Source organism: Astyanax mexicanus, chromosome 12 (genome assembly GCF_023375975.1).
Source record: "Astyanax mexicanus isolate ESR-SI-001 chromosome 12, AstMex3_surface, whole genome shotgun sequence".
NCBI lineage: Eukaryota > Metazoa > Chordata > Actinopteri > Characiformes > Acestrorhamphidae > Astyanax > Astyanax mexicanus.
The window spans coordinates 39,244,961-39,821,676 of NC_064419.1; the positions used below are offsets into that span (position 1 = coordinate 39,244,961).

The 576,716-nt window shown below is 38.5% G+C and overlaps 12 protein-coding genes across 24 annotated transcripts; 8 read left to right on the top strand and 4 right to left on the bottom strand.

The window, feature by feature from the left end:
• The first annotated feature begins 945 nt into the window (after positions 1-945).
• On the top strand, positions 946-34,224 carry pdzd4 (PDZ domain containing 4). Its single transcript, XM_007231875.4, has 8 exons — positions 946-3,492; positions 21,173-21,211; positions 22,656-22,945; positions 23,971-24,061; positions 25,258-25,356; positions 25,450-25,512; positions 27,029-27,130; positions 29,981-34,224. The coding sequence occupies exons 1-8, from the start codon at positions 3,433-3,435 to the stop codon at positions 31,961-31,963; spliced, it is 2,727 nt and encodes a 908-aa protein (XP_007231937.3). The 5' UTR covers positions 946-3,432; the 3' UTR covers positions 31,964-34,224.
• Positions 34,225-38,838: 4,614 nt separating this feature from the next.
• Positions 38,839-173,410, bottom strand: LOC103033322 (IQ motif and SEC7 domain-containing protein 2). 2 transcript variants are annotated; one of them, XM_022671069.2, is made up of 15 exons: positions 169,816-173,410; positions 67,422-67,710; positions 65,088-65,288; positions 63,848-64,027; positions 61,386-62,626; positions 58,285-58,446; positions 56,472-56,594; positions 56,132-56,298; positions 55,351-55,490; positions 54,686-54,811; positions 51,425-51,524; positions 49,751-49,912; positions 48,270-48,464; positions 45,495-45,544; positions 38,839-41,822 (listed from the first exon to the last, which is right to left on the bottom strand). In XM_022671069.2, exons 1-15 carry the CDS (start codon positions 170,385-170,387, stop codon positions 40,581-40,583), a joined length of 4,950 nt encoding a protein of 1,649 aa, XP_022526790.2. In that variant the 5' UTR covers positions 170,388-173,410; the 3' UTR covers positions 38,839-40,580. The 2 variants fall into 2 exon arrangements, with proteins under 2 accessions (XP_022526790.2, XP_049341669.1); XM_049485712.1 differs by lacking the exon at positions 169,816-173,410 and adding an exon at positions 109,916-110,523.
• A 10,852-nt stretch (positions 173,411-184,262) lies between these two features.
• Positions 184,263-282,098, bottom strand: magixa (MAGI family member, X-linked a). Of its 3 annotated transcripts, XM_022671072.2 has the most exons (19): positions 281,771-282,098; positions 259,679-259,968; positions 255,811-255,927; positions 246,806-246,925; positions 242,776-242,949; positions 241,407-241,584; positions 237,652-237,722; positions 235,349-235,516; positions 227,670-228,129; positions 226,308-226,815; positions 225,603-225,666; positions 225,076-225,474; positions 197,542-197,742; positions 196,166-196,242; positions 195,096-195,239; positions 194,747-194,821; positions 193,010-193,148; positions 192,685-192,772; positions 191,133-191,239 (listed from the first exon to the last, which is right to left on the bottom strand). In XM_022671072.2, exons 2-19 carry the CDS (start codon positions 259,956-259,958, stop codon positions 191,233-191,235), a joined length of 3,270 nt encoding a protein of 1,089 aa, XP_022526793.1. In that variant the 5' UTR covers positions 259,959-259,968; positions 281,771-282,098; the 3' UTR covers positions 191,133-191,232. The 3 variants fall into 3 exon arrangements, with proteins under 3 accessions (XP_022526791.2, XP_022526792.2, XP_022526793.1); XM_022671070.2 differs by lacking the exon at positions 192,685-192,772 and having other exon boundaries at positions 184,263-191,239; positions 281,771-282,090; XM_022671071.2 differs by lacking the exons at positions 192,685-192,772; positions 194,747-194,821 and having other exon boundaries at positions 184,263-191,239; positions 281,771-282,089.
• A 9,748-nt stretch (positions 282,099-291,846) lies between these two features.
• Positions 291,847-358,614, top strand: cacna1fb (calcium channel, voltage-dependent, L type, alpha 1F subunit). 2 transcript variants are annotated; one of them, XM_015600898.3, is made up of 48 exons: positions 291,847-292,467; positions 299,987-300,287; positions 301,710-301,815; positions 313,604-313,743; positions 316,650-316,795; positions 317,907-318,059; positions 318,361-318,557; positions 319,574-319,677; positions 320,893-321,044; positions 322,641-322,715; positions 323,043-323,124; positions 324,396-324,422; positions 325,493-325,653; positions 328,839-329,064; positions 329,262-329,469; positions 329,972-330,092; positions 330,770-330,845; positions 332,067-332,121; positions 332,206-332,263; positions 332,406-332,508; positions 332,646-332,775; positions 334,351-334,410; positions 335,320-335,426; positions 337,021-337,108; positions 337,203-337,310; positions 338,201-338,253; positions 338,733-338,879; positions 338,998-339,199; positions 339,317-339,475; positions 340,497-340,607; positions 340,746-340,829; positions 341,997-342,125; positions 342,222-342,287; positions 342,439-342,530; positions 342,656-342,815; positions 343,864-343,991; positions 344,094-344,190; positions 345,181-345,283; positions 346,629-346,730; positions 347,623-347,750; positions 349,658-349,777; positions 350,818-351,068; positions 352,943-352,966; positions 353,058-353,180; positions 353,396-353,544; positions 353,809-353,921; positions 354,928-355,266; positions 356,741-358,614. In XM_015600898.3, the coding sequence occupies exons 1-48, from the start codon at positions 292,446-292,448 to the stop codon at positions 357,011-357,013; spliced, it is 6,159 nt and encodes a 2,052-aa protein (XP_015456384.2). In that variant the 5' UTR covers positions 291,847-292,445; the 3' UTR covers positions 357,014-358,614. The 2 variants fall into 2 exon arrangements, with proteins under 2 accessions (XP_015456384.2, XP_049341924.1); XM_049485967.1 differs by having other exon boundaries at positions 291,848-292,467; positions 349,649-349,777.
• Positions 358,615-360,653: 2,039 nt separating this feature from the next.
• sypa (synaptophysin a) lies at positions 360,654-382,297 on the top strand. Its single transcript, XM_022671076.2, has 7 exons — positions 360,654-360,771; positions 367,600-367,665; positions 373,406-373,530; positions 373,910-374,108; positions 375,319-375,510; positions 376,911-377,228; positions 377,801-382,297. The coding sequence occupies exons 1-6, from the start codon at positions 360,754-360,756 to the stop codon at positions 377,193-377,195; spliced, it is 885 nt and encodes a 294-aa protein (XP_022526797.1). The 5' UTR covers positions 360,654-360,753; the 3' UTR covers positions 377,196-377,228; positions 377,801-382,297.
• A 4,097-nt stretch (positions 382,298-386,394) lies between these two features.
• On the top strand, positions 386,395-395,137 carry plp2a (proteolipid protein 2a). Of its 2 annotated transcripts, XM_007231892.4 has the most exons (5): positions 386,402-386,833; positions 390,159-390,314; positions 390,416-390,514; positions 390,875-390,968; positions 394,934-395,137. In XM_007231892.4, exons 1-5 carry the CDS (start codon positions 386,738-386,740, stop codon positions 394,945-394,947), a joined length of 459 nt encoding a protein of 152 aa, XP_007231954.3. In that variant the 5' UTR covers positions 386,402-386,737; the 3' UTR covers positions 394,948-395,137. The 2 variants fall into 2 exon arrangements, with proteins under 2 accessions (XP_049342064.1, XP_007231954.3); XM_049486107.1 differs by lacking the exon at positions 390,416-390,514 and having other exon boundaries at positions 386,395-386,833.
• A 411-nt stretch (positions 395,138-395,548) lies between these two features.
• Positions 395,549-402,290, bottom strand: emilin3a (elastin microfibril interfacer 3a). The gene is made up of 4 exons (XM_007231965.4): positions 401,631-402,290; positions 400,637-400,756; positions 399,018-399,694; positions 395,549-397,894 (listed from the first exon to the last, which is right to left on the bottom strand). The coding sequence occupies exons 1-4, from the start codon at positions 401,789-401,791 to the stop codon at positions 395,928-395,930; spliced, it is 2,925 nt and encodes a 974-aa protein (XP_007232027.3). The 5' UTR covers positions 401,792-402,290; the 3' UTR covers positions 395,549-395,927.
• Positions 402,291-417,724: 15,434 nt separating this feature from the next.
• On the top strand, positions 417,725-447,806 carry samd10a (sterile alpha motif domain containing 10a). Its single transcript, XM_007231891.4, has 5 exons — positions 417,725-417,889; positions 429,834-430,015; positions 438,361-438,529; positions 444,565-444,705; positions 444,890-447,806. The coding sequence occupies exons 1-5, from the start codon at positions 417,877-417,879 to the stop codon at positions 444,910-444,912; spliced, it is 528 nt and encodes a 175-aa protein (XP_007231953.1). The 5' UTR covers positions 417,725-417,876; the 3' UTR covers positions 444,913-447,806.
• A 1,514-nt stretch (positions 447,807-449,320) lies between these two features.
• On the top strand, positions 449,321-470,871 carry uckl1a (uridine-cytidine kinase 1-like 1a). 5 transcript variants are annotated; one of them, XM_022671074.2, is made up of 16 exons: positions 449,321-449,436; positions 451,616-451,725; positions 454,207-454,391; positions 454,974-455,080; positions 456,374-456,544; positions 457,094-457,165; positions 459,586-459,775; positions 459,917-459,978; positions 461,600-461,616; positions 463,493-463,591; positions 464,299-464,392; positions 464,686-464,748; positions 465,679-465,801; positions 466,550-466,657; positions 467,775-467,931; positions 470,258-470,871. In XM_022671074.2, the coding sequence occupies exons 2-16, from the start codon at positions 451,658-451,660 to the stop codon at positions 470,338-470,340; spliced, it is 1,599 nt and encodes a 532-aa protein (XP_022526795.2). In that variant the 5' UTR covers positions 449,321-449,436; positions 451,616-451,657; the 3' UTR covers positions 470,341-470,871. The 5 variants fall into 5 exon arrangements, with proteins under 5 accessions (XP_022526795.2, XP_022526796.2, XP_049341704.1 ...); XM_022671075.2 differs by lacking the exon at positions 451,616-451,725; XM_049485747.1 differs by lacking the exon at positions 451,616-451,725 and having other exon boundaries at positions 449,329-449,408.
• A 10,436-nt stretch (positions 470,872-481,307) lies between these two features.
• si:dkey-70p6.1 (uncharacterized protein LOC570575 homolog) lies at positions 481,308-532,381 on the bottom strand. Of its 3 annotated transcripts, XM_049485750.1 has the most exons (8): positions 531,951-532,379; positions 501,910-502,010; positions 501,140-501,361; positions 499,202-499,259; positions 496,504-496,591; positions 495,655-496,220; positions 486,211-486,345; positions 481,308-485,173 (listed from the first exon to the last, which is right to left on the bottom strand). In XM_049485750.1, the coding sequence occupies exons 3-8, from the start codon at positions 501,271-501,273 to the stop codon at positions 484,619-484,621; spliced, it is 1,536 nt and encodes a 511-aa protein (XP_049341707.1). In that variant the 5' UTR covers positions 501,274-501,361; positions 501,910-502,010; positions 531,951-532,379; the 3' UTR covers positions 481,308-484,618. The 3 variants fall into 3 exon arrangements, with proteins under 3 accessions (XP_049341707.1, XP_049341708.1, XP_049341706.1); XM_049485751.1 differs by lacking the exon at positions 501,910-502,010 and having other exon boundaries at positions 496,558-496,591; positions 531,951-532,381; XM_049485749.1 differs by lacking the exon at positions 501,910-502,010.
• Positions 532,382-542,619: 10,238 nt separating this feature from the next.
• nkain5 (sodium/potassium transporting ATPase interacting 5) lies at positions 542,620-560,454 on the top strand. Its single transcript, XM_049486139.1, has 6 exons — positions 542,620-542,860; positions 553,428-553,565; positions 553,705-553,785; positions 556,435-556,632; positions 558,064-558,124; positions 559,033-560,454. The coding sequence occupies exons 1-6, from the start codon at positions 542,807-542,809 to the stop codon at positions 559,044-559,046; spliced, it is 546 nt and encodes a 181-aa protein (XP_049342096.1). The 5' UTR covers positions 542,620-542,806; the 3' UTR covers positions 559,047-560,454.
• A 3,773-nt stretch (positions 560,455-564,227) lies between these two features.
• On the top strand, positions 564,228-575,554 carry ythdf1 (YTH N(6)-methyladenosine RNA binding protein 1). 2 transcript variants are annotated; one of them, XM_049485867.1, is made up of 6 exons: positions 564,228-564,621; positions 567,522-567,546; positions 568,913-569,014; positions 569,663-571,303; positions 573,535-573,579; positions 573,716-575,554. In XM_049485867.1, exons 2-6 carry the CDS (start codon positions 567,538-567,540, stop codon positions 573,740-573,742), a joined length of 1,824 nt encoding a protein of 607 aa, XP_049341824.1. In that variant the 5' UTR covers positions 564,228-564,621; positions 567,522-567,537; the 3' UTR covers positions 573,743-575,554. The 2 variants fall into 2 exon arrangements, with proteins under 2 accessions (XP_049341824.1, XP_049341823.1); XM_049485866.1 differs by having other exon boundaries at positions 568,935-569,014.
• Positions 575,555-576,716: the final 1,162 nt, after the last annotated feature.

Here is a 576,716-nt window from a genome sequence, read left to right on the forward strand (position 1 = left end):
CAGTCCAGTACAAAATGTGTGTGTGTATGTGTGTGTGTGTGTGTGTGTGCGTACAGCTCCCACATCTCCCACAGATCTCAGATAAGGGGATGTTCCTTCATTACCTTTGCTATGCTTGGATCTTTGGTGACAGAGTACACACGTGTTGCAGTTTATTCCAATTGCACAGCATCTGACACACTAACATACAGCCAACAACAAAGACTTATAGAGTGCAGAGCAGAGAGAGATGCATGGGTAAGAGAGAGAGAAGGAGAGAGAGAGAGAGAGAGAGAGAGAGAGAGAGAGAGCGGTGAACGAGGGGGATGGCAAGAAGATGTAGGATGTAGGAGGGGGCGACTGAGGCAGCTCGAGAAGGTGGGAGAGAGAGAGAGAGAGAGAGAGAGAGATAAGAGCAGGCTGCTGGTATTGGCTCATGCTGCAGTGAGAAAAGATAGAGCGAGAGAGAGGAGAGAGAGATGCTGGAGGGCTGTAACGTTCTGTGGTGCTTGCAGTGGTGCTGATCCACACACTTTCTCCTGTTTCTACCACCCACCCCACTCATACACACACACACACACACACACACTCTCTCTCTCTCACACACACACACACACACACACCTCACCGGCGTGGCTCCAGCGCAGCCTAAGGGGATCCTCTCCTGGATTACTGCTGGAGCGTCTCAGCGCCGGACTGAATGAGCAGCACGCTGATCCTGTTTTTTTCCTCCCTCTCTCTCTCTCTCTCTCTCTCCTCTTTCTCTCCTCTCTCTGGAAAAGGCACGCTGCTGCACTTCATTCATCTGAAAGGCTCGACTAAACTGGATTACGTCCCAGACCTTCGCTAGGGAGACAGAAAGAGGAGAAAAGAAGAAGAAGAAGAAGAAGAAGAAGAAGAAAGAGACGGACGCACGGATGGATGGATGAACGGCGGCAGAATCATCATCAGCAGCAGCAGAGCAGCATCAGCAGCAGTCAGGATTCCCTCCTCTTCAGCTCAGCCAGCCGGCTCCCTTGGTGTCCTTGACTCCCGGACCCGGGTTTGTCCGTCCACACCTGATGGAACACAGACATCTGCATCTCACCGGCTCACTAGGGAACTGTGACCAGGCTCCGTGACCAGCTTCAGCTTTGGCTCTAGCTGTAGAAAAAAAAAGCTCACCATCACTCATCCTCTGTTACTGCATCATGTCATCATGCTTGGCTTGTTTGTGAGACGGCTGTCTGTGGGACGTAATAGGATGCGTGATAGGATGCGTGATTAGGAGTTAGATTAGGATTAGGAGTTAGTTATACAGTAAATAAGTAGTTGTACATGTGATATTTATAATTATATATGTTATACTGACTATAGATAGATACACAGATTTATTAATGCATATCAAGAATCATTACTGACCTCAGGCACTCTGGGCTCTGAATTGTATACATAATTCACAGGCTTTATATGTATATTTAATTTAATTTGATTTCTTATTTATATGAAAAACCGGACACAAATGTTTGTTCATTCAGTCTGAGCTGTTTGTTTCTCAATTCAGCATTAATTCTACCAAATTCTGTGTTAAGATTCTGTGCCAATTCTTAAAAAAATCACAATTCTGTGCTAATTCTCTAAAACTAAAAGATTCTACAAGATTAAGATTTAGACAAATTCTTTACCAGTTCTGCAAAAATGACACATTTTTTGTGATTTTGCACAAATTCTATACAATTCTGTTAAAAGTCAGTGATAATTCTACAAAACTCTGTTAAAAAACTAATTCTGCAGTCATTCCACTATTTGTAATGCCAAATCCAGCACTAATAACACAAGATTTCTTAACAAAGTCTGTCCTAAATAGAAATCCTGCATCTGTTTCGACCTCCAAACAGGTGCAAACAAAAAGACAGAGATAGAGAGGCACTATAGAAAAGAGAGAGGAGGGAGATAACAGAAATAGAGAGAGAGAGAGAGAGAGAGAGAGAAAACAGCAGGGGTCCGCTTCAGACGTGCTCTGACAGGTGCAGTCACTCAAACAGCCTCCGCCATGCACACCCTGCAGTTAGAAGGGTGGAGATCGGATTTGATGTGATTGCTGAATGACAGGGAGGTTCATATGAGGGGTTCGTCGGGGCGCACTCAGGAGAATGTGGATCACGTCCGCCTCTTCCCAGGGGAGACCGGCGAGAGATTAGAGAGTGTATCATGCTTAAAAGGAAGTGGCTAATGCGAATTCTGCTAGATTATGTGCAGGGCAAACACTGAGCGGAGACACGTATGTTTCATGAACTGACTGACGCTTCAATCATATTGTGTTTATATAAAACGAGGAAGATTGTGTTTAGTAAATCCAGCAGGTGGTAAATCCACCAGAAGTCCATCATGCTAAAATAAGGCTAATTTGATTGATTTTAAGTCAAAGCTCTTGTTTAAAGAAGCTTCATACCCGTTAAAATCAATTTTTCTAACATGATTTTTGTCTTATTTCAGCAAAAAAGGCCCAAAAACAGCTAAAACAACTAAAGCAATGGGCCCCAGATCAACAGGTCGAGTGCTATTCTGCTGAGAGCTTGCAGAAACAGAGTAAAGTAAAGCGTGACACGCTGCTGTATAATGACACGTACCGCCACCACGCATTGGTTTTCCAAGAAACACAAACACACCTCGTTAAAGAAGAGCAATGCGCTTTCTAAGAATAGCACCGCACCAGAAACGACACAGCGAGTACATCGGGAGCCAGAGATCTCACTGGGGAATCCAGAGAACTGGGTGGTAAACATTGCATATATTACTACAGCCAGTCTCTGCGCATCTCTCTTTTAATTAAAGTGCTTGATTATGACGCCTCACAGACATGCCCGTACTCAAGGGGCTTTCTATGTATGCATGCAAAATATAAAACATAGCTGCATCTCATTTAGAAGAAGACACTGAACATAATATAACATTGAGTCAATAATAAGATTTTCATTCAAGACTTTCATTTCCTGGCCTCTTTTATGTTCTTCCCATCTGCCATTCAGTCATCTATCATCATCACTGTGATAATGGATAGTCATAACTCATGACAGAAAACCATAACTCCCAAATTGTATAACACAAGTGTATAGATTTTGGGTGCCTACTTGTGGTTAAACCCAAACTTCAAACCAAACACAGTAAACTAAACCAATTCCGTCCTTATAAAATTGGACTACTGGACCTGTGAGGACCTGTGAGGCTTCCCCAATTTCGCTCCATGGTTCAGCCTTCCAAAAAACAACCACAGGTTGTCTGAAGAACAGGAACAGAACAGCCACAGAACAGAATTTCAGAGGTTTTTCATGGAGACCAAAGTCAGAACCTTTGACTACAGAGAGGAATCTCCATAAGCAGACTCCGCTGTAATTGAACTCGCTGGTCGTTTGATGCTGGAGCATCAGAAAACTGAAAGCAGAGCAAAGAGACAAACTTAAACTCCGAGCCAAGATGGGCTGCAACATGTGTGTGGTGAATCGGCCCGAGGAACAGTACAGGATTATGTTCCAGGTGAGAGAATACACATGCTTTCCTTTACTCATGCTGTTACTCATCTATAGTTCACTGTAAATCCATAAGTTGTTTGAACTTAAAAGAATTAAGTCTGTTTTACATGAAATTGGATGTTTCCAAATATTACTTAACTGTTTTGAGTTAGCTAAAAACGTTTGTGGGCACTTATACAATTCAAACAGAGATCTTTAAGTTGCTATTATAAGTCTGTTGCCATTGGCAGCTGCATTTCCACTGGTTTCTGGAACAAACTATTTGCATACTGGGTGTGTCCCCCATTTTCTGATACTCACCATCAGTGTGTAGTCATTCCCCCCAGGCTACCTTAGATAAACTTTATAGATCGTAGATCATATCTGCAACTTTACAGAAGAGAGAAAAACTTCTAAACTTTCAGTGGAAGTCAATCTAAAAAGAATTAATTTCAGGTAATTAATTTTTTTTCTATTTGTCCGTTCATCAAGAAATTTTGGCGAAGTGTAAAAGAGAGTTAGTCAAGTTATATAGTAAGTAAGTTATGTAGTAAATTAAAAATCGACAAAATATATTATGATTAACTGCTGGTCTCTGTGTTGTAGGCTGTAAGAACAAGAATCATATTCTGAGCTGCAGTAATCCTCTGTTGGCTGTGCTCTCAATACTGTTCACTCTATAGCTTTTTGATTTATGTGAATTAATGATTTCTAAAAAAGTCTACTAATGTAAGCTTGTTTTGTTTACTACATCCTATTAAGAGTCTATGTTCATTCAACTTAACTTTGACGTCATTGTTTATTTAGATGTATTTAGTGGTGTTAAAACTACTACAATATGCATATGTTGAGTGAAAACAACTTAATGTAATCATTGCAAAAAACCTAAACAAGTAAGAAGGACCGGTTGTGCAATAGTTACTTTAACTTAAAAAGTTAAGTTTTTTTCCTCTTTTCTTTTTGAAACCAAACATTTTTCCTCTATGGCACTGAGAACCATTTGAAGCAGCTTTGTTTCTAAGAACGTACATGTGAGACTATTCCTTGAATCTTAAGTAAGCCTGCCAGAATTCAACATGAAAAAACAATGAACGATGTTTCTCTGCTGGTATTGTAGTGCAGTTGTTCATAAAATATCATTTAAATAATAGAATTTGTGTGTGTTTTCCATAATTTCCCATCAATATGCCAGCCTTCAAAACACCTTCTGATTATGTCATCATGCACCAGTAGCCTGGAAGAAATAAAACATGACAGCAATTAATAGTGGCATCACCAGCTGCTCTTGTCATTCAGAAGAAATACTCTGTAATACGGTTTCATTGGGGAAGACATTATAGTTACTTGTAGTTCATAAAGAGTCTGTCTTAAATATGGAGTGTTAATATGGGGAAATAGGTTTATGATTAGAAAGATAAAAATAACTTTTTACATTAATACTGATTCTCTGGTCAATTTACTGTGACTGGTATCTCGACTGTATCCTGATAAGATTTTAGCCACATGCATTTATTCACTTGGTAGTCAGACTGAGTCAAAAGTCTCCAGTTAGTCAGACTGAAATCTGTTTGCTATGTGGGATGGAATATGCAAATTAGCTTGTTATCTGGCAACCAGTTGTTTATCTCTTCAGGTTTTTCCTTTTTGCAATTTTGCACGCTTTCATCCTCCATGATTATCTTCCTCACAGACACGAATCACATGACAATTAGCATAGTGCATGGGAAGGTGTTTTTCTATTGTACTGGGAGGAGTTATGGTTGTTAAATGTTAAATTGTTGGATTGGTCTTGGATTGTTGGATGTGTTTAAACTGCTGTAACAAATTCCTGAAATGCATCTCAGATCAATTCCTGGAGTGCTTTGAGTGATCTGATGTGTGTTGATCTGTTTTAAATGTGTCTTGAGTGTGTTTAGATGTGAGCATGTTTATCCGGTTTGGCCTTATCCTGATATAGGGCCCTATAGTATACCCTGCATAAGGTGCGTTGAGATGCTCATTGCTATCTTAAACCCCATAAACAGTCTATTTTCACGCCTTGCGTCCCTGTCATTAAAATAGCATTGGAGTTTAGAAATAAATCTACACTGATGGGTGTGGTGGTTTGGAAGTGTGGTGTGTTTAGGTAAATTTCTGGAGTGTTTCTATCTTGGCGGCAGGAAATACAGGTGCGCCACTAACTGATTAAAACCCTGACAACAGTCAATAGTGAGCCACCTATCCTATTTTAGCCATAAATACATTAAACACAACCATGGACGCACTGCAGAGCCCAAACCCTTATTTTACCTCAAGAATAAACAGCATAAAGAATAAAATAACATTGTGGTTCCCTTAAATGAGCTGCTCGTGTTCCTTCACAGCGTGAATTCACAGGTCAGTATCCTCTGCTGAGACGCACAAAAGTGTCACACTGTTAAATTACAAACACGCCAAACTCAGAGCACACCTGACTCTTAAAAGGAATGACTACTGGCACAATGATTGGTTTATTTCACGTTGCACCCAAAACACACCCATGATTAAATTACAAAGTTAAGAATTAGTACATACCTTTTGAGCATTTTGAAGCCTTTTTGCACCCTCATGATACCATAGATACACCAACACACCCTAAATCAAGCTGTGCGATGCCTAATTGACGATGCGCTATAGATCGCTAAAATAGGGCCCATAATTCTGATCAAGCCACCAGATATAAATAGGTCTAGGTTCTTTTTTAAAACCTACAGAACTTTAACAGAAATGCATGTTAAGATGAATCCTTGATGAAGATCAAGTTCCTGCAGCTTGCCATTGGCTACCAGAGCCCCGAGAGAGCACAATTGGCCATGCTCTGGGTGGGTAGATGGAGCTCTCTCTCCACACATCACCCCAAAGTGTAATGACGTGGATCAGCACAAGGCGTCTGTGAGCTGATGTATCAGAACCGAGTTGCGGCGCTTTCCTCCTGGAAGTTTAAAGCAGTTCAAATAGAGGCGGTGGCTGACATCACATGTATCAGAGGAGGCACGTGCTAGTCTTCATCCTACTGGTGTTGGAGCCTCACTAGTGATAGGGGGAGTCCTAACGAGTGGGTTGGGTAATTGGCCTAGTAAATTTGGAAGAAAATGGGAAAAAATAAGAAATAACAGGAAGAAACACATAGCTAACACCACATCACACTGATTTGGGACTTTTCTAGTCAGACACTGCCGGTCACGATCATTACCACTCACTGCACTGTCCACTGTGACTGGTAATGCCCTCTATGACCTATTCTATGACACATATCTGACACTGTGGGTTGAGGAAAGCTAAAATCCCGCTAAACGGAAATGCAGTGTCCCATCCATCTGCCACCCACTATCAGGCCTTTCTCAAACTGGCCAGTGCTCTCTCACAAGATAATACATCACAACTTACACCGGTGTGAGTTATTTCAGGCTACGTTTGTTAGTAGTCTGTCATTTTGACTGTTTACTACACAGAGTGGAACACATTATAAAACCTTATGTTTTCTTGTGAAACAAGACCAGATGTTTCACAGGAGGGGGGTTCAGTTATGATTCATCCACACAGGTGTAGGAGTCTGTTGAATGTGTTAGGATTGTCTTCTGAGGTTCAGACTAACATGTAGGTACACGTTTCTGAACAGACCTTCAGCAACAATAATTCCTTAGTGGAATCAGGCTTACTCTTAAGTTTAAAACTGTGGAAGAAACATCTCTAAATATCCACCATCTTCTTTATATCTTCTCCAAGGTTCATATAAAGGATACAGCTCTGGAAAAAATGAAGAGACCACTTCAGTTTCTGAATCAGTTTCTCTGATTTTGCTATTTATAGGTATATATTTGAGTAAAATGAACATTTCTCCCACATTCCAAATAAAAACTCTCATTTACAGCATTTTTTTGCAGAAAATGAAAAATGAAATAATAAAAAAGATGCAGAGCTTTTAGACCTCACATAATGCAAAAAAACAAGTTCATATTCATAAAGTTTAGATATCAATATTTAGTGGTCACAGTTTTCATGCATCTTGGCATCTGATTCTCCTCCACCAGTCTTATACACTGCTTTGGATAACTTTAAGCCACTCCTGGTGCAAAAATGTAAGCAGTTCAGCTTGGTTTGATGGCTTGTGATCATCCATCTTCCTCTTGATTATATTCCAGAGGTTTTTAATTTAGTGAAACTCATTTTAAGTGGTCTCTTATTTTTTTAGAGCGGTATATACAACTATATATATATATATATATATATATATATATATATATATATATATATATATATATATATATATATACCCTCAGCTTTTGGAAAACATTTGTCTTTAAAGCTTCTAATCAAGTATCAAATCTATCGGCACTGCACTGCATTAAAACATAAATCAAAACTGTTGGACTAAATTGGATTAGTAAAAATGCAGCAGTAATAATACAATTATTAATAAATAGCAAAGGATGGCAGAGGGATGTGGTGAGATAAAAACTTATCTGCAGCTCACAGGGGGATGCCATCACATCTGATTTACTGCCTTGGCAGAGCTCACTGTGGGCAGTCTGAGCAAAGAGCTAAGCTGAAATTTCTGGGTGGATAATTTCACTGCCAGAGCATAAAAAAGCCTTTGGTTTTATGCAACTGACACACATATATCTGAGTATTTTTAAAAACAGAAATTTCCCTTCTTGAGTTTTCATCCACATAGAGCTGAAAAAGGCATGCTTGTGCATGTTAGCCCTGTATGGGTGATAGTACCTCATAAAAAAAGACAATGAAGAAGAAAGAAATCACACAGAGGTTTACACACTCTCAAGATACACACTACTCCCTAAATGGTGTACTATGCAAATCACACAATTACAGATTACCCATCATGCTTCATTTTAAATAAAGACAAAAGGAAATGTACAAAAAAAGAGTAATTATCCTGTAATAACAGGATAGCATCTTCCACCATTACCCATAAATCATACCTAAAATAATTAAGTGAAAAAAATATATATGTTTGTTAAATAACAGAGACAGACACACCCACTAGCTGCAATACAGTAGCTAATCCTTAAATCATAGAGGATGTAAGAGAAGGGACGTTGAATATTCTCAAAACAGGAGGAAGGGAAATCTCAGTTTTTTAAAATATCCGGATACATGTATACAGTGCCTTAGTTGCTGACAGTGCAGACTAATAATGCAATACAGAATGTGGATGCAAATCAGGTGACCCTGAATAGGAAACTGCACCTCATTATCCTTCCTCTGCTTGAGCTTGCTAGTCCAACATGGACGGTGTAATCATGTGAAATTAAATTGGGTGGAAAAAAGCCTATTATTAGTCCTAGGAGGATCACTTAAAGGTCCACAGGGTGTATAATAATTACAGACGGTAGCCTGTTGTAGCTGGTCCACCCTTATTTTAGCTTATTTAGCACTAGTCAGTTTTTGCTCAGACCAGAGAAATAGTAATGCTCGCAGGATGTGGGTGTTGGAAAATCTCAGAAATTTCAGTGCAGCAGTGACACTGACATAGACCTGATGAGAAGTCCTTTTCAGAGCTAAAAATACTGCAGATGAGATTCTTTTTCTGAGGGCAGTGATGAAATGAGGGCTTTCTATTCTTTTCACACCTGCAAAGCCTCCTCTTACAAAGGGCTTAAACTTGGCGCATCCACTCTATTATAAAACATGCATTTTGAAGAGCCTCCTCAGGAGACTCTCTGGATTTACCCGTTTAAACAAATATTTTAGCAGGGCTCGAGACGGCTGCTTCGCCGAATTTTGTTTGGAGAGGAATTCCACACACTGCCGGGCTCCGATGTCACGCTTGGATAGGTCTTGCTGTATCTAATTTGAGAGGGATCTGCCTCTTGATCTTGTCAATCTCTGTGCAATTTCAAGGGCTTCTCTTGTACTTCTCGCGCTTCCCTCGCACTGCTTGAGGTGGCTCAGCCATTTGAGCTCCCTAACTAGTTTTTCACCCTGAAACAGAGAAGTGCTCGCCATGTGAGCCCACTTAAAATGCTGCACACTGATGAGGGGAAGTGCTTGGAGACCCCTTAACTCATGCCAACCGAGCGGCAAAAAGCAATTGGAGGCATTCTGAGGAACCAAGAGAAATGGCGTGAGCCGCCCCATGCCTTTGATATATATTTGGCACTGGCTCTAGTTTCTCTGAGGGATGGCAAGGTATGAAGAATGATCTCTAGCTGAGATAGCCGAGAGGCAGTAGGTATATAGGTGTCTTTATTGGGTGGGTTTCTTCTATTTCAGCCTGTCCAGGCATATTCCATTCCAACCCAAGCACATGGACATGCCATTCAGTGGTGGGAAGCTTGTGTCAAATTCATTGCAGCATGTTCCTTTGGCTTGAGCAAGTGCACAGTACAAATGCAGTTCCTATTATCCTTTCTATGCTTGAGTCTTAAGGTCCAACATGGACGACAGTAATCATATGGAATGAAATAAGGTTTATTAGGTTCAAAAAAGCCTATAAATAATCCTACAAGGAACACTTATTTAGGTCTGTAGGGTGTGTAATTATAGATGGTGGCTTGTTGTAGAAGTATAGTGAACCACTAGATACAATTAATATGTATGGCACAGAGTCTGGGTTCTCTGAGAGATGGAAAGGTATAGAGATTCATCTGTAGCTGAGACAGCCAAAACCAAACCAAAAAAAAAGTCAGTATGTGTCTTTATACTGTGGATTTCCTCCATTTTAGCTCATCCAGTCACACTTCCATTCCAACCCAAGCCCTTAGAGACATCACCTGCTGGTAAGAAGCTTGTATCAAGACCGTTAGCATGTTCCTCAGGCTTGAGCAAGCGTAAAATACCAATGCAGAACCTGTTATCTATTTTATACTTGAGTCTGATGGTCCAACATGGACAATAGTAATCATATAAAAGAAAACAATACTTAATAGTCCTATAAGGTCCACTTACAGAGGTCCACAGGGTGTAGAATTACAGACAGTAGCTTGTTGTTGTAGAGGAATGGAGTGACCTGTCGGATATGTTTGATATATATGTGGTGCTGCCATTAGGTTCTCTGAGGGATGGCAAGGCATGAAGAATGATCTGTAGCTGAGATAGCCAAGAGCCTGTCAGTATGCTCTCAGTGCTTGAGTCTGAAGGTCCAACATGGAGGACAGTAATCATTTGGAAAGTTTCTTCCATTTCAGCTCATCTAGTCACACTTCCATTCCAACCCAAGCCCTTAGAGATGGCATCTGCTGGTAAGAAGCTCAAATTAAACCCATTAGCGTGTTCCTTAGTCTTGAGCAAGCGTAAAATAAGAATGCAGTGCCTAATATCCGTCTTATAGTTGAGTCTGATGGTCCAATATGGACAACAGTGATCATATGAAAGGAAAAAACCTACTGAGGTGCAAAAAAGCATATTAATAGTCCTATAAGTTCCACTTACATAGGTCCACAGGGTAGCTTGTTGTTGTAGAGGAATGGAGTGAGCTGTTGGATATGTTTGATATATAGGGTGCTGCCATTAGGTTCTCTGAGGGATGGCAAGGCATGAAGAATAATCTGTAGCTGAGATAGCCAAGAGCCTGTCAGTATGCTCTCAGTGCCTAAGCCTACTTAGGTGGAAAAAAGCCTATTAATAATCCTACAAGGAACACTTATGCAGGTCCATAGGGTGTAAAACTATAGACGGTAGCTTGTTGTAAAAGTAGAGTGAACCAGTACATATATTTTGAATATGTATGGCACTGAGTCTAGGTTCTCTGAGAGATGGAAAGGTATAGAGAATATTCTGGATTTCTTCCATTTCAGCTCATCCAGTCACACTTCCATTCCAGCCCAAGTCCTTAGAGATGGCATGCGGTGATGGGAAGCTTGTATCAAGACCGTTAGCATGTTCCTTTGGCTTGAGCAAGTGCAAACTACAAATGCAATGCCTATTATCCTTTCTATGCTTAAGCCTTAAGGTCCAACATGGACGACAGTAATTATATGGAATGAAATAAGCCTACTTAGGTGCAAAAAAAGCCTATTAATAATTCTACAAGGAACACTTATGGAGGTTTCTTAGGGTGTATAACCATAAACAGTGGCTTGTTGTAGAAGTAGAGTAAACCAGTTCATATATTTAGTATGTATGGGACTTGTTCTGGGTTCTCTGAGAGATGGAAAGGTATAGAGAATGATCTGTATGTGTCTTTATCTTGTGGATTTCTTCCATTTCAGCTCATCCAGTCACACTTCCATTCCAGCCCAAGTCCTTAGAGATGGCATGCAGTGATGTATCAAATCTGTTAGCATTTTGCTTGGACCTGATCAAGCATGAAGTACAAATGCAATGCCTATTATCCTTCCAATGCTTTTAGAGTTAGATGTTCCTACATAGACAGCAATCATATGAATTGAAATAATAGTTCTAATAACAGTCCTACAAGAAACACCTATTACAGACAGTAGCTTATTGTAGAGAAATGAAGCGAACCACCACATACATTTAATATATATGGCACTGGCTCTAGGTTCTCTGAGGAATAGCAAGGAAAGAAGAACAATCGCTGGCTGAGATAGCCAAGAGCCAGTCAATATGTGTCTTTATTGTGTGGATTTCTTTCATTTCAGCTCATCCAGTCACAAAACCATTCCAACAGAAGCCCTTAGAGATGGCACACTGGGATTGGAAGCTTGTATCAAAACGGTTAGCCTGTTCCTTGAATCTGATCAAGCATGAAGTACAAATGCAATGCCCATTATGCTTCACATGCTTGAGCTTGGAGGTCCTACATGGGCGACAGTAATCATGCATAATATGATAAATGCCTACTAAGGTGCAAAAAAGCCTATTAAAATTCTACAGGGAACACTTACATAGGTCCACATAGTGTTTAATTAAAGACAGTAGCTTCTTGTAGGAATGGAGGGCCTGCTAATATGTTTGATATATGTATTGCGTTGGCGCTAGGTTCTCTGGCAAGGGGTGAAGAATGATCTGTAGCTGAGATAGCCAACACCCAGTCAGTATGTGTCTTTATCATGTGGGTTTCTTCCATTTCAGCTCATCCAGTCACACTTAAAAATCTACCCAAGTACTTTGAGATGGCACAAGCTGGTGAGAAGCTTGTATCAAATATTTTAGCATGTTTCTTGGACCTATGATTACAGATGGTTGCTTGTTGTAGAGGAGCAAAGTTAACCATTGATACGTTTAATATATATCCTACATCCCAAGGTTCTCTGAGGGTTGGTTAGGCTTGAAGATTGACACATTGATATCTAGCTGAAACAGCCAAGAGTCAGTCAGTATGTGTCTTTATTTGGTGGGTTTCTTTTTTGATTTTAGCCCATCTAGTCACATTTCCATCCCAACCCAAACCCTTCAAGAGGAAACACTGGGATGGGAAGCTTGTTTTAAATCTGTTTGCATGTTCCTTGAATCTGATCAAGCATGTGTCTTTATTATGTGGGTTTCTTCCATTTTAGCTCATCCAGTTACATTTTCATTCCTTCCCAAGCCCTTTGAGATGGCCCAAGCTGGTAAGAAGTTTGTATCAAATCCTTGGATCTATAATTACAGATGGTAGCTTGTTGAAGAGCAAGAAGTTAACCGCTGTTACTTTTGATATATATCCTACATCCCTAAGTTCTCTGAGGGATGCTGAGGCTTGAAGATTGATCTCTAGCTGAAACAGCCAAGAGCCAGTCAGTATGTGTCTTTATAGGGTGGGTTTCCTTTTAGATTTTAGCCCATCTAGTCACATTTCCATCCCAACCCAAACCCTTCAAGATGACACACTGGGACGGGAAGCTTGTATCAAATCCTTAGCATCCGTTAGCATGTTCCTTGGGTTTGATCAAGCGTGAAGAACGAATGCAAAGCCTAAGGCCAACCCTTTTTCATGGGCTAAATGCTCTAATAAATCTGCTTCGTTGTAGTCAGTGGTAGACAGCTGAATCAGTCAACACACTCGACGCGCAGCTCCATTTAGAATGGAAGCAGGAACCATGACAGCTCCTCGGCCATCATGGAGACAGAGACATTTCTAGCTTTGCACTTTTTCATTTCCGTTCCTGATACCCATCACTCACACACAAACACACATATACACACACTATCTCTCTCTCTCTCCACGGACATCACTCACATCACTTCTCTCCAAACGCTCGCTCGTCCTCCCTCCCTCTCTCTCTCTCTCTCACGCTTGTGTGTCTGTCTATCTGAGGGCTGTTTGTTTGCACGTCCCTCTGTTCCATGCCTTGCTACACAGTAATGAAGAACTCCAAAGGCACGGTCTATTGAAGTCAGGGCCCGCTGTCAATAGGCCCTTTTAGCATTAGCCCTATTCCGCATTAACTGGCCTCGCTAGCAAAGCTGACAGTTCAAACTAGCCGGCATTGATCTTCTTCATTCATTAAGCAGAGCCACCTTTGTGCCACGATAAGCTAAGCTAATTGCCTGTAAGCTGGGAGCCGGTGATGAGCTTTAAACAGGCTCGAAATCCCTGGGAATGACGCCGCATTCGCTTTAAACTCGCCTCTAAACACGCCGTTACTCTGCTAATCCTTCCTGCTGCCCACCCTTTCCATGTCTGCTGGGTTTCCCCCCTCTCTTCCCCCCTCTCTTCCCCCCCAACCCCTCGCTTTCTCCTCTCCCCTCCCTGACAACAAATTCTGTCAAATGCGTCTCTATGGGATGTGGTTGCCACGGCAACCGTGGTAATTAAACAAGACTTATACGCCTTCTCACCGTAGAGCTCAGACAGAGCCGCGGTAGTGAGCATCGGCGCACCGCACACACACTTAGACACACACACACACACACACTCAGACACAGACATTCGTTTGCAGAAAGAAAGCTGATGGAAATGAGGGCGTTCCGCTCGCGCAGAGAAATATTTACACTTGACTCTCCGCAGGAGGTCTCCCCCCCGAACCCCGAATCCTCGAAATGAAAGAACCAGGAGATAAAACACTCCGCCCTCCCGCACCTCCACCAACTGCCAAATGATAGAACAGCGAGTTTTCCCCCCTGACATTTCAGGCACCGGTAACCTTTCTCGTATTCTTTTTTCTCCCACCATCTCCACCGCAACCTCTTTTGGCCTGCCCTGTCCAGACGCTCCTCAAGCGTAGAACCTTTACATCCAGCAGGAACCAGGTTCACGCCTCTCCACTTCAGAAGAAACCCAATGATAATAGAGGTTAAGGATTAAGGAGGAATTTTAGTGCTTAAAGGGCAGCTGTGATCTTCGCTCCGATTCCTCCTTAGATGGCACTGTATCAAGAACCGTCATGCAACAGTAGCTGGCAGAACCATATGGGTACGGGATTATTTTGCAAATGTTTGACAAACACAACAATAGAGAGCTACATTCACAAATGCCACTGGGCCAAACAGAAGCCTTATTTGAACCATGTTAGAGCTTAGATTCTCTGCCCGAACCCAACCCGACCCGACCTGATCCGAGGCCCAAGCTGAACTCTGGCCAAGTTGGGCGCAGATTTACCACCACTTTCCCCAAATCGGGTCGTGTCGTGAAGCTTAGGGTTCAATCCAGGAATCAGGGGGAATTTCAATGATTAAAAGTGCAATAGAGCAACTCTAAACAGAACAGCTGTGATTTCCAATCCAATCTGGTGGCACTGTATCAAGAACAGTCATGCAACACAAGATGGCATAACCATATGGGCAAGGGAAATACTTTGTTAATCTTTTTCAAGCAGTTTAATATAGAGTTACATTCAGAAACATCACTTTTCACACTTTACAGTGTAAAACCTTTTGTTGCCTTTGGTTAAAGCCTTAAGCCTTGCGTTAACCATGTCCCAAAGCCGCATCCTCTACTCTGAGCTCAGAGGCATGTGGGATGGACTGCTGCACAGTAGAAATGTGTTTTGTGATCAGATATGTAGTATTTGATATGTTTTTTGAAAAAAAAAAATGGACAGAAGAAAAATAAAAACAGACCATCCAGACTGTCCAGACCTATCAGCAAGTCCAAAAGTCATGGTCTGTCATGGTATAGATTTGTGTACACTTCTGTAAAGGCTGAATTAATGCAGGAAATCTACAATGAGATCTTAGGGCGTTTTCACACCAGCACTATTTGGTCCAGTTAAAACTAACTCTGGTCCGTTTGTAACTTTAGTGTAGTTTGATTGAGTAGGTGTGAAAACAGTAATCGCACTAGGGTGCGGATCAAAAGGTCCGGTCCCAAACGAACTCTGGAGCAGTTCACTTGTGATGAGAACGTAATCCGGTCTCGATCCGACCAAGCTATTAAATATAGTCCATTTATTTGAGCTAAACTGCTGATAAAGCACAGTTTAATCTGATATATTAGTCAGATAACGCTAATTACCACAGCTATAAATAAACGCTGTGTTCATGCACATGCGGTCTGTGCTGCAGTCACTGCTCACAGCCATGTGACTCGGTTTACTGTGTGTATATCTGTGCTGCACAGAGAAACATGCAGCGTTTCAGAGTTCAGTGTTAAAGCATAGATATACACGCTGGAACACAGAATCTTCTCGCTATATTTACTTTATTGTATATTTATATATACTCCCACACCAGACAGCTCTGACCAATCAGAGGACACAGCCTGCTCGTGTGGTTTATTGGTGCGCATTTTGGTGCGTTTAGATTTATGCCTGTGTGAAACCAAACCAAACAAAGGGAAAAAAAAGCTCCAAGTAAACAAACTCATCAACTGATTCAGACCAGAGAAACAAAAATACACCCTTAAAGCAACACCCCAACCCTTTCAGCCTGCCATGTCCTGTCCAACCGCTCTTCAAGTATAAAAACATTTACGTCCAGCAGGTTCACGCCTCTCCAGTTCAGACACGGTACATCAGAGATGAAGAAACCCCACGATAATGGAGGTTAAGGGTCAGTCCAGTATAGACAGAGAGAGAAAAAAATAGAAAGAAAGATGCAGAGACTGAAACAGATAGATTGGAGCAGCTGGACAAGCACAGAATTAGGTTCCTGTCCTCTCAACCTTTATCAAAAGAAAGTGAGACAAAAGGCCAGCGAAAGAAAAAGGCTATAAATGGGGGTTGAGACATGAAAGGTTGAGACCATTGGACGGTTTTGCAGACGACAAAAAAAAAATCAGGGAATCAGGAAAAAATGACCTACTTAACTAAAATGTGGCCAACCTTTATAAAAAGACTGGCTTGACATTTACCGTGCCACATTTAATTGGGTCGAGAAGACTGGGACAGAAGTGATAATAGAAAAGGGAAAAAGGAACCTTATCAGATGTGATCAGAAGAAAGCGGGTGTAAAGACACACAGAGGAAGACACACTTTTTCTGCAGTGAAGTGAATGTGATAATATCAAAGAACACTTCACTGATGAAGACATGCAAGAAACTGAAGGTTTCTACACTAAATGGTTCTTTACTTGGATGTAGAAAGAAATTGCCCAGAAAATGGAAAGGATATTTATGGAAGTATAAACCAAAAATCAGAGAAGGTAGGGACAGTATGGAAAATATAAATAAAAAAAACAGTTTTTCTTTAACTATGACTTTTATTTTGCAGATGCAGACAGTATACACCTATGTTCTATTTTTCAACAAGACGATGTAAAACTACACTATACACACATTACAAAGCGTGGTTGCATAAGAAACGTGTGTGTGGGTTTTGGGACAAAATATAAAAACATTTGAAACACCTGGAATGCGAGTGTTGTGATAAGAGTTGGTTAACATTACTAGGCGGTAAAAGTTAGACTGTCTGGCCATTTTTTGATTGCTTAAAAGGCAGGAATGGATGTATATTTAAGCAATAATACACTCCAGGCTTGTGCTATAATGTGACCTACAACCGCAGCACAGCAGTGCCAATATTACATGTTATAGCACGAACCTCAAGTGGATTGTTGCGATTATACCATAGTTCCATTATCGCTGTTTATTAAAAGATTTTAAGTTAAAGAGCACGAGAAAATACGATCTGTTTGCTCTGTTTGTAGCTGCGCTGTTTTGTTTATTTGTTTGTATCGTTGCTAGGTTACCTGTATGTGGCAGAGTAATACAATACATGGAGAGCTTCAGTTACAGTGCATTACCAGCTGATAACAGCACTCATAGAACACCTCTCAGCCAATCACATTGCAGGGTCGGAACTAACTGTGGTATAATAGCAAATGAAATACAGATAAGTTGAACAGATAAAATATTAAATATCTTGGGATTATATGGTCTGCAATCAAATTAAGTCAAAGTAAATAGGGAAACACTCCATAATGTCCAGCATTTTTTATGCTTTTCGGATTTTAATTTGTAAATAAGTTCCTTTATAGTTTTGCTTCACAAAAACTTTTTTTTTTTTTTTTGGCATTGTTATTTTTAAGGAGTCTGACAGGGATGTTGCCAGTGAGGAGGATGTATTCCTAGATAAGGATTCAGGATCAGGCATCTTCAAAATAAATACAAATTCTAAAAATGATTAATTAACTAAATTTAATAAAACTAAAAACCTGCCTGTAGCTGATTTTTTTCTATTTTTTTCTATGTTTTATGAAATTGTGCCCTGCTAAAAAGTTTTATTTATGCTCTGCTATTACCGCTTCACTTTCATCAGAGAATGTCAAATCACTTCCCTCACCAACTGCTGGTTGCTTTAAGGCTCTCATCATTAAAACACAAGCAATTAAATGTGTATGATGGTTGTAGGCTAGTTTTGTACCCCAAAGAATCCTAACGTTGACTCCACCTCCATTTTCTTCCCATTTATTCTCTATTTTTTTCTCCATTTCCAGTTCTCACCAATCAGTTGTCATTCTAGTTTGCACTTCCTTCAAGTCATATGAATCCAGTCAGACAGATCTTTTCAAACTGCAGATACAACATATTGACTGGAAGGCTGAAGACGCTTGGAGGAGAACACTAAGTGCTGATTCTGTTATGGCAGCTGTTATAGAGCGGTGCGCACCGGATAGCACTGTGCTTAAAATTGTGGAAGGAAATTTATTTCCATCTTAATCTTCCCCCTCCTTCCCTGGGGAGATTGAGGTCAATCATGCTCTCTGGGGCTCCTGTAATATTGTTTTTTTCCCTTTTTTTTCACAGAAAAAAGCAACATAAATATCACACCTATAAAAAAGCCTGGTGTATTCTAATGGAACAGTCAGGAGACTGCTGATTATTCACAGGTTATGAATTTGAATGTTGTGAGTGAGTGGGAGCAGGAAGCCCACCAGAATGCCAATGCGCGTATATGACAGAGACTGCTTCATTAAAAATGCAATTATTCCACCGGGCCAAATGTAGAGGTCGAAGGTCAACAGAGGTGTATTAGGAGATAAAGGGACGTAATTGCCGTCTCCTGGCTTCATGCTGATAAGCGGCCCTGTGTCACAGAACTCTCTGGCCCACTTAATTGTGCGGGATGAACACCATCACAGCAAACATGCGCTGCAGTTGTAGCTCTCGCCTCACCAAAACCCACAAACAGATAAACTTAAAAGACTGACTATTGTGTTTTCCTCAGCATACTTGGCAGACTATAATTACATTTTTGTTATTTTTTAACACTTTACTTACTTTACTTCTCAAACCTTTCCTACATAAGTATCGAGGCTTTCTGTGAATAAAGATTGTTTCAGGTAATGCCATAGAAGAACCACGTATGATTTCCAAAAATAACCCTTAAATTCACAGTTTAAATTGTATTTGTATTATGCAATTTATTTGGAAAAAATTCAATGCATCATCCAATTTTTAATTATTAAATTATTAAAGTTTCTGCTACATTTATTTCACAATGGCAGCCTACTGCTGCAAAATTATTGCCATCACTGCTTCAGAATTTTATACTATAAATTTGCAGAGGGCTTTTAATTTGAAACAAGGCATACAAGAGGTCAGACAAAAGGTAGGGAGAAGTAAGGAAGACAAAAAAAGAAGAGAAGACAAGCTAATTTTGAGTTAGATTCGCAGTATAACGTAAAAAAAATGTGGTTCTCAACTGGGCTCAGTAATATTTCAGGATTGAAATGAGGTTTATTGTACTAACAGAAAATGTGCAATATGCATTAAACTAAAATTTGACCGGTGCAAAAGTATGGGCACCCTTATCATTTTATTGATTTTAATACTCCTAACTACTTTTTACTGACTTACTGAAGCACAAAATTGGTCTGGTAACCTCACTGAGCTTCATAGCCAGGTGTATCCAATCATGAGAAAAGGTATTTAAGGTGGCCAATTGCAAGTTGTTCTCCTATTTGAATCTCCTCTGAAGAGTGGCATCATGGGCTCATCAAAACAACTCTCAAATTATCTAAAAACAAAGATTGTTCAACCTAGGTGTTCAGGGGAAGGATACAAAAAGTTGTCTCAGAGATTTAACCTGTCAGTTTCCACTGTGAGGAACATAGTAAGGAAATGGAAGACCACAGGGACAGTTCTTGTCAAGCCCAGAAGTGGCAGGCCAAGAAAAATATCAGAAAGGCAGAGAAGAAGAATGGTGAGAACAGTCAAGGACAATCCACAGACCACCTCCAAAGAGCTGCAGCATCATCTTGCTGCAGATGGTGTCACTGTGCATCGATCAAAAATACAGCGCACTTTGCACAAGGAGAAGCTGTATAAGAGAGTGATGCGAAAGAAGCCATTTCTGCAAGCACGCCACAAACAGAGTCGCAAAAGCACACCTCAGGTGACTCTGTTTGTGGCGTGCTTGCAGAAATGGCTTCACTCTCCCATACAGCTTCTCCTTGTGCAAAGTGCGCTGTATTGTTGATTTATTCAAAATCATGAAGTGTTTCACACTTAATAAAACAGGAAAATTGTAATGCTCACTTTTTTTTATTGTCCTACAATATGAAGACTCTATGCATTTATATACTGTATTCAAATAACCTGCTCCCATCCTCTAATCTACCCCCCAGGTTAGTTTTAGATCAGTGTGAAGTATTGCTTCCCAACACCTTGATTTCACCATTTTTAAATGTGTGTACATTAGAAATCTATAGCGTGTTAATCTCGTGTCCTCCAGTGCTTTCAGTCTTCAGCTTCATCATCATCATCTTCATCATCATGCTCTACTAAAGGGTCTGCGTACAAACCAGCTATTTTTAATCAAAGCCACCCACCGGATCAATAACCCCACATACATACAGTGAAAATAAATGGATTACTGTCTCGTTTAGACAGCGAGCGGCACAGAGTCAAACTCTATGAGGGGCCGAGATGAGCCCCGGTCTCCAGGGGTCAGTTATGTTGAGGCCGAGCGGGGTCCGGAGGAATGAGGTGGAGGTCACGGCGAGCGTCAGCAGGATTAAGCTCTTATTGATCGAGCGCCGCATTCCTGCAGTACACATCGCCCGCTCGTCCCAGCCGTCTTCATCAGCGCCCCACAGGGCTGAAGCAGCTGATGCGTATTCCAGTCGTGCTCTTCTGCGGAAACCTAACGACTTGGCAGAGAGTCAATGTAGTGGAAAATTAAAGAACAAAAATTAAATCATTATGAGAGTAGGGAGAGCCCGAGGATATAGAGAAGAACAATGCTGAAGAAGACACACACTGTCTGGCAGGCGCATAGGCAGCTGCTTTATGCCATCTTCAATTCTGCTTCTAATCATGATCTGCTCAGCTGCAATTTATGCTCAAGTAATTAAAACTCCATTTGACATAAAACTGCAACTTGTGTTATTTCTGTATCATTTTCACAGTTTATAAAATACTAACACTGGTTTCTCTGCTGTTTTTTTTTTACAGAAAGGCAACACGATGCGTCCTATTGATGCTGAAATAAAGGTTAAAGTATTACATTCTAAATCTCATTTATTTACTAATTTATTTATTTTTTGTTTGTCCATTTTTATTTTTTACACGATTTAAAAGCATCAGCTGCCTTTGATAATTTGCCCATTAATCATTCAATTAATTACTGCTACCACAGACATACATTACACATTTTTTTTTACTGAACATTAATAAATCACTAAAATTGGTTACACAGCATAATATTGCCTAATCACACTTTGTACTCTGTTTTTTCTATATTTAAGTAAATTTAGAGTAAACATTTCTATTCATGTTTTTAATTACTGTATTTGTATACATCTAATGTGTTTTGTTATTTGACATTTTTGCTTTTGGTTTATTTGCTAAGGCTTATTATTAATTTTGCTAGATTATACATATTATACATATCGTTGCGGTCCAATAAAAAGCGTGTATCTCCAATACACCCACTTTAAAGGAAAGTGAAAAAAACATTTACATTTTAAATGGGAGTCAATTTAAAAAGAGTTTATTTCAGGTCATTTTTAATTATTTCTATTGGTCCATTCATCAAGAAATTTTGGAGCAGTTTGTCTGGATAAGGGACAGTTTGTCTGTTCAAATTATGTAGTAAACTAAAAATGGCCAAGAAGGAGATACTTGTTTTTGATTGGACAGCGACGATATACATATACATTATTTTCTTTTTAAAAAGTAATCTAAAAAAAGTTTCCACTTTTTTACATATTGCACATTGATGTTTTGACAGTATGTTAGGATGCACATGTCTTTTAATGTCATGTAATTATAAAATTATACTATATCACAGGCCCCCAGCCCTGGTCCTGAATTATCCAGTCATATCCATTGTTCTACAGCTCTGGAAAAAAATAAGAGACTACTCCAGTTTCTGAATCAGTTTCTCTGATTTTGCTATTTATAGGTTTATGGTTAAGTAAAATGAACATCGTTGTTTTATTCTATAAACTACGGACAACATTTCTACTAAAATTTCAAATAAAAATAATGTTATGTAGAGCATTTATTTGCAGAAAATGAGAAAATAGGCTGGAATAACAAAAAAAGATGCAAAGACAACAAGTTCATATTCATAAAGTTTTAAGAGTTCAGAAATCAATATTTGGTGGAATTATCACAGTTTTTATGCATCTTGGCATGTTCTCCTCCACCAGTCTTACACACTGCTTTTGGATAACTTTATGCCACTCCTGGTGCAAAAATTCAAGCAGTTTAGCTTGGTTTGATGGGTTGGGATCATCCATCTTCCTCTTAATTATATTCCAGAGGTTTTCAATTTGGTAAAATCAAAGAAACCCATCATTTATAAGTGGTCTCTTATTTTTTTGTAGGGCTGTATGTTCCCTGCTCATAGAACCAGTGCAGGAAACCACAGCTCTCAACCAGTTTCTCCTCCAGCTCACTTATACTGTTCTCTTTCTCTTCTCTTCTGCAGCTTAAAGGCAGAAGAACCTCTCACCTGTCTCAAGACAAGGACGTGCATTCTCATGATCCTCTGCTGCTGCAGGTGGTGCGTAAGGGACACAGGAGGAGAGCAGGTACGGTGGGAGGTCCTGCCAGACTCATGGCCATCACAGACTGTGTGGATCACTCCACGCAGACCGACATCAGCTTCCAGAACTTTCTGGGCGCGGGCCGAGTGTCCTGCGGAGACGACGGCTCTCCCAAACCTCCTCCCTCTCCTCCACTGCCGCCACTGGTGGAGCCATACCTGCTGAATGAACTGTGAGTGTCTTTGCTTTATACTACTAAATGGTTTATTGCACCATCCTTACACTGTGGGGTTTCTTCTTAAACTTACATATGTACGACTATAGTACAGCTCTAAAAAAAATAAGAGAGCACTTATAAATAATGAGTTTCTTTGATTTTACCAAATTGAAAACCTCTAGAATATAATAAAGAGGAAGATGGATGATTATAAGCCATCAAACCAAGCTAAACTACTTGAATTTTTGCACCAGGAGTGGCATAAAGTTATTCAAAAGCAGTGTGTAAGACTGGTGGAGGAGAACATGCCAAGATGCATAAAAACTGTGATTAAAACCAGGGTTATTTCACCAAATATTGATTTCTGAACTCTTAAAACTTTTTCAGTTCCGAGTGGTTCAGATGGCTAAGCTTGGCCACTATGATCAGGAGATTGCCGGTTCGAATCCTGTTTATGTAGTTTGCCATCAGCTACCGGAGCCCTGAGAGAGCACAATTGGCATTGCTGTCTCTGTGTGGGTAGATGCAGCTCTCTCTCCACATCATTCCAAAGGGTGATGTCGATCAGCACAAGGCATCTGTGAGCTGAAGTATCAGAACTGAGTCTCTGCGCTTTCCTCCAAGTGCTCTGTGATGCTACTCAGCAATGCTGCATCAGCAACAGTTGGAAAAGAAGCGGTGGCTGTATTGGAGGAGGCATGTGCTAGTTTTAACCCTCCTGGTGTTGGGGCATCACTAGTGATAGGGGGAGTCCTAATAAGAGGGTTAGGTAATTGGCCTTGTAAATTGGGGAGAAAATGAGAAAAAAAAATTAAACAAAAGAAAAAAGAAAGAAAAAAGAAAGTAAACAGGTGTAGCTGTTCCCAAGCCATATCCAGAGGTAACATATTAGCATCACATAATGCTGGCCATTGAGAATACTATCCAAAACCCCCACTAATGCAAATTGTGGACAATTTAAGTAAGTATGAAATCTGTGCAGGTCTAAAAAGATCTAAAATCTAAGTGTAGATCTAAAAATGTGGGATATCTCTTTACAGATGTACTCTGGACCATGACTGCGCTGATCTCAACGACTACCTTGACGTTGCCAACCATGATGTGGATCGACAAGAGGAGCTGGAATATGAGGTCTGTAGTTTAACATGCAACCAGAATTCAAGGATGCTCACAATATGCTCAAAATTTACCTTTTTAATCACACTAATACACTACTGTGCTTTGTTACTGCATTATACATCATTATACATACCAGGCATGCGTTCAAACAACGTATTCATTTGTTGTATGATCAGTGTTCTGCCCTGAGTTGGTAGTTAGTTTCTTACATCCCCTCTTTTTCTAAGTGAAACAGTTGTGCAGCACTTACCGTATTTTACAAACTATAAGGTGCACCATATTATAAGGTGCACTATCAATAAACTTCTGTTTTCTGGTCTATTTTCATATATAAGACGGACTGGATTATAAGTGAAAGTAGTAAGGAGCAAGGGTGTCGCCATGTTTCCCTTCTAATTCAGCAAGTCTCGCCACTGGGGGGTATCTTAGTAAACAAAACTGTAATTCTTAAAACAAAACCACTTTTAAAGTTAAACAACTACTGGATGTTAATCTACACAGATTTATCTCCTGAAAACTGTTTGTTTGGGTGAGTAAAATGCTTCCGTTAATTTACAGGAAGCTTAGATTTCCAGTATTAGCAGCAACCAAGCCGTGGTTAGCGAAGCTTAGCATTAGTAAATGCTACCCGAGCCAGGGGTGCTATAAGCTAGCAGTTTGTTCCACAAAGCTTTTTTCAACAAAGTAATCACGCAGACTACAGTCTCTCCTCTGAATGGCGAACGAGCCATTCACTTAGCCACTTAGTGCAGTTAGTGGCTAATGCTAATACTGCTCCAGCCTCGGTGCTGGAGAAACTTCCCTGAAACTCTTTTATAATGCTGTACTTCAGAGGAGTGGCTTGTGAGGTGTTACTGCTTCTTACAACCTGACAGGTAGAATTCATACACAGGGTGCACCAGATTTTTGGGAACATTTAAGGATTTTAAGTGCACCTTATAGTGCGATAAAATACGGTACATCATAGCTGTACACTTGAGCTGTGTCTGCCTTACCTCTGAATCAATAAATATAAATAAATAAATATTTCCTCCAAAAGCTACCAATATTCCACCACCATTACCAAACCCAAATCCCATTATATCCCTCAAAGTTCTCTCAGTATGCAACTTTTAATTGCTTCTTCAGAAGCTGCTCTCACGCTGAGCTTCTCTGAGGCGGTGTGTTTGATCTGTGCCCCCTCTGAGCCCTCTGTCTCTCTCTGTTAGGAAGTGGAGCTCTACAAGTCCAGTCAACAGGACAAGCTGGGCCTGACAGTGTGCTACCGCACTGACGATGAGGAGGACCAGGGGATTTATGTAGGGGAGGTGAGTGAGAGAGCATATCGGCCATTTTGCACTGAAAGGCGTGTAACTTGTGGCTGACTAATCAGTTTTTTATTTTTATTTTTATTTTTTAAGGTCAATCCCAACAGTATAGCAGCCAAAGCCGGACGCATCCGAAAGGGTGACAGAATACTACAGGTACACACGGCTCAGAGAACTATTATTATTTATACTTGACTTGTTGAAAATGTATTTGTCTGATTAGGACTACAGTAACATTGCTATTCATTCATATCTAATGTTTAAAATAAAATAAAAGCTATAATACAGAAGGGTAATAAATATAATGTTTTACCTATCTGTCCCATGATAATGATCTGTCGCATTGATAATGTTTTAGTTTAAAATTTATTTCTTAAAAACTCTTTTAAAAAAAATGTGTGAAAAATGTAAGTCATTCAAGAACCATTTAAAAACCTTTAACATAGATTTACATGAGAACCTAAAAAACTTTATTTCCTGACAGAAACACAGGGTTTTGTGCAGCTATAGTGGTTCCACTGGTTATAATGGTGTTCTATAATGGTGGTTGCTGTGGGGTTGGTACATGATAGCTCTGGCATCTCCAGTGGTTTTTTTTATGTGTTGCTAATTAGTTGCCGCTATGGTGTACCAGCTTGTTTCTAAAGTATTGCTAGTTGGTTGCTAAAGTATCTCAGGTGGTCACTTTAGTGCTTTTAAATGGTTGTTATGGTATCCCAGGTAGTTGGTGCTATAAGTGCTTGCTAGGCAGTGTTTTAAGGATTCTGCTACAGTTTTTAGGCACACTATAGAAATGGAGTTGCATCGGTTTTAAAAAAATGTAAGGAAGCATTTATTTTGGAAAGAATCCAGCAGAAAAATGAGAAGTATAATGTTAATCAGATCACAATAAAGTTACCTTCCAATAGACAACTACAATTACTGATAAACTGCATGATAATTGGATAGGGAGAAACCTCCTAAGGATGCAAAACATGATACGTTTATGACCATCTGACCATAAAACCCAGTTTATAAATTCTTGTCTACACTAGACACGATTGTATTTCTATATCTGTAACACAGAAACTCAACAAGTTTAGGAATATATCTACACTGATAGGTGTGGTGGTTTGGAAGTGAGGTGTGTTTAAATACATTTCTGGCATGTTTCTATCTTGGTAGCGGGAAATATAGGTGCGCCACTGACAGAATAAAAAGTAAAATAACATTGCTTTTCTCTTAAATGAGTTGCTGGTGTATCTTTAAAGCATGAACACACATGTCAGTATCCTCTGCTGAGATGCACAAAAGCGTTGCTCTGTTAAGATTACAACGTGCCAAAGTTAGAGCACACCTGGCTCTTATTAAAGGGAATGACAAGTGACAGACTGATTGGTTCATTTTGCACTACGCCAAAGAAAAAACACACCCTCGATTATTTAAAAGAATTAGTACATGCCTTTTGCACATTTAGAGCTGTGCATGGCATATTTTTGCACCTTCATAATAGCAAAGACCCACCGACACGCCCTAAATCAAGTTGCATGATGCCTAATTGACCAATGCGCTATAGATCACAAATATGGGGCTCTCAGTGTTATTTTAGTAATAAAGCCATCTACTGTTTATTTGATAAAAAAGAACAAAAGCATGCAAATCGTAAGTCCTCTGTCCATTCTGTGTTCCCCAGATAAATGGAGTGGATGTCCAGAACAGGGAGGAGGCCGTGGCCATTCTTACCCGGGAAGACAGCATCAACTTCTCACTGCTGCTGGCCAGACCAGAGATAGAGGTAAAAACAAACCCTGACATCAGGATTAGATCACCTTAGATCTGTCCGTCTGATGAACCCCAAACACACACACACACACACACACACACGTACACACTTAGCATACACACTTAGCACACACACACAGGCTTTCAGAGACACACGTGCATGGCTAATGCATCTATTCCATCCCTGGTGACAACAGAGTCCAAAATTAATGGCTTATTTTGCTGATGGAAGGGAAATGGAGTGCTCACATCAGTCATGGCTGAATCATGTGATCACTCTTAGTGATGACCGCCAAGGATTTGCGGCAGTTCCATTAACACTATTCCACCAGGGGGAGAGGAAGAAAATCAGAGAGAGAGAGAGAGCGGAAAAAAGCAGGTTTAGAAAACACACTAGAGAACACCATTAAAAAGACATGAGAAGAGAAGAGCGCGTTGGAGAGGATGGAGGAGAGATTGATGGAGAACATATACAAAAAGATGCAATGGTAGGGAATAGGACTGAGTAATTATCTTCAGTCAGCCCTTTTTTTACAGTTTCAAGGGCACAAACGAGCATTTAGATGGTCTGTGTTCTTAATATAAGCACATTTTCTAAACATATGTCACCTCGGGGACAGGCTGAAGGAGGTATAAAGGGCACTGTTTAAAAGTCTCAGGGTGTTTTCACACCAGCACTACTTAATCCAGGTAAAACACACTCTGGTCTAAACTGCACCTGAACAGCTGTTTAGCTTAAACATGAGGAGAGTATCAAGGTCCGATCAAGGTCAGATTACGTTCTTGTACTCTTGGTGCGGCATGTTTCGTCAAATGTGAAAAAAAAAAAAAAAGTAGGCCAAAACGAGGAGGTGGTCTCCGTCCGGTCCCAAACAAACACCATAGAGGTTCGTTTGTGGCAAGAACGTAATCTGACCTTGATCGGACCTTGATACTCTCCTCATGTTTAAGCTAAACAGCTGTTCAGGTGCAGTTTAACCTGATTTATTATGCAGATAATCACTACAGCTATTAACTAATGCCTTCTCTGCCATTTATCCAGGCTAAATTCATGCTAATCTGAAACACAGGGCCTTCTACCTTTCCTTAACTTTACTTTTTTTCTCCTGCCCCAGACAGTTTTGACCAATCAGAAGAGAGAACAGGCAGAATAAATAATGTAGAATATTCTAATTTCAGTAAACAAATATTCTTTGCATTCTACATACAGCTCTGTAAAACATTAAGAGACCACTTTAGTTTCTGAATCAGTTTCTCTGATTTTGCTATTTATAGGTTTATGTTTGAGTTAAATAAACATCGCTGTTTTATTCTGTAAACTACAGACGTTTCTCCCAAATTTCAAATAAAAATATTGTCATTTAGACTATTTATTTGCAGAAAATGAGAAATGGCCTTCAGACCTTAAATATTGCAAAGATAATAAGTATTATATATTCATATTCATAAAGTTTTCAGAAATCAATATTTGGTGGATTAACTCTGGTTTTTAATCACAGTTTTCATGCATCTTGGCATGTTCTCCTCCACCAGTCTTACACACTGCTTTTGAATAACTTTATGTCACTCCTGGTCCGAAAATTCAAGCAGTTCAGTGTGGTTTGATGGCTTGTGATCATCCATCTTCCTCTTGATTATATTCCAGAGGTTTTAATTTTGGTAAAATCAAATTTGTAAGTTACTTTTTTTCCAGAGCTGTATTATACCTATAAGTTTAAACTCATTAACTCAGTATTTATCATTTTGACGTAGCTCTCACTGTACAAAGCAAGAGGTTGGTCAACTGCCCTCATCCTAGGCCTTAAATTACTACTGAAATTAGGTCAAATTAGAAAAGCTATCGTTAAAGCCCACAATCCCATCAGCTCGAAACTCAATAGAACACCTATGAAACGCCCATAAAGCGTGAACACGGCTCTCCCCTAATGAATAAAACAGTGAGCTCACGTGAAGCAATGTACTACATTAACGAGATCTGACCAACTGAAGAGCAATCCTGTAGCTCCAGCTCGCTCCTCTTGTATCATCTTCACAGAGACAAAAGAACGAGTGATTAATGAAGGGGTGGGGGGTGTGTAGTGAAGGGAGTTGCCATTTCTGGAGGAGAACAAGACAGAGGGAGAGAGAAAAAGGATATGGAGAGAGACGGAGATAGAAAGGAAGGGGTAGAGGAGAAGGGGGAAGGACGCTGAGATTAAAGGCTTACTAAATCAAGAGGAGGTGAGGACAGAAGAGAAAAGAGAGAGCGAGAGAGAGAGAGGGAGAGAGAGGGTGGGGGAAGAGAGAGAAAGATTAGGCTTAAGACATGTCTCAGACAGATAGTGAGGATAATCGATGCCTCTTTCCACGTAATTCGGGGAACCTCTCGGACGATATTGCAATTGATTACCAGTTAAACAACCTCTGACAGGCAGATGTAGTCAATAGATATAATTCAAGCAAATCAGGACACCCGTGTTCTAGCACTGACATGCAGGGGATGAGTCCATGGAATATTCTATGTGACATAAAGATTCTGCAAACAAGAAAACAAGATTTGACAAGATAAACACAGTATGAACGTGGTTATAAGGATTTAATACACACTTTTTGTTAGTTTTTTCTATCTTTAAAAGACCTGACTCCCAATATGTGTTGCACTGTGTATTTACATTGCCATCTAGTGTCAAACTGTGTTAGTGCATGCACTCAATTAAAGAGCTTAAGTAATACTGACAGTTTCACATCTGTTGCCTGGTAACTGGCATCTAATAAGTGCTGTTTTCTCTCTCTGTCTCTCTCTTTCTTTCAAATAATCAATTCCAACAATGCCTTCAAACTATGGGACAACTCTTCACATTCTCATATAACTTTCCTTCATAAGACGGATGCTCAAGTGGATCCAGAGGACCTAGATTGTGAGCTACCAGTAGGCATGAGTGTGGACAGTCTCAATACCGCACACCTGCCCAGTTTATATCGTCTTCAACAGCAGCAGCAAAGAGTCCAGGCAGGCCTTCAGGAAAACCCTCTACACCGGGAGTCGCCCAGACTTAGCCTAGTCACCCTCAACAACAGTCAGGAGCTGGACAGTGGCGTGGGCCGCACAGACGAGAGCACCAAAAATGAAGAGTCATCTGAGCACGATATACTCCTAGGCGAGGAGCAGACCAGTGCCTCCAACACCAACACCACCAACACGCCGCACAGCCTACGCAAATTCAGGCCCGGTAGAAACGGTGGAAGTGGGGGAGATACCCCTTCACCACTTCTTCACATCCGAGAACTCCACCTCAGTGTGGACTCTCTGGACAGTGGGGGTGCAGGGGCAGGATACTTACATGACCCAGTGAGCACCATGATGATGCCTGGGTTGACCGAAGAGGAGTGTGAAAGGTACCGGGAGTTGCTGGAGATCAAGTGTCGCTACGAAAGAAATGCGAAGAATAGTAGTGCCGGGCAACAAAAGCTTGAAGAAACAGAGATTCAGGAAGAGAATGAGGATGAGAGGGAAGAGGATGCAGAGAAAGAAGTGGGTCTGGACGAGAACTGCAATGAGAGTTTGACTCCACATGAGATGGTGCTCTTGGAGGAGGAGTTGCGACACCTCGAGTTCAAGTGCCGGAACATCCTGCGGGCCCAGAAGATGCAGCAGCTGAGGGAGCGATGCTTGAAAGCGTGGCTGCTAGAGGAGGAGGCTTCGGGTAGGGGTTCTCCTGAACTGCAAGTATCCCCACTCCATGAGCTTTCTGATATCAAAGAACTCCCAGAGCGAGAAAGATCAGACAAGGACACCAGCAGTGCTTACAACACCGGAGGGGAGAGTTGCAGGAGCACACCAATGGTGAGCGATCACCTTTCTCCCATCACCCAGATGGAAGACTCTGGCTCTCATCTGCAAGGAAGGCATAGAGAGCGGCCCAGCTGGAGTGAGAGGGGCCGAGCCAGCTTTAACCCCTCCTACTCACCCAGCAGCTACAAGAAATTCCAGATGAACACCAACATCAACCAGAAGTTCAGGTCTCTGTCTCGGGATGGAACTGTTCGTCCATTGGCAGATGGTGGCGCGCCAGGCAGGAGCTCAAGAGCCAACAGCATACATGAACGAACCGGTGGGCACAGTGCAGAGTCAAGTCCCTACTTCACCCGACGTCACCATTCTAACCGACCTCCACCAGAGCGCTACCAGAGCTGCATGCAGCTGGGCTCCTCCTTCTCAGAGTCTAACTTCGAGAGAACTGTCGAAGGGGAAAGTGAGGTAGCAGTCGGCAGCAGCGGCCGGGCAAGTCCCATGAGCTTGGGAAGCAGCACCCTTGGTCCTGTACTTCATCACAGCCCAGCAAAACACTCTCTGGATTTGCCTTTGCCCCTCCCCCCTGCTTCCCCTCGCATGGAGTGGAAGGTGAAGATCCGTAGCGATGGCACCCGCTACGTTGCAAAGCGCCCTGTCCGTGATCGCTTGCTTAAGGCCCGGGCTATGAAGATCCGGGAGGAACGAAGCGGCATGACTACTGACGATGACGCCGTGAGTGAAATGAAAATGGGCCGTTACTGGAGCAAAGAGGAGCGCAAACAGCAGCTGCTTAAAGCCCGCGAGCAGCGCAGACGCCGCGAGTTCATGATCCAGTGTCGGCTTGACTATCTCCGTGATCAAGGGCAGGAGCAAGGGAAGGAAGGAGGACTCCAGCAGGAGTCAGGCCAGGCTCCAGGCTCCATCCTGGAGCTCAGCCAGAAGAAGAGCTCAAAGAGGCGCAACCGTCGCATTCTGGACAACTGGATCACCATTCAAGAGCTTCTGGCCCATGGATCACGCTCTCCAGATGGTACAAGGGTGTACAACCCTCTTCTTTCTGTCACTACAGTTTAAAAGACTGACCGACTCACCCAGAAGAGGAAAGAGGACGTTGAAGTGAAGAATGAGAGAAGAGTATAAGTGATTGAATGAATGAATGATGATAGATTTTTACCCCTAAAAAGTACCTTGAAGTCATGAACTGAACCTCCAAAGCACATCCCTATTACGTTTACAGCCTTCTTTTTATTATCAAAGCCTGGATAAAACTCGAAGCACAATATCCAGTTACTTCTGCACAACATAAAAAAAAAACTGAATTAAGAACTGAACTAGAACTTGACTCATAAGGTGCATACTTTTTTGTTTTTTGGTTGTTTTTGTACACATTCTCCCAAGGGAACTTTAGAGACAAAGAGAGCTCTGCCTTGACAAGTACTTTAGAAAAAGTGCTGGATGGCATAAAAGCACACACAGCACACAACACGTTCCACAGCAAAGTCGGAATGTGCTTCTCTGTGAATGTTTTAAACCGAATGGACGGTTATGTTGTAAGATTTGGTGGCTTACAATGGCTTCTCATTAATATATAAATGCAGAACACTGTTATAGTCACATATACACTGACAAGCCAAAAATCATGAGGCGGGTTTATTAGGTTTATATACCTAACATACTGTATAGCGCTCCCAGACTTTTGCCCTACCATGATATAAGTCGCTTGTCTGTTCAAATGGACAATTCTAGCCAGAAGCTGCCGGTCAGAATCATCACCACTCACTGCTCTGTCCAATGTGACGTTGTGGATCGAGAAATGTTAGACAAATGTCTAGACAACTTGGATTGGAAATAGAATGTTCCAGACCTTGTTCCAATTCTGATAATTCACGTTGCCTTGCCATGAGCACATGGTCAGTGTTTTTTTTTTTTCTTCCCATTTTCTCCCCAATTTTGCTCAGCCAATTACCCAACCCACTCATTATTAGAACACCCCCTATCACTAGTAATGCCCCAACACACCAGGAGGGTGAAGACTAGCACATGCCTCCTCCGATACATGTGAAGTCAGCCACCACTTCTTTTCATACTGCTGCTGATGCAGCATTGCCGAGTAGCACCACAGCACACTTGGAGGAAAGCACAGCAACTCAGTTCTGATACATCAGCTCACAGACGCCTTGTGCTGCGGATATCACCCTTTTAGTGATGTGGGGTGAGAGCGCCATCTACCCACCCGGAGGAAGCAAGGCCATTTCCTGAAGTAACACTCCACTTCATGATGAATTTGCATACCGCAGACCCATGACTTTTGGCCTGTCAGTGTACAAAGTCATAAACATTGCTATACAATGCTGATACAATCAAGACATGAGTACATTTTATCACAGTTCTCCCTTATTAAACACAGAATGGTGCAGTAAGTGCCATACAAATACAAGTATGTGCACATTTTAGATATAGCGAGGTTGAGGAAATATTTTGTGGTGCTAATGATGTGCATGGTGCTTCACTATGATGGTTCTCTTACCTGCATTAGACCTGTTTACTCTGCAGCTCCAAGACACAACCTGTACACAGTGAACCAACGTGAGGAATGAACTGATACTGTTCAAACAGATCCTGAGGAGATGCACATTCTCTGTTTGCTACAGAAATACAGCACATGCTGTCACCAGCAGTCAGCGGCCGTATGATCAAAAGGAGGAAAAAAATAGGACGTTAAAAGTGTATTAAACCAGCAGAAGAAGAGGATGCCTACAGATATTACTGAATGCAGTGATTTTTGTGTGATTTTGAGTGAATTCATCTTTGTTCATCAGGTTCAGATGCTAATGTAAATGAAAGGTGAACAGACGCTTCATTAATAAGCAGAAAGTAACCAGTCACTCAAATCTAATCTATAAATGAATGTGAGTCAACGGAAAATGTAACAGCTTTACTGACATTTCTGACCACCCTCTACCCTTATAAAGTGATTTTTCCAACTTTCGGACGATGACATTTTTTGCATGACTTTAACAACAAGAGGTTACAGACGTATCCCACATGAACAGAAATACTCTATGGATTATATATGGTTGTATATTCATTGCTCAGTATACTATGTATGTGATCATAGTTTCGCTGTCTTTCGTTGCTATATTAATTTGTTGGTGTGTTCGTCATAAAGTAGATTTTATGGTTATATTGTTATAACTGTTGATTGATATCAGTGGTCCTATTTACACCAGGCATAACATGCGTTAGATCTTAAATGGTAAATTCAGTGTACTGTTGAAATGGTCTAAATCTTTGGCATTTTAGGGAAATAAAACATTTTGTATGCTTAGTATAAACCAACTTGTCTGTCATGTTTTTTTCTGGTTGATTCATATTTGGAATTGAATCCTCTATGGCATTTATTTTGGTAAGAACCTACTTTTTTAAAATTGATAATCATTATTCTCTGCCCAGCCTTCTACACCAGTAAATTTGTTATTGCTTCAAGGAAAGAATTTGAATCTGGTGTGTTTCAGCAGGAAAGGACCCGAGACATGCAGGGCAGGGGGTCCCCAGGACCAGTGTCAGGAATCATGGCTTTAGCATGATTGTGCTAATAACGAACAAAAGTGTTCTAACTGTAGTAATGTTGCACTGACGCAATAATAATAATTAAAACTGTTTTAATAAGTAAGTACATTACTTTAAATAGAGTAAACTTTAAATATACTTGTTTACATATAAATACACTAATGCACTTATGTTTGTTTGCAAAAACAGATAAAGGTAAGTTTAAAAGCAGCTTTTTTTCTTAAATAAACTCTTCATAAACATTTATACAGCTCTGGAAGAAAAATAATATGAGACCACTTAAAAATTAAGTGAAATTAATCCAAAAAAAATTGATTTTACCAAATTGAAAACCTCTGGAATATAATCAACAGGAAGATGGATGATCCCAAGCCAAGAATCAAACCAAGCTTAACTGCTTGCAGTTTTGCACCAGGAGTGGCATAGGGTTATCCAAAAGCAGTGTGTAACAAGGGGTATTCCACCAGATATTGATTTCTGAACTCTTAAAACTATTTATGAATATAAACTTGTTTTCTTCGCATTATTTGAGGTCTGAAAACTCATTTTCTGATTCCTCATTTTCTACAAATAAATGCTCTAAATGACAATATTTGTATTTGGAATTTGGGAGAAATATTGTCTGTAGTTTATAGAATAAAACAATAATGTTCATTTTACTCAAATATATAACTATACAAAGCAAAATCAGAGAAACTGAAGTGGTCTTTTCATTTTTGTTTGTTCCAGAGATGTGTTTATTAAATTAATTCAGTGTAAAAAAACCAATGAAACTGACACCCAAAGTTTGCTGCAAATATCAGCATGCAGTTATTATGTCTCAGGCAGATATGTGAATGATTACAGGCCTCAAGAGGGCTTAAAAGTGCTTCCTCTGCTACCCTATACAAAGAGATTGTTGACAGCAAAGTATCTGCAGCAAAGTATCCAGACTCTATGTGGGATTTGGTGACAGTCGGTTTGAGGATGGAGGCATTGTGGTGAGAGCTTCAATCACTGCCTCATTAACTGCTGGTGTAATGATCTGGGGAGTGTCCCTTAGTAGTGATATGATGATAGGCGAAGGACATATTGCAGCAACACAGAACTTAGCATATAAGCCGTCACTGGCATTTTTCAGCAGGATAGGGATCATCCACACACAGAAGTGGTTTATAGATATGTCTTTTGAAAGGCATTGGCTTTGCTAGATTACAACACAGATTCCTTGGCCTGCCTGGTCACCAGATTTATCACCAGCTGGGATGCCAGCTTCACTTTAAGTCTACGAGTCTGAAGGATTTACAGGCACAGCTGGAACATCTGTGGCAAATGTATCTGTGGGCCTGCATACAAGTCCAACCATATCTCATCCAGTATTTATGCTGGAGGCACCCAACAAGGCAATAGAGCCTCCTTTGAATTCTGCGGTTCTGTCCTATCATGCTGGGATTAGTTTCTCAGGGGGTCCTTTGGTAATTTTCTCTTTTATGGGGGATCCTCTTTGATTTTATTCCCATCCAGAGCAACCATGTATGTGTTTTTTTTTCAGATATCCTCTGAGAAAATTACAGGCAGAATTATCTACTGTTTTTCGCTCAACTCTGTGGTCCTCCAGTAATTTTTACATCTCTGAATTTTGTTTCCTTACCTTTAATAAAATAGCTTTTTGTCCACTGCCACACATCGTATTTACACTTTGGGCGTGCATTTCCACAGAGATCCACGTAAACACAACAGCGAGTGGAAATGGAGGAGCTACTGAACGCGATGTCATGTGACATAAAAAAAGAAAGCCAAAAAACTCATTGGTCCTCCTGTTTTTTTTTGTTTTCAATTGAGGTCTGGATGCAAGAGTTTTATCACTAAGAAGAAGTGTGAAATATTTTTCATTAATTTTTTTTTATTTCAAATTTTTCCCATTTTCTCTCCAATTTACACGACCAATTACCCAACCCACTCATTAGGACTTCCTCTATCACTAGTGATGCCCCAACACACTAGGAGGGTAAAGACTAGCACATGTGAAGCTAGCCACCTCCTCTTTTTGAACTACTGCTAATGCAACATTGCCGAGCAGCCAGCGTGCTTGGTGTATCAAGGACATTCCCACTGAAAAGCCACACCCACTTCTACCCCTGTCTTCATGTTACAGATGGCATTATAACAAAAATGTGTTGCTTTTTTTCTCCATAGAGGGTTAATGCAGCAAATGCAGACACATCGGGCATTTCAAATCACAAACACTTGTGCTTAATCAGGAAAAGAAGAGCCTTTCCAACAGCAAGAACATGTTTTATAGAATAAGAGCAATAAATAATCACATATAATTTCTCTGAATCAGGTTTTCATTGAAACCCCATACATATATACAAATAAAACTTCATACAATTTTCATTTCTTTAAATATAGTTACTGCTCTGACACACACATACTGATACAACTTTACAGGTACATTGTTGTTGTGCCCCCCGGGCCCTGAAGTGTAAACAACAGCCCCTCCCGTGCCCGGCCAGTTATAGACACTTATGAACACAGCCCATTCCAGAGTAGATACAGAGTATTTATAATATCAGCTAATATGTACATTCAGGTTTATAGTACAGCGTCATTCAGATAAGTGCAGTAGAACATGCAACACGTGGCACATTGGCGCAAGACATCAGCATAGCCAATCAGAAGTAAGGATGCACACTTTCTAAAACTGCTAAATCTACTTCTGTATGTCTGTTCTGTAGTCCTCAGTCCGGGTCAGTTGGTCATCTGTTCGAGCTGCTTTCTGTCACGTTCAGGCGTCTCAACGCGACACTTAACGCAAGCACAAGAGAGTGTAGCTTCTGTAGAGTCGGAGAAAGCAACGAGCAGACCAGCTCGGGAGAGGACGAAGAGCAACAGGAGGAGGAAGAGGAGGGGGAGGAGCATTCAGAATTTTGTGCTCTAATATTAGATCACATGACGATGGTACAAAAAGATGATCTGGTTCTATCTTCTATCTTTTCAATACAACAATATTGTTGTTGGAGAGGTTGCTCTTGGATAAACAGCCCTATAAAAGTCTGATTGCAGGAACCACGTGTAACCCTGTGAATATGGATGTCTAAAATGAGAACTCCCTAATCCTCCAATATTGGTCCTAGTGCTTTTAAAAAGCGATTTTTATGTATATATATATATAAAGAGACCAAATAAAATCCAGAGTCCAGATAAGGGACCGAAGCAGTGCTGCGTGAGGAATATATTGTGCGTATGGGAAAATGCAAAATTGGGGGCGGGGCGGGGCATAACCAAGTATAGTATCGAGGCACTGCACTGATGAGCTTTTACAGGAGGCGCTGTACATTACATTACGTTACATGTGCCAATGCGCCTTTAACTAATCCTAAACCCTAACAATGGGCTCTAAGGCTATTTATTAATTGAGTTTAATAAGACAAAGTGTGTAAATATGTCATTAGATATTCAGATGAATTTGAAATTATTGGCAGTTTGCAGTTTTCTGCTCAGAAATTTGTCGTAGAAAAAATGTCAATATTAAAAGTTCAATGGAATTGACAATCGAAATGTGATTCACTAATTCTTTCATTTAGAATGAGAAAAAAATAAATATATACGTATATTCATGTTCTGTTCATTATATTTTATATATAAGGTCAAAAACAAATTAGGTTCTCTATTTTCTGAGTTCAATACATCTCCAGTAAAAACAAACAAGAAAGAGGTCCCTAAGAAATTGAACGTTGAATTTTGCAGACTATGGCTGATTTATTGATTTATCTGACAAAAAAAACTGTATCCTGTGTTTGTTCGCCTTTTTTTTTTTATTCTCAAAAACCTTTCATTTTTACCTCAACATTAGACTCACGTATTGGAATGATGATAGGTATAGGGAATATTGTGCGTATGGGAATATGCAAAATTGGGGGCGGGGCATAACCAAGTATTGTATCGAGGCACTGCACTGATGAGCTTTTACTCTTTGTGTGCAAAACCTACAACCAGACAAACCCCCAGCAGACAACGAAAGCATCATACGGACGATTCCACCGACGGCCTTCAAGTGCAGAAATGTAATATTAGCGTGTGCCCACGATCGTGCCGCCATATTAGCATGCTTTCATATAGAAACAGGAGGGCACAGATATGCAGCTGGATGGAATTTCACATTCGTAAAAAGAGTGACTCGCTCAAGTACATGGCTGAGTGTATGGCTTCTGGCAAATGCGTTTGCGTTTGGTGTGAAATACATCGTTTTTTTTTTTTTTTACGTAAATTCTATTTTCTTGTTTTAATTTTTTTTTGAAGCTTACTGCAAAACAAGTTCCTGAAGTAGGTAGCCCAGTTCTCAAAGTTTGTCTCAAAAAGTTTGTTTGTACACATGAAATCACGGCATGTTAGTTTAAAAAAAAAAAAAAAAAAAAAAACAGAAAAAGAAAAGAAAAAAGCTTTTAGAAAACAAACCGGCACAGAAACGATATCCACTTGCATTAGTAGTAACTGTTACACCAAAAATATCAAGGATAATATCAGTAGTAGTATTTGACATCATAATAATATTAATAACGAAAATAAAAGATATATATTTAAACCATAGCATGACTCGTACTGTACAATCAGCGTTCGAGTTTGAATGTCAGTATCTGTTCATGTAGGTCATTATACAATTGATCCAATGCACTCTCAAACTTTACAAGAAAAAAATCAGCAATGCCCACACAATAGTCTCTTATAGAGTTAAATTCTCATCTTTTACCCTTTAAGGTACGTCCCTTTTTGTTCTTTTGTGTAATTCTGATTAAACAGGTGGAGGCGCTGTATGTTCCTTTACATTACATTAAGTTACGTTATGTTAGCATGTGCCAATGCACCTTTAACTAATCCTAAACTCTAACAATGGGCTCTAAGGCTATTTATTAATTTAGTTTAATAAGACAAAGTGTGTAAATATGTCATTAGATATTGTTTGCAGAGTTTTCAGGTCAAAACGTTGTTGTAGAAAAAATGTCAGTATTAAAAAATCAATGTAATTGACAATTAAAATGTGATTCGCTAATTCTTTCATTTAGAATGAGAAAAAAATATATATATACGTATATTCATGTTCTGTTCATTATATTTTCCTAAAGGTCAAAAACAAAATAGTTTCTCTATTTTCTGAGTTCAATACATCTCCAGTAAAAACAAACAAGAAAGAGGTCCCTAAGAAATTGAATGTTGAATTTTGCAGACTATGGCTGATTTATTGCAGATCTGAAGATTTTAATCTGACAAAAAAAACGGTATCCTGTGTTTGTACACTTTTCTATTCTCAAAAACATTTCCTTTCATTTTTACTGCAACGTTAGACCCACGTATTGGAATGATGCCTCCAGAATGGCTCTCTCCTATAGTCCTATAGTTTCTTTCCACTAAAAAAGTCCTATTACAAATATGAGAAGAAGGGTGCGTACAGTTCAAAGTGCATTACTGGCTTGTTTAAAGCTGTAGTCCATCGTAGAGAGCCACTCTTATGCAGGAATCTGTTGAAATTTTGTTTAAAAAAAATCACCTGGACCTGGAATGATTGTCAATTGAGGAAAAAAAAAATAAACATCTCAAAAATGGAGAATTTTTTTTTTAATCTCAGTTCTGTTAAAGTTGTGTTCAAGCTTTTTCCAAAACTTCTGGTCCTCCTGTTAGTTCTGCTTTCCTGTCCTCAGCCCAGCTAAAGAGCAGGGATGCAGCTTGACGGCACACGTAGAGTAGTTCCTCATCTCAATCTGTTCTAGAAGAGCTGATTCTGATTTGTAAATTTGTAAGTCAGTGTAGTTTGGCACCAACTTCTTACCATTTACCCACTTTGGCAACACATTATCGAGTTTCTAGCTAGTTCATGGTAGCTGCCCAGCTTCTGCCAACCACTGGAAAAGATGGAATTTATCTCCAGCTCCAGCTCTAACCTCTTCAGTTCAGGCTGATGAATATGATGGATATTCAGAAGTTGAGAGTACTGGTGTGATTCGACAGCGGTGTACGCGTGTAGCATCCAGCCGCCAGCTCTACGTGTGCGGAAAGCGAATGTGGAAGTAGCAGAGTCGAAGCGTGGTGTGCTTCCGCTTGCGTGGCCCTCTGGGGCCTCTTCGGCCCCTCCGAGCCCTTCCGCCCCTCACACCACCGTGCTGATGCGGTTGACGGGTTTGGATTTGGAGCTGCCGACCGTGTTGGTGTTGGCCCCGCCCCCCGTGACCCCTCCCCCTACTTGGCCAGGCCCCTGGAGACCCACCTGTGGGGGTCCGGGGGCTGGGTGAGGGGGTGGAGGCAGCAGCGGCGAGAGCGGCGTGAGCGGTGTAAGAGGGGTGAGGGGGGAGGTAGGCGGGGGTAAAGGCGAGTGCGGCGGCGGCGGCGGGATGGAGGACAGGGGCGGGTAGTGAAAGGGGCCGTACTGGGGGGCGCCTTGCTGGACGTGGCGAGCCGTGATGGCCGAGGGCGCCTGAGGGGGCGGGGCGAAGATGAAGTGGTGCGGTTGCTGATGGTGGACCTGGTGGTGCAGCAGTGGGTGTGCGTGAACAGGATGGTTGTGGATATGAGAGTGAACGTGGGAGTGGCCGTGTGGGTGGGGCTGAGAGTGAGACAGAGTGAGAGGCAGCTTGCCGGTAGGACCGGGAACGCGAGCCGGGTTGGGGTGGACGTGGTAGAAGCTGAAGGTGGGGGCTAGTGGAGAGTGGGGCGAGTGAGGGGACAGAGGCGGAGGGGTACAGCCCATGCTGGAGTGGCGGCCATGGGAAAGCTGTTGGGACAGCTGGGCGTGGGAGGGAGCGGACGGGCCACGGCGGGGCAGGGAACTGCGCTGAATGGTATGGTGATGCGTGGGGGGCAACTGTGCGCCGCCCAAAGGCTGCATCTGGTAGCGGTGATGGTGGTGGTGGTACGGAGGTGGAGGCTGGCCAACGTTGTGCCCGACGCTGTTGTGGCAGTACTGGGCGTGCAGCGCCTGGATCTTGGACGGCCCTCCATCCGACTGGCTGAGGGCGGATGGGGAAGGTGGTGGCGGACCCCCTGTAGTAGGTGGGGGCACGGGGGCAGGGTAGTGTGGCCCTGGGGGGATGAGTGGTGCGGGAGGCTGCTTGGCTCGCTTGCTGCCAAACAGGGAGCCCAGGAATGAACCGGAGCTGCTCCCTCCAGAGCCGCTCCCCGTCCCCCCACCGCCGCCGCCGGGGAGCGGGCCTGCCCCAACCACCACTCCTGCGTTCCCCGACGCGTTGTGGAACTGCCCCGGCCCACCCCCCACCCCTACACCGGGGCTCAGGATGGGGCGGTGAGGCCGGTAGTCCTCAAGCCCGTAGCAGCCAGGAAGAGCGCCCCCCATGGGCAGACGCTGGTGAGGCCGCGGGCTGTTAATGATGGAGCCCTGAACAAAGACAGGAGGCAGAGCAGAAAAAGAGACGCTCATTTATGTTCATATACTTTCAGAGATGCGGTTCAACACGGAGCGGAAAATGACATGCATGCATGCAGCAACACAAAGTCTGGAATCAATGTTTGACTAAATATTGATATTAAATTTTTAAGTATATTATATGATACAATATATCATATTTGTTGTGTGAATTACATGATGATGAATTGACCAGTACATATATATATATATATATATACAGTTGTGGTCAAAAGTTTACATACACTTGTAAAAAAACATAATGTTATGGCTGTCTTGAGTTTTCAATAAGTTCTACAACTCTTATTTTTCTGTGATAGAGTGATCGGAACACATACATGTTTGTCACAAAAAACAGTCATAAAATTTGGTTCTTTCATAAATTTATTATGGGTCTGCTGAAAATGTCACCAAATCTGCTGGGTCAAAAATATACATACAGCAACATTAGTATTTGGTTACATGTCCCTTGGCCATTTTCACGGCAACTAGGCGCTTTTGGTAGCCATCCACAAGCTCCTGGCAAGCTTCAGGTCGAATGTTTGACCACTCTTCTTGACAGAATTGGTGCAGTTCAGCTAAATGTGATGGTTTTCTTGCATGAACCCATTTCTTTAGCACTGTCCACATGTTCTCAATGGGGTTTAAGTCAGGACTTTGGGAAGGCCATTCTAAAACCTTAATTCTAGCCTGGTTTAGCCATTCCTTTACCACTTTTGATGTGTGTTTTGGGTCATTGTCTTGTTGGAACACCCAACTGCGCCCAAGACCCAACCTTCGGGCTGATGGTTTTAAGTTTTCCTGCAGAATTTGGAGGTAATCCTCCTTCTTCATTATCCCATTTACTTTCTGCAAAGAACCAGTTCCACTGGCAGCAAAACATCCCCAGAGCATAATACTACCACCACCATGCTTGACAGTAGGCATGGTGTTCCTGGGATTAAAGGCCTCACCTTTTCTCCTCCAAACATATTGCTGGGTGTTGTGGCCAAACAGCTCAATTTTTGTTTCGTCTGACCAGAGAACTTTCCTCCAGAAGGTTTTATCTTTGTCCATGTGATCAGCAGCAAACTTCAGCCGAGTCTTAAGGTGCCTTTTCTGGAGCAAGGGCTTCTTTCTTGCACGGCAGCCTCTCAGTCCATGGCGATGTAAAACACGCTTGACTGTGGAGACTGACACCTGTGTTCCATCAGCTTCCAAATCCTTGCAGACCTGCTTCTTGGTGATTCTTGGTTGACTCTTGACCATCCTGACCAATCTCCTCTCGGCAGCATGTGATAGCTTGCGTTTTCTTCCTGATCGTGGCAGTGACACAACTGTTCCATGCACTTTATACTTGCGTATAATTGTCTGCACAGTTGCTCTTGGGACCTGTAGCTGCTTTGAAATGGCTCCAAGTGACTTCCCTGACTTGTTCAAGTCAATAATTCGCTTTTTCAGATCCACACTGAGTTCCTTTGACTTTCCCATTGTAGCTTTTGTAGCTGAGTCTAATCACTGGGTCAAATGAGCCCTATTTAAATGGGCTCATGAGAAGTCAACAGCTGTAGTCAATCAGAATCACTTACAAGAAGTGAAGAGGCCATGACATGAAGCTAATTTGATTGACACAACTCGCTACATCACCAAAATTGACAAATTTTGTTGCTGTATGTATATTTTTGACCCAGCAGATTTGGTGACATTTTCAGCAGACCCATAATAAATTTATGAAAGAACCAAATTTTATGACTGTTTTTTGTGACAAACATGTATGTGTTCCGATCACTCTATCACAGAAAAATAAGAGTTGTAGAACTTATTGAAAACTCAAGACAGCCATAACATTATGTTTTTTTACAAGTGTATGTAAACTTTTGACCACAACTGTATATATAAAACAAATTCAACACATTTAAAATTTAGGAATATTTTTTGACTTGTCTCATTAAGTTACCATTTTGTAGGTACTCTAATTTACTATGTTTGTAAATGTAGTGTAAATGTCACTACATTTACATATGATTTATTATTGAATTAAATAATAATTATTTATAAAAATAAAATAACATATTGTTGATCCTATGAATCAGTAATGAAAATAACACTTATGTTGTAAATATGATTCCAAACTTTTGAAGGGTAGTGTAGTGTTCAACCGAGTCCTCTTATTTAGTTAACAGAATGGAAAAGAAGTGAAGGTATATAGTTAAACTGAGTTAAAGGGTGGCATTATTATTTTTTTTTTTTGCTATATTTAGATTTCTGTTTGCTGCTGCTTCAGAGCTTAGAGCAGCAGGCTTGTCTAAATATCACTGTAAAAAAAAGCACTGCTATTATTATTAGCTTCATTATTTCAGTTGAAATGTGCAGATAGCTGATGCAGTTACCCAGCCAACGCTCTAATGTGGGGTCATATGGGTGGGCATCAGGTTCCAGGTGGGTATCGGCCCAGGTGGGTTTGTTCGTGTTTTCACTGGGACCCACACTTTAATATCACATGGTATCACACATGTTGACCATGTGTACAGTTTAACATGTTCTTCTCCCCCTCTTGATCCCATCACTGACATCCATATATTGGGCCAACCCCAACGACCCCAATGACTGATTTAATGAGACGCAAATAGATAAGACTGATACTGTTTTAACTATAGTTGATGTAAGGTGAAGTTATTTTGGATTCTGAACTTGGGTCGGTGAGGCTCTCTTTATTAGACTTTATTAGAAGGAAACCCAATTCAGAAATCTGAGTTCAAATCAAAGGTAAGATCAGTTAGTGCTGGGTAGTTAATCAAATAAATTTGATTATTCAAATTATTGTTTTAATCTGATTTTCCCACAATCTCAGTAGATAGGCTTGTGCTTCTATTAGAAAACTGTAAAAAAGAATATATATATATTTATGTTTTATGTGGCAGTGATTTATATATTTTGCACTTTTTCCTAGACTGAAATACAAGTAGGATATTTTTGCACCTTGTTCAGTATATAAGATGATTGTAAGATTTGATAGAAAGCTGCCTGCTATTCTTAAGAAATAGCTAAAGTAAGCTTTAGTTTTTATATTGGGTGCAAGTTTTATTATGCTATTTTTTTAGCTGTTATGTAAGAACTATAAAGCAAATATATATTTTTTACAATATCATCCAACCCATGCATCAATTCAGTATATCAAACTGTTCTGTTTTATTACACAGAAATAGAAGTGCTTGTTCAATAAATGAACAATGGGAAGTTAAGGCCCTAGTATAAAGTGTATAAATCACACTTTTTTAACAAAAAATGAAAAGAAAAACACAGAACAAGTAATGAATTTTACTTCATGGCCATTAAAAATATTCACATTACTTATAAAACTGAAATAACTTATTAAAAGGATGATGCACATGCAATGCTAAGCTCATGACAAAGCTGCAGCAAAATCACAGTCAGGACAGAGGTTTGTGTTTTTTGTTCAGATGCAGAAAACAGCCCTGCTGCCTGGCAACACTGAGGGAAATATGAGTTCTCAGCAGGGTGGACATAAATTTAGTGAGGGTGATGAGTTGATGAGTAATGAGACATGCAGGGCGGCGTGTGAGACAATGATGACACCAGACTGTCGAACATGCAATGCATAGGTGTCAACAACGATACACCTGTGAGACACCAAGGTGAACTTACTTCAATTGTACTATCCAAAGAGCCGACGCTGTTTCTGCGGCCACGCTTCCCTGCACCCAGCCAATCACAGTCACAATACGTCAAGAGTTTACTATTATTCATACATCATACAGCTCTTTTAAAACATGCATTTTCATATCTGTATAAGATTGTCTAATGTAATTATGCCTCTATATATTGTACGTACTGGAAAAAAATAAGAGAGCACTTAAAAATTATGATTTTCTTTCATTTTAAAAACCTCTGGAATATAATCAGGAGGAAGATGGATGATCACAAGCCATCAAACCAAGCTGAACTGCCTGAATTTTTATGAAAACTGTGATTAAAAACCAGGGTTATTCCAATTATTATTATTATTTTTGTAAAATAACAACAATGTTAATTTCACTCAAACATATACATATAAATAGCAAAATCAGAGAAACTGATTTTTTTCCAGAGCTGTACATGCACAAGCACATGGTTATTAATACAATGTGTGCACATACTATTTACTCATCACTTCTATCTTTACTCCCTACAACACTTACGTACACTTACTCACACTTACTCACTACTTTTCCCATCCTAATTCTCACTTCAGCAAAGAATAAACAATCAGACACCTTCTGAAGCTCTTCACAGCTCAGTGTCTAATGCCAAATCACGAGTGAGCCACTTGGGGGCAGTGCAAAGCACGGTTTCACTACACTGCACCAAAAAAAAAAAAACTGCTCAACCTACCTGTTATACAGCAGACTGGAGTATAATTGATTTTCAGTGTATGTACTGTATTTTGCTTTTTCTCATTTAGTGTGAAAGATCTCTCATTTAGTGTGAAACTGCTCTGCCTTATTTTTAGGACTTTAGATTAAATTGTATTTAATTCCAGGACTGCATGCAGTTTTATGTACGTTTGGGAGTGTGTGTTTGTTGTGTTTGTATGTGTGAGATATACTGTGTGTGTGTGTGAAGAGTTCTATAAGCAAGGACTAAACATTTGGCAAGCAACTGCTCTATCTAAGCCATACTATATATAAACATGCATATGTACATGAGATATCTATTGGTACACAGTTGTGTGTATTTGCCATTTCTTTACACAGTGACAATCTATGAGCAAATTGTCCACAGAAGTAAATGGCGCCGTCAGCACTACTCTGAGGAATCCTGAGTGTTTTGTTAAGCCAGGAAGATATTAGCTATCGGTTTATCCCACGTAGCTTGTTTTAACACAGTAAACATGCAGACTACAGGCTGACATATACATAACTCTGAATGGAGAAAGAGCGTTTAGTGGCTAAAGCTACAATTACAGCTTACAAAACACTGTCCCTTTAATCACACTGAGACACTTTATCACTTTTCACTTTCATGTCACTGATATCCACACGTAATCATCATGCTGCTATAGCAATTTGCACTTTGGACTTTATGTGGCCGCTACTTCCGAATCCCTTATATCATTCTGAATATTTATCTTAGCTATTTTATTCTGTCTCATATTTATCTATTTTATCTATTTTTTCTAAACTGGACCGTGAGAATACAATTTTGTTCCACCTCATGTACCACATGTGATTGAATAACAATAAAGTCTCCTTGAATCCTTCAATGCTAATGCTGCTCCAGCAGTGCTAGCCAGGGTTAGCAGCAGGCTACATATAATTCTGATAATTCTGGACGGCAACAGAGATAGTGCTTAGCATGGTTAGCAGCTAATGCTAATACTGCTCCAGTCTTGCTGCTGGAGAAACTTCACTGAAACTCCTGTATAATGCTTTACTGCTCCTTAATACCTGACTGGGAGAATTCACACATAAGGTTAGGCCTGTCGCGATAACTATGTTATCGACTTATCGTACGATAATTTTTTTTTATAGCGATAATTTTGCCGACGTCGATAACAGCCGCGTGCTTCCGCATGGACTTGTACATGAGAGAGCGCGTGCGTGCGCACAGCGGAGAGTATGTGTGTGGAGATGTGTTAGCTAGCGAATGTATTTCTTGCTCTGAATTTGTCTGACAGTTACATTAAAAAATACATTTATAGCAAGAGGTCTGGCCTGCTGAGCTATCTGTGTGTCTTCGATCATATGGACCAAGCTAACATGTGTTTTACAGCATATACATATATGATTAGAAAAAGGAATCTGCAAGTGCCCATGTGTTCAGAGTAAAAAAAAAAAAAGAATTAATGTAAATGTAACTTTAATCTATTTGTTGTTACTTTATTTTTTGAATAAGGGTCTGTTTAATATTTAGTGCAGTTTTTCAGAACCCAGGGTGGGTGTACTTTATTTGTTTTAGTTATTTAGGATATTAAAATAATTTTATATTGGGAGCCCAATGTCTGCTCTTAATAATATAAAGTTAGTTTAACTGTAAAATGGTGTAATAGTATTATGCTAGTATATTATTAGTGTGGCACATTGTCTTAAAGCAGCTTTGGGAGCCCAGAAGCAGAAAAAAAAAATCTTTAGTGGCTCTTTAAAATGACAATACTATCGTTTATCGCAATAATGTCTGGGACAATATATCGTCCTGAAAATTTTGTTATCGTGACAGGCCTACATAAGGTACATCGGATTATATATATATATATATATATATATATATATATAGGTGTGCTGATGATTAAAGGATTTTAAGTGCACCTTATAGTTTTTTTCAATAAAACTATTTTATTGTCCAATCAGTGTTAATTTTACCATAACATTTATTGTTCTCCTTCCAGTAATAGGAGTGTGTAAATGTGAATTACACTTGTGTGTGTGTGAGTGTGTGCTTTACCTGTCTCTGAGAGGTCTCTGAGAGACGAGCTGAGTGCTGTGCGTTTAAGCCCCTCCCCTGTGGCGTACGTATCATCCAGGCTTGTTCTGCTCAGAGTGCCGTTCACTGCCTCGCTCTTCATACCATCAACACCACCACTACCATCTCCACTCAGCAGACCAGGACGCATCACACCCTTCTGCTTCTCCAGCTCCGCTGCAAGAGAGAGAAAGTGTTATATTAAGATATAATATATGTTAATTATTCCTTGCCAAAAGTCATGGGACAGCAGTATGTAAATTGATCGTGAAGTGTTTGCTCAGGGGAACAGCCACACCTGTGTGATTTGTGTTGTGATGTGTCATCGTGTGAGTGAGGTTGAACACTGGGCAATGTGCAGACATTTATAAGAGGGTATAAGAGACTCAAACTTAAGTGAAAGTACAATGCTGACTTTGAAGTGTTGAATCTGAAGTGTCCTTTAAGCCACACACTTAAGAGTTAGTCCTGTTGTTGTCACCATTCTAGCTCCGGACTCTAAAATAGTCACTTAAAACAACATTTCCCAGCATACACTCACACCACCGATCACGTGACACGGCGGCGTTCCCGCTCTCTGAGCTAATTATTGCTTCCACCAGTTTTCCCCTGTATATATACCCCTCAGTTTGGCTTTGTCCTTGCTGAGTAATCTAGTTTTCCTAGCTCTTCTACGACGGGTTCTACTGTCTTTGCTTTTTTGTTACAGAGCTGTTTTGTATTTCTATTTTCTCGTCTTTGACTTACCCGTTCTTACCAGTTGCCTTGTTGCCGACCCTTTTTCTATTTTTGACTGTCTTTATGCCATTCTGTTACTGCCCCTGCCTGCCCCTCACTACTCTTGTAGGCCTAGCCCCTTTAATAAACTATTTGATTTGTATCTGCGAGAGTCTGGCCTTTGTGACATTAAGTGGAAGTACTAAAAAATAAAAATAAAAATTGTAATTAAGTATTTGTACTCAGTTGGTTTATTCTAAACTGTACTCATGAAGAACTGAAAGTAAATGTACAGTACTGTGTTGTAGTCATTACAAAAATCAGTGGAAAGTTCTCTACCGCCCTGGTTTTAGTCTTAATGCGGGTTTGGAATGATGTGAGGAAAGTGAGAAGAACAGAGAGAGAAAAAGAACTGAAGGAGAGAGATGAAATGATTTGTGACAGATCAGTAAACATTATTCACTGCTGCTTTTGTTCACTTTGTTGATCACAGCTTTGCTGCAGAGGAACGCAGACGTGCACTAATAAAGGGAAGTGATGGGGAGTCTGAGAGTAAAGCAAACTCTTTAACATTCAGCTCCATCCGAACGCCTGCCATCAAAAACACAAAGCACTATCATCTACTGCAAATGAGCTCTGCCAGCTCTCTCTGTAGCGTGTGTTAAAAAGAAGAAGCTTCCAGCTAGAAGGATAAAGAGCGCTTTGATCTGTCGTTCAAAAGGAGAACGGGCAAGGTGAACACTCACACTCCACTCGATATTTCTCCATGTCCTGCACCTCAGCGATGCTCTCTCTCAGGTCACTGACGAAGCGCGTGCGGTCCTGCTGACTCGGAGCTGTGAAAACAATCAGGACCTTACGCTCGCCTCCGGGGATCGCCGAGGTTAACCGGACACCATGAGGATAAACTGAGAGAGAGAGAGAGAATGAGACAGAGAGAGACAGAGAGAGAGAGAAAGCATTAGAGAGAGAGAGAAAGCAAGAAGGGGACAAGAGGAATAAGACAAAATAAGAGCTTTGTTATTTAGGGTACCACAGTAGTTCCTTAATGGCATCAATAATTTGTAACACCTATATCTATGTATTCTCTGAAACTGTACTGAAGGAATAAACACTATTTCACTACTCTATACTACTCACTTAATCATACTGCAAAAACATTGTATCTTCATTTTTTTAGTTTTTCACTTTCAAATTTTTAAATAACATCTTTTCACCGGACATTATTCAGCGTGAGTCATTGTAGATATCTGTGCTTATGCGTGGCAGCAACAATATACTGTTTATTACATTGTTTTGTCCATAACTATGTCTAAACTGATCATGTGATCAGTATTACTGCAGCAGTAAAAGTCCTAGTCAATATTTAACAATAAATAAAATATATTTGACCATTTTTAGATCAGACTGAGATTTGATAATAATCAATTTATTGTTTTTGTTTTTTGCTGCTGGGTTATTACACAAAATGTCTGAATGTTTGAGCATACCCCGTGCAATGAATGCATTCAATTTCTTTGTGTTTTTACTTTGGCGCGTTTGTATTTTAACAGTGCAGCGCACTGAGCATCTCAGCAGGATACTCACCTGTGCGTTCACGCTGTGCTCATTTAAGGGAAAAGCAATGTTATTTTATTCTTTATTCTGTTTCTGTTTATGGCTAAAATGGGGTTTGACGGCTGGCTGTTGACTGTTGTCATTGTTTTAATCAGTCAGTGGTGCACCTGTATTTCCCTTCCACCAAGATAGAAACAAACCAGACATTTACCTGAACACACCTCACTTCCAGATCACCACACCCATCAGTGTAAATGTATTCCTAAACTCCGACACTATTTTAAAATATACTGCTGACGGGGTGCAAGATAGCAACGTGCAACGCAATGCGCCATTGGTTTATGAACATACAATAAATGAGCAGGTATCACATTTTTTTGTCCAAATAGTTTATTATATGAATTATAAACAAAAAGGGTTTTGTTATATAGAAATATTAATTGTACAGATGTAGTTTAATTTTCTATTTTTCTTGTATGAATGTTTATGTATAGATATCGTCAATTAACAAGATTAGACACCAGTATCATTATTATTAGAAGGGTTTTATTAAAAGGGGGGCTCCCTGTTTGATCTGCAGCGTTTGACTGGCTGCTGTACTAATTATAAAAAAACACAAACAGCCCAGGCAGTGTTTTCATACAGGACTACATGTACAGAGCAGTGAACTAATAGAGCATAAAATACCAACATACGATCAGCCGGGTCTCTGTTAGACTCAGCGAATCATCAGCGAGTGAACACGGGAGGCCAAGAGCGAGTGGCTAAATGTCGCTGCCGCGCGCTGAGCCAGAACGGAGTGGTAGTATAAATAAAGAAGGAGGGACAGATGGAGAGACAGATGGAGGGACGAATATACTTACAGGAGTTTTGGAACATGTGAACCTGCATCTCCACCAGAGGAAAGGACTGTCTGAAACTGTACGTCACCGAGGTCTTCTTCTTCTGGAAGATCTTAGTGACCTACAGACACACAAAAAGACAGGTGCAGGTGTGTTTTATATATGTGTGTGTTAGTGTGTGTGTTTGAACACACGGTGTTGATACTCAGGCACTGCCTTAAAAAAGAACTGAGTAGAAACTGACATGCTAACAGCCACAGGACAGAAACTAGTGTCTAGAATATTAGTTTATATATTATGACATGGTGGCTTCCAATGACTAATTTTGAAATAATACATGTACAGTGTCCCATGACTTTTGTCATGTCCTGTGGAAGCTTAAGAACTCTGTGCTGACTTGAGGGCTATGTGCCCTTATCTACTGATATGGACAATTCTAGCCAGAAGTCGCCGGTCACAATCATTACCACCCACTGCACTGTCCACTGTGGGTGGTAATGCCTTCTACACTTATTCCCATTACACACATGACACTGTGTCACGAGGATTGATTGAGGAATATTAAAAGTCTGCCAACACAACTTTAGAAACAGAATATCCTGTCTATAATAATTTATGTCATCTTGCCAGGAGCACACTGGTCTGTGTTCTACCTCATTCACAAGATAACACCACACAATATATCAGGAGTAACACAAGCCCTTTTTACGGGGATTAAACCCTCCTAAATTAAGTCCAAGAACCCCTAACATTTAAAGCATAAAGTTGTGTTGTCATGGTGAGCACAGAATTGCAGACACGTGCAGATACTGATAAAACAATACGTTTATTATAAAAATAAACAGATGTAAGACGTGGTTGATACAGAAAATGGGTAATCACCAGAAACCAGAGCAATGTAGACAAAACCATACCATAAACGAGAAACAGTCCAGAGTTCATACACGAGAGATCCAATGTCAGAGGTAATCCAAGAGGCAGTAGTGAAAACACAGTCCGGGTAATACACAAGCAATCCAATATCAGAGGCAAAGGCAATAATCGGCGTCGAGAAAACAAAAGCAAGGTCATACACAAGATAAACTGAGACAAGAGATAAAGTAACGCTTTGTAAAGAGGAGAACCTACAATACGCGGCGTGGGTGTTTGTGTGGAGTGCTCTTTTATAGTGCCAGTAATCAGTATTCGGGACTTCCTGGAGGAAGCAGGTGAGGTGTCACGTGACCAGGTGAGTGCGTGATGTCAGCGGGTGGTGCATTCTGGGTAGTGTAGTTGTTGAGTGTGGAAGGGACAGAGGAGCTAACAGCACCAGACGTGACATGTGTATTTGTTCTTTATATTTTCTTTAAAGTTTGTCTCCGATAATCTAAAAAATGTTCAAATCTTAAAATGGTAGATCATTACGTAGAATGTAAATACAGTAGTAATACAGTAGTTTCCCCCTGTCATTTAAATTGTATACCCACACAGTTCAACAGCACTCTTTATGCTGTTATAGTACATGATGATTTATTTAGCTAATGCTGCAGAGTGCAGCCTCTGTCCACTGTTTAAACTGCAGAGAGAGAGGCTAGCTGTGGTGCTGTTCGGTTTGTGTTTTTAAATTAAAGGTGAGGTGCTAGACTAGTACTGTCTGAATGCATATCGGATAATTACAGAATGTTACAGATTAATAAAATATATGATGAGACAGGTGATGTCCAAATCCTGATTCATCCTGAGCAGGTAAAAAAATAAATGACGGAACTTCATTGACAAGAGTAGGGTGATCGAATTCCCCCCAAAAATATTATGAGGTTTGAGTAGCTTCCTGTCATTAGCTATTTAAATTAGACCAGATAACAGAGAATACAGCTGTTGGAGAAATGTTTGATAAAAATAAGTAAAATGTCTTATCTTCTGAAAAGATGTTTAAAATACGAAAAACACAGATGTACTTTCCCTTTCTGATTTGAATTCTAAATTATTCTATTTCAACCGATTCGAGACACTCTCCTTTTAATTAAAGCTGATGTCCGTAAGTTTTGGGATTTAGGGCCCTCTCTGGTGAGAATGGGTAATTGCACCGAGCATGCGGAAGAATCATTTTAAACTGGGCGGGTGTGATGTGGTCTCCTGAGAGGGTGTGATCAGTCAGAAATTTCAATTCAACTACACACTTTTTTAGTTTTTACTACGAGTGAATAAGATACTGAGTTCCGAGTTTCCTCTTCTGAAGTCTCCATTGCTCCACCAGCCACTCACATTCAGTAAAACTGAGCTGGATCCTTTTTCAGAGGCTGTAATTGTGACTAAGTGCGTAAAGACGTGTAACGGGATCAAAAGAACTCCTATGAATAGCGACCAGACACCCCAGTTTTTTTTAGAATGAATATATATTAGGCTTAGCAGGGATGGTCGTTCCAGCACACTGGTACACATGATAAACACAATATTTTATTCCTTCTTCACTTAGAAATGCTTCTCCTTTCAGTTAACAAAATGAAAACTAAATAATACGGACTGACACTTTAAGGGAGATCAGTGGGGCTGGGTTTATATACTACTTTATATAGGTGTGGGCATTCCCAAGTTGCCCTATGAGATAACAGTCAATGATTAATTTAATTTAAATTAAATGTATTGCTCATATGTATTGCGTATGGCTGTGCTTGGGACTGATAATAAATATTACCATTAACTTCAGTTAAAGAGATGTTCCTGTAGGACTATTTAAATAATGTACGGATTAAATAATGATTATACAATTATATGATTATATGCATATGATTGCATACTACCATGTCCACATTCAACAGATTTAAAGGACCTAAAGATTACCAGCCAATTTATTAGAAACTCCTCCCATGTAGGTTGACTTTGCTTTAGTGCAGTTAGATTCTGTAGCCCGCAGCTGTTCTTGGCTGGGTTATTTTGGGTGACATTGCCTTGTATAAAAATCCTGGCAACGCCACTGTGCCCGAGACACTCGCACAAGAGCAACACACACACACACACACACACGCACACACACACACACAGTACCAAGTCAGTGTCACTGCAGTGCTGAGAGTGGTCTGCCACCCACATAATATCAGTTTTCTCACCTTTTCTTTCACCTTGGAAATGAAAACGAAGTCTAAACTCAGTCTAAGACTCCTGATTGGCTTTAATATACTGCCAGGTCTGATCAGGTGTTAAGAGTTAATTTACACAGCACTGAACTCAATATAGAATAATAATCCTACAGGACTGCCAGTGATCTGATTTGCATATTAAGTTAACACTGAGGAAGGTTCTTACCACCAGCAGGTCATTAAAGAGGAACACCTCTCTCTGATGAACCCCGCTGCGCTGCGGCCGGTTAGGGTCAGGAACCTCATACAGCTGACAACAACAGACCAGCCTGCGGTGGGGCAGGGAGATGACCTGCGCACACACACACACACACACACACACACACATACAGATTAACAGACACTCAGTCACAACACCCACATGAAACTATCAAACCCCAAAAGATTACAGGTAAATACATTTAAAAATAACATTTATATGAGCATTGTCACACTTTGTGGTCTCCCTCTGTCTCTGTTTTTTTTTCTTTTTCAAATGACTACATTTCCCATGATCCACCTTCCTTTAAAAGTTCCTGTCAGACCTAGACAATTCTCACATTTCTCATCACCTGAGTATTAGAATCACTTTCACCTTTTGTAATCTTTTGTATCTGTACAGTACTTGCAAATCTGTTTGCACTGCTATCTTGCGAAGTATTGCCAACCTTTGAATTGCCTATTGAGGATGGGATGGAGCAGTACACTGAGTAGACTGATAATAACATAAAACGGACTATGTGTAATAACATTAAACAACGTGCAATAATAATGATGCACAATCCCTCTTCTACTGCCATTTTTATTTAAAACGATTATCATTTATTTATTGTTTTGCAACTCTTCACTTACAGGTTTTTTGCCAACTATCACTCTCTCTACAGCCTGAACTTGTGAAACATGATCATCATTGGTCCTCAGCTCCCACTTCTGAATGCGCTGGTAGATTCCCACCAGCAGGTCCCTTGGTATGTCCTGACCGTTGTCCACACCTGACACACACAAACAGAGACACACAAACAGAGAGAGAGAAAAACAGTGAGAGAAAGAGAGAAATATTATGTATAGAGCTGTGTTTTGGTACAAACCTGTCAGTATCATATGTATCAGTTTACAGGGGTTATGATTCAATATATTAATATATACTGCGAAACTGCCAGCAAAAAAAACATGATAAAAGATAGAAGCTCCGCCCTCCTCATTTTAATATTCAGAGACTAGAAGAGCTTAAGGGACTATACATTTGCAAATACTAGTTTATTGCAGTAAAGTCTGTTTTTTCTTGGTTAGGAGGCTTGATTTGAATCACCTTAATTTAGGCAAAAGGATGTTTAATGATTTTTCACATCTCTTTTCACTGAATGTGTTTTCTTTTTTCTTTTTTATGATTTTTACACTGTACATTTTATATGAAAACATTAAAGCTGTACAGAAACACACATGGAAATATTTGAATAATTTGTTTTAGCCAATTTTAGAAAAATGTCGTAAAAAAAACCCCACACTATCATATGCACAAAGAAAAAGTTTGTAATCAACAGTATTATAAAACATGATATCATAATACTAACATTATATCAGACAATAAATTCTTCATCACTCTGGACAAATCAAATCAGCAAACAATAAGCACCTCTGAGATTCTTGATGAAGTCATCCAGCTTCATCTTCCTCTCCGGTTTGACGTTAGGGCTGTACATATCAGTGTTGAGGAGGATGATGGCGAAGGCTAGGATGAAGATAGTGTCGGGGTTCTGGAACTGTCGTACCAGTGCAGGGTTACACACACAGTACCTCTGACTGAAGAGGAGAGAAACAGAAACAGAGAGAAAGAGAGAATTCATGGCACAGCTCGACACCCTGACTCTGTACCACCCACATGCTCAGAGAACACTGTGGGAGTCAGAGAGACAGAGAGAGAGAGAGAGAGACGGTACAGTTAAAGAAGGGATGAGCGTGATCAGAGAGAGTACCTGAAGGCCTCCACCAGTCTCTCCACTTTCTGAGCCTCTCCCTGCACCTTAATCTGAGCCTGGAACTTCCGCAGAGCGTCGTCTAGATCCATCCCGGAGAAATCCATCTCATCCAGCACACAGCTGAGAGGAACACATGGAATACTAATGAGATCCATCATTACGCCAGCGCTACACTGCTACAAGAAATATTACCATAATATTACCCTCATATACTGACAGCAACTTCTCTAGTCATTTATAATACACCTACAGTGCTGTATTATATGCTGTATTATCTAACTACAGTAGCTGAACTACCTTTATAACCAACCATATTTACTGTACTGAGTTACTGATTAACACCTTTCACAATAAGGATACATCAATTACCAGTACTTACAACAATAATAAACAATGTTAAATTTCTAAATAATGTCTCAAATAACTATTAAAAAAATAATGTTAAGACATTGTTAAACAAAACTCAACTACTAATGTGTAAAAATTTTGTAAATGTTGTTAATTAATAATGAATTGAGCCATTAGTAAAACACTTGCGATCAATAATGTCTTAAACAGTAACATGTTAAAAAATTATGAGACATTCTGTCATAAGTTACTTAATGTACCCATATTTTATGACTATAAGGTGCATCGTATTTTATGAGGCACTATCAATGAACATCTATTTTTTGGTCTATTTTCATACATGGGGCATTGGATGTTAATCTACACAGATTTCTCTCCTGAATAAACTCACTGTTTATTTGGGTGAGTAAAGTGCTTCTGTTTATTTACAGTAAGCTTAAATGTCCAGTATTTTAGCACGGTTAGCAGCAGCGCTAGCCGCTGTTAGCAAGTCCTTAGCGCTAGTAAATCCCACCTCTGAACAGCGAAAGAGCTAGCATTTAGTGCACTTAGCTGCTAATGCTAATATTGCTCCAGCCTTGGTGCTGGAGAAACTTCACTGAACACTCAGCCTTATAACACTGTACTTTAGTGGAGTGGCTTTACTGCTCCTTCCACCCTCTTCTGGTAAAATTCATACATAAGGCGCACTGGATTATAAGGTGCACTGTCTAATTTTGGAAACATTTAAGTATTTTAGGTACGCCTTATAGTGCAAAATATATTGTATCCGTATTGTAAAGTGCTTATTATATAAGTCTTTATATATTGTATTTTGTACAGTATTGTTTTTCCATATCCCTTCCATTTCTAAATAATGAATTTAACTGAACTCTGGACAATTTAATTTTTGTATCCATCTCCTGATCTTTATCTACTTTTGTAAAATCACTTTGATGTAATAATAAAAATAGTGCATCTGAAATGCTTCCTTTTGGTAAAGCAGAGGTACAGTACATGGACATGCATTTTTACACCCAATTCATCCTTTTTTGTGGGAAAAAAAAAACATTTTTTTTTCAACATTTACATGAAAATAGGCCACAATCAAACCAAACAAAGTAGAATTGTAACAAAAATGAATGTGAAAATGGTTGAAATATGTTTTTTTGGTGGAAGGGTGTATTTAACTGTGCAATACTATGTACAGTATATTGAAGTGCAATAAAAGACAACCATAACTGCATATTTTAACCTATCATTCTAAATGTACACTCTTGTTCTGAAGGACAGACCCACTGCAGAGAGTAGACTGTATTGCAGCCTATCCATCCACCTGCTGCCTCAGTATATCTCCAGCTCTAAAGCCTGGACACAGGCCACTGTGTGTCTGTCCTGAGGCTAACCATCGACCTCAGCATGACCCTTTCCCAACCAGCAGGACTCCAACAGCACAGCACTGGAGCAGCAGCGCAGCACTCACTCCAGCACGTCCTTATTGAACTGCTTCTGCCGGTTCCCCAGAAACTCGCCGATCATCTGCCGACTCAGTCCTTTCCTCTCCAGGATGAAGCGGGCTATGCCCACCGGAGTGTCCGACACAAAGCCCCTCTCTATCAGGTACTGGATGCCCTTCTCTGGCTTCCTGAAAGACAGTGAGTGAGAAAGAGAGATAGAGAGAAAGAGAGAGAGAGAGAGAGAGAGAGAGAGAGAAGGGGATGGTGAGAGTTGCTGTATTGTGGATTACTCTCAATCAATTTCACACAGTACTCACACACACACTCGTGCTGTAATATCACTGAAGTGAGGGCATTACTGAGGGCAGTGTTGTGTGTGTTTGCAGTAGATTTTGGAGCATTTCTGTAAATTTCTGTAAAATATTTAAATGCATACAGATGCACAAGAGCATTAGTGACAACAGCTCATCCCCAAGTACCGTATTTTTTAGACTATAAAGATTATAAGGCGCACTATCAATGACTATTTATTTTCTGGTCTATTTTCATATATAAAACTGCACTGGATTATAAGGGTGTCGCCACGTTTCCTTCCTACTGAAATCTGTTTATTTGGGTGAGTAAAGTGCTTCCGTTAATTTACAGTAAGCTTAGAAGTCCAATATTTTGTCTAGGGGTGATTTATCAGGGAAGTTTCTCCAGCACAAAGGCCAGGTGCAGCAGCATTAGCATTAGCTGCTAACCGCAGCACTAGCGAGTCCTGAGTTTTCCAATAACCCGGTTCATCCCACGTACATGCAGACTACAGTTCAACATACTCACCTCTGAACGGCAACTATTATAAGTGTAAAAACTGTTGTTTGTTTTTTACTGTAAGCCAATCAGAGGAGATATGTTTGTATGTATGAATATTTAAGAGAAAGAGCCGAAATCCTATCGTTTCTCCCAGCTCACACTGGGCTCTGCACAGGGCACCTTCAGGAAGCCAATCACCAGAATACTGAACACCTGAGCACTCAATATAAAAGACTCAGGACTGTTACTCACGTTTAGAAAGTTACAGTACTTCCTGTTGACTCCTGTTTATTGTATTTATTTATTGGTTGTATTTTGTATTGATTGTATTGATTTTATTGCTACTTTTCATAATAAAGTTTCTTTTTTTGTGTCTGCACATGTCTGATATCTGCCTGACAATGACAGAGAATAATATCTTAGCAAATTCCATGATTTCAGACCTACTCAGTTTACCTAATATTGCTCTTTTATCAAATTTGATTATTGTAAAATTATTACAGGCAATGAAAGAGAGAAAAGTGAGAAAGGTGAAAGAGGATAGGGGGGAATAATGGTGGTCGTGTTGGTGGGATGTTGTGGATCACTTTCAATCACTTTCACACAGTAGCCACACACTCTCACTGTAATATTACTGAAGTGAACGCCCGAGGGCAGAGGAACACACAGCTGTGTTGTGTGTGTTTGTATCATATTTCATTTTCCCCAAGCTCTCATCTCATCTCATCTCATCTCATCTCTTTCTCTCCATCTCTCCATTTAGCCTCAGATGGCCCTGCTTTTTTTTCATTACCACCCAGCTTTTCATCTCCAAATGCCTTGGGCTGCTTACACATCAGAGCTGCTCCTTTACTAAAGTGCTCTGAGCGGCCGACACACCAGCAATTTCAATAAAACACCAAAATGACTTAATCTTTCCTAATATATCAGTTGTTGTTGGTGAAATATTAAACAGAGTGTACTACTACAGCTGCTGCTTGTTCGTGGCCTGTACTTAATCTATCAACGTCATTTTGCAGAAGAGACTAATACAGTAATTACAGTGGGTGTAATCTATAAACATGGGCTGACAGTGTCATGTGGTGCTACACATTTGTAAGGATGCAACTAAACTGAAATTATAAAGCAGAAAATGAGCAGAAAGTGTCAAATGAGCAAAAATGTCTGTGACCTCCTAACAAATAGAGCTACTCCTTACATATTAAATGCAAAATACAATCAGCACTGTGTAGAGAACATTTATACTACAATTTCTAAAACATTTTACACATAAATGTATTTTTAGAAATTTATCAAGACAAATAATTGCCTATTTTTTTTAAAAGTCTATTTTTCTGTTCATGTTCAGTTCAACTGCCAGTTGTAGGGAAAAACTATTTACATAGGACAGCTAGAAGGACATTTAATGCAACATCCAACAGCTAAAAACAAAATGAAAGAATAAAAGAAAAGTATTTACTTAAAATGATTCACAACAAGTAATAATATGTGGAAGTATGATCACACTAAACATTTAATAATTTTAGAACAGTCAAATTTGACAAATGAGCAACATTAGATTCATTAAGTAGATCAAACGTAATATTGATGGCTAAGATATGATATGACAACAGTGCCACGCCTCTTTATATACATTATACATTATATCATATTTTTGGTACACCTGCTCATCCAATATTAAACTAAATTTAATTTTAAATCACCTTAGACCTACTCACTGTACCTATATGATCTTTCTTCCAGTCATGTTCACTCGTAGTAAATCATTTTAAGCCAGTTAAACTCAAAGAGCAGGAAGTTTATACCATTTAAAGGTATATAATAGAACTTCATGTGCAATTAAAGCTTTTTGTAAATGGTACTTTAAAAAAGCAGAATTAGCTGCCTATACTATGAGAAAAAAATAGTAATAAATTAATTACAAAATCAAAAGCTAGGCTAGACAGGTCTCCTCACACATCACAGCGATTTGAGGGTGAAAGCTTGATAAAGCTTTCTGTAAAAATTATTGAAGTATTTTACTGTTCACATATAGTGCTTTCACATACAGTACTTTAGTGGCAACTAATGACCCCAAACATTAAAGAACATGTGGTTATTGTAAAGAATAACTACAGTATCATGATGTATGTATTTATCCCAAGCCTTACTCTAAAAAATCTGTAATACTCTGCACTTCATTTACAGCAGATTAATTCTTATTCATTCTTATTATGCAGTAGTATGCTGTAATCTTTCTCCACAGTTAATAACTATAAAACTACAGTCCTTTATTGGCAACTTTTTGCTGTTAACTTAGTGTATTATTATCTGTAAGTAGGTAAGCTCTTACTTGTTGAAGAGGTTGAGGCCGATGCGGTACTGCCTCCTCTGCACCACGTCGTTGTTGAAGGCAGGCGAGTCCCAGCTGTGGCGGCTCTCCCGCTGGTAGGTCTGTTTACCCAGCGCCGGCAGCGGCTCCCGCAGACTGTCCCGGGACGAGGAGCCCGAGCTGCAGTTGATGGTCTCGTTGGAGTTGGTGGTGGAGTTGAGGGAGTCGTTGTCTCCGTCCGACTGCTCCATGCCTGTGGAGGGCAGGGGTGCGGAGGAGGCGGAGGACAGGGGCGTGAGAGGTGGCGGCTGGGTGGGTGAGGGCGATCCAGGGTCTGGGTAGTGGGGTCCTGGGTGATGGTGCAGGTGAGGGGGCAGGGGGTGGTGGTGGTGATGGTGGAGCGGGTGGTGCTGGAGAGGATGGTGTGGGTGTGGGTGTGGGTGTGGATGTGGGTGTGGGTGTGGATGTGGGTGTGGATGTGGGTGTGGATGCTGGTGCTGGTGGTGGAGCAGGATGGCGTGATGCGGTAGGTGCGTTGGCAGGGGCGAGGGCACGGGTCTTCCCATGGGGCGGGTTTGACCCTGGGCAGTGCAGGCGCTGGCCGAGCGGACCGCTGGGTTGTGTTTGAGTGTTCCTTGTGGAGAACCTGAACTTCCAACTCCACCTGTTCCAACTCCTCCAACTCCTCCTCCTCCGCCTCCTCCTCCGCCTCCTCCCCCAGGCTCCTGCTCGTACATCATCTGCCTGCTGAGAGAGCCTCGGTCCGAGCGGTCGCTCATGTCCACTGAGCTGTCGCTGGGCGGCTCGATGGTGAGCACGGGCAGGTGAGGCCCGCGGAGCCGGTAGTCTCGGCACTCGGTACAGGGCGTGCTGCGCCGGCTGTTGTTGCTGCCTCCACCCTCCGTATCCCGGCTGTCCTCGCGACCCCCGGCACCGCCTCCCACTCCCCAGTACTCTGTATCGGTGCTGCTGGGCGCACGCTCGATGGACAGGGGCGACGAGGGCACGCCGTCATCCATGTACAACGTGACGTCGCTGTAGGACGTGGCCGTGCTGTCCTCGTGCATGCCCCCCAGCATGGTGGGACCGCTCCTCTCCGACTCCCCTACACCCACTCCACGCCGGGACAGGGGCTTGCTGGTCCACACACACTCACCAAAGTCTTCTGACTCACCAGCGCCATCACCACTGCCCTCCTGAGAGTCGCCTCGGCCCGACCGGCAGGTCAGAGTATCGTCCATCGAGTCTGCGAGGGATGTGACCTGAGGCACAAACACACACACACACAGACACACACACACACACACACACAGATCAGGCAGTGTTTTGCAGTCATGGACTGAATATGTTGGTTTTTGCTTTCTCTAACACTTCTAGCACCTCAGATCATTTGGTTAATGAATGTAGTAATTGTATACTAATCCTTTCTCATTCAAATAAAGTCAAAAAGTTAATGTATCACTACAAAATGTATATAGCATCATAACACTGGCCTGGAAAGATATCCAGTGCTTTGTTTTGTTCCAGGCTTCAGACAGCAACTAACTGCAAAATTTTAAATATGAATGAATAAATGTATGAAAGGATGAATTTAAATTTTAAATTAAATTAACATTTTTGGGGGGCTTAAACCAGAATAAATTAAAACTATAGGTTGAAGCCTAAATATTTAATACAAAATGTGTTCCATAAATTTAAAATATATTTAATTGTATATAAACTCTGAACAGTTTTATTGTCCTAGCAGAGATTCCAACAAAGCACAACATGACATAAAATAAATTAGCTCTTGGTTGTTTTTTTTTTGGTTGTTTTTTTTTTTTTATATTTTTTGCAGAATAAATTTGGTTGCCAAAAATTTTGGTGCACCCCTTAAAATGGCTGTAATTCCTGGAATTTTCCAGATGCAAATATTCTCATAAGACTGAAATCTAAAAAGTCTAAAAAGTCTAGAACTGAATAAAGGAAAACAATAATATTACAAATAATGGAAACTTGTTTTTTAATATGTATGGACCTAACTATATAGTTTAATGTACATGTCACGGATACCCAGGCAGGTAGACGAGGTGGCACAGGTCACGTGGGGAAGACACACAGAGACATGAGACAGGGCTAAGACGTGACAGTACATGTCACGTGGTATTTCTGTGTGAGATATTTTTATTTTTGTGAAATATATTTTTTGTATAAATTGAAATTTTAAGCACAAGTTTTATTTTTCAATCATGTGACTGTTGGTGGACAGATAGCCTTGCAATGCCAGCATCATCCTCTATGGAAATATTATACTTTTTCAGGGTGTTTTACCTGATGAAGACCATAGAGGGCATAGAAACGCTGCCAGCACAAATGCAAGAATATAAACTGAATATAACGGAAATTTGGACATTTATTTAATGAAAACCCCTGGTCCAGAGCCCACACTTAAAAAGAGCATATCCACTCATCCTCTCTGAGCCATTCCCACACACAGTGCTCACTTGTTTGGTAAAGGCATCATCTGCGTGGCTGTACTCCTCGCGGTCGGAGGGGCAGTGTGAGGGTGACCCTGTGTCCTGCTCTGTGTTGGCAGGGTGGCTGGCCATGCCCAGGGCTGAGGAGTGGTAGCGCTGCTGCTGCTGCTGCTGCTGTTGCTGTTGTTGGGGAGTCTGAGGCTGCACCTAAAGAAACAATACAGAGGAGCTTTTTATTATTAATATTAATATAGTGAAGTAACAGAACTGTTTTATCTGGCATAACATTTATTCTCTGCAAATACTGCACTTGTGAACTTTTCTGAAGGCAATAAGGAAATACTACAGTATCTGATATGGTGCTAACATGCTTGGCTGACTGGAACAGCAGAATGGCATTAGAAGCTGGATGCATGTGGGGGAAAAAAGCATTTGTAGGCATTTTCCGGTTCACTACTACTACTGACCCTGTCCATGGTGCTGAACAAATCCCCCAGACTCAATGTGTTTAGGATCTAAAAAAACAGAGGTTTATTCCACCCACCCCACCCCCCTTCAAAAAATCTATATACAAATATGTACTAATATAGCTAAAAAAAAGAATATAATTGAAAAGTTACTTCTTTCAGTAATTCAGTTGAAAATATGAAACTCATATATTATATAGATGAATTACACACTATTTTAATCATTTATTTACTTTCATTGTTGATGATTATTGCTTACAGCCAATGAAAACCCAAAAATCAGTGTTTTAAAAAATCTGAATCTGATTATTATATAAGACCAACTGGTACTGCAGCTATTACTATTATTTGAGTGGTGGGTCATTATTCTCATTCCTGCACTGATTAGCATGGTGGTGGTGTATAAGGTGGTTAGTGTGTGTTGTGCTGGTATGAGTGGATCTGACACGGCAGTGCTGCTGGAGTTTTTAAACACTGTGTTTAATCTCTCACTGTCCTACACTCTTTTACACACTCCCACTTAGCTGCTTCAGCTTGTAGATAAAATAAAGTCAGATACAGAAGCTCTGAATCTGTTGCTGCACAGTTCATGTGATTCTTCCTCTAATGCTTAATCAGTGCTCACAGGATGTTCGTTGCTGGCTAGATATATTTGGTTGTTGGACTGTTCTCAGTCCAGAAGTGACACTGAAGTGTTTAAAACTCCAGCAGCACTGCTGTGTCTGTTACACTTATACCAGCGCTACAGATGTTTAGAAACTTTCTGATAAGTGATTAGGAATAGGGCAAGGTAAGCTCACCTGCGGCTGACGCTCGTCAAACGAGTACTGCATGCGCATATTAGAGAGGATGATGCGGCGGGTCATGCGGCTCTCCGAGGCAGAACTGCGCAGCCGCTGGAAGTTCTTATTCATGCGGTACTGCCGGAAAGCCGTCTGGATGGTGCGCGCCGCACGTCTGCTCAGGAGGGAACCGCCATATTTCCTCTCCAACATCTCCACCTGATCGAGAGAAAAGAGAAGAGAGGGAGTCATTCATTCATTCTCAGTACAAAAAAGGGTTAGAACAGGTCCCATCTGTTAACTGTAGCCAAATTAAAAAGACCACTTTTATACAAAACTTAAAATAACACTGAAGGCCATCTCCACTGTGTGTTAAAGACACAATTCAGAGGTGAGCAGAAAGCTCCAGTGTTTATATGTTAAAACTGAACTGAGCTAAGAAACAATGTAATGAAAATGAATCATCACTTAATCTCCACATCATGTCACGAGCTGTTCTCTGCCGAATGAAGTACAACATATCACATCCTGTTACTGTACGCACTCACTGTATTGATTTTCCCATGAGTCTTTGCTGCATTTGTTTTCCCCATAATTACAGTTGATGGAGCTTTGGCGTAATGCCTGAGAGTGCACTGGTGCTGCGTGCATATACGCTGGTTTAGTTCATAAAAATCACTTATTTTTTACCCAAAATACTACAGTGAAAATGTAGACAAATTATTTACTTATTATTATTTAAACCTGAATCAGGTACTAAACTTGCCATTTGGAGGCGTTTTGGCCAAAACAAGCCATAGACACTTCAATAAAAAAACCCCAGGGAATTGTGTTAACTTGTGGAAAAGGGTATAGTGCATGCCACATGTAATGGAACAGGAATTAGTATTGTGTCCCATATCCCATGGAAGCTAAAATGCACAATCATTACCACCCACTGCGCTGTTTACTGTGGCTGGCAATGCCTTCTATTGTGTATTCCCAGTAAACATGCGACACCATAAAGATTTTAAGGATTTTGAATGCCTACACAACTTCAGAAATGGAATGTCCCATTCAGGCCACCATCATACCTGAATGCACAAAGAGGACAATGGCCAGTGTTCAACCTCACTCACAAGATAGAACCTCACAATGTGTACAGTTGTGAGTATTCTCAATCAATCCCCTGAGGTAACACTGATCTCAGTTGATCTATGCACATGCTGCTATCCCATGACTTTAAGTAAACAAAACTGTAATTCTTGAAAAAAATAAAATTCAAATCAAACGAGTTCTAGATGTTAATCTACACAGATTTCTCTCCTAAAATGTTTTGTTTGAGTGAATAAAGCACTTCTGTTTATGAACAGTAAGCTTAGATTTCCAATATTTTAGCAGTGCTTAGCGCTAATAAATGTCGCCTGATAGCGCTTAGTGTTTCAGGTAATCCAGGTGCTATCAGCTGGCAGATCATCCCACGTAGCTAGATTCAGCATTTTAAATGCAGGCTAAAGTCTGAAATACTTACCTCTGAATGGTGAAAGAGCTAGCACTGCAGTTAGTCGCTAATGCTAATACTGCTCCAGCCTTGGAGCTGGAGAAACTTCACAGAAAAACAAACAAAAAAACTCTTATAATGCTGTACTTTAGCGAAGAGGCTTTACTGCTCCTTAATACCTGACTGGTAAAATTCATACATAAGGCATACATAAGACTTTTAAAGGAAAATTTAAAATTTAAAATTTTTTAAGTGCACCTTATAGTGTGAAAAATATGGTATATTATATACATTATTTTTAAATGCTCTATTCATGCTCTACCCACATTACTAGTATGGATGCATGTTAGTTAGTTAAAACTGCATTAGCTTTTGGTATTGTAAGAGCACAAGCAATGTTCATGAAGAATCTACAACAAAGAAAACACCACTATTTGGATATAAATTATTTAATCACTTATATTATTATATTTAATTAAATGTATAAAATAAAATGCTTTTATTGCATTTTCAGAGGAATATTTTGATTTGACAAACTTTCTGTGCTTCCCTAATTTCAAATATTGCTATTACTACTTATTGTAATGTGTCATAAAAAAGATAAATAATTTTACAGTTGTATTCACTTAATAAACAACTTACACACAAGTAGCTTCAAGTAGCCATTTATCTTTAATAATATACTAATAATTATACTCATACTTTTACATGGTCTTTGCCTAAACTGTACTACTGGTGCACTTGGTCTGCTTCCACTGAACAAATTGCATCTTGTCTTGTTTGTGAGCTGAATCCTGTGAAACACGACCAGTAAACCAGTATAATGATGCCATGCTGCCCCCCTGCCCCTCCTCACATTCCCATCCACACACCTTCTTGTCCTGCAGGTCTGTGGAGAGCTCATAGCTGTCCGAGAGCGCTTTGCAGCGCTTGTTCTCCTCCTCCTCCTGCTTGCGTAGAGCCAGACTGGCGGGTTGAAGGCGAGTTCGCTGGGCCCAGGCCAGGCTGGCTGGGCTTGGGGGTGCCACAGGAGGCCCCTGAGGGCCCACAGGAGCTCCGCCGGGCTTCCCGTAGCGCTCCGATCCGCCCAGGTACGGGCCCTGGCTGCAGGAGCTGTCTGAAAAGCTGCCTGTGTCCCCACACTGAGGGTCGCCCTCCACACTGATGAAGAGAGTGAGAGAGAGAGAGAGAGAGAGAGAGAGAGAGAAAGAGAGAGAAGGAGAAGAAACAAAGCATGAGTGTATTTCACATGTCACAATTCATTTGCTGCCAGATCACCTTTTGTCTTCATTACAGGCACAGCCCAATGAGGTCCAGCAACCCGTGGCCATACTGTCCAATAGGACAATGCTCATTCAGAATCTGTTGCAGTCTTCAGAGCTTGCCTTGAAAGATACTTACATTTTCCAGCCAAATCAATAGACCTATCCCCATTTAAAAATGTGTGGGATGCTATTGGATGTCCATAACCTGCAGAGGATGGATTATCACAGGAATCTCTATACAGTGAGGAAAATAAGTACTTGAACACCTTGCGACTTTGCAAGTTCTTCCATTTAGAAATCTTAGGTGCATGTCCACTGTGACAAACATAATCTAATTATGGCGGCACGGTGGCTTAGTGGTTAGCACATTCGCCTCCCAGCACTGGGGTCTTGGCTTCAAGTCCCTATCTGGGTGGAGTTTCCATGTTCTCCCCGTGTTCGCGTGGGTATCCTCCGGGGACTCCGGTTTCCTCCCACAGTCCAAAAACATGGAGGTCAGGTAAATTGAATACTCTAAATTGATCTGGTGTGTATGTGTGAAAGTGTGTGGTATGTATGTAAGTGTGTGTGTGTGTGTGTGTGTGTGTGTGTAAATGTATGTATGTATGACTGTGTGCCCAGGTACTAATTGGCACTCTGTTCTGGGTAATTGCTGTAGTGCCCGATGCAGTCCTCCAGGTGGACGGTTGTTTCCGGTTGAGAGTACGCTGTGTGCTATTGGCTGCCGCTTCTCACCGGTGTGTGGATGAGTGTTAATGTGTAATGTGCTTGTGTGTAAAAAATTTGTAAAGTGTCCTTGGGTTTCTAGAAAGGCGCTATATAAGGTGAACTTCATTCATTCATAAAAAAAAAAATCCAGAAATTACAACGTATGATGATTTTAATTATTTTTTTTTATTTTTTTTTTTTTTATTAATTTGCTCGCAGGGTGTTAAAATACTTATTTTCCTCACTGTAGATCTATGCTGAGATAGTCAGACAGACATCTTTATTTATCTCTTTGGGAGGATTCCCTCAGGAAAAAAGAAATTGTAACGCATGATGCATTAGACATGTGTTACACACAACTTCTGTATGTTTAGCTAAATAAATATGAATTTAGTTGATCGTTTATTGTTGCTGGTAACCTTTATCTTCCTTGGGAACAGCACACAATCTGACACTACTTGGTTTTAAACCAGTTTCTTTGACTATGATTGTATAAGGTCTCTGAAACCAAATCTGAGCTGAACTGGATAAAAAAGTTGCACATGATATGATATATGATATATGGTATATATGGTATATTTTTGTACTTAAAAAAAGGGCTGACAGTAACTGAAACCTGTAAATACATGTTAATACATATTGACTGCTTTGTAAATTGAACATAATCCCTGCTGTTATGGGATTAATAACAGATTATCTTATCATAGCTTGTCTTTACCACAGTGTTTATTATGCTATCAATTGCTTTATGATGTAATTAAGTAATTATCTCTAAACACAAACAAAGCCACACATTTAACCCACACATTTATCTGCCAATAAATGATAGATCAAAACCTGTCTGCACTGCTAACACTGAAGATACAGTGTGTGTGTGTGTGTGTGTGTGTGTGTGTGTGTAAACACCAATATTAGCATTCTAACACAACATTAGCCCTGCGAACACCCATCCACGACCCAGCCCAGGCCTAACCATCTGCTCCAGACACAGCAGAACCGCAGAGGAACCTAAAGAACCAGAGGAGAGTGTGAAAGAGGAACACAGAGAGGACATGAAGGAAGGGGAGAGAGAGAGAGAGAGAGAGAGAGAGAGAGAGAGAGAATAAGAGAGGGTAGGTGGAGAGAAGAGAGTGGGGGTAAAAAACAGAGCCATGTGTGCCACTCTGTCATGTGACAGAAGCCAGGCACCATGGGTAGCGACAGCTTTGCAGCTTTGAGTCACTCGACGATGAGTCAGAGAAAAAGAAAAGCAGGAGAGAGAGAGAGAGAGAGAGAGAGAGAGAACAAGGCACAGAGAAACAGGGAGAAATATATAAAGAGAAAATATAGACTGAGAGAGAGAGAAGGAGAAAGCAAGAGATAAAGAGAGAGAGAGAGAGAGATAGAGGGGTATAAAGTCTCAGATCACATACAGTAGTGCTCAGTGCTGAAATACAGGATGAGACGCTCAGTCTGGCTGTAGAGATGGGCAGACACTAAAAGTCCTGGCTGCTCAAAGAGCAGAGACTGTGCCAACACTGCCCACTGAACACACCTGAGACAGAGCTGCACTTCCTCACCGAGAGCCCAAAATACCATCAGACCAGAACACAAATACACACCAACATAACCCCCAACATTCCCCACATTCCCTATTCTAAACAATTACACTGCCTTCACAGAGCAAACAGAGAGTGCTGCACACTGACAGCGCAGTATACTCATCTTTATATTACATTAAAAATGTTTAACATAGTGTCATACCAATCAAACCAAATCTGACTTTAATTGAATTGACAAAGATAGATAAAAAGAGAAAGACATAGAAAATGAGAGAGAAATTGAGAGACAGAGAGAAACATTGAGAGAGGGAGAGAAAGACAGAGAGAGAGAGGGAGAGAGAGAAATATAGACACAGAGACAGAAAGTAAGAGCGAATGACAGTGAGAGAGAGAGGGGGAAGAAGACAGAAAGTGAGAGAGAGTAAGAGACAGAGGGAGACAGAAAGAGAGAGAGAGAGAAGAAGAGAACACAAACAAAAAGAGACAGGTGAAATAGTAATTGGCAGAGAGAAAGAGAGAGAGAGAAGGAAGAGGCAGACAAAGAGAGAGACAAAGAGACAGACAGACAAACATAGAGGGGTGGGGAACAGAAACAGAAAAATGAAAAAGAAATTGGTAGAGAGAGAGACAGAGAGAAAGACAGATAGAAAGAGAAAGAGAGAGAGATGAAGAGACAGACAAAAAGAGAGACAAAGACAGACGAAAGAATAGTGAATAGAAAGATGAAATAGAAATTGGTAGACAGAGAGAGAGAGCGAGAGAGAGACAGAGAGACGAAGAGACAAACAGAGAGGAGGGTTACAGAAACAGAAAGATGAAAAAACTGGTAGAGAGAGACAGAGACAGAAGGAGAGAGATAGAGACAGAGGGAAAGAAAGAGAGAGGGAGAGAGACGAAAAGACGCAAAGAAAGAGAAAAAGAGAGAGACAAACAGAAAGGAGGGGAACAGAAACAGAAAGATGAAATAAAAATTGGTAGAGAGAGAGAGAGACAGAGAGAGAGAGAGAGAGAGAGAGAGAGAGACAGAGAGAGAGAGAGAGAGAGAGAGAGAGATGAAGAGACAGCCAAAGAAAGGGGAAATTAACAGAAACAGAAAGGTGAAAAAAACTGGTAGAGAGAGAGAGACAGAGGGAGAGAGAGAGAGGGAGAGAGAGACAGACAAAGAGACAAAGACACAGACACAGACAAATAGAGGGGAGGGGAAGAGAAACTGAAAAATAAAATAGAAATTGGTAGAGAGAGACAAAGAGACAAAAAAAGAGACGAATAGAGAGACAAACAGAGGGGAGGGGAACAGAAAGAGAAAGATGAAATTGAAATAGGTAGCGAGAGAGGAAAAAAAGAGAGAGGGGGACCAAAACAGAAAAGGAGAGGAAATAAAAATAGCCAGTAAGAGAAAAAGAGAGATGGGGGCTACAGATACGAAAGGAGAGATAGGTAAGTAAAAAAGAGAAATAGGTAGAAAGATAGAGTGGAAGTGGGGAGTGTGAGTGGAAAGAGGGTGAGATAAAGTAGAAAGGGAAAGAGGGATATAGGAAGTGAGAGATTGTGAAGCAGGAAGAAGGAATAGCTCAGCTGGAGTGTTCTCTGCAGCAGCGGCAGGTATACAGTATGACTGATTCACTGCTGAACACTCAGTCTGCTCTACAGTCCTCTCTATAACTCACATCACAGTATCACCAGCATGCAGGAGGACATGATCAGATCACACTACAGATGTGACGATACTGCAGCGCTAAACGATACTAAGAGCAAAAGTCACGTTATTTTTATTTCTGATATTTGAGAATACAAATCAGAACAGAAAGTACAGGCTTGAGAAAAGCAAGCTACAACAGCTAACCCAGCTACAACCTTTTTTAGTTTCAACTGACGAGAGAAAAAACACCATCCAACAACATCAGATCTTCTGTAAGGTTCTTTATAAACGTACATCTAGTATTGTGGTCCATGACTTTTGCCATCTTTATGGAAGCTTGGGAACACTGCACTGATCCCGGGGATAAGTGTGTGTAACCTTCTATGCTCAATGTATAGTATTTAATTTGATCACAATCAATTACTGCCTTCATCACAAAATCTATACCAGCATTGTGGACAACCCAACACATTTCTTACTCAGAGTCTTTACAGCGGCTATACATGTACATTTGAAGTACAAGGAAATTTGAAGAGCTCGTCAATCTACTGATCATGACTTTACTGTGAAGATGGCGGCACCCGGAGATGTAGCTAATGCTACAGGTTGTAAACTGTGGTTTTTAATAAATTTCTTCTGCAATTTCAAAGTTCTTAATGCCTCGCTATAAATATCAGGACTCTCCGGATTTTACCAATAAGGGGTGGAGCTACTTTGAGCCTGGATAACGGTGTAAAAATATGCCCTGTTAAAACCCATTCTAGCATGTTTGGAAAAACTGCACAAAATTGCTGGATCTCAAAAAGCTGCAGGTGTTGTAAAGGCCATAGACTTCTATTGGCAACAGCGCCATCTGCTGGTTGGATTTATGCAGAAAAGTCTACAATTATGAGTGTTACCTGCCTAATTTCAGTTGTAGTATTGTTTAAGGTGTTTGCAGCTACGTTTTCTACCGAATCTGAGTCATTTATGTATCTAACTTTGAACTGCTAACATTAGCTATTCCAGTCGTTTGTACCATGCTTTATGTTGGATGTTTCTTACTGGCAATGCATTAATTAGTTTTCTAAGAGTTATATTTCCTTGGTAAACTGTATATTTGGTGCATTATGTTGAAGTAATACGAAGTTGAGGTTACAACACTGTATTGATAAATGATAAAGCACTATTTAGCTAGCTAGCAGCCGTTCGTAGCTCAACTGGTGACTATAGAGGGTTCAAGTGTGTAAGGCATGACTCGGTAGTTCAGTTGACAACTTCTATTATCCTTACCAGTGCCTTAGTTATTCCTGAGAGAGTGTACTGCCATGTATGTAGTTTATTTAGTAAGCAGTATATTGTATTAAATATTATGTGGTCTGTATTTCTTGTCTTTTCATTGTTACAGAACCATACCTTGAACAAACCATACCCCAAATGATACCACAGTAGAACCACCCCATTCCTATCCAATGTAACTTGTCAAGTCTCAGTTTGACCCCCTGTGCATTGCTGTCCGTGTATGTTTTTGAAGAAAGTAAACCAATAAACTGAAGTCTGCCTTCTGTGAAATATGTTCTGACCAACATACCGTGGCGATTGTCAATACGGTACCAGTTCCTGAGTACAGTCCTACCCTACCAACTCCCTTATAGCAGGAGAAAGGAGTTGTGCTTTTCAACAAAGGTTAGTACTCTTTATCATGTTCTACTACACCCAAAGTCCATTTTACACCGGAGTTCTCTTTTAAGCAAATTCTTGAGTTGCCTGATCTCCATTACCTGATTAATCTGTTAAGCAGGTTTTTATAATGTGAGATTCAAAGTTTGAATGCTAGGTGTCAGAAACGGGCCAAAGAGTCTAAAAGCGGAGAGGGTTCGCATTTCTAACGCAGAAAAACGGGGCAAAAGAGTCTAAAAGCGGCGAAGGTGCACGTTTCTAGGGCAGAAAATCGGGGCCAAAGAGTCTAAAAGCGGAGAGAGTGCGCATTTCTAGCGCAGAAAAACGGGCCAAAGAGTCTAAAAGCGGAGAGAATGCGCATTTCTAGCGCAGTAAAACGGGCCAAAGAGTCTAAAAGCGGAGAGAATGCGCATTTCTAGCACAGAAAAACAGAGTCTAAAAGTTGCCGTAATTAAGGAGTTTAATATTAAGAGACATCATGAAAGGAAACATCAATTTGAAAAATCTTAGTTTACACAACACTGTCACAGATAAAGATAGTCAGTCAAGTAAAATGGTGTGTAAATGAAAGTAATCAGGAAAAAAGTATTATTTAAATTGGTATATTTCATTATTTGTTTTATTATAGAGTGTGGCCCGTGACTTCAAATATATTTCTCCTTCTGGCCCCCAACAAAAAAAGTTTGGACACCCCTGATGTAAATGCAGTGTTTGGATTGCTGACATAAACTCCAATGTTCTGCAGTAATTGGATACTCACATGTAGGCTCTGGCTCTCTTGGGGAGCTTCCTCATCCAGATGAACCACATGGCTACACACACACACACACACACACACACACAAATACGCATGCAAACTCGGCTTTCAGTGTATTGTAGAAACTGCAGGACCCAGTGCGCTCCTAAACTGCTCTCGGATCAGCCGGATCATGCCGAAAACGCTCCTGATGACTCTATCGACTTCCTGTCAATTAGAGCAGTATGAATATACTGGGGTTTAACTGCAGCTTCAACACTCACTGGCTAATAAAAAGCACTGGTTACGCACCGCTAGCTCAACACGTCCACACATTCATCTCTCTCTCTCTCTTTCTCTTTCTTTCTGTTTCTCTCCCTCAGTGTAACAACATGGGGCCGGTAACCATCAACATAGCAGCACAGCATTAGCAACCGCACAATGCACCCAGCAGCGACAACACACAGCCTTAAAACAAGCAGCCCTTCTGAAGCTCTGTACAGGAATGTCATCTACAGAAACTGACGTCTACGGCTATCTTTAGACCCACAACATGCCTACGTGTGCTGAATTACTGTGAGTCTGTAGGTAGACTCACAAGAAAACACCTCTGCATCTCTTACACACACAAACACACACACACACCCACAGAGGGCTAACTACAGGCCTATATACTTGATCTTAGTGTGTGAAAAAAATGTGGATATGTTTTATAAGTGGCTAAATATTGTATATTGCTTGTGTTCGTATATCAATGACGATTTGATAATGTTTGCATCATGAGCGCGGCCGATATTAGTATCAGTAATGTAGGATATTAAACACATTATAAAATGGTCATTTAAAAAAAGGCTAGCTACAAAGAAAATGAAGCTGTGTTTTTAAAAAAAAAATTATATTGCAAATGTTCTTTTTTCGACGATATATATCGCAATATTAAACAATGCAGGGCTCATGATGTCACCAGTTCTCCCCCACCCGTGGGGTCCTCTCATCCGGACTGATCAAGAGCTAAGTCAGCACTAAGCTCTCGAAACCTGAGAAAAACAGCAAAAAAAACTGTAATCGGCCCTTTAGTCAGGCATTAAAATGGCTTTTTAAAAGGTAAATCGTTTTTTCTGGAATTAAAAGCATGAATTCAGCTGTGCTGACTGAGGTGCACAGCTTTCAACATGTATGTTTACAAGCACGTGCCCAACCATGTTGATGGAGGCCATGCAGTTACCTTGTGTTTATCCCTGCCCCCCCCCCCCCCTTTTGTGCTTCTCAGGCAGCAGCAGCCTGTCACTCACACAGAAACAGAGACAACGCTGTGTATCTACTTCTTTTGTCAAGAATCAAAACTTTGCACTGACTATTGCTTAAACGATATGTCGTGTATCCCTACCCTCCATGTTGCAGGCTGCATGTTGAAGGGTTCAGTTATGTGGCTACACATGTAGTAATGTGTTTTAAATGGATCAGTTATACACACAATGCAAAAAAAACACTAGTAACGATATCAGAATTTTATCGTTATCAGCTGATATTTGCTTTTTTAGAAATATCGTCCCAAAGCGTGGGTCTATCTATAATGTCCCAATACTTTTGACCATATAGTGCATGTATGAGCCAATGTTTTGACACTAGATAATAAAACAGATGTAAGTGGTGGACCAATCATGTTGGTTAAGTGTGTCTGAGTGTGAACTTAACTGTTCACACACACTATCCCCTCCCCCACAGGCCAGTATATACACACAGACAAGACCCAGGTCATCTCCACAGAATCCACTCTCCACTCTTTTCCCCAGCAGCCTGTAATATGATATTAAGTCTGAGAGGAAGTGATGATCAAAGAGAACAGATGTCACCCAACACACCCAGCGCCCAACTGTAATCATCCCGCTTTCAATGCCTGTCTCTATAAACCAGAACAAAAGGCAAGTGTAGCCTGTAATTACACCTCAGCCTGCGTGTGTGTGTATATAATATAAAGTGCAAGCGTGAATAGAATAATGCTGCTGTCTTTTACTTTAACGACTGACATTTTAAACGAGAAAAAGGCACTTTTTTGGCCTTTATTTGCAAACCCTGACTCATAAAAGACACTACAAATTTTTAAATGAATCATGCAAAGCCTTGATTCGTGCATTATACTAAATGACAGTCCATCTTTATTCTATCTAAACATAAAGGAGAAAACACACAGGCGTCCAAAAACATTAAACCTTTATCTTACTTTAATCATTGGTAACACGTAAAATAAGAGATCCACCTTTTTCCGCTATTTAATTTTCCACACAGAAAACTAAAGGCTCTCAGTAAAGGCTGCTATATTATGTAGTGAATGTTCAGAGCTTTCTCAATTCCACAATGTGGTAAACAGCTCAGTTTTTCTCAGCCCCCGTCCTGGAATATCACTTTTCTGCATGCTGTAGTGTTTTGCCTGCTCTGCTCCTCCCAGTGCACCTCAGGAAGAAGTTTATCAGATGCTTTAGGAGTGTTTGGAAGCGGGAGGGGGCAAAGCAGTGGTACCGCAGGACCAGGATTGAGAACTTCTCATCTACTGTCATAATGCATCCAGTTAAAGCAACAGTATTTCTAAAGTTTACCTTAAACTTACAGAACCATGTTGATGTCAGTGTTACAGCAATACTCAATTTTATGATATACCACGGTAGGAAATTACACGGTTATCAAACCAGGGACTTTTCTCTCCACCTCAGCCACCCTGCAGTCTCAACAATGAGGGTCTCAAATCAGAGGGGCACCATATCAGAGACCTTAATAATGAGGAGAGAGTTCACTAAGTGCTGTATAAATGGGACTTCTCGCTACACAGATCATGGTGCACATTTATGTATAAAGTCCAGCCCTTCAACAAAAATAGCCAATCAGCTTGCTACTTGTGTGGACAGCAGAGGAGATGTGCGCAGGCGCAGTAGCAACAAACAACAAACTGAAAAATCACAAGATAGGACACTGGACTTGCATGAGAATTCTGCTTTAACCAGCGATTAAAATAGTCGCCAGAGGACCGTGTGGAGCGCCACGCAGAACAGAACCGTCAAAGGAGAGAGTCAAACACTGGTGTAGCTCCGTCCTGCAGAGAAATCAGAACAACTCCTGCTGCTGTTTCTCACTGTAGGAGTGTTTTTATCCCAGTAAAATAGAGCAGTAACTACAGCACTTTAAATATATTAATACTGTAGCTTGAAGGATTATTTGAATGTATTTGTTAACCGGAGAAAGAAGGGAACTGTAGCTGATTTAAATACTGTAATGCCTATAATGGCTTCAGGAGTAACATATAGTAAATTTATATTAAACTTGTGTCTTACTTGTGCACTAGAACTTTTGAGAAATATATTTTATGTCCATTTAGAGTGTATAGTTTATAGTTTATGGAACTATAATTTTTGTTAAAGTTGTTGGCATACCTCTTTTTAAGGTCTATTGTTAAATTCTGTTATATTCAGCTGTTTTTCTGATCATAAAGTCTGATTTCTTCATATATTGTTTCATTTTGTGGGTCAAAGTAAACCCAATAGTAATAAAAGCTTTCATTTAAAGCCTGGGTTTTTTATATTGTATGTACTACTAACAGTACAGTAACTCACAAACCTATATTAAAGCCCAGTCATGCAATAAATAAATAAAAAAATAAAAAAATACAGTGATATACAGTAAAACAGTCAGAATCTTGAAAAATACTGTGGTATGCATTTTTGGCCATACCGCACAGCACTAGGTCATATTATCAAAATTACTGTACGAGATCTGTTTACTTGTTGTCACTTACACAATGAACAAAACTTGTCATTTTAAAACATATGTCCAAACTTTAGAATATAAGTGTGTACAATACACACTGCGCAAAAAACATCTGCAAAAATGGACTCAACTCAAATATCAAACTCTTTACAACACAAGCAGTGAAATAACAAAGAGACAAAATCATATAGAAAGCAGTAGAACTAGTGAAACAGTGCAGTAGAGAGAGCGTGTATGTATGTAAGGTAAGCACTGAGGCGTTTTGTCTTTAAGTCTCGATTTAAAAAAGGAAAGGCTTGTGGGAGGCTGTAGGTGCTGAGCTAATGCATTCCAGAGTTCGGGGGCAGAAAATCTAATACCAACGGTTGTGGGAGGAATTGTAAGGGCTGCGTGAGAAGATCTGCGTTAGCAAACTGGCATATTGGTGGCTAAATATTCAGGCACCATTATGTCCGTTAAGTGCTTTGTAGCTCATGATAAGCATTGTGTGTTCCAGCACTGCATCAGCTCTCTCAGGAACAGCAGCAGCAGGAACGCACTCAAAGCCCTCCATTCCAAACCTCTGCTGCAGAAAACGGGCCTGCAGTGCAGTGAGCTTGACTTACCTCCTGTTTCACTCAGATACAGAGCTTTTTTAGACAGCGAGAGGCAGCTCTGGGGTACGGAGAGACTCCACTGACATTTATTAAAGTGAAGAAGCACCTCAAATAAATCTAATACTCAAGCAGAGATTTTTAATACAGATCTTAAGCTGTCATTTACTTACTCTAAAGGATAGAGACTCTGCTCTCTTCAAGCCTAATGTCAATATAACTGCACCTAAATCATCACTGACCTCCACAGAGGAAATCAAATGACCATTCTCTTCCTGATGGACTGAGATCAGAGCCAGAGTTCAATTATACACACAGCAGGTAACATTAGTTCGAGGAAGAGTCTGTGTGTGTGTGAGAGTGTGAGAGTGAGTAAGTGTGTGAGAAAAGGAGAGACAGACAGAGAGTAGTCATTTTCACAAGGACACAGTCGGTCAGTGCTGGCTATAATTAACGATCCTGTGTGATTAATTGGACGGCAGTTAATTAAACATCCCGCTCAGACCGCAGTTGAGGTTTGCGTCTGGAAAGTCCAGAAGACCACCGCAAAGCTCATTAACCCATAACTCAACCAATAATGGATACACACCAACAGTTATGGAATTCCGCTCTACTGATCTGAGTGTAATTAAAGGGGAACTGATATGGAAACAGATATCAAATATTCTTTATGCACATATACTGATCATTTTTACAGGAAGGTGAAGTGAAAAACATTGATTTTCTTTATCTACAATGGCCTCAGAAGCCCTGAAAAAAAACAGAGGAACTGAAGAACCCACTTAACTCCATAAGTCTGGGAGGAGCATCACAATTTTACGTTTACATAATTTAGCTGACACTTTTATTCAAAGTCACTTACAAGGTTTTTTTCCTATTACTGAGGTGGACCAATAAAGTGCTAGGAGTCTTGCCCAAGGACTCTTATTAGTGTAGCGCAGCATAGTCATCCAGACCAGGAATTGAACCCCAGTCTCCCACATGATGTGGTAACTCATTAGCAGGTAATGGTGTTATCCACTGCACCACACCAACTAAATTTTGTCTGTAGCCCCTCCTTCTCTCAATCCAATGCCCTATAAACACCATATTTACTTTGTTCTCATGTTTATGCAACCCACCAACACCTTTCCTTCTCCCTTTATCTTCCCTACTGTCAAACGTCCACTAGATGACTTAAAAAAGAAAAGTCTATGGCTTTTTGTTTTTTTCAGTTAATTTTAGCTTAATATTAAGTAATCATGTATGATTACTGTGAATACAGTAGAGAGAGAGAGAGAAGATGGTCTCATTTAAATGATTCAATCATTAAATGATTCAATATCAATTCATATAAACCCAAGATCAATCCTCAGAATTAGCCCATTTTCCCCGTATATCCGTACAGTTTTAACGTCTTGCGTTTTATTCTGGGAGACCATCCTTTTTTCGAGCACCACCCTCTGGCTAGGGTGATCAGTTAAGCGCGCTCAGCAGTCGGCACTACGGGCGAGTTTCTGTACAAATGTAAGTACTTTTCTTCTGTATTTCCACAGTTTTAAGTTTAAGTTCCAGTCTTGTTTTCACCTGTTCTTACTTTAAAGTAAGACCTGAAGCACGTTGTGTTTTTGCTTTATGCAAATAAAATGCCAGTATATACCTCCGCACAGCATCGTTGAAAACGATGGCTTCCAAAGCCTCATTAAAGTTCTGGAACCACGTTATGTTTTATCTAAAAATAAACATTTGAGTAAAGTGGCCATTCCGAACCTGTATATTAACTACAATTAACTACATTAAAAAGTAAAAAAAAAAGAAAAAGTAACCGTTGTGTTAAGTCTTCATAATATAAACACTAATATTTTAATAATGGAAGTTTGACTGTTCCTTGTATAGTAACAACATTTTACATTCATATTTTAACTGAAATTCCCCTAAATGAATTGATATTGAGTCAAATTGGGACTTTAAGAATCGGAATCGAATCGAACTGGGAAATCAGTGGCGATATCCAATGAGAACCTAATGAGAACGTGACTGACTCAAGTAACAACGGTACTCCCTATATGTTTGAGTTGATTAGCTGTTCAGGTGCAGTTTAATCTGATTTATTACCCAGATAATTACTACAGCTGTTAAGAACTGCTATCTCTGCTGTTCTTCGGTGCTAAGTCCTTCCTCCTGTATTTGCTTTCTTGCTCCTACGCAAAACAGCTCTGACCAATAAGCACATATTACATTCTTTCATGGTTTGTTGTGTTGCATTCTGGTGCACTTGTCAGCCACCGCTTATTTTATACTTTCCACTGATGCAGCATCACTGGGTAGCCAGCATGCTCAAAAGAAAGCCCAGCGACCCAGCTCTGATTCATTAGCTTATAGACACCTTGAGAGAGCATCATCTTCCCACCCAGACAGAGCATGGCCAATTGTGCTCTCTCTGATTCTGGCTGCTCAAGAAGACCTCCAGAATCCCCCTCCTGTCTAACAGTCTACTCCTATATTCACAACAGTCAGAGATAAGACTGACCACAGCCCCAGGCCCCTGCTGTTCTGCAGTACACACACTTCCTGCTGTGCCCCTGTGCTGCATGTGTATCATTCAGTTTAGCTTTAATAATTCAATATTAGCATATATATTAATATCCTGTATGAATGTATAATGTAATTATTATGCTGTCTCAATCTGTCAGCGGGGAGGTGCCCAGCTTGTCTCTGAGGTGATACCCTCAGGGGTACATCATCTTTTACTTTTACTTAGGGAACAAACTGTAATCAAACTTAAATCTTTAAATTACTGTTCTATAGAGAGTTTATGAAAAGGCTCAGATACGGAGGATCTTTCTCCTGGGAAACTGAATGTACTGCACCGAACTGTTGTGGGCCGGGTACTGTGTTTGAGCATCTACGATACCAGGACCCAGCATCCTCATACGAGGACATTACATTTCTGCCTCTCTACACCATTATACTAATTTTTTTAAAAGGTTGACCCTTTACCTTCATATGGAGACACCGCCTGTACTATCTAGTGGTCACATGACAACATTATAGTTAAGTGATTGAAAACAAGATGGCAGGAATCCCAGTCAAAAGTTTTTACAGCCAGTCCAGACCATAGACTGTGTATAGCTGTCTCTCAAAAGTGAAGTCACCACAGGTCGGGCGCCCCCTGCTGTTCGGTTGCAGAAAGATGTGTAACCCCACCCATCCTCATAGGTTTCAATGGCAAAACAGACAACTTTCAATCACATTTTTTTCCAATATACTGTCATTCTACCTTCATTATTTAAATGCAACAGCTAGTCTACCCTCTGCTTATATCGTCACATTTTTATATACCCACAGAATTCGTTCATTTCCTGTTTTCTGTGCCCAGAATTAAATCTAGTTCTCTAGCTCTTCTACCTCGGATTCTCTCTATCTTCTCTGCCTTTCGTGTAGGACCTCTGCTTGTTTCTTTACTGACTACTGATTTAGCTTAGCCCCTCTGTTTATGATAGTGTTCTGGTATGACCCTTGCCTGTTTTTGGACCTTGCTCTCTGCCTTGGCCATGGTTTGTGTTGTTGATCTTCTTGATCTTATTGAAGTTTTAGGAGTTCAGAAATCAATATTTGGTGGAATAATCCTGGTTTTTAATCACAGTGTTCATGCATCTTGGCATGTTCTCCTCCACCAGTCTTACACACTGCTTTTGCATAAATGTATGCCAGTCTTGGTGCAAAATTTCAAGCAGTTCAGTTTGGTTTGATGGCTTGTGATCATCCATCTTCCTCTTAATTATATTCCAGAGGTTTTCAATTTGGTAAAATCAAAGAAACTCATCATTTTTAAGTGGTCTCTTATTTTTTGTCAGTGCTGTATATTATATATGGAAATTACCAGGTTACTAGATTATCATATTATTAAATTCTGTTGTTGATCTTCTGTGTATGACCTATGGCTTATGCTGCACTACTGTTGTTGTTTGGGGTAAAATACGGTAGTTTATACTCGACAGGTATAAATAAATCTCTACAGGGACTAGACAGATTAGCTGTATGTGCATTTGCACATCTGGGTCAGCAATGAATGTACCTGTAATCTAAAGTAGCTGAATGCTGCACTCATTAAAAGGGGTGTCCACAAATGTTTGGACATATGGTGTATATACATTGTTCGTTCGTACTAAATTAACAAAAAACAGAAATCTGTGTAGATCCTCATTCCTTTCAGTGCATGAATAATGCTCCCATACATCACAACCCATATGGCGCCATATTATAACCAAATGCACAGATTTCTACATATACATCTACACTGCAGTGTACAGTGTTGTGTGTGGCCATCTGTTTTCAGCAAATCAATGTGATATACCAGCTGTAGGGGGGGTGTAAAGAATGGAAAAAAGTATGGGCCATTACAGATACATTAGACAAGCATCAGAAAACAAAGCTACTAAAAACTAAAATAGAAACCAGTTCATTTCTGGAGGCAAAAAAACTCCCAACCAAACTCTGCATTTAATGCTCCACAGAATTAGAAGAGAAGATATTTTAAACTTTGACTCGTGGCCTTTATTTTTACATTTCTGAGATCTTAACAATCTCAATCTAACACTTAAAGTGTGGAATTATCACTGCTAAATATAATGCACAGCACTGGGACTTAGTTTCACATAGTTTTGTCTTAGTTTCTGTGTTAAATAATTGAACGGAAACACAAACTGCAATCCTAAAAGAGTTCTCTTAGTCAGCCGGTTCGGTGAGTCACTACCTCTGTACCACCTCATTAGCACACAGATCAGCACTGCTGTACCATCAGATCTAAACATACGCCACTTTACTAAACACAGTAATTTATTATAATTATTTGGAACAAAGGTCGATCACTGATCTTATTTAAGAGTTACCGAGGGCTCCTTTTGCCAGGGATAAAAAAAAAAAATACTGAGATACTTACTGATGTCACACCTTTCAATGCCTCTACAGACTGTCTCACCCTTTACTGTCTCAACTCCAACTCCCAGAATGCACCTGTCTGTCATGTGTTTTAACCAGTCAATCAGCACCTGATTGCTAGATCAGCCTCACCTGTGTTTTGATTCCTTTCAGCTGTTTTCCCTTGTATGTATACCAGTCTGTTTGTCCAGCTTGTCACAAAGTATTTCCCCTGTTCTTTTTTTTTAGCTGCGTATTGAGCAGCTATTGAGCATGTCTATTTCCATAAATTACCTTTTTTTGGCTAAGGTCTCTAATTTTGTCTGGCCCTTTTGTTAGTTCACTTAGATGTTTTTTTGACCTGGTTTTGACCCTTATTATCCCTGTGTTTTGGCTCTAATGTTTTTTGGTTAGGCTTGTGTCTGGTTTTAACTTTTGCTGGTACTCAGATCACGTTTGTTGGTTTAGTTCTGATATTTTTTACTGCAAGCTTCTCACTTCAGTCTGTGGCGTCACAACTGACAACTTTCCAGCCACTTATAATAGCATATACACTACCTGGAAAGCCAAAACACAGGGATAATAAGGATCAAAATCAGGTCAAAAAATATCCAAGTGAACTGGAATGTACTTGGATGTATAACCAAAGCCAAAGCATTCATTTGCAGCAAGATATACAAAGCCGCTAGCTAGCTAGCCATGGTTAGCAGCAGCGCTTAGTGCTGCTTAATGCTGCCCGAGAGCGCTACACTGAGGAACCTGAGTGTTCAGATAATACAGGGTGCTATCAGCAAGAGATTTGCCCCACGTAGCTTGTTTTAACACTGTAAACACGCAGGCTACAGTCCTATACACTCAACTCTGAACGGCAAAAAAAACTAGCGCTGCGGTTAGCGGCTAATGCTAATGCCTTGATGCTGAAGAAAATTCACTTAAACTCCTTTATAACGCTGCACTTCAGCTGAGTGGCTTTACTGCTCCTTACAACCAGACTGGTAGAATTCATATAAGACGCACTGGCGATTTTGGGAAATTAAAGGTTTTTATGTATTGTGATCACTTTTGGTGCCCACTTTTGGTGTATAGGGTGTTTTATGTCTTTTAATAATGACCTTTTGTGTTTAAAGGTATTTAGAAAAATCTATGTAATAGACAAAAGGCAGAGACATGGACTGAAGCGCTCTCTGCTGTGTGTGCAACGCTTCAATGGAGCTAATGTAGTTAGATTTGCAACCTCAAAATCATCTTTGGTCTCTTCGCTCTGGTTTTAAATCCGAAGGAGGATGTTTACTCCCTCCTAATGTGTTAATTGTGTTTAACGTGCTGTAGCCAATTATAACACAACTCTGATTTAGTTACAGACAAATAGCACCCTGGAGATCATAATATTGCAGAATAAATCCTAAAGTAGCTTATCCTTATCCAGCTGCTGACTGTTTGTCCTTAAACTGGGTAGTTTAATTGCAATGAGATTGATTTATACCTAAAGTGATTTAAATAATTAAATTATTATCATGCTTTAGTTACTAACAGGTTGGTATTGATTGGGGCAGTGGTGGTTATTGATCACAGGGTTGTGGTTTCAATACCCAGGTTTTATAAGCATCCACGATTGGGCCCTTGAGCCAAAGCCTTAACCCTCACTGATCCCCAGGCACTGCAGTCTTCTCCAGGCATGAGAGAGAGAGATCACTGCATGGGTGGGTTGAAGGTGGAGCCAAGCTTTTAATGTGCATCTAAGTGCATTGATAATGAATAGGGTTGTCTTGTCTGTTGCTTTGTTAAATATCAGTCGTCAAATGTGTAACAGTTCTTCTTATATTACTTATCAGAGTGGAGTCAAGTAAGACAAGGGCACACTAGCAGGGCTAATAGGAACTTCAAGCTACACCAGACTGCTCTTTTACTTTACTTTCACTTCAGCTACGCTGTAATAGCAACAGCAAACGCGCTTTTTAGCGCGCTTTTCGGACAAGGTTGGGCGAGTTGGGTTAGAGCGGGGCATGGCAAACCCCCTCATTCACACTTTCTCTGTCTGCGGACCTCGGGGGCGTTACTCGCGGCTTTAAAAGACAGTCTGGTGGCGCTGATTTCCTAAATAAGACAAGGGCACACTAGCAGGGCTAACAGGAACTTCAAGCTACACCAGACTGCTCTTTTACTTTACTTTCACTTCAGCTACGCTGTAGCAGCAACAGCAAACGCGCTTTTTAGCGCGCTTTTCGGACAAGGTTGGGCGAGTTGCGTTAGAGCGGGCGTGGCAAACCCCCTCATTCACACTTTCTCTGTCTATATCGTCGTGTCTCTCTGACATATCCTCTTGGATGAAGGAGCATCACCTTCAATTAAATCTCTCAAAGACTGGTCATACCAGCAAAACCATCTTTTCAACACAACCTCTCTATAAGCATCGACTCTCTCTCTCTCTCACCGACAAAGGTTGCTAGGAACCTGGGTGTTATGGTTGATGACCAGCTCTCCTTCACGCACCATGTGGCCTCGGTTGCTCGATCCTGCCGCTTCGCGCTTTATAACATCAGAAAAATTAGACAGTTTCTGACGCAACAGGCCACCCAACTCCTGGTACAAGCGGTCGTCATCTCACGCCTCGACTACTGCAATGCCCTGCTAACTGGCCTCCCGGCCTGCGTAGTAAAACCACTCCAAATGATCCAGAATGCAGCAGCACGTCTGGTCTTCAACCAACCAAAATGGGCACATGTCACCCCGCTGCTCATTGAGCTCCATTGGCTACCAGTTGATGCTCGCATCAAATTCAAAGCTCTTACAATCGCCTACAAGGTGATGACAGAACAGGCTCCTTCCTACCTGCACTCACTCCTGAAGGCTTACGCTACCTCCCGGCCGCTGCGCTCCTCCAATGAACGTCGCCTCGCTTTACCAAACAAACATTCACACCAAGCAATCCAGACTGTTCTCATACAGAGTTCCCCAATGGTGGAACAAACTACCTTCCACTACCAGATCAGGAGAATCTCTCACTATCTTTAAGAGAGTCCTGAAGACAGAGCTCTTCAAAGAGCACTTACTCTCCTAACACTTCTAACACACTAACTACTTCTAACCCCATTTCCTTCTTCCCCTCCTTCACTTCTCTATCCCTTTATTTCCCTTCGACCTCCTTTAAGCCCTATCTAAAAATGGGTTATCTAAATTCCTATTACGTTTGTACTTCATTATTGTAAGTCGCTTTGGACAAAAGTGTCTGCCAAATGAAATGTAATGTAATGTAATGTAATGAGTCTGGCCTTCTACCAAAGCAGGAGTTACCTGAACTCCAGCCCAAAGTTCTGCAAGTCCACTTCCTGTCTCCTTCTATATTATTATATATCGATGGCATGCTTTGAACTCACACACCAACATTTTATCCATTTACATACAGCTCTGGAAGAAATGAAGAGACCACTTCAGTTTCTGAATCAGTTCCTCTGATTTTGCTATTTATAGGTATATATTTGAGTAAAATGAACATTGCGGTTTCATTCTATAAACTACAGACAACATTTCTCCCAAATTCATTTAGAGCATTTATTTGCAGAAAATGATAGATGCAGAGCTTTTAGACCTCAAATAATACAAAGAAAACAAAATATATCAGATTCATATATTTTTAGGAGTTCAACAATCAATATCTGGTGGAATAACCCTGGTTTTAAATACAGTTTTCATGCATCTTGGCATGTTCTCCTCCACCAGTCTTACACACTGCTTTTGCATAACTTTATGCCTTTACTCCTGGTGCGAAGATTCAAGCAGTTCAGTTTGGTTTGATGGCTTGTGATCATCCATCTTCTTCTTGATTATATTCCAGAGGTTTTTAGTTTGGTAAAAGCAAAGTAACTAATCATTTTAAGTGGTCTCTTATTTTTGTCAATGCTGTATATTATATATGGAAATTACCAGGTTACTAGATTAACATATTAATAATTTCTGTTTATCTTGAACAGGATTAAACAGAAAAAAAGTGTGAGACCAAGAAAAAGAGAGAGAGAGAGACAGGGAAAGAGAAAGGGAAAGGAGAGATTGATCTTAGGGGCCTCATTGATTTCCGGCCTCAGCCAGCTCAGTGTAAATCTATAAACCAATTAATTTGAGAGAGTGGCACCTCACACGGCAACCCACAAACACACAAACTCAGCCAGCCGTGCAGCACACGCCACAACACACAGCACTACAGGACACTAACATAGCTGCTTACTACACTACCATCCTTAACACTGAGGTCATCCCAAAAACTAGCAGCAGACTTTATAGATCATTCCAACTGGGCATCAATCGATCATCACTGTAATGAGGAATAGCACAGCCTGCATGCATCTTGGCCTTTAACTGTGTTTCTGCTTCCGATTTCATTCTGCCACAACTGGTTACAGAGTTACTGGTTTTGTATAGAATAATCTGAATCAAAATCATGAATCAGTTTATTAAGAAGACTTTCATTATTAGGAACAAATGCACGCAAACTGAGTTTATTTAATGCAAACTGTATTAATATCATACCAATGAATGATATAGGGCTTTTATCTACACACTGCGTAAGGCGCTTTGTGATGCTCATTGCTATCTTACACCCCATGAACAGTCTTTTTTTATAACTTGTGCCTGCACCGTTTAAAAAATTAAAGACGACTGTGAATACATCTACGCCGATGGGTATGGTGATCTGGAAATGAGGTGTGTTCAGGTAAATTTCTGGTGTATTGCTATCTTGGCAATGTAAAACTCAGGTACACCCATGACTGATTAGAACCCTGACAACAGTCACCCGTCAAATGTCCATACTTACCTTGGCAACGCAGGTGCACAGCGCATGCTCAACGTGCGGACAACCCTGTTAATTAGACACACAAGGACATGCGGCGGTGCGCAACCTCAACTTTTACATCAACGATAAACATAATACTAAATAAAATTACATTGCTGTTCCTGTAAATGAGCTGCTTACGCCCCTTTACAGTGTGAACTTGCAGATAAGTCCCCTCTGCTAAGGAGCGCAGAAGTGCTGTGCTGTTCAAATATCAATACGCCAAAGTCAGAGCTCACCTGGCTCTTAAAGGGAATGGTTTATTTCACGTTATGCCTGACGTTTTACCAACACGCTCCAAATCAAGCTCTAAGACAGTGTTATGAAGCTCAATTGAACATTTATATTTATAAAAATACTATTTATATACTATTTATATTTATTTGTTTATAGTAAATAAAGCTTGTATAAATATGGCGTCACATCACACGTCTGCCCGGAGCGACCCGCTCTGTCTGCCCGGAGCGACTCGCTCTGTCAGCCCGGAGCGACCCGCTCTGTCTGCCCGGAGCGACCTGCTCTGTCTGCCGGGCTCTCGCCTGTAGCGACAGTCTCTCGCCGGCTCTGTCTGCCTGGGTTAGCGCCTAGAGCAACCGGCTCCTGGGGGAACATCAGGCGAGAGCACGGGTAGACAGAGCGGGTCGCTCCAGGCCCTAAACTCCGACGCGCCAGAGAGCGGGTTGTTTGGATGTTAGCATAGCCAGTTAGCTAACTCTCCTGCCGTCCTTCTTTCTCCGCCCTCCTCCGGCTTGTGGAGGTAGGCTGTCCGTCACGAACCCTGGAAATATCAGCCAATAGCGTTCACTGAGGGAGGCGACCCTGACCCCGCCCCCAAACTGTCAAAACCACCCCTTTCAAGCGCAAAACACTCAGTCGAGCACAAACTGCTGCAGCAGGTAATTCACACAGCGCGCGAGAAAAAAAAAAGCACCCGAGAGGAGAAAAATGAAGCTCGAGAGCAACATTTTCTTCAGTGCGCACACAATTCACTTTTTGTTGCTCGCTAGTCTCACATTTGTGCTCACGGACAGTTCATTTACACACGCAAAATGTTAAAACACGCCGGTTAATTTTTTTTCACCTGGTATTTTTGCGCCCCCTACTTACATTTTTGCGCCCTCGACTTTTGACATTGATGTGACGCCATATATAAAACCTTTTCCCATTTATTAAAACAATTTAATTGAACGGCGCAGAAAACGCCTTTGAGTTGGAGGGGGCAGTGCGTTCATATGCATTGTGTAAAAGATTCGTTTGCCCGCTAAACCACTCAAAATCCCACAAAAACATATAATATTATTATTCAATACATGCTATATATTGCTATATATAATGCTATATATTTCCTAGTCCCAATATTCAAGTACATACAGACTGTAAAAAGGTACACTATAATTAAACAATACAATAAGCTGGGTAAAGTATGGGACTTCTTCTTTTTCAACATTTTATTTTGCCATGTCTAACAGCAGCCATGGTGGTCTGGTTTAGTGCTGAATTACACAGCAGTAAAGAACCCCCCAGAGATCCCAAATAGGGGTTACACATCCTCCTGTGGTGTAGCGAATGAATGAATCAGAGTCTGTCTGTCTTGACTTAAAAATGGCTGTTTGTAAGGGGACATGAGGGAAAACAGCTCCCTCTGCTTCTCCTCTTCCCACTGGAAAGCCTCAGGGCACATGTTCGTCTGGCTCCAGACTCCAAATTTAGATTTACACACTTTAATCTGTCTCCCAGTACATTTCAAACACAAACATATGTGTATGTGCATGTGTGTGTGTATTATTAAATATTCAAACAGCTGATGTATGAATGTCTGTATATTGGTTCATACTTGCTGATGCAATAAAGTATACTATTACAATAACACAGCAGTAGGGCTGCCACGATTAGTCGACTAGTCACGATTATGTCGACTATTAAAATAGTCGACGACTAATTTAATAGTCGATTAGTCGTTGTTGTTTTTTTTTCTTTGTTTTTCTCTCCAAACTGCTGCGACTGCCTTTCTGTCCTGGACGCACATGCGCAGTAGTGGAAACCGGGGTAGGTAGTGGACGACATCTCAGGACATTATACAGACAGGCTCTGGTTTCATGGCTACCCCGCTACAGAACTCAAAAGTGTGGGATCACCAAGAAAATAAAAGTGAAACGCGTGCAATGCAATATCTGCAATGAAGAACTTGCCTTCCTCGGCAGCACAACCGCGATGCACGAGCACCTGAAAAGGAGGCATGTTGTGGCTGATTAAATGACGAAGAAGCTAAATTGCTATTTAGCTGCTAAAATTAGCGTAAACAGAGCGTTAACTTAGTACTTAACTTACTCATCTTGATAGCTTTAAAACAGAGGTCACTAATAGGCGGACCGCGATCCGGATCCGGACCCAGACGTTGTCACAAATGCCGTCCCAAACCGATAAACTACAGAGAAGGATTTCATTCTGAAAAAATCACCAAACGCTCTCCTCTGCCAATCAGATCTGTGCAGACCGCTGCCCTGTGTACGGTAATGTACACAATATCTGGACAGAGAGGCATTTTTTATTAATATACTTTTTTTTCATAATAGTTCAAACAACCTCACGGTTGAGATGTTTCATAAATGCCAGTGCCTTATCCTTATTTTACACAGTTGTTTACACTTTATGCTAAACAGTAAAATAATTGTCTGTTACAACAAGCTGCATATTTCATTAAAGGTTTAATGAACTATGATTTTAATTGTTTTTATTTTTAGTTAGCATATAGCTGAAATCTAATGTTGGTTGTATAATAGCAGCTGCATTCTATTGTGATAAACTGTGTTTTATATTCAATTAACGTATGATCCGATTAGTCGACTAATCATAAAAAATAATCGGTGATTAGTCGACTATAAAAATAATCGTTTGTGGCAGCCCTACACAGCAGCATGGTAAAGAGCTGGATTGCACTAATATTTGTCCTTGAAATCCTTTTATAACAACACTGATAGATTTTTTTTTGTTCAAAAGCAGAATCTATAAAAGTTTCTCCAGTTTCTTAATAGATGCTTGAGAAAATACTGGGTTTTTTTTTTAAATATAGGGAGGGATTTGCTTATTTCTCCCTTTACAGAGAGTAATATTTTGAAATCTTTTAAAGAAATTTAACTTAATTTAAAAAAGTACAAACCTAAACTGAACACTTATTCACCTTCATTCCCTTAAAGGAGAAATCTGCATTATTAGTATCATGACATTCTTTATTATTTACTTCTGTTAAAATCTGATAAAATTCTTGTATTTTTTTAATATTTCCCATATCATATCATATCATATACAATAATAAAAAAATCTTAAAATATATATTCTTTCATTTAGTGTTTTGTCATATCGCCAAGAGTTTCATTATCGCGGAAATACCATGAATTGTGATTACATTACATTACATTACATTTGGCAGACGCTTTTGTCCAAAGCGACTTACAGTAGTCAAGTACAAAAGTAATAGAAGTTAAAAGGTAAATACATCTTTAGATAGGGCCTAAAGGAGGTCGAAGGGAAATAAGGGGATAGAGAAGTAAAAGAGGGGAAGATGGAAATGAGGTTAGAAGTAGTTAGTTTGTTAGAGGTGTTAAGAGAGTAAGTGCTCTTTGAAGAGCTCTGTCTTCAGGAGTTTCTTAAAGATAGCGAGAGATTCTCCTGATCTGGTAGTGGAAGGTAGTTTGTTCCACCATTGGGAAACTCTGTATGAGAACAGTCTGGATTGCTTTGTGTGAATGTTTGGCAAAGCGAGGCGACGTTCATTGGAGGAGCGCAGCGGCCGGTAGGTAGCGTAAGCCTTCAGGAGTGATCAGTGCAGGTAGGAAGGAGCTGTTCTGTCATCACCTTATAGACGACTGTAAGAGCATCAACTGGTAGCCAATGGAGCTCAATTACTATATTGTGATATTGTGATATTATATTAGGACCATATCGCCCAAACCTACTAAAGAGCCAGGTGATCACTCTCACTCTGTGAGCTGTGTGAGTGTAAGTGGTGATCTCTGTGGTGAGGATGGAGCACATAGATTGCAGAGGCTCCTAGACCTACTTCTGTCTGTGCTGGCACTGAGGGAGGGAGTGGCTGCGGAGGCTTGGGGATCCGGCTTTGGGCCCAGGCACCAAATGGAGGCCTTCAGGGGCCCTTTAGCTGGCCAAGCCTGCCTTTGATCAACGAAGCTACTGCCTTGAGACGATGATGATACGCTGCAGGGTCCGTGCATTGTGTGTGCTACTGTGTTTATGTGTAGTCATGTGTTTTAACTGTATGTTCATGTGTCCAAACACCACACAGATCACATGATAATTCATAATATATCAATGGATTCAAAGTTGAAATGTCTCCAAGCTTTTAAATGCCTTATTTTCCGACTTCCTCTGCTTTTTACTGATCAAGTAAATCAAAAGATGTGTGTGCTACTGTGTTTATGTGTATTCCTGTGAGTGTGTGTGTGACTGTAGGTTATTGTGACCGTGGTAGCTTTAATGAAGAACCTGTTTAATTGTGATGCTGTGAACCATATGGTTTCAACTAACAGCTTAAAATGAAACTGTAACCTGTCTGACTCATCAGAGTGTTTAATTGAGTGTATTTTGAGACATAGTGTGTGTGTGTGTGTGTGTGATCACACTATGCCGAGTGAGAAAGTGGGGTGTGCATACTCACTGCTCTATCTCAGGTTAAACGAGGAGACGGCGTGTGAAAGCGTCACTGGGGCTTATTTTAAAGCACAGAACAAACACGTGTACAGCCGTGCGAAACAGTGCAAGATCCAGCTCATCTTGAAAACAGCACTCTAATCCTGACTGGGGTAGTCAACTGATAATCACAATTCATTATGTTCCAACAAGCTTAATATCACTATCACCAGCACTTTACACTGAGCAGTCACATTTGTTGGCGATAACAAGTGAACACATGGAATTTTGGAGAGAGAGAACTAGCAAACGTTGCATAAAGGATTTACAGTTAAAAAATAACATTTGCAATGTAATATAAAGCCCGTTGTCTGTAATGGACACATGCATTCCGGCATTGGCATCATCAGTCAATGCAAGTCCATTAACCAAGTGCTTCTCCACTGTTCTGATACCTCAATAAACCACAAAACATCGTCATTCAGAATTTGACCGTACTATATTAAATAAAAGCCTTATCAGGACACAGAACGCCACAGCAATAGTCACAATTCATAGATTATATTATTGTGATTATACCACAGTTCCATTATCACTGTTTATTGAAAGATTCTGATTTAGAGAGGACGAAAAAAATCAGATCTGTTTGGTTATAAAAACTCTGTGAGTTAAAATAGTTCCACTGCTGCGCTGTTTGTAGCTGCACTGTTTGGCTTGTAAGCGCTGCATCGTTGCTAGGTTACCTGTATGTGGCGGAGCAATACGAAGAGAGCTTCGGTTACAGTGCAAAACTGGCTGATAATGTCACTCATAAAATGCCTCTCAGCCAATCACACTGCAGGGTCGGAACTAACTGTGGTATAATACACAATATATGTTCTAGTCCACAACACAGGATCGAGACTCAAACACGCATTTTGAAGTATTATCCAGTTTCTGAGGCTCTGAGCTCTGTGTCATCTCTGAGTTTCCCCACGGCTGTGTTTACACAAGATCAAAGTATGATATCAACTCATGGGCTTGTAATACATTTTGTGCATCAATTTTTTAAAATTTGCACTCCATTTGTGAACCATTTCACTCAGTGATTCAACTCTACACTTAACCTATTATGTAAAGTTCCTTAAAGAGTCCAAACACCACACAGATCACATGATGATTCACAATATATCAGTGGATTTTAAAGTTTAAACGTCTTCCCAGCTTTTAAATGCCTTATTTTCTGGCTTGCTCTGCTTTTCAGCAATCAAGTGAATCAAAACAACAAACATTAACTCAGTTTGTTTATTGAGCTTTTATTTTTAGTACTATGTTTGATCTTCTTTTTTTATATAAATTTCTGGTGTTTTAGGTTTTTGACAAGGTATAGTTTCAAAACTGGGATGGAGATTTATTTTATACATTTATTTCCAATTTTTTCCCATTTTCTCCTAATTTAGCAAGGTCAATTTTTCCACCCATTCAGCTGCTACTCAGCTGTATTTCCCACATCACAGGTGATGCCACAACACAAGGAGGGTGAAGACTAGCACATGCCTCCTCAGACATATATATCAAACTGCTGCTGATGCAGCATTGCAGAGTAGCATCACAGTGCGCTCGGAGGAAAGTGCAGCGACTGGGTTCCGATACATCAGCTCACAGACGTATTGTGCTGAAGGACATCTTCCTAGGAGTGATGAAAGAGTGGGGAAAGAGCGCCATCTACTCACTCATAGAGAGCAAGGACAATTGTGCTCTCTCAGGGCTCTGGCAGTTAATGGCAAGCTGCATGACTAGTATTCAAACCAGCAATTTCTGGATCAGAGTTTAAACTACCCACACACTTCACTACCCCACATGATAGTGATTAGCTAGCACATTGCATAGCTAGCTAGCTAGCATCACCTTACACCTTACTGTGAAAGAGTATGCTGATTTTTTTACATGATCAGATTTGTTCTGTTTCCTTCCAATATATCCGGTCCAGCATTTTCTGCTGATTTTATCCGCATTGACACTGGCGTTCCATCTCCGGTATCAGGTATCACGGAAGCGTCTCGCACTGAGCTGTTAAGACTTTTGCTGTCCCCACACACTCTGAAAAATCTGCCTGTCCTCAGCCCAGCCGCTCTCAGCAGCACAGAGATTAGTGTATCAGTGACTGGGAAAGAGCTGACTGTGCATGAGCATCTCTAAGAGGAGAGAAACGAGAGCTGGCGAGAGAAAGAGAGAGAGAGAGAGAGAATGATACTGTAGAGAGAGGAGGGGACTGCGAAGCACATAATCATCCATATTTTGCAAGAAGACCGCAAAGCAAACCCCACAAGTGAAATACAAACAATGGAGTCTGTAAACAGAGGAGTGGGAAAGTGAGGGAGGGAGAGAGAAAGATAAAGAGAGAGAGAGAGTAAAAGAAGAAAGAATTAGAGCAAGACGAACAGGGAGAGAAAAAGATGAGGAAGGAGAAGAGGAGGAGGATAGGGTGGGTGTGGCCTCGTTCCAGTACACAAGGACCAGTAGAGGGCTGCTATTGGCTGGAGCACAGGATGTGCAGACAGGTGGCCAGGGCAGAATGAGCGGGGGATGCGCCATGCAGAGAAAAAGAAACAAAAAAAAAAGAGAGAGAAGTTCATGCCAGAGGTCGGAAGAAATGCTTGGCCAGCATTTTAGTCCCAGCGTTCTGAGATCACATCCATCCAGAATCAAAAAGCAGCACATTAACACACAAAGGAAGGCTAAAAATGGAAACAACAATGTTTATTTAAAGGAACAATGCAGAATTTCTGCCTGTACTAAATTTGTCCTGATCTGATCCTGCTACAAAGGATCATGGCAAATCCGGGGATATTTTACTCGCAATCCAGGTTTGTGCTTATCTTTTAACTACATTGTTCAAAACAAGAGTAATTCACACTCTGAGGTACCATTCAAGCTGGACACACTTTACACATGCATTTCTGGACAAGCTGAGAGATTTGACAGAACTGTCACTGGCAATTAAAGAAGCATGTGTAGTGATACAGTAGAGTACCATATTTTTTGCACTTTAAAGTGCAATTAAAATCCTTTAATTTTCCCAAAAAAATCGCCTTAAAATCTCACCACGATATGGCGCATGGCCCTGTTTTTCTCTGTAAAGCTGCTTTGTGACAACTTCTGTTGTAAAAAGTGCTACATAAATAAAACTGAACTGAACTGAATGAAATAATCCGGTGTGCCTTATGTATTATTTTTACCAGTCAGGTTGTAAGGAGCAGTAAAGCTTATACAGCGTTATACAGGAGTTTCAGTTTAGTTCTCCAGCACCCAGGCTGGAGCAGTATTAGCATTAGCTGCTAACCGTTTACCATGTTAAAACAAGCTATGTGGGAAGAACTGCTAGCTGATAGCACACTGCTAACTGAGGCTAGCACTGCTGCTAACCACTCTAAAATACAGAACATCTAAGCTTTCTAATTATAAGCTTTCCAAGTATACGAACGTCTGTTACTCACACAAATAAACAGTTTTTAGGAGAGAAATCTGTGTAGATTAACATCCAGAGCTCATGTGACGAGAATTACAGTTTTGTTTACTTAGGTGCCCCCAGCGACAAGACCTGCTAAAATTATAAGGGAAACATGACAACACCCCTGCACCTTATGTTAAAATAGACCAGAAGAAGAAACTGTGTCATGTGCACACGATCAATATTAATATATTAATGTCTTTTCTCTTTGTTTTATGATAAAACATTAATATATGCCTAGAGATACAGCACATTCATTTCTACCAATATTAACTGCTTTGCTTTTTGAAATTCACTTCTGCTGTGCTTGAGATTTCTTCCAGTTGTCAGTTTCTAACCATAGGACCACGGTCAGTTGGACATTTGTGTTTGGCAGACTCTTCTCAACCTAGTCTTTAGGCATACACTCAAAAATGACCAGTATAAATATGACTTTTTTCAGATTTTTCATGACGTTTAACGATTTAACTTGTTTGTGATTCTATTCAATGTGAACTGTTTGCTCATTTCGTAGACCCGCTCCCTACCCCAGACCAAGATTAAACACAAATACAAGCATGTCTAGCATGTACTAGCATATACAAATACTAGCTTTTCCAACATGTCTAGGTAAACTAACATCAGCTGTCTGGATAACAACTAATTATATCACAATGTTTATTTTACTTAAATAAAAACACAAAGAAGACCAACAGTACAACATCATATGATCAATATTAGTGTAATATGATTAACTCTCTATTGGCCTGGCAGTGTAATCACAACTCAGCTACTCCACTTAATAAACAGAGAGGTCCTGGTCTTTTTCAGCCAATATTAGCACAAGAAAAACAGAAAGAGATGGAAAGACAGTTTAAAGGATCAGAAAATTTAAATGGTTGGGATTTTTTTAAGAGACTTTATAATTTCAATTTCCATGTTTAGACTATACAGTCATTGCTATAGACAATTAGGTTCTTCCAATGAAAATATTGACTAGTTATTTTCTTTATTAATTGTATAATTAATTAAGTGCCTTCATTAATTAAGACAAGTAGGTCTAAATACAACCATTTAGTTGATTCTCCAAGAGGATGAAATGGTCAATATATGGTTATTCGTTTGGAAGGTCTCAATTATGTAGACATGGTTCCCCATACTTCCAAAGCACTTCTATAATAGAAGTCAATGGGCAGCCGTATCAGCACCTGCCTGTCTGGCTTCTATTATAAGTCGATTACATTTTAGATGAACAGGTTTCCAGTTCATTTACTAACTACAGAGAAACACAAGGAAATTATCGGCCGTGATAATCGACTGTACGCCACGGATGCCGCAGACCGGGATTAGGATGGGTGCTCCTTTAATATAAGGGAGCAATGTATTGAAATCCTGAGCAGCTTGAATGTGCAAATGGCCCAGCGAACTGAATCACCACATTGTCCTCTGCAGCTTCCCGAAAGCAGCGGAGAGCTGCGCTGGCATCCGACCCAAAGCCCACACTGAGAGCATGCAGACTGACTTGGCAGTGGAGGCACAGTCCTACTGCCCACATCTGTACCAGAAAGAGATAGATAGAGAAAGAGAGAAGAGAGAAGAGAGAAAAGGGAGAGGCAGAGGAAGAGAGAGATACAGGCCCTCTCTTTGCAATCCAGTTAAGCGCTCTCACAATAAAGCACACTTTCACTGCTCTGCCTTTACGGACAATCTCACCCACTCAGCCACCACAATCGGGGTCAGTTCCATTTCAAATCTGAAGATTAAAGAGATTAAACTCAACCTGCTGTCCAACATTCCGGCTACTTCTGCTCCGCCGTCCTCATAATCACAGCATGAGTCCAGTTCATGAACTTAGATCAGATGATCTTAATTCTCAGTCTCAGCGGAATCGGCTAAATGGGACTTGAACTCATCCCAGACACATGCTGCAAATCAGTGAGTCGGTTGTGTTTTAAAGGCTCTGGTTGGGTTTTGTGGAAAACCATTTTCCTGTATATGATTGAATTTAAGGACATTGAAGCAAAATATAAACATTTCCTCTTTTCAATTGGAGGACTAATTTGTTCTGAGTAAAGAGGGAAACCATTCGGATGGCAGCTTTAAAGCAGCTTTACAGAAATATGATCACGGGACAGAGAATCGGGCAAACTATTAAACATAAAAATACAGAATACAGAACCCCCAGTGAGTGTGGAGGCAAGGAAAAACTCCCTCAGAGCTGCAGGAGAAGGAAGAAACCTTTGGAGGACCAAGACTCACATATAACTGGGGACCATCCTACCACTGGTCAAACAGCTTTTAATATGTTAAAGCTTTTTAAAAAGTCCTCATACATCCACACAGGTCTTATATAGAGTCAGTAAAGTCAGTAAAGGAGAAAAGCAGAAGGATGCAATTAGCACTAAAGCGACAACCCACTAAACATTAGACGTCTTATAGACGTGCAGATCATGTCTATATTGTGTCTGTCGGTCCAATACCAGTTCTGCACTTCTACACGCCGTGCAAACTAGGTCCGCTATTTGGACGTCTAACTTTGACCCTAATTGGACATCAATATGCAGTTAAACATTTGAATGTCAGACCAGGTAACTTTTTTGGACGTCCTGGGGACGTACATTATTAAAGAATATAATATTTTATGGTAGTTTATCAACCTTTTATTCTAGTCCAAATTAGGTCATTGCAGACGTCTTTTCGTCTTTTCACACAGCTCTAATAGAGGTTTTCAGTTAAACAACTACACTACCCAGAACGCACCACCCGCTGACATCACGCACACACCCGATCAGGTGACACATCACCTGCTTCCTCCAGGAAGTCCCGAATACTGATGACACCTGTGCCGGGTATTGTTGGTTCTACCTTATTACAAAGCGATTACTGCCTGTTTCTCTGATATTTATATTACTGTGTTTGACCTGAACTGTTTAACATTTTTAATGTTTACTGAATTATCTCTGCTGCTGGATTCCCTGTGTATGATTCTCTGGACTGTCCCTGTTTATGGTATTGCTTTTACTTTATTAAAATCCTATTTATCTGCATCTGCACTTGTCTGAGTTCCTGTCTGAAATATGACAGTCTCTTTGTTTAGCGGGAATGGCATGGTGGTGGTGTGTCTCTGTGAGTTATGCTGGTACAGTGAGTGAATCAGATACAGCAGTGCTGCTTGAGTTTTTAAACACTGTGCCCACTCACTGTCCTCCACTCTATTACGCACTTCACTGCTTTACTGCTCTAGACAGCAGCTCATCTGTAACTGTGCATTTTTGTGTTGGTCATCTTGTAGTCCTTTATCAATGGTCACAGGATGCTGCTGGTGGACTATTCTCAGATTCAGCGCTGCTTCTTCAGTTTCAGTTTTGCTCTGAAGCTGCAAGACTACAACAGCTAACACGTAGCAGAAGCTTAAGTGGCTTAAGATGCACCAATTACCATCATGCAAACCCCATGCATGTCTGAATCATCCCACACTGAGTCACGTAATCCCACACACACATGCTTATGTGCTTTCTGACACTGTATGTCATGCTGTTATGTAATCCAGACAGACGTTAAGATGCTAATATTGTTTATTAGACTGACATGAGCCAAAAGTCCAATTTGATCCTAACAAATCTTGTCTAAAAACCTCACAATTACAGCTGTGCGTTCTGTCCTGTAGAGAATTAGAAGAATGTGGGAATACTGAATCATGAACTCAGTAGGATGAATCAAATAAAAGTGGTGAAGTTGTAAATGCACATATTGATAGGAAATAAAAGAAGTGAACATGAATTAATGAATGGGTGATATATTGTTCTCTGAAAACTCTTGAAGTTAGATGTAGTCAAGTATTAATGTAGATTTACAGCAGGGATTCTTAACCTTTTTCACTGTGTGACCCCTTTTAAGGGTTCAAAATATTTAGGGAGCATGAATAGGCTCACTTGAAGCCCATCAAATCTGCCTGTGTTTTCTATTTGCTGTTGCATATTATCCAAAAAATACTGAACTGAAGTCAGTTTTTCGCGTAGAGCCACGTCTATATATATGTGTGATGTAATTTTAGACGTGTGGATAGTTGGACAGTATAGACCCTAAACCAGGCCTTAATTATCATCACTCTCTATCTCCCCTTGAGGGTCGCGACCCTCAGGTTAAGAACCCCCGGTCCACAGTACAGTGACTACCTTAGGATGCTCAGCAAATATCATGTGTCCTGACTTCTGATTCAAGGTCAAAAAACTAGCTATTACAACAGCATTATACACACACACACACAGACACACACACACACATACATACACACACGCTAAGCTAACAGCTGCAGATAAAGGGAAAGAGGGTGCTGATACATCACAAGTCACTTCCTGTGCTATGCCATTACACAGAGGCTCTACATCATCCTCACTGATACACTGTCTTCTCCAACTTTAACCAAATCCACACCAATACAGCAGTCTGGCGCAGTGCATTATGAATATGACTCCTTCCATTATAAATCTTTAAAGTCACCGCACGACGCACAACCGCAAAGCCTGAAACACAACTTGGCAGAAAATCTGTCTGCTGTCTCTCTCTCTCTCTCTCTGTGGCAGTGCTGTAATTCACATGGGTCTGTAAAAAAAAAAAATGAAGCATTGTCTACCGCTTGATCCCGAATTCACATCAAAAGGCTTTAGCAGATTTACTGGACCCCCTACCAGGCTGAGAGAGAGAGAGAGAGAGAAAGACTAAGAGTTGGAGAGAATAAAAAAGGAAACATAAATAAGACAGAAAGAAGGAGATAAGGAGAAAGACAAGAGTGTGAAACAAAAAGACAGCACGAGAAGCAGAATGAGACAATCAGAATCAGAGACAGATAGAAGAAAAGCGAGATAGAATAATAAACTTGGAGGCAATAAGAGAGAGGGGGGGGACAAAAGAATAATAATAATAACACAAGAGAATCTATAGAGGTTGCCTAAAGAACAGTGAGTAAAAATCATTATATGTACTCCAAACCTATTGTAATCTATAGGGGTTCAAATGACTAGAATATGTAGATTATTATTATTATTATTATTATTATTATTATTATTATTATTAGTGAAACAGTCATGCCCACTAAACTGACCTGAGGAATTGAACTAAACTGAACTTAGCATGTGTGATAGAGTGAGAGAGAGAAAATAAAGGAGAGATGGGGGGGGTGATAAAGTGCATCATCAGCCAGAGAAATGAAGAGAGAAATGGAGAGAGTGATAGACAGTGAGAGCGTGAGGAAGGGATGAAAGTGAGAGACAGGGAGAGTGAGAAAGAAGGATAGAGGCAAGAGCATAAGATAGAAAGACAAAAAAGGAGAAACAGAACAAGACAGAGAGTTAGAGAGGAGGGTATAAGACAGGGAGAAAGAAAATCAGACTGAGAGAAGACATTTAGAAAAGAGACAGAGGTGAAAGTCGGTGACAGAAAGAGACTAAGAGATAAATAGGGAATGGGGGAGAGAAAGAGAGAAAATGTCTGACAGCACAGACTGTATATAGCTGGACAGAGCATCGTCTCTCAAAAGTGAAGCCACCACAGGTCGGGCGCCCCCTGCTGTTCGGTTTCAGAAAGCTGTGTAACTCCACCCATTACCATAGGTTTCAATGGCAAAGCAGACAGCTTTCAATCACGTTTTTTTCTAATATACTGTAATTCTACCTCAGGATTCGTTTTTTAGAAGGTTATTCAGCTCTATTCAAAAAAGGTGTGGTTATTGTAAAAGGGCTGGTTATGGGCGGGACCAATAACAGATCGTCAGCTCCGCGGGTTATTTAAATGAGTAGGCTGTCTCTACACAGTTTTTCTCCCTCGTCTGGGTTCTACTGCGCAGAATCGGGTGTCAGGATCACCAACATGGCGGAAGATTTTGGCTTCATTTTCATTGAATGAATGGGAACGGAGACACGACGTCCATCTTTTTTTACAGTCTCTGTTTGACAGATAGAAAGGATAGAAAGAAAGAGAAGAAAGAAGAGGAAAGTGGCAAAAAGAGAAATATGGAGAAAGTACAAGAGAAAAAAGGACAGAGAAAAAAAGAGAGGGAGAAAGAGAAAAGTATGAGACAGAGAGACACAAGTATCAGAAGAAACAGAATGAGAAAGAGAGGGACAGATAGAGAAAAACAACAAGCAAGAGTGTGTGTGAGAGAAAGATATACTTAGAGGAACCAGAGAGAAACAAAGAGAAAGAGATATAGAGAGAGAGTGGGAGACAGATGGAGAAAAGGATGGATATATGGGGAGAGAGATAGAAAGAGAAGAAAGGCAAGAGAGAGATGGAGAAGAGAGAACAAGTGAGTATGAGACAGCAATAAATATAGATACTGAGAGAGAGACGGGCAGAGAGAGACAGAAAGATAGAGAGAGAGAGAGAGAGAGAGAGAGAGAGAGAGAGAAGGTCCTGTAGGGTCTTTCAGCTGATCTTCACACTGCAGTCTGTAAACGTATGGCATCACTGAGCTGCTCCATCAGACACACAGCACTTCAGCACAGCTCGTCCCGATCAGCTCACAGATCATTAACACGCGTCACGTGTCTCCGCTGCATTACATCACCTTCCACCAAACTTCTCCAGCTCAGAGCCGCACAGATGGCCAACGGGCAGACACACACTCGCCCAACGCTAAACACACACACGGCCACTTCCTGCCCAGCAGACTCCAGCGTGATTCAATCACTCCACGAGAGTCACTCACGCTTCCACTGCACACGCTCACCGGGTCAAAAGGTCACGCTGACCCACGAACCGGCACTTCCTCCAGCCTGACCCCTCCACACAGGAGTGTCTGATAACTGCTATAATCACTCCTCAAGCTTCAATACGCTTTAATGGGAAGAGTCCAGCAGGCTGAGGGAAATGATGAGGACCACTTCACCGAGCTGGATGCCCCTCTCTGACAGCCTATGATGAGTAGAGAGAAGATCAGGACCACAGAATCCAAGAGTTTATTAACCAGAAGATACAGAAGATCCAGAAGCATACAGTTCATTTATCACACTACATTTATTCATACTGTCACTCATGTCATATTGTCTTACCAGATGAAAAAGACTCAATCCATACAGACTTTCTCCACCATAAGGATACATTTAAGAAGAGAACCTCACAAGACTTCAAGCAAAATAACTCAATTAGTGGAGAACATCAGAGTATAAAACTGCTATTTTTGGATAGTGATGAACTTTCGACACAAAAAAAAACAAAAATCTAGTGAAGAATGTCACAAGACTTTCACTATTAAAATCTTTATATCATTTTAAACATAAAATCTACTTTAAGTTTATTTAGAACATCAAAGATATCAGTGTAGAACATCGCAAGAATTCTATATATCTATTCCAGAACACCACGTGACTTTGATCTAGGGCTAGACAATATAATGAAATTCATATCACAATATATTTCTTAATGTGGGTGGATATAATATATTGATAACGATATAATCATTAAGAAACCTATCAACCATGGCGCACAAGTTTTATCATAGTAAATTTTATTTACCTAGATGTGCTTAAAAAGTCTATTTGATATGATAAGAAAATGTATCACAATATGAAAAACATCATCATGCTGCCCAGCTTTAATTTGATCAAAGTATCTTAACTAACGGAAGACATTGGGTGTTGAGTGGTCCGGCAGGCTAAGCGCTGCCACTACGATCGGGAAATCACTGCTTCGAATCCCGGTCATGCAGCTTGCCATCAGCTGTCGGAGCCCTGAGAGAGAACAATTGGCCATGCTCTCTCTCTGGGTGGGTAGATGTCGCTCTTTCCTCTCATCACTCCTAGGGTGATGTCGCTCAGCACTAGACGCCTGTGAGCTGATGTATCAGAACCGACTTTACAGGAGGCATGAGCTAGTCTTTACCCACCTTGTGTTGTGGCATCCCTAGTGATGGGGGATATACAGCTGACTAGCTGCTGAATTGGTGGGACTAGCTAATTTGGGGAAAAAATTGGAGAAAATTAGAAATAAAATCTTTTTTAAAAAGATGTACAGCACAAAAAAACAAAAATCTATTTAGAATTAAATGATAACATCTACAAGTCTCTCAATATAGAAATTCAACTAGTGGAATATAACTCAACATTTTCCGAATAAAACCACATTTAGAATTTAGTGGAGAATGGCACAAGACTTTCGATATAAAAACCCATCTGACGTCATTCCACATACAGCACACTCATCAACACAAACACCAGCCAAGCAGAGAACATCAGAACCTCTGGCTTTCCTTGTAAAAATATGTATTATCACCGCTCAATAATGAGTCATGCTTCCATGGCATGGATTCAGAAGTGCAAATGGACGTGGCGGTCATTCAACAGCATTTCTGAGAAAAACCCATCCAGTGAAGGACACAGCTCAAGTGTGACCACTCAGCACAGCCCACCACCCTCAATAACAGCACTAGAGTCCAGCCACCATTAGAACCCATTATAGGCTGCCTGACCAGAAAACAGCAAGACCTTGGTAACAAAGACTGTGGGCTTTCTCTGTTCAGCTGTGTACAATCATTATGCAACAATTATTAATGCTTCAATAGAATGGGTTCACATGGAGATACGTCCATGACCCAGGAATGGGGTGATGTTGTATGTTAAAGCAGAGCATATGAGAACCGCTGGATGCCTCTGGACAGCTACGTTCAACCATTACCTCATGTGCAGTCTTGTGTCCACTGCATTCAATCACACATCCAGTGTAGTGGTACCCCACTGATGATCATGATGACCACTCCACACTTCTGAATAAAAAGCCCATATATTCAACTCAGTCCATCTCCCTCAGTAACAGGACTGGTCCAGTTGGAAGGGTTCCTCAGACTGATGGGAAATGATTGATGATGATGGTTCTAAATAGCACCAAAACATTATTTGTAGCACTTTCACAGTTAATTAGTAAAGACAATGGTTCTCTATAGAGTGATGACAATTTAAAGAATGATTTGGATGCTTAATATTTCTTTGGCAGTTTAAAGGACTCTTCAGATAGCGCTTTTCCAACAAAAGAACATAGTTCCGTTCAGAACCATAGTGATTTTTAGCGAACCAACCCACGTTTCCACCATTTTTAGTGGAACCATCAAAACGTCACATCATACGTAATCAACAGAGGGCATTGCACAGAGGTGGTGCTCCCGTACAAAGAGACATGCCCACAGATGTCCGCACTGAAGGTTCGCACTGAAAACCTAGTATTGTTCGGTTCCCACTGCAAACAAACGTTCCTGGTTCCAGAACCTACCTTTGTTGATGAAAACGTGGCAAACCGGTTCAAAATTAGGCTCACAAACCAGAACAGTTCCGGTTCTATATTGAAGGAAAGGCACTAAGACTGGTGAACACTTAAAGAAGGTTAAAGAACCTCCTTTCAATATTAGATGGAACCATTTTTGTCTAGATTGTACAAATATTTTACAGAGGAAATTCTGGATCAGAATCAATATCAATCTCATTCACAAGAACCCAAAATCATTACCAGTTTCTATAAAAGAAAAAGAGCAAGATCTTGCCATCTTTCTTTTTAAGATTCAGTCACCATCAGGTGTAGTGGTTCTACATGATGACCATAATGACCACTCTTCTGAGACACTTCTTACTGAGAAGCCCATCTAGTTTGAGGATTCAGCCAAAAGCCACCATTCAAACAGTCAATCTCACTCAGTAACAGCACTAGTCCAGCTAGGAATATGGTCACCAGTTCAAAACCAGGCATTAATACAGGTTAGAGTCTTAAAAAGAGGGTTCCTTAGAAAAGAAAATGGTTTCTTCTGTAGATCAGCGACAACTCAAACCATTGTCATATGCTTCAATGTTTTTTGCTGATTAAAAAAACTCTTGGCTATCGTAACAATAGGTTGTAGATGGTTCTACATAGCATTGAAAAAATAATTTCACTATAATTACATTAGTCTTTTTTTCCTGTACTATATAGAACCCAAACAGCATAGTCCAACTGAAAAGATGGGCATGGCTAGTTTCCTATGGCTAGTTAATCAAAATCAATACTCATGATTAGAGACAGCACCAGTCTGATACCAGGCATCAATACAGATACAGTCTTAGAAAGAGGGTATTATTCTAAAGACAATGGTTCAGTATAGAACAAATAGGATTCAAATAACTGTTTGGATGATGTATTGGGTCTTTGCTGGATTTAAGGGCTTCTCAGACTTTTGGAATATAAATGTAGATGCTTTTATATGGCACTTAAAAGTTTTCCTCCATCGGTACAAGCCAAAGAACCAAATTTAGTACTATACATAACCCTTTTTCATAGATTACACTCATATTTTAAAGGAAATGGACTACTGGGTCAGATTATAATATGAGCACATACAGAAGAAGTCTATAATGTTACTAGTTCCGGTCGTCTTTCTTCTTGAGATTCAGTTACACTTCTAGAGAAGTTGGTTCCCCACATTGAAAGGATATGATGCCCATGACCACTCCACAATTCTAAAGAAGAGAAGTCCATGTACAGCCAAAGTGCAAACATTCATCACTGTCCATCTTCTCCTATAATAGCACTAATTCACCTGGAATATGAGGACTGCTTGTTTTATTCTGGTCAGTCATCCATAGAGTCAATACTTGAGATTAGAGATGGTACCATTCAAACACTAGGTATTAGTACAGGTCCACTCTTTAAAAAAGGGATATTTAGAAAAGAGAGTGGTTTTACACCAAATAAAGACTATTTAAATAAACAGTTGGATGTTTCAATAGTTCAACAAACCCCTTTAAGTTCTTTATAGAACCATTTTTTTAAGCTTCAACTGTACCAACAATGATCTGTATTGTGTAAATCAACTCAAACACAAAAAGACAGTTTTGTTATCAGTTCCCTGAGAAGAAAAGTGCTGCCATCTTTCTCCTTGAGATTCAGTCACACTTCCAGTGCAGTGGTTCCCCACAGTGAAAGGACATGATGACCATAATGACCACTCCACATTCTGAAGGAGAAGCCCATCTAGTTGGAGGATACAGCCAATACAGTGCAACCATCCAACAAGTCCATCTCTCTTTGTAACAACACTAGTCCAGCTGGGAATATGAGGAACCCGGGCTTACTCTGGTCAGCTTTCTAAAATCAATACTCACGGTTAGATAAGACACCAGTGAAGATGCACTCTTAATGAGTGTTGTATAGAAAAAAGCAATATTATGACAATTGGAATGCTGTAATGGTTCTTTACTGGCTTAAAGACTGGCTTTCTCAGACTGATAAAAGTAGTTGATTTTTTTTCTGTACAAAATACTGTACAGAACATGTTTAAATTAGATTGAACAAATATTTTAGGGAAAAAATATATTATTATTATTCTGTAAAAAGAAATAATGATATCGTGCCAGTCATTCATCCAGTGCAGTGGTTCCCCACAGCAAAATAACAGTTGAAATAACAGATGACCAGTACATATCCTTCAGTAACAGCACTAGTTCTTTAAAAAGTTCTTTAGAAAATGCAATGCCTCTTTAAACAGCACTTAAAAGCTTCCTACTATAATTACAAGTCAACAAACCATTTTTCAGTACTAGACAGAACCCATCAGAATCTACACCAGCTCATACACAAGACATCTTTACTGTTCATTTTCCTGAAAAGAAAAAGTGCAAGAGCTCTCCACAGTCCTACAGAAAGAAAGCTCATCTAGTCTGAGGATGCAGCCAATGCACAACCATTCAACCCAGTCCTCACAGTCTCCCTCAATAACAGCTCCAGATAGAGTGATCTCATAAGAGGAGTGCTGGCCACCTGCTAACAGCCATCATTAAAGTCTCTGCTGGACTCTGCTACAGTGGGCAGGGCGATGCTGAAAATCTGCTCAGTGTTTTGCCTCGATCTGCAACGTGCTACACCAACCAACACACACTGCTGCCATAGCCCTCTTTCACATGCTAAGACTGCTCTCCTGCACTGCTGCTTAACATACACACACACACACACATAGCAAAAAAACAAACAGGGCGTTCATAGAAGTCCAACTGCACCCAAAAACGAGTTCAATCAACCCTGTACATAAGCATAAATACTCGTCAAAAAATCAGGTTCAAATCCTGTGTTTCATGGTAGCAGATATTCTATGTAAAAAGCATACACTATGCTTGTAAGCTAAAAACTGGTCAATCAGCTTTTGACTAGCATGTTGAACTTGATTTTTGTCATGCTTGGCTATTTGGCTATCCAGTTTGGTCTAGCTTGTTATGGTCTTCAAAAATGAGCAACCAGAGCAAGCTTGACCAAGCCAATTGACCAGGATAACCAGCATAAGGAACTTAATCGAGCTGGGCAACAAGAATTACCTACAAGATAGCCAAGATCAAGATGGTTTACCAGTAAACAAGAAAGACCATGCTAGTTGACAAGCATACCCAAGCATATTGACCAGTATGAATAAGCTAGTTGTAAATCATATTTTTCAAAAGGTTTAGCTGGTAAAGTATAAACAACCTGACCAAGTTATGTCACCAGTATGACCAAGCTTGACCATGCTGATTGACTCGGATAACCACCAAGACCAAGAGGACTTACCAGCATCAGCAACAAGACCAAACTGGCATACCAGTAAACCAGCAAGACCATGCTGGTTGACCATAATAACCAAGTGGATTGAGCAGTATGACCACGCTAGTTGTACAACATATTTTTAGATGGTTTAGCTGGTCAAGTAGGAACAACCTGACCAAGCTAGATCACCAGAATGACCAAGCTAGTTGTACATCATATTTGTTAAAGTTTTAGCTGGTAAATTGAGAACCTGACTAAATGAGATCACCAGTGTGGCCAAGCTTGACCATGTTGTTTGACCAGAAAAAAACAGCAAGATCAAGATGACTGACCAGCATAAGAAACAAGACCAAGCTGGTCAACCAGAATAAATTGGTGATGCATTAGCTGGTCTAAAAGCAGGAACAAACTAAGCAAGTTGGATTAGCAATATGACCAAGCTTTATCATTCTAATGCACCAGCTTAGTCATACTGGTTATTCGGTTGGTCTTGCTGGTTGTTCAAACCAACAAGCATGATCTTGGTGGTGAAACCAGCATGGTGAAGCTTGATCATACTGGTTAACCAGCTTGGTCTTGCTTTTCATGCTGCTCCACCAGCTTGGTCTTGGTGGTCAAACCAGCATGGTCAAGCTTAACAATACTGGCTAAACAGCTTGGTCTTGCTTATCATGCTGCTCTACCAGCATGATTTTGGTTGTCAAACCAACATGGTCAAGCTTGATCATACTGGTCAACCACCTCGGTCTTGTTTGTTATACCAGCATGATCAAGCTTGGTCTTACTGGTTTTCTAGCTAGCTAGCTGGCCAGACTCATCATGCTTGTAATCCAGCTAAACCATCAAACTCACAACAACAAATCCAAAAACATACCCAATGCTAACTAACCAGTTTAACCAGCTTGACCAATCTGACCAGCTTGAGCTGACCATGCTGGCAGGCTTTTTCAGCTAGGATTAGCTGAAGAGCTGTTAGGAGTTTAGAGGAGGTTAGTCGAGATGTTTGAGGAGACACCCTCTATAACCATAACGCTACAAAAACAGCACTGCACGCGCCAGCGTCACTACAGAGCGCTATAGGAGAACGCCATGCGGGTCGTGTCTTACCAGTACACGAGCTTGTTGTGGAGGATGGCGGGAGTCTTATCGGACGCGCAGTTGATGCACCACATCGCTGCTGCTGCTGCTGCTGTAGCGCCGTTCAGAAGAGATAGGACACGCTCGCGCTACCGCAGCGCATCGCTTAACGGAGAGGTGGGAAAAAGGAAGGCACGAGCTAGAAGGCTAAAGTCCAAAGGCATCGTCAGCCCAGAGAGCAGGAAAAACACCGAACAGCGACCCTCGAGCCCCGCTTTCCATCATCTCCATCCCTCCATCCCTCTCTCTGATCACCTCCTCCTCTCCTCCTCTCAGGGCTCTGAGTGTGCGCCGCGCTGTGAAGGCGAGGGAAAAACAGAGGCGGAGAGCCCAGCCCACCTCACCGTCCTCAGCCCACCACAACCCTCCTCACTCTCCTCTCTCATGGGCTAGCTGATCTTTTCGGGTGGACGCTGTGGTGTTACTAAGGGGCTCGCGCGCGCGTGAGATCAGTCAGTCAGTCCATCATGTGACTTATTCGGACCGTGAGTCACGCTGTTGTGTGGTGGAGAGGAAGCGCATGGTGTCAGTAGTGTGATGTTGGTGTCAGTAGTGTGATGGTGGTGGAGGTGATGGTGTCAGTAGTGTGATTGTGGTGGAGGTGATGGTGTCAGTAGTATGATGGTGGTGGAGGTGATGGTGTCAGTAATGTGATGGTGGTAGAGGTGATGTGTCAGTAGTGTGTGATGATGGTGAAGGTGTCAGTAGTGTGATTGTGGTGGAGGTGATGGTGTCAGTAGTGTGATGTGGTAGAGGTGATGGTGTCAGTAGTGTGATGGTGGTAGAGGTGATGTCAGTACTATGATGTCAGTGTCAGTAGTGTGATGGAGGTGGATGTGATGGTGTCAGTAGTATGATGGTGGTGGAGGTGATGGTGTCAGTAGTATGATGGTGGTGGAGGTGATGGTGTCAGTAATGTGATGGTGGTAGAGGTGATGTGTCAGTAGTGTGTGATGATGGTGAAGGTGTCAGTAGTGTGATTGTGGTGGAGGTGATGGTGTCAGTAGTGTGATGTGGTAGAGGTGTTGGTGTCAGTAGTGTGATTGTGGTGAAGGTAATGTCAGTACTATGATGTCAGTGTCAGTAGTGTGATGGAGGTGGATGTGATGGTGTCAGTAGTATGATGGTGGTGGGGGTGATGGTGTCAGTAGTGTAATTTGATGGTGGTGGAGGTGATGGTGTCAGTAGTGTGATTGTGGAGGAGGTGATGTCAGTAGTGTGATTTGATGTGGTGGAGGTGATGGTGTCAGTAGTGTGGTGTTGGTGTCAGTAGTGTGATTGTGGTGAAGGTAATGTCAGTACTATGATGTCAGTGTCAGTAGTGTGATGGAGGTGGATGTGATGGTGTCAGTAGTATGATGGTGGTGGGGGTGATGGTGTCAGTAGTGTAATTTGATGGTGGTGGAGGTGATGGTGTCAGTAGTGTGATTGATGTGGTGGAGGGGATGTCAGTAGTGTGATGGAGGTGGATGTGATGGTGTCAGTAGTGTGATGGTGGTGGAGGTGATGGTGTCAGTAGTGTGATTGTGGTGGAGGTGATGGTGTCAGTAGTATGATGGTGGTGGAGGTGATGGTGTCAGTAATGTGATGGTGGTAGAGGTGATGTGTCAGTAGTGTGTGATGATGGTGAAGGTGTCAGTAGTGTGATTGTGGTGGAGGTGATGGTGTCAGTAGTGTGATGTGGTAGAGGTGATGGTGTCAGTAGTGTGATGGTGGTAGAGGTGATGGTGTCAGTAGTGTAATTTGATGGTGGTGGAGGTGATGGTGTCAGTAGTGTGATTGATGTGGTGGAGGGGATGTCAGTACTATGATGTCAGTGTCAGTAGTGTGATGGAGGTGGATGTGATGGTGTCAGTAGTATTATGGTGGTGGGGTGATGGTGTCAGTAGTGTAATTTGATGGTGGTGGAGGTGATGGTGTCAGTATTGATGTGTATGTGTAATTTGATAATGTAATAATGTAATTTGATAGTGTAATTTGATGGTGGTGGATGTGATGGTGTCAGTATTGATTGATGTGGTGGAGGGGATGTCTGTAGTGTGATGGAGGTGGATGTGATGGTGTCAGTAGTGTGATGGTGGTGGAGGTGATGGTGTCAGTAGTGTGATTGATGTGGTGGAGGGGATGTCAGTAGTATGATGGTGTCTGTAGTGTGATGGTGGTGGAGGTGATGTGTCAGTAGTGTGAAGGTGGTGTAGGTGATGGTGTCAGTAGTGTGATGGTGGTGGATGTGATGGTGTCAGTAATGTGATGGTGTTAGTAGTGTGACGGTGGTGAAGGTGATGTCAGTAGTGTGATGGTGGTGGAGGTGATGGTGTCAGTAATGTGATGGTGGTAGAGGTGATGTGTCAGTAGTGTGATGATGGTGAAGGTGTCAGTAGTGTGATTGTGGTGGAGGTGATGGTGTCAGTAGTGTGGTGGAGGTAGAGGTGATGGTGTCAGTAATGTGATTGTGGTGGAGGTGATGTGTCAGTAGTGTGATGGTGGTGGAGGTGATGGTGTCAGTAATGTGATGGTGGTAGAGGTGATGTGTCAGTAGTGTGATGATGGTGAAGGTGTCAGTAGTGTGATTGTGGTGAAGGTGATGGTGTCAGTAGTGTGATTGTGGTGGAGGTGATGGTGTCAGTAGTGTGATGGTGGTGGAGGTGATAGTGTCAGTAGTGTGATTGTGGTGGAGGTGATAGTGTCAGTATTGTGATGGTGGTGGAGGTGATGGTGTCAGTACTGTGATGGTGGTGGTGGTATTGGTGTCAGTAGTGTGATGTTGGTTGAAGTGATGTCAGCAGTGTGATGTTGGTGTCAGTAGTGTAATGTTGGAGTCAGTAGTGTGATGTTGGTGTCAGCAGTGTGATGTAGGTGTCAGTAGTGTGATGTGTCAGTAGTGTGATGGTGTCAGTAGTGTGATGTTGGTTGAAGTGATGTCAGCAGTGTGATGTTGGTGTCAGCAGTGTGATGTAGGTGTCAGTAGTGTGATGGTGTCAGCAGTGTGATGTTGGTGTCAGTAGTGTGATGATGGTGGAGGTGATAGTGTCAGTAGTGTGATTGTGGTGGAGGTGATAGTGTCAGTATTGTGATGGTGGTGGAGGTGATGGTGTCAGTACTGTGATGGTGGTGGTGGTATTGGTGTCAGTAGTGTGATGTTGGTTGAAGTGATGTCAGCAGTGTGATGTTGGTGTCAGTAGTGTAATGTTGGTGTCAGTAGTGTGATGTTGGTCGAAGTGATGTCAGCAGTGTGATGTTGGTGTCAGCAGTGTGATGTAGGTGTCAGTAGTGTGATGTGTCAGTAGTGTGATGGTGTCAGTAGTGTGATGTTGGTTGAAGTGATGTCAGTAGTGTGATGGTGTCAGCAGTGTGATGTTGGTGTCAGCAGTGTGATGTAGGTGTCAGTAGTGTGATGGTGTCAGCAGTGTGATGTTGGTGTCAGTAGTGTGATGGTGTCAGTAGTGTGTTTAAATCACAATTATTAAACAAAAGGTTATTATTATGATAGTGAGTCATTATTATGAAATAGTCTTAAGTCAGTAATATGTCATAACTATGGGCTAGAAAGTCGTAACTATGAGATACTAAGTCACATTTATGAGAAAGTAAGTTATTATTATGGCTTCCATACCTCCCAGTACATTCCCAACTTCAACCTTAACACCCAAATCTTCTAAAGATGACATTAATATTATTGTGAGCACCACCAACGGTCCCCAAAGTATTTATTAAAAGTATTTCTGTTTTCATGCCCTCTGGTCCCAATAAAGCAATAAACATTATACAATTTTTGTATTGCTATCTTTACATGTTCGTGTTCAATTTTATTTCAACTTTTTGTATCCTGTCATGCTCGCACTTTTTATTTCATGTCAAAACAAGATACACAACAATGGCAGGCTGAGCAAATTTAGCAAAAAATGGTATTTATTGAAAACATGGTTAACCAAGAGTTGCAAACATTTTGAATAGTTCAAGCTGACCTTAGTCTGTTTCAAGGATACATATTCTAAAACATTTTCTAAAACAATTTTATTTAACATTATTAATGTTAACTGACAATATTAACACCATTTTTATAAAAATAGCTAAATCAATAAAATCTATTAAAAATCTAAACGATTAAAAAGCATTTTAAAAACTTGTTATTTAACCACTTAAAATAATTATTCAACTTAACCTGGCAGCATTCATGGCAACACCCACCTTGAACATCAAAGAAAAGTGTACAAAAAGTTTGTTTTTTTTTAAGGAGAAAGTTAACATTCTATATTATATCTGTTATAATGTGTTCATTCAGAGCAAATCATTAAAATTACTGTTACATAGTGTTTGAAATCAATGTTTTGTTCATGTTTTTTTCTGCTGTTCTGGACCACACATAGGTCCTCTTTAATGATTTTTTTAAATGTGAAGCAAAGGCTATAGTTGTTTTATAGGAATATAAACATGTTGTCATTCTCACAAATTTTTGCCCCAAAAAGCACGTAAAACGTGGTAGGTTTACATTTTTGGGAGGCTTTTTATTTTTTTTTATTTGAAATGAATGTTGTAGTTTTTATAACATGCCACAAAAGAAAAGGCCAATAACATTCTCACCAAAATCATTCCCAGCATTATCTCTGTACAAATTCTATTATTTTTTTATTTATCTTTAAAATAAATTCAACTGAGCCTACAGTTTTATAAGGTATCTTTCTCTACACCACCATAGGTCCCCACAATGTTATAGTAATTCTGCTTTTCTTGTTTCTTGTTTTTTTTTTCTGCCCCCTCTGGAGATTCTGGTCCCAACACAGTGCTAAATACATATCTTTTATGGTCTTTGCACAGCTTTCTGTTTTTTAAATGTTCTGTAATCACCCCCAAAAGTTAACCATGCTAATGAAATTGTGTTCTTTCAGGCCTTTTTACAATTACTTTAATAAATAAATAGAAATAAAATTATATAAAAAAACTAAGTATATTTGTCCTAACTCAAGATCAATAGGAGATAAGCAGTTTATCTATGCCAAAGCCATTCATAATTGGGATTCACTAAAAGCACAATTAACCCCTTGTTAACTGGGTGGGTAGGATAACTTTTCCTCTGCTGGTGTCTGCTGGCAAGTTGATGTAAGATGTCAGTCCTGTCGCTGACTGTCTGTCTAAAGTCTCTACTAAAGACTACATTTCCCAGTATGCACCTGCATCTGCGCTCTACCCTCCGGATCATGTGACTGTTCCCATTGCCATTTCCTGTCTCCCCTTGTATAAATACCCCTCTGTTTCTGTTCTGCATTGCCTAGAATTGAACCTATTTTTTAATAGTTCTTCTACCCAGCGTTTCTTTTGTACTTTTTACTGTATTCTTTTGTTGCCGACCTGTTTTTCTGTTTTGACTTCTCTTTAGCCTAACCCTTTGTTTATTAGCTTCTCTTGGTTTAGACCCTGCTTTGTTTTTTGCTTTATGTACTTTGTCTTGCCCTCTTGCTCTGTTTTGTACCTCCCCTGTATGACCTCTAACCTGCTTTCTCTGGTACATTAATTATTACTGCTCTATTTATCATGCCTGTCCCACTTTAATCTTGTAAGATTTAGTATTTTGCTAATAAATTTTACATTAAGTACCTCCACACAGTGTTGCCAACTTAGCGACTTTGATGCTATATTTAACAACTTTTCAGACCCTCTAGCGACTTTTTTGTAAAAAAAAAAAAAGCAACTAGCGACAAATCTAGCGAGTTTTTGTGGTGTTATTGGAGACTTTTGGCGACTCTGAGATGAACACACATGCTCTTTAGTTACTGTCCTCAGCGAGCAGCGCCTGCTGCTGTAAGCACCGCCCACAACACTCACAGTGCAGTCTCTCACACTCAGAGCACACCCACACCGCTCCAAGAACACACTGCAAACAAGCTGCGCATGCCCAAAGCCGCCGCTGACTGACCCTGCCCCCTATTTACAGAGCAGGATGTAAATATAAATGTGTGATATAAAAATAAATCAGCCTGTCACTCACCTCGTCCACAGTGTCTGCCTCTTTATAAAAAGCTAAACATCCAGCTAGCTATAGCTCATCATTCAACAATTTGTCTATCATAGGTTTGAAACTAAAGAAAACTTAAGAATAAAGTCTGCCTATTTAAAAAGCAAAAGAAGTTGTTCATTTGTAACATTTCTAACATATTAATGGTGTTTTTTACTCACATTGTTCTCTCCCACAATACTTTACAGCTTCAAAAACACGTAATATGCAAATTAGGCAATGACGTCATTTAGCAACTTCTAGCGGCTTTTAGGACAGCCAATAGCTACTTTTCTTACTGAGAAGTTGGCAACCCTACCTCCGCAAGTCTACATCTCGTCTGGCCTGACATAAGAGGAGTGGTGATATTTGGTCCCCACAAAGCACTCAATACATGGTACCCATATACACACAGAAACACACAGACACACACACTCACAAAATTAATTAATGTGTTTCTCAATGGCTTTTTGCCAATGCACTTAGTCCAATGAGGCATATTCCGACTGCATCCCTTCCAGCAGGGACACAAGCGAAACGACTGCCTCTCCTCCGCGCTCCTCCATTCTCATTATGACAATGGCCAAGAGGACGAGTCAGCCTCCATTTTTCATCAGAAACACAGGGAAGAGTTTTCTGCTCTCTCTCTTTCTCTCTCTCTCTGGCCTTAGGACAGCTCTATAATTCATTATCTTCTGTATTAGTGGGCATGTTGAGGACTCCTCCCTGTGTTTGTCATCTGTCTCTTTATGAAGCCCTCACTCTCTGGCATTTTCCGAGGCATAAAACCCAGCCAGTCTCTCAGCAGTGTGCGTAGCTATGTATCTAAAACTCTAACGCACTTAGCTCTCTCTCCGCCAAAATTCCTAACCTAAAACCCTTTATATTTATCATAGTTTTATGTACCTATTACTTTAATGCAGACATGATCTGTGCTGTATGTCACAGAATCTGATTTATGGCTTTAATTCTGCCATTTAAAGTAATTAGGCCTTACAATCCCCCTAGTAAACAGCCTGACAACAAGAGATGACACATCACTGACCTTTTTATGCACCACTGCTTTTATATATATATATATATATATATATATATATATATATATATATATATATATATATATATATTGGGCAGTATGGAATACAACATATAGCTTTAATTTGACTTTCACCATATTTTAAAGTGCTGCAAAACACACAAAAAAACTGTAATGTAACAGGGTTCTTGCACCATTTTAAAAGTAAAATCTAATGGTTTTTAAGACCTCAATAAATGTAATTTAGGAAGCATTCATTTATCATTATCTGATTTGGCTATATCTTTAAAAGTGCTGCCTGATAACATAAAAACCCACAAAAACAAACTTGTAAAGCTTGCAGATTCTGGTTTGTACCCATGGTAGGCAAAGAGGGTATCCAACAAAAACGTTAGAGAACCGCATATGTAAAATTATTTGTTATTTATTATAGTCAAGGCAAGACGTATTTTGACCTTGCAGTTAGCTAGCTCATCACTAATGCTAGTATGTTAGCTTGCCGTCAATGTTAGCTAGCTCTCTGCTAAACTTAATCTCTTCCCAATAACATAGCTTACTCGCCGCTTATGTTAGTATGTTAGCTAGCTTGTCGCTAATTTTAGCTCTCTGCTAACATTTCCAACCGGCATTAAACACAGTCTAAAAGTTTAATACCTACAGCAAATTTACAGTAAATTTAAGACAATTTAAGACCCTAATTACCCAGATTTTAATTTAAGACATTTTAAGACTTATTAAGGACCCGCGGGATTGAACCACTGAACCACTCAGCCCCCAGTGTATAACTTTTTAAATACACCTTAACTCATTTAATAGCACATAAAACAAGAATTTGGTTCATGTTATGAATCAACACGTTGGAGGCAGGATGCAAATGCAAGTCATCTTTATTTTCCATTGAAACAAAAGAACAAAAAGAGAAACAAACTCTAGGAATAAGACAAAAAAACACTATAAAACAAACAAATGACTATCAAAGACTAATAAACAAATAAATAAACAAACAATTTAAAGATAACAAACCAGAAACCCTGTAGACAAAAACACAAAGCAGAACTGAGGCCCAAACTAACAGCGAGGAAACATTCAAACAAAAAGCAGCACAGAGAACAACGGAACACATGGCGTATATATACACACATTGAAACAGGAAACACCTGGAGAAGGAAACGAGGGGGCAGGGTAACAAACAAGACAGGTAAGAACACTAATGCCCTGGTGGGGCTAGGGTGGAGACAAAACAATAACACAACAGGGAAAACAAGATAGGAAAAATGGAAAACACAATAGAGGCATGGGCTAAAATGTGGCCGTTATAAGTTTTACAATGTTTTCAAATAAAAATTTGAAGGTTCAATTAAATGTGTTTTTTTCCTGGTACAGGACAGACTTTTTACAAATATTTAGACTTTTATCTCACTGCAGGCAGTATGAACCCTAAAGTTTCATGTTTTGTTTGGTCGGCTTAATTTCATTAGTTAATATACTGTACATTTATCCTTGCATTTCAGCCCTGCAACTAATTCCCAAACCAGTTGGAACAGTAAGCTGTTTACCACTGATGCTGTGCTGGATGCATCTTTTGGATCCTTGCATAGAATGTTGCCTCTTGTAATGTTTCCAGAAAAATGAACAACATACAATGTGAACCAAATTACTATTTTATTTCCTATTAAACATTTACATTTCAGAGTGCGTCTGCGAGCAGGTCAGTACAGGACCCGTGTCCTCTTCTTTCACATCCATGCCTTTGTATAATGTATGCAGCATGTGGATTTGCATGGTTTTGCTGTAAAATGCATGAACTTGCCTGCACAAGATGTAGTCCAGAAGGCAGCATATGCTGCTTTATGATCTCAGAGTACTTTTCTGCATGAATGCTGCATCACAGAAGTGTACGGTCACACCCATAACATAACAGACCATGGCTTTTAGATTTGTTTCTGACAATAGGCTGGATTGTCCTGTTCATTTTTGATTGGAAGCAAATTGAAAACTTCCCTAGAATGGTTTAACTTTATTATGGGCTGTATAGGAAGAAATATGCAAATCCCTCGTAATCTTTCTTTGAGAAAAGTTGTTTTCAAAATGTCCTTATGCATCTTTGCTCAATTTATTCTCAAATCAAATTAAATTAAATCAAATCAAATCAGATTTATTCTCACATTACAGGTGTACAGGTGAGTGGAAAACATGGGTGCAGGTTTCCACTAGTATGCAGAGAACAATACTAACAACATACAGTTAACAAAATAAGAAAAATAAAATACAAAATATACGATTAACTTAAACAATATACTGTAAAATTATTTAAATTTTCCCAAAAATCGTAAGTGTGGTTTATAATCCGGTGCACCTTATGTATGAATGAGTTTTCAGTTAAGTTTTTCAAGCACTAAGGCTCGAGCAGCATTAGCATTAGCTGCTAACTGAAGCGCTAGCTCTTTCACCGTTCAGAGGTGAGTATATAGGACTGTAGTCTGCATGTTTACCGTGTTAAACCAAGCTATGTGGGACGCTAGCTAAATGCACCCTGGGTTACTGGAACACTCAGGGTTTCTCAGTGTTGCGCTGTCAGGTGGCATTTACTAGCACTAAGCGTTGCTAACCACAGCTAGCTCTGCTGCTAACCGCATATAGCGCTGCTGCTAACTACGGCGTTGAAAATATTGAAAATCTAAGCTTACCATAAGTAAACGAAGGCACTTTACTCACCAATTTAAACAGTTTTCAGGAGAGAAATCTGTGTAGATTACTGTGTGACATCTTGGTCCTTACTATTGTGGCTTAAAATGCACCTTAAAATGTGGCTTGAAATGAGTCTGTAAAATACGGTACACAATAATTTACACTATAGACATATGGAATTGCGCTGATGTAAGGTAAAATATGACTGAATATATAGATATACAATGCTAATATATAAATATACAATGCTAATATATATATATATATATATATATATATATATATATATATATATATATATATATATATATATATACACAATTTTCCACCTTTAATGGATACTGCTTGTGTACCAAATCATGATTACAATCATTTGTTGATATTAACCGTTTGATAAAGCATCATTAAATAGGTTATATATAAACACTTGGTATTTATTTGCATGTTTAATTGCCTATTTGCGAAAAACTGAAATATATATATATTTTTTTTTTCCCACACTTTTTTTTACTTTTTTTTTGGAGTTGCTCCTCCATTTATTGATTTATCTTCAAAGAGTGCTATCAGATGGCAACAATTCATCCATAGGAAGCTCCAACACCCGCACAGTCCCAAAGACTAAATATTAATCACATCTAACTGGGTCATATGAAAAATCTACAAAACGCTGCGTAAATAAACACACTTTTTCTGTTACTGGTAAAAAAAAAAAACATCAGCCCAGATTCGCGCTAAACTGATGCCGCTTGGTTTGGCATTAGCAAACAAACTGTGTGATATGAGATCAATTGACAGAAGAGAGTGTTGGGAAAAGGAGGAGCGCGGAGGGATGAAGAAGTGAGGGGAAGAAAAGAGAAAAAGGGATGCAACCTTATGAATAATGGAGCGAACCACTTTCTCCCGTCCCCTCTTATTTATTTCTCCATTTCTGAACATTTATAATTCATCCATCAGCCAGGGCCGTCCCTTTCGTCTTCCAGTTTACGTCTGTCCATTGTAATCCAGTTTATCTTTAGCTTTTGGATCGCTTGCTTTCTTTCTCTCTCTCTTCTTTTCCTTCAGTCATTCTATCTTTCATCATATCCGTGTCTCTCTTCCTATTACTCTATCCGTCCCTCCTACTTCCTCCCTATGTTGTCACTCTCTCCTAATCAAGTTAGACCGGGGAGGGCAAGCAACGGAGGGGAGGGAAAGAAAGGGAGGGGAGGGGAGATGGAAGGTTGCTAGGTGACCGTTGCCGAGAGACGGATGTGGGAGGGGTGCAGCGATGCTGGAGTCAAGAGTGGTGTTGCCGGGCGACCGCGGTTTCACATTGTCTTATTGGATTTGTCGCAAGATGGGCGGGATCCCAGTGCTTCGGTGGGGCTATGCAGCTCATTACTATGCACAATCCTACACGCTTGTGTGCACACACACAAACAGACACACCCATATACACACACTCATGCGTGCACGCGCATGCGCACACATATACACACGCATACACACACACACACACTCCACCCCACTATATATACATAAAGACCCAAAGCCATTCCCACACACTTCATATGCACATGAGCAGACAGCTATGTTGTTATTTTAAAGTTATATATTTAGTAATATATAATTAAGACATTTGTTATTTCATTTATTATTGGTATTTAGGTTTTATCCCAGTTAATTATGAGCCACAAGCTACACAGTGCTGAGTACATATTTGTAAAATAATGAGTAAAAAGGAAACACTATTAAATACACATTAAATACAGTACCAGTCAAAATTTTGAACACACCTTAAATTCAGTGGGTTTTTTTTTTTTCATTATTTTAAAATATTCTGCATTGTAATTTAATACCAAAGTCATCCAAACTGTGATGAAAAGACGTGGAATTATTTAGTACACGAAAAACTGTTAAACAAACAGAATATGGTTTATATTTTACATATAAAAATAGGAAACTCTAAATAAAATGACCATAAAAAATAATACATAAAAAGTAAGAGAAGTAAAGACAAATAATAATAGTAAAAGTAAATGATAAAATAAAATGATAAAAGTGACAAGAAATTGGTAAAATGAATAATAATGAACTATGATCGTAAGAATCAAAAATACATAAATAAAAAGTAAGAACAATAAAAATTAAAATAAAACTAGAAAAGATGAACAGTCAGGCTTTCTGATGGTGATTAGAATTGTACAAATAATTGTACTAGTTAACTGTACAAATTTAAGTTCACTGATTAGTGAAAGCTAATTTGGAGGTCATAAAGTTAACAGCACATGTTTTTTTTTGTACATAAGAGAGAATCAGAATCAGGAGTGATTATATTACTCTACAAACTGTACTATAATTACAGGCTTTTACTCACTGGAATTACAGCCTGTGCTTTTATCCGGCAACAAATCATGCAGTGACCTGCTTCTTATTCAAATCACCGGATAATTAAGAACAAAAAAAAAAAAACAGCACTCTAAAGCGAATGCTTAAACTGAGTCAACAAATCATTATTTCATAAATGACTGGTCAGGCTGCTGTATGTATTTTATTAAATTTTTAATTGTGTAACGTATCCCTCTGCTCATGTTTGTTATGAAATAGCGCATTTCCTTTAGCAGTTAAGCACTTAAACATCTGTTTACTGTAGTTCTGGATGTAATCAGAGTAAATAGGGCGACACAGTGTGTGTATGGTTGGTGAACGTGTGGAAGTGCAGTTAATAAGCCGGTTGACTGTGTAAAACAGTGGCTATTGATTGTATGTGATCTGAAGCTCATCAGGCAGGTTTAATCAGAGGTGATTATCTGAACTGAAGGGAACTTTGCTGAGTAAACAGTCTGCCTTCACTGCTCAGCACCATGCTGCAGATATGCGTCTACACGGATAACTCCTCCACTGCCAGTTTGTGTACACACTACCAGGCCTTCAGAGTGAGTTAATGAGGGGATGGGGTGGAGGTGGGGTGGGTGTGTTCCCATTAGAATCTATTATCCCACTTTTGCATCTATTTGGATTAAAATTGGTAAGGTTGTGCTTCTATTACATCTGTTACAGATACTTTAATTTTATATATGGACTTTACATCCCTGTATCACGGCTGTTTGAATGCACTACTGTTACTTGACTTTTGTTGTTGTACAGAAGTGTAAGTTTATCAATACTGTGTAAGACAAGACATGACAAGACAAGACAAGACAACAATATACTAGGGTTGCCAACTTTTTGAAATTTAAATAAGGGGGGTCGGGGATCCAGGGGATGCTGCATACACAACTCCATCATTACAATTCATGACAAAAGTCAATGATATACTTGTTCATCTCTTCCTGCTCAATAATATAGTTTTATATTTTTATTTGTACTGTAAAAACATAAAAGTTTGTTCTGCAAGTATATATTTATAGTAGTGTTTTTTATTGACATTTAAGTGCTTTCTTTTAATAGTGGAAAACAGCATATATTTGGAATATAACCACATATTGTAAAATAATTTGTATTAGAAGTATTATTCAAACTCGAAACCATCAAACATAACACAGTATGCTGAATTAGTTGAAAAAAAATATTAACGCAGACACTATTAATATTAAAAATAAATTTGAAACGCATGTATAATATATGTTTTGTTCAGAAAAAAAAACTGTTCATAATAGAAATTATGTTAAATTTAGAAATAAAATTGTGCATTTTACGCATAATATATGCTTTCAAATGAGCTTTGATACTGATGTGATATTTATTCATTTGGAGGCAAGATTTTTTTGCCTGTGCTATGGAGCTTCACACTGTCCCGCTTCACACTGCTACACCCATGGTCATGCTACACCCATTTTTATTTTTATGATACACCCATAAGTATGCAATTGCAGACTTACGAATATGAGTTATTGTTACAATCAACAATTAACAATTAACATGGAGATCATTACCCAGAAAAAGCTGAAAAATCAAGTGTCCACGGTTATGATACAGATATGTTCATGTTACACCCATTTCCATGTTAATGGTGTAAATATACCACAATAAATACACTTTATTGCCAAAGGTATTCGCTCCGCCTTTTAAGTCATTGAACTTAAAATCAAGCAGCTAGTCATGCAGACTTCTTCTACAAACAGATTAGTAAGAATGGGTCTCTCTCAGGAGCTCAGTGAACTTCAGCACTGTGGTATCGTGACAGGATGGAGCACCTGTGCAACAAGTCCAGTAGGGAAATTTCACTACTCACTACTAAATATTCCACAGCCAACTGTCAGTGATATTATAACACAGTGGAAGTGACTGGGTATGAAAACAACTCTGTGCTCTGTCAGTGTAAAACAACAGAGCGGGGTCAGCAGATACTGAGGAGCATAGTGCACAGAGAAACCACTCCATGACTACAGAGCTCCAAACTTCATGTAGCTTCAGATTAGATCAAGAACAGTAGAGTAGCAGTAGAGTGTAGAGAGATTCATGGAATGGGTTTCCCTGGCTGTGTGCTTTTATAAAACAGTTTTTTTTACAAAATGAATAAAGAAAAAAAACCAAAGAACTTTAAGAAATTAAGAATGAATATGCTTTAATATGGACTGTGCCTTCCGCCAAAAAGTAGTTCCACAACAACTGTAACAGAACTGAAACTTAACTAACAGTGTATGGTTCAGGCAGACTAACACCACGAAAGTTAGCTTGAAATCAAAATTGGGAATAAGATGGTAACGTTAGGAGCGTGAAATAACACTAATACTCTCCTCTCCTGCTCCATGGAGTCGCCTTCAGGTGAAAACAGCGCATTTTTTGAGCATTTCTGCTTGTTTTGCTGGGTGGTGTTGGTTGGCATGCCGGCTGGACTGTGGTTAGGTTAGCATAGCTTCCCTTAGCTCAGCATTAACTTAGCGTAGCCTAGCCTGGCTGGTTAAGTTACTGTTCTAGCTGTCAGACGGCATTAGCTGAGCGATTTTCCTTCCCTTTTTGTTCCACAAAAGACAGTCAGCGCTGCAGCCGAGCGTGCCGTGGTTGAACGCTAGCCTGTGCTAAGCTAACGCTGCTGCCGCTGGAGGTGATGATTCAAAACTGTACTGTGTATATACGCCGTTACTCTGCAATGCGTCGGCGGAGTGATACAAGTTTACAGTTAATACACTTCTCAACCAATCTGATTGTGAGATCGGAACTTACTGTTGTATAATATATAGTTATATTTAGTACTATAGGGCTATATACTGAATTGTTGCTGTAAGAAGCTCAGGAATGTGGAATAACTAGAGATGCATTTTGTTATTTTTAGGAGATGTCTGCTGCTTTAAGAGTCAAAGCCTGAGCTGATTTAAACCCTCATAACTCTCCTGATTCAATACACCTGCAGCCAAAAAAACAACCCCACCCGGGCTCTTATATGTAAGTTCCTGAAAGTTTGCTGATGTAGGCTTTTCTACCTCTGCTGTTCATTTAATTTTATTAAGTGTTCCAAGTGTATGGCCTTAAATGCAAATTGAAAAATAGCCATTACTGAAAAAAATTGAATGCTGTAGTCAAATTTGCACCAGAAATTGTTGAAACTTGAAGTCTTGCCACAAGAGGGTGTGGAGGTGCTCCCCCTCTCCCCGCCATATAAAAAGGCTAATTTTTGTGTAGCATATCTCTTGGTGAGAGATCATTAACTGATCATTAACTGATCATTAACACTCAAAGACACTCTTCCCGGTTTACAGAATTTAAAAGGGGGCACATCATCAGCTCACAGATGCCTTGCACTGATCGACATCACCCTTTGTAATAAGAGTAATAAGGGGAAAGAGCACCATCTACCTTCCCAGAGAGAGCAAGGCCAAGTATGCTCTTTCAGGGCTGATGGCAAGCTACATAACTGGGATTTGAATCAATAGATGGAACCACATTGTAACTACTTGACAGTAGGAAGGCATAAAGGTATGGACACTAAAAGCTTCACATGTGTTTTCTCTCACTACAGGGTTTCCAAAAGGCATTTTTCAGCAGGATAATGCTCACTCACACATAACAAGTGTTTCTCAGGTATGTATCTGCCAGACTGCAACACTTTCCTGGCCTGCATTATCGCTAGATTTAACACCAATCAACCATATCTGGAATAGCTGAAATGTTAACTTCGCCAACCTGCGAGTGTAGAGCAGGATCTACAGGACCAGCTGTAATATCTGAGTAAATGTGCTGCAGGATGCCATACGGGATTTGTATGCCTCCATGCCCAGCCATATATCATCTTGCCTTGTGTTTCAGCCCAACAGGACACTAGAGACTCCTGTCATATATTTAACTGTTTTTTTTTTTTTGTTTTACAAATGAATGGTTTCTTAGTAATCATTAACATATCTAATAATAACATTTACACATATAAAATTAATTCCACCAATACAGTACCTTTTAGTGTGTTATATTTTTTTAGCAATAAGTGTACAGTAATGAGCAGCTGAAGGATAATTAATAAAGAAGCCAATTAATGTGGCCATTCATCTGCTACTGCAGCATACTATAAAGCAACAAGCAAAAAGTGTATAAAAGATGATATAAAGTCTAATAAAAACATATATCCCTCAAAACAAACAGTTCTGAGTTTTTCTTTCTGACAGCAACAGTATATTATATAATAAAAGCAGAGAAGGCTTCATTCCAGTGAAAGCCTTTGCCGAGTATTAAGAGCGTCACACTAGAATAGCTGCTGTCAGTCTGACTGTACTTGTTTAGTACAGGAGAGGCAGGAGAAAACTTTAAGATGCAGTTGTCAGGTCTCCTCAGTGTATCCAGTCCCTTTGAGTAAGTGATGCCCAACAGAGCTGTACACCAACCGGACAGGCTCCCTCGCTCCAATACAGCACTGCAGCAATGCATTCATCCCTGAAGGAGGTGACCAGAGGTCCCTTCATACACTGAAAGTTTTGCAACTTTCTGCATTTGCTTTTTTTTTAAGTAAATTTATTTTCATGTAAATTTAAGTAACTTCAACTCGGTTTCAAGACTTAAATGTTACATAGAGTAAATAAGTAAACTGGACTTCAGTCAATCCTTTATTTTAGTAAATTTTACTTCATTTATTTTTGCTGAATCAATCCTTTCTTTTAGTAAACTTTACTTAATTTATGCATACAGTATTACCTGATTACAATTACTTAATTTATACAATATTATTATATATATTTTTAGTTAAAACACACATTCAAATATTTACATAATCTCAAAGATTTATTTTGTAAACAGACCAAGTCTCACTGTCTCAACACATTACAGTATACTAAAAATAATATATTACATGCCATCCATGTGCTGAGACAGTGTAATATGTTTGTTTTAACTAAAATATTTACATTTCAGGAATTATAATATATTATGTATCATAAACTATTTGAGTATTATTGTATAAATTAAGTAATTGTAATTAGGTAATATTGTATGCAGAAATTAAGTAAAGGTTACTAAAAGAAAGAATTGATTCAGCAAAAATAAATGAAGTAAAGTTTAATAAAAGAAAAGATTCACTGAAGTTCAGTTCACCTATTTACTCTATGTAACATTTAAGTCTTGAAACTGAGTTGAAGTTACTTAAACTTACATGAAATTAAATTTACTTAAAAAAGTAAATGCAGAAAGTTGCAAAAGTTTTTTTTTAAAGTAAACTTTACGTATCATTTTTTTCAGTGTAGAGGTCCACACTTATTTTAGTAAAGTTTTGCTAATTAACCAACTGATACAGAGGCAGAAGCAGAAGCAGATCAGTTAAGCTCACCATATTAAGGGTTTTTTCACACCTACCTTGTTAGGGTTGAACCTTCAGACTTCTTATTTAGGTCCAAACTAAAATAGCAAGTGTGAAAGGTGCCTTGGAGCACAGTCTGGACCAAAGGGCAAAAAGATAGCCTGACCAAAAGAGGTAGTTTCAGTCCAAAACTGTGTGAAATAGGGCTGCATAAAATACTGGCAACTGAAAATATATTGCAGAATATATGTGACCAAATACGATAAAGGCAAGATCATTTATATAGTACTTATAACCACAGGGCCGTGTGAAGACTGAACTCACACAGGAAATTCAGCCTGTCATCAACTCAGCAAGTAATGCAGCTCAGAAAAACAGGCCTGAAGCATTACACACATCTCCCTTGCTGTTTGCAATTAGAGCTAAATTGTTTCAGTCTTGGAGAGGCAGGTTGCCATGTCTTCCTCTGTAGTGTCAAATTAACCCCCCCCACCCCCCCCCCCCTGCAAGGTTTTGTAATTGCATGGGCCATCAATGCAAGATATATGTTGGTATGGCTGCAGGAATGGTAAAAATGTTTGGTCTTCAAGAAATATTTATAAAGTTTTGCAATGAACTGTTCTTAGACAAGAAAGACAAAAATACATTTAGTTGATTTAATACATGTAATGGTAAAAAAAAAAGTGGCAAAATAATTGAAAACCATGTTCATATTAGGAATTTGTTCAGTTTTGGCCCAAATTTTTTGTCACCCATTACACACCCAAAAATTAAAAAGAGGTAGAAATGAGTTGATTTTATCTGTTGGTGACAATTTAATCATGGAGTGTTACATCATGGAGCATCTTGGGAACACCTACGCATGCACTGTAAATTAAAAAGAGCTGAAAAACCACAAAACAACATCCATCAACATGACAACACAGGCCCTGCAAATAAAGAAACGCGCTGTAAATACAGCTAAAACACAACAGAAGTGACTCACAACACAACATAATTTCCCTGGGGGACCCTAAAAGATGCTGTTCAACTAAACTAAGTCTTCATAAGTTCAGAAGAGTGCACAAAATGCGGTAATGAGTCCCGGATTAAACCAATTAAACATCGAGTTTTGGGAAAGTTCCTGATTGGAGATTGGAGACAAGATATTCTTCAGATTACAGGAAGAATTGTGGATTATAGATTATGATGGATTATGGGAACTGTAGTGAAACACAACACTGTAGGTGAAAGAAGAGCATCCAAGCATCTCACATAGAAGACATTATAACCCACAGTGGACAGCACAGTGTTTGGTAATGATTGTGATCGTTCTGGCTAGAATTGTCCATACAAACAGACAAGACACTTTGACAGAAATTATATCCATATTGAAGGTAGGAAACACTCCACACACACACACACACACACACACACACACCTGTCACACAGGTCTTTGCAGCTTTCCAGCATTTAGCTTCCATATGAGACATGGAAAAAGTCTTAGGACATACAATTAAAAAGATTTGGCATATCAATGTAAAAACCAATGATTTATTCAATCAAATAAAAAATTGCATCATGAGAAACATGCTCACTCATGATAGAGAGCTCAGAATGTTGTGATTGGATGAATACAGTATGCCCGTCACAGCGGCCCTACTCCACCAGCAGCAGCTTCATGTAAAGATGAGTCAGCCTCAGCTGCTTTGATGTGTGCTTCACTAATCTACCGTTTAACTCCCTTTCATGATTACGGCTCTGACAGCCACGGCCTAACCAGCCAGATTAATCTTCCACGTTGTCACTCCCGCCGAAACATATTAACAAATTAACGAATCAGAAATTCATGCGCAGCGAGGCGCCTTAAGCTAACAAAGGGTACCCGCGCTTCTTAGAACTGTCACAGAAAAGCAACCATGTAGTGTCACCATCATCCATTATTACACTTATTGAAGAGCCTCGGTGGCGTGTGTTGACTACTCAGCATTTGCTTTAATATTACTAAAGCTAGATTAATAACCCAAGAAATGAAAAGGTGTCCTCAAATGAAAAACTGTTTTTATTGTATTAGTATTGTGGCATAGGCGTAGGAGTGGGTTTGACATTGGGGAGGAAACATTTGCTAAAATTAATCAAAGCCCACCCTATAGTGACTTAGAACAACATTTGCAGAATTACAGTAAATCACAAAAAAAATTCTGTACTTCTGTTTATTATTAGTTAAATCCAACCAAACGTGAAAAATTATGCGTACAATGTCTGAATTAAATACATATGACAAATACACAAATGCAGTTGCAGTTGGTGGGGTTCCATCATTAACTGTTGTATACTTGTACTTGCGCAGTACAATAAGCTAACCATTCCACTGGACCTCTCCATCAGTGGACAATGGATCTTTCTGTAGTACATATTATTTGGTTGGTGAACCATATCTGGTGGACCAATGAAATGTAATGTAATATCTCAGCACAGCAAAGGCACCAACATAGAGGCCTGGTAGCCATCTTTTAGGGCAGTCATTTTCTAGCCCTTTATCAGAGGTCAGTGTCTGACCATAGAACCACTGTTAAATACAACCTCAAATCAGAAAAAGTTGGGAAATTGCAGTAAGTTTTTTTTTTCTTTTACTTTTATTTGATTGCAGACAGTATGAACCCAATATATTTTATGTTTTATCTGCTCAATCAGTATCCTCAAAAAGATTATTTTAGGAGCAAATATGAGCAGAGGATGTACAGTTTGTAACAAATGCATGAGAAAAATATTGAAAAACTGGACATTAGTGCTCTGAGCTGAAGAAGGAAAAGGCTATCAAGACTGTAATCAGCAAAATGTCTAAATGCCAAGGACTGTCATAGTGTGGAAGTGTGTATATACACTTCTGTGATGCAGCATTGATGCAGAAAAGTAAATTGAGATCTTAGTGCTACCTTTTCCAGGGATGTTCATGCATTTTTTAACAAGACACATTACAAAGGCATATACACATCACCTCCAGCAGCAGCACCAGCAGCAGCATTAGCTTAGCACAGGCTAGCGCCCAGTCAAGGCACGCTAGCCCGCAGCCCGCAGCACTGACTCATCTTTTGTTGAGAAAAAGATCCACGAGTCACCTCGGCCGTAGTTTGATAGCCGGAGCGGTAACCAGCCAGGCTAGGCTAAGCTAAGCTAATGCTAAGCTAAAGTAAGCTACACTAACCTAACCACAGTCCTGCAGCCGCAGCTAGCCTGCTAGCTAGCTAACCAACCAAGACCACCCAGCAAACAGCCAGAAATGCTCCCTAAACGCACAGCTTTCACATGAAGACGACTCTGCAGAGCAGGAGATGAGAGATTTATTATTATTTCACATTCCTTATGTTTACCAACCCACTTTACTTTTACTGTTCTTTGCTTATTCACAATTTTGATTTCATGCTAACCTTTGTGGTGTTAGGCTGTATAAACCATATGCCGTTTTGTAGTTACTGTACTGTTACAGTTCACGTGTTGTGGAACTACTTTTTGGCGGAAGGCACAATCCGTATTAAAGCATATTCATTCTCAATTTTTAAGGTTCTTTTATTCTCTTTATTCGTTTTGTAAAAAAAAAAAAATTGTATAAAAGCAATAGAACACTCAAGGTTGAGTGTTTTCTACAATAACACACTCCCTCTCGTTTTCTATTGCTTAAGTAAGAAATTCTGCACTTTTTTGCTGCATTTTCCACACTTTTCAACTTTATCTAATTTGTGGTTTTAGATACTGTTGGACTATTTTTGTGGTTCTCGAACACAGAGCAACACAGCTGGATCTGATATACACAAACCAGCACAGCATCAACTTACCTACCGGTGTCACTGCTGTGTTAAGAACAGTCCACCACCACATTATCTGCTCAGCGGTGGTCCTCTGATGTCTCTTTCCCATTAATTTGCAACGTAAAGGGTGGTGTAAATTGCGTGAACAACGCGTGTACCTGCATTTTGGATGTACCTGATTAAAAAACCAGTGAATGCAGACAACATATAACAAAGAGTAATATTCCATAGGGCACATAACTTATATAGGAATAGGAGGTGGGATGTTAGCAGAAATGGCGTTGTTAGAACAACTATTTCAGAGAGTGTTTAGAACAGTGTTTAGGGAGAGAAGCATATCCAGCTTTAGCTCAACACAGCTTTAAATTCCCTAAAGAGTCTGGAGCTGACAGCTTGTGGGGGCCACTGATGGCACATATTGAGCCACTAAATCCTGTAGAAGCTCTAGTACAGTGATGAAGCACACAGATAGCATGCAAGTGTGTAGAGTTTAGCTGGATTTAGCCTGGAATTTTATCAGCCCACTCAAAATTCTCTCTCTGATATGAATCCACACGACCTTACCAATTCCTAGGTGCACATTATTGCAGGCACAATATACTCGATTATGCTGAGGAATTAGTTATTTAATCTGTCAGTTACCCAGATAGTTAATCCAAAAATGAGTGTGCAGCTTTTCAAAACATAAACATATATTTAAAAATCCTTCAAAAGGGAATGCTTAAATAGACGATAATAGACAGTTTTATCAGACTGTATTAATTCAGAATTTAACTGTTCTTAGATTAAACATAAAAGTTATTTGACTTTGGTTGGAAAGTACCTTGTTTAACCACAAATTGTCACACTTCTGGATTCTTCCTCTGCTTCTGTCAAATTCCTTTCAATACATTTTCAATCACAAGCTGTGATTATTCTATTCCTCATCACCTGACTTTTGATTATTCTCACCTGTTTTCCATAAACCATTGTACAAAAAACATTTTGGCACTTTCTGTCTTTGTCAAGTCTTCGCCCTGTTCCTGTCTGTTCTCATGTCTCTGTATGTTTTGCCCATGTGACCTGTGCCCTTCTGTGTCTCCTGTCTCAGTAGTTTTCCACCACGTGTCTCATTTGTTGCTCCGCCCCTTCCCCAGGTGTTTTCACTTATAGTGTGTTTCCTGTTCATATATATAGTCTTCCTGTGGCACCTTGTCTTCCTCAGTCTTTGCACCTTCACCTGTCGTTTGTCTCTCTCTGTGTTTAATAGCTTATCTCAGTGTTTTCTTGTCTCTAATAGCCTTAGCCCCTTGTTTCTCATTTTTTGTTCGTTCTCTATTAGTTTATTCCCATATATATATTTTTTTCCTAGACCTGTTAGTTTATTTCTAGTATCTCTTGTTTGTTTAGGCTTATGTTATTTTGTTTCACTGTTTATTTTGGTTATTGGTTTATCTTTGTTACGTGTTTACTTGTTCCTTGTTTCTTTGTTTATTTGTTATTTGTTTATTAAATATTTATTTCTTACCTGCATTTACTTCCGCCTCCACGTCTTCCCTGCACCACAACCTGACAGTCTTTGCAAAGTATTGCCAATTTTCTCTGTTGTATTTGTAAGTTTCTCTGTTGTAAGTTTGTTTTATTCTTTAAGTGTTTAACAAAAAAATGAAAAGGTTCATGTGCATGTGGTGTCCAACATACCACATATCACATATAAATCCCAACAATTTGTTTAATAATTATTGAGGTTCCAGATCATGTTTTAGCAAAAATCCTAGGATTAGTTTGTAAAACTTTCATAGAAATTAGACAAAAAAAAACAAACAAACAAGGAGCATTATGGTAGAAGAAAATGGCAAATTAGTTAAAATAAGGTGCAATCCGCAATGAAATTAGGAGAAGTAATTTTGTCTATAAAATACGATGACTTGTGCTTTAGTGGGAGGGTTTACTATAAGGTTCATGTCTCTATGACTTTATTTTATAGAAAACCAAAATGAGGATAAGAGAAATAATTATATATTCAGCTTTTAGTGCTACAATGCCAAAAACACTGTTCTGGTTATGCTAACGTTATTACTAGATGTGTAATACTAAACTATTAGAATATTAGGATACATATTGTGTCTTCTGAAAAAGCCTTTACATATGGTGATATTATATTCTTCCCATATTGCCAAACCTTAATTTATGAAAACTTGAGGTTAAGAAACTTGTTTTTAAGAATTGTGGCTCAAATAAAATAGTGAAATTTATTTTTTCAATAGAATTGTATAATAATACATACTTTATGATTTTTATATTTAATTTGCATAAGGGAGCCATATTGCTATATTGCATTTCTAATTCAATCATTACTTAAAAATATATTTTTATACCAAAATCCTATGACTAGTTTACAAAAGTAGAAAAAAAATCAAATAAAATGGAGCTTAATGGTCTAATTTTAAAAGAGCTTTGTCCTCAGCAATGAAATCAGGAAAATAATTATTTTGTTCATGTTAGAGTCGTGTTATTAGTTATAGAGCCTCAGTCTGTGTCATTATTTTCTCATTTCTCGTCCATGTGTTTTTCCTCCTCCTGTTTAATGGCCCTTTCAGAAACAGCACTCAGAATGCAGAGTAATATTGTGAAAGAAGGCAGGTTTGCCCCATATTAACTATTTAAAGCATGACCTCCCTTTATTCTCTCTCTTTCTCTCTACCCCTGAATTTGCTTCTCGCACCCATCCCCCCTTCCTCTCCTCCCTCTTTCCTGATGAGAAAAGAGAAGTGTCTGCAAGGTCCCTCTAGATCTCAGGAGCTGTCACTGTATTTCTCCACATATCAGACTATCACTCTCTCTCCACCAGTCTTCCTCACCCCCACCCCACCCAACACACACCCCTCCCCCTTTCTTTCTCGCCTCCAAACAGAACAGGAGAGGGTAAAAACGCATGTGTTATAAAGCCATTATTGACATTTTTCTTTCTTTCTCAGCTCATTTACTCTGTCAAACTGAGGTACAGTTGTGGTCAAAAGTTTACATACACTTGTAAAAAAACATAATGTTATGGCTGTCTTGAGTTTTCAATAAGTTCTACAACTCTTATTTTTCTGTGATAGAGTGATCGGAACACATACATGTTTGTCACAAAAAACAGTCATAAAATTTGGTTCTTTCATAAATTTATTATGGGTCTGCTGAAAATGTCACCAAATCTGCTGGGTCAAAAATATACATACAGCAACAAAATTTGTCAATTTTGGTGATGTAGCGAGTTGTGTCAATCAAATTAGCTTCATGTCATGGCCTCTTCACTTCTTGTAAGTGATTCTGATTGACTACAGCTGTTGACTTCTCATGAGCCCATTTAAATAGGGCTCATTTGACCCAGTGATTAGACTCAGCTACAAAAGCTACAATGGGAAAGTCAAAGGAACTCAGTGTGGATCTGAAAAAGCGAATTATTGACTTGAACAAGTCAGGGAAGTCACTTGGAGCCATTTCAAAGCAGCTACAGGTCCCAAGAGCAACTGTGCAGACAATTATACGCAAGTATAAAGTGCATGGAACAGTTGTGTCACTGCCACGATCAGGAAGAAAACGCAAGCTATCACATGCTGCCGAGAGGAGATTGGTCAGGATGGTCAAGAGTCAACCAAGAATCACCAAGAAGCAGGTCTGCAAGGATTTGGAAGCTGATGGAACACAGGTGTCAGTCTCCACAGTCAAGCGTGTTTTACATCGCCATGGACTGAGAGGCTGCCGTGCAAGAAAGAAGCCCTTGCTCCAGAAAAGGCACCTTAAGACTCGGCTGAAGTTTGCTGCTGATCACATGGACAAAGATAAAACCTTCTGGAGGAAAGTTCTCTGGTCAGACGAAACAAAAATTGAGCTGTTTGGCCACAACACCCAGCAATATGTTTGGAGGAGAAAAGGTGAGGCCTTTAATCCCAGGAACACCATGCCTACTGTCAAGCATGGTGGTGGTAGTATTATGCTCTGGGGATGTTTTGCTGCCAGTGGAACTGGTTCTTTGCAGAAAGTAAATGGGATAATGAAGAAGGAGGATTACCTCCAAATTCTGCAGGAAAACTTAAAACCATCAGCCCGAAGGTTGGGTCTTGGGCGCAGTTGGGTGTTCCAACAAGACAATGACCCAAAACACACATCAAAAGTGGTAAAGGAATGGCTAAACCAGGCTAGAATTAAGGTTTTAGAATGGCCTTCCCAAAGTCCTGACTTAAACCCCATTGAGAACATGTGGACAGTGCTAAAGAAACGGGTTCATGCAAGAAAACCATCACATTTAGCTGAACTGCACCAATTCTGTCAAGAAGAGTGGTCAAACATTCGACCTGAAGCTTGCCAGGAGCTTGTGGATGGCTACCAAAAGCGCCTAGTTGCCGTGAAAATGGCCAAGGGACATGTAACCAAATACTAATGTTGCTGTATGTATATTTTTGACCCAGCAGATTTGGTGACATTTTCAGCAGACCCATAATAAATTTATGAAAGAACCAAATTTTATGACTGTTTTTTGTGACAAACATGTATGTGTTCCGATCACTCTATCACAGAAAAATAAGAGTTGTAGAACTTATTGAAAACTCAAGACAGCCATAACATTATGTTTTTTTACAAGTGTATGTAAACTTTTGACCACAACTGTACATGCACAAACACTTTCAGTATTAATGTACGGTAATGAATATCTGCTTTAGAAGAATGACAGAATGTAAATTCATATGTTCTTATTGAGAGTTTGTGATATTTCTGAAATTACCCAGTTAAAGAGAAAGCACCCAGCATGTCCTTGAACTTCCTCTCCTCTACCCCCAGCAGACAGCTCCAGTTAAAGCAGGCAAGCAGCTGCACACTGCTGGTCCAAAACTGGTAAATTATTGAGAGCTGTTTCACTCCTGCACATTACACTTGACTTCATTCAAGCCCACTGGGTTCAGGCTTTATTTTTAAAGCTACATTTACATAAAGCCAGTCAGCATTATTATAGCTATTCTATTAAAGCCATGAAAATACCAGCTGACCCATGCAATACAGAATCTTTCAAAACATCCAAAAGTATCCCAAAATTCTCTTTATTAATATTATTATTATATTTATTCTCCCAGTCACATACACACTAAGAAAAGTAAGCACAGATTTGTACCTAAAAGAGTGCAAAGCTTGTCACTGGGGCTGTACCTTATATTGAGGTACAAAAAAGTACCTTTCAGTGAAAGTCCTTTTTTGTACCCATATTTTTGTGCCAGTAAAGATTATAAAGATTGTAAACATTTTCATCAACTAAATATGTGTCAAAAACTTGATGATCCAAAATTGTCTGGCTTTCAAATGAAAAATGTGCAATTAAAATATATATTGTTTATTAGTACAGTGATACAGAATACTGAATGTACCCTTTGGCTGGTTAAATTGTGCAAATCTGTATTTATTGCTGTTAGGAATGACTTTGTACTTTAAAGGGAACAAATCTGACCCTGTAGAGACCAATATTGTACCATTAAGGGTACAATTATAAAGAGTGTACCTTTGAGTACAAAAAAGTACTCATACCGTACCTCTGTTTTTTAGAGTGTAACATATCTGTTTTAAAATGTACTATTGATCTTTAAGGCATTGCATGACCATACACCTACTTATCCGTCTCCTCTCCTCCTGCCCTCTGCTCCTTCACACAGGCTCAGGTCCTCTGACTCTGCTCTACTGGCTCTTCCCAGGTTCAGTTTTCCCTCTATATGTGGCAGGTCTCTTAGTGTAGCCGCTCTCACTCTATGAAACTCCCGACCTCCTACAACCCGCTCTTCACCTTCTCTTTCTATCCTCAAAGCTCAGCTTAAATCCATATCTTCTCTGTAAGGTGTTTCTGTTAAGAGTCCTCGGGTTGTGAAAGGTGATGATATATAAGCATGACTTATTATTTTTCTTCTTTTCATTATTATTAATGGTATATGTTTAATTATTACTACATTACATATTAAAATGAAGAGCTAAATGTGATAAATGTGATAAATCAATGTAAGCTGTGTGCTTTGCTGTTAACCAGCCAATCAGAGCAGAACTTGTTGAATTGCTAATAAGCTAAAGAAAAAAACAGCTTGTTTTATGCTGAGATTAAATAAAGGTTTGTAAATGATGTATGTAAATAAACTGTAGCTAGGGCCTACGTTAGAGTAAAGCAGATTCTGAAGTATTTTTTTTTTACATTATTACAGAATTTTGTCTGCAACTCAAAATATTGCGATACTAATTGTGTGTTATTAAAAAGTCCTTAAATATAATGATGTTATATTTTTTCCATATTGCCCAACCCTACTTCATGTACATTTAAAGATAAGAAAAGGACTTTTCAGAATGTTTCTTAACATTCTTAAAATTTAATATTTTTTGTAATTTTCAATAAAATATTCTATTATAAATCATTATAAAAGTTATGATTTTTTTCTCTTTTTTACTTTTTTAAATTTAGGTCAGTCAAATCCCATTTTTTTGAGGCACAATAAATATTTAAAATGTTTAAAGCCACAATTTATTTTCATATTACTACATATTTAAAAAAAAGAAAGTTATTTGTTCTTTGGAAGTTACCGTTTTTTTTATATAAATTCAGCTATTACAACAATGACAACATATCTTGGAGGCGATGGTACAGTATAATGGCATTGTATTCAAAGAACACCAAAGACTATACAGGAGCTAAAATAACATAAAAGCATATATAAATATAGCATGTTGTTGCTATATTTCATCGCAATGCCTAATAAGCATTCTGCATTGTGCCATAGGCGCCTTATCACTCTAAATATCAATGCACATCCTATTATTGGAGATCCACTGTCCAGCACAGTTTTTTGTGCTTAAAATCAGGGAAAACACAAACATGTAGACCCCTGGACCAAAAGAGGTTTCCCATTTAAATACATTTGTATAATATACAATAAATTCTGAATGTTACAAAACAACATAAATTTACAATTCTGAAATTTTGCAGAGGGTTTTAAAAAACAAGTAAAACAAGAAGTGAGAAAAAAATTAAAGAAAACAGGGCTTGGAGAGAGGAGAGAAAGCTAAAACTAGCTAGCGTTAAGTTGAACAAAAAAAAACCTCTCACAACGTAACATAAACAAGGATGTACATTAAATTAAAGCCATATCAAGACACAGAAAGCCACAGTAGATCACATGTGACTGCAAAGGCAGCCAGTGTTTTTTTAAACAAACAAGAAAATGTTAAGGCTAAGTTAGCTCAGCTAACCTCACTATCTTAGCCCTGTACAGCTTGTATCTTTCAGCTGGAAAATGATGTTAACAGCAGGGCTCAGCAGGGTTGGAGCTGCAATGTTTACAGACACATCAGCCTGGTTCAGAAAGGTTTAAGAGGTCAAACGAAAGGGAGATATTGTGCTGAATAGGAAGCAGTTTTGGCAGAAAAAGCTAATATATACAGATATGCACTGAAACACTGTAACATACTGCAGCATCATAACAATAAATATCATACCTATTGCATTCTTTTATAACTATATTTTAGATTCACTCAACACAGCCTGAATGATTTTTTTTTGTCTATAGAAACAGATGTTACCATTACACAAACAAGCCAAGAACTATTTACTGAAGGTTTACTGTGGGCTGCGATATTCTTAGGGGCTAAACTGAAGAAAGAAATACGAACATGCTGGCCAGGCTTTTTCCAAACACAGATTTTAAATCCTCTTATCAGGCTCTGAAAGTCTTTCTGCTGAAGTTTCAGGTCTTTCTGAGGTACTGACTGTATAAATCCTAATACTCTCACTAGTAATAATAACAAGCATGCTTTATACAGTTCATCCTAATACTCAAGATCACATTAAAAAAGCAGCAGCAGCAACAACATAATCAACCCAAAAGATCTTAAACAAGCATAAACAACATCAGCCAATGAGCTGGAGAGTACAGTAGTGGAAAAAAAACAGGGCTGCCCTACACTTCTAATACATGCAGACCCCACACAGTGTATGGATAACAGTCAACACATACTGAGAACGAGAGAGAGAGAGATAGATAGATAGAAAGAGAGAGAGAGAGAGAGAGAGAGAGAGAGATAGCAATCAGATGAATGAACAGGAGCTTACCTTACACAGCACAGTCCAAAAAAAGGTCTCTCTCAGACTGAGAACAGAGACACAATCGCTTTCTCATTCTCCCCCTCTCTCTCTTTCTCTCCCTCTCTCTCTCTTTTCCTCTCTCATTCTCACTCCTTCACTCTGTCACTCTCTGAAGATATGCATGGCTGCATTCTTGAGAGTCCTCTTCACTCTTCTGCACACACACACATGAGGTGCACTCACACAGACACAGATGTGTGAATGAGCTCGTGCTGGGTTGTGTGTGTGTGTGTGTGCACGCACGTGTGTGTGTGTGTCTGTGGAGAAATGCAAAGAGCAGGTGTCCCATGCTGACATGCCGCCAGATGAACCGACACAGGGCACATAAATCTACAGCTAGAATCACATGACTGTATTTTCCTCATCATATCAGAAAGCTGTGTGATCATATATCAAAACATCCATACAAGTCTATAAATATCCCTGTTTTTCATTTTATGAGCTGAAGTGGTTCGGATGTATATTAGATTATTATAATTGCAAGAATCAGATAAATTCCCATTACAACATATTTAATCTGTGTATGTGCATGACAATCTGTATCTTGTTCATTGGGTAGGATTATTATTACAGAATAAAGGTTCCGGGAAATTGCAAAATCTGATATTGCAGCGCATTACATAGTCTGCAATTACATGGCCAAGTCATGAAGAAATGTTCCATAAATATGGGGCCAGCGGGAGAATCCTTCTAATGAAGCTTGCCATCAGCTGCCAGAGCCCCGAAAGAGGACACTTGGCCTTGCTCTCTCTGGGTGGATAGATGGCGCTCTCTCCCCACATCACTCCAAAGGGTGATGTCGATCAGCACAAGGCGTCTGTGAGCTGATGTATCAGAACCGAGTCGCTGCGCTTTCCTCCGAGGGCGTTGTGATGCAACTCAGAAATGAAAAGAGGTGGTGGCTGACTTCACATGTATCAGTGAAGTCAGCCACTGGTGTGTTGGGGCATCACTAGTGATAGGGGGAGTCCTAATGAATGGGTTGGGTAATTGGCCTTGTAAACTGGGGACAAACTGCAATAAAATTTAGAAATAAATTTCCGATAAACAGCTTGAACATCAAGAAGTTGCTATGTTTAAGTAGAGAGTGTATAGGGTAGAGCAAGGGTGTCAAACTCTAATCCATAAAAAGTCCAATAAAAGATAATGGATTTGGACAATTTTTAGAAGTCTGTAAGTTGGCAATACCACATGTAACTAGTGTTGTTGGGGAGTGCACATTAAGCAGTGCAGTGGGTCGTGAAAAGGCACAAAATTAAGGGAACACATTTTAATAATTTTGTGGATGTGGCCCGCAGGCCTAGTCTTTTGACATATTGAGGACAAAGTATGAAAAATAGTGCAGTGGGGAAACATTTGATTTAAGTGTAACACCAGTCCATTGTTGTGTATATGCTGTACGTCAAGCAATGAAAATATAACTAATGCAAACAGCAGGCTGTATTACCAGAGATGCTTATTGCTTGTTATATAATATATTTAAAAAAAACTTATTTAATAGAATATGTCTAACTAATGTGCCACATGGCGTAGCAGAGTATGCGGATACCCCTCTCAAAAGTACAACTTTTAACCCAGTACAGTAAGTATCAGAATATAGCAGAGTTAAAAAAAAAACACTGCCAATGACGCCACAGCGCAGTTCTGTATAGGAATTTCATTTCATCTTGAGACACAATGCAGGAACATTACAGAAGCACTGCTTGATGATGCATCACCAAGTTTAATGTGACATCCAGCAGCAGAGCCAAGAATACTGGTAGAAAAATGCAGTCAAATAAAAGGGAACATCTCTAAAGAAAACCTTCTGACCTGAAGCACAAAGCCAAAACAACAATAGAGTGACTTTAGAACAATTCTCTGAATGTCCTTGACCTGTCTAATTAATCACTGACAGTTTTACTGTGCGCTAGGAGCATCCTTACCAACCACAGCAACAGATGAAATCCCATGTTCCACTAGACAATCCTGATGCATGACCGTTTTTTCTATTTTTTTTTTTTCAGGAAGGATAGAAATGTCAAAATTAATATAATACTGTCAATATTTTTAAGGTGGATTTGTGGGGTTTATTTTTATTTTCTGCATTAAAAACAGAAACATGTAAAAATGATTGTCTATTTGGCATGACTGTATAGAATAGGCTGAAAATAGCTGGTAATTACTCAAGATGAGACTGCACAAGAAAAAGAGTCAGGGTCAACAATAGGGTCACCTTTTTAAGGAACAAGTGGCAGGCCGATCAAGGCCATCTGACCTTTAGGAATCAATATTTAATTTTAACACATGATCATGAATGCTGCTTGTAGTTCATATAGGAACGTCAAACAAAAAATGACGGATGAAGCTTTTGAATCACTGTTAAAAAACATTTGCTGGACAGATTGCAGTCTCATTTAAAACAGGCAGGGAATCTGATACAGTTTGTCGAGGGAGTGAAACATGTCACATTTGATGTTGATGGGGTCTTTTTTAACAATTCAAACAATTCAATTCAAAACACACATATACACTGTACAGTTCTTCTTGGTATCTGTCAATCATTCTGAGCCGTGCACACTCCTCACCGCAGGATGACTACAGATTCTGCACAGTTTAGCCTGTAGGCTTATTTGCTTGGTTCCGTCTTTATAATCCTGTATTTCTTCAAATGCAAAATCCGGAGCCTGGAGCTTTTCACAGCTATTTTTATATTGCTGAAGAGGCTCAGAATATTCTGTTTTATAAAAAAATACCAAAAGATTTCTTATTGTTACAGCCTGAGTGGATCAAAAGCTCTGCTTTCTCGTAAAACACTGCCATGCTACCCTAAAACACTGCCCCTTGCTGAAAAGTAAAATCAGACAAGTGTAAAAAATGAACTCATTACAACACTCTACCACATCACTAAATGAATCTCAAGAGAGACCCACAGGACAACTGAACATGCACTCTGCCTCCCATGTGCAATTAGCAGACAGACAGGCAGATGGCACCCCCAAATGAGAGTGGAGGGAAGTGACTTCAAACTCACAAAGCTTGGTTTTTCTCTCAGCACCAGGGTGTGGATGAGATTGCCTGAAGGGGCAGTAGATTGAGAAGAGTTCAGTTTCATTGGCTCCATGTCAGACGTTTAGAGCCTCAGTCAACATTAGCCAGGAGAGGAGAACACATCTCTTAATGTGATTTGGCAATCTTTATAAAAGCTCACACTAATGAAACCTTCACCCATTTTAAGGGCCTGATATATGCAGCAATGCACTAGAGGGACTTCCTCCACCCACTTTATATTTATGCAATTTTTGAAAATGCACATAAAAAATGAATGCAAAAAAATGGCAAATTAAAACAACATCAAAGTCATTTCAAAAATAGTTTTACTTTAGCATGAGGTCAATGTGAATAGGAGTGGGGGGAAAAGTTTTTTTTTTAACATAAAACAATGGTAATCAAGCCGTTTGTACCTTTGGTTTTATTGGTTTCATTCTTATTGCTTGACGTACAGCATTTACGATAATCTGTTTTACGTAATTTCCCCACTCCTCTATACCACCTATACTACCCTTTACTTCCTATACTACCCATACATTACCCTATTACTCCCTATACCACTCTATATTACGTATAATACTTTATACTGCCTATATCACTCCATACTATCTATCCTACCCATATAGCCCCTATACTACCCATATATTACCCTAAAATACCTAGATTCCTATACTACCACCCAATAGTACCTATACTACCATATATTACCCTTTACTCCCTATATCACCCAATAGTACCTATACTACCCATATAATCCCTATACTACCCTAAATTACCTATAATGCCCTATACTCCATATTTTACCCCATACTACCTATACTACCCATATATTCCATAACTACCCTTTACTTCCAACATATTACATTATACTTTGTTTTAAGATGTGTATAAAGTGTATAAGATGTGTAAATCGTGTAGCCACTCCCATCTTAGTCATACGCCAGGGTTCCAGACTGCAACTAAAATATTAATTTGCAAGTCATATAATTGAGTAACTCACTAGTGGCAACAGGTGGCAATTTGGGTTCAGATTTTTTTATGGATAATATATATATTTTTTTCATTATATTTTTTAAAGGTAACTAATGCTAATCACATGGATTTGACCGCCTATCAAAAAACACACGCATGCTTAAGGGATTTCAACCACAAATGTTACAAGTAAAGTAGTGTAGCCAAGCTGAGCTTCTACCAATAACCATAGGTGTGTGCAGAAAATGCAGAAGCAACTAATATCTGATTTTTTCACACTTTAGCACTTCTTGGCTCAGGTAAAATGACATAAAGCAGACCATGCATTGCAAATTTGGTTCCTAAGCAAAAGAAAAAAAAAACAGATTTTGTAATGGAACAAAACATTTTAAAAAGGAGTCATACACATATAAAAACACATGTAACTGTTTTATAGCCAAGAGTGCCCTGAAATTAACTCGCTTATTCTGCACAGAATCTTGTACATGCAATAAAACAGTAAAAAAAAAGAATTTACACAGCCTATAGCAGTTTAAACGATGGCACACAAAGGTAAGACCTACCCTTCACCCTACCCTACCCTTCTTTTTTCTTTTAGGAGTCACTTGGTCAGGAGCACTGGGATTTCTATTTTTTTTTTTCTGTTGTAAAAATACATTAACACACCTCTTCAGTTTTATGTAGCTCAATTTATTTTAAATTGAGTGGACATCTTAGAAAAGATATGGTAACATAAGGTCAGCAGGGGTAGGCTTTTACTCTAGCACAAATAGTAACACCCTAGGCTTCCCTGGTTTTAGCTTGTTGCTTGCCGAGGTTGAGTTGCCCACCCTTCAGAGCATTCTGGCACAGGAAAAGCCCATGTAGCATGTATGAAAAAGCATCTTGATTAAAAATGTCTGACAGTTATACTAATGCATCTAAAAAAATAGAACATCATTGAGAAGTTCAGTAATTCAGTTCACAATGTGAAACTCATATATTATATGGATGACTTATACACAGAGTGATCTATTTTAGAGTTTATTGTTGATCATTATGGCTTACAGCTAATGAAAACCCCAAAATCAGTGTCAATAATAATACAATTTTAACATTATATAAAGACCAATTGGTTACTTTTGGCAGTGTGCTAAGTCCTGCCGGAAAATGAAATCTGCATCTCTATAGAAACCGACTGTGAACTGACTTTTCATTAAACTGATATAACACATTGGATCAACACCAGCAGATGACATGGCTCTCCAAACCATCACTGATCTTCAGTAAATTTTACATTTCATTTGTAAATCAAGGGAGCAGAGTCTGGAGGAAGAGTGGAGATACACACAGTCCAAACTTCTTGAGGTCTAGTGTGACGTTTCCACCAATCAGTGATGGTTTGGAGAGACATGTCATCTGCTGGTGTTGATCCACTGTGTTTTCTTATCAAGTCTAAAGTCAGTGCAGTTTTCTCCTGGAAAATCTTACAGCACTTCATGCTTCCCTCTGCTTATCATTTTATAGAGATGCGGATTTAGATTTCCAGCAGGATTTGGCACACTGCCCACACTGCCAAAAGTACCAATTGGTCTTATACAATATATTTACATTTTCTGATTTTTGGGGTTTTCATTGGCTGTAAGCCATAATAATCAACAATAAAAGAAATCAGTGCTTAAAATATATCACTCTGTGTGTAATACAACTATATAATATATGAGTTTCACATTTTGAACTGATCATTTTCAAAGATATTCTATTCTTTTTTTTTTTAAATGCACTAGTATAATTGTGATTTACTCACTATTCAATTATGCTAAACTAAATCCAATTTTCCATGGTGCAACAAAAATGACAGGACATGTCTAAAGTACAGACCAGGCTTGGATGACGTGATCTTCCTCACCTACCTGTAGCGCCAGGTTCCAGCTGAACACAGACAGAGCAAGGGCCACAAGTCTGGACACATGCACTGCAGAGCTAAACACACTGTTCCAGCTCTTTTTCAGAGGACTGCACTCACTTTATCTTGCTGACACCAACCAGCACAGCTCCTTAGTATTCCACACTAGCTGGTCCATGGACAGCAAGCAGTGGAAGGCTGAGATGCGCAATGTGCCCCGCGAGACCCTGCCATGTCTGTCAAAGCCTGTTTCCTTGCCCCTCTGTCTACTGCAGGGCACCTCGGCGCAAACCCCTCTGTTGAGCTGAGAAGAGTGGTGCAGGCTGCTAATGCTAACACTGAAGTCTTCTAAATGAGAAGAGACTCTCCAGCCTGGAGCTTGTCTAAAACAGTCCTCTTGCAGGACTTATGTGATCAGCAGGGAAAGGAACTAATTCGATGGATAACAGATGATGTTGCTAAATAACCAAGAAATTATGTTCATAGGCCCCACTAAGGATTAAATATACAGAACAACAAAGTTGCCAAAGTTTGTCCAAATTGACTTGCACAAGATAAGCAGTTGACAGCATACTTATCAATTCCTAAATAGTATTTACTATTAATATTAAAAGTTTAATTATCCAAAGTATTAATATAAAGACATCCAGGCAAATTCATAAAACCAGAGCTACTTTTCATCTTTACTCACCTCTTCTCGCTTTCTAACAAGTGGTGTTCCCTCCTCGGTGGTGTTAAAACCCTCCCCTCCACTTCTGTGACTTCAGCTCCTCTCATTCCCGCTCACTAAGACTTTCCTCAAATTATCCCTCCCTTGACCTTGCCTTCCAGAGCAACATGAGGTCACAAGCATACTGTTTTACACCCACGAAGTGACATTGTATAAATTGGTCTTGATAGTTGTGCTGTCACACTGCAGTTATCAAGCAAACCAAACAGCTTTGGGTCCTGTTGTCATCACCTGTGCATTGGACTGCAGAATACTGTCAAATCGGCAAGTTTCTTTTCCAGGTGTTGTGCCAAATTCTGTCTTCCTGCCAGAGTCTGACTCCCTTAAAGTGCATTCCTTTTGAGCAGAACAGCGAGTGCAACAGTTTACCCTCATATTTTTTTTATTTATGTTCATAAACAATGGCTAATCTACACTTACCTTGAGAAAAATTATATTGCTCAAATGTTGACCTTTGATGTCTCAGGAGACTATTTGTGATTCTCACTTCTCATAGAATTAAACAAAAATGAGGCATAAAATACTTCTGAGGTTAAAAGAGTCAAATCTGAGAAATTGATTTTAGATGCCCAAAACCAGCAAATCATTCTAATGTTAACAACAAATTTCTTGAAACCCTAATTAAACACATTAATTTAATTCAACACAAACAACTTTCCAAACAGAAGCAATTGTTTTAGAATACAGTATGAAGTATGTAGCATTTAAATGCATTCTTTTTAAAACTCCTGTCTTTAGTGCATGATTGTGTTATTACTGTAGCAAATCATTGAGATCTTTACTAAACCTCAATTTAGAGGATACAATTGAGATTATTGAGTTAGTAACATTTGAGCAGCAGGAGACTTTATTTTGTTTTTCCCTCTGATCCCAAAGTTGTCTAGAAGAAACTACAAAGATATTAAGGTGACCTACTTTTGTTTGGTGCCTATACTGCTGCAAGAAGCTGTGTGAAGCATGCAAAAGGGAGTGTGCAGATTTCAGCATTACACCTGATACTTTTTCTTTGTCTATTGTTTAATAATAATTAAATCTAGCAACAAAAGTTGGCAACAATGAATGTAATCGCTGTGCTATTTGTTGTTGTTTGGGGAAGGAGGGTCAGAGTGCGGTGTATGCTCAGGATTGGAGTGCAGTGGATTGTGAAATAGGCTAATATTAAGAAAATACCAAAATAATTTTGCAGGTCGGACTGGATTTTTTCAAGAGCCATATTAATCTATAAGCTACAACTGGGCCGAAACTATTAAAAAAGAACCAAACATAAGTTGTTACATACTGAGCGAACCTTTTCTGTTCCGGACAATTTTTGGTCTGGACTTCTCGTGGTACCTTTTACACCTGTTAATTTTGGTATAAAGCAAACTAAAAAGTTTAAAGACCGGACCAAACAAGGAAGAATGCCCCCTAAACATGCAAGACAGGGCTACTCCACTTCCAGGAATTAGAACACGTACAATATGTCACCCATAAATCAGTGGCCCACCTCTAAGCTTTGCACAGTGTGTGTAAGATAGGGTGGTAATACATACATTCAAAAGAGTCAACTATCTGAATCATTGGAGCTTTTATTCAGTCATCATCAACATCATCACCAGCATCATTAACATTCTTATATAGTTCAGCAAATTATATTCTTTAATAGTTCAATATTATATATATATATATATATATATATATATATATATATATATATATATATATATATATATATATATATATATATATATATCATAGCCATTATCATTCATGTAATATACAGATATCAATGAATGCTCTACCTCCTCTGTTGGCAGGAGTAAGAGTGTCTTTGTATATACAGCATGGCAGAGAGAGAAAGAGAGAGAGAAAGATAAGGTTGGGGGGAGGGGATAAAAATAGTAAAGAAGGGCTCTGTCATCATTTCATTTTTCATTCCCTCGGTGAGGATGTGCTAAATACAGCTATGAGTAGCCTGGGCTCCGTCAGCCTCAGGAATCCACCATTCATCTCGGAATTAGCTGTGGAGGCTCTTGGAAATCGCATCGTATGTTTTAGCAGCGAGCTGGCAAGAGTCTCTTTATCACAGGAAGGCTGACAGAAACAGAACCGAGAGCATCAAATCTGTAGTGGCTCCAATCATTTTGGAGATCCTCGAGGGGCAGACTTAGAATTTTCTTTTTTCCCGCCCAATAACCCCGCCTCCCACACAAGGATTGGCTAGTAGTTCAAAAAAGACAGTCCACCACAGAGTAATTTAAAAACACAAACATCCTTCCAGAAAAGCTAACACGGATTTACCAAAAAAATTACTGAACACATGACACCTGGCATTAATATGCACTTTTGATGAGTGGATCATGTTCAGATTTCACTTGTATGAAAAGCACTGTATCATGATCAAATTGCCCAAACTACATTTGAAGCTGGTCAGAGACAGATCTCATCTATATTTTTATACAAGTGTAAACAGAACATATTTTCTGTAATTGGACTTTGTCAGGCAAGCGGAAATATGTAAGGTTTAAACACCCCCAAGAAACACTGTGATCAGACCACAGACCTCATTGGGACATTGAAAATATGCATGTTGAAAATGTTTAGATTGTGAATCTTAGCTCCTATCACACTTCTGCTCGATCTCCATTGTTCTCTCCCTCATGTGTGTGCACTTACTTTATTCTCCAGTAAATTAATGCAGTATTGCAGAGTGAGTTCCCTTGCTGTGTAAATGGTCTGTCGCATTTTCGGATGGAGTGCTTACAGTAATGTGAGAACACTCACTGCATTGTAAAACATGGTAGAAACCATATTTTACAGGAAGTAAAATGGAAATGGCGGTGTGCTATTTACTCGTAATTTAAATAGTTAATAGTACACAAAAAAGTACACAATCTGGTTAAGAATATCCAGACACAATATCTGGACACAAAACACACATTACTGCCAGGTGTTAACAGGCCCTAATTGGCCGACTGCTTTCAAGTTTGAACTTTCTAGCCAATCCCTGCACAAGCCTCAGATTCCACTATTTGAAAATAAAGAAAAAATAACCAAAAGAATAAATAAAATCCTTGAGAAAGGTACGGCCTAATATACTAATTTCTACAAAGTCACATAACTGAACTATTATTGTCTGACTGCTTCTGAATACGAACTACCAGCCAACCCTAGCACAGGTAGCAAGATAATACAGGTAGCAAGATAATACTAGATAAAATGAAATAAATAATTAAAAACCAAGAGAACTCTTTCTGTCAGGAAAAGTGCTGATATATCAACTTATACAAAAAATTGGCTAAACCTAAAGTCTTTAAGACTTCAGTTAAGCTTTTTACCAGAAAAGGAAAAGAACTAAGAAATTACACTATATAAAAAGCAATAAGTCACAATAATGAAAGAGTCATTAGCAATGAGCCTTAAGAACATGCATGCAGAGTTGTAGAAACTCGCACTGTAGTATCAATATTTTTTTTATATTTAATTTACATTAGGCTACTGGTTTTGTGCAACAATGACGTTCTCTGTATCATATGGTGCGGTGGAGACCCCTCCTCTTCTCATAAATTTATATATGCACATATGTGTGTGTGTCTGGGAGAAAGAGAGAGCGAGAGAGAGAGAGAGTATCAGAGGAATAAATTACTCAAGAAACATGTGATACTGTTGTCTTCACCACAGACCTCGTCAGTACATGACATCAGACCAACTGTTCCATTAATGAAGTGACATCATCAGCAGTCTGCTGCTGTTTTAACATGCACAGATCCTTTAGGGTTGATCTGAGGAAAATGCATAGCCATGAACAGAATGGTTCGATTTGCAAGACTGCAAGATTGCTAAAGGCCTTTCTTCTTCTTTTTCCTGTAATTTGTATACCTGAGGTGTGGTAAGCATTTTAATAAGCATAAGCTTATGATACGTCTACTTCACCAGGATAATTTAGTAAATACTGTCTTTCAGAAGATGAATTCCTCTAAAGATCATTTTTATCTTTTAAAAAATGTTGACTGTGAAGCACCAAGTCCAGTAAGATCTAAGTCCTCAACCCTGTAGTAAAGGTAATGGAGGAGTCCACTAGGCCTATACTAATCTAATAATGTGTGTCATCCTCTCCATGTCCCTCCCCATGACCAATAAAGTGTCCTGCACTGTTAATTATGTATATTCCTTAACTCTATAGCATGTTATGTACATGTTATGTACAATAGCATATATACCGTAAGTCTCTTTTGGATGGTACATTAGGAAGAGGTCAGGGTAGAAACACATTGGTAAAATTTTGGCCTGCTGAAACACATCAAGTGGAACACATGCCAAGTAATGACCAGCAGAGGAGGCCAAAGGCTCAAGGAGTACAGGATGTCACTAAACTAAGAGGACAAAAGGAGGTAGAGAGAATAAAGATGGTGAATACTGAAGTTGTACATTCAAATATGGCTTTAGGAGGGTTCCCATCACACCTGACCTGCGGCTGGCTGCCCTGATGCTGTGCACTATATATTAGTGATATAAAATAGACCCTTTCTCACTAGTAGACTTTTGGAGCTTCTTAGACAGTGAAGCTAATGGGTCGGCATCTTTAATCTTTTTTTCAGGAGGCAAATACTGAAAAGAAAAAGTAAAGCACATAAGCACACATTCTTTTTTTTTCTTTTTCTTTTTTCCCCCAATGCTTGGAGAGAGCAACACAGGACAGCACAACACAGACGACGGTGTAGCTTCACAGTGGTTAGGCAGACAAAGCAAGAGTTTCCCAAAGAGCAGAATCACAGGAGATAAGACAAAGCAGAACAAATGGGGTAAAGCAGAAAGAGCATCAACAGGAGGAGGGATAGGGCTGGAGGATAAGGGCTCATCTCCTTTGTTGCATTTCTTCACTCATTTCTTTACCGTGCATCAGCTTCAACTCATCCAATCTATTTTGGGTTTATACGCAGTCTTCTTGTTCAGGCTTCTTTCTTTCTGTACTTTCTGTACTCGTTAAGCACAAAGAAGATGTCCGTCTGTCTGGGTCAGAGAGATGGAAGGGTGCAGGTGACATGCTAGTGCAAAGGAAGGAAGTGTCAGTCTGTTTATTTGTTTGTTTTTTTACATGGTCAGCACAGGCAGTTTTAGCGTCAACTGGCCAGTTCAGATGCACAGTTTGAGATCCAGCATCCTGCTATCGAGCATTTTTCCCCACCAAGTCCTGGTTGAAGTGGGTGGGGCAAGAGCAAAAGGGGGAGGGGTTGGATCATAGGGGTGCTGGCTACCTAGATGAGGGACTACTGCATTCAGAGGCGGGGCAACAGAATTGATGGGCGATGTCATCGTCTTCGTCTTCTCTATGAACAGACAGGAGGACAAAGCAGAGAAAGGCAGAAAGAGGAACAGAGAGACAGAATTTGAGACATATAAAAAGAGAGTGAAAGAGAAAATATGGTAACAGAGAGAGAAAGAGGGTATTAGAGATGAATGCATTGATGAGGATTAAAACTGGTTTAAAAGACCTAAATACCCACTTTGGCACTCTTCTTACATAAATTATGATTTATTATTGCTGAATGGACTCCCCTTTCTAATAATGGAACATGAATCAAGCATGTCATTAGAAATATTCAGACCTACATTAGAAGACAGTACTGTATTCCTTGACCTAAATTTCTAAAAGATAGATGTGATATGCATTACAGCCACCAGGTGGCAGGCTTACATCATTAGCTAATTTTATCCAATGGATTCAATTCTCTGCATTTTCCTCTACTCTATCATCTACTCTGACCCAAACACCTTAACAAACTGGAAATGTATTTTAACTGATGCACTAACTACATGGATCAGCATGTGTCATACATGTACCAGTATGTACATATTTTTTAATTTTTCTACATAAACACATCTAACCCAAACATGACTTGTTTATAAATTAAGCTGCATCTTTCCCCTTTGAAATAAAAATGACAAATAGCATTTTTATAAATGACTGATATAATAATAGAGCAGATAGGAATGATTGGTGTGTAAGTGGGCAGATGGTGGAGTGAGAGAAATGATGACTGTATGGGTCATGCAGTGACAGCGTGTGGGAGAAATCAGAGTGGGCTGCAGAGAAAGAGAGAGAGCGAGTGTGTGTGTGTGTGTGTGTGTGTGTTTGAGCATGTGTGCACAAGCATGCCTGTGTGGGAGCGAGGAGTATCGTGTCCGTTGTGGTCTGGATTTGTGTGTGTGATTCATTCCTGATGAAGTGGGAGGCATGCTGTTTAAATGTGCAATCTGAAGATGCTCGTGCATGTTTGTGTATCTGTATGTGTGTATGGCTGTGTGTGTGTCTGTCAGTCATTCTGCAAAACTAATTTTGGCCATTATTATTGAGGTTTGAATGGAGTAATTACACACTAGGGACAGGAAGGGAAGGATCCATTTAAGTAGATGAAAAAGGTGAAGTACTCATTCAGCTTCACTGTGGAGCTCACCTCACCTCAGCATCTTCATAAAACTGTAAAAGGGATGACATCTAAAAAAAAAGATCTTGGTCTATATTGCCTATGTTTTTAGTAGGCCCCAATTGGCTGCTATTACAAGTATAAACGTAGTAATAACAGTAATAATCTATTACAATTTTCTAGGGATGCATTCAGTATTTAGTCTTCATCAAAATGTTTAATTTAGGTGCACCTCTACTATTTTCTAAGAAATGTTTAGTCATAAGTGTTTGAAATCCATTAGACCAGTGGTGCCCAACCTGATGGTCTTGGTCCTCCCCCCTGACACATTTCTAAAACCTTTTTAACAACTGGTTAGATCTTGTAACTAGTATCTGGATAGAATTTTAACCAGATCTCCTGTTAGTCAGACTAAAATCTGACTGCTGTGTGGGATAGAATATACAAATTTGCTCTGCAATATATATTATTGCTATACACTGCTATAGACAATCTTCTCCCAAAAACCTGCTTATCTTGGCTAATCATCTATGTTTATTGTGACACGGTGTATAACCGGTAGACTCTTAATAGCTGTTATTTAAAGTAAAACATAGCTACAGTAATACATTATCCTCTAACTACAACTAATTAGTAATTAGAGTTTGGGTCAATTACCCTAAATCTATGATCTGCCCACAAATACACTGTTTTATAGCAACTGTTGCCAGGTTGGATAAGCCATGCAGAACTGAGCTGGACTTTTGTTGTGTTGTAGCATTTGCCACCATGCTTGCCTTAATGGTATAAAGCATAAAAACATTCTACACTATTTTATTCAAATATTGTGATCTTTCGAATGCATACAAAATATATTGTTACTGTCTGAAAAAAATCTCTATTTTTGCCTTTTTTGTGGCATAATACTTGATTAAAAAATGGCAGGCATTCTTAATGTTGTCAAAGTATCAGAAGTGTCAGAATGTCATGATGAATACCCCAAAGTAACCTAGAATAAAATATGTTTAAATTGACATCCTCTGAAAGTTTAGAAGGTCCTGTATAGATGCTGTTTTGGTCTGTATAAAAATAAATTATTACACTTAATACTCTTTATACTTTATATCAGCAGACAATTTTGATATTTTTTGAGTGGAATGAATGGGAATTTTATAAACCTTTTAAAAAAACGTATCCAACCTGGAACTGGTTGCTACAAAGAAATACATCTGTGGCCACAGATTACTTGGGTAAAATTGCTCATGTATAATCGCATCATATATAATAAGAGTATATTCATACTCTATGTCTTATCAAAATGATTCCTATTGTGAATCAGTTAGCAGGATGGGTATCTGAGTGTGCAGCTTTTGACTGGCCAAATGAAAGTGAAGAGTGCTGGATGATGAAAAGTGAGAGCTGAGAGACGGGAGGAAGAGGGAGTGCAGGGTTTAGGGGAAGAGGGTGGGGGGCTGGTTTTGGAAGGGGGCTTCCGGCCCTTACCTTGCCTGCTCCGGATGCCGGGCAGGGGGGAGGGCGCATGGCGGCTTGGGCAGAAGGAGCCGCGCAGGGCAGCAGTACTGGTGATGGGTCGAGTGGCTGTTTGCGGTCAAACTGGTGTGGAGAGAGGTAGTAGTAGTAGCAGGAGAAGTAGCAGTAGTGGTGGTGGTAGGATTGGTACAAGTAGTAGTACAGGTGGAATAGGGTGGTGACCTGACAGAAAGAGAGAGAGAGAGAGAGAGAGAGAGAGAGAGAGAGAGAGATGAGGGAGAAAGAGAAAGATGGAAAGAGAGAGAAGTAGATAGCAATAGACACAGGGAGGGAGAGAGAAGGAAAGAGAAAAAGAGAGAGAGAAAGAGAGAAAAAAAAGTCAAGAAAGAAACAAAAGGATACAGACAACAAAGACAGCCACATGCATACAGTACAAACACTAGCAGCAGCAGTAGAAGCACAGTTAGGCAGCATTATGTAGAGTTATGTGGCATTATGGAGCGATACATAGAAATAAATGTTACATCTGGTTTTAATGGAGATATACAGGCATTTAAAGCATTATCAAGTCATATTGTTATTTTGTGTTAGATAAAGTCATGCAAGATTTAAATGAGCTGGGTTAACTTAGTCTAGAATAGTAGTATACAGTACACAGTACATGTAAAAGTACCTTAAATATATAATACTTATAATATTTATGCTATATAATACACACAAGATCAACACTGATAACAAGTGCTTATACTAATCAAATAAAATCATAAAAAAGTGCATTAAATGAGATAAATCACCAATGGACGGCGGACAAGTGTGTAGTAATCCAATGAACAAAATCCTTAAGCAAACAAATAAATCTTGCTCCTAAGACACAATTCTCTGTACAGTTATAAACTGTGAAAAGGTCTACATTAGATAAGAGGCAAAAAGTAAAAAAAAGCAAATATAACAAATAATAAGAAAAATTAGGTCCAGAATAGATATTAACCAGGGTCTATACTGAATGACGGTAAGTTTATGTAGAGTTTTGAGTGCCAGTTATATAAAATACCTATATATGCCTACTGGAATTAAAAAAAAATACCTAATTTAAGCTACTGTATTGTATATTGTGTTTTATACATCACAAAGAAGTGCCTATAATTTTTGGTTGTTTTAAAATATTAAAGATATTGAAATATTTCATTCTGGATATGTGCTACAATTTAAATGAAATATACTGACTATCTACTGGCCACATTGAAAAGTCAAAGCTCTGTCACTGACCAATGACAATCATCTGCCATTGGTTTATGATGATTAAACAATGAGCACAACTGCCAGTACTGTAGTTTTTGTTTACTTTTCTTGGGAGGTGATGACCTTTGTTAGGTATGCACTTTTGTTACCATCCCGATTCTTCTTTCTTCACTACTGGCCAAAGGGAATCTAATCCATTAGGCTTACAATGAGCATGAACATATCAAATACAGCAAGAGCACTCAGCGGCACCAATAGCCAAAGCAGACACAGAGACACACAGCAGGAGGGGGAGAGGAGCAGAGGGGGGATGCCAACTTAAACCTGGGACATAAGCAACAGAAATATCAACTCAAAAGAAAGAGAGGGGGGGGCAAGAACAAGTGGAGAGAGAGAGAGAAAGAGAGAGAAAAATATGGAATGGAGGGTGACTCAATGAATAGTTGGTGGGGGGAGAGAAATGGAGAGATGCAGGGGTAAGAAATAAGAGTCTGAAAGAGTGTGTCCATGTGCTGGCAGGCTGTCGAAGAGGGGCGTCTTCGGTTCAGCTTGTTCGGAGAGAAGGGGCAGAGCTTCAAGTGGACGTACGAGGGGATCTAGATCATACTAATCTTCTCTGTCAACTCGGCCTTCAAGATGACACTGTGTCCATCTGCAGCTCACTGCATTATGTTAGATGGTGGCTGTGATGTCCAGGTATGAAAGACATTACTGATGACTTGATTTGCTAATGCTGAACCTCTGACCATGATGAAACCTCAACAGGGAGGATTTATTGGTGAGATCTTTTCAGCATTAGGCTTATGGAGCCAGACATGGTCTCAGACATAATAATAACAATACATGTCTAGAGACCATTTGATAGAATTTAAGCACAGGACTGCAGTGAAATCAACACAAACAAGGAAACTCTTGCACACCTCCCACCTAAAACAACCAAGGCCATAACCTCTGTAAACTGTTAGGGTTAGTTTCCTGGAGAGCGAAAATTCCTGGATAGTCGTAGTCTATATTTTCAAATAAACAGAAATGTTCAATTGAAAACCTTCAGTCAAAATGCTGTGCATTCCAAGACTAGGCTTAATCCCTGTGTGTTCGATGCACAGTGAAATCAGGTTTAACAAAATATTTTTTTCCATGATAATAGCTCATATAATAATTACAATTATAGCTCATATGGCACAACAACAGACAATGTCGACAGGTGTATCAACATCCCATCTATGAACAGCATTTCTCAATATGGCCTCCTGTATGCTTTTACGCCCTTGTCTCGCATAAAGTCATCCTTCACTGTCCAAGTTGCATTTCAATATTTAAGAATTGGGTGCTTGGTGACTTGCCAGCAAAATTGTATTGTTCTTAAATACCGTACTATAATTAATTGATTAAAACAGCAAGAACACAGCATATTTTAAAAGATTTTCCCCATCCTTGTGTTCTTGTGAGTTGATTCTTGCAAGGTACCTTGTGAAGAATGTGCTTCCCAAGAACACAAGTCTATTCTTAGCATTCTTGGTATTAAGAAACACACTTTGGATCTACTCATATTTAAAGCCTTCTCACACCAAGTAGCCTGCGATTTTTTCAGATGCAATTTGTCTGACTTAGTTTTGGCTTTCTGTGCTCTGTAAACAGGGCTAGAAACTCATTCTCTGCTTCTTGTCCACTTCTTCACGAGTGCTCATTAGCAAAGAAGGAAGCTGTAGTTTTTGGTTCTTTGTTAACGTAAACAGACTAGGACACAGCAAGAGAAACTTAAGTCTCTGTAAGTTACTCAGTCATCCCCCAGCCATTTCTATAGTAAGAGCGTCATAAAAGCTTTTGTGTTCTGTTTCAAACAAGATCAGCTGTCATCTTGATGCTCATTGTTTGGACCGCAGCCATGAAAAGCTTTGATTTGATTTTTGATTTTAACACAGAAAATCGAACAGGCTCTGATTAAAAAAAGGTTACATTTCCAACCAAACCCTTCATATACAGGCAAACAGTGCAGTTTAGCTTCTGATTGAATAAAAGGACAAAACTGATCTAAACCTTCCCGGCCTTCAGTTACCCACATACAGTTTGAAATGATTAAGCTGATTTGCAGTATTCACAATATAACATGGCAGGTCCTACAAAACTACTTTAACATTTCCTGAATGTTCTAATGTGACACGATAATCTCACAATACTTGGAGACACTTTTACAACATACTGTTTTCCTGAGACTTGATAAGACCAACACCATGCACCAGTAAAACAAACAGTCCCACACTAGCACAATACATTTTCATTATTTAGGCACTGGTATATAATATGGTAGACCTTGTGGGCCTGGGTGTGTATTGGTGTGGTTGGTTAGCATGCTGGCTAATCTAGCAAGCTACCAGAAAAAAAAATTGGCCAATCAGTTTAGAATGTAGCTTTACTGCGACAACTCGGTATGTCGCTGGTCACTCTTTCGCCTGCTGCTTGCTGACAAAATCGTAGCTAAAAATCATGTCCTCCCATAAGAAAGCGAATAGTCCCTTGCCACTGGCTACACTGGTTGCCTGGTAGTGTGAACGCAGGGTAAGTAATTTTTTTATGAAATGTAGCTGTCAGTGTTGTCACACTCCCCTCAGAAAAGTGATAATATATCATATCCTTCACCCTGTCTCACACACATTTATGAATACACATTCTTAGACCTAACCATCTAAGACAGCTTGTCAGAATCACCCAAAATGAGCAACTTTTGGCTTAGAGGACTGAAATACTCTCACATTAAAACAAAACATTTATTAAATAATGCGTAAATGATGAAGTTTTACTGGGTCAGATTCAATAGCTCTTCTGAGAATGATGTAAGTCCTTAGAAAAAGAGCTACCCATGAGAGACTGTCAGATGTGGCATGTTACTATTAAACTGAATGTGATTTCAAAAGGCACTGCTGCACTGAATTAATGTGTCTCTACCCACAAGTGCTGCCTCTTGAATACCGGTTTTGTTAGCAACAGGTGACGCCCCTCAGAAGAAACACACATGCACACAAGCACACACACACACAAACACTTAACATTTGATGTAAGCTGAAATACAGAGCTAATCAGTCTCAGAGCTAAGGCCAGTGATGACTGAATTACTGCAGCAGCTGCATAAATGTCTATGCCTGTATTATAATGACCCTGTGTTAAAACTGCTGCTATGTGGGTGTATGAATGTGTGTGTGCTCTCACGCTTTCTCTCTCTCTCTGTCTTTCTCTCTCTGTCATGATTTCACTCCTTTTCCTTTCCTTCAGTCTCTTCCAGTCATTGTTCTATGCACATCATTCCTTTATCCAATTCCTGTCCATTTGTCTCTTCCTAAAATCCCTTTCCTTCTCTTTCTCTCCTTCTCTCTCTCCATCGCCCACACTGTTCTTCACGTAAATGCACTTGTGATAACTCTCCACGTTCCCACAGCAACCATTCTGTAGCTGAAACCCCGGAGAGGCAGAGGCAGGAGGCAGAGAGAGAGAGGGAGAGTGAGAAAGAGGAGGACTGAGGGAAAGAGAAAGATCAAGAAAAAAGTAAGAGCGAGAAAGGAAAATAGGAAATGAGGGAATGATAGAAGTAAAAGTAGAGTTGGGAGGAAGAAAAAAAGAAGGAAGAAAAAAAGAAGGAGGAAAAAGCGATGTTGATTCCATGTCACATTAAATGGACAGCTACGTTAAACAATAGATGATCTAACCCGTTTTTGCCCGTGGTACCATCACCGCTGACAGAGCAAAGTTGACGCGTTAGGCCGGCACAGTGCCAGGAGGTTGAGGGTAGATGTGATTGGGCAGCGTGACTGGGCCCAAAGCCACACCCTTCTGGCCACCCCTCCAACTCAGCTCTGTCCTGTCAATCTGATTTCACTCCAGCCCCACAGCCTCTTTATTGGCCAGACACAATGTCAAACCACGCTGCAGGAAAATGTCACCACGGTTCAGGTGGCCTGCCAATTTTACACCACCAAATTTAGTCAGCGATATTACGTCTGGAAGCGCTCATCTATAATTTTTATCTCTGTCAGTTCCTCTCAGTCATTTCTTATTCACACAACACATATGCCTGTCACTTAACAGTGGAATCAAATAGACGAAACCATATAAACTCACGAAAGCCGGCGTTACATTTATTAACGGATTCGTTCAACTGACTGACGTGCATTTACGTTAATGAGCTCAGCAGAAAATGAGCCTAACATGGTTACATTTATGTACTCCTTCTTAATTACTTTTTCATGGATAGACAGAACAAATATAAAACAAATAAATTAACTGTATGCAATTATAACAGCTAGTGGCTTGGTTTCACCTGTAATGCCATTTTCAGGTACCTAAAAGAGCTAGCTGTTAAACATAAGCCCTTTTCGTTTAAGCATGGACTATACAACCCAAAAGACGTAGGATAGCAGTATGTAATCTTATCATGAAAGAATACCATAGGTGACTTTGGGAACACCCGTTTTTCAGGGATCAGGACCCCACAAGACCACCACAGAGTGGGTATTATTTGGGTGGTGGGTCATTCTCAGTAGTACTGACACTGGCATGGTGGTGGTATATATAGTGTTAGTGTTTGTTGTGCTGGTATGAGCGGGTGGGACACAGCAGTGCTGCTGGAGTTTTAAATACCTCTGTGCCAGAACCAGAAATATACAGACAACAGTGCCTGCAGTCTGTGATCATCCTACACAGTATGTCTATATGGTGAGAGGAGTTGGTAAAATGTAGTGAATGTAGAAACAAGGAGGTGGCCAGTCAGTGTACGTAACCGTCTCTATACTAATACATTTGTCCTTCATAACTGCTGTTTATATTTCTCTACTTTTATCACCATCCACATACTTGCCATGGACGCTTCTACTCCAACATAAGGGCCCATAGAAGCATGTGAGCAAAAGCATGGTCTGCACAAAATAAACTAGAGCCAGAGCTAGAAACAATCAATTTTTCAGAACAAGAATCTCAGACCACCTTTACTGAGTTTACAATGGCACCGAAAGGACCAGGGCCATGACCATGTACAAATTTTACTGCACCAAATTTTTAGCCGACTGGCTAACAACTAATTAATCACACTGGCCATATTACATTAATATCAGACTCCCCAGAAATCCCCACTCACCTGGGGATCCCCTGTGATTGTCGTGGAGTTCAGACATGTTTTTTTTTGTTTAGACACAATTGCTCTAACCTGCTAACTGGGTGAAATAGGTGAAAGTTAAAGGTCAAATTTCATGGGGTGGCAAAAATTTGCATGGTTTTGTTTTCTTCTTCAATATAAAATTTTTGAAAAGAATGTTTTACTATTAACTTCACAACTTTCACATGTCAGTTAATCTTCTACTCATTTGGCTCTTTATAGTAACATATATTTTTTGTTTAGCATGCCAAAATACAATTATATAAGATAATATTTAACATAAGGTGTTAAATACTATTATGAGCCCAGAAATTTCATATCGATGCATTTTTGAGGTACACCATTGTGTACATTATTGGTTGTGTAGCAAATAAATGTTACATCACATCTACAGTTGCATCATGTAGTAACAGCTGCTGAACGACTTCTTAGACCTCTCCATTTCTCTTTCTCTCTGTACTTTCACACATCCACACACTCTATATCTCTACTTGCATGGCCTCACTAGCTGGGCCTGAGGCGGAATGATGCATTGTGGTGGGATGACTGCAGGTGCCTGTGTGCTGCAGTGTGCAGAGGAAAGCTCAGGGCAGGCCCACAGCAAAGCCCCCCTCCCTGAGCAATTTTTTCGCCCTCATGGCCCAGTGGGGAACGAGTGATCGCGCTCGTGCTCTCCTCCGCGCCTCTGCCTTTAGTTAAGTAGGGAGCGAGGCTGCATGGAAGAGGCGGCGTGAGATTACGCCGGCGATTTCATTAATCACTGCCGACCTTTTATTACATTCCTTTGTTAATGAGCAAGCGCAAAAGTGTAATTCGGACGGCGGCTGCGTAGCATGAAAGACGCTCCAATTTATTGCAAAATATTATCGCTGTATCTCTGGAAGAGGACAATTCAATTTGCATATCAATACCAGCACAAGTAGATGTGCAGCAAGGACGCAAACAGACTGGGTGAGCCTAATTATTTTGAAGCGTGACATCACTGTGTCCTTGTTCATAACCACATAGTCCAGCCTTGTCCTTCTGCCATGCATGGCATTGCATGCAGTAATGTAGCAGACAAACAAGTTGTCCTAGGGATGAGAGAGGCAACACATGAACACACACACACTCCAACTCACTCACAGAAAGAGATAGGAAGAGATAGAAAAAGAGAGAGATAGTGAGTGAGAGAAGAGGTACGTGTGCAACTTTTTCTTTTTTTAAGCAATGCGGTTCATCTACAGGCGTTGCCATGACTACCCATCATTTATCCTTCAGATCCCTGGTTCATTTTCATCCAAAGGAGCCGTCATAAAGATGTTACAGAGCAAAGCTGCCCAGTGCTAACTGTTTTACTCTCTAACAAAATATATGCACTAGCTACAGACCAGTGCACAAAAGTGATGAGCCACACAGCAGAGAATAATGCTAAAACTTGACCTGAGGTATCACTACAGATTCATGAATCTAAGCTTTGAGTATGGAGGTCTACAAGTAATCATCCCATAAAAACAAAATGACTCCATTATAAATATTTAAAATAAAAGCACAACTATTTGGTGAAAATACCTCATAGCAGTAGGTTTATAGAAGGTTTATTTAAAGCTCCACTAGGTAGGATTGAGAATTTGTGCTTGTGGGCTCCCCCAACAGTTGTAGAGTGTAATGAATGTTTCAGGCGGATTAGTTTCTCTTTCACGTTTTCTGGCTTTTACAGACATATTCTGTCTCTTTCCAGCTTCTGCCAGAGTGTCTGTATGTTAGTTTGTAAAGAAGGAACCAGTAGTCCTTGTAGAACTGTTAGAACTAAAAGTCGGAAAGCAGGTCGCAGTTGGTCCAGGAGCTCCGACACAGACACGAGAGCACCGCTATTCCTCCTATTACACATCAATGGAGCACTGCAGTGAAAAATCAAGGAAATCCTACCTAGTGCTGCTTTAACTTATTGTAAAACCTAACTACTATTCATCCACTAACAAGAGAAATACATTGGCGATTGGCAACAAGGAAATGTCAACAAATCAAAGTCAATCAAAGTCATATCAAGATCAGTCTCCTTCAACTTTTTGCATTGACCAGGATAGTACACTAACCATCCTGCCCAACTCTCACAGACACAGTACCAATCAACAGGTGAATACAAGCCTAACAATGACTAGCAGCTATATATAGTCAACCAAAAACAACGGTTTAATCTTTTGAGCATTAGATTCAGTTTAAGTCAGATTCATTCCCATGTTTAAAGTTTTGAACACAAGCACATTTACATAAGCAATAAAATACATGAAACAACACTACAGCTCTGCTTTAATGGCTTGTGATCATCCATCTTCCTTTTGATTATATTGCAGAGGTTTTCAATTTGGTAAAATCAAAGAAACTCATCATTTTTAAGTGGTCTCTTATTTTTTTCCAGAGTTGTATTTCCCATGGGCTTATTTTGGGGGGGTAAAGGGGGACCATACCCCCTTAAACTTGACTCTAGAAGTTTAGTGGATTACACCGGAGTATAATTGGTTTATTAATTACGCACTAAATAAAAAAAAACATCCAGCCTTTGAACATCTCTGATGCTGCCTGACATTTCATCCAGACCCCCACCACCACCATCAGCACCACTACCACCACCAACACCACAAGGCTGTATAATTACTAATGTGTCATGTCAAAATGGCAAGGGCGAACGCAGCCCTTGGCCATACAAATATACACATACACACTCACACATTCTTACAGGGCATTGATCGCTACGGCAACAGCTAATGGGGAGACTCATAAATGACGCACGCGCTTAGATGGTGTCTTGATAGGTTACATAAGTCCTAGTCTTTCAGGCTTCTGGCGCAAGGTTCTTGGAATCTCTCAATATCCATGACCTTTAGCGTGCCAGACCACTCATTATTCACGTCCAGATGAAGGCACTCCAGTGTAAAAGGTAATAAGTCATTATAATCAATGGCACGTCCCCTATGCATTCATTTTGACCCAGATAAGATACGCCACTGCAACACTGCTTGGAGTAATGGCCTAGTCCATCTTAACATGGACCAATGCAGGACTACATATATCTTTATTCAGCAAAGTGAAGGCTGCAGATGCTTTCCACAGAGAGCGAGAGAGAGAGAGAGAGAGGGGAAAAAATAAAGAACAAGAGGATTGAAAGAATGAGTACAGACCTGTTTTTACTGGAGCCTCCATCTGGCCTATAGATCCAACAGGATGTGGGGTGATGAGGAAGACAGAGAGTGTGTAAGAGAGAGAGAGGGAGAAGGAGAGGGAGGAATAGTAAAAGAAAGAAAGCGAAAAAGACAAACACAGACATAAAGACAAATGCAGGGAGAAATGTCAATACAAGCAATAATGACCCAATCGAACAAACACAGCTAAACAGATTGTACAAGAATTGTGCGTTGAGTGGACTGAAACTTTTTGTAGCATAAGCATTAACAGTAGCTTCCATCATTGGTCAGTAAATGCTTGGGCCTATGAAATCCTTTCTATTTTTTCCAAATACCATTTTCATCTTTTTGGCTTAGTTTTTAATTTTTTTTCTTAAATGCATCACAAGTCTTACCATGATAAGAGAACCGATTGTATATGGTTCTGAAAAAATGAACATTGTGTCTAATATGATCAACTGTACGGAGAACTTCAAACGATGAATCTGAGTGGCTTGTAAGTCTTTGATTTATGTTTCACTAATGGCTTATTATGATCATTTCTCCATCACTCAGCTCTTCAGACACACCATATATTATTCACTGGCTTCTATCCATGACATTAATTGCCACCTTCAGGTGGACAAATGTAATTAAAACAGTCCATGCTAATTATTCTCAGGAATAATTCTACCATGGGCCTCTCCCACACACAGCGGTAACGTTACACTCCCTCATTTGCACAGGCAATGGTGCAGTTAAAACAATAGGCTTCAGAATGTGTGCACTGGTAATAACACAGTCACACTAAGGTGTGATGTACAAAAAATCTAAAAAGTTGCACTTCCTCTTCCAGAATCAACTGCAGCATCACTACTTGACTAGTCAAAAAATGGATGGATGTAAAAATATAATGACACCATTTGTTTCAGATGCAAACAAAGGTAACCTGCTGGCTAAAAAGCATTTTTTTTGTGTAGATGGCTCCGACTCTAGTAAAGCTGAATTGCTTTGTGGTGTCCCACAGGGTTCTATTCTGGGACCATTATTATTTCTTATTTATATTAATGATTTACATAATATTTCATATTTTTCCCCAATAATATTTGCAGATGATGCAACTCTAATAAATTGGCATTTAAATTTTAATTCATTAATTAAGGACGCAAATACTAGTTAAGCTGCTTACGCAACCTGGTTTAAATTAAACAAACTTGTCTTAAATATAAAAAAGTCTAACTACATTATTTTTAGTGGTAAAAAGCATATCAAAAAACACAATAGATTTTGTGTTGTCTAAAGTGCCAGGGTGCCAAATTCAAAGTTTTTGGGAATCATTATTGATGAAAATTTGATTTGGAAAGAGCAAATAGACTGGGTTAGTAGAAAAATAAATACATCTACAGGTATAATAAGGAGGTTAGTTATCTGGTTAACACAAAATGTCTCTCACTCTTTACTATAGTCTTATTTATCTGTATCTTTCATATTGTAATATAGTTTGGGGGAGTACATATTCTGCTAGTCTTAATATTGCAACACGATCAAATGTATGTACGCCATCTGCTCCTCTATTTCAGAAACTTCAAATTCTCCCAATTTACAATATTAATATATTTCAAATATGTATTTTTATTTATAAAATGTATTCAAATCATGAAAATATCCCAGAGCAATTCAAAAATTACTTCATTACAAATGCAGAGATTCATAAATATTCAACTCGCCAGTCTTTAGATCTTCATCTTCCTAAATGTCTCTCTTGTAGAGGTAAATTTTCAATAAGATATAGGGGTACAAAACTGTGGAATGAGTTTAACCATTCGGCAAAAACATTTTAATCTGTAAAACATTATAAACGATGTTTAAAAGATCATTTGATTAATTTTTTTTATCACTTTTTTTGTGTGTTACATATTTGGAATGTGATTTTTATATTATTAAGGTAGAGGCTTTATTTAAGCCCAAAAATAAAAAATACTAAAAAATACTAAATACTCTTCTCACAAAATATTATAAAAGTATACCATTATTATTGTCATGGTTTATTATGTTGTTATTCTTAACACCTAAAAAAAAATAATAAAAAGACGTGTGGATGATGTACATGTCCCCTATGAGTCAAATGCAAATGAGGAAAAGGATTGCATGGTGTTGTACCATCTGCTCAGACAGTTGGAGGGATTGAAGATGAAGAAAGGGAAAAGGGGGTACATGACTTAGGAGGAGAAGCACTGAAGATCAAAAAGTGCAGAAACAAAATCAATGACATATTTAGTACACTAAAAAAAAAAGCATTTGTCTTCTCTGAGGCACATCAAACCATTCTTTACATCCACCTGACTGAGCACATAGATCTCAGTCCTGTTATGGCCATTCGCCTTTCTTTGTTACCTGCTAATGCTAAAGCTAGTGATGCTGCAGCCAGTGCAACAGATGCTGAGCACACCAGCGCACAGCATGAGCCAGGGTTTCACATCTTTTGTGTCTGACTAGTTGATGATGCACAGCTCTAGCAAAAAGACTTCAATCTGTGCAAAGTACTGCAGCCTATCCAACCGATTCTCTGTGTGCCTGGACCTGTCCAAAGTGTTTTCATTTAGCAGTGAGCTGCTGGGATCAGTCAAGAATAGGGAATTACACTAGAAGAAAGTCTTATGTAGGATTTGCAGACAAGCAGGTGCAAACTTTCTTAGCCTACACAGATATGTTTGTAAGATAAGCTACTTCTATGGGTGTAATGATACAGATATCCTTAACGAACCGTCATAGTACAGGCATCATGGTTTGTTTCATGGAATCACAGAGAGAATACATGGTACAGGAAACCAAATGAGTTGCATCAGGAAACTTTAGTACTCTGTAAAATGTAGCTAAGCCTTTTGCTAAAACTGCCATTTAATGTTGACAGTGTTTATTTTAACCTGCAGGGCAGGAAACTAAAAGACAACTTCATGCATACAACCTTATTTCTATTTAAATATATAATAATATATAAATATATTAATTGTAAAATGTATTTGTTTTTCCACCCATACCATAGTGTAAACCAAAACCCTATCTACTACAATTCCTACCAGCCATTGATCATCATCATCAATAGTCATTGATCATCAGACATAACTGCTTTGCAGCATCACACAGGGTCACAAACCAATGGAATTAAAGCTGGTTAATAATAATATCTGTCACTGTTTTAGCAAAATAGACCGTCAAGTGCAAATGTTTTATCATTGATGGGCCACAGTCTCTCTGTGCCAACAGACAATTACAGCAAGTATTTTAAAGAGCATGAATATGACTACAGTAAGCTCAAAAACAGTAATTATTTTTCTTAACAGTGTCAATTTGGTGTCACATTTAAAGACAGTGATGCAGAACAAAAATAGGCAGTCCGTCAAGATAAAAACACTGGGACTTACTCGCCATTTATTTTTAACCTCTTAAACTCCTGAGCTGTTAAGAGTTCTGCACTTTAAAAACACATTATGAATCTGACAGACTTTATGTTAGGGCTTTTCCTAAAAACATGTTGGTGAATTTTAATTTTGAATTTTAAATTGAAGCTGAACAACTATGTAACTACAAGTCATGTTGTAGGTACTTCACTTTCATTTTTCTTTGAAATTTTGCTTAATAAACCAATATCAAATAGCCAATGTGTACAAAAACTTTGCCCATCATTTGAATTCTACTGGCTTCACAATGGCATACTGTGCTTGGATCCTGGAAACAGCAAGCATTATCCCACTTCACAAAATTTGAAATTTTTTCTTTTAACGTGTCATTCGAGAGCTATTAAAAAAAAAAGTGTCAAAATCTTAGTTCTTAGTTCAGACTAGTCCATAAAACAAATCGGTACGCTGGGACGAATAATGACTGTGAACTGCAGCTGTGCTATGTTTGAGCAGCCAATGACAATTCTCAGTAGGCAGCCGCTTTGCCAATATTAAAAACTCACCATAAATACAATTCCTGCAAATGGTGTTTCATTATTCAAAAACGCCACATTCTGCTAAAAGGAAATAAGTCTGTATGTATGATTACCAAAGAATTTCAGTAAAATATTTAGTTTTAGTGCAGTCATGCTTCTTCCACTTTGCCCAGCTCTAAACTCTTGTGTTAGGATTTTATCTTGTTAGATTTTTCTAATGCACAAAACATGCATTATTAAACACAAGTTCCTTAAGACATGCTATTGAATAATTACACAAAAAACATACAAATAGACATTAGACTCCAGAATGTGTTTGTCCATTCCTAAAACGTTTGGATTTCTTGAAATCTTAAGTGACTACTCCATTAGTTTATACCGGTAAGAAGCAGTGAAAAATAGATGCATGGTAAGTATCTCAGCAATGAAGCTGTCAACAAGGTTAAGTGCTATGAATGAACAGAAATGCTGTAAAACTGTTATTTTCATAAGGTCAGACATGAAAAACAGAACACCTGTCCATATGATTTCATTCAGATATGTATGAAAAAACATCGCATTTGCCAACATGGAGGAAAGCCTTTCATTTATTTGTGCAAACTGTACACATTTGCCTACTCCTAATCTAAAAAAGAGTAAAAGAGCAAGAAGAGGGTGTTTAGGTTGAATAAACTGCTCTTTTTATTTCCCTTGACCTTTCTGGCATTCTCTTACACACTTGCATTCTCTCTCTCTCTCTCTCTCTCTCTCTCTCTCTCACTGTGTCTCTTTCCCACTCTGCCTCTGTGCTCTTCTCTCCCACACAGGCCCGATCCACAATCTGACACTGAGCTGCATATTAATCACAAACTCTCTCCTACACAACCACTGTCGTCCTACATACCAAACCAATCTCCTCACAAAATGGCCCCACAGTCCTTTCCACTCATTCAAATGGCAAAGCCTCAGCTTTTCCCCTTAGACTCTAACAATTTGCATTCAAAATACATCCCAAAAGGCACAAATCACACAGACACTACTGGCTGCAGTGGTCAGGTGGAGATCGTTCCTTAACCCTGATTTACAACTGAACGGCTAGCTGTTGAAGACCTGAAAGCACCAGTGTTTTCTGGCAAGAGTTTCTCTCTCTATTTCTCTCTCTGGATCTATTAAGAGAGAGTGTTGACACAGCACATGCTGAAAGGGAGATATTGACAGACTTGAAGCTTCGTCTGTTGACCAAGGAGTCTGTGGTGGTCAAGAATGATGGACAACGCTCAGGAATGCCTGCATGGGCCAGACAACTTTTAAAAGACTACATCAACGGTGCAAAGGTGCAATGTTTTGTACCCACAGTACAGGGGTCACAATGCATGCAGTCATGCAGATAATACATATTATATGCTATTTCATAAGTGAGCTGCCATCTGCAGTTGGAAGTATAAGTTGTGCTTTTTCTACTGTTCAGAAATTCAGTTTACTCACAGATTTCCTTATATTGGCCTGAGGCCAACTTCAGTGGTCTGTTTTGATCTGATACATGTCTCAATAAACTGCTACAGTTGAACAATTTCAAGGTCAGGACACATAAGTCAAGAGAAACTCTCTCAAAGCAGGAAAGTACATTTGATCATTTGTGAAACACTAATTAACGTTTCCTCTGAGGCTTAGCTTTCCAGTTTGGTTGCCCAGAAATGGATCAAACCTAAGAAATACTTTGCCAGTAGAGATTTTTGATATCAATCATGAAGTAAACCAGTGTGGGAATTGATTGAAAAAGTTATTTACAATCTCACACAGCTTTAGGGAAGTGCATAAACTGAAGACAAAGACAACGTTTACTGAATGGCGGGAAGAGACTACTGATTATTTATGTTCTGATAAGAGGTACCTTTAGACTTCTTAGACTAAATATTTTAACTCATCAACAACCTAACATGACCTCATCTGTGGATCCTGTTCTTCCAAACTCCACTGTTCCCTCGTTATCATACAGCACTACCCTGCAGCAATATGTGCCTTTATTCAGATGTGGACACAGGTGAGCTTTGCTGAGCTTATGTAATCGCCAGGGTCTTCAGCGTGGCCAGCTGCTTGTGCGCTGTGCCGGAAAGAGCTGTGTTGTGACAGACTGTTGCACCCGATTTTATGAGCTTTAAGAGATGGACAGTTGGAGAAATCTAGCAGTGACTAATTTAGACTAGCACAAGGCACTAGTGGGTCCCTTGTGAATATTGTGGGCCTCATGGGGTTGAGCATGAAAGTAGCTCAAAATTAAGATTTGTAATGTGTTTATTAACAGTTTAAAACCTAATATGTATAAAAAAGAGCTTCTTGTTTGATGTGATAATTATGTGTGCTCTTCTAAACGCAAAAAAATCACACATAGAAAGCGGCAGTGTACATATGCATACAGTATGTGTTAAAAATATGCTTGTTACATAACACTATGGTAAGCACTTTAAAATCACACAAACACAAACACACAGACACACTTTCCTAGCCTCCAGTGAGGTTTGGCCCAGTCATCCTAACACTCATCCAAATAGGTAGGATCTGTAGACACACTGGCTATGCAAATATCCACAGCTATGCAGCAGAATAGCCTGCAGAAGTTGTACTCACTGTCTCTGCAGAGTGGTGGCCGTGCTGGTGCTGGAACCATCTCTTTCTCGCTCTCTATCTCTCTCCTTCTCCCGGTCTCTCTCTGTGGGGTTGGAGCCAGTGGACAGGCCGCGGCTGAGGCGGGTGTGCGCATTGACGTTTGTGTTGACATTGGCATTAGGACGGCGGTCTCTGGGAGGGATGGGCGGAGGAGGGGGCGGAGGGGCTGGTACAGGGATAGGGTTGTGGACAGGACCACTGTTGTGGCTCTGGATGGGGTAGACAGTGGCTGATGCGGGTACCGGCTGGGGATGCTGGCTGTGGGTTTGGCTGGGGATATGGTGATGGCTGTGAGTTTGGCTGGAGGCTGAATTGGACAGTGGAGGAGGCGGTGGAGGTGGACAGGGCTGACGATCTACTCGCAGGTCCTTGTTCTCCTGGCTGAGGCGGTCCAGCTGCACCTCCAGCTCTTCGATGCGCCGCCGCTGTGTCTCCAGCAGCTTCTGCTGGCTCTCAATGATGTTGTTGAGCTCCAGCAGGTACTCCACCGCCCGGTTTGGGCTTTCCGGGCTGCTGCCCTGGCCCCCGTCCATGGTTCAAGGAACCTTCCTGGACTGGCAGAAGGGGAGATCAGGCAATTGGGGAAGTCACAGGGTCACCCCAAATGTGGGAGCTCTCCCCCCCACGTGATGTAGGTGGGGGGGAGAGAGAAGTCTTAGTGAGAGCTGTTGGAGGTGAACCAGCACTATTGGCACTGTTTTATACTCTCCCAGTGGAATTACTAAAAGACTAGCACAACTGTTTGAGTCAGACTACTGAGTTCTTTTGATAATCCATGACACAAATTTCCACTGACAATTCCCAGATGGAAAGAAGAGCTTGAGTCAGCAAATTCTCAGTCTCATGTCAATTTCACCATGTGGCTGTTCTGAGAAGGACCTTGTCAAAATAAAGCACATTGTCCCTCAGGAATTAAACAATTTTACAGTGGCAAGAAAAGAAAAAAAAATCATCTATTTTCCCACATTTTTTCCACCTGTGACACAAAAACCACAGTGCAGTCATAGGTCCCTCAAACTCATAGTTCCCAATGTGTCAAAAGTATGGGGGGAAATACTGCAAATAGCTATGCAAGCAAACAATCATGAAAAGCAGATGGTGATGGGGTAGGATGAAATACATAGGCGTGGAATCATCTTGGCGTGCTTCTCCAGCGCATTCTGATTTTTCTTCTTTTCCCCCTTCTCCAGCATGGAGCTGAACGTCAAATGTCGCAGCACTGAAGATGCTTCTCCGCTATAGTGCATTCATGACTCATTCCGGGGAGAAGTGGTTGGGAGACATTTTCTTGCTGAGCCATTCCCCAGAGAGGCGGCCGATGAGGTGAAAGAGGGGGATAAAGAAGAAGGAGAAGAAAAAAAGTTGAAGCTTTAATTCCACCGCAGTACTAAATTGGCTGCGGGGAGGAAGTCATGGGGGAGAACCCCAGCTTTTGCTGAACTCTCTGGTCTCTTCTCTCCCTCATATTCCTCTTCTCAATCACCCATTCAGGCCATGAACACTAAGCTTTTTCATTCACGTCTTGAAAGCAAAACGTGGACCGTTACTGACAGTAATCATCTTGATTCCCACGCCCAGTGCATTGCGCCAAATTGACCACATACACGGGCACTCATTGTCTCTTCTTGCTAAGCACAGTCTTTCTCTGTATCTTCCCTACAGTTTAACGTTACCTGTCGCCATAAATTTCTCTCTCTCTTGCCTTCTTGCTCTCTCTGCTTCAGCGTGCTGCATAGTCGGGCTCTGCGGCGAGCGACGCAGTCTCTCTTCTCGCTGGTAACGTTAGCTAATTCTGCTCATGCCAAACGGTTCTGCCCTCAGGACGCAACGTTACCGGCGCTTCAGTACACGAAATGCTAATTGTGAGCCTTTTTCTTAGCCAACCTACCTGCCTCTCATTGGTAGCTATAGATTCTCCTCGCACTGCCAACGAAGCTCGAGCGCACCTCAAAGGGTTAACCTAGGGGACAGCTAGCTATAACGTTTCAACCTGAACTGAAAATATTATTTATATAATAAAATAAATAAATAAAAAGACTCTGGGAAATGAGTATCGATCCAGTCTTTGAGATCTGGAGCCGCAGTTTCTCGTCACGCACAGCCTTCTTCAACAGTGCAGAGCAACAGGGAGAAATCCATCCATTCCCAGCCGCTAATGAGAACCACTGTCGGTTGGGGTTCGGGTCGCCCGGTGTTTAATTCGTTCACAGCTCTATATTCACTGCTCAAACTGAAGTGAGGCTGTGGTGAGAACGCAAAAACGATTAAAAAAAAAAAAAAAAAAAAAAACACCTCAGCAACACTGCTGCTGACACAAAAACTCTGTCGCGAGATGTAATGTACAGCTAATTTCTAGCGTTACCTAGCTATCTGTATCCAGCCGAGCCCGTTAATGAGAACCACTATCGGTTGGGGTTCGTGTCGCCCCGTGTTTAATCCGTTCACACTCTATTTTTACTGTTCAAACTGGACTGACACTGTTTTACGAACATAAAAACGATTAAAAAATAAACCAAACACCTCAGCAACACTGCTGACACGCACAATGTATGCTTTACAGCTCGCCAAGTATCGTTAAACTGGGCAGAAGGTAGCTAAGGCTAATCTAACTAGCTTTAGCTTTATATTTATCTCCATCCGCAACCGTTAAACTACCAAATTCAAACCACACACTCAATGTAACAGCTAACATATATATAATATCTGTCTCCATCCGCGCCCGTTAATTAGAACCACTGGGGTTTGGGTCGCCCCGTGTTAAAAAAAACCCTCACAGCTCTATTTTTACTGTTTAAACCGAAATGAGAGTGTTTTATAAACATAAAAACGACAAAAAATGGACAAAACACCTAAGCAAAACCCTGTCACACACTATTTCTGTCAGAAACGTAACGTTACGCTAGCTAACCTGGCTAAGTAGTTACAAAATTCAAATCACCCTCAGTGTAACGTACCCATCTCCATCCGCGCCCGTTAGCCAGCCAAGTTACGGTTACCTAGCAACGAGTCCAATTCCAAATCTTCTTCCAAATAAAAAACAGCAGCTTAGCTAACCTACAAGCTAAATCTGACAGAGACCTTGTCCCCCATTGTCGCTCTGTAACAGATCCTGTGGCTAGGCGGCAAACCTGTGCTCGTCTTGCCCCCCTGTGCGGAACGCTGGGTGGTTATTTTGGTCCGTTCCCTCTCCTCTGCCGCCCCTCTCCGCCATTTAGCTTCACTGCAGTGGCCGCTGTCCACATGCGCCAGGTGCTGGATGGAGCGCTCCTACCTCTCTCCTTACCCCCCTGTTCCTTAGCCTGTGAGCCCGAGCCCCCCTGTGTGCGGCGAGTGGAGCTCGCGGGTGACTCAGAGAAGATAAAGTGTTGTCTCCTCTCCGCTGGAGCGCTGACGTTGGTCCGCTTGGGGAGCGCTAGAGGAACATGCAGGGGAAACTGGGCACCGGGCGGCGGCCATCTTGGCTCCAAAAGACGTTGGAGCTAGCGGCGAGAGAGCTCCTCAGCCTGAGCCGCAATGAGCCCAGTAACCTGCCCTACCGCTCTCTCTCTCTCTCTCTCTCTCTCTCTCTCTGTCTCTCTCTCTCTCACACACACACACACACACTCTCTGTTTCTTACACACTATCTCACTCTCTCTTGCTCTCTCTCTCTCACACACTCTCAAATTCAAATTCAAAGTTGCTTTATTAGCATGACAAATTTTCACATTTGTATTGCCAAAGCTGTGATTAACAAATATATATATATATTCCTGACAAAATTTAACATAAGAATTTAATAAATTTAAATTTAAATTTAATAAATTTAATTTAATAATTAAATAATTAATTTAAATAAATAAATAAATAAATTTATTAAATAAATTAAATAAATTTAATAATTTAAATTTAATAAATTTAACATAACTCTCTCTCTCTCACACACACACACACACACACTGTTTCTTACACACTATCTCACTCTCTCTTGCTCTCTCTCTCTCTCTCTCTCTCACACACACACACACACTCTCTCTCTCACACACACAAATACACTTACTCTCTCTGTTTCTTACACACTATCTTGCTCTCTCTCTCTCTCTGACACACACACTCACTCTATCTCTCTCTCTCTTTCTCTATCTCTCTCTCACAAACATTCTCTTGCTCCCTCTCTCTTTCTATATTTTACTCTCTCACACACATGCTCATGATCTATTTCTCTCTCACTCTCTCTAGCTTTCTCTCTCTCTCTCACACACACACACACACACACTCTCTTTCTCAAGATGCGAGATGTGTGACTGCAGAAAGCTTAGGCAGGCAGAGATTTGTAGTTCTCAGCTTTCTGTAGTGCTTCAGTTTAGCGTGTTTGCTCTGTTTGTATGCAAAAGTTTGCGATATTCCAACTGAAAATAAGATAAAGTAGACTGATTTTGGTGGCATTACATATTTTGATATTGGTGAATGATGGAAAAACATTATTTAAACAACATCAGTACGTTTTGAAGTTCTAACGTTGAATCAACATTCGTTTGAAGGTTGCATACTTAATATAACTAAAGATTAATACGAAGCACAATGTTAAATCAATGTAGATAAATCAATTCTGATGTCAGAGATCAATATTGTTTTAATGAATGCTGAAAACTATTAAATTTTCTCTTACATTCGTCAAAAAGAGGATTTGTGCAGCAAGTCGTTCAGCCTAACTCACCCACTCTTATCTTTAATTAAATTTTTACTGGTAACAGTTATGGTTCCAGAGATGTCTAATTCTTTTTACAATCCATTATATTCATTTTAGACATCATATCTGAAATATTTCATTACTTCTAGTGAAAACTATATTAAAGATATGTTTAATTAGCATTATTACTAGCTATTGAAAATGTTGCTATGGTAATGTGCCTTTTTACTAATAAATTATATATAAATTGCGGCAGAACATGTTAGTCTATTTATAATAAGAGGGTTTTTTAATTTCCTCTTCAAGTACATGAGAATTAGTGAGACTTAGTGAGAATATGGTGTTGTTGATACTAGAGAGCAACACATTACAAACAGACTCTAGTTTCAGGAGTATGGCCTTGTGGCTATGGATTTTTCTGTATCAGTAACAACAGAAGGTGAGCTCAAACCTGATGATGGTGAAGCTGAAGGGTAAAGTTAGTTGCTGCTATCTTTTACCATCTGTTCTTTGCAAAATCCTCTTCCTTAAAACAAACTGGAACACATCCGCTGACTGTCAAATTGACCCCGAATCACATTAAAGGAGAAGATACTTAATTTTATTATTAGCAGTAAAACTCAGGAAAGCCAAACATGGGGAAGAGAGTAAGGGCAAAGCAAAAAGCTAACTCAGCTACAATTGCTTCAGCTTGCTAACAGCATATTGTGCTGATGGGACGAAATGAGAGGGCAACAGCACTATCTGGTAAGACATTACAATGATTTTGTTACAGTACTAAAATGATGCTGTAATATGCAGGTTTTGAGAGCTCACTGTAGTTCTATATGTCAGCCAGTAAAAGCAGATCAGTTTTCCCCCTCAGGCCCTCTGAAAAAAAAAGATAATCAGTATATTTTGTTCTGAAGCAAATAACAGCATTTTAAAATGTTATTAAAAATCTTGTTGAACGTTATCTAAGCATTTATTATTCCTCATTCATATACATTTACTGATCAAATAAATGAAACACCTGGGATCACTGCAAACTGAATCTTGCTACAAGTGGACTGAGGCTTTTTTGGGTAGTGTACCTCATCATTGACTGCTAGGCAGGGCCGTTTCTAGGTATTTAGACACCAACCGGGGCCCCCCCAACCTCCACACCAGAAATCTCATGCCCAAACCCCCCTCCGGCCAAAAAAAAAACATATCTGGCCGCGGTCCACCTTCAAGAACCACAGCATATACACACAGTTTAGGTCCAACACACTTTATGTAAAAACACAGCAATAGTATCCCATAACAACAATTATAAAAAATAAAGTGCAAATTGCATAGTAAGTATAAATACACACAAGGTAAATTTGAACAGCTGAAACAAAACACTCCCATATGCAAAAAAGAACACATTCTTCACAAACAACCTATAGTGCAAGTTGCATAGTCTTTTTTAAAATCCAACATAAATAAAAGAATAACCTTTAAGGCCATTGTGTGCAAAATATCTAGAGATAGCATTACAATATTTTTTCTGATTTTGATATTTAGATGGATCCCAGCTGCATTGATATAGCTACCAATGCTAAACACCTCAAACTAACTACTTTACAAATTTACTACTTGTAGCTGAACATAGCAGATTTAAGTATGCTGTTGTTTGAGAATTAGACAGATGCACCTGATGCTTTAAAGACAGTGAACAGCTGGCATAGTGCATGCATGGATACTACTAGACACGTACTCACCATTTGGTACATAGATTAGAATAGCTAGCTAGCACCTCAGAGAAGCTACGCCACCTTAATCTCAACTGAAGATAAGAATGGTAGGCTGAAATACAATAAGCAGTGAATCTGGAACAGACCTGTGTTTTCCTGTTAATATAATATATTACATTATGGAGCTATATTATCAGCCGGTTCGAGCCTGTATACTGCACTAACCTCTAACCTAATTGGTTAGCTAACTTATTCCTAGCTTTGACTGCCAGGCACGTAGCTAGCTAGCTAACATAAACATTACCCGGGACGTATATATTGTTTTTAGCCTACCTGCTGCTAAATTACACCATTTGTACAGGTAGGCCTAATTTATCCAGTGTAAATCATCACTTACCACTGTCTTGTGTTTTTTTGTGTTCCTCTTCCTTCTTTTGTTTTCTCTTTTGGCTTCCTGATGGATAAATTCGCTTCATGGTTAAGTTTCATATTTGCCGGCGTCTAAAACTTGGCTATCTGCCAGGACAGTGTCTGCCTGCCTTCAGCAGCTGGTGGGAGGGGCCCCCTTGAGGGGGATTCTGAGAACAGTGTCATTGCTCATTGACTTTGAGAATGTAAAGGGGGGCTCACACAGTTTGTCGCTGCATTTAATTCTTAACCTGTTGTTGTCTGGGGGCCCCAGGCCAGCTTGCCTGCCCCATCGCGACGGGCCTGCTGCTAGGTATGCCTCTAAATTCCACTCTAAGACATTTTGCCCAGTTGTGAGACTTTGTGAGTCAGTGTATCATTGGACTGAGAGAAGCAGGATAATTATTTTATCACATTTGGTTGCAGTGGTGTTGTGAGCGAGAAATCTGGACTGCTACAGACTGGAACTGTGCAGTCTTTACCAACAAATCCAGGTTCTATTTGCGATCAGATGGTCGTTTGAGTATGGAGTATCCTGCCTTTGCTATCAAGTGACATATTAAAATGATATGGAAAGCCATTGTACATGAAAGTCACTCATCTCTATTGGTGATATGAGAGACACTAGAGATGATTTTTTTACAGGATAATGTTCGTCCAAACACAGCAAAGATTGTAACATTTTCTTGGCATGCTAACCAGATTTTCCCCCCATTGAAGCATTTGTGGGACCAGCTGGGATGCCAGTTTCACAGACTTATGAGTGTGCAGGATCTACAGGCCCAACTCTAACATCAGTTCTCAAAAGTGTTACAGCATGTCACACGGAACCTGTGTTTCTCCATGCTCAACCGTTTTTCATATTGTATCCAGACTAGAGGAGCCCAACAGGGTACTAGAACCTCCTTTTAATTGTACAGCACTGTGTGAATAAGAATAGAAGTCTGCTTAATGCTGAGTATAATTACTCTGTTGTTACCCGTCTCTAGGTTCTGCATTGTTTGCTCACTGAATAAGACTGTTATGTAATATGTCAGCCTCCTCTCATTTAAGTGTAGATACAGTTAAAAGAACAGCGCAGCACACCCGAGTGTGTTAAATGCACGTGATGGTATTGTTTGGGATGTGGAGCATATATTAATCTTCACACTGTTCTGGCTCCCCGGTTTATTAGGGCATAATAGTGCTCTCTCCAGCTGCTTCATGCTCCACACAGGGTGTGTGTGTGTGTGTGTGTCTGCGTATGCTCGTGTATCTGTGTCCAAGGGGAAGACAAATTGTGTACGCTTTGCCCTTTTACTGAGAATACTGATACTCAGTGTATGTTTATGTAACAGTGTGAATATGGAAAAGAACAGACAGAATGGAGGTGGGGGATAGAGATGCAGAGAAGTAGATTTCTAACGCTCCCACACAGCAGCTTAATTATTCAGCTGCAACAAAATCATTCTTCTCAATGCATTTTAATGGCTTTTTCCAAGATCTGCTCATCTGTCTATCTGTCTCTTCATCAATAGACTTATCTTCCTTTGTTTTTGTTGCTTACTAAGTTATTTATCAGTATTTTGCTTTCCATTTTACTTACGGCATTTACATTTATGGCATTTAGCTGACAGTCTAACCCAGAGCAATTTGGTTACTGCACTGGGTCTCTTTCTGGGGTGGAACAGGACTGGGAATAAAACCCCACTCTCTCACCACTCTCTCACTGTAGCTGTGTCAGCGGCGGACTTAGGCAGTTTGAAGGGCAGGGGCATTTTTCTTTCATAACGGCAGGCTTTTCTTTTTTTTCTTTTTCATCCCATTTCCCCCCCATTTTACGAGGCCAAGTAAACAACCCACTCATTAGGACTTCCCCTATCACTATTAAACCCAACATCAGGAGGGTGAAGACTACCACAAGGCTCCTTCAACACTTTTTTTGAACTGCTGCTGATGCAGCATTGCCGAGTAAAGCGCAGCGACTTAGTTACGATACATCAGCTCACATACTCCTTGTGCTGAGCGACATGACCCTTGGAGGCCAATTGTGCTCTCTCAGTGCTCCGGTAGCCAATAGCAAGCTACATGAACAGGATTTGAACCAGCGATCTCCTGAACGGCACCCTTTCCTGCTGAAAAGGAGGAAGGGAACCCATAGGTGAGTGCTCATTAAGACGCTGTATCAACATTTCTTGATCTAGAAGGCACATCATCAAAATTTATTGCAGGAAGCGGAATCCTTCTTTGCCACTCTTTTTAATGATTCATTTTTAAGCATGCGGCACCAGAGTCAGAGCTGTTTTCCAAAGCCTAGGCTGCAGTCAACATAGGGCAGGTGTTTGGTAGAACTAGCCTGAATGAAGACTATTTCTTAGTAGCCTCATGGTCACACAAATGGAACAGTCTAAAAAGGCTTTGTTGTGATATCACAGGCAACTCTCATATGGTGATATTGTGGCACAAAACTAAAAAGTATTGAAAAGTATTTCAATTTCTTCAAATAAATAACCCATTGGGGCTGTCAAGTTGATTTTGTGGGTAATTTTGATTAATTAGTAACAGAAAAAATAATGCATTAAACAAATTGATGCTGATTAAGCGCCTGAGGAGGAACGAAACTCCTTTGCCTTTTGAGTTCGGCTGTTACATAACATTGAGCCGATTCTGGTGTTGTTTTCAAAAATGGGCAATTAATTCAGCTTGAAAAACAGTTAGCATCGTCAATTAGTTGTAATCCAGTAGCCATAATGGTTAATCTGCCATTTTGGGCTTCATGATAAATGTCCCCAGGCCAGACTGTATTAATGAACAGATGTATACTAAAAGTAATAAAGAATATCCATTTTTTTATTTTCTATTTTATTTTATTTGGACTTTGACACTCTCATAATATAATGTCCAATTACTTTTGCCAAAGAATGATGCACTGAAATGCAGGACCTACTGCATTAAATGTTGATGGGATCTTTTTAACGATCATTAGTCTGATATTTCATGTTGCCTTGCTATGAGCACACTGGCCAGTGTTCATCCTCAGCCATCCCCGAGGTAACACTTTATGACTGATTTACACACCACTGTCCCATGATGCAGACAAATGACTTTGGCAGAAGGACCCTTTTACATTCAATGCAGGAGACCCCATATGCATGTCCTGCAGTGTTTTTTTTTTTCTTGTTTTATTATTAATATTTCCTGTCCCATGACTTTTGTGTAATATGCATATCAGTGTAATACCCTTCTCTGTGGTTTTGTTGTGGACAAGCTGTTCTTGCTGGCGGTATGCATTGACAATTTAGTGAGACCATACCACAAATCCAAATGCAGAGGACACTGTAACTGGTTTTTTGTATTAGTAGCTTTCTTTCTTTGAATCACATACACCCTAATAACACATAGAATTTCAAAGCCATTAGAAATCAGAGGAACCACTGTGAAGTTCAGCGGCTCCATCGCTTCTGCCATCTTTTAACTTCTTCCTCCCTCTATCAGGTCTCCATGGGGAAATGAGCAGGCTTGTTCTCGCTCTCTCGCTCTCAGCCTTCCTCCTACTCTTTAAGCGCAGTAGGAACACTTCCCTGCCTTTAACTATTCATTCATGACAAGCACATTTGATGGGGAGCCACATGAACATTTGATGTCATTCTCAAAGTCTTTAACTGCTCGATATTTGTTCATAAATGCAAACCCACTCATTTGGTGGCTAAATGGGTCCTGACACATTTGTTCTGCTCTAGTGCGATGGAGTTTTTCTGTAGAGCAAAAGGAGGGGGCTGGAGCAGGAGGATAGGAGAGATGAAAGGAAAGAAGGAGAGAAGAAGGAGAATGTTTAAATCTGGAATCTGAATAACTGAGCTAAAACAACAGACTGGATAACATCATGTACATGTACAGTAGGGTGAAAAAGCATGAAACTGCACTGGAAGCTGCACTGGACAGCAATGTCTTATATCTAAGACATCTGTGACTTAGATATAAGTTAGATACAGGGATGTGACTGTAAAAGAGATGATTATTTTCATGGATATTGCGTTTTCCAAGCTCATTTTTTGAAAAGGTAGATTTTTTTTTGTATAATAATTCAACAATCGTCCAAGCCGCATTGGCCAACATTTTGTATAGTATAATACAACAGTCAGCCCGAGCCACATGTATCAACACTCTGGTTGTTAAGTATGATATGGAGACCGACCTGCGCTGCTTTTGATAAGTCTTTGGTTGTTGAATATACAGAAATCGACCTGCGCTGCTTTTGTTAATGCTTTGGTTGCCAAGTATAATCCACATCTGCCTCAGTTTTTCATGGTCAATGCTGAGACTTGCTAATGCGGTATATATCAGCCAATTTCAGGCTGATTCTTCATGCTATCTGGGCAGTTGAACATTTACTCTTTGAATATACAGCATGCTGTGTTTTGTGGTGTTACAAATAAATACCGAAACTGTAACACATATCTGATTAAGGTTTTTATCATATTGTATATTGTCATTACTCTGAAACATATAGAGATCTGAGATTTAATTCTCCCTGCCCTAGTGTGTTTAATGCAAGAATGGCTTAAGATATAAAGCTTAATTCCTTTAGTGTCCAACACAAATGGTGCAGATGTTTGTCTTTTTTCTTTCTTTTTTATCCACAATTACCAGCATGACTAGAACGACAAAGCTGTTGACCATCATAACCAAGCATGACTAAAATAGCTATATAACAAGCTAGTTTACCATCATAGGGCATATTTATGTCTGGAAAAGCAGCTTTTTTATTCACCCTGACCATCAAAGACCAGGTTAGACCATCTGAAACCAGCTACCTGCTAAATCTGATCTTAAGCTCGTTGATTTCAGTAGGGTTGTGAGTGGAACTCTTTTATAGCAGCACTTACCATCATGTAGAGCGATAATCTATGTATTCATTTTACAGTATACATAATAAACCCCCACCGGCTGTTGGTTGACACGTAACTTGCATGATTGAGCTTTATTCTTTTGTGGAATCCTGTCGAACACGCATAACAGAAAAACAGCCAACAACGCAATTATTTGTGGTTGACACTTTCTCTGAGATAAGCACACCTCCATCTTGTGAGGGGATTACTGTAGATGTAATAATAATACATAAGGATGACACTTGTGCAGTCTGGAACTGATTACAGTGTCTGAGTGACACACACACACTCTCCTCATCTCATCTGGAGCAGCCGCCAGGGCCCTGAATAAAAAGGTCAACATGACATTTCCCTGCTGCTTGACTCCCACTGCTTATCTCGTCTCAATACAGGCGAAAAATGAACGCACATACCATGGGCCAGCTGCCACGCTTAAATTAGATGATTAAAGGAAAACAATAGATGGCAGTAAGTAGAATTAACCTGGGGGTACTGTAGGGGACTTCATTCAATCATCTTTAGGGAATACGGGCCACTTACATGGGCATGCCAAAAGTCATGGGATAGCAGTAGGTTAATAGATTTTAATATTAATATTTAATTCCTGTCCCATTACATTTCACTCTTACATTAGTTTGGACACTTTTGTATGAATTGCATTCAGACTCGAAGTTAGCAAAAAAAAAGTAGCAAAAAGTAGCACAAATCTATGATGTCCTGATTCTTGTTGGGATAGAGGGGTTGCTGAGACAAAAAGAAGAAAAAAAAAAGGCAAAACGCAACACAGTGCTCCATGTCCACCCCCTCGTTTCAGAGTTAGCATAGCAAAGTGTGGAGAGTGTAATTAGCAAGCGCAATTAGCAGTAGCGAGCAGGAGCAGGAAGGGATTGTGCAGTGTTCCCCAGAGGAGCCCCACAGACACAGCTGACAAAGTGCAGCTTAAGTGTGATCATCATTGCTACAAACGCATTTTGATGTATGCTAATAGCCGTGCTTGGCTACGTGATACTGGAGAGGGGTGCTGGTAGCGAGTGTGTGTCGGTGTGTGGGCACTGGAAAGTACAGAGAGCCAGTGCGGTGGAGTTAAACACATTTCAGATCAGAGCACATGATGTCCTGTGTGCTCCTGTTCGGGACGGAACTGTTGGAGTGTGTTGAAAAAGTGCATCCGCCCAGAACACATTCACTGAACTCGTGAACCACGTTGAACCAACCTGGTTCAGGACAGTGAATGTCTATATGTGACTGTGTGTGAGTGTGTGTGTGTGTGTGTGTGTGTGTGTGAGTGCGTTTGGCTGTGGAATGTGAGAAGTATCTTCATAGTGAAAAGAATCTGATGCCTCACTGCAGTAACGTGCTAATGTGTGGGAGGGAGATTGTATATTGCCCGTGTAGGAGTAGAACATCTCCCAAGCTGTTCATCTGCCTGTGTGTGTGTGTGTGTGTGTGTGTCAGATTACGAAATTAAATGGATTCCGCCTCTGAATTAAATTACAAGGCCTTGAAATTCAGAATGCACTCTCTGATGATGTTGATAAGAAGAATTTCCCAGCGTTTGATTCATGACAGGCTTCATTTGTAAGAGACAGGCTTGTGTGTTTTTTTCATTTTACCCAGTTTGCTGTAATACTAATAATAAAAATATATGTTCATACATGCAGTCTGTAGGCACAGCCTTGTCCCAATCATATAGGGCTGTGTATTGGCAAGAAATGTGGCGTTATATAAGTATAATGATACGATAATATGTCACAATATATTGCTAAAATGTAAGCAAGGCTACCCAGCTGGCACACAACTGACCTTCAATGTTGAAATAAAAAAAAAACAAAAAACTTTTTTTTACATTAAATCAACATAATGTTCTCAACCTTCTTCATAATGTCTTTTGTATTATCATTTTACATTTCATCACTATATAATGTTTTAAAAAATGCTTTTAAATTTGGCACCAATTCTTCACTATACCTCTGAGTATGTTTATGTTCTATTAGTTTTACTGTTGTTTTTTAGATTAAATGTTCAGTAATCAGATTGGTAGCAGTGGGTAACATTCTTTATACTCAGCTTTACTGCAGTGATGTAAGTTTATTGTTAACACTCTGTTAACCAGAGGGTTCTCTAGTTTTAGCTACTTGAAGTAATAAAAGCTTTTTGTTTTTAATGTTAATACATGGCACAAAACAGTGGGATCCAATGATGGAGTACAAAATTGCTGTCTAGTATTCAGGGTTTCAATACAACACAGAATAAACCACTGTCTACCACTATTCTTTATATGTATAATATATTATTAAATAAACTATACTGTGCTTTTAAAATGTATATAGTATTGCAAAACAAAATATAAAAATACTTCTATATACCAATATTTTTTAAACCCCTTCTATAGCTGCGATTTGGATCCCTGGTGATGCCACAGCCATTAAAATAAATTTATTTTATAGATTCATATTTATCTGCTCCAGATCATCCTGTCCAATTAGATAAATCAATGTAAAGTAGCTCAATGCTGCATTTATTAGAAGGACTTCACCGTCCACAAATATCTAGACATACAGTTTAGGTTTGTCTAAACTGTGCTCTTTTCCTCATGTTCTCGATTTTGAAGGATTTTTAAAGAATTATTGTTTTTTTTTAGAGACAGAATGGTCTGTCCTCATTTCAGTCCAGCTGGATTTATTTTTATTCCACTTCTTCCAGTACAATCAGTGCATGTCCAGGAACATTTACTCTTTAATGAAGATGACTCAAACCAATCTGAATCAGTTTAATCACTTTATTTCAGTAACTGCATGTCATTATTTCATTATTCATAATTCAAAACTCCCTGTTGATGCATTCAAAAACAATACAGTAATCTTCATACATATCAAGAGCAACGAATAAAAACCTGTACATCTGTATTATTAAGTGTCGTGTGGACTGCTATGTACACACCCTCAGGCATAGTCAAAGTTCCGGCTGCCGACCGCAGCTATAGAACGATGGCTACTTGTTCGGCTTCAAGTCTGGAGGACAGGATCCGAGACCTGGTTACAAAAAAAATTCAACAAACAAACTCCAAAAAAAAAAACTGCCTACTTCCTCTTCCTGTCTACTCAAAGCAGGAGAAAGAAAATCAAGGAGAGGGCAGTGGTTATAAAGGAATTTGTGGAGCTCTACTTCTGAGCAAACGTAGTTTCGTATATCGCAGGTTAGGGTTACAGTTATGGCTGTGGTTTGGAATACAGGAGTAAGCGATTATAAAGAGAAGTGTTCGCCCCAAGAGTCCGTCTGCTCTCTTCCAACGGTTATTGAATGCTCTTGTTGCTGAGAGAACACACTTCGCCATGTTCTATATGCTCTATTCCATCTCTGGATCTTTGGACTGAGGAGCAGTGTGCTAAATCAAGCATGCAAGCGAGTTAGCAGTCATGCTAAAGTTTCTGCCTCCAGCCACAGGCCTTTCACACAATCAGGATACAGTTAACACCAGGAAAAGCTCAGTTACGGCATTTACGCTGCTTGTTTCTCACCAGTACAGCTCCGAAGAAGCTGGCTGTGGTTTCTTCCACAATCTCTTAGTCAGGATCTCAGGATGCCCTCTCCTTTGGTCATCTTTATCCTAGCTGTCCAGCTGATCTTTCTACTTGTATAACTACTCTATGTCTACTCTATGTACAGTCTAGCTGTGGGAAAAAAAGAGAAAACAATCGCTTTAAACTTTAATCTTGGCACTGTTTCGTCCTCCCTCAATTCTTAGATTTTTTTTTATGACGTATAAATTTCTTCCTCGTTCTGTACAATGGCTGACTCCTTACAAGGCGAATGTAATAAATTCAAGTTGAAATTCAAAAGCTGAACCTTTGCCTTTCATGTTTTGACATTTCAAGTGTCGAGACTTACAAAAAACGTACGAGAACAAAAGGCCTTTCCTTCTTCTTTTTTTCATCATTACTTTTCTGCAAAGGGAAAGTGGATGACATCATTACTTGTTTTAGCATTTCAATAGCGCAGTTGTACTGCTAGTTGACCTCATTACAGTAAGTTAAGTTACAGTATCAAAACATTGCATCTCAGAGTAATACACTGATTGGCTCATATTATGGCTCCTTCTTGTATGACTATCTTTTAGTTTTTGTTTTTTTGTGTTTTTTTTTTCTTTTTTGTTTAAACCCTACAGTTTAAGGGACTATTCTTAGCTTAGCTTAGCCTGCTACAGTGAAGGCATGGCAGCAGTACTGATGTAAATAAACCAGTGGGCTAACAGGGCTAAAGTGGGCATGCTATTGAAAGTGTTTATTTTGGACATTTTGCTTCGTTTTTTTTCTGGAATCAGCTACATTGTTTCTACAGGTTTTAAATTGAAGAAAGGGGCCAAAGTGAAGACTTTTGGTAGCTTGCTAACATATGGCCCACTATTTGATTACAAATAAGCACTAGGGAGCGATCATGCAACCAGGGTTATTCTTTTTTTTTTCTATATTTGTTTCTCTTCACAGGGTCACAGGGCCAATAAAAAAGCATTGCACTGATCACTACATTTCATTATGACAAGTGGTAAAAAATGGCAAAAATAATTAAAAAAAGAAAAACAAAAACAAAAAATTGTCCCTTTCTGTTACAATACTGAAGTACTGGCAATACTTCTCAACAGTCATGCATTTCTATTAAATATGCTTCTCTTTCATACATTATTTGTTCAAATTTGAAGCCATTTAGCACTGCAGCCTGTTTTTTCTGTGCCATAGTAAGGTGATAAAACACATGGCGAAGACAGGACAAAATCTTGGAAAGGATATCAGGATATTCTGTGCTACATATATAATTTTAAATGTCATTGACTGATACTTCCGGACTTCAGGACAGGGACTCACTTATAACATACTTCTCTGGTATAAATTCTATAGATTTACTTACTGGGATTCCTCTTTATGTACAATAGTCTCGCTTTACACATATAAGGTCTGCTACAGTGAAGGCATAGCTACAGTTCATTTCTCTGAAATAAAAAAAATCTTAGCAAACATTTACATTGCTCATCCAAGTTCTGTACAAACACTTTGATGCATTTTGCCATTGTTTGGCCTTTTAGTTATCAAATACAAAGTCGACATTTACACGCAGGCTGGTTGAGGACTCCATCAGGACAGTGATGAACATCAACAGCTCTTTAAACTTTAGCTGCTATAATGCTCACAATACACTTTAAAAGCATGTTTTTTCATCTTTATAACTACTTGGATAAGTGATCATGCTGCGCTCACATACTAGTTGGAAGATTCTGCTTTCCACCTGTAAAGTCGTAATTATGAATTTGTCACGTTCAAGTGCTTTGCTGTCGGAGCAACATAAAAAATGGATGTAATGTTAATAACCTGCACATGTGCTGGAACTGGAGTCAGTTTGCAATGGCCAGAATGATAAATAGTATTGTTGTACATCATGTTAAATAAATAACATTATTTGCACAAACAACCATTATTAGAAACAGAATTTCTAAAAATAGAGTTCATTTTCAAAAATAGATAAAGGTGTGTTTCAGGATGGATTTGTTTTTGCAAATGAACTCTTCCGGATTATATACCGTATTATTCTCACTATAGGGCGCACCTAAAATACTTACATTTTCACTAAAATCAACAGTGCCCCTTATAATTGGGTGCGCCTTGTGTATAAATTTTACCAGTCAAGTTGTAAGGAGCAGTAAAACCAGTCTGCTAAACTGCAGCATTATACAGATGTTTCAGTTTAGGTCTCCAGCAGTATTAGCATTAGCCACTAACCGCGCTAGATCTTTGGCCGTTTAGAAGTGAGTAGTATCGGTCTGTAGCCTCTGCTGCTTAACCCGGCTAGCACTGCTAAAGCAGCATTAGCATTACTGCTAGCAGTTAGCTGCTAATGCTAATGCTCCAGCTTTAGTGGAAATCTGGAAATCTAAGCTCACTGTAAATAAACGGAAACGCTCTGAAACGTCTGAAATGTTGTTTTTTTTTATCACAGTTTTATTTACTTAGCTTAGCTTTACAGGTCTCTGTGCTAAATTTAGAAAGAAAACATTGCAAAACCCCTGTTCCTTACTAGTAAAACATGTCTTATAATCCAGTGTGCCCTATGTATAAAATTAGACCAGAAAACAGACGTTTATTAATAATGCGCCTTATAGCCTGGTGTGCCTAATTGTGTGAAAAATACGGTATTCAAATCTAATACTTAATTAAAAGGTTGATGGTCACCTTAAATCAGGAACTTGGGTATTAAAATCTCACTAGAAATTATGACTTCAGAGGGTGATTACAACTTTATGTGCAACGTCCAGGTCAGAAACGCACAATAATTTACAATAATTCTGACAGCATGTGAATGCAGCATTAGTATTGCAGGTCATTACAAATAAAGGAGATGCTGCAACCCGCAGAACCATTTATCAAAGTGTTATAAACAGCTCACAAGTGCATTATGAACTCGTCTTGACTTTCTTTACAGGAAGAGTTGAGAAATGTTCGACCATTTACAAATACTGCTCTGTTGTGGATCGCTGGGGTAAAACTAAGCTGTGCAGACAGAAACAGAAAAAGAGGGTCATGGCCTCTTATTGCTTAGACAGTTGGAGGTAAAGAGAGATGCATAAGCTGGTGTTGCAGTACGTCTGAAACGCTCTATGTCCAAAAGTATCAAGACACCACCTCTACTTAGTGATCCACAGCAGCGGTTCTCAGATTTTTAGATGGAGGCCTCCTTTGTGGATGGTAAGTAATAAAAAACAAAAACTGCAGGCTGTGCAACAATTCTGTGATTTTTTATTATCAGGCACCACTTTAGGATACGACCAAATCAGATAATGATAAATAGACATAACTGAAAATAACATACAGAAGAAATGGTTCCTCTAATATTTTTCAGTGGCCCCTCCTAGCACCCCCCAAATTTGAGAGCCGCTGGTCTATAGATTTAGCAATAGAATGGTTCACCATGCCCAATGCCAAGCACCAGCTTTGAGATGTAAGCAGATGGAAGTGCATTTTTCTGGAGTGGCAATTTCAAGCGATTTAGAGCTAATCCATCATGACCCATACTGCTACTGCTCATGTGACACGAAAGCATGAGTGCAAAGAAATCCTTACAGCAATGTTCCAATATCTAGTCTGAAGGATGGGCTGATTTAAAAAGAAACATTGGATAACCTGGTGTCTACAAACTTTTGGACATATAGTGTATTTAAGGACCTCATAAAGTCTTCCCTTATTTATTTTTTTTTGTTTCTTTGATTTTTTTTTTTTCCTTTTTTTTTCGTTCCATGCCAGTAACATTCCAGCAACCTGCCTGCGTTTTAACAGTACACTAATACCATATCTAGGCCTCGGTAGAAAAAACGCCACCAGAATTTTGACCAGTAAGTCTTACAAAATGCATAGAAGACCAGTATCAAAATGCCCTTAATATTTTTTGTTTCGTTTTATCTCCTGAAATGAGAACACCACATGAAGCTAGATACTGATAGATAGTGGTGGGTGTGGCTACAGCAATCTTGATGTGGATTGGAGGAGGGCTGAGCAAAGCGGGCTCTTATTGGCCTTCATTGTATTTGTTTATTTTTTGTATCGTTTCTTTATTTCTGAATGTGCTGGGATTCTGAAATGGCACTGAAATGTTGAAATCATGAGTCGGAAAAACAAAAACCTCTGGGGTCCTGATTTCGATCAGACATCTCGAGGGAAGTCTAGTGTGTTCACGTAAAGGAATATCGCATGAGGCACTTGTAATGACTCGCTGACCGTTTGCTGAATGTGCGTTGTATTATTATTTTCATATATTTTTGTTCCTCTGTCTAGTCTTGCAAAGATTGATATTGTTCCAGAGGCAGAAGAATGATGCTAAATTGCACACTCTCTACTCCACTACTTTCTTCTTTTCTTGGTTTGTGTATTTCTTTCTTTTTAATAATATTTATGTAAATGTATGTGTATATATATATTTATAGATATATATATATATAGATTTTCTTTTTGGTAAACACCGGCTAAAGAAGCAGAAGGCACCTGGAGAAGTCTGAGATGGCTCGCTAGCCTCGTAATAAAACAGTTCTTCTTTCGTCTTCCTTTCCCCAGCACAGACAGCTAGACCACCACGTACGGCAGGGGAGAGTTTCTTTTTTCCTTTTTCTTTCTTCCGTTTTTTTTTTTTTTTGGACAGTCCGATAACAGAAAGCAAGCAGCTAATTAAAAAATCTTAAATAAATCTTTCTCTGTTTTTTTTATCATAGAATCTCGATGCATTTGTAAGAAAATAAGTGAGAAACGATATCAAAAGAACAAAATAATAAAATGTGAACATGATTCGAGAACATAATTGAAATAATTGAAACATGCTATGAACAAGACTATGAATACATACACATGTACAACAAACTTGCCTTGCAGTTTCAGCAGCCAACCACAACCTGAAACAAACCATCGAGTGATGGCGGCATGCTCTCACTCTCTCATTCCTTCATTCCTTTAGTCCTTCTATCCTTCCTTTACTTTTCCTCCAGTGACCACTAGGTGGCAATAAAATAACACTTGATTTGGCCTGGACTGGAGACATGCGCGGTGGTTGGAATCTAGTGGCTCTTCTTTGCATATTCTGTTGATGTCTGGTTGACGATGGAAACATCAGGAAACATAGATGTGGTTGTTTTTACATTGGGATGGGAAGGGCTGGTGAGGATGGTGAGGTGTGTATCTATCTGTGTGTGTGTGCATCTGTGTATGTGTGTGTGTGTGTGTGTGAGTGTGTGTATGAGACATAGAAAGTGTTAGTCAAAACCACAGCCCTCCTTCGCGTCGGCTTAACCTGTTGCCATCTAAAACCTGAGAGAGTGTGTAGGGGGTGGGGACGAGCCAGGGTCCGGGTGAAAGGCCCGGGCTGCCAGGGTCCTCCTGAAGCTCGCTGGGGTTCTGGGGCCACTCTGTGCCGGCCAAAGAGACGCTGGCCGCCGACACGCTGACCTCGGAGAAGCTGAACGTAGAGTTGGCGTCTGACAGGTCGCTGTTATCGTCTAAAGGCATGAGGAAGGAGAAAGGGGCCTTCTGAGGGACCTCGATGACCAAGCCTTCGGGGGCTGTATTGTAGACGCTTTTTCTCTTTCCTTCCTTTCTTCTTTCTCTCTTTTCATTTCTCCCTCTGGACTCTGGTTGGTCGACATCAAAAACTCTGTTATCCCTCTCCTTTCTTCTCTCTCTCTTTTCGTCCCTTCCCTTCCTCTCTCGTCTGGACTCTGTCCTGTCCCCTTCCTCCTCCTTTGTACTGAAGCTTTCCCTCTTTTCTCTTCCTTCCAACAATCTTTCTACACTTTCACCTCTGCTTCTGCCTTTGCTCCTTCTGTCCCCTAAACTCCTGCTCCTCCTCTCCTCCCCCCTTTCTCCCCTCTGTACCTGTTCCTCCTCCCCCTCAGTTTCTCCGCCCTTCTGAGCTTTTTTGGTTAAACTCTGGCTCTGTGTTTGCTTCTTTATCTCTTTCCTCTTCCCAGAGCGAGAGCTCAGGGTGACGCTGGCTGAATCGCCCCCACCCCTATCGCTGTCAGGAGCGCCTCTCCTCTCCTCCCTCCCCTCCTCCCCTCCTCCTCTGCTGCTGCCTCCTTTCCTCCGCCACTCTCTCCTGTCTGCTCCTCTGTCGTCGTCGTCCTTCTGGATGCTCTTCGTCAGGGAGAAAGCTACTGAAGCCACACCCGGCTCCTCGGAGCAGAGGGAGGAGGGGGAGGCTGCTCCGCCTTCATGGTCTGAGAGATAGAGAGAAAGAGGGAGATAAAAAGAGAGGAAGAAAGAGATGGGTGTGGATTTGAAGAAAAGGGTTCATCTAGCAACAGAAAAGTCCTCTAAGATCTCTAAAAATCTCTAAACTAAAAGCTAAAGGCAGCAGACTGGAAATGCATATGAGCGAACTGAGTGAGTTCCTCAAGTTATGCATTACAGAAGACTCACATTTAAGCAATTTCCCACAGACATGGTGTCTGGGGTCTGAAAATTAAGGTTAAGCTACTAAGCCAATGTTGCTATCAAGTGATGAGTTGAATTGTAGGCATGTACATGCCATGCCTAATTCATCACACTTTTCAATAGATGTGTCTATGTTGTTTCTGTCATTGTGAGGTCATGATGTCACTAAGATCCTCAAATCAGTATGAATCCATGATATTTCATGTTTTGTCTAGACAATTTTCTTTAATTTGTGTCAAACATCCATTTCTGAATTTTATTCCTGCAACACATACCAAAAAAAAGTTGGGACAGTAAAGCATTTACAACTTCGTATGGTCACCACTCGTTCAAAGAAGGATAAAAAGTTATGAAGTGTTATTACAGGTGTTATTTTTGTTACATGCTTCCAGCAACAACACTTCTTACTGTGAGAAACAGTACAGGGTCATCAGTGTCAGTGTCAAATTTCTCACATATTCTCTTTTGGGGGCAGGTCAGTACCTGTACCATTTTCTTTCACATCCAAGTCTTTGTAATGTTTGCAGCATGTTGTTTTGCATTGTCTTGTTGAAAAATGCATAGATGTCCACTGCCAAAAACGCGATCCTAAAGGCTGCAAGTGTTAGTGTAATCTTAGCGTACTTTTCTGCATTAGTGCTGCCATCATAAAAGTATATTGAAAAGCCATGACCAGTCCAGAGCACATGCTGTCCATTTGGAAATATCAGTAAACATTTTAACTGTATGTAATGCTTCAGTTTTTCACACTCAAGTTTTAAGTGGTATTTGTTAATGTAACGCCATATTGTAGATACTGACAAAGGAATCCCTAGCCCATGTGGTTCTATCAGCTATTGCTCAATTGCTTCATCCCAACCAAACTTTTTTGGAATGTGCTGGAGGCCTGAAATGCATGAAACGAATCATGAAATATAAGTAAATGTAAGAATGACTTCCATATTGTCTCAATGTTGTCTTTGGGACATTTGGGGTTGTTTATTTAATGTATATAAACCCTAACCCTTTCCATATCATATCCATATCATTTGATACATTTTATTAAAGATTAAATGGATATCACAAAACAAGAATGTGGCATGGGCAGAAGGAAGGTCAGGGATTAACTAATAGCAGCCATAAAGAAATGAAAACAGCAGGGAGAAAATGAAAGGCGGCAAAACCACTGACACCAGTGCAAAGAAACTGAAAAGAAAGAAAAGAAAAACTAACAGGAACGGCTACCAACCGCGTGTTTTCTGTCCGGCCGATGACATAGAAGCAAGGCTCGCCCTGCTTGGAGTTGGTCATGCAGAGCGATAAGCTGGAAAGCTCCACTGAGAGAGAAAGAGAGAGAGAGAAAAGAAGCCAGCATAGTGGAGGATTGTGAGAAACAGAGAAAAAAAAACAGGAGGAGAAGGAAACAACCCCAAAGCATAGTTAAGAAAAGGTGAAGAGAAAGTTCACCATGGCAGTGAAAGTAAACAGAGAGATTCTGCACCAAGTAAAAGACCAAAGAGAGTACTTAAAGGGTTGCAAATAGCAGCCCACCCAATGACAGTCCTGCTACTCACCATAGTCCGGTACGTATCCGTTGCCTTTCTTTAAGACCAGGTGGATACGGTGTCCTCCTTTACGGATTTGCTCCACGGCTTGGCTGTGGGTCATTCCTGATGTACTGTCCCCGTTAATCTCCACCAGCTGATCGCTCACCTAAACAACAATTGACACATTTTTGCATAATTGGGCAAATAAGCATAAACACAGACTGTCATGAATGAAAAAACTAATTATACACAATTCTGTTTTTCTTGGCTTGCTTTTTTATATCATGCTGAGATATAGTGTTTTAGTGTTAATTTACAGCAGTTAGTGTAGATACAATAAAATGATATAATGTATTTCAGATACAGTGTTGTAATACTGATCTACAGCATTTAATGTGCTGCAAAGCTAAGAGATAGAATTTCAAAAAAGGTAAAGATAAACCCTTTGGAACTACATGGTCTTCTATATTGACTATATTAAAATGTATATATTAATATATAAAAGTGGTCTGCTCTTTATCTAAGTCACAATTACAGACAAACACATTCTAACTAAATTAATAAAGTCATAGCGCCCTGTCGTACACTCTGCGTAGGGGGCGTCGCAATGCTCTTTGCTACCTTACTACCTCGTCTATTTTCATACCTTGCGCATGTACTGTTAAAATAGCATCAGAGTTTAGGAATAAATTCACACTGATGGGTGTGGTGGTCTGGAAGTGAGGTGTGTTCAGGAAAATTTCTGGCGTGTTGTTATTTTGCCGGTGGAAACACAGGTGCTCCACTGACTGATTTAAACCCTGACAATAGTCAATCATCAGAGTCCATTCCTATAGATGCACCCAGTGCACGTACACATTAAACACACTGCAGAGCGCAAACTGACTTTTAACTCAGAATACAGACTAAAATATCATTACTGTTCCCTTAAATAAGCTGCTGGTGTACCTTCACGGCATGAACGCACAGATCAGTATCCTCTGCTGAGATGCACAAAGCACCAGGTTGTTAAGATATGAACACGGCAAAGTCCTCCTACCTCTTAAAGGAAATGGCAAGTGGCACACTGATTGGTTTATTTTATGCTACGCCCAATATTAGTTACTAATTAGAATTAGTTCATGCTTTTAGTGTGCTTTCAGCTGCGCAAGGCTTATTTTTTACACACTCACGATACCAAAAACAAACTAACACGTGATTCACAATTGACCGGTGAGCTATAGATTGCTTAGATAGGGCCCATTTTGTTTTGTTATTGAAAATTGTGATACTACCTGTGCTATCAGTATTGAAGTCAAAAATTAATTTAACTTAATTAATTTTAAATTAATTTAGCAATTATTTTTTATGTTTACTCAATATTCTCAATATGTACAACTGTTTGTGTGATGCTAGTTTAGTTAGTTTGTGTTTGTCTATAATTGTAAATTACATTTAGACCACATTTTTTAAATAACCAATGCAGAAATATATAATGTAATGCTAAGCTACAGCATTCAATTAGCTGTAATGCTAATACTGCATTCAATTAAAGCTGGTAACCCTCAATGTCAAACCTAAGATTTCTACTCTGAAAGCCGGGTTAAAATCAATATGGCCACTCAGAAGATCAACAGTAGTAACACACTACTGCTCCATGTTTAGACAAGATTACATTAGTAATACTCTTTTCTGATGTGGACAATATGTCTATTCATGAACTTCTGTTGCACGGAAAAAGTGAACACAACATCAGCTTTCATGCAGGTGTCCATGTTTTCCCACTTTGTAGCTCGAACGTGTGGACGTCGAAAATGATGTAAATCCCAGCTCCGACTTCCCACTTCCGAGCCAAGTGAACTGCAGCATAAGATAGAATGTAATAATCCTAAGATACAGCATTATATTTGCTGTAATGCTAAGAAATTATGCAACATTTCTAAGCTACATCATTGCATTTCCTGGAGTGCTACATATTGATACAACTGCTGGCTGAGAGACATGCTCAAAATACTTGATACCATGCAGTTCTTATAAACTACTTGTTTTTACAGGTTTTTACAGTTTTTGTTTATTATCCTACAACTGACAATCCATGATATACTCATATTGTCCACATCTGGTTTATGCTAACCTGTATTTTCTGGCTTCGAGATGCCGGTCCGCCCTCCATCAGGCCCAGCACATAGAGGCCCATGTTATACTCGCTCCCTCCTCTCAGACTGAACCCAAAACCTGTAGGGCCTCGTTCCAGATCCACACTGTAATACCGCGGGTCCTGCGAGAGAAACAGCTGAGGTTACACACCTAGAATGTTCATAATTAATATTCTTGTCTTTCATATTTAAAGCCTTTCCATAACTATAAAGCATAGTGGAGATATATGAAGATGCCATCAGTATGTAACTGAAGTGTAGACTTTAAGCTTTAGCTTCAATAACTTTTTTTAATGAATCGGGGCTCCGAGTGGCCCAGCAGTCTAAGCGCGGTCACTATGATCAGGAGATCGCCAGTTCGAATCCTGTTCATGTAGCTTGCCATCGGCTACCGGATCCCTGAGAGGGCACAATTGGCCTTTGCTCTCTCAGGGCGGATAGATGGCGCTCTCTCCACACATCACTCCAAAAGGGTGATGTTGATCAGCACAAGGCGTCTGTGAGCTGATGTATCGGAACCAAGTCGCTGCACTTTCCTCCGAGCACGCTGTGATGCTATTGAGCAATGCTGCATCAACAGCAGTTTGAAAAGAAGCGGTGGCTGACTTCACATGTATTGGAGGAGGAATGTGCTAATCTTTACCCTCCTGGTGTTCAGATTTATTAGCTTCCATAAGACATGGCAAAAGTCATGGGATGCTTCCAATACTAGTTTCTGTCACTATGAATGAAGTATCTTAGAGTAACATGTGCTCAGATTCAGTCAAGAAGGCCTAACAGGATGATGTCTAATACAAATGTGTAATGATTTACAACACCATAAAGGTGGCTGCAGTAAGTGCCTGTCAAAAAATATCTCAAGGACGAATTTTTTTTATGAATATGTTACTTTGTCCTAAACCGTATTTTTTGAACACTTTAAATTAAAGCTGAAAGTCTGCACTTTATTCTCATCTTGGTTGCTTCATGTCAAACACATTATGGAGATGTAGAGAGATGTATACATATACAGAGTGATGTGATACATGATCAAGTATAATATGTCCACCTTTTGTTTGGATCTCTGCCCTTTTCTTAACCTGCTTTCTGGATCAAAGTCTGTGTATTCTGAGAGATTGGAGGTATCTGAGAGACAAAAAGAGAGAGATAAGGAGAGAGAGAGAGAGAGAGAGAGAGAGAGAGAGAGAGTGAAAGAGAGAGAGAGATGTTTAAGTTAAGAGAGAGACGTTAGAGTTAAATGTGCAGATATAAAGCACTGGAGCCCTCTAGAGGAGACAATTTTGTACTGTAAGATGCAGAGATAGACATATATTTTACTCTTCAGCACGCAAGGATTGAGTATAATTCAATACATAATTTACAGAAACTATATATAATCAGATAAAGTGACCAGTTAATCAGCTAGAATTTAAACAGAAGAAAGTGCAAAAACCAACAAACATAAAATAAGAACATAGAAAACAAGTCTCCCCTAATCAAGATCTCATAAAAGTTTTAGCATAAAGTTTTTCAATAGTGTCTTAATATTTTAATTCACTGGGGCTATTGCTTCTCTTGTTACCATGCTATTTAATGGCTCATTTCCACTACAAATCTTACTGTCTGTAGCAGAGACAGACATTAATCACCATCATCAGCAGACGGCAGGTAGCCTATATCTTAGAAAAATAGCAATTATGGTTTAACAGATTTTGGAAGCTAATGAGCAAAAATAACAATGACAGTGAATGCTTGTTGTCCAAATATATATACATTTTAGGACAATAGTGTTAATATTATTTTTACTACTTGCGTATTACTGTTTATTAAGGGAATAATCCACTGTGACTATTAGGGGTGTAATGATTCACTTTTCTCTGTATGAGACACGGCTGAATTTTGTTTCTATGTGCGGGTGATAACTCCACTACAGAACCACAGTGAAAATTTCTGCCCCATAACACACCCCTTTTGTTGGACAGCTTTTTCTGGCTACTGATTGGCTCAACAAGAAGTGACTCTTATCAAAAAGCAGCTGTCTGATTGGCTTCTGGTGTTCAAACAATGTACCTGCATAAGATTTTATGAGCGTGGAATCATCTGTTTCCACAATGCTTTGCTACAGTTGTAGTGACTATGAGTGTAGGTAAATATATCTCTTAATTTGAATAATTTATGTCTCAAACCCCTTTATGTGGGCTTGGCTCTTCAATTATGACTCTAGCTGAAAATCTTTCCGTGATGTCTTAATAAGTTATTGGTGCTATCACTTTCATACTTAGTTCTCTAGTTAGCTTGTAAGCTAATGCCACATCTCCACTGAAACTAAAATCATTTCCTGGCTGAATAACTTTGTTAAAATTTAGGGGTAAAACATTTTCACACTGTTACTTCACTGCACTGAATGCCCCCTCCCCTCCCCTGCTGAGAACTGGCAGTGCTTACTGGTGTTGGAGCGGGGGATGATGGTGAGCCGGAGTGTGTTTCCCGCTCGCCGCAGTATCTGAGCCAGATCTCTGTGAGGCAGTGTGACCACCGACCTGCCCTCCACTGCTTCCAGCTGGTCTCCATGCTGAATCTGACCACTCCGTGCTGCTGGACTGCCCCGCCGCACCGTCACAAACCTGTGAGAGAAAATCGACGAGGCTGGAGGAAAAAGAAACAGAGCAGAGAAGGAGAAACGTTAGGCTAATGCCGTTCTCAATCAGAGCTAACACTGCTTTACAGATATAGGTTTGACTAACTGACTGGTACCAAGAGTTTTTACTGAACTGGGAAAATCTGCTTTAATCACAGCACAGCAGTGAGCTGAAATGCATTATCATTTTAAACATTTAATATCCATTCTTCATGTAACTGTATCAGTTAGTATCAGTTGTATCAGTCATTTCTATTAGTTTGGCTTCATTTTAACTTCCTTTTTTAATCCTAAGATTAAAAAGTTAAGTAACATTAATTAGTTTGTACATTTTCTATTTTCTAACTAATTTTCTAATTCAGATTTTTTCTATTTTTCTATTTTATACATTTAAAAAAAAACTTAGTTTAGTTTGGTTGCACGTGCCACCTAATTTCACAATAGTGTGACCATTATTTTTTTCTGGTTGCGCCAGAACGACCAGCCATCTCTATGTGGTTCAAGACTCATATCCCTGTCTAAACCAATCAGATCGAGTGAATGGCGGAATCCCAATGTAATATTATTATATCTCAAAATCACACAGAATGTGACCAAGGCCTGTTTTCAACATACTTAATTAAGAAAACATTGATTAATTTAGCTCAGAAAAACAGTTAGCATGGCTGTTAGCCATCTTGAGTCTGTTAGCCTTGCTAGCACTAAACAGACAGCTGCATTCTGGTGTTGTGAGGGTATGAACTACACACTGGAGAAAACTATAGTCATAATCCACATATCCTATTAAACCACAGGATCTAACAACACTAACCAGCACAAACACACCAATCTGCTGTTAAACACAGTGATCAATGTTGCTCGGAAATACAGTTAGCATCGCCGGTTAGCCATTAGCCATCTTCAGTAAAAATTTGCAGTCTGTTGGCATAGCTAGCATTGGGCCTTTAGCTGCAGTCTGAAGCACATTTGTGCTGGTGCACCTAAGAAAAAACGTTAGGCTCACCGGTTTAACCAGTGCAAAAAGTTAGTCTAAAGCTCTGTCTATCACCTTTATATTTTTCTTATTTAATGTTCTAATTTATTAATTTACCTCTGTTGATTTTGGCTGATTAAATATTATTTAATTTTCTTTTTCTTTTTCTTTATCAGAAATTGGCAACATTGAAAATAAGGGTGAGTGCATTTTTTAATTGAAGGAAAACTCCATTAGGGGTGGACAATATGGCCCTAAAATAATATCATGATATTTCATGGTATTATCGCGATAACGATACTCTTGCCGATATGAAAAAAAAAAGATATTTAAAAAATACTTTTAGTAGATTTTTAAAAAAAATTTAGTAGATTTATAACAGAACTCCAAATATCTCCATATATCCAGGATTAAAGTTAAATAAATGATAATGGACAGATATAATCTGTCTCTAATAGATATTTAATAGGAAATGAGAAATGTGTGATTTTTTTGCTCAAAACAGCTAAAAAGTAAAACCCTGATTTGATTATTAGGGGTGGGTGATATGGCACGATATTTCTGGGTATAATATCGTTCACAATATTCGAAAATGTTGGCGATATTATCGCGTACGATGCGATATGGCACACCCCTAAACTCCATATCATAATGAAAAAAACACACAATTAATACAGAATTGCAAAACATATTGTTGCAATACTCATATCATCACTGTCCAATGAAAACAAGTAATTTCAAGCCGGTAACTTTAAAGAAGAGAGAAAGATGTACGATATGTAAATGTAAATATTCTTGTCAATTTTATAAGTCACTGTTTCTTTTGACTTGCTCACTAGTGACTTGCACCTGGATTTCTGAAAATTGCTTAGTGGAAAACGCATATATATAGAAAAAAGCGACTCACTACATTGAAAATCTATCCATAAGTGATTGAGTACAGTGTGGGTACAGAGCTGACTATAAGCTAACTATTTCTTTAAGGAAATAACTTCTCTCCTGCACTCCTTGCTATGAGGACACGCATGCATAATCAGGGCACGTATTAAGCAGGAGTGGTCAAAAATAGTCCCCTCAGCCCCCAACAGGCTACGCACAGCGACAGCACTGCTAATAATTGATGACTGACTTAATAATTGAATGTGGCTCGCGTGTCCACCGCCGATACGAAGTGAAGCTCACGCTTCACAGCAGCTGGATCTCACACTTGCTGCTGCTGCTCGAAGCTCTGAAACACACGTTTCTGCTGCCAGGCTGCAGGCCGGGTCAAGCGTGGTGTGTGTGCAGTCATGGTTGTAGGGGTTTGTCTGACTTGTAATGCGATGCTGCTTTAGGGGTGGAGGGAGGCTCGCATGAGAGAGAAGACAATACTTAACCTAACCCTCTACTGAGGGACGATGAAATAGACGTATTATTGTTATGGTAAAGCCTGGTTTCATCAATTCAACAGATTTCCCTCAAATGTTTCAGATCAACAAATGTCATCAAACGTGGCACAAAGATGGCACAAATAGGAAAGAAATAAGACACTGTGCCAACTAGACAATAAATAAAGAACAATAAAAAGCTTTTTAGCTTTTAGCTGTAAACAACACATACGAACACCAATGACCCAAATTCTTCAAATGTGTGTCAACGCAGACTGAACACAATTCCCTAATGTCCACCTTTAAGGCGTTGGTGCCTATATATATGTATATGTATATGTATATACCAGAAAGAGTCATTAATCATTTTTACATGACCATTTCCATACTTCAGCTCATTTACACAGGGTGTTTCTTAAGGATTAAGATCTATTGGCAGGGTGTCTGCTAAAAACAGAAAGCTGAAGCTGCTGGGGCACAGGTTTCAACAACACGGTGTCCGAAAAATCAGATCTGGACAATATCTGGAACTGCCTACCTAGGCCTATTTAGAGGGCAGAAGTAAATACAAGGTAACCACATGGCCTCCATCCACATGGTTGGGCATGTGCTTGTAAACACGCTTGTAATAAACGCAGATATTTCCAGTTACAGCTGAATTTACGCTTTTAATCCCAGAAAAACACTTTTATTTACTTTTTAAAAAGCCATTTACATGCTTAATTAAAGGTTTAATTACTATTGTTTTGCTTTTTTCCTCGGGTTTTGAGTTGAACTCTGCGCTGAGGCAGCTCTTGATTGGTCCGGACGCGAGACAGCGTGCGGGTGGGGGCAGGGTTGGTTACATTATGGGCCCTGCATTGTATAATATCGCGATATATATAGCCGAAAAAAGAACATTGGCAATGTAATTTTTTTCCAGTATCGTGCAGCTCTAATTAAAACCTATTGCCAACTACCATTTTTATTACAAAAAATGTGTAATTAGTTTTTGAATAAATTTTGAATAAAACTTTTGCACAAAGCATCTGATGCATTTTTTTTACTATGTCAAAATATTAATACAATTAATACCGGTACCTTAATTTTAGCTCATCACCCAGTCTTAGATACAACTAATGCAGACATTTTTGTACGTTTATAAGTACATTCCTAATCAGAAGAACAGTAGCTATGTTCCAAATCATAGGCTGCAGTCAGGATAGCACAGGTCCTCTGAAGGACTTATAAATCTTATGAATACTTTTTCTCAGTACCCTGTTGAAAAAGGTCCTTTCTCTTCCAATTGTGGTCATTAAGCTTGTCTGCTTTTGCATTTGAACATCATGGTCGAGAAATTGCAGCGTACCTCCGCAGCAGCCTAGGCTTTGGAATGCAGCAAGTGAGTGTATCTTGGTAAGTATACACAAATTAAACAGTGTATATTGTTTATTCATCATTCTGACATCATTACAGTACATTCTGTTCTACAACCTGACCTCAAACTGTTTCTGAACAACACTGCGTCCCTAAATTGAAACTTTGTGTATCTGAGTGTCCACGCATCCACTACGGGATTTGTGTGTGTGTGTGTGTGTGTGTGTGTGTGTGAAAGCCTCAGATACACAATGCAATGGCGCAGATGATTTTTTTTTCTGCTCCACTGAGATGCAAATGAAAAGATAGGCAACAGACCAAAGTAAACACACACACGCACACGCACACACACACACACACACACACACACACACACACTGAAAACATGCCCAAAATGAAATGTTTGGGCTGACAAGTGGGCAGAACAATCACTGGACCAAATGACCCAACACACACATACACACACACACTCTGAGGACAGGATAAAAAAACAACAGCAAAAAAGAGGATTAATAAAAAGCAAACACGATAATTGCATAACCCTCAGACCTCCCGTATCTATCTCTCCCTCCCTTTCTCTCTCCCTCTCTCTCTCTCACTTTCATCTGACAAAGGCATCATTCAGTCCACTGACAGACATAATTCAAAAGGTTCACAGTATTAAAGTAGGGCAGACTGGGGCACACAGTCTTTAGGCTGGATTGTACTTTCTGCATTGATTGTTGCATGAATGGTGACAGAAGCAGCATGCACATTCGGACTGCTGTATGTTGTGTTCTGAAACTCACTGTACTGGGCTGAGTGAGGTACTCTCTAAAGGGGTATCCAGTTAGAGGAGTTAAAAGTATTTACTCTGCTTCCTTGTGAGATGTGGTAGGTTTTTACTGTACATTCTACCAAGATTGGCGTTATTTTAGTCAATAGAGGTAAAACAAAAACACTAAACTGACAGAGCAGAGTCTAAATACATAGGCCGAAGTCCAACACTGGCTGTGTGTCCACAGCAAAACACAAGCTGTGTAGTCCCATATAGCAGTATCTGGTGACTGAGTAGCATCCAACAGAGCTACTGTAAGCAGTTTAACTCATGAACATAATCTAATTGGCATAATCTCATGCATGGCGAGATAGAGAAACACTGTATCTGCCAATCTATTACATATTTCCCAGATCGAATTTTCCATCTCTAGTTTTAACAAAATGCTACAACAAGCCTCTAGAGAAAAAAACAATCCGTATATATCGATAAGTCCATATCCAAATAACACATTTCAGAAAAGTAAAATAGTTTGCTTGTTTGGCACAGTCACTAATTATATTAATTGGAGGGCAGATATTTGTATGAATGTGCTTAAATTGCTTCAACAATTGCACATTGGACAATGTTAAGATTCAGTTAAGGAACTGTACAAATTGTAGAACCCATATCGTCCCTCTGTTCAGCTCTCCTGTGTGCTAGATGCAAAAATTTTAAAGTCCCAAATCAAATTCCCGCCTCCCAGCGGGACAGCAAGCCAAGAATATCACAGTAAATGTATCTCCTCAGATGCCTGTTCTGTATTCTTGCTTTAAATCCAGTGTGGTAGCTACTGTTGCTGGTCCTAATGATCAGATCTTTTGTTTGACTGATCTGCTGTTACACAGAAAATGGTTTGCAGCAAAGTGTTAAACGGTGTCTTATCATTAAACAGCAAGTATACAGTATACATACCACAGAGGGGTGCAGACATAGACATGGTAAAGCACCATCAACTCTGCCCTTTATCAACCAAAGTGCCCTTTTGAAACTTCGTTTTTTTTTTTTTTTAAATATATATTATTATTATTATTATTATTAAGATTTTACTGAGGCCGGTTTGAAATGATCTTTTGAAAACCTGAGCGATGAAAAACGAGTGAAAACAGAATGCCCTGAAATCAGCTCGCACACACCCGACCTCTCTCTTCCTCTGTCACGTGACCCCGCGCGGTTGCGCGCAAGGCACACTAGATGCGCTGCAGCACCGGACCTGAACCCAATCCAGATGGTTTGGGGTGAGCTGGACCGCAGAGTGAAGGCAAAGAGCCAACAGGTGCTAAACACCTCTGGGAACTCCTTCCTATAAGACTGTTGGAAAACCATTTCAGGTGACTACCTCTTGAGTAATCACAGCAAAGGGTAGCTATTTGAATGAACTAGAATATAATTTTTTTTTGTTTTTTAGTTATTTCACTTTTTTTGTTAAGTCCATAAAACTCCACATGTGTTCATTCAAAGTTTTGATGCCTTCAGTGAGAATCTACAATGTAAATAGTCATGAGAATAAGGAAAAATGCATTAAAAAAGAGAAGGTGTGTCCAAACATTTGGCTGTACTGTATATAATATTGCATATTTATATTGCAATATAAACAAATACACGATTTTTTACATGAAACTGAAAATGACATAAATCAAACATATTTCATAATATTAATAATGCCCATCAATGTGCATCAATGATTAAAGTACAACAAATGGGTTTGGGTATATATAATCATTAATGTGGTAGACAGTGTCATGTCAAATGAGGAAAGGTAATTTGACATTGCACAAATGATTGATCTTCCTTCAAAATGACTACTGACATTGTGAACATCGCAATATCAATGCCGAAATTCCCTAGCAGAACCTACACAATATTAGATTGGAGTGTTTAATGTTTTGGCTGCTGAGAGTATACACTGTACACGTAACAAACAGACAAATTCACTTCATACTCAGTGCGGTGCACATATTTTCTTTATATATTGAATACTTCAAAGAAACCCCTTCCAGCTCCTACATCAGAATCCAGCAGAGTGTACACACCACCAGTCAGGAGCCAAAACACACCTTCTCAAAGAATGCAGAGATATTTCTCACATCTTAGAATAACACCAAATACATCAAAGCTATAAAATAACACATATGGAACTGTGCAGAAACAAAAAAAAAGATAAATAAATCTTCAGTCGAGCCCCTTCTGTGCTTTGAAGCAGCTTTACACACATTTGGTATTCTCTTTAGCTTTTTCATGAGACGCCCGGATTGCTTTTCAAACAGACAAGAAACAGAATTTCCTTGTGCTCAATACTGAAATCCATTCGCTGTTATTTGGAGTTATTTGTACCAAGCCATCAATAACAATGGTTTTGAGTTTGATACCTGGGCTTAGTAAGCTGCCACTGTTGGGCCCTCGAGCAAGGCCCCTAACCCCCACTGCTCTGTGGGTGCAACTGTCTTATCCCACCTGTACCGTGTACAGGCATATAGAGCTCTGGAAAAAAAATAAAAGACCACTTATAAATGATGTGTTTCTTTGGTTTTACCAAATTGAAAAAATCTAGAATATAATCAAGAGGAAGATTCATGATCACAAGCCATCAAACCAAGCTGATCTGCTTGAATTTTTGCAGCAGGAGTGTAAAGCATAAAGTTATCCAAAAGCAGTGGGTAAGACTGGTGGACGAGAACATGCCAAGATACAGGAAAACTGTAATTAAAAAACAGGGTTATTCCACCAAATATTGATTCCTCTTAACTCTTAAAACATTATGAATATGAACTTGTTTTCTTTGCATTATTTGAGGTCTGAAAGCTCTACATCTTTTTTGTCATTTCAGCCATTTCAACAACAATGTTAATTTTACTCAGAGATGTATATATACAATATGATTTATATTAGGACCTTCTATTGTCTTGCCTACAGTATCGCAATATATTGAACTGTACCCACTGTGTCGTGTTCATACCAATACCGTACCATACCCAAACCTAATAGGTCAAGTCAAATCAAGTAGTTTTATTGTCAATACTGCATAGAGAGAATTGAAATTACGTTACTCTCCTTCCCAATTTTACAGCAGGTACAGATAATAGATATAATAAAAGAAAGAATGTGAGACACTATGTGTACAATACAGCAGGGACACAAATAGACATACATGAGACACAAACAAGGTGCAGTAGTGTGGGGGAGAAATAGATATATAAATATAAGTAAAAAAAAAAAAAGAAATAGATATATAATATAAAAGAGTGGGAGACACTATATGTACAATACAACAAAACACAATAAACATACGTAAGATGGAAGACAATAGTGCAATATTGATGGTGATTAAGATGGAATGACAGTATAAATAGTATATAACAGTAGTGTAAATATGGTATATAGCTTAAGGCTGGTAAAGTGAATGAGTGCGTAAAGATTAAAGTTCACAGTTTTTGGAGAATTAAAGTATGTATTGACAGCGCAAGTATATCAGTAGTGCAGGTATTGGGTGAATAGTGCAAGTCCGTTGGAAGGGACCATTACTTTGTGTATTGTAGTGAATAATAAATCAAATAAATAGTCAAAGGACTTGAAATCTTAAGCTATTTCTGGCAAAATATGAAAAAGGCATATTATTTTTATAATGACTACATTGGAGGTAAAGTGGAGTAAATGAGTAAAGGTAAAACTGAGTAAATGTGAAATTTTGTCTTTAACTCTACTTGACTGTATCAGTTTAAAATGTTTAAGTTTAAATGAAGTCTGATGTTCTACTCTAACAGTATCTCTTCGGTTCAGATTTGTTTAAACAGATCAGGTTGTGCCACAATCCACAGCGGATCATGAGATCACCCCCCGAACTCTGCAGCTGCACACTGAGAGCGCGAGAGGCTGAATGTGGCACACTGCTCTGACACAGCCGGCGGAATTAGAGCATTCACACACTCGCCGAGCGCGACTACAAACAGAATGCCTAAACGTCTCGCATGCAGACATATCCTCCAGAGAGGCCTAGTGGCAATTTGCTGCCAATAAAAAGTACATGCAGCGACGAGAGGGAGCGGGACAGGGAACTATTTCAGTCTTTTAAATTCACACTGCAGACACACTTTCTGCTTCCCCGTCTCGCTCTCATTTAGAATACATAATATGTGTGTGTGTGCATCTAACATGCAACAAAAAAACAGGAAAAAAAAGAAAACAAACACAACAGAAAGACACACACGCATCAAAAGTGCAGCAGCAAAGGCAGATGGGGGCATTATTTTTTCATTGTGGCAGCTGCTCCCTTTCTTAAGTAAAACGTTGTTCTCGTGCAGGAGCTCAGAGAATCCCCCTCAAGAGTCATCAGCTTCCACATAGACCACCGTCAGAGCTTCCTAAAGGAGCAGCTACTTCCTTCTTTATGCTTCATTACCAACAACAGCAGTCGTAATTCATTTTTACACTCAACCTTTTATAGTTCTGTATCCCTTAGGACTGAACAGACTGTGTTACTCTGCCTTTAAGACTCGGTTATATATATACAGCCATAAGGAATCAACCGGCAGGACTGAAACTTGGTGGGTAGTAGTACTAGACTGTCATTGAGGGACTCAACTGTTTCTTGTCACACGTCACATGTCCAGAAGGCCTGATGTCATGACGTGGGGGATGCCAGATCATTACAGACCCAAATATTTAACCATTAATCAACTATTTACATGTAATTTCTGATCTGATCAATCACATCATTGACTTTAAAACAAAAATAAACATTGCATGTAAGAGTATATCAGTTCTTTGTTCTGTGTGCCAATCAGGATTACATTATTATTATTAATTAAGACCAGAACGATACAACAAAAATGATAATCACCTGTGACTAAGCTGTGACTAATAAACTAAAAGTAATTAATAGGAACTTTTGACTGAGAGTGGCTGACATATACAGCTCTGCTCCTCAGGTCTCCTCAGGAAACTTCTGTGTGTGTGTGATTGTTGAGGAGAATCTGGTCACAAACCTGAACTTATTAGACAATAATCTCTATTAAATATTTTCAGCTTGCTTCCTCTTAACGTCTTTAATATAAACACATTTTGCATTTATGCATTTTTACTTTAGCTGCGCATGAGCAATGCAGTGCAGCAGGCGAGATGCGCAGGGCTGTGCAATGGTGCCATAGCATGCCCCGCTGAAAAATAGGGTCTTAAGGGCTAAGTCCAATTTTGAGTCCAAATCAGTAAAGGTAAAGTCTATGTCGAGTCACAAGTCTTGAGTCATTGAATTTGTGACTCGAGTCCACACCTCTGCCAAACACTACCTTTACCAAGCTAAACAACCAGTATGACCATCATGACTATGCTGGTTAACCAGTAAGGTCAGTATTACCAAACTAGTCAACTAGCATGATCAACACAAGACTAGCATGACCAGAATCAAATGCAACATACATTATATTGTAAAACAGCTATTAAACCATCAAGTTTTTTAAATGTTTGTAACCACTTGACCATCAAAGACCAGCTTGACCATCTAAAACCAGCTACCAGAAAAAGCTGAATTTTTCAGCAAGGTAACCTTTTTCAATATGGGTTCAAATGACTGAATTTAGCAATTTATATGTAATAATTTGTGCTAAGACTTTAGACTAGGAGAAAAAATGTGCTATGAGTTGTGCTATGCTAACTTTTCGGCTATGCACTGACATGCCAAAAGTCATGAGACAGAAACTAGTATACTGCACTGACCTGTTTGAAATGTGTATGGGTATTCGCTGATCTGTTTGCACAGACATATCTAGCCAAAGGCCGCCGGTGACAATCATTTTGCACCATTCATTATGTGTGGCAGTACATCTACAACATATTTCAAGTACACACTAAGAATGGATGAAACGTTACATGCCTCCCTTACAAGATAACACCTCATGTGGGCGTTTCCAAGCCATTTCCAAGTTCCCTAAGGTAACACTACTTGATAAAATTACATACAGCTATCTCATGACTTTTTGCATGTTAATGTGTCGATTAATTGGTAGCTACCAGTGTGTACTAAAGAAAGTAACTTTAGACACCAAACATGTGGCGGCACCATTTGTGGGTAAATGAATGTTTTAATCAAAAATAATCTTATAAAAATTCTCAAAAAAAAAACAATTCATAAAGGAAGAATTTATATAATTTCTTATTATAATCTGACCGAGCTACAAATAAAACAGAGCAACAATGTGTGTGTGTGTGTGTGTGTGTATGTGTATGTGTGCATGCAGACATTCAAAGCTGTTTAAAGCCAGTGGGTTCAGAGCCCAGGTGAGAGAGTGTGTGTGTGTGTGTGTGTGTGTGTGTTGTGCTATGTTAGAAGTGTGTTGAAGCAGAAAGAAATCCCTCACTCTGTCAGGGGTGTTCCCCATCCGCCTGCTGCTGCTGCTGCTGCTGCTGCTTCACTCTCTAAGTGCTGCCGATTACACAGCATACACCAAAAACCTACATTATTCATCACTTCCTGTATTATTAATGAAGCTCATCCATTATTCAGGTCATGACAAATGCCTTTGTTAATAAGTCGATCACTCGGTGGAGCTATTTTTATTAGCGGGTAAGTGCACAGTGTACACACAGTGTTAAATAGTGCTGAGTGAATGTAGTTACACAACGCTTTTAATAGAAACGCAGGAATGCTTTCATTTCAGTTCAGATACTAATATGAAATGGACAGATAACAGGAGTGATAATGCAGGGACGAACAGAGGGACACAGCTGGAGCCTCTACTCACAGCTGCCCTGCTTAGAGAGAGAAAGAGAGACTCATAGGGATTAGTCACTGCAGTAAGTCAGCATTTCAGCCCATGGCTTATGTTACATAAATTATCAAACATTTCCAATAGAAACGGAAAACACTGAAAGCAACAAAAAAGCTTCTTCAGCTCATAAAAAAATGAATATTGTTATAATAATTGTGACTATCAAAGTCATTTTAATATACTTAATGAATGATTAATATGGTATAATTAAGCAATAATGCACGAGAGGGCGTGCTATAACATGTAATATTGGCACTGCGGTTGTAGGTACTGTAGAACAGCATAGCAGTGGCAATATTACACGTTATAGCACAAACCTCGAGTGTATTATTGCAATTATAACACAGTACCATTATAGGTGTTAATTGAAAGATTTTGAGTTAAAGAGGATGAAAAAATACTGAAAAATTATCTGTTTGATTATAAACAGTCCACTAGTTAAAATGGTTCTATTGCTGCTCTGTTAGTAGCTGTGCTGTTTGGCTTGTAAGCGCTGCATTGTTGCTAGGTTACCTGTATGTGGTGGAGTAATACATAGAGTGCTTCGGTTACAGCGCATTACCAGCTGATAACGAAACAAACAGAACATCTCTCAGCCAATCACATTGCGGAGTCGGAACTAACTGTGGAATAATTGTCTTTGCAGGTTTAACTGAACTACACACTCCTAAGTAGGGTTGAGTTTGATACCGGTACCGATGCGATACTTTGAATTCTGTACCGATACCCAAATTATGCTTATTTTGATACATTTTATCTAAATTGTGATGAAAAAATACAAAAGCCAACATTTATTCAACAGCTGATATGAGTAATCTCATTCTCTGTCACCATGAGAGACTCCATCCTTTTTGGATCTCGTTGGAACAAACAGTAAGCATGTTTGTGGTGATGAATGAATGCTTAAACTACAAATAAACTACACATATTGCTTTATGAATTTAATTCTTAAGAGTTCAATAAAAATCTTTTACATTGGCAAAATTAAATTAAATTAAATTATATTAGAGGCATCTTAAAAACTTAAAAAATAATTATAATTATGATTCTTTTATTATTGTACTTTTGAGAGGGGGTAGTAATAATAGTGTAGTGTGGTTTAGATCAGGCACACTAGAGCTTTTTTTTTTACTCTATTATAATATCTCAGGAGAGAGAGGGAGAGAAAGAGAGGGCAGACAGTGTGAGTTAGAGAAAGATAGCACAAGGGAATCTCTATGTATATTATTTGTTATTGTGGCCATTTTCTATGCTTTATTTGCCTTTATTTTCAGTTATCTGGTCTTGCTGTGTATTGTGTGAAGTGTTTCATATGCAAGCACCACACTTTTCTGAATTTAATGAACAAAATAACTGCAAATTAAAGTTCTGGAACAAAGAAACAGCCAGACTCACAACCAACTAGCAAAGATGAATTTAGATCAACGTATCTCACAGTAAACACCCCTCCTCCAAAAAAGTTCAAAAAAGGTACACGCTCTCATAATATAAACTAAAACAATAGGAACAATAGGGCGAGGTTTCAGTGCTCCTCAGGAAACGCAGCTCAGATATTGTTCATGGCCTGCCATCAAACGTCCTCAAAAGTCACCCATTGTGCATTTATTAGAACTATTTATTTTCAAGGGGGAGGGGGGTGAGTTACACAATGGTGAGCTGTAAACTCTGCAGGATGGTGTTTAAAGTACACTGAAAAAAATTATAATGAGTAAAATTTACTTAAAAAAAGTTTCGCAACTTTCTGCATTTGCTTTTAAGTAAATTTAATTTCAGATAAATTTAAGTAACATCAACTCGATTTCAAGACTTAAATGTTACATAGAGTTAATATTTAGTATACTAAAAAGAATTTATTACAGGCCATCCATGTGTTGAGACAGTGAGACTTGGTCTGTTTACAAAATAAATCTTTGAGATTATGTAAATATTTAAATTTAACTAAAATTATATATAATAATATTGTATAAATTAAGTAATTGTAATTAGGTAATATTGTATGCATAAATTAAGTAAAGTTTACTAAAATAATGGATTGATTCAGCAAAAATAAATTAAGTAAAATTTACTAAAAGAAAGGATTGACTAAAGTTCAGTTCACTTATGTAACATTTAAGTCTTGAAACCGAGTTGAAGTTACTTAAATTTATCTGAAATTAAATTTACTTAAAAAAAGCAAATGCAGAAAGTTGCAAAACTTTTTTTAAGTAAATTTTACGCATCCTTTTTTCAGTGTAGGACAAGTGGATGCATTATGCACTATAGAAAAAGAAGCAAAATTAGTATTGGAGTATTGGAAGCTAATAATGGTATGTGTGTCTGGTCTCCTGCCAGAGTCACTTGTCTGTTTGCATGGTAAATTCTAGCCAGACTCCACTGGTCATGATCTTTACGATTGTGTGCTTTTTACTGTGGGTGGTAATGTCTTCCTAGTGACATATTTTCTGAATTAAATGCACACACAACTTTGAACTGAAGATGAAGAATACCACATCCATCAGGCACCCACTTTCAAGCCTTGCTTGCAGTGTACAACCTCACTCACAAGATAACACCTCACAACTTATACAGGCGTGGGTGTTCAAAAGCCATCCCCTGTAGTAACATTTAGGATCAATTTACTGCTATCCCATGACTTTTGGCATGCTGTGTATTTGGGTAAACTACTGCTTTTCCCATTACCGGTACAATTATTGAGATACACTACAGTTCATGCAGGTGTGTCATGTATTACACAAGCTGTACTACAATAATGCATGTGTAACAATGAATAACTCAACAGATGTTACTGTAATTGCTACTGAACGATTAATAAAAGGCAATTACACAGCTATTAGAGATGTTTAAAATAAAATAAGGCAAAATAACATTCAATTATTCATAAATGGATCATATCAAAATATTTCTACATTTAAAATGTTGAGTGAAGCGTCTCAAAAACACCACTTGTACCTCGAGGTGTCCGCTCATGGTTCCAGTTCCTGCATTCTGGTAACAGGCCTGTCCAACAACTCAGAGGTTTAACACATCCATTCTAATCCCTTTAGTTTACTTTTATCTCTATATCTCTTTTGCATGTATCAGGATTGATCATGGCGAAAAAAAGTCATGGGATACAGCGCTAATAATGCCGCCCCATGACTTTTGGAATGTCAGTGAAGAACCATCCACACAAAGCTTTATGCCCAATGGTGCATGTATAATGGCTGGGCCGGTGGGCGAATGCTCCCTGGGGGGGAGGTTAATGGTGGATAGCTACTTGCCCTGTCCTCCATAGGGAAACACACGGGGGACAGCCGGTGTAGTGTAATGAAGACCATTTATTGGGCTGGGGAGCACCCACAGTTCACCCATCACAATCCAGGATAACACAGTAGGCAGACCACACAGGTTACATTCTAGAGCTAACCACCGTGCGTCCATGTCGGATCATATCTCATCTCTCTCTCCCTGCACGTACAAGTATTAGCATTCTAGTGCGCATGCGCCTAATCTAAGGTACTTAAAGTGACCGTTACACATGCATAAATTCTGAGTAAGAGTATAAGTGTGTGTTTTTACACGTGACTGCACACTAGCATGATTGCACAAGTTCACTACCGTTAGTAGGAGGCTTTTTTTGATATGCTAATGTCTAGTTTCTGTAAGCAGGAGTCAGCACTATCAGCTCATAAACTCTTTTATCTTCCTCAACAGAGCCCTTAACCTGCAGGCTAACACTGACAGGCGGAGAGTCAGCGTAACACACATGCAGTGAAGCACATATGGAGTGAAGAACAGTGTGGTCATCATAAAGCACTAATATTCCCTCATAAGTCAGTTTAAAAAATCTAATCTAATTTCTATGCAGAAAATGTAGTATTTAAAAACTAGTTTAGAAAAGTTATTCCTTTTTTTTATAATTTTATTTAAAATTTTTCCCTTTTTTTCCCCAATTTACACGGCCAATTACCCAACCCACTCATTAGGACTCCCCCTATCACTAGTGATGCTCCAACACACCAGGAGGGTGAAGACTAACACATGCTTCCTCCGATACATGTGAAGTCAGCCACCGCTTCTTTTCGGGCTGCTGCTGATGCAGCATTGCCGAGCAAGGAGGAAAGCGCAGCGACTCGGCTCCGGTACATCACAGATGCCCTGTGCTGCAGTCATCACCGTAGAAGTGATATGGGGAGAGAGCGCCGTCTGCCCACCCGGAGAGAGCATTGTGCTTCCTCTGAGCGCCGGCAGCTTGATGGAAAAGCTGCATGAGCTGGGGTTCGAACCTGCGACCTCCTGCTCATAGTGGCAGCACTTCAGACCGCTGGACCACTCGGCGCCCCAGAAAAGTTATTCTTACGTTATTCCTTAAATATGAGTGATGCCTCATAATGGGTGTCAGAAGGATGGGTCATACACAGCTGGAGGACAGCATAATGAGTGGTAATTATTTGTTAAGTGTATGTGTGTTGAATTTCATAGTATATATTAAATACTGGTATTCGTGTTTACTACTGCACCTTAAACTGCTAATTTCCATCTGCTACATCTGGTTAATTACAATGGTGAGTCATTTAGCTTATTTTACTGAATTCTGAAGCACCTTCTCATTAAAACCTAAAGCCTGTATTAATTGATGGGACTTTTTTAATGCTTGTCTGCTGTTAAAACGATGGTATTTAAACAGAGCGGTGTAATATAGCGGCCATACAACTTTTGGTCTGTCTCAAAATAGTCCAGAAACAAAGGATCAAAAACTTAGGTCCAACCTAAAATGTGGTCTCGTTTCTGAACAACTAAAACATGATAAGGTGGGTTTGAAGTGTAAAAACACTTTTGTAGATAGTTAAGACCAATAACAGGAAGCTGAGGGGGAATATCATCATTCATTAAACAATAGAAGATGAAAAATAATGGGTGTTGTGTCAAAATTCATATTTAGGTGTAAAATTGCCTTTTTAATGTGCACCCTGCTACTAACTCACCTGGTCTAGCTAAGCAGCTTATCAATAAACAACTATTCCCTGTGCTGAGGGCTACAATGGCATTTTAGGGCCATATTGAAAAAAAAAAAAAAACAGTTCACTTCGACAATAAAGATTGAAGTCATAATATTACGACTTTGATCTCGTAATATTGCAACTTTATTCTCGTAATATAGTCATCCTGCATCAGTAAAATGTTTATTTCCTTTATTAATGACTGGAATTTACTGTATTTCTGTTCCTTTGGTCACAAAAACCCAACTAAAAGGCAGGAGATGTCCGTGCAGCAGTGCACGTTCTCCCCAAACAGGAGGATTCTCGCGGCAGGGGTGCTGAAGGCTCGGCTATACCACCATGGGAAAATCTGGACACTTTATTATCTAACTGTAACACTACATTAATAATCTGCAGGTTATAAATGTAGATAATAAATAGATAAATGGCGATTAGCCCTGTAACAGATAATGAGCGAAAAATGCCCCTTTCAGTGCTCCGCTCATAACTTTAATCTCTTAATATTACTTCTTTATTCTCCTAATATTATGTCTGTATTCTCAAAGTGAGCTGTTTTTATTTATTTTTTGTATGGCCGTAAAACACCGTCGTAGAGGGCAGTGTGTTTAAGTAAGAAAGCAATATACTGTGCAGTACAGGGGGGTCCTCCAGGACCAGGGTGGGGAACCATGGTCATGAGAAGAAGTAAAAGGAGGGCAAGCCTCTCTAATGAAGCGTAAAATCCAGCTAAACACAACCACTAAACACCACAACCTCTCCAGTTACCAAACAGAAACCTATCCTGTAACCTAATCACCTGACCTACAAGCCTTAACAGCAGATGTCACTCACTCACACACACACACTCTTGACGTACACGTCTTACAGCCTCTGGGGAAATACGAACAGAAAATCCAATCATCTGTTTAATATTTCACCAAACACCAAAGCTTTTCTTACGCAGCAGCTCATGGTCATGTGGTCATGAAAACGACATGAAAAATGCAGAAACAACCCCATAATACTACACATCAGTGACCGACCTGTTCAAGTACTTCACTATTTTTTTTTCACTTGCTTTAATCAACATCATACCCATTCAGTGGGTTACTGGTAGATTCTTTTCACTACAACAATGCAGTATACAATTCAATAATAAATTCCTTGTAAATGATTTACTTAAAGCAGCATTATATAGCATTGAACATTAAAATAACAGCTTTAAAATCATGTTGGTGCTCCACTGACCTTTTTAAAGTTTACAGTCACTATTGTTGAAACTTCGGGCTCACCACCCTGCTAAATGCACTAGGAACTTTAAGTGAATGACAGGATCCAAATCACATTTTTATAAAATCCTATAAGATTACTACATTCTGTGTCTCTTAGCTTGTCTATGAATACTTGTCTAAAGTGTGTCCATTAGGGGTGTCTTGAAGTTTGAATTATACCTCCTGTACGGTGTAGGGGGAGCCCAGAATTGGCAATAAATGCCAATTCTTGCATAATGCTTCTTTAAAAAAAATCTCAGGACTACACTAAACTATCCATTTTTGATAGGCAGAATATGATTTTTAGGAGCAAATGTGTTTTATTTATCCCAGGAAAATATAGAGAAAATAAAGTCTTGCTAATTTAACACTAGATAACTCTTTTATTTGATACTCAAAAATAAGATATTTATTTTTTTCTTAATTTTTACCCAACATTATTAAGTCAATTAATCTACTCACTCACTAGAACTTGTCCTATCGCTTCCAATGATCCAATGAACATCAAAACTACCCAGCTGCTCAACAAGACAAAACTGTTGACTGTCTAACACTGGATATTGGTGCAATACTGATGCCCATCAATATCAATATGCCAATATTAAAAAAATATACTAGTATTATGTTTTCCTCCTTTAATTAAGATATATATGTGCATTATTTATTATCTTCTGTTATTGTGACATTGATCTTACAGCCATTAGCCCCCACTCAGACCAGCAAATAATAAGCAAATGATACCTTAACTGAACATTGGCACATTGGAATATCTCCTGTTTCTTCTAATGGTCAAAACAGGCACAAATCACACACAACAAGAAAACTGAGACGAAAACTGCACAAACTCAACCAATGACATCATCAGAAAGAGAGAATGCACACTTGATAAGATTTCCTTGAGTATTGTGTAAGGTGTCTGACAGACAGCAGCTGAAATGATGCAGACAGTATGTGAGCACTGGATTTCGTAAGACCAGAGCTTTCCAGTTAAATCTCATAGAGGTTTATCTTTGCTATTGTTTTACACATTACACATACCAAGAGCTTTAAAGCTGACATTAAATTTCAAATTCAACAGTCTATTAGACATTAAACAGATTAATGGACCGTCAAACTTTGCTCTGTTTCTGTCAATGATTTACTGCTTAAAAACCTACAAGCCTTCAAGCTTGTTCTCTGCCAGATTCTACATGAAGGCAGGTCAAATGGGAACTCTGACAGAGGCAGATCAGTTATGCAGTATTGATATGATCAGTTCATGTGTGAAACCACAACACACAAATTAGCTATTTCAAGGTTGGTTTGTTACAGAACTGGACAGGACTCCCAGATGCAGTATTCAGCATGTTCTGCTGATACTGGTCCAGTGAACATCATTACCATGTCCCAAATTTAACAGCTGGATGTCTTATCAAAATGTATTTTTTTATTCACTGACTGAATTTAATGACAAATGGACCCATTGTAAATTACACAAAATTACTTTTTACATTAACGTTAATAACATTACAGTGAATTAAGAATACTGTTTTGTTTATTTTATCTTACTATAATATATTCACCTTTTTTTTTCGCACTATAAGGTGCATCCAGAGACTGTAAAAAAAAGATCGTCGTGTCTCTGTTCCCATTCATTCAATGAAAATGAAGCCAAAATCTTCCGCCATGTTGGCGATCCTGATACCCGAGTCTGCGCAGTAGAGACCAGAGGAGGGAGAAAGACTGTGGAGAGACCGCATACTCATTTAAATAACCCCGCCCCTGAGGGCTTCCTCGCGGTCACAGACTGCAGAGCGGGGCGGAGCGGAGCTGACGGTCTGTTATTGGTCATGCCCATAACCAGCCCTTTTACAATAACCACACCTTTTTTGAATAGAGCTGAATGACTGCTGAATGTTTTAAAAAACTAATTCTGTGGGGATATAAAAATTTGACAATATAAGCAGAGGTTACACTAGCTGTTGCATTTAAATAATGGAGGTAGAATTACAGTATATTAGAAAAAACGTGATTGAAAGTTGTCTGTTTTTCCATTGAAACCTATGGGGATGGGTGGGGTTATACAGCTTTCCGAAACCGAACAGCAGGGGGCACCCGACCTGTGGTGGCTTCACTTTTGAGAGATGATGCTCTGTCCAGCTATACACAGTCTATGAGTGCATCAGATTATAAGGCGCACTATCAATAAACATCTATTTTCTGGTCTATATAGAAAATTATACGATTATAAGGCGCATTAAGGTGCGTGTGTTCTTTCTAATTTACCAGGTCTTGCTACTGTGTGGTGGTTAAGTTAATTAAAGATAAGCTATGTTAACAAATTTTTCATTCTTAAAAAACTTTTTTTTTAAAAGTAAACAAGTACTGGATGTTAATCTACAAAGATTTATCTCCTGAAAACTGTTTATTTGGGTGAATAAAAAGGCTCTTGCATTTACTTACATAAAGCTTAGTTTTCCAGATTTCCACTAAGGCTGGGTGCAGCATTATTATCATTAGTAGCTAACCGTTAAATGCTGCTCGACAACACTACACTGAGGAACCCTGAGCGTTCCTGTAAGCAGGGCGATATTAGCTAGCGGTTCTACATAGCGGTAAAAACTATAATCACCTCTGATTGGCAAAAGAGCTGGGGCTTAGCGTGGTTTGTAGCTAATGCTAATCCAGCAGTGCTAGCCGCGGCTAGCAGCAGGCTACAGTCCGATATACTCACCTCTAAACAGCAAAAGAGCTAGTGCTTAGCGTGTTTAGCAGCTAATGCTAATACTACTCCAGCTGTGCTAGCTGGGGTTGGCAGCAAGCTACAGGCTGATAATACTCACCTCTGAATGGCAAAAGAGCTAGTGCTTAGCGTTGTTAGCAGCTAATGCTAATACTGCTGTAGCACTAAACTGAAACTCCTGTATAACGCTGTACTTCAGTGGAGTGGCTTTACTGCTGCTTACAACCCGACTGGTAAAATTCATACATAAGGTGCACTGGATTATAAGGTGCACTGTTGATTTTTGGGAAAATTAAAGGATTTTGAGTGCATCTTATAGTGCAAAAAATCTGGTAGTATATTTTATTTTACTACAATGTGACACCTGTGTGGTTTGAGATTCGGTCATAAGTTGCCAGGTCTGTAAAGAACCCTCAAGGTCAATTTCCAGTTGAACACAGGGACCCAAGACTACTATATATTATAAATTATACACAATTTATAATCAAGAGTAAAAACTTATTGAAATCCATTACAATATGATTACTTACAAAATACTTAATCATTAAATTATATATTTTTATTTATTTGAAATTAAGGAAATATGTATTGTTAAAAACTCGTCTCATCTTTTTTTGGTCTGGTGAACTCAATATAGTGTCTAGTCTTCTCTCATGAGATGAGTCTCATCACACCCCTATATCTTTCTATACTATATTTATTTTCCATAGTAAAGGTATCACTTCTTACACATTTTAGACATTTAGTTTGAGAACATGTAGATTATTTAGATCTGTATCCAGATCACTTTAATTCAGTTATTAATGCATAATTGTTTTAATATTATGCAGAGTACCAACAACATGTAGTCAACTACATGTCAGTCAGGGCGACGCTGGCTCTGATGTGCTTTACTCAGAGATTCTGTACTTCACTCCGGTACAGGAGCAAAGAATTAGGCCATTCATAACTGTAGCTCACCAAGAGCAGCTGGAAATATTTCAGGCATTTGAGAGTTCAGGTTGGCTAAAGCTCAGAGCCAGTCTGCGGGATAATTAGTGCCGGGGCCAAATCAAAGCTACATGGATCACCATAACTACCCCACAGTGCCCCACGACTTCATACACAACACAAAGCACTCTTTCTCTCTGACCCTGTTTCAACACACACTCTCATTCACACTGTTTACCCTCTCACACACATGTACTGTTCCCACAAAATCATGTGCACACACTGTACGAACTCTGTACCTCAGAACAAGCAGAAAATGCTTTGTACATTTTTTTTTTGTTGTTGCTGAAAACATGGACTCATCAATCATTGTGGGTGTATTTCACTCATTTTGAAATGGTGTGCACTGAAGCTTTGAGTTCTATGTCTGCTTTCTTATAGAGCAACTGCTAAATTAAATTACAGATGTATAGACAAGTGGATGTGCATTGGATATAGATGCATAAAACAAGATAGAAGATAGAAACCACCGCTTTTAACTAGAATACTAAAAAAAACAAGTGCACTTCAAAACAAGTAGTGAATCTGGAAATGCTGTAATACACAACACCACTACTCTGTGACTGTACAAACACTTTAAGAACAACAGTGGTGAATAGTAAATAGTTAAGAATTAAGTAGTTACGTTTGGAGTCCTTGACGGATTTCATAGCTGACTGGAGCCGCTCCAACATCTTTGGCAGCTGGGATCCCGGTGGAAAATCGCAAGGTAAGCTGACCTCACTTCTTTAATCACATCAGATAGAAAGAAAGAAGGAATGCAGACAGAAATCCTCTACGATCTTCTGTTTCTCACAGAGCGGAGAGAGAGAGAGAGCGAGGGAGAGTGCGCTCCTGCACAGCGGAGCACTGACCGAACGCAACTGAAGAGCAACATGAGGGGGAGTGGAGAGGGAAAAAGAGAGAGAGAGCAAGGGAGGGAGAGAGAGAGAGAGAGAGAGAGCTGGAGGGAGGTAGACTGGGAGGGAAAGCATGACAGGGAATATCTGTGTAAGTGTGTGTATGTGTGTATGTGTTTCTTGTGCGTTTTTTAATTCTGAATACAGAACAAGAGGCAGATTAAAGAATAGTCTGAATCCTGTATGCTGGGCTATTCCAACAGGACAATGCTCATCCACATACTGCTGCCACCTTTAGAGCACCTTAAGAGCTTGCCATAATGACACAGATGACAAAATGATACAGATGCCACAACAAACTCTGCAGAAACTGCGTGAGAAATAGAGCTGCAATCAATGGAATGCATTAATGCATTGCAGGACACCAATAGGAACCTCTACAATGTTTTTACAAGGTTTATCTTCCTTTCTGAATAGTATTGCAATCTGACACTTTCTTTCTTTTGGGTGCAATCATTTTTTGCAAAAAAAATTCTGACGTGAGATATTCACGAGCGTGAGACTTAAAGTCTAAATTAATGAGTAAGTAATAGCAAAAAAAAAAGAGCCAAGGCATGCATACTTGTATGAGTATGAGCATACTCAACAGGGTGTGTGAGCAACTCAGATAGAGGAAAGCGAGAGAGAAAGAGAGAGAGAGAGAGAGAGAGAGAGAGAGAGAGAGAGCGAGAGAGAGAGAGAGAGAGAAGTGGTAGCGTGGCAGCAGATGTATGATGCATTAAAGTTGCATCACACGGCTGGAAACACAAGCTTTTACAGAGTCACTGTCTGGCAAAACAATAAATAAAAAATTAAGCCACATAATAAACTGCTGGTTAGTTTTATGTAATAAGCTTTGTGTAAAATCAGCAGAACCCAAGTACAAAAAAACTCATTTATGCAAAAGGAAAACAAGAAACGCAACAAATAGACGCATTACTGACCGAGTACCGTCACTTAAGCCACAATATCAAACGCACCATCCGACCTTGAGGAGCGTAGCTTGCATAACAACAATTTAACCTTTAGAGCAGTGATGCCAAAGCGCATGATGTCAAACCCTAGAGATACGCTGACGCCTGCTCATAACGGAGCCCCCTCCTTCATTACGGCTCGGCGTGACGTAATCTCGGCTCGTACGACACGATTAAACGAGGCCCGAGCGTTCGTCTGCGTGTTCCCTCGGACTGAATCATGCTTACATTCCTAATTAAGCTTCATTTCCGAACCCACACGCACTGGTTGCACAATCACATGACTCACAGCTGCCATACGTTTAATGAAGCACGCAAAAAAAAGCCCTCCTGTCGTACAGTGAGAATAAAGCAGCTGGAAACGGTGGGATTTACTTGTTTTTTGTCGGGTTTGTTTGGGTCTCTCCCAGCCCGATCGGCTGAAATAAAGCAGGATTAGGGTGTTATTCATGGCTACTCCCTGCTAAGCCTGGTTCTAACTCACTGCTCTATGAAGGCAATCAACAGGCTGCTTTCCACTGGCCGGCCTCGGCTCGGGTACAGACGATTGCCATCTAATATACACAGCAAATTCCTTCCTCCTTGTTTTGCATTTTTCACGAATGTTGGTAGAGAAACAGGACAATGTTGAACATACACACGAGAGATAAGACATAAAAAACAAAAGGCCATGACCCAAAACATAGTTTACAAATTAGCAAAGCAGAAATGCAGTCAGAAATACAGCCCTGATTTTGCAACACAGATTTTGCAACACAATAAAGCTGTGTTGATGGGTTATGTGCTGTGTCCACACAAATATTGGCAAAAATATCCAAATAATTAAATTTAGGGGTTTGTTCCAATCACTTCCATGAATACAGGTGTATAAAAGCAAGCACCTTGACATGCAAACTGCTTCTACAAACATTAGTGAAAGAATGGGTTGCTAGGTGAACAAGCTCAGCGAATTCTTGCGTGGTACCATGATAGGATGCAGCACCTGTGCAACAAGTCCATTCGTGAAATTTCTTCACTAAATATTCCACAGTCAACTGTCAGTGATATTATGACAAAGTGGAAGCGACTGGAAACGACAGCATGTAAAATAACAGAGTGGTGCGAAGACGTCATAAACTTTCTACAGACTCAATCACTACAGACCTCCAAACTTCATGTGGCCTTAAGTTTTGCTCAGAAACAGTGGAGCATAGAGAGTTTCATGGTATGGGTTTCCATATCCAAGCAGCTCCATTCAAGCCTCACATCACCAAACACAATGCAATGCACAGCATTGGATGGAGTGGTGTAAAGCAGACCACCACTGGACTGGAGTGGAGTGGAGACATGTTCTCTAAACTGACAAATCACGATTCTCCGTCTTTCAATTTGATGGATGAGTCTTCATTTGGCAGTTGCACAAGTAAAGTTTGGTGGAGGAAAGTTTGGAAAGGTTTGTTGTAGGGTTCTTTTTTCAAGAGTTGGGCTCGGCCCCTTAATTCCAATAAAAGGAACTCTTAATGCTTCAGCACGTCAATTTATTTTGGAAAATGTAATGCTCCCAACATTGAGGGAACAGTTTAAAGACACCCCATTCTGTTCCAATATGACTGCACAACAGTGCATAACGTCCTGACCTCAACCTGATAGAACAGCTTTGGGATGAATTAGAGTGGAGACTTTAAGATAGGCCTTTTCGTCCAACACCAGTGTCTGACCACACAAAGGCTCTTCTGGAACAATGGTCCGAAATTCCCATAAACACATTCCTAAACCTTGTGGAAAGCCTTCTCAGACGAGTTAAAGCTGTCACAGTTGACATCATATTAAACCCAATAGATTAGGAACAGGAAGTCACTCAAGTTTGTAAGTTTGCGACGGCAGATGAGTGAATACTTCTGGCAATATACTGTACTTATTGGCTACGTTCACAGAGCAGATAGAAGTGGCCAGACAGAAGTCTAAACTTTTTCTTTTGTGAAATGTGTCACAGATGTGTTATCTGTGTGGTAGAGTAATCAGCAAAAATGCTTTGGGCTGCAGTGTTGTATTAAATGTATTTAATTGTGTTAAAACAAGCTACGTGGGACGAACCGCTAGCTAATATCGCCCTGGCTTACCAGAACACTCAGGGTTCCTCGGTGTAGTGCTGTCAGGCGGCAGAAATTCGGGACAACAAACACCATAACACGACACTACACGCCCCTCTGTAGCCTAATAGGGAGAGGCAGTAAGAGCAAAAACTTTCCCTGTCCTGTTGCTGCTGTCTCTCGACCCTCACCTACTGTCCCGCGGAGCTTTTAAACTGTCTCGCGGAGTTTATCTACAGTCTCGCAGAGCTCACCTACTGTCTTGCAGAGCTTTTTAACTGTCTCATGGAGCTCAGCTACTGTCTCGCGGAGCTCACCTACTGTCCCGCAGAGCTCACCTACTGTCTCGCAGAGCTTTTTAACTGTCTGGCGGAGCTTTCCAAAAGAAAAAGATTTTTGGAAAATGAAACGCAATTTAAGCTCGAATCGGTTTTTTCCTGCACTCCTAGTCCAAATCCTCTAGGCTATTCAAACAGGACAATGCTCGTCCACATACTTCTGCCATCTCTAGACCATGCCTTGAAGACACATATGCTATGCCATGGCCAGCAGCATCTCCAGACCATTACCATTTATTTGCTTAAAACATATAACGTGACTTGATTGTTCTAAATGATTTTTTTTCACTTGTTCACAAAGAAAAAGCAGAACAGAAATGTTTAAACTTTTTCATTTAACTGGAGTCAGATAGGAGACGAGTAATAAAACGCAAGAATGTGTGGAAAACCAGCAGATCCTCTCCACACAAACCTGAGCTTAACAGCAGGAACACAGACCTTGTATTGCCTTTATGCTTTAAACCTTTTCATTTTGTACAAATTGCTGCTATTGACTGTAAGTCCAATGTCCAGGTTCTGCCTACAAGCAAGATCTTTTGTAGATACTGTCGCAATGTCTGACAAGCTTTACAGAACTTTGGCACAAATCCTGTGCAGTATAATGAGAGCTACTTCAGTGCCCAGCTATTGTACTGTAACTTAGGATTTAAATAACAGAAAATAACAGAAATGAAAAATGTGTTGTTGTGGTCTTAAGCTTTCTAGTTCAATAAGCTACACAATAGCAGTACTATGTTTTTAACTGGACCCTCAAGCAAAGGGCAACAGTTTCTCATTGGATTGTATGTCATTCTACCAATGTCTCGTAGAGCTTGCTCCACCTGACAGCTGGCATTTGTGGGTGGAGAAAGAATCTGTGAAGGTTAAACCTCAATTCCTCATTGTTACATTGCAATATAACGCCTGGAATTGTCTCATGGGCCAGATGTGATTTCGTTATTAAAATACACATCTAGACATCATGGGGAGACAATCTGAGAGCATAAAGTTAACCAAGTGAAATTTTTTAAACAAAAACTTTTCATGAGCTTTAAGCCCCTGGGTACCTAAATCTGCAGGGACCACAATGAAAAGGGATGAAGTATCTTATCTTATTAATATTTTCCTGGAGTCTTATAAATGTTGGGAGAGGGGGTAGCAAATTATTGTGAGTCCGAATGAAACGTTTCTGTCTTATTGTATGTGTTTTCCACATCATGGATAAATGGTGGTGGGTTAAGTTTAGTTTAGTGAGTGGCGAAGCATTAGTAACCCCTGCTTCAAAATATTTAGACCCCACCAGGCTATTCTCAGACAAGTTTATTTTATTCCTGCTTTATAGTTTCTATTAAAACTTAGTTTAGTATTATATATATATATATATAAATATATTCAGGGGTTGGACAATGAAACTGAAACACCTGGTTTTAGACCACAATAATTTATTGTCCTGACGGACAGTTCTGGTGGAAACAGGAGAGGTGAGGTGCACATTGAATTCTGCTGTGATTTGGGCTTGTGGCTCCGTGGCTCTACATCACAAAGACTTGCTGTCTTGGTCACAGATGACCAGCAAGACGTGCACCAACAATTTGTCCTTTTTTGAACTCTGGTTTGTCACCCATAATATTGTGTGCATTGCAATATTTTGAGGAAATCTGTGCTCTTACCCTGCTAATTGAACCTTCCCACTCTGCTCTTACTGCTGCAATGTGCAATTAATGAAGATTGGCCACCAGGCTGCTCCAATTTAGCCATGAATACTACAGCAGCAGTAAAACTGTAGAGTGTGTGTTTTGTGTGTGTAAAGCCTGCTCACAGATAAAACTTCATGCCTGGCCCTGCACAGACTATCCTAGCTGAAGCTATATCTATCATATCATCAGGCAGTAAATTTCAAAATACTCACTTCCATTCTTCACGTCCTGGGAAGCGATGACGAATCCGAAGCCCTCGCCAGGCCTCCTCCTCAGTTCTACCTCCAGGGTTTTGGGAGGGGGTGCTCCTCTCCCATCTGCAGGGTTTTTAGACACCGCTCCCAGGGCGGAGTCGGATGTGCGAGGTCCTTGGCCGGGCACATCGTCCACTCCCATCCAGTCTCTAGGTTCCATGGTAAGGGTCACTGGTACCGAGTCCAGGAAGCTCGTGCTCTGGACCAGGGGAGGGAGCTCACCGGAGGGTGACAGTGGGGAGAGGGTGCTCTGGCTGGTCGTAGGGCCGTCTGAGGAGGGGGAGGTCAAGTCCGGAGGGCCCTGGGGTGGAGGGACGGTCTTGTAGTAGTTTGAGGAGGCAGGCGAGACTGCAGACCCTATAAAAATAGCAAAGTAAAATTTTTTTATAACCAATTCTCTATAATTTCTCTTTTTTTTTTTGCTGAACCAATTAACTCACCCACTGACTAGGACTCCTCCTATTACATAGTACATTGATACTTACCTCCTCTGTAAACCAGTAAAACCACCTCTCCTTGTTTAGTATGCTCCTGCAGTACTCTTTGCACCTGCGGACGAAATTAACCAACATTAAAAAAACTTCCGACCTAAATTATTGCATGAGAATATATAATATATAAGACTAAATTTATTATTATAAATCATACTATAATATATATTTTTTATTTCCATTTTTTTTTCCAACCCACTCATTAGGACTTCCCCCATCACTAGTGATTCCCCAACACCAGAAGAGTGAAGATTAGCACATGCCTCCTCTGATACATGTGAAGTCAGCCACCGCCTTTTTTCAAACTGCTGCTGATGCAGCATTGCCGAGTAGCATCACAGTGCGCTCGGAGGAAAGCGCAGCGACTCGGTTCTGATACATCAGCTCACAGATGCCTTGTGCTGATCGACATCACCTTTTTTATAGTGATGCGGTGAGAGAGCAAGGTCAATTGCCACTTTCAGGGCTCCGGTAGCCAATGGCAAGCTACATGAACAGGATTCAAACCAACAATCTCCTGATTTTAGGGGCAGTGCTTAGCCCACTAGACCACTCGGAGTCCACTACTCTAACAATTAACAGTCCAATTAGTGTTTACATTATATCATTTGTCACGCTAGCTTTAATTACGAGACATATCAGCAGTTTTATTAAACAGATAATAACATGCCACATTAAAGCTAACATGGGTGACATTACCTGTGCAAAGCTGAGGCTCTGCACGTCCGCACCATTGATCTTAATGATGGCGTCCCCCGGCTGCAGAGAAGGGCACTGCCGCCGGTCCCACACCCTCTTGACCAGAGCCAGTTGTCCGCCCTGGCCTCCGGCCGTCACGCTGAAGCCCATCCCCCCTCCTTCACTCCTTCCTAGAGCCACGGGCACCAGCTCGCCCCCTGCTCCGGCCCCGGACGAGCCGCTGGGAGACCCCAGGCTACCCGGCGCCGGACGAGGGGGGTTGTTAGCCGGGCAGCCGTTAAAGCCGCAAGGGGGGAGCTCTGTCGGAGGGGAGATGACGAGCGAGGTCTGGGGCATGAGGGGACGTTGGCTGCTGGGGGCACCTGGTGGGGCGGCTGCAGAGCCCACCTCAGGCTGAGGGAGAGGCAGAGTGCCAGTGGAGAGATCGCTCTCGGAAGACTTGGAGCTCTGGTGGGCCAGAGAGGGGGCCGGGAGAGTGTTGTTGTTGTAGGTGCGGATGAGGGAAGCTCTGGGTGAGAGAGAGATTATTCAAGAAAGAATAAAGAAAGATAAAATACAGTTCGTCAAAACTACATTACACTTGATAACAGGCCATAAAAACAGCAACATTCTAATATAACAATGTGCAAACTTCATAGCACATGAATTAGTAGAACTGGCCATTGTTTCACCTCACTGTAAATAAACTCTCACAAGATAACACCTCACAACTTATACAGGTGTAAAAGGTGTGTTCCCATGCCATCGCCTAATCAACTTACATACCGTTATCCCATGACTTCTGGCATGTCAGTGTACGAAACAGTGACATACTGCCCAATAATAAATGTTTGTTGCTAATAATGGTTTAATATTTAATTTGATATTTCATACATGTAATCATTTAATCATATGCATTCAAATTTCTTATTTTAATGATTTAGTATTCAATTTTGATTATGTTTTAAGGTATTGTTATTGCTTAATCATCATTGAGTCTTAAATACATTTTATTTTAAATAATATTTTTTATAATTATCGATGAGATTCTATTACATATTTTTTTCAGATATTTTGGGACTGTAATATGAAATCACATAACACATTTATGACATACATTTTTACAGCAAATTAAAGTAAAAAAATATATTTACTATAATTATTTCCTTTTTTTAATTTGACTTTGATTGATTTCATAGCATAAATAATGATTAGGATACTACGTATAAGTACATTTTACACATAGGGGTGGGAAGTATGGTAAATATATAAAATGTACCATATTATATATTTATTAATATTAATAATCATATAATTAAGTGGAATCCTAATTCAGGTGCATTGTAACACTTTGATAAATGTGTGTGCGTGTGTGTGTATTACCTGCGTGTGACAGTAGAGCTGACCTCAGTGTCGCTGTGGCTTGAGCTTAGCCTCTCGGTCCGTGGTGGGGGCAGTTTAGATGCCACGCCCACCAAACCTATAGCCCCGCCTGCAATGTTTCCATTGGGCATGGAGTAGGAGGGCGGAGCCGCCGCATTGCCGTTAGCGTCCAGGGCCTCTTTCTGCAGGCGGGGGTAGAAGCCGTTGTGGAGGGATACAGCACGGTTGAGGTTGGCGAGGCCCTCGGGGGGAGGTGGAGGCTGGGCGGAGCCTGGAGGAGGGTCAGCAGGAGATGACAGGCTGGTCTTGGGGCAGCCGTCGGGATTGTAAAGCATGGGGTAACCTCTGCGCAGCACTACGTCCACACTGTGGCCCATAGGCACGCCCTTCAGCATCTCCACCACCTCTTTATGGGACATGCCCAGCACACACAGATCATTAATGTAGACCAGGATGTCCGCTGTGCAACAGATAGAGAGAGAAGTCAATATTACTAGAGCAGTAAAAATTTATTGTCAGATAGTTGTTTATTTTGTATTTTGGTTTAACCCCAACTGCTCAGTACTTAGTAGGGGTTCACACCTCTGTTTAAACCCCACGGTTCGGTAAATTTTCAGTAGGTTTTCGGTTCGGTTGGTGGAAAAAATAAAGAGGCTGGGCATTCTGTATAGCCTCACCTGTATTAACTTTATAATAACATTGAAACGATGTGTTGTATTTTGGGATGGAATGTTGTAGCGGGGCTCGAGCACTTTTATTACTTTATGCATGAAACCAGGGTTCTCTCCTACTGTCATCATGAGAGACTCCATCTTTAAGATCTTCAAGGATTCAAGGAGATTTTATTGTCATTCGCATCACATCACATGTGGTACATGAGGTGGAACGAAATTGTGATCTCACGATCCAGTATACACCCAAGAGCTGTTGTTAAAATAGATATATAGATAAAATAAGATAACAAAATATAAGAATACAACAAAAATAGAATATAACAAAATAGATAAAGATAAATACACAAAAAAATTTGTTGGAATAAACAAACAATGATCATTATTGTGGCGCTTTATTAACAAATTAAATTAACAAAAAACGTCATTACTGCTTAAACTACACATATTTTTTTCCTAAACAAATTACTGGATGCATTTCGGTGTTTGAGTTCTTTTTAAGACAGTAATAAAAGTGTAGTGTGGTTTAGGTCTGGCAGACTAGATAATTTTTTACTATAATATATATTTTTACTTATCATATATCAGAGAGAGAGAGAGAGATAGAGAGAGACAGTGGGAATACTGTTGTTTTCAGATCCCAATGAAACTTTTCTGCAAATCTATATAATATCCATATATTTATATTATGGTGTACAATGAAAATTACATTGTGGTGGTGTGTTAGATAGTGTGTGTTGTGCTGGTATGAGTGGATCAGATACAGCAGTGCTGCTGGTGTTTTTAAACACCTCAGTGTCACTGCTGGACTGAGAATAGTCTACCAATCAGAAATCCAGCCAATCCAGCCAAGCGTCCTGTGGGCAGAGTCCATGTGGGCACTGATAAATAGGGGTGTGACAAGATCTCGTGATGAGAAAACGTGACAATATTTCTCGTCAAGCTTAAACCTGTCTCGCGGGAGAAAAAAACAGTTTAGTGTGGACTTTTATAAATAAAACTCAAGCCATTTTTAATTTTTGACGTTTTCTTAAAAAATTATTTTTAAATCTCGTCTCGTTCCCGTGAACCCAGTATCGTGTCTCGTCTGGTGATATTTTGGTCTTGTCACACCCCTCCTGATAATGGACTAGAGGTTGACCAACACAAACTGTGTAGCAAAAACATGCTGCAGCTTCTGTCTCTGGCTGGGTAGCAGTGTAAAATAAACTGGAGGACAGTGAGTAAAGAACACAGTGTTTAAAAACTCCAGCAGCACCGCTGTATCTGATCCACTTGTACCAGCATAACACTCACTGACACCTTATACACCTGACCACGGTCCTGACCCTTGAGGAACAGAGTGAAATGAAGACTATAAAATGTATAACAGTACAGATCATAAACCTTTTACAGTGCAGGTGCAGAATAATAGTGTTATGCTCTGTTCTGTCCCGTTTTTCCCTGCGTTTTGATACAGGAATGTGATTGTGTGTAGTTGGTGTGTGTAGCTGTTGAAGTGTGAGTGCGTATGTGAAAGTGTGTATTCTGGTGCTAATACAGCACACGTGAGCCGGCAGCGCTATGTGTCAGGGACAGAAAGATTAAAACCTCAGTCCATCAGGATTAAGAACAGATCGGCAGATTCAAATCATGAGACCCTACCAATCACATCGCCATAATCCATCCATCCATCCAGAGAGAGAGAGAGAGAGAGGGAGAGAAAGAGAGAGAGAAAGAGAGAGAGAGAGAGAGAGAGAGATACAGACAGACAGAGGAACAGAAAATAGGGGCAATGTAATTCAGACTGAAAAAGAGGACAACAGCCGAGTAAGAGAAAAGAGAGCAAGAATAGAAGAGAGTAAAGATGCGGGATGAGAGAAGAGATAAGAGGATACAGAACAGAGAGAGTCAACATCTTGTTTTGCCAGAATCCATCTTTCATCTATCTCTGTGATCTTTTCATCCTTTTTCTATCCTTCACTATCCTCTTTCTTTCTGTCGTGTATGGTGATAAGGATTAAATCCAACACTGGAATATTCTCTTTCTCTTTTTCTCTCTCTCTCTTTTGTGAGGTAAAGCTCATTCTGAGAAGAGGATGCTCGACTCTATCTGATGCTCACTCCCTTTCACAAAAGTTATGTTTTATAAAGTCATTAAAATATTATATCTGCAATAAATATTTTAGGACGGTGACCACCAGCATTATCATCAGATCACAGACTGCTCCTGATTCCATCAGCAGCTACAGCTCAGCTGCTGCTGCAGGAAGTTAAATCTTCACTACTGTACAGTATTGTATTGTAGATTGTCTTATGCCATTTTTATTTTTTAAATAAAAAACTTAATTATTTTTTTCTTGATTAAAATTAAAGTGATATATTTATGGGTGACTCTTCATTAAGGGTAACTTTTATGTCATCATGTTATAAATTATTTTTCTAAATACCTTTTCACAAAATAAATACATTTTATTGAGTACACCAAAAATAAGATGCACTAATCCACGATAAATTTCATTTATTAAATCATTTGGTAAGAAGTGTGCTAATCTGTTACTTAGTATTGGTATCTCATCAATAATTCAATTAATCCTATGTGCAAAGTGAAATTGCTGTAGATGCAATGAGAATGCTATGAGATGATGACCGATGAGTGTCTTTTAACTGTTTAAAAATTAAGGTTAAATTATTTAATCACTACAATTATTTTATCACTGTTTTCCACTGTTTTTAAGACATTTTTGAAAATATTTTATTAAGAGTTACAAGCTCAAATAGAAAATACAGAAAAAGTGAATGCTTTGCAATTACATGGACTTCTGCACCGTGCTGGTTGACAAATAATTATCGAATATTTTATGGCCATCATAAAGCATCATTAGAAGTATGAAAATACTGCTTAATTTTTTTTTTAATTCAAAAAGGAAAGACTGTAGGATCTCAAGTATTATGTAAGATTAAGATTACTGAGATATTTTAAATGTAGTCCACTTTTAGTTTTCCTCATGCTGCCCTCTGGTGGTCATCTCTGACTTAAAATCTGACATTTTATTCATAGTTTTCTAAGCACTTCCTGGGATTTATATATATAGTGAGGCCCTTCTAACCCTTCAGAGAAGGGGTGAAAAAAGTGCATGTAAATAATTACATAATTTTTAATCAGGAAGTATATAATATAATTATATGCAGTGTGCAGTGTGATTTGGGTGGCGGCCGAAGGCATGGACCCTGGCGATCTGATCCTCGGCTGCAGAAGTTGGCTCTTGGGACGTGGAATGTCACCTCTCTGGAGGGGAAGGAGCCGGAGTTGGTGTGCGAGTTAGAGAGGTTCCGGCTAGAAATAGTCGGGCTCACCTCGACGCACGGCTCTGGCTCTGGAACCAGTCTCCTTGAGAGGGGTTGGACACTCTTTCACTCTGGAGTTGCCCCGGGAGAGAGGCGCCGAGCTGGGGTTGGCATACTTGTTGCCCCCCATCTCGGGGCCTGTACGTTGGGGTTCACCGCAGTGAACGAGAGGGTAGCCTCCCTTCGCCTACGGGTAGGGGGACGGGTCCTGACTGTTGTTTGTGCCTATGCACCGAACAGCAGTTCAGGCTACCCACCCTTTTTGGAGTCTTTGGAGGGGGTGTTGGAGAGCACCCCTCCAGGGGACTCCCTTGTTCTGCTGGGGGACTTCAACGCTCACGTGGGTAATGACAGTGAAACCTGGAGAGGTGTGGTTGGGAGAAATGGCCCTCCCGATCGTAACCCGAGTGGTGTTTTGTTATTGGACTTCTGTGCTCGTCATGGATTGTCCATAACGAACACCATGTTCAAGCATAAGGATGTCCATATGTGCACTTGGCACCAGGACACCCTAGGCCGCAGTTCAATGATAGACTTTGTTGTCGTGTCATCTGATCTGCGGCCGTATGTCTTGGACACTCGGGTGAAGAGGGGAGCGGAGCTCTCCACTGACCACTACCTGGTGGTGAGTTGGCTCCGATGGTGGGGAAGGATGCCGGTCAGACCTGGCAGACCTAAACGAATTGTGAGGGTCTGCTGGGAACGGTTGGCAGAGTCTCCTGTCAGACGGAGCTTCAACTCCCACCTCCGGGAGAGCTTCAAACACGTTCCGGGGGAGGTTGGGGATATTGAGTCCGAGTGGGCCATGTTCCGCACCTCCATTGCTGAAGCGGCCTACCTGAGCTGTGGCCGCAAGGTTGTCGGTGCCTGTCGTGGCGGCAATCCTCGAACCCGCTGGTGGACACCGGCGGTGAGAGATGCTGTCAGGCTGAAGAAGGAGTCCTATCGGGCCTTTCTGGCCCGTGGGACTCCGGAAGCAGCTGACGGGTACCGGCAGTCCAAGCGGCATGCGGCACGGGTGGTTGCTGAGGCAAAAACTCGGGCGTGGGAGGAGTTCGGAGAGGCCATGGAAAATGACTTCCGTACGGCTTCGAGGCGATTCTGGTCCACCATACGGCGTCTCAGGGGGGGGAAGCAGTATCCCACAAACACTATTTATAGTGGGTGTGGTGTGCTGTTGACCTCAACTCGGGACGTTGTGGGCCGGTGGGCAGAGTACTTCGAAGACCTCCTCAATCCCACCAGCACGCCTTCCATTGAGGAAGCAGAGCCAGGGGACCTTGGGGTGGGCTCTCCAATTTCGGATGCTGAGGTCACCGAGGTGGTTAAAAAGCTCCTCGGTGGTAAGGCACCGGGGGTGGATGAGATCCGCCCGGAGTTCCTTAAGGCTCTGGATGTTGTAGGGTTGTGTTGGTTAACGCGACTCTGCAACATTGCGTGGACATCGGGGGCAGTTCCTGTGGATTGGCAGACCGGGGTGGTTGTCCCCTTATTCAAAAAGGGGGACAGGAGAGTGTGTTCCAATTACAGGGGAATCACACTCTTAAGCCTCCCTGGTAAGGTCTATTCGGGGGTCCTGGAGAGGAGGGTTCGTCGGATAGTTGAACCTCGGATACAGGAGGAGCAGTGTGGTTTTCGTCCTGGCCGTGGAACACTGGATCAGCTCTATACCCTCAGCAGGGTCTTGGAGGGGTCATGGGAGTTCGCCCAACCAGTCTACATGTGTTTTGTGGACTTGGAGAAGGCGTTCGATCGTGTCCCTCGGGGAGTCTTGTGGGGGGTACTCCGGGAGTATGGGGTACCGGGCCCTTTGATACGGGCTGTCAGGTCCCTGTATGACCGGTGTCAGAGCTTGGTCCGCATTGCCGGCAGTAAGTCGGACTCGTTTCCAGTGAGGGTTGGACTCCGCCAAGGTTGCCCTCTGTCACCGATTCTGTTCATAACTTTTATGGATAGAATTTCTAGGCGCAGCCAAGGTGTTGAGGGGATCCGTTTTGGTGGCCTTGGGATAGCATCTCTGCTTTTTGCAGATGATGTGGTCTTATTGGCTTCATCAGCTCGTGATCTACAACTCGCACTGGAGCAGTTCGCAGCCGAGTGTGAAATGGCCGGGATGAGAATCAGCGCCTCCAAGTCCGAGGCCATGGTCCTGAGCCGGAAAAGGGTAGAATGCCTTCTCCGGGTTGGGGAGGAGGTCCTGCCTCAAGTGGAGGAGTTTAAGTATCTTGGGGTCTTGTTCACGAATGAGGGAAAGATGGAGCGGGAGATCGACAGACGGATCGGTGCTGCGTCAGCAGTCATGCGGGCGCTGTACGGGTCCGTCGTGGTGAAGAGAGAGCTGAGCCAAAAAGCAAAGCTCTCGGTTTACCAGTCGATCTACGTTCCTACCCTCATCTATGGTCATGAGCTTTGGGTCATGACCGAAAGAACGAGATCACGGATACAAGCGGCCGAAATGAGTTTCCTCCGCAGGGTGTCTGGGCTCTCCCTTAGAGATAGGGTGAGGAGCTCAGTCATCCGGGAGGGACTCAGAGTAGAGCCGCTGCTTCTCCACATCGAGAGGAGCCAGTTGAGGTGGCTTGGGCATCTGATTAGGATGCCTCCTGGACGCCTCCCTGGTGAGGTGTTTCGGGCACGTCCCACCGGGAGGAGGCCCAGGGGAAGACCCAGGACACGCTGGAGGGACTATGTCTCTCGGTTGGCCTGGGAACGCCTTGGAATTCCCCCGGACGAGCTGGCCCAAGTGGCTGGGGAGAGGGAAGTCTGGGTTTCCCTGCTTAGGCTGCTGCCCCCGCGACCCGACCCTGGATAAGCGGAGGAAAATGGATGGATGGATGGATAATATAATTATTATAAGTGTAAGCATTTATTTTATAAATTAAGTAAAAAAAAAAAAAACAGCAACTACTTCAAAGCATGAGTCTTTGTTTTTCAGTTGCTATAGGACTCTTATCTGACTGACAGTGGTACTAACCAATCAAAGCTTTTTAAAATGTCTTCTGTGTGGACCCTTCTCCTGATTTTTTGAAGGGTGTAGTAATGAGTCTATTAGCAAAGTTGAAGGACAGTCTAACCAATCAGAGTCATGATTTTCACAGCGGGGGCGGGGCGGGGGCAGAGCCATGGCTGCCTAACCCCTTCTCAGCGCTCTGCTGAAGGGGTTACCCTACGTGCATTGGTTAGTGGTAAAACGGAGCGGGTGGTTGCAGAAGCGGTACCCTCTATATTCACTGCACGCCACTGATATATATATATATATATTGCATTTTACATTTTTTACATTCATTCTTTTACTTTTATTTAAACATCCACTATTAAAACTTGTGTCCTAAGAAGAACAAGTGCGATTAATCGCAGATAATCACAGAATATTGTTGTTAATAAGATAATTGTTTTACTGAATTTTTTACTCGATTGACACCACTTTTTTTTACATAAACAAATCATGATAATGAAAAATAATTATAAAATAACTGTGTTTTATTCTGTTGTAAAATAACATTGCATTAACTAAATTAGCTACCATTACTTATTCAGCATGTTATGGAATTTAGTGTGGAAGGTGCAGCTGAGTTATCTATCTAGATAACATATAATACTCAGTACTGACAGACTCAGATCAGCAACATTCCTATTAAAGCAGAATGAAGTGTGTGTTCAGCGTCAGAGTCAGGGGATTACCTGTGTTAAGTGCAGGTGGTCCTCCAGGTGTGACACTGTACACCTGCAGGAATTCCCTGGGTCGGCTGCCCCCCACGATGTTGAAGCCGAAGCCCCGCGGCCCTTTGGACAGCCGTGTGTGTATGGAATAGCCCTTCAGGTCAGATGGCTGGTCTGTGAATGGAGGCACTGAGAAACACACACAAACACACACACACACACATTCCAAAAATACAGTTAGCTGTCATGTCAGCAGATGGCATGCTTAATGCAGCGATTCATATTAATGTCTGCAGACCTGCTGCCCTGTCTGTGCTGATTGCCTTGGATTGGTCTTGAGGGGGCTGTCAGTGAAAGCTCTGGAATGCTTCACCGTGCTGCCCTCTGCTGGACACGAGGGTTTAGTGCTGCACTGAACAGCAGTGATCAATGCCGGTAACTCTTCTCCAGCAGAGCAGTCTTCCTGCAGACTCTGAGATTTCTACATCTTTTCCATGTCCAATATCGATACATATACTGCAGTCTAATATACAGACATCAGTCATGAGTATTTTATTTTCTGATTAATCTGATACCATTTCTTCTTTCTGAATGAAATTTGCTCACCTCAGCCATCTACATATTAGTATCCTCCAACTGAGAAACAAATGTTCTACTACTACAAGTTTAAAATATCTAATAAATTTCGTTCCACTTCACTTTATGTTTGAAGCCTGAAATGTGGCAAAAGTTTAAAAAAGTTCAAGGGGGCCGAATAATTTTGCAAGGCACTGTATAAATGACAACCCTATAGGTTTGTCGCTTATTCTACTGTCAGAATTAATCAAGTTATAGGCAAGTCCTCAACCATGCACTGCGCAGCTTGATCTTGGGCATATCAGTGTTTCTTTGGTACCATAAAGACGCCAAAAATATGCCTTCTTCTGCTTAAAACAAAAGGTATTAATTCCTTCATTTCATAATCATTTTAGTTGTAAATATTTGGGTGTTTGCAGCAGCCATTTCAGTTTGATATATCTAATAACTGATGGACACAGTAATATTTCAGGATTGAAATGAGGTTTATTGTACTAACAGAAAATGTGCAATATGCATTAAACCAAAATTTGACCGGTGCAAAAGTATGGACACCCTTATCATTTTATTGATTTTAATACTCCTAACTACTTTTTACTGACTTACTGAAGCACAAAATTGGTTTGGTAACCTAATTGAGCTTTGAACTTCCTAGCCAGGTGTATCCAATCATGAGAAAAGGTATTTAAGGTGGCCAATTGCAAGTTGTTCTCCTATTTGAATCTCCTCTGAAGAGTGGCATCATGGGCTCATCAAAACAACTCTCAAATGATCTAAAAACAAAGATTGTTCAACATAGTTGTTCAGGGGAAGGATAGAAAAAGTTGTCTCAGAGATTTAACCTGTCAGTTTCCACTGTGAGGAACATAGTAAGGAAATGGAAGACCACAGGGACAGTTCTTGTTAAGCCCAGAAGTGGCAGGCCAAGAAAAATATCAGAAAGGCAGAGAAGAAGAATGGTGAGAACAGTCAAGGACAATCCACAGACCACCTCCAAAGAGCTGCAGCATCATCTTGCTGCAGATGGTGTCACTGTGCATCGGTCAACAATACAGCGCACTTTGCACAAGGAGAAGCTGTATGGGAGATGCGAAAGAAGCCATTTCTGCAAGCACGCCACAAACAGAGTCGCCTGAGGTGTGGAAAAGCAGTAAAAAGTAGTTAGGAGTATTCAAATCAATAAAATGATAAGGGTGCCCATACTTTTGCACCGTTCAAATTTGGGTTTAATGCATATTGCACATTTTCTGTTAGTACAATAAACCTCATTTCAATCCTGAAATATTACTGTGTCCATCAGTTATTAGATATATCAAACTAAAATGGCTGTTACAAACACCCAAATATTTAGAACTAAAAATGATTAAGATTAATAGGGGTGCCCAAACTTTTTCATATGATTGTACACTATATGAGCAAGAGTACTAGGACAGCTGCTCATTCATTTTTTTCCATATAAAATCAAGGGTATTAAAAACAGTTTTCTACTGTCCAGGTAAGGCTTTTACGAGATTTTGGAGCTCAAAAAAAAAAACTGAAGAAAGAAAGAAGAGGAAGAGAGAGTGGAAGGGCGTGGCTTGAATGGCAGAAAAAGCGAGGGATAAGATGGAGAGAGCATTCTCAGTTCTCTGAAAATTCATTAATCACACTGTGAGGATTCCAGAAAGGGAGATAGATGGTGTGAGAATGTTTCAGAGAGAACACACTCGTGCAGTATGTATTAGGTAGAGGAGGGGGTTCACACTCACACTCAGTCTTGCTGACGATCTCCTTGCTGTGTGTCCGAGGGTCCAGCCAGCTCGTCGTCTTCGAGTTATGACTGAAAAAGTTACACACAGTAAATGAGTAAATTAGTTATCAGAATGATTTTTTAATTTATTGTGTGCATCACTGTCATATCAGATCTATATCTAACTTCATCAACTTAATCCATAAGTGAAAAGAATTATTAGAATGCAAAGAACCAGCCACAATTTACATAAACATTGCTCAAAAACTTTTACTATCGGTGCTCAAAGTTTGACTTATTGTAACTTAAATTTAAGACGTCGGTGCCCGGAGATTTACCTACACCATTAGATGTTAACAATGTTTTTTAATAAGCTTCTTGTGCAGTTTTAAAGTTATAAATGCATATTTTTAAATTCCAGGTCTCTCTGGATTCTACCAATGTAATGTGGGGCTACTCTGAGCCTGGATAATGGTGGAAAAAAGTGATTCATCTGTAGGGGCAAAATATGCCCCATCTCACTCATTCTAAAGCCTGTTTGGGAAAAGTGCACAAAATACTGCATCTTAGAAAGCTGCGGGAGAAAAGAGGTTCTCCTTTAAAGCAGCATCATGTGCAAATTGACATTTCTTGCTCCTGGGCCCCCCCTACAGTCAGGAAGTGTAATTTGCAATTTAAGCTACAACTAAAGAACATGCTTTACACATGCATTTCTGGACATGCTGAGAGATACAAAGAACATGCTTTACACATGCATTTCTGGACATGCTGAGAGATACAGATCCATCACTGGAAGTGTAAGAAGGATTTTACACAAATGTGACTGGCATTACGCAGTTTTTGCAAGCATTATCTTTTATGCTTCACCAAATTTAGAGCAATTAAGGGCAAGTAACCATGTTTCGAGCCTAGAGTAGCATTGCTGCATGATGCATGTTCACATAAAGGGTGTCAGATTTCAGCACAACACTGTACTTGTACTTGTACTTTTCCTTCTTTTATTAGATAACGGGTGACAATAGTCTGTTTCAGCTGCTTGCAAGTGATCTGAAAGTCTAAACCCTCTGAAAAATGTTTCACAAAGCAAATGATCCAGACCACAGTTCCTCTTTTGGTCAAAACAGATTTTGGTTCTTTGGTGTTAACACTGCCAACACTTCAGGAGATATATACCAGCAGGGTGAGGAAGTGTGCTGGCATACTCTTCCCTCTGGCAGAAGGCTTCGGACCATCAAAACTAGCACAACACAACATGCTAACAGCTTCTTTCCCAGAGCGGTAGTACTCCTTAACCACAGTGGACACCAGCCTCGTAGAACTGTACTGAATGGATTTTACATTTTGCTCCCTCACACTATGCTTATTTGCACAGCTGTACAGATATTCTTCTCTAATTTTAACATCATCTGCAGCTTTCTATAAACATTATTTATTCTAAACATACCTCAACATATTTGGAAACAATTACAGTATGTTCATATGTGTACAGTATAGATTTTATTTATCTCTTAGCTCCTAATGTTATTCAGTGCTCTTCATTCTTTTAGTTCTTTTAACTATTATAATTACTATATTTTTATTCTATGTATTGTTCTGTATAGTAGTGTAGTTTTGTAGTGTAATGTTTGTCAATAGTCTGTGTAACTGTCTGTGTAAAAGTCATGCATGTGTTGCTCTCAACAAGCCAAATTCCTTGTATGTGTAAAACTCTTGGCGAAATAAAGTGATTCTGATTCTGATTTGATCAGGACTGTGGTTCACGCCATCTTTCACACCTGCTACTTTGGTTCGGACTAAAAACTGAAAAGGTTTGGATCAAACCAGTTAGGTATGGTAGCACCCTATAACTACAGCTAACTCATATGTTAATTCTGGGCTGCAAGCACCCTGAGCAGTCACTAGATTAAATTCTAAGGTTGTCTGAATGCATCTGTCTTTTTTTAATCAACACAAAGTGCATTATTGTGCCAGCAGTTCTTATTAGTTTTGCCTGCAGACATTCATTTATTTGTCTTATCTTCTTATCCACTTCTTATCTTCCTGCTCAGGGTCACGGTGGACCTGCAACCTACACTGATTTATTAGGAGCAAACTGGACAGGGAACCAGTTCACCTCAGTGCTCTACAGACACCCACTCACTCCTAGGGGCAATTTAGCATAGCATGTGATTTTGGGAGGTGGGAAGACACTATTGGACTGGAGTGGAGGTTATAACCCACCAAACACCAGACCCCTGAAGCTGTGCAGCACACACACACACACACACTACCTGCTGCACCATGTGCCACCCACCTGCGACTGTTTCTTACTTGATTATAATAGTTTTTTATAACATCATGCAAATTCCCACAGCAGCACAGCAGCAGAAATCAGCTTGTTCTGAGCTAATGAATAATAATAATGATGAATATGCATGATGGAAGGTGGGTGTTTTACTCAAGTAAAAATGAGTTCTCGCTTCACTGCTCCTAAATCACAATTCTGCTCACAATTTAAAGAAGTTAAAGAGCATTTCATTCATCCAAAGGATTTGTGTGTAGAATCTCCTGCATTTTTTATTTTTTTGCACATACACTGCAAGTCACATCATTACCATCCACTACACTGTTCACTGTAGGTGGTAATGCCTTTTATGACATATTTGATGATTTAAAAGCAACAGACACTTAAAAAATATGGTGTTGTTGATACTAGAGAGCAGCACATCACCCCTAGCCTCGCCACTGTGGCTTTTCCTGTGCCAGAGTCTACAGAAGGCGAGCTAAATCTCAGCATGTGATGAAATGAAAGAGTGAAGAAAGGTTAGACGTTATCCTTATCTAGGCTTAAAGCTAACTCTACCTGAGTGGCTTTTACCATGTCTTCTCTCCAACATTTACGGCCTTGAAAACAAACTGAACCAAACTGAAGCTAACCACACTTACAAGCTTCTAAGCCTTGAGAAAGTCAAACCCATGGAAGCAAGCAGCGAGACAACGAGGGGACAGTAATGCAATCTGTTAAAACACTATCTGGGAATAATTACAAAATAATTAAAAACAAAAATGCACTTATTACAGTGCTAAATGATATGCTAGGCTATCCTTTTGGGTCTCTGTGAGCTGTTGCAGTGCTGTAAATCAGTCAATAATAGCTAATAGACACACAGCATAATTTTTACTAAAACTGAAAAATAAAAATAACAAATACTTGGCCAAAAATTGCAAATTTAAACCAAACAATGACTAGTTTATTTTAAATCATATTTTTTCAATAGTGGTGACAATGAAAAAATGAAAACATGAAAAGTGTGTCTTGGATTCCGCCTTTTTTGCCGAATGTTCCTTTTTGTCTGGTTTTAGTTTTGGCCAAAACTTTCATGTCAGTGCAGCTTTACTTATTATTAATACATCAGAAAACACTTACGTTGCCATATTCTATTGCATTCTAATGTCTAAAAGATATTATCTTGCTATATTATTTTTTTTCTTATATTTCTTACAGGGTGTTTGCATAGTGAGATACGTTAGGACTGTACTATTTATGAGTATAACTGTAATACAGTATTTTGTCCATATTGTACAGACCTAGACAGTGTTATATAAAGGGCTCTTTGGCTCTTATACTCATGGCTCCCAGTGGCAATGATTCACATGTGACACAGTGTTGACTGTGCTCTCGAAATATCACAGTCAAAAGTGTGTCATATCCAAGACTCATTCCTGTTGGGGAAGAGAAATAACATGCCTCTAACTCTTTCTCTCTCTCTTTCTCTCTCTCTCTCTTTCACTCACTCAATGTAGTAGGGTTCTCCTGAGTCACTGAATGCCATCTCCCAGTTTTCAGGCAGCGCTCCGCCGCGGGCACCGTTCTCCAGGGTGACGCCCCCATCCCGAGGCCCGCCCGAGTCCCACGTCTGATTGGGGGAGACGATGGTGGTGGGTGGGGCACTGCCCGCTCCGGCAGATCCCGCTAAGGGCAGAAGAAATAGCATCCAGACAACAGGGCTTCAGACACGCCCGCGAGGACAGTCTTATGCAACATCCCTTCAGTCAAAGGTCAAGTCACCCAGTGGTACTTTACCCTTAAAAACACAGATAAAACCAAAGCTCCTTTCCAACAGTATTACTCAGTCTGACATTCTTGTATAACATCACATTACAAATGCACTTTTTTATCATACTATAAAGTGGGGCAAAAAAGTATTTATTCAGCCACTGATAATGAAAGTTCTCCTACTTAGAAAGATGAGAGAGGTCTGTAATTTTAACTATGAGAGACAAAATAAGCAAAAAAAAATTTTTTTGTAGGAATTTAGTTGTAAATTCTGGTTAAAAAGTAAGTATTTGGTCAATCACAAAAGTTCAACTCAGTACTTTGTAACATAACCTTTGTTGGCAATGACAGAGGTCAAACATAGACAGCAGTCTTTTATACAGATAATGAGGTCAAACAGGTGCCATTAATACAGGTAATGTGTAGAGGACAGAAAAGCTTCTTTAAAGAAGAGGTTACAGGTCTGTGACAGCCAGAAATCTCGCTTGTTTGTGGGTGACTAAATACTTATTTGTCACCATAATTTACAAATAAATTCTTTAAAAATCCTACAGTGTGATTTCCTGGATTCTTTTTCTCATGTTGTCTCTCATAGTTTAAAGTGTACCTATGATGAAAATTACAGACCTTTTTTAACTTTTAAAGTAGATAAATATTTGTTTCATATATTCACATATTTAAATACTGTTTTTAATTAGATATAATAATATATAATATGACAAGTGAATAGTTTTTTTTTTTTAAAGTGCGGACAAATTTGCTTTTCATGATATGAGTTATTATTTCAGAACTTTTACCATTTACACCTTTTTTCCATTAAGTTAATAGTTATTTCTGACCATGTATGAAATGTATACTTAATTTTATCTCTAGAAATAGTCAGTTACAAGAATCGAAATACACAAGAGCCCAAGAAAATTATTAAAAAAAAGAAAATATTTTTGTGTGTGTGTGTTATAAAATCTTAACACATCTCAAAAAAGTTTAATAGAATTGAAAAGTGACTTTATTTGGGTGTTGGGTGAGGAACATGTAGTGTAGGTTTGATCTCTTTGCTGATTGCTTAATTTAATAATTATACAGATATGTAATCTTTAAGATCTGTACCTGAGAGACCTGAGTCTTCCTCACTGTTGTCCCCCTCCTCTACAGCTTTCTCCAGGTTACTGAGGGACTTGCTGCGTGTGCGGAAGTTCCTCAGCAGGTTGCGATGCTCTTGGTAAGTGATGGGTGGGCTATCGGGCCCAATGTGGACCGGCCGTGGCGTACCGTAGTAGTTCCCTGTGGACGAGTTGCAGGAATAGGTGTGCATTAGACGTACATTACTATACATTCACAAATCAGTCTCTGTACTCTCTACATATAATGCCCCACCCAAATTTAGTTTTTGCCCCCCCAGAAACAATGCGAGCAATGACTATTTTTTAAATGATCTCTGAAAAAATGTCTGAACCAGTCACGAAAACCCATTTTGCTGTGCAAGGTGAAGATATTTCCGTGCTTATTTTTGATTGGCTCATTAAGTCATATAAAAGTCATTTAAAAATACTTGTATGCATGTATTTTGTGTTTTATTCAGTAAATATACTAGCACCCAAACATCCCTTTCAGACAGATTCCTCTTACAGCGTCCACAGTTAATCCTGTTGGATGTGGTTTGTGCTTCTTGGTGGTATACTGACATTACCCTGTATACCGTGGCTCTTGATACATCACAAAGACTTGCTGTCTTGGTCACAGATGCGCCAGCAAGACGTGCACCAACAATTTGTCCTCTTTTGCACTCTGGTATGTCACCTATAATGTTGTGTGCATTGCAATATTTAGAGCAGAACTGTGATCTTACCCTGCTAATTAAACCTTCACACTCTGCTCTTACTGGTGCAATATTGTGCAATTAATGAAGATTGGCCACCAGGCTGCTCCAATTTAGCCATGAAACCTCCCACACTAAAATGACAGGTGTTTCAGTTTCATTGTCCCACCCCTGTATATCCCACAGTTCTTGTCAAAATAAAATGATAAATAAGACATCATATTAAACTATTAATGATGGCATCAACTTAAAGTGATAAAGATGTTTATGTTTATCATAAAATTATCGTAAAGATTATTTCTCCATGTTCTCCGCAGTCAAATGAGGTAAAACTCTCTCGCAGTAAAACTCTCATCGTTATGCTCTTTCTGTTCGCTCTCTCTGTCCCTGGCCTACTTCAAACCTATTTTTATAAACGTTAATCAGTATGCTTATGAGTCTATTAAATGATACGATGTTCAAGGCAACTCAGATCAGATGGAAAAAAGTAAAAAAGTGCCAGAGATGAGCTGAGCAAAGCTCCACTTACCATATAAACTCCCTGACACTGCAGAGCATGGCGCACAGCACGCTATAGGACCGCATGTTCCTTAAACTGGGGGCTTTAATTACGGCTTATAGGTGGTAAAGCCCACCAGAGGCAAGCTTTTCTGCCTTAAGCGGAGAAAAAACGGGCCTGACTACCAGCTTCTGCTGCCATCCTGTTTCTGAGGGATACTTAACTGCATGGTGGCCTTGTTTACAGCAGTGAAAAGGAGAGAGAGAGAGAGAGAAAGCGAAAGAGCACATGAGAGAGAGAGAGAGAGAGAGAGCATAGAGAACTGAAACAGGGATTACAGAGTAAAGCCTCTTTTCTCCTGTGTGGAGTGATAAAAAAATAGGAGCAGTTTAGCCTTTCACTGTGGACTTCATTGCCAGGGGAACTGGTTTACCACCCTCGCGCTGGACTAGAGACAAAAACGCTGAGTTTTAACAACTTATCCTTAAATACGGATGGACGAGAAAAAAAAAAAAAAACAACAAGCGAAACTGCGACTCCCACGACACACTGTACTGTGTGTATCAGCAGCAGCTGCAGCAGCAGCATGTTTAACCTTTATTTATTTACCGCAGGGGCAGTATGCAGTCAGTGCGCGGGTAGGTAAACACTAATGTCATGCTGCTGCTGCACCCCGGGGTTCAGTGCAAAGATCAAGAGCACAGTCGTTTTAACCATGAAAGGGCAAAAAAACCCTGAAGCGCTCCAATTGTAAATCTCTCCACTTCTGAAATTCTAACTACTATGAAATGGACACATACTAGTACTGTACATACAGTGAGATATGGCCAAAATTTCATTCTTAATTTTTAGTTTAGTGCGATATAATATCATTATCGATATAATAGTAAAAAAGGTATATATATATATTTTTTATAATTTTATTTCAAATTTTTCTCCCAATTTACACGGCCAATTACCCAACCCACTTATTAGGACTCCCCCTATCACTAGTGATGCCCCAACACACCAGGAGGGTGAAGACTAACACATGCTTCCTCCGATACATGTGAAGCCAGCCACCGCTTCTTTTCGAGCTGCTGCTGATGCAGCATTGCCGAGCAGCCTTCGCGCTTGGAGGAAAGCACAGCGGCTCGGCTCCGGTACATCAGCTCACAGACGCCCTGTGTTGCAGACATCACCATAGGAGTGATGTGGGGAGAGAGCGCCATCTACCTGCCCAGAGGGAGCAGGGCCAATTTTGCTCCCTCTAACGCCGGCAGCTTGATGGCAAAGCTGCATGAGCGGGGGTTCGAACCTGCGACCTCCCGCTCATAGTGTAAAAAAGGTATAAAAGCAACCGCCTGTGGTGCACATCATCACGCCTATGGTGTTCTGCCCTTTGTGCTCAGCTTGAATGTGAACTGACAGCAATGCTATGTAATAAACATCAGTCAGTAACTGATGCTGTATAAATACTGTATATCTTTCACATCTCAACATCCATTTTTATAGTTCAATGTTTGATTTATTCACCTAGAATTGGCAAAAAAAAAAAAAAAGAGACATCCATCCACACATACCAGATAGTATTTTAAAGAGATCCTAGACGACTCTATAAATAGAACTTTATTTGTGATGCAAACACTAAAAGAATTTAAATACTGGACCATATTTAGATCAAAAGTTTGCTTAGTAAAGTTTACACAGTAAACAGTTAGTGCTGTTCACCACGGCTAAATTTGTGTAGTTCTTGACTACTCCCTTATCTTCACCCTACAAACTCCTAGTAATTAATCTTTCAATCTGCGCCTTTATTGTAGCCTTTTTATGAATTTATAAAGGTTTATAAAGTACATAAATGCTTCAACGTCGCCGGCCGACTGAACTTTTGATTTCTTCTTTTTTTGTGTGCATTTTTGCTTTGCTTTTTCATTGAATTAACTCGTTTTGACATTCAATTTTGCTCTGATTTTTTGTGTTAGTTTGCTCTAAAATGTAATTAAAATAGTACATCAGTGCTTTCACACGTAATTAATGTAAAATAAATAGTATTTTGTTTGCACACTACTGTATATGCATATTGTTGGCATCATGCAAAAACCTTTTTTTTTTTCAAAAGGACTGCTTTATTGGTGGAAAAAAGAACTTTTAGTGGAAATCAAATGAAAAGGTTTTACTGCAACTGATTTTGTAGAATTTGAATTGGTCTATTCATCATGAATTGTTCCTATCATATAAAAAACAGATTCACATCATAACAAAAAGTGAAAAACAGCAAAAGCATAGCATCAACAATAAACATGCATAAATAAATTTAATCCAGTGAATAAATTATTATGGGTTTATTCGATCTGGTTTGGCTGATTATCATTTATAATGTTAGAGCACAGCACTACTCTGTGTGACGCAACTGACATTTTTGGAGCTGTGGTAGACTAGCATGTTTGTAGCTCTGGCAACCACCCTAGTTTCTCACAGTGCAAACACAACACACAGAGATACACACAGACAGACACACACACACACACACACACACACACACACATACAGATACACACAGACACACACACACAAATAGAATTGCAAATAACACTGAGCATCGCAAAAAAAGACTGCTCTGGGTAAAACGCAAGCATTGTGGACTATTTTGGATTCTACCTTCCAACAACAGCACAAAAATAGCATTTCAGCACACTGTGCGTAAATAAATAGTGCTTAAGCATCAGATGTGCATCTCCCACAGTGAGTTATTTAAATAATGTCTGAACATATGTTCTTGTATAATCTGCCTTTACCGCTTTAATAAAGCTACAGTGGTGAAAACGAATGCTAATCCTGACCTTTGAACTTGCCGCTCTCCAGCAGAGCCCCCGACTCCTCCAGAGAGAAGAATTCCTCGATGGAGACGAAGTTGTAGTCCACCCCCGAGATCTCCCCGTCCCGCGGCTGCCTGGTGGTACCTGGGCACAAACAAACAAAGCATAGTCTGTACAGTCAGAATATCAGTACCATTTATAGGGGCAGTTTTCCAGACTATATATTGCTCAATCCATGTCTAGAAAACTACTCCATAAAGAATTTATTACAATCAATTATAACAACACGTTTCTTAACGTTAGAACAAGGGATGCATAGATATCATATTGTTTCTAACTGAGTACGAGTACAAGTATGTGTCTTCTTGTACTTGCTGATATATTTATGCCAGTACCTACTTAGAGTTAAGCAATCAGGAGCATTATGTAACAGTGCAGTTATTTGTGTAAAGTAGTGCAATGCAACAAGTGTATTTGTCAATTTTGAGTTTTGTGGTGAGAGTAACACTATATAACCATTTTTTTCCCAAACAAGAATTAAGACATAAATGTATGCTTAGGTAAAAAATAGAGGTTAGTTTGTACTTATTACTATTCATGCATCTCCAGGTATAACACTGATAATACTGTTAATATAAACCCTCACCATATTGCATATCTTGTGATGTGTAAATATGTACTGTATATATTGTGCAATGATGATAACTTTACAACTGTACATTATTTTTACATAGGTTTTACACATCCTTACTTTTATTAGAATGGATTATAAGGCGCACTATCAATGAACGTCTACTTCTGATCTATTTTCATACTATAAGGTTTATAGGATTATAAGGAGTATTGAGCAACACTAATAAGGATGCCTACATATAAGGAAGCGCCTACGTAAACAAAACTGTAAACCCTTAAAAAAGCCAAATGAGCGCTGGATGTTAATCTACACAAACTTCTCTCCTGAAAACTGTTTATTTGGGTGGGTAAAGCGCTTCTGTTAATTTACAGTTTCTCCAGCACTAAGGCTCGGGGCAGCAGCATTACCATTAGTTGCTAACCGCAGCACTAGCAGGACTTAAATGCCGCCCGATATTGCTAGACTTAGTAAAGGTAACTCAGTGTGCTATCAGCTAGCGATTTGTCACACGTAGCTTGTTTTAACACAACAACACGCAGACTACAGTCCAATATACTCACCTCCAAATACAGAAAGAGCTAGCACTGCGGTTAGCGGCTAATGCTAATGCTGCTGCACCCAGCCTTAGTGCTGGAGAAACTTTATTGAAAACTCACCCTTATAATGCTGTACTTCAGCAGGTATTAAGTGGCTTTACTGCTCCTTAATAACTTACTGGAATAATTCACATATATAAGGCACACCACAATATAAGGCGGACTGTCATTTTTTGGGAAAATTTAAGGATTTTAAGTGTGCCTTATAGTCCAAAAAATATGGTATGTAGAAACCAAAAACTAGCTCAAATCAGTTTAACTAAAATCATATGCATAAGTTAGCATAGGCAGATAAGTTAACATAGGCTTTTAAAAATGTCTTTACTACCAATTCTAAAGAGCTAATACTCAAGCAGGTATTGATAGGGACCAGATGTATGAGATATATGAGATATTCCTCAATCCATAGTGTCACCTGTGTACCAGGAATACCCCACCCCCAGGCATTACCACCCCTAGTGGACAGCACAGAGACCAGTGGCATCTGGCTGGAAATACATCCATATTCAATGCAGGAGATCCCACTGTCATATACCACATGTCAGTGTATTAGTGGCAAAAGTCATGGGATATGAAATGCCTATGAAATGTACACATACTGTATAATCACACAATATATTTTCCTCTAAGTATGATTTCCATATTAAGTCCTACAAGTAACTAAAAATAGACCCACCACATACAGATGTCACATTTGTTCAGTAACGGTAATTGCAGAACACACCTCACCCAGTGCTGATTATGTCACAAGCGTCAGATGTTCAATCAGACTGTGATTTAATCTGGCAGGGATGAGATTACAAGACTCTGCCACAGGTTTGATTCACAAATGAAAGTTTGTGCGGGCAGACAGGATTTCCGTTAAGCAGATTATCCTACCTGACGTCTAGCTCAGTGGAACCAACACTACTAAAGCACAGCTCTCCACGGCTTCAGCTGACATAATCTTAACAAAGCCCAAATGGAAAGTAAATAACACATCAGAGTAACGCCGGGCTTCATCTGCAGTGCCCTCCAGAGGTACTGCCACCTTTACAGAAGATGAGAAATAAAGGGTTTATTACTTACTCTGAATACAACAGAGCAGTCTAATATTTCAAGGACTGTTATCACTGTAATCGCAATATGACCGTCATGATTTTACCTTAATACAGACAATATATCTAAACAGTTATATGTTAGTTATAAAAGATTGCCAGAGATGTGTAGTAGCTAGTTACATATACAAGGTCATATGTACAAACATATTTTTTAGGATATTTAAATCATTACACATAATTTATACTCAAAGTATAATAATAAGTAAGCACTTAAAATCCTATAATTTTCCTCAAAATCGCCAGTGTGCCTTATAATCCGGTGCGCCTTATGCATGCATTTTATCAGTCAGGTTGTAGGGTGCAGTTAAGCCGCTCCACTAAAGTACAGTGTTATACAGGAGTTTCAGTTTAGTTCTCCAGCACCAAGACTCGAGACTGGAGCAGTATTAGCATTAGCCGCTAACCACACTAAGCGCTGGCTCTTTTGCCAGTCAGAGGTGAGTATTACCAGCCTGTAGCCTGCTGCTAATCCTGGCTAGCACTGCTGGAGAAGCATTAGCATTACTCACTAACCACACTAAGCACTAGCTCTTTCGTCGTTCAGAGGTGAGTATTACCAGCCTGTAGCCTGCTGCTAATCCTGGCTAGCACTGCTGGAGAAGCATTAGCATAACTCACTAACCGTGCTAAGCACTAGCTCTTTCGGACTTTAGTCTGTGTGTTTACAGTGTTAAAAACAAGCTACGTGGGACAAACCGCCAGCTAATATCGCCCTGGCTTACCAGAACTCTCAGGGTTCTTCAGTGTAGTGCTGTCAGGTGGCATTAGCTGCTAACTGTGGCTAGCCTCAGTGGAAATTTGGAAATCTAAGCTTATTGTAAGTAAAGGGAAGTGCTTTCCTCACCCAAATAAATAGGTTTTAGGAGAGAAATTTGTGTAGATTAATGTCCAGCACTCGTTTGACTTACAGTTTTGTTTACTTAGCTTAGCATTACAGGTCTTGCCACCCAGCGGCAAAAATATGGCTAAACCCCTGCTCCTTACTAGGGTCACATCATGCATCTTACAATCCGGTCCGCATTATGTATGAAAATAGACCAGAAAATAGACGTTTACTGATACTGCCCTTTATATTCATGTGCGCCTTATAGTGCAGAAAAAACGTATGTGTTATTTTTACTGTTTTTTTTTTATGTGTAATTTTTACTGATAGATAGATTTGATAGATTTTACATTTTTATTCAGTCTCTGAATAACAATCTCTGTTAAGTTTATTAATCTGATTTGGTTGGTTGGCCAGCTCTTGTCTAGAATAGAGTATGTAATTGTTTAAGTTTGATGGTTCAGATGGTCATCACATATAATCAACCTGACCAAGTTAAACAACCAGTATGACCAAGCTTGACCATGCTGGTGGTCCAGAATGACCAGCATCACCATGACACATGACCCACAGGGTCAAGCTTGGATATACTGGTTGTTTAGCTTGGTCTAATAAGAACAGAACAGTGAATAATTAAGAATAATCCCTAGTTCCTTTTAAATGGAGACAGCATGTGTACACAACACAATGCCTAGTGTAGGATTAACCCAATCAATCGAAGGTGATTTGAGGCAAAACAAAGCAGCTGCTATAGTGTGTGTGTGTGTGTGATGCAATCTGATGCAGTGCAGAAGGAGCCTATACAAGCAGTCAAACTCATAAGGAGCTGGACATTAATTCACAGGGAAATCAGCAGTGATAAATTAACTCGTGTACAGGTTTATGTATGCAGCACTTCATGCTAAACTGCATGGAATGAATCCCTGAACACAGCAGTAGTGGGTTTGCTGCTGTGTTCATTAGTATGCAGTACTGGTATCTTACAGCAGGTGATGCTGGGTAATAAAGTGGACGGTAATAAAAACTTGCTGGTTATATGAAGCACAGAGGCACATGAGCACACCGGGGTGGGTGGGGTTTGCTGAGGGTTGCCAGAGATTGGCTGAACTTTTGTCTCAGTGAGGATTTAAAGGGTTTCATGCTTACAGGCTTCAGAAGCGTAAAGATGTTCTTTGATGTCAGGTCTGTGTTAATAATGTGTTTCACACATGAAGACTTATGACTGTGTGTGGGACAGATTGAGAGAGCTTAATGCGGGGGGGGTTGGGGTTATAATCCCTTTATAGCCCCCCATGTGTCAAATACAAGGTAAAATCACGTCCAGCCTGCAAAATTATGTTGATATTCTATTAATATTAATCCACTGCACTACAATCCCCAGCATGCACTGCAGTATAAATAAGCGCTCTCACACCCCTCCACGAAGCCAATTTACCGATTTTGTGGCTGGATTCAGTCAGTTTTTAAACCCCTCTAGCGAGTAATTTCCATAAAAGTGAGTAACAAAAGTCTAGTGGCAGCTTTACAGTAAAGAAAAGATATCAGATATCTACTTCAAGCAAAAAAAAGGAAAAAAAAAAAACATTTAAAATTTAGCAGTAGTTAATACAGCCTATTGTTCCAATACAGCCCACACATACACTTCAAATAATTTTGTATAATTTACTAAGCATTAATGTCATATTGCTTTTAGAGTTTTTGGCTTATGCTAAAAAATAAACAATGGACAATAAACAATGCTTCTATTTATGTAACATTTTTTTATTTAAATTAAAAATTAAATAAAAGCACAGAGTACATTGTTGATTTTTTATATGGCCTGTGGGAGTGTGAGGACAAGTGGTCAGGAGGTTACCGGAGAGAGGTGAGGCAGAGACGCAAAAACAGCCTGGAACCAGGTAAGAATCCCTTTTGAAGTGTTTATTGTGACAAATTAAGCATCCGAACCCAAAAACAAAAATGAAAACAAAACAAAATTTACAATATATATACAAACTATTTACACGCTACACTGGTAGGAGTTAACGGTGGATTGGCAGCTACCACCACAAATGCTAATACTCAGCTCAATAAACTCCCGTCGGCATACCAGCCACGCTCAACCAGCCCCCCAATAGTGTACCCGCCTGCCTTTAAATACCTTTAGCCCATCCCCGGCTAAACCAACAAGTAATTAACTTGAGGGCAGGTGGGTAAGACAACTATACATGATTGTATATGTACAATATTAACATATTTACAAACAGAATGACATGCATGTAAACATTTGGACGTCCAGGTAAGTATTGATGATAATTTTACAATGTTAATGTATTATTTTCTCTGTTCTCTTTTTCACAGGTACCCCCAGGCTCCCCTGCCCCAGGACACCCCTTGGTCTCTACCCAGACCTTAAGGACCCGGGTGGCTTGTGCGCCGCCATTTCCACAGGATCCAGGTAAGTACTGTGTCTGTGTAAAAATGTCTTTGCAGATAAAATGATTCTGGAGTTGGTGGTGATGTATTGAGGGCCCTGACATCATCACATGGCCCTTAATGTGATTAAGTTTAACACAACCCTGCTCTAGCCCATGCCATGCTTGCTCGGGACAGTCCTATTCTACTGGCAATATTTCGCTACAGGGACAAGATAAGATGTGCATGTGTGTGCATTGGCAAATCTTAATATTAACTTAAAGTTGTAGATTTGATATTTTATTTATCGAAATATTAAATTAAATATTAAATAATTTTATGTTTTGCTAAATCCTTTATCGACTTTTTAAAACACAGTACTGATATTTAATTATTGTATGTCTTCAGATCTCAGAAACCCATTCTGTTTGCGCAAGAAATATACTTTAATGTTGCTTAGATTTTATGCATATTTTCACTGTCCAAAGAAAAATATGTATTTCCAAAATTGTAACGTCAACTTTCCAGGAGAAGCATAACTCCTTCTTATATTTTAATGGAGGTCAACTCAAACTTTAATTCCAAGTCATTTTGGAGCATTTCTATTGGTCGATTTATCATAACATGTGGGCACAAAAAAAAAAAAACAGCTGCTGAGTTCAAATATTGTAGTAAAAATCAGTGGAAATCGGCAAACATTATGGACAGCAACGATATGATGGGATTTTTTTACAGTATGACATTTTTACCAATATTTGATGTAAAAAAAAAAAACGCAAATATATTACCAAGTATTGATATACATTTAAAAATATAATCTAATTGTAACAGGGCATATTGTGAAATGTATTATATGAAAAGGTTCTTGCCAGGAGAAGCAGTGTCCACCAACATTTGGATACAGAGTTAATATATTGTGTTTTTTTTTTTTTTTCAAAAAGACAGAGAGAGAGTAAAGTTGTATAACAAAAGTAAGTGTAAATAGGTTTGTCTGAGGGTGTGTGTCTATTAGAATCGCCAATATTGATCACTTTAGTAATCAAGTAATCTACCCAGAGCCAATTTAGTGCATGAGCCCACCAGGAATTCAGCTCCACTGCCCTTAATCAATCAGATTCTCTAGTTTTTCTTTTCCCATCCCCCCCAAAACCAGCCTTTCATACAGTGCAGTGTGACAGCTGAACTGCTGATTGATCAAAATTGACCAAAATATATGAACTAATGCTGACAGAAAGCTGTAGTTAACTTGACAGTTATAGATGTGCTTGTTATATAGGACTTATGCAATATTTCAGCAGATGTTAGAGCAGATGTTGGTAAAAAGTATCACAAGTATCTGATGTTTATACACAGCAATTTTACTATATTGTTGTGATATTGTTACTGTAATGCATTGCATTGCTTTGAAAATATATAATTAAAAATGTATGAAAAACATACTGTAACTATCACCATCAACTGGATCTAATGCAGTGTTTCTGAACAAAAGAAATGTTGTATTCATAGTTTTTAATAGTACATATAGTACAGCTTTTCATATATATTCATATATATATATATATATATATATATATATAGCTCTGGACAAAATTAAGAGATCACTTCAGTTTCTGAATCAGTTTCTCTGATTTTGCTATTTATAGGTTTATGTTTAAGTAAAATCAACATTATTGGTTTATTCTATAAACTTACAGACAAAATTTCTCCCAAATTCCAAATAAAAATATTGTCATTCAGAGCATTTATTCGCAGAAAATGAGAAATGGCTGAAATAACGAAAAAGATGCAGAGCTTTCAGAACTTTTAAAAAAAGTTCATATTCATAAAGTTTTAGAAATAATTAATATTTGGTGGAATAACCCTGTTTTCTATTCACAGTTTTCAAGCATCTTGGCATGTTCTCCTCCACCAGTCTTACACACTGCTTTTAGATAACTTTATGCCACTCCTGGTGCAAAAAATCAAGTAGTTCAGCTTGGTTTGATTATACATATGTATTATCCTATATATTTATCCTGTGGTCTAGCACTGGTGTGGTAATTTGTCCTCTAAAAACTGGATCTGTTTGCTAGGCTGCCAAAAAAGTGGTAAGTTGCAACTTCTCCACAGCAACACTGTGAGAAGTGAGAACACTTCACACCAGTTCTGGCATCATTATACCAGCTTACAGTCTGTTTTAGGGAAGATTTACATCACTGCTACTGGGTTTATAAAGCGCTGAATGAATGAACTGAATGGATTAGCATCTTCATACATTATGGACTGACTGACTGTTCCAGATCCCATAATGCAGATTTGCTTCAAATACAGGAAACAGGAAAAGCAGCGGTAAGAGAACCTTTTTTTTTTTTTTTAATAATGTAGTGAGATTATACAGCAGTGTATTATTTTATTGAGCAACCCTGTTAAAAAACAGTTTAAGATTGGACTTAGCTGGTAGTTGGTATTAGATGGTCAAAAATGGTCTTTGACGATCAATGTGGATGAAAAGCTGCTTATCCACAGCTATTTATCTTGGTCAGGTTGATTAGGCTGTTTGTAGACCAGCTAAAGACATATTTATTTCACAAACTCACTAAAAATGTATGTTAATTACATGTATTTTATATTTCTATTACTATTTATGTATTTTAGCTTCTATCTTGTACTTTATATGGCTTTAGGAGCTGCTGTTAGCAATCTTCATAGAGCTGAGGCCATGTTTGCGGAGAGCAAAAATTCAGTTTTTCACATCCGCAGAGAGTTCTTTGCCATGAGGTGCCATGTTGAATATCCAGTGGCCAGTAAGAGAAAATTGTACTTAAATCACCAAATTTAAAAGCTGCTCTTCATTCACACCTGAGATCTTGTGACACTAACGAGTCACATGACACTGGGGAGGGAAAATGACTAATTAGGCACAATTTTCCCATTTTCATTTAGGGATGTACTGATTCGTGTTGCCAGTGGTTTAGATATTATTGGCTTTGTGTGGAGTTATTTTGAGGGCGAAGCAAATTTACACTGTTAAACAAGCTGAAAGGTGCTATAATGCATTATATGGCATACATAATACCTCATAACATTTGTCATAAGCAAGTGTAATGTGTTATATGTAATACCAGCAACCCACTGTACATAACATGTTGAAATACAAGTATGTAAAGGTATATAATGAGAGGTTCTATAATTTCTTCTTTTTATGGAATATCTGTTCATAAGAACATTGTAAATATAAGACATTATGAAATCTGTGCTTATTAAAGAGACATACGTTATAATGTGCCAGGTATATAGGTATAAGTACTTATGAGTTATTATACAACAATATCATATATTACAGTTGCATTATTAATGCATTATGTATACAGGAAATGTAGCCACATGGTTTCTTTTAATGAATTCTGACAGTTTTATTGTGTTTCTGTGTGTTTTCCAGGGTTTGTATGTACGTGTGTGTGTGTGTGTGTGTGTGTGTGTGTGTGTGTGTGTGTGTTACTCACAGGGCACTGCGCGCAGGTACAGGTTCTCGCGGATGACCTGCTGGAGTTGGCTGTCCATGGATCCAGGTGTGAAGCACTTGCTCAGATATAACCTCAGGTCCTTACAGAGAGTGGAGCCTGAAAGAGTTAAAGAGTAACTGCTGTAATCACACTGAATTACACTGAACCTGAAACACTTTCACACTCTCACACTCTCACCTGAAAACGACTGCAGAGATAATGTTTAACTAATGTGTTAAAAAAAACACACACACTCACAACGGCCTTCATTTGCATCTCTGCAAAGGTCAACGGAATTCACTAGTGTTATTCACGCTTATTCCTCATGCAAACGAGGCACCATTGTACGCATTCATGCATTTGTTACACTTAAAAACAAAAAACACAAAGAGGAGAGCTGGAAGTGTTGTGATTTTATCAACCAAAATAAAAACTTAAAAAAACTTACCATTAACACAGTATCAAAAAGTCTTAATACAGCACTTTCTCCAAGACTAATGATTTTCAGTGACACGTCTGTATGTAAACCTGGCAAAGTAGAAGCTAAAATGATTTTACAATATAAACTATGAAATGTGGGACAAGGCAGTTAAATATTTAAATCTGACTGACTTGTACTGTGTAATATTTCTTATACTTATTCGTTTTTATTGCTTTATTCATTTCAAAGAATCTTTTAGTGCTTAAAACCCTGGTGCACATTATTTTTTTGTGCTACCAACAAATGTTTTTTGCTTGATTGTATATTGCAAATAATTTGAAACCAATAAAACATTAAATAAAAATCTTAATATTAAGTCTTAATACAGGTGATGGCTTGGGTATGCCAACACCTGTATAAGTTGTGAGGTGTTATCTTGTGAGTGAGTCTAAACCCTGGTCAGCATTTTCATGGCAAGGCGACCTTAATAATTATCGTCATCAATTTTGAGTGACGTCTTGGGTATTAAGGGAAGGTAGTGATGGTGAGTGAAAAGAGACACACCTAATATGCAAAAAAATGATGCCAGATGTCAATAGGAAAGACGTATTTTTATACAGTATTTATTTAGTTGGGTTAACCCTGACATTTTAAACTCTCCAGTTTTTGCTCTGTGGGTGCCAGATGTCAAAATGTTACGGAATTTAATATTCCTCAATCCACAGTGTCATGTGTGTGCTGGGAATATGTCACAGAATGCATTACCACCCACTGTAGACAGCGCAATGGACAATAATGATCGTGAGCAGCGGTATCTGGTTACAACTGACCAGCTGTCCAGAGTATACCTAAACCTAATCCACCACTGATTCAAGATTGGATTAAAGTATTTTTGTTATCTTATATTAAATATTGTAAATAATTGGAGGTAAAAATGCAAATAAAAAAAACATGTCTGAACAGGATCGGATTTCAATGTATCTTGGCGGCAGATTAAATAAAATAATTAAATTAATGTATAAAAGTAGCATTTTGACACTTGTATTTGAGTAAGTGTTAATAGAACAAATAGGATAATATCTAGGGTGTGCCATGGTTTACTGTAGCATATTGTGCACAATAATGTTGTTTAAAGGATAAAAAAAATTAATTGTGATAAAAGCAGTATTCTGTTTCGGAAGCAGTCTACAATTTATTTTTTATATGTTCTGTTTTTTACTGTATAGCCTTATTGGGTATGGGTTTTGTTTGTATGTTTATATATTTGTTTATATATTTGCATTTTATATATTTGCTTAAGCTTTGTGGTCATTTTTGTTATTATATTTATTTTGTTATATTAATATTATATTATTGTTTTTATTTTATACAAAAGAGCTTTGTTAAGTAATGTTGCTTTTTTCAGATTTTTTTTTTGTTTCTTCTAAATTATTTATGTTATTATACAAGGTCAACTTTCACATGTTTTTGTGCTGCAATAGTAAATTCTGTTTTGTCATTTCAATACGAATATTGTAAAAACTCATCACAAAAATACCCAGATATATTGTGATATTATAATATGGCCATATCGCCCAGCCCTGTAAACATCCCACCTCTAACTGGGGCAGCTAGGGACAGAGAGTAAATCTGTAGAAAAAGCTCTCCCAGTCTGCGGCGGAACCTGCTGGAAAAGCCTGATGACACAGCGTAACAGCACATGGTGTGAACAAAGCAGTGAACGTGTGGCAGCCCTGTTTGACTCAACCACCCAGCGAGGGAAACCTCCACAGCCTCCCTCCATCGATTTTCTCCACTTCCAAACTGCCACCTTCTCCTGCACTAATTCCCTCAGTACCTGCTCCCCATCCACAACACGGCGAGTACAGCAGCCAGCGGAGCCAGGCTTCAAGGACTCGTGAACAGCCTGGACAAAGGAATATTAGCCTCTGATCTATTCATTTTTTAAAGTGCTTTATGACCTCCAGTGACGGCCGGCTCCTGTATATTGATGAGGGCCTCGCTCTCGCCCCTGAGCCCGAGCCCGGATGGGCTGTCCCGCTCCGGCGTGCTGCGAGGGGCTCCTCTCCTCCGCTGATGGCGATCAATCCTGCTGGACGTGAGCGGGGAGCTCCAGAAAGGTTAAGTAATGGAGTCGCCCATCACATCCACTTAACGGCAGTCAGGCAAGGAGACAGGGGAAGAGGAGGAGGCAGGTCTGAGCTACAAATGGTACAGTGAAGCAGACGAGCAGACCTGGTTTAAATGTGTTAGGGTGCTGTTATTCAATAGCGAAGGCCACACTCAGCTAATGGCCAGTTTTAGGCAATTTTTAAGTAATACAATGGAAAAAACAATAACTGAATACACTGAATCTGAAAGTAGTAGTAGAAAGGTAGTAAAGGAAATAATTATTTGATCTCTTGCTGATTTTGTAAGTTTGCCCACTGACAAAGACATGAACAGTCTATAATTTTAAGGGTAGGTTAGAGTCTAAAAGATTAATTGAGTCTGTACAGGTGATTATTTAAGACAGAGCTGATTAGGATAGGAGCATCTAACTGGTCTGTAGGTGCCAGAACTCTTAATGTTTGGTAGGGGATCAAATATTTATTTCTCTGCAAAATGCACAGTGAAAACACTGTATTTATGTTTGTACAATTATATAATCACAATTCAAATCACAATCGCAAATGCAAATAAAAACATGTCAGAACAGTATCTGATTTCAATGTATCTTGGTGACAGATTAAATAAAATAATTAAATTAATGTAAAAAAAGTAGCATTTTGACATTTGAGTAAGTTTTAATAACTGTCAGCATTTTAGTGCAAAAATAGGACAATATCTAGGGTGTGCCATAACATAGCATGTTGTGTACAATAATATTGTTATAATTGTTTAAACTATTAAACAATAACAGTGATAATCTATTTTAAAAGCAGTCTAAAGTATATGCTGTTTTGCTTTTGTTATTTATTGTAAAGCCTTATTGGGTATTTCTGTAAAATGTTATGTATTTACAGTGAAATTAATGCACTACACTTTTTGCATTCAAGCTTTATAATAATTTTTGTTGCAATATTTATATTGTTTTATTAATATTATTATGATTATATTTTATACAAAATGCCTTTTTTTCAGATTTATTTTTGTTTCTTCTGAATTACTGAAGCTTTTATACATTTTATACATTTTCTTATGTTTTTGGGTTGCAGTAGTAAATTCTTAAAAGTCATTTCAACACGAATATTGCAAAAATTCATCACAAAAATACCCAGATATATTTTGATATTATATTATGGCCATATCGTCCAGCCCTGTAAGCATCCCACCTCTAACTGGGGAAATTACAATCGCAATATTCTGTGAAAAAATCGCAATTAGATATTTTGCCCAAATCGTGCAGCCCTACAACACAGCACCATATTCAGCTGACTGAATTCCTCGTAATAATCTCATTAGTACCTGGTGACACAGTTTTGATGCGGATCGGGTGCGGACACGAGTTCAGAACACCTCTGACATCTCCAAGGGTCATCCCGAGAACAGGCGTTCCACCGATCTCCAGGATGATGTCCCCCACCGTGGCTCCACCTCCAGGGGCTGCAGTGACAAATGGGAACTCGCCGTAGTCGGCCCCGCCCCCAATGGCCACACCCAGCTCCCCCGAAGCCCCGCCCAGTGGGACGAAGCTCTCTTGCACTTTGGAGCGCCAGTGTAGCTTCTTCACCGTGGCTTTAGACATGGTGCCAGCGCTGAGGGAGAGAAAGAAAAGGCAGAGTGTGAGGAAACACACCAACATCCAACGTCTACAGTTACACACACTACGTACTGGAGACTGTCAGCATGAATTATTATATTACACTACTGTCAGCTCAGTGTCCCGAGGGGGAAAGGTAACACCGTCAGATTCATTGATCTACAAAAACCAAAGCTTCATAATGCTTTCACACACAGACTGATGGATTTACACAACAAAGAAATATCATATTTTAAGTCATTTTACATTTGGATTTTACTCAGGACTGCGTTCAATAAAGCTACAATCAAGATTGGGAGTGACTATAACTTTGAATTTTTTTTTATCATATAAAAACAAAAAGAAGAAAACAGAAATAAAAGTGTGTAACTTCTTATATACCATTTGTTATAAAATACACATAAAATCTGTTAATAAACATATATTTAATTAAATTATTATTTTTCAGACATTGCATTAAACAATATATTGTGTCTAATACATTTCATCTCAGACAGAGCTTCTGAGTCCACCTCACTCCAAGGCAGAGGTCGATTTCAAATGCTTTGGATTTACTGGTAGGTAAAACACAACTACAACACATATAAAATATTTTCAAACTGTTTTTCAAAACAAATCAAACTAAATACATTATTTAGTTATGTAGTTATACATTACTACAAAAACAATACAATATATTGCAGTATCAATATTTTTGTCCCAATGTTATTTGTTAATAACAAAACACTTGAAAAGGTACTCAAAGCGTCATGGCAGCGCTCCTATTTAAATTTATTTAAAAATTACAAAATTGATTTGTTTATGTAAAATTATTATTTATAAATAGAATATATATTTGTAAGGTTAGTTTTTTGGAAGGGCAGTTTAAAGGATGAAAAAAAAAAGAAATAATGCATTCCAATATATATACTTATTTTCTTGTACAATCGCATGACACATAAACAGTGTATTGTCTTGTCATTTTAATAAATTAAATCTTTTTTTAATTATTTGAGACTTCTTTATATATCTTGTGATCTGCTCTATACGGATTTGCTATAACTGCATGATCATTTGTATTTGCATGTTTTTTGTGGGCAGCAGAATCATCTTTTTAAAATGTACATTTTTCCCTGAAGGCCTCAGAAGAGCAATAAAAAGACAGGCTCCTCCAAAATCTTCTCTAACCGTGTTCTAATCATCCACAGCTGATGTGTTGCTCCTGATTCTAATGTTACACACTTTTTAGTATACTACTAAATGTGGAGATCCTATTTATTTTATTTTATTTTTAAAATTGCTTTAGTGCTCCAGTTTTATGTATTCAGCTCTTATGTTTATTGGTGTATTATGTGTTATTAACATGTAAAATAAATGGAATGAAAAATTACACATTCCTGTGCTCTTCCTCTCTGCAGAATCTGATCTCTGTGACGAAGATAAAGAGTAATATGTGGGCTACTTAATACTCAATACTAATTTGAAAGAAATGCACACAAAGAAACGAGTAGAGTATTGACCTTGAACAGAGTGTGAATAACTAATAAAAGATAAAAGATGTTAAGCAAATATTGAATTGAATTTGTGTATTATAGATTGTTTATTTCTATAAAGAATCTGTTATAATGCATTTTAATGGGAAAGCAGCTTCCTCATACATCTCCAGCATCCATACAGCACAGCGCTCTGTGTCCCTGCGGCATTCTCCAGGCTAAATACATAATAAGAGTCTCCAAATTGAAACAAAACAAGCAAACAGATGGTCGAAACGCAGCGGGGGGGGGACTGAGTCTGCAAGCACGATTTCTCTGAGACCATTAAAAATGCATGAACCTGTTTCAGGTGTCAACCATTGGTCTCCTGATCTTTAATGGGATTTCTCCCTCCAGAGTGGAGTGGATGGACGGGTTTCCTACTGGTTTACGTATGAAGGTAAACACACATTGCCAAGAATCAATGATGGTGAGCTGCCAAATAACATGTAGCATTTGTCTGCTTTGGGACTTGGAACTCACACACACAAACACACACAGACACAAACACACACACACACACACATGCTGCCCACATTCTGTTGTTGTCCCCAACAAGACACACTTACAGTAAGGCTGCATCATCCTTAGATCATCATCATCATCATCCCATCACTCCCACCCACTCCTCTATTCCCCTCAGCCGGTCCTGTAGGAAGAAGCTGCTAATGAAGAACAGATGAATGAACAAACAAACGAACAAACAGACAGCAGCACTCTGCTCACGCACTGATCACACTCACCTGAAACCAAAGCATTCAATCTCATACACTTACATAACGCCACATGCGTTCATTCACACACACACACACACACACACGCGCATACCTGCGTACACTTTCTGATAGTGGCACTGCAGAGCAAAGAGCAGGACTTAGGTAAGGTGATTCAGCTTTCAGTGATAAGCACTGTGGGAGTGGTCAGCAATGGGAACTCTACACAACACCACACAGTTTTCTGCTCATTCCTCCATTGAGAGAAAGCACACTGCAAATAACTAAATCTGAGCAAGTGAAATTGTCTCATTTCAAAGCAATAAATCTATTTTTTTCTCTTACGAGATTTTTGTCTTACTAAGCATTGTGTAAGTATAAGATAGCTTTACTTATTTTAGGAATAATGACTTTATACTAGGGGTAGGCAATATGGCTCTTAAACAATATCACGATATAACGATACTTTTGGAGATATAACAAAACACTGAATTAGAAAAAATAATTAAAAATTTATTATTGCATGCAATATGATATGGCTAACTGAGATATTAAAAAATATTAATTTTATCAGATTTGTAACAGAAGTCAATAATCTAGAATGTCATGATACTAGTAATGCACTCCAAATATCTCCATATATCCAGAATTAAAGTAAAATAAATTATACTGGACAGATATAATCTGTCTCTAGTAGATATATAATAGGAAATGAGAACAGTGTAAATTTTTCTTTTGCTAAAAACGGCAAAAAAGTAGTACCCTAATGTGATAATTAGGGGTGGGTGATATGTCACGATATTTCAGGGTATAATATCGTTTACGATATTCAAAATTTTGGAGATATTATCGCGTACGATACGATATGGCACACTCCTATTTATACAGTCTCACTTACTATTTTACGTAATTGAATTTAAAATAAGCACAAAAAGTCACCAGTCGGATTATTTATTTTGATTCTTGTGTACAAATTTAAGCCAGAAAATAAGTGTTTTTTGCTTTATATGAGTCTTACTTTTCTCATTTTGAGACACTCAACTTGGATTCATTACATACTGTATGAAATTAAATATGTATTACCGTATTATTCAGACTATAAGGTGCACCACATTATAGGGTGCATTTTAAGTGACAATAGTAAAGAAGAAGTGTTTCCCTTCTAATGAGGAAGTGGAGTGAGTGCTAAAGTAAACAAAACTATCATTAAAAAAAAAACATTTTCTTAAAAGTCAAAAAAGTGCTGTATGTTAATCTACTCAGATTACACAGATCTTTTTCTGAAAACTGATTACCTGATTAAGTAAAGCACTTTCATTTACTTACAGTAATCTTAGATTTCACTGTTAGCAGCAGCGCTAGTTAGCAGCAGTGCTAGCAGCAGTTAGCAGCGCTTAGTGCTAGTGAATGCCGCCTGACAACACTGCACTGAGGAACCCTGAGGTTCCAGTAAGCCAGTGCTCTATCAGCTTGCGGTTTGTCCCGCGTAGATATTTTAACACAGTTAACGCACAGACTAAAGTCGGATATACTCACCTCTGAACAGCTAAAGAGCTAGCCCAGCGGTTAGCGGATAATGCTAATACTGCTCCAGCCTCTTGTGAACCTCCTTTATAAGACATATCGGCTTATTTGTTGCACTGTGGATTTTTGGGAAAATTAAAGGATTTCAAGTGTGCCTTATACTGCGAAAAATAGGATAAATATGATAAATATAGATACACTTGACTTTAAAAAATGAATACATGACCAGTCAAACGTTTTTAATAGTCCAGTGTTGGTGCTGTTTGGTCCAGACAAGTTGCGTTTTTATATTCCCATCTTAGCAATGACTTTATCACTGTACTTCTTCACCTGTTAGACCTCTAATTCTTCTCTTCACGACTGAAACTGAGACCTAGTCCGATGCTAAGCTAAGCTAAAGGCATTGTCTCATATAAACACTCCAGTTTTAAGGAATTTGAATTTTCTGGCAAATATTTTCTGGTTCAGGTTTTTAAAGGGTTAAATATATCATATTTAATTATAAGGGGCTGCATGATATTAAGAAGAATAACAGTGGGGTAACATTAGATTTTAGACATATTTAATAAAAAATATTTTAGAGATATTTTATATCTGATGATTATCAGTCTCAGACTAATATAATCAGCTCCAGTCCTGCACACGATCAGCTAATCTAAAAGTGACAGGTTCACTTATGACCGTTGTTGTATGGACTTACTGCCTGTAATCCATTATACTGTAATCCATTATTATATGACCTTTTTCAAACCTCATATTTTTCGCACAGAAATGTTGGAATGTACTTGGCTCTGACTGGCTGGCCCGCATTGTTTCTCATTATTTTGCCAGCCCACTGGTCTGAAACACTCTTCAGAATGAGTGGGTGGGGCTAAACAGCTGTAGGCTGAAGAGGTGGATAGGCTCTCTGCTCTGCAGTGGCACTATCATTAGTAAATGTGTAAACCTGTTTACATACAACATTAAACTCCTACACACTGAATGAGCACTGTTAGGAACACTGTATTAACCTGGGGGCGGGGGGGGGGGGGCTTGTTTGGATTCCACAAGATATAGGAAAATTCTTGTTCTAACAGATTTTCTAAATATGCTCCCTTGGATTCAGATTTAGTGACTGAGAAGCCACTGAAAAACACTGAACTCATTGTCAGCTAAAGACGTTTGCTTTGTGTCTTGGTGCATTATCATGCTGGAAGTCATTAGAACATAAGTCTGTTGTGGTCTTGAAGGAATGCACATGGTCAGCAAGGAGAGGGTGATTTCTCACACCCTTGCATAGCCTCCTCCAGCACTGACTGTTGACACAATGCAGAGTCAATAAATTCATTCTGACGATGGCAAATTCAGACCTTTCCATTTCTGTGTCTTTAGAAGAATTAAAGATTCATCAGTTCAGGCTAAATTTTTCCAGCTTCTGGCTGCTGGCCTGTACTAGCGTGATTTTATGTGCAGCACTGCTGCCACATGGTTGACTGATTAGACAATTTAGGGTGACCAAACCTCTTTTTTACCAAGACATGTCCTCTTTTTAGTCTGGGATTTCTAAATTATGTAAAATGTCCAGTATTTCGGAAAAATTCTCCCTGAAAATTATTGCAATTACACATGTTGTTTTTTTGCATTATGAGTATTGGATAAACACAAAAAACTGAGAAAAAAACAGACAAAATTGCTAGGTATAATTTCAAACTCCAAAAATTGGCCAGATAAAATTATTGGCACCCTCAGTGTAATATTCTGGTTGCTCATCCTTTGGAAAAAATAACTGAAATCAGTCACTTCCTATAACCATCAACAAGCATATCACACCTCTCAATTGGAATTTTGGATCACTACTACTACTTTGCAAACCGCTCAAGGTCTCTTAATAGCAATTTTAAGAACTCCCCACAGAGCTTACACCTATACACTGCCATAGTCCAACAACTTGGGACCACACTGACCACACTGAAAGCCTGTGCATCCTCTAGTGTCCTCGTTACTGAAAACCCAAATATAGTCATCCTAGATAACTGCATGAATGAATACAGGTACAGTTCTTCCTACTAAAGTGCTTAGCAAAATAACACACGCCAATGCTTTAATAATTAATCGATTACCATATTTTAAAACCTTATACACCTATAGAAAAAAAATATATTGCATAGACCGTTTCTCTTCAGTGCCAACCCAATCCAAATCAATAATGCTATTTGCAATAACCTGTACAGTATCAGTGCAGACACTGTAATGCTGGGCACTGTGTGTTACCAGCTCTTTCTTATGGTAGGAAACACCTAAACAACAGCAAAAGCAAACAGAGGTGTGAGCACTTCAGGCATGTGTCAAAGTCCACTCGCACCGTCACTCTGCATTAGCGTCTAAATGTAACACAGCCGAGGGCCAAACACACACACGCACACACTGAAAGTGTGTTCTTCAGGAACGATGAGCCGCCAGTCTGGGAAAGTGTCTACCTCTCCTGCAGACATGTTGCTATTTTGCTCTCAGGTGCAGCGCATTACTAAAATATAACTTCTGTTTAAATATGCATCTGCTCCTTGTCTGGCAGCTTGTTCGGCGCGGTTCTGCTACACAGCCCCGGTGAAGACTCTTTTAACGTTTCCGCACACGAGCAGGCCTACAGAGAGGAATCTGACAACTTCTTCTTTCATCTTGCGGGACTTTTAGTAAAGGATCCTCCTAACACGTCTCGCTAGTTAAATATGCTGCCTGTCACATATTAGCCTGTGTCTGTCCTGTGTTTTTCCCTCTTTTGGTTTTCTGTGCTCCTGCCCTGTTTTCCTGTCTTGTGTTTCCAGCCATGTGCTTTTTTGAGCACATGGCATTGTTTTGTTATTGTTCTGTCTCCGCCCTAGCCCCGCCCTAGCCCTGCCCAAGCCATTAGTGTTGTCACCTTGTGTCTCATTTGTAACTCCGCCCCCTCATTACTTCCACAGGTGTCCCTAGTGTGTGCCTGTGTATAAATACCTCATGTGATCCATTGTTCTCTGTCGCGCTTTTTGTTTGTCCGTGTTAGTTAATCTTTCCAGATCGTGTTTAAATGTTTTGTTTAGCCTCAGACCTGTTGTGTTGTTTGTCCTCAGTGTCTCAGGTTTGCTTTATTTAGTTTGTTTCTTTGTTTGCTTAGTTTGCTTGTTTGGTTCAGTATTTTAGTTTATCCTCTGTTTCATAGTGTTTTGTTTTAGTTACCTTTTCTTTTTATACTCCCTAGTGTTCCTTTCTTTGTTAGTTTATATATGGATAATAAAAAAGACTTGCACTTGCATCCTGCCTCCTCCTCCTTGTTACACTGCCGTGCACCTGAATGAAATATGAAATGCCTCGCCTGGAAAAATAATCCACGCTCTCTCTATCTGCAGATCTGAAAGCGTGTCCCTGTTTTCACCCCGGCGTGCTTTCTGTTTCGCCTTTGATTACACGCAGCTCACGTCTGCATCATTAGCGTTACCTGTGTGCTGTGGATTGCAGAATTGCAGGGATCTTGGGACTAATTGGTTAAGTATTTTTTGGACAAATGCCAAAGCACCCCATGCCACCTTCATTATAAAGTTGAGACGTGCAACTTCGAACAAAGGCCTACCTGTCCTCCTTTGTTTCTTTGTGCAACGGCAGCTTTGACAAGATATCTTTGGACACATCTTGTCACTTGGACACGTCTAGTCATCACAATACCTTTGATGCACTGTGATAGCTCATCAAAGTCACTCAGAATGAAATGTTCCCATCAACCGAGACTATATATTCAAAAGTATATGTCCAGACACGCCCTCTTTCTAATTGGAGAACATAGCATTGCTGATACAGGTATATACAATCCCAACAGTCTCAATGGAATTTAGTTCTTCCCAAGTTCCCAAGCTATTTTTTAAACACATTTTCTGCATTTCTTTCAGTGGCTTCTTGTAACCACCTGCATTAGATTCAAAAGCCTGACGCTGGCCTACGAAACCAAAAACTGACCTACATCTCTATGTTTGATGGTAATGATCAACACTGGCCCACTATTCTTTTAAGACCCATAGAAGACCATACTTCATCCATACTTCTCTCTGTCCTACACCGAGGTGGTAAAAACAAACTTTTATTGAGTTTACTAACAGTAGAGTCACTTGCTGTCTTCAAACACAAAAAGACTAAAGACCCATCCATTCAAAAAGAACACAAATTAGCACTTATCCTCTAGGTATTCATACTGACTATTGAATGTATCAGCATGTAAGCTTGATTCTAATTCTAACTTTAGATAAAGGTCTCTCTAATTTACTTAAATGTAAATTGGTCTCTGGAGTTGTCACACAGGAGCCAAAGTCTTCCAATAAACACTGCATTGACTTTGCGACACAAAACATTTGCAGAAAAATATACAGTACTGTGAAAAAGTTTTAGGCACCAAAGCAAATGAGACTAATCCATTTATTTCAGCAATATGAGTGTTTTTACCTGAAAAAAGCACCACATATGATTAGAACAGATGCAAATAAACATAAATACAGTAAAACTAAACAAGGAATTCTCATTTTTAACTAAGTATAAGTATTAATAGTGTTAATATAAGTGTTAATATAAGAGCTGAAGAACAAAGTTTAGTTCTAGATTTCTCCTGGATGCTCCTCAGCCAGCATGTGTATATCATGTTCAGGTCCGTCAGCAGCTCACCTGATTTACCAAATTTACCAATTTACCAAACCAGGTGTTGATTAATATGATGAGAACTAGAAATAACTCTATTAAACTCAGATGAGGAGAGATTAGGAGATGTTTTAAGGAAAACAGGGCTGTAAAAGCTTTGCTTTTTGTAAAATAGCTGTTTATTGTATTTATTGTAATGCTAAGTCAGTGTTTTACTGAGCTAATAAACACTTACTGCACAGATAAGAAGCTTTTTCTTTACTGAAATTCCCACAGGTGCCTAAAACATTTGTACAATACTGTATATTGTCGCTGTCCAATGAAAAACACTTATCTCCAAAACACCAACTTTACAGGATAGAGAAAAAACCTTGTTAACTTTCAATGGAAGTGAATGTAAAAAGAGTTTATTTCAGGTCATTTTCAAGAGTTTCTATTGGTCCGTTCATCAAGAAATTGTGGCACAGTATAAGGGACAGTTTGTCTGTTCAAGGTATGTAGCAGTGGTGATTGCTCTAAGACTGCAAGGGAAGCTCAGCTTCCCCTAAAATGTAAAAAAAAAAAAAAGTGATTAAATATATACTATTGTGTGTACATGTCACTGATTAAATATGCGCTACACCGCATTGAACTTAGTTCAGAATCAGCTTCTTATCACTGGTAACGCCGCGGCTTTCCTCTCACTCATTCCCGCAGCTTCACAGCGCTGCTTTAAACAGTGCGGACGCTGAGCCTCCACAGACTTCAATAGCGGAGCAAAGCGTGCGGCGAAACGAGATGAGTCATTGGATAAATGCTGGGCTTTGTCCCGCCCATCGGACGCTCAGCGTCTATGGGGGTCTATGGGGCAGTGGGCTGGCCTCGGCCGGCCCAGACGCTCAGCTTCTGCATGATGATTGGATGATCTGTCTGAGGAGGAGTCCATTTTTGATTGACAGCGAAATGAGCGAATCAGCGATCTCTGGGTGTAAACATGCGCGCTGGGACCATTTTCATTCTGTTCTGAGTTGAACCTGAGACTTTCCTAATCCTTATAGCGGCATTTTCTTTATTAAAAACTACTAGCGCCAAATCCAGATTCTATTTCTGGTGCTTTTCTGTAGCTGCTTGTGTTTGGAGACTGACTTCTGTACTGTTGTCCATTCCTCTTGATGAAACCATCTCAGGACATAAATGAACAGGGGCCAGTAGTAAGTATTGTGTTATCATTAAAATAATTTAAATAATTTAAATTAATAAAGGGATTATTTAAGGAAATTAAAACTGTGTGAAATAAATTTACAGTTTAACAGTGAAAACTTGAAAATAATGCCTTTTGTTTACAAAAAAAAATTTCAGGGAGAGTAGAATTTACGTATAAATAAAACTACATATGTTAAGATGTAGGCCGAAATTGAGCTTCCCCTCCTTGAAAGACCAGCATCCGCCACTGTTATGTAGTAAACTAAAAATCAACAAAAATGGAGGTAAGTGTTTTTCATTGGACAGCAATGACATAGTTTAAATGGTGTGGTGTTTTTAATATAACATTTAATTCCTGATTGAAGTGAAACAATTATTCACTGAGGTGTCTTTAGCCGGATGGCTCACATATTGGCCAATTATCTTGTGTTGTGTAATTTTGAATGACAGTTTTTCAGAGAAACAAGTGACTTTATATCACATTGTTGTGTGTTATGCAGAAAACTGTATTCAGTGCATTTAAAAAGTGTCGTTTTAAAAAGAAAGCAGAAAACATGTTTAGAGATTCGGATATTTGAGAAGAGGTTATATCCTCTGTGTATAATTTTAGTGAGGTAACTAGTAATTGAAGGAAAACTGTAGCAGCATGTTTTTTTTTCCCAGCATAAAGCCTTTAGAGGAGAGCAGAGGCTTTAGCTGCAGTTCCTGCACCAAAAGGGGATGCAAACTCTGAGTTAATACCCTCGATTTTCTGCAGAATTGATTATGAATTCATTAGCAGATGTCAACCAACCTTAGCGCTGGTACACTGTGCTAATATTCCATAGACACATTTAGAACACTGAAAGCAATACAAGAGGGGAGAGTCTACTTTACAAGCTTTTCTGTTACCTAAAGACTTTAAGACTGCGCTATAGATTTCCGGAGCTGGAGACTCTGTACTGGGCACGTCGATATCTTGGCGTAGCTCTCCTGCTCCAGCCCTCATTAGCTCGGAGCTGCGAGGCCTGCTGGAGATGAAATGCAGAAAGGAGATCAATCCTGCAGGGGCCTTCAGGTGAGACGATAGATGGGCTCCAATCGAGCTTAGCCATAATTGAAAAGCGAAGGTCCAGGAGGCACTAGGCCAGGGGGTGGACGGGACGGTGTGGCGGTCAGTGCGTGTGGTGAGGTGAGGTGGGATGGGGGGGTTGTGCAGGAGGCGGTTTTAAAATGGCGTTCGGCTGACAGGAGATGACAAAAATCCAAACGACAACTAAATGAGATCACTTGACGGAGACAACGCTGGACACTGATTACAGCTGACATGCTAAAAGAAAATTTATGGAACTCTGCTACGAATAAAGACGCTAAACACACATCACAAGATTAATAAGCGGCTTGTTTTTTCAAGTAAGTATAAAAATGATCAAAACTTGACACTCTGAAATATATTATGGCAAGATATATTGAGTAGATAGAGTTATAACCATAAATTATAGGAACACACTGATCTAACCTTTTTCATCCCAAAACCAAGTATTTAATCCAGTATTTATTACAAATCCAACAATGGCCCTCATTTCACTAAATGTCCAGTGATATATTTAGTTATAGGATTGCATTAATAACAAGAAAGGAAATGCAGAGTGGTTGCACAGCTAAAGTGGTTCCCAAATCCAGGCAGTTGGTATATTGTTGCTATGGTATTCTAGGTAGTTTTCTATGTTGTTGCTAGCTGGTTGCTATGGTGTTATGATTATTTTTATTAATATCTCACTAGGTGGTTGCAATGGTATCACAGGTGGTTGTCCTGATATTACTTAGTGGTTATAAGATGTTTGCTCTGTATTTGCAATTGTATCCCAAATGGCTACTATGGTGTCCAAGGGAGAGTCTCAAGTGTTGCCAGGTGGTTGCTGTGGTACAAAACCAGATCAAGTATTTATTACACATCCAACACCAGTCTTGTTTTTACGGCCAGTCCAGTGATACATTCAGTTATAGGATTGCATTAATAACAAGGAAGGAAATGCAGAATGGTTGTGCAGCTAAAGTGGTTATCAATTCCAGGCAGTTGCTATGTTGTTGCTATGGTATTCTAGGTAGTTTTCTATGTTGTTTCTAGCTGGTTTCTGCTATGGTGTTGTGATTATTATTATCTCTCTAGGTGGTTGCAATGGTATCACAGGTGGTTGTCCTGATATTGCTTAGTGGTTTTAAGGTATTCGCTTGGTATTTTTGATATTTTATCCCAAAAGCTACTATAGTGTCCGAGGGAGTGTCTCAGGTGTTGCCAGTTGGTTGCTGTGGTACAAAACCAGATCAAGTATTTATTACAAATACAACATCAGTCTTTTTTTACGACCATAATTTCACTAAATGTCCAGTGGTATATTCAGTTATAGGATTGCTTTAATAACAAGAAAGGAAATGCAGAGTGGTTTCACAGCTAAAGTGGTTCCGAAATCCAGGCAGTTGCTATGGTTGCTATGGTATTCTAGGTGGTTTCATGTTGTTGCTAGTTAGTTGCTATGGTGTTGTGATTATTATTATTATTATTATTATTATCTCTCTAGGTGGTTACAATGGTATCATTACATTACATTACATTACATTACATTTGGCAGACGCTTTTGTCCAAAGCGACTTACAATATTGAAGTGCAAATAATAGAAGAGGTTAAGTACAAAAATAATAGAAGTTAAAAATAAAGCATCTATAGATAGGGCCTTAAGGAGGTCAGAGGGAAATAATGGGATAGAGGAGTAGAGAAGAGGAAGAAGGAGATGAGGTTAGAATTAGTTAGTTTGTTAGAGGTGTTAGGAGAGTACCGGTAAGTGCTATCACAGGTGGTTGTAGTGGTTATAAGGTGTTTGCTCGGTATTTTGCAATTTTATCCCAAATGGCTACTATGGTGTCCAAAAGAGAGGTGTTGCCAGTTGGTTGCTGTGGTAAAAAACCAGATCAAGTATTTATTACAAATCCAACACCAGTCTTTTTTATGGCCCTCATTTCACTAAATGTCCAGTTATAGGATTGCATTAATAATAAAGAAGGAAATGCAGAATGGTTGCGCAGTTAAAGTGGTTTTCAATTCCAGGCAGTTGCTATGTTGTTGCCATGGTATTCTAGGTAGTTTTCTATGTTGTTGCTAGCTGGTTGCTATGGTGTTGTGATTATTATTATCTTGCTAGGTGGTTGCAATGATATCACAAGTGGTTGTCCTGATATTGCTTAGTGGTTATAAGGTATTCGCTTGGTATTTTTTATATTTTATCCCAAAAGCTACTATAGTGTCCGAGGGAGTGTTTCAGGTGTTGCAAGGTGGTTTATGTGGTTCCGCATGTTGGTGGTTGATGATGTTAAGGTGTTACAAAGTAAATTTGTATCATTGCCACATATGAATAGCATGTTGCTACATGGAAAAGCTAAAGAGCTGCACGTCGTAAACCATAATTATCTTCTGGTTTCATTTGTAACATTTATTTGTAAAAGTAGTCATACACCAACATTATTTTAGGATTAGGAACTACTTAAAAAAATATGCTTAGTCAAATAGTTTACAAAAAACTATATTGTTGCAATGACTAGATGTTTCTGCTAGAACTTGCCCTGCTGACGTTAGCTTCTACAATAAATTGGCTGCTTTCTGTTCCAAAAGCTTTACAAATAAACATTTTTTTAATGAAACAATACAGATAGTGGCACACTGCCCAACTGCTGGTGTGATGATCTGGAGAGCCTTTAGATATGACAGTTGGTCACTCCTAGTAGTGATAGGAGGGACATTAACAGCTCGAATATATGGCCACATGAAAATTGCCATTTTTTTAGCAGGATAATGCTCACCCACACACAGTACAGGTTTCCCAGGAATGATTCTGTCAGATTGCAACACTTCTTTGGCCTGTCAGGTTGCCAGATTTATCACCACCAATTAAGCATTTATGGGACCAGCTCAGCTAGGACATTAGCTTTGGCAACCCATAAGTGTGCAGGATCTAGATCCACAGTTCCAGCTGTAACATCTGTGGTCAAATGTGGCATAGGATTTTAATTATTTTTCTCCATTTTCCCATATGTTAATTGTGCATAGGGATTACAGCATGGTAATTATCATTTTATATAGACTATTTATTTATTTTCTGGTTTATTTTACATGTATCATGTTCTCCTGCACCCACTGAATTGGTTAACTGCCCGCTTCCACTGCATGACACTCAAATTTAGTCCTGTGCTGCAAGATATTGTGAAGGGACCAGCGAGTCCTGTGGGAATGCAGACCTCTAACTGCAGGCCAAACATGAACATTCTGCAATGCATGCAGCTCTCCTCAGAATACCAAATGAAGTCAAGTGAATAAGAGGAGAATATTCTGTACTTTCCAGCATTTAAATACATTTCACATCAAGCACACATTAGTGTTTATTTGTGTCTGTCTCGTCTGTGTCCTCTGGCCTTCAGAGACAGTGTCAAATGTGGAGCAATCCTGTCTAACAAGGTCAGTTTATTAAGGTCAGTAATGGAGCCAGTACTGAACCAGTGTATCGAATAAGTGTGTCACAATAACTCAGTGTTTCTCAATGCTGGTCCTTAAGAACCTTTACCCTGCACATTTTAGAGGATTCCCTGCTTTAACACACCCCTGAAACTCTGAAAAGGTCATCAAAGGTACGTTTACCTCTTCAGTTTCTGAATCAGTTTATCTGATTTTGCTATTTTTTAGGTAAATTTTTGAGTAAAATGAACATTGTTGTTTTATTCTATAAACTACGGACAACATTTCTCCCAAATTCCAAATGAAAATATTATCATTTAGAGCATTTATTTAAAGAAAATGAGAAATGGCTGAAATAAAAAAAAAGATGCAGATCTTTCAGACCTCAAATAATGCAAAAAAAAAAAACAAGTTCATATTCATAAAGTTTTAAGAGTTCAGAAATCAATATTTGGTGAAATAACCCTGTTTTTTAATCACAGTTTTATGCATCTCAGCCTCATGTTCTCCTCCACCAGTCTTACACACTGCTTTTGCCATAACTTTAAGCCCCTCCTGGTGCAAAAAATCTGCGCAGTTCAGTTTGGTTTGATGGCTGGTGATCATCCATCTTATTCTTGATTTTATTCCAGAGGTTTTCAATTTGGTAAAATCAAAGAAACTCACAATTTTAAAGCCTAGTGCTAGTGTACTAGTGTATTCCATTTTAAATTGAAAAAGAAAAATGTACCAACAGTTAGGCAACCTATATGAGGTTTGCACTCTCATTGACCACTGACCATATTTTTGTAAGACAATAAGGCATCGGATTGGCGCACTATTAATGAATGTCTATTTTAATTTATAAAGCGCACCGGAGGGTCATTAAGTGCCACTAGTAAAAATGCCCGCATCGAAGTGATCAATAACAAAAAACTTGTTAATTTACACAGATTTCTCTCCAGAAAACTGTTTATTTGGGTGAATAAAGCACTTCTATATATTTACAGTAAGCTTAGATGTCCAATATTTTGTCAAAGGTTGAGTTTGCAGTGAAGTATCTCCAGCACAAAAGCTTGAATCAGCAGCTTTAGCATTAGCTGCTAACCGCCGTGCCAACGGGACATAAATGTCACCTAGACTGAGGAACCCTGAGTGTTTCAGTAAGCCTGGGCACTATCAGCTAGTGTTTTTCGTCCTATGTAGCTTGTCCGATATACTCGCCTCTGAACGGAGAAAGAGCTAGTGCTGCAGTTAGCGGCTAATGCTAATGCTTATAACTCTGTACTTCAGTGGAGTGGCTTTACTGCTTCCTAATACCTGACTGGTAGAAACTGTACATAAGGTGCATTGTCATTTTTTGGCAAACATTAAAGGATTTTAAGTCCAAAAAATATGTTACATATTTTTTAATTCCCTTATTAAGGCTGTGATATGAGAGAGGAGAAGGAATATTTTGCTGTGCAGTGATCACTATATAAATATAATTTACCCGGAAGAGACATTAGAAAAAAACATTTTCTGAAAAAAGCATTCTCACCACAGAATTCAGCATCACCATTCAGCATTTAAAACAGACTTTTTTGGCCATAATGAGCAAAGATGTGTATTTGTAGGTGCAGAATTTCATGAAAAGAACATCTACTGTCTCCTGCTGATTAGCGCAAGGATCAATCGATCGCGCTTTCAGCTTGTGTTGGATTCAATTAAATAACAGCAAATTCTGGAAGCAAATATCACACGGTCTATAAAAAAGATGAAGACTGTTAGGGGATGGATTGTACTCCAAAATAATAATCCTTAACACACCCCTAGAAGCACGAGCTGGAGGTAAAAAAAAAGCATGGAATATTTTGACCTTTACACTTGTGCACGCCACTGTACATCAGATTCAGGAAAAAACATGCAAGCAAACAAACACACAAAAGCAACAGCTAGAAATAGAGTAGACAGATACAATTCAATATACAGAAAATATGCCTCTTTTTTTTTTGGACTGTATTCCAATCGGACAGAATATTTGAATATTTTTTGTCCATGCTAAGAGCCTCTTTAAGAGTAATACTGGTGATTTTTATTTCATTAAGAATAGATGAAGAAGGACTAAGGTGCTGCCAGTATGTTTAGGAGACCGCTGGTTCGAATCCCGGTCATGCAGCTTGCCATCTGCTTACGGAGCCATGAGAGAGCACAATTGGCCTTGCTCTCTCTGGGTGGGTAGATGGCGCTCTTAGATGGAGCGACATTACTCCAAAGGATGATGTCTCTTATCACAAGGCATCTGTGAGCTGATGTACCAGAACCGAGTCGAGTGCTCTGTGATGCTACTCTTCAATGCTGCATCAGCAGCAGTACGAAAAGAGGTGGTGGTTAACTCCACATGTATCAGAGGAGGCATGTGCTAGTCTCCACCATTGTCTTGTGGTGTTGTGGCATCACTAGTGATAGGGGGAGCACAGCTGAGCAGCTGAGTGGGTGGGATGTAGCGCAGCTCAATATATGACGCTTCATACTCTTTTAATTAAACAAATCCTTCAGCACACAAGGGATGTATGATTACAGTGGAATCACATCAGTTACAGTAGACAATTGCTTTAAAGTCTTTACAGTGCAGGCAAGGCTTTGTACTGGATTTTGGAGCATTTCTGTGAGGGTTTGATTGCATACATTGACAGGTTTTGTTAATCATTAAGAATGCTGACATATTGGAATTGAAATATAAGAAATTGTAAACACAAACAAAATGAAAAACACAAAGTCGACACACCCTCTCGTTCACAATAATGGTCTTTTCTCACAAAGTAAACACAATGGGCAAAATTGAGGTCATGTCTATAAATTGTGCAATAGATCAATAATGTAATTATTGTGACAGACCCAATCACCACTCCACCTCATCCCTAACTCCCCGACTCATCCAAAAAGTATTGGATGGAGAATCATCATTCCAGAGAACACAGTTCCACCTCAACAGCTTAGTGCTGGGTGGATTTAAATCTCTCTAGCTCATGACTGGCATTAGCTGGCATGGTGCCAACAGGTTAACATATACAGCTCTGGAACAAATGAAAAAGAGACCACTTCAGTTTCTGAATCAGTTTCTCTAATTTTGCTATTTATAGGTATATGTTTGAGTAAAATGAACATTGTTGTTTTATTCTATAAACTACAGATATTTTTTCCCAAACACTGGTTTTTAATCACAGTTTTCATGCATATTGGCACGTTCTCCTCCACCAGTCTTACACGCTGCTTTTGGATAACTCTATGCCACTCCTGGTGCAAAAATTCAAGTAGTTCAGCTTGGTTTGATGGCTTGTGATCATCCATCTTCCTCTTGATTACATTAGAGAGGTTTTCAATTTGCTAAAATCAAAGAAACTTTTAGGTGGTCTCTTATTTTATAAGATATACCTGCTCCAGAGAGTCTCATTCTATTGGCAGTAACTCTCTACAGAGACTAAAAAAGCTGTGCTTTTGTGTGCTTTTCTATTCTAAAACATGTGGAATATTGTTTTTTTTTTTCAATATTGCTGCTATATGACACAGAATAGAAGCTAGTATTGTGTCCCATTACATCTGGCACATCATATGAAAGCTAAAGAATGATGTACTGACCTGCAGGATATGTGTATGTGCTCTGCTTTCTGCTTTAAATGTGTACGTAGAAAACAGATTACTGTCAGAGTTGCTTGTCTGCTCACATGGACAATTCTAGACAGATGCTGACAGTCACAAGCATTACACGACAGACTGCACTGTCCACTGTGGGGCGTAATGACTTTTATGATATATTACTTGCACACACACAACACTGTGGTTCAAAGAATGTTAAATGTTGATACAAATTTAGAAATGGGATATCTGATTAATGTGATACCCTCTAGCAGACCTTGCTCAAATTCAGATCATTTACGTTGCCTTGCCATGAGCATACTAGCCAGTGTTTAGCCTCAGTCATATGATAACACCTCACAACTTTTTAAATACAGGTGTAGGTGTTCCCAAGCCGTTTCCTGAAGTAGCTTTCCACTTCACAACCATAAATTCATATTAGAGAAAGAAAGAAAGAGAGAAAGATTAAGTGAGTAAGTCAAAGGGCTCACTCTATGAAATATGAGATTTTACCCATAATTCAAAATAAATAAAATGTAATATAGCTGCCTTCTGATAATAATAATTGTGACGCTGTGTTTACATGCCTAATAAACCTGCAAATACATCACTAGGCTCAGTAAACGTGTTTAATGCTTGCATTAAATTGACACTAAAGTTTCCAGATTAATTGCATACATTGACAGCAATGTTATGCTATTATGCTATTACATTATCATTATACCAGCAGGATAAAATGGTCTCAAAATGACAGTAATATCATTTAACGTGATTATCTGTAGGACAATACATTACTTTTTCTTTTTCACAGGATTAGTAGTGTATAAAAATGAAATATTATGATAGTGTTGCGTAATGTGAAACACAGTATGTGGCAAAGAACTGCACAATTACAGGCCAACAGCAGGACACCACGCCAAACACAAGCTCAACCTCTCTCTCTATCTCTCTCTCTCTCTCTTGCGAAAGTTGCCACTGCCCATCAATATGATAGTATCGCTTGAGGACACGTTTTAAAAACACTCTGCAGCAACGCAGTGCGGCTTACTAGTGTGTGAAGCAGTTCAGGTAGAGCGGCTTGGCATTCTGTGCAGGACCATTAAAGCGTTCCGAGGGCCGGAGCGCCAGAAGCTGTTTTCACTTTTCCCCACATCAGCAGCGCAGCAGTTCCGCACACAGAAAAAAAGGTGAAAATCTGTGTTATTGGTTCTTTTCATTTTTTCTAACACGTAGATTAGAGAACAATCTAATCTGCACCCACCGTCACCACTCCACAACTGCACACTAGAGGAGTTTACATTGCAACTTCATTTACACCACATTTGCTCTCTAATTACCTTCATTTTTATTGTCCACCCTCATCAGTTTCGGCTGCCCAGAGCAGGACTACTGCACACACTCATAAACACACACAAAGACACTGACACACACACACACATACACATTGGTTCTGCTACTTGGTTTCAGCTGTTGCTCTGGGTGAGAAATTCAGCACATAACCTCCCGGACCGCCTACACACACACTATGCATTCTACTAACACGCCTCACGCTACCTGCACACATGCTCATACATATGAATACTCCACAAAGCCGCACCTGCAGAGGGATATTTACATAATGATGCTATTGGCTCTGACTTAGCGCCATATTCGCCTCTGTAACCTTCATGCTACTGGGCTTTATGGCTGATATGCCTGAACGCAGATTACAGGAGAGAGGAGAGGAGAGAAGAGGAGAGGAGATGTAAAAAAGAGAGACCAAAAGAGAAAGAGGTAGAAAGAGGGGGAGAAGAAAAAAGAAAAGAGAAGAAAAGTGAAGAAACAAGACATAAAATTAAGAAAGTAAAGAAATGACAGGTAAATAAGACAGTAAATGAAAGACACGGAAATGAGGGAAAAAAAGAAACGAAACGAGAGAAATTGAGACTTTTAATTACCTTTAATCAAGCATTTTTACCTTAAAAACAGTGGCTACAAAAAGAGAGAAATTGAGAGAGAAGGAAATAAGAGAGGGGGAAACGAGAAAAGAGGAAATGAGAAATAAAAGGGGAGAGTAATGAAAGAAAATACAAGAGATAAGAAGAGGAAATGAGAAACAAACAAGCAGAGAAGAATAGAACACAAAATTCCAAGAAAATTAGAAAAAGGAATAGAATGAGATAAGCAAGGGAGAGAGCAGTAAATGAGAAGAGAAGAAATGAGAAAAAAAAAACAAAAAAAGAAGAGATTAAAAGAGAAAGAATGAAATGAGAAGAAAGAAAATGAGAAAAGGTGAGCAGGAAATTATGACATAAAAAGGGTGAGAGAGAGAGAAAAGAAAAGAGCCATGGAGAATGAATTGAGAAAAGGGAAAACAGAAAAGAAAGAAATGAGAGATAAAAGAAGTGAGAGAAAAGAGAAACTGATAGAGGAGGAAATGAGAAGAAAGCAAATACAAAGATAAGAAATGGTAGAGAGGGAAATGAGAAGAGAGGAAATTAAACAGAGAATTAATTGAGAAGAAAGAAGCTAACATGAAAGGAGAACGAAATGAGAAATTGATAGAAAAAAACAGAGTGGAGGACATGAATAGAAACGACTGAATGTGTAAATGAAAGAAAGTGTAGAGATAAGACAAGAAAGGAAAGAACAAGGCAGAGAATGAGAAGACAGAAAACAAAGAAAGAAGAGAGGATGAGAAAAAACTGTACAGAGATTACAGAGATGAGAAAGAAGAAGAGTTGTCCTTCCTTTGGGCAGAACGAGAAGTCCAGAGTGAGAAAGAGCGAGTGTGTGTGTGTGTGTGTGTGTGTGCAAAACAGAGATGCAGCATCTTGCTGCTCTGCGTCTCATGGCCATGTAAACACCGGACAGTGTGAGAGCAGTGTGAGCGGAGTGTGAGCGGAGTGTGTATTACAGCTACAGTAGCCTCACTTAATGCTGACCACACTGATATGAAGGAAACACACACAGTGCCTGTTCTACACACTCAACACCACGGTCACCTCGTACCACCAGCAACCTGCCTCGCCTGCATTCAGCCTCACTCAGCCAGTCAGCCTTCCACTGCACCTCAAACACACACAGTCACAGACACACACACACACAGCCACATGAATGAAACACTGAGGTACCTATATTACGAGGAGGATGCTGCACAAGACAAGGTGGGTGGGATGCGGGGAGAGGTGGAGATAATGGGCTAATGCCTGCAGCTAGTCACCGACTGTGATGAGGAACACTCAAATCAGTGTACAGTGCACCTAGCATCTGATCTCATCAGGCTAGCAATTAGCCTGAACCTCAGTGAAAAGCCCTGAGAGAGAGAGAGAGGGTGAGATTGGGGAAACACATGAAGTAGCCCAGAGAAATGAAGTGCCAACTTGCACTGTAATGACTGTAATGCAATTGCAGTCTTTCTCTCTCTCTCTTTCCCACACACACACACACTGCCATAATTCATTAGGACAGCCCACATTTACACCGAAATCTCATTGCCAATCCACCATCCAACCCCCTCCATCGCCATCCCCACCTCTAAATGACCACCTGAACCAGCATCACTCTACTCATGCAGTACCCCCTTAAACTGCTGCTGATGCTGAATAACACTAACTGGAGGAGATACTGGAGACTGGAGCCACTGGAGCCAAGGCACTGTCCCAGCATGCACTGGTTATGTCCATGCAGCCTGCTGCTCATGCTGCTATTGTTGTCTGAGACCTGCCTTTTCCCCCTCGTGCCTTTTACCCCCTCGATTTCTCATCTCTCCTCTTTTTTTTCCTCCCTTTATCATCACCATCACCACCACATGACATAATGTGCTTTAATACTAAACACACACACACACCAGTGGGCACCTATTTCAACATACACACTCATTTCAACACACATGCATATACTGTATACACTGTGTGAGTGTGTGTGTACTGTGTGCATCCAGCCAATTTCAATGCACTACATAAAGAGAATCTGTGCCACCGAAAGCAAAAGGGAGCCAGTGGGGCGCAAACAAGGCACACACACACACACACACACGCTCATATACTGCTGATGCTAAATGCTGCAAGAGCGGGTGTCATCAACACACACACACACACACACACACACACACACACACACACAAGGAGGCAGGAGGAGCAAGTGGACAAAAGCTGGCATGGTGCTGGATATGACACTTACCTTCATAATTCCAACCTCCTACCCCCTCTCTCGACGCCCTGTAATCCTGTCAATAGTGATCCGAGCTGCTGCTGCTGCTGTGCTTCAGGGGCTTCAGTTAGAGCTCCACGGCTCCGGAGGAGGAGGTGCAGGAGGTGCTGGAGGAGGAGAGGAGACAGGGCGGCCAGGCGGCCATGCCTGCAGAGCTCCGAGCGAAACGGCACTCAGCCCCACGATCACGTTGCGCTCAGCATTACCCAGTCAGTCCCACAGCCTGTCCTCCCCACTCACAGGCCAGCCCGAGATAAGGAAGCGATGATAAGACGAGGCAAGCGAGGGAGGGAGCGCGCGGGGACGGGGTGCTGCGAGCATGAGGGGGCGGGGCCACCAGCAGCCAAGCACCGCCCACCGAGCCACGGGATTGGTCGCCGGTTGTCTGCGGGGGAGAAAGAAAAAGAGAGAGAGAGAGAGAGAGAGAGAGAGAGAGCATGAACCCGCCATGAGTCCTCAGCTAAAGGGCTTCAGTCACACAGCTCGAGCCTGCCTGTCTGTTTAAATTAAATTAGAACAGTAACCTTTACAGCTACTTCTGTGCTCATACAGACAAATGCTGGATATTAATAAAAAAATATTATATATATATATATCGTAATATATGCATGAAGTAATAATAAAATAAATAGAGTTTGGCTTAAATGTGAACATATTTATTTCTTATTAGTAATAATAGTGGTAGTAGTAGGATTATATAGTAGGATAATAACAAATAAAGTAATAATAAAAAAGTAAATAGTTAACAATATTTTCTGTTTAGATATGAATACATTTACACATGATAAAATGTAAGCTACTGTTCTGTTTATGAATTTCAGTAGTAGTATTAACATTATTATTATTATTATTATTATTATTGTTGTTGTTGTTGTTGTTGTTATTATTATTATTATTAATAATAATAATATTAGTAGTAGTAGTAGTAGTAGTAGTAGTAGTAGTAGTAGTAGTAGGATTAAAAATAATAAACAAAGTAATTATAAAACAAAATAAATAATTACAAATGATTATGTAAAATCTTGTTTTATTTTATGTTAAAACATTTACACATGACTAGTAAATGAAGACTGATGATTTCCCGGTGTTTATGTATTTGAATACATTACTTTGACGAAGTTCTTTTAAAATGATGATGATGATGATTGTTATTTTTTTTTATAAGCAAGTAGACACAATTTGTCGGAATGTGATATACAGTAAATCCATACAGGTATTTAAATTGAGTTATATGGAGGTCCTTTATTGCAACTGTAAAAGCAGATAACATATATTCTATTCATCATATATAAATACAGGTATGTGTGTTTTCACATATATAAATAAAATGTATATAGGCAGTATGTTTATTTTTTGCTCCATAAATAGTGTATACTCCATAGTTGTTGTATGTACACACTCAGATTTACAGCTAACAGGAGATTAATTATTTATATGTATGAATCAGTGATTTATGCGTTTCCTCAGTGCACCCCTTACCCAGGCAGAGTATATAGGCTTAGACTGTAATAGAATGTAAATATTGGGCTTAAGCTGTAGTCCCTTAAGTCCAGCATTCATTATGAATGGGGTCGATAAAGCGTGGGCTGGTGGCACATCGCTAGTCTTCCTCGCGCTGCAGCACTGTTCTATTGCCCTAGTGGCTCCGGTTCAGCTGACATCAGCAAACGCACCCGGCTCTTCACGACTATAACGATGACGTGCTGCTGTAATGCTACAGACACACACACACACACTGACAAACACTCGCACTCAGCTTCACTTTCACAATCAGGGTTACTCCTGCACACCTGATGCGCTCTAAAGCCTGCGAGGAGCAGCGTGGGAACAGTACTGCAGCGCGCGCTGATGATAATACGCTCTGTTCCGGAGTCGTGCGGAAAAAAGGACGACGTGGAGCATCAGTAGCTGCTGCGCGCGCTTTATCCATGCGCGCCATCCCGTTGTCAAGGAAACTGAGGGGTATCCTGGATACAGCATCTAGCGGCACGGGACAAGCAAGATACGGTCTGAGGCTGAATCATCTTCAGCACGAGCACCATGCACACACACACACCCAGGAGACGCAGTGCCAATGGACCGAGAGGACTGCCCACTATTTATAGGTCCATTTAGGGACTGTAAGGAGCAGGAGAAGCTAACAGCCATAGCAGTGTTTTACCCGCGTGACACTCTCACAACATGGTCCATACCATCTTCCAGCTAGCATCATTTATCAAACAATGACTGGGACATTAAAGAGAAGCACGGACACTCTATTACAGTGATGACAGCTTTGTATCAGGCAAAGGCAGTGTGTGTGTGGCAGTCAAGAGAGTGTATTCTGGTGACTGATAAGCTAGAGAACATAGAACACATAAGAACATGAAGTCCCATAGCTCAATTGTATTTGGGGGGAGGGGTAGTGCAAATTAATGGCCATAACCAAAAATACATATATTTTCCCTGTATTGTGCTGGGACTGAGTTGCACGAGCATTTACCTTTTTCTATTGTTGGGGTGAAGGGTGAATAAGGGCAAAGTCAATTCGCTTGGAAGGCAATCTTTGCAATGCCTCTGGGCAGTTGTATCCACTCATACAAGAGAAGCTTAACATCTTTTTGAAAGGAGAAAAGCCAAAATACTTTTAATCTGAAGGTCAGATTACCATTTTAACAACTGATAAATAAATATCTTAAATAGTCTATAGCTTTTGGCTCCATAATGAACAAACATTTGATTTATTTAGGCTTGGCATAGCTACTGCACTTATGCAGATTTGCATATAGAGGGGATCTCCACACTAGAACACTAACCCTCCCTGACCAGAGTGTTGTTAAAGGACGGGACTTTATAATTGAACGGATGCTGGTCCAGTGGTTGGTCTCCTACTCCTAATAGCATCTCTAATAAGTGTGCTACCATTTTGAAGAGAGAACCGATGCTAGTTTGCAGTTATTTCTGTCTCTCTCCTTGATTAAAAAAGTTGCGAAACAGGACTATGGCTTAGCCTCATTACTCTGCCCCCATTGACAGTATAGTATGAATAAAGGAGTTGCAAATATTTGTGCACATATTTTATGTCATGATAATACAGATTCCCAAACCATCAACATTGGATACCACAGCATGCACCATAGCAGCTATCTAAGGCACCACAGCAAATGCCCAACACCTACCGAGCAACACTATCACCTTAAGGCACTATGGCATCCATTCAGCAACAATATGGTAATATCACAGAAACCATCATCTTGCTACACCATCAACCAGTTTGCAGCATTATAGCAACCTTGTACATCATAGTACCCATTTTGGAACACATAGCAACCACGTAACCACTTTGAATATCCTAGCAACACCATAGCAACCACCTTGCAAACACTTAGGAACACTATTGAAATCACTTAGCAACATCTTAGCATACCCTTAACAACCCCCTAGTAACACCATATAAACAACCTAGAGAGACCACAGAGAAATAGCCTTATAGAAATATGGACTGGGGAAGTGGGGATCACTTATACATGATATATACTGTTGTAAAACACACACGTTTGAATTTATGGGATAAAAGCATGTGAGCAAATTTAAGATGTGGTCAGTTTAAAAAATTTCCTTTTTTTAGATAAAAAAATTAAATGTGCAAAAATATAAAGAGCATACTCTGTTTAATTAAAACATACAGATACACTGCCTGGCCGAAAGCACTCTAATCTAATCATCTTGGAATATGCTTAAAAAACCTATTGATGGAAAAACCTGGTATATATTCAATATATTTAGGTAGTCAACTGAATTCACCTAGACCTCACCAACAGCAGCAAACCCAGATAGTTTGCTTAGTTAAATCCAGGTGGAGACTTTTTTTGGGCCAGGAAGTGTTTTTTTAATCAGTGTAAAATAAGTGATACATTAAATATCTTATCCTTCCTGGAAATTAAACTTTAAATTCACAAAAAATCTACTACATAACACTATCGTATTTAAAATCACATAAAATTAGCCTGTATAAGCCAGAAGGTGAACTCAGTCTTAATGCCAGAATCTGACCCACTTGTCACTCACTGTGTCACACAGCGGAATAAGTGTAACAGATTAACCTCTAATTGCTTTTATTTCTGATTATAAATAAGGGTTAATCTACAGTTTCAGTAGATACAGGAAACACCAGCCTATAGCCTATATATTCTGTTTATCCATACTGCTGCGTGATGTACGTACACATGAAAGGAAGTCAGATTTCAGCATAACACTGGTTCTTTTTCTTCTTCTATTGTTTAATTTGTGATGGCAGCCTGCTGCACCATCATGTAATTGGTCTGAAAGTCCAAACCATCCAAAAGTATGTACAGTGTAAACAAACCGAATCATGGTTCAGATGATCTGGATCGAGACCACCTCTTTTGGTCTGACTAAATTTTGGTTCTTTGGTCCAGGTCATGGTTTAAGGCACCTTTTATATCAGATACCTTGATTCAGTCCAAACTGTAGTATGATGCAGTTTTACATGGAATGCTTTAGAAAAAACATTTAAGATTAAGATTGTGTATTAAAAGAAGTATAATATTGGATATAATATAATTTTTCTATATAAATATTTTCTGTATTTATATTGTTACCACACAAATTTTTTAGTTGTATATATTTTAAAATAGCAACAAATAGCAGCATTTATAGCTACCATATATGCATTTATGTGCAAATATGCATATTTTCAAGGGAGTCAGAACTGTGCAAGCACAATAAAACTTGTATGAAATCAAAATAAAAATAAAATCTTTATATTTCAGTAAAAAGTGCAAAATCACTGTGACATAAAATATTTATTTACAGCCTATTTGATTAGATTCCCTCTGGCAGCTTCTTTATGTAAAGATATACGATCTCCAGTATCTTAATTTGCTTTATCCAATAATTAGACCAGAATACCTATGTTATGTGTTGTTTTTTCAAATTTCATCCAAATGGGGCACACTATTATAGTACCACTCCAGTAAGCACATATTAAAGGGAGTAGAGTAGAGTATCACTGAATGAGTCATGGATTAAAAAACAGTGTTAAATCTCACCCTCCTTTTCGTAATTAAACGTGACAAAAAATTCAGATGTGGCACCGCCTCAATGGTGCACAGGGAGAGAGACAGAGAGAGACCTAAGAGAGAGAAAGAGAGAGAAAGAGAGAGAGTGAGACAGAGTGAGATCATTCAGCCACAGCAGATAAACAAAAGAGAGCTGAATGGGCTTTAGTGTCAGATGTGATGAGAGTGGAAATAAGGCATAGAGAACAAAGCGCTGAATTCACCTGAAATCATCCTGTCTCTCTGGATATATCACTCTATAAAAAAATAAACAACAGACCTACCTTTATTTAATTCATAAATATTCCACAATACCTAAAAATAGACAGGCAGGACTACCTGTCTTCCTCACCAATGTGTGATGTCATACTTTCAGGAAAAACACAAACATACCACAGTTCACCACTAGAGGACACTACATGTCCATCACCCATGTAGACAGCACTCACCCTAACAGAGCACAAAGACACACAGATATATTATTACATCATGTGATTGAGGTTTTTGACCAACATCAACACTTCATTTGTGTACCTGTGTGTGTGTGTGTGTTTCTGCATTTCAAAGATTTTTCAGATCATTTTTCCACTATATGTCCAAATGTTAGTGGACATCCCTTCTTATTTTGCTACTTAAGCTCTGTACATTTACCCACACTTCAGTTCTTGACCCTGTGGGACTCCGTAACGCATGCTAAATAAACTGTTGCCAAATTATTTATAGTACTTTCTGGATTATTATACTTATAATTAGGATTTATAAGTAGGATTTATAATCCTACGAAATGCACCTAAATTTTTGAATATCATGAAAGATATTATACCCTAAATATACACTGCTCAAAAAAATAAAGGGAACACTCAAATAACACATCCTAGATCTGAATGAATGAAATATTCTCATTGAATACTTTGTTCTGTACAAAGTTGAATGTGCTGACAACAAAATCACACAAAAATCATCAATGGAAATTAAATGTATTAACCAATGGAGGCCTGGATTTGGAGCCACACACAAAATTAAAGTGAAAAAACACACAACAGGCTGATCCAACTTTAATGTAATGTCCTTAAAACAAGTCAAAATGAGGCTCAGTATTGTGTGTGGCCTCCACGTGCCTGTATGACCTCCCTACAACGCCTGGGCATGCTCCTGATGAGGTGGCGGATGGTCTCCTGAGGGATCTCCTCCCAGACCTGGACTAAAGCATCCGCCAACTTCTGGACAGTCTGTTTTGCAACGTGACGTTGGTGGATGGAGCGAGACATGATGTCCCAGATGTGCTCAATCGGATTCAGGTCTGGGGAACGGGCGGGCCAGTCCATAGCTTCAATGCCTTCATCTTGCAGGAACTGCTGACACACTCCAGCCACATGAGGTCTAGCATTGTCCTGCATTAGGAGGAACCCAGGGCCAACCGCACCAGCATACGGTCTCACAAGGGGTCTGAGGATCTCATCTCGGTACCTAATGGCAGTCAGGCTACCTCTGGTGAGCACATGGAGGGCTGTGCAGCCCCACACCATTACTGACCCACTGCCAAACCGGTCATGCTGAAGGATGTTGCAGGCAGCAGACCGCTCTCCACGGCGTCTCCAGACTCTGTCACGTCTGTCATGTGCTCAGTGTGAACCTGCTTTCATCTGTGAAGAGCACAAAGCGCCAGTGGCGAATTTGCCAATCCTGGTGTTCTCTGGCAAATGCCAAGCGTCCTGCACGGTGTTGGGCTGTGAGCACAACCCCCATCTGTGGACGTCGGGCCCTCATACCATCCTCATGGAGTCGGTTTCTAACCGTTTGTGCAGACACATGCACATTTGTGGCCTGCTGGAGGTCATTTTGCAGGGCTCTGGCAGTGCTCCTCCTGTTCCTTCTTGCACAAAGGTGGAGGTAGCGGTCCTGCTGCTGGGTTGTTGCCCTCCTATGGCCTCCTCCAAGTCTCCTGGTGTACTGGCCTGTCCCCTGGTAGCGCCTCCAGCCTCTAGACACTACGCTGACAGACACAGCAAACCTTCTTGCCACAGCTCGCATTGATGTGCCATTCTGGATGAGCTGCACTACCTGAGCCACTTGTGGGGTTTGTAGAGTCCGTCTCATGCTACCACGAGTCTGAAAGCACCACCCACATTCCAAACTGACCAAAACATCAGCCAGACAGCATAGGTTCTGAGAAGTGGTCTGTGGTCCCCACCTGCAGAACAACAGTTTAATTTCACAGAAGTTTGATTTACTTGGAGTTTTATTGTGTTATTTGAGTGTTCCCTTTTTTTTTTTTGAGCAGTGTATATAACACCCTCCCTTGATTATCACATCATGGTACTACTTTTTTGCACTGTTCACACTGTTCTCGTTTCCCATTATATATCTACTATAGACAGATTATATCTGTTCAGTATAATTTATTTTTCTTTAATCCTGGATATATGGAGATATTTGGAGTGCATTATTAGTATCATGACATTCTGGATCATTAACTTCTGTTACAAATCTGATAAAATTCTTGTATCTTTTTATATCTCAGTTAGGAGTGTGTCATATCATATCATATGCAATAATAAAATTTAATTTCATTTTGTTGCAGTAGTGTATTCTTGAATTGAATTGGTACACTTTTTATTCAGTGTTTCGTCATATCGCCAAGAGTATCATTATCATAAAAATACCATGAAATATCGTGATATTATTTTAGGGCCATATCGCCCACCCCTACACAGTACTCATTTATGTACTGAGCTACAATTGGGGTTGATTGTCCTCTAGCAAATTGCACCTTATGTAGCTGCTTAAAGTAGCCAGAAACAAGCTGGTCTAAAATATTGTGGTACAACTGGTCAGTTCCACTTACTGAAGTTCCAATAAATTAAAGCTTTAGTGAAAAATCTACAAGAAAACTCTAATGCAAGGTAATCTTCCAACCAATCAAGTTCTACCTGTGTTTTAAAGAACGTAATTTACATGTTCTCTTAGCTGCTTTCAGATGCAATGTTTTGATTTCATCAGTTTCCGCAGGGAAAGTCTCTGCCACCCTGTTATCCATTTATAACAGAATATGCATGGGTCCAGTAAATAGACCTGTGCTGAAGACAAGGCATTCACCAATAATTGTGATAATATTGTTTTATTTAGTGCTCAGTGTTAATGTGTTAATGCATATGATTAGGCTGGAAACTTTAATGGTGATGCATGAGTGATTTTATTTAGCAATATAAACTAGACTACTTTTTATATTTGTTGAAATATGAATTAAATAATGGTGAGAAATATAAGAATAAAGAGACACTAATAAATTATGTGACTCTATAATATAATCTTCCAGTTCAAATGATCATACTATATTTCATATATTTATAATAGTATATAGTATCTCTGTTAAATACACAACTGGCTGTTTATTTTTGTTTTTGTTAATTTAACTCTCCTCCTTGGTTAAATATCATTCTATCAGACTCTGTTGGATCTGCTGTACGCCTGTTAAATTCACTTTTGAAATCAAATGACCCTCACATTCAGCTGACGCTTGATCGGGCAGTGGCTTCAGCAGAAAATCCGGGGATTACAGGGACTAATATGCAGATTTACTGCTGCACGGCACGAGCACATCAGGAAGAACTCATTAGCAGACAAAGCATGTGGGTTGTAGAGTAGCTGAAGTGTACAGGTGTGTTTTACCACAAAGACAACTTGATGGGCTGCCTTCTCTCGCCTGTTCACTTCACTCACGCTGTCAGACGGATGATGGGCCTGGTTTTAGACTCAGATTTGTAATGGCTGTCATTTGATTCACTCTTCTGCCTGATCGCCTGTCACTTATGCCATTTAGTGGTTCAGCTTCATTTTAAGGGCTTGTATTATTTAAAGTAAATGATTAATAAAACAATAAAAGAGTTTTATGTAATGTATAGAGAAAACATTACACAATGTATTAGTATACAGTTGAGAGTAGGGCTGCCTCTAGCCTGAATACAACATTAGATACGATTGAGCATGGAGGAATACAGGTTCTATATGACATTCTGCAAAACGCTTGTCCACAAATGTTGTAGCTGGACCTGTAAATTCTGCAGACTCGTAGGTTGCTTAAGCTGAGCTCTGAGGTGGTTGCATAAATGACGGATTGGTGATAAATCTGTCAACCAGGCAAGCAGAGGAAATGTTGCAATGTGGCAGAACTATTCCTGGGAAACCCTTGCTGTATGCGGGTGAGCATTATCCTGCTGAAAAATGCAATTTAAAAGACAAATGTGATTTTTTTTTTTGACACTGTTGTTGCTGAACTGTCATCGTTTACCAAATTGGTTTCTAATATTGTTCCAGTTGTGAGTAGCCCCTCCCTCTGAGACATCCTCTGAGAAAATTACAGGCTGAATTACTTACTGTTTTCTGTTGAACTCTGTGGTCCTCCCATCTGAACGTCACCTCACGTTTAATAAAATAGCTTTTTGTCCACTGCCGCACACCATAAGGCACAGGTTTCCACTGAGCTCTGCGTGAAGACAACAGAGTTCCCTCTAAAAAACGAATCCCGTTCGGATAGAGCTTTTGATATGTCTTTCCAATTATAACAACAATAAAAAGATTATAAAATAAACTTGAAAAGAATCTAGTTGCAGTCTTGCAAATAGTGACCCTGCAAGATTCCCAGTCTTTGCAAAATCTTAGCCTGTGGCTAGTTTCTGACTAAAAAGTCTGTTACTTGTCTTTAGATGTGAGAAGGTGTCAAACTTTCGTCTAGTCTAGTCGTCTGGGTATGGTAAGCATAAGTTGTCCCCATGACTTAATAAGTCGTGGCCACGCATTGTTATTATAATTTTTTTTTCACCTTGGGGCTCTGTACTCTATATTCACGCTGATCTCTGTGCATCTCACTCATCAACACGAACGAGCAGCCAATCACAGCGCAGGAGACGGATTCCTGCGAGCCAATCCCAGAGCAGGGGCGGGACCTGCCGGAATACAGGTGGGGAGAATTTTAAGGCGGGAAAGGCACGGCTGTGCTCACGCGCCGTTCCGCGCGCGAGTAACCGCTGTGAGAATGAGCGGAGAGAGAGGAGCCCGGTATTTTCTGTCGACGCTCCGCAGACCCGCCTCCCGTCATCCCGCCCTTTAATAAGTTTCTAGGCTGCCGTTCCCTTTAAACCTCGCGTTTTTTTCCTCTTTAATCCTGAATTAAACGCGGATCCGGATAAAGCGGGCTGGGTTAGCCGGGGCTGCGCGCGGGGGTCTGGCTGGCGGAGTGTTTTTTCTCCCGGTGTTTTCTTTACCTGTGTTTTTATTCCTGAGGAACTGGGACTCTCAGCGCCTCGGGGTGCTCCTGTCTGCTTGAGGGGATTTTTTGGGGAATCATTTTTTTTTTATTTTCCAGTGGAAGAAACGCCGTGAAAAGCGTCAGGGAGTGACCTTACCTGAGGACACCCGACCAGTACCCACCCGCCGCCCGGGACCCCGTGTTCATTATCCGCTGCTGCTCAGAAGTTTCCTGTGGTTCTGGAGGAATGAGGTTCACAGGTGTGTGAGACGAAACTGGGCGCTGAGCGACCATCATGCAGGTTATTCCAACGAGGTGAAAGAGAGAGCTAACCTCCGACATGTATGAGGAGAACCGAAAAAGTAAGTTAATCTACCAGAATGTTCTCTCTCTCTCTCTTTCTCTCTCTCTCTTATCCTAAATTACACAATAACTAGTGAAACTTTAAATTCAGGATCTCTGTAATATAGTTTTCACTAGCAAATAATAATATCAGCTCTACAGATCAATACATTAATTAATAACTTAATTAATTAAAATTAAAAACTCTAAATTCAGTTTCTCTGTAATGCAGGTTTTACAAGTAAAAACTCTTATTTTATATGTCAGCAATGCAACTTTTACTTAGTAGTAATAATATAAAATCTACAGAACAATAAACTACTATATTTTAGACCCAGCAATGCAGTCCTAGCTACAGATCAATTAGCTACTCAATTACAAGTGAAACCCTAAATTCAGGATCTTAGTAATGCAGTATTTACTAGCTAGGTTAGTAATAGTATCAGCTCTACACTCTAAAAAACAGAGGTTCGAAACGAGTACTTTTCTGTACTCAAAGGTACACTCTTCATAATTGTACCCTCAAAGGTACAATATTGGTCTTTACAGGGTCAGATTTGTCCCCTCTAAAGTACAAAGTCATTCCTAACAGCAATAAGTACAAATTTGTACCATTTAACCAGCCAAAAGGTACATTCAGTATTCTGTATCACTGTACTAATAAACAATATATATTTTAATTTTTTTTTTTTTGAAAGCGAGACAATTTTGCATTATTCTTGACACATATTTAATAGATGATAATGTTTATAATCTTTATAATCTATACTGGCATAAAAAACATGGGTACAAAAAAGGACTTTCACTGAAAGGTACTTTTTTGTACCTCAATATAAGGTACAGCCCCAGCGACAAGCTTTGTACTCTTTTAAGTACAAATCTGTACTTACATTTCATAGTCTGTACAGATCATTTAGTGAAACTCATAATTCTTATTTTACACATAATTAGTGAACATTTTAGTACCGGAAGCTAGTTCTAATATCACATCTGCATATTAATAAAGTACTCAATTACTAGTGAAACTCTAAATGCATTTTATTAGCTAACCAAAAAAATAGAGCGGGTTGATATGATATTATTTTATCATATTATTATATTTTTTGTTTTCTGTTTATTATTTGCACAAAAAAGCCAACATGAGTCAGAAACAGACAAACAAACAAAAAAATAAATTATGCAGGAACAGTAAAAAAGCCTTAAAGAGGTTTGTACAAAGTACTTAAGAGAAACAAACAAGAAAACGTGTATAGATTACCATTTAAAAGTTTGAACGCAGTTTAAATTTAGTGTTTTTTCATTGTGTCGTCTAAACTGCACAAAAAAAATTGGATGATACAATGAATATGGAAAATGGAATTGTTTAGTAAACAAAAAGTGTTTTTAAAAACCCAAAAACAACAACAAAAAAATCCAAACAAACCAGAATATGTTTTACATTTTTGCATTCTCAAAGTAGCACCTTTCGCTTAATAGACAGCTTTGGACTTTTTAGCATTTTCACAGTCAGATTTATAATGTAGAATCATCTGGAATAGCTTTCATTTAACAGCTGTGCTGAACTTGTCAAGAGTTAAGTATTTGAAATTCTTAGTGTGTTTGAGAGCAAGAGGGGAGAAGAGTAATGTTCTAATTCATATTATGGCAAGAATTACTCAACTAAGCAAAGAAAACAGCACCCCAAATAAAAGCCCATCTAAATGCTTAACAGGTTGTTTTGATTTAAGTTTAGTACACTATTCATTATGTGTTTTTTATGAGTTCAGTATTCATTTACAGTGTAAGATAAGAGTGAGAGTAGATGAGTTTAAAGTTGTTTTTTTTTTGAGGTTAGTACAGCTTTTAATGATGTTAGTACAGCTTTTGATGTGGTAAGTAGTTCCAAATTGAAGGTTCTCGATGATAATTGTCCAGTTGACGACATAAAGAAGAGAAAAGTAACTATAGATATCTGTAACTGAACTGTATAAGTAGTAAAAATTTAATTATAGATAAGAAAGAGTGAGATTCCATGTAAATGTCTAGTCAAATTGACTTTAAGGATAATGTCGCCCTGGTAATATTAATTTTCAGAATGCCCTTATAGGTCTGTAGGTCTGATATTACTACTGTTAAAACTGTCATAGCTAATATATGAAACTGCAGTTTCTACTAGTAAAGACAGCATTACAGACAATTTGAATTAGAGAGGATACTGGTAAACACTTGAGTAATATATATATATATATCTCGGAGAGTTAACACACTTGTTTGCAGGCATATGTATTTTTCCATCTAAGATAAGGGTTTTGAACTGAAATGATGAGTCTTGAGGTAATTTCCAGGTAAACAGCTTCATTTCAGTGCCAACTGAGAGAACTCTGCTAATTATAGGAGCAAAGAAATGTTCACCACAGTAATTATAATGAGAAATGAAGGTTATTCGCCGCAAGCACTTCCGGAAATGATGGAGCCTTTTCCCTCTCAAGTCACGTCCTATGGGCCAGATGTTCTGTCAGCCCTGACAGATTCCACATTGTGTGCATCTATATATTTAATTTTTTTAGCTTGCAACTTAATATCGATGTTTAGAATAGCCCTGTCTGTATGTTATCTCCGTAGAACAGTTTTAAAATCCGTCCCAAAACTGAGATTCACAAAGACTGTAAAATGCTCTGATAACTAACTACACTGCTATCAGCTGGAAGGCGAGCCAAAGTCAGTTTTTTCACAGCATTGATATTAATGTTATCAGTGAGTGACCTTTATATGATAGATTTAATCTACAGCATATTAAAGATTTGGGTATGATAAAGATACTACAAATATTTAAGGCATTATTAATTTATTCTTTTTTAATTACACTTTTATATGTGAAGGTGCTACAGGTGCTTTTTTGTGCAAAGAAGTGTGAAGGTTTAAGGAAAGGAGACTCTTTTAAAAAAAAAAAATTGTGAAACCAGACACGACACCACTTATCACTTAAAAGAACACTTTGTAGCAGTGCGGTTTAATAGTGCTGTTAAAATACTGAAAAACATGCCTAGACATTTATAGAGTTTATATAATTAGTACAGAAACCAAAGAAACACATTTCATTTTATTATTTAAATATTTGTCATACAAAACATATATCCAAATTCAGCGAGGTAGTCTTTAAGTATGCATTTCATATGTTCATAATATCTAAATATTTATTACACTCTGACTCACCTATTACAGAAGATAATTATTTTATTCTTAATACATTTAAATAGGGTCTGCATTATATTCTGTATTATATTCTGTATATGTTTTTTTCAGGCAATAGCTTTGCACTATGGGCTTTACACTTCTTTAGAAACAGACGAAATTAATAAAATACTTTCAGGAATGGCAATCTGTCAGACATATGCATTAATGGTCTTTAAATCCGAGTTTCTTTGTGTCTTACAAATCACAGAATAGTTACACTAAGTGACATCAAGGTGCTTTAGTATGAAAGACACTAAATAACAAGCTTAAAGGCAATATAGGCCATATTAGGTGGATAGACACAGACTACTGACGTGTTTCTTCTTTATTGACAGCTCGTTATACACCTATTAGCATGATTAGCAATCTCATGTCATTGAGATGATGGCGTCTCTCATCTCACCGGCAGTGCTTCTGCTAGCAGGAGGATTTGTGATAATCAGCCATTATGTTGTCTTCATCAAAACCCAGCTGCCAAAACAGACGAGCCCACAGGCTTCTTCCCATATGTAAAATACACCTCTGAAAATGTTCAGCATTACTTCTGAATGTTTATGTCTTGAGACACATCTCAAGAAACATCAGTTCTGATGTTTACCAGGCTGTACTTTTTCAGTGGTTGAGGCTGATGCTGAAAAGGAATATCAGTGTCAATCAGTTCATTTTGTACTGATTGTTGACTTATGGTTGAGGTTAATGGTTTGGCAACAACACTACTAACAGAGTTGGCTTTGACCAATGTCTTTCAAACCTGGTCTTGGAGTTCTGCTGCCCTGACTACATTTGATGGTGGTGAAACATTTGAAACGTGATTACCATCAGACAACCAAAGAATCTCACATCCCACAAACATCAGTTGAAAATATTTTGCTTTGGGTCCTTTATTGTGTTTGAATCTTAAAGCTCACCTTCCGTCGTTTTTTCTTTCATTTTAAAATGTCTAGTTGTGGTCTCTAGTATGAATGAATGACATGTGAGCCGTTTTTGTAAAAAAAAAGTGCTCAGGTGTCTCTGTATAGCTCTTTTTTAATGGACTGTTTTAGGGGTGTGTCCAAAATGACCGGATTCCAGCTTTGCTCATGAATATTCATACATGCAAACAGCATGCAAATATCTCTCCTCTGATTGGCTAGGAGCACTGCGACGCCCCTCCACCGCTCTGCCGCTCACTGCCTCCCACCTCCTAACTGATGAGCGGTGATGTTGCGTCGCTTCAGCTCCGCCTCTGGGAGTTTCTCGAGCCAAGGTGGGCTGGTCTGTGAGTTTCTGCCTACGTAGGCAGAAAGATAATTCAAAATTCACCCGTTTTTCGGAGGGGGGGAGGGGGGATTTCTTTGCTTAGCTCCTGCAGACAATGGGGGCTGCAAAACAGTTTAATGTGCAGGTGTACACATTCAACTCGGAGAGACCTACTGTATTCCACAAAAAACAAGAAAAATCGGATTTTCGCGGAAGGTGACCTTTAAAAATATTGTTGTCTTGTGGGCATAAGGACATTTTTCACTCACATCATTATCCACAGTAACAGAAGTTTCGTTTAAGGGTGTCCAAACCTTTTGAATGCCACTGCAAATTTAGATTTTGAGGTGTATTCATTGAGATCATAAAGCCTAGAATTTCCCAGTTTAAACAAAAGAAGCAGACTTTAGATATCAAACATGGATATGCTGGTCTTGTGCTTCTGCACAGTAAATTCGGCAGTGTTAAATCAACAGTGTTAGTGTTAAATTTCACACCTTCAGTGTTAATTTAACACTAACAGTGTTGATTTAACACTGGTGAATTTACTCTGTGGGGTCAGTAAGAAATTCTGTTTAATTTCAACAGACTATTCTTTTATCTGGGTATTATTCTGAAAATAAATGAATTTAAAGATTATTCTATTTCAAAACATTAAACAAACTTCTATTCTCATAACTATAGATGATTATAAATCTATATCAATTTCTATCTGTATCTATAGAAAAATATTTTACCAAATTAAATTATTCTAATGGCCTTTTAACTCCTGAAATTCCTGACCTGAAAGAGCTAAAGAGCTTTTCAACATACTGTCATCATCACCTACATGGGCTGCATTTCCCTACTAGATGTCTTTTCAAGTGTTGTGCTGAATTTTGCATCACATAGCCAACTTAGTCTAACAGATTACCTTCAGATTTGTCAGTATTTCTGCTTATAAATTAGGGTTAATCTACATTTACCGTAGATTTACCATAGAAACAAGAATTGGCTACATAACACACAAACATATGAAGAGGAGTAAGATTTTAACACAACACCGGTTCTTTTTCTTCTCCTTTTTGTTTAATGGGTGATAATATATATATTCTTATACTGCAAATAAATTAGACACATTTTTGTTTGGACCATATGTTGGTCTTTTGGTCTGGACTGTGGTTTGCGGCACCTTTCACACCTGCTGTTTTCGTTCATGCCAAACAAGGTAGGTGTGAAAACACCCTAAGGCAGACTGGTATGTAACCTCTCTGATACATCACACCTTTTTCTTGTGAATTCGAATGTGCCCTGCTCTGTGATGTGCTCCTCTCCTCTTCTTCCACAGCTTTTTACAACAGGTGTTTCTAAGTACCAGCAACACAAAGACTCCAATAGATCACAACTTAATTTAATGGCTGTCAGATTAGCTTCTCAATTTCCATTTAAAACAGGCACGCTAATAGCTAACCTCCTGAACCTCCAACACGAGTTAAATTCTTCCCTCCTCCTCATTTAGGAGCTTATTGAAAGCCGCAGAGTATAATGCTATCTCTCCCCGCTACGATTTCCACTCATTTCGGCTCAGTCTTTATGGTAATAATGAAGTTATAATTAGTTATCAGTACAGTCAGTACAGTGCACTCTCTCACTCTCACTCCTTCTTTCTGTCTTTGTCTCATTTTCTTTGTACGTTTCCTAGGCTAGCTGTTAGCCAGCAGCTAGCCACATGAGTCCACAGGTAATAGAGCGCTTAAAAACCTCTGGCCCAGAATCCTTTTCATTTGCTCACATGCGCTCTGCTCGAGCTGGGAAGTAGGTCACAGCTGTCACAGTATGGCTCACCTCACCTACTGTAGGGCTCTCCTGCTTATCAGAAGCAGCGGTTGATTAGACCATCCTTTACAAAATGTGCTCCCCTGTCTAGTTTCACTTCCTCTTTGATTTGGCTCAGCTGGAAACAGCATAGTTTTGTTTATAGTAAACCATAGTAAACAAAAGCAGTCACTGTTGAATACATTGGTAATCATCTAATCCACTAATTATTTTGATGTACAACAATCAGAGCTTCATTTTAAAAAAGGCGAACATTAGTGAACAGTAACAAACTGTACATTGTCTTTAGAAAGCCTTAATATATTAAATATAACAAATAAAATTCAGTATAGAATGGTTCAGCAGACTAAGGTGCAGTCACTATGAGTGAAGACTGCTGGTTCGCATCCCGAATCATGCTGGCTGCCATCAGCGGCCGGAGTCCGAGAGAGAACAATTATTCTTACTCTCCCCTGACGTGACCTTGCTCCCCTGATATATCTCTCATTGGCTACCCACTGATGTTGCCCAGTGATGTTGCATCAGCAGCAGTTTAAAAAGAGGCATGGCTGACTTCACATCACAGGGTTGGAGGAGGTGTGTGCTAGTGTGTGTGATAGAGAGAGTTTATATGAAAGGGGACTGGGTAATGTCACCATATTTTGTTTAAATTGCATAAATATAATTGCTTAAAAACATATATACATATATTCTCTGACATATATTCCCTAAAAGTCATCGAATACAAACTAGTATCATGTTCCATGACTTTTGCCATGTCCCACGGAAGCTAATGAGCGCTGCACAGACTTTTATTTTCAGTATGTGTGGAGGACCTCTTACATTGAATGTGGATGTAATTTCTGTCAGAATTCACACAGACAGTTCTAGCCAGACACCACCGGTCACAATCATTACCACCCACAGCTCTGTCTACTGTGGTTGGTAATGCCCCCATTATGATGTATTCCTTGTACACACATGACGCTATGGATTAAGTAATGTTAAATGCCAGCACTACTTCCAAAATGGAATGTCCCATCCATCTGGCACCCACTATCAGACCTCGCTTGAACTCTAGTAATTTACATTGCATTTCAGTTAGCATGTAGGCCAGTGTTTAACCTCACTTACATGATAAGTAATCTGAAATTGAAATAATGTGACATAATAAGGCATGAAATTTTGATACAGTCTCAGATAACAGGATTTCTTAATATATTTCAAGTAAAAAAATTGTGTAATAGGTGAATAATGTGATTGGCTAAACAGATTCCTCTCTGCTCTCTCTAGGCAATGGGTACTCCAAAGAGGAGGAGGAGGGTGGCGGAGAGGGGGATGAAGAAGAGGAGGAGGAGGGAGGAGGAGGAGAAGGGGATGAGGGAGATTGGGATGATGAGACGCAGCCGCGGATGAACCGCACAGACACGCTTAACTCCACCACCAGCTCCACGGCAACGCAGAAGAAGAAGAGCCAGCACGCCAAGAAGCAGGTGCAGGGCTCCAACCAGGTGCAGCGCGCCCCACGAGCCCTCTACTGCCTTAAACTGAACAACCCCATCCGCCGAGCCGCACTGTCCATCGTAGAGTGGAAGTATCCTTCATCCTCCACTGCTGCCTAACTTAAACTAGAGTGTGATTGATTCAGTTTGATTACAGTTCTCTAGAAAACAACAAGATAAAAATTAAGTAAGAGTAAAAATAAGTAAGACAGAGAAAGAAGAGAAAAGAGAAAGGTGAATCAAAGCAGCTAATGTTTTACAACTAAAAAGAAAACCATATTTTAAAATCAACACGTGACAACACATCCAGGTACTTTTTAACATGTCACACAGCGTTTAGACAGTCCTACATTAAATAAAAGTCACATCAGATTAAATGTAAAATAAATGTAAATGAAATTTTCACAGAGAAAGATAGCCAGTCTTTTGTTAAACAAATGCTAAGGCTTAGATTCCTCAGCTAATGCCACCATCCTAGCCCTGTACAGCTCATATCTTTCAGCTGGAAAACAAACAACGCCATTAAGTATAAAAAAATGTGATGCTGAATGATTTATTTAATTTAATTTAAAGAGTGCAGTATATAAATAAACTTAAATATCTGAACTAGGGTCTAGCTTCCACTATGATCAGGAGATCGCCAGTTTGAATCCTGTTCATGCAGCTTGCAATCAGCTACTGGAGACCTGAGAGACCCCCTTTGGCCTTACTCTCTCTGGGTGGGTAGATATTGCTCTCTCTGTCTCCACATCACCCCAAAGAGTGATGTGGATCAGCACAAGGCGTCTGTGAGCTGATGTATTGAAACCGAGTCGCTGCGCTTTCCTCCGAGTGCCCTGTGATGCTACTCGGCAATGCTGCATCAGCAGTAGTTTGAGAAGAGGCGGTGGCTGAATTCACAGGTATCAGAGGAGGCATGTGCTAGTCTTTACCCTTCTGGTGTTGGGGAATCACTAGTGATAGAGGGAGTTCTAATAAGTGGGTTGGATTTTTGGTCATATAAATTGGAGAGAAAATGAGATAAAAATTTGGAAAAAAAGAAAACAAATTCCCATTGCTCATTACTCAGAGCTTATTTAACAGATTTGACCTAAGTTAGTGTTCTTCTCCATGTGTGTTTAGCTGTCCAGTGATGCTGTTAGCAGCAGTTTGAAAAGATGCAGTTACCTGGCTTTGTGTGACTTGAAGGAAACACATGCTAGCCTTCAACTTTCCAGCAGTTATAGTGCTGTGTGATGGGCAAATCTAAAATCTCTTACATTTTAAAGCATTATTGTAATACTTAAGAATCTTAATAAGGATTAATAGCTTACATGCTGTGATAAGTTTTAACTATACATGTCCCAAAAGGTCAGTTCTCAGCAACCATTTGCCTACTGTAATAGAATCTGTCTGCTATGTCAGCACTCTAGGACTAACATAACATAAAATCTCAGCAAATATCAGAACATAAATAATAAAAAAAGGAATCTCAAAAACTGAATTATTTACTCCTCCTTGACTCTTTCCTTCAGACCTTTTGATATATTTATTCTTCTGGCTATCTTTGCTAACTGTGTGGCTCTGGGAGTGTCCAAGCCTTTTCCTGAGGATGACTCCAACGCTACTAACCATGACCTGGTAAGTAGTAATGGCACTGGGGCCTTGAGTGAGGCTACTGAGTTTAGCAGTTCAAGGCTGAGAGAAGCTATTCATCTACTCAGGCATATACTGTATGATGCACATGGATTAATACACAGTGAAACATTTGCTGGTGTTTGCTGTATTATTTTGCTTGTTTATTTGAAGCACTTGTGGTAATTTGCATTGGAAATATTGTGAGAGAGGAATAGAGTAAATGATTTTTAGCAATTTTCTAAATAACGTGAATAATGACTGCTTATGCATGCATCTATAAATTTTTGGCCCTCTCAGACCCTTTTAAGGACAAGTGAGATCCTAATCAGGCTGCTAATGAGCACATTTCACGGTTCAAATAGGGTTATGCAACAGCTGAAGATTTTCCACACGCCTGAAACTGCTCCCTCCTAGCTAATGTATTCCCTTCTCGCCAGTCTCTTTGGCTTGTGTCACCTCTTCCAGTCCTTTAACTACTCCTCATTACTCTTACAATCATTGTAACAGTATTTTAGTAAGCGTTCATTACATCTCATTCACTTTAGCCATAGTTGCCTAACTGGCTGCATGATCTGCACCCACACCCACTATGAAATGTTAGAAATAAACTCACAATGCAGTAATTAAAGTTTATATTCTTTATTTTGTTACACTATTGTTATTATTATTTTAAACAAAATCAGGGTCTTGTTAAGTTACTTTTATGAAATATGGTTAATAGTGTGGTTAATTACCTGAAGCTGCTGGCTCATATCTGCACATTTTTATGTGTTGCACTGCTGCACTACGATTGGCTGATAAGATATTTGCAAAAAGTTGCTCAATGAATGAATCTTACGTGCAGTCAGATGTGTTACATCTTATGTGCAATGTAGGCACAAAAGACATAACCTGCCATAATACGCTAAATATAAATAACTAAGATAACCTAAAGAGAGATATGATACATTTGGCAGTAGGATTTGAGTTAGATTTAAAAAAAAGGAAAGAAAAAAGAACGAGATATTATATTGACACTGACAGACAAAATCATGTCATCTCAAAAATTACAACGTTACAACGTTTCTTGACTCTTAATAGAATTTAATGCAAAATGATTTAAAAATATTTATATTGCTGTATCCATTAAGAACAAAGAATTGTCAGACAGTGCCATTATGTTCACTAGTGTTATTTAAAAAAAAAAAGCAGCACATTCACATTCAGCACACAACATTTGCTAAAACACTAAAAAAGAGAGACACTGATGTAACACATAATCCCATTCTCTACATTTAGGCTTTATAAGACAGTAACACCGGCTACGAGACCTCATGGGTCATGTGATCACTCCACTGACCTGTTAAGAGTTTTAAACGTTCTGTTAACAAAAAAGAAAGAGGAGGAATATTAGTGAAGACAGGATAATATATAGAGGTAGAAAACAGGTAGAGCATGAGAGAAAGAGGGCTTCCCTTTCCGAACTCAGCCGTTTCGTAATCACTTATGTTGGGAGAGCACAGAGTACAATACTCTGACCGAGTTCCTGCTGACCCATTTGGGATGTTTGTTTGAGATCTCAGGTGTTGCCGGGTTAGAATTGAGCTCTGGATGATTCGGCTTATTTGGCACGTTAGTGTGTGTCATTGTTTACACATGCCGATGTGTGTGAGGGACTTATGTAATAAAAGAGAACTCTTACATTAGCTTCTCTTCTCTATTACAGTAATGTAATGTACAGCTCAATACACACTTTTTCAAACAGTCACATATTTATTCCTGATTACAGCCAGGGCTGGGCAATGTTGTATTAAAAAAAAGAAAACCTACATATTCTTCAAATGTATGAGCGATTCTTGATTCCAATTCCGATTTATTTGTTCGTACAAAATAATCGTAAAAGCTTTTATATATAGATATGTGTTAAACCATCTACATAAAAATACATAAATGTATTTTTAAAGGAATAAAAGCACAATTAAACCAGTATATAAACTAACGTTTATGAAGATCTACTGGGATTTCCTCTGACAACAGTAATTCGATTAATCAGATTAATTTGATTAATCTTCCAGCCTTAGTTACAGCCTAACAAATGAGTCTAAACAATGTGTATTCTTCTGATGTGTGCCGAATACATGTTTAAATAGATAGATAGATAGAAACAATTGTGTCATTTAAATGTTATTATACACAGACAGACATGCCAAAAGTAATAGGATAGCAGTATGTAAATTCATCATAAAGTGTTACCTCAGGGAATGGCTTGGGAACTGCCACACCTGAATAAGTTGTTAGGTGTTATCTTTTGAGTAAGGTTGAACACTGGCCAGCATGGTCATGGCAAGGCAGGGTAAATTATTGAAGTTGGGGTGAGGTCTGGTAGTGGGTGTCAGATGAATAGTATTTAACATTTCTCAGTACGTAGTGTCACATATGTACAGGGTATATGATGTATGTTGCAGTGGGGGGTAAATGATTGTGTCCATAGGCATTTAAATAGAATTGTCCACAAAAATCACATCCACATTTAGCAGGACACAATACTAGATCCTGTACCCTGACATGTGGCTTGTTGTCACTATATATAGATTAATTAAATACCTCTAAACATGCACATACATAATCAGTACCCTCTATATAACAGCCTAATATAGTTCAATCTGATGGCAAGGCATTTACATGTTTAAGTGGCAATGATAATTTGCAATTGAAATTTAAATTTATGTGACTTATATGATCTAAAAACAAGCAATCAATGCCACATTATTTCACGCAGTGTTGAAATTCAGATACAAATCAGAATTTACTATTTATTGCCAACAGATTTGTATCAGAAATATTACATAGTGTAATTTATTTTATGCCAATGTATCTGTTGGCACATGAGTGCTCTTTAACATGTGTTCAAATCCCCCTGCACGTGACTGCTGGTGAATCCTGCTGTTTAGACCACAGAGTTTATGTTATCCTACTTTCTCTGTGCGCGCACACACACACACTCACACACACACACACACACCCTTACTGTGGCAGAAGCCAAGGGGTTTTTCAGTGTGTCCAGTGAGTCGTGTGACTTGGTAGAATCAAAACAACACGATTTGGTCACAGGGTTGATCTGCTCTCTTATTTACTTGTATAAAAATCTTCCCTCATTATTTGAAAGAGCTGGTCACCACTCGTGTGTGTTTGCCGCTGTTGTTTGTGGAGATAAAGAAATGGCTTTTCTGCAGATGTTTTAGTCGAACGCTTTAATCCCGTTGTGAAGCCAAGACCACGGACATGCTCAGCCCCTCCATCACCTTTTCCTCATACAGATTATAATCTCTCTGAGTGCTTCAAATTTGATCCAATAAAAAAAGCGATTTTAATCATTTCCCCTCCCCATCATCATCATCATCATCCCCACGTTGCCATGGTGCTTCTGTGAGCTGTTACACTCAGGGTGCACCACGAGTTGTCATGGCTCCTGTTTTTGTAGTGCCATGTGTTACCTCAGTGGTCAGATGGGGGATGTGATATGCATAGTAATATATATATATTTGAGGGGAAAACGATTGAATCTAATGAATTCTAATAAGTCACATAGGTAATGTAATTCAAAAAAGGCACTTGTGATGTGCAGAGTACATCAGTTTAACATTGTTATAGCAATGTGCACATGCAAAATAGACACATTGACACACTATGTGCAATGTCATGTAAAGTAACAATTGTTTCGTATTTGTATTTTTTGCAAAAGTAAATTCACACTGTTCTCATTTTCTGTTATAAGTGTCTAAATCTGCCCAGTATCATTTATGAATGTAGTTAAGATGTAGTTTCCTTTTTTTCCCAAAATCATGCAGCCCTAATAGTGTGGATTGATCTGTATATCCTACTTTAACTGCTCATCTAAATTGAAAAGATGCAATTAAACATAACTAGTTTTATAGTTTGGTAGAGCTCAAAGAAATGTATACATTTCTATTTATGCAACAACAAAAAAAAAATTGGTATTGTATTTTGTTTTGTATTTATTTGCTTTAAAAAATTTAATTGCTTGTGTTAATGTTAATACACTGGCTGGGCAAAAAATGTTGCAACCAAAAAAAAGGTCAGACTCTAATATTTTGTTGGACCACCTTTAGCTTTCGCTGTGGCATTCGATAAGCTCACAAGATATATTTAAATCCAGTGTTGATAAGTATATTTACTATGCTGAATTCTGTTATCAAGATACTCAACATGCTTTGTTTTGGTGTATTATGGATACTATCAGTGTTTAAAAAACACTTATCAACTGCACCTTCCACAACAAGGTCTAGATTAGTCCTGTTGAATTGGATGGATAAAAGGTGTAAGACGATATTTAGCCAGCAGTTGTCCATGTGAATGCATGTTAAAATATTATTATAAATAGTATTATAAATAAAGTGTCTTTACAAATTCTAATACAATATTTTTACTGTATTACCCACCCCTACTAACACCAAGAGCTGTTTTAACAAGTTGGACTTCCCCATAATCTACTGATCAAGACAATCTGTTCATTTTCTTTTATTTTTCTTTCATCCGAGCCTTTCAGAAAGAGATCCTATTGCTCTGACAGAATTTCTTTTCTTTGAGAACTTTCTATGTAAACTGGCCATTTTTCAGCATCTCTCTGTGAAATTCCTCTGTTTTGGTCCAGCTTCTGGTGTCCTCTGTGTGTTTTCTACATTCTACATTCTACATTTTACTGGTTACACTAATGAATGCACTTTTAACAGTTGTGCACGATTTCTGTTTTATTTTTGGTTTGTGACGCAGCACAGTCCAAGAAAGGCCCAGGGCCACCAATGCTCAGCGAGGATTAAAATGAGTTTTGTTCTTTTTTTTTATACAATGACCATCTAGAATATGTTCAGACTCTGTGCATAACCCCTTATGAGACTTGAATGTATAGAACCATTTATTATTGCTGGTTAAAGCTTTTCTTTACCTAAAGTCTTGCCGGCAATACATTCATTACATTTAATGTGGCTTTCTTTAATTCCTTGACATCAGTGGCTAAAGTAAAAATGTGTATATATCTATAAGGGCATGACAAAAGGTTTCAGTTAATTTTGATCAATGGAATTGGGGCTTTTGTGTTGTGTGATGTTGTGTTTAATGTCAGTATATAAAGAAAGCCGGATGCTGGCTTTTGACTTGCATACACTGGGATTCAAAGCAAATTTGGAATATGAAATCTGGAATAGAATTGTATCTAGTTTAGTTATATGTGTTTTACATACACACTGATGTGCCAAATGTTATGGGACGGAAACAAGCATCATGTTCTATGACACTCCACTGACCTCCTTTGAATGGGGATGTGATTTCAGCTGGACTCACTTTTTTGTTTGCATGGAAAATCCTACTATCCTACTATGCTGTCCACTGTGGCTGGTAATGTCTTCTATGGTGTATTCATGGTTCACACGTGACACTGTCTCACACAATTTCTCATCTATTTGTTCATGTGTTTATCCTCACTCACAAGATCACACCTCAAAACTATTACAGGTGTGAAAGTTCCCAAACCTTCCACTGATTTTAGGATTTTAATGATCCATTTAATCCTGCTATCCCATGACTTTTGGCATGTCAGTGTAAAAGTACACTATGTTCTGTGTATATAGACATACATTCTTAGAAAAAATGGAACAATGGCGTTAGAAAATTGCAAATTTATGAAGGCAATTAAAGTAAAAGGCCACAAAATTAAGGGGTTAAATAAACTGAGTTGGTTTTATAAAAGCACACGTTATATGGACTACATTTTACCCTTATTCTTTCTCTTTACAAGACTAGTCTTTTTAATAGACCAACTCTAAAGAGAGCAACTCCGGAGGCTGTTGTGTGCTAAAGGCCGGTGCCTCGGGGCTTGTGTGATAAAGACCAAGAACGAGCAGCCTAATAAAGTTGCTGTTGATCAGGACCCTGGACAGTGCCACCTCAGGCCTAGCCTCGCTCCAGTCCCCTCTGAGCTGCTGGATCTTTTTATAGGAGTGCTGCAATTTGCATGCAAATGAAACAAGAGGGAAACTGCAATGAGCAGAGAGACCCAAAAGTTCCAGTGGTCCAAACTGAAGCAGCAGCATTGCTACATAGTTGCTGCTGGGTGCAAAGTAGCAAGTGGGATATTCAGTACAGTAGTAATGCGAGCATGTTCTATTGCCAGCTGAAAAAGAATGTATTGTTTGTGTTTTAGGAATATGATTTAAGAATAATAAGATACCTTTATGAAGGGTTTATAAATGGCTCATCAATAATCAGTTATAACACATACATAGAAAGGGCAACAATGACCTGTTGTTTGCCAAATAGTCAACCCACAGCCATCTATATTGTTGCCCTTTCTACGTATGTGTTATAACTGATTATTCATAATTTTTAAAGCATTTACAACCTAATTAGTAACATTTAATAAACTAAGTGTAAACCATTTATAAACCCTTTATAAAGGTAGTCTTATTTTAAAGTGGTACCAATAATAATAATGATAATGACACTGTAGTGTTGCACACTTTAAGAGGTGTTTGAAGGAAGAGTGGGACAAAATAACACATGAAACATTTCATTGCTTGGTGTCCTCAGAGCCAAAATGTCTTTTAAGTAAAGTAAAGGGAACATTAAAACATTTTTCTTTTGCATTTTCCAACCTGCCCCCAACTTTTTTTATTTGGGTTTTGAGGGATGGCGGGTCGAGCCGAGCTATACTGGAAGCTCTAAGAGCTCTTGGTACAGAGCTGGCTTGGACCATTGCCATCAAGTAGGAAGGAGATGAAAGCAGAATATGGACAGACATGAATCTATGTAAATTTAGTTGTATGCTTAATGTTTAATTGTGTTTTTGATCATGTTTAATCACAGTAGCATGTTTTGCACAGAAAACCTTTTAAAATTAAGCCAAACTCTATCCAAGTCCAAGCTTAATAACATAATATGACCTGGCCTTAAGTTGTAGGACACTATGACACTATGGCAGAGCTCAGCTCAGTCTTGCTGAAGGACAGGGGTCAAAAGAAGGACGTTTGACCTGAAACCTTCCAGAACTTGGTCAATATCCTGTACAGGGCTTACTTAAGGCTGATGCCTTCCTTTCACTGGGATTTGCCCAGTAAAGAGACTTTATTCCCCTTATCCTTTGTGATCTTCACTCCCCAGACTCTACTAGACCATAGACAAGGTGCAGGGCAGCAGTATTGAGAAGGTAAAGAATGGTATTAGAGGTGTGTGAAAGGGAGGGGAAGAGATAGATTGAGATAGGGGGGTCAGGGGAGATTGTAACTGCCTGTTCGTTTGCCTGCTCTAAATGCTCTTGGTCTTGATAAGCAGCTTACTCTGTTTCCCCCTCTCTCATTTCCCTCCCCCCATCACTTTCACTCTCTCTCTCTCTTTCTCTCTCTCTCTATCTCTCCACCCCCTTGTCATGTACACTCCACCTCTGTTTGAATGCTTAAAGCCAGATCCCAGAGTCCAGGTGCAGAGGGGGAGGGATGTTGTGTTAATGAATGTGTGTGTGTGTCTGTGTGTGTGTCTACACGCATGCTGTCTGTCACTTCTTTCACTGAGGCAATTCGTCATCTCCTCCCCTATCCTTCCACACTGTAGTCACTGTTTTATATGTTGTCATGTTGGTACCGAAGTATTGTTCCATAAGTTAAAGTACAGTATGTCTGTATGTACACTAAAATAATCACTATGTAAAGGAGAAATACTGTTACTGGTAATGTTAGTAAAGTTAGTGATTTTAGACTATTTAACTTGGTACGTAATTCATCATTAAATGTAACTATCATTTTGGGATGATGCAACAGAAATAATTGTGAGAATAAATATTATTTTTAAGTCAAGACCATATTATGCCACTAATAAAATGATCATACTGTAAAATAGCATAGTAATCATCCTTTAAACAGCAGTGAACATTTAATTAATTAAACATTTTCAATCAGGGGAATTTGATTATAAAGAAAATGTTAAAATGTTTAAAAAAAGATTAAAAGTAAATAAATCATTAGTTAAATATATATTTTTTAAAACAGGATGGACATACAAGTCAGCAAAAATCACGTCCATATGTTGTATGATTTGTCAGTAATGTAATAAAAGGCATATACTTGGAAAAATAAATACCAGTGAAAATATCAGTAGTGGATCATCACTAGAGAGTTTTTTATAGGTTTATTTTTGGGTGACATATTGTCACAAACATAATTGCAATAACACATATATTACTTTCATTTTAAAACTATTGTGTGTAACTGACATATTGATAAATTAACAGCAGTTTAATTCAGCCGCACCCTTTAATGAGCATTGACCATTAAATAAATAACAATCCAAACTATGTTTTTGTTTTTGTGATTTTTTGTAGTCCTAACAATATAACCTGTTACAGCCCACTCTGTGTTTATAAAGGTTGTTGCATTGGTCACTGGCATGTGACTGGCTAAAATATTAGAGAAGAAAAACAATGTACAACATCAAGGCCAGCAAAAATATATATATGATGATATGAATATATTGTATGATAAGTCTATAACATAATTAGCAACAAACATTTTTAAAACTGCAAGACAAACGTGTGTTGTTGTATTATATGTTCACAACTGAATCAACTTTCCAGCTTAATATACACTCCAGTATCTACAGTATAATTAATTTTAAAAATAGTGTTTTGTCATATCACCAAGAGTATCATTATCACAAATATACCATGAAATGTCATGATATTATTTTAGGGCCATATCGCCCACCCCGAATTAAAATCAGCCACAATTCCCTTGATTCTCCAGTTAACAAATATATTTAGTTCAGTTTGCATTAATATTATCCTATAAGCTACAGTATTAATATATTTAAAGGGCTATAGTTCCTTCCTCATGTCCAGAGTTTTAGGGAGTTTTATCTCACGTGATGAATAAATAATTCTGTACTCAGGACCGATTCTGGGCTCATCTGTGGGATGAGAGGAATGTTTGTCAGAGCTGTGGATCAATTGTGATCTATCTATCTATCTATCTATCTATCTATCTATCCATCCATCCATCCATCCATCCATCCATCCATCCACCATGCCAGAATCACTACAATACAGAGAATGAGAATTACCTACCACCCAATTTATAATAGCTGCTCTGTGGTGGTCCTGTGGGGTCCTGACCATTGAAGAACAGGGTGAAAAGAGGATAATAAAGTACACAGACAAACAGATACAGGACAACAATCTGTAATTATAGAACTACAATGTACCCTGGAAAATGTTCAGTAAGTTTAGAGGGGTCAAAATAAACAAAAAGGGATCATACTATTCAACACATAATTTAAACACATTAAAATCTAACACACATTTATCTGTTTCTGAAACAGTGATGATATTAATGCTTTAGGGGTAGATATTTTTATAGAAACTGCAATACAGTAAAATACAAAGGCTCAAATACCAGAAAACTAATATTATACCATAACTTGAGAAAGCGTTTGTTAAAGTGTTATGTTAGTGTGTATGTCTGTGTATCTGTGTTCACATGCCAATATCTGCACTGTGCAGCCTTGTTTGGTGTGCCAATCTGGCCAGGCAGGAGAGAGACAGAGAGAGAGATAGAGCAGGAGGATGATGATGACAGATTGGTAATCCTTTGAAATGCTCACAAATTCCCTTTCCCTATTTTAATGTCCAGTGGGCCAGCTCAAGACCAGCCCCCTCTCTCTCTCTCTCTCACTCTCTCTCTCTTTCTCTCTCTCTTTTTTTTCTCTCAGCTGTTCTGTCACTGCTGAATAGTGGTGAATAGTGCACAGAGAGTGTAAACAGCATGTGAGATCAGCTCAGGCTGCACATGCTTAAGCACATACAATACACACGCTCCCGCATACAAACACACACACACACACACACACACACTCTCACAAACAGGCAGGTACATCAAAGCATAAATATTTAAACAACCATGTGTACAGCAGGCATGTACATGTAGTCGAGCATACACTTTTATGTTCAGTACATAAACAGATGTGTGCACATATAAAGGAAGATACATTTCAGTATATTCATAAGAAAAAAATGTGTTTTCCTGTGGTTTAGGAGTGAAAGATGCACAATTGCGTGGTTGTTTATCATGATGTCATAATGAAGCCTGATAATTAGGATCCTTACGGGTTTTTCAGCACTTGGTTTGGCTGCATTCTCTTTTCCAGAATAAGAGTCCAGTCAAGTCAAGTAGTTTTTATTGTCAATACTGCATATGTAGAGGACATACAAAAAAATGAAATTACATTACTTTCCTTTCCAAAAATTACAGCAAGTACAGAAAATAAGATATATAATATAAAAGAATGGGAGACACTTTATGTACAATACAACAAGGACACAAATAGACATGAGTGAGACAGAAGACAATAGTGCAATAATGATGGTGGGCCGATTAAGATGGAATGACAGTACAAGTATAAACAGAACCTGTATAAATAGAAGTGCAAATATGGTATAATAGCTAAGAAGTAGTTTTGTGTGAGTGATCAGTGTGGGTCCTTACCTCACTCTACCTCATTCTACTACACTGTGCCTCGTTCTACCTCCAGCCTTGTTCTGTCATGTGACCACAGTCTGCAGTGCAAAGAGCTACCTCTCTTGCTGCGCACAGAGTTTGCTGTTATTTACAATGTTCTCAGCTTTTTCAGTATGTGGATCATGAAAACTCATATTGCAATAGCAATAACAATCCAATTTATTGTACAACTGTACTGTGTTTCTTCAAACACTACTTAAAAAGCCACTAAACCCTAAACCATATTTTTTCCATTTATAGCTGAAATGTGTTCGTTTGCAGTAATGATACATACCAGTCCTGCTTAAATATTTTATTAACATTTCCTAACCGTAAAAAAACTTCCTCTCAGATTCAATTGTGCTATAGGTGTGGATGATGTTTCGGTGTGCTTTGGTATAAATTATTATAAGTTATTATAAATTTGGTATAAATTAAAGTATTACAATGTTTTGGTTTGCAATAGTGTACCATATTTTTCGCAATATAAGGTGCACCGGATTATAAGGCACACTATCAATACATATCTATTTTCAGGTCTATTTTTATACATAAAGTGCACCAGATTATAAAGCGCATTATGCGACACTAGTAAGGAACAGGGGTGTCGCCATGTTTTCCTAATTCAGCAGGTCTCACCGCTGTAAAGTTAGGTTAAGTAAACAAAACTATGATTCTTAAAAAAAATAATTTTCTTTTAAAATCAAACGAGCGCTGGATGTTAGTCTACACAAATTTCTCTCCTGAAAACTGTTTATTTGGGTGAGTAAAATGCTTTTATTTATTTACAGGAAGCTTAGTTTTCCAGATTTTCCCCAGTATACTCGCTAAAATTCATCCATAAGGCGCACTGACAATTTTTGGAAAAATAAAAGGATTTTTATTTTTAAAATACAGTTTAAATTTTCAAAAACACAGTATTGAATTTTAGAATTATTAGTTTATATGAAAAGATTCAGGGCAGATAATAGCTCATTGTTTGTTGTGTAAACCCCGCCCACTAGACAGCCATGTTGTACTGTATCGTTAGATCAACTGTTCTAAAAAGTAAACGTTTTTATTACTCCGATTTTATAAATATGATAGTGTACTTTTATACTGTGTCAGTCTACCTTAAATTGTATTTAAACAATCACAATATATCACATTTCTTACAGTGATATATGGGTTCAAAATGATATTTTGAACCCATACATTTGTTATTCAGTGTGTTCAGTGTTGTTGATTCTGGCCTCTTCTTTTCCTTGTGTCCACAGGAGCAAGTAGAGTATGTGTTTCTGATCATCTTCACCATAGAGACCTTCCTGAAGATTCTGGCCTACGGACTGGTCATGCACCCCAGCTCCTACATCCGCAACGGCTGGAACCTGCTGGATTTCGTCATCGTAATTGTGGGGTACTTTGTCTAAATGACCTTCCTCTCTCTGCATGTCTTTGTGCATTTAGGTGCTATTCGCCTGTATGTTAATTTTCCTTCTTATAATTTATTCTGTTCAGATGGTACGATACCCTGCAGTCACTTTTATGTGTAATCATGGTTATTCCCTCACCTCTGTTCTTTTTTTGTCCTGCCATTACCTTCCCCTGCTTATGTGCTCTTTCTCCTCCCCCTCGCCACATCTCCTCCATATCTCTCCCCTTTCACTCGCTCTTTCACTCCTGGATTATCTGGTCAATCCTCTCTCTCTCTCTCTCTCTCTCTCCCTCTCTCACTCACCCTTTCACTCTACTTCTTTTCCTCTTCTGTCCCTATTTGTCTCTTAATCTGACCTAGACAGACTTGGCTGTTCTGTCAGTTTTGCTACTATGTGTGGGTTTGGGTGTGTGTACTTTCGCGTGTGTGTGGGATTAGTGTTGGTATCAGTTATATATATTTTATAGCCAGTGCCTCATTAGTACTTTTGGTGGTTGTTTGTACTGTTCTAGATAAATGGGCAAGAGTATTCAAATAAATCATGCTAGTTGTGTGTCCTAATATAGGTACATTCTTATCATTTCTGTCAAAATAATGTGTCATCCATGGCATACACTCTTAATAATAAAGGTGCTTTAAATGGTTCTTTAAGCAATACCATAAAATAAACACTTTTGGTTCCAGAAAAGCACATATATCAGGACAGACCAATGTAAAATGAGTAAATACTTATATCTCGATATGTTAAAAAGAAATGGTGATATATTCGTTACAATACGATATGATAAAAAGCTTAACAAATTCTGTGATGGTGAAACGCTCGTCATGTAGAGATGCACAGTATGTATGTAGAGCAGCACTGGATTCATTCTGGATGTCGTGATGGTTAAACACTGAGTGAACTCAGTTTGAGAGAACTCAGGGTTTGATTTACTAATGGGGCAAACAGGCGAGCACTGAGAGTCAGTCAGGCTGCTTCCTCATGGCAACGCAGTGAGCTCTGCTTCCTCACTGCCATTCTCAGCTCATTAGTGCCTGAGCCCTGGGCTCTGTAAAGCTGCTTTCTATTGGAAACAATGCTACACAAGCCAAATTCAGCTGAACTGAACTTAGAAAGCTTCAGATTGTGATGAAGTATCACCACTATAACAAAATTTGTGTTTTTAGTTTATTAGTTTATTACCTTGTACATAAACTTAGTGGCTGATTTACCAAATACACATGGCATGTAGGTGCATTTATATTAGTGGTGGGCAATATGGAGAAAGTATTAACCCTGTCGGACCATAATTATGTGTTATATATATCTATATGAACATTAATTCCATTTAGCTAAAATAAGTAACTGTTTTTATGTCTATTGGATTGGAAGACTTTGCTTAACATTTTTATTTTAGATTTGATATTGACCTTTTTGTTCACAAGCCGTCCCTACAACATTAAAATATACTAAAATATAAAAAAAGTGTTCGAAATCACACACAATTAGAAAAATGAGCTCTTTTAATTTGCCTCTTTGGCTCTAGTGTTGGGATTTTTTCCAGTGCAGTGGGCAGGGCTGAGCTATTGTTTCATTGGCTTGTTTTTAGTCTATTCTGATTAACAACAGGTCTTAATTAGTGTTGTGTGCAACAAAACATTTGAAAAAAATAAGAAAATACATGTCCATTGTAATGGATGCAGGTTTCGAAATGGTTAAATCACATTACACCACATAAACAGATTCATACAGATGATAAAAACAGATATCCAAATATGATTAATAACTTAGCACAGTTATTTGTATGCTACCTTTATGCTATCTTCTGCACTCTTTTAATAGAATGCACATTTGGTCAGTCTAAATAAGAATTTGATGTCACATTTTATATAAATTATTTTATTTAATTATTTCATATATTTATTATATATTTTTCAGCAACACAGGGCCAGAGTTAAATAGACAGGGCAAACTATACACCCTGCACAGCCTATATTTGGGTAAATGTCCCTTATCAAATTTTGCCTTGATCATTTGTTGCTTGTGGTTGGATATTTAAGCACTGGACTTCCAAAAGCTTGTTAGCCTGCTTTAACCATTCCATGAACACTTTTGATTGTTTTTGGTCATTGTCCTAATTGAACATTCAATATTTCCCAAATTTAACTGTCAAGATGTTGGTTTGAGGTTATGCTGAAGAATTCTGAGGTATCCCAATTTCTTCATCATTCTTTCCAGGTTTTTTAATGTAGCAAAAAAGGTCATACACGGGTGATCCAAAACAGAGACATAAGGGCAAGGCAAAAGAGTAGTCAGGGTCGGTAACAAAGTAGCAAAATAACAAAGGAAACGTGGAGTAGAAATCTGGGAATGTAGGGTAAAAACGTGGCTACGTGGAACAGAAACAGAGGGGTATTTAAACAAGGGGACACAGGAAATGATAATAGGAACAGTCAGGTAAACTGAAAAGCCAAAGAGTGACGTGATCCAGCATGTCCGGAGGGTAGAGCACAGGTGCATTTTGGGAAAAAGAGTCTTTAGCATGAGAACTAGAATCTGTGGCAAGCGACAGGACTGACACTGTTAGCAGAACAGCCCCAGCTAATGTTGCAACCACCACCATGCTTAACAGTTAAATCTTTCTTGTGTTTTTTGTTTCTTGTGACAGTAAACAATAGAACCTATTCAAGCTTAAAGGTGTCTTTATAGTGTCAACTACAGCAGTTGGTCTTTTTTTTGTTATTTATCTGTGGTGGTCCTTTTCCATTGATGTAAAATATGTGTTTGTGGTAAAGTGGGATAATGCAGTAGCATATACAGTGTAGTCAGTGTATGCTATGTCTGTAGGTGTATATAGAAGGTAGTAGGTTATGAACTGTTTATATATGTGTTTTTGTGTGCATTGTAGGTTGTTCAGCGTGGTACTGGAGACGATGACCCATAAGCATGGCGGTGAAACACACCACATGCCAGGGAAACCTGGAGGCCTGGACGTGAAAGCCCTCAGAGCCTTTAGAGTGTTACGACCTCTTAGGCTCGTTTCAGGAGTGCCCAGTGAGTCTGTGCATGTCTTTCTGTTTGTCTTTTTTTTTTTGTAAATGTGAACTGCAGAGCATGAATTATTTTTATATTCTGTAAGTAGATCATAAATCATTAGACGTTAATGGCTTATATAAAAAAGAAATCTAGTTCAATCAGTGGCTTAATAGCATCTAATTCTTTATAAGAGGGCAATTCTTTGCCTCTTATCAGAGCACGGGAGGTAATTTTGGGCTATTAATGTGCAAAGTATGTGCTAAGTTAAAGGCCAATTGACCTTGACAGTAATTATGCAGTGGTTTGCCAACGGCACCAGTGTTTGGTGCCCTTGGGGTGCTTCTGTCTCATTCAGTTGCTGTACTGCAGTGTCATGACTAAGCTTGAATCATAGTAATTCCAGCCTCGGGATTTGTTTAATGTCTTCACATGAATTTGAGCCTGAGGTCTTATTGTTGTACAGTAAATCAGAAGATCAGGACGATTAGGGTAAAAAAAAACTTAAAATAATATGCAGCTCTGGAAAAAATGATTAAGAAACAACTTCAATTTCTGAATCAGTTTCTCTGATTTTGCTATTTTTAGGTATGTTTGAGTAAATTTTACTTTAAAATTAACTTTATTTTTGTTTTATTCTATAAACTACAGACATCATTTCTCTCAAATTTCAAATGAAAATATTTTCATTTAGAGCATTTATTTGCAGAAAATGAGAAATGGCTAAAATAACAAAAAAGATGCAAAGCTTTCAGACCTCAAATAATGCAAAGAAAACAAGTTCATATTTATTAAGTTTTAAGAATTCAGAAATCAATATTTGGTGGAATAACCCTGTTTTTTAATCACAGTTTTCATGCATATTGGCATGTTTTCCTCCACCCCTCTTACACACTGCTTTTGTATAACTTTATTCCACTTTATTCCAATATATTTAGTTATATTCCAGAGGTTTTCAATTTGGTAAAATAAAAGCAACTCATCATTATTAATTGGTCTCTTATTTTCCAGAGCTGTATATGTGATAACAGACAAATCATTTTGATGTGTTAAATTAGGTGATGTTCTTAAGCCATGATTTTTGGCACTATTCTAAACAGTGTGTTGAATTAATGTGTATCTGTTTGTGTAGGTTTGCAGATTGTGCTGAATTCCATCATGAAAGCGATGGTTCCTCTGTTGCATATCTCTCTGCTGGTCCTGTTTGTCATTATCATCTACGCTATAATCGGCCTGGAGCTGTTTATTGGCCGCATGCATAAAACATGCTACTATCTTGGCACAGGTTACTGCATGCACACTATTATTTACACACTCAAACACATATATACAGTTGTACATGTTTGCTAGTTAATTAACATTATTGATGAGGTCTGTTAGAGTTGGATATTATTATATAATGAAAATGCTGAATATTATTATAATTTTTAATATAAAATTAATATAATTAATATAATTAATTAATATAATTTATTATATTATAAAGTAGTAGTAGGGTTAGTTTGAGATATTCATGTAAAACATGGCTCACTCCTCTCTCTCTCTCTCTCTCTCTCTCTCTCTCTTTCTCTCCGTCTCTCTCTCAGATGACTATTCAGATGATGAACCAGTGCCTTGTGCGTTTGCTGGTCATGGACGTCAGTGCATAATTAATGGTTCAGAGTGCAGGGGCAGGTGGGACGGGCCGAACGGTGGCATCACCAACTTTGATAACTTCTTCTTTGCTATGCTGACGGTATTCCAGTGCATTACTATGGAGGGCTGGACCGATGTCTTGTACTGGGTAAATAGCTTTCATCTTTCTAAGATTGAAATATACTGTTCTTAGTTTAAAAACATATTTTTAAGGAATATCTTGACAATTAATATGCCAATCTTTCAGCAAGACTCATAACCATGTGTGTAGGGACTGGTGTATGTCAGAAATATATGATTTGGCCATTCACACACTTCTTTTGCTTGCATTTATTTTGCTTGTTTGTACAAATAATATTTAAAAACAGATAATGCATTTAATTTGCAAAATTTAGCTATGATTAACTATAGTAGGATGCAGTAGGAAATGCATGGACTTTGGAAATTCCCAGTGTAATTAAATTAAATTCTGCAGATAAAGTAAAATGACAATTATAGATAGTAGTAAAGAAAACTGCAGACATAACTCAGAGACTTGGCACAAACCTAGCTGCAAAATATATTATTAAAAAATAGATTAAAATGAAAAAAAAAAAATACAAATGCTATAATTCAGAGCCATTATTATTGCATAATGCTATCATGGTGCTGCAAGCACGTTTACTGGTAGATATAAAGTCCAAAAGAGTTAAGTTACAACAGAAACCATTGTAAATTCTAAGACACAAATAATGCAATATTTAAAAACAAATGATTTAAATGATTAAAGCGAAGAAAAACACTAAATAAAACACTCAATACTTCCGGGAGCTGCTGTGTCAGGTTCAGATAAATATTCTGAATAATTCAAGAGGAAATGCTGTGAACTTTAATGCTGTTTTCAGTCCAGCAGCTATTACTCCAGTAGGCTTACTGCTGTCAGCACAGCTAAATTGTTTATTACTGTGCCTAGCATTTAGCTAGTCACACTGTAATTTGTTCGTTTATTGAAGCAGCCACCTAACCCCCCCACCACCACCACCACCCAAGTTTCTAAATTACTCCTGCGCCCTTGCTCCTAACGCCACATTAATCTTGCTCTGTTGTACCTCTGATTGATTTCTTTTTCACCTGAGTCATTTTCTGTGTGTGTGTGTGTGTGTGTGTGTATCTTTCATTGTGCAGATGAATGATGCTATAGGTTTTGAGCTGCCTTGGGTGTACTTTGTGAGTCTGGTCATCTTCGGATCTTTCTTCGTGCTCAACCTTGTGTTGGGTGTGTTGAGTGGGTAGGTTTACCAACATATTTTTGCTAATTTACATTTTATATATACAGTACAGGCCAAAAGTTTGGACACACCTTCTCTTTTTTTTCAATGCATTTTCTTTATTTTCATGACCATTTACATTGTGGATTCTCACTGAAGGCATCAAAACTATGAATGAGCACACGTGGAGTTTTATGTACTTAACAAAAAAAGGTGAAATAAATGAAAACGTTTTATATTCTAGTTTCTTTAAAATAGCCACCCTTTGCTCTGATTCTTCTTTGCACACTCTTGGCATCATTCTCTCAATGAGCTTCAAGAGGTAGTCACCTGAAAAGGTTTTCCAACAGCCTTGAAGGAAGGAGTTCCCAGAGTTTTTTAGCACTTGTTGCCCCTTTGCCTTCACTCTGCGGTCCAGCTCACCCCAAACCATCTTGAAGATATTCTAATATTATTTAATTGAGATTGTACATCTATACATATAGAAGCTGGCAGAAGATAGGCTTGTGTTTTTGTCAAAAATCAGTGAAGAACTTCTGTCTTTTTTTTTTTTTTGCTTTTTGCACGTTTTCTTTATTGACATATTAAGAGGTTGTTTTTGCACATTGTTTAATATAAAAACTGCTCATAAGGATGATGAAGGAGCTTTTTACTCATTAAAAATTATATAAGGTTCATTAGTTTCATTAGTTTGCATATTTAAAAGATTTAAATTGTGCTGTTTGATGCTTTTTTGCTTTTTTCTACCAGTAAAAAAAAAGTATGTATTTGTTTAGTGAGAACTGTAATTTAAAATCACTCTTATATTACGTAGTTATCCTAATAATAATGAAGTCCATCAGTACAGCTAATGTTAGAATTGCTGTTTAGATAAAAAAAAGATTAACATTGTTTTAGAACTTTATGTATGTAGCTTTTTCTTTGCTGATGTTATTCACTAAGTGTTTGGCCATTGCTTGCGTCCATGAATGTAGGAGTTCCATGGCCCGATCATTGTTTTATCTTTGTCCAAATGCTCAAATATCTGAACTGCTGAGTCTGTCCCTTTCCAACCAGGTCATGCTCTAAGTGCCAAATTGAGGACAAGTCTGTGCCCATGTGTGTTTGCTCGACTGGCTGTCTAACAAGCCATGTGTGTGTGTGCTGTTGTGCATTCTCGGTTATGTGTTTGCTTTGCGATGTGTGTGAGCACATTCTCTGTGACATATTTGCGTGTGGGTTTGTTTGTATGCGCAGTGAATTCTCTAAGGAGAGAGAGAAGGCTAAAGCACGAGGAGACTTCCAGAAGCTGAGAGAGAAGCAGCAGCTGGAGGAAGATCTGTGCGGTTACATGGACTGGATCACACAGGCCGAGGACATCGATGAGTATGACGAGGACGGAAACAGACGTGAGTTTTTCGACTCACTGAGTGCAGTTTCTGCATTTGTATCTGTTTACCACCCTGTTATCTTCCCTCAGAATAAAACATACTGATTTTCTGCTTTTGGATTATAGCAGCATATCAACTCACTGTAGCATAGCAGAGCATAGCCTAGCATGGCTTAAACCTAGTCTAGCAAGGCTAAACCTGGGCTACCATAGATGTAAAAACTGTAAAAAAAAAACAAAAACAAACCTGTTTCTAATTTTGAGGGCCCTATGCTCATTGCTATCTTACAACCCGTCAACTGTCTATTTTCACACCCTGTGCCAAGCAGAGCTTGTGAATATATCTACACCGATGGGTGTGGTGATCTGTAAATGAGGTGTGTTTGGAAAATTTCTGGTGTATTGCTATCTTGGTGAAAAAAAACACAGGTGTGCCACTGACTGACTCCAGTCACCCATCAGATGTTCATTCCTACTGTGGGGTGTCCTGCACATGCTCAACACTCATGCACTCCCGCTCATTAGACACACAGACACACAGCAGCGCAGGTGTTTTTGCACACCTTCACAATGTGAAAGAGCAGGTCAGTTTTCTTTGTGTGCTGCGCCTAAAGTGCTGCGCCTTTAAAATACCAATCCGCCAAAGTCAGAGCACAACAGTCTCTTAAAGGGAATGGCAAGTGACACGCTGATTGGTTTAATTTATGTTACTCCCAGAAGACACCCATGATTAATTAAGAAAATTAAGAGCATTTTGAGCCATGCAACGCATCTTATTAATTCAAAATGAGAGACAAGTGTGATTACCACACAGTCAATCCATTGCAGGCCAGATTAGTATGTACAACATGGCCAGGACCCATAGAACCACCATACATCAGGTATTATATGGGTGGTAGAGACACTGGCATGATAGTGGTATGTTAGTAATGTATGACCACTGATGAAGGACTAGACGGTGACCAACACAAACTGTGGAGCAACAGATTCAGAACTTAAGTCACTGACTTTACATCTACATGGCAGACCAGCTAGATAGGAATGTGCAATAGAGTGGCAGTGAGAGGATACAGTGTTTAAAAACTCCAGCAGCACTGCTTCCTTTGATACACTAGATGTGTAGTAGAACAACACACACTAATACGCTAATCACAACCATTCCAGTGTCACTGCAGTGCTGAGAATGACCCACCACCCAAATCATAACTGTATTATTATGATCATTAAAGAACAGAATGAAAGGAGTAAAAAAAAAACTATGCAGAGAAACAGATTTGTAACTGCAAAGTGCTCCTATATGGTCAGTGTAGCTGATAAAATGAGTGTAAATTATGTAGGTGGTGTTAAAGTTATGGCTGATTGATATATGAATATATTCTATCAAATTTAAATATAAAAAAATCCATAAAATAATTTGAAAGTACTGTAATTATAACTAAAATAACTGTAGTTTTTTTTATAGACAACAGTTCTAACCTTTTGTCTTATAATAGTTGCCAATGCAACAACAGTGTATCATATCATTTTCATTTACTTACAGACAGCTTTTATACATATATCATGACCTTTCTTGAGCACTTTTTACTAACGCTCATTTTCTGCTCTCCCCCTTCAGGTGTGACCCTGCGTGACCTGGCTGATAAAAAACGAGGAAAGTTTGGCTGGTTCAGCCACTCCAACGAAACTCACGGTACGGCCAATCCTAGGGAGCTGTGCCAGCCGGCAGCTCTGCCTGTCTGCTAAATATAGCACTCCTTGACTTTGTTTCCTTTAATTGTACAAAATCACATCTGGGCCTCACACTCTATTTGATTCGCAGTAAATGGCTTGACCCTGTTTCAGATTGATTGCTTTTTTTTTTTTTTTTGCTATGCAAGTGTGCTGCTGCCATTGGAAACGGGAGTGTCCCTCTTGGTCTTTTCTTCAGTCGTTCTCACCATGTCTCTGTGCTGTGTGTCTCTTTTTGTCACTTTGTCTCTTTTTCTCTGTCTCTCCCTCTCTTTTTCCCTGTCTGTAGCAAGTCTTCCAGCTAGTGAAACAGCTTCTGAGAACACAGAAAATATAGAGGAAGAACACACTGACTGTTGTGCTGCTTGCTGGTAATAAATATACACACATTCATGTACACACACCCATTTAATTTTTGAGCATGATATAAGATATAAGGTATTAGTCACTGCTGACCCTTTACTAAGTCCTACCCTTTGTATTTTTATTTATTCGTAATATTTTGGAGCAGAGCACCAATTACCTTACAACAAGGTAAAAACAACTGACAATGGGCTACTGTTTTTTAGGCTACATTTATCAGTATACATACTATTGTGATCTATCAGCAACCTACTAACAATAACAGGGTAAAGACTGAGGCCAAAGACAACAAATCATAGTTCAAAAGTGAGACGTCTCTTAAATCTGTGATCCATGTTGTTACAGAAGGATACACTATGTGGACAAAAGTATCAGGATACCTGGTTGTTTATTGTTACTTGTGAAATCATGGGTATTAAAAAATAGCTTAACTTGATCTTTACATTAAGCAACAAGAGCATTGGTGAGGTCAGGATTTTGGGTGATCACCATTAAGTTGTTCAGCGGGCTATGTGCTGCCATTATGATCAGGAGATCGCTGGTTAGATCCTTACCATCTGCCACCGGAGTTCTGAGAGAGCACAATTGGCCTTGCTCTCTCTGGGTGGGTCCAAAGGGTGATGTCGATCAGCAAATGGTGTCTGTGAGCTGATGTATTGGAACCGAGTCGCTGTGCTTTCCTCCAAGTGCACTGTGATGCTATTTGGCAATGCTGCATCATCAGCAGTTCAAAAAGAGGCGGTGGCTCAATACAATAAAAAAATTATAATATTATGTTATATTATGTTATAATATGTTATAATATAATATAATATTATGTAAAATATATATTCATGTTTATTTGCTGTAGAGAGTCATATTTGCATTGGCAGTTCTGTGTCAGCTATGGGTGCAACAATGTAAATGCAGGTGTGGGCCAAGTATATTTGATTCTAGTTTATGTAGCAAACAAAAAGGCCGGCTCTTCTTCCGTCTTATTGATTCATTCTTTGAAAAAAGCAAAATTTCACTTCTTTCACTTTCTTTAAACCCCTCTTGGGATATTGGGCATCTAATTCACACAAAGGGAAAGGTTTATTGAAGGGTCAGTTATAAAGTTAAGGTCTTAGTAGAGTAGTAGTATTCTTTGCCTTGCTGGTCGTCATGCTGCAGTTTCTCATTATTTCCATTAAGTTCACTTTAGTAGCGTGCACATTTTACTGGGAGTTGTGTCTTGTGTTTGTCCTTGATCTCATTGTTTCTGTGTTCTGTTGCATGTTTTCCTTTTAATTGTCCTCAGCGCTCGCATTATGAAAATCGCTTGCTGGTAAGTATAAGTCTGGGAGACACAAACCCCTGCTAGTAGTAGAAAAAAATTATCTTAAAGGCCTGTCATGAGAATTATATTATGTATGTACATGGATTGTTCATTGTACCTGATTGTAGTCTATATTGCCTCTTATTTTAGAAGATTATGTATGTTATTTAAATAGTTTTTTGTTTAAATTCTATTGTCTGTATTCATAATAAAACAACATGTATTGCTCTTTCTGTAATTGTATGTAATGCTATTTTTACATCAGTGCCGTACATTGTCTTAAAATGACAGTATGTGGTCCCACTTTATAATTTTGTTTCTAATAACTGTGTAGTTACTCATTAACAATCCATGTAATAACAGTGTAACTACTGGCGAATTATGCATTGTTACCGATTGTACATCAGCCTCAATTGTGTTTAATAGGGCATAGTGTGTATGAATTTTCACATGTAATAATGTGTATGGAATAAGTTGTGTATACATTTATAATTCTTCAACAGCTTTTGTGTGGTATGTGATTTGGACTGTCATTGTTTTTGAACACTAACAGTCATTGTTCAAATTTCCTTTTTTTCCACATGTGTAACATTACATGTACAACTGTAATTGATCTGTAACAATGCATACTTCACCCATAGTTACACTGTTATTACATGGATTGTTAATATGTAACTACACAGTTATTAGAGACATATTATAAAATCTGACTCAGTATGTTATTATATACTTTTGGGACAATAAACCATGAAAGGCCTAACATGCTAGCTCCAATATATAGTAGGGTAAGATCAAGAAAGATTAGAGGAAATTATTATTCTGAATAGATGTGAAAAGATTTCCAAATCCGCATTAAAATAAATGAACACATTTCACTCTTACATTATATATAACATAGATACTTATTAGCTGTTGACCTCATTAACATTTACAAGTTTCATGCTTCTAAGTCTGCTACTCTTTTTTTAGTCTTTAAGTCTTCTCAACTCAAAACATAATTAGAATATTTGATTTTGTTTGTGCCTTATTTTTTTAATTAATCAGTGTGTTTTAACACACGTGTTTGTTTGTGTCCATAGCCGCACTTTGCGTCGCTGGAACCGCGGGGTTCGACGGACGTGTCGAAAAGCGGTGAAATCTGTGACGTTTTATTGGGTAGTGCTGATCCTGGTCTTTCTCAACACAGCACTGAGCGCATCAGAGCACTACAACCAGCCAGAGTGGCTCACTGACGTACAGGGTGTGTATATTAGTCTCTATTAACTCTGATTATTCACTCCGATTATCTTCAACAGGAATCAGGAGTTCATACACACTGCCATGCCACATATGCAACACTTTTGCCATGAAAGCTAATGGGTGCACACTGCATGAACCTGTGTGATATGCATGTGGGATCTCGTGCATTGAATGTGTATGTAATTTCTTCCTGAAGGTGCGACTATGGAAGCTACCAGTCACGATCATTATCATTACCACCTACTGCATTGTCCATTGTAGGTAGTAATGATGACGGCGGAACTTGTGCCCAAAAACTCAGAAGGTCCGTGATCTGGAGTTGGTTCGGTTTTGCGCCGTCGGACGTGGACCAAACAGGTCCTCGCTGTAAGGCGTGTTTAAACCGATTGCTTGTAAACGAAGCAGCACAACAAATCTATTATCTATTCACGTTAAACAGAAGCATGCAGCGAAGTGGGAGAAGTGCTGCTCCCAAAGGAATGAACGCAGCAGCACTAGCTCACCATCTAAACTACAGTTTATGATTTTTTGCATATTCATGAGAAAAGATCATCTCATTTTATAGAACACTGGTACTTATTTAAAAGCTTTGTTTTGCAATTCAAGCCCAATGGCGAAAATTCTTTACTTAATAGCCTATTAAATTGTACTTGTTTTCTATTTTGTAAGTTTTATCAAAAAGGGCACTATTTTATTTTTTAGGGTTCAAGCACCGAAGGTGCGTAGAACCCTATTGTTTTTGCTAAGATTTTTCTTCTTCTTCTTCTTCTTATTATTATTATTCTTTTTCTCCTGAAAAAACAGTTGTGCAGCCTAAACCGTAAGTCATAGAGAAATGAAACCTGGTAGGTAGATGTAGGATCAGTGCATCTCGGTGGACAACAAAAATGGCACCGATTGGTCAAGTGGTGGCGCTATAAACAAGGAAATTCATTTTTCACAATTTTCTCAATAACTCAAAAACCATAAGACCTACATTCAAAACCTACATTCAAAATTTTGCAAATTAGCAAAAAAGATTTTTTGCTAATTTGCATAATATGCAAAACCTACTTTTGCAAACTAGTCCTAGGAATTTTGACCAATCCTGGCATGTTTGGTATCAAAACACTCGTGAGAGCATGCGCTTCAATATTCATTAAGAAAAAGTTGAAATATGTAAACAATATGGCCGCCATATGCAAATTAGTCCTTCCGGATATATGCCCCATTCACTTCAAGAGGTAAATTTGGAGCACTGTTTCTCAGCAACCGTGCAACCTAGCAAGTTGAAACTTTGCATGCAGAATCTATCATACAGCCTCTAAAGGATGTTCAAAGGGCAACTTAATCAATCAACATGGCTGAACACCATCAGCCAATCAGCATTCAGCAGACATTTTGGCAGGCTGAATGTTGCCCAATCTGCATGATATTTGGCAGTTATGTTCAGGTGGAGACACTGTAGTGACCTGCAAAGTGCTGAAACAATCCGCCCACTGGGGGGCGCTGTTCCAAAAAAACGAGTATATGTCAATCATGCTGTACTATTTTGACATCTAATTGTTTTTGCCATATTTAGTACAGTGGCTCTGACAAATTTCTCAATACAACTATGTTTAAAAAGTGCTTTGTTCATTCATAATTGCTAATTGTTTGACAATAGCTATATTGAAACTACTCTCTGGATATTTGGCCTATCACCTCCATTTCAGTCTTGCTGCACACTGTAGAGTCTCTAGGTAAATGTTCATTAAAAACATTTGTGAAAATTTCACATACAATACTCTCCAGGCATCAAGCAATCTGTGCGTCCTTGGAATTTCTAACCTAAATTGCTGTAACTCTGCAGTATTTGCTGTAATCTCACAATGTTAAAGACCTCTGTACAATATCACTCTGATGAAGCGCCATTTAATACAGAACTAGATTAAGAATAACTTGACATTACATGTCATATCAGAACATTCACTCCTTTGTGCCTCTTCTCAACATTAATAACAGGTGAAAGACTTTTGATCATTTCTAAATGTGACAGAATGTCTCCAATTGTGTTAGACCTTCTTACACATCACCATCCTATGCTCTAGTAGGCACCATTGTGCTAGTTGGTGCTTGATGAAGCGCCATTTAATTCAGAACTAGATTTATAATAACTTCGTAATTACATGTCATATCAGAACAGTCACTCCTTTGTGTTAATTTAAACTTGTTTGGTCAAACATTTCAGCTTGTTCTGCAAAGGTTCAAAGGTCAATCTGAATACCACTTTGTGAACATTCTGGTTGAAGCCACCTGATCAATACCAATAACATGTAGACACCTTTTGACTAGTTCTAACTCACTTAATGAATATCCTACAAAGTTCACTAGATTTACATGTGAATTTAAGCACTGATCAGGTTGAAAGGCCTCTGCTGAACATTAATAACAGGTGAAAAACTTGATAATTTCTAAATGTGACAGGGCATCTCCAATCATATTAGACCTTCTTACACATCACCATTCAATGCTCCAGTAGGCACCATTGTGCAAGTTGGTGCTTGAACCCGATGATTGCCGCTTGCGGCTATATTTTCTATTTGTTTTTTGAGGGTGGGTTTATTTATTTATTTTTTAAGTTTAAAGGTTGCATTGTGTCAGTACCTAAACTTGTACCTTTGCTTGTTTCTGGTTGCACTTTAACCACAAAAGGGGATATTTAAGTGAAAAATAAAATAAAAAAAATTTGTTTTTAACTATTTTTTTAAATCATATTTATTTTGATTTAAATCGAAAATTGGATTTTTTTTTTTTACAAATCGAAGATTTTTTTTAAGACATATCGCCCAGCTCTAGATTAGGGTAAATTACATTTCTAAATAAATAATTTCCAAAATTGCAATACTATAATCGACCACATTTTACTCATTTTATAATCTTGCATTGAGCATTCTTGCCAGTCTTCAGTCTCACTTTACCAAGATAACACTTGGCAACACCTGACAACTGATATACAGGTGTAGACATGATGTAACAATTTACCATCAATTAAAATACTGCTATCCTGTGACTTTTGGCATGTCAGTGTATGTACATCTTGGATTCATGAGATTTATTCACACCAGAAGGTCTAACATGCTTTTTGTTCTTTTTTTTTGCCTAATTAAAAAAATAATCCCTGTTTTCATTGTCTCTATATCTTTTTTTCTTTCTCTCTCTGTGTAGAAATTGCCAACAAGGTGCTTCTGTCTCTCTTCACGGTGGAAATGTTGCTGAAGATGTACAGTCTGGGACTGCAGGTCTACTTTGTAGCTTTTTTCAACCGCTTTGACTGCTTCGTGGTGTGTGGAGGCATCCTGGAGACTGTGCTGGTAGAAATGGAAATCATGCCACCTCTCGGCATTTCTGTGCTGCGCTGTGTTCGCCTGCTTAGGATCTTCAAAGTCACCCGGTACGCAGCCTCCTGTCAGAACACAAAAGAACCTACCACTGTGTTTGATGTAAAAAGTAGCTTTGAATGTGGATTCAGTGTCTTATTATTGTATTGTATGTTTTTTTTTCATTGACATTGCAGGGAAATCAAACATGCCTTGTAATTCTTTGGTGTCTTTTGTGTTTGTATGATCCTTGTCTCACCTCTTCTCACAGGCATTGGACGGCGTTGTCTAATCTGGTGGCATCTCTGCTGAACTCTATGAAATCCATTGCATCTCTGCTGCTGTTGCTTTTCCTCTTCCTCATCATCTTCGCTCTGCTGGGCATGCAGCTCTTTGGTGGCAAATTTAACTTTGACGAGACGCAGACCAAACGGAGCACCTTTGACGCTTTCCCCCAGGCGCTCCTCACATGCTTCCAGGTCAGAGAATAGCCGATAATTCATTGGCCCATTGTTTCTCACTCGTGGTCCTTCCCTCTTTTAAACACAGCTGATTTAGAAGTCCTTTTTAGAGGGCTGTTGGTTAGAAACCACAAAAAAATTGCCAAATACATATAACACATTCATATCTGGGCTGTCCAATAAACAAAATGTCTCCATTTTTGTTGATTTTTAGTTTACTACATAATTTGAACAGACAAACTGTCATTTACTGTCCCTGCCAAAATGTCTTGATGAGTGGACCAATAGAAATACATAAAAATGACCTGAAATAATCACTTTTACATTGACTTCCATTGAAAGTTTACAAGGTTTTTTTCTCTCTCCTGTAAAATTGCTGTTTTGTAGATTGTAGATTGTTTTCATTGGACAGCGACGATATGTGCATGTATTTTAATACAACTATCATTTAAAAAGTTGAATATTTGTATATTTAAAAATCAGAACAGAGTGAGTAACCGTGTAAACGCTTTGTGTACAGATCCTGACAGGTGAGGACTGGAACATGGTGATGTATGATGGGATCATGGCGTATGGAGGCCCTGTGTTCCCTGGCATGATTGTATGTCTGTATTTTGTCATTCTCTTCATCTGTGGTAACTGTATCCTTTCACACAGAATGCAAGCAGTGAAAATGTCCTTATTGTTTTCATATATTGATGTTAGGGTAAATTGACGTTCTCCCATGATACTGATTTAATGCAGTCTGGATATGTATATGTGTAGTAAAATCAATGAACAAATGATTCATAATACAGAAATTAATCATAAACAGAGCTCTCTACAGCTTTATTTACACATTTGTTGAACAAACTGTTTTTTTTTTGCTACACAAAATGCTAAAATATTATTTTACACACAAATTGTGGTGTGCGTAAGACATTATAACGACATGCCAAACATCATGGGATAGCATTATGCAAATTGATCATAAAATTTTACCTCTGGGGTGGCTTGGGGTGCCCACATCTTGTCTGTGAGGTTGTGAGCTTGAACAGTGGCCAGTGTGCTCCTAGCAAGTTTAATAGAGACCTGTCAGTAGGTGACAGACTGGACATTTAACATTCCTCAATTTACAGTTTACCATGTGTACCAGTAATATGTCATAAAAGTATTACCACCTAGAGTAGACAGTGTAGTCTGGTAGGGTCTGTCATACTACACAATACTTTTACTGTCCCATGACTTTTGGCATGTCAGTGTATAGTGAATATATACCTGACTGCGTAACTCTCTCCACCTTTCTGTTTATGGAAAGACCTTAACTACTGTCTCTCAGACATCCTCCTAAATGTCTTCTTGGCTATCGCTGTGGACAACTTGGCAGGAGGAGACGGAGATGACAAAAAGAAAGAGTAAGGATCCGTCTAATTCTATATGCTACCATAAAGCAGTGATTTATCATAGGGCGGACACATCGTTGAGATGCGTGTTTATAAAAGAACTTGAGTCAAAAGCGTGTGCTGTTCCTGGTAGGAACAACGAACTACTAAATAGTGCTGATGTAGAGGTACATCAAATGTTAATTTATAGCATCTTTATGCACAAAAATCAGGTTCACCTGTCTGCTGGCCAGCCAGACTGAAGAAAAATTTTGGATGCCAGCCTTCCCTCGTCACCCACTACAGATCAGCTGCCCATTGTCCAGTTTTTGCCACTTGCCTCAGACTGATTGCTCACTTTCTACTGATCACATCCAAGTATATATGAACTTTAGCTAGAAATATTCTAACTGCTTCCATTGCTGGTGTTGCAATTCATCTAAATACATTAGATATAAGTTGATGTATAATGACTTTTTTACATTCATTTAAAAGTTGTCTGACCAGTGGAAGGTTGGTCCCCCCCTAAATGTGAACCTTCGTTCCTTCCAAGGTTTCTTCCTCCTCTAGCTCTGAGGGAGTTTTTCCTTGCCTCTGTGTATTGTATGTTTAATGTTTTGCCTGATTCTCTGTCATGTGATCACATTTCTGTAAAGCTGCTTTGTGACAGCGTACTGCTCTAGAAAAAAAAAATAGGAGCCAATTCAGGTTCTGAATCAGTTTCTCTGATGTTGCTATTTATAGGTATATGTTTGACACAGTTTTCATGCATCTTGGCATGTTCTCCTCCACCAGTCTTACCCACTGCTTTTGGATAAATTTATGCCACTCCTGCTACAAAAATTCAAGCAGTTCAGCTTGGTTTGATGGCTGTGATCATATATATTCCTCTTGATTATATTCCAGAGGTTAAGTGGTCTCATTTTTTTCCAGAGCTGTACATTTCTGTCAACTACAAATGGTACAAGCTACAAATGGTGATTGTAGAGAAGGTTGTTATAATTGTAAAAAAAATTAAGAAATAAGGTTTAGACAGTAGTGTTCTCATGAGAATCTGTGATTTTCTTTATTGGTATGCTGCCAGAGAAAGTGAACAAATACCATACAAAATGAATGTAGAGTACTGATGAAACTCTCTGTGTGTATCCATTATTAATGTTGAGTATAAATGAGCCTTGAGAGCTCTGTATTCGAAGAATCCCGCAATGTCACTGAATTAATAGGCTAAACCTCTGTATGTCTTAATGCTTACAGAGAAAAGAAGGAAGGAGAAGAGGCTCAGGAAGGAGAGGAGACTGAAGAAGCAAAGGTAAGATCTAAACATTTCTCTGTTATTAAAGTAGACTGGCAAACTCCAACCCATTTTTAACATACCGGAACATTTCTTGGACAGGTGGACATGGATGAATATGAGGAAGAGCAGGAAGAGCATGAAGAAGCAGATGATGAAGGTAAAACAAATTAATAAAGTTTTATATTTATGTAATTAGATGATTTTTTAAATTCTTTGGGAAAATAAAGAATTCTCTCTATATGTTTATTTTATTTTATCTCTATCTGTCACCCCTCTTCTGTGTGTCTTTGTCTCAAAAGAAGGAGGAGCTCAGTTGAATGTGGCTGATTTTGCTCCGCCTAAAGAAAAAATCCTGCCCATTCCAGATGGCAGTGCTTTCTTCTGCCTCAGCAAGACCAACCCGTAAGCCTTGGGGACACATTTTTACACAAAAACACATACAGGACACACTTCTGCATATATACTGTACATATAGGACAACTTATTCATGCTGTTTGTTCCTTTGACTGTACTCTTTCTCTTTTTTCCCTCGTCTATAGAATAAGAGTCGGGTGTCACATTCTGATCCATCATCACATCTTCACTAACCTGATCCTGGTCTTCATCATCCTCAGTAGTATCTCACTTGCTGCTGAGGACCCAATCAGGGCTCACTCTGCTAGGAACAATGTGAGTCAGAAATACACCACATGCTCATGCAAATGCACTCTGACATAAAAGATAGAGTTACTGTATATAGGAACTGTAGTATGTAGACCTTTCAAAACTAAGTTTCATTTAAAAATTATTTTTGTTGATAAAACCAAAGCAATCTCTGTAGACCTCTGGCTACTAATAAAACTTTGTTCACTTTAAAGTAATGAATGGCAAATTGTATTATGCAAACAATGTAATGAGATGACATAGTGTTTTTACTAAAGGAGAGAATGACGAAACAATGGCCGTAAGTAGCCCAGAGCCAGAAGCATCTCACAGACTTACAGCTTAACCACAAGCACAAGTAAAAAAAAAGGGCAACACCATAAGATGCATGTTTTATATACACATGAATGTAGATGTCATTTTTAAATAAGAAAAAAAATGAATTACAAATTATGACTTAAAGCACTATTATGAAATAATTGCTATGACATCTTTAATATTTTACTCCTGGGCTTCCTTTACTGTTAATGAATGTAGTTTTTTTTTGCAGTCAATTTTTATACCTCTGCTGTAAATATGCACTTTCTGTATTGTCTAAAAGTGAGTTGGGCTCAGATAAATTTCTGCCGTATTGTTATCTTAGCAACGGAAAACACAGATGCACCATTCATTTAGTCCTATCTTGGCGACGCAGGTGCACTACGCTCTCAGCACATGTACATCCCTGTTCATTATACCCAAAAATAAACAGAATACAGATACTAAACAAAAAAACATTGCTGTTCTCATAAATGAGCTGCTTACACACCTATGCAGCATGAATGAGTGGCTCAGTTTCCTCTGCTAAGAAACGGAGAAGTGCTGCGCCATTATAATAGCAATCTGCCAAAGTCAGAGCGCACCTGCCTCCTAAAGGGAATGGCAAGTGACACACTAATTGGTTTATTATACATTAAGCCCAAAACACTTCTATGAATAATTACGAGAATTTTTGCGTGTTTGAAGCCGTGCAAGGCGTAAATTTTGTGACCTTACTTTACCAAACACAAACTGACACACCCTAAATCAAGCTGCTAGTGCACAGTTAATGGCTTACCTATAGATCACTAAAATTGGGCCCAATAAGTTTTGTCTGTATGCCACATTAATAGTGGGAAATCTGTGGCTAAACAGAACTATAATAAATATTGTGTTTTGTATAAGAATACGTCACATCCTGTGGCAATTCCTGTTTTCATGATTTTGAGTTAAAAGTCTGGAGACAGCAGAGTTTTGATGTTTATAGTGCCCTTGATAACCCAGTCATGGACAAGGGCCAGAACACACACAAACACACACACACACACACACACACATACACACACTGCAGCTGTCCTGCCTGATTGGCATGTTAGTTGTGACTCTTGCCAGCTGAGGAAGTGCCATCCTGCACCATACAATCAGCCACCTCTGTGCACATCAGATGGAGGGGGATGCCACGATTTATTTATAGACGTCTCATCATCTGCATCTGTCTTTCTCCTACTCTATCAATCTCTGTTAACTTCTGACTCTCTCTCTCTCTCTCTCTCTGTCTGTCTGGCTCCCTCATTTTTTTCTCAGTTCCTGGGCTACGCCGACTACGCCTTCACCTCCATTTTCACAGTGGAAATACTTCTCAAGGTACCTCCTTCAAAGGATTGTAATATGTTAGCAGTATTCACAGTGTAACTTTATAGTAGGGATGTAAATGAAAAGTTTTGGCAGAAACTGAACAAAATAAAACATTTGGCCAAAGGCTGAGTACTGAACTGGATTGTTTACCAGTTTTCATTTATTTTGCCACTTTTTGTACCACTGTATACATTAATAAATCTAAATGTATTTTTTTTTTCAATAAATATTTTGTCTTTTCACTTATTCAGCGGAACACACCGAAATGGATTTTTCTTTGGCCATTTTGTTAAATATATATGTTGTGGGTCTCCTGCAGGTGCTTTTCTGTTTTCTATATCTGTGCACCTGGTTTAAGCTTAAAATATTAAAGTAAAACTGTGCTCAGTAAAACTTACTTTTACAGGAATTTTGGTACCATATTGTGTGCCAGATATTTTATAGTTTTGTATTCTCAAAATCTCAGCTGTGAATTTCATTGCCAATTTAGTTCACTTTAAAATAATGAATGGCAAATTGTATTATGTAATGCAAACATATTTTATATACAAATTAATGTAGAAGTCATTTTTAAATATGGAAAAAATATGTTAATTTTAGCAAATCCCACTAAATGACTTAAAGCACTATGATGAAATAATTGCTATGACGTCTTTAATATTTTACTCACGGGCTTCCTCTTCCTAGTTTTCATTTATTTTGCCACTTTTTTCACCACTGTATTATTGTATGTGTGTTTTTGTGTTGGTTTTCATGTTTTTTCTATTAGACATTCTTCGACAGTAAATATTTTGTCTTTTCACTTATGGTCCCCCAAATATTCCCGTATCCCTGTTTTATAGGTTTTAAATGTATTTATATTATTTTTTCTCTCATTTTGTTTGACTGATTCCATCTATCTGTCTCTTTCACCCATAGATGACTGTCCATGGGGCATTCCTGCATAAGGGCTCGTTCTGTAGGAACTGGTTTAATCTATTGGACTTGCTTGTTGTCAGTGTATCTCTGGTCTCCTTCTTTCTTCAGTAAGTTTGACTCATTCATTACATTTTGATTTATAATGTTTCTGGTGAAATTAAATCAATTTGGATGTTTTACTGCTACACAATATGCCCAAAAGTTTGTGAACACTGCTTTTATTGAATGCCTTCAGCTATTGCTGACTCAGATGTGCGCACACACACACACATACTACAGCTTTTTTACCTTTTGTAGTGAAGTAAAGAGTTATATTGGCAATAGAATAGCAGAATGGCATCATGCCCAATGCCATATATAGGCTTGAGCTGTATAAAACACCCTGCACTGAGCTGTGGACCAGTGTTTTTGCTCTATTATGTTTAATATTTGTGGGACGAGTCACAGAGTAGAGGATGGATGCAGATGAAGTGATGATCGTCCAACATCCTACACTTACTCATGTCGCTAAATGCAATCAAATCCTCACAGCAAAATCTACTCCAAAATGTAGTAGGAAGCTTTCAGCCCTGGAGAGTAGAGACATTTATATAAAACCAATGCAGCATAATAAACAACTTCTTTTTAATTCCCTTGGTTTTGAATGAAGCAATACATAAGCAGGTGTCCCAACATGTTTGTCTACATAGTGTATGCACCTTAACCCTAACCCTAGTGGGGAAAAAACAAGATAAGAGAAAAACAGTAAGGCAGTAAAATCTGAGAAGATACAGGCACTGCCCTCTGGTGGACAAAGATTGTCTGTACTTGTCTTGTCTTTTATATGTGTAGAAAATGATATAGTTAACCCTTGTGTGGTGTTCATATTTTTGTTACTCGTTTACTTTGTTATTTGTATTTAATTCAGCAAAATTAAGCAATTTTACATTAAAATGCTTTACACATGCTTGCTTCACCTAAATTGCAAGCAATATAAACAGCTTACATGGTTAATATTTGCCCTTTACCTTTCTTATGTTACATTTCTTTCAAAAAGTGCTACACTTTTTTTATTAGTTTTTTAATAAAATGTAAAAGAAAATGAATTAAACTCAAGATATGAGTAGAAAATGTGTTTAGTTTCAAATTTACAAATGAAGCAATGTTTATTAGCCCTTGGCCAAACATACTGTATGTAGTATAAATGTGTGTGGGGGGGGGGGGGGTATACAGTGTGTGTTTATCGAAAATGTGTTTTGATATATGTTTTTCACAAAAAATGAGCCAATACCAATGAGTTTGAGTTAGAAAAAATATATTTTTTGTATCATTTGATGAAAAATGAAAACGGGTCCCACAGACCCGAACACCACACAAGGGTTAAATTATTTGAAATGTTTAAATTTAAAACGATGAAGTAACCCATACTTACAAATACAAAAGTTTATACACAGTTAAATGTGTACTGTTGATCTTGATTTGACACTGGTAAGTTAGAATGTAGAACTGTGGCTTTAATGGAAAAGGTAATGTAATACATGTAATATGATTGTATCCGTGCATAAACCTACTTGTCCTTGTCTCTGTAATACACACATACTTGTAGAGATGCCCCTCTTGATGGATATTCAAGGTCAACAATATTCGCATCTAGCACATGCCATTGGAACACACTTTAACACCCCCACTCTCTCTCTCTTTCTCTCTCCACCTCCATTTTAGCTCGAGTGCTATATCTGTGGTGAAAATCCTGAGAGTGCTGCGAGTGCTCAGGCCTCTTCGAGCCATCAACAGAGCCAAGGGACTCAAGGTACCACTTTGTGTGTGTGTGTGTGTGTGTGCTTGACCTATAGCTATTCTGAAGTGTTCCTCTTTCTAATAATTGCATCTCTGCGTCTCTCCAGCACGTGGTCCAGTGTGTGTTTGTGGCTATCAGGACTATCGGGAATATCATGATCGTCACTGCACTGCTTCAGTTCATGTTTGCCTGCATTGGTGTCCAGCTCTTTAAGGTAACTCTACACATATCTATAGGTGTCCACTATACACTGACAAGCCACATGCCACAGGACAGGAACTAGTATTGTGTCCCATGACTTTTGTCACGCCCCCCGGTATGTGGATGTGATTTTAGCTTGAGTCGCTTGTCTGTTTGCATGGACAATTTTTTTTTCTCTCCAATTTACACGGCCAATCACCCAACCCACTAATTATGACTCCCCCTATCACTAGTGATGCCCTCAACACCAGGAGGGTGAAGACTAGCACATGCCTCCTCCAATATATGTAAAGGCAGCCACCCCATCTTTTCAAACTGCTGCTGATGCAGCATTGCCTAGTAGGAAAGCAACTTGGTTCCGATACATCAGCTCACAGACGCTTGTGCTGATCAAAATCACCCTAGGAGTGATGTGGGGAGAGAGCACCATCTACCCACCCAAGGCCAATTGTGCTCTCTTAGGGCTCCGGAAGCTGATGGCAAGCTAAATGATCAGGATTCGAACCAGCCATCTCCTGATCATAGTGGCAGCGATTAGCCCAATAATGCCTTCTGTGATGTTTTGTATTTTAAATGCTCACACAGTTTTAAAAGTGGAATGTCCTATCCATCTGGCACCAACTATCAGGCCTCACTCAAACTCACTCACAAGAAAAGGAAAAGGAAAACATATGCATACGAATAGGCTTTACATTTAATATGCTTTACATGTTTTATTTTTTTTTAGAAATGTTCACCAAGCATTCAACAATAATGGAGTCATGGAGCTTAATGTATATCATGGTAGAAAGCACACAGGAAGCTCTTAGTCTTTTTGCTCAGGTATATTTAATGTACTCGTATTGTACAGAAAATATGACATAATAAGAATTAAATCTTTTTTTTTTTTTTTTTTTTTTTTAGGGTAAATTTTATCGGTGCACAGATGAAGCGAAACACACACCTGAGCAGTGCAAGTAAGTGTTATAGATATCTCCTTTCAGTGTATTTTTTTAAATAGACTGTATATACACTGTCACAATAGGTAATTTTATTATACAATATATTGTCCCAGAAATAATATGCAATACTTTATATTATTGTCATTTTCAAACTGATATAACAATATATTGTATAATAATATAGTAATATAGCACTTTCACATATTAAAGTGCAATTCATTTTTCATTTGTAAGAATTAAAATTGGGGTACGAAAGAGTTTAGATATCTTAATAAAAAAACTGTTTTTAAACAAAGTACATACACTAAATGTCTCTAAACTGGTAAATGAATATTGCTGAGGTGGGCAAACATTATTGCGGTCATGTCTGTGTATTATGTTGTACAATAAGTTGATAATATAGTTGAGTGTAACTGTATCAGTTGATGTTTCTGTGTTGCACTAGTTCAGTATTGGTGTCAGACTGAATGTTTGTGTGTATTTTTGTGATGCAGAGGAACCTTTGTGGTATATAAAGATGGTGATGTTACTCGTCCGATGGTGCGGCAGCGCCTCTGGCTCAACAGCGACTTTAACTTTGACAACGTGCTCATGGGCATGATGGCCCTGTTCACTGTATCTACTTTTGAAGGCTGGCCAGCGTAAGTTGTCTCCTGTTCATATACCATAAAAGGTCAATGGTAAAATCTGGCTCACACTGTATATAGTGTTTGTTCCCCTGGTTTATGTGTGTTTTCTTTTGTCTATGACTTTTCTCAGACTTCTCTACAAAGCCATAGATGCAAACGGGGAGAACCATGGCCCCGTCTACAACTACCGCGTGGAGATCTCTATCTTCTTCATCGTCTACATCATCATCATCGCTTTCTTCATGATGAACATCTTCGTGGGTTTTGTCATCATCACGTTCCGTGAGCAGGGAGAAGCTGAATTTAAAAACTGTGAGCTCGACAAGAACCAGGTTAGTAGAGACACGTTTGATGAGCCTCTGGGAACAGCCTCTCTCTTTCATGGTCTTCTGTGTAGACACCTTCATGTTTTTCAAAGCCTGTCTGTTCTTATCTCTTTTTTTTTACAGAGACAGTGTGTAGAATATGCTTTGAAAGCCCAGCCCTTGAAGCTGTACATCCCTAAGAACCCAGTGCAGTATAAGTTCTGGTCTATGATCAACTCCACAGGGTTTGAATACATCATGTTTGTGTTGATTCTCCTCAACACAGTGACTTTGGCTGTTCAGGTAAACCTCAGAGAAAATTGAATGAGTAATGCCTAGTAATAAAGCTTGGCTTATTAATGCTATATGGCTATAGAACAGAGCTAGAGGGATGTGCTAGAAGCAGAAGCAAAAACATGGATGATGGATTGATTTATTACATCAAATAACTGAATGAATGTCTGTAACTGGGCTGTCTAAACAACTCTCAAAGCTGTCTTATTTTTAAAGCAGCTTTATTTGATGTATTTGTCAGTACAGACCCAAAAAAAGCAAATTATTTAATTTACCGTATTTTTTGCAGTATAAGGCACACTGTATTATAAGGCGAACTATCAGTGAACGTCTATTTTCTGGTCTATTTTCACCCATAAGATGCACCAGATTATAAGGCGCATTTTAAGAGATGTTATAAGGAACTTCTAATCCGCAGGTCTCGCTGCTCAGTGGTGGGGGGGGGTTGCTAAGATAAGTAAACAAAACTAATAAAAAAAGACTGTCTTTTAAAGTCAAACGAGAGCTTATTGTTAATCTACACAGATTTCTCTCCTGAAAACTGTTTATTTGGGTGAGTAAAGTGCTTCTGTTTATTTTCAATAAACTTAGATTTCCGAATCTCTCCAGCACTAAGGCTGGAGCATTAGCATTAGCGGCTAACCGTTGTGGGTAATGCTAATGCTGCTTCAGCAGTGCTTGCTGGGCTTAGGCACAGGCTACAGGCTGATAGTACTCATCTCTGAACAGCGGAAGAACTGGATTAAAAGGCAAAGTGACACGTTTTTGAAAAAATAAAGGATTTTAATTGCGCTTTATAGTGCGAAAAATATGCTAATGCTATGCAAGCTCAATTCTTATATCCCTCTAGTGCATTAGGCATGGTGCCAATATGTTTATGTTCATCTGCTCCAAAGCATCCTATTGTATGAGCTTTAGTTATGAGGATTGTAAATGTAACTTTGAGGTTTCAGGTCAAAACACCTTTATAACACTGTTAATATCATCTTATACATGCTGTAATATAGTCTTTCTGGTTCTGTCTCCTTAGCACTATGAACAGTCCAAACTCTTCAGCTACGTCATGGACATCCTCAACATGGTCTTCACCGGCCTTTTCACTATAGAGATGATCGTCAAACTCTTAGCCCTCAGACTCCGGGTTCTTATTTTCATTTCTATTAAATTTTCTATTTCTTTGCTTTTTGCCTACATTTATATTTGTGTATATAATATATTTTTAACATCCTTTCTTATGTTATTCCATAACTAATACTTGCCCTGTTTTTCTTCTCCACAGCATTATTTTATGGATGCTTGGAACTCCTTTGATGCTCTGATTGTGGTGGGAAGTGTGGTGGACATAGTGGTTACAGAGTTTAGTGTGAGTCTCCGAACTCTCATTTGTGGCACACTCACCGTATTATGATAGTAAATAGTACAGCTATGTGAATACTGAAAATCTGTTGATGCTCATCTTGTCAAGTAAAGTATGAGCATCAACATTATGGGTGTTGTGTTAATAAAGTGCAGGGGTACTGTATCGATTCTCAAAAACACAGTATCAATTTTTTTAGTAAAAAAACAAATATTGGGTTCAGACAGTTTTTTATAGTTGTATTTAAATTAGTAGATACACAGTAAATTTGGCAGTGATAAATCAACACAAGACTCCTGCTTCTTTGTATTCTTCAGATCCCACTGTACTGATTCGATAAATCCCAAAATACAGCTCTGGAAACCACTACAGTTTCTGAATCACTTTCTCTGATTTTGCTATTTATAGGTTTATGTTTGAGTAAAATGAACATTGTTGTTTTATTCTATAAACTACAGACAACATTTCTCTAAATTCCAAATAAACATCTTGTCATTTAGAGAAGTTATTTACAGAAAATAAAAAATGGCTGAAATAACAAAAAAGATGCAGAGCTCTCAGACCTCAGAAAATGCAAAGATAACAAGTTCATATTCATAAAGTTTTAAGAGTTCAGATATCAATATTTGGTGGAATAACCCTGGTTTTAACTACAGTTTTCATGCATCTTGGCATGTTCTCCTCCACCAGTCTTACACACTGCTTTTGGATAACTTTATGCCTTTACTCCTGGTGCAAAAATTCAAGCAGTTCAGCTTGGTTTGATGGCTTGTGGTCATCCATCTTCCTCTTGATTATATTCCAGAGGTTTTCAATTTGTTAAAATCTCAATCTTCAATTTGTTAGAAACTCATCATTTTTAATCATTTTTTCTAGAGCTGTATGTTTTATTTGTTTTATAGAATCAACTTGTTTTGCTTATAGGATCACAATATATCACAGTACATTAAATCATATTAAAACATCGGCAGGTTTTTGCCATTACTCAGATCTAATCAGGATTGACCAATTGTTTTTTATCACATTTATCTTTATAATTTACTGTATTTAAGCCTGGGTAATTAATGCAAGCTACAGTTAATACCCAATACATTAGTGTAGAAATGAGGGGCTCTTCTTATCTGAAGAATTTCTGTAGTAAGTTTCTCTTAATTTCAAACATCATTTTCACAGAGCTCAGAGGACAGCTCTCGAGTTTCTATCACATTCTTCCGTCTGTTTCGTGTGATGCGATTGGTTAAGCTGCTCAGCAAAGGGGAAGGCATCCGCACGCTGCTGTGGACCTTTATAAAATCTCTGCAGGTCATGCATTTACACAAACACAGTTACTTTCTCTGTGTTAAACCTCTCACAAGAATTCACATATCAATTTTCTATTGTTCTGTGTTTGTTCCAAAGGCCCTTCCTTATGTAGCGCTGCTCATTGCCATGATCTTCTTCATCTATGCTGTGATCGGCATGCAGGTGGGTTTTTGAGGGATTAGAGGGTCAGATTGGTTTGAATAAACAGGCATGTGTATTGTTTAATGAACATTGTTGAGATAAACAGAAACCTACTGCTCTTACCGCATTTCAAAAACACAAATGCTTATCTGATTGGCTTTCTCTTTTTCAGACATTTGGGAAGATTGCCATGCAGGACTACACGCCAATCAACCGCAATAACAACTTCCAGACCTTTCCCCAAGCAGTCCTGCTGCTCTTCAGGTGAGAGACAGCACAGGAAATCAGAGGAACCAGCTGAGATCACAGCAGAGGTTTAATTATGTACTGTGGAGTCTCATCCCCATCCCGCCTGCCGTTGGTGTGTGTGTGTGTGTGTGTGTGTGTAGGTGTGCCACAGGTGAAGCATGGCAGGAGATCATGTTGGCCAGCCTGCCGGGAAAGCGATGTGACCCTGAGTCAGATTATGAGCCTGGTGAGGAGTTCACCTGTGGCAGCAACTTTGCCATCGTCTACTTCATCAGCTTCTTCATGCTTTGTGCTTTTCTGGTGAGTCAGAACTATTTTATATCCATAGTATTTCAACCCAGATTAACACATAATATCATATTATGTGGGGAAAATCCAGGAACACTTCATTTGATAAGAGTTTCATAATAATGCATTTGTAATAAATTGAATTAAGTATTTATGAATACTTGTGCAAGTAAACGCAAGGTGAATGAAGACATTTTCTGAAATAAACAGGAAAATGCATTTAACCAACATGAACTGAATATCAGTGACATTTTAGTGACATTTGTGTGTTAGCTATAAAAAAATTGGAGCATTTAGAGTTTTTATGAGTAAACAAATGTATTAACACTTCAGTTTGAGGGCCTCAAAAACATTCATACACCTCATATGTATTTTTATAAACCTTTGAAAATGATTTCAACACAGTGTCATAAATAAAGAGAATGCACATTACTTTAGTTTAAGGCCATTAAATTCTTTAATTTAATTCAAATTAAGCTAAAAAACATACTGTACATCTTAACAGTCAAGCACTTCCCCTGTGCCACTGCTGTTGAGAGGTTTACTGGCATAAGCTTTACATAAGTATTAAAGTATTGCTTTATAAATGCATTATTTTCATAATTTTTAATGTGTTACGAAGCACCAATATAGGTACACTTCAAATAAAGTGTTAAGTGTTTATAAAGTTAATTAATTTTATACAAAATTAAAATTCTTTTGATATTTTATGAAGATCAGAGTCATTTGGAATTGCCCATAAACTGATTGGATAGACAAAAAAGAAAGCTGCCAGCTTGTGAGAAATGTACACAAGACAGTACATGTGACTTTTGTGTATTGTCACATCCTTTATTTTAAGTGTTGCTCTCTTTTGCACTTTCTAGCTAATATACATTTGAATAGGCTTAAGACAGTAGCCTAAAAATAAAGCAGTATGTAGTGAGATTACCATCTTCCAGGATGTAACGATTAAATACTCTCATTACACTTTATGCGAAGTGATTACCACTTTAATGAGACAGTCTTTACACATCTGCATTTTTATACATTATCACTTGTGTTTTTCCCACTTTTCTAGATTATCAATCTCTTTGTGGCTGTCATTATGGACAATTTTGACTACTTGACACGTGATTGGTCAATTCTGGGGCCGCATCATCTGGATGAGTTTAAAAGGATCTGGTCAGAGTATGATCCTGAGGCCAAGTAAGATTAATTTATGATTTTTGTAAGTCATTTCCATTTCTATTTCTCTCTCTGTCCACACTATTCAGTGTGTTGTGTAAAACTGTGTTATTTTTAATGAAGGGGTCGCATAAAGCATTTAGATGTGGTGGCTCTACTCAGAAGGATTCAGCCACCCCTGGGTTTTGGAAAACTCTGTCCCCACCGTGTGGCCTGCAAGGTACAGCACACACAGAAACACTTAACCCACAAAGACACACACACACACTAAAGGAAACATAAAAAAACAAATTACTGACACATACAGCTCTGGAAACAAATATGAGACCACTTACAAATTATGAATTTCTTTGATTTTACCAAATTGAAAACCTCTGGAACAAAACCAAGAGGAAGATGAATGTCTACAATCCACCAAACCAAGCTGAACTGCTTAAATTTTTGCACAAAGAGTGGCATCAAGTTATCCAAAAGCAGTGTGTAAGACTGGTGGAGGAGAACATGCCAAGATGCATGAAAACTGTGATTAAAAACCAGGGTTATTCCACCAAATAATGAATTCTGAACTCTAAAACTTTATGAATATGAACTTGTTTTCTTTGCATTATTTGAGGTCTGAAAGCTCTGCATCTTTTTTGTTATGTCAGCCATTTCTCATTTTCTGCAAGTGAGAGAAATGTTGTCTTTAGTTTATAGAATAAAACAACAATGTTCATTTTACTTAAACATATACCTAAAAATAACAAAATCAGAGAAACTGATTCAGAAACTGAAGTGTTCTCTTCATTTTTTCCAAAGCTGTAGGTATTAATGTTTCATGGCCTGTTACATATATACTGTATGTTGTGTATATGGTGTATTGTATGTTGTCTATCAATATTATATATTGTTTTGCTCCTTGATTCTGGTGAAATAGAAAAAAATGCTTCCTAGTGCAATTGTACACAGATGTAATGACAAGATAGGCCTTTCAACTTCCTCTCGACTTGATACAAATATAAACATATGTGAAGAACTTCTGACCACATGCATGTACACACACACACACACAAACACACACACACAAACACAAGCTACAAAACCAATGCAAGTTACTTTACTTTACTTTACATTACTATTGCCTATTGCTGACATAAATACACATGCATTGTTGTCAAACCATGCTCCCCCCCTTTCTCTCTCTCTCTCTCTTTCTCTCTCTCTCTCACAGAGGCTGGTTGCTATGAACATGCCTTTAAATTCTGATGGCACAGTGACCTTCAACGCCACGCTGTTTGCCCTAGTCAGAACTGCCCTGAAGATTAAAACTGAGGGTTAGTACCACAGGCTGGCGCATGCACATACACACAACATCAGTGACTCACGTGATAGCCATATATGAATCACAAAGATTTGCTCTGCTTTTAAAGCTGGCTGCCATGCTTGGTTGCAGTGTTTGATTGAATAATCACAGCTGGACATTAAAAATACTGGTCTTTATTTAAAACAGTAGATTATTGAATAAGAACTCATTAATAAAGCATTTGCCATGTATAAAGTACATTTCCTATTCATTCTGGAGTCAAGCCACTACACAACCAATACATACATACATAAATATATACACTTAGATTGTCTTAATTTGTATTGTTTTGTTGTTGTAATGGATGAGTGTAACCTGGCATCTGCAGTGCGTGTGTGTGTGTGTGTGTGTGTGTGTGTGTGTGTGTGTGTGTGTGTGTGTGTGTGTGTGTGTGAAGGAAATTACTAAATGTCAATCATTATGAGCGAATACAGGTCTATTTTAGGACACTTTAACTTGAACCCATCCAGCACAGGAAGTGGTATGACTCAAAACTGAAGATTAGTCTGGGTTGTCTCTACTTACAGTTAGCCTAGCAGAAAACACAGGTGCACCACTCACTGATAAAACCCTGACAACAATCAACCTCAATACATACATTTCCGCTCCTTACACACACACAAGAACATGCAGCAGTGCACAGACCTAACCTAATATCAACAGTAAACGGAATACAAAGTAAAGTAAAATTCCTGTTCCTGCATGAACGCACAGATCAGTTTCCTCTGCCGAGAAGTGCTGCGTCGTTAAAATACCAATATGCCAAAGTCAGAGCACACCTGACTTTTAAAGTAAATGGCAAGTGACATGCTGATTGGTTTATTCCAGGTTACACTTAAAACACACTCATTAATAATTAAGAGAATTAGTACATGCCTTTTGCACGTTTCAAGCTACGCAAGGCATATGTTTTCCATTCTTATGATAACAAACACACATTGACACACCCTAAACAGTTGACAGCTTGTCTATATATCGCTTAAATAGGACCCAACATGTTTCTGCGACAACTGCTGCTGCCACACTATGTCTCTCCTACGTTTAAAGAGCTTAACATTTTACTTCATAGAAATTTGTTAGAAAGCAGGTTTTGATTACCGTTATCACTGTGTATGCTATTGGCTCATCTGCCTTCAATCTATGTTGTTAGTGCTGGTGAAATGTGAGCACAGAGTATAACACAATAGCAATTGTTACAATGCTATTGATAATCTTGAATTCTTTGCTATACAATATTGTAATCAGCTTTGGATATTGCACAGCTATAAAATTTAGCATATTGTTGTTTATTGAGTCCCACTGGTGTGTTTTTTTAGGTCACGCAGATCAGGAAAACGAGGAGCTGAGGATCATCATTAAGAAGATCTGGAAACGCATGAAGCCCAAAATCCTGGATGAGGTTATTCCCCCAGTTAGTGGTGAGAACGATGGCTATGCATTTGCACTGCACTGAGCTTTAAGGCCATCACCTTCCCATAACAGTGCTCTGTTATCTTAACCTTTTTAGTTTTGTAGCTTTATTTAGGTTTCACAGCTTCTGTTGTTGGTTTTTAATTGCATAAGTCAATTTAGATGTATTTATTCATAGGATAATTCTAATTACAATTTTTTATCTTTTATTTATTTTTTAAATCTAATTTGTACTCTAAAAAGAGGATATCAACTTAGATCTCTGTAAAGAATAACTTAAAGCTGATGTCAGTACGTTTTGGGATTAGACGAATTTAGGGCCCTCCCTGGTGAGAATGGGTAATTGCACCGAACATGCAAAGAATAATTTTAAGATGGGCGGGTGTGATGCGGTCTCCTTTCAGAGTCAGTGAATCCGAATCCAGGTTATGTTTCATCAGAGAGAGAGAGAGCGCGCCCAGTCAGAAAATGCCGAGGGAAATGTCTTCAGAGGATGTAAGAGGGTTATTATATACGATTTTCAGTTTTGTCAGTGTAAATGAATGAGCTACTGAGCTCTGTTTCCCCTTCTGAAGTCTCCATTGCTCCACCAGCCGCTCACGTTCAGTAAAACTGAGCCGGATCTTGATTTAGAGGCTGTACATGTGACGTGGCCAGAAGAACTCCAGCGAAAAGCAACCTGACACCCCAGTTTTTAGAATGAATATATTAGGCTTAGCACACTGATACCATTAAACACAATATTTTGTCCCTTCTCCACTCAGAAATTCTTCTGCTTTCAGTTATACGATATAAGACTTCCACTGTAAATGACTACTTTAAATTGTTGCTCACTCTTTACTTTGTACATAAGATAACCTAACTTACTGGTACTGTCTCCTTCTCTATCTCTCTCTACAGAGGAAGAGGTGACTGTGGGCAAGTTCTATGCAACGTTCCTGATTCAGGACTACTTCAGAAAGTTCCGTAGGAGGAAAGAGAAAGTGGGTCTAGGAGAACCGGACCCCAAAAACCCATCAGCTCTCCAGGTACATGTCTAACCCGGCCTACTCTAAAAAGATTTTTTTCTCCTAGACCTATATTTTACCGTTTACACAGAGATCGGGGGTTATTACACGCTCATTAATAATTACAGCTGGCCCATTTAGTCCAGTTTTTACTGCACAGACAGACGGTAACTCTGATACACAGATCATAAAGCTAAATCTAGCTTTACATTATAAATGCTGCTGCACATCTGTGTTTGTTTCTAGAGTCTCTCACGGCATATGCTGTTGCACTGCTGAGTTTATTTCCCTCTCATAGTCGTACTGACAGAGCTCGCACAGCTGACTTCCCTACTAACAAGGGACGTTCTTGTAATATTAGCAGATGTTCTATTTCGGTCCACTGAATAAGGACAATGTACGTGACTTGAGGAGGACATACTGGGAATGTTTAAAAAGATACAGCAATATTTTAGATGATATTTAAGCATCAAAGTTAGAGTGAGGTATAGATTTACAGTGAAGCTCACACTTATCTACTGATTAGCCTGGAAAAAATGAGTGCAAAAAACTTTAAGGAGCTTAAACTTATTTTGGATTGGGGTCCACATTGATTTTGGGATATACAACAGCACACATCAAATCACACATTAAATTGTTTGTCCATATCGCACACCCCCAATAGAGGCTTATGTGGGCCTGTGTCTCTTGCTTTGGAAGGTTTATGTAGAAAGAAAGGAGAGATAGAAATTTATTGGGGCGGTTTCGCAGACAGGCATTAAGCCTAGTCCAGGACATTTTGAATAGAGATTCTTCCATAATAGGCTTTATCCTCGTCTGGGAAATAAACCCTGTGTAGCATGTATGTTTTCTGAGATCCAAAATATATTATTTTTGCCATCTGTGGGATCCACAAAATAATATTTTTACAATCTCTAAAACCATTTTAAAATGTGAGTTCAGTCTAGAGGTGAGCACATGCCTGGATTCAATCTACAGCTCTGGAAAAACATAAGAGACCACTTAAAAATGATGAGTTTCTTTGATTTTACCAAATTGAAAATCTGTAAAATATAATCAAGAGGAAGATGGATGCTCACAAGCCATCAAACCAAGCTGAACTGCTTGAAGTTTTGCACCAGGAGTGGCATTAAGTTATGCAAAAGCAGTGTGTAAGACTGGTGGAGGAGAACATGCCAAGATGCATTAAAACTGTGATTTATAACCAGGGTTATTTCTGCAAATAATTTGGAAGAAATGTTGTCTATTGAATAAAACAACAAGGTTAATTGTGCTTAAACAAATACCCATGAATAGAAAATCAGAGAAACTGATTTAGAAACTGCAGTGGTTTCTTAATTTTTTCCAGAACTGTATAAACATTCCACAAAACCCTCAGAGAAAGTAAACAGCAGTATTTGCTGAAACAGAACAGTCACTTCTGCTACAAGAGTTTTATGGTGATGGGTGATAGCAGTTGGGGGAACACACAAGGATAACAAATGTGCTGCTCATTCTTTCGATGCATTCACATTGATCTCACAGTGAGAAATGACCTACTTAAACACAGCAGGCAAACAAAACACAGATACATTTACTGTAGACTGGATAAGGGTTGATTATAGCATCACATACAGCATCAACTATGTAATATTGTCTTTGCTGACTCTAAGCATTAGCTTACCTTTGGGGTAAAACCTTAATTTGTCATGAAGCCCTTCATAATGATGGAGAAAGGCAGAAAGAGACAACTTTACCCACATAGAGGGCATGTAGCATCCCTCACTGTGCTGAGGGAAAGGGCATTCTAGTTTTCATAATTAAAGTTGGCCTATTTAACGTATGTGTAGCTTGGGTCCATGTGCACGGGAAGGGGGGGTTGTACGCCCTTGTTCTGTGCAGCATATATACTGTGGCCCCTTCTCTTTGTCCGCGTGCATCTGTGTCAGGCAGGCCTGCGTACCCTGCAAGATCTGGGGCCAGAGATTCGACTGGCCATGAACGCAGATATGGAGGAGGAAGAGGAGGGGATGGAGGAAGAGCAAGAGGAGGATGATGCACACTATATGGTATTTAAGGAGTGATTAGTGGACACTGGATCTAGAAATCATATACTGTGTTCATTAAAATTGATACAGCATTAAAAACAAAATATATTATACAGAATAATATAGTGGTATATTTTATTACACATATATTACACATTTCGGTATTTACAGAATTTCCCTCTGGGATCAATAAAGTGTCTATCTGTCTGTATGTTCTATCTATCTATCTATCTATCCGTCTGTCTAAGTATTGGCTAATATCTATCTGTCTGTCTATCTAAGTAGTGGGTCAATATCTATCTCTGTCTGTCTGTCTGAGTATTGGCTAATATCTATCTGTCTATCTATCTGTCTATCTATCTAAGTAGTAGGCCAATATCTATCTATCTATCTGTCTGTCTGTCTGTCTGTCTGTCTGTCTGTCTGTCCGTCCGTCTGTCTGTCTAAGTAGTGGGTCAATATCTATCTATCTATCTATCTATCTATCTATCTATCTATCTATCTATCTATCCGTCTGTCTAAGTATTGGCTAATATCTATCTGTCTGTCTATCTAAGTAGTGGGTCAATATCTATCTGTCTGTCTGTCTGTCTAAGTATTGGCTAATATCTATCTGCCTGTCTATCTAAGTAGTGGGTCAATATCTATCTGTCTGTCTGTCTAAGTATTGGCTAATATCTATCTGTCTGTCTATCTAAGTAGTGGGTCGATATCTATCTATCTATCTATCTATCTATCTATCTATCTATCTATCTAAGTATTGCATCTCTGTCTGTCTGTCTGTCTGTCTGTCTCAGTAGTGGGTCAATATCTATCTATATTTGTTCCTATTCATGTTGTTAGATTGTTTAAGCGTATTTTTTTCTCCATACCTGTTTGAGTTTGCTCACCAGTGGTTGCTAAGTAACAACACTTTAAGCTCCTGGAACACTGTTTTTTTGTGGAAGAATTAGTATGGGCTTCCAAAATGCTGCTATGACGTTATTTGAGATAACACACTCCCTCTCTCCTATTCTTTTGTTAAATTATACATCCCTTCTTCTCTGTCTCTGCTCTCCTAGAATGAGAAAGGTTACGCTGAACACCCAGCCAAAGACCGCCGTGCATCTCTGGCCTCCACGCCGACTGGTACATCTGCTTCTGTCCTAGGAGAGGGCATCTCCAACGGTGGTCCATCCCGCAGGGCCTCCCTAGCTAAAACGCCCAATGGCAGTAGCCTATTGGAGCAGGAGAATTTCACAAGAGGAGAGAACATGCGGTCCTCCTTCCATTACCATAATAAGAACGGGGTGATCGAGCAGCAACCGAAGAGGTCAGACATTATGTTTGTAGATATTAAACGGTTCTTAAAGTGGAGTATAAAGGTCAGACAGATTTATATTTTTATTAGTAATGTCCTTTAACTAATTGGATTTAAAAATAGGATTGCATCCAAATACTAGTATGTATGTAAATGAATGTTCAAATGGCTAAAGAACATGAACATGAAACCTAAATATGACAGGCTTAACACCATGTGAGTTAACCTCAAGTATCTGGAAACTCTTCACTCTTCTATTTTCACTGATATTCCTTATATACTCCACTAGTAATATTGTGAAAATCAGCCATAAAAAAACACTTTATTTGATTTAGTTGAGTAGTTCATTAGTTGATTGTTTTCTGGATAAAATGTATAGCTCATATGTAAACCAGGACTTGTAAACAGGGAGACATAAGATAAGGTTATTGATTAAAGAATTACTGTAAAACTTTACTAAATAGTCAGAAAGAGATAGAGGGAGAGAGTGTGTGTGTGTGTGTGTTTCTCCACTGACCACTTTCTCCACTGTTGTTATTTTAATTGATGTTGCAGAGAGTGTAGGGCTCTGTCTTATCAATGCATGTATCAGAAACAACAGTAAGGTATAATTAAACAGCAACAGTAGTCAGTATAAATTATTGTAATTGTAATATTTTTGAATAGATAGAACAGTTAAACCTATTTAGATTTAGATTTTTAGGATGATTCCAAAGATGAGACCTTATTTGTCAAAACATTTTTAGATTTCTAATATTGATAAAAAAATAAGTTTCTCAAGAAAAAGGCTATATGGAATGAATCATCCTGTATAAACTTCTTTATTATAAAGCCCAGTGGCGTGAAGGCCTGTTTTAGCTGGTAGTCAAACATGACCATCAAGCTAACCATTCAGTAAATATAATAATGAGAGTAACTGTAAGCACAGTCCAAAAAGGGATGAAGAAAAGTGCCTTTGTGTGGCTGACATTTGAAAAATAGTTCAGATCTGTCTGGAAATATCAGGCATTTTGTAGTTATAATTATAGCTATAATTACAGACTGTAGTTCATCTGTTTTCTGTTCTCTCTGCATACATTACATACTGCTCTTGGTATTGGGGTGGTGGGATATTACATACTGCTCTTGGTATTTGGGTGGTGGGATATTCTCAGCACTGTGGTAATATGCTGTGTTAGTAGTCAGTGGAGCTGATAAAATAGACAGTGAAGATAGAAAAGGGGATGGTCATAATATTCTGATGTGACTGTATATATACATAATAATGTGTGCATTCTATCTATATACTTTACTATCTACAGCTCTGAAACAAATTGAGACCACTTCAGTTTCTAAATCAGTTTCTCTGATTTTGCTATTTATAGGTATATGTTTGAGTGAAATGAACATTGTTGTTTTATTCTATAAACTACAGACAATTTTTTTCCCAAATTCCAAATAAACATATTGTCATTTAGAACATTTATTTGCAGAAAATGAGAAATGGCTAAAATAACAAAAAAGATGCAGAGCTTTCAGACCTCAAATAATGTGAAGAAAACAACTTCATATTCATAAAGTTCAGAAATCAATATTTGGTGGAATAACCCTGGTTTTTAATCACAGTTTTTGTGCATCCTGGCATGTTCTCCTCCACCAGTCTTACACACTGCTTTTGGATAACTTTATGCCTTTACTCCTGGTGCAAAAATTAAAGCAGTTCAGTTTGGTTTGATGGCTTGTGATCATCCATCTTCCTCTTGATTATATTCCAGAGGTTTTCAATTTGGTAAAATCAAAGAAACTCTTCATGTTTAAGTGGTCTCTTATTTTTGTCCAGAGCTGTATATATACACTACACTAAACTAATATAATCATTTGTTTGGTATCTTCCTGCTGTATTTTAGGGCATCATATTACAAGCACCCAAGGTAAGCATAGAAGATACCTACAATCACCTCTTTATATATACTAGTCTTTTTGTCTGTTGTCATCTTATTGGTCGGCCTTTCTTCCCCTCAGGAGAGACTCGAGGGACCGCTTTAGCTCTCCTCTATCACGGAGAATGGATGGAGAGGAGGGATATCCAGGAGAACAAAATTTCTACAGAGAGGATGATGAGGAGGCCGCTATGTCCAGATACAGGTCCTCCTCTTTTGTTTTATTGTATTTAATCTGTTCATATCTCTGCAGAATTATCAGAATTATGTTTTTTTTATAACAGCATTATGACATGAAGCCTAACACAAAATCCACTGCCAGTGCTTTTTCATATATCAGATCTTAAATATGACCAAAGGAACTGTTGCTGTTGTTTTTTTAGCATTGTTCAGTTTTTGATTTCTTTCCTCTCTTTTCAGGCATGGCTACCCAGAAGAGGGGCCTGTGTATCCTGGCCAAAGAGAACACGGGTATGATGCCCATCTTACGTATAATAACCATTATGGGAACGGCTATGTGGAGGCCAGGAGGACAGCCAGGAGACGACTGCTTCCTGCAACCCCCACTGGTATAATTAATACTACTACTTACTCTCTCTCTTTTTCATGTCACAGCTCTTTCTCTCAATCCTTGCTTTGTGTATTGCAGTTTATGAAAACAAACCACCGCAAATCAATTCCTAGTGGATTGTTTTTTGTATCAACATTGACAATATGCTCAGTTTCATTGTCTACTCAATTTCATTCTCTACTCCATTTAGTTGTACTCTGTGCAATGACAATAAAGGAATCAGGCTATTTTTAGCATGTCCTCCTTTCCTCCTTTCTCTCAGGGCGGAAGCCATCATTCAACATCCAGTGTCTGAGGAGGCAGGGCAGCAATGACGATCTCCCCATCCCAGGCACCTACCATCAGAATTCTCCACCTTGCAGAGCACGTGGACAGGTATCTCTCCCTATTTTACATATATTTACATGTATATACATAAGTTATTTGACATACAGCTCTGGGAAAAATTAAGAGACTACTTCAGTTTTTAAATCAGTTTTTCTGATTTAACTATTTATAGGTATATGTTTGAGTGAAATGAACATTTTTGTTTAATTCCATAAAATACAGACGTTTCCCAAACTCCAAATAAAAATATTGTCATTTAGAACATTTATTTGCAGAAAATGCGGAATGGTCAAATGAACAAAAAAGATCCAGAGCTTTCAGACCTTAAATAATGCAAATAAAAGTTTCAGAGTTCAGAAATCAGTATTTGGTGGAATAATGCTGGTTTTTAATCACAGTTTTAATGCATCTTGGCATGTTCTCCTCCACCAGTCTTACACACTGCTTTTGGATAACTTTATGCCTTTACTCCTGGTGCAAAAATTCAAGCAGTTCAGTTTGGTTTGATGGTTTGTGATCATCCATCTTCCTCTTGATTTTATTCTAGAGGTTTTCAATTTGGTAAAAGTAAAAGAAACTCATCATTTTTAAGTGGTTTCTTTTTTTCCAGAGCTGTATATGGATTGCTTATATTGAACTTGTAAGAGAACCTTATGTGCCTGATTATAGTAACTTAATAGATCAAGAATATGACAAGTTTGGAGATTTCTGAGCTCTTAAAACTTTATAAATATGAACTTGTTTTCTTTGCATTATTTGAGGTCTAAAAGCTCTGCATCTTTTTTGTTATTTTAGCTATTTCTCATTTTCTGCAAATAAATGCTCTAAATGTCAGTATTTTTATTTGGAGTTTGGGTGAAATGTCTGTAGTTTTTAGAATAAAGCAACAACGTTCATAAATAGCAAAATCAGAGAAACCGATTCAAAAAACGAAGTGGTCCCTTAATTTTTTCCAGAGCTGTAGGTGATGATGACAGGATGTTACAAAGTCCTTTGCACTGCTTGCTAAACTGCAATGTGAAACCAAAACTAACAGGATCAAATGTTCTCTCAGCCGTATGGCAGCTACGACTCCCGGCGCAGCAGCAGCCACTCTTCCATGGGCTCCACCGCCTCCTGGGCCAATCCCAGCCCTCGACGGGGTCGCCTGCTGTATGCACCGCTTATTCTGGTGGAGGATGAGGTGGCGGGCGGTGCTGGAGGTGTGGGCATCTGGGATAAGAAGGCTGGAAGTACTAATGTGCCTGTGGCAGAGCATCCGGGCTGGTACTCAGGGTCCTCAGGTGGGCGAGCAGCCCAGCCTTACAGGGCGTACACCACTCTGAGAGTGCCCACCCAGCTCAGTCCACACTACAGCGAGAAGAGAGGGAGTGCTGACAGCCTGGTGGAGGCGGTAAGACAGAAGAGTTTCATTATTGATATGTCAGAATCTACATTTCCACGCTGACAACTTGTTTATGTTAAAAAGTTCCTTTACTCTACAGAAGTGAACCTCTTACTTCCTCTTCACTGAGAAGGTCTACCATAGGTTCATGTACTCTTTTAGGTTTAATGGGGTTCATACACAATATATTACTGATTTGGTTTAACCCAAGCACTCGGGTATGGCTGCTTGGTTGAAATGAGACCATGACAGTTAGGCTGTAAGCCTATAGGCCAATTTAGAGCTTTATAACTGTTTACTGGGCTGAACATTATTGTGTAACGTAATTGGTGATAAATTACATAATTTCTAAGCATATAAAGGGTGTCATGAGGATAACAGGAGCAACTGGCAATTGTTCTCCCCTTGTTACACCATGCATTGCAAAAAAAAAGGTTAAAGTTGCAGTATTGTAACAAATTATTTGTTTATATTTAAGCTCCTTGCTTAAAGCAAGCTGGCAGCTTTATGTGAAGTCTAGATTATTATTATTATCTAATAAGTTCACTTTGACTGTGATTAGCTTTACCTCATCTGTTGCCCACACAAGGAAGGTTCTTAAGAGCAGGACATGACATTGTTCAGAGCTTTTTTGTGTTAACTTTAAGTCACGTCATATATTTTTTTAGGTGGTTTAGTTTTGGTTTTAGTTGTTGTACTAATGCAACATAAAATTATAAAACAGGGTTCCTGCAGGTCCTTAAAAAGTCTTAAATTAAAATCCTAATAATTAAGTTGTTAAATTGTCTTAAATTTACATTAAATTTGCTGTAGGTATTAAATATTCAGTGCGTTTAATGCCAGTGGGAAAGCACATGCTAACTTTAGCGGTGAGTTAGCTAACATTACCGGAAGGAGAACTAAGATTAACGGATTAACGTTAACGTTAGCGGCAAGCTAGCTAACATACTAACATTATCAGCGAGTTATCTAGCTACATTACTAGGGAGAGAACTAAGGTTAGCTACGAGCTAGCTACATTACCTGGGAGAGAACTTAGGTTAGCGGAGAGATAACTAACATAGTAAAGTTAGCAGCGATAGGAGAGAACTAAGGTTAGCAGCAAGCTAGCTAACATTAGCAGCGAGCTAGATAACATAGAAATATTAGCTGCGAGTAAGCTACGTAACTAGATTTCCAACACAACAAATTATTTTTTACCAAAGAAATTCTGACTACATTTTTAGGTCTTAAATTATATTTATTGCAGTCTAAAAAGGTCTTAAAAAGCATTACATTTGACTTTTAAAATGTTGCAAGAACCCTGTGAAAGTTTTCTTGCCCCTCTTACAGTATGTTCAATGTGTGACCGTAATTATTGTTTGATAAAACAGTAGAACAGTTCTTCCTGAGTCTTTAGGTCTTCCTCTTTAAATAAAAGCTACAGCAGATTGTACTGTACAGTGATGTCTTAATAAAGCCTTCTCTCTTGCCCCTCTCGCAGGTATTAATTTCTGAGGGTCTTGGCCTTTATGCTAAAGACCCCAAATTTGTTGCCTTCGCCAAGCGGGAGATCGCTGATGCATGTCACATGACCATAGACGAAATGGAGAGTGCAGCCAGTGACCTGTTGAGCCGGGGGAGCACGGCGAGCTCTGGAGGAGGGGGGTTCCTCAACCACACAGATCTGGGACCCTTGTACAGCGACGAAGAGCCGGTCCGGGGGCGAGATGAGGATGAACTTGCTGATGAAATGACATGTGTTACCTCCTTCTGAGAGACAGCAGATGGACAGTGCTGATCAATAAGTGAGCGGAAGGAAGGGTGAAAAAGAGGCTGCACAGTGAAGCAGCCAGTATCTGCTGGAGTCAGGGCTACAGGGCTACAGGGGAACAAAGCTGCAGGTTACAAAGGCAAGCGTGGACAAATGTAAAGTTAGTGTTAGACTATGGTTGATAGAAGTACTGGGATAAATATGACAAAGTTTTAATGGAGGCTATGACTTAAATTGATACAAATGTACTGAAAGTTTTGAAATGTATTTAGAAGAATCCAAGATAGAGCAGAAAGAGAACTTATAAGTCAGAAGCTGAAGAACAGACAGGCTGTATCAGTAGCTGAATGACGCTGGATAGATCAAAATACCTAAAAGCACAGAAATCGTGGCACAGTGAATCTGCGAGCAGCCAGCATTCATTTGCTGTAACACATTTGCATCAAATAGTGTGCAGTAGGCCCAGAAAGGACTACTTTTTTACTGATCATGTTGAACATGGTTTATTTATTTGTAAATACATTTTATGTAATCCTCTTTTCATTCATTTGACCAAAAATAAAAAACACCTATAAAGGGATTCTGCCACATGAGATCTACGAAATATACAGTTGTGTAGCAATACTGAATAAGAGGAAGACATCCTAGATCCTTACATTGTGCTTTTTTTTTATTTTCACAGTGATATGATTTCATTGTAAATACCCACTTATTTCTACTGTTTTTATTTTTCTATGACTCCTAATACATCTTTTAAGAATCCCTCGATTAACCTCCTGTACCTCCTGTAGGTTTCTTTAACGAATGCACAGTTGTGCATTTTTATTTTAATTTACCTGTTTTAGTTCAGTCTTCTCTCTTTCATTTTCATTTAATAATGGATGCAAACAGATTGCTTTGGATTATATTGAACTTGCAATTTGAAATTTGAGTTTCTACTGCAATTCATACATAGGTCAACAGTTTTCCTGAAATTGATTAGAAAATTTCTGCTTTCTTAGATTTTTGTTTGAATGTCACAATCTGTGTGGCTCAGTGTTTGTCTATAGATTTTCCATGAATATAAATATGTAAATAACTGTATTATAATCCTGTGCTGTACATGTAAACATCTTAAGATATTTCTATGTGAGAGTGGGTGAGAGTCTATTTATTAAATAATGAATTATTTGTAATCTGAAATATAAAAATGAACTGTGGATTTTCTGTTTATTTGTTTCTTTTTTTTTCTTACTGTGGACAAGCCAACCATAGTGATCAAACACATACACATATTGAGATAAAGTGAGCACATGTGCCAGGGATGGTGGGGATAAGAGCGAAATGACATTAGGCCAACGGCTTGCAAGAACGTTACAGTAGATCAGCCTTTCATTTGTAAATACGATTATGCAGTTTATCAAGGTGACATTATTAACAAAACAAGAAAAAGCCTGAATGGATGTTTTGTTCATTGGTAGAGACTGTTATTTTGCTGAATGCTGGTGCTGCTGTAATTTGAAGAGGAGGCTACTTGTCTCCTTATCCCTCCAGCACTCCCTCCCCCAGTCCTCCCCAGATGGCTTTGCTGGTCCAGCTGTTAACAGCCCCCCTGTGACAAGTGTTCTGAAGAATAAACTTATATAAAGGTAACAGTCTTCATTCTTCTGCTAGTTATAGAGTCTGTCTAGATCGGTGAAGAAAATAAAATGTGTGCATGTAAGTCAAAGAATATTCAGGAAAGTACTAATTAACATTTGGGATATAGGGCAGTAGGAGCTGTCCTAGAAGAAGAAAGGAGAGGATGAGAGAAAGAGACAACCATAGTGCTTTCTCTCTCTATCTCTCTCTCTCTCTCTCTCGCTGCTGTAGAGGTAAGTGTTGTAGACAGTTACAAAGATGGTGCCCAAGGTGGTGAGGTCTGATGTTTGATTTTGAGCTGGTAACTGCTGCCCCTTGACATTTCAATCTACACTGAACTCTCACTAAATTCTCTTTCTCACCACTATCCTGACAAAACTGCATTGTAAAGCTGTAAAGTTTGGTTGAGGAGGGATAATGCTATGGGGCGTTTTTGGTGGGTTGGGTAGAATGGTGCTCTCTCCCCTCATCACTCCTATTATGATACTGGTCAGCACAGTATATATCAGAGCTGGGGATCTGGTGTCAGGAAAGAGGTTGAATCTGACTTTCCATGTATTGGAGGAGGCTTGTGCTCTATCCTTACACTCCTAAGGTTAGGTGTCTGGAGTGGGTGGATTTACTGGCTTATCTAAATAGGGGAGAATATGGGATATAATTTGAAATGAATTATAAAAAAAAGGATGCAGAACTTAGATTTTTTTATTATTACAAATTAGACTGCAGTTGCTGATAAATCAGTGTTTATCATTGACACACCATTTTCTTGGGATGCCTTAACTCTACTACATCTTTACTTACACACATAAATGAGTTGTTTGCTTTTATGTTAATAATATGTTAAAAAATGTTAATAAATATTTTATGTTTAGCACATTTAATAACTGAAATTATTATATACACCATTTAATTATTCATTTTCATACATACATTCAAAAATCATTCCTCTAGAGACCCACAACGTCCACTCTTACCATATTCACTATGTGGAGTTATGTATATAACTTCGTTTTGGGAGGATGATCCAGGCCTCACTACTCCCACTATCCTCCCTATATAAACTGTCACTTCCTCTCTACCTGCGTTTTGAACAACTTCGCACCCACCGCCTTCCCATCTTCCTCCTTCTTTTATTGTCTACCTTGCTCTACCTGTTTCTCTTTGCATGGGGGGCGGGCTTTAGCTTCACGCTTTTCCAGCAAAGCTGCCTCAATCTCTACCCCAAATACTCTGAGTTTGCCCCCCTGAGTCCCCCCCCCTCTCTTCTTCTTCTCTGTCCAGTCAAGGGTGTGGGTCAATACTAGCAAAAAACCCATTTCTCCTCCTTCCTTTTTTTTTTTGCAAATACCAGAAGAATGTTGCCTGTCTTACAATACTGCGTAGTGCCAGCTTTAAAGTTTGGTTGAGGAGGGATAATGCTATGGGTTTTCCATTATGATACTGGTCAGCACAGGCGTCTGTTAGCTCATGTATCAGAATCTGGAGATCTGGTGGCAGGAAAGAGGTTGGATCTGACTTTCCATGTATTGGAGGAGGCATGCGCTGTATCCTTACACTCCTAAGGTTGGGAACAATACAAATAATTGATAGAAGGTGTCTATAGAGTGGGGGGATTAACTGGATTATCTAAATCGGGGAGAAATGAAGTACATAGAAATTTAAAATAAATTATGAAAAAGAGAAGGCTGTACTTATTATTTTTTTTTTTTTTGTGTGTGTACTTACAAAAAAAGATTGTTTGCTTTTATGTTAATGAAACACATTTTGTGTGTAGCACATTTAATAACTGAAATAAGTATTTATTACACATTTTTCATACATACATACATACGTCCACTTTTACCATATTTACCATATTCACTATGACTCTCCTTTCCTCCCCAGACTGAGGATGATGATGATGATGATGCTTCAACCCCACTCCTCCTCCTCCTCCTGTCTTTTTTTTTTTTTTTTTTTTTTTGCGCACCACACACGCCTCCTCCCAGCCAGCGTATGACGCAATGAGGCTGTTCCAGTGACTGGCCTCGCCCCCTCCCCTGTGTAGGCTGTTTCCCCTGCTCCGTTCGCCTCCCCCCTGCTTTTTTCCTGCTATTTCGCTTATCTACGAGCAAGCAGCCAAGATGGAAATTGCAAACCAGGTAGGGCATTTTTGTGCACAAAGAAATGAATGGGTCAGAACTCGGTGTAAATAGATGATTTGGGTTGTTTTGCTGCTGGATGGTAATGCTGGTATTATAGGAGGGGGGAGGATGCTGGAGGATATTGTAGCTGAAATGATGGGGAATTATTATTATGTATCTAGCTGTGAAATGAATAAGAGAAATGCCCTGTTTTTTCTCTCTCTTTCTTTTTCTGCCTCTCTTTTTCTTTGTTTCTCTTCATCTGCATAGATTATAGGTTAGGTTATTTGTACAGTGTACTATAATATTTGTATTATTTTAATTTGTGCATTAGCTCACGTTTACAGGCCTTATAGCTAATAGGTATTGAGAAAACCCATCATTGTGCTATTATTGCGCTATTATTGAGCTAACCTACATTTTACATTTTAGATATGCTAGTATAACATTTACGTTTCTGTGGTGGGTGGAGATGTGTGTGAATTTAAAGGGCCGTGGAGAAGAAAAGCTCACAGACGCCCAGCTCAGCTATAGGCGTTTATTTCTAAGGGCTGATCTCTTATAATAACAGCAGGCTGATGCTCTCGCTGTAGCAGATGATAAAAGGAGAGCGTGCATTAACCATTAATGTTAAAACTCATCGTAAGGAGGCCTATTTAGCTATTGTAGCTACTGAGATTGCTCTGTATTTGCTCTGTAAAATGGCAGCTGACTTTTGCCGAGCTGCTGCTGTGACTCAGTGCTTGCTTCCATTGGGAGAGACATCAAGGATGCACAGATAGATAAATAGCTGGGTTATCTATCTATATCTGAGGGGGATCATATTTGGTTGGGGAATCCTTGCATATTTGTTATTTGGGCGTGACTGATGATTGGTGCGATTTGAGCTTATATCTAATGTGTGTATATATATATATATATATATATATATATATATATATATATATATATATATATATATATATATATATATATATATAAATTATATTGATAATAATAATAATAATAATAATAATAATAATAATGCCAGCCAGCTATTAATGATAATAATAATCAGCAAGAAGTGATCTGTGATCTTAATAGCATGCTCCTTTTATAGCTATACCCAAATAGCAAACGTTGAATTGACTTGTAACCTACGTCGAATCAACGATCAACATTCATTTATCTAATTCATCAGTCTCTAATGCGTTGAAACAACGCAGATATCCGACGTCACAGCTGACTTATTCATGCACGTCGATTTTACATAGATTCAGCGTCGATTCAACGTTATGGATTTATATTCAAATGTAGCTATATTTGATATTGTTTCTGATCTGTTTTATAGCTCGTGCTGTGTTCATGATATGTAGAAATGAACATTTAAATAATGATAATAATGTTAGTAATAATAATAATTTATATATATTATGTTTATTATTTGTGGGGAGCATCCTTGGCCTAAAAGCATTATAAACCAGTGTATCAGAGCCCCAACCTGTCAAAGCCTTTAAATAAACGTTGATTCAATGTCAGATAATGTTATATATAAATATTCTTTATTTTATTTTATTTTATTTTATGTTATTCAGTGTTCTTTGCTATCTGTGTAGCTATAGCTAGCAAGATACCATCCAGAAGGTGTCATCATCTGCTGGTCCCTTGTTGGTGGTGGATTGATTGAGGGCTTGGGGGCTTTAGTGGTGTGCGATACTGCACAGCTGGGTATTGATCCGATACCAAATAAATACAGGATATATATCCCACATATTGTCCCCATAATTTTAAAATTGGAACCCTCTTTTTTATTATTATTACTATTTTTTTTTTTTGGAACACTATAAACTAATATTTTGGCAAAATAACATTAAGTTTTTTTAGTCATTGCTGTTCCATACTGTTTTATAATCCGATAACAAGTAAATACAGTGTCAGTATCCTTCAGAACATTTTTGTGATATTGATATTGATTTGATTTGATTTGATTCCCTTATGGGGAACCATACCACAACGTTATGGCAACGTTCTGTTTTCATTAGAAAAGTCTCCACTGTCCTTAGACATCCTGGAAACTATAAAACCTATAAAATGTTCTCTTTTGGTTCTTTGGTACTGACAGGCTTTTCTTATGGTCCAGTGAGAGAGAAAGTAGGATATTGTACAGTACAGTAAATACAGGATCAATACTGCCATTACCAATACAGATCCTGATACTTTTTACAAAATAAAATCAGTTTTTCCTTTTATGTAGGGACCCAGCTAACACAAAACATTCCCTTACATTAAATTATGTTTCCCCTATGATTATTTTTAGGGAACCACAACATAACATATTGGCGGTATTTTTTTTTTTTATGTCATTACTGTTTCATAGATAGATGAATAAAATAAAGAAATACATGGTTTTTGCATTGCATCTTTGAAAAAATAACATTTAAACAAACTTTATTTAACGTTGCCTCATAAGCATTGGCTAATTTTGGAATTCTGACATTGAACGTTTTCACACATACACTTTCAATTCTTTTAGGGCAAAGGTGCACCCCACAAATAATAATAATAATAATAATAATAATAATTATTATTATTATTATTAATTAACCAGATATACATAGTCAAAGGTAATAGTATTTTGTATAAGTAACACATAAAAACATATGATTCAGTGAATCAGACACAAATCGATAAGCATTTTTTTTCTTTACCGTGCTCTTACCTCTGCCTGGTCTATATTCTATGTATTGCGAGCTGCAAACTGCATCCACACAACTAAAGATTATATCACACATAAAGACACTTACCCATGGAAAAGCTCTGTGTACCGGTCAGCTTCAGCTTTGCGCACATGGAAATCTGTCTTACTACTATGCTGTGCTAATGCACATGGGAAGCAAGAACATTTGGAGACATTTCAAGACATTTGTAGAGAGACAGAAATTAGGAAATCACCATTGTTTTAAGTCGGAAGTGAGAAACAGGAGCAACATATTTAACCTAGAGCTAATATTGGTATTGCTAGTATCAATGTTTGAATGGATTTGCTCTCCCTTAGAGATGTGTTAGGATTGGGCAATACTATCCACCTGTCTTTAGATGTGAATTAATTCCTATATTACTCTTGTAATTATATTTTAACTCAAGAAATAAAGGAAACAAATGTTTGTGTTTTTTTTTTAGTAATTTCTTTAAATTGATATGCAGGAACAATCTGCCATGTAACCAAATCAATTTAGACATATTTTATCAGAGTTGTAGGGTTTCATTTAATGCATGATATGGCCAAAATTTATATCACAATATAATCTCTTTTTTGGTTGATACAGTATAATACAGTATGATATCAGATATGAGACGAATCCCTGGCCAGAAATAACAGAACCTCAGGCTGACTGTTTCTTCACCATAAATTTACCTCCTGAACAATTTAGAACTAATCAAAACTAATTAAATAGCATTCAGATTCTACAGTGCCATCAGTGTTATACACATAGTAGAGTAGAGAGCTGGATTTATTATCTGTAAGGCTCATCTCCTAGATTACAGCAGGGTATTTATGTTTCCTCTGTGCCCATTTGACTTGTTTGGGTCAGACAGATCTTGATTAAACTCTGAATTACAATAATGCACTAATGACTGAGAAAATACTGTAATGCTTATCTCTACACAAAACAAACAATTCTGTCAACAATTATTTTTGACTTGATTTTACAATTGGTGTTGTCATATAACATTTTTACAGCAATTTGGTCGCAAAAATATTTAACAAGACTTAAAACACTGAAAATATAGAACGGTTCTGGCATAAAAAAAACTATTTCAGAGATGATGGAAGAAACCCTGTGAGGGACCATGGCTCATAAAGGGGAATCTAGGACTGGACAATACTTTTTAAATTAATTTTAGATATTTGGATTTCACTCAGAACTAGTTTTGCTACCCATGACCCATGTTTGCCAAAAAAAACTTGACACTGGCATACTAATGACTGACAGACCTTTTTCTCTCCCAACACACACTGCCTGGCCAAAAAAAAAAAAAGGTCAGACACTGATTTGATTGCTGCACGCATTCGCTGTGTCATTGTTTCAATAAGCTTCTGCAATGTCAGAAGATTTATTTCAATCCAGTGCTGCATTAATTTATTTTTCACCAAGATCTTGCAGTATTGATGATGGTAGAGTCTGACAGCTGCACAAAGCAACGCTTCTCCAGCTCATCCCAAAGATTCTCAATGAGGTTAAGTTACGGACTCTGTGGTGAACTCTCAATCCATGTGTGAAAATGATGATGATCTCATGCTCCCTGAACCCTGAACTCTTTCACAATTCCAGCCCCATGAATCCTGATATTCTCATCTTGGAATATGCCCGTGCCATCAGGGAAGAATAAATCCACTGATGGTCTGTATTCTATATTCAGTATATTCAGGTAGTCAGCTGACCTCATTCTTTCAGCACATACTGTCGCTGAACCTAGACCTGCAGACCAACTGCAGCATCATATACCCCACATCATTTACTTACTTAAATCCAGGTGGCGACTTTTATTTTATTTTTTATTTTTTTTGGCCAGGCAGTGTTTATGCATATAAAGATATAAAGATACACAATTTATCTTTACAAACTGATGCCATAATATGTCTATGTATCCATCTGTCCATATTTTTAAATATTGTACCCAGAATCATTGATAGCAGGGCAGAAATATGTTGTGGACTGTGTTACAATATATTTATATTCAAATTAAACTAAAGAAAAAATACACAAAAATTAAAATAGAGTAAAAATCAAAGCACTTTGTACAAAGTCAATCGCTACAGACCTCCAAACTTCATGTGGCCTTCAGATTAGCTTAAGAACAGCCGAGCAGCTCCACTCAAGCCTCACATCACCAAATACAATGAAGGAAAGTTGGCACTTTGGACAATAAAGTGTATTTAGGGGTGAAACTGACTGTATATGTCCCAAAGTTCTTCTACAAGAGTCCTAACTCAGTGTTACAGTATTGTAGTGTTACATATATTATAATATATTAAATCGAAAGATACAACATTAGTTATATAGTCTAGCCAGTCATATATTTAATAGTGGTGTAGCAAACCTTAAGGCAGACTCCTCAGACTTCCTGCTACAAAATTTGCATTTGGTCTCCAATATTTTGGCCCCTGGGCAAATAGAGAAATAAACACACCACACTACTGACTGTACTGGCAGAATAAACAGCCTGTGAACAAACAGGCTGAACTTTCTCTCTGTGAAAATACCTGAAATCACACTGGGGGTTTATCTTCCCTCTAAAAGTCACAAATGTTTCAGTCTGCCTATAGATCTATCGTTTTAGCAGAGCTAATAGCGGTCGAGGCCTAAAAACACTGAAGTATCCAGCTGGCGATCTCTGGGGTCCAATCACTATGGGCCAGTGGGGGAGCTTTTACCACAGTGAATCTCCTAACCCTGATCCTGAAGCACCTCCTGCTCTGCACGTATTAGTGATTTCCTCACTTCAGTCCAATTACTGAGCCCTTTTACGGAGCTCTAATACAAGTGGACAAAGTATCAATACCGACCAATTTTCAATTACGTTTTCATTATCTATACGAGTAAAATATCATTGTTTTTTGGAAACATGGTGCTCCATATTTAAAAAAAATGTGAAACTTATATTATATAGATGTATTACACACAGAGTGATCTATTTTTAGCGTTTAATTCTTTTATTATTAATGATTATGAATTAGAGCCAAGTAAAATTAGTTAAATTACTTAGGTAGTGTGGGCAGTGTGCCAAATCCTGCTTGAAAATGAAATCCGCATCCTCATTAAAGTTGTCAGCAGAGGGAAGCATGAAGTGCTATCTAGAGTAAAATATCAATGTTTTTATGGACACATAGGTGCTCTAAGACCTCCATATTTGCCTAAAGTTGCTACTTTATTAATATACTAGTGCAAAAATTTAATATCATATAAAAGTTACACTATTTCAGCAATTCAGTTTTAAAAAATGTGAAACTTATATTATATAGATGTATTACACACAGAGTGATCTATTTTAAGCGTTTATTTCTTTTATTATTAATGATTATGAATTAGAGCCAATTAAAATTAGTTAAATTACTTTTGGTAGTGTGGGCAGTGTGCCAGGTTCTGCTGGAAAATGAAATCTGCATCTCCATAAAAGTTGTCCGTAGCAGAGGGAAGCATGAAGTGCTGTAAGATTTTCCAGGAAAAAACTGCACTGACTTTAGACTTAATATAATACAGTGGAACAACACCAGCAGATGACATGACTCTCCAATATATCAAACCATCACTGATTGTGGAAACTTCACTCTAGACCTCAAGCAGTTTGGACTGTGTGTCTCCACTCTTCCTCCAGACTCTGATCTCTTGATTTACAAATGAAATGCAAAATTTACTGATGATCAGTGATGGTTTGAAGAGCCACATTATCTGCAAGACACTAGTATATCACTAATATTATTTGTTGTCTGACACCAATAAATATAGAATTTGTAGTATTATACCAAACATTATAATTATATGGTATGATATTTCTGATTTATGGACTGAAGTGCCTTCTGAAGACTGGTCACATTTTAAAGATCTGTTATTATAAGACAAATATGAAGCGGTTTTAGCAGGAAATTCAAGATGAATGTTTTACATTGCTTCCATAACCTTATAAAACATAAACACAACCAGTCATTCCACTTATACTTTAAAATGATTATGACTTTTTATGTTTTTTTTGTGTTGTTGTTTTTGTGCCCAAAATTATGTATACTCATTATTTTGTTAATGTACAAAATCCAGCTATTAAATATGATTTTAATTTCCATATGCTGTTTGTTTTTTCTGTTTACAGTTAGTTGCCAACGGGCAATTCAGAGTGCTGAAAGTGCCGCTAGGCTTCATTAAAGCCCTGGAATGGGTAAGTGTTTATTTATATATTCTCACTGTACAACTCTGACTGCTTTAACTCTCAACTTCCTAATTATGGGAGAATATATTAGTATTATCCACTTGGGTTTTAGACTTACCAATTTACCCTTCTTCTTCTTCTTCTTCTTATTATTATTATTCTAACCATTATTACAGAATTAAACCTCAACAGCAGTATTTAAACAGTTTTCTACAATCTGAACTGGAAGTGAATTTAAGGTAGAAATAGATTTAAGGTACAACTGGATTTAAGGTAGCTGTGGATTTGTGGTAGATCTGGATATAAGGTACAGTTGGATTTAAGGTAGCTTTGAATTTTTGGTACAATTAGATTTTAGGTAGCTCTGGATTTAAGATAAAATTATAATTAAGGTAGCTTTGAATTTATGGTACAGTTAGGTTTAAGGTAGCTTTTTATTTAAGGTAGCTTTGGATTCAAGGTACAGTTGAATTTAAGGTAGCTTTGGATTTAAGGTTACGGTTAATATAATGTAGCTTTTGATTTAAGGTAGCTGTGGATTTAAGATACAGTTGGATTTAAGGTTCAACTGGATTGAAGGTAGCTGTGGATTTAAGATACAGTTGGATTTAAGATACAGTTATATTTAAGGTAGCTTTGAATTTAAGGTACAATTGAATTTAAGATACAATTGGATTTAAGGTTGTAATGATCAGATATACTGCAGTATAAAGAATATTTTATTAAATAGAGCAGATATATATAATAACAACAGGGTAGTCAGACTGAAATAAGGTCAGCGGGAGCAAACAACAACCAGAGAGGAAAAGCACTAACCAGAGTGAGGGACAGTCCAAAGTTCATGCACGGGAAGGCAAACAAGAGAGGATAATCCAAACAATCAGAAACGGTAACAGTCCAGGTAATACACAGAGTTCCAACAATCATCCAAAAATCAGAATCGAGAATAACAAACCAGAGAGTCAAAACCAGGAGATCAAAAATATAGATAACAAGAATATGCTTTGTAATGAGGGCTAACCAATCGATTACTCGGCACAGAGTGTAAGTGAAGGGGGTTTTTATAGTGTGGGTAATCAATATTCAGGGCTTCCGGGTGGTGGCAGGTGAACAGGTGAGTGCGTGATGTCAGAGTGTGGTGTGTTCTGGGAAGTGACAAAGGTAGCTCTGGATTTAAGGTACATTTGGATTAAGGAACAATTATATCTAAGGTAGCTTTGAATTTAAGGTACAATTATATTTCGGGTACAATTATATTTAAAGTACAATTGGTTTTAATGTAGCTCTGGATTTAAGGTACAATTATATTTAAGGTAGCTGTGGATTTAAGGTACAGCTGGATTTAGAGTAGCTATCAATTGAAGGTAGCTGTTGATTTAAGGAAGCTATGGATTTAAGGTAGCTGTTGATTTAAGAAGGCTATGGATTTGAGGTACAGTTGGATTTAAGGTAGCTGTTGATTTAAGGTACTTGACAGCAGTCAGGCAGTTTATAAACTTTTTTTTAATGTTATTAGCAGGCTTTTCCAAGCCAACTTCAAGTTTGTTTGCAAATGTTCTTTTTCTTGTTGTTTTTGTGATTCTAGCAGAGGAAGACGTGTACCGTAGCTGTTTTTCTGTCAGTTCTCGTAATTAAACTCGAACACATTAAAGCCGGGGCTGCTGGCAGGGCTAAATGAGCACTTTGCTTTAGATAATGCATCTTCTTGTATTGTAGATCTTCACCCATCGTCTTATACATCATCTCTTATGACTCACAGGCCAGGTGTTTGCTTATGTAAGCTCTGTTTGGTGACTAAATAACGCATAGCATTAATGCAGCCTGTCATTTGAGCATCCAATAGCAGTCTAGCTTCACGTTCAGTTTATGTACCAGCTTATAGAAGTCCATTATGTTGCCCATAGCAGTGTGGTGATATGTCAAGGTCTGGAGCAGAGCGAGTGAGCAGCTTCCCTGAGTTAATAGTGGCATCTGGTGGTTGTTAGGGGTTGGTATATTTTCTACATAGGGGAAAGTACTATGAATTTTAAAGCATAGTTAGTGTGGGGAAAAGAACACTGTATGATTATACCAACATAATTGGGTATACAATGTGCAATAATCTGTTGTCATTTAGTGAAAGTTTGTATATATACTGTTCTGAGCTTTTGATTTTATGTATGCCTCATAATTCCATCATTTTACACTTCAGCTATTCTTTATACTATTAACATGGAATAAAATCCTGCCACATTAATTTATATACAATTTATATTATATATTATTGTCATATTATTACTGTTTGTATGTATAAAATATTCACTAATAGTTGCACCCCGAAGGAATAAACCTACAGGAATGATACTCGATGGGTAGTTGTGCCAGGCTGTCATAGAATGACACAGAATGCTAATGAATCATCTTCAATGATGGGTCCTGGTTTTGTCTTGGTGAAGAGACGACCCTTAAATCTGTATATGGAGGCACCATGATCAGCCCCAAGATTAACATTAATAAGGTCCTGCAACCAGTGACCTTACCTTTTCTGAATGCACACTCCGGTACACTATTCCAACAGGACAGTGCTCATCCACATACTGCTGCAATTTCACGATATTTCTTTGATGACACAGATACTATGTCATGACCAGCTGTATCACCAGACCTATGCCTGATTAAAACTGTGAAAAATGCTTTTCAACTAGTTTCCAACAGTCCATCTCAACCGACAAATTGCAGGAACTGCATGAGAATATTCAAGCTGCATGGGATGGATTATCACAGGACACAGTTAGGAACCTCTACAACTCCAAGCTCCAATGGTGTTATGTATACACCTGTATGTGTAGCTCAATCAGTATGTCTCAATCATATCAGTCTAAATTGTTAATCATTTATTGTTCCTGGTAACTTTTATCTTTCTTCTTAATAGTGTTGTATTCTGACACGTAATTTTGGGTGTAGCTCTATGAATATAACTTAATTTGGGAGATTGATCCATGCCCTTTACTCCACCCTCTCAGCCCTATATAAACCCTTACTTCCTTTCTACCTGTGTGTCGAACAAATTTGCACCCATCTCCTCACCATCTTCCTTAATTTCTTTTGTATCTCTTCTTGTTGGGGGGATTTAGCTTCAAATTTCCCAGTAAATCTGCTCCAAACTCCAGACCAAAACCCTCTTTTCTTTTCAGTTCGAGGGCGTTGGAAATACTAGCAAAGAAGATGATAAGAGTAATAATATACAATTTAATGTACATCGCTGCTGTTGCAAATACATCATTAATATCCCCAGAGTGGCAGAATTTTTTTTTATTGCAATTCGATGGAAATAGATTTCATTTGTAGCCATTTCTATTGGTCCATTTATCCTGATATTTTGAAAATATTTTATATTTTAAAAAACATTGGGATTCACATTATCTCAAACAGTAAAAGCACTCATAACCCTACCTGGGTGTGATTTGTTTTCTCTTTTATGGGGGTCCTTTGTGATTTTATTCCCATCTGGAACGACCATGTATGTTTTTTCTCAGACTTCCTCTGAGAAAATTGCAGGCTGAATTACCTACTGCTTTTCGCTGAACTGTTTGGTCCTCCAGTAATTTAAGTCACCTTTCGTTTAATAAAATAGCTATTTGTCCACTGCCGCACACCGTAATTACACTTATGGTGCATTTCCACGGAGATCCATGTAAACACAACAGCCAGTGGAAATGGAGGAGCTACTGAACTCGATGTCTTGTGACCGAGAAAGCCAAAAAACTCACTGGTCCACCTGTTTTTTCAATTGCAGTCCGGATGCAAGAGTTTAAGAGTAGAAATGTGAATTTTTTTTTTTTTTTTTACAGACGTCCCCTCTGAGAAACTAATCTCATCCGGATAGGGCTATAGACACCATTTTCCCAAACACCTCCAGATGCTTTACTACTAGTTTACTGTGCATCCCCTGTTTTAATAATAAGCCTCACTGAAAAGAGCCATTCAATGTTGCAATAAGTGATGTTCAGTCTACCTCTACAAATCATTATATCCCTCCTTTTTTGAATGGTATGATCTAAAGCCATGGGTTCATCCATTCCCTCCATGCGTTGGTGTGGTTTGCTTTAGTGTGGTCTGTGTCCGGTTGAATGTGCTTTCACCTGGTTTGGTTGATTAATTCTGAAGTGATTTGGCACGGTTATCCGCTTTTGATCTCCTGTAGTGGCGCGTGAGGCCGTATCTGAGGGGCTCTACAGTGTGACAGATGGCCGAGGATCTCTGTGAAATTTAATAGCTCCATTCTCCAGTCAATCCCTCCACTGCAGCCAAGCCCAGCCCACACATAATCTCTACCAGTGACTCAATCTCCCAGATTTACTCCAAGCCTGAAAAAATCATCTTCATGCCTGTCCCATAATGCTGTTCTCCAGTGTAGTGTCAGGCATTTAATGTTAATGTTTTGAATTCGATTTTAATATTTTAATGCACATCACTTTATGGTAACACTGATTGTCGTACCTTATAAATCATTATCATCAAACTTGTAAATACAAGAAAGTACACCTAGCTTATTTCAAAGTGATTTTGTGTTTTAGTCAGGAGAACTAATATTATCAACCTAAAAACTTAAAAATGCTTGTTAAGCCAATGAAAAAATGGAAACAATTTTGAACAATTTTTAGTTTAGTACACGTTAATGCTCTTTCCACATTGTTGGTTCATACAGCTTTCCCATAAGGCTTCTGGCACCATATATTTGCATATTGGGTGTGGCCTCTCCCTTACTTACCATCTTTGTGTTGTTTGTTGCCCAAAGCTGCCTTATCCTAGGCTTGCATTAGTATAATATATGTACTGATTGCCAGACCTAAGTGTTTTAGGCTGTAAAAGCAAATTACCTTTATTCTGTGTTTCTAGTTGTCACAGTATGTTGGCTTGAAGCTACAGAGGTCACTCTTGTGCTGCTGCAGTATTATGCCGTCAGTATTGGCAGTTCTTTAAAAATATGCTAAATATCATACATATATCTAATATATCTTATATATGAACATATATGTAATCAAACTGTTGTTGTGTGAACAAAACTCAGTTAAGTTGAATAAACTCAACTGATTTAAGTTATCATCTAGCTTTAGTTGACTTTAGTTTGACTGAGTTAAGTTTATTGAACTTAAAATGATTAAACTTAAAATGATTGCCATTTACAAATTAACTGAGTCATATCTATATGATAACTTGACTGAGTTAAGTTGAATGAACTTAAAATGTTATATATTTACTGTAAGAACCAACCAAGGAGATTTGAATACAGGCAAAGTCCAAAACCAGCAATAAACCACAAGGCAAAATCGTAGTCGAAGACAGGCAAGGATCAAAAACCAGAAATAACAAAACACAGAAGTAAATGCTCGATAAGACACTAGAGTGGCAATATCTCGCAATTAGACTAAGCAAATGTCCAGTATATATAGTCCTTGTAATCAGCTGCTGGCCCACAGGTGTGTGGGAAGGGCAGTGTCAGCTTATTAGTACTCCGGCGAGGCTGATCTTAAAGGCGTGGGTGTGATATTTACAACTTAACTGATTCAAAGCAAAAGGATGACTTGACTGACTCAAGTTGAGCCAATGAATACCGTATTGAAGATTGAATACCGTATATATTTTATCTCAACACACGAGGGGAATGGAGCTGCTAATTGCTGAATATAAAAGCCTTGCCCAGCTGTTGGTTTTAATCAGTACTGTATTTGCTAACATTGCTAACAATGATTTCTCTGTCTGCTTTCAGGTGTTTGCTATCTTTGCGTTTTCCACCTGCGGGAGCTACTCGGGTCTGTTCCGCATGAGCGTGGAGTGCAGAAACAGATCGGAGAGTAACCTGAAAATAGACGTGGAGTTTGAATATCCATTCAGGTAGAGTATTCTGAACAGAGCCTTAATATAGCAGCACACTACAACAATCAACTACAAATTGAATCTAGTCACAATAAAATAGGGCTGTTATAATAGCTTCACACCTGGTACTGTTGCTGAACCAGTAGTTATATACTTTATTTAAGGTTTGGAACATGAGGTTTTATTTAATTTTAGCTTGCTATGTTCAAGCAATTGTATATAATATGAGAAAGATCCAGAATTGTGTTAGTGGGTAATCTTGATGTGTTAGGCGTACTTATAGATTTAAAAATGTGAAGACAGATTGGACAAAAGCGATTGTTTAAAACTTTAAGCTGAAAAAAAATCACTAAAATGCAGGTATACTAATACTGCTCATTCATCTACCTTCCTTCAGGCTCCACCAAGTTTATTTTGACGCTCCTTCCTGCAAGGGGGACCAAACTGACCGTTTCTTCCTGGTGGGCGACTACTCTTCCTCTGCCCAGTTCTTCGTCACCATCGCCGTCTTCGCCTTCCTGTACTCTACAGCAGCTCTTAGCATCTACGTCTTTGCCTTTGAGAAATACCGCGAGAACAACAAGGCCCCACTAATCGTGAGTTTCCTCTATTCAGTAAAACTGATATTGTGTAATAAAATCACAGCTAACCACATAATAATCTAATGCTTATATTATCTTCTGTCTTTAGAGGGAGAAAAAAAACTAAACAAATTGTGTAGTGTGGAATGCAACTTAAATTTTTACATGTAATTATATAGTAAAATCTCAGTGTATTATGGATGACTTTTTATATTAGAATCTCTTAATCTGCAGTAACCTAAAGTAAAGATTTCAGGTAGTGTTAGCATCAAATCTACTACTGTTAAACATGATTTTTAAAAAGGGAGGATGAAGCAGCCAACATGCCAACATGGCAAACTTATAATTTTGTGTGTGTGTGTGTGTGTGTGTATAAGAAAGAAGAAGAGTGAAAGAAAGAAAGAAAGAAAGAAAGAAAGAAAGAAAGAAAGAAAGAAAGAAAGAAAGAAAGAAAGAAAGAAAAAAAAAACGAGGGAGGGGTACCCAGAGTTAGTAATGAGGTATCCCATATTTTAGCATAAATATAACTAAGCACTAATACACTCAAGGTTTGTGCCATAACGTGTATAGCATGTTATAGCATGAACCTCAAGTGTATTATTGCGATTATACCACAGTATCATTATCGCTGTTTATTGAAAGATTTTGGTTATAAAAACTCTGCGAGTTCAAATAGTTCAATTGCTGCTCTGTTAGTAGCTGCACTGTTTGGCTTGTAAGCGCTGCATTGTTGCTAGGTTACCTGTATGTGGCGAAGTAATACATGGAGAGCTTTGGTTACAGTGCATTACCGGCTGATAACGACACTTATAGAACGCCTCTCAGCCAATCAGGGATTGCAGGGTCGGAACTAACTGTGGTATAATGTACTGTAATATACCTTCTGAACTTAATGGTAGCAATGCCATATTGACATTGACAGTCAATAAAGCTGCTAATACATCACCAGGCTCTTTAAAAAGAGTATCAGGTGCCAAATGATTGGTGAAAATGATTGGTAAAATGAATCATTTGCATTTAACTTTGACTAAAAAAACATTCACCCAACAAAAAAACACACAATTCCCTCCAACAACTTGGTTGTAACACTGTTTGATCTATTGCTAATCTGTAGAAAGAAATGCTGAAGTGTGTGGAAATGCCTACATCTGTTATTTAATAAGAGCGAGTCTCATTATTACAGATTAGGTGCATAAAGGTTGTAACGTCTTATTAATCGTTGTAGGATTTTGGTGTGACATGCATGTTCACCTTCATGTGGCTGGTGAGCTCGGCGGCATGGGCAAAAGGTCTGTCGGACGTGAAGACAGCCACGGACCCCGACAAGGTGCTGGAGCTCGTCACGGCCTGCGAGGAAGAAAGCAACCGCTGTCGCGAAGTTCGTGAACCTGTCATGTCCGGCCTTAACACCTCTGTGGTGAGTGGAGTTTATTAGCGCAGTTACCATTTCAGTCTGTAAAAAGAAGTGGATCAGTTATATTTCTACTACTAGTGCTATCAAATGCTTTTATAGTATTTTCACAACAAGGACCAATTTGTGAGATTTGAATAAAGCCTATATCTAACGTAAGAAATTTAGTTCAATTAATATTAGTCCATACAATGTGCCAGTGATTCAGGGAAAGGCTTTTTGGATATTTGTTACATTTCCTCACTGGAAGATGGAGAAAATATATAGTGATGGGGGACTGTTAGGGATTTCTTCTGAAATCAAGAGAGAGTAGCATTAAAGGGGATGCCATCCAGCAATAGGAGTTTTCGGAACCCCTTGGTCACTAAACATTTGGTAAATATGGTTAACATCTACTGACTGAAGGAGCTTCTCTGAAATGACCAGGCCTGTAGAGCATCTCTGGTCAGCAGTGGTGGCAGTGGTCCACCAACAAACATATCACAATAATAAAGGAGTGTTGCCATTTATATATAATGCAACCATGCATAATGTATTAACTGTCAGACATTATGCGCTCAATCTTACAGCCTGTGCATGTTAATTACTATCTTGCACCCTTGTTACAAATTGCGAAGAAAATAGAGAAGGCACTTGTGAGTATATCTACTCAGGTAATTTGAGGTGTATTGCTATCTTGGCAATGGAAAACACAGGTGCCCCACTGTCTGATTAGAACCCTGACAACAGTCAGCCGTCAGACACTCACTGCTATCTTGACGACCCAGGTACGCTGCACACACTCAACGCATGTATAAACCCAACTTTGGATCAACAATAAACAGAATAAACCACTTGTCAATATTCTCTGCTGTATCATTTATAAAGGAAAATTATGAAAATTATCAGGGATGCCCAAACTTTTTCATACCACTCTATTTCTATTTCTGACTTCCTTGTATTTATTTTAAGTTAATTAATCTACTAAATGTGTCTTATTGCATTGGCACATAATTTTGATTAAATTAGGAAATTTGTTTAAAACAAGAAAAATATCTGCCAATTACTTAAAACAAAGAAAAATAGGTTAGAAATAAGCCACCTATTCCTCTAAAATGCTAAAATGAGAAATGTCAGGTATTTAAACTAGATTTCAGAGGATTCAACTTGACTAGTGGTATCTGGCTACAACTGTCTATGTGAACAAATAAGCAACTCTGGCCAAAATCACCCCTCCACTTTGAATGCAGGAGGCCACAAACCCATATCCTGCTGAACAGTGCAGCATTCTGTAACTTTAATAGGACATGGCAAAAGTCATGGGATATGATACCGTGTTTCCTGTCCCATGACATCTGGCATGTTAGTGTATAATCTCTACTATTGATCTCTAATACCGTGTTTGTGTTGTGTTTTTGTGCTTCCAGGCCTTTGGCTTCTTGAATCTGATCTTGTGGTTAGGAAATGTGTGGTTCGTCTTCAAGGAGACCGGCATCAGCGCCCCTTTCATGCGTCAACCACCCGCCCAGGAGAAGCAGCCGGCCCCCGACTCCTACGGCCAGCAGGGCTACGGCCAGCAGGACCCCTACGCCAGCTCCCAGGGGGGCTACCAACCCGAATACAGTCAGCAGGGCTACAACCAGGGTGGAGAATACGGACAGGGCGGCTACAACCAGCAGGGGGCTCCCACCTCTTTCTCCAACCAGATGTGAGGCTGGGGGAGTGGAGGAGGCGGATGGAGGCCGGTGAGTGCTGAAGTGGGGGGAGGGTGGTAATAATAATTATCACTCTGGGTGATGTGGGTGGTTTTGCACAGCGATGGTTGCTATGGCTCAGCCTTCACCGAAAGCTTAATGTTAATGCTAATAAGCCAGTGGGAGTAAAGGCCTGAATTTTCATGCATTCTTCTTTCTTTATTCCTTTCCAGGAATTGTACTTTTGCTAACTGTACTTTTTATCCAAACATCCATTTTTGTGTCCTCAACGTTTACACTAATATTAAATTAGAAAAACATGTCAGGGATAAAATGTATTTATATTTTAAAATATAACAATATTTTTTTGTCCACAAACCTTCTTCAGCCGTCAATTTAGCAAAAGTAGTTTTTTGATCAATTATATATTAGCACCATAGAACTGCTTGTCCTCACAGTGATGTGTGGTGAAGAGTGGTATTGTCATATTTTGAGGTACATAACATGTCTTCTAAAATTTTAACTGCCATAATTATTAACTGCTATGTATGTGTTTGAGGAATATGGTATTAAAATACATAAAATACTTTTTCTTACCCTCCTTCTTTTTTTTCTCTCCACAGAAAGAGGGTGATCGTGTGATTAATGGAGTGTGGTGCCTGAACCCTTCCCATACACCCACACTCTTCCCTGTCTGTCTGTTTGTGCATATGTCTGTGGACGAAAAGATGGGGGGAGGGATAGGGGAGGGGGGCAATAATAATAATAATAATAATAAACGAATAAACGAAGAGAGACGTAGGGCGTAGGGAGAACGTAAGGGAAATTCAATGTGCTGTTCATTATTGTGATGTATAAAACAAAAAAAAACCTAAAAAAAAAATAATAAAAAGTTAGATATGATCAGATGAATACATAATAATACACACCAAAATATGTCAAAGGCAAAAAAACAAGCTGCAATGCTGTAATGGTTGCTATAGAAATTTGAATTTGATGATGTTGACAACAGTAATGCTAAACATGAGAGAATGTATTTGTCTGTGCTGTATAAATATCAATATGAACAAATATATATATACAAATATTTCCTAAAGATATGTTATGGGATTATTCCACTGTAATCTGTAGAGTTATGTTTCGAGAGGTTCACTGATGATGATTCTGAGTTCTGATTGGACGACAATCATCACTGAACCCCCAATGGAAGTGGTTCCTTGAGAATTTCTACCTATATAGTGGTTTGTTATGAATTATTATAAATATTGTGGCGTCGCTAGGTTGGGGCGGAGCTACGAGACTAGGCCATAGTCCTGTTTAGATTTAAATTTATTTTAAACTTTATTATAATATAATGGCAACCAACCAACCAATGAACAGAGAAGGGTGGCCGCTGAGCATGCTGGGAGCTCCCCCTTCGAGCCAACCTCCCGCCCCCTTATACTCTGCGCCGCCACAATATTCACTATATTGAAGTTGTATTAGAGTTTTATATATACGTTCATTATATCCGTTTTATAGCATTTTATTTATTTCTGTTTTTTATTGTTTCGTTTTCTGTTTTTTTATTCTTTTCATGGGTGGGATAGAGCATTGATCTGAATCTGAGTTTGAGCTTAGAGAGTGGGTCCGCTGGGTTCTGCTGTCAGCAATAGACTTAAATACATGACCAAACTCAAGGTGGGACCAGAGACATTCCGCTGACCAGCACAGCCTTCGTTACTTTACAGCACTATAGAGTATTATTTTGTTATTTGCTTTTTTTTTTTTCATTTATATTCGGACCAAATTAGATTTATTTTTTTTTTCGTGTGGGAAGGGCGTCTCTGATACGTTATATCATGGTTTGCGTAGCTCCTGATAACTATGCTTCCTCTGCTATGCCGCTCGAGTGTGTTAGTGCCGTTTTCATGCAAGTGGATGACTAAAACTCAACTTCTGTTCGTGTAGTGTGGGCACCAGACAGGAAACCATGCCTGTGTGTTGAGTGGTTGGTAGCCTAGATAGATGTGCCAGTTTCAATTTCATCAGTATTTTATCCTCCTCCTCCTCTTCTTCTTCCACCCCTTCTCTACTTCTCTTTCACCTTCTTTCTCTCTCTCTATATATATATTTCTCTCAATCTCTCACACAAATACCGATACGCATCTCTTTGTAACTTACTTTTTTGTCAACCACAAAAATACAAAAATAGTTAAAGCACAAATTGATTTTTCTTAGTTCAAACCTAGTTATATTGAAATATATTTTCAGATATATATGTGTGTGTATATATATTGTATTTATATGCCATGCAAAATTTGCAATCTTCTACGTTGTTGTACTGCTGATCTATGGAAAGATACCACCTCCATATTATATGCATCAACTGGAGCGCTCAAAATGCTAACTAACAAAGTGGTGCAAATATTTATGTATGTCTATACACTCCTGAAAATAAAGGTGATATTAAGAGTTTTGTGAGCAGAAGAACAATAACTTCCAAAAAGTTCAATTTTAAAATGACCAGTGAGTATGAAGAAGCTTTAACCCTTTTATATTTCAATTAATGCTGAATCTATTGTGAATTATCCTACAAGGTTCTAGTTTTAGTCCTGTTAAAATGTTAATGATGACAGTAATCAGTAGTTATAAGATTGAAGAAACGGAAGTAGTGTGGGTCTACAGTAAATACAGGGTCTAATGTGTTAAATTGTTTAAAAATCCTTAACATTGCCTTCCATAATGGTGCTTTCACTTCTGCCTTGTTTGGTCTGGTATAAAAAGGTGCAGCGCACCATAGTCCAGATCATAGGAGCAAAATCTGTTCCAACCAAAAGAGGTGGTCCTTGTTTGATTCGCTTTCAGTCTGAAAACTTTTGAGTTTTATTTTCTGGATGGTTCAGGCTCTCGGCGTGTGAACGGGAACCTTGTTTTGGACTTTCAGAAAGTTCTTCACACATATATATCAAAAAATTCTTCTGCAGCATCGCTCTTAAAACCCTTTATAGCACCTTTATTTTCAAGAATGCAGTTTAATCACATGAACAAACCAGGCAGTCAATAAGAGACAGTTATTTCTGCTTGAGAAGATGTGAGCAGATGTCAGTCATAGCTGGTGTTACATAATGAGGGTGTACATTTTCCTGCTAGTGGGTTACAGTGGACCATGCATGCTTCTACCAGCATTGCCTGTTCAAATTTATGATGGCTGTAAACTTTGATACATTTTCCACAGAGAACAGAAAACCTGTCAACTTAAAGAAGCAGTCCTTATATTGTCCAGCAGTCCATATTTTTGAAAGCGGTAGTATTCCTAAATGAGCAGAGGACAAAATATTTCTAACAATTGGCATCTCTGCAAAGGAAATTTAAAACAGTTATATTTATATTTATGGCCTTGTATTGGTGCTGATAAAGGAGCTATTGCAAATGTGGAGAGAAATCACAACAGCAAAGTCATCTGCTCATATTCATCTGCTCATTCCTGCATTATTAAACCAAATAAATGCAAATTTCTAACTGAAAAGAGCTGGCAAGCTAAAAAAGAGCACAACAGAGACATTGCTAAAATCACCAGATCGATCCACTCTAAAAGGAAACCAAACAACACACCTTTTAAAAAATTACTTTTCCACACGTTTGGTGCAATTACACATTCTCACCAGAGAGGCCTCTAAACCCTTAAAACTTATGGACTGTCTTTAAAACTCAATTTAAAAAGAGTTTCTGCAGATATGGACTCAATTTCTATTGCAAGAGCATTTGAAATCAGCAGGGTTTCTGTTCTATTCAAAATGACACAGCAGGATGTTAATGCTACAGTACTCTAACTGTAACTTTTACTAACTGAGGTTTGCTTGTACAGGAGATAGTATGAGCACGTATAGTCAACACATTACAGTATGTTAATATTATGAATCACTGGAACACAGAGATTAGATGTACAGATCAGTAGTAATCCACTCATCAGAAAGATTATATGCTTATATGCTACATCAAAGGCTGAGGACAACACATCCTCTAATGTATACTATTGTAGCTTGAGTATGTCTCAACCAGTGCATTTATGTTTACTTATATGTGGCTTTAATTTACCCTAGTAGCTAGGCCTGTCACAATAATACATTTTTTTGGACAATGTATTTTTCCAAAAATAATTGTGATAAATTATAGTATAATAATTTTAAGATGAGATGTAACATAATGCAGTTACTCCCATATTTAAAAAGGAATATAAACTTTATATAAATTGTCCTACATTTAAAACAAATATAGCTAAAAGAAAATTTTAAACTTCGTCAAGTTGAAATTAGAGCTGGACGATATAGTAAAAACATTGTATTGCACTATTTACAAACCTTTTCATGATACATTAAATTTAGTGCAATGTTTCGACACAAAAAAGATGCCTCAGTAGCAGCAGATTTTTAAAAACTGCTATTCATATTCTTAATGTTCTCTTTAAAGCGTAATTGCTTATAATGAAGTAAGCTAAATGTATTTAAAGTTCTTTCCATATATTGTACAATAAGCCAATAAGTAATGTAAATTATTGTGACAGGCCTAGTAGTAGCCATTGCTATACATCGGATGATGAGCCTCTCAGTAGTCATGCATGATCAGGTGAATGCTCAGTTCTAGCTCGCCCAAATCGACGACCGAATCGACTTTCATCTAATATTTGCACACTTTTTAGTCTCTCATGAGTGTAAAAGCAACCGTTTCTGCTTCTGAATAGAGCAGTGGGCCTGTGATCCCCGATTAGCGCGCCTTTTCCCTCGCTTCCTTTTCTCTCTGTTCCTCTCTTCTCATTCTCTCTTACGCTCTCTCTCTCTCACTTACTCTCTCACTCTCTCTCTCTGCTCTGTCCCACTCCCCTCTTCCTGAAATGAATATGCTGTTCAACTACTCTGTTGTTAGTGGTGTTTGGTACGTCTCGTGAAACTCTCAATGCCTTTGGGTTGTGCTGTATTTATTGTGTATAATATATTCTTAGCGTTCGATGATGTTGATGAAAAATGGATATGACCATGCTGAAGAATCAAGAATCACCAAAATTATCCAGAAAAATTCTGTTGTGTTGTTCTATGGAGTCCATGAAGGAAAAATTCAATAAAGAATAACTTATCCCGTTAAAAGACTCTGACTTTTTATTCTCCACACGGGCGTTTTCACACCAGCACTATTTGGTCCGGTTAAAACGAACTCTGGTCCGTTTATAACTTTAGTGCGGTTCGATTGAGCAGGTGTGAAAACAGTAATCGCACTCGGGTGCGGATCAAAAGAACCGGACCGAGACCAGCTAGAGGAGGTGGTCTCGGTCCGGTACCAAACGAACTGTGCATTTAAGCCGGACGACGCAGCACATTATATTTAAAGTCCGCTAACTGCCCTGCACATTGTTTACTTCCGTTCAGAGGCGGAGCTAAAACATGATGCTGACAAAGTGGGCGGGACTGGACGGCATGACGCTAACAAAGTGGGCGGAGCTGGACGCACTGGACGTCCATCTATGTAATGCATTGGGCGTGGCTAAAGGGCGGCGCATGTGTCAATCATTTTCGACTGCAGCCAATCAGATACTACACTTTCGTTATCAATCACTTTTTATTAAGCCAATCATCAGACAGACCAAGCTGTCCATCATTTTTTACCACAGCCAATCACCTTAACAGATCTGCCAAAAGAAGGCGGAAACTGCGGTGCTACCGGTTAAACGTAGCGCGATTTAAACTTCTGAACAGCGGTGAAGCTGAATGTGTTTTGGATATAAAATAAGGGATATTTTTCGCCGCCCGCTTCGAGCCATCCCACTAGCCTTACCGAGGTTCAGTATCCCTTACATTTTAAGACAGGTTTACAAAAAATCTAAAATAACCACCTTTGAACCACTTACAAACTACAATTAGATATTTAGAATCTGATAGGTCTACCTTTGTTGACACTAAAATGTTGTGAATATTCCTACATATGTAATTCTTATAATACAGCCAAAATAAAACCCATTTCTAGATATTTACATGAAATATTACTTTTTTATTTACTTAATATATTTTTTAATTTAATTGATTGATTTAAAATTGAACCAAGGGTGCACGAATTCTGCAAAATGACTGTTGGTGACCTAAAAATAGTATTATGAGCTTTTACATATAGACATGAAGCAGATATATTCCATCAGTGAATCAATTCCTTAATAAAGTATGCAAAACAGTCAATAATGGATTCCATGTAGCAATGTAATAATGTAAACAATTCACTTGTTTCTAAATTATTTTACCTTTTATAACGTACTAAGGGTCTATGCAATTAATCTTAAATTAATACTCCTTTCTTTAATCAGTCCAGTCCTGATCAGTTTAGTTAATTTCAGTCCTCTCCACATTTTCTCTCTCTCCAGTTCAACCATCTCTTCTACCCATTCTAAATAATAAATTACACCACAGTACTTGAGATTTCAACACATTCTAACAACTGACAATTCCCACACTGACCCTCCTCCTCGCGCCGCAAAACCAGCAAGCTTGATTGGCTGTTTCTCCTGGAAGGCGGGACTTTTATGGAGCTAAATTAGTGCCAAAACTACGCAAATAAAGAAAACGTATTCTGTAAATATGATACTACTTGCAAACAAACACAACACGTTTTACAAATACAAAACTCGACTATCTAACACACACGGTGTGTTTTACAAACACAAAACCTGATGGTTGTAAATATATACGTAAACTTCAAATAAATACACAGCTGTTTTCTAATACATTGCTCTTTACAAACAAATATAACACATTTTACAAATGCAAAAAGCAATAAACAACAAGTAGAACATGATTTTCAAACATTACCGTGTCATGATTCACGAACACGCACAGCCCATTTGTAAATCACGTGACTTTTGGCACACTTTTAGCAGTCGCAAACTCGTGTTGAGATTTTCTCACAAATACACCCCAACTCTACAAATGCATCGCTCCAGAACAGCAGGTGGCGCTGAGGGACACTTCACAAGCTGTGGCTGCACAGCAAAGCACGCCCCGCTTCCAGCGCTCCCCAGTGCATTAATTTACACTGATTAAGGTGTTTAATACATCTATAATAATCACAATAATCACATTTTATACCCGATTTATACACGGTTTGGTTTGTTACAGACAGCAGAGATGTAATTATGATATAGGACGCTGTTACACATTACAAATATGAGCTTTCATGCTGAAATACTTTATATTATGCTCTTTAACAAAGAAAGAAAAAAATATTAATTGGTGTTTAAATTAATTAGATAGATAGATAGATAGATAGATAGATAGATAGATAGATAGATAGATAGATAGATAGATAGATAGATAGATAGATAGATCTGGACAAAATAAAAGACCACTTAAAAATGGTATAAAAAAAAAAATCTATGATTTTACCAAATTGAAAACCTCTGGAATCTAATCTACAATTCTTTGCATTATTTGAGGTCTAATAGCTTTGCATATTTTTTGTTATTTCAGCCATTTCTCATTTTCTGCAATAATGCTTTTAATGACAATATGCTGAAATACTCTGTATTATGATCTATCTATCTATCTATCTATCTATCTATCTATCTATCTATCTATCTATCTATCTATCTATCTATCTATCTATCTATCTATCTATCTATCTATCTATCTATCTATCTATCTATCTATCTATCTATCTATCTATCTATCTATCTATCTATCTATCTATCTATCTATCTATCTATCTATCTATCTATCTATCTATCTATCTATCTATCTATCTATCTATCTATCTATCTATCTATCTATCTATCTATCTATCTATCTATCTATCTATCTATCTATCTATCTATCTATCTATCTATCTATCTATCTATCTATCTATCTATCTATCTATCTATCTATCTATCTATCTATCTATCTATCTATCTATCTATCTATCTATCTATCTATCTATCTATCTATCTATCTATCTATCTATCTATCTATCTATCTATCTATCTATCTATCTATCTATCTATCTATCTATCTATCTATCTATCTATCTATCTATCTATCTATCTATCTATCTATCTATCTATCTATGAAGCGGGGCGTGCTTTGCTGTGCAGCCACAGCTTGTGAAGTGTCCCTCAGCGCCACCTGCTGTTCTGGAGCGATGCATTTGTAGAGTTGGGGTGTATTTGTGAGAAAATCTCAACACGAGTTTGCGACTGCTAAAAGTGTGCCAAAAGTCACGTGATTTACAAATGGGCTGTGCGTGTTCGTGAATCATGACACGGTAATGTTTGAAAATCATGTTCTACTTGTTGTTTATTGCTTTTTGCATTTGTAAAACGTGTTATATTTGTTTGTAAAGAGCAATGTATTAGAAAACAGCTGTGTATTTGTTTGAAGTTTACATATATATTTACAACCATCAGGTTTTGTGTTTGTAAAACACACCGTGTGTGTTAGATAGTCGAGTTTTGTATTTGTAAAACGTGTTGTGTTTGTTTGCAAGTAGTATCATATTTACAGAATACGTTTTCTTTATTTGCGTAGTTTTGGCACTAATTTAGCTCCATAGACTTTCGCCTTGATCCGGCTCCATGATTGGTTAAGAGATTTCCCATTCACACGCCTGTCTCGTAATATATATATTTTTTTATGTTAATAGGAAACGGGAAATTTACGGGAAAATACTAATACGGGAGGTATGGAAGACCATTTCCGCCACCTGAAGAAAAAAAACGTCCTCAACTAAGTCATAATTATGAGATAGAAAAGTCATAATTATGGGATAGTAAGTCATAATTATGAGATAGTAAGTCATAATTATGAGATAGTAAGTCATGATTATGAGATAAAAAAGTCATAATTATGAGATAGTAAGTCATAATTATGAGATAGAAAAGTCATAATTATGGGATAGTAAGTCATAATTATGAGATAGAAAAGTCATAATTATGAGCTAGTAAGTCATAATTATGAGATAGTAAGTCATAATTAGGACGTTTTTTTTTCTTCAGGTGGCGGAAATGGGCTTCCATAGGGAGGTGTACAGGAATGAGCAATAAAATACGGTAGTTTCCCAAAACGGGAGACTTGACAGGTATGATATAGATGTATTAAACACACAAAGTGATCTATTTTAAGTGTTTATTTCATTTATTGTTAATGATTATGGTTTACAGTCAATAAAAACCCCAAAAATCAGTGTCTCAGAAAATTAGAATATTGAATATAAGAATATAAGACCAATTGGTACTTTTGTGGGCAGTGTGCCAAGTCCTGCTGGGAAATGAAAAACAGTGTTGCGCAATGTTTTCTTCGAAAGTCTTACAACACGCAAGTGTTTTCAGATAGAGTTATAGACAGTCTTCAGAGGAAGAAGTGGCAGAAGGCGGAGTTTGTGGTTGTGTTGGAGGGGATGGAAAAAAGAAGAAACCACGTTTTAGCTCTTCTTCTCTGAGATGTGCTTCACCTCTGTGATTCGTCTGATACTTTTTCACACTTTGCTCTAAGAACGTGTTTAAAGGTTTTATAGATTTTAGAAGAGCAGAAACAGGTTCAGTTTATTGCTGTTTGAGACACCGTGAGAAGATGGCAGAAGAAGCAGCACCACAAAACAACACGATGCAGAAGATGATCGACTACACAACATCTACCAGGAAGGGGGGCATTCTAATGGCTGAGATTGTAAGTATTTATTTAAAAATATCACAGATCCATCTTTATGTAAACAGATTGGCAGAACTGGGGGCAGTTTGTGGCTTTTAAATTTGTAGCAATTTAAAAAATAATAATAATGGAAAGATTTTTAACATGCACAACTTTGTTTCCAGCTTGTACATTTATCAACAATCCTGCAGTGAGTGTGTAAAGTAATATTTGCACATAATCTTTCTCATGATGCTCTGAAAAAAAGATTTTCACTCCACAAACGTCAAAACATTTTAATATATCATCTTTACTTAATGTAATTGAGTATATGCAACTCAGAAATGTTATTAAACTTTGAAAACAAATAAATACTTTAACCAAAGGAACATATTAAGTCTTTCAATTCCAGTCAAAATCAAGGCAACGTTATGCACTCGAATCATGAGTGGAAAGCCCCCTGTATTTAAAGCAATGCCATGCTTGTTCGTTCAGCGTAAATATAGTGTTTTTTCCTCTTGTGGTATGTTACACACTACTTGAAACCACACTAAATGAAACCGTTAAACCACACACACACACACACACATACGCACATACATACATACTGCTTGCGAAATAATGTTTCGAAATAATGGTTCCTGGAAGCTGTAAATAATAGAAAGTAGGTGAAGCCAAAATCTAACTGTGTAATAAATAAGGTAAGTTGCTCCAGCACATTTTATTTAAATGATTTTTTTGTAAAATTCAGGTTTTTAATAGTGCTGTCAGAACAACTATGTTGAACAATCTTTGTTTTTAGATCATTTGACAGTTGTTTTGATGAGCCCATGATGCCACTCTTCAGAGGAGATTCAAATAGGAGAACAACTTGCAATTGGCCACCTTAAATACCTTTTCTCATGATTGGATACACCTGGCTATGAAGTTTAATGAGGTTACCAAACAGTAAAAAGTAGTTAGGAGTATAGTTAAGGGTGCCCATACTTTTGCACCGGTAAATTTTTGGTTTAATGCATTTTCTGTAATAAACAATAAACCTAATTTCAATCCTAAAATATTACTGTGTCCACCAGTTATTAGATATATCAAACTGAAATGGCTGTTGCAAACACCCAAATATGTAGAACTAAAAATGATTAAGATTAATAGGGGTGCCCAAACTTTTTCTGTATATATATATATATATATATATATATATATATATATATATATATATGGCTGTTGAGATATAAGGCATATAGTCATATACTGTATGATAGAGAAAGTTGATCTTGCATGCAGAGGCCTGGAACTGTTATAGTTACAATTTTGGATGTCTTTTTCCAATGTCTTTCATTGGACAATAACAATAAAAAGTTTATTATCTTCCTTTCACCCTGTTTTTCAATGATCAGGACCCCACAGGAAAGCCCACCACAGAACAGGTTGGGGGGGTGATTCACTCTCAGAACTGCAGTGATATTGGCATGTTGTTAGTAGTGAGTTAGTGAGTGTTGTGCCAGTAAGAGAGGATCAGACACAGCAGTGGTGCTGGAGTTTTTAAACACCCCAGTGCCACTGCTGGACTAAGAACAACATACATTACCACACACACCACCACCATATATATAAAAGAAGAAGCAGGTGCCTTGACCTGTTTGAGGAAGCTGTGTAGATGTTATCAGAACTACACTGTGTGGCTTCTTGGTTTCAAACTAAGATTAGGGAGTAAAAGGGTCAAAATGTCAGAAAAGCTTAATACCAAATTGGATTAACGTTACATGAACATTAAAAATATTAATGAAATAAACTGTCTATTTTAACAAGAAGCTACTTTAAAGCATAGAATTTATTCCCACTTAATGTACAGTTGTGTTTGTATTCTTCTCTGAAGACAATGTAAGGTTCAGGAGAGTGCAAGCTGTGACTCTAACAGATCCAAAAATTAAGGTCATGTTGTAAAAAGCAAGTAAAAAATATGATACAGACCACAGAAAAGATAGATCCGGTTTCCTAAGATATCACTACTCTTCCCCCCAACCTCAGGCCTTTTATCTTTCCTCAAACAAGAGAACTACCTGAATCACCAAAAGCCTTACCACCAGGGTTGCCAGATTCAACAAAAATATTAAGCCCAAAGTCAGCCTTAAACCCACCTATCAGACGCTTAAAGTAGCTCAAAGTATTTGTCACAATTTGAAACAAATGGCAAAACAAGTATAAGTGTATGACTTAGTATTTTATTAGTAATGGATTTATTGTCAGTATTGCTATTTATGTTAATCATTAATAATATTGTAATATTAGTGTTTTATTAGTTGTTTTTATAACAGTTTTACATCCCAGTCAAAAACATTTAATAGTAACACAATTAGCAAAAAAAAGTTTGTTCTTGCCCCTCCTGAACTCTCTTTTCTCCTCTTTAACATTATTTTTTTATCGCTTTGTGATTTCTGTCTACATAGTGATTTCTCACTCTCTCTCTGTATCTCTCTCTCTCTCTCTCTCTCTCTCTCTCTCTTTCTCTCTCCCTTTCTCACTATTTCTGACTGCTGATTGATTTTAGTGTACCCCTTTAGTGTACACTTGGCAACACCCACATTTTTGTTTTTTTGGCAGCAATTTGTTAAATGTAGCCAAAAAGGGAAGTTTCTGAACTTTCTTTTTGCACTTTTTTCGTATTTCACTGCTGTAGATAACATGTACTTACTTGTAAATAATATCCATAACACATTATGGACTGTTTTCATGTATATATTTCCATCCTGGATGTAAATTTAACACCAATTTAATATTTATATTTAGTTTTAGTTTATTACTTTAGTTTATAGTTTAGTTTAGTTTATTTCTTTCTTTATTGTATATTTTCTGCTTTATCTTTATGCGGTATACTTGGCGAGGAGCAAAGAAAGAATTTCATTGTACGAGGAAACTTGTTTCTTACTGTGCACATGACAATAAACTCTATGAATCTTGAATCTTAAAAAAAAAAACGCACCCCGCCATCTCTCTGAATCTCAAAGCTTATTTTATAATAGTTTCCTGCAGAAATTGTCTTTACTTTTCTTTTTAATATTGGGTAATTGGCCTTCACCGCAGAGCAGCTGTTATTTGGTGGTGGGTCATTCTTAGCACTGCAGTGTGCTGGTAAGAGTGGATCAGACACAGCAGTGCTGCTGGAGTTTTTAAACACTGTGTTCACTCACTGTCCTCCACTCTATTACACACTCATACCTAGCACAGGATCCCATCTGATGCTGCACAGTTTGTGTTGGTCAATCTTTGTCCAACAGAGACACTGAGGTGTTTTAAAATCCTTTCTTCTCCTTTATTGCTTTTTCTGTGACTCTATTATCTTTATCCTATTGCTTTTGGTGTGTAGGTGCTGTCCATCATCGTGGTTATATGTTTTGCTGTATCAGTGTTTGGATACTATATCTTGGCTGGCGTGTGGGAGTTGATCTCCACCATCATCATCTTCATCATTTTTTCCCTGGAGCTGCAGACTACTTTCAGATTCATAAACTTTCAATGGACGGTAAAACACGACCTTCAAATACACACTTACACTCCAGATCTGACACTAAATACACACTTCAATGCATGGTCAGTGCATTTATGTTTTTTTCTGTTATATAGGATTTCTTTAGAGCAATCAGCAGCTGCCTGCTGTTCTTCATCGTCTCGATCATATGTGTGGCCAGTAAATGGTCAGACACTCCACAGATTGTTGGAGGGGTGAGTGTGTGTCTGCACGTGTTCCTGTGATTATTATACCTGCAAGACGTTTATGAGTTCTGTATTTAATCTGACCAGGGTGAAATATTTGGTTTGTTAGTGGAGAGTTGCACCCAATAATCGGCCTCACTCCAATTTAACCATAAACTCACTAACAATTTCACTCACAAAAACACCTTACAATTTATAGGTGCAGGTAACACTTGATCAAACCATTATATACTGCTATTCTATGACTTTTGGTATGTCAGTGTAATTTGTTAGATTTTTTTTATCTATTTTTAATGGATCTTTTGTTGTGTATGCTAAATTCCTCGTCCTGTAATTGTGTAAATGTTCTGAATCGTCTGCATCTCTCAGGTCTTTGGTTTCCTGGCATCACTGCTCTATGGCCACGATACTTACCTCATCCTCACAGAAATTAGAGCGAGTAAAGACAGTGCGCCAGTCATGAGTAAGTACTTTTTCATTTTGCTCAGTAAAATTGATCACATCTTCCCAAGCTTTCTATTGATGTCTTTCAAGGCACCAAATGACTGATTACCATCCAAAATGTAAACTAGGCAAGGCAAGGCAATATTATTCATATAATACCTTTCATACACTACGGTCATTTAAAGTGCTTTCCAAAAAATGGAAATAAAACTAAAATAAGAGTAAAACAAAGAGAAGTAAAATTAAAACCATAAAAAGAACAACAATGAATTGAAAATAAAAATAAAATAAGAATAAAGCATGAATAAAACATGATACAAAAGTGCCGTTACAGAATAAAAGTGGGCTGAGCTGCAGTGTTTTAAGCTGAGCTGAAGGCATGATCAAACATGATACAAAAGTGCCGTTACAGAATAAAAGTGGGCTGAGCTGCAGTGTTTTAAGCTGAGCTGAAGGCATGATCAAACATGTAGGCCTTTAAACTACACTGACTATATTTTTGCTGTAAATACTGCACCCTGATGTATGAAACTGTAAATAGAAATGTATGCTGGGAGATCAGCCGCTTAGTGAGGGAAAACTGGAAAACTGTTTTGTCTTACTTTTTGCATCCTGTGTTATTTTTGTTCATAAAAAGCTCATCTTTTGAAGCTGTTTTTCATATTATTTCCACATATTTCATACTCCTTTTCCTTTCTTTGGTGGTCATGTGTTCCCCAACCTGTGTAGTCTTGCCCACCAGTGCTCCATTTCCTTGGATTGCGCAGGCGCCAGCATGACGCAAATCTTTCGCGTGCCGTGCAAACAACCGTACTGTTTATAAGAGCTGCACAGAACTATTTACTCCACAGTGAGAAAAGCTTCATTCTGTCCCAGAATGGGGCTTTTATTGCAGATAAAAAAACTAGAATTACTGATATCCAATATCAGTCCACGGATTTACTAAAGCATATTCATAGTTTGTCTATATAACAAGCATTTAGAAACTCAGTAATATAAATAATAAATGTGTAATATAAATTATATTTATATCTATACATTATAATTCTCATAGTCTATCTTACTTCTATTTACTACTATCTTACTATCTACAATGTATTATCACTGTTAGTAGTAGGATTATATTTGCATAATAAGAGGTTACTTTGACCCTGTTCTAATTCAATCAGCTCTGCACTTTTAAATTAAGCGGAGCAACTTCTCAAAACATTACAGCACGGTATTTTGGGTCGCGTTTGTTTTACGTCATCGTTAGGATAGTTGTATAAAAATGTTATTTTCTAAAGCTATGAACAGATTATTAATCTTATGGATCAAATGGCAGAAAATCCGTTCTTTGTCAAAAAAGAACATGGTCCGTGTCATAATCGAAAACGGCTTGGAAATACATTTATTATTGGTTCAAAGACACCCCGAAATGAATGGAAGTGAATGGACAGCTTCGCTCAAATGGTCCTCTCATCCCTCAGCAGCACACTTCCGGTGGCACGTTTTGGAAGGGAAAAGCTGGGGGCCTGCCTTAAATAGGCCACCACAGGTCTACCCAATCCAGCCAAAATCAAGTATTTCCTCTGCAGGGGAATACACTAATAAATTAACAAAATAACAATATTATAAATTATCAAATAATTATAGAATGGAAAAACTAAATATTTAAAATAGTCACTGTACACACCATAAGCCACAACCCCAGAAAATAAACATGGACACAAATAAATTTATAAACCCCATATAACTCATATAACCCATATAACTCCCCTCTAATGGTATGGCCCAAAATGGGGCCTAATGAGTGCCTCGTTTTGCTAAGGCACTATTTAAGGGCAGCTAAAACAGAGATTGAGCCCTTTGCCAGACCAGGAAGGATACACAGGAGCACAAGTGAGCATGTAAGTGAAGTAAAAATATTGTATCTAAAAGAAAATATATAGCCCAGTAGCATACTTAAACTGTGAAAATGAGATAAATGTTCCAGGCTAGCAAAATGTTTAACTTCTAAAGGGGGGGATTAGTATTAACTGAAAAAAATGCTGGGTAAATTTGTAAGAACTGAACTAGTAGAGCAGGGACAGAACAGGACTGCGAACTAATTTGTTGGTTTTGTCGTATTGGCAATATGAGCAAGTTTCCTTTTTTTTTTTAACTGCAAAGTGTAATTAATGCTGGCTTAGGACAGCAATGAAGTATGTAACTATGTGCTGAATTATTTTTTCCACAATATTAATGAACTGCAAATAAATAAAGTTGTGTAAATTGTTGCTTTACATTTACTGAGTAGATTTTAAAGTTGTTTTGTAACAGATAGCATTCTTAAAACAGTAAATAACAGTGTATTATACAGTAGATGGACCAGTTAATTATTAACTTGTGTTTAATGTTAATTAATTAATTATTAACAGCTTCTGCTGTGTAATTTTACTACAATAGACAGCCTTACCATGTCTCTTGGCTCCTGTTTTAATTAACCTTTCCTGAAACATGATATCTCTCTGAAAGAAAAAAAGATACGACTCACCTGGCCCACATTGAACCATTTGTGCCCCCATTTTTGCAATATCATGCATTTTGTCATTGCAACGGAAGGGTATAATGTTCTGACAAAGATCGAACAGCACTAAAAGTTCAGTTAAATAAAGTTTTACTTTGGTATATTTTATTTAGGGCACTACAAAAATGATCTGTTTTAAAGTATATACAGCAATGACATTTTTAAATTGGCACCTTGTGGTAGAATTCCAACCACAGATACAAACTCTAATTGTGATATAATACAGGAAATGGACAAATCCTGCACCTAACAGCTGGGGTTATGCATAGGACTCAGCCAGGATCTACTACTCACTCAACTAACAATAATAGCCAAAACCACCACAATCTGATACTGGCTCGACAAGGATCCAAAAGCACAGCCTAACACTATGTTCATGGTCCATTGCCTCAACTGCCAAGTATCCAGACCTACCAAAAAATAACCTATGAACAAACAGTATCACTCCTTAATCTATGCTCACTTCCTTAACCTATGGCAACAACACACTAACCACAGCACCCTACCTAAGCACAATCGCACACAATAAATGACATTAGTTGTGTGAGCAGAACACCGCAACCACTACCATCTGATACTGGCTCAACAAGAATCCAGAAGCATAGCGAACTATGTTCATGGTCCGTGCCTCAACTGCCAAGTACTCAGACGTCTGCAAAAACTCATGAGACAAATTACTACAAGAACAGCAGAACCACACCAATCCCCTTCATCCAAACTCTAAACACAAATAATAGTAGTTTGTGCATGTTGTATAATGTTACATAATTACATTAATCAAACCCTCTGAATCTTCACAAAAAATGCAATGTTGAATTTATACAAGATGTTTAGCTTCAAAACTTTCACTAAACACAATCAACATGTGTGAAGAGTTTCACGGAGAAGAAATTAAATGCGCACTACTGAAAGATACAGCACCCCCATGTGAAAGTTTCATAATTAAAGTAACTAACAGCCAGGTTGACTGCGTGGTCACAGTATTATAGGCCATATGAGCCATTACCATTTTCTTTAAGAAAATGGTTAAAGAGATTTACTTAGGAAAAGTAACCGGTTTAGTACTTATTATTATTATTATTATTATAATATTATTATTATAATATTATTATTATTACCATAATTGTTTGATAAATTGGTAGAGATGGCACAGCTAGATTAGGTTTATTTCAAAATTAATTTAGTAAGATATTTAAATTAAAGTCATTTAAATGTGCTCTACCAAACAGTTGAGTAAAAGTTGATAGAATCATTTATAGTCTTAAAATATACTTTTTAATAAATCACATCATAGATGGGAACTATCTTCATATTAAAGTGTTATGAAAAGAAGCAGAAATATTACTTATCTGATACTCCAATGTGAAATGATCTCATGTAAAATAAATATTTAATCATTTGTATATCTTGGCTTTTGTTCTCCTGTCTCCCAATAGTTGCATCTATCTGAGTTCCTTACCCAAACTGAATCAGCAGTGCAGCAGAAATGAGGATGGTATAGTTTTTGTGTGATGAGCAACGGAACAGCAGAACAGCATCAAATGCTCTTCACAAAAAAACCCACAACATCTTTAAAGTGTCTTGTTTTTTTGTATTAAAGTAATGCTTTTGTATTTTAAAATAAAGTAAATTTACTTTGACATGCCTAATATCATTGGACTAGTGCCCTGTCCCATAACTTTTGTCATGTCCTATGGAAGCTAAAAAAACTCTGCACTGACCTGTAGTACATATGTGGTCTATTATTTATTTATTTATTTATTTATTTTTTTGCGGTGACAGGTCTGGTCTAGTACCACCCACTGCACTACTCAATGTTGGTGGTGATACCTTATGTCTTTTTCCTGTCCAGTTTCCAACCTCACTTACAAGATAATACCTCACCACTTATACAGGTATGACCGTTTCCAGTCCACTCCCCGAAGTATGTCTCGTCATTGTATTTCTCACGAGGTGTTTTTGCCATATTGCTGGTGATATATGGATGTTCTGAACCTCAGTCATGTGTTGTTTTTTTTATTAAGGGATAAAATTAATGTTAATGATGAGAATTATATTTTTAATTTGTCTTTTTAATAGAAACAAGTCATCACAAAAAAACACTGCCATTGTAAGACAATTCACAGACATACAGAAAGTAAAAAAGGTTAACGGACAGTCTGTTTTAGACACATGTGCCTGGAACATTTCTTAACAATTACACATTTCACATATAACTAGCAACATACACCCTCATACAGTTTTGATACAAAGTACAAAAAATATAAACATAAGAAAAACACATTCAACTTTTACCTCAGAATAGTTTGGCATAATTTCTGTAAACTTTTAGGACTTTAAGGAGTCTTGAATTAGACGCATTGCTTGTCGCATTAGATTAATTTCTAGGCTTGTCAATAAATCAGTCATTCTAAGGTAATGTTCTTCACATTATGGAGCTTGTCCAAATCCATGATCATCTCTTAACTGTGTGGAGTCTGTAAACTGGTCTCCTCTTGGATAGACTGGCTCAGCTGTGTGAGGTTCTACCCATGGTTGAGTCGTTGTCGAGAAGTGGTCATCTGACGACTGTGCGAGGCCTGAGGAACCAGTGCAGTTTTTGAGTCCGTTTTTAAGCTCCGATATCTGAAGGGAATGGTTGATGAGGGTGGTGTTGACCTGAGACAAGTACCCATCGGATTGTTTGTCGAGTTCTCCTCGGATAAGCTCCAAATCTTCAGCCAACCTTGCCAAGCCACCACACTGACCTTCCACACGGGATACTCGCCCCCCAACCTCGGTCACCTCTTTCTGGACACCAAGGGCAGTGGAGCGACAGCCCTGGAGCTCTGCAGCCAACCTCCGGCGCAGATCCTGCAGCTCACCCTTCAAACGGGTCAGTCGTCTTTCTCCCGTGCCCAACATGGAGGCTTGGCGTCCAACCAGCTGCACCACACCTTTAACTTGTTGTGCTAGCCTCTCCTCGCGGTCCTGCCAAGTGAGGTTGGCATGCTCCATCTCTTGCATTACTTGTCCGAATGTGTCCTTCAGCCCACAAAGCGTGCGGTTGACAGAATGGACATTTACCTTTAGCAGAGTCAACTCGCCCTCAATACCCGTCTCTTCCTTTTTCTCTGATAAGTGAACAAGCAGAGAGTTCAGAGTGGCATTCAGCCGGTCCATACGTTCTGTCTGTGCGTCGAGGTGTCCGTTAAGGTTTTGATGGTCACCCTTAAGTTCTACTTCTGGAGTCTGCAGTGGAGCGACAAACCCTGTTAGAACTGGTTGTGGGGCACAAGAAGAAGTACAAAGAAGCTCCAATAAGCTGAGCTGCTTTTGAAAGCGGTCTACGTCCACCTCCACCCTCTTCCTGAGGGATTCGACCTCTGTTTCTAAAGTGGGCACTGCCTGGCCTTCCAACAGAGCTGGAGCTGTGGCATTGCCAAGCTCTTCCACTGCTGCAAAGAGGCGATTTTCAAGAGCCTTCATCTTTGCCTCCAGACAAGCCTCAAGCTTAACCGATGTTTCACTGCCAACGTCTCCCAGTTGCATCTCTGCTTTGTTCAACTTGTCTTCCACGTAGCCCAGTCTACCCTCAATCATGCCCTCCACATGGTCCTTGTGGCTTCCTAGTTCAGCTCTAAGGTGTAACTGGGACTGGTTCAAACCATCCATTGAGTCCTCAACCAGAACCAGCCTTTCGGTCAAGCCTGACACTGCACTGCAGCAGACTTCCTGGTTCCCAGGTTCAAATCCTTGCAGTTGTCCATTGAACCTCATAAACTCCTTCCTCAAATCTGCAAAACTGCTATTCAGGACCTGCTGCAGGTGCTCTTGTCCCTCCATTAGTTCCTTCTTGCACTGCAGGCTCACTTCTGTAGCGCGACCCATTAAACGGTCCTCCACACTCTCTACACGCCTCTCAAAGCCCTCAAGGATGGCTACTCTTGTCTCGCCAAGTTTTGCCTCCACGAGTGTCTCTAGGGGTTGTTGAGCACCTGTCAGATTCGCAGCCCCACCAGTTAGTCTCTGCAGGGTTCCATTGTGCCTTAGGACTGTTCCTCTCAACTCTGCCAGTTCTGTGGTCTTAGACAGTAGCTCAGTACGCAGCTCCTCCACTTTCTCAGCCAGCTCACCCAGCTTAGGAAACTGCCCCACCATTTCCATGCCCTCAATATCGGGTGCTGCACCAGGCAAGTCCCCGAAAGCAACAGTAGAGTGTTGAGCTGTAGCTGGGGCTGGAGCTGCAGACAGGAGGGCAGACAGCATGCGATTGGCATCCTCGCGGAGTGAGGTGCGCAAGTGGTCCTCCAAGCCAGTCACTTTCCCGCGCAGAGTTTCCAGACCAAGCGAGAGTCGCTGCACATCCTCTTCCATCCGGTTTAAGCGATCAGCTGCGGCACTGTCTTCTTCAGAACCTGTGGTGAGATTGGCAAAAATGTCAAGATGATGTAAAACGTTGACCCGCTACTGTTAAATGTTCCTTAAGTAACTTTTAGGGGTTCTTCAATTTAAAACTGTCTAGATGCTTTTAGGATGTTTCTTGGAGAACCTTAACCTTTCTTGAAAGTTCCTTAAGGTGTTCCTCTACAGTTTCAAGTTAAAAAATCCCCTAAAGGTTCTTCAAGGAACTTTTAACAGTGGGATAAGTATATCAGTCAGTGGATTAATATCAGCAATTGCAACTGAATTCCAGTAATTTTATTTTTTAACAGCAAAGCATATACATTTATGGATAACATACAAGCTGAGCTGTTATCAAAATACTGTCCTTTTTCACCCTCCTAAAATGATATTTAATTCTTGACAACTGTTTGTAATCTATCACTGTCATGCATCCATCCATCCTCCGTTAAGCTGCACAACAGGGTAGACAATAACAGGATGGAGACGTTTAGCAAAGTCTGACTTTTGATCAAAAAACGTGGTTGACCCAAAATGACAAACATTGCTTAACTGCTGCTCATGGTGACCTTGCTCTCTACTAAAAGATACATTTAGATTGTCTAAAATTATTTTAATTATCTCTATTTATGTAGACATTATTAGAAAGTGGAATTAATATTAATAATTTCTGAACATGCAGCAAGTGCTTCAGTGCCTTAAAAATAAAATATGAAGGTGATGATATCCTTGAGGTGGAAGATTACAGGGAATTCTAAATTGACATTTGAATTCAATTGTGAAATAAATATGTGGCAAATATGTTATTGTTCTTGTTTTTTTATTGTGTTATGTAAAACCATATAAAGAATAATATGGCAAAACATACATATGTGACCAAAAACCTTTCCTCACGTCAAATAAAACTTTTGTTGTGTAAAATATATAAAAATACTTTAAAATGAAGATTAACATAATTAAATATATAGCCTCTACATTTGTAATAATGTGTTCATTCAGAAAAATCTGAAATCAGAGAAAAATGTATTTTTACATAATGTTTGCATAAAAATTAAAACACATATTTCAATATTTTTATGTGTAATATGTAATGCAATTAAGCAAGCTTGCATAAAGGAGGGTTTTGATAAGCCTTACCAGGGTTTGTCTCACTGTCACCAGAGGGCGCCTGTGCCTCAGGAACCGGCTCTGCCTCTGGATGTTGAACAGTTGAACTCTGGTGATCTGGAATAGATGGGTCCTGGTAGTTTGTTATTGGCTCATGATCATCTGGAATGGGATCAGGTGCGGGATCTTGATCGTCAGTTAGAGGAATGTGCTGTTCTGGAAATGTGTCAATATGACCCATCTCAGGTTCCTGGAGATCAGGATCGGACTCAAATGGGGTTTCTGGATAGGAAGGTGCCATATTATAGCCAGGGTAGCCACCACCCATTGCACCAGTTGGGGTATGGGGTTGTTCCCAGGGGTTTCCTTTGTAGCTTGGTTGGTGCACCGGGCCTTTATAGGAAGGCATTGGGCCTTTATACGGAATGGATGGACCCTTATAAGAGGGCGTATATCCTTTGTAAGCAGGCCTTGGGCCCTTGAAAGGAGGCATCGGCCCTTTCATAGACGGCTGAGGACCTTTACTAGAGGGCATGGGACTTTTTTGGGAGGGCATAGAACCTTTAAATGGGGGCATTGATTTCATTCCATAAGCTGCAGGTCCAGCATTACAGCCAACACCGGTGAATCCAGGACAACAGCGCCACTCTAACTCAGTCATGGTCTTGTGGATCACTTTATACATTGGCTTGTAGAACATCCGATACCTAAAAGTGGAAATAACACAATTCATAGGTAAATATCTTAAAAATGTATTGAATTTACAGATTTAATTGCAGCATACCCTGGTGAAAAAAGTGTACTCAGTTGTACTTTAAACATAATAAGAAATGTCTACGTATGCTGTAAATATATAACAGATTTATGTACTTACTTAAAATATATTAAAAGTACATTAATATAATGCTTTCATCAAATGTTTGAAAGCAAACTTTGATCATACTTTTTAAAAAGTACAATATAGTGTATTTAAAAAATATACACTACTATGAAGTACACTTTTAGTTTAATGCAGTCCAATATACTTCGTACATACTTATTTCCAAATATACTTTTGTACATTTTTATCAAAATGTGTTAAAAACTGCTGTTACAGTAGTACAATGTACTTAAAGTACAATGTATCATGTAACTATCATGTAAGAAAGTAAATTAAATTCTAAAGTAAATTTTAACATGCTAAGAAATTGTAGTATTTAGTTTTAATATATTAAAATATATATTTTATACCCAATGAAGTGTACTAGAAGTGTGCTACTTACAAAAGACAGGAATGAAAAGCATATTTGTACTCTATTGTAAATATATTTAACATCAATTCTTAGTACATTCCTAGTATACTCCGTGTATAATAGTGATACAGTTGTAATACTCATTAAATGTATTATAATTTTACTGTAAGCATATTTAAAATATGGTGTTACATACATGAAGTAGTATGTTTTAATATTACTTAAGTATATTTAAAATAGTTCCATTTTAGTACAGTTAAGTTCACTTATCACAATTTAAGTAAGATTTTTGTACTATTTTATACAATTAAAATATAATAAGTACTTTAATCTACTTTTTAGACTAGGGTTGTAATCCCCACTCTGTATTTTACTCAATTAATATAGGAAAAAAAAACAAGTATTAGTTGAACTTACTTTAGTTTTGGACATTTCTTGCTCCATGTACACTTGTTATACTCCGCCTTCACAAAAGGAGCCACTCCATCCTGAATAGTGTAGGACACACTCTTCTCTACTACATACGCACAGTGGTTTCTAAGAAACAAGATAAAGAAAAAGTAGGAAAGAAAGGAAAAACATTTATTTGGAAATTAAGAATTATCACTTCTGTGCTTCCCAATACATAAATATTTCAGTGACCATATTTCAGTGACCACTGTTCAGTGGCTTTTCTTAAAAGAACTCGTCAGATTTTTACATCAATTTCTATTTAAATTTTTTGTTGAAGCACCAATCCTTAGTAAATATGTTTTTATTTTAAATTAAAAGCAATAGTATTTCTAACTTGGGAAAGGACAAAATATTCTAATGAATGATATCAGTGAGGTGTGGCTATTCCTGAGGTACCTAATATATTCATTGTAAAAACAGGGTGGTCTGGTAGGTTTTCTTTAAAAAGAAGCTTCAGAATCTTGCATCAGCTTACGTTGAGCTTATGTTGAAAATGGTGTTACATTAATAATAATAAAAAACACTTTTGTATATATTGACAGTGACAGTATATATTGCATACTGACAGTGACAGTATGCAGCTACATTTTATTTATGCCTCTTATAATATCTCTTAACAAGAACACATAAAAGAGAACACATCACCTATCTTGGCTTCCTTTAATAAAATTGGCATTTACATTATTGGTTAAGACCTACAGTAAGACAGAAATGACGAAAGTAGTTATTTAATTCTCTTTGTTTCTTAATTTCCTCTTGTTCTACTGATTAAAAAGTAACAGTAAACTTCTACTGATTTGATTTATCCAATCTGAAACGGGACCACACCACAATGTACGTTTTAAAAGTACTCTTTCACATTCTTTTCAACAGAAAGGCCTCTAAATCCTCAAATCCTACATCCTTTCAGATTATCACTATAATACAATATACCGTAAAAAACACTGCTGATACTCACTTGTGTCTTGCAGTGGGTTTCCCAGAGCTATAGTGAGGGCTGGGCCCGGACTTGTAAAGGCTGAAACGGTTGGGATTGGGATTGTAAGAGCCAAAAGCGTTAGCTGCAGCCACAGCAGCACTCAGGAACAGGAGTGGGCTGAGGAAATCTGACCACAGCATCTTCACTGATGTCAGGTGCTCATCCAAAGCCCAAAAAAGAGAAAAAATGAACAGAACCTGCTTTTTTGAGCAAAAATCAGTTCAAAAGTTAAAAAAATACAAAAATAATCAAAAACTGCAGTCAGCAGCACTTAGAGAAAAAGTCTTTAAAGCCAACTCCACCCATCACACATTCCTGTTAGTCTGCCCTGGTAAAAAAAAGAGAAAATAGAATAGTAAAAAAACTGGAATAAAAAAAAGGACTGAAGAAAGACAGAAGCGGTGCAGGCTGAAGTGTGTTAAGTGTCCTCTTGTTGTGGTGATGTTCTGCAGGTTCCTGAGGTCTGACCACTGGTGCCCACAGCCACTTAATAAAGCCCTGAGTGACCCTATTTACATAGACCCCGCCCCTCAGCCACTAAATGGACAGAAGTGTGGCAGTATTGAATCTGGCTCTGTTAGCACAGTGACTGTGTCAGGCTCAGTGAGTTGGGAAATTGCTGTGATTTAGATGAAAGATGGGATAAAAAGAGCCTGAAGGATTTATATCAATCTTTCTCATTTAATTGAAAGATTAGATTGCAAGCTTAGACCTGACAGTTGTAGACAGTTGTAGCAGAATATGAATATACAGTATTAAGTAGTGCACAATTAGACTGCATGTTTAATTTAGACCTAATTCATAAACACTGACTATATAATAATTAATTATATGTCATTAAATGTTAGAATTACCATATAATTCTTAAATGATTACTATGTACAAGAGTTTCTATTGATCCATTTATCCATGAATAAGAGTAATGCCTGTATTCAAATTGTGGAAAATCTATCTTTCTAAAATCTAAATCTATCTGAAATGTAAAATCTATTAGATTTCAGGAAACATGGTTCCTCTGTTAAATTGTGTTAAGCAGTGAGCTATGAGTGAGCTATAAATACAACAATAAATAAGTAGTATAGAAATAATAAATAAGTAGTGTTTTTCACATGGTAAAAGTAAACGATAACGTACCACATTAGTTATATAGTAATATTGTATATTGTAATATTGTAACTGTAATTGTAACTTAAATTTATCATTGCTCAGACTTTTGTTGAGCATTTGTGCTTAATCAACCTAATAAAAATAGTAATTTAAACTTTGTTTAGATGGATTATTTACAATGTGTGCAATGTAGTTCTGAAAAAAATAATATGCAAGGATTATTTATAAGCTTTGCATTCCAGAAGAATTGCACTTAGCAGGGTACAATCTAGTGCAAGTAACAGCACTAGTCAAAAGTCTGGACACACCTTAAATTCATTGTTTTATTATATGATTTTTAATCACAGTTTTCATGCATGTTAGCATGTTCTGTTGTTCATGTTATGCCACTCCTGGTCAAAAATTCAAGCAGTTCAGCTTGGTTTGATGGCTTGTGATCATCCAGGTTTTTTTTTTTTATTTGGTAAAATCAAAGAAACTTATGATTTATTAGGTTTTCTCTAATGTTTTCCAGAGTCGTGTATATAGTGTATATCTTCGCTGTCCAATAAAAAAAAAACAGTATCTCCATATTTGTCGATTTTTAGTTTTCTTTCATAATTTGCACACGCGAACTGTCCTTTACACTTTGTCAAACTTTCTTGATGAATAAAGCAATAAAAATATTCCAAAATGACCTGAAATAAACTCTTTTTACATTGACTTCCATTGAAGGTTTTATTTCTCTTCTTTAAAGTTGTTGTTTTGGAGAAAGATGTTTTTTTTCATTGGACAGCGCTGATATATTATACTGTATATATTATACAATTAAATAGACTGTTACTATCAGGGTCAGAAGGGTCAGTATGGCCTTTATCATCACAGCAAACTGAACATGTGGACCTGCAGCCTCACACAACAACCACACTGACACTAATGTGAGGAATAAACACACTTTAACTTAGATAAACACAGCAACTTCTAATGTAAATAACGACAATTACCTGATAGGACCAAAATAGCCATAATGAGAAAAAGACCCGCCCACACTGGAGAGAAGGGTTTACCGGATATAAGATAAAGGAAGTAGTTAATTCTGTTTAATGCATTATTATAATGCGGAGATGAATGTGTTAGTTGTGACTGATTACAGGTCAGTGCAGCATGTGGTTTTAGATCAGTACTCAGAGTTATGGTTTGTGGTCTTGTGGCTGTAACCTAGTTTTAAACACTATAAGACCACATCTGGGAAAAAGTGTGAAAAAAACAAAACACACACTTTAGACTAGAGTAAATCCCCCCCACACACACACACTCTCACACACTTACCCTCTCACACAGTAGACAAACGCCCACCCCGCCTCAGCCCTTAAACACAACACATGTCTTTGTTTAGTTGCGGTGGCTCATAAGGCCACAGTGTTTACCTTGTTTCCCAAAAAGCTGCCCTGTTTTGAAGCAACGACTCGAAGTTCTCTCCAGCCAAACCTCCACAAACTCCTTTCTGCAGCTTCAATAAATCAAAATGCAGTTAGTTTAATCCAGAACTAAAAATAAAAGTCTTTTGAAAATGGAGAAATACAAACGGGGCAACACAGAGATCACTTTTTCACAAATGTAAACTGTGTTTTTAACAAAACAATGTGCACAGAACATTAGAACATTTATGAAGTGAAACACAGACATGATTTTAAATAGACCAAGACTTGTTTGGATATGTTGGAAACCAGTTGAAAATGCGTAGCACAATTCTTTAGACTGACACACAGAGGATATAACCTATTTTCAAGTTTCAATGTTCTACTTTACACACATTTTCTATTTAAAAAAACAGTACACCGTTCTCTGCATAAAACACAGCAATCTGATACAAAGTCTCATGTTTCCACATCAAAACACTGCCATTAACAATGTTAGCTAATTGATATGAGCTAATTGGTCAATATGTCAAAAATACCCCAATGCTTAATTATTACCACTTCAAAAACACAAAACCACAGGAGAGCTTTGTTTTTTAGGTTTGATTCTGACAATGCTATGTAGTTTTTGTTGCAGTTGTAAGTTTTTTTGTAATTTGGATGATTTGTGATTTGGAATGAGCTGGAGCTTCACAGAGTGAAGAAAAATCAGCAACTATTGTTCAGCATCTTCAGGAACTCCTTCCTTCAAGACGCTGAGAAAACTATTCTAGGTGAATCTCCCTCATAAAGACACTGAGATTAAAATACCAGGAGTGTGCAGATCTGTCCTTAAAGATAAATGTGCTACTTAGAAATATCTAAAGTATAAAACATATTCTGTTTTTTACAGAATAATTGTGTGTTTTCCTGTATAGCTTTAATATAGTCTTCAATATTAAACTTACTATGTAAAAAAAAAAATCATAAAAGACAACACAATGAATGAGAAGAAGCATGTCTAAACTTCTGACGGATACTGTACATTATTCTGATTTGATCACCTGATGTTTCTCCACAATGACTCAAGAAGCCATAGCTGTAACAAGCTAATCAGCTCAACACTCTGGTTGCCAAACATTCACATGATGCTCCTTTCTTTTTGGTTCTGCTCTAAAATTATATAGAGCAAAATTACTACATTAATTCTGTTTACAAGAATGTTTACTTCTAATTTTAGGATTTTGTGTGCATGTTCTACTCTTTTTTTACTGAGTTACTGTTTATAGTTGTAAAATATCTTGAAGAATCTTAGAAGAATTTAATTTATAAAAGATTTGTTTAACACTTTATGTTTACAGAATAATTCTTCATGTGTTCCTGTATAGCTTTAATATAGTCTTCAGTATTCAATTTACAATGTAAAAAAATCATAAATGAAAAGAAAACACATTGAATTATAAGAGTTCAGAATTGGTATTGTAAACTGAGCTTGGTAAAGTCAGTGTGTTTGTATTACAGTACATTGGGTTGTATTGCAGTACAGGCCACAGCAGAAGGAATGAATACAGCCAGAAAATGGTATTTGGCCTCTAACCTTTTAAAAGTCTTGTTTCCGGATTGTTCCTATCACAGCACCGTGTCATGTGCGGCGTGCGGCTCTGAGCCACACTCCAAACACATCAGCTCTGTCTGGACAAACACAGAACTAACTTTACGGTCAGGGTGTTGAATGTGGACGCTTGGTGCTATCTATAAACAGAGAGAGAGAGACATATGCACCAGAGAACCAGAGAACAGGCTGAAGAAAGGAGCAAGGAAAGAGCAATTATGTCCTTTTAGACTGACAGGCTTCAGTCATGGTACTTAAGCTTTAATGTGCAAAAAGCTTATACTGGTTCCCAGCCGTGCACACGCCCTTCACTCACTTTCCATGTTCTGCACCCTCTAAATCACCTCCCAGCTACAGGTTCCACAATGTACAGATTGTAGTGAGAGTGGAAATAGGGAACCCCACCTCATTTAGACGCTGAGTTATTTGATGGCCGTGGGTGGTGCCCCGCATTAGAATAAAGGCTGGCTTTCTTCTGGGCAGGTGATTCTGAACGTGAACAGCTGCTCCATTGTAGCGCCGCTCCTGACGCAGTTCCTGGGTGGAGGTGGCAGTGTAGAAGTAGATGTAGAAGTAGTAGTAGTCTCCCCACACTGGGCTTGTTTCAGGAGAACAGCTGATGAATCGATTGAGTCTGGAAAAATCACTGTAATGGACAAACAGGCCTCTTCCTGTGGATAATGTATCATTTTCTGAGCTTGAATGAGAAAAGGTTAGGAAAAAAGAACTAAAAATTTCATAACAGAAAGTATCAACCCACAATATTTTTATGTTTTGTTAAAATACTAGTACAATACTAGTCGGTTCGAATCCTGTTCATGTAGCTTGCCATCAGCTGTCGGAGCCCTGAGAGAGAGCACAATTGCCCTTGCTCTCTCTGGGTGGGTAGATAGTGCTCTCTCCCCACATCACTACTAGGCTGATGTCGATCAGCACAAAACGCCTGTGAGCTGATTTATCGGAATTGAGTTGCTGTGCTTTCCTCCCAATGTGCTGTGATGCTACTCGGCAATGCTGCATCAGCAGCAGCAGTTCGAAAAGAGGTGGTGGCTGACTGCACATGTATCAGAGGAGGCATGCGCTAGTCTTCACCCTCCTGGTATTTGGGCATCACTAGTGATAGAGCGAGTCCTAACGAGTGGGTTTGGTAGTTAGCCGTGTAAATTTATGAGACAATGGGAAAAAAATAGAAATAAAATGATATATATATATATATATATTTTTTTTTCTACATTGCAAATTAATATTATATTTTCATTCAGACTATGTAGAGACACAAAAGGAATCATGTAGTAACTTAAAAGTGTTAAACAAACCAATTTCTATTTACTTGAAGTTTCTGAGGCTGGTAACTATGACACTTATCCTGTGTAACAGAGGAAACTCCTGCTATTCCTTTCCTGTGGCAGTCCTGATGAGTGCCAGTTTCATCATAATGTTTTTGATGGTCTTATGACTGTAGTTGAGGAGACTTTCAAAGCTCTTAAAATATTTCCGACTGACTGACCTTCATTTATTAAAGTATAGTTTTTTCTGTACTCAGTTGAGTAGTCATTGCTGTAATATAGATATGATATGGAATATTACTCAAATAGGGCTATTCACTGTATACCTGTAACTCTACCCCTTCACAACTTTACAACTGACGCTCTAAAACACATTAAGAGACAAGAAATTCAAGTGATTAACTCTTGATGAGTTCAGCACAGCTGTTAACTGAAAGCTCACATTCCAGGTGACTCTACCTCATAAAGCTGACTGAGAAAATCCATTCAAGATGAGTAAAGCAAAAGATGATACTTTGAAGACTCTAAAAATATTAAACATATTCTGGATTGTTTAACATTTTTTGTTAAACATTACTGTATTATTGTTTTTCTTCATAGTTTGAATGACTAAACTACAGAACATTTTTAAATAATAAAAAAACCCTGAATTTAAGGTTTGTCCAAACTTTTGACTGTATTTCCGGCCTGCAACACATTCCAAAAAAGTGGGACAGTAAGCATTTTTCACTTGGTAATGTTCCCATTTCTTCTCACAATACTAAATAGACCTTTTGCCGCCAAGGACACCAAGTGATTTAGTTTTCCCGTATTTTTCTTCTTTCTATTGTTTCTGCAAACACATCATATGGTGCATAACAGTACAGGGTCATTCTTATTGTTTTTAAATTCTCCACACATTCTTTACTGACGCTGTAGGACCGCAGGCAGGCCCGGCCAAGCCAGTACCTGTGACCTCTTCTTCCACAGCCATGACTTTGTAATGTGTGCAGCAGCATGTGGTTGTGTATTGTCTTGTTGAAAAATGAAGTCTTAATGGCAACATATGTTCCACCAAGATCTCAATGTACTTTTCTGGTCAGTGTAACGATTATTAAATAATTTATCTGACCTTTTAGGCTAAATGCAAAAATAGAAAATATGATGTAAATTATTATTTCATTTTTTTATGTACTGCAGTGTACAATAAATAAGTTTTCATTCTTTTTTTCAATTTTAGTTTTTCCATCTCTGCCCCTCAAAATGGGAATTTCAGGAGAAATGAAATAAATTAATTTTTCCTTTTTTTTCTGATTTTTACATTTTTGCATTTTGCAAGTTGGATTATATCATCAAATTTGTGTTACAAGATACAAAAATGGACAAAACTGAAAATCGAACGAAGATTCAACTTTTCATTTTTCTTAAAATTCTGTTTATGAAAGGCTGAAACGAAAAAAGAGATAAACATTTCTTCTTCACTATACTGAAAGAAAAAAAAATAATGTAGTTTTATACCCAATTTTCTATTTTTGAACTTGATCTTGATACAGTCAGAAAATTAAAATGCTAATCTTTAGACTGACCTTTTCTACACACAACATTAATTTCTTCCAAAACAAAATTAGAAATACTGATTTGTCTGAGCACCATAAACATTGTGTGAGAAAAATTCCTCATGAAGACACTGAGATTAAAATACCAAAAGTGTGAAGATCTGTCCTTAAAGAAATATGTGCTACTTAGAAAAATCTGAGGTATAAAAAACATGTTCTCCGTAGTTTATACAGCCAATTACCCAACCCACTCATTAGGACTCCCCCTATCACTAATGATGCCCCAATAACAGGAGGGTGAAGACTAGCACATGCCTCCTCCGATACATGTGAAGTCAGCCATCCGATACATCAGCTCACAGATGCCTTGTACTGCAGACATCACCCTTTGGAGTGATAAGAGGAAAGAGCACCATCTACCCACACAGAGAGAGCAAGGCCAATTGTGCTCTCTCAGGGCTCTGTCAGCTGATGTCAAGCTGCATGAACAGGATTCAAACCGGCGATGTCCTGATATATTTTGGTTTGTTTAACACTTTTTGTTTATGTTAAATTTACAACGTAAAAAAATCATAAAAAGAAAGAAAAAACACATTGACTGTCAACAAGCCATAGCGTTAAGAGGCTAATTAGGGTCATATATCTTGGTTTAAGTTAACTGACAGCTTAAAACTTTGGTTGCCCAAACATTTGCATGGTGCTCTAAAATTTGTACAAAGCAAATATACACCATTAATCCTGTTTAAAAGAATGTTTGATCCTTAAAACCTTAGTTCATTTGAGCTCATTTTCTACTCATTTCCCATAAATTACTGTTAAATTAGTAAATTAGTCTTTCAGGATACTTTATCATTTCTTGCAGACACAACATCCTTTCTTTGTGTTCAAACGTCCACAAACAAGGTACATTTACTGACTGTTTGAGGCTTAAGAGTGCATTTTTTGGGCTTGGTGATACATTTAGTCACATATGCAGTGTTGAGCACCTATTGAAACCAGATCCTTCTCAAAAAACTAAAAAATTAATACATTTAGTTTATATCACTGTATGTGGTAAGTGTACTATGAGTGTAGGTACTATGACTGGGTGCTTTTTTATTTGTGTGCAAGACATATCACAATGCTCTTTGCTAGCTTACACCCCGTCAGCAGTCTATTTTTACCCCTAGCGCCTGCACTGTTAAAATAGCGTCAGAGTTTAGGAATACATGTATATCTACACTGATGGACTTGGTGGTCTGGAAGTGAGGTGTGTTCAGGTAAATTTCTGGTGTGTTTCTATTTCAGCGACGGAAAACACAGGTGCGCCACTCACTGAATAAAACCCTAGTCAATCATCACTTGCGCCTGTGTCTGCGACGTTCGCACTGGCTACAGTGAGCAAATCCAGCTTTTATAAACAGCAATAAACAGAATAAAGAATAAAATGACATTGCTGTTCTCTTAAATTAGCACCATCACAGCATGGACACGCAGGTCTGTTACCTCTAATGAGACGCACAAAGCGCAGAGCTGTTAAGATATGAATGCGCCAAAGTCAGAGAGCCCCTGCCTCTTAAAGAGAATGTCAAGTGACACACTGATTTATTGGTTTATTTCACATTACACGCAAAACACAACCATGATAAAGACCATTTTGCACGTTTCGAGACATGCAAAGCATCCTTTGCATCCTTTGACACACCAACCCACTCTAAATCAAGCTGCATAATCTGCAATTGCGCTAAAGATCGATAAAATAAGGCCCTACGCGTACTATATTTTAGGTCAGCATGAATGACAGCACTCAAGGACTCAGACTTGTCCAGCATGTCCAGTATATTTAGTTCTAATTTGCCATGTTTTCTTTAGGTAGAACTATTTTTGTCAGTTTTACCTGGATGAGCTGTGAATAAAAAACTATTGTTGTGCAACCATTTCACCTTAATGATAAATCTTTCAGCGCTATTAATATTGTATTATTGTACTGAGAAATGAGGCACTTTAATTTGCTGTCTCCGCTCCCCTGACGCTGTTTTTTTTCTTACTGGGAGCTACAAACTCATGAATTTTTAGCCGTGTACTGTAAACAGTAATTAAGCTGATGTCTGAGTCTGAATGCAGCAGCAGGCTCAGAGGGAAAAGCTGAATATGGATAAGTGTAGAAAGTATTATCACTCTTCCAGATTTTTCTGATCAGGGTATTAAGAGTGTTCCAGCTGCTCCCCATTACTTTGCTCCCTAAAGAATGAGGGATATTACTCTACTGGAAGTGTCTCTAAGCTGCAACATTCAGGCGTTTATAATAAAGTGTGGCTTGTTTGACTGAGAGGAAGACAAATCTTGCAGTGAAATAATGGAAAGTAGGCTACATTGTAGATTCCTGCTATCCCATTTATATTACTCCTCTATTTCATTCTTATTTTTCTGCCAGATATTAACTGTGTTTCTTTAGTAGGGATGGAGCTTGCAGCTTGATTGGATGCATGGTTTCAATGTGCAAGAGATTTTTGCCATTTTTGTTCCCCTATTTGAATGTATAGGCTAAAATATGACACCCTTCCAATGTCATCATTTATTTCGGGAAAAATCTGCAATAATCCCAAATCTTACAATGAGCGTAACACATCTGGAGTTAAAACATTGTCACACTGAACTAAAACGTTGAATACTCTCTTCTTGAAGAACTTTCCTTGCTTCCCGCCTGATTTCACCTCCAACCACAACACAGACCCAACTGTACACACATTCATGTGAGGGTGTGGGAGAGGAACAGTGTTAGCTGATTGTATTAGCTGTATTGTATTTTATACATAAAAGAGAAATAAAACACGAGTCATGTTTTTAGTGTTTCATGGTGTCCTTGTGTCTATGTTACCTTCTGTCTCTTTTGTTTAACATATGCTGTTATACTCATAATCTTCACATTCTGTCTCTCATACATTCAATTAGAACCAGTTTCATCTCTTTACCTTTCTTCAAGCTGACCAGCTGTTTTTTTTTTTTTTATTCTTACTGTCACTTCTATAATTGTATCAATGACCTGAACACACTTATGTCAATTATGATTTTTTTTGTTCAAACTAACCAGGGTTGTCAGATATCATAAAACGTAATTGATTAATAATTGATAACTTATCAAAAGAGGACGGTTCACACGTTTGAGTTTGGGTTTCTCCCAAGATTTCTTCCTCCAGCTTTGAGGGAGCTTGTCCTCACCTGGGGGATTTATGCTTGAGGTTTATATTATGTGTGTTGTTTGATTATTTTTAATAGTTTTAAACACGGTATAGCAGCTCTCAGTTGAAGGATATGATGCAAAGGATTAAGGGCTGAATGGTATTACTCAGTGCCAGTAAAGTGCTGCCCTCTAGTGCTCAGTCTTATAATGGCTGCTCAGGTGCATCTACAGCTTCATATTAATTCCCAAAAAAAAAAAACTCTAATAAAGAGTAAAATACCAACTTGAGACTCTCTTCAGAAGAAGCACCAAAAGGTGCTTCTGAGTGAGTCTTAAATGAATGGGCTTATTTTGAGAAATTGAGCAGAGGTTAGAACGTGGAATAATTTAATCAAAAATGTACTAATTTTCACTAACATAAATTATTTTAAAGCTTCTAAGCTCCAGTTATAAACTTATTAGCCTTTGTGGATGTTCAAGGACTTCTCAAGTCTCCCAGAAGTTGCGGGAGTCTATCACATATCAATAACTGTGTTCTGTCGAGTTATGCTACCTTGTCAAACCGTGCTACCCTAGTGTATATTTAACAGTAAAAATACAAAAGAAGCACCATATTAGAGCATGTTCCCAGTAGATGTAGGTTAGTATATTTGGATAGCATAAATCACTGTATCATAGTAAAGTTATGTCCATGAGAGGTTATTACAAACTGCTTTTTGCATATTTTTTTTAAATAATAACCGTTATATGTATTATTAATTTCTATTTACATTTTTGTGCAATGATAGTAAGTCCAGTTTGTTTAATGCAAAAAAAGAAAAACAAAAAAGAAAAACAGATATATGAAAACAGAAAGAATTTAAAAGTGTAGGTCAGCGCATGCGCAGTACCTTTAGGAAGCACGTAATGACGGGTAGCATAATTCGACAGAACAGCGGCAAGTAAGATAAAATCTCCCGGATTCTAGAATGAGTGGCCCAAGAGTGAACACAATTGATCATAAGATTTTCTAGTTTTAGTTACTTGTAGTAATAAGAGCTTTTTATTTGTAGTTATAGCTACAGTTCCTGGGACATTCCAGGATTTTGGTACATTTCATGAGTGGTCACTTCTGAAAATTTGATTTTCAATTTAATCATTTTTAGTCCTATATTTATTAAATACAGGTAATAGACTATCAAAAAGTTTGATTCGTCAAAGTAATTTTTTTAATTAGATGCTTAAGTTGGTATGCAATATATTTGGTAACTTACAGTAACAGGGTTCCGAGTAACAAGGTTGCAAATCTAGGCTAATTTGAGGTTTACCCCAGGAACAGATGCTAACTGTAAAATTTAGCTATGTATACAAGATCAAGCACAACCATGGTTATATAAGTATTTAAAGTACATTTTGACTCATTATTAGTCTTACAATATGATTAACAGGGTTGTGTTCATTGAGTGACACACACAACTTGGAAGTCATTTATTTAGAGCTTATTTTAATTGTTACATTTGCCAAAGGAGTTGGTCACCTAATGTGTGAGACAAGAGAAAACAGCATTTTTTTAAGGTGGTCCAAAGCTCTGGTTTATTAGAGATTGAACGTATGACGTTAAAACAATGTTGCCATTTCAACATTGATGCACTTTTTTAAATCAGCACCAAATCCAACGTTGATTCAACGCTGAAATGTCAGCTGGACCATAACAAGAGAGAAGAACCACAATTATGTAACTTACTGTTCACTTTTCTTCTATTTTCAGTGTTAGCAGAGTGAATATTTGGGTGCAGGTGTATTGCAGTGTAGAGAGAGTCCCTGGGCTCAAAGAACAAACTGTTGTTAGCCTATATTTATATATTTATTAGCATATTGTTATTGTAGTATTGCTATTGTTTTTGTTGTTCTAGATATCATAGTAGTGATTAACTGCAGTGACTGTCTGTAAATATATAAAGAATATAAAAAGCTCTGCGGAAGGAAATCTAATAATAAATCCGGGTTATTTTTCCGGGCTCGTGCGCCCACGTCGTGTGTTTTAAAGCTCCCACTAATTAGAGGCTCCACGCGCAGACTGATCTGGAGGCAGCGTGGGACACTACAGGACTCCCCGTTCTCACGAGACTCCTGAAGATCCCATTCAGTACCAGACAGAACATGACTCCACCAGCAGGACTATCTACTAAAGAGGAGAGAAGATATGATCTAGAGAGGACAGGGGATGAGATGGGAGTAGAAACAGAGAGGGAGGCTTTTGATTATTATTTTCTTTTGTTATATATATATATATATATTAGTACAACATTTGTGTTTATATTCTCCTAAGGCTCAGAAAATGTAATGTATCATGTAGTACACATCAGGTATTGCTTGGTCTTGGTCGTGGTCAGAGTATGGCATTATATAATACTGATGTTTTAATTTTTGTTAACATTTCTTCATAAGAAGATAAGGGAAACAAACGGCTATTAAAAGTTTCCTTCAGAGCTTATCCTCTCTTGCTGGGTTGCTATGAAATGTTTTCAGAAACCTGCTGCACAATTCTGACTAAATTCTTTCAGCCTCACTTTGTGCTCTACTTCCTCACTGTGAAAACTAGATAAAAAAAGTCTTGCTGTGCACTACAAAGGACACAAAATAAAAGCGGTTGTTTGAACGGGTTAGAATTAAGTTGAAATTAAGCATCACATTATAAAGACACAAATTATTATCAGCAACAAACTGTCTTCTTAAAAGTACAGTAGGATTCCAACATTATGTACATTATGAATTATGTGCACATAAATGTGGCAGGTTTTAGGAGGTTAAAGATGTAAGTATGTAGCCGTGTATGTGTCTATTTTTACTATACATTCTTTCTAAAAATTATTTGATTATTGTTTTCTTTGTTCACAAAAGTTGTCACTTATTTTTTAATTATCAGTGCTTTTATTTATTGTTGATATTACTGTTGCTGTAACAGGCATTTCGGTCATGCCAATAAGTTGCTTTGAGCTTTATATCTTCAGAGAAGAATGAGGAGAAACTGAGAGTAGTTTAGAAGGAACATAAGGTGAAATGGAGACAGTGGAAGAGAAATTATGTTATGTAAAGAGATGGGAAAAAATGAAATATAGGCATGTGATAAGACAAGAGTAATGAAGAAAAAGGGATAATAAGAAAGAGAGGATCTAAGGAAAAATAAATAAATAAATTTTAGATTAGAGGAGATGAGATGAAAGGAGAAATGAGAAGAGGAGAAGAGAAATGTGATGAGAGGAGAAAATGAAGAGCAGAATGAGAAATAGAGAAAGGACAAACGAGGATAAGAGAAATGGAAGAGCAGATGAGACATGGAGAAAACTGTTATTTCTGTTATTAAGTTGCTTTGAATCTTTATCTTTAGAGAAGGTTACAGGGAAGGTGAGAGATTACAGGGATATAGGAGAAAAAGAGAGATAAAGAAAGAGCATCTAAGGAGAGGAGAAAAGAACGTAAATTACTAGTTGAGGCGAAAATAGGAGAATGGGGAAAATGAAAGCAGAAATTAAATTTGGAAATGAGAGGAGAATTATGACAAGAGAAAAAAAAATAAAAGAGAGAAAATGGATAAATGAAGAGAAGAGAAACAGTGAAAAAACCCTTCTCTCCCATTTTTCTTCTTAATATTTATCCCATTTTCTAAGGATGAGAATTTGAGAAATGCTAAAAAAAATCATGTGAGTAAAGGAGATGAGATGAAATGAGAAATGAAGAAAAGAGGTTTGAGAAGTTTGAGAGGAAATGTGGGGAGGAGAAGAGAGATGTGATGAGAGGAGAAAATGAAGAGCAGAGTGAGAAATAGGTAAAGGACAAATGAGGATAAGATAAATAAGAAGAGTAGATGAGAAATGGAGAGAGTAGAGTAGAAATGAGGAGAGGACCGGAGAAGTGATCTAAAGAGAGGAGAAGAGAAATGGGAAGAGTAGATGAAAAATGGACGGCAGATAAGAAATGTGGAGAGTGGGAGAAAGCCCAAAGCAGAAGTGAGGGGAGGACAGGAGAAGTGATGTGAATAGAAGAAGAGAGGAGAGGCGGAAGTCTGAGCACCACACCGCCCCAGAGAAAATAACAACAAAGAGAGTGAAGAGTAATGCACGAGCCTGGAGTTTCCGCATGGTTACGAACATCTGCAGCACAGAAACACTGCACTGTAAACAACTGCTGTGGAGATGTAGAGATTACCATTTCCAATAAACCAGCTGCTAAATGCAGTGTAAATGTGTTTTTGTGTGTTGAAATACACACCTAATCTAAACCATTACAAAAAGAAATGATGGGCCATTTCTCAACATGCATTATGGTGTGTTCTTGCATCCTTGTGTTCTTGCCTGGCATCATCTTATAGTCCACAAGTTGTATTACAATACGCAAGAATGCATTAAAGGAGAACTTGGGTGTAAAATTGACTTTTGTTTAGTAAAACATGATAAAGAGTACTAACCATTGTTGAATAGCTCTCCCACAGCTTTCCTGGTGACATCACTGTACTGATCATAACTTTACTTTAGGATGGCAGCGCCCGGAGATTAGGCTATGCCTTATTTTTTTAATAAGCTTTTTGTGTACTTTTAAAGTTATTTATGCCTTGTTTTAAATGTCAGGGCTCTGTAAAAAGCAATTTATCTGCAGCAGCAAGTGGATGCCCCAAAGCGCCCATTGTAAAGAGCTGGGCACAAAATTACTGGATCTCGGAAAGCTGTGGGGGAGCGGAGGTGAGCTATTCAACAAAGGAAACGAAAGTCAATTTTACTCTGGAGTTCTCCTTTAACCAAAAATGGATGAAGTTGTATGTTCTTGCTGTGCCCCACGCATGTGTACTTAGCTAAGCTGGTTAGGTTTTGATAAAAGTGACTAACCTGAAAGGCAGATTTTACAGGTACAGTCTACAGGTATAGTCTTCTTGTGAGGAAGTTCTCTTTCGAGAATGTTCTTCCCAAAAAGGCAACCAGATAGTAAAAGTATTTTCAATAATTTTTCAATCGTATATGAGGTAAAATCAGTGATGATAATTGCTTTGTCCATGCACATATTGTTTTATATGCAATGTTTAAAACATAAATTTAACTTACATTAAATATGTTTGTATACTGTTTGTATTTCACAAGCTATTCATATAGCTTGTACTGTGTTTGATTTCTGTTTTATTATTATTATTAATTGTGGGTAGCACCCATCATTTAAATGCATTGTAAGCATGAACGATCTATCTATCTATCTATCTATCTATCTATCTATCTATCTATCTATCTATCTATCTATCTATCTATCTATCTATCTATCTATCTATCTATCTATCTATCTAAAAATTATGGTATATGATATGAAACACATACTCCTCCACACAATATTCATAAATAACACACACATTCTCCTCCATCAGTCTTACACACTGCTTTCGGTTTACTTTATGCCACTCCTGGTGAATCAAAGAAACTCATCATTTTAAAGTGGTCTCTTATTTTTTTCAAGAGCTGTATCTATTCCTAACAGGCACAGTTGATAACAATCAATAGTTCCTATAGAATGCTATAGGAAATAAATTCTTGGGCCAAGAAAGCTTAGTAAAAGTAAAAAAATGAAGCGGTACAATATCAATAACATGTTTTTTGGGGAATAATAAAATGTGAAAATATTTTATTATGAAGATATTTCAAGAACAAAAACATCTCTGGGTCATTTTTGACCCAGTTTTGCATCCAAGGATTTAATTCTGACATTGAATTAACGATTCAATGATAAATAAAGGTTGCTTTTAATGTTATTTTCTATCATTAACATTAAAATTGTAACATTTATTTAATGTTTTTATTATATTTAATCCTCTGTGGGAAGTCAGTCTTCAGCCAGAGTCTAAAAAGCGCTCTGTTCGGGTTTTGATCTCCGTTGCCGTCACCTGTGCTGAAGGGGCGGGGTTATGCAGATTTACACTGTGACCCCGCCCCTGCAGTATTTGATTGGCTGGTGTGTGGCGCGCTCTCACCGTTCCCTCCGCAGGCTGAGGGGAGCTGTCAGCGCGCGGCGGAACAGACTTGCCGGAGCTCCGCGCGGACTGTCGGGTCCCGACCGAGCAGCATGGACTATCTGAGCCCAGAACTTTCCCCCTGAGAGCGGAACCGAGCCCGGGCAGCAGGAGCGGAACCGCGGACATGGCTGTGGACGGTAAGCGGAGTGTTTAGTGTGTTTAGTGTGTTAGTTGGAGGGTTTGTTCAGTTCATTAAAATCCTGTCAGTTTTAATTACACACACTGAAGCCTGAAGCTGCTAGAAATAATACAAAAACGATCAGTTTGAAGCAGTATTCTAATTATAGGCTATATTTGATAAAATTATATTTAACATATTTTTGATACTTTAGATAAAAATGTGTGTGAAATATTTGCTGATTTTAAGCTCCTCTGATGCACATTTAACACTGTATGGTAGTGTGATGTGACAAGAAACCTGATATCCTGATTTACTCAAAAGAAATAAAGATATAGGCTATGATACAATATGATAAACACCATAACAAAGTATCAGTATCTGTTTTTAACAACAAAACAGCAACATGCTGGATTAACTAATATCTATGCATGTGTCTCTAAGCAGTCTATAGCTATATTAATCAGTTATGTATTAGTCTAAATAATAATCACACTTTAATTGACAATTTAATTGTCAAAAACTAGACGAAATATACGTAAATTGACACGTATATGCTTATTATTTATAAGATTTCTTAAAATAAATAATCATAAAGTCTCAAAATGTAAAAATCACTGATTCTTGGCTTAAATTTGAACAAGAGAAGCAGAATAACTTGACATTTAACTTTTTGCTTTTATGTTGAGTTAAAATGACATAACATAAGGTGAAAATTCTTCTTCTTATTACTCCTAAAAAAGCTAAACTATTTTACACTTACAATGCTTAGTTTATCTAATTAAAATTAGATTTAATTTAATAAGATTTTGTTTTTTGCAGTGCACAGGACAGTTGTGGTATTGGCCTGGCATTATGTTGTTTGAGGTGTTATGTAGTAGAGGTGTGAGAAAATATATCAAATATATTGTCAAATATATTGAAGTATTACAATATTTTGTTTTGCAATACTGTATAGATTTTCAAAAATACAGTATGGTTAATAGTAGTTTAGTTAGTTTTTTATGTATAGATTGATGTCAGACAGTGGTTCATTTAGTGTTGTGTTTAAACCCCGCCCACTAGATAGCAGGTACCCAATAGAGGTATCTAGTGGTATCTTACTTAGATTTTATAAATATGATAGTGAATACAATTTAAATGTAAACAACTGCATTATATCGCAATATATGGTGATATATGAAATCGCAACCCCACTTTTGTGATACATATCATATCATCAAATTCTTGCCGATACACAGCACTAATTTCTATGTTTTCTGTTTAGATAGTTTGTTCAACAGAACTTTAGTAGATGGCTTCAGTTTGTCAGCTTTAGTAAAACACGCTGTATATCTGGCTTTTAATGTGTTTGTAATGATATGAGTGAATGTGAGAGAAATACTAAAAAAACGACTTATTTGACCCAGTAGTTTAATTAGGCTACTTTACATGCCTTTGATAAAGATGGGTTTCAGACATTCACTGAATTTCAGCTTGTCTGAGTGCTCACTTTACACTGTAGATCAGGGCGATATTCTTAAGAGAAAAGTTTATATGATATTTAGGTTTAAGGCACTTTAACTATGCACAATATCTACAGCAATATTGTGACATACAGTCAAAATGCAGCAGATTTTTAAGAACTGCTATTTAATTACTCTTCTATACTCCCATATCTATATTGATTTTACTTTAACATATGCCTGCGATGGATTGGCGGCCTGTCCAGGGTGTATCCTGCCTTCCGCCCGATGCCGGCTGGGATAGGCTCCAGCACCCTCCCGCGACCCTTAATGGATGAAGCGGTTGATAATGACTTGACTTGACTTTAACATATGCTGCATTTGATGTGATGTAAACAGAAAAAAATTACACAGTCTGGAATGAAACATACAGTTCACCTATAGCAGGTCAGTATTTGTTTAGCACTAACAATAACCACAGCATTCACAGAACAATTGTTATATTGTGTATCATAATAATATTTAAGATTCTTCACAATACTATGAACTATTGTCATACTGCCAACTCTTATAAAGTATAATATAAAGAATAATATCAAAGTATTAGGACATACAGATCTGGAAAAAATTAAGAGGCCACTTTAGGTTCTGAATCAGTTTATCTGATTTTGCTGTTTATAGGTATATGTTTAAGTAAAATTATCATTATTGTTTTATTCTATAAACCATGGACAACATTTCTCACAAATTCCAAATAAAAATATTGTCATTTAGAGCATTTATTTGCATAGAATATAAAATGGCTGAAATAACAAAAAAGATGCAGAGTTTAGAAATCAACCCTGGTTTTTAATCACAGTTTTCATGCCTCTTGGCATCTTCTCCTCCACCAGTCTCACATACTGCTTTTGGATAACTTGCCACTCCTGGTGCAAAAATTCAAGCAGTTTAGCTTGGTTTGATGGCTTGTGGTCATCCATCTTCCCTATATATTCCTGTATGTATATTGTGTAACACTAAAAACACATCGTCCTGTGTATTTAAATAGAAAATATCTAACTGTTGTTTTCTTAAAAAATAAATATGTCTATTGCACTCTTCATAATATTTCTCTGATTGAGGCCAGCTGAACCTGGTTATTCTGTTTAATATGGTGAAACATAGTCATCACACTGACACTTAAATTTTGATGTTTTCATGGCAGTTTGCATAAAACAGCACTTTATTACATGTCATACCAGTTCTGTATAGGAATTAAATCAGACACAGATTGTAAGCTGTGTAGCAGGCTGATATTACAATATAGTAACTTTTATGACCACGTTTTTTTTTTTATTTTCATGTGGACATCCCTTTTAGGAGTTAAATCCCACACAGAGGGTGTAACCTGCATAGCAGACATTATATAATAAATAGGGCATTTTTATATTTTGTATAAAGTAGTATAATATACTGATATTTATGATACATCATAATTCTGATTCAGTGTTTTTATGCTCTAAAAATCTGTTTAATGTTGAAGTGGGCTGTAAACAGGCCTCCACTGAGAATGATAGCCACCGTGGTGGGATTGTCCTGTCATTTATAAACCTGCCGAACTGCTCCTCACTGAGAGTCATGGGACTGTTCAGGAGACGCTTCAGGAATTCTGATTTCAGAGAAGTGTGTGTCTTCTCAGGAAGTGTGTGTGTGAAAGAGAAGGCAGGCGTTTCAGGTAGTGCAGGAATGTAGCCTGGTCTCTTTGTACTCGCTCCTGCTGACTCTATGTTCATCTGAGTCTGACCCTGAATGAGTGTCTCATTTACATTAGGGGTGAAGAAAATATCCATATTTTAAAACATTGCAATATGTTCTTGTGCAATACTGATTTTTAAAAACACAATCAGTATTACATGTACAATAGTTTACATGTAAAGATTGGTGACAGACAGTGGTTCATTTTGTGCTGTTTAAACCCCAACCAGAAGATGGCAGTGTTCTCTGTTGTTAGATCTCACTGTTTTGATTGGATAAAAAGTTTTTTATGCAGATTTTATAAATAGGATAGTGTGTTTCTATATACTAGAACAGTTTTCCTAAAATATTATTTAAACAATTACTTTATATTGCCTTGCCTGCAGTATCGCAGTATACTGTGATATAATTAATCATAAGCCCTATATTGTGATAGGAATCGTATCGTACGTCCTTGCCAATACACAGCCCCTCTAACAGGTCAATTAAACAACATTAATTATCTTGTTTCATTGGCACTCATCAAGGTGAGATCCATATTAGGCAGTCAGGGTGAAATTGTGATGGCTTGACCTCTGATCCTGGGTCAGAGCATCTCCGAGACATCAGGCAGGTTTTGTGGGGAATTCCTGGTATGCAGTGGCCAGTACCTAGCAAAAGTGATCCAAAAAGGTAAGCCGGTAAACAGATGAAAGGGTCATGGGTGCCCAAGGCATCAGAGATCTTGTAGAGTTCATACATCAATGCATCAGAGCTGTTTTGACAGCATAATAGGATCTACACCATATTAGGCTGATGGTTTTTAATGTTGTGGTTGATTTTAATTGCATGTATACTACTGAGCAAAAAACATTTATTTGATGAATATAATTATAAATAATAATAATAATAAATACAGGAAAAAGACACAAAAAATAGGCAATAAAAACAGTCCTTTCAATGAATAACCATTTTTCATTTTACAATTTTTAGTGGCTTTTACGAGCCTTTTTATATCTCTAATTAAAACACATATGTACATACATCTGTGTAATGTAAAAGCATCCAAATACAAAAAATAAAATGTATTTCTCCTAAAAGAGAAAAATGGTGATTTTTTTTTAAATGGAAAGAGTTAGATTTATTTCTGATAATTATTTACAATAAACACACCAACTCATTTAATACATGTTGAGACATAGTGAGGTAGAGCGAAGCAGAGTGATGTAGCGTGAGGCAGAGGTAGGTACAGTGAAGTAGACCAATATAGAGTCATGTAGAGTGAGGTGGAGATAGGTACAGTGAAGTAGACCAAGGTAGAGCGAGGTAGAGGTAGGTACAGATAGGGAGTGAGGTAGAGGTAGGTACAGTGAGGTAGACCAGGGGAGATTGAGGTAGTGTGATGCTGACATAGGTACAGTGAGGTAGACCAAAATAGAGTGAGGTAAAGGTAGATACAGTGAGGTCGAGCAAGGAAGAGTGAGGAAGAGCGAGGTAGAGCAGGGTAGAGTGAGGTAGAGTGAGGTAGAGGTCCACAGTGAATGCACACCAAATTACATTCTAGACTAAAAAATTCTAAAAACCTTCTAAAAACCTTAGAGGGGCTTAAATTAATGTATGATCTTTATTTATCGTGTTTTGCATCGATTTTTGGATATCCAACAGCATTAGAGGACATCAGATTTTTAGACAGTATCATAAACCTCTAGATAGTACACTTTAATACCCTGAAGGTCATCCACCGGTGTGTAGATTGTTAACAAATCAGGTGAAACATTCAGCAGTATTAAGAATCAGGTTAGGATTATGACCAGGATGAGGGGTCTTTATCTACAGAGCATCTAAATTGTACTATCCAAATAAAGTGTTACCACAAAATCAGTCTATTTTAGTACTGTAGTTTGGTTTTGTGTTTTTCGTCTAATATAACAAAAAATTCTCTATTTTAGATGAAGACCAAGCCATATGTTTGATTAGTGTGCCATCTTTTCAAAAGAGGCTATTTTTGCATTCTTGGGCTCCTAGGTAAACATGTCCCTAAGCAGAAATAGAAAAATGGTTGAAAGTGGAAAACAGTGTCCAGGAGAAGGAGAGGAATACCTGAACAAGGGTCCACAGAAAATGCAATGTGCTGAAATACATTACAATATAAATGATGTCATATTTTTAAATATATTGCCAACATTTTTTGACGTCTCCAGGTTTTAAATGAGGCAGAAGAGAACGTTGACTGAGAATTGACTGAGACAACGTAAAAGAGACAGTGTCAGAGTGGATAGTAGAGGTCAAATACTGTATGCAGGCCAGGCATGTGCAACAATGTGATATTTCACTGCTCCCGTTACACTTTGGTTTCCTCCCACCTCATTCCAGATGTATGAGCATATCTGCAGTATATCCAATATCATGGATGAATCAAGCATGCCAAGAGTGGTGTACTATGCTCAAGTGTATTATTATAGAGAAGACATTACATGTGATGTCAACTAGCGGCCACATACAAAAGAGTTAGAATATATGACACTGAATAGAATAGACATACTTCTTTGATTCCAAAAGAAATTGCAGCTTTGGTTGATTACTGTTGTAGAGTGCCTGTGCCTTCAAGCCATAGTCATTTTTTTTCTTTATGGTCTGTGTTTTAATCTGTGTATGTGTGTAGTTTATATTCACATATTTGCATTACTAGAGGTTACTGTGGCTTTTGTTGTGTTGTTTTAGAATTGTAATGTAATACCAGTGGTGTACGGTTCTATGCACTGGAGTACAATTTATCCAGTACAGAGAACCTTTTTTGCTTGGGAACTAGTTCCTCAACTTCTCATTAGGCCCACTGTTACTTTTAAACAAGGCACTAAAATAACTTCATGTTCAATATGTCTATAGTTGTTTAAGTTTGCATACTCCTGCCTAAACTTATCCTAACCCTAGTCCCATCAGAACATATTTCATCCTTTACAAACTTCGTAAACATCACGAATGTAGTGCTAACAAATCTGTTTTGTTGATTCTTCTTCAAGTACATGGCAGTCAGGGTCTGTGAATTTGGCAAAACACTGCCATCTGTGAAAATTAAATTCTTTTGTGAATATGTTCAAAATATATTTGTCCAAAACTATTCCTGTCGATAAAAAAGATTGTTTCAAAACATGATAGTGTCAAAACACCCACATGGCTTGGTGGCATGGCCAAAAGTAGCAGAAAATAAGTCATTCAAAGCTCTATACTATGTAAGAAGATGTTGCCTTAAGAGTTTATTATTTCACTGTAAAATACTGTAGTTCTAGGCTGTTTCATATTTTGCATACACTGTAGGATAATCACAAGCCATCAAACTTAAGTTGAACTTGCATTTTTGCACCAGGAGTGGCACTAATTTATCCAAAAGCAGTGTGTAAGACTGGTGGAGGAGAACATGCCAAGTTGCATGAAAACTGTGACTAAAAAACAGAATTATTCCACCAAATATTGATTTCTAAACTCTATAAATCTTAACTCTTATGAATATGAACTTGTTTTCTTGGCATTATTTGAGGTCTGAAAGCTCTGCATCCTTTTTGTTATTTCAGCCATGTCTAATTTTTTTGCAAATAAATGCTCTAAATGACAATATTTTTATTTGGAATAATGGCCTCTTAATTTTTTGCAGAGCTGTATATCTATAGGTTCTCAGCTACCTAAAACTAATGCACAGTACCTGGCATACACACAACTAACACTTTCCCAACGAACCATCCATACTCATACATACACAAACCTATTATCCTTCCAAGGCCTCATTCTATACATACACAAAACTAGGAGCACACACACACACACACACACACACACACACTTACAAAGCCTTTTATTCACACAAGTAAACAAGCGTCAAACATGTAAGCCCAGGCCCTGTAGTTGAGCTTTGATCACCAACGTTTTAAACAGCGATTCAACATACCTGCTGAGAGGCACTCCACTGCTTTAATAGTGACACCCATATTCATCCTGGCATTCATCTGCATCGATAATTAAGAGCGAGCGGGCTGGTGGGGCTGGCTGTAGCACTGCCTCAGCCTCTCCCTCCAGCTCATTACTCTGCACAGATGTTGCATGTCACTCACCCTGTGAAGTTCAAAGCCTGGCATGCTGCTGCCAGCACTAGTTTCCATGGCTCTTACAAGAGACTGCATGATTAACTTGCACCAGTTGATCTGAGCTCGATCAGGTAGCAGATGTACTCCACTTTCCCGCAGTATCTGTTTTTAGTCGAAAGAGAGGAGTAGGTGTGTGTATAGATAGATGTAATGTATCTGAAGGTACTTGTTAACTTCAAATCAACCTATGATAGACAGTAAAGAACAATGATAATTTTTTACATGCTGTTCATAATCCAATTACTGCAGTAATGTGTTCAATGCATTTACATTCATTTGAAAATGTAAGATTATTTCAATCTTTCAGTTTCAGAATCGCTCCAAAAGTGTTTGGTTTCATCTCACAGCTGCTGTTTTAAGTGATTTAAAACTGTTTTTTGGAAGCTTGCAGGATATATGGATAGAGAAATATGATTACTGAACTACGATCCAGCTCTTCTTATCACATTTCTTGGATTCATAGGGGATCATCAAGGACACGCAGCATTGCACAAACCCATGAAGTTACACTTATATAGTGCCTTTCTAGAAACTCAAGAACACTTTACAATTTTCATGGTTTACACACAACCATTTATCCTCAGCACTCATCCACACATTATTGAGAAGCAGCAGCCAATAGCGCACAGCATACTCTCAACCGGAATCGACCGTCCACCTGGAGGATTGCATTGGGCAACAATGTGCCAATCCAATTTTGGGCACATAGTCATACATACATTTTATACACTAACAATCCTATACAATACACATACCTATACATACATACATCAATCAATTTAGAGTATTACATTTTTCTGGGCAATTTGGAGTATTGAATTGTCCTGATCTTCATGTTTTTGGACTGTGTGAGGAAACCCCAGAGGAATCCCCAGAGGAATCCCATGAGACACAGGGACAACATGTAAACTTAACCTAAATAGAGACTTGAAACCAAGATACCAGTGTTGGGAGGTGAATGTGCTAACCACTAAGCCATTGTGCCGCCCATTATGTGTGCCTGTTGATAGCTATGCAAACTTTTACATCAACAATGAATAGAATGAACAAGCGTGAACAAGCAGGTCAGTTTCCTCTGCTGAGAATTGTTGGACATGTCTAGGTAGCTGCGCCCCTGAAATAGCAATGTGCCAAGGTCCGAATGCACCTGTCTCTTAATGGGCATGGAAAGTGAAAAACTGATTAGTATGTTGTTTATTGCATGTTACACCCAAAACACGCCCATGATGAATTAACAGTATTAGTGCATGCATTTTGAACACTTTGAGCTGCACAAGGCGCTCTGACATGCCCTAAATCAAGCTGCATGGCGCACAGTTAAAGGCTCGCCTCTGATGTTTTGTAACAAATTAAACACATAACAAACGAACCTGGCTTTTTTGTTTATCTCCTTATATGGAAATGTTAAGAAAGAACTTTTGAATTATTCTGATTTTGTTCGCTTGCAAATCCGGACTGGCAGTGGTGGAGGCTGCATCCGTCATACAGAGCCAACAATAAAACCATGATTTTCTTATACTTCCCCCAACCACACATTCCCACGACTCGCTCCCACCCCCACACACACAAACACACACACACACACACTGCAGTGTCCACTTCAGAGGGTCAGTGATGAAAGACACTTTGTTAGTGCGCAACTCTATCCCGAAGTGAATCATGTTCACAACTCACATGCAGAGATCTGGCCTTGATGAGAACCGCCTTTGTAGGTTTGTGGAGCTGGAGGGGCGGGTGGATGAGAAAGACGGAGAGAGAAAAAGACAGAAACAAGCAAGAGAGCAAAAGAGATTCATTTTACCACAGACAATCCCCCTGCCACACACACGCACACACACACACACAGACACACACACCTTGTGTTATCACAGTTGACTGGTTGTCCTCGTTTGTGCTATGACAATAGTGTCAGTGAGGTTTTAATGAGCGAGTGTGCTCTTCCTGTGCCCTCGCCTGTAAACACTGCAGCCGCTCGCCCCTCATCGACAAAACACACACCGACTGCCTGCCTCCTGAATCAGTTACACCACTGCTGCTGCTGCTTCTGCTGGAATATGCATGGCGAGCAAGCCTGGATACACACACACACACACACACTCTTCTTCTGGCTCTCTGATCATAGAAAATGTAAATGTGTGCCAGCTGAAACAAGTAAAGCCATTATACCATTATGGACGGGGTATAGTCTGGCACAGGAGTCAAGGGGAGAGAATCTTGTGTCTTGTGTTGAGAGCAACACAGCTGTCTAAATCCATTCGCAGATGTGAGAAAAGAAGACAGCAGGTTTTTAAAATTTATATTTAAATTAGTGGTGTCAATTGATTAAAAAATTTAATCTGATTAATCACAACAAAATTCTGTGATTAACTGTGATTAATCGCATTTGTTTTTCTTCAGAAGAAAATGTTTATAGTGGAAGTGCCATAAATGGCGGATATGAGCTACTGGTGTACTGGGCTGTAAGCACAAGGCTACAGGCCTTAGACGTACTAGGAATCATAATAGTAATAGAAACAGTTTATAATTTCCCAAGTAGGGTACAAGCAATGTCAAAAACACCAAAATCTAAGCTTAACTTTGTTTCATATTTTCCCACTCTGTACTTAAATGTACATTAAAAGTAATTATGGTACCTTTAATGATGTAGCAGATCATGCTCACTTTGATTGGCTGATCTAATTTTCTAGCAGAACAGTATATATATATATTTTTATTTTATTTTATATTTTATATTTTATTGTTAAATACATTTCTACATTACTCATGGTGCATTTTTTGAAACTGAACTTTATTTAATTTAAAGTTCCATAATAAAGTATCAACTTCAAGCATTTTTTGCATTGGTTACAAAGAAATACTTTCCTTTAATCTGACATCTAAAAAATACAACTTATGTCCCTAATGACAAATTACTGTAATCAGATAAAAGTCTGGAGTTGATTCAGGTTTTCCAATCATTTTGTAGCTGTTCAGGGTAACAGTACCCTGAACACCCTTAATACACAGTCCGAAATGAGTCAAAGCAGGTAAAGGAGAACATCTTTCGGCTTAAAAAAAAAGAAAAAAATACAGTGGAACAGAAGGACCAGAAAATACTAAAGAGCTTAGAGTTGTGTTTACACCGGCTAGTTAGAGTTGAGTTTAGAGGTATCTTGTATAAGTAACTATAGGTTTATCTGAGGTGTTATGTTTGCAGGTAGGAATATTCATGAGCAAGAGCTGAAATCCTGTCTTTCTTCAGAGACCACTATTTATACAGAAACAATGGAGCATTTTTTTTTTTCACAAAAAATGGCTCACATGGCATTTATTAATACTAAAGACTACAACTACACATTTTAAAATTGTCACAAAGACCCAGGCAGGGAGACAAGGAGACGGACGCAAGTGCAGGTATGGCGAAAATAAATAATTTAATAAATATATATATATAAATAAATAACAAAGATAAACAAATAACAAAGAACATGGAATAATAAAGTAAACCAAAACAAACAAGAGAAACTAGAGAACATAAACTAAACAAACAAGAAGTACTAATGATATAAACAAACAGGGAGGAAAACAAAATAAAGAACTAAACGAGATCCAGAATAAAAACTAAACTAAACAGGGCAGGGATAAATCTATACAAGGAAAACAAACAAGAGGCTAAACTAGACAGGGAAAAACTAAGCTAGACAAGAATAAATAAACTAAGCAGGGCAAGGGAGAAAACAATGGATAATAACAGGGAACTATAAATAAACAGATAAACACAAAACTAGGAACTAAAGGGAACAAGAAACAAGAAGATATAAACAAGGGGCTAGGGCTAGGGCTAGGGCTAGAATCACAAAGAGACACGGAGAGACAAACAACAGGGGTTAGTGCAAAGACCGACGAGGGACAAGTGGCACAGGGGATCTATTTAAAGAAACAGGAAACACACTAGAATTGGAAACACCTGGGGAAGGGGCAGAGCTACAAATTGACACTGGTGGAAAAGTACTGAGACAGAACACAAGGGCACAGGTCACGTGGGAGACACAGAGACATGAGACAAGGCCAGGACGTGACAAAAATGAATGAAAAAAGGATGGAATGAGAATTTTTACGTTTTATTCAAAGAGGATGTCTTACACAAACAAGGCTCACTGTATTTTATTGAAACAGCATTGACTCCTGCTGGACCTTTTGAAAAACTTTAGAAATGAAGCCAGTTCAGGTAAGGTCTGGTAAGCTGTCGATATGAATGGACTTTCCTTTCAGTCATGGTTATATGTGTGTGTGCTGTTCTCTGATGTTTTTGTTTTGTCAGCACTTTTTCATTTAACAACACCTCACATTTTCCATTAGGTAAACTAACATGTGCAGGTCCATATGCTATTAATTTCATTAACCATTAGTTCACAGCACCGCTGCTGTTTTACAGCCCACTTACATATCAAACTGTGCTTTTTCCAGGAAAACTAAGCAACTTGCTTCTATGCCATTAGCTGGAGAATCCAGACTGTCTATAAATGTATCTTTCATATCAAGGTCTTCTCTGCACAGAAAGATATAAAACAGAACTGAGTCTGAGCAACAAGAAATAGAAAGAAAAAAGCTAAAAAGTTTAGCTCCTTTAAAGTGCAGTGAAGGCGAATCAGTGGAAATTCTTATGCTCTTACTGTCTCTCTGTTTTTAGCTGCCTCCAGCTTTAGTTTTTGCCGTCCTGCTGTGGAGTATAAGGCTCTTCCAGAGGATTTTAAGTACCAGTTGAGCCGCTGTACCGGTGGAAACCTCACCTGGCACGAGGGCCGCGGGCACAAGACAGCAGGGGGCCGCACTGTCAAGCTGCTGCAGCAGCCCGGAACTGAAGGCGTGCAGGTAACTACACAAAGCTCCTCTGAACTCTTCAAAGGTACAGACTGTGATTTCAGAGCACATCGAGGTGACGGAGCCGCTTCAATTTTCCTGTACTGATGAAGGAATGTGTCGGATGTGTGCTGACCCATTTAAATTCAGAAGATGCATAAAACCAGAAGCCAGTAAGCTGATGAAAGTCAGGTTAATAATATTGTTAACTCTACTGAAAACCCAGAAGTAATCTGAGCTCAAATAAATGAAGACTGTTGTAAGTAAAACTAGATATTCCTACACATTATGCAGCTGTTTTGAGTTAGATGAACATTTATTCATTAGTCATTTATTCATTCAAATAAGATTGTTGAGTTGAATTGGCTTATAGTGTTTGAGTTTGTTGTGTGTTGCCATTGGCATGCTCATAAACAGAAACTACACTGATCTTTCCATTGGCTCCTGGTTTAATCTATTTGAATAGTGGGCGTGTCCCCCTGTCACTGATACTAATCATCAGTGTGTTGTCATTTCCCTAGGCTACCTTCACTGTGGTGTACATGAATGGCTTATGTAAAAGGTAATTGCCTTGTCTCAGTGTTGTAGGCTGTAAGATCGAATTACAACTTCCTGTGTTAGGTGTGTGCTAAAGTAGGATTGCACTGTCACCATTTAGTAGACAGTTAAAGGAACAATCAGTAGTAAATGCGAGTGAGTGTGTGAAATGGCGACAGGAGTCCAATTTCCAAACACTGGATAGAGTTTGTTTTCTGCCCGAGTTTGTTTTCTGACGCTCCTTCCCAGACGCAAAGCTCACGCTGGTTGCCAGGTTCACACACAGAGCCTTACTTTGTAGCTAATCAGTGAATATACTGTACAAATATGTTTCAACATCCAGAATGCCCATCTCTACTATACACTAGTAGTAGTGATTCCCTAGCCATAGTTAGTGAACCTTACTGAAGCTCAGTGATTACCTGTTCAGTAGAAAAATAGCCAGATTGCCCATTTCCCTGGGTGCAACACACTGTTTGGATGCTGTTGTCTATACCTGTCATCCCTGAGTGTGTAAATGGGGCTTGGGGAATGGAATTGGGCAGATTCGGGGAGCACAACCAAGACAGATTACTGTAATGTACAACACAGTTCTAATAAGAAAATACTGTCTGGAGCTCTGCTGACAAGAGCTTACAGTGCTTTAACTCTGAATGTTTCCTTAATATTTGATGATACAACCTGATTATATTAAGAACTACAGAAAATATAGTCCTTAATGGTTCTTTCATTTTATATTAACTGTTATGAATGATTTGGCAATTTGAAAAGAGGTGGTGGCTTACTTTACATTTACCGGAGATGGCATTCGTTTGTCTTCATCTTTCTAGTGTCGGGAACATTGTTTCAAGAAATGGGAAGTCCTAGTAAGTGTGTTGGTTAATTGGCTCTGAAAAAAATTACAGAGCAAAAAATTACTAGAGATGACACTTACTCTATAAAGATATATTAGAAAATGTATATTATATTATATTATATGGTCCGTGGAACTGGTACTGAAAATACAGTTGTGACTCTTTTTATCATTTTACTGAAATACCATTCTGTTCTATGAACATTTGGCTTCCTTTTGTCTTTCATCATCCACGAGAAGAAGTGCAGCAGAAGCAGTCTGACAGTGTGACACCAGTGCTGAAGACCTCTTTATAGCTCTGAGAGATCACCCATCACTTTTAAGTGCCCCATCTATTATCACCATGCTGCTTTCATGCTCCAGCTTCATGCTTTTAATGAGCCATTCTCTTTATGGCTCCAGTCCACACTTTATTCATAAAACAGTGCCACGAGAGAGAAAGAGGGTGTTTTTACTTCAAGCCAATCTGCGGCTGACTTCTGCATTATTAAAGCAGCCGATATGTTGCGTGCATGCCTTCACCCCGACTGACATGCCCTTACAAAGGCTGGGGCCGTAAGGTCGAGGAAAGAGGGCAGAAACAGCGCAGAAAGCAGGATGTTCTCCCTGTAACCCTCACCCCCCCACCCCACTCTGACTCTCCTGCGCTCTGTCCAGCCATCCATCCAAATCAGGACTTTGTTTGCAGAGAATGGGGAAGATGCAGTTGAGCCGCGAGGCAGAGTAAAGCGAACGCTCTTGCTCCAGAATGGCTTTAAATAGACTGCACAGCCTCTTGGTTCCTGAGCACTGATGGGTAATTGAACACTATGGGCAGAGATATGGGCCTTAATGTCTATGCTGAACTCCAGCTGATCCTTTACATTTCCATATTAACAAAGAATCCCCCTTGTGGACCACTTCCCTGACCCACAAATCACACCTAAGCTCGTCTCCCCCTATAGCACACCTTTGTCTTCTTTATATATTTGCCCATTTTTGCTGGTTAATAAGAGCTAAATTGATGGCGCTAAGCTAAGCGAGTTATCTTAATTGGTATGCGCAATGCTCTTAATTGACTTTATTCGGAAGTAATTATTAGAGCCAAGTACATCCGCCCGGGTTAAAGATCCCTCATTTCTTTTGTTCATGGTCTAAATTGAGTTTTCTTTTTTAAATCTCTTCCATGAAATTACCTGAGGTACCATCACTCCGGAGAACTGTTTTGTGTTCAGTAAGGGCTAATTATGTGGATTTTCTCATTTCGTTTTTCCAGACTCCTCTTCAGACGGGGGCATTGGCTATTGGTTATGAATTTTTATAAACTGGAGCTCTTTATGTCTCAAAGTGTTTTGTATTTAGATTCCTTAACGGCGATTTCGTCCATTCTTCCATTATGTTGCCTCTTGGTTGGAAGATTAAAGCTAAAATGAGCTTCATAGATTGAGATGCATATTGATAGCGACTTTCTGGTGCCTGCAAGTCATTTACAATATCCTGGAAATAAGGACATTGTGTTTTGGGTTTGCCTGCACACTTTTTGGAAGTGATTAAATGAGATAGAACTAGCAGGAATGTGAAATTTTGAGCATTCTGAGTGGTCTCTTTTTGTGCTCAGAAAGCCTATTAATGTTCTTTGTGAGTGAGGTTTACAGTAGACGTTTGAGTAGACGTATCAGCATTCATAGAGGGACTTATTCCATCCTGATTAATCTGGCTTGTGCTCATTAGATCTATCATTTACATTTACATTTAAGGCACTTAGCTGACAATCTTATCCAGAGAGACTTTCAAGTAATTCCTATTAAAGAATTGGGCCAATGTAGTGTTAGGGTTCTTGCCCAAGGACTCTTATTGGTGTATCACAGTCATCCAGACCAGGAATTGAACCCCAGTCTCTCACATGATGGGGTAGGTCATAAGCTGGCCGTTGTGTTATCCACTGTGCCACACCAACCACCGTCATCATTGTGCTCTGTGTTTGCATTGTGCACTCAGCCCCTTTCTTTCATAGTGCATCAGTTTAGTTTAGTTCTGCAGCTCCATGGCAGAGTTCATGCCTGTATTGCCCATGGAGGGCAAATTGTCTGTTAGACCGTGGTGCTCATTTCTGGTGGTCCTGGAGATCTACCACCCTGCAAAATTAACATAACATAATAAAACATAAAGATATACATACACCACCATATGCTTGTAATTCTTTGTTGTATGACATGAACATATTAAGAAAGCAGAGGAAAGCTGCTAAATCAGTGTATAAGTGCAGTGGTGTATAAAGGTTTGTGAACCTTTTTGAATTTATATGTTTCTGCATATGTTTTTTTTAAATAAATAAAGATTTTAGAATTTATCCTAAAGTGAGCAATTAAATTAAGGAACGCCACCAATTTAATAGAGTTAAAACTGTTTTTTGTTTTGTAGACAGTTTGAAGGAATGGGCTTAAATTTCTCCCAGGTGATGTGCAGCACTAATCAACATTTAGTTGCCACTCTCAGATATGCAATAATGGATTATTTTCCTCAATAAATAAATTAACAAGTCTACTTTTAATTTTAAGTACTTATTTGATTGACTTTTAGGAGTGAGTTGTATTTTTTTTATTTGCGTTTTAGGTCAAATCTTTACAAAAATATAGAAAATATTGGTTTGCTACTTACTCCCTGTAACGTATTTTTGTAGGAAGGGATGTCTGTATTTTATCTTATGCAACATCTTCCTTAAAAACTAAAGAATCTTAAGAAATGCAGTGCACTGCAGGTTTGTCCTCATAAGTCTAGGAAAGACTGCTTTATCAGTGAAGTTCGGCTATGAACTCCAGGCTAACTGTGAGCTATTTTTTTTTGAATGGGTGCAGCAGTATGCCACTCTCCGCAGGAGGCGATCAGAGCAGGATAACCCGCCTTTGATTTCTCTGAAAGTGAATCTATGATCAAAAGCCCCCATTCATTAGTCATCCATGTTAATTTACCTCTTGTGAAGCTTCCAAACTGGAACTGCTGGTTTCCTGGATTGTTTTTGTACATTTTCAAGTCTTAATGGGAAATGATAATTTATGAAGACTGAAACATTCCCTTAGCTTCTTCCAGAGAGAGCCGGGCGTGCGAGCAGCATAGACACCATTACTGTCTCTAATGCCACTTCCTAATATCTGAGCAGAAGCAGGAGAAATTCACTGCACTTAAAGTGTCTGTTCTCCAGAAGACACGAAGGCTACAGCATCTATTAGAGACAGGACAATACTTCAGCTTAAGCTCTAAACAAAGAGCGAGGGAAGGTGAAGCATTAAAAAGGTTTAAGGTGGAAGGCTGGATTTCTGTGTGGTGAGGTTAGTAATAGATGTTGGTATAGCAATAGCATTCTTATTCTATTATTTGTGTGCAGTGGTTTGCACTGGAGTGTGTGAGAATGGAAAGTGGAGTTATGAATGATTAATGTACATCTCTCTCTCTCTCTTTCTCTCTCTCTTTCTCTCTCTTTCCTTCTTTCTCATTGTCTCAGTTCAGTCCAAGATAGCTTTTTTAACAGGATTCAGCCAAAGCTAAATGAGTAAAATGAACATTATTGTTTTATTCTATAAACTACAGACAACATTTCTCCCAAATTCCAAATAAAAATAGTCATTTAGAGCATTTATTTGCAGAAAATGAGAAATGGCTGAAATAACAGAAAAGATGCAGAGATTTCAGACCTCAAATTATGCAAAGAAAACAAGTTTATATAGTTCAAAAATCATTATTTGGTCAAAAAACCCTGTTTTTTAATCACAGGTTTAATGCATCTTGGAATGCTCTCCTCCACCAGTCTGACACACTGCTTTTGGATAACTTTATGCTTCTCCTGGTGCAAAAATTCAAGCAGTTTATTAATTTGTCATACATTCAATTCTACATAAACACTTTTATGTGATAGTATGTTCAAATATGTACATTTTATCTACACTATATGTGTAGTTTGTGCATTTTACATTACAGCCAGCGCCACTCTTAACATCATGTCACTGGTGTTCTAACACATAGTCTCTGCTGCTGTGGATTTTTTGAAAATATTTGTGTGTATCTCCTTCTTCATCTTATCTGCTTCACTGTAACCACGCAGCCTTTTTCTTTCCTCTGAAACAAAACAGGTTGAGCAGAATGAGAAGCATTCTGTCTGCTTACGCTTAACTGCATTCTATAATTATAGTTCGGAGGAACTATCCATCGATCCTAAATGAGGAACAAATGGAGTATTTGAACAGTGGGAATCATTTCAGCACGTAGATAATGCTAACAGACAAATAGGAAACAGAAGGGGAAGCAGCCACTTTGACTGGAACCGACGTTACAGATGGATGTGCAGTGACCGACATGCCCAGTATTCTGGTGTTGTCCTCTCTAATAGCTTCGCCTTTGATCGATGGTTCTGGTGCTGTTTGTGTGCCTGCCTGCTTTCCAGTAGGAGTGTCCCTTATGGTTGCAGCCAGAGCACTGGAGAGAGAATGAATGGGATGGAGAAGGACATGTGTATCCAGTCCAGTTCCCATAGGGCAGTACATCCTCTGATTCGGCCTGTGTGTGTGTGTGTGTGTGTGTGTGTAAGATGTGATCTCCCTAGGGCCACTCAAGGGCGAACACTGCGGTTAAAATCGGGTGTCTAAGAAAGACAGAGCGAGGGAGAGCGAGGGAGAGAGGGAGCACAGAGCAAAAAAGTGTGAAGGAGAAAGAAAATTGGAGATGAACCGGAGTGGGCCATAACAAAAACAGACACAGATGGCAGCTAATGGGTTAGAGAAGCAAAACAAATAGAAGTAAATAAATGTAAAAGATGCTCTGAGCAATGCAAATGAGTTTTGTTGGAGTAAACAATATACAATATTAAAAACCTTCTATTAGTTTAACAACTCAGATCAGTTTGGTGCTTGATTTCTGTTTAAAAGTGAGACTAGAAGAGAAATTTATAATCTCTTTATATATAGTCAGGGGAATAAATTACATCAGCATATAAAAAGCATTGTCTTTTTTTCACTTTCTTCACTTTTAGGCACCTGTGGGAATTTCAGTAAAGAAAAAGCTTCTTATCTGGGCAGTAAGTGTTTATTAGCTGAGCAAAACACCTGCATTACAATAGAAATACAAACAGTAAATTTACAAAAAGCAAAGCTTTTACTGCCCTGATTTCCTTAAAACATCTCCTAATCTCTCCCCATATGAGTTTAATAGTTATTTCTAGTTCTCATCATATTAATCGACACCTGGTTTGGTAAATTGGAAAATTTGGTAAATCAGGTGAGCTGCTGACGGAACTGAACCCATACACATGCTGGCTGAGGGGAGGAGCATCCAGGAGAAATCTGGAATCTCTACACTTTGTTTTTCAGCTCGGCTCACAGGATATAACATACTCAGTTAACAATGAGGATTATATGTTGCATTTTACTGTATGTATGTTTATTTGCATCTGTTCAAATCATATGTGGTGCTTTTTTCAGGTAAAAACACTCATATTGCTGAGATAAATGGATTAGTGTAATTTGCTTTGGTGCATTAAACTTTTGCACAGTACTGTACGTAGTAAGTGTAACCTAATAAGATGAATCAATTTTTTAAGTTGTACAAACGTTTAACATTCCTCAATTCACGTGTATTCCAGGAATATGTCATAGAAGGCAGCAGACAGTGCAGTGGGTGGTGATGATCATGCCTGGCTGGCTAGAAATGTCCATGCTGTCACACCTTAGTCTGCGTCTGTCTTGTGTTTTTCCTTTTTTCGGTCCTTCCTGCTCCTGTCCTCTGTTCTCTTGTTTAGTTTTCCTCAAAGAGCACAGAGGTTCTGTTTTGTTTTTGGTCTTTTTTTTCTGATCAAATTTTAAAAGATTTGTCTATATTAAATCTTTTCTTTTATATGCTCACCGCTGGAGTCTCCTGGTAGAACTAATATTCTACATCCCAATAATGTTTAGAATACTGGCATGGGCTTTTTGCACAAGTCTGAATCTGAGATTTATTCAGTATATAAAGGTTTCAGTTCAGTCCGTGTGTAAGTATATGTGTGCGTGTAGTGAGGGTTGGACGGTCAGTTCTGTCTCTGTGTGTTGAGGAGTCTGGTTGCTTGATGGATGAAGCTGTTGCAGAGTCTGGTAGTGGAAGCTCGGATACTCTAGTATCTTCTGCCAGAAGGCATCAGAGCGAAGAGGGTAATGTTTATTCAGAAAAGGTTTCAGTTTAATCCCTGTGTGTTGAGGATTCTGACTGCCTGGTGGAAGAAGCTGTTGCAGAGTCTGGTAGTGGAGGCTCGGTATCTTCTGATTAAAGAGTCTGTGTGAGGGATGGGTGGGGCCATGCCCTATTGCTGGTGGCCCCATTGCGGATGCAGCATGTGGTGTAGATGTCTGCAGATTATGTAATTTTTGCATATGAATCTGAATCTGAGTTTTACTATTGGAGCGGACGTATTTTAATGACACTGCATTATATTTAGAAAGCAATGTGGACATCTGTGTTGGCACGGTGGAAAAGGACATTAAACACTTCTAAATGGCTACTGTTTAATGAGCTCTGTTTATGAACAAAACGCTTGTGCCCAAGTGTTAGCCAATCACGTGGCTGCCTGAGATGAAATGATCCATCTTAATTACGCACGGAGCGTAGAGCGTAACGATGCTATTACAAGGGTAAAAAAAAGACGAAACTTTATTTCCCAGAGCTCACAGCAATGTGAATGTTATCACCGTCACAGGGCATTGCTCGCCCAGTCAAAGGGGGAGAAGCTGTGTGTGTGTGTGTGTGTGTGCACTTCTGTGTGTCCTTGTTGCCGTGCCAAGGAAATGCATTCCTAACAAGCTTTGATACACGAGGCACCATATGCACACTCTGCAATTCCAAAGCGCGCGTCTCGGAATGCAGTGGCTCTTCTCTCACAATTCTGCCATTTAATTTACATGTTTTGACCTCTCTGTCTCTCTCTCTCTCTCCCTCTCCCTCTCTCTCTCTCCCTCTCTCTCTCTCTCAGCTTCGCACAGGAGAATCATACTCCGTTTACCACACCAGTCCCACTCTGCCCAGCCTGTCCAGACCAGTGGTTCTGTGGTCTCAACAGGACGTGTGCAGGTGGTTAAAGAAACACTGTCCTCACAACTACTTGACCTATGTGGAGGCCTTCTCCCACCACGCCATTACAGGTACATTCTTTCGCTGTTTAGTTTCCTGCCTGGGTCTGTTTGTTCCCGGGGAGAGTTTTGCTCAGCTGAGAGGTTAAAATGATGGAAAAAAATAGCCCAGTGACATCATTACTGGACATAATCCATTTTATTACATAAGCACTAAATGTTTAGTAACATCACAGATGAGAAAAATGTTTGAAGTCATAAAGGGTCAATATGTATACTGAAATTTGTATATAGGTTATCATGAGAAACATATTTATGACATCATAATGGGTTAAAATGTTGAAACACTAGAAATAGGCTTGAAAATAGGTTAGAATTAAGGCTTGGCATTAAAAAATAAAACATTGCAACGTATTAAAATAATTTTTTTAAATGATGAAACACCAACTATAGTAAATGGCACTTATTTACAAAATGTCTCTACGCTGTCTTTATTTTCACAATGCTGAAACACTAATAACAGTTTATGTTTATCTTAATAAACATCTTTATGACATGGACTTTTTTATTATTTTTACTTTTAAGAAACACAAAAAATATTTTAAATCTTATACTGAAAATGTCTTTATGGCATCACACTCAGTCAACATCTATTTATTTTTGCTAAAATAGTTTATGAAAAATTGTAAAGCATTATTCCATTCAGATGTCATAAAAATGATAAAAATCATCTCCTAAAAAAATCATAAGGGGTAAATTTTATTTTTTTACAGTGGAAAAATGCTAAAAATAGTACAAAGATTGTTTTTGAAAATATCTGTATTACATCATAGTTGGTTAAAGAAGTACAAGACCTATCTTAAGGAACATCCTTATGACGTCATAATAACTAGAAATGTGTATATTCTTAGTATAGTTAACACAAAACTAGAACAAAGTTTTTTTCTAAAAAAAATATCTTTCTCATCATAATGGCTCAACCTGTATTTATGTTTAATGTGAGTAAACACTAAACATAGTGCAAAGCTAATCCTAAATTCCTAAAGGAAATGTCATCATAATAGATAATTATTATTTTTTAACAGTGATAAAACACTAAAAATAATAAAAAGCTTATCATGATAAACATATTTATGACATCATAATGGGTGGAAATGGTGAAACACTAGAAATAGTATAAGGCTTATCTTTTAAAAAAAATATTTATAATATTTATTATAGTTAACTAATAAATAATGTAATTATTATAATGTATTGGGTCAACATATAATAATTTTACTGTGGTTAAACAGTAATAATATTTAAAAGCTTATCCAGAAACAACTTTATGACATCATTATGGGTCAACATCTATTAATTTTTAGTAAAACGTGTGGAAATATTTTAACAGCATCATTTCACTTTGATTTCATTAAAATAGTTCAAATCATAAAGTCTCTATGATATGGGTTGAAATATATTTATTTTTGCAGTGGTGAAACACAAAAATGTACAAAATTTATTTTAACAAAGTGTTATAATATCATTATAGGTTAGTATGTCTTTATGACATCATAATGGGAGCAATTATTGTATGTGCCATCTGGCAATATGCCAATCTACTAAATGTTTTTTTTATTATTTATTTATTGGCATACAGAATTAAAATCACAGATGCTGATTTTTACGTAACGAGAACCAGATGCTGTGAATATGTTTTTAAAAGACAAGTGTGCTCAGCAGTTCATCCCTGCTTCCGTTCTGCTCTGACACGCCTATTTTATGTATTTTATACAGTTTGACAGGAGAGTTAGCCTTCTGAGCTAAAGGTCATCGGCCTCTGGCTCTGCCACTTTTCCGAGAACACTCTCTGAGAGTGATGTAACTGGAGTACCTTGGAGCTCGGCCACTTTTCATTGCACTAATATATGTGCATATGCTGTCACAGCTGTGCGATGTTGTTGGAGGGAAGTAACGTTTTATTTTTTATTAAATCTCAATCCCTGGCTCAGCACTTAAACAAAGCTCTCTGCGGTTTTGGGCCTGAGGATGTCCGGACATGTGCAGAAACTGTAGCACCAGACCTTGATCCAGGCGCGTGTTAATCCTACCCAGTGCTCTTAATTATATTCACTGTGTGATACGCATCCTAAAAAGTTTCCCCCTGTTTGAAAGGCTTTCATTTACCTCCCAAATGATGCTGCTTATGCATGCAGCTGGAGTCAGCGTACTCATGGTAATGTATTTTTTCTGAACCCTGCTCATTTAATGCAGTAACCCTGGAGTTAATACTTCAACAGGGTTACTGGCCTGTCCTGGCTTTCAGAGAGGGGAAGGAATTTCAGTGCACCTGAAGTGTCAGGTGATCAGAGGGGCTTCAGGGTTAGAGAGGTCTTTGTGGAAGGGGTCAAAGAGACACAGAAGCTTCAGTTCTGATTCAGTTCTAAATTCACCCAAGAAGATTCTGTTACTTTCAATGACAGACAGCTGGTCATAAAATTCAGTTAACAGGCCAGGATTTATTGTCAATTGTCTGTTTGACGTTACACCACTAAATCTTTCTATTTAAGCAATACATAAAAAAAAACATTCATGTTTGATAAGGAACATTACTGATAAGCATAATTGTAATAGAAAAGTAAAAAATTATTTTATATTATTAAGTAAATCTGCTAATGTCTATATATATATATATATATATATTTTTTATTTTTTATTTTTTTTTTAATATAATAAATAAATATCATTAGAAATCATTAGATTGGCACTAAAATCAATATTCTCCTGAATACAAATCAAACAGTTCATGTACTCTAAACCTTTAGTTTTGTTATGTTTGTCTAGGTTATGTTATTTTCAAACATTCAGAATTTGGGTTGATTCCTGTTACTGATCTGGAATTATTAAGTGGAGTAGAGAGAAAACAGGCAGCTTCTTAAAGCGTCCTGTAGGACATTTAACATTTTTAGAACGTAAAATAGTTATTTATACTGCGGAAACAAAGGATTTTGTATCACCTACACCTGTAGCCCGTATACAAGACGAGGCATTTTAAGGGGTTAAAGAAAGAGTTTATTTCCCACATACTGTACATAGGCATACATGGTGCAACTATCAGTGAAATGCTTTAATGACTGCACGATCCCACTAACTAACTAACTTAATAAATAAATAAACTAATAAATAAATAGATAAATAAATAAGATAAAAGTAAAAATAGAACACATGAATGATTCATGTGCAAAATGTGGTCTTTGTGATGGTCTTTGGGATTTTACTTGAAGATACTTTCAAAGTTCCTGAAATGTTTCGGATTTAAGTAATTTTTTCCATATTTAGTTGAGTAGTTTTTGTCATAATATGGATTAGAACTTTACTCAAATAGGGCTGTTAATTGTTTACCAACTCTCTTATACCTCTTCACAACTTTACAATTGATGCTCTCAAACACATTAAGATAACAAGGAATTCAAGTAATTAACTCTTGATGAGTTCAGCACAGCTGTTAACTGAAAGCCTGAATTGCAGGAGACTCTACCTCATAAAGCTGAGTGAGAAAATCCATTATAGCCAAATAGCCAATATTTACATTTACATTTTCATTTAAGGTATTTAGCAGACGCCCTTATCCAGAGCGACAACAATATGTGCAAAACTGTTTTCTAGGCAAGACGTGCCTATAGTAAAGATTCTGAAATCTAAAACATATTATTCATACAAGTTTGGATGACTAATGGATGAGTTTTAATCTACAACGCATAACATTTGTGAATATTGAAAAAACACAAAATTTAAGGTGTGTCTAAACTTTTCACCATGTCAAACTCCAGGTGTGGGCTAGAGGACTGTGATAATCCCTAGTATTGATTTTTGTTCTTTGCAATAATTGTGCTCCAAAAGCAGGATAATTACTTTTTAAAAAGCCTTAATTTCAGAAGAAACAATGAATTAACAGGTGCCCCAATACTTTAAGCCACATCGTGTGTTCATTAATGTACCACTTGGACAGTGCTGTTTGAATACGTCAATTTTTTTTAACTGTTCTCGCAAAAAAAATACAAAATACAAATAAACAATGCTGTAGACTTCAGTGTACCCAACCTCAAAGTGTATATGTGGTGCCTCCTGCTGAGAGGATAACACTAGAAAGCAGTGTGTGTGTGTGTGTGTGTGTAAGAAAACATCCCAGATTGCAAAAAGTTTCTTTGATGAGTGTGCGCTTGCAGTGTAACCAGCTGTATAATTAGTAGAGTGAGTGTGGGTGTTTTCGTGTGTGTGTGTGTATCCCTCGGTGCGTGTACTGTGTGCTTGGACAGAACTGCCATTTCTGTCCTCAGGCTGTTCCCGCCCCCTCCTGCTCCAGCAGGACCCGTCTGGCTCCTTATTCCTCTCCTCTCTCTCTAATTGGACACACAGAATCAAGGGCTCAGACCTGCTGCAAGGGAGAGAGAGAGGGAAGAGAGAGAGATAACTAGAGGGAGAGAGAGAAAGAGAGATAACTAGAGGGAGATAAAGAGAGAGAAAGAGAGAGAGAGAGAGAGAGAGAGGAAGGGAAAAAAAGAGAGTCATTAGCAATGACTCTGCTTTTCATCTAGTAAAGAAAGCATGGAACGCAGGGAAAGATGACAAAACGCTGGGTTGTCCTGCAGGGCTTTGGGCTAGAGCGTTTAGAGGAGCAGCGAGAGCAGCTTGGTGGGGTTCAGGCCGTGAGAGTGACTGCAGGCTGAGTTCCCCCTCAGGCGGAAGCTTTCCCAGCAGGCTGCCATAGTCACTCTCAGAACTCTCCCACCGGCCATTTGGATAAGAGATCATGATGAACAGAGAAGGGCCCTCCAGGTTTAAGGAAGAAGAGTGATGTAACTCGTGTATCACAGCCAGGGAAGATGCAGTGCTTATGCATTATGTAGATGATACTTGTAGTGGTCGTGAATTACATATGCATAAATATCCCTGGAATAGACTGCTTTAAATACTGGGGTTAATAAACGTCTCAAACGATATTGTCTGTAACTATAGCTATTGACCATTTTATCAGATTACTGTATAGTTACCATATACTCTAACATACAGAGAAACTGTCATGTGTATACAGCTCTGTAAAAAAATAAGACCGCTTAAGTTTCTTTGATTTTACCAAATTAAAAACATCAGGAATACAATCAAGAACAAGACTGCTTAAATGTTTGCACCAGGAGTGGCATAAAATTATAAAAAAAAGTAGTGTGTAAGACTGGTGGAGGAGAACATTCCAACGATGAGATTGAAATGAATTGATGTAATTGGAAAGCAGGGATATTCCACCAAATATTTATTTCTGAACTCTTAAAACTTGTATGTATGAATATGAACTTGTTTCTTTGCTGCAAATAAATGCTCCAAATTATTTTTTTGGGGGGGGAATTTGGGAGAAATGTTGTCCGTAGTTTATAGATCAAAACAACAATGTTCATTTTACTTAAATACATACCTATTAATAGCAAAAACAGAGAAACTGATTCAGAAACTGAAGTGGTCTCTTACTTTTTTCCAGAGCTGTATGTCAGTATTTCATTTGATTATGAAGCTGTGAGGTTTTATCTAGTGATTGAGATTGAACATCAGTTATTAGATTTCAAACAAGGCCTTGACAATATTTAAAATTTGCTCTAAATGTAAATGAGAGATGACAAAAGTAGTATATATATATATATATATATATATATATATATATATATATATATATATATATATATATATATATATATATATATATATATTTAAAAAGTATGAATATAATCATGCAATATTATTTTGACAAAAAAAGGTAAGACTATATGACCTAATATCTGGTGTTTTTTTCCTTTGGCTGTAATAACCTTAATTAGACGCTTCCTATAACCATCTACCAGTCCTTGACATTGAGTGTGTTTACATTGTTTAAATGGTTTACATTGATTTTGTGGTGTTTGCTCCACATTATATGTTGCAAACCATTGCTTGGTTATCTAACAAACTCAGGCATTCTGCATTAGGTATTATTGTATTATGAAGTGCATGTAAATGGTGGGAAATATTTCCCACTCCTATATGCAGATTGATTAACCATGTTTTGATGTTGGGTCCCAATTGTTTCCATGATTCCCTCACAGGCCGAGCTCTGTTGAGACTAAACGGCGAGAAGCTGGAGAGAATGGGGCTGGTGCAGGAGACTCTCCGCCAGGAGCTTCTTCAGCAGGTGCTGCAGCTTCAAGTGCAGGAGGAGGGCCGCAACCTCCAGCTGCTCAGTCGAGGTGAGAGGAGACAGAGGAACTGATTAAGAGAGAAAGAGAGAAGGTGAAGAGTGAAGAAAAATAGTGGGAAGGAGATGGAGGGAGGCAGGGAGCTCGTTGTTGTGATTCTGCATGAACAGGGCTTCCTCTATCTGCCTGTACTCTGTATTCATTCATTCTTTCTCTTCCTATTCTCTGCTTGCAGGCTCTTTCAGGAACCTGTCATAGCCCCAGCCATGCGTGGGCACCTCTCCCAGGCTCAGTGCGCTGCAAGAGGGCATCCAGGCATGTGGGGAAGAAGCGAAGAGGCTGCAGTGAGAGACCTCTGGATTTAGACTGTCACAGGCCACCGGGGGAGGCACCAGCGTAAGCTTTCAGCTTTAGCAGCTCAACCTCCTTCTCCATCTCAAACCAAGAGGAACAGCGGAGAAGAAAACACTGAATCTGTAACAGCAGGCAGAATAACAAAGACTCTAACCTGAATCTCCGCTTGCTCTCTGTGTTGTGCCCTATTCTATAATGTATAATGTAGCCTCCCTGTGAGGAACAAGGATCCAGCACTCTAACCGGCAGAGCTGGGAGGCAGGAGTATTCATGTAGGGCTGTGTGTATTGGGAAGATTTTGGCGATATGTTAATGTGTATCACGATACATATAACATAATATATCACAATACTGTAAGCAATTTTTGCAATCAAATTTGAGAAAAAAAAAACACTATCAAATTCATAAAATCTGGGGCTCCATATGGTCCAGCAGGGTAAGTGCTGTCTCTATGTTCAGGAAATCACCGGTTCGAATCCTCTTTATGTAGCTTGCCATCAGCTACCAAAGCCCTGAGAGAGCACAATTGGTCTTGCTCTCTCTGGATGGGTACATGGCGCTCTCTCCCCACATCGCTCCAAAGGGTGATGTCGCTCAGCAAGAGGCATCTGTGAGCTGATGTATCAGAACCGAGTTGCTGCCCTTCCCTCTGAGTGCGCTGTGATGCTACTTGGCAATGCTGCATCAGCAGCAGCTCAAAAAGAGGCATTGGCTGACTTCACATGTGTCTGTCTTCCTTGTGTTGGGGCATCACTAGTGATAAGGGGAGTCCTGGTGAATGGGATCGGTAATTGGCTGTGTAAATTGGGGAGAAAATGGTATGAAAATTTGAGATAATATTATAAAAACAAAAAAATAAACTTTTTATCTAATCAGAAGAGTGGGATGTAACAACACTGTACAACACTGCCCTGAATGTACCACTTCTGACACCAATCTTTACAACTGTAAATTAATATTTATAAATCAATACCGTGTTTTTAAAAACTGATACAGTATTGCAGAACAAAAACTATTGCGATACAATATGTTATTGACGTTTCTTACACCCACATTTTCATCCTAGCCAGTTGGAGCCGGCTTCCTTTAAAGAAATAATGACTGTTGTTTTTTCCGTGCCACGTCAACAAGTACTTTTCTTTTGGCCACAAAGAACTGTCGGTATGTGTTTTGACACTTCACACAAGAACCCAGTGTACAAGTGCAGAAACCCCCAGAGAGACAAGTGTCAGTTGGGAGGCGGATGGAAGGAGATGACAGACTACATAGAGCGCAATCGTCCAAAAATGAAGCACAAGCCCAGGCTTGCCTGGCAGAGGCACCACATCCGACCAGATAATGTCAGGTTTATAGTGTATTAGAGCACAATGGAATAAAGCGGCAGTGCAAACAAGCTCATTAGGGCAGGGCTTCCATTGTTCAGAGGCTGTCGCTGAATGAATGCTTTGGATTAGATTTGGCTAAATGAGTTTATTAAACATGGCTACACACAGTGCAGGAAGTTAATACACTCTTAAATAAAAAAATAAAATAAAGGTGCAAAAAATAAAGGCTTCTGTGGAGTGCTTCCATAGAAGAACCTCTCTGGGTTTTAAAACATTTTTGTATTAATATTAAGTGTATTAATGTGCAGAATCTTTTTAAAAATTTGACAAACCTCCTCATAATGCAAAGCTTATTAGATTAGTTCATGTTTTTCTGTTACCACACACCCAAAAACCAGTTTGGAGACTTTATAATGTACATATGTTACAGGCCATTTTTCACTTTTGTGACATGGGAACATTATAGGAATTCAACATTACATAATGGGTATGGTCACACCATGCATACTGAACATTCACTGCTTCATAATGGCTTTTTAAAAGCTACTTCCTTCTTTTTGAATTCCTTTCAAAGCCAAGTCATGCTAAAGACAATTAAAACCAGATCTGTAAAAAATGCATTGTGTAATGGTTATAATACTATACTACAAGTACTACAAGTAGGGATGTCCTGAGACAAGCAGGTTATTTTGTCCAATTCAATTAGAGACTCTTAATGCTGAGCTTCCATAAATGTGGTGGTGAAATAAAATCACTTTATGTTTAGTAAAAGTTCATATAATCAAACATTCTGTGGACTGATATGAAATAACTGTTATATAGTGAAGTGAGTGTGCTATGATTTGGGAGTTCTATAGAATGTGTGTATATTAGCATCAGTGTTAACCTCCACTCGCTTATAAATGTACTATTCAGTGGTGGATTAAAACAAAGAATTGTATGTAGTCTTCCTGACAGTAAAAAAGAGTGTTTAGGTGAAAATTATTTTCAGATATTATGTTACGTTTCATTGCTCCAATGTAAAATATTTCCATGCTGCAGTCTCTAACTAAACTCATTAATTTACCCTCTGAATACTCTCCTCAGTGCCGCCGGCTGGGCAGTAATTTCTGTTAATGGCACTTTGAGGACACCAGATGACTCTCTTAACACTGTGGATGTAATATAGCTTTAAAACTGGACTGGAATTAAAGTAGCCAATACACAATCCATTAAAATATACCTGGATTGGACCGGGACATCCCTAAAAGCAAGTGTTTTTACTGTAAGAAATGTGTGAATATAATGTAATAATCTGTCTAAAAGTACATCTCAGGCTTTTTACTTTCAAAAATATTAAAAAATGTACATCTGTACTGACTTTCACCCTGAGGACATGTCCCAACGCCCCACTTAAATTGTTTCACATTGTGTATATATGCATTCCTTTCATATGACACTCTAAAAATGTAAATAAAGTGCATTATTATTGAATGTCAAGCTTACAGAAATGTATTAATAATTGATGATTTCATTTAGTTTTGTTGCTGTGCTTTGATGGGTTATACATGTTGTGCCAAAAGTCATGGAATAGCAGTATGTAAATTTGTAACAGCCACAGCTGAATAAGTTGACTTTTGAAGTGTCAGTGTATTTACGCTAATGCGAGTACATACCTGCTGCCAGGATTTATAACATTACATATTCTCTTTTACACAATACAGTATGGATTGTGCCTGTATCATGTAATGAACTGTATTTTATTATATGTTTCTCTTTCTAGCATCATTTAAACATATCAGCTGTTACATTGTGTTTACTGAGAATTGAGAGCAAAATGCTTTTAAATGCATTTACCTTTGTTTAAAGCTAATGTAGACACAGGGCAGTATTCTTTAGCTTCCATAGGACATAGCAAAAGTCATGGTACTCAGCATGACCCATGACTTTTGGCATGTCAGTGTTCTTCAGGTAATCTGTATCTCAATTATAAGTGTATATTTATACACTTATAAATATGTCAGTTATCAGAAAGATTAAACAGCACTGTAAGTAAAGTAATATGACCTGATCTGAAATCTGGTTGACTGTGCTGTAACAGGGTTAAGCATTCAGCTCCTGTTCTATCCTGCCCTCTGCTGGCCTCTTATAAAAACACAAAAACAGATTAATGGAAAGTCAGAACATTTTCCTAGAATACAACTAACTTCTTAAATAATCAACATGATATTGGCTATAAAGGCCAGTTTTTGTGAGAACAGAGGTACTGGAAAAATATGCAATCTGCATTTACCAATATTCAGTAGATTTAGTAGAAAAAAAGAATATAAATATTTATGATATAAGACTTATATAATCTTATATAATAAGGGCACTCCTTTTATTTCTGCTATACATCTGGATCTGATGCACAGACAAAACCCAAATCTGAAACTAAGTGTGGACAATCATAGCTGTTTTTTTATTTGAATAATCAACGTATTAGAATACACCTTGGCAACAAAACACACCTGTCAGTCACATGTTCCAATACTTTTGCTCACAAGAAAAATTGGTGGGTTCAGACAATAGGTGCTATCTTCTGAACTGTATGTAAAAAAAAAAAATGTTTTCCATTGATTTATCGTTTATATTATACAAAGTAATGAGAGACGAAGATATAGAATTTTTTGCAGTTATAAAAAAAGAAATATTATAAAAATAATCTTACAAATTATCTTGTAACTCATAACTATTCAGCAATTATTTCATGTTCATGGTTGAAGACAGTAATGTGTGGGTTTTGTATATAATCAGTTTAAATAATAGTATTAATTACATTATTTTGTTTATTGTTAATAAAGCACAATTTATATATTTAAAAAAAATAGTAAAAAAAAGATGAGAAATGTTCCTTTATGTGTGACCCATATCTATTTGTATATATTTATTGTCCTCATTAATCAGGCAGCCCAGCGCTGGAACTACATGTTCCAACTACGTTTCCCATGATGCAGTGCGGGGGTTTAGCGGCAGCAGGTGACTGAGCGGCGGGTTGATGGCGGTGTCGGGGCTGTGTGGGGGAGACAGAGCGCTGTGTGAGGATGATGGAGCTCGGTAAGAAAAGTTCAGCGCGCTCCGACAGGTACTAATTAACCCCTGGTAATTCTCTGTACTGTGTGTGTAGATGAATAAAAGCGGTGTGTGGCGGACAGTGCTGTCTCCCGTGTTATCTCCTGTTACTCAGTTAACCTTCCCCCGCTCTCCGGTTTATTACCGAGCCGCTAACTTAGCCTAGTTAACCTAACTATTACCTAACCTAGCTAGCTAAATAAATACAACACCTCTGCTCTAAATACACTAAAAAGCTCTCTTTAGCTGGCTAGCTGTTTATCTGGTGGTATATAAGGTTATTGTAAGGGTTCTCTGTATAGTTACAGGCAGTTTAAATTATATTTATGTTCAGCAAAACCCCAGCGTGTCCTTTTAATCAGTCGTTGACAGATACGTGTGTTTACTACGCGTAACGTAACCAAACCGCCATATTAAAGGTATTATGTACTAGGGGTGGGCAATATTATATCGTATACAATACATCGTAACACAGAAATATCGTGGTATTAAAAATCCATATTGTGATAATAGAGATGTTCTGTCTTAAGAGTAGTCTATTATTTACTGTGAAGCTTTAAGTGTATTTATTGTATAATTGTTTTAGTTTGCAGTTTATATGCATACAGTAAATATTCTGCAATATTTTTGCTGCATTATATTATTTTATGCTATATTAGTTATTTTGCCACATTATGATTATGCTGTTATACTCTTATACTATATTTCTGAAATTAATTAATTATTTTTCTGTTTTCCTATATCGCCAAGTATATCGTTATCGCAAAAATACCCTGAAATATCGTGATATTATTTTACAGTACAAATCCGTCTAGATGACTATTCTTGTTTGTGTGTGGGCTTCTTTATTACTGTGATATGTCTGAGAACACTTAATTGTTATTAATATAAATGTATGTATATACATACATTTATATTAATAACAATTAAGTGTTATATATATGCAGTGTGTTTACTTCGATTAAATTTAATAATAAAGTGTATTTGAGAGGCCTAAAATAAACACCATATTTATAAGTTATTACACAGTCATCCCTTGCAGCTGATTTTTCGTTCTAATTTGTGACATGCTGGCGCTCTCTCTTAGTCTCTCTCTCTCTCTCTCTCTCTCTCTCTCCCCCCCCCCCCCCCCCCCCTCTTTCTCTTTGCTCCTGTCTTTAGCCCTATCTGGACTGGATTAAGTTTGTAGTTCAGGGGGACGTGTGTGAAAAATAGTTCATACTTCTATTCAGTGATAAAACTCTCTAATCTGGACTGCAATTGAAAAACCGGAGGACCAGTGAGTTTTTTGGCTTTCTCGGTCACATGACATCGCGTTCAGTAGCTCCTCCATTTCCACCCGCTGTTGTGTTTACTTGGATCTTTGTAGAAACGCACGCCCAAAGTGTAATTACGGTGCGTAGCAGTGGACAAATAGCTGTTTTATTAAACGTGAGGGGATGAAACTCAGAAATGCACATCTGGATGGGAATAAAATTACCTTGCGACCACAGAGTTCAGCAAAAACAGTAAGTAATTCAGTCTGTAATTTTTTTTCAGAGGACGTCTGAGAAAAACACATATATGGTCGTTCCGGATAGGAATAAAATCACAGAGGACCCCCCAATAAAAGAGAAAATTACCCTCTTGGACCCTCTTGAGACGAACCCCGTTTGGATAGGACTTTAGTCTCTCTTTCCCTCTGTCTCTCATACTCGCTGTCTTTACTTGCTCTTGTCTTTCCCTCTGTCTCGCTCTTTTTCTCTCGCTCTGTTTCACTCCCCATCTCTCTGTCTCTCTCCCTTTGTCTCTTTCTCTCTGTTTTTCTCTCTGTCTCTCTCTCTCTCTCTCTCTCTCTCTCTTCCTCTCTCTCTCTGGGATCAACAGTAGGGGATTGGTCTCTTGCTGGCTGCAGACTATTAATAGGCTACTCCCTGAACACGCGTCACTTTTGGAGGTGATCCTCTTAACCTGAAAGCGGACAGAGTGAGACGCAGTGTGTGATTTGTTTGTGTTCTGAAAGGTATTGAAGTTAACAGAGTTGAAGTTAGCAAAATTTAGAGTGAGAACATATAAATAACATAAATGAAATAAAGCAAACAGCTCTATTTCTTATGTTCTTTGTTTTATATGGAGCTGGACTTAATGACACTATATACAGATTCTCACTGTCAGTGACTGTGGCTTTACTCTGCTGCCTGTTTGGCTGGTAGAGAAGGGCATTCAGCAGCAGTCGAAGCTTCTTAGGGGCAGCTATGACCGACGTACCTGACTCCCCCGGGGCCAGAATATCAGGCTGCTGGGCTCTGCGGTCAGGCGGAGGGTAAGTGATGAATCTTACTGCTCTTTTCTTTACCAGGCTTAAGGGGTAACCTGAGGTTGTGACTTCTATATGTTTAACTTTACAATGTATTTCTTAAAACACACTGTAAAAAACTAAAATCACACCTGAAAATGTATTTATTGTTAGTAATTAATGTGTTTTTGGTGCACATATACAGCTCTGGAAAAAATTAGGATTATCTGATTTTGCTATTTATAAGTATATGTTTGAGTAAAATGAACTTTGTTGTTTTGATTCTATAAACTTTGGACAACATTGCTCTGAAAGTAGAGCATTTATTTACAGAAAATGAGAAATGAGAATGAGAAAATACAAAAAGGATGCAAAGCTTTTAAACCTAAAATATTGCAAAGAAAACAAGTTCATATTGATAATGTTTCAGAAATCAATATTTGGTGGAATAACCCTGGATTTTAATCATAGTTTTCATACTTCTTGGCATGTTCTCCTCCACCAGTCTTACACACTGCTTTTGGATAATTTTATGCCACTCTTGCTGCAAAAATTCAAGCAGTTCAGTTTGGTTTGATGGCTTCTTATCATCCATCTTTCTCTTGATTATATTCCAGATGTTTTCAATTTGGTAAAATCAAAGAAACACATCATTTTTAGGTGGTTTTACACGTGTCAGTTTTAATATAATCGACTTTTAACATTTCTAACAAATTTTTTGATTTGGCGTTTGGATAGTTTCATTGTTGCAACAATGAGCATAATACACCATATCAGAGTATAATGTAAAACAGGAATGTAATGGTCAACCTTTATTTTGTGAATTTACAAAAAAATTACTAAAAATCCCCTGATTAATAATTGTTTAAAAATATACCCTGTTTTTGTCAATATTCTGCAAATTTAAAATAGGCAGGCACTGAATATTCAGCAACCATATAATTTATACAGATCAATGACTTTTAATGACTGAAAATACATTTAATACATTTTTACTTTTAAATTACTTTACATTTATATGAAAGCTGCGTGAAAAGTTGGTTCAGGATTCCCCATGTGGCCAGAGGTTTCAGTTTTGGTTTTGGCTAAAGATTTTGTGCAATAAAACTTCTTGACAGTTGTTGTTATTATACTGGCCTAGTTCTATGTTAAAATTTTTGTTTGACCTGTTCCAGACCTTTACAAAGGTCTGATCTATTTTCATGCATGTGACATTTTAATAACATGCTTTATATTATTAACTTAAAAGCTATAAACCTTGTACCTGTCCTTGTGACTCCAGCTGCTCCATTCAAATGATTAAGGCCTTAATTACTTGGAGTGGAGGCTGTTTGTGAGCTATTTCTGCTGCTACTAAAAATAACCCTGCGTGGGTTCCTCTACGCACAGCCTGAGATGACCAATCAACTTTATATGATTTTAATTAAAAAGACGTTAGACATCACCTCCTACTGTTTTTAAATAGTAGCTGACCTGTAATTTACCAATGTAGATTAGGATTGGTGTATTTTCATTAGTGCTGTCAGTGTCAACGCATGAGCCTATTAATGCATGTTTTTCATCTGGAAACTTTAATGCGCTATTTTTTTTTTGCAAATTATTTCTTTAATTTTTAAGTTTGGCCCCACCCTTTTCCAATAATGTAATCTTTTTACAGGGCCTGGTGATGTGTTAGTGGTTTTATTTAGCAACATAATTAATTCAGTACTGCTGAATTCAGAAGGTAGGTTACTTTATGTTTATTCTGAAATATATGGATTAAATCTCATAACTAACTCTCACCACCCCTTCCTCAATCTTCTCTCTCTTACATTTAAAAGTCCACTATAATTCAAAGCTTTAGTCTTAACAACTTATTAATACATTTAAATGTCCACTATTTTTTTTTTATTATTCTTAAAAGCTTCTTAATAAGGCAATCCTTATTATTTTGTTTCTAAACTAAAAGAAGTAGCATCTGAGAGAAGAAGGTACAAAATATTATGTTTAATGTTACCAGTGTGCTGGAACTACCATCCCTGCTAAGCCTAATATATTAATTCTAAAAACTGGGGTGTCGGGTCGCTTTTCACGGGAGTTCTTCTTCTGGGTACGTCATGTGTCTTTACGTACTTACATCACACATACAGCCTCTAAAAGAGGATCCGGCTCAGTTTTACTGAATGCGAGCGGCTGGTGGAGTTCTGGAGACTTCAGAAGGGGAAGTCAGAGCTCAGAAGCTCATTCACTTATAGCAAAACCAAAGTGTGTAGTTGTGGTGTTTCTGACTGAGCGTCTCTCTCTCTCTCTCTCTCTCTCTCTCCCTCTCTCTCTCTCTCTCTCTGACTGAACATAACCTGAAATCAGATTCATCCTCTTTAAAAGGAGACTGCATCACACCCGCCCAGTTTAAAATTATTCTTCCCATGCTCAGTGCAAACTACCCGAAGCAAAAGTGTGATTATTTGTGGTTAATCACAGAATTTGTCTGTTTACAAAGTGTTTTAGCTCCTCCTCTTTGTTTCGCAGTGGCAGTGGCGAGGACTCATTGGACAGGTTGCTCCCCCCACTGAACACCCCCCGCAGGAAGAGTACCACTCTGGGTAAAACAGAGCCCCCACTTCTGCGCACTGGCACCCGAACCATCTACACAGCCGGCAGACCACCATGGTACAATGAGCATGGAACACAGTCCAAAGAGGCCTTTGTCATAGGTACAAAAGTAGATCATATAAAGGTGATTTTACAAATGTTGTACACTGATACGCCAAAAGTCATGAGACAGAAGCTAATATCATGTGCCATTACTTTGGCCATGCCTCATGATAATTAAAGAATGCTGCACTGACCTGTAAAATATGAATGTGAGTCTCCTGCGGACAATTCAAGCCAGATGCTGCAGGTCACGATCATCACCACACTCTGCTCTGCCCACTGCTGTATTCCTGGTACATTTGACTTCAGAAATTAAGTGTCCCAATTTGATAATTCACATTGTCAGTGTTCAACCTCACTGACAAGATAACACCTCACAACTTATACAAGTGTGCGTGTTCCCAAGCCGTTTCCCAAGGTAACACTTCATCATCAATTTGCATACTGCTATCCTATACCTTTTGGCAAGTCAGTGTATTACTCCTACATTAAGCGTTATACTGTCAAGCTCAATTAAAGACGAATATGTGCAGAGTAATCCAGTGGAAAAGATGTTGAGTTTTAATGAAAGATTAGAGACAAAAGCAAGATATCAACTTTATTAGATGACACATAAAAACACTTCAGAATTTTTTGTTCAGGCCTGTGTGGGGGCAGTGCATCAGGAAAAACCACAGTGGCCAATAAGATCATCGAGGCTCTGGATGTCCCCTGGGTGGTTCTGTTGTCCATGGACTCCTTCTACAAGGTGAGGTGTGTGTGTGTGTGTGTGTGTGTGTGTGTGTGTGTGTGTGTGTGTGTGTATGCGCGCGCTTGGGCATGCGTGTGCTCCCACTCCTTCTCTCTCTGCAAAGTTAATCCTATAGGTCAAGTGCATCTGAAAAAGTGCTCATAATCCTTTATCTCTGCATTAGCCTGCCCTCCCAAACTGTTTACACTGTACACTGTTCTCTGGATTCTCTTTGTGGGAAATTTGTTTAATATTAGCAAATTTGTTTTATAGAAAATATTCTGATCTACTTGCTGCCCTATTGAATAAGATGCCATCTGCCATCACAGATGCTACTACATGACATCTGATCTGTTAAGATTAAAAGCCTTATTTGTATAAACTTAGAAGTGGTAAAGTATATACACAGTTTATTTTTCACACCTTAAAAGACTATAAGTATATTGCTTCCTAAATGTTATTTCAGTGTTGGCCTGTGTAATGGTGCCTCTGCACACTAGTCAACATAAGGTTTGAGTGGATTTATATATACACATACACGCATTGTAGTTTTTCTTATATCTCAAAACCATTTCAAAACCAATACAAAAATTAATTCAAAATAAATGTGTCACATTTTGACATCATTCGAATCAGCTAGATTGTATCTGCATTGAATCACAAATTTAAAATAAAAGTACAGCTAGAAACGCTTTCATAAAAAAAGTGTTTCCCTTATTCCTGTAAAGTTGCCAGCAGTTTACTTCTTTTTAGTCATGTAAAAGCTTTAAAGAGTGTTTTAGCCCTGTGATTTTAGACTGTTTTTGAACATGTTAAAGCAGAACACACTGTTTTTACATGTATTAGTCTTTATCCATATGAGCCTAAACCCGGTTTTAAATAAGTGAGTCTGTTAAATAAATTAAACAACTTATTACTGTTTATTTTAATAGTGATGCAGAGGTCACATTATTTTTTCTGTAAATATTAAGGTAAGGTTAAAAAGTATAATAATTTAAAGTTAAAATTTCCAATGAGAATTCCAACATCCTATTTCATGGTGATGATAAAATATGGAAATAAAATCCGATGTAAAATGAGTCCAAATAGTTTAACTCATGAACATGAATAAAAGAATAAGACAGAATTGGAAATAGGAGTAACCAAATATATATATAAAAAAATATGGTTCACAGTTTTTTTTTATTTTGCATATTGAAAGGCACATTACAATACAAGCTATGATGGATCGTCCACATGAGCAGCTCTGTTCTCTTGTCTGTCTGGGTGTGTGCTGTGATGTCTGATTGTATCCTGCTGTGTTGTCTGCAGGTTCTCTCTCCAGAAGAACAGGCTCTAGCTGCTAGTAATGACTATAATTTCGACCACCCTGGAGCTTTCGACTTCCAGCTCCTTGTGACCACGCTGAGGAAACTCAAACAGGGCAAGAGCGTGAAGATCCCAGTGTACGACTTCACCACACATGGGAGACAGAAGGAGTGGGTGAGGATCTCAGATAAACGAGCACAGGAATCAGATCCATGGTGCAGGAGGTGTCTTTTTGAGTGGGCTCATTATCATTGTATGAAGCTTTTTGTATGTACCAATTTACTCTAGAAGAGAACATCAGACACCAGGTATCAGAGAGGAACGTTCTCCATCATCCAGACAGCAGGACACCTGCTCGTTCAGTGTATCCCCTCTGAAATCATGCTCATTAAAACTGGTTGATGCTGCTTTTTTATTGGAGTAATTGTCTCTGATATACAGGGATAGCTTTCTACTTGTTTTGGATCATTGCTGTGAGGATTTGATTGTACTTATGGATCAGCATCACTCCTCTGAAAGTAGCTGAATGCTACTGCATGGATTAGTAGGGGTCTCCACAAACATTTAGAAATATATTGCGCTTTTCCAGCATCGTTGTGGTTTGTGAACCAAATTTTAAACCATTTGCTGCATTTCTTGTTTTCTTTTCTAAACTAATAGACATTACTGAAATTGATGTTTTTAATAAATCCAGACAGTCTCCTAACTTTTAATCTTCTCTAGAAAAACGTCTATGGTGCCAGTGTCATCATCTTCGAAGGGATAATGGCTTTTACAGATAAAGAGCTTTTGCAGGTACAGTCTATTTTGTTTTTAGTTTGTTGTTAAATGGCAAAACTTGAGCAAATCTTTCTGTATTACTGTTTTGTTTACTTAGTTATGGTAGACTGCATTTCCTTCCTTGCATTTCCTTATTTTCGTACACAATAATATTATCAACATTTTTCAATATCGTGAACTATATTATACCCTGAAATATTGGCCATATCATATCACACTTCTTTTTTTTTTTTTTTTTTGCTGTTTTTAGCAAAAGAAAATTTCACACTGTTCTCATTTCTCATTATATATCTACTAGAGACAGATTATATCTGTCCAGTATCATTTATTTTACTTTATTTCTTGATATGTGGAGGTATATGGAGTGCATTATTAGTATCATGACATCCTGGATCATTGACTTCTGCTACAAATTAGATAAAATTCTTGTATTTTTCAATATCTCAATTAGGGGTGTGCCATATTATATCGTATGCAATAAAATGTAATTTTCATTTTGTTACAGTAGTGTATCGCCATATCGCCCACCCCTAGTTTCCTTACAGAACAGATCTACAATTTAGTAGCAGTGTTCTGTAATAATTTCTCACTGTGTGATAATGTGTCATACCTTTATGGTCATATATTTTATATATACACTGCTCAAAAAAATAAAGGGAACACTCAAATAACACAATATAACTCCAAGTAAATCAAACTTCTGTGAAATTAAACTGTCCACTTAGGAAGCAACACTGATTGACAATCAATTTCACCTGCTGTTGTGCAAATGGAATAGACAACAGGTGGAAATTATTGGCAATTAGCAAGACACACTCAATAAAGGAGTGGTTCTGCAGGTGGGGACCACAGACCACTTCTCAGAACCTATGCTGTCTGGCTGATGTTTTGGTCAGTTTTGAATGTTGGTGGTGCTTTCACACTCGTGGTAGCATGAGACGGACTCTACAACCCACACAAGTGGCTCAGGTAGTGCAGCTCATCCAGGATGGCACATCAATGTGAGCTGTGGCAAGAAGGTTTGCTGTGTCTGTCAGCGTAGTGTCCAGAGGCTGGAGGCGCTACCAGGGGACAGGCCAGTACACCAGGAGACGTGGAGGAGGCCGTAGGAGGGCAACAACCCAGCAGCAGGACCGCTACCTCCGCCTTTGTGCAAGAAGGAACAGGAGGAGCACTGCCAGAGCCCTGCAAAATGACCTCCAGCAGGCCACAAATGTGCATGTGTCTGCACAAACGGTTAGAAACCGACTCCATGAGGATGGTATGAGGGCCCGACGTCCACAGATGGGGGTTGTGCTCACAGCCCAACACCGTGCAGGACGCTTGGCATTTGCCAGAGAACACCAGGAATGGCAAATTCGCCACTGGCGCCTTGTGCTCTTCACAGATGAAAGCAGGTTCACACTGAGCACATGACAGACGTGACAGAGTCTGGAGACGCCGTGGAGAGCGGTCTGCTGCCTGCAACATCCTTCAGCATGACCGGTTTGGCAGTGGGTCAGTAATGGTGTGGGGTGGCATTTCTTTGGAGGGCCGCACAGCCCTCCATGTGCTCACCAGAGGTAGCCTGACTGCCATTAGGTACCGAGATGAGATCCTCAGACCCCTTGTGAGACCATATGCTGGTGCGGTTGGCCCTGGGTTCCTCCTAATGCAGGACAATGCTAGACCTCATGTGGCTGGAGTGTGTCAGCAGTTCCTGCAAGATGAAGGCATTGAAGCTATGGACTGGCCCGCCCGTTCCCCAGACCTGAATCCGATTGAGCACATCTGGGACATCATGTCTCGCTCCATCCACCAACGTCATGTTGCACCACAGACTGTCCAGGAGTTGGCGGATGCTTTAGTCCAGGTCTGGGAGGAGATCCCACAGGAGACCATCCGCCACCTCATCAGGAGCATGCCCAGGCGTTGTAGGGAGGTCATACAGGCACGTGGAGGCCACACACAATACTGAGCCTCATTTTGACTTGTTTTAAGGACATTACATTAAAGTTGGATCAGCCTGTAGTGTGTTTTTTCACTTTAATTTTGTGTGTGGCTCCAAATCCAGGCCTCCATTGGTTAATAAATTTGATTTCCATTGATGATTTTTGTGATTTTGTTGTCAGCACATTCAACTTTGTACAGAACAAAGTATTCAATGAGAATATTTCATTCATTCAGATCTAGGATGTGTTATTTGAGTGTTCCCTTTATTTTTTTGAGCAGTGTATGTATATGTAACCATGCCTTAAATCTACAGTATATCAAACCTGTTTTCGGAGACACTCTGTTCTTCATATATATGTAGAATTTTACCGTCATCAAGTATTATTTAACTGATTAAGGCCTTTAATACTATTCCCATTATGCTTTTATTTTCTACACTGCATCTCCTAACAATACAAGTTTATTTTTTTTATTATTTTTTTATTATTGTTTCTCTCCGGCAGCTTTTGGATATGAAGGTCTTTGTGGACACAGACTCTGATATCAGGCTTGTCCGCAGGCTGAAGAGGGACATTACTGAGCGTGGACGGGACATTGAAGGGGTTATTAAGCAGTATAATAAATTTGTAAAGCCGGCCTTTGAGCAGTATATCGAACCCACCATGAGACTGGCAGACATTGTGGTGCCACGAGGTGAAGTAAAGTTTTACATCCTTATTTTTTAATTGTTCACTTTGCAGACTGTTCAAGCAGCCAGCATATACTAAATTGAATCCAAATTCATAAAGATGTTAATTTTTTTTCTCATACTTGCTCTCAATTCCCCTCCTACAGGTGGGGGAAACATGGTCGCCATTGACCTGATTGTACAGCATGTTCACAGCCAGCTGGAGGAGGTACTGTAAATCTTACACACATTCATATGGTGCACAATTCAGTAGATATTTAGAGTCTAGTTTTGTATACAGAAACAGCGCCATCTGCTCTTTACAAGGGGAAGGTGCAGGTTATCAATATTGTTGACATTTCCTTCACACACAGTGTCCGGTGCAAGGATTAGAAAGAGTAATGGAACCTGGTCATGGGTGCCATGGCGTAAAATACATACTCCATGGCCTTAAATTGGACAGGGTTTTATCTGAGAGATTTTTTTGTATAGCTTTGCTCCAGAAATATCACAGCAGAATTTTTGACATGCCTTTTTTTAACTGTTTTAAAATCACTTCTTAATTATTTACACAATTATTACACAATTCTAAACTGTATATTCTAACTGCCCACATATAAACTTTTTATATAAACCAATATAAAACAAAACACTAACATTGTGGTGAACTTTGATTGTGTGATGATGGCCTATGCTATTTTTTGTATTTATTGAGATAAAACAGAGTTTTTTAAAAATTATTCTGCTGACCACAAAAGTTAAGTTTATGGGGTATAATAAAGGTTTTCTATTCATTTTAGGCACAGAGAGTTTGGAAAACACATGGGAAACAAAAATATATGTAAAATTTTTAGATAATATAAATATAGAAGCTCCGTTAAAAAAAAAAAAACTTTACTGTGTACTTTTATTACATTTTGAATTGTGTATCTTTTTACTTTTGTATAAAACATGTGGATCATATGATAAAATGTCAAATATACTTCAACTTTTACTTTATAACTGAACTTTAAAATTTGTATTTTTATATAAATATGGGAGTTGTGTAAATCTTCCACCTCTGAGAGAATGTGAATGTAACATAAGAAGTCCAAAGACTAAACCCCTGCTGCATCGAGAGCATCATGGTATATACAGCTCTGGAAAAAATGAAGAGACCGTTTCTCAATCAGTTTCTCTGATTTTGCTATTTATAGGTACATGTTTGAGTGAAATGAACATTGTTGTTTTATTCTATAAACTACGGACAACATTTCTCCCAAATTCCAAATAAAAATATTGTCATTTAGAGCATTTATTGTTAGAAAATGAGAAATGGCTGAAATAACAAAAAAAGATGCATAGCTTTTAGACCTAAATAATGCAAAGAAGGCCAAGTTCATATTCATGAAGTTTTAAGAGTTCAGACATCAATATCTGGTGGAATAACCCTGGTTTTAATCACAGTTTTCATGCATCTTGGCATGTTCTCCTCCACCAGTTTTACACACTGCTTTTGGATAACTTTATGCCCCTCGTGGTGCAAAAATGTAAGCAGTTCAGCTTGGTTTGATGGCTTGTGATCATCCATCTTCCTCTTGATTATATTCCAGATGTTTTCAATTTGGTAAAATAATTTTTTTTTTCCAAAGCTGTACTGCAGTATACAGTATCATGCTAATAAAAACATATTGTCATGTTACTCTAACCTCACTTTTCCTGTCAGTACTGGACACTAGGATCTCACATCAGTTTTAGAGCGCTCTCACTCACTGCCTGTGCCTCATTGTGTGTGTATTCACTCACTCACTCACTCACTCTTCTTCTTCTACCTTCGCTCTCTGCCTTCTCTCTCTTCTATAACCGAGCAGCGTGAGCTCAGTGTCAGGTACAGTATTTATCTTCACAGTTTATCTCCTTTAATAGATCACCATTAGATCCTTTAATAGATCACCACACAGATGTGCCATCATGTGCTTCTGTTCCTGTGTGTTCCTGATGTTCTCTGTGTTTTAAATATTGTTTTTATTTGAGTGGTCCTTTGGTCCCGGGGGATGATGTTGTGTTATTATGGTCTGTTAGCGCGAATCGGAGAGACGTGTAGCGAGGTTTTTGATCTTCTCTCTACCTGTAGCTGTAAGACAGAGGTCAGCCGCACAGCTGTACAGCATTTAGTAACACTGTCACACTGCCTCAGATGAGCTGTCAACTGCGCTCCCTAGAGCCAAGGCTGCAGATAGCTACAGAAGAGTGTGTGTGTGTGTGTGTTTCTACATGAAAGCAAGCTGCTCATACAGGCCCTCCTAAGGGAAGATGTGAAGATCCTGTAGTCGAGTTCTGTCCTCTTTTCAAGTTCTTACATCCTTCACAGATACTCCTTTATCATTGCTGTGTACCATAACTTTTCTTTTTAAGCTTAAAAGGAATACTGTATTAAGTAGTGGGTGATACATTTGCATAAAACCACATTAAAAGTAAATGGACACCCTTGAATCAGAAAGCTACTGTTAACCATACGTTTAAGTAAGTTATTTAATCATCTACAATGTCTTTTATTTGAAATTGATGAAGGAGAAACATATTTATTTATTTAGTCAGTACAGTTGATACATTTGTTCTTCAAATAAAACAAAAACCCTGCTGTCTTGAAACTCCTTTGCAATGAAGCCAAATGAAGCCTGATGCAGCATTGCCTAGTAGCATCACAGCACACTCGGAGGAAAGAGCAGCGACTCGGTTGCGATACATCAGCTCACAGATGCCTTGTGCTGATTGACATCACCCTAGGATTGATGAGGGGAATGAACACCATCTACCCACCCAGAGAGAGCACATCCAATTGTGCTCTCTCAGGCCTCTGGCAGCTAATGGCAAGCTGCATGACCAGGATTCAAACCAGTGACCACTTGGCGCCCTTTATACAATACAGTTTTTAAACACAAACTACACTCACAGCACTGTACTTGTGACTTGTGACAAGATCTTGTCCCTACAAATTATTCAAATTAATTTACCGTACTGACTGGATAATTTAAAATAGTATCCGACAAAAAAATATTTCACATAATTTTTTACTGACAGGTGTCAACTTCCTGTTGGCTTCTATTATAAATGTGTTTTTAAGTGAACAGGTATTTTGTTCAATGAATCGATTCAGTTATTGTTCATGGTAATTAATAATGTTTTCACTTAGAGATTGTATTAAGATTATATTGTAAAATGATTATTTCTTTAAAGGTATTTTTACACCTGCATTTTTTTAGTCAGGTCACATCAGTTATCACACTTTGGATGGAGACCAAAATAACTGCATAGGGACCCTTAAGAGGTGGTGGTCCTGCAAACTCTTAAATCTCGAGTGCACTCAACTATAAGCTATACTCTGCACCTTTAAGTTAAAAAACTGTACTGGTGCAGTTTAATCTGATCTATTGCACATATAATTACAACAGCTATAAACTAATGCCATGTCTCTGCTGTTGCTCCATGTTAAACTGCACTTCAATCTGTACTAGCCCAGAACACAGGACTTGCTCCTGCCCCAGACAGGTCTGACCAATCAGTATAGACAATGACAATATAGACAAGTGGTTTGTTGTGATGAATTTTGGTGCACTTGTTTTGTTTTGTTTTTTTTAACCATGTTCACAAAACTCATTTAGACGAATCAGATCAACTAGGTGTAGGTGTGCAAAAATCCATAAAGCATAATTTTTCCCCCACTTAATTCAGGTTTTGCCTCTCTCTCTCTGTTTGTCCCTCAGGGCTCTCCTGGCCTCAGCTCACCAGTCTCAGCCACTCCCTCAGACCCTCAGTGTGTTGGAAAGCACTCCACAAGTCAGAGGTCTCCATACCATCATCAGGTCAGCAGCACCAGTGCACTGATTCATACACACCTTCTAGTAAACATTTAGCAAAAAACGTAGTAGTAGTAGTAGTAGTAGTAGTAGTAGTAGTAGTAGTAGACCCAGAAGTAAGTTTTGGATTGCAAAGCAGTTTGAAAGAAAGATAAAGTTTACCATTAATAATAAATAATTACATTTAAATTGAGACAGATATGAGAAAGCAACGTGCTACCATCTCTGCATTAAGTTGTAGCGGTTTCTAGTGGTGTCCTGCATAAATCCATCCCATGCAGCTTGAATATTCCTGCAGATTTTGTGAAGTATTACTAATTGAACATCATGCCACACTTTTTCAATCAGGGATAGGTCTGGCGATGGGACTGGCAATGGCATAGCATCCGTGTCTTCAGGGCGAGCTCATTTGTTGGCAGCAGTAGGACCACTGGTTGCAGGAATATATAGTATAATGTTGGGGGATGGGGGTAATCTGTATCTGTAATGAAGCTCAAAGGTGATCTAAATCACTCCGTGACTGGGCTGATCTGGCATGACTACCCATCAAATTTCATTCCTGTCGATTGATTTTTTTTTTTTCTGGGTGCATCTATTTTCTTTGATGATTAGTGTAATACTGTTACTACTGTCAACCTCATCTTTCATATTATATATTTTTTATTTAGCTTATTTAAACGTTCTCTCTCTCTCTCTTAATTTTTTTTATTTAGAAATAAAGACACCAGTCGGGATGAATTCATCTTTTATTCGAAGAGGCTGATGCGCCTACTGATAGAACACGCTCTGACGTTCTTGCCTTCTAAGGTTTGTTTGTGTGTGTGTGTGTGTGTGTGTGTATGGGAGTTCCAGCGACTCAGAGTTTCTGTACCCTTTGGCAAACAGGGCTTGTGTTTGTAAGATCAAAGCCATCTCTGCAGTGCACAATACTAATTATAGCTTTATATTCTTCTGCTGCGTCTCCTCTTCACTGTTCTGCTGACCTGGATTCATTAATTTTTCATACTTGAATTAATATACAGCAGAGTGCTTTACCATTAAATTTAGAGTGTATGTAGGTGTGTGATAATCAGAATGCACAATGGTTCTTTACCCCACAGAAGTGTATGGTGCAGACTCCGCAAAGTCAAGAGTACGAAGGACGGAGTTTCAGTGGGAAAGGGGTAAGTGTGTGTGTGTGTGTGTGTGTGTGTGTATGTGTGTCTCTCTCTTTCACTTGGGGTAGTTTCTAAAGTTTCAGGTGGTCTGATCCCAGTGCAGCTGTTCAGAAACATGGTTTGTTCAGCACAGTGACTGTGTAAAGCATGGACATGTTCCATTTTCATACATTCGATAGAAATTAAGCCAAAATTGCCCAAATGTAGCTATTTTATATACTGTCCAAACTTACCCACTATCTGTATTTTACAAAGACTGACTTTTAGACTGAAACTTTCTTTAAGGGAAAAAAACTTTACCATTCCTAAAAACCTAGCAGTGCTAAAAACTATCATGTAACTTTTTAAATGCCTGATTTGTACAACCCAAAGTCACAAAGTGTGTATCGTGGTTTGTAAGGTCATGGAAAAACCTGGAAAAGTCATGGAATTCGAAAATAGCAGCTAGGCCTAGATACGTTTTGGAAAAATAAAAACACCCATAAAGTTTTGGAAAAGGCATGAAAATTTGGTCTACAAACCTTTGTGTTTTCTTTATTGATGGAGCAATTCTTTTTTGAGCTAACAAATACGTCAGCTCAGAGTTAATTCAGTGATTGACACACATTTTATTATTAAGGATTGTGTGTCAACATCTGATTTATTTTAGACCTACTGTAATTCATTTTAATTATAGTTTTAGTTGTTTTTGGTTTTATTGTCCATATCTGCTCTAATGTTTTAAAGATTTTATGGTCATGAAAATTTGCCTAAAAGGCATTGTAAATTCATTGGTTAAAACGTGTGTGAACCCTGGAGTATGGAAAGTGTGTAAATATCTTTAGTAGACATTTGTTTATTCATGTCCCTTCTTCCATATTGTCACTCTAATAACAAATGACTATACCTTATAGAGCTTGTGCAGTGTCTCTATAAAAGTGTGTTTCTCTCTGTCAGATCACAGGGGTGTCTATCCTGCGGGCAGGTGAGACTATGGAGCCGGCTCTCAGAGCTGTGTGTAAGGATGTTCGCATCGGCAAGCTCCTCATCCAAACCAACCTGGACTCTGGAGAACCAGAGGTACTGCTTCATTAGCGATTATTCTCTAACCCTTGAAGGACCTGTATTTCCACCAGGCAGAATGAAAGCATTGTAAGGGATTTAGAATGTACCTTTCACCACTTGGTCTTTGCATTTCAACTAAGCCAAAAGATTACAGGTACCTTTTTTTTAAATGGCAGAATTTTATATTTTGGTGCATCCCTAGGATTTACTGAATTATGGGCATGTTAACCATGATCTGAATACTCTTAAATAGGAATTTTAGAGGGTAAAGCTCAGAACAGTTTACTCATTTTCAGATTAATTTAAAATTCCATTAAAGTTTGAACACAAATATGTGCTTAATATCTGTTCCTCCATTGTTTTTCAATGTAGAACACCGATTATGTTTAATGTCTTAAAGTCAAGTCTAGTCTTGTTCTCGTCCTAACAGTCTGACCCTTAAGTTCAGGCACAGAAGATTAGATCAGCGCCGTATTTGAGCTTTTTATTTGTGCTGCCCCGTCCTGCTGCCGGTGTAATATCAGGAGAGTGAACCTGCTGGGGAAAGTTAATAAGATGGGGAAAGTGGTGACTCCGTTTTCAGCTGATTTCCCATCACCCCTCACTCTTCTCCTGTCCTCTTTGTCTGTCGGCATGGCTCAGTCGCCATGGCAACAGGAGCCTCCTGACTCCTCGGTTTGTGTTGGTTTTGGTGGCGGTGCCTCGCCTCTTCCTCACTTTGTTTCCCTAGAAACGGCATCTGTGTTTGCTCCTCTTCCTCCAGCTGCACTACCTGCGACTGCCCAAAGACATCAGTGAGGACCATGTGATCCTGATGGACAGCACCGTGTCCACAGGAGCGGCAGCCATGATGGCCATCAGAGTGTTGTTGGTATGTCCAGTGTGTAGAGCAGCCCTGGTCAGTAACACCATCCTGTTCTGTCCTTGACTTAAAGCAGCATTACCTCACGTGACAAAATATTCTAATTAATGGTATTAGTGTCCCGGTCAACCATTCCAGCAACCGCCTGATATATTAATTCTAAAAACAGAGTGATCTGGTAGGTTTGTTGGATGTAATTGCTCTCTACAATTTGACTCAAAAGCACAGAATTTCACACAGCAATTTATTCACAGTGACCAGTAGTTAAAAGTACTCTTCCACATGCTCTGCAATAACACATTCTCACCCCAAATTTCTCTAAATTACAAATTCCAAAACTCACAGACTTTCGCTTTAATGTAGGGCAGAGTAAGAACCACTGCTTCAACAAAAGGCAACAACTAAAACTAGTGATTGAACAAAATTAAATATCTTTAAACAGCCAAAAATACAGCTCTGGAAAAAAGTAAGAGACCACTTCAGTTTCTGAATCAGTTTCTCTGATTTTGCTATTTATAGGTATTTGTAGACAGGTTCATATTCATACAATTTTAATAGTTCAGAAATCAATATTTGGTGGAATAACCCTGGTTTTTAATAACAGTTTTTATGCATCTTGGCATGTTCTCCTCCACCAGTCTTACACACTGCTTTTGGATAACTTAATGCCACTTCTGGTGCAAAAATGCAAGCAGTTCAGCTTGGTTTAATAGCTTAATAGTGATCATCCATCTTCCTCTTGATTATATTCCAGAGGTTTTCAGTTTGGTAAAATCAAAGAAACTCATCATTATTAAGTGGTCTCTTATTTTTTTGTATTTACATTTTTACATTACAACTCCTTTCAAACAGAGCATACAAATAAAATGGGCATTTTGGGTATATAAACAACAATTTTTAATTACTTGAAAAAAGTGTATCATACAGGGAATATATTTTTCTATGCTCCTTGATTCTGTGATTGTATCTCATTGTTTTGATGCATAGTAGTCAGAGGGCTGTATTTGACTGACCGAACCTACAGTATACTAATATACTAATATTACAAACGTAATAAAATTGCCAACAGATATAATATACCCTTATCTGTATACCCAATAAACTGGTGTTTGTGTGTTGTATGCAGGATCATGATGTTCAGGAGGAGAATATCCTCCTGGGGTCTCTGCTGATGGCTGAGCTTGGGGTTCACTCTGTGGCCTACGCTTTCCCTCGAGTCAAAATAATCACCACAGCCGTGGACAAGAGTCTGGACGACTTCCTTCACGTCATTCCAGGCATAGGTGGGTGTTAAAGCTCCCTCTTTACCCTCTGCTCCATTCAGCCTCCAGTCCAGTATCATCACACTCACATTTCTACCCACCTGAGAGGATAAAGGATGATTGCAGTGGATGATTGCCCACTTGCTCCTTTGTAATTGACTCTGGACTGTAAAACATACAAATTCCTTTGTAATGATATTCAGTAACACTTACTAATTAAACTGCTGCAGTGAACTGAATTACTTCCCAACACAAGAGGCTGAAACAGTGCAAAGAAAGAACGACTGACTGACACACAGACACTCATTCACTCACACTGTCAGTCAGCCACTAACTCACAGACAGACAAACAGACAGACATAAGCTCACTCAATCTCGCAGAGACAGACAAACAGTAGCTGACTCCCACACACAGACAGTCTGAGTGTGTCTTTCTCTATCTTGATATTTAGGCTGCAATGACTAGTTGATATAATTGAAAATGTTGATTGTTTAAAATTGTTGACTACAAATTTGGTTGTCGAAGAATCGTTAATTTGTAACAATACAGCATTACACAAAGTGCGGGGGACAGAAGTGCAATGGGAGATGGGTAAATGGCTCACTCACACAGGTTACACTCAACTCAGTCCATCTCCAAAAGGGCCCATAGAGAACAGACTACATATTTTCTCACTAAAAATCAGCACTTTCCACATTTAAACAACATCTAGACATTTAAATGGATTTTAAAGCTCATGTTTAGCTGTTTCTATTGTTTTTAGAGATGAAGGATATGACAGAAATAATCGTTGGCTGATCGACTAATCGAAAAAAATAATCATCAGATTAGTCGACTACCAAAATAATCATTAGTTGCAGCCCTACTGTGAGTGAGAGAATGTCTAAATCTGAATGAGAAAGAGTCTGTGAGTGAGTGAATTTGTGAGAGTCAGAGAGAAAGTGTGTGTGTGTGTCTGTGAGTCATAGTCTGAGTGAGTGAGTGAGTCTGTGTGTGTCAGAGAGGGAGTGTCTGAGTGAATGTGTGTTAGTATGTATTAATATCTGTGTGAGCGAGTGTCTAACACAGTGCCTCACTCTCTCTCACAGGCATTTACTCACTCACTCATAGACACTCACTCAGACACATTCACTCACAGATTAACACACTATCACTCACACTCACTTAAATAGACGCACACTTGTGCACGCACACTCTCTCACTGTGAATAGACACTATCACTCATTCAGACAGACACTCACTCACACAGATGCACACACAAACTTCCTCACAGACATTCATTCACTCACTCACACTTATGGACAGGGTCACTTATACAGACTCTGACTCTCTCTCTCTTACACTAACCCACACATCCTTATTTACACAGACAAACAGACACTGTGTGAATGAGCGAGAGAGCATGCCTGTGTGTTAGTTTGTGTGAATAAAGGTCTGAGTGAGTAAGTTTGTGGCTGGCTGTCTGTGTGTGAGAGAGTAACTGACTGAATGAATGTCTGTGAGAGAGTAAAGGAGTTTGTGTCTGAGAGTGTCTGTGTGTGAGTGTAAGTGAATGTCTGAGTTAGTGTCTTTTAGTGGGTTTTTGAAAAAAAGAGAGGGAGATATTCTGACTCATCCACCTCTGATCAAATATCACCCTCATCATTGATGAAATATCTGTCTGCAATGTTCTTCAGAAGGGAAAAAAAAGGTTACAGGGAACAATAAATTATTACAATTTTATATTACCTGCGTCTTCAAGGCAAGCACTCGAGACAACAGCAGTGCGTGGATGAGCATTGTCCTTTTGAAATACTGAAAGTGAGTGTACAATCAGAAAAGGTAGTGCCACTGGTTTCAAAACAATATTAATGTAATGCTGGGCTGTCAAAGTGCCTGTAATGAAGACATCGACAGGAATTAGTTCAACTGAAGAGTAGACTTGTCATGATAATTACATTATCGAATTATTGTACAATAAATGGACTTGACTTCAATGATATTTGATAATCTTGATATTGTCTCTTGTGTTTATTTGTATGTTTGTCCACATATATAACAGTAACAAGTATTTTATCCAGTCATGCAATACTAGCCTAATGCTTCAATAACTGTGACTCCATACACGCAGTGTAGACTGAAGTAGGTGAAGAAAAATATATATTTGCCAAATTATAATAAATTAAATTATTCTATAATTAATTAAATCACAGTCATTTCTGGTTGATGTGATATGATCATGATATATCGTCCCCAAGAAAATCTTATCGTGACAGGCCTACTGAGGAGTTAAACTGCTTTACTTATTTGCAACTTCATTTAACACACCTCCCTTAAATTTTTAATGTCTGCTTTCTGTCTCTAAAGGAGATTTTGGGGATCGCTACTTTGGAACTGATGCCCCTTCATTGTGGAGTGATGAAGAGGACCAAGAACTGCCCAGCTGCTGATGAAGATTCTTTTTTAAGGACTGTACACTCATGTCACTGTTCCAAATCCCATTTGACTACTTCCTCTACTCCTTTGTAGTTGATTGTCAGGGATAGTTTGACCAGTATGGCAAATTCTATTAGAATGGGCTTTCACTCGTAGGTGGTTTAACACCTGCTATTTTGGTTTGGACCAAAGGTGCTGCAGACCACAGTCTGGACCCCAAGGACCAATATTTGGTCTGTTCTAAAGAGATGGTCTTGGTTTGGTTCAGTTTGCAGTGGGAGGACTTTTTAAAATTAGTTTGGATTTTTAGAGCGATTACAGGAAGCTAAGGTGGGCTGTTATGACCTGTTAAAACAATAGAATAAAAAAAAAAAAAAACAATGTAACGAAATTCGACTCTCGCTTGTGCACATGCATTACGCAGTAGTATGGGCACAAAGCCTGTATCATATTTCTGTATCTACTGTAACTGTAGACTTATCCTTATTTTTATAAACAGAAATAAAACCAATCTGGGAATGTTATGCTCAATATGCTACCTGACTTGGAGCGACGATTTTTTTTTTTCATGTTTGCAAAATTAATGTTTCTTTCATTGTTTCGATAATCAACTCTTTTGGGAGCAGTTATAGGCCCTGAGAAGGGCTTTTGGAATGCTTTGTTTCAAAAAATTATTCTTTTCAAGGCTGTAGGAAGAAAGCAGAAACATGCAAAGCATTGACATGTAAAAATCAAATATGCAAGTACATTTTAAAAACATCAATGTTCAAAATCGCTTGGCGGAGGCCGTCTTAGCGGAACCCTTCCTCTTGGCTGGCATCTTGGAAAGTGTGGAAAAGCGATGGATGCCAGAAAAATATTTTTATGGATGTCGACGTCCACCTGTACGTGCCGTCCAAATATCCACTAAAATACGTCCGTACTGCGTCTAAATATCCACTAAATATCCACTAAACTGCGTCCACTGAAATTTGGACGTACTTTAGTGGATATTTAGACGCAATCGCAGTGGGACAAGGCCTTATGACTGGGCCATTCTAACATGAATATTCTTTAATCTAAACCATTCCACTGTAGCTCTGGTTGTATGTTTAGGGTCATTGTCTTGCTGGGAGGTGAATCTCCTTCCCAGTCTCAAGAGGGCTGATGATTTTTGCACAGCACACTTTTAAGATTTTTATTTGATACAATTTTTGAAAACTACGTATGATTTTCGTTCCACTTTACACTTATGCAATACTTTTATATTGGTCTATCACTCAAAATTTCAATAAAATGCATTTAAGTTTGTGGTTGTAAGGTGAAAACATTTGGAAAAGTTCAAGGGGTATGAATACTTTTGCAAGCCACTATAGAGGATTACAACATGACTTTGCAAAGGTCTTCAGCATGCTCACAAAACTGCAGTGTGAAACCAAAATGAACCAGACCAAGTGTAAACCTTGGTTCAGACGTTGGTCTGTGAAATTTCAGGTGTGAAAATGCCCTAAAGCAATAGCACAGTTTTCCAGGTTTATTAATTCTGAGCAATAAAACATAGTAGCACCACAAACACCTCATAATGCACCTGTAAAAATAAGGAATATAGATGAGATTATTCATTATTTATTACGTGATTTAATTCACTAGCTAAGACTTACCTCATGGAAACACAGAATAGTGTTTTCTATTGTGTTTTAATTAATAGAAATGGCAGGAACCATTTATTTTGTACAGTTATTGACTAAGAGAACAAATCAACCTGAGAATAATGTCTTCAGTCTCTTAAAAATAAAACTGTATGAAAGTTGTGTTGTCAAAAATTAATTTCTTAACCCAAAAGACCATAAAAGTCCCATGATGATGTATGTCACACACCCTTTGTGATGTAGAAAAGATATAGAAAGTTCTCTACAGCATTTTGTTGGTCATTTTCACTCATGAAGTTACTGAACATCCTGAGAGCATCACTGCAGGACAGTGTGAGTGTGTGTTTATCTTACCTTATTTACAGAATGCAGGACTGTTTCAAAGTATATTTTATTAAATTAGTTTTTATATTTTACATTCTATATAACTAGTTCTAACACCATTTTTTGAAAAAAAAAAAAAGTTAAATATAGGTAATAAAATATTAGAATTTATCTTATGTAATTTTGAATTTGGTATCAACATTCAGAAATTGGTCTAATTGTTAAAGAAAAACAACATATTTAACCCATAAAAACCCATAATGGCCAAGAGCCATTTCTAAATATTGATACCAAATTCACAATCAAATCGGATAAATTTAGTTAGCAGCTCATTCATGTTTTTTTTTTTATTATTATTATGGGCACATGACTAAATATTTAAGGGTTTCAATCCTGATGTAACATAAATGACAATAACTTTGGACTTGATATAACACAGTGGACCAACACCAGCAGATGACATGTCTCTCCAAACGATCACTGATCATCAGTAAATTTTACATTTCATTTGTAAATAAAGGGAGCAGTGTCTGGAGGAAGAGTGGAGACACACAGTCCAATCTGCTTGAGGTCTAGTGCAAAGTTTCCACCAATCTGGTTTGGAGAGACATGTCCTCTGCTGGTGTTGGTCCACTGTGTTTTATTATCAAGTCTAAAGTCAGTGCAGTTTTGTTTTCCTGCAAAATCTTACAGCACTTCATGCTTCCCTCTGCTGACAACTTTTATGGAGATGCAGATTTCATTTTCCAGCAGGACTTGGCATATTGCCCACACTGCCACAAGAAGCAATTGGTCTTATAAAATATGTAATATTCTAATTTTCTGAGACACTGATTTTCAGATTTTTATTGGCTGTAATAAGCATTACCAATAAAATAAATTATTAAAATATATCACTCTGTGTAACGCACCTATATAATATATGAGTTTCACATTTTGAACTGAATTACTGAAATAAAAAAAACTTTTCAATTCTTATTGTTTGAAATGCACCAGTATATATTATTATTATTATTATTATTATTAATATTGAGTCACATACGCATGTGAAATCTCTCCTCTTGGTAAAAAAGGAGTATATACAGCTTGGGAAAAAGAATTAAGAGACCATTTAAAAATTATGAAAACCTCTGGAATATAATCAAGAGGAAGATGGATGATCATAAGCCATCAAACCAAGCTGAACTGCTTGAATTTTTACACCAGGAGTGGCATAAAGTTATCCAAAAGCAGTGTGTAAGACTGGTGGAGGAGAACATGCCAAGATGCATGAAAACTGTGATTAAAACCAGGGTTATTCCACCAAATATTGATTTCTGAATTCTTAAAACTTAAACTGAATATGAATGTGTTTTCTTTGTATCATTTGAGGTGTGAGGTTTTTTTTTGTTGTTACTTTAGCCATTGTCTGCTAATAAATGCTCTAAATGACGTGTAATTTTATGTGGAATTTGGGAGAAATGTCTGTAGTTTCTAGAATAAAACAACAATGTTAATTTTACTCAAACATAAACGTATAAATAGCAAAATCAGAGAAACCAATTTAGAAACTGAAGTGGTCTCTTAATTTTTGCAGAGCTGTATTTATCAGGCCCTTACTGATAAAGAATTTCTGCATAAAGGCATTTTTAGGATTCTAACCACCAGGTGGCAGTATATATCTCAGGGTTTCAATTCAAGCTGTTATTATGGAGCCCACTGGTAGTGCAACTGAATTGAATAATTGAATAAGAGGGAAAGTTGTTAAGAGTAAAGCCCAGGTGAAGGTTGTGTGAGTAGAGTAAACTGAATGAGGAGATTATTTAGTGAAGAATGGCTAAGTAATCTAAGCTATCTGCAGTCTACAATAATGAGCAACCACAAGAGGAGCTCAGCCCACACGTGACCTTCATGAGTCATGATAAAAGGATGAAAAATCCTTGGCTACAGTACATGGACATCACACATCACATCAGCGTCACAGCGAGGGCAGGAGAGGCATTTGTTTTGGAGTTAATACTGAGCGTCTTACAGCTCCCAACAGGAGCATTCAGTTCAAGGCCCTGTGATCAGCCCTGAATAAAATAAAGCAGATTCTAATGAAAAGTTAGGCCTGAAAGCTGCCAGCTCTGAAAGATGGTGTGTACATATGGAGGGGGGGGGGGGGGGGGTGTGGTTGGAGAGAAAGAAAGGCAGATTGAGAGAAGAGATAAAAGTGAAACAGCAGGACGCAGTTTGAATTTAGCAGAATGTTTGTCCTCATTGGTGCTGTTAAACTGCTATTAACAGCCAAATTCTTCCCTTTAACACTGAGATTACTTGAAAAACTGTCTCTGTAAAAACTGTGACTTTCTTTACTGAGCACAGCACATACACTGCCTGGCCAAAAAAATAGTCTCCACCTGGATTTTACTAATCATATTATGTGGTATTGCTGCAGTTGGTCAGGTCTAGGTTCAGCAACAATTGGCTGAAATACGAAGGATAGAGACCTAGTGGCATCTATAATGAGATTTTGTTAAAATAAAAAAAATTAAAGGAAAAAAAATATTACATTAAAAAAAATATATAATATAAATATTTTTATTTCATCCCATTTTTTCCTCAATATAAAAGGCCAATTACCTATACGGTACTCATAAGGACTCCACTATCAGTAGTAATGCTCCCAACTATAAAAAATTCTCTGAGTCTGGCTGCTGATGGCAAGCAGCATGACAAACTAGTGATCCTCGGATCATAGTGATTTTTTTTTTCAATGTTACGACTATATATTCAATTATTTAGCAGCATAAAGTAAAGGTTTTATTTGGGCAAGAACATGTATAGAGCGATATAATACATATTTAATACAGGGGGGGTTAGAGTATACAAACACACATTATAATAACACTTAATACTATATTTGTATAAAATCTAAAGAAAAGAAAAGTTGACTTTTTATTACCAATCTTTACACGTAAACTATTCATTTTGGCACCCTGTATTTATGGTCCTGCACTCACTGGAGCACAGCCTTAGTTAAACATTTTATATTACCACAATAGCAACAGCAATAGTTTTGATGTAATTTTGTTTATATAAAGATAATAATTGTTTGTGATGTCTATTATATTCACTCATCAATGAAAACGTACTACAAAATACAGAACTTAGAATTACCCCTTGAAATAGTAAGAGTCTCGAACTGGTATTAAACTAGTATTTTTTTCACCCAAATAACTTTTTTTTCCTAAATAGATTTTAAATGCACAAAACATTTAACTTATACAAATATTACAAACAGCCTTAGTAAACCGCACTGTGGGTTTAATGAGTGATAAGAAGTGGCATTTTGTCTAAAACTCTGCTTAACCACTGGCAGACCACCCAGAAAACTCCCAGAAAACTCAAAATGCTTTCAGTTTTCTCTGTCTGTGGAATTTACAGCCGACCTCGCTTTCAGCATCTATCAGCTGAGTTTAGTGCCCTGCAGCTCTGTAGCAGAGTGATAAATAACAGGAGAATATAAAACACTTCATACCTCACCCCAGACTGCACTACTGTACTCCCAATAAAGAAAGGACAAAAACACTGCACTGTTCTACCTCCCATTATAGTTAAATGACAGTCAATGTTAAGGTGAGTTTAACAGGAGTATCTTTCATCAGTGCAGACAGCATCACACACGTCTCCTCTGATGAAGTTTATTTAATATATATATATATATATATATATATATATATATATATATATATATATATATATATATAGTTAAAGTGAGGAAAATAAGTATTTAAACACCCTGCGACTTTGCAAGTTCTCCCACTTAGAAATCATGGAAGTGTTTGAAATTTTCATCTTAGGTGCATGTCCACTGCAACAAATATAATCTAAAAAATAAAAATAAAAAATCAGGAAATCACAATGTATGTTTTTATATATATATATATATATATATATATATATATATATATATATATATATATATATATATAATTTATAATTCTCTCTCTATGGCTCTGGGCTAGAACACTTCTCAACCAATCAGACTGTGAGGTCGGAACTAACTGTTGTATAAATTAGCATAACTAGTAAGCGTGCATTTACACTGCTCCGTCGCGTCAACGCACATGATCGCACTGCCCCCCTCCAACAGAGCCATAGAAACACTCACACAGGGTGCATATACAGTCCAGCACAAATCAAAAAGGTAGACAAACACTCTGTCCGAGGTTTTTACCTACTTAACAAACTCAAAACTAACTTATTTCTCTCTCGGAGAAACTTTCAGCTAGCTAGGCAGCAAACTCACAACCTGCTGCTGCCTCGTGCTCACCCTTCCCCCTTCTCTCGAACCTTCTACTCTCCGTCTCTATGATAACCTGCTGAATCCTCATTGGCTAGGTTTGATTATACACACTAAACGTGTAGATTACACAAAATGGTTCTTATATTTTACACATAATTCTTTTAGTTACACAGATATGTATTTTTTGCAAACCAATTAATAATTTTATTATTATTTTACTGCTTTTCTTTAATATAATATATAATTATTACCTACTATTATTTTTCTCTTCGTGTACTAACATATAACTTACATATATTTGGCTGGGTTACACAAACATCCAAACAACTCGCTCCCCGGGGCTGTTAGCCTGGGTTTAGTGCCCGGAGTGAACGGCTCTCGTTCAGCGCCTGGAGCAAACCACCCTCCGGTGCGGTCTGCCCGGGTTTCGCTCCAGGCGCTTAATGAGAGAGCCGGTCACTCCGGACACTAAACCCGGGATAACAGCCCTGGAGGGCCGATTGTTTGGATATTAGCATAGCCAGTTAGCTAACTCTACTTCTGTCCTTCTTTCTCGGCCCTCCTCCGTATTTTGGAGGTAGGCGGTTCGTCACAAACCTTGGAGATATCAGCCAATAGCATTCGCTGAGGGAGGTGACCCTGACCCCGCCCCCAAACTGTCAAAACCACCCCTTTCAAAACTCGAGCGCAAAAAGCCTCGCTCGAGCCAAAACAAAGAGAGGTGGGTCTCTGCAGCTCGGAGTAGTGGGCGTGTCGAAAGGTGTGGGCGTGTCGAAAGGTGGTCATCTATTGGTCTATTGGAGCTGACGTTTCAGCGTGGCCGCCATTTTGGAATTGGCAACCATGCGCCCCCAGTGGATTTATTTACACCGAGGAAGGAGTTTAATAAACGTATAATAATCACAACAACTTCCAATTTTTACCCAATTTTCACACGGTTTGATTTGTTACAAACAGCAGAGATGTAGTAATGATTCAGGACGCTGTGACACATTACAAATATGTGCATTCATGCTTAAATACTTTATATTATGCTCTTATCTCACCTATATACAATATGCACTGGCAGTTCAAGCTGAAGCCCCCTGAGGTGCCCCTATCCTGTCACTCATTTTATTTTATTTTTTTTTCTATGTACAGTAAAAATGCATGTAAAATTGTTTACAGAGTTACCTTTGTGCCATAATTTACACAAACATATAAAAGCAGAAGCAGAAGAGTTTAGCAGCAAAATTCACAACAATCTGATTCAGAGAATCCACAAAAACACAAAAAAGAAAGCAAAGTAAAAATACTTTTCTACTGCAAAGACTAATAAAGTTACCACAAGTATATTTATAACCATATATTTGATATATTTTTTTCTGTTTTGAATTTGCATTATACACTTTTTTCTTTTGATTCCTATTTTGTTTTACTGCAGATTTTATTTTTTGTGTAAAATCTTTGGCACAAAATGAACTCTACAGAATTCAGTGTACAGACATTTTTATTGTTTACAAAATTAAAAATATGTAGTAAAATAGAAGTGAAAATAAGAGAAAAATAATACTCCAGTAAATACAGCATTTTAGTATTTAGGTACACTAGTGAAGTAGTTATATATTATTACTGTACATCTCTGCATATGGTATATATAAAGTAGCAGGTGTGAAAGGGGGTGCAAACCTCGGTCCAGAACAAAGGACCACAGTTTGGTCCGACCAAAAAAGGTGTTCTCAATTCGGACCTACAGAACTGTGTTCAGTTATTTTTCCACCATGGACAATATATGGACAGTTCTGCAATGGAATGCTTTTTAAACACATAGACATACCAATCAGGATGAAAATCTAACTGCTTTATCAATCGTTTTGTCTTGTTTGATTGCTCCCAAAAGTTTTAGTGAGTTTAATAGTACAATATCCTGATAGATCAATATTTTGATTTCTGATAGATTTTAAATTATTCTCGAGGCATTAGGGGGCTGAGTGAGATGTCTGCTTCTTGTTGTTAAATGAGGTGTCAAAACTTTTCGCAACTGAAATTTACCCAAATTTTAGAATGGGGCATCTACCAATAACGCCACCAGAGAGATGTATTTTAAAATGTGCAGGAACTGTTCATCACTAGTCTTGGAAAAGAATAATCCAGCTGGATTAAATCTGTAGCGGCGAGTCTGGCGGTGTTGAGCTGTGTACAGAGGAGGTCAGCTCTGTTGAGGAACGAGCGTGAAGGCGGCGGCCGAGTCGTAACGAGACCAGGCTAACACAGTGTAGCATTAATGTTTAAGGAGAGCTGCCTGTGCCAGCCTGGCGCGCTGCCATGCCTGACATCTCTCTCTGCTGGCAGAGCTCCTCATGCATGCCGGATTCTCCCAGACAACAAACCGGCCTCAAGGTTAACCTGTTGCTATGGAGACAAGGCAGCCAATAAAAAATCAGAAGACGGTTGCTATGCTCGCATTTTGTTTTAAGGATGACCTATTTTTTTCCCAAAGCAAGTCACACACACACACACACACATACACACACACATGTGCATCACATGATAACACACACACACATTCAGTAGATCCACAAAAACACAATCTTAATATACATTCAATAGTGTAATTTAGAAATCTGAATTTTAACAAGCTTTTTTGTTTTGTACTTTTAGTTTTGTACTTCTAAGGTGGTGAAAGGTTGCTGTTGAAAATATACATTTCAAAAAATATCTTAGAATTGTTTAGATTCATATATTATCAGATTGAAAAAAAAAATCACAAATTTAAATCTATTTTATTCAAAATTCAGAAATATAAATTTAGGTTAGGGGTGAAACATTTAAAATACATATTTGAATCACCTTTCATATTTCACCACCTTATATGTTCAACACATGAATTGTGCAAATAAATATTACCAAAACGTTTATTTACCTGACATTTGAGAAACTTAATATTTTTTTGTTTATTTGTTTGCTTTTTGTGGTTTAAACTTGACAGGTCATGAAATTTGCTGTTGACAAAATATACACTTTAAACCAATGATTTAAAAAAAAATCAGATCCACAAATTGTCAGGTAAAAAATGCAGGTACACAATTTAAAATCTATGTAATTGAAAATTCATAAAAACAAGTTTAGGTCAGAAGTGAAACTCTGGAGATTTTTTAACAGCAAACTTTATCACCTTACATGTTAAAAAAAAATCATATTTAATAATTATGCCATTATAATTGATCAAAAGGCAGATTCAAATAATTATTTCAGATTTTAAGCTTCATGTAAGTTTTGTACTTAAATGAAAAGGAATCGTTTCTCAGTTGGAGGGAGAAATAAAAAAATAAAAAAAGGAAAAAAACATACCATGAAAAGCAGCAGTTGTCATGGGAACGCTGTGTGTAATGGGAAGACGAGACGCCTGCTTCTTCAATGGGTAATTAGTGTAAACAAAGATGGCTAATCAAATCCCCCCCATCTACCTGAGAGTTAACAAATTAGAGCTGGCTCAGTGTAAACAGGAACTAATCAAATCCAGATTTAGAGCAGATCTGGAGCTCTGTGCTCCAGCAGGCTCGTCCAGACTCACGCATGTCTGCACAGAAACGTCAAACACAATTTAGACTCGAGACACGGTTTACATCTCCTGTCTTAGGTTTCGCAGGAACTGTGGCAGGACCTGTCCTTCTGTGGAAATGCTTTGCGAGACTGAACATAAATCATGCAAGAAAATTAGTTGGATAGACGTTGTGCACGAACAAACAAATACTACAAATACAGTCCAGTCAGGTCAGTGTAATGTTTAGCAGTTTAATTTTCTGACTGTATCAAGCTATATTCAAAAAAAGAAAATTGGGTACAAAACTTCATTTATTTTCCATTCAGTATAGTAAAAATGAAATGTTTTTTCATCCAATTTTTTATATATAGTTTTTCATTTCAGCCTTTAGCAAACAAAATTTCAAGAACATTTAAATGGTGAATCTTCTCTCGATTTTCAGATTCCTATTTTGTATCTTGTAACACAAATCTGATGGTAAAATCTAACTTGCAAAATGCAAAATGCAAAAATGGAAAAATCAGAAAATATTCATTTATGTTTATTTTTCCTGAAATCTTATTTATTGTACACCCCACTACAATAATAAAAAAAAGAGTTTTTACATCAAATTTTCTAATTTTGTATGTAGCCTCAAACGGTCAGAAAATTAAATTAATAAACATTACACTGACCCAGTCAGAATACTATGACCAACTCCCCTAGCATATAGGAGCATTTTTGTAGTTCAATAATTACAGACTTTAGCTCCCCATCTGTTTATCTGCATACTTTAATTTCCTCCTTTTACCCTGTTCTTCTATGCTTAGGACCACACAGTTGGACATGGTGGTGGTGTGTTCTCAGTGCAGCAGTGACACTGAGGTGTTTAAAAACTCCAGCAGCACTGCTGTGTCTAACCTGACCCACTCGTAACAGAACAAAATATACAATAAGATATACCATTTTCTAATAAATGTGAGTAGCATATTCCTTTCCGTTTCACACTGCATTGTGGATAATATTGTCCATTGCAGCCACACTAAAAATTGACTAAAGATAAAGTATTGTGGATAACTGAGTATACGCGACTTTGACACTTTTATCTATATCACAGACTTCATACTCAAAAAATAGTGTTAATAATTAGTAGACAATTAAGACACACACCTTTTTTCTTCTCAAGGAAGCAACACACTATAAATGCAAACTTAAAAAAAGGTCAAATAAAAAAAGAACATCATGTTTTGCAGGATCCAGCATGTGAAAGCATTTTTTAGGTGCTACTTTATTACAAAAGTATAAACTTGACCCGACATTTTTATGAAGTCATTTTTGTTATAAAAACATTACAATCTTTTGCACATGAGTACTTACACGGCTTGAATACACACCACCCTGTTGTTTGATAAGCAAACGCACGACATCAGCTGCCACACTAATACTCAGTTGATCTGGGAAATACACATTACAGCTGAAATGGCAGGGGAGAGGAAATCAAAAGACCCCGAAACACGTCAAAACTCAAAACTCACAGAGCAAAGTTTTCACCAGAGGGAACATTTAAAAAAAAAAAAATCATTCCAAAAAGAACAACCGGAAAAAGAAACATATACCGTCAAGAACACATAGGGCCACTTCATTTTGTTCACTCCTTTTTCTTCTTTTCTTTGTAACATATTTACAATGTCGCGCCAACATACATGACAGTAATTCTGTTCTGGACTCCAGTTTTTTCTTTTCTTTTTTTTTTTGTCTGCAGGGTCAGGCCACATAGGCTAGCTTAGTCAGTCAATTTCACAGGAAATTTTAATTCTTTTTGTAGGGATTAACCTTTTTTCTTCTTCTTTTTAAAGAACATCAAATATAACACATTGTCCGGCCTGTTTTTTTTTTTTTTTGTGCTGTATAGCAGCAGGTGGGCATTAAAAATCATCACTGTAGGCCACCATCATAATACCACTGTTTCAATAGTGTTTAAATAATAATTCCCAATAATAGTTCCCAATTATTATACAGAATACAATAGATATCTTTTATCATTTAATGGTGTGCTGCAGCACTGCTGGGTAACCTTAAAGTCCACCTTAACCATACATACAGTTGTTTAGTTCACCTACAAGATAGGCGGGGCCAATCGCAGTCATCCAGACTGGCAGAAGGGAGAAGGATTGTCTACGATATGTTTACTATACTGTGGTCAGTCACAGCATTCTGCTTCCGTTTATCCCCTTATGTCCATGTGGTCGAGTTCTCCTCGAGCCGTCATCCTAACAGCAGGCTCGCCGATTCCCCAGCAAAACAACATTGTGCTCTCTCTCTTTCTCTCTTTTAATGGAGGAAAAGGCATTTAAATCAAATAAGCAACTGACAACAGCAAGAAATAAACCATTCTCAGATACCACATAACAGTGCTTCTTTTTTCCTTTGTTAAGTTGTTTTTTTTGTCATTTTTTGTTGTGTTTTTTTGAAAGCATGCATCTTTTTGTCAGGCAAAGTGCATTAACAGTATTGACAAAATAAAACACTTACTGTACTGTACTTTATGGCAGTGGTGACTCAAACAAAGCCAGTCTAGTGTTCATGTTATGAGCTCAAACTAAATAAAACATTTAAATAAAAAGGAAATACTATGAAAAAAACAAATAAAACCCCATTTTGAATGGGCACATCAGCACGCCAGGGTCCTCTGTCTAAAACGTCATAACTTCTTATCATTTTGTTTCACTTCAGAGGAAAAAACAGTGCTTGTGTGCAACTAATTCAATTACCATTAGATTTTTCACTCTCCCTGAGCTTCTTCTAATTCTCCTAATGCTCTCCGTAATTGCTACAGTAATTATCATATCATTACTTTTCTTTTTTCTCATTACATCACCGTTTTCAAATCACCTTTCCATCACACGAGGGGCTGATAAGGGATTAAGTGCTAAAAGAGAAGACTTACAGTATATAAGATTCTGTGCTTGTGAACAAAATAGGGCATCATTTTTAATCATTTATATAAGTGATATAATACTGCACTTGTGTGATTCAGTGAATGAGAATTTATAGTTTTTATATCTATTTAAGTTATTTCCCCATATAATTTCTCTACAGAAATAGAGGCTTTACTTTACAAAAATAGCAACACATTTTTCTAAAGCTTCTGGATAAAGCTGGATTCCAAAACAGGACTGAGTTTTCTATATATTTTAATTTAGATAAAGATCTTTGTTCATTGTCAAACAGCTTTTAAAAGTTAGACTTGATTTACTCTAGCTTATCTTTTGCTAATGCTTTAATAAGGGTCAAAGGCCAGATTCACAAAGCTTTCCTAAGAAGAAAGTATGAAAATTCCTAAAATAAGGATGCTCATGTTTACTGTCATCATTCACCAAATTTACCAAAGAATAAATTACTTTTTAACCATCTGGGGTCCACGAACTTGAAACATTAAAACCAATGAAAAAAACAAATTCTCAATGCTTTGAATGATACAAGTCATCTAGTCCATCATCGGCCTTATATCTCCATTAGGTAAATTTGTGCGTACAACTATAATTAGTATGAAAGTGACCAATTGGACACTTACAAAATTACTAAAGATTTATTTCAAGTGTATGGCAATTGTGAGGCAGGAAAAAAGTATACGATTTTTTTTTATTTGCTCCTAGAATTAAAAACAAATCTTAAGAAGGAAATAAAGGTATATATATATATATATATATATATATATATATATATATATATATATATATATATATATATATATATATATTACATTTTAATCATTAACTTTTCTTGAACAATTCTTCTTAGGACACTTTTTGTGAATCTGACCCCACTTTTTCGTGCTACACATTTTTCTCTGTGGGTATGTTCTACCTTTCCGGTAGAACTGCTTTTTTGTGCTCATTTCTTTCTCTCCTTTGGAAATTACTAGAGGTTAAATTAAAGTCTGACCCGCAATTCCGATGGTCACCCAAATGAATAAGAAATGGGTAAGTGAGTGTGCTGTTAAAAACCAGGTTCCTGGGGTGTGTCTTAATTTGGGAATCCCTCTTCTAATGCAGTTATCTGTGCAATAAGTTAAAGTTAAAGTGATATGTTAAACATTTGGTGAGTGATCGGTCACTTTTTACTTATTAAAGATATGAATCGGAGTGAATAACTGAGTTTTTCCTGGGTGCTTTTCCGCCCCAGGCATTTTATCGTATTATTTTTTTCTGGCACGCTTTCAAAACTCAACCAATACACAATACATACTGGTACTTCATGTTAGATATACAGTGGTAGTGCAATGTGTGTATACCAGGCGATGTACAGCACAACAGCTTTTCCCTTCCAGACTCGAGCCTGTTATCTTCCATAATAAAAGTCCCCTTCCCAGACTGCTTCCATAAGGCAATGAGTGGGGCTACTTGGGAACTGAAATGTAAACAGGATGTGTGAATGAGTGCAAGAGGAAGAGCAAAACTCCCTCATGTTCTACGAAGTTTTCACGTCACATCTCTTTCCCCGATTTGGCTCAGAGAGGGGGAAGAGTTTCGGACGTAAATATCACTTTTATCACAGAGCTCCTCCCTCTACAGGCCAGTGACGTACATTTCCATTCCATCGTTAAAGGTGAAGATGGTGGTGGTGCTGGAGGTGGCTGAGCCCTGCTTTAGGTCGGGAATACTTTCGTACAGGTTCTCCCCGGGCAGCAGCAGGGCTTTGGCGGGCAGGTGCTGCAGCTTGGGTGTCTGCTGGGGGGGTGGAGGAGGCGGAGGCGGTTGCTGCAAGGGCTGCTGGGGCTTCTTCTTCTTGGGCCGGAGAGTGGCGCTGGCGTTGGGCGGAGGCCTGTCCCTCTTCCAGCCCCCTGCGCCCTCCATGGGGTCGTAGGCCAACTCGCTCTCCTCGGTGCTGATGGCCTCGTAGCAGTGGTCCTCCATGGAGCCAGGGGGCGCCCGTGAGCCTTTGCTCTCCTGCGGTGCCCAAGTCTGTGGCTTGACCACCACATTGAAGCCCCCATCGCGCTCCCCGCGTTCACAGCGAGCCAAGGTCCGATAGCCAGTGATGTCTCTGGGAGCCGTGGGGGAGCCGGGCATGCCTCGCTTCTTCTTATTGGGTTTACACACTTTAGAGTACATTTCTGAGATCTGGAGAACAGCACACTTTATTGGTTACCAGCAGGCAATAGCCATTATTTTGATTTTTAATTAATTAAACATTGTTTTGAATGTATTTTACCATTTTGAACCAATAGTATAGAAAAAATAGTAAAAATCAAAATAATTTAGTTAATTACTTATCTGAGACACAAGCAATCATCCATGTTTGAGGCGTGTTCTTAGTTTAATAAAGGGGCATTTCTTTAGACTAGCATTGCTAACAAAAACTGAACTTAAATGAGAATTTTCCAGACAGGGATTAAGCCTAGTCTTGGACTACAAAGCATTTTACTGGGGACTTTCTATTAAAATTAAAATAGAATTTATGACTAATCTATGATGTTGTCAATAATTTAATCTGAAAAGAAACCACATATACTGACATGTCACAAGTCATGGGACAGAAGTGTATAAATTTATCATGAAGTGCTACAGAAAGGAAAGGCTTTGGAACACCCACACCTGTACAACTTGTGAGGTGTTTTCTTGTGAGTAAGGCTGAGATGCTGTGCTTATGGCAAGGTGATTTATTAATGAATTATTGTAGTTCGGGCATGACCTGATCTTGGGTGCCGGATGGATGGGATATTTAATTTCTGAAGTTTTGCACCTATTTAACATTCCTTGATCCACAGTGTCACATATGTACTGGGAACATGTAATATAAGGCATTATCATCCACAGTGGACAGAGCAGTGGGTGGTAATGAATGTAACTAGTGGTGTCTGGCTAGTGAATCACATCCACATTCAATACCAAAGAGCTCACACACATGTCCCACAGATCACAGCTTCTTAGTTTCCATTAGGGCTTGGCAAAAGTTATAGGACACAGTACTGCTATTATTTGGGATGTCATTGTACAAGCCCCTTCACAAATCTGTATCTAATCATCTATTTATGATTGTGAGGACAGTGTCCATGTGCCCTTGGCATGCTGAGTGAAAGCTTCATCACCTTGATCTCTACGGATCATTAAAAAGATTTTTATAGGACTGAAAGACTGAAATGTGAAAACTCACGCACCCCAGCTGCAGAAGCAGCCATGCTGTCTCCCATATGTGGGCTCAGAGGGCCTATGTGCTTGTGCTGGAACATGATGTCATCATCTTCCGGGGGCTTCCATATGTACTCCTCTCCGTTTCCAATAAACACCGCCTCCTGATTAAATGATACAGAGAACAAGCTGTTTAAATATGCTTTCAGGCAGCTCCATATATGTACAGTATGTTTCTGATTTCCAACAGCACTGCCTGAAATAACATGTGGATCAAAACAATGTAGTCATACTCTCTGAAAGATCTCCATCAATGACTTTTTCCAAATAGGGGCAAATACACGAAACTGGATAGACTGAGCTTCTAGGAGTATAATCATGTATAACTCGGGAATGTTAACAATATTGATACCTTCAGTATCAGCCAACAATGACCTCATCAGCTTTATTAATTTAATAAAGTGATTTAACCTGAGATGTACAATATTTTACATAAGAGTTTTTGCTTTTGCTGTGATCTTAAGAGCAAGTAGCCTCTTAACCTCACAACCATGAATTAGCTTCCCTTTTCAAATTTTCTGATCTGAGCGATTATTTTAAATGCTACACCTTTTCTTTGTCATGTGTTTAGAAATAAGTATCCAGTAGAAGTAGAATAGTTTTTACAGAAAAAAACACAACAGTGTTTTGATGATGCAGTCAAATTGCAAAAAGCTAGATGTTAAAAATGTTCAGTGGTCAGTAAATAATAGTTTTATAATTGCTTTTCTGTGGTGAAAAACAGAAAAAACTACATATTTAGACTATTTATTTTTTTTGCATTAGTGACAAAAAAGGGGTTCGAACCTCCACTATAACACTTTTGGCCAAATGATTCATCGTGCCAGGTTTCAACCAATAATTTTCATTTAGGTGTATCCCTAGAATCCAGTGTGGAATTGGACAAGGACCCAGCCAACATGGTCATTAGGGACGATTGGAATCTGAGTTTCAGGTGGGCATGGGCTCTGAGTGGGTTGGTAGATGTTGGACAGGGAACCCAGTTGGGTTTCCCAAATGACCCCATCATTACAGCCCACCATAATCCAACATGAGCTAGCACGTTTATCCTCTATGTGCAGTGTTCAACTCAGATGTGCCCATTTTAACCCCTACTGGTTCCATTACAGTTTCATACTCATAGAGCTCTGGAAAAAAAAGAGACCACTTAAACATTATGAGTTTCTTTGATTTTACCAAACTGAAAACCTCTGGAATATAATCAAGAGGAAGATGAATGATCACAAGCCATCAAACCAAGCTGAACTGCTTGGATTGTTGCACCAGGAGTGGCATAAAGTTAACCAAAAGCAGTGTGTAAGACTGGCGGAGGAGAACATGCCAAGATGCATGAAAACTGATAAAAAACAGGGTTATTCCACCAAATATTGATTTCTGAACTCTTAAAACTTTACAACATTTCTCCCAAATTCCAAATAAAAATATTGTCATTTTTTTTGCAAATAAATGCTTTAAATGACAATATTTTTATTTGGAATTTGGGAGAAATGTTGTCTTTAGTTTATAGAATAAAACAACAATGTTCATTTTACTAAAACATATACCTATAAATACAGGCCGATGGCATACATGGGCATGTTATCGTATGCTGCACTCTTATAAAACATTCAGGTTATTGTACACTATTTCAAGACATGAACCAAAAACAGTTTAAATTAATACATTTGTTTATACTGTGTTTGTTATCATCTGATCCTGTTAGTTATATGAACTGGATGCTGTAACACCAGCCTGTTCAACATGTTCTAGGTCAGTAATGTCACGTAGACCCAGGCAGGGAGACGAGGAGGCGGACACAAGTGCAGGTAAGAACAAAAGGAAATATTTAATAAATAAATAACAAAGATAAACAAAGAAACAAGTAAACACGTAACAAAGATAATAAACCAAAATAAACGAGGGAGACTAGAGAACATAAACAAACTAGAGATAATAATAATGATAAACAAACAGGGAATATATATAAGGAGCAAAACTAGAAAATAAACACAAAGCAGGGTATATACAAGAGAATAACAAGGGAAACTAGAAATAAACAGGACTAGGAAGACTAATCTGAGCAGGGCAATAAACAGGGAAAATAACAATGAACAGAGGCTATGAAAAACAGAGAAACTACGAAGCACAGAAAGACAAAACAACAGGAGAGGGTGCAAAGACCGACGGAGACAAAGTGGTAGACGAGGGCTATTTAAAGAAACAGGAAACACTATAATTAGAAACACCTGGGGAAGGGGCGGAGCTACAAATGAGACACAGGTGGAAAAGTACTGAGACAGGAGACACAGGGGAGCACAGGTCACGTGGGGAAGACACACAGACACGAGACGAGACCAGGATGTGACAAGTAATGTGTTTTTCATGACTTGTGGATACTTTGATTCTCTGAAGTGGAGAGCTGTTAACATTTGTTAGAATAAATTGTGCCTGAATAAACCTGTTGAAGCAAATAAAATCCACCCCCATCGACAAAGGTGAACAACAACCACAAAGGCAGAGCTCGCCAGTGTAAGACTGCTGCTCTCCTTCAGATGCTGAATTGATTCAAACGTGTCAAGTGAATCCACGCAAATAAAATCTGTTTATTTTCCTTATTTTGGCAGGAATTGTGTTAATGTATCACATTTCATTAATGTGTGACTGACACTCTTGGATCATGTGCATCCAAAACAGCATTTACATTACATTACATTTGGCAGACGCTTTTGTCCAAAGCGACTTACAATAGTCAAGTACAATGTAAAATAAGTTTCAAGGTAAAACATCTTTGGATAGGGATAAAAGGAGGACAAGGGGAGTAATAGGATAGAGGAGTGAAGGAGAGGAAGAAGGAAATGAGGTTAGAAGTAGTTAGTGTGTTAGAGGTGTTAAGAGAGTAAGTGCTCTTTGAAGAGCTCTGTCTTCAGCAGTTTCTTAAAGATAGTGAGAGATTCTCCTGATCTGGTAGTGGAAGGTAGTTTGTTCCACCATTGGGGAACTCTGTATGAGAACAAAACATATATGAAAACTAGTGATACCAGGCAGAAGATACTTTGATTATACATATAGTTCTCTCTACGTGATCCCACTGGCTGTAGGTAATTGCTTGTCTTGACTTGACAAAAGAGCATTTGTTTTAAATGGGTGATAAAAAATATTCAACAGTTGGAAATAATTTACAACCCTGCTGAGAAATTTAGATCAAGGCCAGTTTAAGTTGGTCTTTGATGGTCAAGGTGATTGAAAAGCTGGGAATGCAAACAAAAAACAGCTTAGTCATGTTGGCCATAATAGTTAACCAGATTACTGAGGCTGGTCATGCTGGTCAACCACCTTGGTTATGCTGGTAATGCTACACAATTTTAGAACAGTTTCCCCAGTCACCGACTGTTTTTTGCAGATCACCAAAAAAAACCTCTGCTCAGCAGCAAACTGATTGTACAACCCCTGGCAAAAAGTATGGAATCATCAGTCTTGGATGAGCACTCCTTCAGACATTAAATTCTGTAAAACAAGTTCTGATCAAAAACATGATACAATAATAAGGTCATTCCAAAGTGCAACTTGTTGGCTTTCAGGAACACTCAAAGAAATGAAGAAAAAACATTGTGGAAGTCAGTGAATGTTACTTTTATTGACCAACCACAGGGAAAAAAATATGGAATCACTCAATTCTGAGGAAAAAAGTATGGAATCATGAAAAACAGATAAACAAAAGATGATTCAAAATACATCACTAGTATTTAGTTGCACCACCTTTGGCTTTTATAACGGCTTTCAGTCTCTGAGGCATGGACTTGATGAGTGACAAACAGTATTCTGCATCAATTTGGTGCCAACTCTCTTTGATAGCAGTTGCCAGATCAGCTTCGCAGGTCGGAGCCTTCTTGTGGACCATTTTTTTCAATTTCCACCACAGGTTTTCAATTGGGTTGAGATCTGGACTATTTGCAGGCCATGACATCGACTGAATGTGTCTTTCTCCAAGGAATGCCTTCACTGTTTTTGCCCTATGGCACGATGCATTGTCATCTTGGAAAATTATTTCATTATCTCCAATCATCTGTTCAATTGAAGGGATGAGAAAACTGTCCAAAATGTCAATGTAAACTTGTGCATTGATAGAAGAATTAACCACAGTCATCTCCCCAGTGCCTTTGCCTGACATGCAGCCCCATATCATCAAGGACTGTGGAAATTTGGTTGTTTTCTTCAGGCAGGCCTCTTCATAAATCTCACTGGAACGGCACCAAACAAAAGTTCCAGCATCATCACCTTGTCCAATGCAGATTCTTGACTCATCACTGAAGATAACTTTCATCCAGTCATCCACAGTCCATGATTGCCTCTCCTTAGCCCACTGCAGTCTTGTTCTTTTATGTTTAGGTGTCAATGATGGTTTTCTTTTAGCTTTCCTGTATTGAAATCCCATTTCCTTTAGGCGATTTCTTACGGTTCGGTCACATACTTTGGCTCCAGCTTCTTCCCATTTATGCTTCATCTGTTTAGTTGTACTTTTTCGGTTTTCAAGACAAATGGCCTTAAGTTGCTTGTCTTGACGCTTTGATGTCTTTCTCGGTCTACCAGTACGCTTGGCTTTAACAACCATTCCATGCTGTTTGTATTTGGTCCATATCTTGGATACAGCTGACTGTGAACAGCCCACATCTTTAGCAACCATGCGTGAAGAGTTACCTTCTTCAAGAAGTTTCACAATCCTCTCTTTTGTTTCAAGAGACATTTCTCTTGTTGGAGCCATGGTTCTTGCCACTCTTAATTCGTCCAGCAGCCCTCCAAGGTGTCATGACTGCAGGTGTTTTTAACTGCAGACTAACGAGCAGATCTAATCTGAGGCAGGTGTCCATTTAGGGAAAGGAAATTGACTGGGTGTGTCCTTATTTTCTACCTTCAATTTGAGTGATTCCATACTTTTTTCCTCAGAATTGAGTGATTCCATATTTTTTTCCCTGTGGTTGGTCAATAAAAGTAACATTCACTGACTTCCACAATGTTTTTTCTTCATTTCTTTGAGTGTTCCTGAAAGCCAACAAGTTGCACTTTGGAATGACCTTATTATTGTATCATGTTTTTGATCAGAGTTTGTTTTACAGAATGAAATGTCTGAAGGAGTGCTCATCCAAGACTGGTGATTCCATACTTTTTGCCAGGGGTTGTAGATGTGTCACAGACGTACACCAAACATCTAGCAGGTTTAATATCCAGACCAGTCAGCAACTATGAGTCAAGACAAGCAATTACCTACAGCCAGTGGGATCACGTAGAGAGAACTATATGTATAATCAAAGTATCTTCTGCCTGGTATCACTAGTTTTCATATATGTTTTGTTCTCAAGTGTTCTCATGCCAAAATGTATTTTTGGAGAGAAACCAGATTAGTATTCCCAAGTATTTCCCAAAATGGAAAAATTGAGTAATTCATGACCCAGTGTTGCTGATCAGTCATGTAGTGTGAAAGCAACATCAACTGAATGACTTCCCAGCTGGCCACCAACGTAAATAGACTGTAATTTCAGGTTGAATGTTGGTTGTGACATCACATCACCATCACATGACGTCAGGATAACATCTAATACTGTTTTACATGCCTGCAGGGATAGTGATTACAGCATAAATAAACTTAAAACTACCTTGGTCTTGTGGTGTTGACCATATTGACCGTTAAGCATGGTCAGGTTAATAATGTTTGTAGAACAGCTAAAAAACATCAAACTCAAACAAACACATGCTCTATGCTGGTCAAGAGCTAAGCTGGTCAACAAGCTTAACCAGCCTGAGCAGGTTCTCTTGTTTTTTTAGCAGGTTGGAAATGATTTGATGTGTAAAATGTCTTAAAACGTCTTCAATATATGACCTTCAATAGTTATGTTTTCCATGTAAACAAAGGATGTTTAGCCAACAGAAGTGGAAGGACAATGCGGGAGTCTTCATCACGCCTCATAAAAAACCAAGACAAGTGTAGCTTAGTGTGCGTGCGTCTTTTACCCAAGCAAGCAATAAAGCCCTTTCCTCCCGATTGGAGACTAAGGGTCACGAGAAGATTAATCTCCAATCTAAATATGATCAATTTCCATTAATACTCAACCGGCCCATAATTGAGTTAAACATAATGAAAATGATTTTTAAACAGTCCTGATTCCAGAGTTAGAAGCCAGTGGTTTGCTAAGCGTGTCCTCTAATGGAGCATTAAGGTCAGTGTAATGCAGGTGGTTTTTGCACCGCTGATTGACTAGCTCATCTATAACCACTCAGTGGATCTAATGACATGAAGCTTAATGTCTCCTCTACAGCTGCCAGTGGGGCGGGAACAATGGCCTTCTGCTTGTGATTGCAGTTTCTGATCATTCTTATAAAGGGCAAAAAAGAATGTGATCAGAAGGGTGTGTTTTTATTTATTTATGCACTTATTGTTAAAAAAAATAGTTGCACTCAGAAGGAATAAACCAACATGAATGAAATTGGTGGGTAGCTGTGCCAGACTCAAGAATGGCAGCGGGTTATTTTTAGTAAAGGGTCCCACATTTGTCTTTGTAAAGAAGACCAACAAACCCATGTGTGGAGTCGCTGTGGACTTCATTACAGCCCAACATTATGTTAATAAGGTCCTGCAACCAGTGGCCCTTCCTTTTCTGAACACACATTACAGTGCATTATTCTACAGGACAATGCTTATCCACATACTGCTGCCATCTCAAGAGCTTACCTTGAAAACACAGATACTATGCCATGGCCAGGCACTCTACCAGATGTATACTTAATTACAAATGTGTGGGATGGTTTTGAACTTGACACTTGACCTCCACAATAAAATCTGCATGAGAATACTCATGCTGCATGGGATGAATTATCACAGGACTCAATTAGGAACCTCTACAACTCCAAGCTGATACATCTGGCATACACAATCATTCACTGTTCCTGGTAAGCTTCCTAGTAATCCTAATTTCGAAAAATATTGCAATCAGACACTTCCTTCTGGTGCCACTATTTTTGAAACTATTTCTTTAACAATAAGGCCCCTATTGTACACCCTGTGCAAGGCGTGTCATGATGCTCGCTGCTAATGTTAGCTAGCTTTCTGCTAACCTTAGTTTTATCCCTGTAGCTAGCTCGCTTTAGCTAGCAAAAGTTAGTATGTTTGCTAGGTTGCCGTTAAAGTTAATATGTTAGCTAGCTCGCTTTAGCTAGTTGAAGTTAGTATGTTCGCTAGCTTGTTTTAGCTAGTTAAAGGTAGTATGTTTGTTAGCTCGCCGCTAAAGTTAATATGTTAGCTAGCTCGCTTTAGCTAGTTGAAGTTAGTATGTTCACTAGCTTGCTTTAGCTAGTTAAAGGTAGTATGTTTGCTAGCACGCCGCTAAAGTTAATATGTTAGCTAGCTTGCATTAGTTAGTTGAAGTTAGTATGTCAGCTAGCTCGCTTTAGCTAGTTAAAGGTAGTATGTTAGCTAGCTCACCGCTAAAGTTAATATGTTAGCTAGCTCGCTTTAGCTAGTTAAAGTTAATATGTTAGCTAGCTCGCTTTAGCTAGTTAAAGGTAGTATGTTAGCTAGCTCACCGCTAAAGTTAATATGTTAGCTAGCTCGCTTTAGCTAGTTGAAGTTAGTATGTTAGCTAGCTCGCTTTAGCTAGTTAAGGTTAGTATGTTAGTTAGCTCGCTGCTATAGTCAGTATGTTAGCTAGCTTGGCACTAAAGTAAATATGTTAGGTAACTCGCTGCTAATGTTAGCTAGCTCTTAGCTAATCTTAGTTGTCTCCCCGGATTAGATGTGTACGATAGGCCACTGTTTTCCCACCTGAATTAAATACACCATCTAAAAATGTAATACTTACAGCAAACTTACAGTAAATTTAAAAACTTAATTACCCAGATTATAATTTAAGACATTTTAAAACTTTTTAAGGACCCGTAGGAACCCTGCAATAAACAGAATAAAGAAAAAATAAAATTGCTTTTCTCTTAAATAAACTGCTGGCGTACCTTCACAGCATGAACACGCAGGTCAGTATTCTCTGCTGAGACGCTCAAAGCACCGTGCCGTAAGATGTTAAAGCACCAAAGTCAGAGCTCACCTGCCTTTTAAAGGAAATGACAACTGGCACACTGATTGGTTTATTTTACGTTACGCACAAAACACATCCATCATTAATTAGGAAAATTAGTACTTTTCACACCCTCACAATACCAAAGACACATTGACACGCCCTAAATCCAGCTGGTGATGCATAATTAAATGATACACTACTGATTGCTAAAATAGGGTTCTGATTGTTCATGGATACATGAGACAGTGAAGTCTGTCATATTTATCTAAACTTCTATACTAAATTTTCTCAGTGCCATCTTCATCTCTCTCTCTTTCTCTCTCTCTCACTGGTAAGCAATATAAAGAGCTCAAATGTGAAAATCTGCTGAAGAACGCCGCAGTTTATTGCACACAACCCAGGTCTAACCATTTAAAGTCAGGGTTCAGTGATGAGGCAGTGTCTTGCTTTTATCTACGACACACTTCCCCTGTCTGCATACTGAGCGCCTGTGTGTCTGTGTATGAGTTGCGTCTGACTGATGGGTATGCAGGTATTTCACTCCGGCTGCGGGTTTCTGTTTGTTGCGTCATCCTGATGGCAGAGGGCTGCTGGGTATGCCTCAATAGGAATGCTAAGTGGACGGAACTCTTGCCAGTGTCAGGAACTGGAATCGTTTTCTCACAGAAGCACATAATTAGGGAGCATTTGGGTGACACACTTTTCGTCCCCTCTTCACTCGTGCGACCCATTCAGAAGAATAAGCGCTGTAGCCTGGTGTCTAATACATGCAAGACAGCCTGTAATTGATATACAGAGACTGGAAATAAGTGCTGGAAATGAACTGTAATTAACACAATGTTATGCAGTATGTTTTGGGCTGTAATTTTATAGCTACTTCCATGCAGCACAATATATAAACAAATGTACAAATCAAATATAAAATATGGCAAATCTTCTTCAGTATAGGTACCACTCCAGCTAAAAGAAAACAGAAAAAAATGCCTGTAACATGGACGCAGAGTCTATGTTACAGGCATTTTTTCTGTTTTAACTAATACAGACAAAAGTCAAAAAATATTTTTTAAGAACTTACAAGTAATGTCAGTAATAAAAACAAAGGGTTTTTGCAACCTTTCTTCCTTATTAGGGGTTAAGGGTCATAAAAAGATTAATTATCAAATTAAACATTTAATTAATACATTAATACATTCTATTTATATTTAACTGGGTAGTACAGTTGGGGGGTATAATGGTAAAATACAAAATGTAATTTGGACATATGTAGTTCAGATTCACATCTATCTAATTAACTAATTTCTAAGAAATACATTCCATCCAAACAAATATCACACACAGTTTGACATATTTCTATTTAAGTTAATTTCCATTTACCTTAGGGAAGGATGGCAGGTTGAAGGTCTCCACGTTTTTGCGCGGCATTTTCTGGCTGTGTGGGTGTGGTGGGGGTGGAGCTGGATGAGAAGGCGGAGCATGCCGAAGATCTCCACTGCTGTGCCGCTGCTGCTGCCCAAGCCCCTCCTCCGTCTCTGTGCCGTTGTCCCTCTTCTGGGCGGCTTTGTCCACCTTGCGGACTTTCCTGATGCACGCGTACTCGGCCGTCTCCTGGGGCTGCGGGGGCTGGTTCACCACCTGGGGAATGGTCTCTGGTTCTGGGATGCCTTCTAAACCGTCGCCATCTGGGTCAGGTGGGGCTGGGGTATTAGCAGGGACGGCTGGGGGCGCGGGCGTGTCCGTCTCCCCAGCTCGACCCCTAAGAGAGTCTTCAGGACATCGTGTGGGGGAGGAGCGCCGGCCCACCTCCGCGTACGTGTGCTCCCCGTCCTCACCGGACGGGATCTGGGGCAGCTGGCGGCCCTGCGAGCGAAGGTCCGAGTTGGAGCGGCGGCTGGGCAGCAGGAGCAGGTCCATGCTGGCTGGACGGTTCTTCTTTGAAGATTCTGAGGAAAAGACACAGTTTTAATACCCACAGAGCCAGCAGGGGATATAGTATATCAAAAGAAAGGACAAAATTTTGTGGGCTAAACTGCAGAGGCAAAGGCGGCACAGACAGCGCCAACCCTCACACAGTGGAACATCTACGGGTGGTTCTACTCCAGAAGAACGGAGAACGAGAAACTCGTCCCATCCCCAGCATGCCCAGACTCTACATCCAAATTCAAGGCAGCTTGGCGAGCTCAGTAACGCTATCAAGCAGTGCAAGAAGTGCAAGAATGTACATACTTTTGCCATTGCAGTTGAGTCTGTTCATCTCATGGAGCTTGGTGTCTGACTTACTGATGGAGCGCAGCTTGGACTGCCGCAATATACTCTAGAAACACAGAGAGCAGTATCAGAATAATGGACTGAATACACAGATACGCAGAAACATACTTAATGCAGGCATGTACCACAAATGTTTTGATTTTAACTTTTTGTACTCGATACCACATAGTGGTTTAAGAAAGTAAAGTCATTAAAGAAACAGTCAGGTCATATCAGTTGATCAATTGTCCACACAAGAATTATATTTTAGAAAACACAAGTTCGGACAGAATGGAGCAGAGCTTCAAGATACTGGGCAAAAATTACATTGCGATATTTTGTTCTTTTGCAATATATATTGCGATTAAAAAAAAATCTCCACATGTCAATGATTCAACAAATAACTCATAATAATGCATATTCCATGTCTCAAAGATTGAGGTAGATATGTCATTACTTTTAGGTGTTTTTTCTTTTTCTTTTAATAATATAAGTTGTCTGCACTGCAAAATCACACTGCAGTAGGATCCTATGTTGCATGTTCTGCAATGTAACTATTGCACTTGTGCACAGTGTGATGATGATGTTTAAATTATTTGTTGTGCAGATTTTTAATGGAGATTTTCCAGTGTTTTCATGCAGACTGGCAAAAAATCAAAAACCACTCAGTTCATATTTAATAATTTTTGCTTACTATCAAACTAGGTGTACTTTTTTCCATTACATTATGACTGAACATGATGCACTGAAATGTATAAAATAGCTACAAAATCTCTATATTTTTCAGATTTTTAGCATTTTCCTGAAATGAACTGCGTCCATGTTAGAGACTGGATTACTGAGGATTTTTCACACTGTATTTAGGTCTATTTGGTGTTAGCACCCCGTGCTAGGCTGCCTTTCTTGACTGGGCATACAGGTCTTTTTAGAATTTTTGATGAAGATGCAGAAAAAGACAGTTTTGAGTTGCATTGTGGCACATTTTATAATCTGTGTACTCGCATTATTAAGTATGTTTCTGCTTTAATAGATCATGAATTACAGTATGGAGGTGCATGATTATAATTGAAAAGTAAAGAGTATTCTTACTGTAGTAAACACCACAGGATTAGGGTAAAAACTGTTATTAATCAAAGCATTTATCCCATGATTGACGTCAAGGATACATTATATTTAAAAGCAGTATTCCATTCAGTTAATAAAGACAATCTAAAAAACACATCTCTTTGTAGGGCTGCACGATATTGGAAAAATAAATGTATTGCAATATTTTGCTTCTCTGCAATACATGTTGGGAAATTAGAAAATACAAAGATTTTCACCAGATGTCTCCAGAAATCAATGGCCATGTAATGATATTTAATGAATTAATAAATCTGAGGTAAAATAAACCATATTGGGCAGATGTAATCTGCCTCTGGTAGATATGTAACAGAAAACGAGAACACTGGGAATGAAAGAAGCAGTAAAGCCACTCGGCTAACGTGCAGCGTTATACACGAGTTTCAGGTTAGTTCTCCTGAAACTCAGGACTGAAGCAGTATTAGCATTAGCCGCTAACCGTGCTAAGCGCTAGCACTTTTGCCGTTCAGAGGTAAGTATTATCGGCCTGTAGCCTGTTGCTAAGCCCGGTTAGGACTGTTGGAGCAGTATTAGCATTAGCTGCTAAACAAGCTAAGTGCTAGCTCTTTTGCTGTTCAGAAGTGAGTATATCAGACTGTAGCCTGCACATTTACAGTGTTAAAAGAAGCTACAAGTGACGAACTGCAAGCTAATATTGCCCTGGCTTATCGGAACACTCAGGGTTCCTCGGGTGCCATTAGCCGCGGCTAGTCTTAGTGGAAATATGAAAATCTAAGCTTAGTGTAAATAAACGAAATCACTTTACTCACCCAAATTGATTTTTTTACATTTTTCAGGAGAGAAATCTGTGTAGATTAACATCCACTTTAAAAGAAAATGTTTTGTTTAATTAGCTTAGCCACCCAATGGCAAGACCTGCAAAATTAGAAGGAAAACATGGCGACACCCCATGTTCCATACTAGTGTTGCGTAATGCGCCTTATAATGCGGTGTGCCTTATGTATGAAAATATTCAATTTTTAAATAGACCAGAAAACAGATGTTCACTGATAGTACACCTTATAATCCAGTGTGCCTTATAGTGCAAATAAATATCTTAACACAATTTGATACATAAACAATGTGTTTAGGGCTGAAACTTGAAAATCGCATTAACAATAAATATCTGATTTTAAAAATCGTGCAGCCCTAACTGAGTTGCAAGTTCACATAATTCCTTCTTAAAAACAAAGGACTAAAAACACACAATTCTAAGGCAATGTTTTTTTTTACGTTTATGTGGAGGATCTCACATATAGACAAAACACATTCACAAAATGGTTCTCTAAAGAACCGTTCATTTAAAGGCTTTTTGGGGAACCAGAAATGATTCTTCTATTGATTCACTCCAAAGAATTTTATGGCACATTATATTGTACATAAAAAAATGATCTTAACAGTCTAAACATTGACATTTTTAAACAAGTCAGTGTACCACTTGCTTGACCACAGCTTCTCTTAGTACAGTGTCTAGACAGCAATTTTCCCAGTCTACAGACACACAACAAAAGCTAACAAGCTCCATCACAACAAAAAGAGTGAAAGAGATGGTCACCATGTCCATGAGTCTGTGCTTTCTCTCTTCACCAGTACCATTGTGACTCTTCCCCTTCCTGTTGAAAACATAATGAGCAGAGAACACACGGATCATTCACAGCACCCATCCAATATTATCAGTCCCCAAACAAATAGGCAGATGTCAGGGACGGCTGCAGGCTTTTAGAGGGTGGATATATTAGCGAGGAGGATCATGGAGCCTCTGACTCCCTAGACAAGAACGGGATGTGGGCCAAGTCTTCTGCTCAATCATGTAGCGTAATCGAATCAGCTTCAGTGAGGCCATTAGCGAAGAGGGCTAATATGTCATGATTATTTGAAAGCAATTACAGATTATATTCAGTACACAAGGGCACGGCTCATACAGACGAGTGAAAAGTGCCTCATGTCATCACAGGAATTCCAGCAGCTCAGGCTCGGGCTCTCCTTATAAACTGTGCGCCTACTTACTCCGTAGACCTTTCTGGAGCTCTGCATTGTTTCTTTGCCTGAAGTGTTGAGGTTCAGTACTTTTTCGGTCTCTTTGAGCTGAAATCTGTTTACTCTCGTCGGTAAAACATCAGTCAGCTGTCACCTCCGAGTTCCCCCGCACTGATTAGATAAGACCTGAGGACGTGCGGAAAAAGCTCCAGATTTTAAAGTCTAGACATGAAAAGACTCCTCTGCTCAGGCGACTGACTGCAGGCAGAGAGGCACATACATATTTTATTTGATAGTACAGTTCTATGAACTAAAGGAGCTGTGCTGTGGAACTCAACATAGAGAGAGTTTTTAAATCTGCTTCCTTTACATTTAAAAGTAGCTAACATTATATAGGTTTACTGCTAAAAGAGGAAAGTTACTTTTTTAACATTTCATGGTATCAGGCTCTGAGAAACCCTTGTTATCGATATTGAAATACACACTGATCAGTTAGAACAGGTGAAGGGAAAATCATTGATTATCTGCAAGGAACGCAACCAAAGTTATTAAAGGAAACATTTTATAGCTCTTCTTACATGTGAGTCTATGGGCTATACAAAATATGTTCATTAAACTCTAAAGTGATCTCACCCAGCTCTATTTTTGTCAGTCTCAGTCCCTTTCAGAATAAGCCGTTTAAGGGCTCTGTCACTTTTATGCAAATAAGCTGTTACTGGCCACGCCCAATGTTTATGATGAGCGTGTACGACACCTTACTGTTAGCTTGTGCTTAATGGCAAAACACAAACAAGCTAGTTCATGTTTAACTGCTATAGAAACACAAAAGTCACTATTTAAGAAATACTGACATCTTCCTGATCTGCGGACTTGCCACAGGCAGTAGGTATAGATCCCTCCATCAGACAAAGTCTGCTGTACTTTTGGAGCTTTTCAACGAACAGACCGAAATGCTGGATCTTTAAGTGATATAGTGGGTGGGGCTCTGTTAGAGATTGATGGATGAGGGGTGGAGGCAAGGTGGTTCTATGCAGGTTTCCTGATTGTGAAACTCTTTTAAGTGACTCACAGAAAACGTATGGATGGATTTTTTTTTGTTTTTTTTGGAGTGTTTATAGTGGCAGTCGAGACCCAAGTGGAAGTACAAAAGCATGCAAAAAGTATGTTTTGCATAATATGTCCCCTTAAAACTGAAAATCAGAAAATAATCGTGGCTGAATAAGTGAAAGGACCAAATGATTTAAATTGAACAATAAATAATTTATATTTATGATATATATATCATAATATTTATATACTTGGTATCAGTTTGCAACCCTCACAAACTGTCTGTTTTTGAGCTAAAAGAGCTGTATAGGGCTAGGATAGTAACTATTTAGGAGCTAAGTTACACATTTTCTAAATCCTCAAATTCCCAAAACCTACAGACTGTTGCTTTAACTACTGATTGTATTTAAGTCTATGGTCTGTGGAAGTATCTTCAAACCTGTAAGAGTTCAGTGTGGTAGGAACTCACCTCTGGCAGCCCACACACAGCACAACGATGAGGATAGTGACGACGAAAGCCGAGGCGGCAGCGATGGCCCCGAGCAGCAACACCTTGCCGTAGGGGGGAGCAGTGAAGTTCACCCCGTCCTGCATCGAGGCCATGTGAAAGTGTTCACACACGCTGGCTCGTTCACTCCCACCGGCTCTCTCCCACACTCACACACTCTTTAAAACACACACTCCACAGGACCTGAGGGACAGAGAGGACAGAAAGGTTACAGATAAGTTTCACTTCGTTGTACTCTTAGTAATATACTTTTAAAAACTTGCAAGGATATGAATATAAGTGACATAAAGGTCTGTTATCCCCTAGTTTGTGAATGTTAGTGTAATATGCTGTTTTGCATAATTTATTACTGATTACTTTTATTTACAGCACCTCCATATAACAACTCCAGTCCAAACTAGAGAGCTATCTTGGATGTATCTGCCTAGATACCACAGGTGGGGTTATCATGTAACCTAAGTGGGAGTGAGACCAAGCTCCTCCCTAAACTCCTCCTACTCCTCAGCCCTATATAACAGCATCAGTAACAGTCATACAAACCTTTTTAACGATGCAAATGCAATATTAAAACAATGTTTGCAGAGTTAAATTAAAAGAAGCAAGATGATTCTACAAAACAAAAAAGTAACATCAAGTCCAAATTTAGAGCAGTGTTTTCCTACATAGTTTTTTACTACATAGTACCTTGTTGCAAAGGGCAACAAACAGCGTTAGACCAAACGTCAACTCACACTTGAATAAATGGGAGTCCCTGCAGGCTTCTTCTCCCTCTCTCCCTCTCTCTGTCTCTCAGTCTCACTCGCTCCTTCCCTCCCTGAAGCCCTGTGTTGCTCTGTGTGAATGAAACGCAAGAGTGTGTAAGAGAAGAAGAAGCCCCAGCTCCATCTATCTCCATTTCTCTCACTTTCACTCTGTCATTTTCGCCCCATTGACTGTCACTCAGCCCTCGACTCACACTATTATCCATGGCTGCCTCCGTTCGGGGGGCATTTTTGATCTTTTCACGCTGACAGATTCACAAGCATCAGGCACTAAACCTGTCCATAGCCAGGAGTGCTGCTCCTGCTGGGATGGAGCAAAGGCAATGGCATGCACGCCTAAACGCATTCTTATCAGATCATACACTGAACATTTTCCTTCAGTAAGATAACAGGGAAATTATTGTTGCTAGGGAAGATCACAACCTGATAACGTAAAGCCTCAGCTAATTCAGGCAGGCTGAAAAGATGCAGTACTGAAACTATTCATGTTAAAACATCAACAACAAATGCGTGGCATGGAAGGAGCGGAAGAGCCAACATTAATCTCTAAAACAATCAGTAACAAGTTATTTGATCTTTGATTTTGATATTTGAATATCAAAATTCAAGGGACAAGCTAAAAGCCACTAAACATGAAACATGCAAAAATTATTTTAGGCGATCATGATATTCAGTAACGATGACGGTACACATAAAGCTAACTCGGGTTTCTTCTCACCACTATAATCTCATCCAAACTCACTACCAAGTTGAAAGATTTGGAACTTCAGTCATCCCTGTGTCACCGGTTCTTCAATTTTCTGACGGGTAAACAACAAGCAATGCAGGTAGGTAAACATATCTCACTCATCCTCACCCTCAGCTTGCTGACAGTAATGTTGTGTTTGTTCTGAGACCTGTTTGGGTAGTTTGGACCTCACAGATCAGTACAAGTCTGGTACAAAGAAACAAACCGAAAAAAGGCTAAAAAAAAAGGCTTTTCCTTTATTTTGCAAGCACGACTTATACAGTGCAAGTAGTGAATTAAGCAGTAAAGTGTAACCATTATACTGATAATAACAATATTTTAACACAGACACTTAATCCCATTTAACAAGCTGAAATAGAGCCAGAAAAATAAAATACTTGTTTTGTCAGTTCTGTCACAGAAAAGACTCTATTACCCAGCATGCACCTGCACTTAACCCTCTGGATCCAGCTCGCCATGCTTCTCATCATTGCTTACACCTGGAATCCTTAGTATATATAACCCATGTTTTCCTTCACTCTTCACCTGGTATTTAATCTATTTTCTTAGCTCTTCTACCTCACATTTCTTTCGTTTTTGACCCTTTGTTACTGACCCTTTTTGCCTCTCTGTTTATCCTTTTTGTCTAGCCCTTTATTGTTTGTTTGTTTTCTCATTGCCAAGCTTTTTTTGCATTCTGACCGTTTTCTTGCCTTTTCCTATTTGTCCTGTTGTGGATTTCTCGTGTATGACCTCTCTTTGCCTGCTCACTCTGGTATGTTATGTCTTTATGCTGCCATTTGGTTATTGACCCTGCCTGTCCTTGAATATTCTTCTAAGCCTGACCCTTTATTTAATAAATAGAGTGTTTGATACCCGCACTTGTCTGTCCTTTGTTTGGCACCCGTAAAATGTTTATTTTCAGTCATTTCCAGTGCATAGCTGAGAACAGTGAGAGATGAAGAAAAAAGAGGGATTAAAAGAAAGTAGCAGTCAAGCAATAGAAGGGTCTTAGGGGACAAATAAGACAACAGTTACCACAGTTTACGACTAAACCACTACAGTTTTCACAATACCATGCATATCCACAGTCAACTGCTTAAGGTTTTCAGGTGATACCCACGCTTACAGTATTTACCCTAATAGTGTGTGACTGCGAGCTTTACCTCTACTGTGAGATCAAATTCAACATGCTATTGGAGTAAGGATCAGAATAGCACTGCTGAGGTAAATGTATTGAGATTTGTTTATTAATGGGGTATTAAAAAGTGTTGAAAAATGATTTACTACATTTAGACTATTTAATTAGCTCAGTGGTGAAAAAAAAAACTCAAATGAATCAAAACTTGAGAAAAACTGAGTTTGCTATTCAGTACTGGCCTTCAGCCAAATATTTTATTTTGTTTATTTCGGTTTTGGCCAAAATTTCTGGTTACGGTGCATCTATAAAAGGAGCTTTATCAAACATTTGGACATATAATGTATTTATATTTCACTGATTCTTGATATGCTTGAAGAGACAAAATATTTTTTTATAGACAAAGTTTTTGGCTAATTAACTGTGAAACTTTGATTTTAACTTTGATTGTAAACAATACAATTTTAATAAAAAACGAACATCATTCCACTCCATCAAACAAAAAGTATTCTATTTTAATCTGATCAGTACTACATGAGTTTAAAGACCTAAAGTAATAAATTTCATTTTTGTGTAACAGAATTAAGTAATAATATTAATTATAAATGTTTTTGTCATAGTCTCAAACTATTTTGAAAAATCCCACTGTAAAATAGCTTAATATATTGAGGAATTTCACAGTGTTTTTTTTTCTAAATTGTACATATCAATTGTATATATAATATAATATGTATAGTATATACACTCCTTGTATATTGTTTGTTTATATTAATCCAGTGATGGTATAGTTACTTTGAAAAAGTAATCCGATTACTGATTACTGATTACTCCTTTAAAAAGTAACTTAGTTACTTTATGGATTACTTGATTTTAAAAGTAACTAAGTTACTTTACAAGTTACTTTATTAGTTACTTTCAGCAGCTGCAGACACCACCTCCCGCCGCCTTAACATAAACATTATAACCAGTTTTGCCAATACTCCCTTTATTGGAAAATGCATTTTTAACATCAACAATTTATCTCTATTAAGTTGAACTATTTCCTAAAAAAATAAGGTTTTTTTTATAAAAATAAAAAAATTAACATAAATATTTTTTTTATAAAAAAATAAAATATGGTCTTTCTTGATTTTACTAAACATAAATACTTGTTTTTATAAAAAATATATAAAATAAAGAAAGTCTTTCTTGACCTGACATATTTAACACTGTAAAACTGAACATTGAACTTGTTGTTCTCTGCAGGGCAGCAAGGAGTGGTTTTATAAAACAGAACCGTGTATATGGTCTAGACCAGGGATCACATATTTGCAGACTGCGGTCCGGGTCCGGACCCAGACGTTGTCCAATACGGACCCATACCGGACCCAACTACTGAGAAGGATTTAATTCTGACAGTGTTCATTTAAAGCACCGGAACTTTTCTTGTCTTTACGGTATTGTGCGCTCTGCGCCACAGCGAACGTGTGGTGTAAAATCTTCAAACGCTCTCCTCTGCCAATCAAATTTGTGGCAGACCGCTGCCCTGGCTAGTGAATTGGGACGCGGCCGCAAAAAAACGCTTTAATAAAGAGATAGGGCGCCGAGAACTGGCGAAAAACGAAAACGGGCGGCAACTAAAGACACGCCGAGCGCGAGAGAGAGAGACAGGGGAGAAAGCGAGACGCGTGTGATTGGGGAAGAACGGAGGGGGAATGGGTAAGGGAGCGGTGTGTATGTGTGTGTGTGTGTGTGTGTGGAGGAGATGAGGTGGAGAGAGAGAGAGAGAGTAATGCACAGTGACTTAAATAAGTAACTTTAATCTGATTACTGGATTGGAAATAGTAACGCGTTAGATTACTCGTTACTGAAAAAAGGGTCAGATTAGAGTAACGCGTTACTGACATCACTGTATTAATCATATACAATCAATGTTCTTAGGCAAAGAAGACACCCTTGAATAAAGTTCTGCTGGTGTTTAAAAATAAATTATTGTTTTACTGTTGATGTAAAATCACAATATTTAAGTACTTAATTGGATATAATTATTATATTCATGATAATTTAATAACAACCCTAATAATAAAAGAAATAAGAAAAACACAAATACAATAGCAAATTGATTAGAAAATTACAATAAAATCAGAATCATAACCAATCACAGTCAGGTGAACAGGAAGAGGGAGGGACTAGGAGGCAAACAGGGCACCACAACGGTTGCCTGGCAACAGAACCAGTGAGTGTTTCTACATTATTACATATCAATTTTTAAGTCCAACAAAATTAATAAATCATACAAGATTGCATCCTAACCGAACCCTGTGAGACACGGCTAAACCTGAAGAGCCGTCCTCACTGCGTACAAACAACCAGATCCACAGTGAGGGCACAGTGCAGTGTGAAATCTGTGAAAGAGAGACGAGCATTCTACAGTAAAAACACTCACAGTGCCCCTTCCTCCCCCATTCCCCCACATTTACAGCTTACAGTAGACTGCAGTGCCTCTGGGGTAGCTGTGACCCAGACACACAACCCCCATCCCATCTCTCCACCCACGCCTCCAACTCATCCCCCCCATCCTCAACACTGCCTCTGCCCCTGTGACCACTCCCTCACCCCACGAGGACCACCTTCTCAATAGGGCACATTGCAGAGACACTGACAGGACAAAGAAATGCTCACTGAAATAAACCTCACACAAAAACAATGTCAAGGAAAATCCCTTTTCAGCTAAGTGGCTAATTCAGAAGTAAGCCAGATCACTACAGCGTGCCCACAAGCCAGCTCAATATTACCAATTACAGTCAGTGGCTACAGTAGGATTTGTTATTGCTGTGTAAGGGTTGTAAATTGGGTAAAAATAATGAATTCTGTCAAATGAATGTTGCTGAGGGAGGCAACATAGAACATCAGATTTAGACATATTATGACAAATAACATTAAAGTCTAGTCTTAAGTTGGAGCATTCCTTTATAAATTATACAGTACTAGTACACACATCTTCTCAATCAATGAGTTTTCTTTTTTTTATAATTTTATTATGATTTAATCTATACAGGAACACATGCTGATTTTTTTGTAAACATAAAGTAAAAAAAACAGAATATGTGTTATACTATAGACTCTTTTATGTAGCACATTTATCTTTGAGGACAGATGTCTTCATGAGGTAGAGTCACCTGGAATAGTTTTCTCAGCGTCTTGAAGGAGTTCCTGGAGGTGCTCAACAATAGTTGCTGCTCCAGCTCATTCCAAATCACCTCAAATCACCATCTTAGTTGATCAGGTTTAGGTCAGGTGATTGTGAAGGACAAACACCTACTGGTGTTCCTTGTGTGTCCCTTAATTGTTTCATGCCTTTAATATAAATCTACAATGTAGAAAAAAACATTAAATTAAGAAATAAAGAAAAACACTGAATGAGAAGATGTGTCCCAACATTTGACTGGTACTGCATATCTGAAAAAAATATTTATATTACATTTGTCTTTTAAATTTCCAATGTTTTCAATCCTAAAGATCAGTGAGATTTAAAGAATATAGAAAGTAGTAGGACAAGAGTCACCATAGCTATGCTACTAAACCACTACAGTTATCACACAAATCTGTAGCTTACAGCTAAAAGGCCAATTTATACTTCAGGGTCAAGTCAATGTGTAGAAAGTGGGAAAAGTGTGAGCAGAAACACAATTCCATTTTGCACTAGCGCTACAAAACTAACAAGTATTGAAAGTCTATTATGGCAATATAATACTTATCATAATAAAAAAAAACATACTATGATGCTATTAGGGTTGCAGCGGTAACCGGTTTCACGGTATACCGTGGTATTAAAATGCACGGTTATCATACCGTGTGTGTTTGCTTATTACCGGTAAAACTCAAGCCAGCGGAGAAAGTCACCCGCGCATGCGCAACTCTGCTCCGCTTCAGCTACTCAGCACACAGCGTTGAGAATGGCAGAAAGTGCATCAGACTAGAGCTTAGATTCTCTGCCCGAACCAGACCTGACCCGAGGACCGACCCGAAATCGGGTCCGTTCGGGCCGAGATTTCCCACCACATTCCTCGGGCCGGGTCGGGTTGGGCTCCAGAAAATAGTCTGAGATGTAGGCATCTGTTTTTTAATTATATATTTTATTTTTAAATAAAGCTCTGGTGTGATAATCACAATGTTAATGCTAAGTAACCAATTATTATTGTTAATGAAAACGAACCAAATAACGAAAACTGAAAGTGAAACTTAACTAACTTATTTATAAGCGCTGTTTTCACTCCCGCAGTTCTACAGCGGGAGGTGTTGTGCCGATTCTGTCCGCGAAGCGGGAGTCGGATTGAGCAGGGAGTCGGATTCGGCATAACAGCGGCAGCGCGGCTGCACCTCGCGGTCCGCGGTGTTAGTTGTAAGCGCTCGCGCTAGCCGCAAAATACGACAGAAAACACTGAGAAACTGCAGAATTATGAATTGGACTAAAATGAGCACGAGGAGATAAAAGAGAACCTTTACCTGTGAGTAGCTCACATCAGAACACGCAAATCTCTCTCTCTGTGTGTCTCTCTCTCTCGCACGTGAACTTCTCCGCACTGTGTTTAGCTGTTCTTAAAAATCATTTTTATTAAATAATAGTTCTATGCTTCTATGTTGGTGTTAATTAACATAATTCTGATCATATTTCGCTCATTCAAACCGCCTGAAAACAGACTTGTAATCTTGTAATCAACAAGCTTGTAATCAATGTGGCCGTAGTCACAGCTAAAGGAGGAAATACATCAAACCTGTTCTCCCATCTCCGAGAACACCACCCCGCTGTGCAGCGCAAAGTATGTGTTCAGTTTATAATTTTACCTAAATAACCTAAATAAAACTTCTTTGTAGTCGTGCACAACCCATGCGGTAAGCGCCCGCAAAAGCGCTGAGTTATCCGAAATTTGGGCACGCAGGTACAGGCGTGAAGTGCGTGCTACGATGGATTCACGTGTCCGTGTAAAGGTCCTGGCCGTGAAAGACGCCATTCATTTACATGCGTTAATTTTCAAATTCTGACGTGCCTGTTTTTCATATGTTGAAGGTTTTAAGGTGTGAAAGCCTTAAAATAGAAATCTCTATTGTGAGGATCATGTCAGAAATAAATCCCCTCTTTCTGCAGTATCTGGTTATATACCAACTTTTTTTTATATATATATACACTCTTAATGCCCTTAAGAGTAGTGGAAAAACATGGTTTCCTTCACCTGATGGTGTAGTTTCTACAATAAATAGTTAATTGAACAAAAAAACTTTGTTGTAATTTCTTTAAGGGTCAGTTTAATAATATATGTAACAAACTGTGATACCGTGATAACCGTGATACCGCGGTATTTTCCGAGACGGTTATCATACCGTGAAAATCTCATACCGTTGCAACCCTAGATGCTATAAATAATGACATTAGATGATATTTTTTGCAAAAAAGCCAGTATAAAAACAAAATTATCTCATAAAAAATTAGGGAGTGCTAGTTGTGGTTAACAAGCACTTAGCCAGCCGGTGTTAGCAGCGTTAGCCAGCTGTGGTTAGCAGGATTAGCCAGCCCCCTGTTAGCAGCATTAGCCAGCCACAGTTAGAAGCGTTAGCCAGCTGTGGTTAGCAGCTTTAGCTAGCTGCAATTAGCACCGTTAGCTAGCCGCAGATAACAGCATTAGCTAGCTGCAGTTAACAGCATTAGCTAGCTGTGTGTGGTTAGCAGCATTAGTCAGCTGTGGTTAGCAGCGTTAGCTTGCCGTGGTTAGCAGCACTAGCAAACCGTAGTTAGCAGCGTTAGCCAGCCGTGGTTAGCAGCGCAAGCCAGCCGTGGTTAATGCTAGTAAATGCCGCCTGAAAGCGGTAGACTGCGAAACCCTAGGTGTTCCGGTAAAATTGGGATATTACTTCAATATATCTATATATTATATCTATATATATATCTATCTATATATATATATATATATATATATATATATATATATATATATATATATATATATATATATATATATTTCTTTACAACCCTATTGCTAATCCAGGTAGACATCTTCACAGTTTCTAACTATTTTATTAGGGTCTGTCCTGGTATGGGGTTAAGGCAGTACAATTCTTTATTGCAGAAAATACATTGAGATCTCAGAGCAATATATGCTGCCTTCAAGACATTTTTTTTCCAGAGACGTCCATGGACAATGCTAAAGCACATGCTCCACATTCCCACACAACTTCCATCTCTCCACCCATGCCTCCATCTCATCCTCCATCCTCACCACTGCATCTGCCCCTATGACCACTCCCTCACCCCATAATGACCACAGTCTCAATAGGGGATGTCACTGGGCTGCTGACAGGATAAAGAAACTCTCACTTAAATAAACTCAAAGAAAAACAAGCGTCTAGTGTATGATTTCCTATTCACTGTCAGCACTGCTGTCCTCCTATTCTTCATTAGCCTATAGAGCATTCCCTGTCCTTTACACTCCAGCTGGAGATCTGAATGGACATTCCTGAATGAGATTCCAGCCCTGAATGGGTCATTTGCTTCCCACTTCCATGTACAGGCTCTTTATTTAGGATTATGAACCTCCATATTATGCACATCGCCCTGTGTGGAAAGAGAAGCAGCAGCTAAACAAGCATTAGGAAATATCAAATGACAGCCCTTTCCAGAGAATGATGAAGACGCCGGAGTGTGTGTATCTGTGTGTGTACGTGTGGGAGGCATGGGGGAGTGCTTGCTTTGTGTCTCTGTCTGCTTGTTTGTTTATTCATCATGGTCTAATTTGGCGGCGCACGGATGCCGAAATCAAAAAACGAGCCTGTTTTAATCATTTGGCTCCTGATTGGTGTAGAATCAAAGGGAATCGTGAGTCATGACAAAGGCTAAAAATATTTTGCCGTACAGGCGAGCTCCAGCACAGCTAGATGTCAAATAACGTGGCGGGAAAAGAGAGAGGATGCGAAGCAACGTCGTTGTACCCCCTCCCTCCCTCGCCAGCCTCTTTTTGTCTCTCCCTGGTACTCAGGGGGAAAAGAAGCCTTGTTAGTTTGATGTGGTTTTCACAGGCGAGTAAACACACCCAAGACTTGGATTCCATCTCAAACGCTGCAGGCGCCGTCAGCACCTACCGCTGAACTCTGAAAGAATTTAAATCAGAGCTTCGACACACCAGATTGTACACGCACTGAGCATCAGTGGACTGACCAGTGGCCTCTTCTCCTATGGACAAAAAGGTGGGACTCTTAAATGTTAACCTTTAGAAAGCTCAGCTCCAGTTGTCATTTTTTCACTCACTCATCCGTAAGAAAGTGTTTTCCATTAAGAAAATGCATCTTAATGGAATTAATGGCACTGCATCAAGGACAGCCATTAACCAACAGCTGACAGAACTACATTTGCGAGGGATTACTTTGGCAAACCTTTGTCAAGCACTTTAATGCAAAGTCACCTTCCCAAATGCCACTTAAAACTGAACTCTGAAAAACACAGAAGCCTTATGTTAACCATGTCCAAAAGCAGCATCAACTACTCTGGGTTAGGAAGCATGTCAGCATGGACAATCACACAGTGGAAACCTGCACTATGGTAAGATTAATCAGTATTGAAGATTATTTTGGGAAGAAATGGATGCTGTGTGTGCCGAAACAAAGTTGACAAAAAGAAAAAAAAATCCAAAAGCATGGATCTTGTCACAGTTTAGCCCATGTCTGTCTTGTGTTTCTCCCTCATTTGGTCTCTTGTGCTCCTGCCCCTCTGTTTACCTGTCATGTGTTCCCAGCCATGTGCTATTGTTGTGTTTTGGTCCTGTCTCCGCCCTAGCCCCACCCTGTCATCAGTCATTTGTAACTCCGCCCCCTCATTACCTCCACAGGTGTCCCTAGTGTGTGCCTGTGTATAAATACCCCATGTGCTCCTTTCTTGTTTGTTGCGCTTTTTGTCTAAACTTGTCATGTTACTCTGTCCAGATTGTGTTTATCTGTCTTGTTTAGCCACAGACCTGCTGTGTTGTTTGTCCTCAGTGTTTCAGGTTTGCTTTATTTAGTTTGTTTCTTTGTTTGCTTTGTTTGCTTGTTTGGTTCAGTATTTTAGTTTATCCTCTGTTTCATAGTGTTTTGTTTTAGTTACCTTTTCTTTATGTACTGCCTAGTGTTCTTTTCTTTGTTAGTTTAAATATGGAGAATAAAAAAGACTTGCATTTGCATCCTGCCTCCTCCTCTTCGTTACAGATCTGCAATGGTAGAACCTTCAGATGTGTTTGCAATAATTCTTGGAAAATTGGACTTACTCCTTTTCATTTAATGTTTTTTATTCATTTTATTATTTTGTACATTTTAGATTAATATTGAAGACATCCAAACTAAAAAAAGTACAAATATGCAATTATTAAGTAAACAAAAAAGTGGTAAAGAAGCCAAAATATATTTTATATTCTACATTTTTCAAAGTAGCCCCTTTTCTTTGATGCCCACTCTTAGCTGATTCTCTCAGTCACTTCTTGAGATAAAACCTGGATTGGTTCTCCAACTGTCTTGATGGAGTTATAGAGATGTTGAAGTCTTTTAAACTGCTTTTCATTCAATCTGACTGCGCTCCGACTTGTCCCCAAACCACCTAGAATAGGTTTTTTATGTCTGGTGTTTGTAAAGGTTAAACACTTTTATCTACTTTCTAAGTGCACATTTCCTTTATAGTTTTTAAGTAGGGCTGCAACAATTAGTCGCTATAATCGACAATGTTGATTATTGAAATTTAAACGTCGACTACAATTTTCATTAATCGTCAATCGTTAATTCGCAACAGTACCGCTTTACACAAGGTGCTGGGGACAGAAGCGCAATGGGAGACGGGTAAATGTCTCACTCACACAGTTTACACTCAACCTAGTCTGTGTCTCATCTAGACATTTACATGCCTTTTAATTCTCATGTTCAGCTGTTTCTATCGTTTTTAGAGATGGAGGACATGGTAACAGATTAATCGTCAGATTAGTCGACTACCAATTACCCTCAATACCCTATTTTTAAGTATTTAATATTAATTTACAATGTAGTAAATAATACAAACAAAGAACAAATATTATTGAGAATGTGTCCAAACTTTTGACTGGTAGTGCTAGGCAAAACAGCCAGACACAGACAAAGACTGAATGCTGATTCATTCACTGTTCAGCTCCTGTCCACATGCTTTATAAAAAGCCTGATAAAAGCTGGCCAAGAACAGACCACTGCTGTGAAATATAACCACGATTTCAATTACTGCGACCCTGAACCTGCTGCAGTAAATATCACCCAAAAGCCTCTTTCCACCTCTCTCACAAACATCCAGCTCTCCCCCACTCCTTTTTTATGGTCCCCCAATCCACACCACAGTTCACAGGGCATCTTACAATGTGATATTATCACAACACATTTTCCACGATAACGATATTATCATGATACTGTGATTCTGTGATACTTAATATATTGAAGGACAAAGCATCTGAGTTACTAAAGACAATAAATTAGTCCTAAATAATCAAATACCAGGAATTGTGGATTAATTGTTTTAGTTTCACAGAATTTGTCAACCAATATTTTTCACCACAATATTTTACCCTATTTATTTGATTAGCACCAACACGTGAAGTAATGACAAATACGCCAAAAACTTACATAAACTTTACATAAATTGTTATCTAATATATTGTTAATACTACCGGAATTAAAGCTGTTATTATTGCATGCTTGCCTCTGGAGTCTTCCTGGCAGAACAGAGATTCTGACTGGTTCCACTGAGGAGCTGGACAGTTGGTTTAATCCTGTATAATAGCAGATTTTACACATTTTTGTGGGAAACAAAGGTAAGTCCTCATACACCAAAAAATACCTCATATTAATATTTTTATTAATATTTTTTCAATTCAGATTTGATGCTTTCTCATAATGCCCTATGTCCCTGTGACATCAGTGATGCCACGCAAAGATAATCAATTATTGACTTTCTCCAAATCAATGATTTTTTTCTCCAAAAAACAGGTCTTATGAATGTGTGTGTTTGTGTACACATATCAGTCTATGTGAGCTCCATTAGGAACCACTCCAGTGTACCATCAGTTTGATCAGATGGAGGCTTTTGTCAGTCAGTTTTTTGTAGACGAAAATCCAATTTCTGCAAACCATCACTGCTGCTGTGCATCCTGCTGCTGGCCATGCAGCTTAAGCAATTCCAGCACTGAACAGAAACTGCAAAATAACACTCTGTTAATGGATCTAGGACACACAACGCTGTGAACATTCAGTGGGATTACAGCAGGTGTTGGTATTACAGGCCATATCTTCAGAGCAGTGCTTGTATGATTTAAGATCAGAGAATTAAGTCCTGGATTACAATTTAAGTTTCAACCAGTTTCAACCGGTCAGAGAGCCATGCTTCACCCATTCTTTCACAGAAACTGTTTTGGGATTAATCATGTTCTAATTAGTGTCAACCTACTGCAAAATCACAGAAAACAACTACAGATCTAAATAAATAAATGGTCAGATTTAGGTCTGGGCTATTTAACTTGATACATTTATTTTTTAATTATTTTAATAAATTTCCTGACTGTGTTAAAAACATACTACTGCATGTTTAGTCATGAGTTATCCAAGCATCTCAAACAGCTTGTTACAGAATACCAGAAAATGTTGTATCAGTAATTCATTAAAATAATCATTTATTCATTGTAATCTATTTTCTATTTTGTAATAATCATAATTCATCATAATACTGATTTGATTTGCCCAGTACTAGCCACATTCATGAAACTCAGCAGAAGCAGGTATTACCTATTAATAAAATGACAAAACTTCAGTAACAGGGTGTGAGGAAACCTGCAACAGGTTTCACACATCAAAATAAAGAGTTTAGGCTCTCTGTCTGTTCTCAGCTCTCTTACAATAGAATTAAAATGCATGGCTTAAATGCTTATAATGCTGTTTTTTATTTAAATAAAAAATATTATTAATAGTAATAGTAACAACAATATCTAGTATATCTATAAGTTCTAGGGATGCACTGATGTTGAAATTCTGGGCCGATGCAGATATCTGATATTTGACATATAAACAGAACCAGTCAGAAGTTTGGACATACATTCTTCACACATATTTGTTCTGTATTTGTATTATTAACTACTAAATTGTAGATAAATCTTTAGTTTACTACATAATTTGGACAGACAAACTGTTCCTTACACAATTTCTTGCCAAAATTTCTTGATGAACAGATAGAAACTCTTTAAAATGAACTGAAATAAACTCTTTTTACATTGACTTCCATTGAAAGTTTACAAGGTTTTTTCTCTCTCTTGTAAAGTTGCTCTTGTAAAGTTGCAAAAAAAAGTGTTTGGCCTGACATAAAAACCCAACCCAGGTGGAAAGCAAAGTAAAGAAAAAGCAGTTAACAAGAGCTCAGCACCTCTAGAACCCCTTTAAGTTGGATAGCCATTCCAGCTTCATCTCATGAAGCTGACTAGGGAGAATCAGCCAAGAATGTGCAAAGCTGGAATCAAAGCAAAAGGAGCTACATTAAAGAATCTAAGGTATAAAGCATATTTTGGCTTGGCTTTGTTTTTTGTTTACTTCATAATTGTATTGTATTGAAATTGGCTGGTTTCAGGTGCTAGCCTAGTGTGAATCAGCTATTGAAGCAAGCAACTGAAATATAACTGTACATAACAATAATTTATTTCTCAATTAATCTAACTACTATTTTTTTTACTTTAGTACACAGCCATTAAAGTGAAAAGAGAAATATGAAATACCCCAATAACAACCAGAAAACACATGATGCAATGTTTCGATACCATGCTCTTCAGAAAAATACATGCCTGCATCCCAAACTACACACTTCTATAGTTTACATACTACATTAATGAACACAATTCTATTAGTTGTGTGGGGTTTGGGACAAAGCCCTGGTTTTCAGGGGGAATAGCCCTATTTGCGATGCATCAAGTCACATCACGCAAACTGTTGTATTTCTATAAGAGATGACACTGATTACATCTGCAAGTCACTCCAGTAGAGCTAGAGCATGATATTTAATAACATTTTTACAATATCTAATATTTAATCACAATACCCTGATATGATCAATGCCTCTGACAAAATGCATTATCAGTCGCATGTTCTTAAAAACTGCTATTCAAACACTTTCTCTTGCATAGTGCAGTGACTTTGATTTAGTTTTTGCTGCAGATAATCCCAATAATATTTGGATGAATTATAGTTTTTTGTGCCACATGATGCCATATGGAACCTAATTTACACTTAGGTCAGTGTTATTTGTCGCCTGATCCTTGATATGCTTTAAAAAAGCATACTTTTTTATTTATCAGAATAAAATATTGTCATATTGCCCACCTCTACTGCCTAGACATTGTGTTTAGGCACAAGCGTAAGCATGAATCAGAAGAACACATCTGTGCATGGACAGGTAAATCGAGCTCATCGGCTGCCCACTTGACATGTGTGGCCAGACTTTTGAATTCTTACACTGCAACTTCTACTGAGCTTCAGTCGGCTAGCTGCAGGGTTAAAGGTGCCACTCCACACTTTCTAAATGTCAGTCAGGAACAGCTTTCAGAGAGGTGCTTCAGCAGGCTGTAGTAGTCGGCTGCAAGTGCAGATGCATCCAATTGCTGCCTCCTCTACAGCCCTGCCGATCCCTATAATCTCAGCCTCTCACTCACCGCCTGGCTTTCACTCAGGCAAACTAAATTGCGTGACTGCCTCTTTGGCCCCCCAACCTGTCCAATTCCTCCTGTTCCTTTACCATTCCTGCTCCCTCTCTCAGTCCTTCTCTAACTCAATGTCTCTCACTCACTAACTCACTTTTGCTCTCTTTTTCCTTCACTTATAGGAATGACACCCCACCACAGCAGTGCAATCGCCACGCCAGGCCCAGAGCGTATCGCTTTAATGCCTGCCAATCTCCCGCAGTGCACATAGAACTGTGATAAACCCTAAGGACGTATAGACACACACACACACATACATACATACACACACACACACACACACACACACACACGTAACCCACTGTCTTCCACACTGCATTAACAGAGCCTCTTCACGAAACCATAACACATACAGTATGCTGAAGGCCCAGCTATACTATTAATTACCTTTACAAATTAAATTATTTAAAATATATAAATGCCATACCATATAAATCCTTCTTTCTGATCTGATCATATTGTTTATATACTGACAATGCCAAAATAGTTTTACTTATGTAACCAACTGAACTTAAACTTGTTTTTAGGCCAACTTAACCATACACTACTGAGGAAACTGTAACTTGTTCTTACAGCCTTCAAAACTGAGGCCAGACAAGCACAATTTAAAATGAGACATATTATATACCTTTTCAAAATAGAATAGTTATATGAGCTATACAAAACATGATAATAAGGTTATTAGGTTTTAGGGCTCTTTCGCTGTCATACAAATGTTGAGCTTTTTCATCAAAAGTTAGTGGTAACTTGCTCTAAATCGCAAAATATTAACAAGCTGGTTTATCCCTAATTGTGATAGAAGCACAAACGTACTTATATCTCCCTGAACTGCTCAATAGCCACTGTCAGTAGGTACAGATCCCTCTGTCAGACGAAGTCTGCTGGCTAATCCTTCTGTATGAGGTTCTTAAAACTTTTCTTTGGCTGTGGCAATATTGCTCAGCATCAACTGTTCTAGCGGGAGGGGCTCTGTTAAGGGTTAAAAGGTGTGGTTCTCTGCAAATTTCGTTATTCTGACGTCAGAATAATATGTCCCGTTTAATATAAACACAAATAAATACAGTGATGGTGAATAAAGGGGAGAAATAAGCCCAGTATGTAAACTGTGAAAGGAGCCAACAGGAAAGGTTTGATGTTTACTCATATAGGTGGAAAGGCAAGGCAAATTTTTAGCTCCAAAATATCATTGGACAATGAATTTATTTGAGGGAGTGGCCAAGCAACTTCATACCTCATGTACAGAAGTTTGAATGCAATCGCATTACATTGTGTCTACAAGAAATAATAAGTAACTCAAACAGCTAATTTATTCTTGTTAAATTAACACAATGCATTCAAGTTTAGATACAAATTGTAAGCGATCTGTATCACACCAGCATATTTTCTTGTTTAAAACCAACAGCCTCTTAAAACTTATATTTTCAGGATATGTGAATGGAGTTTAAATATACCCTCAGACAGAGCCAGCCTCAGAGATGAGGGAAAAGAATGCAAAGGAAGGTCAGGCTTGCTGCCTGTGGTTGCCAGATCATCAGCCATTGGCAGGTGGGACTTTATTATATCCTCAGCTCTTTTCTAGAAGCTGACTGTCGCAGGCTCACTGTACTGCTGCCTGATAGCCTAATTAACCAGCAAATAGCCATCTCCCCCAACAGCTTAATTGCACGGTCACGGTTGGGAACGGACCGGAATCTGGTCCCGCTGTGCAGTCTCAGTCTTCACTTTTAGACTCTGTTTGCAGTTCTAAAAAAGGGACTAATGCATTCAAGCAAGACAGGACATTTTCATGTTTAATTGGTAAAAAACAGCAAAATATGAGCAATTATTTAAGCAACACAGAGCATTCCCCTCAAATTATAACCACGTTATGTTTAATTCATATGATGACGCAGCATTTGGGGAGACAGCTGATTCAGATCCTGTGAAGAAGAAGCGCCACAGCCCTAGAGGCAAAGGAGAAAGCTTAGCGTATAAACCACAGGTCAAAAGTTTTAGAACACCTTCTCATCTTCTCAAATTGAAAATAAATAAATGGACATCTCTCAACAGATTTCAGAGAAATGGCAATACATGAAATAAAATGGTCAAGCTGTTTATATATTGACAGCCCTAATGACATTTATTTAGAATATATGCCATTTCTTTCCAGAAAACCTTCAGAATTCATACCATTCAGAACATATTGCTAATGTACCAAATATACAGCTCTGAAAAAAAATAAGAGACCACTTTAAAATGATGAGTTTCTTTGATTTTACCAAATTGAAAACCTCTAAAATATAATCACAAGCCATCAAACCAAGCTGAACTGCTTGAATTTTTGCACCAGAAGTGGCATAACATTATCCAAAGCAGTGAGTAAGACTGGTGGAGGAGAACATGCCAAGATGCATGAAAACTATAAATAAAAACCAGGGTTATTCCACCAAATATTGATTTCTGAACTCTTAAAACTTTATGATGAATATGAACTTGTTTTCTTTGCTTTATTTGAGGTCAGAAAGCTCTTCATCTTTTTGTTATTTCAGCCATTTCTCATTTTCTGCAAATAAATGCTCTAAATGATAAAATTTTTGTTTGGAATTTGGGAGAAATGTTGTCCGTAGTTTATAGAACAAAACAACAATGTCTTGTTTTCCTGCCCATGTGCTCCACTTGCACATGGCCCTGTTTTGTTACTTTCCTGTCTCCTCCCCAGCCCATTCTTAAGTGTTCCCTCACATGTTGTTTGTTACCCTGCCCCCTTGTTACCGGTCCCCGGTGTTTCTCACCCTCATCGTGTATATAAGCCCATTTGTTTCAGGGCTCCTTGCCGAGTTTTTTGTGTATTTGTATTTTCTTGTGTCCTTACTAATTTTGTATGCTTTGTGTGTGCCTTGTCAGGTTTGTGTGTTTTTATAGTCAAAGTCTAGCCTCAGTTCTTCTGTTTCTTGTTTTCTTACTTTTGTTTTATATTTCTTTAGCCTTTCTTTTTTGTTTAGTTTGCTTTGTCTTGTTTATTAATTAAATTACATCTGCGTTTACGTCCGTCCTCTCATCATTCCTACCTGACACCACCTGGCATGCCTCAGCAACCACCTAGCACAGTTAACCATTGAACAAATTCTCAAAGTCACTATTGACAACACATTAGACTGAAAATAATACAACTCTGAACATAAAACGCATGAAAACTTTTCACTTATGATTCTGACAGTCATAAAGTTATTATGAACTTCATAATTGAAGGGAAGATACTCTGAAATCACCACAAATCCCTTCCTTCTTCCTGCCAATCTCTTCACTTCATCAATGTACTGAATGAACTCCAAGCCACTACTTTCCTGCTTTTATACTAATTGAACTCTGATGGATGTCCCCGGTTTCTGATTTTTTCTAATGCAGTGCTGCAAACTCTGCTCCCTGGTGGTCACGGCCTGCAACTGCACACGCATCAGACATCAAACGTCAAACGAGGCCCCCACATGCACACACACACACACAGGACCGTCAACACGTCCAAACTTCTGCAAATAAGGTCACCAGCGCATGAATAATGCTGCTCATTTAGGCGTCGATTTCTCTCTATTTCTAATGCTTTTCAGTTGCTGGTGAAAAATGTGATCACACCACAATGGCAGAAGCTTCATCCCGGAGTCAGACACCAGCTACTATCTCTCTGCCAATTACAGCCACAGAGAGAGAGAGACAGAGAGAGAGAGAGAGAGAAAGAAAAAGAGATAGATAGTGTTAGGGGAATGGCATGTTTTAATTACTGTGAAGGCCTAGATTTCACCCAACCCCCCCAAACCCTCGAGACACAACTTTCTCCCCTTGCTCTCCCCCTCTTTTTTCTCTTTTTCTTCTCCCCCTCTTCCTTCTCTATTTCTCTCAGCCTTTCTCTTTTCCGTTCCCCTTTTTCTCCTCACTCTCCCACTCTCTGAATGAGTCCCTCCAGCATCACAGGCAGCGAGTGGAGGAATGCAGATTCCTCTTTCATCTGAAAGGAAAGCAGAGGAAAAAGAGAGCAGCCATAATGGACGAATAAACTTCATAAAAACAGGGAGCAGCAGGCCTCTGCCCTCAAACCAACTCCAAAGCAGGTGCTCACAAAGAAAGGATCTGCTGGTTAAAGCAGGTGGTAAAACTCTTTATTCAGGCTGTTCAATGATTTATGCTGCGTTCCATTTACCTCGGAAGTCGGATGTCGGGGCTGCGAACGACGTCACACCCGAGTGCAAGGCATTCCGGTTAAACATTCAGATAACTGTACACTACTTCAAAACATTTAAAAAAGTGAAATAAAGACTTTGGAGTTAACTGTACTGGTAGTTTATTGGTGTTTAATGGCAAATTCAACCAAAACATGATCCCGATAAATATTACTGTTAGCAATACCAGTTAGTTAACACTGCACAGTATTATACAGTATTCTTATAGGGATGCACTGAATATAAAGTGATAAGACCAAATAATTTAAACAGAATTATACACAATACTTTCACAGCACAATACATTACTTCAGCTGTGCTATTCTAACATTAATGTATTTTTGCAGTGCTGCTTTAGTCACACATTTACGTCAGCAGTGCGATTATAGACATAAATGTACAGCAATATTACAAAACAGTGAATAACATTTTTTTTCAAGAATACACTACTGCAACAAAATATAAATTAAATTTAATTATTGCATACAATTTATGGCACAGCTTTAACTGAGATATTAAAAAATACAAGAATTTTATCAGATTTGTAACAGAAGTCAATGATGCAAAATGTCATGATACTAATGATGCACTCCATATATCTCCATATATCCAGAATTGAAGTAAAATAAATGATACTGGACAGATATAATCTGTCTCTAGTAGATATAAAATGGGAAATAAGAACAGTGTAAATTTTTATTTTGTTAAAAACAAAAAGAGCAAAAAGGTAATACCCTAAAGTTATAATTAGGGTTGGTTAATATGGCACGATATTTCAGGGTATAATATCATTCACGATATTCAAAAATGATATATTGCATACGATATGATATGGCACACCCCAAATTAGCAGTGCTACTCAACTCACTTTTTTCCAATTTATTAGCAAATGAAGAAAAAAAAGACATACATTTTAATTACATTTTAAAATTTAAACAGATTGAATATTGCTAACACCTCACTCCTCAAATCCACAATGAACTACGTTAAAGTGTGGATGAATCTCAAAAAAAGACTCCTACAAAATGTAAATCCTTTTGCAAAGAAAAATGGGAGAAAATCCCTCAAACAACAACTGAACGACTCTAAGCTGGCTGCAGAAAGTGTTTTTAAGCTGTTTTCAAGCCCATTTTTTGTTTCAGGCCCTGTTTGCTGTTCTATAAACTGTAAAAAAAATATATATTATTTACGAATGTTAATCTTGAACTGTACTCCTTTTGAAAATCAGGCCATCTTATACTTGCACAGCTATTCACAGTAACCAGCAGTGTCCAAACTTTTGCTTATGCCAGTGTATCAGTTAGGCCCTAATTCAGTCAACCACAGCCTAAAGCAAATCTGACTCCATGATCTTGATTTTTTAGCATAAGCCAAAGCAAATCGTCAGAAACAGGGAAATTTAGCTGTGGAATAATGACTGTTATTCCGGTGCAGAGACGATGGCAGTGAGTCTGACATGCTGGCGCTGTGACTGTCCTTGGTCGGGGTCAACCATGTCCAAGCCTGGCTCATCATGCTTGTGCGGCCCTCACTGCATGACATTAATAACGGACTGTTCAGATCGTCGTATCGCTCAGTGATGCATCGCTGTGACAGAGAACAGTCATCCAGTAGATCTGACAGATCTTTCAGGACAAAAATCATAAAGAAATTCTTCTACTATGTAGTGGATTGCTTCTTTAGATTAGCGGCTTCACTAGATTCCTTGGTTGCTTTGCGCTGTCTGTAGCCAATTATATTTTTCACTGACCCACCTAATAAAATTACATTTTAAATCAGCTAGAAAAAACTCCATATCCGATTTTCTTAGCTTTACAGAGATGGAAAGATTAATGGGCTATGTATTGTTTTGGCCAACTTGCAGCTCAAATATGCCTCTGGCAACCAGTTGAAAATTTGGCCAGTCCTGAGACTTTGCCAGATCATATGTTCCATATTTTGTGAGTTGCTGAAGTGTTGAGCAAGGTCACAAGATGCAAGAAGCTCCTTGTTCAAAAACCAGATGGCAATTTGGATCTCAGTCACGGCTGAAGAAAGCCATTACAGCCAGTGTTTAACTTTGTTCCCATCTGGCAGTTTTAACTATAACTGACTCAAGCTCAGATATTTGTTGTGTTTAAAAAAAAACACAGCAGAGCTAGCAAACATTGCTAATGACACTTTACTTTTTTTAATTCCAAAAAAGCAAAGTAGGCTGCATCGTTTCAGATCTGTGAGATCTGTGTGATTGGCAGATATGTCTCTAATTAGTAAATATTGTGAGCAGATCAGATTATATTGCACAAGCAAGTGTTTTACTTAACTCTGTATGCTGGCACCGCTCCATAAGTCTGTTTGTTTTTTTTGTTTAATTTTGAACCTTTTCTGAGTCTTACTCTAATATCTGTAGAATTTGAAAAAAAAAAACTGTCCCATAAAGTAAGCAGAGTATAGACCTGTAATACAACTAACCAGACACCCCTCTCAAGAGTACACCACTCAGACTAGGGCTGCACAATATTGGAAAAAATTACATTTCAAATGTTCTTTTTTCTGCGATATACTGTATATCGCGATATTAAACAATGCAGGGCCCCCCATCCACGCGCTGTCTTGCGTCCGGACCGATCAAGAGCTGAGTCAGTGCCGAGCACTCAACACCCGAGAAAAACGGCAAAACAACAGTAATCGGCCCATTAATCTGTAAATAAAAAGGTAAATAAGAGTGTTTTTCTCTGATTAAAAGCATGAATTTAGCAGTAACCAGAAATATCTGCGCAAAACTATGCTGGACTGAGGTGCACAGCTTACAACACGTGCGTTTACAAGCAGGTGAAATGAGGTGACCGCATGGTAGCTCATGATCAACAACCTTTTAAATGCAGCTGATTAAAAAAATAATTAAAAAAGTAGATTTAAATTTTAGAGACAATACATTACAAAAGCCCCACAACATGATGCATGACCAGGTTAGTATGGAAAGGTTAATCCTCAATTAGACCTTAAATACTGGTACCTTGAACCAGCAGCAAGGTAGCTGACTTTTACATGATTAAATAATGTAGACCTGTCAATAATATTAAATGACAAAATGTATAACACACCTGGATGCATTTGTGGCAAAATAATCACAGTATGATATTTTGTCTCTGATGAACCACTAGTTATTTAATAGTTACCTAATCGTTATTGACACACAAGCCATAAAACTTGTTAGATGGGTCCCTGAATAGTCTTATATGAAATGAACACAGAGCATCAGGGACACGTGTACAGCATGTGCAGCAGTTAAATTCTGTGTTTATGCCGGACAGATCCATCAGAGATTTCTCTCTTCTTGGCCTTTAACACTGACCCAAACACATGGCAGTCAGGGAGCACTGACCTTCCTGTAATGGCTGTCAGAGTCGGGGAACATCTTTGTCTACGACATACACACACACTCTTACACAGAGCATCTAATAGTGCTTGCAAACCAGAACTTCAAAACAAGTCACTGCCTTTGATTCTCTCTCTAATAGAGTCCAGAAAACGTTCCTCCAACAAAAACCCAACAACAACAAAGAAAATATAGAATGTTCCATTAAATAGATAGATAGATAGATAGATAGATAGATAGATAGATACTTTATTGATCCCCGGGGGGAAATGGCCAACATAAGCAGAGGTTACACTACAGCTGTGTATTTGCAAAGTACTTGGCGATAAGATATGTATCACAATACATGGGCTACGGTTTAATATTTCACAATATATTGCGACACTATAAGCAAGAAGATACATTGTGATTGTTTAAATCAGATTTTAGGAAAACTCTCAATATAAAAAACACTGTATATTTAAAAATATAAGTTAAAGAAAAGTAATTTTTTACGCAATCAGAACAGTGAGATCTGAAGAAAATGTACAACACTGATACCTAGTAGGTGTCAGACCCATTGTCTGACACCAATCTTTAAACTAATACCGTTTAAAGAGTAAAGCTAAGCTAAATAAAAAAATCGAATTTAAAATATATATATATATATTTTATATATATATATATTTTTTTTTTAAGTCAAATGGATGTTAATTTACACAGATTTCTCTCCTGAAAATGATTTGTGTGGGTAAGTAAATTGCTTCTGTTTATTTATAGTAAGCTTAGATTTCCAGATTTCCATTAAGGCTGGGTGCAGCAGCATTAGCATTAGCAGTCAACCGCTAGCAAATGCTGCCAGACAGCGATACACTAAAGAATCCTGAGTGTTCCTGTAAGAAAGGCTACAATAACTTGAAGTTCATCCAACATAGCTTGTTTTAAGACGGTAAATGCGCATTTTTATTAATCATATATTGGACAAAATGATATTTTTTCTTACCTACTGCAGCCACACTGTGTGCATGGAGTCAGTTATTGAAGCATTGGTCACTGAATAACTGGTTAAAATACTGTTCACTGTTATATATGTGAACAAACGTTCAAATAAACACAACAGATGATGTCACCATTATCAAATATTATTGAGGTCATGTCCATTTATTGTACAATAAGTCAATAATGTAATTAGCCTTCACCTTTGAACCTTCTGTGCAGTGTACACAGTGTGAATCACAGTGAGCACACGTACCCAGAGCGCTGGGCAGCCATTGTTTTAGTCCCCAGGGAGCTGTAGAGGTTAAGTGCCTCGCTTAAGGACCAAACAGTGGCAGCATGCCAAACCTGTGTATAGAACCTACAACCCTATCATTAATAAACTTGTGCTCTAACAGTCTGAGCCCTTACAGTGGTAATGCAAGTTCTGTATTTTGTGGGGTGTTCGGATCTGTTCAGTTGAAGTGTCCTGTATGATGCTTAGTCATTTAGTGTGAGGATTGCCTCCATAAAAATCAGAAATCAGCACAATTCAGTGGGGAAGTGTGAGATACCCTGTCTTTTTATAGTTTGCTATAACTTTAAAACTTTTGCAGTGCACCCAAGGCTGTAGATTCAAGATGCAGCTGTGTTCGCAAGGCTGTTTATCTTTAGAAATCCCCCAAAAAAGACAATCCATACTTGGCATCAAAGAATTATTATGGCGCAGTCAGTGTGGTCTGCACTGTAAGCACTGGTGCTATGTTTGCCTGCATCGTAGCTGTTGAAGAAACAGCCTACTGGCTTCTATTATGTGTGTGGGTTCTATTATATGAGTCAACAGGTTCACAGTCCTTCACCAAATCCAGGAAAACAACAAAACTATTGTCAGTGGTAATGGACCACATGATACAGATGAAAAGACAGAGAGACCGGCTCGTAAAAAGTTGGAGTATCCCTATAAAAATGAAGACACTCTTATACAAAGCATGTGTTCTGTTCCATTAAAAGCCAATTTTACCAGCAGAGAAGCAGCTGTGTAGCTAAAGTGGGCCATGCTGCTTATCGCCCAGGTACAGGCATACACGGCCATCCTCCAATCTGCTGGTAAGATCAGCTGCTCATATTTACACATTAGTGCATCACTGATATGGCAACAGGTCAGCGGGGCTGTAGTGCTGGGAGATTTCTTTCTTCCATATATTACAGCGCACAAAGATTAAGCGAGTTTCCTCGCCTGCAATGAGCCTTGCTGGTACCCTCTTATGACTCTCTTATGATGTGTACATGCTTGACTGCTCCCATACACAGAATTTTAATGTGGCTCAAACTCAAATTTCACATTTTTCTACTAGGGTTAGTTCTCGGTCCTGTTGCTAACCACGGTTGCATCATAACAAAGTCCTTATAGGCAATCAGTTCACTCTGCAGCCATCTTTGCAACACCGCCAGGCAGCTATTTCCTGTCAAGCAAGATCAGACTCCTATATCTGTGAATGGGGAAAAAGGGAAATACTGGCAACTGAGGTCAGACTACCGTTTGATAATCCTTATTACTGTTAAAACCTAATACAAAACAATAGTATTTGGCTTAATAATGCTCAAAAACGCTTGTTATAGATACGACACATACCCACATCTCCACATAAAGGAGGGAGGCCTCCCAGCTATCATGTTGACCCTCATCTTCTCTTGGCACCATAAGCAAGTTGATTGGCCCTTTGTTAGGGGCAAATATTCATCTGTAAACTAGGGGTGTGCCATATTGTACCATAGGCAATAACATCACCAATATTTTTCAATATCGTGAACGATATTATACTCTGAAATATCGCGACATATCACCCACCCATAATTATCACATCAGGGTACTACTTTTTTCCAGTTTTTAGCAAAAGACTTCACACTGTTCTCATTCCCATTATATATCTACTAGAAACAGATTATATCTGTCCAGTATCATTTATTTTACTTTAATCCTGGATATATGGAGATATTGGAGTGCATTATTACTATAATGACATTCTGGATCATTGACTTCTGTTACAAATCTGATAATCTGAAATTCTTGTATTTTTTAATTTCTCAGTTAGGGGTGTGCCATTTCATATTGTACTCAATAATAAAATTTTGTTGTGTATTCTTGATTTTTTTTTTTAATTCAGTGTTTTGTCATATCGCCAAGAGTATCATTATTGCGAAAATACCATTAAATATCGTGATATAATTTTAGGGCCATATCGCACACCCCTACTGTAAACAGAGGCCATAAAAAGCATTATTAGAAATACCAATTTTACGGCAGTCAATAGCTGGTCTCCTCATTAATAAAATATCTGATCATAAAGAATAACAGTTACTGTACCTGTAGGACTGTAACTGTAGGGCTAATCTGAGTTCAGGGGTTAAGAGCAAGAGTCCATGCATGACTTTGCATATAATGTACAATAATGTAAATAATGACAACAAATACTATTACTTGTCCATTACAGTTTCCTATTAATCTAAATTTAAACTGCTGATAGAAACAAAACATTTTAATAGATGTACCATTTATCATATTAATTAAAGTCAAGTACAAAATTGAGTCCAAGCTAGAGACTCTTATTTCTAAAAATGCTGCCATGACATTTCACTGTGTGTCTTTATCTGGACTTTCTGTTGAAGATAATGCAGTGTTTGTGAGCTGTTGCGATGTGCTTGCTAATATTAACTGTAAATATATACACTAAGCGTGAAGTCCACCTTGTCTAGCTAGTTTACCTGCCTGCTCATATTTCATATGTTTTCAAAGCATGTTTACCGTTGGCAAAGAGTTCTTGGAAGCTTTCTAAAACCTGAGTAAGGGGACACCTAAGTATCTGACTTTTGACCTCACGCTGAAATACAAAAAACCTCACCCTCACTCACTTTTTGGGTGCGTCCCATTTTTTTTCTCCAATTGCGCAACAAATTACTGATGCTAATACATTATGAGAATTAAGTATTTAATATAGATACACAATTCATACTCAGAACTGTTTTTTTAGTGTGGTTACAATGGCCACTATTATCTCACAATGCAATTCAAAATGAAAAGGGAGGAGCTACTCAGGTCTGGAATAATACAAGAAAACATGGTGGAAAACAACACAAGTACAACAGCTGAAGAGCTTGTTATTCCAGCAGTGACCAATTTTGTGACCCAGTGAACACTTTATCTCTTCCTGTTCATACAAAATGGGTTAGTAAACTAACGTTTTGGTACTGACCTGCCAAACCTGCACTAATACATTTAATATAAGTATGCAATTGGGACACAGTCTGTGTCTCATTGTCCAGTCTAGTGTTTTAACACTGGTCCTGGAGGCACCCTGCCCTGAACATTACAGAGGTTTTCCTTCTTTAACAAAGTCCATGCAACTCTAAAAGAGTTTTTTAATCACCTTACAAGCTGTTAGAGAAAGGAAAAATCATAAATGTGCAGATTAGGTTGCCTCTAAAATAGGGGTGTGAATAATGGGACATTTTACCATTCTATATTATCGCAATACATTGCCCACAATAGCGATGATATCCCGATACTGTGATTCTGGCACTGTTTCAATAAAAATACTGGTATTTGACGCCGCATAGCTACAATTTATTGCAAATAAAAACACATTGTCAGTACAATATTTTGCAATATCAATATTTCCTCCCACCCCTACCCCTACTAGGACCACGTTAAAGAAACAGTGGTTCAGTTCCAGCTACTCCCCTCACACTCATTTTTACTTGTGGTCAAAGGTAGGATGTTCATGTATCCTCTAGTCCCCACCAGTCAACTGGAAGCTTATATGATTGAGCAGCCCAGACCCAACACTTTCTGAGTCATTCCAAACACACCCTCTGTCCCCTCTTGCCCTCAGAGAGCTTTTAGCATGCCCATATGTACTTGTGTGGCCATGGAGCTAGCAGTTAGCAAGGTCCAAATTTATCAAGACACATTTTAGGGATTTTTGGTGGACCTGGCAATTGTTACTTTGAATATTTGAATGTAATTGTCCAAAAAGTAATCATTTTGGACATTGATTTGTTCTAGAAAAACTCCCAGCATGGAACTACATAAATTCCCATTTAAGTACTAAAGAAACAATATGTACTTAATTCAGAGCAACGACGCGGAGAGCGTGAGGGCGAGAGAGAGAGAGAGAAGCAACGACGTGGAGAGCGCGGAGCGTGGAGGGAGAGAGAGAGAGAGAGATACAGAGAGAGAGAGAGAGAGAGATACAGAGAGAGAGAGACCAATGACGGGAGTGAGAGAAAGCACTGCAATTTTAAAAAAATGGCTAGTGGAAGTGACGGCACGGAGACAGACACCGATTCTCCTTATGAACATTTTCATCACCTGGTAAGAAACCCACAATTGCAGTGTCATGAGCAAATGTCTACAATGAGCAGTTTCAAAGAACGTATAGTGATTTCTAGCTTGTAGTGTGAAAAAAAAGTATTTATTTGAATATCTCACGAAAAAGGTAAAATGAACTGAACTTTGAACTAGTTCAGAATTAAAATTGTAAACTTTGAACGTGAACTGTTCACTTTGAGCATGTATGAACTGAACCTAGTTCAGAAAAGCTGTGAACTGGCACAACACTGACTTATGTACAGCAAACATGTAATAAAATGGCTACAACAGTTAAATTTCAAAATATTGGAGAGAGTTGTCTGCCCCGTCTCCTCCTCCTCAGTTGGCAAGTTCACAAGAGTTACCAGGTTGAAGACACTGAACCTACATGAACTAGGGCACTGCTCTTAAAATGCACACTCTGTCCTTAGCTGAAGCACAGTGATTACCTGCTTAGGAGAAAATGCATGCTGTGTTTGCCTGCCATTGTGTTCCATACCTGGCAACCCAGGAATTAGAAATAGGACTAGATTTCCTCTCTGTAATGGACAATACAGAGAAGAAGATATTGGCTGAAGCACTGCTGTCAAGGGATGCCAGCTCTTAAACTTAGCATGTTTTAGCATAATTTTATTAGTAGTATAGAAAATATAATATAATACACGTTGGTCCTTTTAGCATAAGCCAGCTCCTATAACCCCAGAATCAACAGAACAGAATGTGTGAGCACGTTTGTGACTGCACAGAAACAATATCTAGCCACTTAATGACCCAACCACCTGAAATTTCACACAACCAGCTGTGTCCTATGTTCAGCTCTGGCCTTGCTCCCTCTGGGCCGTCCACACCAGCAGCAGCAGCAGCTCTGGCAGTGTATGTGGACTGCAGTGCTTCCTGCCACCTAGATACACCCAACAACAGGTTAATGGCTAAAGCAGGGAGACGTGTGAGCATAGCAGCCAAACCCTGCCTCTGCTCCATGGATGCTGTTGCCAGTCTGCCAGGCAGCTGATAAACACCACAGCAGAGCAGAGCAGAGCAGAGCAGAGCATGCCTCAGTGCCGGGGAGCCCGGGCTCCACACCATTCTTTCACGCCTGGAATATGTGGCACTGCTTCTGCGGCTCGCGCCATTCCTCGCTCGCTCACTTGCTCTCTCTCTCTCGGCTTCAGCCCCACCAATCACGACGCGCGCAGCAGAAATAAGCAATAAGCAGTGGATGCAACCTTATTGCTACTGACAAAAAAAGCAAAATAGGGAAGGTCTGAATAAGAGCCTGAAAGGATCAGGTTTAGCTATCTCTGCTGGGCTAAATGATAATGCTGAAATACCACATAGTGCAGAACGATACAGGAAAAAACTGACATTGCGATGTGATGTGATAGATATATTTTAAAATAAAAGTAAGAAACATTCTCTTTATTTCTACAGAAATCAACGATCCAGGTAAGGCTGGATGATCTGACTTAAATCTACATCAGTTATATTTAATATTGGTTGATAAGATAAAATTCTGATACCGTTATGAGCAATAAAATAACGACTGGAAACTGCCAAGAACATCAAACATCTGTAGCTACAAATAATATCTGAAAAATAAATTTGCCAGTGCCTATAATGAACATCAGTTAGTATTGGAATCTTTTAATAATATGTATTGAAATATTGGAAGTAATTTAATTAATTTTAAATCTTTAGAATATTTTTTTTATCATGACTGGTCTATTTTTATAGGATAATTTATTTTTCTTTATTTTTTGATGATCTTTGTTTAAAAACGATGATTATTTTATTTACATGAAATATTAAATATACTTATATATAATAATATTTATCTATATTCCAATTTCTAATTCCACTGTCTGAATTAAAAGTTCCCTGCTCTTTAAATTGCATTGGTGTAATTGCATTGTTTTGCTAATAAATTATCATCATAAAAATGACAATAATATCACTTATAACATATCGAGACAGGCCTGCTCTGTTGTGCTACGTCCTTTTATGTCCAGCATGTTGTAGCAAGGTTTATTTGCCATAGGTGACACTGCACACGGTGCAATATGGTAACTGCTATTGCTTCTGCTATTGCGCACGCGCACATTGCAATAACGATGCTGAAACGATATATTGTGCATCCCCAATAACCGCCAAGTGAACGTGTGAACGTGATGGGGAGAAAAATACCTCTCCGGGGTCCTTTGTGGGGCTTAGGGGAGCCGTTTCAGTGTTCAGAGCTCAGTGCTCTGTGCTCGTGCACCACAAAGGGCAATGCAGATGCATCATTCGGCTGCTGCACACGTGTGGTTTGATTGCATACAGAGGCTGACTGGGACCGGTGCTGCTGGCTCGTGCATTAGGTGCAGTGAGGGGCTGTGCGGGGGATGCATGAATAAACTGGTATGAAACGCCAGCTGAATCGATTAATCAGAGGGAAAAGGAAAGGAGCATCCTCTAACGCGCGCATGCAGCCAGGCACAGGCACACGCACACGGTCACACGCACGCTCTAATATGTAGCTATAGCTATACTCACTCAGGTTAGAGACTGAGGGGGTGGAGGGGGGTGTCCGCCCTGCTGCCCCGCGCCCTCTCTCCTCTCTGCGGCTGAAATTCGCTCTGCTTCCCCGTGGCCCTCCGTCACCATCACTCAGTTGTCCGCGGCGGGCTCGGGATCGCGCGTGGCGGGGAACGCGCGCACGGAGTGCCATTTGACATCACGGGCTCGGCGCCTTCCCATTGTTCAGCTGCTCAGGCAAAGCGGGGACTGGCTGCTGAGGACGCGCTGCTCGTGCTGCTGTTTCCCGTTACAGCAGAATCGCGCGGATTCGTGCCAGCCGCTCCTCCTCCTGCCCGGTGTCTCGCTCTCGCCTGGCGATGATGGTACCATGTGACAGCGCTCTAATGGCATCTGCACGCGCGCCCTCTGGATGCGCACAGAGGAATCACAGCTATCAGACATAAACAGAGAGTAGAAGATACATGAGAGACACAGACAGACAGACAGACAGGAAGGGTAGGTGTAAAGTTTAGCAGTTTAATTTTCTGACCGTATCAAGCTAAATTTGAAAATAGAAAATTGGGTATAAAACTTTCGGGTGGTATAACCCAACTTGCAAAATGCAAAAATGATCAGAAAATAAATTACGATTGTGACGGGCAGAGATGAAAAATAAAATAAAATTGGAAAAATGAATGAAAACTTATTTTTAAAAAATGAAATAATGAGTTTTTACATCAAATTTTCTATTTTTGTATTTAGCCTAATACAGTGCAGGGTTTGTCTATGTGAAAAAGCATCTTCACACATTACAGCCAGTATGAAACTTATAAACATTCATAGATAATAGATACTGAGGTACTAGTGCATCTCAAAAAATTAGAACATCATTGAAAAGTTACTGCATTTTAGTAATTCAGTTCAAAATGCTAAACGCATATAATATATAGATGTATTACACACAGCACTATCTATTTTAAGCATTTATCTATTTTATTGTTGATGATTATGGCTTACAGCCAATGAAAACCCAAAAATCAATGTCTCAGTAAATAAGAATATTAGTACTTTTGGCAGTGTGGGCAATGTGCCAAGTCCTGCTGGAAAATGAAATCCGCATCTCCATAAAAGGTGTCACTGCACTGACTTTAGACTTCATGACATGGCTCTCCAAACCGTCACTGACCATCAGTAAATTTTACATTTCATTTGTAAATCAAGGGAGCAGAGTCTGGAGGAAGAGTGGAGACACACAGTCCAAACTGCTTGAGGTCTAGTGTGAAGTTTTTGCAATCAGTTATGGTTTGGAGAGTCATATCTTCTGCTGGTGTTGGTCCACTGTGTTTTATCAAGTCTAAAGTCAGTGCAGTGTTTTTCCTCTTGTGAGGAAAAAGTTAGGACCCCACACATTTATTACTACTTACAATGAACAAAGTGAGTAGATCATGAGGGCCAGATCCAAGGAACTCTCTGAGACCTCCAGAAAGAAGATGGTAGATGCAGAAGAGATTTAAAAAGACATGGAGAGAATGCACCACACAAACCAAACTGGGCATCTAACCCACAACCCGAGGCCAGAAAACAACATAAATAATTTACTTGTGAAAGCTTTATGATTTGTTTTGGTTATTTGTTCACTGCTGTGTAATTCTGAGGATACGCTAACCTTAGCATAAATAAAATGTACATAGCACAGAACATAAATGCTTTAATATATCACCAAAAGGGTGACAAAATTACCATTAGAGGCAAATACCCTAAAATAAAGTATGTTTGTACTTTGACATAATTTAAATTTAAATTAGTAGGATTTATCTTCCAGTGCAGCACAGTGGCACTGCATGTAAACTGTGGGCTGCACAGCTCCAGAGGAGTATAACAGTGGGTTCACTTCTCCATGTGCAAATTCTTGAAAGAATTTGATCTATTCCTTTAAGAACATCTTACTATGTGGATTTGATATGCTAGACTGGCTGTAATTGTGTGTTTGTGTTGCCCTGTGGTGTACTGGTGCCATCTACAGGGTCTTTCTGCCTTAAACAAAAAAGTGGTGATACCTAGATTCTGCCTAAGAACAAGTTTGAGAACAAGAAATAATGTTACTTTCTTTTATTCCAGACCTCATTTTGACTGCCAGTGTTCCCCTGAACTGCTATTTTTATAATCTTAATAACAGACTGTATTTTAGAAACTGTAGGGCCATCTTCAAGACTATTTTTCTGTGTTGCCCTTTAATGGACAACACAGGATGGTGTCCTGAGATACTTAAACTCCCTCTAAAAAACAAGATTGAGAACTAGAAATACCGTCTTTCATTTTCCTCACATACTTACAGTTGTCATCACACTGAGGTGGTGCATGTGTTTCTGGGAAAATGCTGCCAAATAAAAACTGCTGTCAAAAATGATCCAACTACAGCACGGCCAAACAGACCACACCCACACAGCTCTGAGTGAGAGCAATCAGCAGTGAAAGGCAGTCGATATCTTTGGCATTGCTTGTTGTGTTAGAGCAGCACATGCTGTGTTTATGACTGGAGCAGGGGAACGGCTGGCTGGTTTGCTGAGTCACTGCTGCTCATATGCATTAGGGCTGAACGCTGCCGTGTGGTGTGCAGGTGGGGCTCTGTGCTGGACATGCCACAGCAGAAGGGGGGGGTGAGGGCAAGTCTGTAAGGATAAGCTGGCGGTCATGTAGCCAGACAGTGAGGTGAAGAGCCTTTTAAAGGTTTAATTATATAGAAACTTAGCTTAAACATGACCCCCTCATGTGTATCTGGACATGTGTGTGTGTGTGTCTGCCCACTCCAAATGTTCCTGTGTAGAATGAGGATGTTCAGAGAAGAATTCCTCAACAGAATTATCTGCTCACGTTGGACTCTAGTGCATCACTATGACCTGAGGATCGCATGATCGGTTTGAATCTTGAATCATGCTGCTTGGCATCAGCAGCCAGAGTCAGAGAGAGAACAAATGCCATTTTTTTTTACAATTGTGGCATTTCTTCCCCACATCACTCCCAGTGCAAAGTATATTGTATGTGTCTGTTGGCTCATGTATCATAGCTGGGGATCTTGGGGAACTTTCATCTAAGTGCATTGGCTGTCTAGGGATGCTACATCATCGGCAAGGCTATCTTCCTATAGCCATGCCTTACTTTTTGGGCATCACTAAATCTTTAGACAGTATCTTAGAAGACCCACTTTGGTTATTGAAATTTAGTTTAGCTGACAGTTCCTAATTACAGCTGATTATATGCCTCAGGCCTGATTTGCTTTCAATAAAATAAAATAAATCTAAAATTTCTCGCCACAATAAGATAAATATTTTCTATTGGCTTGATTGACTTGTTGTAATGGCTTAGTTCATTTGCTCCACTCTAAATCAGAGGAATAGTCTGTAAACTTAAGCCCAATTTATATTTCTGCATCAAGCCTACGTCGTAGCCTATGCATAGTGCGCTATGCAGCGGTGCACGTTTATACTTCTACGTGCGATAATCAGGCGCTCTGTGTCACACTTTGAGAGCACACCACATGCTTGAGTTTAAACATAGATAAGTGTCTGATTATTTATATGAGCTGTTTAAGTGCCCCATGTAATGCAGGTATCTGCATTATTAATATAGTTTTATGATCTCCTGACAGAGCCAGACTGAACTGCATTAAGATATGAATTACATTGGATTACATTGTCTATTTTAGATGCTGTATCAATAAGAGTACATGGGCAAATTTAAACTATGACGAAGGGACATGTTTTACACATGCACTTTTGGACAAGCTGAGAAATACAGATCTGTTTCCAAAGGTCCCACTTCTTATAGAAGTTCAGAGAGTGTCTTGCCTTGTAATAGGGGCTCCCTGATACCTGCAGATTACATACAATATCCTGAAACTCATATTTTAGAGTGAGAGGAGTAAAAAGGTCTGAAATTAGTTTTTGCAGGGGTGGTTCTCTATGTTACTAAAAATGAAAGAAGCTTGTAAACACAGATATGCAACATTATGCAGTTATTGCAAGCATTGTACTGCTGCTCACTTCACCACAGTTACATAGTGCAGTTAGCAGCATGCTACAGCTGAGCTACAGCTTATTAACAATTGTGTGATATTCTCCCTATTACAAGGCATTAAAGCATCAGCATAAATTTGACTCTGTTAGTATAAGGATTTATTTTTGCTAAATTCTGCTTTTATTCAGATAAGCAATGTCCATAAATAGTTCATAGACAAAATACACCATACTTAAAAATACAGTTAAAGTTTCCTGGTTCAATTCCACAGCAGATAAAACTATAAATCACCTTTAGTGGCCTGCAGAGCTGCCAATTCCTCTCTCCTCCTCAGTGGGGCCATTAAATCCTGCAGAAGGATGCATAAACTGAGCTGAGTGCAATTTACACTTCTAAGAGCTAATTCATAACAGAAAGCAAGACTAAATCATCACACATTACAAGAATATTTAATATGTAAAATAAATTGTGTTTTACGTATACACATGGATAAAGTATATATAAATGTTATTAAGTTTTCGTTAATTTAATTTTTAACAGTAAGTGTAAAAACAGTGTATAATTGTGTGTAATTGTCACACCTCACAATGTGTCTGTGGAGTTTTCCCTTGTTTGGTCCTTTCTGCTCCTGTCCTCTGTTCTCCTGTCCTCCTGGAGCACATGGCTTTGCTTTGTTATTGTTCTGTCTCTGCCCTAGCCCCGCCCTATCTTGTTTGTAACCCCACCCCCTTGATTCCAGCCCCAGGTGTTCCTCATCCTCCTCAGGTTTATAAGCCCTTTTGTTTGAGAGTTTCCTGGTTGAGTCTTTTGGTTCTTTGTACTTTTGTGTTCTTATTTTATGTGTTTTAGTTCTTATTTTATGTGTTGTCTTAGTGTTCTATAGAATCTAAGTTTGTTTAGTCTTAGATCCCAGTCTTGTTTCAGCTATAGAGTCTAATATTTGCTTAGTTTCGTTTAGTCTTTGTTCTAGTCTCTGTTAAAGTATTATCCTAGTCTTATTTCTTAGTTCCTTGCATTCCTTGCATATATTAAAAGTTCCTTGCTTTTTTTCTTGTTTATCTTGTTTGTTTAATGAATCTTTTATCTGCACTTACGTCTGCTCTACTCATCCTTAACAGTAATGCACTAAATTACAATTAGTTTGTCTAAATTTGGTCTAACTCAGGCTCTAATGATGGAAATTACCTTGCTATTGAAAATCTCTTTACTATGCAGAAATCAGCTGAAACTAGAGCTGGGCAATATTGTATCAATATATTAAAAAAGGTCTTATACAAGATATAAAAAATCCTAATATTGTAATGATTTCATTCAAAAAAGAAAAAAGGATTTCCAGGGGGTGCAAATTATGGTGGAGAAATATTGTAATTAATGTTTGCATCATACTTTTTTTCACCATCTCAAACAACATTTTGTTCAGTCAGTGCAATACCATGAAAAGTACAATTGTCTTATGTTTATTATTGAAAATATATATAATTCAGGCTCACTAATATATATGTACTATTTAAGAGTGTGTCATGTTTTTAGTGTTGCAAATAAACACTGAAATATTACATCTAACACACCCAAGCTAACAAAGGAAGATGCCCCATTAGACCATTAGGTCTATAGTGAGATTAGCTAAGTAGGGGTCAGAGCTAACTCTGTAGGCAGTTAAATTGTTGTTTATATTGATTCTCAAGGCTATGATTTAATTCTATTGATCCAGCCCACAATGTACACACAGCACACCCAACTCCATCAGGCTTTAGGGACTGCAGCTCAGAGATGCAGCCACCAGGGGGCTCTATAATCATGACTGTAAATGATACAACAGTATAAGCCATTTTCCATGAACATAAACAAAAAGAGAAAAAAAATATGATTACTTAATTTTTTATTTACTTTATAATTGTTTATTTCATATATAGTTAAATGATTTTCTTGCTAAAATTCAGGGTTTTTTTTCATTATACATATGTAGGATTTAAAGAGTTTATTGTCATGTGCACATTAACCCTTTCATGCATAGAGGTCACTACAGTGTACAGCTGTTTAAAATTTATTTTTCTTTAAATATGCTTGCAATTTTGGGCACTGCTGCATATAGTCCACTGTAGTGGAAGCTATTGCATCATCCTATACAAAAAAATCCCATTGGTTGGTCATTGTAATGGGAAAAAGAAGTCAATGAAATCAAGATGGCCGGCAGACAGGGAAAACCACCAAACACCTTGGCTATTTTTGTTTCTACCTTTTATAAAATTATATCACTGCAGGTAAAAAAATATATAATTACATCAAGTAACATCTAAGGTGACATATTATGTAAAGATTTTCGAAATTTTGATTTTATATTGGAGGGAATTGTAGATTAATCATCTGTCCACTTAATTGTACATCATGCATCATTAGCTATTTTTCAACTTTAATGCAATGTCAATTACTTCCAGTGTTGTTTTTAAAATAATTCATATTGTTTAATGTTTTGGCTGTAAATCAACTTCTTTAATTGAGGAATGTCTGCCAGTACAGACAGTTGCAAGCAGAGAAGTAGGGTCAAGCAGTGATAGTGAAGGTGAGTCTGGAAATGTTACTGAGGGAGTTGAGGCTGAGGAACGGAGATGAAGGAGATGAGGCTGTTGAAACTAAGGGCACCCCAATATCCAGTATGCCCCTGGAAACCACTGGCCCCAGCTCAAGAAAGAATAAAATGCCAGCACACGAAGAACCAAGTACATCTGCATGCAGTGTCTTGTAGCTTTGTGCCCTGTATGCTTTGGCAACCATCATAGAAAATAGTCTCAGAAATTAGCAACAAGCATGACTTGACAGGAAATATGATACATGCTATAAAATACTATAAGAGAATATGCTCACTTAACAGTTCAGAGACTTGACAAGAATACAGTATGATAATACCAGTCACAATCAAGATTCTATAAGGTTCTACGGTTCAGAGACATTTTCTTGTGTCACAATATCCTCCTCAGTTCCACTATTCCAACAGAATACCATATTACAACTGTATAACTGAATTACATTTGTGTTTTTTTACAACAAAAAATGCATGAAGTACACTTGAGTGGACAGATAAATATTTCTTTATCGAATAAAGATAGAATATATATTTTTTTCAAACCTTGTTTTACATCCCTAAGGATGTATAAAAACACTTAGAAAAAAAATCCTGACTGAGTTTATTATAATTCATGCATGAGAGGGTTAAGAAACTAGTTTCCTCGTACAATGAAATTCTTTCTTTGCTCCTCGCCAAGTGTGCAGCACAAAGAGAAAAGTAGAAAATATACAATAAAGAAAGAAATAAACTAAATATAAATATTAAATTGGTGTTAAATTTACATCCAGGATGGAAATATGTACATTAAAACTGTAATGGTTATGGATATTATTTACAGATAAGTACATGTTATCTACAGCAGTGGAATATGAAAAAAGTGCAAAAAGCTCAGTAGCGCAATTATAACATTTTTGCAGTAAAGTGAGCATGTGCCTCTGAGAAATGCACACAAATGCACATACTCGTATGCATACACAAACTATGTATGTTATCACTTTTACACACCCGCACAAACCACCATCATTAATCATTTATTATTTGGTTTAGTTATTATTTTATTTTGTTTTTGTTTTTATTGTTTTTTTTATTGTTGTAGTTATTATTATTATTATTATTATTATTATTATTATTATTATTATTATTTTTATTTTGTTTTTTATTACAATTATGTAAAACATTATTGTCCTCCATAGTAGGAGGTGGTGGTTGTCCCAAAAAAAAGAATTTAATCTATCACATTTAAGACACCTTTAAGACAGATTTGATGTCAAATGCTTATTAATTTTGTTAAACGTTTTTGAAATAATTATTCTATTACTGTGTTATTACTTCCTAAATTGCTGCTATAGCAAATTGCTCCTTGGGCTTCAGGTTGCTGCTACTTTCCTACTCTCATGTATATATTGTATATTTATTTTGATATCTATTTTATTCTATTTTATCTTTATATTTATCTTATTTTAACAATTGCTCTTTTGGGTGTTAATTCTTGCATCCTTGAAGCTTCATTGAAATCTTATCTTATGGTAAAAATCATCACAAAGTAAGTATACAAAGCGGCATAAATTGAATTACCATATATTTAGTTTTTTAAGAGTAACACATACTAAAAAAGGCATTACATACAGTCTTATGTAAACATGAAAATTCCTTCATGAAAGATTAGCTTAAGGAACAGGGCGGTGCAATGTGTCACATTTAGCATAGTATAACATGGAAGAGTGAAATGTTTATTTTATTTTCAAATCTGTATTGTATTAGTCTATTATTTTCAAGTCTTATTTAATCATTATTGTAGAAAACTAGTGATATACAAAGTGGTATAAATAGATGAAAATTATGAGTTTCTTTGATTTTACCGAAATTGAAAACCTCTGGAATATATTCAAGAGGAGGATGGATAATCACAAGCCATCAAACCAAGCTGAACTGCTTGAATTTTTACACCAGGAGTGATTAGCATAAAGTTATCCAAAAGCAGTGTGTATGACTGGTGGAGGAGAACATGCCAAGACGAAAACTGTGATTAAAATCCAGGGTTATTCCACCAAATATTGATTTCTGAACTTTATTCTTTACGAATATGAACTTGTTTTCTTTGCATTATTTGAGGTCTAAAAGCTCTACACCTTTTTGGTATGTCAGCCATTTGTCATTTTCTGCAAATAAATGTTCTAAATGACAATATTTTTATTTTGAATTTGGGGGAAATGTTGTTCAAAATGTATAGAATAAAACAACAATTTTCATTTTACTCAAAGATATACCAATAAATAGCAAAATCAGAGAAGCTGATTCAGAAACTAAAGTGGTCTCCTAATTTTTTCCAGAGCTTTTTATTGCAGAACCTGGTGTGAATCACACATATGGCTTCAGAAGGTTTGTCAATGAGGACACAGGGATTGCCCTTAATAGTTAATAAATAGAAACAAATTGAGCAATTTAGGAACTGTTTGCAAACACCTACATTGCAAACGTTGTTTTGTAAAACAAGTAATGAATTATATTATAAATAAAGAAGCAATTACTTGAGAAAACTGGATGAGACTAAACATTTAATTTTTAAATAGTTTGACCCAGGGGTGGGTAAAAGCATATTTTAGGGTTTGCTATTAAATTAAAACTACTTTTAATTTTAAAAGATGCCTTACAAGCCAGCTTTGTCTGTAATTCACCCCCCCCCCCCCCAGTGACACCCACCAGAGTTGCCAAGTTTGTATTTATCCTGCCAAAATGGGATAGTTTAAAAAGGCATTGTCAGGCTGCAGATACATTTTTTGTCCATTACGTTACACTGCAGACAATGGAAAATAAAGGAAGAGCGACAGTGAGTGAGAGAGATTCTTTGTCTGAGTCTCCTTTAAAAAGAGAAAAAAAAGAATTTTTTAAGTAACACAGGCTGAAAAAGTCTGTACAATCTTATGCAAAAATTTGGGACCCCTTGCCCAAATGACACATTTCATTATTCAATAGATTTCTCCAACCAGCTAAAAACATCTGAAAATGAAAGCAACCAATGCGCACAATATACTGAAAGACTGTATAAAATTTTCAGCTTGTGATTTCTACAGAGAAGTGTTACTCAGGCATATAAATTCATGGGACCTGTGGAGGTCAGCATGAAATATACAGTGAGGAAAATAATTATTTGATCCCCTACTGATTTTGTAAGTTAACCCCCTTACAAAGACATGAACAGTCTACCATTTTTACGGTAAATTTATTTTAAAAGACAGAATGTCAACATCAATCCAGTACAAAAACATTAATTTTTGAATGAATTATAATTTGTTAATTTATTAAGTGAAATAAGTATTTGATTCCAATTTAAGGAGCAATTTAATCTCTACTTGATATGTTTAAAAAATATACTGGTCACATAAGTCTGTCCTATCATTATTATTCTTATTAATTATTAATATCATGTTTCTCTGATTTTGCTATTTATAGGTATATGTTTGAGTACATTTTTTGTTTTATTCTCTAAACTACAAGCAACATTTCTCTCAAATTCCAAATAGAAATATTGTCATTTAGAGCATTTATTTGCAGAAAATGAGAAATAGCTGAAATAAAAAAAAGAGGCAGAGCTTTCAGACCTCAAATAATGCAAAGAGAACAAGTTCATATTCATAAAGTGTTAAGAGTTCAGAAATCAATATTTGGTGTAATAACCCTAGTTGTTTATCACAATTTTTGTGCATCTTGTCACGTTCTTCCTCCACCAGTCTTACACACTGCTTTTGGATAATTTTATGCCTTTACTCCTGGTGCAACAATTCAAGCAGTTCAGCTTGGTTTGATGGCTTGTGATCATCCATCTTTTTCTTGATTATATTCCAGAGGTTTTCAGTTTGGTAAAATCAATGAAAAACATCATCATTGAGTGGTCTCTTAATTTTTTCCAGAGCTGTATATATATATATATATATATATATATATATATATATATATATATATATATATATATATATATATATATATATATATATCAAGAAAGTACACACATGAATTCAAGTTTTGGTCTAGTTTCAATAACAGTTTCAGCATCTGCACGTTTTTGATACACCTGGCAACCCAGCATCCCACCCAGTCAGGCCCCACCCAGTGTTTATGAGAGCCTATGTTTTGAGCTGGGAGAAAGCCTGCCCTGCGGTAGTGAGTGGAAGTGAGAGCAGGACTTGTTGAAGATGAGCGCTGGGGGTGTGATTTAGTGGGATTTGGAGCTGAAGCCGGGCTGTGACAGTGTGTGTGTGTGTGTGTGTGTGTGAGATTCTGAGGGTTTCTGCTGCTGCTGCTGGATTGTGAGGAGAGAATGGGCTGCTGTTCTGGGAGATGTGTGCTGATCTTCCTCTGCACTCTGCAGCTGGTAAGGAGACACTGGGGATGGGTTTAACAGTTTTAGTCCATGTGAGTGTGTGTGTGTGTTTGTGTGTGTATTTGTTTGTATCTCTGTAAATTAGTCTAATTAGAAGAAAATGAATGGGGTTTATCTCAGGCTGTGTGAATGTGTAGTTTGATGTATCTCATGAAGAGGTTTAGTGGCTTTATTCTTCTCAGCTCTTCATTGTTTGTATTGAGCAGGCTGTTGTATTCTTCACTACGTAACTATGTAATTTATAGGCAAGCTAACGTTACTTATTGACTAATTATAAAGCAGCAACTATTAACAAACTATTAATAATAACACTAGTTTTAATTTTGAGCAAGTTTAATTGTTTGTGCATTTTTTTTAGATAAACATAATTAAACAATAAAACATATTGTGTTTTTAAAATTATGTTTACTGAATATTTCTGCATGTGTTTACTGTATAGCCTTAATATATAACTTCAATATAAAATTTTCAAAAGCATAAAAATAAAGAAAGCACATTCAATGAAAAGAGGTTTGTCCAAACTTTTGACTGCTAATATATATACACTATATATAATAGATGTGATACTGCAATATATCTTTTGTTTAAAAAGAGAAACAGAAGTGTGTTCTCTCTTTCACTGTGTATCCAGCATTAGTGTAAAATTAACTACAGCTCAGGAAAAAAATTAAGAGACCACTTCAGTTTCTGAATCAGTTTCTCTGATTTTGCTATTAATAGGTGTATATTTGTATGAGTAAAATTATTTTTTTGTTTTATTCTAAATTCCAAATTAAAATATTGTCATTTAGAGCATTTATTTGCAGAAAATGAGAAATAGCTGAAATAACAAAAAAATTCAGAGCTTTCAGACCTCAAATGATGCAAAGAAAACAAGTTCATTTTAATAAAGTTTTCCTCCACCAGTCTTACACACTGCTTTTGGATAACTTTATGCCTGCACTCCTGGTGCAAAAATTCCAGCAGTTTAGCTTGGTTTGATTGATTGTGATCACCCATCTTCCTCTTGATTATATTCCAGAAGTTTTCAATTTGGTAAAATCAAAGAAACTCATCTTATTTTTTTCCAGAGCTGTATAATACTGGTCTAGAGTTTTAGGAGATATACAGCATTCATTCATTCATTCATTTGCTCCTCAGCTATATTTAGCTTAATTGTACAGTTTAAAATACTTTGATGATTTATGCGATTAATGTGTTTAATTTAGATTATTTAATTACAGTACATTTCATTGATTGAATTAATATCACTATAATCGCACTATTTAAAAAAACAGAATGTGCCAAAAAAAACCTAATATAAAATGAAAACAGAAAAAAAACTAAATTGATTTTGCCAAAAAATAAAACAACTTTCACAACTTTTACAATTTAAACAACTACATCAACTACAATTTAATCTAAGTTCTTGGTATTCCCGGTGGTGTACATGAAGCATAAGTGTATGATTTTGCTCCTGTGTCAGTTCTGGGTTTTTTCTCCCAGTAGGTCAGCTCAGATTGAACCCAGTTTTAAAAAATGAGGTCACTGCAAACTTAAATCTGCCCACAAACAGGTGCATATTTCTGCCTCAGTGGGTGTGTGTATGTAATTATATTGGAGGATATTTGTAGCACGGTCCCTGTGGGCTCCCTCTGCACTAGATATGATCCAGGGATGGTCTTTTGTAAACTGTTGCAGTTTAATGAATTTTTAATAAACGTGTTCTGAGTCAGAAGCACTTACGGGATCTTACTAGAGCTAGATCTTAGAGAAAGCTTCACTCTGTAGGATTGAGTGGAAAGGGGTCAGGCTTTATGTGATGGTTTCATTAGTTTGGTTTTACTGATTTATAGCCCTACACTCCCAGGAAAAAGGATCCTGTACAGGCACTGAAAAGAAGGGGTCCTTGAAAGGTTATTCAAGGGTATGCACTGAAACACGAAACACCTTGTCCAAGTAGATGAAGTTTCCACCAGCATGAAGGGAATTAGCGTTCAGATCATTCAGTCTGTGAAGTTTCATCATAGTTGCACTATTGCACATATGTGCATCATTCTGTAGTCCTCGTTATGTCTTGTTATCTGTCTTGTTATTCATTTAATATGTCTGGGTCTAACCTTGTTTAACGATGGTTAGCAGTTATCCAGTTCCATTTAGGCTCTTGTGATTTAAATTTTGGTCATATTGCATCTATACAGCCACTTAATGATGATGTTTTTTCTTGATTTTATCAAATTGAAAATCTCTGGAACATAATCAAGAGGAAGATGGATGATCACAATCCATTAAATCAAGCTGAAGTGCTTCAACTTTTGCACCAGGAGTGGCATAAAGTTATCCAAAAGCAGTGTGTAAGACTGGTGGAGGAGAACATTCCAAGATGCTTAGATTATTCCACCAAATATTGATTTCTGAGCCATTTCTTATTTTCTGCAAATGAATGCTTTAAACGACATTATTATTTGGGATAAATGTTTCCTGTAGTTTATAGAAAAAAACAACAATGTTCATTTTACTCAAATATTTACCTATAAATAGCAAAATCAGAGAAACTGATTCAGAAACTGAAGGTTCTCTTTTTTAATGCACGTGTAACTGTTGCACAGTAGTATAGCCTATAGCGATATACATATTAACATACTTAAAGTGCCTTTTATGTAGATGATCCAGTGGTGTACAGAACAAATGCTCATCTATTTCTGGCATTGAAAGTCAATATTAGACCTAGTATGACAAATATGACCATGACAACATTGCACTGTCTATAGATTTGTGACACACTTCATTGGTTTATTACACGTTACAGATATATTGATTATTGATTTTAATAATTCAACACATTGCATGTTATTTACCTATTTTGTATTTTGTTGTATAATTGTATGAAGGCTAATGTGTTATCATGTAGCTAATGTGTTAGATGATAAAGTCATGAGTCATGGCTTTATCTGGTATAAGCTACATGTCAGTGTAGAATAGCAGTGATGACATCTGTAACTGGGTTTCTGAACAGGGCCACCGCTGGCTACAGCTGGGTTAGTTATAGTTTTGCCCCAAAATAGAAATGCTGTCCGAAAATTTTACATGGCAGGTTGCTTGTGTACCACGTATACAAGGATTCAAGGAGATTTTATTGTCATTCGCATCACATGTGGTACATGAGGTGGAACGAAATTGTGATCTCACGATCCAGTTTTTCACCCAAAGAGCTGTTATTAATAGATATATAGATAAAAAAAGAATACAATAAAAGAAATAGAATATACAAAATAGATAGATAAATATCCCAAGAATAAAAAAAATAAATAGAGAGTAGAAGGTTCAGCAACATGAAGTCCAGAGTGCAAGTGTGCTATAGCAGCATGATAATGTGAATTAGAGCAGTGGAGATAAAGTGTCTCAGTGCAAGTAAAGTGACCATGTTGGTAAACAGTAAACAGTAATTTGTCCTTGGTGTCAGTGCAGTGTGTTGTTAAGTGGAGTTTAAGAGTCTTACAGCTTCCGGAATGAAGCTGTTTCTGAGTCTTGTTGTTTTGCACTTAATGCTCCGCAGCCTCCGGCCTGAGGGGAGTGGGACAAAAAGTGCGTGTGCTGGGTGGGTGGGATCCTTCCTGATGCAGGTGGCCCTTTTCCTGCATCTGGAGGTGTAAATGTCTGTGGTGCTGGGGAAGCTCACTCCAACAATCCTCTGTGCAGCCTTCACCACCCTCTGCAGTGCTTTCCTGTCTGCAGCAGAGCAGCTTCCATGCCACACATTGATGCTGGAGCACACAACGCTCTCCACCACACATCTGTAGAAGGAGGTGAGGACTGCGCTCCCGAGTCCAGCTCGTCTCAGCCTCCTGAGGAAGTAGAGCCGCTGATGTGCCTTCCTGACCAGAGTGGAAGTGTTGTTGCTCCAGGTGAGGTTGCTGGTCAGGTGCACACCCAAGTACCTGTAGCTGTCAACCACTTCCACCGCAGATCCTCCAATGTGCAAGGGGAGGTGGGCATGCTTGCCCCTTCTGAAGTCCACAATCATCTCCTTTGTCTTTTTTACATTGATGCAGAGGTTGTTTTCTCTGCACCAATCCTCCAGGTGTTCCACCTCCTGCCTGTAGCTGGACTCATCTCTGTTTGTGATGCATCCAACCACTGCCGTGTCGTCCGCAAACTTCACAATATGACAGCCTGGATGGAGAGGTGAGCAGTCATATGTGAGCAGTGTGAACAGGAGGGGGCTCAGCACACAGCCCTGAGGGGAGCCAGTGCTGAGGATTATGGAGGGGGAGGAGATGTTGTGAATCCTCACAGACTGCGGCCTGTTGGTCAGGAAGTCTAGGACCCAGTTGCACAGGGAAGAGCTCAGTCCAAGTGAGGAGAGTTTGGTTATCAGTGTCTGAGGAATCATGGTGTTGAAAGCAGATGTGAAGTCCACAAAGAGCATCCGAACATAGGAATCCTTCTGCTCCAGGTGGGTGAGGGCAGTGTGGACCACGGAGGAAATGGCATCCTCTGTGGATCGGTTCTTCCTGTATGCGTACTGGTGTGGATCCACAGTGATGTTGATGGTGGCTTTGATGTGGGTCTGAACCAGTCTTTCAAAGCACTTTGTGACTATCGGAGTGAGGGCTACTGGCCGGTAGTCATTCAGACCTGTCACTGTGGAGCTCTTGGGGACCGGGATGATGGTGGCGGTCTTCAGGCAAGTGGGGACAGCTGCCTGGATGAGGGACGCGTTGAAAATGTCGGCCAGGACGTTCGAGAGCTGGTCTGCACAGTCTTTTGGCACCTGTCCGGGGATGTTGTCCGGGCCGGCAGCTTTCCGGGGGTTAATCCTCCTCAGCGTCCTCCTTACTTCTGCTGGTGTCATGCTGAGGGGCTCCTCTCCTGGTGAGTGTGGGAGTCTGGTGCTGGGGGGTGTGTCAGGGTTCTCAAAGCGGGCGTAGAATGTGTTGAGAGCTTCAGGCAGGGATGGGTCTTTGGAGCTTTGTGCAACGTTAGATTTGTAGTCTGTGATGCACTTGATGCCCCTCCACATGCTCTGTGGATCCTGGGAGGAAAAGTGTCCCTGGATTTTCTGAGCATATGCAGCTTTTGCCCTCTTAACTCCAGCAGTCAGCTCTCTTCTAGACCTCCTGAGTTCGTCCGAGTCTCCAGATCTGAAGGCAGCATCCCTGGCTTTCAGCAGGGAACGCACCTCTGCGTTCAGCCAGGGCTTCTGGTTCGGGTAGCAAGTCACAGTCTTGGTAGTAGTGACATCCTCCACACACTTGCTGATGTACCCGAGAACAGCAGATGTGTATTCCTCCAGATCCAGCTCCCCCTCACACTCAGCAGCCTCCCTGAAGACCTGCCAGTCTGTGCAGCCGAAGCAGTCCTGCAGCACAGCGGCGCCGTCACTGGGCCACACCGTGATGGTTTTCTGTGTGGGTTTTGAGCGTCGCAGTGGGGGGTGGTATGCGGGGACCAGCATGATGGAGATGTGGTCCGATAGCCCGAGGTGGGGGCGGGGGAAGGCTTTGTAAGAGTCTTTCACAGAGGAATAAACACGGTCCAGCGTGTTATTACCTCGCGTTGGAATGTTCACGTGTTGGTATAGTCCAGAGTTCAAATGCCGTGACCTTTAAGACAAACTTTAAATGTGACTGTGGGTGCTTTACAAGGGTCCTTTGGCTCAGAATCATCGTCTATCTGCGTATAAAGCACAGCTTTGGATTAAAATACTAAAATTTTAATTGTTCTAATAAACTAAGACACAAACAAATTAACGTGAAGCATAATTTCCACTCCTTTCTTCCAATCCTTTTTATTGCTATATTGAGAAATAGTATGAAATCTGGTTTCTGAAATTTGTGAAAAGTTACACACCTAATTGCTATATAATACAAGTGTAATAAATATAATAAATAGGGATGTACCGATTTGATCCAGTAACTCAGGATCAGGGCTGTTCCAGGCATATTTTAATGGATCTAGTCTCTTTTTTTATTATTGCCCAGTGGGGAACATTGAGGAGAGTTCTCAGATAGTAAATAAAACAGGTTGCAATACTGTTGTACTGCTGAGCTTGAAAACATAACATAATACCTGAATATATAATACTGTATAAAATTATCGAAAAAATACACTTTACAGGTTATTTTACATTAGTAATTAACAAACAGCAACAGATATTTATCCAGAGTGTAAACTACTAAACACATCTTACAGTACTTAAACAGTGTGACTGAGAGATTCAGATCAGATTAGAGGACAAAATAACCTTATTGAGACATCCCTAGCAATATTACTTCAATTTCTGTAAGCAATACTGAATGTTATATCACTAACATTGGCAATTTAATATAGTATTGTGAAGATTGCCAGGTTTTCACTATTAAGCTACGTTCACATTGCTCAAATCCGATTTTTTGCTCAGATCAGATTCGGCTTTAAAAGTTCACATTCACAAATGTAAGTGAGCTGTATCTGTGTGTAATGTGAACGGATCTGTCCCTGAAACGCCTCACATGCGCACTTTGATACGTGTATAAACATCATCTTCTTCACCAACAGCAAAAAAAACTCATATTGGAGAGACGACTCGTAGCTTTATAAAGAGAAATGGATGCGTTAGCTGCTCATATGTGGAGCATCTTTTGCTGGGGTGGAGCGCAAACAGCTCTGAAGTACATGCTCAGGTCGAGAAGGTGGAAAAAGGCCCGGTGGTTTGCTTTTGCTGTTTTTACAGCTATAGCTGCACAGCTGCACCAAGAGATAGAGTGTGGGTACGAGAGAGAAGCACGTAGCGAATGCAAAAGCAAAAGCAATAAGATGTATATAGTTGAGATTTATTCACTGTTACTCTTTGTGCAATAATACTGGTCACACCCTACCATAGTCATATCTCTATGCACTAGATGTATATATTTATTTTTTCTTTACTATATATACTTTTTATATCTTTATATATTTCTTGTAATTGTTTTTGTATAAATAGTTTTTATTATTATAATTTGTTTAAATTTTTCCTGACCTGTTTCTCTGTTCTTTCATCTGTACTGCTGTAACATTGTAAATTTCCCCATTGTGCGATTAATAAAGGATTATTTTATCTTATCTTATCTTATAAATTCCGATTTGACCATTCACATTCATGTTGCACGTCCATGGATCGAAGCTGTATTCATTTTAGGATAACATATGAAAGTGACTCAAATCACTTGATAAAAAAAAAATCTGATTTGGCACGTTCACACAGCCATGAAAAAATCAGACTTGAGTCACTTCAGCCTGGTAATGTGAACATAGCCTTAGTATAAGGAAGTCCAATATAATGATTGACAGCTAATATATGGTAAAATACTACCACCATGGAGAAGCTACAACCAACCTTATTATCTATCAGCTCATTTATGTGATTAGATTAATACTGTAGATTCTCATATACTATATATATTTATACAAGCACATTCCTGTTGAATATTAAGATGTAGTTTTAATAAATGTTCTAATATCAATCAGCAGTTTTGCTCATAACGGTTTGCTCAGATGTATGTGTGGCTCCAATTGTTGATCCAATGCATAAGATCTGAGGCTCGCTGGTATAGAAAGCAGCCGCACTGTAATGGCGGGAGAGGGGTAGGTGTGTGTACGGGGGGATGGGTAGACGATGAAAGAGAGCTGTGGAGCTGGTTTTATGATTGCTGTAGAGCTTTATGAAAGAGAACAGGGCCCCTCCTCCCAGTCCCACGTCCATCACCTCGCAGATAAGTGATCAAGTGGCTGACCTCCAAGTTAAACCTTCATATCCCCCACCCATCCCTCTCTCTCGCCTTTTCTCTCTCTCTCGCTCGCTCCCTCGTTCTCCGTGACATGCATTGTAACCCCCTTGGCTCTGTTACCTAGGCAACATTGAGGGAAAAGCTAGCATGTGGAAAAATAAAGGCAGTGCATTCTTTTGTGCATCTCAGGAGACCCTGTGGAGGTGGGGGTCTTCAGGATCACTGGGATCAGGGCACATATGTCAGTCTGTCTTCTTCTGTGAGGCCAAATGAGAGAAGCAGCTCTGGTGACATGTGGCTTAGTTGGGGTGCATGTTATTGTATAGGCACAGTATTATATAAAGAGAATACTTCAGTTTCTGAATCAGTTTCTCTGATTTTGCTATTTATAGGTGTATGTTTGAGTAAAATGAACATAGTTGTTTTTTTCTATAAACTACAGACGACATTTCTCCCAAATTCGAAATAAAAATATTGTCATTTAGAGCATTTATTTGCAGAAAATTATATTCATATTCATAAAGTTTTAAGAGTTCAGAATCAATATTTCATGGGATAACCCTGGTTAATTTTATTATATCTTGGCATGTTCTCCTCCACCAGTCTTACACACTGCTTTTAACCCTTGTGTGGTGTTCATATTTCTGTTCATATTTTTGTTACTCGTTTACTTTGTTATTTGTATTTAATTCAGCAAAATTAAGCAATTTTACATTAAAATGCTTTACACATGCTTGCTTCACCTAAATTGCAAGCAATATAAACAGCTTACATGGTTAATATTTGCCCTTTACCTTTCTTATGTTACATTTCTTTCAAAAAGTGCTACACTTTTTTTATTAGTTTTTTAATAAAATGTAAAAGAAAATTAATTTAACTCAAGATACGAGTAGAAAATCTGTTTAGTTTAAAATTTACAAATGAAGCAATGTTTATTAGCCCTTGGCCAAACATACTGTGTGTAATATAAATGTGTAGGGGGGGTGTACAGTGTGTGTTTATCGAAAATGTGTTTTGATATATGTTTTTCACAAAAAATGAGCCAATGCCAGTTAGTTTGATTTAGAAAAAATATTTTTTTAGTTTCATTTGATGAAAAATGAAAACAGGTCCCACAGACCCGAACACCACAACTCCGGGTGCAAAATTTTAAGCATTTCAAATTAGTTTGATGGCTTGTGATCATCCATCTTTCTATGGATTGTATTCCAAGGGGTTTCAGTTTGGTAAAATCAATGAATAATTGATTAATTTACATCCAAATTCAATGCAGGAGACCCCACAAGCATATCCCACAGGACAGTGTGGTGTTCTTTAGCTTCCATGGGACCTTGCAAAAGTCATGTGACTTTTAATAGGGATGCACAATATTGTGGATCAACAGCTGAACTCTAATCAACCATAAATTAATAAAATCAATTATAATCTGACTCATTTTGGAATTTTTAGCTGATAATTGTTGATGAGATGCACAGTCACTTCAAATAGATAACATTAGGCCTCATGCATATAAAGCAAGGAAGTGGGGATGCAGCTCAATGGGAACTCTGGATCAATGCCAATATATTTGCTAATGTTTGTTTATAGAGGATTAGAAGTGATTATAGTATTGATCTAATTTAGATATGTAAACAGAGCAGTCAAGCATGGTATAAACATTCTGTTCTGACATTCATTTTCTTTAATCTGCAATAATAACTTGCAAATCAAATACGTGTACCTGCCAAAAATCATGGAATTCTTTAGCTGTCGTTGAAAGCCAAAAGTAATGGGAGATGATACTTGTTCTGTTCAGTGGCATTTGGTACATCAGAGTATTTCTTAGACATATTGGTTGAATTTACACATCTGCCATAACTCAGGTGTTTCTAATATCATCATGAAACAGAGCATCTTATGATAAGATATATCACAATATGTTGCTCACTATAATAATAATACTGTGATTCTGAATCTCTCCCTAAGGAGACAAGAGAGTAACTATTGGTAACTCAGGGCTTTTGCTTACCTGGGAGAGTCCATATTTGTAGAAGGGAAGCAAACCTGTAAAAGAAAAAGAGGAATTATTAAATTGTAGCATGTATGTGCTTTAGCAAGGTTGCAACTGAGAATGCAGTATTTGTTTTTTACTATTAAATATTTCTTTATTTGTACATATTGTAATGTACTAGAACCCTTGTTTTACCCATGTTAGGACATTGTGGAAGGAGCTACTGGTATAAATTTATTTTATGTCCCTCTGGTCTGTCTCTGTGTCTTTCCTACCACGTGCCCTGTGTGTATCCCGCGTCTTCGGCCCGTCTTCAGTGTGCTCACCTGTTTGTTTGTAGCTCCGCCCCCTTGTTACCCGGTCCCAGGTGTTTCCCGTTTCCTGTGCCTATCCGTGTGTATTTATAGTCTCCCTTGTTCCAGTGTTGCTCGGCTGTGGTTGTACGTCCTACCGTCAGTCAGGTTATGTGTTCCGTTGGGTTTTTCAATCCACATTTACTCTGTTTCTTATTTTTTTGGTTCTTTATTTGATGTCTAATAAATCATTAGCAAGTGCATCCGCTCTCCATGTCTCCTTCATGCGCTGTACCTAACAGGGAGAGTATACCAGTTAGTTTGGGCTTCTGGTAAACTACAAAAGAAAACATCATTCTGACTTCCCAGTCATTGGTCTGTGTCTCTGTTTGTGGAGTATGTGTATGTGTAAATCATTATGGTGGTTAAATAAATGGTGACAGATAAAAAGGATATCTGTGTTAATTAAAGTTTTTTTTATTGGACCAGACCTTATATTAGGAATCTATGTTAATTAAAACTCTTTGTCTCGTTTTCTCTCTCTATAGATCACTGCATTGGAGAGGCAGGCATTTGATTTTCTGGGTTACCAGTGGACTCCCATCTTGGTCAACTTTTTTCACATCATCGTGGTCATCCTTGGACTCTTTGGGGCCATCCAGTACCACCCCCGTTATATTATACTTGTATGTAAAGTTTATAATTTTCCTTAATCTTTATCATTTTCATTATAGGACACTGTGAATACACAAACTCAATAGTAATGTGGTACACAACTAACACTTTTTGATACTTTATTGATATTAATACTTTATTCTTTTTCAGTATGTAGCCTGGACCGTTCTCTGGGTGGCATGGAATATCTTCATCTGTTGCCTTTACCTTGATTTAGGAGGTCTTTCTAAGGTAAAACTCCAATTGTTCCCCACACACTCATTAATTCATATTACACCGAGTGGTCAATTTAGTGAATATGCTTTTTATTATATACACCATAAATGTAGGTGAATTTTGTAGATTTTTTAAAATGTCATGTTTTAGTTTAATTAATAAACATAGTTTCTGTAGTTACTCAAACATAAAACAATATTGTGTAAATGTTGTACAGCTTAATATGGACACAATTATTCTGTCCTTCATTATATGTAAAAACAAGGCTAAATCAGACTCAGCAGTGTTACCTGTGCAAAGGTTTGGGCACCTTAAAGATTTGGGACCTTTGGCAGAAATCCCAGCTTGCAAAATGTTCTTTTAACAGTTAGAAGTAAGCATGTCATGATAACTTTTTTATTTGGACAATATACAGCTCTGGAAAAAAATAAGAGACCACTAAATGATTAGCTTTTTCATTTATTTTATCAAATTAAAAACCTCTGGAATATAAGCCATCAAACCAAGCTGAACTGCTCGAATTTGTGCACCAGGAGTAAATGCATAAAGTTATCCAAAAGCAGTGTGCAAGACTGGTGGAGGAGAACATGCCAAGATGGATGAAAACTGTGATTAAAAACCAGGGTTATTCCACCAAATATTTATTTCTGAACTTTATGAATATGAATATAAACTTGTTTTCTTTGCATTATTTGAGGTCTGGAAACTCTTTTCTGTTATTTCAGCCATTTTTCATTTTCTGCAAATAAATGCTCTAAATTCCAATTTTTTGGGGGGGGAATTTGGGATAAATGTTGTCCGCAGTTTATAGAATAAAACAACAATGTTGATTTTACTCAAACATATACCTATTAATAGCAAATTCAGAGAAACTGAATACATATGGTCATATCATGTCCATATATTGTACGATAATGTTAACATTTTATGATGAGGTAACAGGTATAGTTTCTTCTTTAGACTCTGACATAAAGATTATGTAGATGCTGGACAATGGAACAGTGCAGTCATATGGAAGATTGATTTGCCTTTCTTACCAGCATATGAGCTCTCTCCATCTCTCGAGCAGTATTTTGGTTTTTCAAATCACACACTGACCTCCACAGTTCCCCTGAACTGCCATTTTATTAATAATATTGTGCTCTGTAAAAATTGTATGCTCATTTTCTTTTATCTATTGTCTGCTTTCTATGCATTAATGTAGTTTAATTTTTCGAGGTTAAATGAAAGTAATTATTATGTTTTATGTTTAATTAGATACACAGGCTGTGTTTGCGAGTGTTCATATTTTCACATACAGTTAAACCTAGATGTACAGTCTAGACCTACTATGGTATGAGTAAATTCTAAACACTGTTTGTGAACAACTGTTCTCACATTCTTAGTTATGAGTAATGTACAGTGCCAGCTGGTAGACTGCGTATGCCTTTACCACCTGTTTTTTCTTCCCTAAACTACTGAAGCTTCGTCTCTCCTCCCAGATTCTTCACAGACAGAAATACAAACACACAGCCTGTATTGGCGAGCTGCATGTGTGGGTGTGGTTGGATTTCCTAAATTTAACAAACTATTGCCACACATTTGCATATTACAAATGACTAAAACATTAATACATGAATATGAATATGAGTATGAGTATGAGTATGAATAAATGGCTAGACAGTGTCTCATATTCAGGAAAACTAACACATGTCAGTGTAGTATGTATACACTGATATTACAAAAGTTATATGGGACTAGTATTGTCCCATGACCTTTGCCACGTCCTATTAAAATTAAATCACATTGTACTAAAGGTGAGATATACATGTGGTGTCTCCTGCATTGAATGTGGATGTGATGTCTGCAAGATTTGCTTTGCTTGTTCGCATGAACAAATCTAGCCAGACACTGCCAGTGGACAGTGCAGTTGTAATGGTAATTATCATGACCAGCAGCATCTGGCTAGAGTTGTCCATGTGAACAAACAAGCGACTCACATAAAAGATCACATCCACATTCAATGCAGCAGACCCTAAACTTATATCCTGCCGGGTCAGTGCAGCATTCTTTTTTTTATTATTTTATTTCTAATTTTTAGACACGTGAAGTCAGCCACCACCTTTTCGAACTGCTGATGCAGCATTGACGAGTAGCATCACAGCGCACTCGGAGGAAAACGCAGCGACTCTGTTCCGATACATCATCTCACAGACGCCTTGTGCTAATCGACATCACCCTTTGGAGTGATGTGGGGAGAGAGCACCATCTACCCACCCAGAGAGAACAAAGCCAATTGTGCTCTCTTGGGGCTCTGGTAGCACGATGGCAAGCTACATGAACGGGATTCGAACCGGTGATCTCCTGATCATAATGGCAGCCCCATAGTGCAGCATTCTTTAGCTAACACGGGAAATGGCAAAAGCCACGGGACACAGTACTACTTCCTGTAACTGAATAATCAGCTTGGGGTTCAAAAAGTTCAGTGTTGCATTAATTGACTGAATGTGTGATTCTAGCTATCTTCATTTAGATTGCTGAACTAATAGCTGAAAGAAATATACGTTATATTGAGATTTATTAACTAAAATAGCACATCAGTTATTTCCTAGTAGTGCTATCACTCCATATCTTTATCACGTTTTATTATGCTTTGTGGTGATCTATCATTCCTGCATTGTTTAGGAGAGTGACTACATGTCTCTGGGGCTGACCTCACACCATTCCTGGTGGAAGGATAATGGACCAGGCTGTGAGAACAGGGACCTTCCAGCAGCTAAGTGGCAGAGTGACGACAGCCCTGCACTGATCTCCACGCTGGGCTGTGTGCTGGAGTACCAGTACATTGAGGTTCTGCACAGCGCACTGCAGCTGCTTATTTCTGTAAGTACACTGAGATGCAGGTCAAAAACTGCAGAGTTTTGTTAGCTTTGCCTCACCCGTACTATAGGCAAAAAAGACAACTTGTGCAGTGGCTAAAGTGTCCTAAAACACATTTTCTACTTTCTACATTACTACACTAATGAAGTTATTCAGTTTAGTAAACCATGTTAGTCTTGGAGACATTTTGGCCCAATCCCATTTTAACCCTTGGCCCTATCATTTACCCTGATTCCCTTGTTTTTTAGGCTATAGGGATAAGGGGAAGTGTTAGGGCTATATGACCCTTTGAACAAAGATTTTTGAGGTAGACTCAAAGCGGAGGGCTATGAGAATCACTGGCATAAACAACCAAAAATTGGTCATTTTTCCTTGTTAAAAATTGCAATAACCACTATATTGCCATAGTTTCATGTGTAGTTTAAATATTTTATGGCCATTTTCTTCATAGCATGCATAACATGCATTGCGTATAGTTTGTCTCAGTAGCTAGCTAGCTAGCTAGCTAACTTCCCCGTTCCACCATAAATGGTGCAACAGAGTGCAGAGGTTTTTATTTTTTTAAATAAAATAAAAGCTAATAAAAGCAAATTCAACTCTCTATCACAGAGGAATTAGGGAATGGACAATAATAATTAATTGCTGCACCACCTGCCCCCTTTCTGAAGAGTTCTGATAAAGCCCTAAAGTTAACTAGTTAACCAGCAGCTAGATTGCTGGACTTTTATACTGTTAAATATTGCTCTATTGCTATATATTTGTATATATTTGAGTGCTTGAATGATTTCACCCCTTCCCCTTGTAACTCTTTTCTAAGGGAAAGGGTTTGCCAAGAACAGATTAAGATATTTGTATCATATAAAATTAACAAGAAGAAAATGTCATTTGAAAAATTCATTGGTAATTCATTGTACATTCATTTTCATTCATTATACATAGAGTGTGCTGTGCGTGATTGGCTGCTGCTTCTTATCAGTGTGTGCATCAGTGCTTGTGTGTGTCGGTTGAGTGCTTAGTGGCAAGTTTCAAGAATGATTCAGAGCCCCCTCACCCCAAGACTAGGACAAGAGCGATTCCAAATCAGGTCAAAATGGAGACGAGACAGACACGATTTCTTTATGGTCTCAAGAATTGGTCTTGAGACCAGGACAAGACTCAAGTAATACAACACTAGTTCTGAGAGATGGTCCATTTGTTTAAAATTATTCTAAGCACATATTATAGTGCAGTGGCTGTAATGACTAATGGAGGACAAAAAAGTAGGATGACAATATGATGACTAAGGACAGTGGAATCTTTCTCTCATGCTTTCAGCAATCCTGTAGTATTGGCAAGGCATTGCTGTCAGTACTGCTAAGCCCAAGTACAGACGCATGATCTTTGGAGAGTTTGGTGTATCTGATGTATGAATAGTTTTACCTCTGTGTTTCACAGCTGCTGGGATTTGTGATCAGTTGCTACGTGGTCAGTGTCTTCAATGAGGAAGAGGACACTTGTAAGTAGATAAAGTTAGCAAGTACTTTTGCCATGTCAGTTTTTATATTTGCAAATTGCTGTATTCTTATATTCTTATTTTGTACAATTATGGGGGTTGTCAGTTGATTCCCTTGGTAAACTGGATAATTGGTATGAATCACCTCTAGTTAAAAGGGTGCTTTGTATGATTTCATGATTTTCACGACTAGTCCACTTTTTGAAAAATTCAGCAAATGTTTACTCACACTCACACAGCAAATGTTTCATACTAAGCCCTGTCTCATTACTTTGTGTTTAGCTCAATAATACACAATATTTAAGGTGGGGGCTTTCCCAACTAGTAACACAATATCATCACCTCCTCTGCTCATGTTGCAACCGGGAAGTTGAAAGGCTCTGTTCGTCAAAGGGTGGGACTTTACTCATAAACAGATGCTATATTGAGCATTACAAGAATTCTCAAATATATTGCTCATATTTTGGTATCTCTCGTGATGATGAGTAATACAATAGAGAATGACTGATGGTTACTTTACTGTTAACTCACTACTCACTACACAGTCCCTTTGTTTTTTTTCCCTTACAATATATGGATTTCTCACTGAGCTGTGCACAATCCTCCAGTCATGTGATTTAGCTCCTTCCTGTGGCTAAGATCACATAGTTTTGTATGAAACCTTACATTTTTAAAAGGGTTATAAATCCATTGTCAGTCTATATATTCAGAGCTATAACCTTTTTTGCCTAAAGTGAAGCTATAACTTCTGGGATTCTGGAAATCTAAAGGCTACTCTATAACTCAGATAGAAAATAAAAAGCTTTATACAGATATATACAGAGATAGAAAAAAATATTGCAAAGGAATAAATGTTTCTTGTTTTTTTCTAATTTGATCTAATTTTCTGTGTTGTCATCATCATCTTTCAGATCTTTATAAGTGAAGAACATCTAGGTGACCTGAAAACCTGACATGAAGAAAGACTGGACTCATTTTTCAAAAAACTCCAAAGAAACACTAACATAACCTAATAAGCAATCACCTGATTAGCTAATCAGGCTTTGGTTATTTCTCTGCATGTTATAAAAGGTCTGAAACATCTGAGGACTGTGCTCATATCTGAGATACAAGAACACTATATACACACATATATATATATAATATACACTTAATTCATATTAGGTAATGTTGAAACAGTTTTTCCTCTCATGTTCTTATTAAATCTCTGTGCTCACTGATAAGGACTCGTTTATAAGATGCATATATTTTTGGAGATATTGCGAATTTATGCTGTTGTGCTTTTTTCCCAAACATTGACGTAAGGGTAGGGACATTCATAGATTTTTGGAAATTCTGAAAGTAATAATAAGATATGTATTTGCAGTTTATACAAATACATGTCATTGCAGTCACTCAAAAAAACATATCTCCTTTGTTTTTCTTTTTTTTTTTAATCTGACTGTTGGAGCCCAAATGTTAGGATGGATGGATCAATACAAATGCTCCAAAATTATAACTTGAAATAATTGTACATTTAATATTCACTTTCAGTGAAAGTCATTATGGAGATTAGAGGTTCTTGTATGACAGCAACGGTGTGTGTGTGTGTGTGTGTGTGTGTGTGTGTTTACACATTCTCCTGTAAATGAAGGTAAAAATAAGGTTGTTTGTAGTGTCACAAATTCATGTTTAAATTCGTTTTAATATGTAAATATTAACCACTTCTTTAGTCAATATTTGGTCACTTTAGAAACTTGCTGTTACTTTATCATCTTAAACTTTATCATGTTAATTTTTTTTTTTTTTTTTTACAATATTATTATGCACATGTGCATCACACTTATGGTCCAGCCACACAGTTCATAGAGGGTCGGTTTCCTGGACAAGAACTACGTTTCTTTTAATGGAAAATCTTCATTCAAAATGATGTGTAGTCCAAGACTATGAGTAATCCCTGTCTGAGAAACTACCCCATAATGTTTTGATATAAATAGTGTTCAGTTTTTATTCTAGGTACTGTTGTTGTACAGTTGACTTATTGGAGACACCTAGTGGCCACAGCTAGAACTCTCAGGTAGCACTTCTTTATTTACAGCCACTAATCATGCCTTTCATTATTGATGCAGTTCAGCATTTAATGATAGAATTCACTAAGTAATGTTTGAGGCTGTAAATGTGATATTATAGTATTTGTACTCCACTTTAACTTGCCAGTGACTGTTACTGTGTGTAATTACGGGTCTGTGATGTGAATTCATGTAAATGTGATTTTTTTTTCATTATGTTAAAATCCGTTAATTTCATTTTTTTAATTAAACTGTAAGCTAATAGGTCACCCTGATAGAACATCATTGTGTCTACTGTGTGTTCTATTAACATCTATTGCAGGTACAGTCTGTGCTGTGTTGAGTTTGCTGTGTAATCATGTTAGTGATAATGATGTGTTTAATACAGAAACTGCCTCTTATTCACCCGTTCCTGCTTCTCAGTCTCACACACACACACACTCACACACAGACACACACACAAACCCAATAAGCACTCTAGAGAAATTAAACAGCAGATGCGACGTGAGGAAGGTAACACTCTAGAGGGTTCATTATCTTTTACATCCTCTTCCTGGCTTTACATTGTGTGGTAAAATGGCACACTTTAAAAGTGCTTGACTCTGCAAGTTTCATAATCTCGCTAGTGCATAAACTCTGATTACAGCCTACCTGCTTATAACACATAAGCTGGGCTAAAATGTGCTCAGTAAGCTAGCATGAATATTGGTTTTCACATATACTAAAAATAATTTGTAGTTTAATATTTATTCAACAATTAAAATATAATATATATGGTTTATAAGTGATGCCACAGAAAGAAAAAAAATGTGTTCATAAAAAGCAATATGTGTATTTTGTCATACAATATTTTGTCATTTGTGATTCAAAAGTCATGGGATAGCAGTATGTAAATAGATCAAAGTCAATGAGGTGTTACCATCTTAGAAACACCCCCACCTACTGTATATATGTACAAGCTGTATATATGTGTGAGGTGACCTAAATTGTTGTGAGTTCTCTTCAATTCCAAAGATGTGGGGGATACTCTTTGATCCACGGTGTCACGTGTGTACCAAGAATACACCATGGAAGGCTTTACCAACTACAGTGGTGGTATTTATTTTCGAGTAGATGGAGTAAGTATTGTGGGTTATCAATTAGTAATGCTGTGTATTGTCAAAAACATTCCAATACTATATACACCATAATATAGGTGTTTTCATTTACAGTTTCATTTATTGCAATAACCTGCAAAACTGTAAGTAATTAAATAGATTGCTTTCTTTTATCTTATTTTAGGAAAACTGCCATGGAATAAAAACATATAATCACATGCATTAAAAGAAAATTTCGCATTGTATTCAGTCAGAACAGCAGGATATAAAGACAGATTCAAGGTTTATAGTATTTACACAATATTGAGAAACATAATATTGCATACTTACCCCCCTATCAGTCAGAAGCAGCACTTTAATTCTGGTCTGACACTCAGCAATGTGTTTTTTTTCCTACATTGAAAAAAATGCACTGCTTGTATGAACCCATGCATCTAACGCATCTAACAATGTCCTATATTATTTGTAGGCCTGCAAATACTGAAGCCACCTGATTGCTTTCAAGATGCTTTGATGTCACTTTCATTACCTGGTAAATGTGCGTAGTGTGTACAAGGGCGTCTGCGTGATGAACAGCTCATCAAAATGATTTACTGTTACTTATGTCATCACTGCACTGGAAGCACATTCAACTTCCTACTGATAAAGGAAACAGAAGACGCAGACCTTTTTCAGCAAACAATAAACTAATAGTGAAAAGGCACATAGCAAATTAACAAATAACAAAGTTAGAAAAGTGATAACATTTAAAATGGAGTTTGTAATTGTTACTGTATTAAAGTAGGATGCAAAAATACAAAGTAATAAAAAAAATAAGAATGCTTCTATTGTGCAATCTTTCTGGTACAGTGGGGTAAGATTGTAATTTTGTTTAAATGGGACAGCCACTCGAGTCCATTGTAATGGGTGATTATGTTTTTTTGTTTTATTTCTTTATTTGTTCACATATCATTAATAACAATTATTAAGCTTAATAGTAACTACCAGCCAGTATATGTTTTCCACCCAGATCCATAGAAATGAGTTTGATTTTTGAGTTGGATATACACTCAATTATGTTGCATTTATTTATTATTTGCGTCTACAGAATGTTTCTAAGTGTAACAGGGATTCCAAGATGTATTTTAAAGGTATTTGTTGATGCCATGTGTCAAGTTGATGCCATGATGATGGTTGATTTTGTCATAATTATTTAATTAGTCATAATTAGCACACAATTAGGACCCACAGACATTTGGTTATTTGGCTTTATGAATATGAGAGCCACAATTGATGTAATGTACTGTAAATCCCATATAGACTCTTCTCGTAACCAGAAATCATGATCTTAATCCAATTTAATATGGATGAGGAAAATGGGTGCTGGCCTTGTTTAGAAGTAGGTGTTTTCCACCCAGATCCATATACCATCAACTATAGATACCTTTATTTTACTTATAACAATAAGGCCTGAATAAAATCCAAATTATAATTTTAACAATAACTATAAATTAAAATATATTCACTATAAATAATACTGACAACTATAGATAAAAGTATCTCACTTATACAAAGGTTGCATAAGTATACACAAGAAAAAAACTATCTATAAATATACACATATCACTGTAGACTCTGTGTCTATAGTGTCCTGGAGTGCAGATGTACCAGATCTACAGTAAAGTGTCAATGGCAAAGATAAAATAGATCTAGGACTCAGTTTATATTTTATCAGATATTGTACCAGATATTGTAAAATAGAGCAGCAGTCAAAAGTTTAGACACACATTCTCATTTAATGTTTTTACTTATTTATTTATTTAATGTATTTTCTTTATTATGTATTAGTAGTAAAGACATAAAAAAAATAATTGACACATATGGAATTACCTAGTAAACAAAACAAGTGTCCTGATCAACTGAGATGGTGATTTGGGATGAGCTGGAGCTTCACAAAGTAAAAGAAAAGCAGCAGCTATTGTTCAGCACTTCCAGGAACGCTTCTTCAAGACGCTGAGAAAACTATTCCAGATGACTCTACCTCATGAAGACACTGAGATGCGTACACTCAGCGTGCATTGAGTGTGTGCAGATTTGTCCTTAAAACTAAAATGTGGTAAGAATATATAGACTGTAAAGTATAAAACAAATTCTGGTTTGTTTAACGCTTTTTGTTTACATAATAATTCTGTATGTCTTCCTAGTTGCTTTAATATCTTCAATATTAAATGTACAATGTAAAAAAAGAAAAGGAAAAAAAACACATTAACTGAGAATCAAATCAAATGTATTTGCATAGCGCTTTTTACAACTGATGTTGTCACAAAGCAGTCTTATAGAAGAGGTGTGTCCAATTTTTTCATAATTTCGTAATTTGTAAGTAACATTTGAACATCATGTAGTTTCTTTTTTCAAATGTTTTGTTGCACAGAACACTAATCCAGACCTGTCGTCCATAAGATCATAAACCAGACAATAAAACAATAGCTTAGCCCCGCCCACTGCACTAGAAAAAAATCAGCAACTCAGACATTGGGGCTTTTCAGCACTACAGAAGAAATAAGGCAAAAAATCATGTTTTATCATGTTTAGAATTAAAAAGGTAAGTTAATTGGATTTATTTTAACATAGATGTAATGTTAGGGTATTTATATTTGTTATTATTCTCTTATATGTTATATCTCTTAGTATTTTTTAATTTGTAAAGCACTTTGAATGGCCGGTGCTTTATAAAATAAACTTGTCTTGCTTTGCCTAATATTAGAAATGTTGTGTGCATTACAGAAGGAAAACGGCCTTCATATATTTTTCCATAACTGGGACATAAATTCAGGTCTGAAAGGGTTAATAAATCATTGATAATATTTGAATTATTAGTATTATTACTAAGTTAAACGAGCTGCACAGGGTCAAGTCCAGGAAAGCAGACAGACAGGCCGCGTGGCCACCCGGTCCCCGTGACGTCAGTCCGCTGAGCGCAGATCCCGGATGGAGCAGGGGGGAAGTGAACTGGGCTGCACAATAAACTGAAGGCTGCGAGGAGTAGGAAAAACCTCCTAAAGAGCCTCGCCGCGCATCGGAACCGGACTAAACCCGAGACGCTGGACCTTGTAATAAGCGCAGTAGCGCGCGCGGCCCGGATCGTGGTGTATCTCCGTACCGTGATCGGTGTAATCTGGCCGTGGAAGTTGCTGAGGAATCGCGCCGTGAGGAGAAAACAGCAGCAGCAGCGGCGGCAGCCTGAGCCTGCAGGAGAGACCGAGGGAGGAAACACGGTGTTTGGAGATTCGCTGAACAAGCCGACCGTTTTTTAGACTCTTGGCGATTACAGGGGCTTTGTTGATGAATTATGTCTACCACCAGTATTGACCCTCAGGTAGGCCGCACTGCTGCTCCGTCTGCCGGGGGAACGTGTGATTAGACGCGGCCGCTTCCCGGCTCGAAACGCAGCTGAGGCCTCGCTCGGCTTGAGCTGATAGAAACGGGCGCTGCGCGTCCAGCCCGCTGTTGCTAATAGAGCTAACTAGCTAACATTAGCTACTACAGACTGTTAGCTAACTAGCTAGCTACTACAGAAGAAAATCCTGGAAATATAACTAACCTAACAGCTAGATGGCGAAGCTAGCTAACTTTAGCTTTTTTAAATTGACAACAAACAAACATAGCTAGCTCAGAAAGTACACGATATCAAATGGATAGCAATAATAATGGTGTGCACAACACAGTTAGCTTATATTAACAATACTGATAGCTAACTACATGAATATAAGCTAACCAGCTATTTAGCTAGGTAACTTAACGTACATATTTCACATAAAAATACACACAGCTTTTTAATATGATGATAAATATATATATAGTTATATTTTTCAAAGACAACAAAAAGTGGTATTTTATCTGACAGTGTAATCTACATCTATGTAGTTAGCTAAGTTAACTATGTTGTAATTACAAAACTTGGACATTGTAAAACGTATGAAATGTAGCTAACCAACTAAAGGTTATATATTTTATATAGATTTATATTTTATATAATATCAAATACATAGCTATAATGATTGTGTACAAAATACAATTAGCTTATATCAATAATACCGCTAGCAAACTACATGAATATAAACTAACTAGCTAAGTACATAGTTAAACACCTTTAAAATGCACATATAGCTTTTTGTTTAGTTATCTATAGTTACATTTTTCAGAGACAACAAGTAACCTACATGTGTGTAGGTAGCTAACTAGATTATAACTATAAAACTTAGACATTGTGAGAAGTATGAAATGTAGTTAGTTAACCTAACTAACTTAGCTTAGTTAGCTATTATAGCTGTTGATTATGTAGGTTACGTTATGTGTATCTGTCATTTACCAACCAAATAACCAGACAATATTTGTTCCCAAAATAAGCAATACTTCACTACTGTTCATCAGCCTCATCAGTAACAAAGGCACTTGAATCTTGCCAAAATTGTCTAACAAGCTACCAAGCTTTTTTTAAATTGACAACAAATATAGCTAGCTAGAACACAACATATAATGCATAGCTATAATAATGCGTTTCACAATACAATTAGCTTATATTAATAGTACTTCTAACTACATGAAAATAAGCTAGCTGGTTAGATTAATACATAGTTACACATCTTAAAATACATACACATTTTTTTGTTTTAAAGAGGGCTGTGTTACCTAGCTTGTTTGATATAATGATACACATATCTATGCATATACAGCTATACATATATCTATGCATATACAGCTATGCATATATCTTGCATATACAGCTCTGGAAAGAAATAAGAGACCACTTAAAAATGATGAGTTTCTCTGGAATATAATCAAGAGGAAGATGGATTATCACAAGCAATCAAACCAAGCTGAACTGCTTGAATTTTTGCACCAGGAGTGGCATAAAGTTATCCAAAAGCAGTGAGACTGGTGGAGGAGAACATGCCAAGATGCATGAAAACTGTGATTAAAAACCAGAGTTATTTCACTAAATATTTTTTTCTGAGCTCTTAGCGATTTATAAATATGAACTTGTTTTCTCTGCATTATTTGAGGTCTAAGTTCTGCCTCTTTTTTGTTATTTCAGCCATTTCTCATTTCCTACAAATAAATGCTCTTAATGACAATATTGTTATTATGCTCCAAATGACAATATTGTTATTTGGAAGAAATGTTGTCCATAGTTTATAGTATAAAACAACAATGTTCATTTTACTCAAAGATATACCTATAAATAGCAAAATCAGATAAACTGATTCAGAAACTAAAGTGGTCTTTTTTCCCCCTAGAGCTGTGTGTAGTTTGCTAACTAGGTTTTAACTGTAAAACTTGGACATTGTAAGAACTGTGAAATATAATATGTTAATTAAACTAGCTTAGTTAGTTAGCTTAGCTAATTATCCAACCAAATAACCAGACAGTATGTGTTCCCAAAATAAGCAATACTTCACTAGCTACATTTCATTAGCCTGATCAGTAACAAAGAAACTTAAATCTTGCCAAAATCGTTTAGGTTATCTAACTAATATGTTGATAATCACAAAACAAGCAAATGGGTATCTCTAAGTTAGTTTAGCTTAGCTTTATTACAAGCCAGTTAGCTTGCTTATTGCAAGATTATGTGTATTAGTTTACTAGCTAGTTAGCGGCTACATATCACAAAAAGGTAAAATACTTACTTATTAAGCTGTAGTAGATACGTTTGTAATCGTATGCTTGGTGTAAAAGTGTAAAATCAAGTGGATAGATCTTCATTTAGCTATACTCTACCAATTTAGCTTGCTTGCTAACAGCTTTCTTTAGCTGGCTAACGCTAGCTAGCTTATGTAAGCTAGCGTTAGCGAGCTAGCAGACCAGGTTTACCAGTGTAATTAACATTAGGATGCGTAGCTAGTTAGCTAGGTTAGCTAGCATTGTAACTGCTGTTTTTTTGCTATGGGATAAATCTTAATTCTATGTAGTTAGCTTAGCTACGAATATGTGCCATGTTAGCTAGCTAGCCACATTTTGACGAACGTGTGTTTTTTTTTAACGCTGAGCGCTAGCCTCTAGCAAGCTAGCCCAGCTAACTTAACCCTAAAAGAGGAGGGCCGAGCCGCAAATGAAAGCAGAAACAACGCTGCTAACGCTAAATTAGCTAAGCCAAGTGTCTCATATTTGGTTAAATAATGTCTTTAGCTAGTGTTTTTAAAGACTGCTGGGTCAATAAAATGTTTAACTTGTTTCCCTCCGTCTGTTCTATGTGTTCTGCGCCAACGGAACCTGAAGACGTCAAAAGGACAAGATGCTAAAGGTAAGTAAGATAGCACAGCTAATCTCAGCTGCCCCTCGCATTTTCATGCTCATCAAGTCAGAAAATTAAGCTGTCAGTCTAATAAAGGTAAATGGAGATATGAAAGAGGTTATACATGGGGGACAAAATATTATCACAGTCTTTTACCAATTGGTCACATGTATTACAAGTCATTTTAGCCTTGAATTGGTGTGTACTGGGGAAAAACTCAGCTTCATAATCGATGTAATGATTTTTTTTTCTACCAGAAACTCAAATTTTAAATAGCAGATATGATTATATAAATGTTTTACTAAGAATACAGATGGCAAGGCTCATTACCAAAACAACACATCTTTAATGCAATTTATATTAGTTGCATTTTACTCTCTCTCTCTCTCTCTCTCTCTCTCTCTCTCTCTCTCTCTCTCATATCTTTAGAATTAATTTTTTTTAGTAAACACGTTACTGCTAAAAAAAACATAATTATCATATATCTACACTGTAATTCTCAAAAAAAGTCCCCTACATCTCTTAGATGAAATGACTAGTACTAAGGCTAATTATTGCTAATTTATACATTTTTATTAATTGTAATTGCCATTCAAGACTTTTAATTCGATAAAATACATTAGTTTCATAAATGTGTGTGTAATATATATTACACTAGTGAAAACTGAGCTAGGGCTTAAATCACTTGTATCATTTTTATCCGTATCTTAACGGGACTGCATTTAAACGTTTTTCTTTTCCAGTAACTGCAGTGTGGGTGAAAAGTTGGTCAGTCTTAATTTTGCATTGACTAGCAAATGCCATTTTTATATATGAGCCATTATTTATGTAATTTTTAAACTGGGCTGAATGTAATGTATTTTAGTATTCATTGAGAATTGGTTTTACAGGGCACAAATTATACATTTTAGTAGCTATATATATTTGAATGTGACTAACAATCCTTTTTAAAATGACAGTTTTGGCACATTCAATTATTTTATATTTATTTATTGCTCGTTTTACTGTACTTTTGTTCCCAATGCTCACCATTCATAAACTGTTTCTCAGTGTACTTTTACTGTCTGATTTTCAGATGATTAATTTCCAGGTAAATAATGACTTAACCTCTGCAGTTCCTCTTTTCAGTCTATGAGTCAGATCAGCTGTTACTTTTGCTTTGTGTATTGTAATGATTTGATTAAAAAAGAATGTGTGGGAAAAGCAAAGCATAGATTTTTAGTTTTGAATCTCAGGTAAATAGAACATTGTCTCTTTGTGATACCTTATTGTCAGTGTAATCTAATGCATGTATAATACATATGTTTCAATTCTACAGTTGCATGATAGCTAAAACTGAAAATAAAAGTAATTTTAGGTTTTTGTGTTGTCACAGAGCTCTTTTCTCTCTCTTTTAGTGCAAAATGGCTCACTTCACCAAAAGGAAACGGTCCATGACAATGACTTTGAACCTTACCTCACTGGCCAATCTAATCCGGTGAGAAAAAACTTCTTATCTTTTGTTTTCTGTATCAAAATGGGTTGTAATTAAAAAGGCAAATGTTTAACAAAGAAAAATCACTATGGTTTTGTCATGTAAAATAGTATACATTCTGTTCTGTGCCCATTTTGGCCATGATTAGATTAAGAAATGCTTCTTGATAATAGAATCATATCAGTATTGACATGTTTAAAAATATCAGCGTCAGACAGATGTTTAAATTTGACATTATAGCGATTTTGTTTATTTTACACAAGAGAAAACTGTCTTAGACAAGACTGGGCTACTATGCTTGTATATTTGCATTTTATTTGTGTAACCCTCCAAAGCTGAGATTTTTTTCTTGCTTTTTTTCACATTCATTCATTACATTCCTTTGTAGCCCTGGTTTTTATATTTCAAAAATGTAACATTTGTATATAAAACAAGATAAACACCATTGACTCACAATTTTCAAATTAGTCTTTTAAGTTAAACTCCCTGAAAGGATTGTAACCAGAACTAATTACCTTCTTTATTTGTGAATGTTTAGAGAATGTAAACATCTGATCACATCTTTATCTGTTTATCAATTTTTTTCATTGATATTACTCTGCCTTTTTTTTTCTTCAAAAAATTAAAAATCATAACATTTTTGTTTTGCAGAACAACAGCTACCAATCCATGACTGACCCATACCTTTCCAGCTACTATGCGCCATCCATTGGCTTTCCTTACCCCCTTAGCGAGGCTCCCTGGTCGACTGGTGGTGATCCTCCAATCCCCTATCTGACCCCCTATGCCCCCCTCAGCAATGGAGACCATCATTTCATGCATGACACTGTGTTTGGACAGCCAGGAGGTTTGGGCAGTAGCATCTACCCGCACCGCTTTAACTTTTTCCCAGAGAACCCCGCTTTCTCAGCCTGGGGCACCAGTGGTTCTCAGGGTCAGCAAACTCAGAGTTCTGCATATGGGGGCAGCTACAGCTACCCACCCAGCTCTCTTGGCGGTACGCTGGTGCCGGACGGGCAGACAGGCTTTCACAGTGACACCCTGAGCAAGGCACCAGGCATGAACAGTCTGGAACAGGGCATGGTTGGGTTGAAGATTGGTGGTGACGTCACAGGCGGTGGCTCAGGTGTCAAGACCGTGGGCTCGGTGATTGGCGGTGGGGCAGTGGCGGCGGCGGTAGCCACAGGTAACGGTGGAACCCCCATAGGTATGCCACCCCCCAAACCCACATCCTGGGCAGCCATTGCGAGTAAGCCAGCAAAACCTCAGCAACTGAAGGTCAAAACCAAACCTGGGATGCCTATGCCTGGGGGCGCGCTTCCGCCACCACCCATCAAACACAACATGGACATTGGCACCTGGGACAACAAGGGGCCTGTGACCAAAGTTGCCTCACCATTGCCTCCCCAGCACCACCACCAGCAGCAGCAGCCACCTCTCTCCCATGGCCATTTGCCCCCTCACCCTCACGGGCTCCCACCGCCTCCTCAGCCACCCATGCCCTCCGCCCAGTCTCTTGCTCAGCAAATGGCCATGTCAGGCCCGCCTCCTCCTCAGCCTTACCAGAATCATGCCCCGGCTCCACCCCCTCAGACTCGGTGGGTTGCACCACGCAACCGCAACCCGGGCTATGGCGGAGGCGGCAGCGTGGACAGCAGTGGCTCCTCCAGCGGCGGGGGTGTGGGCAATGGAGGTGGAGGTGGACCACCGGGCTCTAATGCAGGTGAGTCGCACCCGGTCCTGGAGAAGCTGCGTGCAGCACACAGCTACAACCCCAAGGACTTCGACTGGAACTTAAAGAACGGTCGTGTGTTCATCATCAAGAGCTACTCTGAGGACGACATCCACCGCTCCATCAAGTACTCCATCTGGTGCAGTACGGAGCATGGCAACAAGCGTCTGGACGCAGCCTTCCGAGCCATCAACGGCAAAGGCCCTGTCTACCTGTTGTTCAGCGTCAACGGCAGCGGGCACTTCTGCGGCGTAGCTGAGATGCGCTCGCCTGTGGACTACGGTACCAGTGCTGGCGTCTGGGCTCAGGACAAGTGGAAGGGCAAGTTTGATGTGGACTGGCTGTTTGTTAAGGACGTGCCCAACAGTCAGCTCAGGCACATCCGGCTGGAGAACAACGACAACAAGCCGGTGACCAACTCGCGTGACACGCAGGAGGTGCCTCTGGAGAAGGCCAAGCAGGTGCTGAAGATCATCGCCACCTACAAACACACCACCTCCATCTTCGACGACTTCTCGCACTACGAGAAACGGCAGGAGGAAGAGGAGGTGGTGAGAAAGGTAATTCTCGTCTCACATTAATTCAGAATAGAAAATAAAATGGCTAATTTCTTGCATATAGCTTCACTGTTGTGTATTCTCACAATTATAACAGCTTTGGAATGAAGAAAAAGGATGACTCCATCTTGTTTCATGTTGATGCACAAAATACTAAGATGAGCAAAGCAAGGAGTGGAACATGACATTGAATGAGCTGGTGTTGCTTTAGGTGAATGAGCGTAACTGGCAGAATGCAGCTGTTGTGGCATTAATATCTTACAGCACATCAATATGTACTGTTACATTCCTAGACAATTATTTCTGTGTTTTTATTCCTTTTTTTGCATATTATATTGGTCAATTTTAATACATGCTTGTGAGCAAAACAAACAATGATCTGCAGTAGGGATGTGTAATAACATCAGAGTCATATCTGAATTGGCTGCAGCTTTTTAATGAATCAGCATCGAACAGATGATGAAATTTGACATGCAATTCAATCTGATATTTTTATGTTTGCGTCAGCAGCATTTAGTGCTTGGCATTATTGACACAATGTGGCCATGTGGTCTGATGTGTAACACAAAAACGGGTATAGACTGCACTGTTATTGAATTCCCATTCTGTTCCATTTATAATGTGGAAATAAGTTTGTTCTAACCAATATTCACCCTTAGTTAAGCACACTGTATAGTTTTCTGTTCAAATCCACCTGATTAAAGTAATCACATTCATCAATTAATTGACAGGTTTATTTAAAGCTGGTAAATCCCTATGATGTGCTGATCTCTTTAAGGTCCCTATGATTAAATATAACCATTGCCTCAAAACTGACACTACAAAAACTGTTTCCACTTGCTTAATGATTGAAAACCATCTGTTATGTAATTAAAAGTGCTTCATATTAAGCCAGGCTTTGAGGGTAAATCTTGCAGTGGTTCTTCGTGGCACCCCTGAAATAATAAACAGTCTTTTCTTTGCTGGTTTCGTATTTCATTTTGTGTAAAACCAAGGTGTTTCAGTTACATCACTGAAGGGTTTTGATGCCTGGAGTAGGGCACAGTGTACCTGGGACCTGTGACATTGCAGCTTGTTTGCGAGAGATGACTGATGGGCTTGCTGTGTCCTTCTGCTTTTGCTTTTGGGTTGGCCATGCTGCAGATATTAAAGTCAGTGCTTTTAAATCATGGTGTACAATGCCAGTGAAATTACTGCTATTTCCAGTTCGCTTTAAGTAAAACCTTCAAGAACAGTTAATCATTGGCACTGTGGAGTGTACATTTATCTTTGTGCCATTTTGCTTTATTTTTTTATTTTGATATAGATGCAACTCCTTTTATAGCTTCTGCTCCTCATAGCTTCTCATAAGGCAAATCTTGTCTAATACAAGATGTTTAGTTTTGGTCCAATCTTGGCAACATGCTTTATTTATAACATAACATGTGAAATCATTAACTTCTGGTTAAAACTCTGTTGAAATGTTCTGCATATTTTTATGTGGTGAGAGATCACAGATCAAAACAAATTATTGTAATGTCATATTTTATTTGTCTAATAACGTGCAGCCTGACGGATGCAAATTTGATTGCTCTAACCACTTCGGGAGGTGGTCTAAGGCTTACTTGAGCCACATTATGATAGTAAAAATGTCTCTGTGAAAGCTCATTCATACTCCCATTGTAATCATGTACTGTCCATATACTTCTGTGCATCTGCGTGTGTGTCGGCATAGATTGTTAAAAAAACAAATAGTCTAGAGGGCTGTCTGATGGTAATAAACATGGAAATAGTGGTGTAAATCAGTTCTGCCATAGGTTTTAATTTCTGTATTGTCATTGTTTCTATGGCAGTAGTTGTTTTGCTTAAACTATTGGCTACACTGCCAACACAAGTACGTTTTTAAAATGTAATGTTGAGCATAAATGAGCTTTGTTTGCAGTTGAAATCTGATACACCTCCCTAACAAAGCAAAACACACCTGTAATAATTTTTGCACAAGTGAGTTTGCATTTTCCATCCAGCACAGCAGTCAGATTTAACTCCAACTGCAAATTATCTTGACTACTAAGTGTTAATGCATGTGGTTGAATTTTTTCAGGACACAGTCCAGATACTGGTCACATGAAATGGCCAGGTGTAAACAGGTGTAAAAGGTTTAAACTAGATTGACAGTTTTATTAACACTTGCTATGTGTGTCAGTGCAATGTGTGAGGAATGCTAATCACTTTTCTCCTCTTGTCTACTTTGACAGAACTATGAACCTGCTCCAATCCAGAATCGATCCCGACTGGATCAGGTAAGAGGCTGACTGGCGTGAGTGTGTGCGCGTGAGTGTGTGCGTGTGCAGAATACTGATGTTTTTTTCAGTGCAGTACAGTATAATGAAGCTTGCATCACCTTGACCATCCTTCATCTTGTCTGCCTTCTTCCAGGAACGCCAAAATCGAAGTAAACAATAGAAGACTGCACCCCCATAGCTTGATCAACGGTTGTTTTAGGACTGACCATTTGAAAAATGAAATTAAAAAGAGGACACAAGGAAAATTAAAAAGAAAAAAAATGAACAGTCGTTTTTGTTTTCTCTATTTAATTCTGGTGACTTGGGCCAGCGCCGAACTCAAGCCTCTGCTCTCCTGGTTCCGGCTCCGTGGAGGATGAAGTTGATTAACGGCACGCGTGGTCTTCTTTGTCTCTTCTTTTCTGTCATTCGGTTGGGTTTTCACACACTTCCCTCCTTCCTTTCATGCCCAACTTTGACCAACAGTTGTCTGCACATTTTTTTTGTTTTGTTTTGGTTTTTTTTATTATTTGTTTAAATGTTTTTCTCCCCTTTTCAATTTGGTTCGGCCCCGCCCCCTTCTACCCTGCTCCCTCTCAACGCTGGCAGTGAGAGTCGTGAAGGTGACTTGAGTGAGTGTTAAAAGCCTGTGATTATATGTTTTGTGAGTGTTTGAGAGGATGTGATGACGTTGTGATAGTTGGCTAGGTGGAAGGGAGAAGAAGATGAAGAAGAAAACGAAGAGCCATCCAGAACCACCAGGGCTGCTCCCCAGCATCAGTAACTGTAGTTGGCCAGTTTGAATTCGTACAATCGAAATGACGTTCTGTGCATCCTTATCGTTGTTGGTGTGGGGATTTCAAAGGGGTTGACTGAGGAAGGTCTGGGGAGTGTATATGTGCAACTGCGTATAAGGGACAATGAAATGTGTCTTGAAAAAGATGAAAATGTTGATGTAAAAAAAAAACTATATTTTTGAATTATGTAACACTTAGCTTATAACTTTTTTTGTTTGTTTTTTGTTTTGTGGCGCGTCACTTTGGTCACAATGCTTTTGATTTTTTTTTTTTTTTTTTTTTTTTTTTTTCTTGTTTTCTGCTTGGAGCCTTAACATTTTAAAGCTATAGCGTCATCAAAACCGTTAATAATTGCTGTACTATACCTCAACAGCATAATCAGGGAAAAGACGTCCCGTGCACCCTCTACCCAAGGGAAGTCAACATCATCACTGGCTGGACTGAAAAAAACAAAAAAAAAAAAACAAAAAAAACAATTACAGTTTGAGTTATGGTTCTGAGCCAAGTGCTATGATTCTGTTCTACTCTGCTTATTGTTTTGAGAAGCAGCATTGTAACTTTGTACTGTTCCACTGATGCCCAGCAGAGGTCGCTGTTTCTTTGTTTAAGCCAATTTGAGAGAAATGTAGCATTCACTGCTTTTTTGAAATCGGTTTAGGTGCATCACTTCCCGTATATTTTTGTTTTTGGATTTTTTTTTTTTCGTTTTCTTTCTTAACAGAATTTAAAAGTTTATTGATCTTTTCTTCCCCTCGTCCTCAGTATAATGCTAAGCTTTAACGTAGGAGCATATAATAACAGAGAACGCCTCAAATGTGTAACCTGAAAAATTAATGTTACTGATTTACTGTTAAAAGTAAGAAAAAAAAACAAGACAAAAAAGAGTATATGGTTTCTGTGCGTGATTTTTTTTTTTCCTTTTTTTATTTTTAGGACCTGCTTGCTGTTTTGTGTGTGCGCGTGCGTGCGTGTGTGTATGTGTGTTTGTGAGTGAAAGAGAGGGTGTGTATCTTGTGAGGGATTCAGATTTATATAATCATATAACAAATTATTCATGAGAATATATTAAATACTAAAAAAAATTACAAGGCAAACGTTTAAGTCACCCCTGAAATGAATATGCATTGTATGGAAGGTCACTATCACGTTCTTAGATTTGATCATGGTCATTATTAAAATAATACTATATGTTGTAACTGGTGTTCAAGGGCCTTGATTTGAAGTTGTCTTTTATAGGACATTTAATTGTCCTTTTTTTTTATTTTTCTGAACTCGCATTAACTTTGAGGTCCAATCTCTAGAAATGTGGATATATAAAGAGCAATGTAAAACCATCTCCACACATCCACCTCTGGGTAAAAATCACTTTGATTAGAAGTTGCCCATTCAGGATTGGTTTAACATGCACACTTGTGTCCTGGTTTGCAAGTATCTTAAATATATCTTAAAACTGGTCTGGTAGGATTGTTAGGTGCAGTTTTGATCTGCATTTATCAATATTTCATAAATAAACAACACTATACTCAAATACAGAATTTTACATATCACTTTATTAAATTGAACCTATTGTTAATTGTGTGGATTGTACTGCATGCCTGGTGCAATTACACTTTCTCACCACAGAGGGCTATAAATCTTCAATTCTCTAAAATTTGGATTTATTTAGATATAATCCTGATACTCAAGGCACATTAAAGTGATCAATTGTTAATTGTTAATAGGTTCCTAATATCATGTTAACAGAATGACTGTGGAATATATGTGCCATTGGGGTTAATTGTTGTTCTAATAGAGTTTAGATGCACTCGTTACATCTGTGCATATATTTATTTGCTGTTGAGGTTCTCTTCTGAGATTTATAGGCCGTTAAAGCTATACAAATACAGCGCTTAAAAAGCAAAGTAACACAATTTATACTCTTATTTGTTAAAGTTGATTGGCCAAGACATGTTTGTAGCACAAATTTATAATTCTTTATTCAAATGGCTGGATTTGGGGTATGGGAAAATTTCTATATGTATAAATCATTTTTTTATTTTTTATTATTATCTCTTACTTTTAAAATTGAAGTATGCTGATTTGTATTCATAAATTTACTCCTCTCTCTCAACCCTTAAAATGCTAATAGTGAATGTAATCTGAGAGAAGCCACATTAGTATTACACAACAGTGATTATGCCAACAGAACCACTCCCTTACTAGCCACATTATCTGTTTAGGTGAAATAATACAGTCCTTCTGTCCCTTTACATTTAACATGTGCTGGTTAGTCTAAAATCACAGGCTGAATCATAATTTACTTGTTGGCATATACAGTACATAATGGCACATGAGCATATTGTACTGTAATAAATTATT

What these genes read in the sequence shown, in the direction of transcription:
- nkain5 (XM_049486139.1), top strand. Translation starts at nt 542,807, where the DNA reads ATGGGCTGCTGTTCTGGGAGATGTGTGCTGATCTTCCTCTGCACTCTG. An exon ending in ATTTAGGAGGTCTTTCTAAG is followed by an intron (nt 553,786 to 556,434) that starts GTAAAACTCCAA and finishes TGCATTGTTTAG; the next exon opens with GAGAGTGACTACATGTCTCT. An exon ending in CACTGCAGCTGCTTATTTCT is followed by an intron (nt 556,633 to 558,063) that starts GTAAGTACACTG and finishes TGTGTTTCACAG; the next exon opens with CTGCTGGGATTTGTGATCAG.
- pdzd4 (XM_007231875.4), top strand. Translation starts at nt 3,433, where the DNA reads ATGGGCTGCAACATGTGTGTGGTGAATCGGCCCGAGGAACAGTACAGG. An exon ending in CTATTGATGCTGAAATAAAG is followed by an intron (nt 21,212 to 22,655) that starts GTTAAAGTATTA and finishes TCTCTTCTGCAG; the next exon opens with CTTAAAGGCAGAAGAACCTC. An exon ending in AGGGGATTTATGTAGGGGAG is followed by an intron (nt 25,357 to 25,449) that starts GTGAGTGAGAGA and finishes TTATTTTTTAAG; the next exon opens with GTCAATCCCAACAGTATAGC.
- si:dkey-70p6.1 (XM_049485749.1), bottom strand. Translation starts at nt 501,273, where the DNA reads ATGGCCTCGATGCAGGACGGGGTGAACTTCACTGCTCCCCCCTACGGC. An exon ending in ACTCAACTGCAATGGCAAAA is followed by an intron (nt 496,221 to 496,503) that starts GTATGTACATTC and finishes TCTTTTCCTCAG; the next exon opens with AATCTTCAAAGAAGAACCGT. An exon ending in TGGCTGCTTCTGCAGCTGGG is followed by an intron (nt 485,174 to 486,210) that starts GTGCGTGAGTTT and finishes GCTGTTCTCCAG; the next exon opens with ATCTCAGAAATGTACTCTAA.
- LOC103033322 (XM_022671069.2), bottom strand. Translation starts at nt 170,387, where the DNA reads ATGGACGGGGGCCAGGGCAGCAGCCCGGAAAGCCCAAACCGGGCGGTG. An exon ending in CAGACCTGCAGGACAAGAAG is followed by an intron (nt 65,289 to 67,421) that starts GTGTGTGGATGG and finishes TCTCTCGATCAG; the next exon opens with GTGGAGATGTTGGAGAGGAA. An exon ending in GGAGAAATATCGAGTGGAGT is followed by an intron (nt 48,465 to 49,750) that starts GTGAGTGTTCAC and finishes TCTCTCTTGCAG; the next exon opens with CGGAGCTGGAGAAGCAGAAG.
- samd10a (XM_007231891.4), top strand. An exon ending in CCGGAACTGAAGGCGTGCAG is followed by an intron (nt 430,016 to 438,360) that starts GTAACTACACAA and finishes TCTCTCTCTCAG; the next exon opens with CTTCGCACAGGAGAATCATA. An exon ending in CTCCCACCACGCCATTACAG is followed by an intron (nt 438,530 to 444,564) that starts GTACATTCTTTC and finishes ATTCCCTCACAG; the next exon opens with GCCGAGCTCTGTTGAGACTA.
- plp2a (XM_007231892.4), top strand. Translation starts at nt 386,738, where the DNA reads ATGGCAGAAGAAGCAGCACCACAAAACAACACGATGCAGAAGATGATC. An exon ending in TCATAAACTTTCAATGGACG is followed by an intron (nt 390,315 to 390,415) that starts GTAAAACACGAC and finishes TCTGTTATATAG; the next exon opens with GATTTCTTTAGAGCAATCAG. An exon ending in CTCCACAGATTGTTGGAGGG is followed by an intron (nt 390,515 to 390,874) that starts GTGAGTGTGTGT and finishes TGCATCTCTCAG; the next exon opens with GTCTTTGGTTTCCTGGCATC.
- ythdf1 (XM_049485866.1), top strand. Translation starts at nt 564,595, where the DNA reads ATGTCTACCACCAGTATTGACCCTCAG. An exon ending in TCACTGGCCAATCTAATCCG is followed by an intron (nt 569,015 to 569,662) that starts GTGAGAAAAAAC and finishes TTTGTTTTGCAG; the next exon opens with AACAACAGCTACCAATCCAT. An exon ending in ATCGATCCCGACTGGATCAG is followed by an intron (nt 573,580 to 573,715) that starts GTAAGAGGCTGA and finishes GCCTTCTTCCAG; the next exon opens with GAACGCCAAAATCGAAGTAA.
- cacna1fb (XM_049485967.1), top strand. Translation starts at nt 292,446, where the DNA reads ATGTATGAGGAGAACCGAAAAA. An exon ending in CTGTCCATCGTAGAGTGGAA is followed by an intron (nt 300,288 to 301,709) that starts GTATCCTTCATC and finishes TCTTTCCTTCAG; the next exon opens with ACCTTTTGATATATTTATTC. An exon ending in GCCGCTATGTCCAGATACAG is followed by an intron (nt 353,181 to 353,395) that starts GTCCTCCTCTTT and finishes CTCTCTTTTCAG; the next exon opens with GCATGGCTACCCAGAAGAGG.
- sypa (XM_022671076.2), top strand. An exon ending in TCATTAAAGCCCTGGAATGG is followed by an intron (nt 367,666 to 373,405) that starts GTAAGTGTTTAT and finishes GTCTGCTTTCAG; the next exon opens with GTGTTTGCTATCTTTGCGTT. An exon ending in GAGTTTGAATATCCATTCAG is followed by an intron (nt 373,531 to 373,909) that starts GTAGAGTATTCT and finishes ACCTTCCTTCAG; the next exon opens with GCTCCACCAAGTTTATTTTG.
- magixa (XM_022671070.2), bottom strand. Translation starts at nt 259,958, where the DNA reads ATGTCTAAAGCCACGGTGAAGAAGCTACACTGGCGCTCCAAAGTGCAA. An exon ending in GGAGAACCCTACTACATTGA is followed by an intron (nt 237,723 to 241,406) that starts GTGAGTGAAAGA and finishes TAACTTTTTCAG; the next exon opens with TCATAACTCGAAGACGACGA. An exon ending in CCAGGACGTGAAGAATGGAA is followed by an intron (nt 197,743 to 225,075) that starts GTGAGTATTTTG and finishes TTTTTCCTCCAG; the next exon opens with CCTCGTCGATTTTCTCTCAC.
- uckl1a (XM_022671074.2), top strand. Translation starts at nt 451,658, where the DNA reads ATGACCGACGTACCTGACTCCCCCGGGGCCAGAATATCAGGCTGCTGG. An exon ending in GGTCTCCATACCATCATCAG is followed by an intron (nt 463,592 to 464,298) that starts GTCAGCAGCACC and finishes TTTTTTATTTAG; the next exon opens with AAATAAAGACACCAGTCGGG. An exon ending in GGAGTTTCAGTGGGAAAGGG is followed by an intron (nt 464,749 to 465,678) that starts GTAAGTGTGTGT and finishes TCTCTCTGTCAG; the next exon opens with ATCACAGGGGTGTCTATCCT.
- emilin3a (XM_007231965.4), bottom strand. Translation starts at nt 401,791, where the DNA reads ATGCTGTGGTCAGATTTCCTCAGCCCACTCCTGTTCCTGAGTGCTGCT. An exon ending in AAGAAATGTCCAAAACTAAA is followed by an intron (nt 399,695 to 400,636) that starts GTAAGTTCAACT and finishes TTCCACTTTTAG; the next exon opens with GTATCGGATGTTCTACAAGC. An exon ending in TGACAGTGAGACAAACCCTG is followed by an intron (nt 397,895 to 399,017) that starts GTAAGGCTTATC and finishes ATCTCACCACAG; the next exon opens with GTTCTGAAGAAGACAGTGCC.